This window comes from Drosophila santomea, chromosome X (assembly GCF_016746245.2).
Source record: "Drosophila santomea strain STO CAGO 1482 chromosome X, Prin_Dsan_1.1, whole genome shotgun sequence".
Classification (NCBI taxonomy): Eukaryota; Metazoa; Arthropoda; class Insecta; order Diptera; family Drosophilidae; genus Drosophila; species Drosophila santomea.
The window spans coordinates 2437049-2896868 of record NC_053021.2 but is presented as its reverse complement, the minus strand read 5'-3'; the positions used below and the strand labels follow the sequence as shown (position 1 = coordinate 2896868).

The following is a 459820-nucleotide window of genomic DNA, read 5'->3' as shown; positions in this document are numbered from 1 at the left end:
ATGAACATTATCTCCTCACCAAACTTCAATATTTTTCCCACTACCAAAAAAACTTATATATACTACAACAAAAAAAAATTAAATAAAATAAAAAAAACTATAACTAGCCTATTCTCGATACGGCCATTCCTTGGCAAACAAACTTCACTCTTCAATATTTAAAAATTTTAACTTATACGCATATATACGCATATGTATATATACGAAAATATATATACATATATATATATATGTTATGCAACCGCCTGCATGCGGGTTGTTCACGGTGTGGGGTTATGTTTTTTTTTCCACTTTATATGGCACACAAAAAAAAAGGTTTTTTTCTACATTTCGCGATTCTTCGTTCCTTATGGGTTTTCTCTGGGTTTTCCGGGCGTAGAGAGCTCTTTTCGTAAGCTACCGATGCCGCGACCAAGCCGTGATGCTCTCCATACGAATTTTCGGCAACTACTCAGCACCTGCTGACGAGCCAGGTTTGCCTTCCCCTCTCCCTCTCTTTTGTTCTCAGCAGCAAGCTTTTTGGTACTGCGGGGTGGGGAGATTTGCGATGATCTAAGTTGAATTGTGGCCTTCTTTTCACTTTTCCTTGAATTTTACAATCGTATCTCAGCGCGTATAGGTTAATTATAACATTATGTTAATGCATACTATTCTGAAGATCGAAAAAGAAATATTTTCCCAGAGACTTCGATGTGGCTGGTTGGCAGGTGAAGCGGCAAATAGGCCGAATTTGGGGGTTAAGGGCAGTTTTATAGGCCCGAATTCCAAAGCCATTTTAGTCTCCAGTGTCAATGTGGCACTGGAACAAGGAATATCATCCCTGAGATGAAGGCGGAGCCGTACCCACTTTAAGCTATAAACTAGCTAATCGGTAATAAATTTTTGAAATTTCCACATCCCGAATTCCTTTGACAATTCCCACCCTATGCTCATTTCAGAGGAATGTCATAGCTATGACCGCACCCGCGCAAAGTATTTGTACATTATTATGCGACTTGTTTTTTAAATCTGTGGACGGACCTTGATTACCTTTGCGCTTGCCTTTGCTTACAGTTGGGACATCCTCCAAAACCATTGCCTACTTTTAGGCCTACATTTATTTTCGCTCTTTGTATCTTTTTATCTTTGTGTATCTTTTCATCGACCAGCGCTTCTACAAAACCCCCCCAACAAGATCGCGCTTAGGAGAGAAAGAAAAGCCTACAAAGCGGGATCCACGCTGGGAGCTATAATTTCATGATGTTATTGCTTGAGATCTTTCACATGAAACTTTCCTACATAACGTCCTTGTGTATCCTCCACGTCGTAGTAACTGTTGCCGAGTTTTCTTTTAATACGCGCTTTTAGAAACGCAGGGGCAAGTTTAGCATTGAACCCCTTTGCAAAATTACTTTGACAGAAATTCCGCCTGTAGACCTCTTGACCGGGGACGAATGAAACTTCACGGCTTCTTAAATTATAAGAGTTTTCATTTCTTTGATGCTGCTTCCTCATGGTCGCTACCGCCTTGCTTCGTTCCAAATCAAAACTATCATCTCTCTGGAAGCGAACTGAACGGTCTTCAAGCACCCCGAGATTACGTAGAAGCCTATACGTTGATCCATTGGTAACCATGTGCTGTCCGAAGGTCAACCTATAGGGTGAAGTGTTAACGGCCGTATGGAAACTAGACCGTAGGGAACAGCAAATCTTGCTTAAGTGTTCATCCCAGTTTGTCTGATTGGGATGTATATACGACTTAATTGCAGCGATCACAGACCTATTTACTCTTTCCGACGGATTACCTTGAGGGGCGTAAAGGGCCGTATAAGAGTGACGTATGTTATATTTATCTAAAAGACGGTTAAAAGCATGTGATTTAAACTGAACGCCGTTATCAGATACTATTACTTCAGGAATGCCAAAACAGTGTAGTAACTCTTCTTCAACGTACTTTAGAATTGCCTCTGCCGTAAACTTTTTGATAGGCTTTAAAAAAGGAAATTTAGTAAAGTGATCCAGCACTACAAAAACTCCTATATGACCAGACCGAGATCGCGGGTATGGACCAAGGAAGTCGACATACAGTTTCTGGAAAAATCTGCGTTTCGCCTGTTTTGCTAAGGTTTGGTTTAAGACTATAATTGGGATGTTTCGAGCATTTGCATATCTCACAACCATTCACGTGAGCCTTAACGTCTGCAACCAGATTGGGCCAGAAGAAGTACCTACGTACTCGTTCAAGGGTCTTATTGATACCACAGTGAGAAGCTAAGGGATGATCGTGCGATATTTGTAGTACCATGGGAACCAATTCTTTTGGTATCCACAGTTTCCAAACCATATCATCTGCTATTCTTTCGCCAGCTGCATGTTCCGTCCTGCGATACAAAAGACTGTCCATAACTTTTACGTCTGGAAGCAAAGACTGATTCTGTTGAACTTTTAATTTTAGTTCCTCATAATCCTTGCTTCTAAAGTGGTCAGATTGCAGGTCAATAAATCGATCTAACTCCAACGCGGAAAGGTCTTGTGTGAAAGCCCGAGAGAGGACATCTGGAACGACGTTCTGAGTACCTTTTCTATGTTTGATCTCAAAACTAAACCCCTGAAGCTTGAGTGCCCACCTCGCCAATCTGCTGCTCAAGTCCGTTTGAGACATGAGCCATTTCAATGACGCATGGTCGGTGACTACGGTGAATTTATGGCCTTCCACGTACGCTCGAAATTTCTTTATAGACATAATTGCTGCCAGACATTCTTTTTCCGTGACGGAGTAATTCCTTTGGCATTGATTTAATTTTCGCGACATAAAAGCGATCGGTACTTCGTCACCTTCAGTACTTAACTGAACCAATACCCCACCAATTCCAGTGTGACTGGCGTCACAATGTATAAAGAAGGGTTCATCAAAATTTGGGCTATGCAAGACAGGTGCCTCGCACATGTGTTGTTTCAGAGCTCCAAACGCCTTTTGCGCCTCGGCGGACCATTCAAATTTCCTTTTTTGTCTGAGGGCATCAGTCAAGGGTGAAGCCACGGTGGCATAGTTTTTAATGAATTTATGGTACCAACCAGTCATGCCCAAAAATCTGCGAAGCTGTTTAACTGATCGAGGTTCCGGAAAGTCTACAATGGCCGACAGTTTCTCTGGATCCGTCGCGATGGTTCCATGTCCGATAACATGGCCTAAATATTGAATTTCCTTTAAACAGAACTTGCTTTTCTGGACATTAATCGTGAGACCGGCCTTGGAGATGTTCACTGCAAGTTCTTTTAACGTTTGAATATGCTTCTCGAAAGATTCGGACACGATTAATAGATCATCTAGATAAACAAAGACTTCTCTTTTCAAACTGGCCGGAACAATTTTGTCCATCAGTTTGGACATAGTCTGAGGTGCATTGCAGAGCCCAAATGGCATGACAGTATATTGATAGAGAGGGCGGCCTGGGACCGTAAACGCAGTCTTATCCCTCGATTTTGGTTCAAGCGGAATTTGCCAAAACGCGTCCTTTAAGTCTAAGCTAGAAATGAACTCAGCTTTTGGCAAACGGCTTAGTATACCATCAATAAACGGCATAGGGTATGCATCCTTAACCGTTACTGCATTTACCTTCCTGCTATCCAAACAAAGGCGGACTTTTCCTGGCTTACGTACAAGGACTACAGGAGAGGACCATGCACTGTTGGATTCCTCGATCACTCCTAACGACAACATGCGGTCAAGCTCTGCGTACATCATTTTTTCAATAGCGGGAGACACTGGATAATGCCTCTGCTTTATTGGTTTTGAATTTTCCACATCAATGCAATGACTAAGAACGGAAGTGCGACCCAATCCAGTTTCAGAAAATGACGGAAATAGTGCAATGGAATCTTTTAGTTGTTTTTGCTGCTTCGCAGTTAACGGGCGCAGCATAGAATCTTCTACTGCTGAAACAGCAAGATTAGAGTTGAACGAAGGTAGCAAATCAAACCTGATCCAGAAATCAATTCCTAGGTAAAGATTTTGAGACAACGATGGAACGATATACAAATTAATTTCCTCCGACTTGTTCCTAAAGAATATTTCTGTGGTCAGCTTGCCCATAACCCGCTGGGACTTTCCATCTGCAGTTTTTACCGAACATTTAAAAGGTTTGAGCCCTTGGCTTTGGTCATTTAAGAGATCCTCTGCAAAGGTTCCGCCTATACAACTAATAGATGCTCCAGAGTCTAACAACCCACTAACAGTTCTGCCCAAAATAGATACTTCTGCATATGGTCGTACGTCTAGCGTATTTCCAATCATGGCTGAAAGCACCGTAACGCGTTCTTGCTTACGCTTCTCGAAATAATGACGGCCTCGGTCTGATTTGCATTGTTTTGATTTTTCATTTATGGCTGGGACCTTTTCTTTAATACTATAATGTTGTTTACCTATTGATACTTCCGGGAAATGTGTACGATTTGTTGGCTTAGGAATGTCAGCGATAAGAAGAACTGGTTCGTGACTTATTGGTCTACTTTCGGTTCGGACGACAGATAAGTTTTGCGAGCACTGTTTGTTGGTGCTCGGCCTTTCCAGTTTTTTGAAGACTGACAATGACTGCAATTTGGGCGGTAGGTATCAGGTTTTCCGCAACCATAGCAGAAAACGCGGCGTTCCCTCGTACAATCATGGTATCTATGCCCGGTCATGTCACAGTTCCAACATTTTAAATCTATGGCCGCAATTTCTTCAACTTCTGGATCTTCACTATCTAGTTGATCCTTAAATTGCGGTTCTATTTCGTTCACCTGTCTTTTGGGTGGCGGTCGACTGAAGGTATTATTTGGCTTAGACAATTGCTGCTTGAAAATCTCATGTCTGCGCACCGCTTGGCGCAGGTCAGCCACGCTGTGGATGGGAATATGAAGCAACTCATGCTGTATTTCCGTCAAAAGGTTTGACCTTAAGACCCCTAGCATATAGGATTCCGACATTGGCTGCGATAAATGGTCAGCCATTGCCGCGATTGCCTGATAATATTCATCAAACGACTCATTGTGCTTCTGTTTACGCTGATCAATTGAGGCTTGGATATCTCTATCCGTACGTGCATCTTTAAACTGTGTCCTTAAAGCTACGCACAAGTCGGTCCAAATTATTATTGGTACTGTCTTATGATACCTCCAAAACCACTCTGCTGCCCCACCTTCAAACAAGTTGCTCGAATATCGGGCCAGCAAGTTAAAATTCCCGTCCAGTGTTTGTCTAGTCAACGCTTCTGCTCGATAGATGAAATCGTCAACTGACAGGAAACCCTTACCCGTATATCTTAATTTCCAATTAGTCATAATTTGGCTAATACGATCTGGCCGGAGATCAAATGCTTCTGAATGAAAACTGGCTTCGGTGTTTATATTTCCAGATTGATTAGGGGAAATTTCTGTCGGAACTTGCTCTCTCCTGTTTCTTTCGCTTGTCCGACTCGGTAGAGACATTCTTTGGAAGCCTGCCTCAATTGCCCTTGAAATAAGTCGTGATTGCCTGTCTGACATATCCCTTACTTCTTCTGACTGCCTATGTGCAGCGGAACTCAACGCGTCTGTTATAGCCCGAACTAGTTTACCTATATTTGGATCACCCACTTGCGAATCCATCATTGTATTTGCTTCTAACTGTTGGTTTAGATTTTGGGAACCTGATGGTTTTTCTGCCAGGCTATTGTCTCCCGATTCTGTCAATTCAATGGGAGCTCTACAGACGGGACACACCTTGCGGTTTGTCGTATTAAAACACGCCAGGTGGAACGTATGATCACAATTTGTTGTTAGCAGCTGTGCTGTATACTCAATGGGGTTAGTACATATGAAGCAATGTGCAGCTCTTTCTTCCTCATGTACTGTCTCTGGGCTGCGTGTTAAAGGCATGGTTTTAAGAAAACTATAAAAATTTAATTTAAATCAAAAGGTGTGGTAAGTATTATTCAATTAAATACCGGGGTCATGCTATTACTTGCTTCAGAAAGGGTATAAACTTGTTTTATTCAGTTCTGTAAGATAGGATTAATTTTATGTTTGGTATAGAACACATTTGTAGTAATATACCACAAAAGAGTTCAGTATACACAGAACATAAAATATAATAAGAAAAACAATCAACACAAAAAATTTTGCTAGCTTCGTTGGTTATTTTGAAACTAATCGTATTCAATAGCTAAATTATTAGATATGTAGAAGGGTATAGAAGTCGGGCAAATTTAAGAAAGGAAAAGGCTTACACTGCATCCAGAAATCCTTTACTTCGACTTTCCCATTTATCTCAACTAAAATACAATTAACCTTAGACTCTTTGGTCGAAGCGCGATTACTTGAAATCATTCGCTAGTCTAAACTCTTAGAGTCTAGGTTTACATATGTATACTTTGCAGAGCCAGGGCCAAAAATCTATTGAAAGATACTTTCGTCCACCTGGTCCATTTGCAATAGCATGTTTGTTTATTTTATTTTATTTTTCCAGGACAAAAGATAAAGATTTTAGAAAAGAGTGTGAGTGAGGGATTAGTTGGCCTAAGCTTCGGCTGATTTCCAAAAGTTGTTCAATGGAGATGGCCAGTTAGCATATATTACTCGGCTTGCCGGTTGGCCGACACGTTTGGGCGCCATTAATTATTCTGTAGCATATCACTGTTATTATTATTCGGACCAGCTGATGGACATACGAGGTAATACCGCACGCGTTGCTTCCGGCCTTGCTCAGATTCGGGACGATGGGTGGGTTTTTCTAAGTGTATTACTCGCAGTGCTGGCGTCGTATGCAGAAAGAATTATTAAATTTCGCGTGCTTCGGGAATTATAGGAAAAGGGCACTCAGATCCGAAAAGAACAAAAAAAAAGTAAAAAAAAAGGAAACATTGGGGCGATAGACAGAAAAGAATTTAGGAAACAAGGCGACTTGAAAAATTGTTGCTATGGCTGTTTTTATAGCAACTGGTATTAGCCCACCCAACCTTGACCATTTTATTCCGTACAAGAAAAAATAAATAATTTCAAATGGTCCCTATTTTCAAGTTCACGTTTTAACACCCTATCATTTTTAGGTTCAGCATGACCCCCACGGCAGAAAAATTAGCAAATCATTTCAACTTCAAAACATTTTATTCATAAGACTAAGTTTTTTTCCATTTAATTTCTCCATCTAAAATTGGCCTAAATCATAACTTCTAACATGAGCTTATTTATTATTTTTTTTTTTATTTATGTGAGAGACATGAGAATGGTGCTGTGGGTAGATAATATGTATATGTATGTATAGGGATGGATATGTATATATTTAAAATAGGTATAATAAAAAAATATAAAATAGTATATAATATGTATTAAAAATAAAATAAATGCGTATAATAAAGATGGGGAAGGCAAAAGTAAAGTTTTCCTTGCATGTTTTAATAAAAAAAAGAATTCGATGGTGAATGTATGGCAGCTCAGACGGTGTTAAATTACAAGCATTGAAAAATAATTAGTTGATTGAGAATCGACATGATATTTACTTTACTGAGAGACATCGAGTTGACTTTGCGTCGATTTCTACATGCTTTTACATTTTCTTTGTTTGGCTTTTGGATTTTAGAACAATTGTTGTGCAGACTTACCTCTCCATATCCAGACGGCGAAAGCGCTTTCGGCGAATCTATGGGGAGGGGTAAAGGGGCTTTTAGATCACTTTTCTTTTTTTCTCTTTATTATGGATCACTTGATGGCACCTGGCAACGACATAATTTTCCCCTCATTTTTCTCGAAATTTTTATTTTAATTATTTTTCATTTTCTTTTGTTAGCACGCAATCATCATCGCTTTTATATATTTATCACTGGACCGATTCACTTCATTACTTTACTTATATTTTACTTATATTTCCACTATTTTATTATTAACGCACAATTTATATTTTTTCTATTTTTTTTTTATAGCATATTTTTTTTTCTGTTTTTTTTTCTTTTTCTCTTTTTGTTTCGATTAACTTCACATATTTACACAAAACACCATTCTCTCACATGAACATTATCTCCTCACCAAACTTCAATATTTTTCCCACTACCAAAAAAACTTATATATACTACAACAAAAAAAAAATTAAATAAAATAAAAAAAACTATAACTAGCCTATTCTCGATACGGCCATTCCTTGGCAAACAAACTTCACTCTTCAATATTTAAAAATTTTAACTTATACGCATATATACGCATATGTATATATACGAAAATATATATACATATATATATATATGTTATGCAACCGCCTGCATGCGGGTTGTTCACGGTGTGGGGTTATGTTTTTTTTTCCACTTTATATGGCACACAAAAAAAAGGTTTTTTTCTACATTTCGCGATTCTTCGTTCCTTATGGGTTTTCTCTGGGTTTTCCGGGCGTAGAGAGCTCTTTTCGTAAGCTACCGATGCCGCGACCAAGCCGTGATGCTCTCCATACGAATTTTCGGCAACTACTCAGCACCTGCTGACGAGCCAGGTTTGCCTTCCCCTCTCCCTCTCTTTTGTTCTCAGCAGCAAGCTTTTTGGTACTGCGGGGTGGGGAGATTTGCGATGATCTAAGTTGAATTGTGGCCTTCTTTTCACTTTTCCTTGAATTTTACAATCGTATCTCAGCGCGTATAGGTTAATTATAACATTATGTTAATGCATACTATTCTGAAGATCGAAAAAGAAATATTTTCCCAGAGACTTCGATGTGGCTGGTTGGCAGGTGAAGCGGCAAATAGGCCGAATTTGGGGGTTAAGGGCAGTTTTATAGGCCCGAATTCCAAAGCCATTTTAGTCTCCAGTGTCAATGTGGCACTGGAACAAGGAATATCATCCCTGAGATGAAGGCGGAGCCGTACCCACTTTAAGCTATAAACTAGCTAATCGGTAATAAATTTTTGAAATTTCCACATCCCGAATTCCTTTGACAATTCCCACCCTATGCTCATTTCAGAGGAATGTCATAGCTATGACCGCACCCGCGCAAAGTATTTGTACATTATTATGCGACTTGTTTTTTAAATCTGTGGACGGACCTTGATTACCTTTGCGCTTGCCTTTGCTTACAGTTGGGACATCCTCCAAAACCATTGCCTACTTTTAGGCCTACATTTATTTTCGCTCTTTGTATCTTTTTATCTTTGTGTATCTTTTCATCGACCAGCGCTTCTACACAAATCAACTAAAAATAAAGAAATCCTTCACAATGAAAACATTAAGCTGGAGAGTCCTTGTCCTGCTGCCCCCCTCCTTTCCCCACCCATCATCATTTTCGGATGGTGACATGGGCTGGAACAGCGTGTCGTGCACAGCGAGAAATTCGGTGCTTGTGCTTCTACAAAATATGAAACTTAACAAAGAAATCCCAAATTTCGCTATAAAATGCACAATGAGAATGTAGCATACTTTCAGGCAGAAAATAGCCAAGCAGTTGACAAAGATTTTACTATTTTGTAGCATACTTTTGGCCTGCGACAAAATCGTTAGTTTTGCCTTGAAAATGCACAATCCTTCAATTTGCCTACGAAATGCATGTTTTTATGCCTAATTTATTGAGTTTTTAAAAACAATATATTATCGACCAACTAAAATCGAAACATTACCCAATTTTTGCATTAAAAAGTCAATTTCTCATTAAAAAACTGTGTACAATTTGTGTTTTGACCACGTTTACAAGTTTCTGTTAGGACATCTAGAGGATGTCCTTGAAGTCGTCGTCCTGCAGCACCTCGTCGTCGATGGTGAGGATCAGCGTGTCCTCCAGATCCTCCGAAACGTGGCTAGGAGTAGGCGAAGGGGCCGGCGGCATCGAAGCCAAGCTGGCTTCCAGTTCCTCCTGCTGCTGCCGCTGTAGACGATGCTCGATAAGTCTCACAACGACCTTGAAGGCCATCATGGTCTTGGTTTGCTCGATATTATGGGTCAGTTCCTCCAGTCGGCTGTGGATGATGGCCGAAGTGGGATTGGCCAGCCTGCGCCGGTAGGCGGGGCCGAAGTAGTGCGTCCGCTGGAAGTGGAGTTGCGCCTGCGAACGCGATGCGTACGGCGCAGGACGATAGGACTTGAACTTGCCGCCCGGCTTCTTCACGTGCTTCTCGTAGTAATTGTCTGGCGAAACGGATATCTCACACCAATCTTTGAATACTTTAAATCAAAAAGAAGCTTACCCAATGACATTGAGGCCAATTCGGGATCAAAAACACCCTTTTTGCGTTCAAGTTTCATCTTTTCTTCTTTCTCTTCGGTTCTTTTCACAAGATCTGAGCTCTAGAAACTTTCTCGTTCGTCGATTTGGCAGGTGAAAGTGAATTTTATTGGCCCATCTATCAATAATGAAAACTCTGTTTGCAGTGCTGTAAAATCTACCTTGACAGGAAGCAGTATTCGAAAAGTTCGCTCCCAAGGAAAGGGGGCAAAATAGTGAATAGTAATGAGCTCGTTAAAAGCCATTTTTCCGATTTTTCTTCATAAAATAATCAGTTTTTTGTCCAAAACTTTGAAAATAATTGTCAGAATATGGAATGTCATATCTCGTTGAGTTCGTATTCAAATTTCCAATCGAACAGTGTCCATGAATAGGAATTCTATTTTTAGCCATTTTTCGCAAATTTTGATGATATTACCCCTTTTCAAAAATGCAAAAAATTGAAAAAAATTAAATTTCCCCAAATTTATAAAAAAGTGATTGAGTTCGTTAGGATTGGTAATTAGCTGCTCAAAACAGTCATTCTTTCATTTTTATGATCATTTTTACCAAAGTTATATAAAAAGTTCCCATTGAAAATATCGAATATTTGCCAAAAATGGTTTTTCCGAATTTTCGTCATAAAATAATCAGTTTTTTTAAGATTTCAAAAAAAATATTTGTCTGAATATGGAATGTCATACCTCGCTGAGCTCGTAATTAAATTTCCAATCGAACTGTGTTTTCAAAAAAAAAAATTTTTTTTTTCACATTTTTTGCAATTTTTGATGATGTTACCCCTTACAAAAAAGGCGAAAATTTGGCCAAAAATTATTTTAACAGAGTCGGTCAAAAAGTAATTTGGTTGGTTAGTATTGGTAATTAGGAGTACAAATATGTAATTCTTGTAACTTTCTGACCATTTTTAGCCAAGAAATACCGAAAATACCAATCGTAAATATTGAAATTTTGGCGAAAATCGATTTTCTGTTTTTGTGCGTAAGTAAATATGAGTATTTTGATCAGAACATTCGAAATAATGGTCCAAATATGGATTGTTATACCTCGTTGAGCTCGTAATTAAATTCCCAATCGATTTGCATTCCAACTTTGACATAAAAAATGTGACCCATTTTTTGCCAATTTTGACGTTGTTACCCCTTATCAAAAATGCAAAAAATTAAAAAAAAATTAAATTTCTCAAAAACTTATCAAAAGTGATGGGGTTCGTTAGCATTGGTAATTAGCTGCTCAAAACCGTTATTGCTGTGGCTATATGACCATTTTGAGGATAGTTGTAAAGAAACGCGCTTCGCAAAGCCTTGTAAAATAATGCATTTTGTAACTTTTTCAGAAACTTGCGTGATTTTTTCATGTGTACCCGTTGGTTTTGGCTCTGGTGCTAGTTTTGGGCAAGTGTCCTTGAGCATTTTGTGCCAAAGGCACTGGCGAAGGGGGGGAGGGACAGTGAAGGAGCATGGGCGTGGACTGGGAAGAGCGGGGAGGAGGGGAGGAGGGGAGTGGGAGGGGACTTGTACTAGCAGCACAGCTTAGCACACACTTCATGCTCGAAGCGAGCCACAGTCACGTACATTTGATAAACTTCATTCGCTTCGCCCCGTCTCGTATTCGCTCGGCAGGGAGCCGAATTCGCCGCGGAGCTTTCGCCCTTGTCTTCGCCGTGGCAGGACATTAAAAAGGACCTGTTTCGCCGTCGAGGCGCCAGAACAATTCGTGCCGCGCGCGCGTTCGGTTCGTTGTGCTTTTTGGGCTCCTGCAAGGATTCGTTTATAGTCCCGTCTTTCTCTCTCTCTCTCTCTCTCTGTGTCTCCCTCTCTGTCTCCTGCCTCTGCACTTCATATCCTGTGTGTGTTTGGGTGTGTGCGTGTGTCTGTGTGAGTGAGTGAGTCCTTGTGGTAGTGAAAGTAAACAAGTCGCCGCGGCGCCGGCTAAATGTTTTATTCCTTGTTATTGTTGCGTGGGCACAGCAGAAATATTAAAAGTGTCCTGTACGGGGAGCTGAAGAGCGAGAGAGAGAGAGAGAGAGAGGGAGAAGAGGAGGAGGGGGCAGGGGGACAGGGGGAAAGAGGAGAAGTACCTTATCATAAAGATGAAAATCCTTTCGCCAACTCCGTGCCGATGCGTTAATGAACCACTGCCAACGCGATTGTACCATTTTTTTTTATAGTGAGCGCCAAAACAAAAAATTTGAGAACATACAACAAATAAAGAACAAGACATAAAGAAAGCTGTTTATCCCTGTCGACAGAAATTGTAAAAGGAAATAAAGTGTGGAAAATGTTGCGACCGCGCTGCCTGGTGTCCTTTTTGGGACTCTGCCTGGTGATCAGCCTGGGAATGCGTTGCGATGCTAGAGCGGTGAGTAAATTGATATTCCATTCGATCAAAATGCGAGTTCCAAGTTCAACAGCACCATGTGCCAATAGAGTCCTTCCAATGTCCTTCTCCTTTGCTGTTCTGTTGCTATTGAGCTGCACCTAAAGGACCAAGCAACTAAAGGACCGGCCCAGCTTGAGCTCGCTTGACTCGTTGTCCTGGCATTTGAAGCTAGTCAATTTACAAGCCAAACAATCATTTGCCGAAATGCCAACAGCAATAGAGCAGCTTAATGTATTGCAAATTATTCCATAACTTCTGTAAGTTATACTCAAAATGTAAACTCATGAATGCTAATAAATTACGAAATTATTGCGGCCCAAAATCGGCTAAGGCGGCATACATATATAAATGTCTGTTTTCAAACTTCTCAGATTTCTCTCCGCAGGAACCACCGCAAGAAATTTCCAGACTAAATTGCGGCTAGTTGGTAATCGAAAATCATTTGAACAGAGATTGAGCTAAGATAATTTTCGAATATATACGAGTATAGCTAGTTGGCAGTTCGGGCAAAGTGAGTGGACTGTGGACTCCTGACCACCAAAATGGCTTGGCCCCAAAATTTATATGCGCCAAAGTTGCGATTCTGCTGCTGCCGCTCGAGTGTAAATCAAAAATGCGAAACTCTTTGGTTAGCCAGCAAAAAGTTTTCTTTTGCTGCTGTTGTCGTTGAGTCGCTGAGTCGCTGAGTCGCTTGAGTTGCCGTATCCTCGGCAGTTGATTTTGGCAACGTTCTTGTTTTGGTCCTGTGCTCAGCTTATCCTTCGACCCCATCTGCTCCCCTTTGGCCTGCCACGTGCACTCGGAAAAATAAATGGGCAAGTCCCACAAGCAGTTAATCGCTCATTGAAAGCTTCTCGTAAGGGCGCCCTAAAGTAGGCCGCCAATTTAGTTTAAATTCCGTGACTGGTAACCCCGTTTCTTTCGGTGCACTCGTCTTTTTTCCGCTCCCGTGGCAGTCGGGTTGTCCTGCTTCGAACTGTCCACCCGACCGTAAGCGCTGCGAAATGAATAATTTCAGTGAATTTACTACACAATTTTATTCATATAAATCACAAATTAAATAAGTTTTTACGAGGTTGTTCGGCGGTTTGCAGCCCCACTACAAAACTTGTTTGTGTTCTCGTTCTCGTTCTCAACGTTCATTCGTTTGTTTCTGTGTTTGTTCGTTTGTTTGTTTGTTTGTTTGTTTGTTCGTTCGTTTGCTTGCCTCCTTGTTTGTTGGCTCTGTTCTGGTCTGAAATGGAATGGTATGGTACACTTCGGTTCGGGTTACTCGGCCCCTTCCACATGGCCAGCAAAGACGAATGATGATGGAGGAGCTTGGGGCTTGGGTTTGGGATTGGAGCTGGTGCTGCTGGTGGAGCTGCTGGTAATGGTGGTGATGGTCACGGGACTGGGGCTTTTTATGCCCATTTGCCCTTTTTTATGGCTGTGTAATTTTTTTGTTGGCCTCTTTATTTATGCTTATTATCGCGATTGCTATTGCTGGCTTGGAAAAACAGCAACTGAAATGGCCACAGCCGAGGCAGAAAGTTTAGACTGGAACAACCAGCGTATAATTCAATTTGGAGCAGAACTTTGCGGACTTGGCTCGTATTTCCAATATTAAGCACTCACTTCACGCATGTTTGATTTGATTATTGCAAAGAGTTATCAGCTCATTCAAGGGGACACCCACGCATAATGGCATTGTATCAGACAAAGAACTCTTGAGGCGAGTAATTTCTATAGGTAAAGCCCTTATTTACATTTCACATTTACTTTGACGCACCGATGATGTTGGGGATTATGCCATTATCCTCGTTAAGCTGTTCAAAGCGAAACGCGAATATTATGCGAGTGCGCGGTGAAAATGAAAATATAATCACCAACTGACCCCAGTTGTTGTACAGTCATGATTGGCCGTTGACGAACCATACACTTTTGAGGAAAATCCACTTGGGCCTGGATTTGCAATCCATTCGATTATGGGCTCAATCATTTATCACTTTCCAGCGTAACAGACAGAATATTGCCCTTGCTTTGCTTTGCTTTCCTTGGCTTTGCTTTTCCCCATCTTTTTGGGCCTTTTCCAGCAAACATTTTCGGGTTTTTCCTTTTGGTTTTGAGCACGTCTCGTCCGCGGAGGGAAATGCGGGTGAAACTCTGGCCTGGTCCCCAATTTGCATACGAAGGCTTGAGGAAGCTTCATGCAGATGCATTAATAATGTAACATTAGACGGGCGGAGAAGAACGGAGGCCAAGGAGCTGGATGATAAACAATGCGGAACGCCTTAAACGTTAGCCAGGATGACACGAGATGAGCTGGGAAACTTGGCCTCGCACACTGCCAATAAAATATTCACCTTTCACCTGAACATGGCGCAAAAATAGCATAATATATGTAAAAACTATTTCATATGTGCTCTTCGCAAGACTCACTCTACTTTGAACTTATCTAGAAACAAACGGAATTTCCAAGCTTGGCTGGCACTTGTCATGGCCAATTATTTTGTTGCAGTGTAGCCGAGTTTTGGGCCGATCTCAGGCCGTTTCATTCCGCTCTTATTCATGGCATTCACGTGCGCCCGACACGAGATTCACGAGACGTGAAAGCAATTTACGATGTGGCCGCCGCAACAATGAGCAATTAATCATGCCACCGCCACAAAATGGAGCATGGAACTCCTCCTGCTTCGCTCCAGTTTCACTTTCCCGGCATCCATGCGCCACCCACTCAAGGACGCGGCCGGCGAAGGCCGCCCAGCAGACACAGAAGGCAGCGGAAAATCCGGAAAATCGGGAAAAAAGAAGCGTAGGCGACCTTGAGCTGCATTTACCTACCCATCAGCGACAGGCGCCCAACTATTTCGCACATCAAATCATAATTTATGGACGGCAATCAGAATGAGCCCGACTTCCCAGCCCAATCCATTTCATTCCATTTCCTTGCATTTTTTTTCACATTTCGGGCATATTTGATGATGGCTTGGGGCTGGTGCGAAAAAGTTGCGCAGTCGCCCACATAATTATCGGTTTGATTTATGGCAGCATTTTCGCAGCCAATTACTTCGCACTTCGCGCTGAAAACGGGAGGGGGGGTGGGTGGTAACCGAAACGGAAACGGAACCGGAACCGGAAGTTAAAATGAACCACCGAGCGACCGCTCATTCCTGCATATCGCTATCCTTGGCAGCTTACACATCCATATCCTTGGCCACATTCCCACCGGAGCGGCGCTGATTGGCCGGCCTTGAAGTCGGTCGAAACTCGCTGTGAATGCCCATGATTTGGTGAGTTGCATGTGGATTTTCGAAGGACATTCAGTCACAAACAGGGGGAGAAATGAGAAAAGGGCTTTATGGCAAACCAACTGCCATGCAATCGAATTTTATTTATACACCTTTAGTTGCGACTTGCTGGTGTGCAAAGTTTTCAGTGCAGGGAAATGAAATGGGTTCTCTAAGACAGGACATTAACAAAGTTGGCGCCCAACGCACAAAAAGACAAAAGGACAAACAGGCAAAAGGACAAATGGACGAAAGGCTAAAGGACTAAAGGACTAAAGGACTAAAGGACTAAAGGACGAATGGACAAATGGACTAATGGACAAATAGACAAACGGAATGACAGATAGACAGTCGGATAAACAGATGGACCATCAAACAGTTGACACACACGTATATATCTGCGCCGAGCAAGGACAATGGCGACAGGACAATGGGAACCAGGTCAACTGGGGCAACTGAGGTGAAGGCAAAAGAGTCGACAGCCAGTTGGCAACCCAACCAAAAAATTTCACCGAACCTGAAGGCTTAAGTGGGAATTTCAGCTTGAACTCGATTGCCATGGAAATGTATGCTTTTTTAGTGCTGCCATTTTTGAAATTTGAATACTCAGCATAAAAAGATGTATAATATAATGCCACACACATGATGACGTGTTAATTTTGCTTAATTTATGAAATTAACAAGGTGAGTTTTCAACACAAAACGCCAGGGGAATGCTCGGCCATTTCCACAGATCCTTTGAATGGTGGGAACTTTGGTATAATTGCGTTATCTGCGACTCACCCCCTTCCCCCTCGCCCCTCCCCCCCTCTCCGACCAGTGAAAGAAAAGTTGAAAAGTGTTTGCATTCAGTTTCATCAGCTGATTGCCGGCAGGTTCAAAGGCTCAAAGCGAAGAAGGCAAACTTTGGGATGGAATGCAAATGCGAAAAGTGCGTCAGTTAGTTGAGGTGTGTTGACACATCGTTTAGGCCAATTTGCAAATTTGCAAATTTTCTTGCAAATCTGCCAGAGACTTTATGCTCTAAAAATGCCTTGATTTTCTTTGCAACTTTGCAAATATTATAGGACTAATAGCTAAAAAGCACATAGCACATCACATGAAACTATTTCGTCGTCCTTACAGGTATTTCGATTGAATAAACGAGGCGGGCGAGTCAATTTCATTTCCGATCGAATGCCAAATGAGTTTATATAAATTAATTATTTCTGCGTCCCACGGCCGTCGATTGGTTGACCCGATTAGAAACACAGAAATGCAGAAATGCAGTGCCATCAATGGCATCGGGAATTGGAAATTGGAAATGGGAAATTGGATATGGGAAATTGGAAACTGCAAGTCGGAATGCATCGGCAATGCTTGAATGTTTGAATGTTTGCTGTTCGCTGCTCTGTGGTCGCTTGTGCAATCCTCGACTGTTGACAAACGTAATTAAGAAATTGTTAGGCTGTCCAAATGGCAGGGAGGGGGGGGGGGGGATTTCGCAAATATTTGCCCACCGCAATGGATCCCCCATAGATATCGGATACTGCTGTGTGCTCTGCGGCCAGGATGCAGGTTAACGAGGATAAACAATACACAAATTTGCACTTTGCCATCCAACGAGATGTGCGTGGCAAACGCCGCGAAAATTAAACATTAATTGCAGCAGGAATCGGCCAACTTGCTCCATTCCGCTAATGAAATTGGGAACTGCACCTCTGCACTCATATTTCACTTACAGGTGTTCGCAGGTATGCAACAATATATGGTATTATCACTGCATTCTTTTGGCCACTTTTGTGAGCTATTTCGACGTTCTATCACTTTAGCTGTGGAAATTATGCAGCGCAGTTGCTAAAGCTGCTTTGCCACCTCCACTTTCATGGCTGTGGAAATGTCTGCAGCTTAGTTACTCCAGTTCTACAGCACTTTTCCATGCGTTTTGCGCCATTGTTGCAACGGAAAGCCGTTCTCCTTTTTCTTCGCACTTCTTCTCGTTCTTTTTTTTGTTCAGCGAGGGGCGAATGTTATTGAGTTGAAAATGTGCAAGTAATGAAGCAATTGGCACGTGGACCTTCAGCACTTTTCCCCGCATTTTTCTGCGCTCCCCCACCCCCCTTTGTCATCGCCCCTCTTCTACCTCTCTGCCGCCATTCGTTCGTTGTGGGCCATTGTCTTTTGTTCGGCGTTCGCGTGGTAATCAACTGGATTGCCACCCCGCCCACGGCACTCCCCCCTTCTCCCGCTCTCTCCCTCTCTCTTTAGTTGGCGCCCTTTGACCCCGTTCAGTGGGTGGCAGGATGGCCGGGTGGCGCGTCCTTCGCTGGATGCGGCCAAAGTGCAGTCTTCATTCCCGCTGTCGCGGTGGAAAGCGGGGAACAAAAGCGAATCCGAATACGAATACGAATCCCCCTTTGGAGCCTTCACCACCCCCCCCGCCTGGCACGCCTCGTTATGCACAAACAAAGCGTTTTCGCTCGCATTTAGCAGCAAATTAGAAGCTGGCGCTTTGAGGTCCTGCCACGTCTCTGGAAAAAAAGGACTTAAACGGAGGCGGAGGATGAGACAGGTGCGCTTTTGTGACACGTGCATTTGCAAAGTCAGTTTGCAAAAAACTAGAATGAAAAGCGTGAAGCACAACAAAAAAAGATTACATTACGAATTAGTTAACAGTAAATAAAAGTGTGTGTCTGTGTGTGTGCGTGTTTTAATCACTAAAACGCAGGCAGCGAGTCCTTAAAAGGATGCAGGACTTTAAATACAGACTTGACCCCAAGCGTCGGACATTAGGCCACAACGATGATGGCACTGAAACAAATCGGGGCACACAAGTGCGCGGCTGCCTTGATTTTGAATTGAAAAGGAAAACATGCAAGCAATGAAAGTCCAAGCTATTTTGGCCATTATGCGCAGTGTATTCGCATCATCCTACAATCGCCATTGACAAGGACGATAATGAGAGCGATAATGATGATGGTTGGATCCCCACCCCACCCCCTCATTGGCCCAGCTGGGCAACATCCTTGTTGTTGAACCATTATCGTTCACTGGGGCATCATTGATAACAAATGCTGGCCCATTAATCGGCGCACTTTCCCCACTTTCCCGACACACACAAAGAAAAAAGGAACACACACACACACACACACATACACACACGCAGATGGCAACTTCTAATGTGTGTGTTAAACTTTTTTATGCCTTCAGGCCTTGTTTAATAATTGAACAATAAAGAACGAACGGCATTAAGTAATTTGTGTCGGTTAAGTCATAAAACTCACACACCCACATGCATATGTAGCCATGCATATATGCACACACACACACACTGGCAAACACACACACACATATGCGCATAAATTGTTAATTCAGTGCTCAAGTTAAATGAGTCGTTGGCATGAAAATTTCAAGTTTATTGCAGACGAACTGGGGTGCCCAATAAATTTTGGCTTGCGTGCCTGAGCATTGAACACCACCCAACCCCTTCTCACCACCCAAATGGGCAGTGGCGCACAGAAGGGGGCTCCAGAAGTAAATGTCCCCCTCAGCAAACACTACATAATCATTTTTGCAATGTATTACAGCACATGTATATAACTATGATTTAGTTAGGTTATTAGCATGCCTGCTTTTGACTTGGGGTTTCAGTTAACTTGGCAAAATCGATGCCCCTCGCAGAAAGTTGTGGCTGCGCCCCTGTGCACCATCGCCCACATACAATCCCCCCTCATGCTCGACAGGATGAGCCATTGATTCATGTTAATTAAATGTGACAAAAGTTGAGAAACTTTTCCCAGGCGACTTTCTGGCTTTCTGGCTTGCTGGCTTTCTGGCTTTCTGCCTTCCGGCCTTTGCCTGCCAACCCCATTTGCCATTGTCCTCCGCTGCACATTTTCATTTCGGCCATGTTGCGGTTGCTTTATGGCCAATCTAGCCTGTACCAACAGCAGCCCACCCAAAACTGAACTCAACTGAACTCAACTGAACGGAACTGAGCGCCACCCCATGCATAATGTGCGACAATTTCGATTGCAATCATCTGGGCAAAAATGTTGCGGAGCAAAAGTTTCTGCGCTTTTAATTAGAATTCGAAGCGAATCCGCAAGCTGTCCAAGTTTTATCTGGGCCATGATATTGGTATACCTTGGGGAAGAATGGCTGACTGGCTGACTGGCTGACTGGCTTACTGGCTGCATCACCGATTCCCTGCAGGGATTTGCGATTCGGTGCGGAAGGACTTAGTTTCCTTGGAGCAGGCAAAAGTTTATGCAACGATTTGCCAACTTGAAGGTGGACGCCGCTGGATTATCAGCCTTGGAAGGCGGGGCAGTGCAAGCTTAAGCCTCCTGCAATCAACTTTCCAGGGGAAACTTTATGATATCGATGACCACAGTGGTTACTTCTACATACTTCTACAGGGATTACTACTCTCACACATTTATTTATTTTCGATGAACGAGGTGCCATATTTTGTCATGTTTATTAGGCATTAGGATTGTCGGATCTCTGCAACTGCAGCTTGTTAGCGGTTTTACTTATAAATAACTATCTGTACTATTCAGTGGTGACGCTTGATATTTACTTATGCTGCCTTGCACTTAAGCTCCCAGCTGCCAGCACATTTTGCACATTGAACAGATGCCAATTCAGGAGTACATAAAACCGGGCTCTCTGTACCGGCGGAGTGCAAGGATAATGCTTAGCAGGAGCTGCTTGCAGGCACCACCTCCATTTGGCATTCATCCACCCCTCGGGTCTTCCGTGGGATTTCATTTTCGCTAATCAATTTGCATAGCTGCGGGAGGGAGTGCCAATCCTCCCGGTTAACTCGGCGTCCTTTCTTCAACTCGGCGCCCAGCAACTGACGGCTTTCTTGTCCGTAAAGCCTTGTCCGCTGTCCGTTGTCCGCTGTCCGTTGTCCGTTGTCCGTTGTCCGTTGTCCGCTGTCCGCCGCTCTGTTTCAATTTCAATTAGAAACTTTAACTGCTTCAGCTGCGCGTACCCAGCGGATTGCCTTCAGCCAAGTTTAGTTCACTGCACTCAAGTTGGCTGCACTGCGAGAATTGCATCTTCTTTTTTGCCCACTGCCAGGTAAGAACTAGACTATTTATGGCATTTGTTTTGAATAAATGAATAAGCTGCGACTACAAGCTTAAGTTTATGTTGCATCTATCGCTGCACTCCAGCCAAGTACATAAATAACTAAATAAATCCCATTTGGCATTTACTTATTTTTAATGATTAATTCCACCCAAGTGCACTGTGTGTTTCCATGGCTAACTGAATAGTTGCGGGATATTCAGCTTGGCTAAGTTTATTCAGCATTTGGTTGCACTGCGAACGGATGGCTTCCCCAACCGAATTGGTTCTATTTGATTTGCTTCTATTTGGGTTTTCTCGCATTATTTTCACCGGCTTGATTGCAGGAATAACAGCTTGGGCACCTGTCAACGCATTCCACGCCATTTCCCCTCCCATTTCCCAGGCATTTTTCGCGCGAGAAATTTAATTTCTTTCAGCTGCCATTCGGAACGTCTTGGTTGTTTTTTTTTTTTTTTAACTGAATAAAATCTCTTAAGCTGGTTGCATTTATACAAGCACACACACATAGACGAAGTGAGTGTGAGTGAGTGTGTGAGTGTGGCAGGATGTGCAGGATGTGATGTGCATGTGTGCGTGTCCTGAGAGTTGACTTAAGTGCGCATAATTCACATTGGCTCGAAAGTAGCGCAAGGATTAGGCGATGCACAACAAATTACGATGTTATCCTTGGGGCTGCACCCGAAACTCATGCACACTCGCACACATGCACACATGTTGTTCTGCATGTCCTTCTCGCCATCTCCTTATCTCCTTGGCGGCCCCATTAACCCACAAAGCAGCACACGCCTCGTGGCCCCAGAAATCATCATTTTCCGCAGCTGAAAACCATTTTCTTGTCTGCTCACAAAACATTCTCATGGGCCATGTGGGATAATCCAGCTGCACATCACTAATTGATAAATTATTAACAGAAAAAGTAGAGCTAGTTTCTCTAAGATGGTGAACAAACTGGTGCATTCTCTTATCTCCTATCGAGATGTCCTCACTGCAGCATTTTCCCATATTTTCTTGTATTTTCTCGTATTTCCTCGTATTTTCACGTATTTTCTTGCATTTCCTCCATTTGTCTCACCTCGCTGATTGACTGGCCAGATTGCATTGGATATTTCCCTGGATATCTCCGCCCCACTTAATCCCCTTAAGCCCCCGTGTCACGCACTCATCTGCAGACAGACTGATGGATTGACTGGCTGACACAGTGACAAACTGACAAACTGGCAAACTGGCAAACTGACTTGCAGCGCTGGTTGTCTTCAATTTTAATAAATTTCCCGTGCATGTAAGCAAGCGCGACAGTTGACAGCTGCAGCTTCGTTTCCCATTTTCCTCCTCTGCTGCTGCTGCTTCTGCTGCTTGTGGAAAGTGGGTGGTGAAAAGTGGGTGGTGAGTAGTGGGTGGTGGGTGGTTGCTAGTGGGCAAGTGGGCGTCGTGTTATCCTTTGTCCTTCGTCCATTGTTGGGCCGCCAAAGGGGGCGGTGGGTGCAGAAGCGGCTTTGCTGCCACTGTTTTTGGCACAGTCTGTTACAATTACATGTCCCACTGTCTGCCTTAGGGGGCGGTGGGCGGTGGGCGGTGGGCGGTGGGCGGTGGGTGGCTGGGCGGTGTTCAGTGGGCGGTGACCTGCCAAGGACATTGCAGTGGCACTGTAACATCACGATATATTTTATACAAGGCGACGGGTCACGCTCTCGTTTCATTTATTTCTGCTCTGTGCATATTTCTCTGCCACCCAGTGACATCGTTATTTATATATCCTAGTCACCACCCCTCCCCCGCCCTCCTAAACCACCTGTCGTTGGATTGAGGCTGTTTGTGGGTGGTGGTGGCTGACTGGCTGGCTGCACCACAATTGCCACTCGACGCACATCGAGGATACTCGAACGCAGCATCGACAAATTGAGCAGCTAACGGAGGAGCTACTCCAGCACAAGCTGCAGCTCTTCGCTGGCCTCGTCATCCATTCTCATTTCGCATCTAATGATCTCGGCTATCTGCAGGTAATATATATTAGAAAATATTTCAATATGGTACAACTAAGTGGCTGTTATGCAGGTTATACACTTGTATCCTTATAAATGAAGTTTCTTAGCTTCTGGAGGTAATATTAGTTCATTTCCTTCCATGTTACCTATGTTCTTCTGCAACTTTTTTGCATTTTCTACCATCCCAGAGACGAGCGCTTTTCCAGCTTACCACACATCGCTCATACGCACCGTGGCCAGAAATTTATCGCCATTGAAGTACGTAATGCCAGGTCGTCCCATGCCAGCGCTCCAGACGCTTCATTAGCATAATGGCCAACCTTATGGGGTGTAAATCATCTGAAACATAAGCGCGCCGCAAGGTGGGCGAGTAAATGGCAGACTAGGGAAAAATAAAGCTCAAAAATCACATTGCTAATTCATAAATAAGCCGTTTGACTTGGCAGCTTTTGTGATGTAATATTTAGCCTCCCCTTCCGTCCCCCGCTCAGAAAAAGGAAAAATTAAAGTACAAAAAAGGCAGGTGGCATTAAATATGCCAATATATCAAAAGGATTGCTAATGTACACACCTTGCGCCAACGGGCGTATTTGATTTTAAACGCGCCCCATTTTGTGGCTGCCACATTAGCATACATCTGCATAAATGTGCGTATTTCTGAGAATATATACTTACATATATCTATATATATATATATGCAAATGGATATAGTCGCTTGTACTGGGACAAGATACTTATGATTCACGCACGACTCGGCCAAAGATTGGAGCCACTTGAAAGCGCCACAGGCGCTGATTGTGTTGACACCCCGGGCCAAAGAGGCGCCCTCCTTCAATCCACATCATCGTTCTCATCCTCATCCGCATCCCCATCTTCATTCCCACCCCAATCCTCATAGCCATGCCATCTTGGCAGCAAGTTCCATTATAATCGCTCGAGTACTTGGTGAAAAGCCAATAACGAAGAGGAAAATGAAAATACTTTCCTTTGAGCTCAGGTGAGCATGGGGCATGTGGCATGTGGCATGGGGGGGCATGGGGAATGGGGAATGGGGCATGTTAACGTTATCAAAAGGGATGAATCAGCTCACATTATGCATTCACAATTTGTTTTGGATCTCAGCTGAAGGAAGTATGCAAATAATACAGTTTTAGCGCATAGTAATACATAGTAATGCCATGAAAAGTACATGTGGCAGGAAGCATGAAGTTAATAAATACAAGTTAACTTCCTAAAGCCGCCTAAAGGTGTGCATAACTTTTCGTATCTAATGGGTAATTATAATTTGGCTTCACTGCAAACTGGCGAACTGGCAAACTGGCAAACCGTTTAAAGAACACAAAGAACACGCACTTTAAGCCCCTTACAAGTTGATGATCTCATTATATCCTTTTGGCTAAATGTTCGCTAGCAAGTACTTAGCGCTTAATTTCCCGCTCTGTGCCAAAGTAAAATAGAAACCCATGATTAAAAGGTGCAAACAGAGCACATTTCCCGGGAAATCCTCAGGATGCATTGTGCTAACTTGTTCGCCGCTCTGCAGCCGTTCGCAAAATGCAAATACAAGAGTACAAAAATTACACACGCCAAAAGAAGTCTTTTGCAGCGCTTTGTGATTTCACTTATTCTTTTGTTTAATTTGTACTCGCACCGACCGCCCACCGCCCACCGCCCTTCACCCGCTGCCACAGGATGTCTTCATCATAATTACAAACAAAGCATAACTAGGGGGGAAACAGCAGACAAACAACAGCAGCAGCAGCAGCAGCAACAACAGCAGTAGCAACAACAGGAGGCGCCTCAAAAGAAGTGGCAACCGTGGAATTGTTTGCACAGCAAGTTGCGAAGTCCCTGAAAAGGAGAAGAAAAAACATAGCTTTGAAGAAGCAGATAAAACATAAATATAATACATAGTATATATAGTTAATATATATGTGGAAAAATCCACAATCGGTGGCAGCTGAGCATCTGCTGCAGTTGCAGTTGCACTTGCCTCAGTTCGTGCTAATGTTGCCAATATTTGTAATAAAGTAGGAAAATACATTAGCTCCCATTTGAATTTGAACTTTTCTCACATATACTCGTAGCTATCCAATGACATTCATTGCGTAATACTTTAATATGATTATGCAGCACTTATTGCCATTGCCATTACTTCTGCAACAATTGCTGCTATCGTTGCCAAGTTGCAAGTTGCAAGTTGCCACGTTGCATTCATTTGCATTCCTTTTACTAATCTCGCTCTGATTTGCTTTAAGTTCTCGCAAAAGTCCTTAGCTTTCAAAACCGTGGCGTTGAAACACTTTAAGTAATTTTTTCGAAATTTTGACAGTTTTGTGTAGCTCAGCAGCTAGAGCATTTGACTCTCACTCGAAAGTGAAGGGGTTCAAGTCCCAGTGGGTTTATAAACATTTTTTTTTACAATATTATTATTTTTTTTCATGGGGCGAATCAAAAGAGGCGCATTTCTTGATCAAATATATCACATATATGATTCACATATTTTCGGTTACTCCTTTTGCGAGCAGCCAACTGAAATGTTTGCATGCAAATTGTTGAATAATTGCTGCCTCAGTGAACTCCATTGCATTGCGTAATGCAATAGTATTAATAATTCCAGCAAAAACACATTCACACTCACACACTCGCAGGGACACGTGTGTTAATGCCACTTTGTAGCAGATCTCCATCAAGTTATTATATATTGAAAGCCATATAGGGCCGTAAATGCATAATAACTGCAATTGGGCTAATTAAATTCATATTTCATAAGCGAGCCAATTCGCTGGGCGATAAAAGTCGCAATAAAGTAATAAATCGCTTTTATGGATATATTTGTACTCGCATAACCAAAATTAATCGACTGATAAGTGCTGCATAAAAACCTATTCAAATACATTTACAATCCCCGCACCTTTCACCGTCTCTATATTTTAATTTTTTCCATTTCCCTGTTGATGGAATTTTTTCGCGCCGAAGAGATGAAAGTACCCGCATCACGATGGCCGAGAAGTTGCTTTTTTGCTTTGTTGAATTTTTCAATTAAACGTTAATTAAGTTAATGAAATGCTTGCCACCCAGCCCGTATTGGAAATGGGGGAATAAAAATCCGGAGAGCGGAGAAAAGTTGAAATAAAATTTCCGAATTTATGACCAGCAGCATTCCTTGGGACGCTTCTTAATTTCACTGGGTTTTTGCCAAAGGACTTGCCGCAAGAATTCTTCCACCCGCAAGTTGCTAGGCAATGTGCGCAAAACAGATTTAATTAGTTTAAACAAAACAAAAATAAACCACACTTAGCTGCGTTTATGAGCAGCATGCAAAGTTTAGAAGTTGAGTGAAAAATAAAAGGCGAAAGCGAAATGTTACTTTTTCTCCTTTTAATGCGTTTTTCATTTTTAGTGGTTAGATAAAAAAAGTTTTATTTCTTATATAAAAAAGTTTTATTTTTTATATACACAGACACTTTTTGCTTAAATTCTAATATTGCACGTACGACGTTCCCCTTATGTAGTAGTAGTAGTGTAGTAGATCTGGCCTTCAATTCTTGATACTAGGTCGAGGTTATATGTATGTCTCTGCTCTCTGCTCTCTGCTCTCTCTCTCTATGTTATGCCATGTTATGTGTTATGTTAACTATGTCATGTATCCATATATCCATGCTACTTTATTTCAACTTCACCGGGATTCGAACCCGGACCGGCGGCACTACTCCGTTTCGTTTGGGAGCTCGCAGTCCAACCCACTGCGCTGCCGCCGGCGGCGAGGTGACAGCGTCCAGGAGCTCAACTAGAACCTCACCTGCTTCGATTGCCACAAATGAGTTGCCACCAGCCTACTGCGATAACCCTAATTTGCAGCAAGCGATTGCCATTTGATTTTGTTCAGTTACAAGTTGTTAGCACTGCACTTTTACTGCTGAAACTAGTTGCAGAACTCGAAACTACCAAGTTGTTTGTATCATGAGCCCATCTAGAACACATTTCGTGTACGGAGCACTCGAGGAAGTCAGCCATTTAAATTTCCGTTTGAAAAGGGGGTTTTGTTGAGCCTTCTTTCGGCCGCACTTTGTCATCAGCTTGGCGCTGCTCGTCTTAATGCGAGTATGGTATATGCTATATTTGCATACACATAGATGTATACGATTATGTGTATATATGTATGTATTCCTGGCGACGAGTTCGCCATCGTCCTCGGGTCTCTGCTCCTAATTAGTTAATGTACGAAAGCGAGGTCTGTCACTCGACTCCGTAAGCTGAAGGCGGAGATGCAAATGGAGATGGAGATGGAAATGGAAATGGAGACGATGCTGGAGTACCCGGGCTGGTTCCCCTGGCGCTTGGTTCCTCGGTCTCAGCACGCGGCAGGCTACAAAGAACATTTTTGGAATCTCTCGCGGCGGAGGAGCAGGAGGAGCATGAGGAGCAGGAGGAGCATGAGGAACAGGAGGAGCAGGAGGAGCTGGATGTAGATGTGAGGCATTCTGCGCTGCTTTGCTTTGCGGCAGCTGTTGCCCGTTTGTTGCCCCGCTGCCCGTTTGTTCAGTTGTTCAGTTTTTCCCAGTTGCGCCCTAATGAAATATATGGGGACATGGCTTCAAAGCAGATTTTACATCCAGAAGAACCCCTCTCACCCCCCACCAACCCCCTCAAAAGCCAATGTGCGCGTGTGTTGTATGTATTTTTAATGTCGTAGAGTCCTACCTACAAGCAACAAACTCTTCAACATCACCAACACAGCCCCCCTGTCCCCCCTGTCCCCCCCTTGGGCATTAAAAATGTAAACGCTTTACGGGCCACGCGGCGTATGCCGTGCGCCGCTCGCATACAAATAAACCGAAATGAACTCTTTTACGTATGTACGAGTATGTATATTTCCGCACTTTTTCCCACTCTGTCTTACAGGTGAACGTGAGCAACACCTGGACGATGCCGCAGGAGGGTCTGAACGTCTTCTATCGCTTCTTTCGCGATCGCATTTCCTGGTTCGAAGCCGATGCCGTCTGTCAATTTCATCACGCCAATCTGGTGACGGGTAAGCAAGAATCTGGGAAATCTGGGGACACTGTGTGAACTGGGGAAAAACTACAGCATTGGGTTGCAACAGAGCTGTGTGCTAAATGCCCAAAAAAGCAAATGCCACATTATTGCGAAACTGAACGGCCAACGAGCGTCACCTAGCAACTAGCGAATGCAATTGGGATCGCAGGAGGAGGAGGAGGGGGAACTGGAGGAGGAGAAGCAGGAGGAGGAGGAGGAGGAACTGGAGGGCACTGCGGGTGCAGAAGACCGATTTCAGAAAGGGACATTGCCATTGTGGTTCGCAAATGAATGAAATGACAGCAAAGTGACGCAGCCACAGTCGACTATCCCTCTCTCCCTCTCTCAGTATCTCTCTCTCTCTCTTATGTGGCAAGACCCCAAAAGCTTTGGCGTAGCATCAACCCCCCCGTTTACCGCACTGCATTCGCCTTTCAGCTCCGCATGCGAAGCTGTGGGGCTGCAAGCCCAACCATCCTCATAATACAATAAATCCCTCTGACAAATGCTGTCGCTGCAGTGCCGGGGGCACCACCCCCCACTCCCCACTCCCCACTCCCCCCCTGTAAATGGGAGGGCTAGTACTCGTAGTACGAAACAGCGGCAGGTCGAGATTGGGGTCGCAGTGGCCAGATAAAGATGGCCAGCAGTTCGTTGCATCTAAATCACAATCAACCGGTCGCTCCAATGACCCAAAACAAGCGACTCAATAGGGCGCCAGAAAAATGCCAATATATCAGCTTTCAGCAAAAAAAATCAGCTGCCAAAATGCAGGTCCTGCGATCCTTGCGGCGGGGAAAACCACATAAAAGTCGGGAAGAGCACATTAATTCGTGTGATTTTGAATGGAGTGATTTAAAGTGATTTAAAATGTAGCGATTGGTGTCAAAAGCTAACAAACCTTTTTCTTCATTTACATGAGAAGCAATTAACAATTGAAGCATAATAGTGTATTTATATCAAGCGAGCTGTTAGCGTATTTAGAATGCGGCGTCAATTTGTTGAAAGCGCACACTGTTTTTGTTGTATTTCTTTTGCAACATATGCAAATGTGATGCACACAATAGCTAAATAGGAAGCACAAACAGCAGCGAAAACAGGAAACCGACACACGAGAGTAGTGCAAAAAATGGGAGGAAAAACAAAAACAAAAACAAAAAAAAAAAAAATTATTTTCGACAGCGTTTTGTTAACAATTTGTGATGTCACTGGTGGGTAACATCGAGCTGATGGCTTCCCACTGCCGAAAAGCTCAATTGAAACAAAAAACCCGAAATGAAAACGAAATGTGGGGGTAAAAAAAAACAAATACAAAGAACGAACAAAGAAAACAACAATAGGCGAGGCGAATTTAATAGAAATACGCCGTGTAGAACAAATAAAAACCATTTGTCGACTCGACTCGTTTTCATTTGAACTATTCTCTCTGCTCATCCTTTTTTCTTCTTCTTCTGCTGTTTTTCCGAACGTCCTGCATGCGTGTGTGTGTGCTTGATGTCCTTACAGTCGACAACAGTTTTCAATTCGATGCAACGCGCGACCTGCTGAGGGAATTGGATGTGAACGACATCGTTTGGATTGGTCTCATGCGACCGCAGAACTCGGATCGTTTTATGTGGTCGTAAGTACAACAATAGCAATAGCAATAGCAATACCAATAGCAGAAGCAATAGCAATGGCAATGGCAATAGCAACGGCTACATCAACATCAACACCAGCGACAAAAGCAGGCCATTGTAGTGTGCGGGGCATGCCAGGACACCAGGACAGCAGGATACAGGGGTACAAGGATACACGGTATACGGATATACGGAGACACGGATACACGGAGAGGGGGGTACAGGGACACAGGGATACATGGATATACGGATACATGAGCAGATAGAGGACATGGGGATGCAGGCGGAAGGGATGGTGCGACAATTGTCCTGTTGGGGCCGACATGTGTATAGTGGTCCTGCATTTAGGAGTAGATCAGAGTCGGGGAATCCCCCACTCTCCATATACATATATACATATATATATATTTATATATATTCAGAAGCATACGTGTTACACTAACTGAAATCGAGAGGGCTAATAACGCTTAGCGGGCTTCAAAACCTTGACTTTCAGCTCAAGCATATAGGGTGCATCAAAAGGGTGCAGCATATCAACTTTCCTAATTGATTATCAATCAAATACAAATAGTAGATAGTAAGCCATGACAGGTACATCACAGCCACTTATAAACATTAATAGCAAGGAAGCAAGCAGCTCATGATGTGATTTCTTTGTGGGGTGGTCAGCAATTCACGTCCCTTGGTGGCGGACACTGGTTACTGGGCCGAGTCGCTGCCCCTGATGGATGCTCCACTGTGCGCCGTCATCGATCCCATACGAGATTACCGCTGGCACGCCCTGCGCTGCGGTGGACCCGAAACGGCCTCCTTCCTCTGCGAAATGCCAGGTAGGTGGAGTACTCTAGGGAGTACTTTCTGGTGGGGATTTCAGCTAACTGATCTGCACCATCCGCAGTTCCCAGCTGGGCGGATGCGTGCATACTGAAGGACATGCCCAATTTGACCATGCAGTACATGGCGGATACGGCCAGCATCGAGCTCATCCGCAATTGCCAGGAGGAGGGACTGCTGCGACACACCTGCAAGGGCAAGGAGGTGAGTTTGGTTTGTTCCCTTATTGATCCATGATTGATTGCTAAAAGTGAACACTCCTTCCCCACCTGTTTCCCTAACCCTTGTGCGTCTTTGCAGGATCGCGAGCGTGCCATCCGACAACTGATCTGCCCCAAGGAGCGGCTGGAGGCGCAGCGCATCAACGACATCACCAACTCGCACTTCAAGTCGCTGCAGATCATCAACAACATACGCACGGACAACAAGGAGAACAACGACATCGATCTGCTGCCCAACTATGGCCGCCGCTCTGGCATGGCCATCAACATCGAGGTGGCGCCACCAGTGCCGCCCGTCGCCGTCTCCGTTCCCGGATTGGGTGAGCTGATGCAGGCGGATGCGCCGGGCGCCGTATCGCTGTCCGGACTGTATCGCATACCCGATTTGGTGCCCAAGCCGGTGAAGAAGGCGGCCAAGAAGGTGGTCACGCCGGACTTTGCCAAGAAGCTGCAGGGCAACCACCAGCAGCAGCAGCAGCACAATCAGCAACAGCAGCAGCAGCAGAAGTCGCGCAAATCGCTGGTGCACCAGCACGAGGAGGAGCTGATGATGGGCGACCAGCCGGCGCTGAGTGAGGAGCAACTGCCTCCGGGCATGGCCATGGGCCTGGGCATTCGACTGCCTCTGAACGAGGATGACAGCAACAGCGATGCCTCCAATGAGATATTCGAGCATTTGCCGCACAAGAAGAAGATCCTGCCGCAGGATCTGCGCACCATGGCTCCAATTGTAGAAGCTAAAACGCCAGCGACCACAACAACAACAACACTGAAGACAACCACTTTGGCAGCAACAACCACTAGACCAACACCAATGACAACAACAACAACAACAACACTTACACCAACAACAGCAGCGGCAACGGAAGCTACTGAGGAAGTGACCACACCGAAAGCAGTGGACACCACAAGTTCACAGGCGCCGGCAACAACCACGCGGCCAACAACAACCGTTAGAAGCACCACCATAACAACGACCACTACAACAGCAGCAACAACTACGCCGCAAGCGGAGGAGATAACAACAACAACGACCAGGAAACCAGAGCCAACAACCATGGTGGCACCACGAACAACAAAAACCGCGGCGAGCGAAGCAGCAGCAGCAGCAGCAGCAACTAGCACAACAACAGCTGCAGCATCCGCTGCCACAACAAGAGCAACAACAACAAGCACAACAGCAGCAGCAGCAGCAACAACAACAACAACAACTAGCCATGCCACGCCCACGGACAACAGCAACAACATGGCACATCCCATACACCCATCGCAGCAGCAACACCACCAGCTACCGATGTGGCACGAAGGCGCCACGTTGCAACAGCAACAGCAGCATGCAACGCACGTCAACGAGTCCGCCGATAATACGCGCTTCATACCGCCAATGCTGCTGGTGAAGTCGCACTACGTGCCGCCGGCCAAACATGCCAGCGAGCACGCGACCACAACAACACGTGCAACAACAACGACGAGTTCGGCAGCAGCAACAACTTCGGCAGCAGCAACAACATCTGCAGCAGCAACATCGGCCAAAGAGGAAGTGCAGCCATCAACAGTAGCGTCATCGAAGGGAGTGACAGCAAGAGGAGCAGCAACAACATCAGCTGCAACATCAGCTGCAGCAGTCGCTGACACTGTGGCAACATCAACCGTGACAGCGACAACAGGTGCAGCTGTGGAGGTGACAACAAGCGTGAAAGTAGCTGAAGACACCGCAGCAACATCGGCGACAATGCCAGCAGCAACGGTAATTGCCAGTGAAGCGCCACCAGCAGCAGCAGCAGCAGCAACAGCAACAACAACTGCTGCCAGAGCAGTCGCAGCTAATGAAATCAAATCGAATGCCACAGCAGCCACAGCATCTGCAGCTGCAACAGCCATACCGAAGCCAGTCAGGGAGTTCAGATATCCGCCAGTGAATCAGGGATCCTTCAAGGTGGACAACAACGGCATGGGCAGCCCCGAGGAGGAGGAGGAGGTGGAGGACGAGGAGGGCCATTTGGAGAGCGAGGCGGCCACAACGCGACACAACTTCCTGGAGGAGACCGAGGCGCCATTCAAGCCAAATCGACGACGCTCGCTAACCAAACCGGAAACGGTTAGCTATTTCAAGAAGATCTTGGGCTAAGAACGCCCGTAGCCCGGAGCCCGGAGTCCGAAGACCGGAGTTGCTGCAACCGTAATCCGCACTAGTAACCGTAAACGTAAACTTAATCGTAACAGCAACAGTAACGAACTGTTAAACCTTAAATAAGAAAAGATGATGATGAAGTACGAGTATGACGTAAGAAGTACACTCCCTGCACAGCCAAGCGTAATTGGTCTTCAAAATCAGAGCAAATTGAAACAGTTGTTGGCATTGCCCCGCTGGCCATTTTTTTAAAAGTCCCCCGGAGAAACATCCCCCATCCCACATCCCACATCCCACATCCAGCATCCCACATTCCGGCCAAAAGTTTGCGGAGCTAGCGCTTCCCAAAGTCTTGTGTCTCCAGCAGAAATGCCGGAAATCCAAGCGGAAACCCAAAAGAAAACTCAGCTCAAGTCGACTCGACTTCAGTTGCAAGTACCGAAATATGTCAATTTTTCACCGCAAAAAGAAGGAAAAGCAAGCAAGTGCAAACAAACAAACACGCACACTCAAAAGCAGATACAGATACAGATAAAGATACAGATGGAGATACAGATAGCAGATACACTTACAGCCGGAGAAAGTGCAAAGTCTGTCAGGTGGGGAAAGCGGATAAAAAAAGAAAAAGAAAAAGGATGGAAACCAAAACGCTGGAGGAGATTCGAATGGAAAAGCGGGGAGTGTGTGCGATGCAAAGGCCAAATCTAAAGTACGATAAATACTACGATAAAAGTGTTTACAAACGTATACACAGGGCGTCTGTTTTGGATTTCCGTTTGCTTTGCCTACAAGCGACATGTGGTCACACTGGTCCAAGTGCACAGAGCAGTGGAAGGTGGACAACACTGGATGGCAATTATTTCGCTTTCCGTTTTAAAACAAAACGTTTAGAATCCATGGGAAAACGTTGCTTATGTTTAAGGCTTCCTCATGAAGCATTCACTCCATTAAATTCCGTTTTTCAGTAAGTGCTAGCACTAAAATAATATTTATTTACTTTCCAATCAGCAGAAGGTTTCACTTGCCACTTAAAAATGACGTGCCAGTTGATCCTAAACTCAGTTTTCATTTTTCGAACAAGCTTATGAAAATCCAAAACAGCAAACGCCATGCAAATTACATAATTACCTATTAATTATGAACATATGTAATAGATGTTGTTTTTTTTTTTTTGTGTATGGAAATAGTCAAATACAATTTGTGTAAGCGAATATAAACCAGTTTGTCATTTGAGAAAATTTTGAGAAAATTACTTCGAATGAATGCGGCAAATTGGCAGAGCGAAAATAAAATGAAAAATGCGTTGCAAGAAGAAATGAGCACACTTAAGATTAAGCTAAAATTAAACGAATCGAAAGGCAAGTCCAAAGTGGAAAATGAAACCGAAAAAAAGGCGCAGACGAGTCCCGAAATAAAACGGAAAAAGCCGAAAAAGAAAAGCACTTGATGTAGAGAATTATTTGTAGGTACTTCTGAGAGCAACGGGCAAATTAATGCGGTTCCGTTGGGTTGCTCTGGAAAAAAACCAAGAAAACCAAAAAACCAAAAAACCAAAAAACCGAAAAACCAAAAAAAACAAACACACAAAAACATGCAGTAAAATAGTATAAATGTAAACCAAAGTAATGAATTATGAATAAAAAGAAACCCTTTCAAGACATTTAAATTGGCCAAGAGTTTAAATGGGAAACGGCAGGAAAATGCAGTGGAAAATAGGAACAGGTGGCTTAAAATGGCTTGCATGAAAGCTTAAAATTTAAATTTTTCATTGGCCATCATCTTAATCTTTTTCCGACTTTTATTTCTAACCCATCGAAGGCGATGTCAGAGTTTTGTAGCCTCACACAGCATCCACTTTTCTTTTTTTGTCGATTTCCATTTTTATTTCGTTTCCCTTTTTTGCGCTTTGAGTTCTCCGGTTGTTTTTAATTTTCACTTTGCTTTGGCATTTTTTTTTGGGTATTTTTGAGTGCGCGACGCGTGAAAAGCTGCTGGAGGCGTATTTTGTAAATTGAAAAACAAGAGGGCCGATTCCAATGGCTGCCTGCGACCCAGCACCGCCTGCGGGATACCCTAACCAAAAGAAGGCACCCGAAATATGCGAGGAATGCTAGCGCTGGCCCACGTGTCGTATACGTAATCACGTATACGCCACCCTTACACTACAAACTCAAGGCAATGGCAAATTAAATCTTACACTACAGTGTATATCACATATTTTGAGCTAACCCGCCGGAAATGCCCAGCACTTCTCTAATCAAAAGTCCGTGGCCGTTGGTTTCGTTTCATCGTAAGTGGATTGTTGGCCGGAATGGTGGCTCGATGTCCGTAATTCGCTCAGAAGGACGGAGGATGTTGTGTGTGTGTGTCTGTGTGTGTGTGCTGAAGTTGGGCATGCCTGAGCTGCTGGTTCTGGCCGCTGGTCGCTGGTCACTGCTTTTTCGTCCTGGCCACAACTGGAGTCCTGACCAGCCAGGCGTCCCTTTTAGCCTTGGGTGTATGCTACATCGTTTTCCTTGCCGCTTTTTTTTCTTTCTTTTTCTTTTTGTTTTTGTTTTTGTCGTTTTCGGTTTCTTTGCGCTACCAATTTTTGCGTGCAGCATGCAAAGGGGGAGCAGTCTGCGAAACTGTGGCAACTGAACTGAAAATAGCTGAGCAGCAGCGGGCGTGGCAGGACATGCCGCCGCCACCCACACGCCCGCACGCCACAAAAACTTTCTAAAAATTCGAGAATACACGGCACTTTGCACAATTTACCAGCTACATTTTTTCAGCTGCAACATGTGATGCAAACCGATTATTTGTGTTTCATAAAAGCGAATTTTTAATTAAATATTATGCACTGCCATATGCAGTGCAGTGTTTATTGCCTATGACTTCAAATGGCAACACACATCGTTTTTTTTTTTTTTCTGGTGCAGCGAGCAACGGGTTAAGCGGGTGAATACTTTGAAAATTTATTACACACACATTGCAAGCGCACTTTTATTTCATTTCGGTCGATGGACGCCTTTTGGCCTTTTTATGGCCAACTCGAGGAGCGAATTAAGTGCAGCCGGCGCAGACAGGACCTTCCTGCTTCCTAAAGGAGGCACACACACTCGCACACACTCGCACACAGACACACACATGGCAGCCATTAGGCTGGAAATTAAATTTTTCATTTGAGCCAAAAGGGCACAGCTCGACCATAAAAGCAGCCCGTGCAGCGGAGGCTGCAAAATTTCAAATTTATATCAATTGCGGTTGCTCATTGACGCCTCGGCGGTTGTGCCTCCCCCTCTCTCCCCCTCTCTACCCTTTCCCCCTTCCTCTTCGCAAGCAAACGAGTCAAAGTTAATTGAATTTCCACAGGTGAGGAGGCGGATGTGCAGGCATTAATTATGCAGACGCCACATGAGCTGCAGGCGAACTTGATCCGGCCACATCGAATCCAATCAATTTGCACCGAAGATTCTGCCGCCAGACGAGTAAAATCTTTGCATTAGTAATATGATAGGTAAGGCTGACAACAAAACATGGCCATACATTCATAGCATACATTTTTCATTATACCATATAAATTAGCTGCGGATAGTGATATATATTTTCATGGACGCTACTGTTTCGCTTCGATAAGCCACGAATCGCTTACCGTTTTGCTTAATCACATCTCAATCGACAGCTTACGGCAATTATCCTAATCCTTCGCTTGGCACTCCCGCTGGCAATACCAATCCCAATCCTTGGGAACCCCTGTCCCAAACCCATTTCCATACGCATTCGCATCTCCGCCAGCATTTCCATTCGCATTCGTGGAGGAAATGTAAGTGCAAAGTGGATTCCTTGACGGCTGCCTCGGGGGTTGCATCGCGTCATCGAGCTGCAGTCAAATAGCAGTAAGCTTCAACTGTCCTTGTCATCCTTGTCGTCCTTGTTGTCCTTGTCGTCCATGTCCTTTGCCACCGCCTCCGCCCCTGTGGGTTATTTTGGCGAGGCAATGGCAACCGGATGCGGAACCAATTTAACGACGCCATTTCCGCGCCAGCCAGGCAACTGCAGAATCTCTGCGGCGACCATTGGCATCATGGATGTGGCATGCCCCTAGCCCCTGCCCCTTGCCCCTTGCTGTCTGCCACAAATATTCCGATTCCCATCGCAGAGTTTGTGATGTTGCTATGTTTGCCGCCCCCTTCTACGCGTGGCTGCTATTTTTGGTTGCCATTATTGATTTCCCAAATAAGTTTCGTGGCCATCGCAGCAGTTTTAATAACACAAACGGTTCATTAAAAAATATAGCAGATTCAATTATGCTCACAGAGTCATTTTTCTGCATTTTGGTTTTGGACAATTTTAATGGAATCACTGGAATGTACAGGAATATAAAGCAACTGAATTGTACTAGTTCGTATTTGGTGTTGACAAAGTTATGTAATTATAAAATAAATTAGATATTGATTAAGCTTATTTCTATTAAATGTTATGGAGTATTCCGCGAATACTTCGCATACCATTTCATTTAAATAATCTTATACAAGTAAAATAAAAAACACAACTCCAAATTAATAGCAACTGAATAAACAGTGTACCAGTTTCTTGATCAATGTGCATATCAATTTATATCGCAATTTATGTAAGCCGTCATCAGTTTAATCAAATAATCGAATGATTGAAAATGCTGACCATAAATTGAATTACGCCCAAAGCTGAGTTCATTCTTTCGCATGTACGAATATTAAACACGTCTCTCTTAATTTATGAAATAACCTATTCACTGTTTTTCTCTGCACATTCGAGGCATTAAATTATTTTTTTTCTGGAATAAAATATCTTAGTGTACGCATACGCAGGCCAAACTGAATTGAGATTGAAGCACCATGGGGCTTTCATTTTTATGTCCCATTTATTTCGAAAGATAAACATGTCTATTTCAATTTACAAAGTATATAAACTTGTCTGTTATGGGAACCCACTCTCCTTTCCCTGGAAAACGTTCAATTTGTTGATATTTGGAAAACAAGTTGGGAAAAGTATAATTGGTGTGGCCTTTAAAGCTGACAGATGACTGCATAAGTATTTTTAAAATATCCCTTATGCTAAAGTGAATACCGAAAAACAATCAAGCTCAACTGAGACGTTTGCTTCGCCAGTAATAAATAACTTGCTTAACGCATTTGCAGGTTGCCGCATTTGAACCGCATTAAATTTGAAACCCCATCAGGATCCCCATCAGGATTCCCAGCCATTTCCGGTCGTCCCAGCCGCAACGCCGTCTATTTCCGGTTGTGAATGCGATGCGCATTTATTACTCGCTTTCGCTATTCGCCCGATATCAGCCACCGACTTGACTTGGCCACAATCGTTTAAGCCGTTTGAGCCAGCCGCAAGCAAACCCAGTAAACCAAGTAAACCAAGTAAACCCAGTAAACCAAGTAAACCGAGCAAACCGAGAGCAATCCCCCAAATTGCCGCCAAAGAACACTGCCATATATATCTATATACAGATACTTCGATAAAGATGTGCGTTTATACACATATATACAAAGATATATATAAATGTATGTAGATAGATATATATGTAAGGAGCAGGAAGGGAGGTGCCACAACAAAGGACCTTGGCAAGCTGCTGGCATCCAATTGAATCCGGCATCAATTCAGACGACCCGGCGATGACATCCCAAACAAAAGGGCGGCGGCAAGTGGAAAAGCGGAAAAGCAGAAATGAAATGAATTATGTTAAGCATGCAAATTTAAATAACAACAAACAGAAAAAAAAGTGACAAGGGAAAAAGAAAGTGCAAACAGGGCAAAATCAAAACAAAAAATTAAAATGATGAACTACAAAATAAGTGGAGAGGGAACTTAACTGGCCAGGACATGGACATGAACATGAACAGAGACTGTTCTCTGGCAAAAATCAACTGCCATTAATCAAATAGCGCATTTAAATGTACCAAAAGTAAATGCTCATAAAATGTAAAACATTGCATATGAAACCATTCAAGGTGTATCGTTCAAAATGTGAAATGACAGATCTAGTGTGCTCTGTCGGAATTGCTGTTTCAAAATTATTGTTGCCCACAAGTGCATCTTCGCAGAGATGCCCATTGATTTCCATTGATTTCCATTGATCGCCATGGAAACGCCAGTCTGCACGTTACTCTCCGATCTCAGCGAGCTATCGCTCCAATCTCTGGGGATTGGAGTTGCTGGAAGGGGCCAGGCCAGAAGGGAAATCGGTGCCTACGACTGGCAGTCGCTGCTGAACTCAGTACGGCCGAGTATTCGCAAGAAGTCCGATCTGTTGATAGCCGTCACCCACTGGCTGGTGACCAAGGAGTACCGCCTGCGATGCGCCTCCCAGTTGCCCAGTTACCCAGTTTCCGGCGACAGGCAATTGGCCGGCGGCTGTGGAGCTGTGTGCGGCATGCTGCCCGATCACTGGAATCGGGAGGCCGATAGATACACGCTGAACTACACGGACGGACTGGGTGGTCAGTATGTGCTTATGGCCAAGCTGAGTCGTCGGGATCTGGTCATCAGTCTGCAGAACTCGACCAGCAAACGAATGGCCATCGCCTGTGTGCAGCCGGAGCATCTGGTGCGTTCCACATGCAAGTCATCGATGGACAAGTGCATTCCCAGGCTGGACAAGTTCATGAAGAGATTGCGCGTCGAGCTGGTGGATCCGGCGGTGCGGGGCACCAAAAGATTGGTCGAGGCACCGCCCTGCAATAGGAAAATTTGGAAAAGGGAGCTACCCGTCCGGCAATCGGCCACTTCTAGTGTGACCTTCAATCTCGCCAAGAGCGCCCATGCTCTGGAATGTGAGGAGTCCACTTAGGGATGCAGAACTCACCATTCAATACAAATAAATATGAAATTATCAGTGCAGAGTCGAAATCACACTTCGCTTAATTCCTTTCGCTAGTTATTTCAGTTTCTTTTGGTTGTAAACGTGGTTTTGTAGGGTTTTTGCATACAAATTTGCAAACAGAAATACCAAAAAAATATATAAAATTCCAGATTCAAATGCCAATCGATAAGGCGTTAAATTTGGAGCTCTGCGAGAGGAGACTCTCAATATCTGGATCGATACTTGCATTGTTATGGCCGTTAAGCCGATTGCTAAATGTGAAATGTTCCCATGTGTACATTACTCATACGCAATGTTGCACTTAGAAATTCAATTAACCAAACATTGTGTTTCACTATTATTTCACTATTTGTATACCCTTACGGCATCCCTTTGGTATCGGAGCATTGGTCAGTCGATAGCCAGATGTATTTCACGACTGCGGTTGGTCGTTTTCGGTTGGATTTTTCGGTTTTGACTGCCATGTCCTTTTCTCGTCCTGCCGCGAATGGCTGTCATTATTATGGTTTGCCCCCCCCCCCAATCGCATTTTCGATGCTTTGTACGCATTTATTATTTATTGTATTAATAATGCAGTCGCGTTGAAAATTTCATAATGTCCGGCGATGTGTCATTGAGGCAGTCGCCAGCAGTTGTTGTTCCGCAGTTTTGTGTGTTTCATTTCTGTTGCATATCTGCGGATATATTATTGCATGCTGACACTTTTGTTGTTCATGCAGCTGTGGTTGCGGCAAACTTGACGTTGATGTGGCAGTGGATATGTGGAGGGAGATGCTGATGGCCGCTTTGGTTCGCTTTTGGATTCGCTTTTGGGTTCGGTTTGGATGGCTGCAACCAGCGGTTTGTACCGCAAAAAAACAAACAAAAAACAAACAAAAAACAATGCAAAACCACCTCCGGTTGATGCAGTGAAATGAAAACCACTTCGTAATGGAATATGAATATCATATGCATACTCAGTGGCTAGCAAAGTGCTGCCCCTCCATTTTGATGGGTTGGTCGAAGACCCAAACTCGATGTAACGATACAAGCTTGTTGATTAGGGTGGACCCTATCCTTAAATCGTGGCATGTTGTGGCATGTGTGGCAGAAGCTATAATTGGAATAAATCATTTGCTGGCTTTATAACCATTTAACCAAAAATGTGTGCTCGCATTGTTCTCAATACGTGTATTAACAGTTAAGTGCTGTAATTATTTCCACCATTCTGCGCTGGGTTCATGCCACTGCACTATGAGAAATTCGACCATATAGTTAGGGATAGGGATAGTTAGTTATGTTTATTGGCAACACAAAACAGTCTTTACTTTAGCACTGCCACCCTTTTTGGCCAAGTTATTTCAACCCCAATTGAAAATCAAAAAAGTTAGAATAGACATAGTTAGCTATGTTCATAAGCAGCACAAAACAGTCTTTATTTTAGCTTTGCCACCTTTTGTGGCCACGTTATAGCGAAAACCCCGATTGAAAATATCACTTTTTTGCCAACATTTTTTTGAAAAAAAATTTTAACCGAGTTTTTTTTTTGGTAAAATTGAGAGATTCTCGATTTCAGATACCAGGCAAACAGAAATGTCAGGAAGTGGCCAACGATCATTGCGATTTTAGTAACCACCTACTGCTTATTATGATTGCCTGGTGCATAAAACAATAAAATGTCCCAAAAACCCGACTTTTAAGCCGAATTTTGGTGGAAAAATGGAGAGATTCTCGATTTCAGATACCAGGCAAACAGAAATGTCAGGAAGTGGCCAACGATCATTGCGATTTTAGTAACCACCTGCTGCTAATTATGATTGCCTGGTGCATAAAACAATGAAATTTCCCAAAACTCGGACTTTTAAGCCGAGTTTTGGAGGTGAAATTGAGAGATTCTCGATTTCAGATACCAGGCAAACAGAAATGTCAGGAAGTGGCCAACGATCATTGCGATTTTAGTAACCACCTGCTGCTAATTATGATTGCCTGGTGCATAAAACAATGAAATGTCCCAAAAACCGGACTTTTAAGCCGAGTTTTGGAGGTGAAATTGAGAGATTCTCGATTTCAGATACCAGGCAAACAGAAATGTCAGGAAGTGGCCAACGATCATTGCGATTTTAGTAACCACCTGCTGCTAATTATGATTGCCTAGTGCATAAAACAATAAAATGTCCCAAAAACCCGACTTTTAAGCCGAATTTTGGTGGAAAAATGGAGAGATTCTCGATTTCAGATACCAGGCAAACAGAAATGTCAGGAAGTGGCCAACGATCATTGCGATTTTAGTAACCACCTGCTGCTAATTATGATTGCCTAGTGCATAAAACAATAAAATGTCCCAAAAACCCGACTTTTAAGCCGAATTTTGGAGGTGAAATTGAGAGATTCTCGATTTCAGATACCAGGCAAACAGAAATGTCAGGAAGTGGCCAACGATCATTGCGATTTATGTAGACTCCTACTGCTAATTATGATTGCCTGGTGCATAAAACAATAAAATGTCCCAAAAACCCGACTTTTAAGCCGAATTTTGGAGGTGAAATTGAGAGATTCTCGATTTCAGATACCAGGCAAACAGAAATGTCAGGAAGTGGCCAACGATCATTGCGATTTTAGTAACCACCTGCTGCTAATTATGATTGCCTCGTGCATAAAACAATGAAATGTCCCAAAAACCGGACTTTTAAGCCGAATTTTGGTGGTAAAATTGAGAGATTCTCGATTTCAGATACCAGGCAAACAGAAATGTCAGGAAGTGGCCAACGATCATTGCGATTTTAGTAACCACCTGCTGCTAATTATGATTGCCTGGTGCATAAAACAATGAAATGTCCCAAAAACCGGACTTTTAAGCCGAGTTTTGGAGGTGAAATTGAGAGATTCTCGATTTCAGATACCAGGCAAACAGAAATGTCAGGAAGTGGCCAACGATCATTGCGATTTTAGTAACCACCTGCTGCTAATTATGATTGCCTGGTGCATAAAACAATAAAATGTCCCAAAAACCCGACTTTTAAGCCGAATTTTGGTGGAAAAATGGAGAGATTCTCGATTTCAGATACCAGGCAAACAGAAATGTCAGGAAGTAGCCAACGATCATTGCGATTTTAGTAACCACCTGCTGCTAATTATGATTGCCTCGTGCATAAAACAATGAAATGTCCCGAAAACCGGACTTTTAAGCCGAATTTTGGTGGTAAAATTGAGAGATTCTCGATTTCAGATACCAGGCAAACAGAAATGTCAGAAAGTGGCCAACGATCATTGCGATTTTAGTAACCACCTGCTGCTAATTATGATTGCCTGGTGCATAAAACAATAAAATGTCCCAAAAACCCGACTTTTGAGCCGAATTTTGGTGGAAAAATGGAGAGATTCTCGATTTCAGATACCAGGCAAACAGAAATGTCAGGAAGTGGCCAACGATCATTGCGATTTTAGTAACCACCTGCTGCTAATTATGATTGCCTGGTGCATAAAACAATAAAATGTCCCAAAAACCCGACTTTTAAGCCGAATTTTGGTGGTAAAATTGAGAGATTCTCGATTTCAGATACCAGGCAAACAGAAATGTCAGGAAGTGGCCAACGATCATTGCGATTTATGTAGACTCCTACTGATAATTATGATTGCCTGGTGCATAAAGTAATGAAAAGGGCCGGAAACCGGATTTTTAAGCCGAGTTTTGGTGGTAAAACTGAGAGATTCTGGATTTCAGATACCAGGCGAACAGAAATGTCAGGAGGTTTTTTTAAATTAATTAACATCTTTATTTAATATTATTCAGGTACAGGTCAATTAAAGCCTTTAACCTAAATGTTGTCTTAAGTAAATAATCTCTTAATTATAAAATATAATTTGTTTTCATCTTAATATATAGGAATAGGTCAAATTTCGAGTAGTGAGGTTTCAGGTAAATAATATATTCATACTATCATCTTAGAAGCAGCCCAAAATGTCTTCTTTTGAGCCTGCGAATTGGGATAGCCCCCTGTAATCTCCTGGCGAGACGATTACGGTGGGCAGTTAAGGAGGTGACTTTGCAGAATTTAAAATCAAGCAGCCCTCGTAAGTAGGCAACGAAAAAATACACATCCGCAGATCTCATCTCTTCGATCAGCCCAGTGCATGAGTTTTTCGTTGTATACTTTTGGGATGCCGGAAGAAATTCGAGCTGCTATATTTCAGTTGCATACCTTTAGGATGTGTCGGAAAACGTTGACCAGCTAATCATGAATTTTTCGTTGCATACTTTTGGGCTGATGGAAGAGATGAGATCAGCTGATCGTTAATTTTTTCGTTGCCTACTTTCGGGGGCTGTGTGATTTTAAATTCTGCAAAGTCACCTCCTGACATTTCTGTTTGCCTGGTATCTGAAATCCATAATTTCTCAATTTTACCACAAAAACTCGGCTTAAAAGTCCGGTTTTGGCCCATTTTATTGTTTTATGCACCAGGCAATCATAATTAGCAGTAGGTGGCTACTTAAATCGAAATGTTCGTTGGCCACTTCCTGACATTTCTGTTTGCCTGGTATCTGAAATTCGAAATATCTCCATTTTTCGGCTTAAAAGTCCGGTTTTTGGGACATTTTATTGTTTTATGCACCAGGCAATCATAATTAGCAGTAGGTGGCTACTTAAATCGAAATGATCGTTGGCCACTTCCTGACATTTCTGTTTGCCTGGTATCTGAAATCGAGAATCTCTCCATTTTTCCACCAAAATTCGGCTTAAAAGTCGGGTTTTTGGGACATTCTATTGTTTTATGCACCAGGCAATCATAATTAGCAGCAGGTGGTTACTAAAATCGCAATGATCGTTGGCCACTTCCTGACATTTCTGTTTGCCTGGTATCTGAAATCGAGAATCTCTCAATTTTACCACCAAAATTCGGCTTAAAAGTCGGGTTTTTGGGACATTTTATTGTTTTATGCACCAGGCAATCATAATTAGCAGCAGGTGGTTTTTAAAATCGCAATGATCGTTGGCCACTTCCTGACATTTCTGTTTGCCTGGTATCTGAAATCGAGAATCTCTCAATTTTACCACCAAAATTCGGCTTAAAAGTCGGGTTTTTGGGACATTTTATTGTTTTATGCACCAGGCAATCATAATTAGCAGCAGGTGGTTTTTAAAATCGCAATGATCGTTGGCCACTTCCTGACATTTCTGTTTGCCTGGTATCTGAAATCGAGAATCTCTCAATTTTACCACCAAAATTCGGCTTAAAAGTCCGGTTTTTGGGACATTTCATTGTTTTATGCACCAGGAAATCATAATTAGCAGCAGGTGGCTACTAAAATCGCAATGATCGTTGGCCACTTCCTGACATTTCTGTTTGCCTGGTATCTGAAATCGAGAATCTCTCCATTTTTCCACCAAAATTCGGCTTAAAAGTCGGGTTTTTGGGACATTTTATTGTTTTATGCACCAGGCAATCATAATTAGCAGCAGGTGGTTACTAAAATCGCAATGATCGTTGGCCACTTCCTGACATTTCTGTTTGCCTGGTATCTGAAATCGAGAATCTCTCAATTTCACCTCCAAAACTCGGCTTAAAAGTCCGGTTTTTGGGACATTTTATTGTTTTATGCACCAGGCAATCATAATTAGCAGCAGGTGGTTACTAAAATCGCAATGATCGTTGGCCACTTCCTGACATTTCTGTTTGCCTGGTATCTGAAATCGAGAATCTCTCAATTTCACCTCCAAAACTCGGCTTAAAAGTCCGGTTTTTGGGACATTTCATTGTTTTATGCACCAGGAAATCATAATTAGCAGCAGGTGGCTACTAAAATCGCAATGATCGTTGGCCACTTCCTGACATTTCTGTTTGCCTGGTATCTGAAATCGAGAATCTCTCAATTTCACCTCCAAAACTCGGCTTTAAAATCCGGTTTTTGGGACATTTTATTGTTTTATGCACCAGGCAATCATAATTAGCAGCAGGTGGTTACTAAAATCGCAATGATCGTTGGCCACTTCCTGACATTTCTGTTTGCCTGGTATCTGAAATCGAGAATCTCTCAATTTTACTACCAAAATTCGGCTTAAAAGTCCGGTTTTTGTGACATTTCATTGTTTTATGCACCAGGCAATCATAATTAGCAGCAGGTGGTTACTAAAATCGCAATGATCGTTGGCCACTTCCTGACATTTCTGTTTGCCTGGTATCTGAAATCGAGAATCTCTCAATTTTACCACCAAAATTCGGCTTAAAAGTCCGGTTTTTGGGACATTTCATTGTTTTATGCACCAGGCAATCATAATTAGCAGCAGGTGGTTACTAAAATCGCAATGATCGTTGGCCACTTCCTGACATTTCTGTTTGCCTGGTATCTGAAATCGAGAATCTCTCAATTTTACCACCAAAATTCGGCTTAAAAGTCCGGTTTTTGGGACATTTCATTGTTTTATGCACCAGGAAATCATAATTAGCAGCAGGTGGCTACTAAAATCGCAATGATCGTTGGCCACTTCCTGACATTTCTGTTTGCCTGGTATCTGAAATCGAGAATCTCTCCATTTTTCCACCAAAATTCGGCTTAAAAGTCGGGTTTTTGGGACATTTTATTGTTTTATGCACCAGGCAATCATAATTAGCAGCAGGTGGTTACTAAAATCGCAATGATCGTTGGCCACTTCCTGACATTTCTGTTTGCCTGGTATCTGAAATCGAGAATCTCTCAATTTTACCACCAAAATTCGGCTTAAAAGTCGGGTTTTTGGGACATTTTATTGTTTTATGCACCAGGCAATCATAATTAGCAGCAGGTGGTTACTAAAATCGCAATGATCGTTGGCCACTTCCTGACATTTCTGTTTGCCTGGTATCTGAAATCGAGAATCTCTCCATTTTTCCACCAAAATTCGGCTTAAAAGTCGGGTTTTTGGGACATTTTATTGTTTTATGCACCAGGCAATCATAATTAGCAGCAGGTGGTTACTAAAATCGCAATGATCGTTGGCCACTTCCTGACATTTCTGTTTGCCTGGTATCTGAAATCGAGAATCTCTCAATTTTACCACCAAAATTCGGCTTAAAAGTCGGGTTTTTGGGACATTTTATTGTTTTATGCACCAGGCAATCATAATTAGCAGCAGGTGGTTACTAAAATCGCAATGATCGTTGGCCACTTCCTGACATTTCTGTTTGCCTGGTATCTGAAATCGAGAATCTCTCAATTTCACCTCCAAAACTCGGCTTAAAAGTCCGGTTTTTGGGACATTTCATTGTTTTATGCACCAGGAAATCATAATTAGCAGCAGGTGGCTACTAAAATCGCAATGATCGTTGGCCACTTCCTGACATTTCTGTTTGCCTGGTATCTGAAATCGAGAATCTCTCAATTTCACCTCCAAAACTCGGCTTTAAAGTCCGGTTTTTGGGACATTTTATTGTTTTATGCACCAGGAAATCATAATTAGCAGCAGGTGGTTACTAAAATCGCAATGATCGTTGGCCACTTCCTGACATTTCTGTTTGCCTGGTATCTGAAATCGAGAATCTCTCCATTTTTCCACCAAAATTCGGCTTAAAAGTCGGGTTTTTGGGACATTTTATTGTTTTATGCACCTGGCAATCATAATTAGCAGCAGGTGGTTACTAAAATCGCAATGATCGTTGGCCACTTTCTGACATTTCTGTTTGCCTGGTATCTGAAATCGAGAATCTCTCAATTTCACCTCCAAAACTCGGCTTTAAAGTCCGGTTTTTGGGACATTTTATTGTTTTATGCACCAGGAAATCATAATTAGCAGCAGGTGGTTACTAAAATCGCAATGATCGTTGGCCACTTCCTGACATTTCTGTTTGCCTGGTATCTGAAATCGAGAATCTCTCAATTTCACCTCCAAAACTCGGCTTAAGAGTCCGGTTTTTGGGACATTTTATTGTTTTATGCACCAGGCAATCATAATTAGCAGCAGGTGGTTACTAAAATCGCAATGATCGTTGGCCACTTCCTGACATTTCTGTTTGCCTGGTATCTGAAATCGAGAATCTCTCCATTTTTCCACCAAAATTCGGCTTAAAAGTCGGGTTTTTGGGACATTTTATTGTTTTATGCACCAGGCAATCATAATTAGCAGCAGGTGGTTACTAAAATCGCAATGATCGTTGGCCACTTCCTGACATTTCTGTTTGCCTGGTATCTGAAATCGAGAATCTCTCCATTTTTCCACCAAAATTCGGCTTAAAAGTCGGGTTTTTGGGACATTTTATTGTTTTATGCACCAGGCAATCATAATTAGCAGCAGGTGGTTACTAAAATCGCAATGATCGTTGGCCACTTCCTGACATTTCTGTTTGCCTGGTATCTGAAATCGAGAATCTCTCAATTTTACCACCAAAATTCGGCTTAAAAGTCGGGTTTTTGGGACATTTTATTGTTTTATGCACCAGGCAATCATAATTAGCAGCAGGTGGTTTTTAAAATCGCAATGATCGTTGGCCACTTCCTGACATTTCTGTTTGCCTGGTATCTGAAATCGAGAATCTCTCAATTTTACCACCAAAATTCGGCTTAAAAGTCCGGTTTTTGGGACATTTCATTGTTTTATGCACCAGGAAATCATAATTAGCAGCAGGTGGCTACTAAAATCGCAATGATCGTTGGCCACTTCCTGACATTTCTGTTTGCCTGGTATCTGAAATCGAGAATCTCTCCATTTTTCCACCAAAATTCGGCTTAAAAGTCGGGTTTTTGGGACATTTTATTGTTTTATGCACCAGGCAATCATAATTAGCAGCAGGTGGTTACTAAAATCGCAATGATCGTTGGCCACTTCCTGACATTTCTGTTTGCCTGGTATCTGAAATCGAGAATCTCTCAATTTTACCACCAAAATTCGGCTTAAAAGTCGGGTTTTTGGGACATTTTATTGTTTTATGCACCAGGCAATCATAATTAGCAGCAGGTGGTTTTTAAAATCGCAATGATCGTTGGCCACTTCCTGACATTTCTGTTTGCCTGGTATCTGAAATCGAGAATCTCTCAATTTCACCTCCAAAACTCGGCTTAAAAGTCCGGTTTTTGGGACATTTTATTGTTTTGTGCACCAGGCAATCATAATTAGCAGCAGGTGGTTACTAAAATCGCAATGATCGTTGGCCACTTCCTGACATTTCTGTTTGCCTGGTATCTGAAATCGAGAATCTCTCAATTTTACCACCAAAATTCGGCTTAAAAGTCGGGTTTTTGGGACATTTTATTGTTTTATGCACCAGGCAATCATAATTAGCAGCAGGTGGTTACTAAAATCGCAATGATCGTTGGCCACTTCCTGACATTTCTGTTTGCCTGGTATCTGAAATCGAGAATCTCTCCATTTTTCCACCAAAATTCGGCTTAAAAGTCGGGTTTTTGGGACATTCTATTGTTTTATGCACCAGGCAATCATAATTAGCAGCAGGTGGTTACTAAAATCGCAATGATCGTTGGCCATTTCCTGACATTTCTGTTTGCCTGGTATCTGAAATCGAGAATCTCTCCATTTTTCCACCAAAATTCGGCTTAAAAGTCGGGTTTTTGGGACATTCTATTGTTTTATGCACCAGGCAATCATAATTAGCAGCAGGTGGTTACTAAAATCGCAATGATCGTTGGCCACTTCCTGACATTTCTGTTTGCCTGGTATCTGAAATCGAGAATCTCTCAATTTTACCAAAAAAAAACTCGGTTAACATTTTTTTTCCAAAAAATGTTGGCAAAAATGTTATATTTTCAATCCGGGTTTTCGCCATAACTTGGCCAAAAAAAGTGGCAGAGCTAAAATGACATTTGATCCGAGTTGGGAAAATTTAGAGATTCTGGATTTCATGAATCCCCGTCTTTCCCCGTTCTGGAGTATTTTACATTTTTGGCCAGAAAAAGTGGGTAAATTTCCCATAGTGCATTGTGCGTGTGTGGTGTGTGGTGTGTGTGTGTGTGTGTTGCAGCATCATCATAAAATTCAATTAAACCGAAAGGCACACAATCAAACAAAAGATCAAATTAAATGCCGGCTAGCAGTTTACTTCGTTGATGTTCGTTCTGAGGGCGGGGCAGCTAACCCACAGCAAAGCACATGTGTTGGCTGGGCTTCGATGTGTGCTGGTGTGCACAGAGAGAAATTTCGGAGAACTGAGCTCCCGAGCTGCGTGCTACGTAGTCGCTACCCCGGAATACCACACAACCAGCAGGAAACTAGCTTCTACCTATGTACAATGTAGTTGTAACTGCAAGATACGAGTACATGGCAAATTCGTTTCCATTTCTTTCAGTGTGCCCCTCACACATGTCTGTGTGTATGTAGGCGTGTGTGTGCATAGACAAGACAGCGGCACGCATTGCGGTTTAACGCGCTTTTCATTACTTGGCGGGGATGAAGGAGGCTGAATGGCTGCCAAAGGAACATCAAAGGAGGTGGCCACACAACGTGGAAGGACATGGCACCAGAAACAGGAACACGGAGCAAGGAGCAAGGAGCGCGCAAGGAGCAAAGGAACAAGGACAAGTTGCTGTGGTATTTTTATGGCCATTTCAGTTTCGAAACGGCAATCGAAAAGCTTGTACCATCACATATACACACATGGCTAAATGGGCGAAAGGGGCTGTGCAGCGAATATCATATAAAAGTCATTGGGACTTAGTTAAGCCAGCGATATTAACAAACGCCAAGGATGCCAAGGATGCCAAGAAAGGCAAAGAGAAAGGAAACGGAAAAGCAGGGAATGAGCACAAGGATAATAATAAACCAAGGCGGCCACAAAGGCCATATAGCGACACTAAAATCCACATGTCGCACTGGACATTAGCGGCACACGAGAATTTTCCACTGACATAAAGCTGAAGCAGAACCATTAACTTGAATATATATTAGTAACATATATATACAGCAATAAAATCGTGTTTAGTGAAGACAAACCTGAGTGGCTACTAAACTTGCATAGAGCAGCATTCAAATGGCATGCAGTCAATTGCGATTTTGGCCAAGTGCTTGATGCGTTTAATCAATAAGTTGGCTGCCAAATGCAATCCCATCCATCAGCGCCAATCAGCCGGCCAACAGCTGACCACAATCCGGTGGCCAGTGGCCAGTGGCAACTCGCGCCGCAATCTCGCGTCCAGCCAATGACACGGATTTTCACTTTATGGACCACTCTTAGCTGGAACCGGCACCGTGTCCTATCCACATTATCCAACGATGCTTAACCCTCGAAAGACCCGGTGGCGCCAACCGGCGTGCAGGCAATTACAAAGTTTTGGGCGCTGCATTTAATTGGGTACGGCAGCAATCGGCCATCGGCCATCAGGCATCAGCATTTGTTATAGTCGCTCGACAATGTACCAAACTAATAGCTGACCGCTCCGGGCGACTTATGAGGCTGATGGGGGGGTGGGGTTTGAGCGGGAGGGGGGGGGGGGGGGGTGGAGCGTGGGTAATGGGGCACGGGCCCAACGAGCCGCCTAATAGAATGCCCCTGGCAAAGAGTGCAAAAAAAACCCCAGCAAAAACAGACTAAAAAACAAGTAAACGGCAACAACTTTTCCACAACGACTTTTAAATGAGCTTTACTTTAAATGAACCTTTTTTTAACTTTTATTCTTTGCCTAAGTTCGTTATAAACTAGCTTAAATATATGCATTATAAATGCTTGTAAAATAATTTCGTTGAATTGCGAATGGAACTCAATATACCCGATTTGAAAAAAAGGCGAAAACACGTAGAGGCAACTGAAGAAAAGCTAAAAATTATACATTGTATTTATTATCGGCTGCGGAAAAGCAGGGCGTCCCAAGCATTTTGGCTTTGGCTTTGGCCCGCCGGCTGTTTGTTAATGGCAAAGCTCAAGCGAATTTTCATGTTGGCTTAGACAAAACGGCCCAGCTGCAAAACGCCGCCACAGAAATTGGCCTTTTTATTGTGTAACCCACCATGGCGGCCAGGACGAAGGACCTCCCTGTTTTCCCCCAGCTCCCGAATTTCAAAAGCGGCGACCACAAGCCGCCGCGCAGAACAGCACCTTCTGCTCACATTTCTGTAATTCTGTAGCTCCTGCACTTGCAAAAATCGTACACTTGCGTGAATCCAAAAATGCAGAAGTGAAAATTTAAAAATTCTTATTTTTGAAGGTTTTTTTGGTCTTTATCACTAGAAAATTTGTTTGAATTTGAAGGGCCAAAAAGTGCATAACAGATACCCAGCTATTAAATTAGGTTGCGTAACTCAGCACGAGTTCATTACTGCATTTTTTGCTGTGTAGCACTCCTCTATTTTCCACTCATTTATTTGCTTGTTCTTGTTCCAAAGCAGCGGCATTACGAAATGTTGGCGGCGGTTGTTGGCCATTTTGGTAACAAAGGACGACCGCTTCCAAAAGGGCTGCGAAATGGAAGGAATTAAACATAAATGTGCATAGTGCTTTGCATTTTTCTTTAGTTGGTGCGCGAGACGAGCGGAATTTCGCCAAGGGGTTCAAAAGTATGTTTATTGATATTGGGAAATATATTTTGTTTCAAAGAATTCAATAAAAAGGGCATGCACACAAAGGACGTCATGTGTTTCAATTCATATTGACTTTCTATCATAAAGCATATTTATAAAATGCCAGAAAATACAACAAAAATGCACAAAAGCGAACTTTATTAATTTTGAAAGAACAAATATGTGCGTTTGCATAAAAGAGAAGCTATTACAACGAAATGTTCCGTACGACTTATGGCATCAAAACATAAGACAGACATTTGGTTTTGCTTTTAAAATTTGACTTAACGCCTTTGTCGTCGGTGTTTTGTACAAGAAATAGCATTTCAAAGTGTTTCCCTTCGAGAGAAACGCCCATTAAAGGGAATTATAAGCAGCCACCTTGCAAGTTGGCCAGTTGGGGGAACCTATACTATACTCGTATACCATTTCGCCCACCGCAGATTTAAAATTCCATTGAGTCTCTCTGTTTGTGGCCTGAAAATATGCATCGTCACTCGGCCATTGTTCTTCTTCGCAGCTCAATGTAATCGCCTTAAAAGCTCCTCAAATAGCAGCGACTGTTCACAAAAAATATTCCTGCTGGCATTTTCCGACTTTTGATTTGAGCCTGACTCATATGTATATATGTGTGTATATATGTATGTATGTATGTATGCATGTACATATGTGGTGGTTACACCACACCTTCTTTTCGATTACATTTTTTCGGCTGGAAGATGGATTTTCACCTATATGGCCAAATGTCTAAAAATGAATAATGCAACAGGAAACCGGTGCTTGTCCGCACTGCTTTCCACGCACTGCTTGCCACGAACTGGATCCATGTGAACATATGTATATTTACCTTTGAATGGACGCACATATTACATCATCCCAAAACTGTCTGTCCTAGATACACTGCGACACAAATCACACTAACATTATGCACAATGCAAGCGAGTAATCATATAAAGATTAAACAAAAAGGAGAGACACACATTTGCTGGGCGCATTTTGAAGTATTTTTGCATAATATAATCAAATTAAATGCATTTAATATGCCGATTTCTGGCAGTGTTCACGCACTGCAGCTGCGCGAATTTCGGGTCGCATTTTAATGGTGGCTTTATTAAGCGTTGCATTTTGCATGCGGTTGCCCAAAAATGGCAGCGAACATTGTGAAAACTTTGCATTTTCCTTTTCCACCCACTAACCACCAACCAACACGTCACCGCCCACTTTCCCACCCACTTTCCCACCCACTTTCCCACCCACTTTCCCTCCCACTTTCCCGCCCGCACTTTCCTCACCTCGGCTGTCACTAATCAAGCTGCGCTGCCTGTCAATTACATGGTCCGCGGAGAGAAGGACGAACCGCTGGAGGTGCGTGTCCTGATAATGATGGATGGATTGATAAATGGACGGATGGATGCCTCCAGGATCGCAGGGATCACATTACCCGCCCGTCAGCGGGATTTAGCGCTTGGATTGGCATTAGCATGCGACTGGATTTCGCATGCGGCATGCGGCATGCGGCATGTGGCTTGCACATCATCAGGTTCGCCAAGTGTACTCGTTGTGATTGAATTGAATTTGTATTTATAATGTATGCCAGTACGCATTAATCAACTTTCTAATCAAATATTTAAATCCGTATAAACTAGAATGTATATCCATGTGTTTCCATACTATTTCAACCTAAAGTTCAACTAAAAACTGCTATAAAAAATGAGCACGCAACTTTGTAAGTAGGCCCATAAATATTTACATTATTAATGGCATGCTTTTGAGCCTGTGCAATAAACAAATTCAATTTGATTCAATCCCACAATTCTTGACCTATTGATGATCGAATGGGTTTGCACAAAGAAAAGTTCCACCCTTGAGTTGTGAAAACGCAATTGAATTGCGGGCTTATGGAAAAATCGGATTTATCCGCCACTCTCGATGGCCGGGCATCTGTGTCAAGAGTTTGGCAAACAAATGGTGGATTATGTGCTGCGGCGCAATGTTTAATCAAGTTCACAAAAATTACATTTGATTTTTTTCCATGTTCTTCTTTTTTTTCTATTTTTTCTGCGCCCAGCAAATTGCATAATAAATGCGGAATGGCAATGGCGGCGAGGGAGCGCAAAAAACAAGAGCGCCAAGGCAGAAAAAATAAAAATTTCAATTATTGAAATGCAAATGGAATACAAATATTTGCATAAACACAAGCCTGGCCACGCCCCCGCCTTCCAGGCACGCCCACACAGCAAATATAGATTTTTTTTCGAGCTCAAATCTACTCGGGCTTAACATGGAAATGTGGAGAAATGGAAAAATCACAAATTAAATGAATGCCATGCCGGAGATATGGAAAACGGGAGCTGCGAAGTGCGTGCCGCGTAAAAGTGGCAAATCTGGGCCTTTCAAAATATATGCAATTAGAATGCCAGAATGCCAGGCACACAGCGAAATCCAGCGAAACCTATACAGCCAACACATACCCTGTAATACGGCGAAGAATGACAGGGTCCAAATATACCAGCTAATTTAGGTTTAAATGCAGCATATACACAACTAGGTATCTAAAGTGCTCAACACACTTGGGCAGTTCGCCGTTCTGGCTGTTGGGAAAAACAGCGGCAAGTGGGCTTTACAAGTGGGTGGCTAAACTGGGGGTCAAAGGTTGCCCAGCCAGCGGCGCCACTTGTTGCATGCCCCATTGGCTCAGCTGCATGCAAATGTTAATTAGGCGAGCGTGCCTCTCAAAATTCCGCCATATTCCCGCCACTTTGGCGCAAAATTAATGTACTCCCTCCAGGACTTCAGGACTCCAGGACATCAGGGCATCAGGACACCAGTACTGCAGGACTCCAAACTGCGAGCGAAAAGGAGGAGACAAAATGGGGATTATGGGGCGAAATTCAAATTGGAAAATATTTGTTGCTCCTGCAGGTCCTTCCCCACTGCTCCCCACCGCTCCCGGCTGCACTCCAATTGAAGGGCAAATAATGGTCAAAAAGGGGGAAAATGAGCGCCATGACGGACAGGTGGAGCAGGGGGTGGATTGCGGGGGTGGTCCAATCAATATGGAAAGCACTTGCAGAGCATGATTCATATTCAACACGCGCCGAGTTGCCGCTGAAGCATTAAGAGTTTCAAATGAAATGGAACGAAACAAAATGAACGGGAATAATAAAGGATACACGCGCAGAAAACGATGCTGGTAGCAGACCACAATGAAATAAGCTAACCACAGGACTAACATCCTTGCCACGTCAAATTGGAATGGGAACAGAGTAAACAGTAAGCGCAAATGAGAAGTGTAACAGCTGAGGCACCGTTTTTTCTCGCTGTGCAGGGGCGGCTGCTTTGAAAGGAAATTAAGTACACATTGTTTTGGATGATGATTGTTCGATGGCAAGCGGTGGGAAATGAGGGGGCGGCGATCTCATTTTCCATTCGGTTTCGGGAAATTACGAGTGACTGGTCAGGAGCACAAGGACGAGGATGTCCTGAAGCAGAACCATAACCAGAAGCAGAACCCGGACAAGCCAATGCAATCAGCGCCATGCAAAAATCTATTGGAAATTTATAGCAATCATCAGTGGAGAGCAGCGAGTGAGGCGTGTGCCCGCTGAGTCGTTCAATATTGCGAGTAAGTACGAGTATGTATTCTAAATGCGAATAAATGAACAATAAATTGTGAGCTCCACCCACCGCCCACCGCCCCTCGCTGATTGTTTTTTGCCACTCGAGAAAGCATCTTCATGTCGCCGGCAAAGCCGCAATTTATTGTCCTTCTAATGCCTGCGAATGGAGCGTAGAACGGAGAACTCCCAGGCACCGCAATATCCATGTATATATATAAGTATTTATACAAGTATTTATACATTTCCCAGATGCCATTCTCACAGTTTATCTGGGGGATAAATAAAACGGGTTATGGCTGAAATTGGAGGAGCATGGATAGGAAGAGCACTCTCTCTAAAGTGGTTTTAAATGTATATATTTTAAATATGTGATTACCCTTAATTATTTATGCCCGTATTCAGACGCGCAGCAACAGTTCTATAATTCGTTTCCTCTCCGCCTTTGAAGTCAACCATTTTCATTCCTTTCGCCAGGCTTAATGCCCTTGTGACTGTGGCCTCTTTGGCAAATTTGCTTACTCGACGGCTTTGCAACCTCATCAAAGTGCAGCCTGCTGCTGCCCATTCACGTTCGCCATTTTTAGCGCTAAATAATGAAGGACCCCGGAGCCGTAAATCCGTAAGCCCGCCGACCCGGAGACACGGATACATGGAGGCCCATAGAGCCGTAGAGCCATAGAGCCGTAGAGCCGTAGACCACGGCAGCTCATAAAGCCGCAAAGTGCCGCTGGTGCTGTCCCTGTCAACCGTGCACTTGCAACCGGCATTGCCGATGCAACTGCTGCACTTGCAGCACTGCGCCCCGCACACTTCTAAAAAATGCACGACCCTCTACTGCAAATGGAAAAACGACAAAAATGTATAGGAGCTTGGAAAAGGTTTCAACTTCTCTCGAAAGATGTACAATACGCTGAGCCTTTAAAAAGGATCCAAATATTTCTCACTGTGCTGCTGCGTGGGTGGGTCAGACTTTTGTGAATTTCCACAACTGCAAAATGAGGCCCAGGCAGATGGAAACGCACTGTGTTGCGCACATATGTACATACATGTTTCATAAATAATCTCCATTTGCGATGCAACACGCAATGTTGACTTTACCTCCCGATTTTCCACTGCCTCGGCTTTCATTGCATCTCATTCGCATTCAGTCGTTGCCTTCGGGCCAACGGGCTACTAACTCCGATTCTCTCAGTGCACTGCGCAAAAACTATGCCCGCTATTTGGAAGTGATTCATTTTTCCGCCATAGAATCACATTTCTTCTTAATACTCCTCTCAGTTTGCGTGACATTCTCTTCATTACTCATGTGGCTTGTTTGTCGCTGGTTTTTTTCAGTGCATAGGTCCTCTTCCTGAAGCTGTCGCTTCCACTTCTGCAGTTACTGTGGCCGAGCTGTCATTGTTTATGTACGTGAATTGCAAATCTCTCTCTCTCCAACGGACGGACGGACAGACCGACGGACGGACACAGAGTGTCCGGACATATCGGTGGCCATTCGTGCCGCAAAGATGCCCTAAAATGGATGCCAGCAGTTTCGGGATTTCGGATTGCAGTCCATTTGGGTCGTTGCATTTGTGCGTTGTCCCAATCCGCACTTCCATATCTGCACATCCATATTTCCCTCCACTCACTCAAACACCTCGATTTTTCCGCCCACTGGCTGAAATTGGTTGCAGCCACTGGCGATTTGCTTAAGTTTACTTAGTTCACCGCATTGTCGCCATTTGCCGTCTGCTCATCTCAATCCTGCCACCCACCAGGACTTTGCCACTTTCCGCAGTCCTTGGAGTTGCTTACTTGGGCCTCGGCTTATTACGATTATTATGTCTTTTATGGTTGCGGTCTTGTAGCCTCCGGATCCTTTCGCAGGCAGAAGGTTTGCAGTACAGTGCGCGACGCACATATAGAACCCAGGGGAGGCCTAACGAAACAGAAAATACTCTTTAATACAACTTGAATCAAACCGCAACTATATTACTTACATTCCTCTCCGGGAACCATGGCCATGGAGGCCACTGTACACTTGGCGTCCTACTGGGGATTCGGTCTAGCTTGCGTGGCAGCCGCACCATCATCATCACCATCTCCATCTCCATCAGCACCACCAACACCACCACCACCACCACCACCACCACCACCACCACCACCATCTCCATCATCAACCACACGATCAACGCCATCAGCATCAGTTGTGATATGCAAGGCGACAGGTTCGCTTTCCCGATCCGATGGCTGCAGTTTTCCCCAAGTTTTCCACTGCGTGCTGCGTTGAGTGGAAAATCATTGCAATAACTTCCACTTGTTTAGCAGCCAAACTTTGCATGCTGCTGGCTGGCCGACGACTATTTTCGGTTCCATTTGAGGTTCGAGTTGCGGCATCAAGTTGAGAACGAAGTCATGCTCGTATTGCAAGTACCTTAGGGCCCTCCAGTTTGTACTGCAATTATTTCCATACACGACTTGCTTCACTGAAAGTCAAAGACTAAGTACCAACTTACTAACTGCCGTACACTTCGATGGTAATTCAAATGAGGCCAAGAGAGCCCCCCTCCGCCGCTCATTCGATGCGTAAATTCAATTGCATATCTATTGATTCCTCAATGGATTAATTCGAGCGTTGATTGTGCTTTCCATATATTTGCGCTTTAGTTGCGGTACAGTGCGGCCTGGCTATGTGTGAATATGTATAGGAGTACGTACACTCGCCTGATATTGATTTATCGCTGTCTGGCGCACAGATTTATTTTGGCCAGAAACAATTAGCCGCCCCTAAATGGCAAGTGCAGATGTTCGACTGACTGGCTGCGGGAAAGCTGTGAAAATGTAACTTGATGATGCATATGAAAGCAATTTTACGCAAATTGTTTGCCCAGCAGCAGGAGATGTGCGATGTGCGGTGCGAGATGTGATGTGTGGTCGTGTTCGGACAGACAATTGACCACTCAGCACATCGTTAGGATGTGCCAGGATCGGCGCCAGCTGAATCCCAATCCCAATCCACATCCGAATCCGAATCCGGGCAAGAAGCAGCAGCAACAGCTGCTGCAGCCATTTGGTTTTTGCTCGCCCTGGCGCTCTCACATCTGGATATTTATGAAATGCTCCATCTTCAACTGCGTGTTCGTCTTTCGCATTTGAGTGTTGTGTGCAAAATGACATGTCGAGTGAACTGGAAAAAAAGAACAGAGAATTATTAAAGAATTTTGCAATTTGCATAAAGGAAAACATGTTGGGAAACCTGAAGTAAAAAAAAGTACCTAATGATAGACAAATATGTATATGAATGTATTTAACTGATTTTTCATTTATTTGATTAGTCAGCATTGGATTCTTCTACACTGATCAAATATTGATCATACGACCCGTTGACGCTGGCTAGCCAACAGCCATCCCCTGGAATATATGACTGTTTTTTCTCAGTGCGCCAATAAAGTTCAAAGACAAAGGACATGACAAACACTGAGCAACTGGAGGGGGAGGGGAGGGGCGGGGAGGAAACGAAAGGACTAAGAGCGGCCATGTCCTTGTCGAGGGTCGTTGAGTAAAGTGTATTCGAGTGTGGAATATAACGATTAGTTGAATCAGCTGCTACTTCTTCCATCTCTCCAGCATCTAGACCCACTCCGTCTCATTTCTGGCTCTTCAAGCGCAGCCGAAAAACATTTTGTCCTTTGCAAAAAGCTGTGTGCAGAAAAAGGATTCGCATCATAAAGATATCGCTTACTTGATTTTCAAAATATTTCAAAAATACTTTCGATTGTGTGAAAAGAAGTAAGGAGAACTGAGGAATTTGGAGTAATAAAACCAATATAACTTCAAACGATATAACTTCAATATACCCTGTGCGGTATTAGTGGGTATACAAAAATGCTTAGCGTAACTTTAGGCGCCATCTGCAACTGCTTTGAATGCGATGAAAATGGGGTGAAAGGGGGGTGGTGGGGGCTGAAAAGGGGTTGAAAGCAGGGGTGTTGAGAGGGGGGTTGGATTGAAAAGGTGATTGAGGGCAAAGGTGCAGCCGTCTGTCAGAAACTAATGCCATGAATAAATGAATGAATGTTTCGATTTCGTTTTCGATTTGAGTTTCCTTTCTCCGTGTTTTCCACGCACACTTCTTGCACATTTTTCCCCGCACACTTTTCAACATTTTCTTCTTTTTTTGGTTCTTTTGGTTTTTTTGTGTGTATGGTTGAGGTCTTCTCTGTGTGCAGCTGCGAATAAAGTTTCGACTTTTGACTTGCAGCCGCTTGATTGTCGAACGCATGTTGCATAGAGCCACTTCCGCTCTATATCTCTGCACATCAAATCCCCCCACGCCCACTGTGCACTTGAAGAAATAGCTGATTATTACACAAACAAAAAGGCTATATTCATGATAATTCCATAGACATGCTGATGCTTTCAATAAACCCATCATTTTGTACAAAAAACCTAATAATCTCGAGAGCAGCGTCTCGTAACATTTTTCTCAGTGCACAGAGCGGCGGCGGGAGGGGGAGGGTGTGGGTGTGGGAGGGGTGTGTGTGTGACAGGAAAACGGAATTGAAAATGAAACCACGCACGCAGCAAAACACATTGTACTCTGTACTTGGCTAGTCCTTGCACTTGTCTTCCACTGTCTGCCGTTTGTCTCCTGCCAGCCACTCCCCCCATTTTTTGTCAGTGCATCGCGCTGTCTGCCGCTCCCCCCGGCACCATTTTCAGCACCTCTTCCTAAGTTTTCCGGGCGTTGCACGTTGCCTATTGCAGCCATTACTCAAGCGACAGCAACGGGTGGTTACAGCCTCCTCCGAATCCAGACTCCCCACCTCTTCCCACTCCCCCTTTTCCCCTTCCCACCATCAACAGTTCAGTACACCACACTTCTCCACCCACGCAGTTGAGCCACCCCCTCAATGGCACTGTGTGCATGCAAACACGTTTCTGATTAGGAATCAACAAAACCGACAACAGCAGCCGGAAAAAGGACCTGTTCCTTGGACCCCCAGATAGCAGATGGGAAATGTGAGGAAAATGGAAGGAAAGCAGGCGAATAAATAGCTGGGAAGCTGGGAAGCAAGGAAGAGGCGACGTGGTCATAATGACAATGCCACAAAAACAGAGAAACCACTGCAAACGGGTGTCCATGCCAACCAACGTGAGTAATAGTTTTCTTAAAGGCAGCCCGCAAAAGTATGCTATGCTTTTCGAGCACCTCAGTTTTCTTCAATTTCTACAATTTCTTCGATTTCCAGCATTTCAAATACGAGCACTTGCACATGTTTAGTCCATTAAGTTTCATTGGCTTTAGGGCCTTGCGTTTATTGTCCAACTTTTTCCTCAGTCGATTTTCGCACTTCAAAGCACCTTACCTGTGACCTGTGACCTGTGACCTGTGACACGCATCTTGTTTATAAGACTACTTTCACTAGACTTTGTAGAAATCAAGACAAAAGCTGCTGGCAACTGGGGGAAACTGGGGAAACTGGGAAAACTGGCGGCTCGTTTCGTTGAATTTTAGCAACTTTTGGGCACTTTGGCAACCGCCGTTCGCCGTATACTTCAGTTTTTAGCTACCCGAATTGTCTGCATCAACCAGGGCAACTCAAATTACCCCATTACCTGCCGAAAGTGCCCCTCCTACCACCGCACAGACCCCCTTTCTAATTTCTAACACCGGCCCCGCTCCTGAGTTTCCATCTGTTTTTTCAATTTGCGCGCTCACGACTCAAAAACAATATGGCAAAAGTTATGCGCCTCGAAATTTCCAACAAGCTGTACCCGGGAACAGGCAACTTTTGTGGACCACCCACGCCACGCCCCCGTTGAAAACCACCGCCCCTGGCTCATAAGTTGTCGGGTTTCGCATCCCCCTGCCCCCTGCCCCATGCCCCTCCCACCTTTTGCCACCTTACACACGAAATAAACGTGTTGAAATTTAACTAAAATTAATTTGCCAAAAATCAAGGCGAAAGTTTTGCGCCATTTTTGGCCTCTGATTTACTTGACTCCACTCCATTCCGGACACCACCACCACTGCGGAATTCTTTTTTTGTTCGCTACGGACAGGGTCATAAATTTCACCGGGATTTTGGCCAACCGAGAGAGAGCCCTTTTGTCAATTCCAAAGTAATTCGATGGCAAACAAGACATCCTGGGTGTGGATGTCCAGTGCTGGGGAATACCGACCATTGGTTACACCCGAAACTGTTCACTTGGATACTGGGATACTTGGATACTTGGATACTTGGATACTTGGATTCTTAGATACTAGGATACTGGGGTGATGACCCCTAAACTAGATCGATTACACAGCTGGGAATTCGGCAAACGGTTTTCCGTAGTTCAAAGCGTCAATTGGCCTTCAACATTCAATGCGATTTATATTATTAATGGAATCGATTGCAGTTTGCTTCATTTATTCGCAGAGAGTGAATAACCACAATGCTAATACAATTTGCTTATTTACTGCTGGAAATGAGATGCTTTGCTTGGCAGTCTCATTTGGTTAATTACCCATAATTTAGGAGAAACATGGAAAAGTATTTCCAAGTTGTTTAAGCATATCGAGCCATTCACTCGATTATTTCGCATATTTATTCCTGATTGATTCTGCAGCGTTTCTCCGGCACTTGAGTGCACTTTTTCGCATATCTTGGACCCGTTCAACCATCACTAATCCTCCGCCGTGCAATTCGATCCGTATATCAGCATATCCGTATGGCAATGGCGTGCACTCGACGATTTCCCTGGGAAATGCAGATGGAAATGGGGTATAGAGTCTCGCTTGGCAATTAGTTTAGTGGCTGCCAGCCCGCAGAGAAAACACAAAATTAGCGGCGGACTATAAGCACGCCAGATCCGCCAAATGCCCCATGCCCCATGCCACATGCCACATGCCACGTGCCACCTGCCCCCGCTGCAATGCTGCCCGTATCCGGGATTCGTATCCGTCCGGATTGCGGTGCATTTTTGTGAGGCAGAGTGAGCGCGAAGTAATTTGCATATGTATTGCCATGGCATTTGCATTTATGCATGTCGACATCACCCGCTACAAAGTCACCCCCCCCCCCCCCCCCCCCTCTAAAAACCCCCAAAGCCCACGCCCCTGTGTTTTTGCATTTGCACATTTGCGGTCATGTTTATGCGCGCCAGTTAATCGATTATGCGCGGGCTGAGTGAGCAGCGCCGGAAATGTGCAAATGCTGCACTTCCGCTTTAGCCGTCGGCATAACCCCTAAGCACCCTTCACCCCCCTTCACCATTGCACACAAAAAAAAAATAGAAACGAAAGAGCCACGCCCCTGCGTCCCCCTTGTGCTGGCACTTTTTCATTTGACATCCTTTGTGTCGCAGCGAGGTGTGAAAACGGAAATCATTATCGCGTAGCTGTCATCTCTTTACCATTCGACACTATGCCATACCTCTGAATGTCCTTTCTATGACTCCTTAGAACGTCCTGATGACAATTCATATTCCAGAATATTTGCATATTTTCTCTTCTCAGTGGTACATTTGAATTCTGCATTTAATTAGCTACGAAGCCTGTTAATATTAAGTATGCTTTTGGTTTATCAATTTGAACTTTCGTTCCATTTAATTTGATATTGCAGAGCACTGCACTTTCGGCTTGGCATCTACGCTTTTCCCCCCATTACACTCGTTTTTGTGGTTGTTTATTCAAATATTCATCGCCCGGAGCGGCAAGTCCATATCACAAATTTCGCTAAATAAATATTGCAAATTTGTGCATGTAGCCAATGCGGGTGTTTAGCGCACTCGTGCTCATTCACTCGTGCTCATTTACTCACACTCATTTACTCACACCCATTTGCTCACACTCATTTTGTCGAGTGTAAGTGGAAAAAACTGCAACATTAAATTATTCAAATATGATTTTTGTATTGATTGCGTCTCTTTGTTGCATATTTAATTCCAATTGCAAATCTGCAACTTTAATCGAAATCGGCCATAAATGTCGCGTTGACCAATTATAAATATTTCAACAATTATTAATAAATTCAGAACTAAGAACTACACTTTCTGGCCGTACATAAACTTGGCCCGAATCGATTTCGTGGCCCAAAAACCATCGATCTTGGCCTGGCCCCCCACTCGATTTATATTCCTAGCCCATTTGGCGATGCTAATCGATGTGCATTTGTGGCTTACATCACTAATCCGCCCCCATTTCGAGGCGCCACGAGGCGGGGGGGCGTGGCATAATCACTGGCCATTTATCAAGCATGCACTCCGTTGTGTGCGGACCAAGAAACAGGAAAAGGAAACAAGCCGAAGGATTCGGGGATACAAGGATACAAGGATACAAGGATACTGGGGCTACTGGCACGCCCGAATGCTGAGATACCAAAAAAGGAACGCCAGCTGCAAGGAGTCACAAGTGAAGCAAGAGAAATGGCCTGTTTGGATCTGGATCTGAATCTGAATCCGAATCTGGGGATATGTATCGGGATCTGGATCTGGATCTGGAACTGGGCAACAAAGTTAATTGAGCAAGCCGGCTGGCGGCGAGTGAGGGAGTTGGAGCCACAGTTGAAATCCAATTTGTCTGGCAAATACACAAATGATGGTCCGCCCAACTCCTTTGTCTCCCTGGGCTCCTTCGATGGTCCGGAGAGGCCACAACCGGAACATCCGGCGGAGAAATAGCAGCAGCAGGAGTTGGAGCAGCAGGAGTTGGAGCATTCAAGGCGGCATCGTTCATCTGTCAGGGCCAAAAAAACGGATGCAAGTCGTGAAAGAATCACCAAGATGCCATAGCAACCGTGGTGGGGGGCGGCGAAGGGGAGAGGCGTGGCCATCTGGCCGGCACTATCACCACCAGCACCAGCAACAACAACAACAACAATAAGAACAACAATAAGAACAACATCAGCAGCGGCAACAACATCGGAAAGACAGCCAACGGACACGGATCCCAGCGGGCGGCCAATTTCCCTTTCGCACAGGACATCTCCTCTTTGCTTTGTGAATATTTCAAAAATTGTAGCAGCAAAGGCGTTACACTTGGAAAAACGTAATAAACATACATATATAAACCGATATATGTATATATAGATATATAGTAGCTCTCCGTTTAAAAAACACCTGCTTTCAGTTGCATTTTTTTTGTTGATTTCTTGAAGCACTTCTGTTGCAATTGGCAACTTTTCCGCACAGTGCTGCAACAGCAGGCGATGGAACTTCAGTTGAGTCCTGTCTTGGCAGCAGCACTAAAATCAACAAATTTTTAAGGACCAACCCCCCCCCCCCCCACCCCCCAAGAAAGGCAGCCCAGGATGGTGGCATGCAATCTGCTTTGGGCCGAGCCGAAAATAATACCCTACCATCGAATAAGTGGCCGCATAATGCCATAAAGGCATGCAGCAGTAGTGTGAGAGTGAGAGTAAAAGGGTATACAAATAATGGATAGTCATCCGGAGTGCGGACTGGAGCCGATATGCATCTGACAGCATTATGGGTAAATTTGTTTGCCTTGTAAGCATATCCTTGGGCGCACATCCGGCTGGGGATATGTCTACCATCTGCCTAACAAGCCAACAACAGTTTAGTTTGCTCCATTTCCGTCCTGCTCGTCTTTGTCTGGCTTCTGTTTTTGGTTCTGGCTGCTGGCTGCTGGCTGCTGGCTGCTGGCTGCTGGCTGCTGGCTGCTGGAGCCTGAAGTTTGCAGTCTGGATTCTGGAGTCTTCCAACTTAATCTGCATATGCGACCAAACATCTGGACGACGGACCAAGGACGACTCTGCCAACATAAATTGCCGGGCAACGAGTCCCAAAATCAGGACTCAGCCTCCGGTTTCGTAAGCAATTCACTTGGAAAGCAAGAGGCTGGCATTCTCAGGCCATCAAAGATTCACCAGTTTACACTAACTTTGCTGCTTTAGTGCAAATCAGCTAATGGATTGAATGAGCATATTAATTAGCTAGTTATACCCGTTACTCGTAGAGTAAAAGGGTATACTAGATTCGTTGAAAAGTATGTAACAGGCAGAAGGAAGGGTTTCCGACCATATAAAGTATATATATTCTTGATCAGGACCAATAGCCGAGTCGATATGACCATGTCCGTCTGTCCGTCTGTCCGTCTGTCCGTCTGTCCGTCTGTCCGTCTGTCCGTCTGTCTGTCCGTCCGTATGAACGCTGTGATCTCAGGAACTACAAAAGCTAGAAAGTTAGGATTAAGCATACAGACTCCAGAGACATAGACGCAGCGCAAGTTTGTCGATTCATGTTGCCACGCCCACTCTAACGCCCACAAACCGCCCAAAACTGCCACGCCCACACTTTTGAAAAATGTTTTGATATCTTTTCATTTTTGAATTGGTCTTGTAAATTTCTATCGATTTGCCAAAAAACTTTTTGCCACGCCCACTCTAACGCCCACAAACCGCCAAAAGCTGCTACGCCCACACTTTTGAAAAATGTTTTGATATCTTTTCATTTTTGTATTGGTCTTGTAAATTTCTATCGATTTGCCAAAACACTTTTTGCCACGCCCCCTCTAACGCCCACAAACCGCCCAAAACTGCCACGCCCACACTTTTGAAAAATGTTTTGATATTTTTTCATTTTTGTATTATTCTTGTAAATTTCTATCGATTGGCCAAAAAACTTTTTGCCACGCCCACTCTAACGCCCACAAATCGCCAAAAGCTGCTACGCCCACACTTTTGAAAAATGTTTTGATATTTTTTCATTTTTGTATTGGTCTTGTAAATTTCTGTCGATTTGCCAAAAAACTTTTTAAATTTAAATGCTGAGTAACGGGTATCTAATAGTCGGGAAACTCGACTATAGCGTTCTTTCTTGTTTTGATCTAGTACCATTATAGCGTTATATATATATGGCCAACTCGAATATACTACTCCCTATGAACTCCAACTTGAACTCCTTTGGGTTCGTGTCGTGCGTTGCGTTATCAATTATCAATCAATTTCCCCAGCTCCCCTTTGATGTCACTTGCCCATTTTGGCGTAAATCGAAAACGTTTCCCACTCGGATCGTAAAATCCGGCCATAAACCGGGCAGCATATCAAGTGCGTATCCGTATCCGTATCCGTATCCGTGCCCGTGCCCGTGCGCATCCTTGGCTGATGACTCATCAATAAAGCAAATAAAAGATGCGAAGGAGCTGCTACGCCCTTTGGGTCGAAAGGTGTCCTCTCGGAAAATGAGCAAATATCCGCTGAATCAGGATTGCCGGAATTAACGCATCAGCATGTCTCTTTTATATGGGAAAAATTAAACACGAATGATGCAATTTAACTATTAATGTAAGCCATTTGATCGTATGTACATGGTATTCAAATAATTAAATTCCGCCTATTGGCCAATCTACTATTTACAGATGTAGCATATCCGCTTCAGCCTTTTCATTTGATGAAAATATTTTTGGCATTACACCAATGTCTTGTCACTTTGCTCGTTTGTCGGTCATCAACGAATCCTTGGGGGGAAATCCGTTGATGAACTCGCAATGCGGCTGCTCTCCCAGCCGAATGATCATGCACAGTCGCCCTTTTCCGCGCGGCTTTTTCCTGGCCATTTCCATGCGGCTCCTCTGAATATCGTTTGAATCCCATTCACCGGTGGCTGCATCTTCCCCTGGCAGCACCGTTTCCGCGCTGTCCTGATCGTTCACCATTCTGCTCATGCCGTAGAAATAGAACAATGAGTTGTGAAGGAAAGTATCACTTTCATTTTACCTGCTCTGAGATTTCGATTTTGGTTTCCTTTTTTTTTGTCTCAATGCGTTGACAATAATGTCTCAGGCATATGGCATTTCGTCGTGCTTTGAAATTTGGCGTACTCCGCCTACTGCGGAGTACGCCATCAATCCAGCCAGAAAGATGAATCTGTTCAGATGCCCCATAACGCCGTGTATGCTTAGTAAAGTAAAGTTAGTAAAGTTGGAATTTAAAATATCCCGCCAATTCAGATTGAAACTGGTACTTTTAAAATTGGCGCCAAACTAAAACCGATTTAGGCCATTCTCACTTCCCAGCTTTTCCCTTGGGCTTTTTGTAAAGTAATTGAACATGCAGCCTTGAAGCAAAAGATAAGCAAATTAAAAATACGCAAAGCCCAAACTTGCAACTTGCAAAAAATAAACATATCGAACTGGAAAACACTTTCGCTTCGGCAGATTTTGGGTCAGTGGGAACAGTAGGATATTGGGCATTGTGATGTTCTGTTATCGAAAGCATCTTGTGGCGCCACTTTTCGGTTATCGTTGCTATTTTGTTAAAAACAAAAGCGTAAACAACATGTGCGAATCTGTTACGCCGGCGGATCAGCGCAATGTGGAGGTGAAGGCACGGATTCCGGGTGGAGCCGAGGGCTTCGAGAAGCGCCTGATCCTAGCCAGAAACCTGAGCGGCAGCCAGGATGCGCAGCTAATCGAGCAGCGGGATGTGTTCTTTGAATCACCGCTGGGTGGTCGCCTAAAGTTGCGCTACTTGCAGGCGCCATCGCGCTCCCAATTGGTCTACTACGATCGTCCGGATGTGGCCGGTCCCAAGCTCTCCAAGTTCAACAAGACGGAGGTGGACGAACCGGAGGTGCTGGAGAAGATCCTGCGCCAGTCGAACGGCGTCCTTGGTGTCCTGGCAAAGCGACGGCATCTATTCCTTTGCGGACAGACGCGCATCCACCTGGACGAGGTAAAGGATCTGGGACACTTCATGGAACTGGAGGTGTGCCTGACAGAGGAACAAACCCTCGAGGAGGGCCAAGCCATCGCCGAGAAGCTGTCCAGAGAACTGGGCATCCAGGAGGAGGACCTAATGACCGGCTCGTACTTCGATGCCCTCAGAAAGCTGAATCGTTAAGCGTATAATCCCTTTATATATCCCTTTTTACGATTAGTTCCTTACCCAAAATCAGCAAAACCAGCAATTGTTATCCATAAAGGCATTTTGTGAGGCAAACTTCAAACATAGATGGGCTTTTACTAAAATAATTATATCCATAATTATAGCAAACGAATCACGCGCTTGGTGTATAATAGGTATCTTTTATTTTGTGAGTTGTTGCAAAAACACAAAGTCAAACTCAAGTCTGGCAATGGATATTTACAAAATCGCTTTCCGTTGGCTACGCTAGTTGGTGTGAACAGAACTTAAAGTCGATAGTTTTAAATGCAAAATGGGTAGAACGACGAACACAAGGATGAAGCGCGACGGCCTGGAGCTTGTTAACTGTTAAACTAAACATAGGCTTACGATCTAGGACTTGAGGATTACAATGGGCGACGAATTGAGCCGGTGGCCTAAGGGTCTAGTAAATTGAAAACGAAGGCAGCTTCTAGCTTCCCTTGTTTCTTTCATTTCCATTCCATTCCATTCCTTTTGTTTTGTTTTTGTTTTGCTTGCTTATCCAATGGAGCGGCAAAATTCGTAAAATAATTTTGGCTTGGTAAAAGTCGTGGTTGTGTGTGTATATATGGCGCTTAAAGCTAGGAGCGAGGGAAGCGGGAAACGTGGACTGTCATCTGGAGTAGGACTGTCCTCTAGCAGTAGGATCCAATTAGGCTGATGGACAGCGTTTCGGAGATGGGATCCGGCGCAGAGATCGGTTTCCAGTACAACCAATTGTAACTGACTGCAAAAGCGTTGGGAATTTGTAAGAAATCGATGGGATTTTTAGGAGAAACCCCACATTGAAAGGCTCGTTAGTGCAAGAAACACACAGTTGCAATTAGCACAAAATGGCTAATGATAACCTATCTTCTGTGGAGTATGCCCCGAAACAAAAGCACTCAAACGATACTCACGCACAAAGGACTGGGTTAGTCGCAGGGACAAGGTGCGACAGCGGTGCCGGCACTCACTGGTGGGTCGCAAGATGATGAACCGCGTGCCCACCGCCTGGTGGACATAGACATTGGAGCATTCCGTCTCCGGCAAGGTGTAGGCCGGCGCCTGGGCAGTATCGATGGCCACATAACGCTCCAGGGCCACGCCCATGCTGGGCAATCGCGTTGGCCGTGCGAAAATGGGACGCAAAAGGCGCGCGGGCAGCATGCGGTTGCAGCGCCAAAGATTGTGCGCCTGCTGGGTCCAGCTGCTGTTGAACTGCCCAAAGAGATCCTCGAGATTGTGCACGTCCTGGTTGGTCGAGTGCACCCGATACGCGTCGCGCTGGAAGATCTGATGATTGCTGGCGTAGATGTTGTAGAACTGGCTCAAGTCAATGGCCTCCAGCTGGTTGCTGCGAAAGGCAATGGGCGATCCCTCCGGCTGATGGCACTTGTGGTTCTTATGGTACTCCAGCGGATGACTATCTGCGCACTCCTCGCCCTCCAACCAGATGGTCTCCACATCGGCGCACGGCCCACAGCTCAGATCCTCCAGCTGAAAGAACGGATTACCCATCAGGCAGGACTCGTCGTAGAGCTCTGTAAGCTGTGGGAATCGTTGGATCAGCGGCATGGTCATTCGCCGCCACATGCGCATCCCGGGATAGACCATGGCCTGGACAACGCGCTCCTGGTGGCCGCCGGTGGAGCTGGTTACCTCGTAACGGTAGGCGGCCACGCAGAGCGACACCAGCGTCAGGTAGAACAGCCAGCAGAGGATTTGCCGTCGCCGGTCCAGCAGATGATGCAGTACCTCCAGCTTGAGGTAGGCCATCAAGGGGGCGGGTGGCGTGACGCCAGTTTGCCAATTGCGTTGGCGGAAATACTGAAAGAGCACATAATTGTCGAAGCTCAGGGATCGCACACCGTACCGCTGATCCGCCAGCCGGCGCAGCTGACGCACTGCACCCGAATATCGCTGCAGCACCTGCTGGCGACTCAGCTGCACAAAGTTCAGATCATAGTCCTCCGGATCCTCCATGGCGCTCCTTGGGTCACATAAACAAATGGATTGGTACTCGATTTTCCGATGTGTTTTCGTTGTCCTGTCGTTTTGGAGGAATTTCCGTTTGTCGGAGATCACTTAAAGTTCATTTTTAACACACAGCATTCTGTTTTTTGTTTCCTTTTGATTTTATTTGTTTTCTTTTTGTGATATGATATCGATGTAAGAAGGCGTTTTTGTTAACAATAGCATTGTTATCGATAAGCTAGGGATGGAGCGTTACATAACAAAATACAGTAAGCATTTAATACAATGGACAATATAGGAAGAGTGTCAGAGCCTTATAAAAACAATGGCTAACAAATATTAGATTAAGCTTAATAAAGTTTAATCGCTTAATAGGGGCTTAAGTAGAATATTTACATTTGTAATAATAAAACATATATAACATCCTCTAAAAAACAGAATACTTCAAATATATCGAAGAACGCCAGCCCTGATCGATTTCTTCTTGTGTTATTGTTTTTCGTTTGTTATGATAACAGTTTGTAATATCAGAGAAGATGGGGAACTACGAGAAACTGGAGGGCAGCTCCTTGGGGAAGATAACGAATGAGCTGCCCAGCCATGGACACCGCAATTGGACCCTGCGAACTTTGGTCTGCTGGAGTGCTTTGTTGTCGTCTTTGTTGTGCCTCTTCTTGGGATTCATTGGCATGGGTTTGCTGGGGCTCCAAACTGAGGAATTCCACAAGGTAGAGCAGCGATTGGTTTGCTACTATGCCAGCGATGGCAACCACAACCTTAGCCTTTTGGATGTTCCCGGCGAACTGTGCACCCACATCAATATCGGTCCCGCCACTTTGGATAATGCCACCATAGTCCTTCCCGATACCCTAAAACAGGTGCTACAGAACGACAGCCGATCCTATCGTGCTGCCCACCCGCAGGTTCATCTGCTTCTCTGGATCGGCGGAGCCGACAGCGGGCGGCAATTTGCCCTCATGGTGGCGAACCACGCCATGCGAAAGGTGTTCCTGCGCTCCCTCCGCGAAGTATTGCGCACCTATCCCAGTTTGGATGGCATCGATCTGGACTGGGAGTTCCCGAGTGCCTACGACCGTGAGAGAATGCATCTCTCGCAGCTGCTTTACGAGATTAGAACGGAGTGGCGACGCGAAAAGCGCCCCAATAATATTCTCTCGCTGGCGGTGGCTGCTCCCGAGGGTATCGCCTTCTATGCCTACGACATCCGAGAGCTAAATCTGTACGCAGACTATGTAAATCTGATGTCCTATGATTTCCACTTTTACCGCGAGGACACACCCTTTACAGGCTTAAATGCTCCACTTTATGCCCGCTCGCAGGAACGTTCGCTAATGGCCACGTTCAACATCAATTACACGGTTCAGTGGTGGCTGAAGAGCGGCCTGGAGCCACAGCGGTTGGTTGTGGGTCTGCCCACCTACGGACACTCCTTTACGTTAGTAGCTGCATACATTTCAGAATGAATCCCTCGTTAATTACACTTTCTCACCCACCAAACAGGTTGGTTAATCCCCTAAATCACCGCATAGGAGCTCCTGCTTCGGGTTACGGAAAATGTGGCCAACTGGGCTTCACCACACTGTCCGAAACTTGTGAGTGTGCCGCCAAGTATTTCAAACCCAACTTGTCCTACGATGCCGACAGTTGTTCCCCATATTTAAGCGCTCTGCAGGAGTGGATATCCTATGAAAACCAAACGAGCATCGCCTGCAAGGCCAACTACGTAAAGTCCCTCAATCTGGGCGGCGTTATGGTCTTCTCCCTGAACACCGATGATCTCAGGAACTCATGCAGCTTTTTGCCAAACTCGAAATACAACGAGAAACCGGTATTTCCTCTAACCCAGGCCATTAAGGACGTCCTACGGGAGTCGCTGTGATTACTCTGTATTATTTGATATTTGATTTATTTGCAAGAGGCTGTTGCTTCTGCTGCTGTGTCACAACCGCCTGGCAAACTGCTCGGAACAGAAACAGTTTTGTACATAGTCATAGACGATAACTTTATGTATATATAAGTATAAATTAAATTATCACAATCGATCAATTCATAATATAACTAGATGGTGTCAGCATACGCAAATCATAGGTATATACTCGCATGTACATGTGTGTGGTGGCTGGTGTTTTGGGAGGATTGGGACGTGAAAGTGGGTGCCCCACACCGGATCCGTATCGCTTGGCTAATCGAATAGTATAGAAAGCATAATACATTATAACTGGGAATGGGAGACGGAGTTGGACAACGTTACGATGGCCACGTCCGCCGCAGGCATGGCAACTCGGGCAGGGAGACGATCCTGCGCTCCGGCAATCATGTTTGCTTCGGCGGTCGTTGCAGATTGGGTGGCGGAGCGGCCAGAAGCTCGTCGATCTGCAGCTTGTAGGCCGCCTTCAGCTCGGTCAGATCCAGCTCCAGTTCCTCGGTGCGCTCCACCTTCTCGCCGTACATCTGGAGCAAGGCGTCGTAGCGATGCTGCAGGTCCTCGTAACCCTTCTCCATCACCTCGTACACCTGCTGCTTCTCCTTCATCTATCATTAGATGGATATAATGAATTATTATCTCTGATAAATAGGGGCTCTCATTCCTACCGTTTCCAGCTCGATGGTCAGGTTGGATATCTCGCCGTCAAGCACGCTTCGCTCTGCCTGTAGGCGCGACACTTCCCACTGCAGGTGGGTCAGCTCACCGTCGCGCTGCTTCAGCAGAGCCTGCAGGTGCTCCAAAGTTGTGGTGTTGGCCGCCAGGAAGCTCAGGTGTACACCTTGGATGATGCCCGATTGCTGGCGGCCCGAGTTGGAAGCGCAATCGAGGTCGTCCTGAATTTGGCAGTAAATTAGAGACTTAAGAAGGTTCTTCATTTAAAAGATTAGGTAGGTTAGATTACCGCTTGCCAGTCGATCATGCCGCCCAGGGTCTCCTCATTGGAACCACTGTCGTCCACCAAGCTGAGAGGCGGTGAGGAGCGCTGTGGTGCCTGGGATTTCGGCAGCTGCATTTGCAGCTGTGGCTGCAACTCACTGCTAGCCTTCACCGCCTCCACGGTCAGCAGCGTGGGCTGTTTCCTCTGCTCGGCTTCCGCCTTTAGGCGCAGGCACTGCTGCTCCAGACTCGCAATCCTCTCCTGCTGCTGCTTAATCTCTTCCTGCAGCAGGCTCAGTTGTCTATTAGGTTCAACAAAAAGTTTATGGTATAAGAAATGGGTGAGTCGATAAATCGCTTAAAGGCACGCACTTTTTGTGGTCGTTTTCCTTATTGCCGGATTCCAGATCGTGCTGACGCAGTGCCATCTTGGCAGCTTCCGCCTCCATCAGCGCGCTGGACAGCTTCTCCTCCAGCAGGCCGCAACGGGTGCGCAGCAGCTCCTGCTTCTCGCCCTGTACAGATTCCAGTTGCTGAAGCGAGCGCAGTTGTACCTGTGAGTCGTCCAGTTTCTGGAGAAGCTGCTGCTCTTCGCGGTTCCAGCCAGCGGAGCGCTGGTCCAGGGTGCGCTGCAGCGACTCGATCTGTCGTATCAGCGGTGTGGTAGTGGCACCCAGCTCTTGAGTGGAACTTTCCGCTCGCAGCTCGGCGGCTTCTAGGCGACGCATTAGTTGGCGGTTCTCCTCGCGCATCTGCTGCTCCCTTCTGGCCAGGCTGTGCTCGGCCAGACGCAATTTTTCGCGCAGGTCGGAGACCTGCTGCACGTACTCCTGCTGCTCCGCACGCAGACTGTCCTGCTCCAATCGCGTACGCTTCTGGAGGTCTCCCTTAAGGACATCGAAGCTGGCTTGCAGGGCAGCCAGTCTGGACTGAAGATCTTCGATGCGACTGCGGCTCTCGGCGTTCTCCTCATCCACGCGCTTCTTCTCCGCCGTCATCCGGCACACCGCCTCGATTTGGGTGCGCTCCATTTCCTCCTTGGCTGCTAGGGATCTCTTAAGGCGCTCCGATTCGCTGGAAAGCAGCGAGATCTGCTCGCCATTCTTTTTCAGCAGCGTGTCCGAAGTCTTCTCCTTGGCGCGAAGTTTCTTGATGATCGTCGACTGCTGCAGGATCTCCTTGGACAGCTTCTCGCCCTCGGACTGCAGGGCGGCGATCATCTCGTTACATTCGGCTAGCTCATCCTTGGGTATTTTGTTCTGCAGCTCATCGCGCAGACTCTTCATTTGGATGCGCAGGGCATCGCGTTCGCGGATGCTGGCCTGGAACTTCTTGTCCAGCGCTGACAGACGCTGCACTGCATCCGCCGCATCCGGACTGTTGGCGCTATCGGCTGCCGCCTCAACGCGGGCGCGCAACTCCTGGTTCCGCTCGAGGAGCTCGGCATTCTGGCGCTCTGATTGCAGCAGTCGCTGCTCCCGCGCCTCAATCACCTGGTTCAGCTCGCTGATGCGTTGCACCAGTTTGTCCAGCTCCGACTGTGAGTCCTCCGACAGCAGCGAGATCTCCGAGGGCTCGCGATGGTGTCCCTTGGGCTTTAGACAAACCTTGCCGCCCGCGAGCTCTTTGAACTTTTGCGGACTGGTACGCGTGGTGGTGCTGTTGGTGCTGGAGTCGCCATTTGGATTGGAGATGATCTCAATGTCCGAGGAGGTGGACGAGTAGCTCTGGTCCACCACTTCCGCCTTGGCCGGAGCTGGTGACTTGCCCTTGTGGCTTATCTGCAGCTGGATGTCCTCAAAGCTCTGCGTGGAATCGGAGTCGGCATTACCGGCTGCCTGAATGTCGCTCAGTATCAGAGCCTTCATGGTTTTCGTGGAGTCTGCAGATGGAAAGATTATCACTGTTAGGAAGGTTTTGGGAATATCGGCAAGGCTATATACCATTCAGATGATCCTCCATGTGGCGTTCCAGCTGGGTGCCGTCATCGTCATCATCCTCGCCGTCGCCCTCGGCATTGTCAGACGTGTCATTGCTGGCGATGATGACAATGCTGTCGGGCAAGGAGGGCTCCGTGTCCGGCGACATCTCCACTTCGCTGGCCGTGGTGGCCGTTATGAGTTCCAGCGAGGATTCGGACATGCGCTTGGCCACCGAGGGCACATCGCCGCCGCATGGCGAGATGGGCGAGGTCGGGGAGGAGAGCAGATCCACCGAATCCGAAGTGGCTGACTGCCGTTTGCCGTAGGCGGCACTTCCAGGCACGGATGTGGGTGTGGGCGGAATGGTTACCATCTCGTTGGCATGCGGATTGTCGAAGAATGTAGGCGTGTCCGAAGCGGGCGTGGCAGCGGATCCGACTGTCTCCGTGGATGCATTGTTGCCAGGCTGTGTGCCACCTTCGCCCGCAGCTCCTGTCACCGGCGAGTCCTTCTCCGCCGCCTTGCTGTCATCGTCCTGGATGTCCAGCGCCTCAATCAGCACCGTTTTGGCCTTTTCGAACCAGCTCATCTTGGGTGCGGATGTGGAATCGCAGCCCGATGTGCCACTGTATCTATATTGTTGTTGACGTTGCCGCAGTAGCCTGGCGAATTGAGTCCGATCTCGACCGCACTCCTGCTGGTCCGACTGCTCCTGCTGCAATCTCCTGCTCCTTGGCGGCACATGCAAATCCCAGGTCTTTGGAGGACTTCGGATTTGCCTGTTTTATGGCCAATTGGAATTGTGTTTTCAACAACTTAACTCAGCCCCGATAACTATAGTCGGCTATCGATAGGTCAGCTGTGTGACCATCGGTCGTGCAGTACAGTGAGCACGCGATACTATGAAAATAAATTTAATTCAAATTTATTATTTAGTACTTGTCTATTTTAATTAAATGTTATCCGAGCCATTGTGAACTAATTAACACATGAAATCTATCTTTTATTACGTAGATATTTTATATTGAGATTGAGATTTGTACGTATTAAAATTGCATCGATGCAAACGAACCTAAAAATTTGGCGAAAGAAAAAAAGCTTATACCCCATGTAGCGATATGGCACAAAATTAATTAAACAACAACAACAAATTAAAATCGATACATTAATATTTATATTTCTGAAATGCGTAAATAAGGAACACTCATGGAGGTTCATGTCCTTGCTAGGTGCCTATGCAGTATCGCCACCATTCTTATTAGAATACAGCCGACAATCGATTGGCCCTCCCAATTGGACTAACGCCTCTGTTGATATCGAGAAACTCTTTTAATGTAATGTATAAAAAAAATAAAAAAAAAATATGGAAAACGGTCATTTAAATTGAGAGTGTAATCAAGGCAGATTGGGCAGCAGCGTCGTGTCGCGTCACACCTATTTTTTAGTCGGCGAGAGCAGCAGTAGTGCACCGCGTAGCGTTTGGATCGGATTGCATAGGATAAGGCAGCAGGAGCCAGTGGCAAGTGGCAAGTAGCGAGTAGCAAGGAGCAAGTAGCAGGCGCAGGAGCAGCTAGTTCCCATCATCAGTCATCGGGAGTCATCCGGCGACCGCAGAGCCGACTCGAGTTCCAAAACACCATAGCACCAGAGCTGCAGAACATCCGAACATCTAAACATCTGAACATCTGAGTCCCCGGAATCAGCAGGCGGAGCACAATAAAACGGGGCAGCAACAATAACAATCGCTACTCAACTACGCACCGATTGACGCCCGACCGCCCACCCCCCGTCCTCGACACCTCCTCGCCACCTCCTCCCCACTCCTCGAGCACCCGCACTTTTGGCACAAACACCGAAACACCAAAACACACACACTCACACACCAGCACACACACTCGCACACTCCGCACACACACACACACTTATCAAGCGAACGACAAAAAAGCGACCGCATTTATCATCCGCCCATCGCAAATCGCACATCGCATTGTTTGCTATTGTTGTCTGCTCCGTTTTTCGCACGCGAAGGAGCAGACAAAGAGGACGCGCCAAGGAGGCGGAGAAGTGCAGAAGGCGGTGGTGGAGCAGGAGCTGGCGCAGCAGCAGGCGCAGGTGGACAAAGGTTCGTCGCCCAGTTAAATCCACCAGCATCTATGGGTCAAAAGGCGAGCACTCCGGCGACCAGTGGCCAACAGAGCCCACGCTCCAGGACATTCTCGAGCAGTTCGACAGGAGCCGCTGATGCGGCGCTGCAGCAGCAGCACCAGCAGAATCCCGGCCAAAATCGTGGCGCCGGCAATGACTCCAGCGGTCAGGGTTTCAATCTGCTGCGCACTTTGCCCGGCCTGCAGGTGTACCACAACCAGAACTCCACGTCCATCGATCGCCAGCGGGCGCGGAGTCTGAGCTCCGTGCCGGATATTCAGCAACAGGCGCAGCAGCAGCAGCAGCAGGGATCGATCACCTCGTCCGGCAGCAGTCCGCACTCGCATCCACATGCGGCGCACGGACACCCGCCCGTTGGTGTCTCCGTATCCGTGTCCGGGAATGCGAATGCGAATGCCAATAGCAACAGCAGCTTCGCGGCCGCCGGGAACAACAATGGATCCGCCACACAGTCCTACATGCAGCAGAGGCGCACCCTCGGCGATTCCATAAGGGTGAGTCCTGGAGGGGATTACAACGGAAGCAGGGTCAGTTTAGATAACTTTAACCACAGTATGTAGACATTCCGAAGGTCAGCAGGTTACTCCTCGATTTATATGTCTGTCCAGTGGCAGGCATTGTCCAACTTGTTCGATATCTATTTTTGGATTCAACAAGGGTAATTCCATTAATAAGTACTTAATAGTTGGGTAAATAAGCCGAATACCCAGAATGCATTCACATTGTATGTATTTATCACTAAATATCGGATTTATACCTCAAATATTGGCATATTTGTATTCCATCATTTTCAGATGGCATTAAAGATTCCGAAAATAGTATCTAGAACTTCAGACTGCGAGTGGCTATAATGTTCAATAGATACACACTGTTTTAACTGGTTTAGAGTACTTAAAAACTAATTTGGATCAGTTCGATCTATGAATAGTCAAGTGATGCAAATGAATCTCTTTAGTCAGCAGTAGAAATTACGTATGCGTCCCATGTTACCAAAATCCTAACCCCTTCTTTTTTCTCGCAATCCCCTGTTTCAGGACATGTCAATGACCGGCGGCAACATCGCCGAGAGCATCGCCCTGGCCGCTTCCGCCACGTCCGCCAATGGGATCGGTCGTGTCTACACAGCCACCTCGCTTCCATCGCACATTTGGTCCTTCAATGGTGAGCGTTCGTGGCAGCCCCACAATCCGCACCATCCGTGCCATCTCCGATCTCTGATTTTGCTACATTTCCCTTACCATATTGCAGGTATCAAGTGCCCCGTGTGCAATAAGTTTGTGTTGCCGGACGACATCGAATGCCATTTAGTCATGTGCCTAACAAAACCACGACTCTCATATAACGGTATGCTGTTTACATAATCCCAATCCCAACGAGAATCGCCGCCGATATTCGCAGAAAGCTAATGTCTATGTTTATACCGCATTCCAGAGGACGTTCTCACGGACGCCAAGGGCGAGTGCGTCATCTGCCTGGAGGACCTGAGTCCGGGGGACACCATCGCCCGGCTGCCATGCCTCTGCATATATCACAAAGGGTGAGCACTGGGGGATCCCTAAGCTCTCTGTGCTTTTGCAATCCCAAACTAAGTCGTAGCGGTAGGGTACTTTCAAGTAGCTGAAATTTGAGGACTCCACTTTTTGTAAACTACGTATTTTAGATTTGAAATGTCAAGCTTTGAATGCCATTCCATTGGAAATGGAATTGCGATCTCGTCGAGAGGTGTAACATTCCACATTTGGATCATTTCCTATACTCATTTCATTGAGAAAATTGAGAAGAAAGGGTTTTAGGAGTTACTTCTTCAGCTGAAGAGGTAGAATGAAATAGAACGGATTTCTGGGATGACTATACAAAACAAATTTCAATATTTGATAAAAAATACGGTTGAATTTATTCTTCAGCTAGCTGAGTTACTTTATTGCAGACGGTTGTAAACCCGCACAGTAGGGAATTATAATCTTATCTGTAAAGTAATCGCGAAATTTGCCCTTAAAGAGGAAAGTGAACAAGCCCGCAAAACCGCAAAGCTAGCAAAAAAAAATATTAGACAACAAACAAAGAGTCAATAACGAGAAATTGAGGAGTGTCTGAGTTTGAATTTTCACTTTTCCCACCCCTTTGGGGCCATAAATTTAAAAATAAGTATGCTCACATAATGGCCGCTTGTAGTGTGAGCACTTTTCCCCGAAACGCCGGCAGTGCTAATTACAATTCGTTTGCTTCTTTCGCCCCCCCGCAGATGCATCGATCGTTGGTTTGAGGTGAATCGCTCCTGCCCCGAGCATCCTGGAGATTAGTAATCCTTGCCAGGTAAGCGCCTATCCTTGCAGATGGTGCAGTTGTTACTCTTGGACTCACACATCCATTTGCTGTTGCTGCAGGTCTCGCCGAGTTGTTTGTGTGGTGCGTTATGCAAGCGAGGAGGAGGAGTTATGGAGCAGGAATCGATATGGAGCAGCGACTGGAACTGGCCAGCTGGACGCAGTGCGAGGATGGGTCCATTCTCTGGGTTGGGACGGAGATCCCAGGCCCAGTGACCAAAAACTTTGCACGTAAGTTGGGCCAAAAGAAAGTCATAACTTGAAAGAGATATGCATATTTCATATCATAGTGATAGCATACCATTTCATAGCATGTATACCATTTGCAGCCTTTCAACACCGCGACCAGCTGGAGCTTGTAAACAAAAAGCGGAGTATATGGGATAAAGGATGGTACATAGGAGAGGCTATGCCACAAAATGCTGATCTTGAGAGTGGGATCGAGGCATCGATCATTTGACCTACCGACCGACAGACCGAGAAACCGATCGACCGCTGGTGGAACCCAAACACACACAAATCAATTGAAACAAATTAATTTACAATGCTAAACTGGCAGTATAATAATAATAAACGTAATGCTAATAACAAGTGAATTATATAAGTAACGAAATCAACCAACCCACAAAAACTACAAGATGAAGCAACAACCAGAAGATTTAGATGACGGGAGATGAGGAGTGTAAAGCGAAGCAACCAACCAACCAACAAAAGAATGTCAACCAATGTGATGTTAAATTTTATATTTTGTACTATGGATAATGATGTAATTGTAATTGTAATGTATATGTATGTATTTATTATTTTAAACAGGACTAAAATAGGATAAACACAAGCGTAAGGAGAACACACACAAGAAAATAACAATAACAAACACTATTAATAACTATGTTAAATTAGAAGACAAACAAACGAAAACGAAAAGCAAAGCAACCAAAAAAACAAAACAAAACGATACAAAAAAGAAGAAGATTGAACTTCAAATAAGAATGAAATGTAAGGAAGATAGAAAACAATGGATCCCATATTTTCGGTGTATTTTAAGATTTGTTCAACAATTCGCAATCGATTCTCTTTGTGTTTATCCATTAGTTATGACTAGTTATATTTAAATTATTGTAACTTTTTATATCCATGTTTGTTATCAACATTTTGTTTGTGTTTTTGTTTAAACAAATGAAACATTTTTTTTAATTGACGAAAATCGAATGAGAAATATTTGAAATATTTCCCACTATTTGTAATTTGTCAATGTGAAGTTCTGGTCAAACGAAAGCTGAGGGCAAATCCGTTTGTATTTTTTTTTTTTGTAACTGTCGAAAGCTTCAAATTGGCCATATATATATGCATATATTCGGAATCGGCAGACATTGCAAACTGGTTGTAAACGATGCAGCGGCTAAGGAAAACTCAAAGCAATATATGTATGTAGGTTGGATTGAATGCAACCGCTGCACCGTTTGCAATCAGCTTCAGTCTTGTGAAGCTGTGCGTTTATTATCATTACTGATTACGGATTTCGGATTACGGATTACTGCATGTAAATTACTATCCATTATGTTTAATATCCTTGCTCATCGATATATCCGGATCGCATCGATGATCCGCCAAAGTTTCCTTAGCAACCGGAGCAACTGCAGCGACGGCGGCAGCTCGTAAGAACTATTTTGTAAATGATATACTTTAATGTACTGTACAGATGATATACACCCCATACACCATCTATATATATATATATATATCTATATATATATGAATTGTAACTGTATAACTATAGCGTTGCATTGAGCGATTGATCGATTGAGAATACAACTGATTTCACTCCAAGCGTAAACGTGAAAATAAAAGCGATAATCGTAAACGTAATCGTAACATTTGAATGCAAATTTCCATATTGGTTATATTTGAGAAATCATTTTTTGTATCCCGATGGCAAAATTGGTAACTAATCGAAGCCACGAAGGCAAAACAAACAAAACAAAACAAAAATAAATACAAATATTTGAACTTTTATAACCAACCAAACCGAATAGAGAAAATAAAACGATCTAGGATAACAATTGTCAAGTAAATCGGATGCAAATCGAGAAGAACTTTAGAAAATAAATGAGTGATTATATACCACAAATGTCTAACTCACTTGAAGTCGAAGGAAACGAACAGTCACATTTATATTCAGCATTACGTTTATTGAAATAACTAAAACAAGAACGGGAGGCGTGTATATCGACATCGCGTCGAAATCAAGTCCGCCACATTGGCTATAAACGGGCATTGCGGTTATATAGAGTTTTATATATAGTTCTAATGTGGCTACGGATAATTTGGTAACGAAATTCAATCGGCTTACACTTAACAATTTTGCATTTAAGTGGGGGGAAACTAAAAGTGGCTTAACACATAATTAAAACACATCCGGTACGGCGTAAATTAATATATAGTATATAATCGAATCGTATAGGAAAAGTCGCACAACAGCATTAAAAAAATAATAATAATAAAAGGGAGGACCGGAAAACGTATTTTGCGAATCTGAAACCTGAAATATATCGTATCCGATAACGTCATTGAGCCCAGATCTTCTACATCGGGAGCTGTGTGAGCTGCTGCAGCTGCTGCTGGCCAGCTACTCGTTATGTCCACTCGGAATGCGGGTTGCGATCCGAGAGAGCACGGAACATGCGTCACGATCCGCCGGCTTCCGGACCACAGCACTCCGCGTCTGTCTGTCGATTCGTTTCGTTTCCTATCGTTTATGCAACTACACATGGTTGGATGGGGGCGGCGGCCAAATTGGTTCCGCCACGGCCTTTGGGTAGTCAGATGCCGTCAGGCTGCGACTGCTTACAGTCCGGAGGAGGTCCTGATAACCGATCCAAAAGGTGGCCCCAATGTTGAATGTAGTCTCCCCGCTCCGAGTTGTGATGCGTGGTGATGTCAAAAGCCCAAAAATGCGGCCGAACAGTGTGAAGAATTATACCCACGGCGTCCAGCCCTCGTAGAGCACGGCAAGGTTGTCCGGATTGGTGGCCTCGCGAATGGCATAGTCCACCTGCTCGGCGACGGTGCTGCGCTGGTTGCTATCTGGATCCCGGCCCTCCAGCTTCATCCTAATCTTCTTCCACACGGACACGCCGTACGCATTTCGCTTCTGCTCATGCACATTACTAGAACCTAAAGTGAATTAAGTAAAATTTAGTAACGCATTCGCTTGAGATTTGTTGCTGGTCTGCCTCACCTTTGGCATGCGTGAACGTTTCGTACGAGTCCGTTTCGGATGCGTGCTGCAGGAAGTCGTCAATACTCTGGAAGAACTCGTTCACCTCCTGGCTGGACAACGCCAAGATCATCTGCAGCTGGTGACGCCAGCTCTGCAGCACTGCAGGCTGCAGAACGCGACGCTCGGCGCAGAGATCCTTTCGCAGCTCCTGCAACCGCATGAAGAGGGACTGCACAAGCCGCTGGCAGTCGCGCAGGTGGCCGCAAAGTAGCTGCACATCCGTGGGCACCAGTTTCCCTTGTCCCTGCGCCTGGGCCTCGGAGCACAGGCTCCGCACATGGTAGCGTGGCATGTTGTCCTGCAGCCTCTGTTATTTGGAGATAAATAAGCATATTATAAAAAGTTACAGTTGCATTGTGATTAGACGCGTACCAGAGTCTCCTTGAGCAAGGTGCAAATGAAGCGATGCTTGCTCTGCTGCTCGCCCTCTAGGGCCGCAATCTCGCGGTGCACCTTGCAAGTCTGCTCCTCCAGCAATCCCTGTACATTCTCAATCCAATACGAATCAATGACACCTTCGGGGTCCAACAGTTCCACCACCGACTGCTCCACGGCGCTGATCCTTGAACTGCTCGCCTGCCATTGTCCATGCGCAGCCAGCCATTGTTCCAAGTGGTCAACAAGTGTTTGCCCCTCCTCGCCAAGAGCTCCCGCATGCTGCTCCAGTCGGGCTACAGCCCCGGCTCCATCCGTCAGCTGTTGCACCAGCGCCACATGAGCCATTATCCTCTGGTTGCTACACTGCTCCCTGCGCAACAAGTTGTCTATGTGATTACGATTCCAGTTACTGCGCTGCGTCTGCAATTGGCTGAGTTGCGATTCAAGGCCAGCTTGTAGTTGCTGCAGGGCCGCCAGATTCTGGTCCAACTCCAGCCAACTTTCGCCAATGATGGCAGCCAGTTTCGGGCGGCTGACGATATGGTGGCCACAGCGCAGCTGGCTTCCCAGTGCTTCCGAATAGGCCCAGTATTGAGCGGATGCAGCCAGGGTGTGCAGCTCCAGTTGCTGATTGAGTAGCGCCATTTCCGCTTGCTGCTGCTGCAAAGCGCTGTCCGATTGCAGGGAAATGAAGAGACCCTCGCACAGGTGGTCCGCTTGCGCTGGATCCCCGCAGTTCGCAGTGGGCAGACATTGCGGACCGACGGCGGTGTAAAAGTTGCGCGTGAGGATCGGCAGCAGGCCTGCAAGACTTTCCACTTGAAGGCGATGGATGAGGCCCACAACAGGTCGGGCCATTTCACGCACATCGCAAGTGCGACTGGACTCCAATGCCTCACTGATCAGGCCGAAGAAGCATTCGTCATTCAGTTCCGTATGGCATGACCTAAGTAGACCCAGTTCCTAATAGAAAATCTCCTTTAGTTAAGCCCATAAAAATACCAAGCTAATTATACACTCACCATTAACTGTTGGGTCTGCACGTCGTGGACATCCTCGAGCATCATCTGCACACTGCTAACCAACGAGTCCAAGGTGGTGGAGGCCAACTGGAATTGCTCGTAGGCGGGCTGCAGGGTAAGTAGAAACCTGCGCTCTGCTGGGAACTGATCCGGCTGCTGTTCGTTCTCCAGCGTGGCTTCCAGATACAGCTGAGCAAGACTGGAGGCACTCAAATGGCACAAGGCACTCAGCTGGCCCAGATTGGGTTGCAGCAGGAGCAAGCGATATATGATGGCTGGCAAGTCGTACTCAAAGATCTGCTTTAGATGCGACAGCGCTGAAAGTAGACTCTCCAATTGTCCCAGATGAAGATCCTCCTGCTTGGCCATCGCCAAAACTCCTTGGGACATGGAGCGCACCAGGTGGATGAAGTGCAGCTGGTGTTGCAGCAGATCCTCGTCCTGGTTGGCCAGTGCCACCTGTTCGTAAGCAGCGAATGCTCCTCCAGCTCGATCCAAGGTGCGAACTAGGCTCGCCTTGAGCAGCAGCAGGCTGCAGCCACTCTGGCCAATCATGGCCAGCAGAGCAGGAGTGGATGCACCGAGGGATTGAGCCTGCGCCTGCTTGGCGGCATAAAGCTGAGAGACCTCATTCAATTTGCAACCTAGCCGCTCCCATGCGTACTCCAAGGCATCCGCGACGCCCACGACATCCGCAGTGCAAATAATGGAACTAGACGGCGAATTGCTATTGCTGGTGGAGTCCACAGTGTAACCGTGCTGGATGTACGATCCAAAGCTGTCGTGGAAGCGAACGAATAGGTTTTGGCGATGGCTTTGTTCAGGGAAGAAGTTCATGACTGCCGCGTACTGCTGCAGGTGCTCGGAAGTCTTCAGGGCCACCTCATCCAGGCAACTCAGTAGCTCATCCAACTGGCTGCGCATGCTGTCCAGTCCGGCCAGCTGTATGGCCTCTGCCAGTGCAGAAAATTCCCTGGCAGTCTCCACATCCGACTCCATTTGCAGCTGCACGAGCTGGGCGTGCAATTCGGCCAGATGATACGGCTGCAGGCACTGACCATAAGTTCGGAGAAGGCACTGCACTCGGCCAAAGTCCGGCAGCCGTTCCGTACTGAGCGATGCCAGTGCCTCGGAGTGACCACGGCGAACGGCATGACGCAGCGATGCCGTATTGAAACTGTGACTCTCGATCGCCGTGCCCAGCGATTTGATTTCGGCGATTAGGGCGCTGCGCTGATTTAGCTCCACAAGCTCCTGCTCGGCCACCAGTTGCTTGGTCTGCGCCGTCTGAAGGTTGCCCACCTCCTGCTCCATCTCCTCCAGCTGCGACATCATCTCCGTCCTAGCAAATACAAGAGATTTATATACAAGATTTAAGATATGATGGATATACTCACTTGTGGGTGGACCAGTACTTTTGCAGCATACCCAGTTTGCTTAGGAAGTGCTGTCGCTTGGCATCCCAGTCGTGTGTCTTTCCCTTACTCTTGTCCTTCTTGTGGCACTTAAGATCTCCGCCACCGGAACCACCTGCTCCTCCACCAGCCACCTGCTGATGCTTGGCGTTCAGGGATCGGCGCATGGCCTGGGCATCGTCGTTGATGGTCCAATCCACCAGGGGATCGTAGACGAAGGCCTCCAGCAGGGTCAGCAGAGTCTCGCGCTCCTTGCGCATCACCTTTAGTACATATTCGCAGCCCAAGCGGAAGGAGCCCTGCCAAAGACGATCGGTTTAATGGTTAATGACGGTGCTTTGTCTATATGTATCTGCATTTATATCACTGCTGTAAATGGGACATTGGGGTCCAATAAATGTACGACGGAACCGTTTCCATCTGTCGCATGGCGCACAGATATACGATTCGAAATATTGGCAATGCTGATTTTATGGGAGCCCCAACCAGAACTCAACCAGAACTAGAAACAAGACCGAAACCATAACCATGTTCTACATATACGACCTCGACTGCCAGCGACGCTAATCGCTGTTTACAATTGTAGATTGGCCCGCAATTTGCGTGATAAGCCACAATGTCTGTCCATTTAGATATATATAAATGGACACCAGATTTACCCCATTTATCCATTTGGCCATGTTATCCTCAGATGTGGTCTGTTTTGTTCCATGGGTTCTGTAACATCGGATTTAGGAAATAATGATAACACCATTATATCACCCATCGCGACTTATAGGTTCTTCGCTTTCATTTTATCGGGAAAATGCAATGGATCCTGCTGGAAATTTTGGCAAAATCAATGATGTATCTGTTTACTACTGACCCTGGTTGTTTATCAATCTATTTTGGTCCGCGGAGCTGGACTAATCTGCTAAAACCCCCAGCGATCTGTTTGGCCATGCATTGGGCCCGGGAGTCCGGGCACTCCAAACGCTCGGGGGCAATGGATGAAGTGGTTCTATGGGTGGGTAGGTGGACGGTGGTTGGGCCAAAGTGGCGGGCTTATCAACGGATTGCGGTTCTCACGGTGGATCTGGGCGCGCTATCAGTTAACAGTGGTGGTGACGATGTCGTAAAGCCACCAGCGAAACGTAAACAAACGACGCCCACGGTCCGTGCCGAAGCCCAATTGAATCTGCATCCGATCCGAACCGATGCGAACCGAACCGAGCCGAAGTCCTGGCCAAAAGTCGGACAGCTCCAGCTCCCACGGCTGCCAGATAGCCAACCACCGGCGTCGCGTGCGCTTCGTTTTCCATCGCAGCTCATGGCATTTACCAGCAGCTCATCGCCCGCTTGGGATTATCGCAGCTCCCCGGCCGCGTTGGGTGTCGACCCGTTCCTGTGGCAGCGGCAGAATGCCACGGAAACGCCAAAGGAAATAAGTCTCCAGGCGACCAACTTGGGTGCCGGGCATCTTCTGTGGCTCGCCATCAATGCCTTCTTGTTTGTCCTCATCTTGGGCGGCAATATGCTGACCATTGTGGCGGTGCGCACATGTCGCCACCTGCGATCGGTCATCTCCAATCTGTTCATCCTGTCGCTGGCCGTCTCCGACTTCTGTGTGGGATTGGCTCTGCCCTATCACCTGGCCTTCTACATGGGCTCGGATATTGGCGCCATGAGAGCACCCTGCCTGCTGCGCTTCTTTCTGCTCATCTGCGCCTGCTGCGTGTCCATGCTGACTCTAATCTCCATTGCGGTGGATCGGTATATAGCAGTGGTCTATGCCCTGCACTACAGAAGGTAAGAGGTCAAGGGAACGAGATCAATCCTAATTCAGTGGCTACATAAGAGAAACCCATCTAAACCGTAGATACATGACCCGTCGAGTGGCGTATGGCATCATCATATCCAACTGGTGCGTGGGTGCTTTGGTGGCCCTGATGCCCGTTTTCTGGAATCGATGGCCGGAGGCGCAGGCGTGTGAATTCGACGAAGTTCTCTCACCCGGTTACATAGCCGGAGTGATAACGCCGGGATTTGGGATCATCTGGATATGCATGTTCCTTGTCTACTGGCGCATCATGCGCGAAGCATCCAAGCAGGCGCTGCGATTGCGACAATCGGTGGTCTACAACACGGACGAGGCCACCACAATGCGGAGTCTGCTGCTGCATCCGGACTGGAAAAGCGTCCAGATTGTAGTATTCATCATGGGCTGCTTCACGCTCTGTTGGCTACCGTACTTCTGTGTGGCCATTGCCCAGCTATTCAGCATCTGCCGGAGCAGCTCGATGATCTACAAGACGACGTTTTCTCTGGCCATTGCCAACTCTGCTCTCAATCCCATAATTTACTCGTGGAAGAACTCCGGCTTCCGGCGAGCCTTTGCCCAAACACTGTGCTGCCGACCAACGAGGCAGTGCGATGATCCGTTGCCGGCGGACAGCAAGCACCGCATGGAGGCCACATCCTCATCCACGGGCTACCAGCAGGAGATCAAGCCGAAGGACACGCAGTGATTAACGGCACGGGAAACACACCGCTCTGACTTGGTAGAATCAAATTGAGATGATAGCAATAAAAGTGGACATTATCATTAGGAGCACCGTTTTTTAACCCACCGCCAGCGGTTTGTTTAGATAGATCGATTCCAAAGTCGAAAGAAACTGCAGTAAAGTAGTAGGATGAAGAGTGGTCTTACCTCGATTCCCGTGATGCCCAGGGCGTGCACCAGATTCTGGGTGAGACGGAAGGGCACCTTCTCGGGGATGCGCAGCGTGCGGCCCTTTTCGAAGCACACGTTGTAGTCGATGTGCACGATATCGCCGCTGCCCAGGTTGATAAGCACGTTGTCCAAATGACGATCGCCCAGGCCAATGACGTAGCCAATCATCGACATGACAGACATGCAGCGGGCATAGCGACGCACCGACTGCCGCCACTCGGCGGCGTTTCCCGCCTGGCACCACAGTTCGCGGGCGAGCAGATCTCCGGGTGTTTCCTGCGACAATTCCGCGAGCACCTGGCGCAGGGCAGAGGTTGGCCACTGGCGTCGCGGATCGCTCACCTGCAGGTTGTGCTTGGCCAACAGTGGCGAGAGTTTGCTGTAGAACAAGTCCGTGAAGCGTCGCGTGGCATTTGCCCCAGCACCGGCACCCGATTTCCCAGTGACCTGGGGCTGTCGCTGCTGCCACTTCTTGTAGAGCGCAAAGAGTGGTGTGACCCCGTCCACCCAGCTAATCAGTCCGGATTGCGGGCCCAATGGAATAACCGAATAGTGGTGGGCACGATAGCAACCATTGCCGGGTGCATCGCTGCGGCAGGCCATGATGGCGTTCGAGATGGACAGGAACTGCATGATGCGCTCGTCCAGATGAAGATCCTCCATGCCCTTGAAGAGGAACGTGTAGCGCTGACCATTGCTGCCGTAGAAGGCGACCTTTTTCGGTTTCGTCTTGGTGGGCAAAACGCACACCGAACCCTCAACGCTCTCGATGTACACCTGCTCCTCATCCGGCGCGTGGGCGTCCAGGCCTGGCATCGAGATGCGCATGCGTCCAATGCCACAGAGCACCGGGCTCAGACTCTGCATTTTGAGAGTGCTGCCCGTGCCTCGGATCATGTTCGATTGCAAGATGTGGTACAGCTGCTTCAGCTTATCCCATGCCTCCGGATAGCGACGAGTGCGCAGTGCATCCAGGGTGGCGCGAATGGGGGCATCGAAACGCTTGCGGAAACTCCGCTCATAGCTCGTCTCTGCCGGACGAGCGGTGAGCGCTGCCAGGGCCTCCAGATCGGCGAGCAATTGGGGTCGCCAGACATTAAAGCGGTTATTCTTGCCCTCGTGATCGTCCGGGCGGAATTCGGTTGCCAGCGCACTCACACGACTCACGTACGTGTTGTATATGTGGGCCAGCGAGTGGATCCAATACTCGTCCCACAGCAGGCAAACGCGGCGCAGCTCCTTCACCATCAGCTGCACATGCTGCACTGCTTCCGGCGCCTGTTTCGAGAGCTCGCCCAAAAGATAGCCATAGCAGCAGGCGTCCTCCGTGGTTGGGGGCGTTGTCGCTGGCGGTGCTGCTGCGTCCTGTTGCTCCCTGTTCGCACCAACCACTGCCGGGAAGATAACCAGCTGGGGGCGACTCTCGGCCAGACGACACAGCAGATCGCAAACGCTCTTCCTCACATACGGTTCGTGGTGATTCAGTCGGCTAAAGAGCTGTGGTATGATCACTTTCCAGGGGGCAATGGGCGTGGTGTGCAGTCCCTGCTCCAGAACTTCCTGCAGACCGCTGGCGTGCTTGACAATCAAGCGGAGGAGACGGAGCGTCGTGGTCACCAGATTGCTGTCATCCACATGGAAACGTTCCCGCGGCGATACGTTTCCTTCTCCGCCAGACTTCTCCGGACCAGAGCCCGATTTCAAACTGAGATACTGGAAGTACGAGCGCGCTGCATCCTTGTAATAATCATAGGTGTTGCTTATGGCCCGCCGCCAGATCTGCAGAATGGCATCCAGCACTTCCGTCGATTTATCCGCCAAAAAGGGCAGCCGACGCAGACAGTTCTTGGCCGCCTCATCGTCGCGGGCACGCGCCACCTCTGGGCACACCTCTACACAGTTCGCTGGCGGCTGCTCCATGCTCAATGCTTGGAGGAGCTCACCCAACTGTTCGTTTTCAAGCGGCTGGGCAATGTCCAGCGCCTGGCTAAGAGCAGTCGCATCCGCCTGGGTAAGCACACAGCCGCTGTCGACGATTTTCTTGCCCCATCGATAGCACCAATTGCCGTAGGCGATCAGTGCTTCCTCGCAGTTGGGACGCTGCTTTAAACTAGAGTGAACCAGTCGGGCAACCAGACGTTCCGCCTGGGGAATGGCCAGTGGTTGGCTGGAGCCACAGGTCAGCGGACACTCTGGTAGCTGGTCCAGCAGTTGAACCAGTGCAGGCGACTGATTGGTAGCCAAGCCATTGCAAGTCCGGGTAGCTATCCAATCGGAGAGGTTTAGCAAGAGATCCGCTCCCGCGGCCGGTGGATTGTTGCTCTTTTGGATGTTCAGGCACAGGGAGGCGCATACATCAATCGAAGAACTTACTTCGCTGCACTGTGTCTGCGTTTGCTGCTGCTGGAAATGTAGGCACTTGACCAGCTCACTGTAGCCGCGAAGCAACTCCGGATTATCCGTTTGCACTCCCTGTTCCAGTGAAAACAGACCGGCTATCTCATCCAGCGGCTGGCCGAAGAACTGGGTGAGCAGGGTTTCCGCTAGCTGAAGATTGCCTTCCTCTCGCGCCGCTGCAGCTCCATCCAAACAAAGCGTTTCCCAGCTGCCAGGCGCACAATGCTGACGTAGCAGTTGCGTCCACGCCAAGCAGCGCATTAAAATGGCGCTGGAAATGTGATTGGAGCGGTTTTGACATCTGTCCGAGGACAAGGGCAGCAGGGACAACTCCTGACCGCCACTGACACTTTGCACTATATGTCGTAGCAGTGTGAGCTCTTTGCAGGATCTCTGATCGAAGCTGGGGTTCAGCAGACTGTCTCGCCATTGGGTGTCAAGTAGGTTTCTCGCCTGATCTGGCAGACAACGTTCTTCCAATAGCTTGTGCAGCACAATATCCTCGGTTCGTTGGCGCACATGGACGGAGGAGAAGCTGGCACGTTCGCTTACGCCACTTGCTGACACAGACTCTTCCCAGTTGCTGGGCCAAAGACTCAACTGCTGCAAGGCTCCCCCGAACTCGTCCATCGAGGAGTACGCCTCCTCTCCCCTGGCCAAGAGCCGCTCCAGTGCACTGACCTCCACATTGCTGCGTTGCAGAAAGGGATTCAGTTCCCTGTCCTCCTGGCGCAACAGCTGCTGCTGCTTCAGCTCCACCAGCTGGGACCACTGACCCAGATCCTGCAAGCACTGCATCATCTGCGCCACAACAAACTGTCGAGTATGCGGCTCCAGTACGGGCTGATGCTCCTCCTCGGCAATAATAGTTTTGTAGCCGGCAAGGGCGGATTCCCGCTTTCCGGCCGCCTGATCCGCCGCGTATATCAGCCACTGGTAGGATTTGCTGCTCCTGGAACGGGCCCACAGGCAGAGACCGCGCAGCGAGTCTGCTTCTTGGCAACTGACCCAAGCCCAGGCCATGTAAACGATAGCCTGACTGTAGGTGGCATCTTGCGTCTTTTGGGTGAGCAGAATTTGCTGCAAGGAAGTGACAAACAAACTCAGTTGACCACTTAATTGGAGTACTGTATATCTAACTCACCTGGGCATATCGGATGACCAGTTCCGGCTGCTGCACATGCATGGCGATAATGACTACACCAATACGGATACGATTAAACCACGACTGACAAGTGGGGTTGTTCAGACGGAAGAAGGCAGCCACTGGCTTTTCCGGGGGACGCAGGGCAAAGGCGCTTCCCTCGGCGGCGTTGTAGATGAGCTTCTCAAGCGCATCGAGGAAACCCAGCAGCAGACTGAGATTGCTCTGCATGCTTAGGAGCTCCTCCAGCGACAGAGTGTCCAGGGCTGAGCGCTCCATCTCCTTGGCACAGCCACTCAGCAATCGGGCATGACGCATGATAATGGCCTCGAATCCGAGGAACGTTTCCTGAGGCTTTCCCAGCGTTGTGCGGAGTCGCTGATCCACACAGTATCTGGCTGCTTCGAATTGCAGCCAGGCGGTAGCCAAACGCTGGCAGCGCCTGGTGCATTGCGACAGCTTCTCCTGCCGCTCATCCTGCGGAGCCACCTGGCAGCTACGAACGAACAGCTCCCGCAGACAGTGGATCAGTGGATTTTGCTCTGGTTTCTGCAGCCGCTCAAAGAAATCTCGGAACACGGTGTCGCGTACTGCACTGCATTGGCTCATCCTCTGCTGCCAAACACTAACTCTTCTGCTCGTCATTCCCGGCATTGATGATTCACCACAGATGAGGGTAAGATGCAATGGCAACTGGGCGTAGATTTGGGAATAGGGTGCATGGCAATTCGTGGAAAGCACCTGTAGCTGCTGCAGGGCCGTATCGCGGTACAGAATCAGCAGCTCCGGAAGATGGGCTAGCCTTTCCGGGCCGTAGTCTAAAACAGTTTGGATGCAGGCTGCACTTTCCAGGGGTGTCCATTTGGAGGCAGTGGCCGCAATGTTTCGGCAAATTCCGCGGAAGTTCTCTTGCTCCATAAGCAGATCAGCCTTCTCGCGGCATTCGCTCAGGAGCATCTGTGTCCACTGCAGCAATATCCTTAGGTTTTGAGGCGCCAGCTGGTGAGCCTGTTCCAGAACCGAATCCAAGAAGTGAAGTATGCTCACGAAACTGTTTGCTGTTGGCGAGGTGTTCTCTGCCGACAGTTCCTGATCACGAAGCAAGCTGGAATTAGTGCGGAAGTTGTGATTCGCCTGGCAGTGGACCACGAGCAGACCCAAAATGGCCTGCTGAGCGGCGGGATACCTGCCCCAGAGCATCAGCTCTTGGGCCCTGCAGTTGGTGAGGAGGAGTTCCAGAATCGAGGGCTTGCAGGCGTACATGCCAATAATAGAAGATGTTTGCTTAGCCAGGGCAGCCAGAGCGGCCAGATGGAAAACGAGGAGCACACTCGCTTCGCTGGCTTTCCTTTCGGACTCCTCCGTTGTCGGTGAAGTGAAGAGCAGTTGTTCCAGACAGGCGTCAATGTCGTCGACAAGATATTTATACGCCTGCTGAAGCAGCGGCACATTTCGGATGAGCAGTGTCTCCTGGCATGTGCGCAGTAGCAGCCTGTAAGAACTGCCACCTGGCGTTTGACGCCTCACCTCAGTCAAATAGGGATTGGATTGGAATATTAAATGCACCAGGCTAGGCGTCAGACGTGCCCGCAACCTTCTCACCGTGCAGAGCAGCAGATAAAGGACACTCTGCCGCTGGGGCTCCTTCAGAGAAAGCATCTGTTCAAGTTGTTCAAGCAGCAGCTGCTCCAACGTTATCGGATCAAGGCCGCTGAAGTTATTTAACAGGCAGATGCAGAGCAATTCGTTAATATTGACCAATGCTTCGGTATCCGAGTGCAACTCTAGGTGGGGCATTATTTTGATTAGATGATCGACGGCCATTTGGACGATGCATTCACAGGTGGGCATGCCCACGAATATCTGCATGCGCGCCAGACACTTTAGAAGCGTGTTGAAGGCACCGACAAAGGCACCCACACGCTCCGCGGTGGCCGTGGGTTCGTCTTCCTCCAGCGTGGTAATATCCTCGACAAACTGGTCCAACAAACCGTAACTGAAGTCGATTTGCTTGCTAAAGTACGGAGTCAACTGCTCCAGTACCTGGGCACAGTGGGCCTTTAGGTGCGTGGGCTGGCCGGCCTCCAGTTGCCAGCCGATTACAATGTCCACTACATCGGTAAAGTGACACTCAAAGGCCTCCCCGTAGCTGGCTGAGAACTGCACTAGAGTGTTGCTGACGGCAATGAAGTTGTCAGCGCTCTCCGCATTCTCCAGAAAGTCCTTCAGCAGCAGCATGATTTTATCGGCGTACATGTGCAGCTCGCACTTCGTGTCGCAGCTGCATTTGAATTGGGATAGGTTAATATAAAGATGAACAATACTAATAGAGGGCAGAAAATGCGTCACCTTAGTGTGGAGCGCAGAGCCAAGATCAGGTACTTCTGCATGCGCTTGCTACTCTTGTAGTTCATCACGATGAACTCCTCGTAAATGGGATACGACTTGCGGTTGATGTAGCCAATCAAGCCGAGGGTCTTGCTGCACTCCTCCAGAACCGGCGGCGGGCATTGCTTATATAGGGTGAGCATGTTCTCCAGGATCCACACGAATGAGCATGACATATAGCCCATGTTAATGGGCGTGCGAACGGCTTGATCCAGTTTTGCGCACAGCTCCAGAGCCACGGCGGGATTGGACTCGTTGATTAGCCTGCGGATGATCTTGGACAGACGCAAATCTTCGCCATTTGCCGTGGAGTTAACCGGTTCGCCTGTTGAGATTCAATCAAAAATTGGAGCGAATGTCAAGGTCGAAACTGTCGACTCACCTTTGCACTGGTAAACCTTCCTATGATTTTGAACTCCAGCCTGCCCTTTGCTCACATCATGGTTCATGTTGCGCAGCAGCAGAGTGTTGGCGAACGCCTGCGCAACATCGTGCACCTTACCCCCGCCAGGTGACCACATGGACTCACTGCCTCCCAATCCGACGGCACTGCCACTTCCGCTGGCTCTACCGCTCCCGCTGCCACTCCCACCGCCGCCTTCGTTGCCGCTGCCACCGTGATTGTCATTGTTGTTCAGCAGAACGCGGTCGATCTCCGCGTGGAACGCGGAGGACGCCTCCTCCTCGGTTCCAGCCCCATTGCAGTTGTCTGGGTGGAGCGCGTTCTTCATAGAGGGAATTGGCGGCGCTAGCGCAGACATCAAATGTCCGTGAAGTACGTCATTAATCACTGATTTGGTTAGATATATTAGTTTAGTTTATACTAATTATTTCTTTCTTTTCCTTTTCTTTTTTGTTTCAACAATCGGGTCAATCGGTTATCGATAGGAACAGCTGACGCTGGCGCTCAACGGGCCATCGTATCGATGTTCCGGTGGAAACGCTTTATCTAACCTGCCCAGTGTGATTGCCAACTTCCCTACCACTTGGATGTGTTCCGCCACCAAACTGCTTGACAGGATCAATTAAATATCATCAATTTGTCCAGCTTTCCTGGGTTAACACTACGGCGAATCGTGACACGAAGACTGCGTACGTCAAAGGGAACTGTTGAATGCAGTCGGCCAAAGTGCCATCTCTGTTCTATTAAGCGCGCGCAATTTGAACCAAAGTTACAGTTACTTTAAACTTTATTTCAGAAAAATAAGCAAAATACAGTGCACTTTTTTGTACATATATTAAATTTTTACGTGCGCGGCGTATACAAGGAATAGTGCTGAATATATTCCTGAAACGCCAGCCAAACCCTTAAATTTGTGGCCTAATAGTTAAGCTTTCCCATCATGTGCTGGGTGTAAACGGCCACAAAACTGGCCATTTGGGCATACACCTGGTACGGATGCTTGAACGGCGGCAATCCATAGCTGCCGGTAGGCGGAGATCCCATCGGAGCTGGCATTTCCATTGACGTGGGCAGATAGGGCGGAGGACATGGTGGTGGTGGCGCCGGCGGAGGAGGACATGGCGCGGCGGGCTGCTCGCGTGGCACCAGCGACAAACAGATGTCGCCCACCTGCAGCTGCTGGCACTTGAGCTCGTACAGCTGCATCGACAACTGTGGATCGCAGGAGGCCCAACCCTGTCCGTAAACAAACATCGGATGACCCGGCTGCACCTCCAAGTCCACCTGAAAAATGAGTCCAAGGATAAGACAAATGTGATTTAAAGAAGTAAATGGCGAATCCACCTTGGCGTGGTGTGTGTCGTAGCTAAAGGTGAGGGTCACGTGGCTGGGGCATCCTCCCCGGTCTATTCTAACGACTGTGGCCTCTCGCAGTTCAAAAATTTGACTACGCAGCGCCGACTGGATGAAGTCCTCGGTGCGTATGTCCTCCACGCGACGCATGGCCCCACTGCCCAGTTCAATGTAGGATCCCCGGCGGAAACAGGAAGCTGAGTCGTCGGAGAACCCGCTGAAATTGAAGCAACTGTTTAACTGAATTAGGAAAAATAACGAATCGTGTGCTTACTTGTTGGACCAATGCTGTTGTGGCGGTGGAGGCGGCGGTGGTTGCCTCCTGATTGGGTCGTAGCCGTGGCCATAAGGGAGTTCCATGTGCATCTGCATGTCGATCTGTTCGCCTGGACGGAAGCTCGTCAACTGAAGTATTCTCTGCCAAGGGAGGCAATTGATATACACTTATTCATTCAGCGCCAGCGTGTTTTCCACGGTTTTTCCAGGAATGTCACCCACTCAGCCGGCCCGCCTGATACCTGTTTTATGGCCCAAAAGGCCATAATCTGGTCGTGCCAACAGGTACGTGGCACCTTAGACGCCGGTGATCGCTACCTGCCCACCGAATTCCGCTTAACAGCCATTGTTCATTGTCCATTGTGTTGTTTGGACCAGAGAATCCTGGCCAGCGGCGCCGAACTGGCTGTTGCGCCAGGCGCCTTGAAGGCTGCTCGACTGCACCACCACCACTCTGAATGCAAGACGTGACCAATTGCGGATTTCTGCTGAAGCCTATTCTAGTGCTCCGTTTATTTGGTTTTTCGTTTTCTCTTAACAGCGGACGAGGACGACGCGGATGACGATGCGATGGCCACTTTGCCACAGCTGATCCCCAGAGCGTACAGATAGTAGGCCCCAAAGAAGTATAGCACTCCCAGCGCCGAGTACACGGAGGTCAGCAGCAGGGGCAAGAAGGGCAGACGCTTGTCTAGGTGCAGCAGGAACGAGAGAAGATGCTCGTAGAACGGAATGGCCAGGAAGCCCAGCATGTACAGCCACTCCAGAGGGTGGAAGCCTCGGAAGCCGGGGAAGATGCGATACAACTGGCCGTACATCATGGCCACGTAGGACATGTACAGAGAATACCGGGGAATGTACAGATCCGCATCGAAAAGCAGCGGAAACAGCGAGAAATAGCCGGCAATGCCAAGGATGTAGGCGTATCTGGCATCTTCCCGGTTCACCAGGGTGAGCAGACTGCAAAAGGTGGGCCTGTTAGTGGGATTCCCTTTGATTGATTAATAGAGGGGAAGGGGAACTTACCAGAGCGGAAGGAGCACCATCAATATGGCCTTCTCGTGGACATGCCAGCCGAAGACGAAGGAGGAGCAGCCGCACAAAACCACGGCTCGCAGGAAGACCAGTGGACTTTGACTGCAAAGAGATGGCGATTAGTTTGCTGTGATATCCTGGAATCAAACCGAAGAAGGCCTCACTTCTTAGGACTGCGGAAGAGCTTCACCAGAATGGGCAGCATGAAGAGAGCGGTGAGAGCAAAAGTCACGGGCGGTGTGATGGCTGGCAGCACCGAGTGCCTAACCTCCTGGACCAATCCTGAAGTGGTAGAGGCACCGCCATCCTGCACCTTCAAAACTCCGGCGGCCACCTTATCGGCGGCGTTGTACATTGCCCAGAAATTGGGTGCCCAGTAGGCGTGCGTTAAGCCACGCTTAAAAGGAAACAGGCGGGAGAGGACCTGCGGCAATTGCTGCCAGAAGGGTCCGAAGGACACGGCGAATGGAGTGAGTCCCACGACTAGCAGCTTGACTATGGCGCCCGCCATAGAAACCACACTCGCCTGCTCCAGGCAATAGAATCGCAGCAGGTATACACCAAAAGCGGGAGCCATGTACAGAAAGATGTGCTTAAAGTTGAGCAACACGGCAAAGGCAAAGGCGCTCCTGAGGAACCGCTGACGAATGAGGGATCCGATGCTTAGGAGCAGTATGCCGAACAGAAAGCCATTGTATTGGAAGTGAATGTGGTCCACGAAGAGGAGTCCCACGTTGAGAAGCAGCAACATTGAGCCGGCAAAGAACTGCTGCGTATCCCTGGCCAATCCCAGTGATCCCAGGCAGCTGCGCACGCCGAGCACATACACTAGATCCGTAACAATCACCGAGAGCCTCTGGAAGTAAACGGTGCCCTTGGACTCGTAGTTCAGGTTATCCACCACCAGCATCCGTGGATCCACGTACTTGGCCACCTGCGAGAGCAGCCACTCAAAGTAGGCAAAGAACGGCGGGTAGTCCAGGGTCCACTCGCTGGTGGCATTCACATACCACTGATCCAGGGGCAAGCTGTGGGTGATGGCCAGCCAGTTGCGATGGACTTCGAAATCCGTGGAATGGCTAAGGATGAATTTGTAATGGGTTTGATAAGCGGAAACACCACAGCACTTACTAGGCTGGAATCAGGAGAATCTTCAGGCCGGTGGCTATGCCCACCAGGTGCCAGAAGAGGTCCTTCATCTTCGTTTCTCTCGGGGATTGGGATTGTAAGTGCAAGTTTTGATTTCGATTCGTTTCTTATCAGCGGTGAGTGCTGTCTGATCTGGCTTGAAAGTGGACGAAATGCGATTATCGATGGTGCAAGCTAGATCTGGCTTGGAAGTAGCCAGGTAGCCCGAAAAAAAGCTATCGTTATCGAACTCGCCAGTTTTCGCCCTCGCCGCCGCCTGGTCACACTGGCGTTCGCGTGTATGCATGTGTGTGTGTGTGTGCGTTACATTACGCATTTGCTTTGCGAATTAGAAGCTAATTGAAGCGAATATTGTGGACTCGAGCCGGTCACCAGAGTTCCACGGTTGCCGCCAACGCCGAGCTAAGGTCTCCAGCCAACCGGGCCATGTACGCCACCAACAATGGCGGCACGAACAAGGCGCCAAACAGGTAAGTTCCGCCTCCGCCAGCAAAATCGAGCGCCCCTCCCCCAAAAAAACAGGCGGTACAGCCGAGATTTTTAATATGTGCGCCGCTCCTTTTTGTTTTCATTCTGTGATCTGTGCGTGATTGCCAAATTAATATGAATCCCCTGCAGCAACGCCACCTCCATGTTCGACAACACCATCACAGTGACGCCCATTAAGATGGAACTGGGCCAGGCGTATGCCAAATCCCAAAATCCAGCGGCGATGCAGCGAAGAACACCCAATGCAGTGGTAGTCACCACCTCCTCCGCCGTCTCTTCCGCCCAGCAACAGCAGGGACAGCAGCAACAACAGCAGACGGTACCCATGGCCAGCCTGGTGTCCAACGCATGCACCCTGGTTAATCCCAGCATGAGTGTGACAGTGGCCACCACCGGAGCGAGCGGCGCCAAGGAGAAGACCACGAAGGCTACACGTGCTCAGGTGGCACGCAAACCACCGCCCACCATCGACAACTTCTGGCCGAATATCGTGAGCGAGGTGCACAGCATCGGCCAGGTTGATGCCAAGCACCAGGTGCTGCCATTGGCGCGCATCAAGAAGATCATGAAGCTGGATGAGAACGCCAAGATGATTGCCGGAGAGGCGCCGCTGCTGTTTGCCAAGGCCTGCGAGTACTTCATTCAGGAGCTTACCATGCACGCCTGGGTGCACACCGAGGAGAGCCGGCGGCGCACGCTCCAGCGTTCGGATATTGCCCAGGCCATAGCCAACTACGACCAGTTCGACTTTCTCATCGACATTGTGCCGCGCGAAGAGATCAAGCCGTCGTCGGCGCAAAAGGGCAAGGATGGCAGTACTTCCAGTTCGAGTGGAATGGCGGGAACAACCAGCAGTGCCGCCTCCACCTCCAATCCAGCCACCTCCAATGCGGCCGCCTCCGTGGCGGGAAATGCTACCGCCACGGGCAACTTTGTAGCCAGTGGTTCCTCCGTACCTGCGGCCACCGCTGGCGGCCTCAAGCTGGACACCACGGGCGCAGCCACCGCCGCCGAGGTGCTCGGCTTCAGTACTGTTAACTCAGACATCTTCTCAGCGCAACTGCAGCAGCAGCAACAACAACAGCAGCAACAGCATGCCGCCCAGCAACAACAGCAGCAGCAACAACAACAGCAGCAACATCACCAGGCGCATCCGCAGCAGGTTCAGATTATTCAGCAGGGCGCTGGTGGTCAACAGTTGCAGTACTTTATCGCACTGCCGGGGCAGCAGGCGGCCCAGCTCGTGCAGCAGGTCCAACAGCAGCCGCAGCCCGCGCAGAACCATCTACCCATCAACATTTTGTCGGCCCAACAACCCACCCAGCAGTTGATACTGACCGCCGGTCCCAACGGTCAGCTGACCGCCACGCCAGCGCCGCAAACGGCTGCTCAGCAGCAGACGGCCCTGCTCCAGAATCTCGCCCAGCAGCAACAGCAGCACCAGCAACAACAGCAGCAGATTCAGCTGCTGCAGCAAGTGGTAACGCCCACGGGGGAACTGACTAACGTGCCGGTAGGTATCACTTGAGCTGATTGCATTGAATCCCACATTGACAATTCCCTTTTTCATTCCAGATCGCCATCAATGCCAACCATTTGCATCTCCTGCAGCGCCTACAAATGCAACAGCAGCAGCAACAACAGCAGCAGCAACAGCAGCAGCAGCAACAACAGGTCATCATCCCAACCCAACTGCTGACGGCCCAGCAACTGCTCCAGCTGGGCGGAGCACCAACGGTCGCCCATCAGCAGCAGCAACAGCAGCAGCACGCCAATCTCACCCAGAGCAATGCCAGTGCGGTGACCAGTGGCACGCCGATCTTTATCAACTCGACTATGGCTGGTGCCCAGGCGGCGACGCAGGCGCAGCAGCAATCGGCGCAACAACAGCAGCAACAGCAGGCACAAACGATCTCCACCATGTCCACGGATCGCACATTAACCGGCGGATTTCGGTAAAAGCTGGAAGTATGATATCCGAACTAACAGTCGGACCAGACGGACAGTTGGCAATCATATCGAAGCATCGGGAGGCATTGGAATCGGGCATTGGCAAGCGGGCATTGATTGCGCCATCCCCTGTCATCCAGCACAATGTATAATATTATAGTTTACGTAGGTGTATACGATTGTATATCGGAGGAGATTATATATAGCTAGTGTCTAAGTCGTAGGCATCTGTGTAGAAACGATTTCTCAATTGTAATTTATTACTGACCCTCCCGCCCCCTGGGAGCAGGTTTCACCTCCTCCAAAACACCGCCACCTCCACCACTTTTAAAACCTAGCACTTAGAGAGAATAATGGGAAATCTAGTGTATGTGACGGGGATGCCACCGGTCCAAAGCATAACCCAGCGTTTCGCGTGGCATCCGCACTTTATTATGTATTTGTACTTCTAACTAAGCTAAGCTCTGATAAACAATTATAAGCCACCAAGGACTATGTGCCAGAAACTCGTGCGCCCCCTGTATTCACTTTCTGGCCAGGATCTTGTTGATGTCCTGCAGCTCGCGAGTGCTCCACGGTTCCAGGGGATCGGGCGGCGATTGCGTTCTCCGTGTGTAAGCGGAACGTCCCCGCTGGCTGTGCTCGTCTGGATCATCACTTTGCTCCGGCGAAACTCTGGCGCACAAGGAAACGTGGGATTTAAAAAAGGAAATGGATGCCAGATATAGGAACTCACTTGTTCCGGCGACGAACGCGAGCACTTTTGGCGCGACGAGCGGCCTCATCCTGTGCCGGCTGACACTTGCGCAGGTGAAACTGCTTCATGGTGGCGTGCACCTCCTCCGCCGTGGGTATATCCTCGCTGTCCTGTCCACCATTGCCGTCCTCGGTCTCCACTTCGGCTTCCTGTTCGATGGTCAGCACCTCCTCCGCAACAGCTTCATCAAACTGGAAGCCCTAGTATTGAATGAACATTTTTAATTCCTATTCGTCCGTTTCTTATCCACTCACCGTATCCACATCCAAGCCAGGTGGTGCCCACACCGAGGACATGGGCTGAAACTGCCCATGGCTGTGTCCCTCGAATCCCTGCTGGTCCCGTCGAATATCCGCCTTGGATAGAGCATTGTGTGTCCGTTTGGCCAGCGATAGCTTGCCGAGAATGGGCCCGCCGCTGTCGCTCTCCTCGGTTTCCACCTCTGCCAGCATGGCCATGAACTCCTCGAGCTTTTTGGGATCGACGATGTCCTTGGGGTCCTGGAACAGGTTGCTCAAATTCGAAATGGGCAATGGCATGGCCATTAGGTCGGGAGCAGCAGAAGCAGCAGCACCACCAGCAGCAGATGGTATTGCAGGAGCGGCCGGAGATGCACTGGCCACCGAAGCCACGGGCAGCGAATCCACCTTCTTGACCATCGGCGCCTGCGGCTGTGTCTTCATCGTTTGCTCCACCAAGTCGAAGGCCTTATTGGCCAGTTGCTGCAAGCCGGCAAAGTAGTGGGGATCATGCGTCTCCGGTCGCTGGTCCGACATCATGATCAGCTCTCTGAAGGGATCCGGTGCTGGCGGAGCGGGCGGTGGAGCTGTAACCGATCGCAGAGTGACACCATTGGAAGAAGCCGGATTGCTAGCGAAGGTCAACATGTCCATGGCGTTGGTGAAGTCGGAGTCCGTGTGCAGATTGTAGGGATCCTTGAGCTTCTGCTTGGTCACTTTAACGGGACTCGAAATGGAGGCCCGTCCCCACATAAGGCGACGCATCTCCTCGCCGGTCATTCCGCGCTTCTTCAGCGCCGTTAGCGTCACTCGACCCACTCGCTGGTGAGGATGGACACAGAATAAGAATGGGTTCATTATGGGAATGGTAACTTACCTTCCAGTTGGAGACGGCTCCCTTCCGCTGCTTGGCCCTCGTCTTGCTCTTGCTCTTGATGACCATCACGCCGCGCACCTCGAATCCCGAGTCATCGGAGGGACCCAGCGGAATGGAGTAGGCCTCCAGATAGCCCTTGGCATCCGCCTGCGGCACAGCGCGCTCCAGGGTTACGACAATCTTGGCCCACTGCTTCATCCACTCCTTCTCCGACTGCTCGATCACAGTCACATAGGTGTTGCCCATCATGGCAATCAACATGTTGAGCAACAGGATGGGCACGAAGATCATAAAGATAACGAACACGGTCTTGGAGAGATTGGGGTATGTCGTCTGGTTGAGATCGGGATACTGCAATGGAATGATATCATTACGAGTAAGAAATCTACGTTTGAGTAATTAATCCACCCACTTACGTTATAATCACCTAGTGTGGTCTGAAACAGGGCCATCCAAGTGCTGGTGTAGGTGTTGAACATGGTGGACTGCACCTGGGGATGTCCCTTGTAGAGGAAGTAGAAGGCCTGCGAGAATCCACACAGCACAATGCAGTAGATGATGCCGAAGGTGAACATGTCGCCCGTGATCATGGAGTAGATCATAGTCACAAAGGGACCCGTCAACCGAATGGCACTGAAATGGAATGGAGGAGGAATGGGGATAACTTCTGGACAAGCCCAGCTATCTAACTTACCCAGCAAAGAACATTAGGAGAAACCAGGAGCCGGGTACAGCGAAAATCAGGATGGCCTCCTCGGTGTCGGTGTCGCCAATCAAACGAAATGGAATGCACGCCAGGATCAGCAAGTTGGAGAACAGGAAGATGGCCTTAGCCGGCGCATGGGACTGTGGAACAAGAAAAAGGATAATGTTAAGCAGAATATAGCAATCTATATATATTAAGATCCCTACCAGTTGCTTGAGAAAGGCGGATAACCCCTGGTTTTTTATCTCGTCGCCCTGCTGGAAGATCACATAGCTTAAGACCCCCACCAGAGTGGCAAACTCGGCGCAATAACGGGCCACCGTCTGGGCATTGTAGTCACCACCACTGTCGCCCTCATCCGTCGGCATGTCCAGGAGAGCGGCTGCCGAGGGATCAGATCCTTCGGAGTCCTCGCCCTCGCCTTCACCATCGTGGGCCGGACGCAAGTATACCGATACGGACAGGCACAGCAGATGGGTGGACAGGATGAGCAGGCGCTTCAGAAACTGGTTCTGCGCAAAGGTCTTCCACTTCTCCTCCAGCAGGCGCTGGATGATGCCGCCGTCCAACATGTCCAGATGCTCCGGTTTGGTGCCGTTCAGGATGATGAACAAGGCTGAATTCCAGTCTGTTTGGGATTGGTAATCAAATCATATCTTTAAAGGATTTCGATATCGACTTTTGGAAGTACTCACTAGTTCTGCCGTCCGGCAGGAGTGTGTCCAGTGCATTGAGTGGGTAACCGGAGCAGGTGATGTTACTGTAGCGCCAAAACTCTCGAGCGGACAGCTCCAACATTTCACGGAATACCTCAGCCCGTCCCAGTTTGCAGGCCAGGGTGAGTGGAGTCAGTCCTGTTTGGTTGACGATGCCATTCTTCGCCGGCGTCTTGGGATGTCGCAGGGCATAGCCGAACATGTCCAGCTTGTCGCACACGACCACCATGTGCAGGATCATGTTACCGAAGGAGTCCTGGGCATCCGGATCGGATCCGCAGTCGACCAGCAGATTGTAGACACTCTCGTTGGCACAGCAGGCGGCCCAGGCCAGGGGATATTCACCCATGTAGGCCAGTCCCTCGTAGTCGGTGCTCTTGGCCGGATTCGCCCGCTGCTGGTCACGTGGCAGGAAGAAACTGCCGATCGCCCGCTGATTGATATCCGCTCCGGCCTCGATCAGATCCGCCACCAGCTCATTGTTGCTATAGGCAATCGACAGGTGCAGGGCACTGGCACCCAGATATTCCTCGCCCTCCATCACATCCAGCGCCAGGTTGGGGAACACACGGAGCAGCACTCTCGCCAACTTGGTGTGCACCTTTGAATCGCAAATGATGAGCACATGGAGCAGACTCTCGCCCAGGGCGCCGCGGTACTGCATCTGCCAGCAGGCCTTGTGGTCCTCCCATTTGCCCAGCGGATCGTGGATGGACAGCGACGCCTCAATGGGTATGGTCACCTCGGTGTGGTCGCGGTACTTCCAGCGTAAGAACTCTGCACGATTTATCACCTGGCCCTTGCCATCGTTGTACATGAAGACACCAAACTGCTCCCGGATCAGCTGCTCCACGGCAATCAGTCCGCCCGAGTTGATGGCGTCGATGAGGTCACCACCTGGTCAGGTTTGGTTATCAGTACTGCTTTTATAGAAACTTCCTGTAACTCATGTTACCAAGGTGCACCAAGGTCACCAAACTCTTGGGACACCTTTTGGCCATTTATCATTACCTACCTCTTTTGTAATCCGCCAACTTATAGAGCAGGCACTTGCAGGCGGTGGCCGAGGATTGCGAGATGACGGCATCCAAGATGGCCCCGGGCTTCATCTCCGGCGCCTTCTTGCGCAGGCATTTCTTCAGCAGGAACTTCATATCCGGCGCCTCGATTCCAATCCCTGCTGCGAACTCAACTGGCGAACTCCTGGTGGAAATGCGCACAACCTTCTCCGCTTGTTTGTTCGATGTTCGATGACCCATGATATCAAGAACGAGAAAGACAGCTCGTTGTCCAGGTAACCCCACCCACCTGACCAAGCCAAGCCAATGGGAGTGAAACTATTTCCTCAAATCCACAAGTCAGTGGGCAGAAATGAGATACAAGTTTAAGATTAATTTTAGGATTTTGAATTAAGATATGAAGCCGCAGATCACAGAAACACTGTTCACATGTATAGTTTCCTTTTGTTTTTTTTATTGAATTATGTATATAAATATATTTTTGCTTTCATTATTATTATTGTAATTATAACTTAGTGCTAGAGTATCGGATGGGGGTTATCGGATATACTCGTACTGTAAAATAAATTGTATAAATAATGTGTATGCTTCTGATTCTGATTCGGATTCAGATTCAGATATCGATTCCGATTCTGCTTGTTCGCCTTCTTCAACCATCCTCACTACTTTCTGCTTGCATTTCCTTTCGATTTCCGCTGTGAATCATCAATCAATCAATCCTTCATTTGCTTATCATCGTATTATATATCGCTTGAAGTTGTATTTTCGTATATTGGTATTGTTATAGATATATATAAATATAAATATAAATATAAATAAGAGACGTTCGAAAACGGTAATCGAATATGGCTAATAAATACAGAACGACATAATATCTGCGGGCGTTCGAGTTGGGGTTTTAGTATCGGATTTTGGAGTGGGTTTACTGGGACATAGGACTTTATGATCGTAGAACTGTGTTCCCGCTTCCCCAAATGGGATCCTGATCCCTATCCCGATCCCAATCCCCGATCTCAGACCAACCTCTTGCAATTCAACTCCTTTGGGACTTTCGGGAATCTTTGACGGGGCGGGCAGGGGCAGATGCAGATTCAGATGCAGATCAGAATGTTTAGCGAATACTTGTCTGTCAGTCGTTCCATGGCGTTTGGATTCAATAAATGCAGCTTGGACTTTGATTTGGAGTTGCTGGAATTGCTTCAGTTTGCGACGTATATGCCGCATGCCTATAACTATGCGTATGGTATGTGTGTATATATAATCTGTATAATAGAACCTTGTTTAGCACAATATTGCCCGTTACCCGAGAATTGGTTGTTGGTCTGTTTTGAATTATTTGAGTTTGAGTTTGAATTTCGATTTGCCACGCTATTCGCCCTACGCGGCTCTGGTTCAGTCGTTCGTTCAGAAGTTCGAGTTCTTGGCCAGCTTTTAGTTACGCTTGGTATACAAAATATATAATATATCATGTATATGTGTATATATGTATATTCTATTGCAAGTACAAAACGTTATTGCCTATGGGTTATGCTACTCGAGATACGTTCTATTGCCTTCCCTCGTTTCCGTTTCCGGTTCTGTTTTAATGGCAACTCATTACATTCCCCCCTTCCGTTCTGATTGGCATCGTACTTTCTTTTAGCGTTAGTAGGGGACGTTCGGGGAGGAGGATTGTGAGGATGGAGATGGACAGCTGGACAACTGACCCATCCGCTGATCAAGTCTTTTCGTTATACATTTTGGAATTGTTGTTTGCATGTCTTTTCGGTTTGATTCGGCTGTTGCAGTATGTTTGATTTACGCATTTTACACTATAAAAATTGTCTCGCTTGATTGTAGTTCTCAGCATTACTTTCATTTTCATTTTCATTAAATTTTTTTTTGTTTTTTCTTTTTTGTTTGGCTACAGTCTATAAGTTTTTCTTTCCTGTCTTGTTGTTGTTGGTTGGGGAATGGGTAATGTGGGGAGGTGGTTTATTTGGGGGATCGAAAGATGCGAAAGACTAGAAACGATGTTGGGGGGCATCTTCGGTTCGATTTGGGCGGGTTTTTCATTTCGGATAGATGATAGGTGGAAGGAGGGTGAAATATTGCGAAAAATGAGATAGTCAGGCACACACACACACACTCTATCTCTCTCTATCTCGTTCTCTCCCTCTCTTACGCACTCACATGCAAACGTGAAACAAACAGAGAGGGGAATACATATGCGTAATGTACATACGTAAAATTAGTATCATCTAAGCGCTTCTCCTCACTTTTCCTATATGGCCACATAAACTGAAGGACACAGGAGAACCGGGGAAATTAATCGTAAGTGTAAACACCTTAATAGGCTAAACTAATTTTGGACTAACTACTTAAATAGCACACACAAACATATATGGGTAAATCAAAAGTTAATACACACACAATTAAAAAAAAGAACATACATAAAAATCAACGTTTAACAAAACGAACAAAACTGGCTTATGATGTTTAATTTGGCAATTATTGAGCAACTGCAGTAATTGGCGGAGGAGCGAGGAACTGAATGCTGGGATGATGAGGGATGAGGGTGTGTGTACGGGAGTGTGTTAGTTTTCTTACTTTCGGCTTAGCTACGAGTTCTCTATATACGCTCGCTCGCAAGTAGATTGTAAATGTCAAGCACTTTGCTGTTTTGTCATGATGTCGTGTCATGTTTAGATTGTTAAAAAAAAGTTACGCCCATTGGTTAAACGCTAAACTGTGAACTGATTTCCATGGTTCATGTCCGCCGCAGATGTTGGCTATACTGCTACTCCTGCCACTCGTTCTCGTCCACGCCCTCCATGTCGTCCTGCTCCAGCTTGGTGGTGAACTCCATACGCGCGCTTACTGATTTCTGGATCTGAAAGGAGCGATTTTTAGTTGGATTCGGTAAATATACCGACTATATGCTTTAATCTTACCTCCTGCTGCTTGTTGATCTCGTACTCGGACTTCTGACCACCGAACTGAGGATGATCCGGCTTCTTGACGGGCTGCGCTGGCACTTGCTGTATGGAAGATACTGAAACGGAGATAACATCAGTTTATTTTGCCAGAATAGAGAGTCAATCATCACTCACAAGTTTCCATGCCCTCTGGCTTGAGGCTGACCTTGGGTGCCGCCTTGTCATTGCTAGCGAACCAATCCTCGGAGCTTAGAGTGGCGCTCCAGGTGATGCGTGTGGGTGGGAACAGATCGTCTTGGAACAGCTCGCTCTGCAAAGCGAATGGTGATTAGAGTCGGGGTAAGGAAATGCCTAAAAGGCATGCAAAACCCACCTTGATGCGGGGCACAGTGAAACTCAGGGGCTCAATTGTGGTATTGGTTAGCCGATAGGCCTTCGAGAACTCCACGCTGGCCACGTCGCAGTGGTTCTTCGTGAGGAAACTGAGGCCCTGGTGCAGCGAGGTGCAACGATGGTGCGACAGTGGGCAGATGTACGGCTCCTCGTCGGTGATCTCGTAGCAGTAGATGGTGGAGTCACCCTTGCCCGTAACAAACAGTGTGGAGCTATCTTCGTCATAGAATGGGATCAATATGGAGGGTGAGACATCCAAACTAGCAGTGTTCAACGGGGCGGACAATTTTTGTGCATTGTACACGCTGATCTGTCGCTCCGAAACCCTGAAAAAGTTATGCAAATGTCAGTCAGAAGTTCACCAAATGGTCGAATTTTCAGAATCCTACTTGTCGAAACCAGTGCAGACGATGTAATGTCCCTCCAACGCCCAGGTGATCCGAGCTCCGCGAGTGCCGACCGGTCCATTGCCTTCCCGTATGGGTGTCTCCGATTTCCTTGGGTTGTATACCCTAATCTTACCATCCTTGCATACGGTGGCGCCCAACCGGCCGCAGGGACTCCAGGCGAAGTCAAAGATCTGATCTGTATGCCCCGAAAGCGAGCACTTCTCTGTCATGGTGCGCAAATCCCACAGCTTGATGGTCATATCGTAGCTGGCGGTTAGCAGAACATCAGCAGCCAGCGGGTGGAAGCGTATGAAGTAAATCTTGTCCAGGTGAGCGGTCAGCTCGCCGGCAGGTGTGTTTGTCGGCTCACTCAATCCGCCGGCTTCAATATGCCAGATTTTTACGATGCCATCGTCGCAGGCCACAGCCAATCGCTGGGCATCAAACGGATCCCACTGGAAGTCCATTATGTTGCTGCCGTTCACGAGCGACGGAATCACGCCATCGGGCAACCGTCCAGGGCGGCTCAACTCAAAGATGGCTATCTTGCCGCCGGGCCCAGAAAGTGGCACTGCGACGCGCTCCTGGTTGGCGTGGAAGCCATTGCACTCGCCCGGAATCTGGCGACTTAGGTTGCGCAAGTTCTCGATGTGCGTGGACTTGTGACCAGGGGTGCCCTTCAAGTGCCTGAACTTGGACACCTTGCCAAAAACGGTGGAGGTGCGTTTGGTGCTGGCAGCACTGAATGCCGTCTCAGTGGCGGATTTTTTAAGTCCAGCGCCGTTTCCGCGGCGGTGCTCCTCCATTAATTTACCCTCTGGGACAGAGATGCGCTTGGTGTCGATCACATTGCCCTGCTGCTGCTGCTGTTGACTGGGCTTCAGGGGCTCCACCTTTGAGTGCTCGCGACGTCTGCAAATCAAAATAGTATGATGAGTATGGGTACTGTGCTTTACGCCTTTACGCGAGGAAGGATACTTACAATGGAACTGGCGACTGAGGCTTCTCGTCCACCTGACTCTTGGATCGATTCTCGTATATACGCCGTCGCTCGGCAAAGCTGCTCCTGGAGGTGCAGTTCCTTCGCAAATCCGCATCCGTGCGATCTTCGCCCTCCGTCGAGTTCTCCGAGGACTCCGAGTTTTGCTCGAATATCTAAGAAGAGTCATGGAATATAAAGTAAAGGATTAGTTTCTGGCAAGTATAGTCAAGTTGGAAATCCCTTTAGCAGACCTTGTCGGATGATTCATCATCGTCAGCCGAGGACTACACAGTTGTTAAGGTAGTTCCCGTTGCAGAGTCGGCAGTAGATCAAGTACAGAAGATAAAGTTGGATTTTAGGGGTTAGTTGGAAGTGATCGGGAGCGTTTCAAAGTTAGTTAGACGGAAGAAGGCGAATTTTGTTGTTGGCACAGGCATGTAATAGAGGGCGAGCAGAACGTTACAGTAGTAATAGAATACAATGGATTAAATATATAGACCCCATTTGACGCGGACTTACCTTACGGCGCTCCGAGGTGGTCAGTGACTTCTGGACACCGTTTCCAGCCACAGCAGGTTCCCTTTCGGATTTCTCTGCAAAGAAAGTAGTGAAATAAGTTGCTTATTAAAGGTCTTTTTTCAGAGAACGCAGTCTCCTTACTTTTAATTTCGATTTCCACAATGAGATCCGGTTTGGCTCCCTGAGCGGGTGTCATCTCCACTCCGCTGTCCTGCCCAACGTTCGAGATATTCTCGTGGGATCCCGGGGCCAAGGGCACAGCGAACACCTTGTCAAACGAAACGTCACCTGTGGTGCTGGAGAAGGGCTTGGGACCCAAACGCGGCTGTGGAAAAAAGAAAACCACGTAGTGTTAGTCGACATCTTAAGTAACAACTCGAATAGAAAATCATAAATTGCGTTTACAGAATTCGCAGAAATACCAACTGAGACAAACTACAAATAGTCTGAATATACAACGGATATCGTAAACAACTGAAAATGTGCCAATAAGAAAACAAAACGAAATGCTATCAACTGAAAACATAATCTCTAGGTGTTTCACAAGAAAACCAAACGGCAAACCAACTGCAAATAAAGTAAAACAAACGTAGAGCACTGAAATATGAATCGGAAGATGTCGCGACTTTGGTAACAGCAATTGCCGTCTCAATACCCGGCAAAAATGGAAAAAAAGTTACCTGAGTGCAACAAAAAATAAGGAAAATACATTAAAACTGTACTTAAAAGTATAATAATCAGCTCAACGATATAATACACAAACAATAAACAAATAGGAGTTTCTGGCGGTTGATTATGAAGTGATGATGACGGCACCTTGTAAGCAGACGCAGCGGTGGTACGAGGCCTCGGGCGCGGCGTGTTGGTGCTGCTGCTTTCCCCAGCGGAATCACTGGCCTCCGGCAGGGAATTGTTGCGCGAGGTGCGCGGCATGGGCTTTGGTGGCGAGTGGCTGCCACTGGCCGAGTGGTTGTCCAGTCCACCGGACGAGGAGACCTCCTCGCTGCTGCCGGTCGAATGCTCCTGCTCGGTGGGTGACTCCTTGTCATCCTCCTGGGACTGGGCGTAGGCATGGGCCTTTTCCTTCTCCGAATCCACCTTGTATTTGGCCTCGAACTTACGGATGAGCTCACTGCACTCGCCATCTGGCTGGGACTGTGAAGGTATGCTCTTCTTTCCATTGCTATCGTTGCTGTTGTCATTGCCGTTCTTCTCCTCAAAGTTATTCCCCTTGTTTAGCATGACAAAATGCTCGTTATCGTTGCGTTTGGCCTGCTGATTTGGTTTCCCAGTAGTGTTGCTCTTGGCCCGCTGATTCTCCAGGTTCTTAACAAAATCACTCAGGTTACCGCGATGAATCTGCATTGATGGCCAAATTGGGGTTAAACAAAACGCCCAAGAAGAGCTAACTATTGAACCCTAACTACATTAACCCTCATTGCCCAGGTCTTCCTTTTTCCAATCTTACAATATATAAGTCGAAATATAAATAAATAAAAGGTTACTTACAATAATTGGCTCATCGCCATGCTCGCGCTTGGCGGGATCAAGGCTCATCTTGGGCACCGCCTGGTTGCTGCCATTCAGCCACTCGCCGGCCACCAGTTCTGTCTTGTAGCCAGTGGTCTCCGGATATAGATCAGCGTGGAAATCACGGTATGTCTGTGGAATTTTCTTATAAGTACTTCAAGGATAAATTTAATATTATTATATTACGCACCTTTCTGGGCACCTGGTACATGATGGGTATGACCATGTTGGAGGTCAATTGCAACACCCGGTTAACCTCTGCCTCCATGACTTTAAGTGCCCGCTTGGGCACCAGACACGCACCCTTTGTCTGCTCGCCAGTATGACGCAAGCCCTCAATTAAATACGGATCCTTGTCCGTAATCTCCAAGTAGTTAATGGTTGTGTCACCTTTTCCGGCTAGGAAAAGCATATTGGTGTCGGGATCGAAGAGGGGCATCAGTATGCCCGTGGAGCAGTCCAGTTCGAGAGTTTTCTCTGGTGTGTTAAAGTTACGCACATCGCGGATGATCACCTGTCGCAGTCGGGCCGCATCAAAGCCTGTGGTCAGGATGCGGTGCTGATTTCCCAGCCACACCACCCGCGAGTCCTTGATGCTCTGATGCGACTCAGCAGTCAGCTGGATGGGTGAACCAGCGGCACGGGGATCGAAGATTCGCACATTCTTATCCTTGCAACTGGTGGCCAAAACGGTGCCATCCTCGCGCCAACTGGCCGACTGTATCACCTCGGGATGCTCATTGTTCGCTGTAGTGACAAAAATACATTTAGTAAGGGTTCCATTTGAAAAAGGATGTTTTTACTCACAGAATATCTCCTTTTGGGTGCTGAGATCGAAGAGAGCCACGCATCCGGCGGCTGTGGAGTACATCAAGCCGTCGGCCGTTGGATGGAAGCCCACTGTCTCTACGCGTCTCTGCTTGTGTGAGAAGATGGCCTCCGGATCGGAAAGCGACTGCTCCAGACCTTTTTCCGGTATGTGCCAGATCTTGACCTGTGGATTGCAATGGGAGTGATTGATTAGCTGAGGGACTTTGTATCATTGACTATCAAATTTGTGACTAATGTGATAGCATTTGTGGGATCTTGTTTTCTGGTGAGTTATTAATATTAATAATAGCACAGTTATTGATTGCTGGTTCTTATCACACTTATAAACTCATCAAAACATGCAACTATTTTATCACTACCTTCTGGGAAATAACAATTAATGTTTGAGAAATGGAAAAAACAATTTTAATATATTATTAATAATATTGCAATAAGTAAGCAAATAATCGGAGTAACTCTTTGGACAAATCATTGGGAAGTGATGACCCACACATAAGATATTTTTGAAAAATTTAGGGGTACTCCCAAGAAATGAAGGATAAACAGTTTGAGGATCTCTTACCAGGCAATCCTGCGAGGCGGTGGCCAGCAGCCCGTCGTGAAACGGGGAGAACTTGAGGTCCGTCACTGTGTCCGTGTGCCCATGAAGCAGCGGCATGGTCTTGCTCTTCCGGCCGCAGTCATCCAGCGGGAGGACAGCGACGCTGGAGCCGGTGTGCTCCCAGTTGAAGGCCATAAAGGCGCCGGAGGCGGCAATGTTGTTGCCGTACGTCTGGTAGCTGCCCACGCAGATCTCGCGGACGCATGCCTCCGCCTTGGGCACAATGGGTGCGGCATTTTTGTACTTGGAAGCCTTGAATCGCCAGGCCATGATTGGCTACTTGGTTGAGATGGGGGGGCTTCGATCCGATGTGATGGCGATCCGATGCGGATGTGGATATGGACGTTCTCTGCTCGAGTGTAGAGTGTCGATTGTGGATTGTATATGCCTGATGGTTGATGCCTGATGGTCGATTGTCACTAGTCCGGTGGCTCCCTCTCAGTCGCTCTCTTGCGCTTCGCTCTGCGCTCCGCTTCTCCGTTTGTGAGTTTCGTTTCTGGAAAATGGCAAAATAGCCGCATAAGTATGATATCACTTGGGTGCGCGGGGGACATTCCACAGTTTGTTATCGCCCTGCCCGCCGCTCCTGACTCATCGTCATCCGAATCCGATAGGGCAAACAATAGCCGATAACCGAATATAAATAATAATACATTTAGCAAGTAGGGGGAAAAAAAAGAGAGATGCACTTGCTGTGGCGGCGATACGACTATTGAAAAGAGAAAGCTGGACAAGAATGGTGTCCACCAAAGCCGGATGAGCCAGCCAGACCAACACTCGCGCATTTGGTGTACGTGTTTGTTTGAGTGTGTATGCGAATGTTTGTTTGTACATCATCAGGAAAGGCGAGGAAAAACACTGGGCAAAAAGTGATGCGATCCGGCCGGTAGGGGTTAATTTGCCACACCTAAGGGTTAGTGATCCTCTCATAGCGCTATTTCTTCACATTCTGCCGAGCTAAACATACATATATTTTGTATTAATTTTCCTAATTTTAAAAGTGCAGTTTGCAAATATTAGGTACGTGTTTAAACAACTGCTGAAAATGGCAACACAAACAGTATGATCCAAGCGGCGGTAAGGGTTTATATGCCACACCTAAGGGTTAACGATCCTTTTGATACATTTCATGGAGAGTTTCACACACATACACTTGTACAAACACAACCCACTTGGCTTGCAGTTTATGGATAACCACAGTAAGCACTCTGTAAGCTAACCATCACATCAGTGTAGTTACACCAATTTGCTTTGGTTCAAACAAATAAAATGTTACTTTGCTAGACAAGAGTTGTTTTTCTACGTATTCAATTAGTTATTACTTTATTTTTATAGTTTTCTCTCTGGTGACCACACTGTAGTTTTCCGAGTGCATTTAGCAAACGTCGAGAGAGCGAGAGCGGGAGGGAGAGAGCATGCGCCAATTCAACTGTTTCTGTTTGTTAGAAAGCGGCAAAACAAATGACCACTGGGGGTAAAAGGAGGCGCGGCTGGGGGACGGCCAAGCAGGTATTGGCCAGCGGAGCCACCAGGTAATGGGGTCAAGTGATTTAGAAAAGCAAAATCAAAGGCAATGTAACGAGGCGATGTTGCAAAGTGAGAGCGAGACGGGCACAGGTGCAACCTGCAGGAGAGCTGTGCCGCTAACGGTTAACTGATGACAGCGGACGGCGTGGGAGAGCACGAGCATCTGCATCCCTATCTCTCTCTTTCGCTTGGTTGGGGGTGGCTAGAAACAAGCCGGCTAGCATTTTTGTTGTTTTCACCCACTGCCCACTAAACACACACACACACGCACGCATTTGCACTTCTGGTGGTTGATTTTTTGGTCACTTTGTTGTTATTCCTGTTGTTGCTGCCTATATGCATTTATTGACATTTTCGCAGGTTTTCCTTCCTTTATTTTGCATACATTGCATTTGATTATTGGGTGTTACTTTCTAGTTTGCGTGCAATTCAATGAAAAGAGGGGTGCATTTTTTTTTTTATACACTTCTTTTCTCGCTTTTCCTTCGTTTCCTTTTCCTTATTTTTTGCAGCACACACCCTGGCGCCGGCAGAAGAAGAAGAGGAAGAATTCAAAGCGGCGGCAATGACAATGACAACTACAAATGCAACAACAAAGGGTGCGCGGGGGTGGAGTGGGGAGTACCGGAGAGGGGGTGGTGCAACTACACCAACAACAACTGCGCAAAGACGACGCCGCTTCTTTTTTTATGGTCAAACAAAGGAGCAGTTTTGCACACACACATACACACACATGCACACTTGAGTTGCAGCGCTGCAACTGCACACCCACACAAACACGCACACGGATAGAAAATCCCGACGATAAGGCTCACACACGCGCGCCGGTAATTAAACTCCCGCTAATAATTACAAATATTGCAATTAGATTACCAATGCAATCAATAAACTACGCGAGAGATCTTCAACTTTTTTTTCAAACGTTCTGTCATTGTCTATCGATAGTTTCTATCGTCGCGTGCTAGAGGTGGCACCTAAACATCGACACATACCGATAGCCCTATCGATGGCGCTACAATCGTCACTTTCTTTCGTCGCTATTTTCACATTGTTTGGGCAGCATTTTAGCAGCACTGCGCGACGGTCACCGCATTTTGTTGTTGTGTTGCGCGTTTAAAATTGTATTGTTATTTTTTTATATTTTATTTTTTTTGGTCCAAATGAGAGCCGGCCAAAAGTGCAGTGCGAGTGCAATTGAATTCCAGTGAATACGAAGCGCGGATCGCAAGCACCTTTAAATATACATATATGTGTAGTTAGAGCGAGATGGGGCGAAATATCAAATAAAAATACTGTACTATGTGTGTGAGCAAATACTAATACTACTCAAGCGGAGAACGAAAATGTGCGTGTGAGAGAGAAAGAGAATTTAGTGTTTTTTATTTTATTTAATGGCTTGCGGCTATGAGCAAAAAGAACCGAATTTCATTGCGGAAAAAGGAGAATGAAAATTGCCAAGAGGGAAATCTGTGAATCCTGGCGAAAACACACGGCCTCATCATGAATATACTGCAGAAAATCGGTCAGTATTTCCCTCTTTAGCGCTCTCCTTTTTTTATGGCGACTCCTTGGCTTTTCCATCCATCTTCCACACAGTTTACCGTTTGCATTCGCCTTCATCGTTTACACACATACCTTTGCCTCCTCCTTCTCCCATGCTCCTGTTCAACCAAATCCCTCTGCTTCTCCTACACCCCGACCCCCCCTTTATCCAGCAACGCCCTCGCCTCTCATTGTTTTTATTCTTGTTGTTGGTGGCTGCTGCTGCTCGTTTTGGGAGCTGTCAACAAGTCTATTTTTAGACTTTTAGATGCTGCAGTTGCATTTGCCTCTCATCCAGAAGTGTTAAACATTGAAAGAACAACTCCAGAAGCGAAGGCAAACATTTTCATTTCCATTTCCTCTTCCTATTTTCATTTTGCCCCTCGCATCTCCCCTGCACCCAAAACACCGCTCCCACACACTCTCTCGTTTTTTTCCTCTAAAATTCCTCCTCCTAAATTCACATGGTTCGAAACCTGGATAAAAAGGCTGTCATCCTAATTGGAATTTATCCTCTTGTCTTTACTCCATTTGTATAACCCATAGAATTTTACTTTGTATCCCATATGGAAGCGGAAGCTTCTTGAGTATTTCCTGGAACTCTCAGATTGCATTTGATTATTGTTTACCTGTGGAATTTTTTTTTAATTAAGCAACTTTTCTCCGAAAATCCTTATTGACTAGCATTTTTGAAGCACAGCACATACACCTACACACATTTACTTAAAATGCATTAAATATTCTCAAAAAATCCTTAACCGATTTTGACCTTTGCAAACGTTATCCTTATATTTTTTGTTTAGCTGAAAAGTGGGCAAGAATTCTCACATTTTATTTTTTTTAGATAAGTAAGATGTAAGAGATATGTAAATAACTTAATCATATAAAACTTATCATATAAAATATGTTTCTGGAATAAATATGTAGCCTGCATATTCACTTATACCTGAATTCACCACTAGTCTTAACCTAATAATACCTTAATCATATAAAATATGTTTCTAGAATAAATAGGTAGATAAGTAAGATGTAAGAGATATTCATATATAGTAGCCTATAATATAAATATAGTAGCCTATAATATAAATATAGTAGCCTATAATATAAATATAGTAGCCTATAATATAAATATAGTAGCCTATAATATAAATATAGTAGCCTATAATATAAATATAGTAGCCTATAATATAAATATAGTAGCCTATAATATAAATATAGTAGCCTGCCACCACTGTCTTAACCTAATAATAACTTAATCATATAAGTCATAATCAAAGCAAACTTAATCGTATAAAACTTATCATATAAGATATTTCGAGAATAAAATATGTTTCGAGAATATATAAGATATATATAAGATATATATAATATAATATAATATAATATAATATAATATAATATAATATAATATAATATAATATAATATAATATAATATAATATAATATAATATAATATAATATAATATAATATAATATAATATAATAATATAATATAATATAATAATTTACCTCCTAAGTGTTGGACATACCTGGTCAGGTACCTGGTCCATGGTGCACTGCATCCAGATCGACGACGGGATGTCCACATGGCCTCTGGAACCACTATCACACACACAAACACACATACTACTACTTATACTACCACATCATAACTTCCGGTCAACTGATCTATAAGCTGTCAGAGCGGCTATCCCATGAGGATTGAGTCAGAACTGATTGGGAATTTTAAGTCTTGGTGGACGAAATTTTGTTTACATTACATTAATTATGTAAATTAAGTAAATTAAAATGTATACAAAATAACTTTTGGTTTGTTTAAAGTTTTGCGGTGAATGTTACCTATGTTTTAATGTTGCAAATCCATTGTTGCACATTCAATGTTGCAAATTCAATGTTGCAAATTCAATGTTGCAAATTCAATGTTGCAAATTGATTGTTGCAAATACAATCTAGCAATTTCAATGTTGTAAATACAATGTTACAAAGTCAATGTTGCATGTTTAATGTTACATGTCACATATGTACATATTGATCGAAATATTTGTATTTTAACTAATAATACGGACTTATCATATCCCAATCTCGATGGTAGAAAGTGTGACAAATGTGGGGTTTCCATGGAAATACGCCCTGCTGACTATATTTATGCACTTCTGCCCACATATGTACATATGTAGATACAAAGCACTAATTATTTAATTTCTGCGAATGACAGTTTTCATGTGATATGTTATTTGATTTACCACTTAATGTCTATTATTCTGTTGATTCCGACAAAACGCCAAGGATTTTGATTTCCTGGAAAATGCAATTGCTTTAGGAACTAGCGTTTAGAGCGCTGAAGAAGTTAAGTGGGCGAAAATGTATATTAATCCTTTGCGCAGCCGACTCCATTGCCCACCCTCGTTTTAATTAATTCCTGGAAAACACAATTCCTGCATTCTGGTGTCCATTTATAATTGCATTTTTTGCCCCAGGATTATCCGGTTGATTCTGGTTCCATGCAACGCCAGCTTATAATTAATGAGCAGAGCTCCGATTTCGTGGGACTTGGCTTTTGAAGGATTCGTCTTTTCATTCGCCTTCAATTGTATTTCCTCGGCAGTTTAACTGACTCATAAATGCTAAGTGGGAAGTGCAAGTGGGAATGCTTAAATATCTGGGCCCTTTTTTTTTCAGCTAAATATTTAATTTGTACTTTCTGTGTGGATTTCATTGTTTTGGCAGCACTTTTGTCGCCCACTCTGCATGACCGCTAACTTGAATTTAGAAGGAAAACAACCAATTTTTGACAACGACTGCCTTTCTGTGTGTGTTCAGCTCATTCGATGTTTACCTTTTTTTTGCGAGTGCAAATTTAAAGAGCCGCCAGCTGACTTGAATGTTTCCATCAAGCTGATAAGAGCCCCTGACGATAATAATGATCACTGGTTCTCACACTCGCGCACCTTTGAATAGGAGCAGTCAACAGTTTAGCGAACTAAACTAGTGCAGATTATCGTTACTAATGAAAACTAATAAAGTCACATTTAGTTTATTTTCAATTAGAAAAATAGATGAGTTTACTTGCAATAAGATCATATCAAGAACTTCAGTTATGCAATGTATTATCCATGAATGTATGGAGTTTGTGGTACTCCACAGCATTCAATAGTATAGTCACTATAGTCACTATGCATATAGTTTAAGGAGTTCCTGAAGGCAGCTGGAGGGGCGGGGAAAGTAGCTAGACTGTCAGATCTGGCGATGAGCGCTCTGCCCAGTGGTCTCGCGATTAGATTGTAAAAGTTGTGCGCTCGCAGCTCATCGCTTTACCGCTCACCGTGCACCGCGTACCGCTCGCCGCTTACCGCTTACTGCTCACTGCTCGCTGGTGCGGCGGTATGGTAGGTTGACTCGGTTTTGTTGGGTTAGTTGTGTGGCTTTTGGGTTGGGTTGGGTTGGGTTGAATTGGGTGGCTCAGCTCGGTCGGTCAGTCGCACGCGAAATTTTCACAACAACGGTGTGTGGCTGTCGTCTCTGCGCACGGAAACACATAACACACAAATCGAGTCAAGTTGAATAAATGTTCGTTGAATAGCTCGTGATTTGCAGGCAAGCAGTGTGATATCATACATATAGGGGCGATCCCCCAAATCATTTGCCTATTTTAGTTTTTGGTTTTTTTATTCGAGTGTTCCAGTGATTAGTGATCGAAAAGCGATCGATGCGGGCCACAAATTGAGTTGGAGTCGTTGATGCGTTTGCTCCAATTCTCGCGCCCCAACCAAATCTAGAGCTAAACAATAGCAAAAGGCCAAAGAGAGCCTCCTCCTCCGCTTGTTTTTTGTTGTTAAATATAGTGCTTGTAGTGTATATATATATATATATATATATATTCCCATCGATTTCCGGCCGTCGACAAAATGCGCGTTCTCAACACGGAGCTGCGCCTGCGCTTCAAAAATCGCAAACCGCGACCCTTTAATCGCGCTGCCAGTGCCGATGATGCGATGGACTTGGGCACAGGAATGGGAATGGGAATGCAAACTGGGACGGGGACGGGCATCGCGAATGGGACAGAGATCGGTCAGCGCCTGAATGGAGCCACCAGTATGAGTACGTATCATCTATAAACTGTGAAAAACTGTATGAAGATTAAAGACTACATCGTCGTTTAGACATACGGCTAATAAACATACATATAACTCCATTTCAAAACGAAAATAGTAGTGAATAGTAGCTTAATTATGTTTGCAGATAGTAAAGCTAAACAAGGTGTTAACTAACAGCTCGCAAATATTGCAGAACTCTGGCACGTTATCTGGATTTACAAGTAGTTGGGCAAGTATCATCGGTATCATCATGGAGTAGTTTTTGTCCAGACAAACATAACCAAACTGGGATTTCAATAGTTAAATGCATTCACTTTTGTAGCGAATAGGGGTTAGCAAACTAATTTATTATTGCTCTTATCGATGAAAGACAGGTGTAAAAACTCAACATGCTTATTTATAGATACATTGTGATGGTTATTTTTCCATGTGCAATTTCCCCGCTGACAAAAAGCAACAAACAAAACAATTGCTAGTTTTCATTTTTCCGCTTGCAGTTCGCCAGTAGTTTTCAGTTCCAGTTCAGTTGAATGTGTAAATGGCCTTGAGCCAGTCAGATAGAGATGGATGTATGGATATAGCTACACAGATAGAGATAGATCGAGATAGTGCGCTGTGGAATGCGATAGTTCGTCGAGATAATGGAATAATGGCCACGGGCAAATCATCATTTGTATCATTTTCATCTAGCTGCAATTGCCTCAAATTAGGCGAACATAATCGGCCAAATTGATCAGAATCCGAATCCAATGCGGCTATAGTGGGCACTTTATGCGCGGATCCGATCGGAGATGAATCAATTTGTCCGATAAATTGAGCAACTGACTGATTGTGATATAATACATTTCTGAAGTCGAAACGAACGAGGCCAGTGATGCACTTGCTTTGCTTGGGAAGATCCTCAAATGTATCTGAATATAGAATATTTGAATTCTACCTCGTCCGTGTTTCATAGTCATTGTGTTTCAGTAACAATATCTAAATGATAGTACACCGTTGGCTGGGAGTTACATATACCAGTGTTTCAATGAGTACAGCCAACTCAAGTCCCCAGATACTCGTATTAGGTATTATTAGGTATATATTAGTAGCTGTTTGGGGTTCCTTGCCCGATCGGATATGGCGCGCAGTGGTAGTAGTACTCAGTAGTATCCTATCTAATCTAATCACCCGACTCCATGTCTGCGTCAACACATGTCCACATTGTTGGGATTGCCAGCATTTGGGATATATGTAGAAGTATCATAAAATATACACATATTTGGTATAATATATGAGATGTGCGTTGTTTGCCAACGACATTTTGGCATGCGCAAGCGAAAACGAATGAAAACATTCTCCAACTGGCGAGATGGAAATGGAAATGTAAATGCAAATGCAAATGTAAATGGGAATTCCATAAACATGAAAAGGGTTTTGTCTAATTGTTGTTGATTGAACAATTTCGTGTTGGCTTTCACTGCACTTTCTAACTGGGAGAAAGGGGGGAAGCTGCTGACTGCTGACTGTTGACTACTGCTGGTCACCTGTTGCCGCCTCTTGGGTTTCGATAAATGAATAGCACTGCACTAAAAAAAAAATGGTTTTTGTTACATACATATATTAGTACTAGCATAGATGATTTGCAATGAACTATGTGATTTATGATCCGACTGGGCCACATTTCAATGGGGAAAATGTGGGCACATATTTATATGCATATAAAATATCTCACAGTCCGTCATAAATCAATAACAGAACGTGATAAACTCCATATTGCACTCATTAGCACTATGGGATTTCTAATAATAGTACGCACATGATTCCTTGGAAAACTGCATGTTTGCTAAACTAAATTCAGTTTTCAGCCGAGATATATAAAATGTACCACTTGCCATTTGCACTGAAAAGAGACTTGTGCGTTTGTTTGTCACATTCGGGGCAAACAAAGGAGCTCAAGTGTCGGGAATTGATGGCTTTGTGGCCAGGACACCAAACGGAAGCACACAGAGCGTCCACAAAGCGAGTGCCAGGAATCAGGCATCGAGAATGGAAAATAGAAAATGGTAAATGGCAAATGGCAAATGGCAAATGGCGAACGGGTAATGGAAGATGGAAAATGGAAAATAGAAAAAGGGGAATCCTGGTCAAAGGAGAGTTCCGATTTCGATTCCGCTTCCCGGGAATAATATGCGTCCGCTTGCGGCTGATAAGTGACATGCGATGCGAGTTGGCAGGTCAATGGCAATGGCCACCGGGAATTGACTCGATTGCCTCGCTTTTTATTCTTGTATTCTCGTATTGCTATTGCTGTTCCTGCCTCCTGACCCTGACCTTTGACTGGAAAATCCGTTAAGGGGGCGCCTGTTTGGGGCGGCTCCTCCGTGCTAATTCGTCCATGGAGCTAGCGCAGGAGAAGGGCACAATGAGATCTTAATTGACCAAGTGAGTGCCCGTCGACAGATGCCTCAATTTCACAATGTACATATGTACATACCCATATATGTACATACATATGTACAATATGGTCTTTCGACTCGTCCGAGTTGAAAATTATTTAATTGAATCGTGCGGCGATCAAGAGATAGCGGCCAAGTTAAAGGGAAAATGTGGCCAGCGCCTAAATACATACAAATGGGAGATGCCTAGCAAAAAGCTGCAATGAATTGCACGCTGTGCACATATGTATACAGGAACTCCAGCGTGGAAAGCACCTCTAGGTATTAGCTCTTGAAACCTTCGAGCTCGAGCTTGAGCTGGACAGAAATGCTTTCGAATAAACCATTTGCAATGCGTTGAGGTCGAAAGGAGATAAGGTTGGGAATGTCAGGCGCAGAGATGTCTTCGCAATGGCCACCATTTGATGGACTTAAGCTGGGTGTGTGGTCACAGGTGGGCAGAGGGCTTCCATTGGCGCCCAAGTGAAATCTGGACTGACTTGGTTGGTTAGGTTGGTTGGCTAGATGGCTGGGCTCACATACTTGTGTGCTGGTGGCCATTGTTGGAATTATGGTCACGTATGACATGGCACTTTCCCGCTTTCCCTCTGGCTGCCCCCACAAATGTTTGTTTATGTCAACTCGATTGTGGGCTTCTTTAAACTGTTTTATGCTTTGCGCTTTGTGCCTCGTGCTCTCTGCTTTTCACTTACACAATTGCTATTCTGCACTTTTGCTTTCCTATGGACTTCATTTCATTTCGTTTTCCATATCGTCAACGCTCTATGTCATAATTGTTCACCTGGCCGCCCAATCTTTCTTTCTTCCCCCCCTCTATTCCATCGCACTACTTTCTTCTGGGGTGCGAAACTTTCATTCTTCAATCTGTGCGGCTGTCTTGCTTTTTGGTCAAGAGTATCGCATCTGAAGCGTGTCTATTGGACAGTTACATTGTTGCAGTTGTTTTGTAGTCGGTTTGTCTGTCAGCCCCCTCGATTCCCGCCACTTTTCATTATTATTATTGTTATTATTATTATTATTACTATAAGTTGTAGCGGCACAATAACCACCTGCTTGAATCGAACTGATGATTTCATTCAGCGAGCCATTCCATTCCATTCCAATCTATTCGAAAGTGAAAGAGTTTTCATTGAGCATTGAGAAATCCAAATTAATTGGATCCCTTTAGTTGATAATCAGATTTATTGAAGCGATTAATTTGCACAACTTTCGGTGAGTAGTTAACATAAAAAGTCGCCAATCAAGCGTGGTCCGCATCTAAAACTTGAAACTTGTAGCTATGCAATATTTTTTGAAAAACAAAAATAGATTGAAGCTATAATTATATTATTTAGTGCACATTAGTTTACTGTTGTGCTCCATATGTACCATAGCCAGTTTTTGAAGTAGTGGCGACTCCCAAACACCCACACCACTCGCACATACTAACACACACTCCCACACACTCTCACGCACAACCGACGTCATCGGCGTAGTCACCATTTTTGTGCCGTCATCGTCATCGCTCCCAATTCTCTATGGGCTTCTCAGCCTCGCTTCGTTTGTCGTTCGGTTTCCCTGCTTGTGTGGTAGGCATTCAAAAGTAATAAAACAAAAGCCCAAATACCCCAAATACCCCTTATACACGGGGAAAAAAAGGCGGTCGTTTCAAGGTATAAACAAACCAGTATCTAGAGTTTGGAGTTCGGCCAGCTATTCTTGTTCTTGTTCTTGTTCTTACATCAACAAGAAATCAGTTTGTATAATTCCGGAATGAGCAGTGAAATGTGTTAATAAACGGGAAACAATAAGTAAAATAGGTCACGCACTTTTCTACATGGCGAGAAAAGAATGTGATTCTGTGAAAAGTTCTTAAAAAAGCGGACAAGCAAGATGTGTTGTTCTTTTTAAGAGATGAGTACTTGAACTATCATTTATCACTAACAATATTCTGGTGCGTCAATAATGAATCAAGTTTTTTAAAACAGAAAATAACTAGAATTACTTTTGGATCAAGTTTTTCGTCATATATGGCTTATCGCTTCCTGACAAATGAGTGTCAAAAATTTTAAATACCCAAGAGCATTTCGCAAGTACACAAGTTGTAGTTCGAATTTGAATCTCGATTTGAGCAGAGCTTTTGTTTTCAGTGCGCCGAGAAATGTTGTAGTTTCGTTTTCGTTTACGCCGCGTTGAGAGTTTTCTTTCCGTATTTCTGTATTTTTTTGTTGTTTTCCATCGACTTGGTTGTTTTTTGTTTGTGCCATTCCTGAGTTGTGTTGTCGCTGCTTTTTTTTTCTGGCTGGCTGTTTGTTTGCAGCGCATTATTAATTATGACGACGAGCTGTTCAAAAGTTATCTAACCGTTGCCGGGAACGCACGAACGGGCCGTTTAACGACGCACTCCATCGTCGAAGAAACTATAGAACCCAAAAAAAAAAACACAAAAAAAGAAGGAAATATATATATATATAAGAATAAGAATCGGAACTCAAGTGGCCGCATATACTTAGGCGTGTGCTTTCCGTTTTTCGTTCGTTTGCGCGGGGTGAAAAGTTAAATAATATACGGCAGTTGGAAAATTAGCTACTACAAAACAACACAAACATCACAAAATACACAAACAACAAAAAGGGCTAAGCGACAATTCTTGAGTGAGTAATCGGCGGAAAAGAGAACTCAGCCCATAAGCACGATGATGTGTAACTCAGCATTGTAATTCGATGGCATTGTTGATGCGGTGGAAATAATGCTCATACGCAGTGGGTGCCAAGCGAGTTTTCTCCAGCAAATCGCACAAATCGCACCAATCGCACAATCGTACACAGCGAAAACAAATGCACATACTTTTGCGATGACAGCACCTGCGAGTGACGTCATCGATGTCAGGGCAGGGGGAGAGGGGTGTAGTATGTTTGTATTTCATGGGGGCAATGAACAAATGGTAAAGGGGTTTCCACACCCACATCATATGCAAGTTACAGTTAAAGATACTAAGGTGATCAGTAAAAGGAAGGTGATCCATTTCTCTCAGTGCACACGTGTAGGTGTGTGGATATTATGCATTTGATACGATGCATTTTACCGGCATGAAAACCAGTCGTGATCAGTTGATGACCCATGCCCAAGCATAAATCAGTGGCTGTCAAATGAAATGGAAGCCACATGAGCCCTTTATAGACACACCTGATTGCCAAATGCACTGGGGGAAAACTCGTTATGCTTCACATCCAAAAAAAGTAATCAAAAAATGGAAAATCAATTATTACAACTCAGAATAGCGGCTTAAAAAGCCATCCTAAAGATATTCAATTGCTCATTTGCAAATACAATTGCGGTGTGTCACAAATGAGTGCCTTTGTGCTGTGAAACACAGCCGATTTGATCACCAAAATTGGTCATTTCGCTACACTTTATATATGTACATATGTTGTATGTACATATGTAAATTAGCATGTGCTCGGCTGTATTAACAGCTGAAAAGTTAACATGGCATTAACAGGCATTAGCTGTGCATCCACAGCAGCGGTCAAGATAACAGTGCTCAGCTGAAAAGAAATGATTACAAATATTTACTTTGCCTTCGACCGTCAGTAGTTAAAGTTCACAAGTGTAGTTGGTGAATATAACTAACTACAATATTAGTAAATATGTTATTATTTTGACACGTGCTGTTTGGGTCAAACGAATATGCCGGTTCATTGAAACATTGCCTTAATGACCAGTTAAATAGTTAAATTGCTACACTAATTAATGCGACAGTAAGCAAATGCCTACAACATTTCAGGTTCAATCGTTTAGTTGATTTGACTACTTGAGATTGTGTTTTTGTTCCGTCTAATGGACAATTTGCATGGAAATTGCTGCTTCTGTTTTGTTTTCCAACAGATTATGTCATTTTGATTGCTCTACTCAATTTGGGGCAGAGTTTCGTTGGTTTTTTGTTTTTTGTTTTTTTTTTTTTGTTTTTTAATTATTTTGTTGGGCGCCCATGTGCGTGCAGGGCAGCCTAATAAATATAAATACATTTACAAATGTATGAACATTTGGGTATAGACAGACATACATATGTTACGTGTGTTTATATGTTCAGGAACTATCGCGATCGCAGCAGTTAGAAAGCATAGCATTCCATAAGGCAAACAGAAATTCCTCGGCTCTTGTTTTATTTATTTGCTGTTGTTTTCCGTGCTCATTCAGTCGGCATTTCACATTTTGTGCGGTTTTGGCTTTATTTTCGCCTTACATTTCGCGATTTGTTAGCTGCTGCCGCTAATAGGCTTACTCTCAGTCTCTCTATCGCAATCTCCCTATCTCCATCTTCAAACTGGTTGAAGATACACTGTGCAAATGCGGTGTCCCTGGGGCACTGCCGTCTATATATTCTACCAAACTTTATCCCATCAAACACGTTAGTCGTCCACTTGGAACCTCATCTTCAAATCGATCTGAGAACGGGTTAATTAGCTTGGCTTGACTCCTTAATGCCATATAGCATAAGTCTAGCAAATCTTGATCACTGAATATTTGTTTTCACTGCATAATAACAATAACAGCAACATTGAAACTGGTCGGGAAATTGAGGGGCGACACTCGCGAATATTGGTCAAGTTTGCGGTCCCCCGAGGACTTTGCATATAAACGCGAGCCAATGGCATTGCGATGATGCCTCCGCTGATTTTATGAGCGATCTTCATCATCGTCGTCTTCATCGGGTGTGCCAATTACCGAATTCGGTGCCAACTCCTCCTCCCAACCCCTTTATTTCTCTATTCGACGACAGCTGCTTTGAATCCGCCTAGCCCAGTTTGCTGCTGTACAGTGCAGCGTCGCTAAGTGGCATCGCATATAACTCAATCTAAAAACACTGGAAGTAAGTCAGCGATATTGATATTTTATGAAGAAGTAACATGTTGAACCTAAGTTATATCTGTGTATCTATATAAATATTTGAAAATGTCAAACAGAAAACTTGCTTGTTTCGTTATTGCCAAGCTGTACTGTCCGAATTCTTTTGGTGTGTGCCTTCTTTTTGGGCTTTGTCTTCTTTTTGGCCAGAACCAGAATCGAAATCACCTCTTGATCGACTCCGCGCGACTCGTCCAACCCGCTCGGCGACTCCAGACCAAACCAAACCAAACCCGCTGGGTCCGTTGCCTGATCCAATTTCCCAATCATGCAAAGTGGCACTCGACTCTCGGCGAGATTGCAGTCGCCGCCAAGTGATATCGGGTTTGGTTGCCTGCCTTCCCATTTACCATTTACCATTTACCATTTACCATTTGTGCGGTGTGCCAAATTAATTGGGTGAACGTGACTGCTGCTACTTCTAGTGCTGCTACTTTGCACTGGAGTGGGTGGCGCTGCGAAAGATGCCCGAAAAAACAAAACCCATTTCGGGCAGTAGGTCAGAACAGAATCTGAAATGTTTTTGCAATTGCAAGTTCCTGGAATGTTGTATTGAAAACAATACACGATAAGCTTCGTTGTTTCTGGTTTTCTTCACAATGCTTTCGACTTTTTGGAATCCAAGCCTAATTGTGATAGAACTCATGTTAAGATAAACACATATACATGACTGTAGTTTATATTATATTATGTACATTAGTAGCTTTAAATGGTTATATTTTTAAGGCAATTCCATGAGTTTGTATATCAGTTTTGAATCCGGAATTAAATTTAAAGTCCTATTAACGACAACAAACTATGACCTTGATACTCGAACCTTTCACTGGACCCAGCCAAGCTTTATTCTATTTAAGTGGCGCCTTTGGCCAGGATTTCAGCTTGGCCTTAACCTTAACCCAAGGTATCGATTCCACCCATAGCCATGCACCTAACTCTCCGCTCGGGACAATGATGGCCTTTCTTTTTAGCCGCTAACCCGATCCACTTGGGGGTTTTTTGTTTGGTTTTTTTTTCTGCTTTCCATATACATTTCAGTTACTTGCTTTGTTGTTTTGCATGCTTATGCTTAAGATATTTTTTATATTTATTTTCTTGCTGTACTCACTTTTGGCCACGCCTTCGATTTTCGCCCATTTGCGCAGCAGCTAGTAGTTCATTTCCAAGGCAAGTCACGAGCGGCACTTGCAAATTGAAGAAATCCGCCCGGCGTCCGCATGTCTCTGGGCCCCCTTTACCGCCCCCTCACCCCCTGCGGCTCTATTCCAGGTGCGCCAGCTGATTGATAATTGGCGGAGAGCTCTGCGGATGGAGAGCAGCCTCCCGGGCGCAAAAAAAGAGCCGCAAACCGCGGGCTGCACAGCGAGAAAGTGGGTGTACCTGCAAGTAAAAACAGTAAAAAGAACTTGTCATCTTAAAGTGGCAAAGTCATCAAATCGTTGAGAATATATATATATTGAATACTTAAATTCGATTTGCGAGACCTATTGAATGGATACTATTGTAGCCCATTTGGATTAGCGGTGATGTGAAAATGAATATGTGTGATTTGTTTGATGAATCTTGGCGAGAAAGAGCGATGTGGCGAGAGCAGCAGGAGAGATCAGGAGAGATGGTGAGATGGTGAGAGGGCGATTGCCAGGTGGGCAAGTGCCATTTGGGGCTCTTTTTTCCCTCGGCGGCTCTCGTATGCTGCTGCTGCTATTGCTGGTATTGCTATATGGCTATATGGCTATATGGCTATATTGCTAATGTGTTGCCATTGCCGTTGGCCGGTTAGCGGGTCTCCAAGACTCGGACACTCGCTTTTGCCGCCTGGTCGGTCGGTCGGTCGTCTTTTGCTTTGCCCGTTTGCGGATTTTCATAGTTCAGTGCGCTTTCCAGTCGACAACGACAACGACAACGGCAACGGCAACGCGAACGGACTACGACGACAGCTGACGACGGCAGAGCGCCAGCATCTAAATATAATCATCTTTATTTGTGATTTATTTAATCAACATCTCACCCAGAGGCCAACCAGATAGATTGGCCACTGCGGGGGCGGTGCGACAACGAGATGGATGTATGGATTGATGGTGGTGGAAAATCAAAAGGAAAACGAGCGCAGAAAATTGCACTTGAAAGTGAAGGAAATTGCACTGGAAGTGCAGCAAAGTGTGTGCTTATCGCTTATCGGCGATTGTACCAATCAGCCTGTTGATATTTCAAGTTCAAAAATGCAAAAGTGCCAAAGTGCCGAAGTGTGGTGGTGAATGGAAACCTATTGGGAAAATTGCGGAAATCGCACTTGAACTATACGTAAAGCAAAAGACAAGTGGTACCACAATCGGGCAGAGCAGTAAGAAACGGAAATTAGGGCTTGATAGCCTTTAAACATTTAAGAAAATAATATACGGAAATCACTACGGTCAATTGAAGTAATCTGAGATACTTATTACAGATATTTCAGTTCAAAGGAAGCTAGAATCGGTAATCGCTTAAATTGCCTATCGGAGTTCTTGCAAAAGCAAAAGAACATGATCGGAAAGCATTTAAGTCTACTTCCTCAACGGATATAGCCTTTATCAGTGGTCAAAACTTTTTCGAAAATACAACTGCAAACTGAAAGTGAAATAATCAATGTAAAACATTAAAACATGCCGAAACAGAAAAATGAATTGATGTTGTAATCGAATCGACGGCCAATCGCTTAAAACAACAATCTTATACAAACCAATGTTGCTGCTATCGCTTATCGCTATTTGGAGAAATCAGTTGGGCCAACGCGTGTGTGTGTTTTGGCCAGGCATATTTAAGCCACAACAAATTGTTGTTATGCGTGTTGCTGTTGCTATTGCTGTTGCTGTTGCTGCCGCTGCCATTATGCAACATTATGCCGCAGTTTGATGAATCTTTTTTGAGCGACTGTGCGCTGGCCGACCGCTGGCATTTCTATTCGTACACGGTCAAGCAATTGCCACCGCATCCGAGTCCAAGTCCGAAACCGAATCGGAATCCGTATCCCAGCAGTGCCAGCCACGATGATGATGATCAGCACCGACTCCATCATCATCATCATAATCATCATAATCATCACCATCACAATCACCATCGTCTTTGGAAGACGCAGCGGCAGTCGTGGTCGCCATGCGACTCCAACAACAATCATAGCCCAAGTAGCAATAGCAACTGCAGCAGCAGCAGCAGCACCTGCAACAGCATCAGTGCCACCGGCAACACGTTGCATAGCATCAAATTCCACAGACGTCGCAAATACAAAAAGCTGGCACGATTGGCGCTATCAACGCCAGCGATTCCACTGCAGATGGATGTGGATGTGACCGTGGATAGGGAGTTCGATATGGAGATGGACACACCTGTGCCGCTCAAGAATGCGGTGTGCCGTAAGTGAAAGCTACTCGCCGGGCTTTTCGCTTGGTGGGTGGTGCTCATCGGTTTCTCGGTTTTTGGCTCTTTAAAAAGTTCCGAAATGAAAATGATTGTGCTCGCATGAACGATTCCGAAATGGGAATGCTAGGAATTTGTATTACATATGCTCATTTCAGCTGTAATTATTCCACTTTTAAGTATACACGTTTGAAGATTCGAATGAGAAGGGTATATATATATATAATATATATAGCGTTGTAAAGGGGCAATGAAACATCTTTCAAGATCTTTGGCTAACTCTGAAAGATTTTCAATTTTGCAGCTAGCTTAGCCAGTGTAGAATGACCTTAAAATATTCGTCTTACTTAACCAAATGATGAAAAGTACGAAACGAAACCTACATTGCCATATATTGCAAAAGATTGTGGTTTCAAATGGGGCAACTTTTGATTTTCAAATTGGCATTCAAGAATGCTGCTCGAACAGGAAAGACTAATCCCATGTTATAAACATACATATATGTAGAATCCTATGAAACTCGTATTTTTGCTACCATTCACATATATATTGATATGTAATGCCTATGAATTAATAAAGTGCTCGAAATACCTTCTCTTGCAGACGGCAGCATCAGTTCTCCATCCACGCCCGGCGCCTGTTCCAGTGGCATCGGAGTGGGCGGTGGCGGCTGCAGCAGCAGCAGCAACAACAGCATCAACAGCGGCAGCTACTCCACCGCCTGCACTCCGCCACCACCCACGCACCACCATCACACGCAGCACCAGCAGCTGCAGGGCACGCCCGCAGGATCTAGTCGGGTGGGAGGAGCAGGTGGAGCAGGTGGAGCAGGTGGAGCAGGTGGTGGAAGTGGAGTGCCACCGGCACCACCCAGTGCCGGATCCTCGGGCCACAAGAACAGTCTGAAGGGCACCAAGCTAGCACGCCGAGCGCGCTCCTTTAAAGACGACCTCATCGAGAAGATTTCCCTGATGCGCACCACCAACAATACTCTGGGTCGCTCCCATTCGCCGCACAGTCCGCGGACCAAGCACGGCTCCAAGGCACCGCCCACCACCGAGGAGGTGCAGCGATCCACCCAAACTCTGGAGACGCACGTCAAGGACATCTCGAACGCGCTCAAGCATTTCCGGGATGTCATACTCAAGAAGAAGCTGGAGGTGTTGCCCGGAAACGGAACGGTCATTCTGGAAACCATAGCCAGCATGTATTCCGGTAAGTAACCACTCCTCGACTTCCTCGGCTTGTATCCTAAATGATCATTTTGCTTTGCTGCCGCAGTGATCCAAACGTACACCCTGAATGAAAACAGTGCCATCATGAGCTGCGCCACACAGCAGGTTTACCAGAGCCTGGGCAAGCTCATCAAGCTCTGCGACGAGGTGATGCTCTCCGAGGACAGCGGCGAGTGCGCCTCCCTGAGCAACGAGAATGTGCGGGAGGTCATTGATCTTCTGGAGGATGCTGTGCGGGTGAGTCTTGCTAACTTTCCTTATACACACGGTACGTTTGTTAACGATAATGATTCCACGATTCTACATTTTCATGCACAGAATCTCGTTACGCTGGCGCAGGGCAAACTGAAGGAGCAGGATCAGTGCGCCTTTCGCTATGGTGGATCTGGTTTGGGCGGCATTGGAGCGGCGGCGGAGATCATGGGTGCGGTCACCGCCTCGCCGGGAGTGAGTGTTCCCGGCACTGGCATCATGCGCGTTTCAGCCGCCGAATCAGCTGCCCAGCGAACTTCGTTGCCGGACATTGCACTCACGCCCAAGGAACGCGACATACTGGAGCAGCACAATGTGAATCCCATGCGCGGCTCGCACAGCACCGAAAGCATCCTGCGCGACACGAGTCCACCGCCAAAGCCACCGCTACCCAATAGGGCCAGTAATCCGCCGCCGTTGCCACCCAAGAGACGCAGCCAGCCGGGCGCACCTGCTGGCGCTGCGGTGGTCGGCTGCTCATCGTTGACATCCGCCTCCTACGCCCAGCCCCATAATATCAGCCTGAACTTGGACCTGGACTGCAGTTCCAACATCTCGCTGCTGAACTATGGCGTGGATCGGTAAGTGACTTGCAGACTAAGGATCTATTAGAAATCACTAATTGGTGCATCTTCCACAGCCTATCTGTGCGGTCGCGGTCACCGGATGAGAATAGTCAGTGCTCCTTTGACTCGGCGTTGAATCACTCACGCGAGGAGGAGGACCACCAACAGCAACAGCAGCAGCAGCTGAGGTCGCTCTCGAAGATGCCAACGATGATGGACGAGGACATGGACAAGATGGTCAGCTACAGTGAGTATTGCCGCAAGGCTTCGCCACTTCCCTCACTTTGCTCAACTCAAGTGGTGGCCTCCCCCCCAATCAACGAATTCCGTACAGAATCCACCGGTTACGCAGGCGCCGCAATCGAGGACAAAATGCAGACACCACTTGCGACTGGTGGTGTTGGTGGTGGTGTTGTTGGCGGAACTGGAGGAGCAGCCGAAGGTGCAGCTGCTGCAGCGACTGGTGGCGGGGAAACTAACAGCAATCGCCACTCAAACGAATCGGGTACCCAGAACATCTATCATCGTACTTAAAATCCCGCTTATTATTTTGTATCTGCTGCACGGCCAATGCACGGCCAATGAATCCCCTCCCAATTCATCGTTAGGCATTTTGTATCTATGTTTCAACACTCATCAATAGATGCTGTAAATAGTTGACTTTCTCCTCCTTCCGCCTTCCCCCTGATCCTTTCCACAGCTTTCCTTTGGCTTATTATTTAATTATCGCTTGGTTTTGGCTTCCTATTACCCACAACGAGGTCTGCACTTTTGGACTATTTCTAACGCTCTCCTCCCATCGGCAGGTTTCGTGTCGATGCGCGAGTTTCGCACTTCCACACAGACGACGGACTACAGCATCCAGTCCTCCACGAAGTCGTCCAGCAGCAATTCGGAGATTGCGTTTAGCATCAGTGAGTCGACGGCGGTCGGCAGCAGCAGCGAGTACCAGCAGATTAGCCAGTCGGTGTCGCACAGCCAGCGTCATATATCCTCGAGCAGTAGTAGCTGCACCACCACAACCACCAGCAGCAGCACCACCACCGGCTATGGCAGCAGCAGCAGCGAACTGGAGCAGCAGCAGCAACAGCAGCAACAGCAGCAGACGACGACGCCGGCCGAACTGGCGCCCGCCCTGCCGCCAAAGAGCACCCAACGGAGCAGCCTAACCCGCCACGAGTCGCCCGTTGTTGGCGATGAGCTGGACGAGGCGCTGTCCTCCTCCGGCTGGGCCAGCCACCGGAGCAGCCAGTCAGAGGTGGCCGAGCTGCGCCAACTGTCGCCGCTCCATCACCTCAATCACCATCCGCACACCGCGTCCGCCGGGCAGCTGCAGCAGTGGCACTCGAAGCACCACAGCCTGATCGAGGGACCCCGCCTCCAGCTGGCGGGGAGTGGCAGCTGCAGTGCGTTCGATCAGCGCCACTTGGACCAGGAGCCACCGCCGCTGCCCATGAAGAAGAAGCACAGTAAGTCGGTTTGCCCACGATGCACACTTTATTTACATCGATTCTCCCTATTTTTCTTTCCTATTTTTTTCCCCCCCCCCCGTTTTTCGATTTGGTTTGGTTCTGCATCTCGTACCGTGTGTGTGTTTTTTGTTGTGTATATTATGTATATTATGTACATTACTTTTATATCATTTTATTGTCATTTTTGGAACCGCCCAGGCCAGGCCGAGCGGTAAGTTAATGGGTGTTTGTTGAGCGCATATCAGGGGTTTCCATTGTCACCGTCCTCCTGTTGCGGTATCCATCCCATCAGATCCATTTAATAGGTTACTCCATCGCTAAAACCCAAACAAAATCAGACGAAACAGAAACACCACAACAATCAGACCTCCAATTAGTTAGTCAATCAGTCAATCAGTCAATCAGTCAACCAGCCAATCAGTCAGCCAATCAGTTAGTCAGTCATCACCTTGTATGGGTAGCCAGGCCGAGCTGTCCGTTTTTCGAGATTTGTTTGTTTCTTTAAGACCATTTTATTTATAGCACATACCCGCATTATCGCAAACCCCTTAGAAATGCTGGCGACAAGAAAGTTTGCCAAATTGTTGTACGCAAGAGTCTAACCCATCTAAATTATCGTTCCAACCAACATCTAGTGTTTCAAAGTGTGGCCTTTTCGGGTAAGTCTGTGTGTGTTACTAGAGGACCAACACGAAACAAAAACACTAAGCCAACTTTTGCTGCCAAATGCCAAACAAAAACGAAACAATACAAAATCACCCACGAAACAAACTTTTTGCGGCGCCCTTGGAAAGCTCGCAATGCTCTTTTCTTCCCTCCGCATTGAATGACACTCCGTTCGGTAAAGTTTTGCTTTATTTCACCATTGGGCACTGATTTCCTTGGCCCAACAAAATGCGAATATTCCACGTTTGCCTATGCCTTTTCCGTATTTATAAAACTTCATAAGGTGAATAGCTTGGACCTATTATATTGCTATCCATTTAATGGAGACCTACAACCCATGATAGAAAGAGCATTTCGAGTTCGCTATAGGCTTTAGGCTATTTGCTCTGCTGTTAACTTTGCTGCTGCGCCGCTTTGGTGGCGCTTTGACTTGGCGCCCGAGCAGCCACCTGTTTGCAGTTTCCGTTTCTAGTACTAGGCTAAGTTACAGTTCTCTGGCTTCCATTTCGCTCCGCCTAACCCACTGTGTCCGTCCAGAGCTAGTACCTCCAGTCCAACGACCCGAAACCACCCACCCGCTCAATGTCCTGCTCTGTGTTACTTACTATCCAGTCCTCTGTTACTCGTTGTGCTGTGTTGTATGTTGCGATTCCTGTAGATCTGGCGAACAGACAAAGACCTTCGGGATGGGGGGTCCAAGGATCGATCGATCGGCTTAGTTTTGGTTACTGTCCGCTGCCACTGTAGTGAATGTTGCTAACGAGTTTCCCTTAACTACCGCACACAGTTCTGGCGTACATGGAAATCTGCTCGGCGTCTACGCGATCCATTGAGCAGCACCGTCACACGATGCACGCCTGCAACATAAGTCGCAACATCTCGCACAGCCAGACCATGAAGTGAGTAAAGTTGTATCTAGCAGCCACTTCGCCGTAATACGTACTAACCTCATTTTGTTGCTACCTTCGCAGCATCATGCCCATGAGCAAGGAGCTGTCGCCGGAGCTCGAGATACCGCCTGCCCTGCCGCCAAAGAACTACAAGCAGCGCAAGGCGACAAGCATGGTGGCATCACCCACGCTGCAGCCCATCATTGTGTCCACGCCGCCGCCGAGTCCGAAGCCGGCACTGGGTGAGAATGGGTCGACGGGCAGGCCGGACAGTCGCATGGCCACCGTATGCGAAGAGCTGAACGATGCAGTGGGCAGCGAGGAAGCGATGCCAGAGCCCCGCTCGCCCGTGCTGGACAGCAATGAGAATGTGAGCGCGGTCGATGATGTACGGACGTTCTACTGTCACTCGCATCAGCTGCCCAGTGAGATGAAAATGAGCGAGGACGCGAGCAATGCCGACCAGCCGATAACCACGCCGCAAGTGCTTGAGGAGCAGGAGGAGCCAACGGCGGAGTCCCGTCCACTGGTCGCTGTGCACGAGGCGGGTAAGCCAGAGAACGCCGACGATGAAGCGGAGGTCGAGGCGGAGGCGGAGGCGGAGGCGGAGCGAGCGGATATGCTGATCAACATGCTGGAAGAGGTCAACATCACACGGTACCTGATACTCAAGAAGAGAGAGGAGGACGGGCCCGAGGTGAAAGGCGGCTACATCGACGCCCTCATCGTGCACGCCAGCCGTGTGCAGAAGGTCGCCGATAATGGTAGGCATTCGCAGCGCAAGCAGAAGCAGCACAAACATACCAAATCTCATTCGCATGGTCATTTACCCAACTCCTCTGTTGTCTCTGTCAATTTCCATTCCATTCGTGCAGCATTCTGCGAGGCCTTCATCACCACCTTTCGCACCTTCATCCAGCCGATCGACGTGATCGAGAAGCTGACCCATCGCTACACATACTTCTTCTGTCAAGTGCAGGACAACAAGCAGAAGGCCGCCAAGGAGACCTTTGCGCTGCTGGTCCGAGTTGTCAACGATCTAACGTGAGTTTCCTAACCGCAATTTGAATAACTTATCTTTGAAGCAATTAGGTGGCACATAAATCTACATACCTGCTTATCATTGTGTTCACGTTCACCATGCAGGTCGACGGATCTTACCAGCCAACTGTTGAGCCTGCTGGTGGAGTTCGTCTATCAGTTGGTATGCTCTGGTCAATTGTACTTGGCCAAGTTGCTGCGCAACAAGTTCGTGGAAAAGGTGACGCTGTACAAGGAGCCCAAGGTGTATGGCTTTGTCGGTGAGTTGGGCGGAGCCGGTGGTGGCCCTGGAACGGGAATCGCTGGCAGTGGTGGATGCAGTGCAGGTGGTGGAGGAAACCAGCCTAGCCTGCTGGACCTCAAGTCGCTGGAGATTGCCGAACAGATGACGCTGCTGGATGCGGAGCTGTTCACGAAGATCGAGATACCCGAAGTATTACTATTTGCCAAAGATCAGTGCGAGGAGAAGTCGCCCAACCTTAACAAATTCACCGAGCACTTCAACAAGATGTCCTACTGGGCGCGCTCCAAAATCCTGCGACTGCAGGATGCCAAGGAGCGGGAGAAGCATGTGAACAAGTTCATCAAAATCATGAAGCATCTACGCAAGATGAACAACTACAACTCGTATCTGGCGCTGTTGTCGGCCCTCGATTCGGGCCCCATTAGAAGGTAGGTCCTGCTTCGGCCTCTTAAAGCTATTGTTATACGATTTATTTGTCCTGCAGATTGGAGTGGCAAAAGGGCATCACCGAGGAGGTGCGATCCTTCTGCGCCCTCATCGATTCCAGCTCCAGTTTTCGCGCCTATCGACAGGCGCTGGCCGAAACTAATCCGCCCTGCATACCCTACATGTAAGAATGATGATCTGATGTTCTTTGAAATCCCAAAAGCCAAAGCTAATCAATTTGTTTGTTTCAGCGGCCTAATTCTGCAGGATCTAACGTTTGTGCATGTGGGCAACCAGGACTACCTGTCGAAGGGCGTCATTAACTTCTCTAAGCGCTGGCAGCAGTACAACATAATTGACAACATGAAACGTTTTAAGAAATGGTAATTTATTTCAATTCCAATCACTTTTTCCATTGATCACGAGCAAACTTTAATTTCTGACGTAGTGCCTATCCATTTCGACGCAACGAGCGCATTATACGCTTCTTTGATAACTTCAAGGACTTTATGGGCGAGGAGGAGATGTGGCAGATATCCGAGAAGATAAAGCCACGTGGGCGCCGCCCCGTTAACTATTAGTCTTCAAGCAGCAACAGCAAAACACCAATATTATATATTATGAAATATATACACCATATTAATAAAACAGTGCAAACGGTTGCCACGTCTGGGAGGAGCATCGTCAGGAGCAGCCGACAACTATTCTAATGGGTCTGAGCAATAATGTTCGCTATTCTCTGTCTATATATACAATTATACAAGATATCTAGCTATAATTACCAGCCGATGCCGGATCGGAAATACATATACTTATTTAAGATGTAGCGATTCAGATACGGATACACGTAGCCGCGTACAAATAACGAGCCGATCTGTAGTTTAACTATTAAGCTCTATGACGGTTGGGCAATGAACCAACCTCAGCTAACTCCCCACCAATATTCGAATCCCTGTCTACGAGTCCCCAACTTTTTCCTGGACTTTTGCCAGCACTAGAACACCAAACTTACTTACCACCATGAGACAACCGAGAATCGAGAAATCAAGAAATCAGCAATGTTCGCTTTTGTTTTGAGATCTCTTTTTACACAAGAACACAACGAATTTTGAAAACAAGCTACGTGAACGTAGAGGCCAACCGACAACCTATATTCGACGATATATGTAGCGATATCTCGGACTATAAATCGATGCAATCCACGAGCAGAACACCAAGCAACCCCTAGCACAAAGCGCGTTATATATGCAATTCTCTACAAAACAACCAATATTAAATACCCGTGTGCGTTAGAAGTTATTGAAATTGAACTCCAAATCAAAATCAGATTTCAGAGTGCACGAAACAGAAAACAGAAGCGGTATCGATCAAATCAATCAAAAATTCATTTTGCAACTCAATTAATTGAAGAAACTTTTAAAGTTACAAAAAAAAAGAAGAGAGGAACATGTGGGAGATTAACTAAATTCAATTTGCTTTTAAATGTACGACTAACATTAAAAATATTTATGGGCATGTAATAATAGTTCTAAATAAAGCTTTGACTTCTCCTTTCAATTCTGTGAGGAATAAATTTATTGATATTGCGTGTAAAAATATTAATCATGAGAAGAAATCTGAAGCAGAGTTAAAACTGAATGAAATCGACCTCAAGTTGTTTTTACTGAGCAATACTCTGTCTCGTCTGAGAAATATTGTCTTCTTATTTAGAAATGGGAAACAGAAAAAAAGGCTGCTTACTTGAAGAATTTAATTCCCGATCACCATAGCCATTTTAAAGAAAACTTAATTTTTCATTTGTGTTCAGTGAATTCGGTCTTCTTTTTGCTGCTGCTTCCGCTGCCGCTGGCGCATAAATTATGTTTACTAAGCTAACGAACCTAAGGACAACAATTTATTTTTTTTTTCACCTATTTTTAAATAAAATATTTTGTATATGTAGAGAAAATTTTCAATTGTAAATGTATTTGTATTTAAATGTTATGTGTGTATTCATAAGAAGAATGAAAATAGCTACCACAATCAATGTATTTTTCCTTTATCCGCAAAACGTATTTTTATTGGGGGGTCATGGAATATGGACTATGAATTGAAAATAAAGCGTTGCTTTTCAGCAGTCATCAAAATTAAAACTGTTGTTAAAAATATGCGGTTTTCGCCATTACTGGGCCAAAAATGGGCGCACAGCTAAAAAAAAGACTGTTTTGTGTTGCTTATAAAAATAAGTAACTATCACTACTTTTATAATTTCCGTGAAAATTATCAACGACTACAACGTAGCCTTTTGGATTGAAAGTAACGGACATATAATTCTATTTTTTGAATTATTGGCGCCTTTCATCGACAGCACTGAGGCCGCCTGGTCACAATCGGTGCAGTGAGTTATCGTGTAATCGATATCGCATGAGGTGAACATTCGATAGAATAGAAATGGATCTGCGCCGGGACCTTCTGGAGGCGGAGTCTAGAGCGGATCAGGACGAGGCGGAGCGTCAGGCGCACTTGCAGCTCGTCCGGGAATTGGACCACAACATCGGCGTCCCTGTGGGCGTGGCGGCGGATCGTCTGCTGCAGCTGGTCGCTGGCGTGCGAGGAAGAGGGCACCATGGCTTGTTGCGTCTTTGGCAGCTGTGGCTCAACGAGTCAATCTTGACCGCCGGACTGAGGGATCCCGCTATGTGAAGCTGTACGCCGCACGCTGCTTGAACTCCGTTGGCTACCAGCTGGACAGGCTGTTGCCGGAACCGGCAGATCGGGAGCTCCATATGTCCTTTTGGCTCACACTGCTACCGGCCACCTATGAAGCCTACGATTCCGCCGGGTGCTCCTTGAAGTGCGCGCTATGCGACGCCCTGTCCAACTTGGGAACCTTTTGCTTCAACAGACTCCCGGATGGCCAGAGGACCGCCCTGTTGGCCTTCCTAAGCGGTTGCGCCATCGACGATCATGAGGATCCGAGGATCAGGGGAGCCGATCTTTTGGAACGCCTCATCCAGGCGGCCATGAAGTGCTGTGCCGACAACGACAAGGTCAGGGCCAATGTGATCCTGTAGGCCCAGCCCCTGGGAAACGGTTCAGATTCATTCTCTCTCCTAGCGCAAACACAGTATTGCATCATTTCTCGATCTCAAAAACCAGGCGCGCAGAAAGAGTACCACGTGCAAAACAATCAGCTGATCAGTCAAATTTGCGCTTAGACAGAGATGCCCGCGTGCCTTTTAGTTTCGGCACGCACCCATGTAATGCAAGGGACTTTCGTGCCTATCGTGCTAAAATCGTGACACGAACACAAGAACAACGTGGTCGCTCTTCACTGCTCTGCACTTAGATCCCAAGTAACGGTTCCGCTGCTCTCCTATTGGTCAAAAGGAGCTGGGGAGATCGAAATGGCAGCCATCATGAAAAAGGGCGGCCATCATAAAAAGGATCAGCTGTTTCAACTGATTACGAGCTGTCAGCTGCTGCTTGCTGCGGATTCTGTTCGCCTGGTGTCTGGGACCCAAAAAGTGTCAATTTGACTGGGAAAAATTATGCCGGGTTGGAAATTATGTGCGAAATGTGTGTGAATTATGTGTGAATTCTCGGTGGCTTAGCACCAGGCGAACATAAATTTGCGTAGGGGGCAGGCTGACATGATCGTTGACTGCTGACTGGAAAGACTTATAGGGCGGGCTCATGGAAAAACTAACGGTTACCCCTACATCGCTAGCTTCCCATTGGTCAAATGGCGACTGGAAAAACGTATGGGGCGGCCATCATGAAAAAGCGATCAGCTGTTTTGGTTAAATTTGAGCGGCCAGCTGGCGCTTGCTACTGTTTCTGTTCGCCTGGTGCCTGGAACTTGTAAAGTTGGCAGTTTCGACCGGAGAAAATTTGCTTGGCGACCGACGGACCAAGTAAAAAATCGGTAATTAATACAAGAAATATACTTTTTATTTAATGTGGATTGCCTTAATTTGATTTGTTTATTTGTTAGTGATGGATCACCACATCGATTAAATATTTACTATTTCCAAGTATTGGGTTAGCATATGAATGGTTAGCTGGCGTTAATCTAAATAAAAGGGGATGCATTAATATAGTTGGTTGCAATTGGATTTAAGTTAAAATGCCAAATAAATCAATATAATAAATAAAATAAATATAAATAAAATATTTCATGAACAATTTGATGAATTTGATTAAATAATATAAATTTTAAATTTAATTTATTAAATGCTTTTAAGTGCGAGGTTGCGGCTTGAAGCGGTTTGAGAGAGCGCAAAATGTGCTTCAGATTGAGATTGTTTGTTTGAAGGTTCGAGAGAGGCAACAGTAGCAGTGATGCCAATTTGGCTATTTTTCTCTGTATTAGATTTATAGTCCTTTTGTACCACTACCAATACCCAGAAGCATTTTTGTGTTACTAAACTATGTTCAACTTGTTTGTAAAGTATAACGAATGCATTAGGAGGTGCGAGTACATACATTTTTTTAAATAATTTTCTAATCATCGTATTTTATTATAAGGTTCTAACTTGGTCCAATGCTAATGATATTTATTTATATTTGAGATTCGATTTAAATTAAGAGAGTAATCTTGCATTTAAGCCTCTTGTTCTTTCTTTGTTTTTAGCAGTGATTCGACTGAAAAGCGGGCATCACTGCGATTCGATCTAAACGTTCGCCGGTTTTCGTTGGAGTGTTCAGATGAGCTCAGGAGCTGCAGTGCGACGGTCGCACCTCGAAACTTAGCGGGATTTTGAAGTGTCAAAAACGAACTCTTTTCGCGTTTGAGTCTGAATCCAAAGAGCTTTCGAGCCAACGAAATACGTGAAAAGTTTAAGGCTCATACTAATCGGAAACTACAAGGCTCCAAAACTAAATTTTATTTGTTTTTCGCCTCGTACATTTTGTCAACGTACCGACGGCATTTTTTGTTTTTTAAGCCCGGCGACAGCCAACGAGTACGTAAAGTGTGCAAAAAAATTTCAAAATTGAAAACTAACCTGTGATCTTAAGTTGATGTGATTGTTGTGAAAACATTGCCAGACATGCAGAGTTAATCTCGCACAGCGCAATGATAAGAACTAAACAAACCGCTAAAGTGCGAAAGTACTTGCATATTTTTGTACCATATCAATGGGGCGATGGTCTGTCCAAAGTAAACGAATACTTCCCCTGTGCTTTCCAGCTCCTGGATCGAAAGATCGAGAGTTGGTGTCCAGATTGAAGGCTTAAGTGCTGATCGACCGCAACGGAAATTGAAATCGGGGAGCATTTTTGTGAGAAGTGCACAGATATAAAATAATGTGGTGTTGAATAGTGCAAAACAGATAAGCTAAATTATCAAAGATAACATTGTCTTGATCTTAACTTCTCCAAGAAATCAATAAAGTCATTTTTTTTGTACGATAGTGAAAAGATTACTTGTCAGAAAAACTATAATCAAACTACCAAAGCTACCTACGTTGGTAGGGTATCTGGGATGCCTGCTGGTCGGCTGTACTTGACATGTTCGTTTTGGCGCGCTCGAAAGGCGTGAAAGTCATTGTCCAACGTTGGCCATTTGATTGCCAGCTCCTTGGAGCTGTATGCTGTATGCTGTTCGCTGGATGCGGCGATCTGCGAACTGGTAATGGAGTGGAGTGGAGTGGAATGGAGTGGCTGAGCGGCTGCTCTCCAGCATGCATATAGACACACGATCGCCTCATCGGAATCGGAATTCTGCGGCTCTCAAGTAGCTTCTGCTTCTGCTGCTGGTGCTTATGCTGCCGGTCGTCCAGCAGCCTGCGTGTCTCGCTGTGCTGCCCCTTCTCCTTCTCCTCCTACTCGTCCTCGTCCTCCAACCCGAACTTCAACTCCAACTCCTTCTCCGCAGTCACCTCCACCTCCTGCGGCACTTGAGTCCACTTGGAGACAGGCGTTGTTATCCGCCTGTTGTCTGGCTCTCCTCCTTCTACTCCTCCTCCTCCTCCCACTCTCTTTTGCCACTCAATTGGTGATCGTTATCATCAGTAGGAGTAGCAGCCAGGATTAATGGGCTGCGCCAGTCTAGCGAAGCACGAATAGGCCAGCACCCTCTAGGTCAGGTGTCACAGTTATGACCTACACGGGGAATATAATATTCTTAGAATCATAGAATCAGGATACTTCTGTATCTTGAAGATACTTTTTTATCTTGTATATACTTTTATATCTGTAAGATAATTTTATATCTGGTAGATACTTTTATATCTTACAGATACGCTTACGATAAAAATTGGCCAATTTGGAAAAATTGATGAGTATTTACGAAGTCGATTGTGGCCGTCCTGTCTGCATTATTTGCCCAAGGTGTTTTTGTTGGTGTTTCACACACTCTCTTGGTGTTACTTTGTGTGTGTGTGTGTGTGTGCCAGTGTGAGTGTGTCGCTGTTGTTTCATTAAGCAAACAGACCTGCAAGTGCCACTTGGTGCTGTTGTTGTTATTGCTGTTGAGCACTGGACATCATTTAAATCGGTCGGTAGCCGGGAAAGTAACTCTCCTCCTCCCAAAACAAGCGTTCCCCTCGCTCATCCTTGCTCATTTGGCTTGCTTGTTCATTTGAAATCCTTTAAGCCGATGACTTTGTCTTTTTTTAGTCAACAAATTGCTTGTACTCTCTTTCTATACACAAGGAGAAACATACACGATATTTAATAAGCAATTGCCGGTATGTTATCATCTGCATATCTGTATAAAATAATCATAGAATTCTAAATTCTTTCGCGGCTTTGAGGCACTTTTTTTAAGATAACTGTAGGCATAAGTTGAAATCTCTAGGAATTCTTTTCTCGGTGTATGTCATTTTTATACCCGTTACTCGTAGAGTAAAAGGGTATACTAGATTCGTTGAAAAGTATGTAACAGGCAGAAGGAAGCGTTTCCGACCATATAAAGTATATATATTCTTGATCAGGATCAGTAGCCGAGTCGATCTGGACATGTCCGTCTGTCCGTCCGTCTGTCTGTCCGTCTGTCCGTCTGTCCGTATGAACGTCGAGATCTCAGGAACTACAAAAGCTAGAAAGTTGAGATTGAGTATACAGACTCCAGGGACATAGACGCAGCGCAAGTTTGTCGATTTAGGTTGCCACGCCCACTCTAACGCCCACAAACCGCCCAAAACTGCCACGCCCACATTTTTGAAAAATGTTTTAATATTTTTTCATTTTTGTATTGGTCTTGTAAATTTCTATCGATTTGCCAAAAAACTTTTGGCCACGCCCACTCTAACGCCCACAAACCGCCAAAAACTGTCCTTCGCTCTTACACTAGCTGAGTAACGGGTATCAGATAGTCGGGGAACTCGACTATAGCGTTCTCTCTTGTTTATGTTGGGATTGTTTATGAACTACTTGCCTCTCGCTTGCACCTGCAGTACACCACCAATGGCTGTGAGTGTGCGATTTCCAGTGCCTCTCCCCCGCCCCCACTTCCTTTTCCAGTCTCAGTTCCATCCCACTCCACTGCCAGTCCACTCCCAGTCCACTCTCCAGTCCACTGCAGTCCAGTCGAGTCCACTCCACTCCAAGGGGCAGCTTCTTGTTCTCGTTGTGGCCTTTTGTTGTACCCTGTGTGTGTGTTTGGGTTCTTTTTTTATTTGTATTTTCACGTCTCATCGTCGAGTATTTGTTGTTGCCCCTGCGGATGCTGCTTCTTTATTTTCTTGGTAATAAGGTGTGAGAAAGGCAATAATCGTAAAGAGCTAACAAATTGTTGTTGCTGCTGCTGCTGTTCCTACTTTGATTGCTACTGCTACTCCATCCTATCATCCACCTCCTCCTCCTCTCGCTTCTTTCACGCTAAAATGTTAATCTGTCCCTTTTTTCTCTCCAGCTGAAGCAATTATATCGTTGACGACAGCACTAACAATGCATGGCCTCATCTTCATTCCATCGCCCTGATAACAACGGCCAATCCTCACCTCTTATTCCCAGGCTGCACCTGATCCTCACACAGTACTTGAAGGAGAAGTAGAAACGCGAATTCTTCAGTAGTGCAGCAGTAGTTGATTTGCAATATGTATTTGGCAAACTTGCTAACTGCTCCGTGTAACCAAAAGTGTCAAAAGGTTAAGTTAATACCTATTTGGATATTTATACACTTTACACCTTTGTGAAAACCTTCAAGTCAGGTTTAGCCATATTGATTCCACGCTGACTAAGCTTTCCTCACCCTGCGAGCGCGCCTTAGCTGGAAATTCCGATTCCGATTCGGACTTAGATTGACCATGGGATTATCTATGCGCCGGAGCCGGCTATCGCCATCATGTGCTTCCTTATCGGCCGACCATTAATTAGCACAAAATAAAAATAATTTCAAAACAAAGCGTGGACGCCGTATTTATAGGAAATCGAGGTCTGGCTCGGTCCCGGTCCCGATCCCGAGATCCCAGATCCCGAGATACACCATCCCGATTTCAATTCCAATCTCTGATGCCATATGACGTTCCCGTTTATGTTCTATATTCATATTGCGTTGCAATACGCTGCAGTACTTCCGCCAACGAATTTCCAACCACTGATTCAATTACGAATCGGATATACATATATACATCTATATTTATGCATGTACGTGGGAATCCAGGGAAGCAATTAGTTCACTTAACGAATTCATTTCCCAGGCCGTTTTGCAGATGAGTTGCAGTTGGATTTCGGCTGCTGCCCGATTGTAAAACTGAATCTTCAAGAGCCAGAGCCTTTTGCTGGCTGACGCTGGCCGATGTCATTATCTCCAAGTAATTCCTCATAATCGCCATGTTTGATCTTATTAAGACAACTTAACTTGTTTTCTTGCCCATCATCGTCGTTTGCCCTGTCCCCAGATCTCGAATCAACCCATTCATACGTGATGGACTGGACATGGACAGACAGCGCTCGATCGATCGCTTGACCAGTCTGTAGTGCTGCGAGTCTCTTCAGAGCCACCAGAAGAGCTCTTTTTCTTTTTTAGCGGAAGCCAAATTGAAACCTTAATGTGAAAACTCAAGACTGGGACCTGTTTCACACACCTCAGTCGATTTGCTCTCAGATGAAGGCACTTTGAAGCTAGGCTTCGAAACACGCGAATTCTTGAGTGAGTTTAGTGAATTCAGTAGAGATATTCGTGCACATACTGAATACTGAGTTTGAATAAGAGTTTGTATTTTCCTTGTCCAGAGTGTCCAAATAAAAAAAGGTCAAAGAGGCATCACTGGAACACTTTTGGCCGTTCACTTGTTGGCCGTGTTAAACGTCTGGCTTCTGGCTGTCCGGTCTGTCGTGCAACAAGGCTGGCTGGAGCTGAAGCTGGAGCTGGAGATGGCCCTCGTTGACTTGGGTAACTTCACACCGGGCAAAGTGCTAACGACTTTGTACCTGCTCTTCCTCCACTTCTGCATCGTTTTGAGCGACTGCCCCTTAGCGCTTCAATCTGGCCAAGCTGAAAGAGTTGGGGGATGCACCGGAATGGGGACACTTCAATTTCTGGTTGGCAACTTTGCTCTTCGTTTATGTTTCATAATTTATTTCTGACTGTAGAGTTTAATTTAATTTTAAATTAGTTGGACAGTAAAAAGCCGAAATATATATAAGCACTTTTCTTGGAAATCTAAAGTGCCAGCACACAGACTATTCTCAATCCCCTCCAGCGACTAGAAAATGCCCGCGTCCAGAGCAGTGAAACCGAATCGCAAATAGATCGCGGGTCTGCAAATATGGCAAAAGATAAACAAACTGTATGGGTGTGGGATTGGCAATCAGTGATCGGCAATAAGCAATCAGATATCCGATGTCTGGAGGGGATTGGGTGTACGTGTGAGTTGGGGAGTATGGCCTGACCAGGCCATAATGCACGGGCAACGTTTATTTTTAATTTCAATCTCAATCTCCGTTTCGGTTTGCTTTGGCAGCTGGGGAAACTATGACACATCAGGGTATCGGCTGCCTGGTCAAGTGGTTATATCTGGTGCTGATCGTGCACACGCTCCTCTGCATCAACCAGCTCGAGTGTCGCCAGCACCACAATCGGAATAACAATAACAATAACAGAAGAGCGGACTCGGCCAGCTCAGAGGAGGGCCACAGCAGCACCAGCGATGGCCTGGACAACTTTGCGGACCAGGACGCCAGCTTCGTTGGCCATGGCCACCAGCCGCGTCGGGGCCAACGAAAGAAACAGCAGGGTGGTGGCGGTGGAGGAGGAGGTGGCGTCGGAAACGGAGGAGGCGGTGGAAGCCGGCACAATCGCAACGAGGAGAGCGGCATCTCGTTGTGGATCAACGAGCAGCAGCTCAAAATGCTTACAGGTTGGTGAATAATGCCTATCCTCGTTTTGAGCAAATATCCAAATCTGCTTAAATAAAGTTAGTAGATTGTAGACGTACCTGGACATTGACCCATTCCTGCTCCTCCACAGCGCTCTACTTTCCACAGGGCTACTCGGAACGCCTGTACGCTATACACAACAGCCGGGTGACCAACGATCTGAGGGACACCACGCTGTACAACTTCCTGGTCATTCCCTCGGAGGTGAACTACGTTAACTTCACATGGAAGTCGGGACGTCGCAAGTACTTCTACGACTTCGACCGCCTGCAGACCATGGACGAAAGCATTTTAAAGGCGCCAACGCTGTCCATTCGCAAGAGCGGACGCATTCCGCAGGAGCAGAAGAGTAAGTAGTGCGGCAGAGATGATCGCTGTCCGGCAACTAGCCTCATTCCAAGCCAGATTTTAGCATATTCCTGCCCTGCACCGGCAACAGCTCCGGCACCGCGTCCTTCAACGTCGGCCTCAAGATCCAGACGCGCCACAACAAGCCGCTCTCGGGCACACCCATTCGCCTCAACTTCAAAAAGGAATGCGCCCACAGAGGTGTGTATGATATAGACGCTTCCAACCCTACTTCACTAACAACTTTGCAAGGTAGTGTATATGAAATATCAAGCAATGCTTTTATCTAGTCGATAGTAATTGTAATTTAGCATATACATACATGTTGTGCACACTCCTCCCATCAGCCATCCATGTGCGATCCCAGCATGACATCCACGCCCACCCGACTCCCAATCGATTCCATTCCATTGCCCCCATGTAGTCGCTTTTCACGATACCTCCGCACCCAGCTCTTCACTTCTTCCACGGCACTAAATTACTCGGGCTATCGAAGAGAATCTCTGGCAAAAGTAACTACTTAATGACATCTTAAATTATAGCCACATATTACTTTTTTTATAATATGTGATAAATTCAGCAATAGTTTCTTCTCAAAGTACATTCATTCTTGAGTTCGAAAGTTCTTCAATCTCATTCTCGATAGTAAATTACGGGTTGATAGCCCCAATAAAAATTCGATTCGATCTACCCTCGCTCCCAAGCCAACCGCTTTTGTATCTATCTCTCGATCTATGTATCCACTGTCCACTCCAACCTGCCCCTCTTTGTGCTTCCGATGTGCTCCGTTTAGTGTGAGTCAAATGTGACTGAGTGTTAAATGAGTGTTAATGCCTCGTGACCTGCGAACGATTGAACTAAACTAAAAAAACTTAAGCTCCCGATCCAGAATGCAGCTTGAAGTGCGGCAAGAACGGCTACTGCAACGAGCACCACATCTGCAAGTGCAACGTGGGCTACACGGGCCAATACTGCGAGACGGCCTTCTGTTTCCCGCAGTGCCTCAACGGCGGCAACTGCACCGCGCCGTCAGTCTGCACCTGTCCAGAGGGCTACCAAGGCACGCAGTGCGAAGGTGGTGAGTAGACGCGTCTGTTCTGGACATTTAGCTCTATCTTTAATGCTTAACACGGTAGCGGAACAGATAATTTGGTTTTGGTATATACAGGGGGGGCCCAACTGTTCCAGCCTAGATCTTCTTCGAGATGGCAATAGCCGTCTTGCAGCCGAACTTGATTACCTCGGTCATGGCCTGGTAAAAGGGCGCTTGCTCGGCCCCGTGATCAATGCCCGTGTCGTGGTGCTCCTGTTCCTCGTCCCGGAACTTGGTGATGGTGGCCAACAGCTCCTAAAAAACCATAAAACGTTGTTAGTTGGTCCGTTCTCTGGTGATTGCAATCAGTGCTTACCTTATTCGGGTTCGGTGCCTCCATTATCTGGCGCAGCTGGTCGTTGTAGTGCTCCACGATCACCGTCTCCACTGCCACCGTGCAAGCCATGGCTGCCTTTTCGCCCATGAGAGCGGTTCCGGCACCCAGCACAAATCCGGCCACGTTCCAAATCGGCGTCATAATCGTTGGTCGCACGCGGTGCTGCTGGATGAGCTGTTCGAACTGTTTACGGTGCTCCTTCTCCTGTTCCCACATGTGTCCGATGGTCTTGCCCAGCGGTCCGTTGCCCAGAATGGCCATTTGCCCGGCGTAAATGCGATCTGCTCCCAATTCGCCGGCATGATCAACGCGTATTATCTCATCTGTGAGCGCATTTGGTCGTGGACGCAGCGAGGTGGTGTCAGGGCTGCCTCCTTCTCCAGTTGCTGAGCTCTGGCAGCGCATGGAGAGCAGGCGTGGCTCGGGCCGGCTAAGGACTCTTCTCAGCATTCCATCTGCGAAGGAAAGGAGGGAACGCTATGATTAGCACACTCAGGGCAAGATAACTGGGCATTATATAAGAATTGAATGTGCTTGAGAAGCGCAACTAATGAAATCCCACTGTAATCAACAGGTATTTGCAAAGACAAGTGTTTGAATGGCGGCAAGTGCATACAGAAGGACAAGTGCCAGTGCTCCAAGGGTTACTACGGCCTGCATTGCGAGTACTGTGAGTATCAAAGGTCCTGCTCGTCGAGGCGATCCTCTGAACGTTATCCAACCATTTTCTTCACAGCCAAGTGTGTGATACCCTGCAAGAACGAAGGCCGCTGCATCGGCAACAACCTGTGCCGCTGTCCCAACGGACTACGAGGCGATCACTGCGAGATCGGGCGCAAGCAGCGCTCCATTTGCAAGTGTCGCAACGGCACCTGCGGCTCCCACAAGCACTGCAAGTGCCATCCGGGATTCTATGGGCGCCACTGCAACGGTCGTAAGTGCAACGCTGATCCTGGGATGTGCCAGGGATAAGGATGTGCACATACAATACGCTAATCTGAATCGTTTTCAGGCAAGCGACGCCATGTCCACCGAAACAATGACTCCAAGTTCTAGGGCTTCCGGCGCGGCGCACACGATCCAATGTAATATTCATTCAACTTTTCACTTTTCTACTAAAAAAAAGCACGACAAGAACAACAGCAACAGCGACAAAAGGAAGAAACGAAAATAATTCTAATTGTGATACATTTTTTTTGTAATTTAACATTTTTTAATAAATACAAAATCGAAGAGTTCATGGTTGGTGATCTAGCCAAGATTTAGGGGGTCAGTTGTGAGCTACTAAATGCAGTGTACTCACTCATTGGTAAGCTTTGGTGGGCTAAGCTTTCCACAAGGTGTATCGTATTTAATGAATAAATAATTAAGTAAACTGCAGAACAATTTGCCGAGCACAAAAACAAGTTGCGTTCTGTTTATTTTTGCGCAATCCAATCTAGAGATGGGCATTTCCCACGTGCGTGCCGCCGGTATCGGACCACGGTCGTGAGTCACGCCATTCACTATTGATTCAAGCAGACTCTTAGCCAGTTAATCAAATGTAACTCGTTAATTTTCAGATTTTCCATTTTCATTTTATTTTAATTACGCACCACCTCTATACACCATTTCCAATTTGCGGGTTTTCGATTAAATAAATAACACAGTACAACATTATTAACACTTTCCATTTGTCTTTGCAGCCCTGGCCGAACAGCCGGCTATAGCCGATAGTCACGCAATCAGCTGTGCCGCAACTAACAAACAAAGCTACATACATACATACAAATGTGATCTGATCTGATATGCAACCCAAAGCCTTTAATGCTCAAATTCTACGTGTATCTCGATGAATTTCACCACGATCCTCCCGGCCTGCCGCCCCGCTGGGGGATTGCGGCGGCGTGGGTTCCAGTGCGTGATGATAGCGCCTCTATATAAGAATCGCTCCACAAGTGACCACCAAACAGTCTCGCAGAGATCGCAGTTATCGCAGTTATTGCAGTAACTGGTTGGTGAAGAGGAAGCCTGTACGTACATATGCATATAGATACGTATATCGGGAATTGGGGGCAGGTTAACGCACTGGCCGTGAAAGCGACAATCAACTGCAATTGCAACTCTCCATTCGCCAGGGCACAATGTCGACGCAGCAGCAGCAATTGGACTACATCGAGCGCAGCCTGGTGTACGAAATCTTTAAGTATTTCGGCTCGGGGGTGACGCTGGAGGGCCACCGAGTTGAGTGCTCCACTGGGTTGGACGGATTCATGTCCGCCCTGTACACGGTGCAGTTGGATCTCGTGGTCGCCGAACGGGTGCGGACTGAGGTCGTTATGGTCAAGTTTATGAAGGGTTCGGAGGAATTCCGCGAGCAGAGCAACTCGTACATCCAGTTCGCCAACGAGGTGTTCGCGTACGCCGAAATTCTGCCTGCCTATGAGCACCTGCTGCGGACGAGTCATCTGTCCAGCGAGATGGTGTCCAACTGGGTGCCGCGCTGCTACTTTGCCAAGTTCGGAAGGGTCAATAGTGTGTACAGCTGAATTGTTCCTCTAGCCCTGCTAATCTTTGCCTTATATTGCAGACCTTGGGACTGAACGCGAATCCGTCCTGGCTGTAAAGCATCTAAAGGGCGAAGGCTACGAGATGGGCCCGCGTGTGACTCTCCGTCGAGATCAGCTGGACGCAATGGTCAAACTGATTGGGCCCTTTCATGCCCTAGGCTATGCCATACGAATACTGCAGCCGCAGGTTCATGCCCGCCTGCGTTCGGGCGTGGTTGACTTGCCCTTCGTCTCCAGCACAGGAAAAAACAGCTTCGATATGGTCTATCGTGTGACCTTTGATCGTTTTTACGAATTTTACGATCGGCAGAGGGAGCAGCTTTTAAAGGACTCAGATGCCGGCTTTGCCGTCGCCATCGAGCGTCTGCGCGAAAAGTACTTTACAAATCCCACGCATCTGCTGGAGAGGATTCGTACCGCGTCCTATGCGGACGATCAGCCAGATAGTCACTTTGCCACATTCCTGCATGGAGACTACAATCGTAACAATGTGTTGTTCCACTATGGCGACGATGGCCAAGTGGATTCCATTAAGACCATTGATTTTCAAGAGTTGCGCTTCAGCACCACGGCCATTGACCTGAGCTTCTTTATGTACATGAACACGCCGCCCGAGGGCAGAGCAGAGATCTTCGCAGATCTCCTGAAGAAATACCACAAGTACATGAGCGAAATGCTGGAACTAGTGCTGCATCGCAACCGGGATGAATTGAGCGACGAGCGTGTTGAAGAGCTCCTAGCTGATTACAGGTGGATGAGACATAATTTTTCTTTAATTTCCATGATTCTCATTTAATCCATGCTATCCACAGTTACGAACGCTTTGAGGCCCACTTCAAGCGATATGCCTTCTACGGGGTGATGGTCTGCATGCACTTTAAGCCCTGGCTGATGGGCAGTGAGACGGACTGCGCTGAATTGTCGCGTCTCTGTGAAACAGATATGCACGGCCAGGCATGCTACAAGCTGTCGCTGGACATTGGCGGTGACGTGGCCAACGAGGAGGTCTTCAAAATTGTCCGTCATGCCTACGAGCATGGGTATATGGACGAGATATAGATACCACCCGCATGCTTATCGGTCGTGAAACACATCTCGGATTTTAAATAGAATTAGTAGAGCTGATCATATTAAATAATCCGACCGCTACAATAACAATCTCTGTTTGCTTAAAGATTCATCTTCACTCCCTGCTACGTTATACCACTTTTTTAAGGGAGCCGAATTGAAATGAGAGTTACTACAATTAAAACCATAGTTTAATTAATTGAAGCCAATATCAGTTAGTCTCCAAGGTCCTTATCAGTTTTTACTCTTACAAATGTAGTAAACATTATATCTTAATTAAGTTTAAAAAAAATTGTTTTCAATTCTTAAATAGTTTGAAACTAGCACTAATTTTGCATAATGGGGATCAATAGACGACATAATAATAATAATAATGGTGTGGTGTTAGTGTTGATCCAAGTTTCTGGTTGCAGGGCGAACAACGAGACTGTTGCGGCGCTTCAGAATGGTGATGAGAGACCCTGCCGTAGCAAAAGTAGCCGCCACCGACGAAGTGGAAGGAGCGGCATTTTCGACAGCTGTGGGCGGCGTCTGTGGCTGAGCCCCATTTGCCTGACGGAGTAGTTCGCCAGGATTGAGCGTTTTGCGCCGCTTTGCGATCCGCACCAACGAGACAGGTTCCTGCACTTGAGCCTCCTGCTCCTGGCTCTGCAACTGGACCCCAGTCGATTTGAGTCTGATATGTAGACGCGGAATTGGTGGCCTGTGGGCCTTAGACATTAGCTCATTGTCTAGCTTACGCATTATACTGTCTGTATTATAACGTGTATAGCGCAGGCTGCTTTTTGTGATAATCAAACCATTCTGGAATTGGTAATGTACCTGCATAAGGAACTTCTTCAGATCGTTAAACGTATGCACTTCTCGGAAGCTATTCAAATCGTTCCGGTGGTAAGTGTAGCAGTGCTGGATGTACTCATCGAAGCCACCCGGCTGGGAGCGAGTGCAGAACTGACAAACCAGGAAGCGGCTGTAGTGGTCCAACATATGGCGCAGCGTGGTCAGTTCATCGGTCGAAGTGAAGATGCAGTAGGAACAGTGATAGATCACCGCCGACACCAGCTGCCGGAAGCAAAAACGCTCGCCTGGCTTGCTGTGCTCCACTTGACCGTGCTGGCCAATAGTCGCCTTCGTCGGCATCACCACACTGCACAATCCGCACTGGTAGTATTCGTTTATGATCCCACCACTTCCACTGGCACTGAGCAGCATTAGGGCATCCAGTTCAGCATTTGTTACGTGCTTCAGATCATTGGGCAGATGACCCAATCGACTGATGTGCTGCGCAAGATCCTGCCAGTTGGCATAGCGGTAGTCGCAGTACGCGCACTCCGACGGTTGACGAATGTCCGCAGCCACTATTTTCAGGATGCCGTGCTCCCTAAGCAGGTGCTCGCGCAGTGCCTTTGGGTTGCCCTTAAAGCTCTTGCACTCGCAGCAGAGCAGCAGTGGCTGCACGCGGAAATAGAAGGGCTGGTCCGGATGATCGCGAGCCCAGTGCTGGGTGCGTAGGTCCGGCAAGTTTGTGTTTGTTCCGCCGCAGTGCGTGCAGGCGAACTCCATGATTTTCTGTTGCGGAATAATATTGACAAAAGGTAAATAATTTGTACCAGACTCCCAAATTAGGTCCTGCATTACCCATTTCACTTACCGATTCATCATTTTCGCTGGGCTCGTCCGTCTCGTCGTCTGAATCCAGCAGGTCCACCACTTCCGTTACAATCTGTGGCTCCTGCAATTGCCTTACTCCCGAGTTCCGTCTCTGGTTTAGTGGCAGGATCACGCCCTGCTCATTGTTCTGTTCCTTCTCCTTCTCAGGGTCTATTTCGATGGGGCGACCCATCTCCCAACTTATGCTGTCTGGGATTTCGTTAAGCACACGTTCGAACTGGACCACTGCCAGTCCGGTTTCATTGGGGTGCGTCTCGTGTATGTGTAAGGCTACCTGGCGCTCCAGCGAATGCCCGAAGGCGCAGTGGGGACATTGCACCTGGCTGCGCGACATGTGCTTCTCTTCGCAGTGCGCAGCCATCTTTTGGTAGCTGGTGGCCGCTTTGTGACATATGGTACAGTAGAAGCCCAGTGTCTGCTTGCTCTTACACACGATGCGCTGGTAAATTTGCACTGGCTGCACGTCCCTTTCCGGGTGCTCGCGAAGAATGTGTTCAATGAGCACGGTGGCGAAGTTTCCACCAAAGGCACAGTACGGGCAGTGGTACTGGTAGTTCCGCTCGTGAACGGACGCCGCATGCGCCATGATCTGCACGGTCGTAGGAAAGCACTGGAGGCACAGGTTACACGTGTACTCCATTGTCGCTTCGCGCGCCAGTTTAGCTAGAGAGTGGGGTTAAATAACACTTGAGTGGGCGTTTCGGATAAAGGTCGGTGAAATTCTACACTTACGCGCCTTCAGCCAGCGGACGTCGGTCGTTTCGTTGGTGTCACTGTGGCGGTGTACGATCAAGTCCACATTTTTGTTAAGGTGACGCTCCTGGATGTGCCGTTCGATGGCACGTCTGCTATTATGGCGTGAGCAACTACCGCATTGAAAGATGTACCGCTTATGCATGGAAAGGTGATCCGTGTACTTTTCTACGCAAACGTGACCTTGGGACTTCTTGCAGTGCGGGCAGCTCACCACCTCTGAGTATTTGTGGTTAGCCATCATGTGTTTGCGCATCGCCGATTCCGAGGAACACAGCAAGCCACACAGGAAGAAGCCACAGCGGTAGCGTAGATCCGAGGGCACAAAGTTAAACGGCGGCTTGACGGGCTTGTGGGTTCCAGGAACTACTGGTTCGGGCTGCGGCTGCCCAGAAGAAGATGGTTCTTCCAAATCGATGACTGGCCTCTGCGGTGCCACCACTGCACGCGCCTGAACAGTTGCTTCTCGAACTGCTAGCGCTTCCTCCCTTTTGTAGGCCTCCCGAATGTTCTCTTCTTTGTGCTCGTAGAGGTGTACCTGCATGTTGGTCCTTACCGAGCTGGAGAAGGGGCATTCCGCACAGCGCAGCGGTTCCTGGAACATCGGTTGCGATGGCAGTAGATGCACCTCGGAGCTCCGGAATTCCGTCTTTGTGCCCGAGCATCGGCGGTTCATTTCCTCGAACAACTTGCGCTGAAAATTCTGCATCTGAAGGTTGCCAAAGGGGTGTTCCAAGACGGCAACAAAACATTGCGTTTCTACACTTTTCTTGGCAGCGTCGGGCTTCACAGGCAGCGGCACGAGCTCTATCGGCCGGTTAGTCCTGTTGTAGGCCCTGCAGTGCACCGTGCGCATGTGATACAACATGATGAGCTTGTTGACCGATGTGGCCAAACAAATGCCGCAGAAGATGCTGTGGCGGGCGTGGTACTGTTGCAGATGCGTACGGAGTGCCGGCGGTTGCATCGCCCGGGGGCAGAACTTGCATCTCACCAACCCGCTGCCCAAATGGGTGCTACGGATGTGGTAGCGCAGATGGTTCACAAACTGCTCACCCGTCAGCCTCACGATGCAGCCTTTTAGGGGACAGGCGAATAGTTTATCGTCTGGTCAAGGGATACAAGGGATACAAGGAATACAGATGAAGGCTAAGACATATGAAACAGATTAGCTATAGTCTAGTTCACTCACCACTGTATCCCGTGGATTTTAACAGACCCACGATCACATCAGACAGGGAGCCAAGAGAGGTGGGGCCGGCGGTTGATCCCGCCGCCGCTGGCTCATTGCCGTTGATGGCCGATTGGGCAGCGTCGCTGCCGCTGGTGGTTGCAGTTGAAACACCCCCGCTGCTCGCACTATCTCGCAGGTTGAGCATATCCCGGATTTTCTGGCTAACAGATGGTGGTCCAGTGGAACTCTCCAGATCGGAGCGCGGTGCCAGGTCGTGAATGATAACTCCGTGGCGCAAGTAATCATCCACATCGACTGCCACATGGGAGCAGTACGCGCAATTCAGGTGACCGCTGCTGAAACTGAAGCTGTGGAACTTCATGTGCTCCCGGACGAACATGACCTTGTGAGCGGTGAAATTGCAGTTGTTGGCCATGCATCTAAAGCGATTACGATTCTCTTCAACGGCGGCAGGAGCAGATGCCTCCACGGGCAGAGGATCGTTAACGACTGGCGATAGCACTGCGTCCTCCGAAATTTGAGTTCTGCTGAAAACCTGGCTGATTTTCAAGCCCAAGCCACTCGGATAGCCAACTATTACGAGCTGCTGCTCGGCTGGCTCTGCTGACGGCCCAGTAGAATCGGGCTTGGCGGAAAGGAACTCGCCCAAGCCGGAGGCGTGGAAGTCCGACTGCTGATTGGGTGGCCGTGGTTCCGCCGCCAGCAAATCCCTTAGCATCCCATTTTGCTGATTATCAGCATCCGGTGAAACTATTTCTTCCGGTTGGGTCTTCTCCGCTTGTGAATCCGCAACAAGGCGGTCGCCAGTGAAGCGTCGAACGCGTAGCTTGCAAAGCACGGGGACGGGATCAGGTGCTGATTCAGGTTGAGATTCAGGCTGTAATTCCACAACGGCTGGAATTTCTTCCGCAGATGGCTGAGAAGGTAGGGTGGATCTGTCTTGCATGTGCACGTCCCTCATGTGACGCAACTCCTCGGAAATTCCAAGAATCGTTCCCGTTGCATTCAGTTTTTGATGGCACATGCCACATTTGCCGCTCCATCGAACCAGAGGGTGCTCCAATGCAAAGTGATTCTCGAGGCCTTCCAGCTCATCGGAGAAGAGGAAAGGGCAGCCCGGCTGCACGCAGTAATAGGATGCCAGTCGATGTTGGTCCTCATCTGATGAGGACTTTCGAAAGGCCACATTCTCCACCCGCTTGGTTAGCGACTTAGCACCCGTAGATGTGGATAAATCCTCCGGCTCCGGTTCCGGTTCCGGCTCCAATGGTTGCATTGTGGGCATAAGCTCGCTGGGATCAGGGACGTCGTCGTTGCTGCCATCGCTGCATTGACTACCATTCGAGGGCACAGCTTTGCTTGATCGGGGTCCTTTGTTCAGGCGCGAGCAGAAGCGATTGAACACGTGAAAAATGCTCTTGGAGGCCTTGGAGTTGATCTTCGCAGTTTCCAGATCCACCCACTCGTCGGTAAGCGCACCATCGTCATCACTACTTCTATTATTGGCCTCGTCGACGTTTTTGTTATTGGTATCCTCTTGCTCTGAATCATCATCATTCTCAACGTCGGATCCGTCACTGCCAATCCCATCAAGCACATCCCCAGCCAATTCGGCAAGACTGACTTCCGTCACCATGGACGTCACGATGGACGTCGCCGTCAGCGCAGGCTGTGGCTGTGGCTGAGGAGAAGCCACTACTGTTTCCACATCCACATGTTCATCAGCAGAATCGCCATCTTCTTCCTGTGCAGATGGATCATCGGCAGGCTCGGGATTTGAGACAGTAGGCTCCGCCAGTTCTGTGCACCCACCGAGCAGCACCACTGGCTTTTCGTCCACCATTGGGGTCGTATTTTGAAGGGACTGTTCCAGAACTTCTTCCAAGTCCGTGTCCATTTCAGAGTTCATTAGACACTCATTGACCACTAGCACGGGCTCCCTTTCTGGCGGAGGCGGAGGTAGCTCCGGCACTTCCAGATCATCCTCCATTTTGACCGCTGGCCCTTCGTCCTCCTGCTCTTGCACTTGTGCTTCCTGGGCCTCCTTCTGTTCATTCTGCTCTTCTCTTTCGCGCTTCACTAGCCGTACGGATTTTTTGACCATTTTTATGAAGCGCATATTGGCCTTCTTTTGCTGTTTACTCTTTTTGATTGACTTGGATGTGCTTGGCTTCGGTCTGTTGTCCAGTGTCCCTCGCACAATGACGCTGCCGTCCTCATTCGACTCGGCAGCTGGGACGTCCGTTGTGTTGCAGATAAGCAACTCCTCCTGTCCGATACCCTGCATCTCCTCCTTCGTTAGACCATGCTGAACCATAAGGTGCCGGTCCATATTTTCCCTGCTGTACTGCAGAAACTGACAGATGTGGCACACGTGAACACTCATCGGCAGGCGGCCGTTGTTGCTACTCACAGGCTTGGCACCCGGCCCACAGGTTGCGGTGTGGGCCTGCAGCCTACTGAGGCGGTTCTGCGGCATATTACACCTGGAGCAGTGGAATCGCGACTCGCCCATGTGGGCGGAGAGGTGATCGATCAGGCCCAGTTGGCAGAGGAGCAGTGGCTTCTGGCAGAACGGGCAAGTGAAGTGCAATGTGTGGATGCCGCGTTGTGAAATCCAGTAATCCGGGCGATTTCCGCGACCATCTCGCAGCTCCGTAAGCACATCGGGTGGCAATCGGGCGGCATAGTGCTCCTTATGGCACATCATATAATGACAGAGGGGGCTTCTGCGAATCAACTTCGAGCAGACGACACACTTGATGACAGCCATCGATTTGGAGTGCCATTCGGGATTTATGTTGGCAATTGTATGTTTCTTACTTTTCCCCTTTTCAACGGCTTTTTTCAACGGCTTTGTTTGCTTCCGCTCATCCTTCTTCTTCTGCTCCTCCTTTTCCTCGTCCTTAAGCATCTCCAGCAATGCAGCACATCGCTGGATCCGCACACGGCACAACATTGGTTTCTTTGCATCTTTGGTTGCCTTAAACGTGGCACGATTGATACCGCTCTCGGATGTTCTGAAGGCTTTGCCCCTTCGCGCCGTGTTTCGCACGAATATGGAACTACAATCCGATACGGTGGAGATGCTATCGCCTTGCGATAGAGAGGACGTGCGGGAATGCCGGCTACTGGATCGTGCCAGCGAGGGAGTGCGGGAACGCCGGGTACAAGCCCTGCGTCCGGTGGCCCGTAGCACTTCCTCGCCGTAGTACATCTGCGCAATGTCCTCGTTGAGCTTGTCCAGCTCATTACGCTTCCTTCGCGGTTTTGCGCGAGGCTTTGGTGTTGTTTCAATCTCGGAAACGGGCAGTGGCTCTGCGGACTTTACATCCTCTTTCATTTGGGAGACTTCCACGCTGTTCTCTGCCGGCCGCTCATCAGGTGTGTCACTGACCTCCTTCAACTCCTCGGCCTCCAAGCGAGCCTTTTTAGGCTCCACTTGCACATCCGGTGATTCCTTGTGAACGGTCTGCCTTTTCCGCTTACGATTTGGAGGGGGAATTGGAGCTACTGCATTAACATCAGCACGCATAGAATCTTTCGCAGGGGCCGGAGTTTTTGCCCTGGTAGCTTTACCCTCGCTGACCTTTGCCCGCGTCCTGTTTATCTGGCCTAAGCCAAAGCAGCTTCGACTCAATTGGGTCTCGTTAAAGGAGGCCTCACATCCGCGAGTGCGACGTTTGCCGGTAATAATGTTGTGCGTGGATAAGCTGCAGTTGTCATCAGTTTTCTTGAACATGTTGGCCAGGTTTCGGGCGTTCTGAGACCCGCGTTTCTGCTGCGGCAGATCCTCGTAGGTAAAACTGGAAGAAGAAATCTTATCCTTGTCCACCAATGGCTTACTATATGTAGGAGCCATGGAGCTGCGTCGCTTCATGATCCGGTGTAGGAATTGAAGTGAAGGCCCGGGCACCTCCTCATCATCGTGGTCATCATTAAATGTCTTGTTGTCCATGAACTTTTGTTCCCTGCTCTTGATGTCATCATCAGAATGCACCACCAGTGAATGGGCATTGGGACCAAGGACAATTTTTATCTTGGAGATCTTTGGAGTCTTATCCAATTCAGTATCCTCCTCCTCCTCTCTCGTCTCGTCACACTCTTTATTTACTTTCTTGGTGGATTTATTTTCTTCGATAGTATCATCCTCCGATTTTTCATTGGCAGGCTTTGCCACCCACGTCCCGCAGTTCTTTTTAGTCGGTTTTTCCAACGTGTCCTCATCTCCACCATCTAACCGTCGCTTTGGTGCAGCTTTTGCTGAAGACGTAAGGGAAGACTTTGTTCCAATTCCAAATGTTTTACGGATCTTGGCCAGCATGTCCAACTCTTCACTCACTGGCTGGGCCTGTTGACTGTCCGGAGTGCCGGGAGCTAGCTCTGGCACAGGAGACGAGTTGGTCTCGCTAAGTGGCGGTTCATTTTCCAAATTGTCCGTATTTTCCGAGCTGTCCTCACTGACCACGCTATTCGAGTCCATGAGCTCGCGGGAGCTCTCGACTTTCGATTTCTTTTCATGCTCCCTATTCAGTCTCTTCTTCTCCTGTTTGTCGGACTTGCTCTTCTCCTTGTCGTTGGCCTTCTTATCCTGCGGTTTGTGATGCTTCTCAGACTTATCCAGCGTGTTCTCCGGCTTTTCTTTGCCCTTATCTACCTTGTCTTTATCCTTAGTCTTATCTAAATGTCTATCTTTATTCTTATAAGTATCTTTGTCCTGTTTGGCATCACAGCTTTTGCTTGCGGGGGAATTTGAGGAGCAGCCTAAATTATCCCCATTTCCATTGACTGAGCTTGTTGAGGTTATTGTCGCTGCCGCTGGTAGCGTTTTCTTCGGTATTCGAAAGTCTAGCTTTTTGCTTAACGGACCGAGAGTAACGTTGCGGTAGGAGGTGTCCAATTCCGGCAAATTCGTCACCGGCGTTTTCGACTTCTCCGCCTCGCTCTCATCCGACTTTTGCTTCTTTTCGGCGGCAAGCTGTCTACGCTTTTCTTCGGCTTCCAATTGCCGCATAACTTCCGCTTCCAATTGACGCAGCTCCGCCGCAGCCTTAGCCTTGGCCTCCGCCTCAGCGCGGGCCTTGGCTTTGCGGTGCTCGCCGTATGTACGTGGCACGTCTTTGGGTCGCTCATAGCGGGAACCTGGGTTGCCAAAGCCCCGGTTGTTGTGACCGCCACGGAATCCGCCCCTGAAACTATGCGATCCATTAAACCCACCTGCATATTCATTCCCATTTTGATTGTTCGGAAAGGGTCTTGGGTTTGAACCGCCTCCATTTTGATTGTCACTCCAGTTGGACTTGCATGAATTTCCATTGGCGTTAACATTGTGATTATAATTATTATTATTACTATTAGATTGCCCTCTATTGGCCGTCTCTTCGTAACCGCTGTAGATGCTTGTAGCACGACGCGGGTCACTGGCATACGGCGGAACTTGTGCCTGAGGCGTCAGTTGCTGTTGCTGCTGTTGCTCTCGCTGGGCGGACTTGTTTTTCCAGATGCGAGGGTCACGTGGTTCTCGGGAGTCAATGCCATAGAAGGACCTGGGTTCAAGGCCAGGGTCCTTTGCCAAAGCATCCCCAAAGGCTCGAGAATCTCCCGGAGATACTGAGTTGCGCCGCGGAGCACGCTGGATTGCAAAGCCGCTCTCCAGGGGAGCATTTGAAAATGGTGCCCACGTACCGGGCCTCATGCTCGGTGGCGGCGGAATAGGCGAGGGAGTTCGCGCAGGCGGCGGCAGTGTTAAGCTTATGTCGTTGTCATTATTGATGTTCGGTTTAGGCAGGTTTTGGCCCTTTCTGCCGCGTGGATCGTTTATGTTTGAGGACAGTGGAGGCATACATGTGGCCGTTCCTGCTCCATCTCGCAAAGCTGCCAGCTTCTTGCGGGCTTCCTCAAGCATATTTGCGGGGCTTGGTGTGCTGGCACTGACCAAAGCAGGTAAATCCTGTACCGACGACGATACGGGTACGTCTTTTTTGGATTGCCTTGGAGAGGCTTCCTGCCGAGGAGCAGGCTGTACAAGCGATGTGCTCCGGCGCGCAAAATCCGGGCTATCCGCATTCACAGGCTTTGCTGGTGAGCGGCGGGTTAACTGTGGCGATGTTGTATAAGATCGCCGCGAGAAATTCACCTCTGGCTGCGGTGCAGCGTTTGTTGTCGCTTTTTGCGCGCCAGCACGCTGCTTCTTCTCTTCCATTAAAGCCTTCTGCATGGCAGCCAGAACTCCGCGACTGCCAGGAGAAGGGGTGGAATGCTTATGGAGTTTCTTAGCCGCCGCGGATGTTGGTTCTGGAATGGTTGGTGTCGTCATATCCTGAGCAACAGCTTGACGGGAGCTACGTGGTTCTGGTGAGGTCAGCTGCACCTCATCTGATGGCTTGGAGCTGGGAGTCTTTGGGGAGTTCAAAGACCCGGAAGCCTTTGAACTGGCTGGAGAAACTGGAATCTCCTTGGCAACGACAGAAGAAGTCTTTGTGTATATAGAGCAAGAAGCTTTTGACCTGCGCTCCAGCTCCTGTTTCTTTGGTGTCGCTGGCTTGGCCTTGGTAGCCGCTGATGCCAGGTTAAGTGAGCTATTTGACCTTTTAGCCGACTTTGTGTGAGCCGATGGGGAAAGGGGTGAACTCCTTTCTCCTTGGTCTGGCGGCTGTGTGGTTGATCCGGAGGAAGTCGACGCGGTGGAATCATACTCTGTGTTGTCACTGATATCAATGATTTCGCCAGTGTCCACTTCGATCCTCTGCACAACGAAAATTAAGGATTGGAACATGATTAAACGATGTGGCCATACCTGTGACCCGCACTTGGACTTACCGGCTTGAATCGCGTCTTTAGCTTTTCGATGATCCCCTCGATCTTGTTAAGAGAGTTCATCGATACATTTCTGAAACGAAGGAGTGGATATGATGGATAACCAAGTTTGGTGTTCGTCCCGTGGTCGATGACTTACTCGCGCTCCAGCAGGCCAACCAGGGCATCCAGACGCTGGCCCTGAACTTTGGACAAAGTCTTCTGGAAGTCCTTTCGCACACGCTGAATAAAGGGCACAAACTTACGGATCTCCAACAGCTTGGCGTGGACCTTCTTCTCCATCGTCCTATCGCAGCTCACCTCCACCACGTCGTCCTCGCTGTCCTCCATTCTGCAGCAGACACTGTTCGCTCGATCCCGGATCCGACTCCTCTGCGATTGTTTGGGGTTATGGGTTTATTAATTACATGGGTTAACTAAACGGCATGGTTTCTATTCCAGCGGCTCCGGCACTTCAGCTCACATCACTCACCGAATGAGCACAACTAATGTGTCATTAATGTCTCTTAAAACCGCGACTTCTCATATATGCAGTGCATACACAGAACACAACTTCCTTTCATTTCTCAAACTTAATTAACGTTTCTAAAGGAGGCAGCACACAACGGCGTCGTCAAAGGCATGACAACAACATCTGTGGCGCCGAAACCGACCGAAACCGGGTGGATTCAATAAAAATCGATAACGTCGCAGCAAACTAAAATATCTTTGTCGGTAGTGTAATCGTATCGTAGTACGTTGCAATGCAATGCAACCATCATATAGCGACCAACATAGCAAATAATTTCCCGTAACTAAATTTCTTTATGTTTTAAAAATGACAAACACTTAACAATTTTTTGCACAGCGGACTATCGATAATGCTTAAGTGTGATCACTACTCGCGCACGCCGTCAGTGGAAGTGAATTCGCCGCAAGCAGTAGTTGTGTGCGTTTGGCAGCGCCCAAGTGTGAGTGTATTAGAGCGTAAGACGTTCGATATTCTTGCTGTTGTTTTTGCGGAGGAAAAAATCCCACGGCGTTGCGATCAAAAACGTAAATAAAACAGCCAACATGATATATACACACACTTATTTACATATGTACGCCTTTCACAAATCCCGTACCTACTAACTGAAGTTGGGAACAGCCATTCGAACCAGCGTCTACCTAGTTTTCTGCGAAACGGCATTAAAACATTCAGCGGCTCTTGAGCAAATCAAAAAGTCCAAGAATTTTATGCGACGTGGCAGCTCGCGCTGATCAAGAATATAGATAGTCTAGAAGACCCCACTGCTAACATCCAAACCCATTGTCATTTATCATATTTAATTATATATATGCATGGTAGAGCGTGCTGTTTCTTACATACCGTTGCAGTTTGAACTCTCCCAAAAAAAATAATTTAGCAGGCTTTACTTCACAGTATTACGAAATGGACTTAAAGGTCCGTCGATCGGAGAATACCAAATACATATACACGAACTAAATACGGCGAATTTTCCAACTCGTATATATACAAAATGAGAAGACGTCCAAAAAATGTACAAATGAGCGAACAAAAGGAAAAGAAAGGAGAAATTTTCAAGTATTTCAACTATACAAGAAACTACGATATTTGCGGGTAAGATAAGTAACATCACATTTATATTAGTGTTGTATGATAAACAAGAGCTTTTTAAAAATAAATGCAAAAACTTGCAACAAGTTTGTTTTTTTTTTTTTATAACTCGGGGAGGATATGTTTAATATCCTTTAAATAAAATCTGTTAAAAATACCTATCGCTATTTTCGAAAAGATGGAACATTGTGCAGTCCAAGCACCTATCTATAGCGTTCCTTCATGTTCCTTAACCAGTGCTATATTGCTTAATTTTATTCGAGCATTGGTAAAACTTTTTATACCCGTTACTCGTAGAGTAAAAGGGTATACTAGATTCGTTGAAAAGTATGTAACAGGCAGAAGGAAGCGTTTCCGACCATATAAAGTATATATATTCTTGATCAGGACCAATAGCCGAGTCGATATGACCATGTCCGTCTGTCCGTCTGTCTGTCCGTCCGTATGAACGCTGTGATCTCAGGAACTACAAAAGCTAGAAAGTTGAGATTAAGCATACAGACTCCAGACTCTTCTAAATTTCTATCGATTTGCCAAAAAACTTTCTGCCACGCCCACTATAACGCCCACAAACCGCCCAAAGCTGCTACGCCCACACTTTTGAAAAATGTTTTGATATTTTTTCATTTTTGTATTAGTCTTGTAAATTTCTACCGATTTGCCAAAAAACTTTCTGCCACGCCCACTATAACGCCTACAAACCGCCAAAAACTGTGTTTAAGACTCTCCTTCTCCCTTCCACTAGCTGAGTAACGGGTATCAGATAGTCGGGGAACTCGACTATAGCGTTCTCTCTTGTTTTAAACTATCAAGGCGTAGTAGCACGACGGAAACGTGTTGCTCTAATCCTTGATTACTATTACTGTAGCAAAAGCATCATAAGTATCAATTATCTTGACTAGCCAGTATACATGGCTCTCGAGAAATAATTGACCGAAAATATTGTTATTTGGTATTCGGTCCTTTTGTGGAAAGAGTACGTCAAAATAATCAATAGAAAGTGGTTAAGTTTTTGGTAAGTCCGGGCAACAACAAATCGGTAACACTCAATTGTCGATGGGATTTTTCCAGCGATGGGAATATATAATATACGAATTAACACAATTCGGTCGTTTTTCACTTGTGATATGTTCTTTGTCGATTAGCTTTCACAGTCCATATGCTATGCTTAAAAAGATTTTTTAAAAGATCTTTTTTATGCACATATTGTGTAATCATTACATTCATATATGCACTTAATACATTTGTCTACAATAAATGTACACACATTACTTTTTAGTTTGAAAAATATTTTCAAAAATGTTGGTGTATTTTGCCGATATTACAAAAATATAAGATAGTGCCGTTATAGGGCACAAAAAATTAACCATATTTTGGTCAAAGTACCTCTCGTTGCCTTTTACATTCTTGCTGTTGTATTTCTTTCTTTCTGCGAGGTACTGTACTTTATCCATATTTATGTGCGTTATAGGAGTTGATGGAGAAATCCGGTTAACCAATCGGTAAAGTAATATATGTTGCAAGGACTACCAGACTCTTCTCCGCACGGGATCCTTATGGAAAAGTTTAAATATAATTGGGAGAATGTTGGTCAAAAATGCTTAGCATCGAAAATTGCGCCGCGTGACCGCCATTAGAATCTGTTTCCCTAATCTTAGCTCTTCAGGTCGCATATTGTCCGATATCTCGGTATTTATACGGACAGACAAACGGCCGAGATCGACTCTCCTTGTGAGCCTGGTTAAAAATAGTATATTCTATAAAAGGTAAGAAGCTTTCCTTCCACGTACTACGTAGTGGCTACTCTACGAGTAGCTGGCAAAGCAAGGTTTATAGAATACAAGTTATCGATAAATTCAAACGATTTATCGATAAGTTAATTCAACTTTCTACACTCCAGCCCGTAATACGCCATTATTGATTATAAATGTCCTTACATCTCTCGCTCGAGACCGGGACGACGCGAATTTGAATCGATGTATGAAATAATATTTATATAAAAGGCGATGGGATTCTTTACACGATAAGTTCTGCGGAAAACTTATGCAGACACACTTACACAAACACAGTCGCAAAAGCTCACACACATGCGACGCAAACTCGAACGAACACAAAGGCACACAAGAGCATGACTTTTTTGCTGGCCTCAACAATTGGTTTTTTTCTTTGCTGTACACTTCCCGTTTTTACAACTATTGCACTTGATTAATAATATTCAACAGTACTTACGTTAGGTTACTCTCCGCCGTCGTTTCTGGCGTCTTGCGCGATGCTCAGCAATTTGGCCTTGTCTGCGAAGGTGTTGTCGAAATACGAGCCGATCCGAGCACCTCTAAAGTTGACGCTGAAGTGGCGGAACTATTCCCGTGTCGCCGACAATGCGCAATAGCCGGCGAAATGCGGTGCACGCACACAAGAAGTCCCGCTGAATGCCGCATACAGGCACACGCTCACACTAACACGGCTACAACTGCAATTCGCCGCAACAAATTCGCCGTACGCAGCGAATATCGAAACAAGTGTGTTTTTTTTTTCTCTTATTTTTATCTGGCAAGATTTTGGTGTTACTCAAACTAGCAGCAGTACAGAACTGAGAACTATGAGAACAGAGCTAATTCACCGGCTTTGATGTGGTGGAAGGAATTTCAAGGGTTCCTGTGCCAAAAATATAAAACTATCACACATAATAGTCATACATCATGTCACGATAGTCATCGATAGTTGTGGGCAAACGAGAATTTTCGCTAAGACGCGACATGGTCATACTGAAGGAAAATTGTAACATAATGATGATAACTGACTGCTGACTTTGACAGCGAAAACGGCGAAGCAAAAATGGGAAATAGCCGCCATTTTGATCCTCTACAGTTGGTAAATATATTGAATCGCGAGTATCGAACACAATTGATATTAACAAAACAGCACTTTATTAAAGTTGTACACTTGTAATCGCCTAACGAATTAAGTACACAATTATCGCGCTAAAAATACAGTGTTTCGGGGCCAACTCATCCCCTCGCTTAGGACTATGATCGCAGGGTGTAAGGACACCTGCTCCGGATTCGTGCTCATTTGTGATAAGAACTGATATTTGACTTAAAGCAGATATCGAATTACCAGCTAGCCGAATTTTAAGCAAGTATCTGAACACCCAAAAATAAAAATTCCATAATATTATTTAATAAAAAAAAAAACACTCCGGAGTTTAAGCTTATCTATAGTCTACTGCTCTCCGCGCCATTTTGTCGCGGCGGCGAAATCTGGGACTTGTCGTAGCCATTGCTGGACATTTGCAGATGCTGCGGCAGTTGGGCAGGACGTCCGTTGGAGGGCAGGGTCTCGTCCACGGAGAACACGGAGTTGTCGTGTCCGTGCATGTGGCGAGCATTGAGCACGGCATCCGGATGGCTCTTTGGCGACTCCGGCTGTCCGACCTCTTCCGGCTTGCCTTCCAGCAGGAAACAGGTGATGAAGAAGAGGATGGAACCTGTGAAAAAAAGGTGTTAGTAATATATTGGCACCCAAAAGAGACCAGACCCATGTCGACTTACTGATGCCATAGAATCCAGCGTAGAAGATCATGATCGAACCGCGATAGCCCAGGACCTTAGCCACAGGATCCACCAGAATGGGCAGGTTGCCGCCGATGTTGTTCATCACGAACAGGAAGACGCCAATGGTCGAGGAGCGAACGCGCAGCGGTACAATCTCCACAACAATGGCGAATACAATGCCGAACCACATCTCGGCGAAGAAGTAACTGAGGCCCAGCGTGATCATGGCCCACAGCGGATCAAAGTAGACCGATCCAAAGGCCGGCAGTGTGGCAATTAGCTGGCTGACAGCCAGAACAAAGGCGCGTGATCGAATGCCCATCTTGGCGACAATCTTGTCCGACACAATGCCACCAACGACCACACCCACGCTGCCAATGCCGATGGTGACGCCAAAGAGCCACCAGCCCAAGTCCACGTCGGGGAAGTACGTGTTGTAGTAGAGATCGGCGTTGTAGGCAAAGGTCATGCCACCGCAGTGACGGATGGACGCGGCAATCATCAGCATGATCATTGCCGGACTCTTGATAACCTGCCACAGGCTCACCGGTTTGCCGCTGGACGTCTGGCGGTCACCCTCACCGATGGCCTTGCGCTCCGGCTCCCGCAAAGTGGTTCCGGTCAGGGCGGCCATAATCACGGTGAGGACACCGGCGCCTAGGTAGCAAACGCGCCATCCCAGATTCCAGAAGTTCAGCTTGGTGATGTAGCGGCCCACCGGAAAGGCGATGCCATAGCCTCCATAGATGCCCCAGTTAAAGATGGCCATGACCAGAGCTCTCTTATCCTCCGGAAAGATGTCAGACATGATGCCCGTGGCCAAGGGATTGCAGCCCGATTCGCCGGCTGCCATGATCATGCGCAAAATGACCAGTTGCCAGTACTCCTTAACAGTTCCCTGCAGGATCATGGCAATGCCAAAGATCACTGTGCACACGGTCAGCATATTGACGCGATTGTACTTGTCCGCTGCGAAGCCCATGAAGACGCCCGCGATGGTGAAAATCAGGATGAAGGTGGGTCCGGCCAGGATCTGGTAGTCGATGCCCAGTCCATTGTAGTTCCACTCGCAATACCCAGTGCCGTTGAAGTCAAGGGCATAGCAACTGGTCTCGTTCCCCACCGCCGAGCACTGGGTGGGCAACTCGTGGCGATTAAACATGGAGGTGTTCTGCTGGCAGGCATGATCACCGTAGTCCAGCTCAATGGCTGTCTGCTTGGAGGTCACACCGATCAGATAGTGACCCAGTTCGCCCAGGATATAGCCGATCGTGAGTACGGCCAAGACGTAGGAGTTGTAGAACCCGCTGAGTTTCTCCAGAACAGGTATCATATTGTGGCCGTTGACTGCGGAAGAGACAGGAGTTCGCCATTGATTAATATGACCATTCACTATACTATAAACTAAAACCAACAAGAAGGTACACAAACCCAATTGGCTAGCTATCTGACTACAACGCATTCCCAATGAGAGGACCATCACTATCGCATTTCTCATTTGCACCGAGTGAGTGGGCAATGAGGAAAATATTCAAGTGGCTCGACATAATGACAAATAATCTGCGAGCGAGCACTCAATTAATGAGTCTACCAGCCTCCGATTGTCAGCTCACAGGTCAGCTGCATAATGCAATCTCGGCATAGCACTTGACGGATCGGATCTGTCGTGACTGGAATTTCGAAAGGAACTTGGCACAATGTCCATAATTCTCCCTCGCAGCGTAACGAAAGTGAAGGCAATTACGCGTACGTGATACGCGAGGCGATCTCTCTAACGTGCATTGTCCGGATACTTGTACACATAGATTGCAGGCATAATGATCTCAAATCGGAGCTCTGCAGGTGGTGACAATTAAGTTAAGATCGAAAAACATTTCGCTATAAAATAAAGTACTTGTTTGATAATAAATCAGTTAATGCACTGATAATGATAATGGAAAGGTGGCTTTAAGTAAAACGAATAAATATTTAATGGACTTCAAGATCAATATGATCAATATGATCAATATGAGGAAGCAATTTGTGCCTTCTTTTCTGTAGCTGTGTGGCCTTACATTGAGCATTTTAAGCCTCAGCGCTTTCAAGGAAATCGGAACGGAACTGGGAAAATTGTATAATTTATATACATATGTATGTATCTATGGGATTTATGGGGTATCCAAGAGCTCAGTTGAACTGATCCAAAAACGTTTACCTGCCGTACCGAGCAAAGTGCCACGATCAATTTGTCTTTTTTGTGGTACCCTCCATTCTCGCAGGCGGCAAATTATCTTGTTGTTTTTTTTGTTTTGTTTTTGGCAAACCGCCATTAGGCAAGCTTCATAATGGGTTAAGCCCGGCAAGAAGTCAGCTCTTTTGGGCCTCGACTTGACTTTTGACAGTCAAACACCCGCCCCGCCAACGTGCGTACCGAAATTCCTTTAATCAATCAAGTTAATTTGCTTTTGCTGTTCTTTGTCTTTCTCTTTTTTTTTTCTACAATTCTGTCTACAATTTTTGGCTATGTCTTACAATTGCCGGGCTGTCAAAAGCGCCAAGGTCAATACCAAGAATCGCCGAGAACATGGCTGGAAAAATAGTGGCCACTGGCCAGACACCTTTGCTATCTGGATAGCCATCCAGCCATCCGACGGATATGCGGTTGAACAAAAGGTCTCAGGAATGCGGATGCTCGGTGTATTGACCGCCTGGTTTATTGCACAGCTGGTTCTCTATTTACCATTTATACCATTTTTAATTATTTTTTTTGTACAATTTTTTACCATTTGGTCATTGATCATTGGGCATTGGGCATTGGCTTGTGTGCTCATTGTTTAAAACGCTTACAGAGATCCGTCTTTGTGTCTCCAGTTCCGAGTTAGCACTAAACGCCTCCGAAGTGAGACACATTCTGGTTTCGACATATTTGGCCCAATGTTCGGTGCAATTTTAATAATAATAGTCATTTCAACACTAACGGCCCATTGAAAATCCCATAACCTTGATCATCGTGATGCTTCGTGTTGCGCGTTTGACATTTATAAAGCCATAAATAGGTATTAAAGGTATTAAAGCTCACACGTGAGTCTGGTAGTCTGTAGTCTGTAGTCTGTAGTCTTATATGCAGATTCGATGTAGGAAGCGGGGTATTATTTCCGATTGTTGTCGACTTAGCCGAATAGACAAGAGGCAGCCTTGGCATTGGACTATTGTCCGAACTGAATAAGGTTGCTGCTCGATTCTTATGGAGATCCAGCAGTTCCTTGGCCATGCATTACATCCATATCCATATCCATATCCATATCCATATCCACATCCGCCAGTGAGCCGCGTCGTTTGGCTGTAAGCCGCGTTTTCGATTTCTAGTTCAATGTCAAGGCGCCAATGGAGTAGAGGCGTGTAATAGACCGAAAACCGGACTCTCGACCAGACGTGACTGGCTCCCTCCCTCCTCTGGAAACTCGCCTCTTTCGCTTTCTTTGGCAAGGGCATCGCATTTGCACTTCGTGCATTGGCTATCGAATATATGGGTGCTCATTGGAGCGATAATGCTTAAACTTAAACCTACTAGCAGTAGGAATCGATGTCTTTCGAACAATGAAACTAATGTAAAATGGAATTGCACAAAGCATAGAATCGCGAATTTGCATTTAATTATTGTCTAGCACAATTAATATACCATTTTCGTGTGCTCCGTGTGCTCCATGTGCTCCATGTGCTATTTGGAACGCAACTGATCCTTGAGTTTGGAGCACTGCCATCTACCCCCTTTCCCTTCCACCACATATCACGCAATGCCCCGACATTACAGCATCGACTTGGCTAATGTTCGTGACAAGATTAGACCAAGAACGGTCAGGCTTGGCTGCCTCGAGCTAGAGCTTAGAATCGAGACTCCAAACTTTGAAACTCGAATCAAGTGGACAGTTGGAGAGTTGAGTACTGTGAACATGTGCGAATATCCGATTCAGATGTGTGGGCGCTTAGAGTTTACTAGATGTAGATGGATGGCAATTGCCACACCATTAGCTGCTATTAAAAAGTCGGCTTATTTTCAATGGGCCGGGCAATTAGAGGCAAGTACTTCTGGGAACTTTCTAGCTGATAGATGCGAGTCATGTTTAACCCCGATTCGATTAGTCGCCTATGCAAAGCACTTTGAACATCTGACAGACAGACAAATGGCTGGCACTCAAGCATGCCCACTACACATAATGCACATTATACAATCGTATTAAGTTGGCTTTTAAATGCGGTTTATCAGCCCGACTTGTAACTCGTAACCGCAGTCAAGGTTAACCTGCCCACCAATTGCAATTATGAATGGTCCCTGGGTGGCCGACGGGGGTGGTGCGGGTCGCATGTATATAGCTAATGCCATTTGGCTGATTTTTAAATAAATAGCGAATAAATATTCCTAATTTATTGGCTAGTCTCCCGTGCGGCAGGTGTCTCTCTTTTTTCTCGCCCACAATTAACAGTCACTTAGTTGAATTGAATGGTTTGAATGGTTTGAATGGTTTGCTGGCTTGTGGGAATAGAAGATCTTTGGTGCCACTTAAGATTGCGTGACGTAGTCGGCTACGTTCCACCTTGACACCTGCCTGTGTGAACCGATCACTGGCATTCTGCAGCAGATCGCCCATTAATTAATAACTGATTACAGATAACGCCCCCCTTGGACTTTGTCTGCGAATTTGATTTATGCATGGCACTCGCCATTCGACTGTCGTCTAAATGAAGCCATCAGCCGGTGGACTGGATTGGATTGCCGTTGAGTGTGGTCAGTTAGCAGCCGCTGGGTGCCAAGAGAATCCATGTGATGATTTGCATATGGCCATTATTATGAGCCAGGTGCTAAGTGCCAGCGACGCCACCTGAAGAAATGCCGGATGTCTGTGGACTTGGCTTGCATAAGTCACGTAAGCAAAGTGCTTTGCACGGGCGAAAGTAAAACTGAAGATCACAAAACTATACTGTTTTATAGATCAGCTAAGTGTGCAGCGGAGTTGAGATCGTTTATACCATCCCCGTGCAATGTTCTGCCTGAGAATATATGTACATATATGTGTGTGTATATACAGGCAGGTGGAAGAGATAAGCTGCCAATGAATCAGATTCGATTTCTCTGGACCAGGTGTTCGCAGCCTGAACCTAATGAATTACAAAATGCCATACAGGCCACACAGGCACCTGGCAACTGCACTTCCAGTTCAATCCCATCCCATATCATCCCACCTGATCCGATTCGATTGGATACCAGATGCTAATGCTAATGCTAATGCAAATGCTAATGCCATGAAGATCCGCGAATCGAGCCAAGTTGAACCCGGGCAATTGGCAAGGGCTGCCGATGGAAACGGTTCCGCTATTAGCATAAATTAATACGGCTGCTGGGCATCGATGATCGGCCGACCGGCTGGTCAAACCGGTGGTCAATGGCAAGGGTGGCGGCGATTGCGAGGGCAGCGAATGCAAACTGCCAGTCATCATCCGGAATGAATATTGGCCCCATCTGGAGTGGATTCTGAGCAACAACAAGAACAAGCAAACAAACAAATGACTGGCTTTCGTCGGACTGTATAACCCGAATTACGGGTAATTACGTCGTCTCCGCTTGTTCGACAAATGCAAATTAAATGGTTGGCTGCTTCTTCCAGATTCGACTACCCTGATACCCTGATGTCCCATCAGATTGATCCACTTTGAGTGGCCAGTAGTAGTTGCATTACTCAGCGATGATAATTAGAGTTAATTGTTAATTGCAGCGGCCCTAGTCGCCCAGATTGGGCAATAAATTGCACATAAATATATCACTCAAGATGCCAGATGGCCTGGCATAATTAGAGTAGTCGATCAATTAAAATTAATCATCTGCGACACCTGAGCAACCTTTCTAATTACTCGCATATATAGAACTGACATTCCGCCATCGAAACTGATTGAGCTATTACCACATACGCGATGAATATGTTGCCAAAGATTCATTTGATTTCCAAATAGGGAGATTGGAAGTGCATTATTGAAATGCACTTCTAATAATTTATAATATATAATGCTCATATAAATTACAGAAAAGGGAATGTTAATCAAAATCAGACACACTTATGCAATTGCCGCTGTTCATTAGCAATTTTAACTCCTCCATAATATATGTATTTCCAGCTGTGTTTGCATCTCCCAGCTCAGCTCGGATCTTCGTGACTGCCCCACAACAATGTAGCCCCCAAATGGATAGCTCCTCCTTCCACTCTTCCCCTCTCGCCATCATCTGTGCCGAAAGACGCCCACCAGAAATTCTGTCCGAGATGTGGGAACGAATGCGATTCATGTCGAAGTTAAATGATTGCCAGAATTTGTTTAATAAATTCCCATTTAAATCGAGCTTTCAAACTTTTTGCGATAATGCCATGTTTATACAACACGTCTCCGAACAAATTGCCCAGTTGCTACTCATTAGAATCGATCGATTCATTATGGATGGAAAGATTCATTAGAGCGTCTATATACTCGTATGTCTTGTTTAAAATCCAATTCGGGGCTCTTCCTCTCTGTTCCGCGGCGATAAGATAGCCCAAACTTGGTGGCTTCATTACCTTTCGGGATGTGGGAGTGTCGTCCGTAATTTGTTGACAGCAACCGAGTTGCGTCAATATTATGTGGCTCAAACACAGACTCTTAATGGTTGGCGTTGTAAGGCGAAGTGCCATTGGCTATTTCTCCGCTTCCCATCGGCATCTTTTTTGAAATGGAATATGACTTATTAATGACTAGCGTCTCTTCTTATTTCAACTTTTCATATCGCACTAATCACGATTGTTTGATTTCAGCACATACACACACTTGGCAATCGAAGTGCTGTCTTATTGCCTGCGATCTTTAATGAGCCGCGTTAATGGCTTGCGATCTTTGCTTATAAGGCTAGTTAGGAGATGATCGTTCAGATCTGTAGACTTCGAATTCATCTGTATTATCATCGGACTTCCAAGTGAATTACTAATCTTTTTCCTGCGATTCAATTGGATTGGTAAGTCTGCGGTTTCTTGGTCTTCCCCCCCAGTGAAATCCACTGATTCATCTGCACCCATCTAACTTACACTTTCCTTTCGTTCGACTCGTGTCGAACTGCTGCTAAATGTTCTTGTTCGATCTGGCGATCTGGCGATCTGTCGATCGATCGATTGTTCGATCGCTTGATCGGTAGCTTTGGCACTGACACACAAAAACTGTGGAGAATTATGGCACCCCTCGATGGATTTAAATTAATTGCACACAAGCACGCGTCGGCGAGCAATTGAGTACTGTCAAGGCGTTTTAATATTTATTTATATGGTTTTTTTTTCTTTGGTTTTCTTAAATTTGCAGCCAGAGCATCCGAGCTTGTGTCTCTATTTTTCAATCAACATCAGCGGAGTAGATAACGCGACACGACAGTCGAAAGACGAAAGACGAAAGACGCCACTTACACAGAACAAACAATTCGATGGGTTGTGGGTAAATACAAAAAAAACACTCTGTTCAGTCCGAAGCGAGAATAAATGTGCTCCCTGGACTTTTTGGGGCACGTCCAGTTGGCTGCGTTTTGCAAACAGAACTAAAACACGGCTCAGTCCATCGTCGTTTTTAAAAAGGAAAACCGCCCAAACGGCGACGGCGACGTCGACGGCGCTGCCATCGCCGGCTAAACAATGCTAACTTTCAGCTCGAGAGAAGTCCAAAAGCAAAGCGGCAAGCCAACCAAGCCAACCAAGCCAGCAAACCCAGCCAAGCAAAAGCAGTCAAGCAGGCCGAGAGCAAAAGCAAAAGCAGCAAAGCAGCAAAAGCAGCAAAGAGCGAGTGCGCTTTGCTGGCGAGATGCTTCGTCAAGAACAAATGTCGGGAACATGACCCTTCCATCCCGCTGCCGATGTTGATGCCCATGCTGATTCCATACCCATACCCATGCTGATTCCGAATCCGATTTCGATGCCGAATTCCAATCCCAAGTGCCAAAAATAGTACTTGCAGTTGGAACAAAGGACTGATTAATCGGTGATTCCCGATCCTCAACGGCCGTGCCTCCTTTTTATTATTCCCGTTGCCGGTGCATTTGAACTGGCCGCTGCGCAGGTGCTCTGCGTTTGTCATCTCGTCCAATTGGAGGAGGAATCATGAGGAAACTAAGCACTCAACACAACCAAAGTTCGAAGTCAACAGCCAGCAGCAGGAAATCACACAAAATTAGCACTTGATCAAGCACCTTAGTGATCAAGCACCCAGCAATCATCATCGATACTAGACTTGCATACAGTGATCCTGCAAAGTGATCCTCTGCTCGAACAGTTTCATTCTGACTGGCCACAGTCACGGCCACTCGGCTGATCATCTCGAGCTGCATGCGTGCTGATCATGATCATGCTGCTCATGCTGCCCTTGATCCCGCCTCTATGATTTGTTTACGTTCTCCTCTCCAAAAAGCAGCGAAAAGTAGCGAAAACAACAACAAACAAGCGATTCACCAGCAGCGCAGAGAAAACCAGTTGGCTGCTATGGAAAATCCACGCATAACACAACACCGAGACTTGGACGGTGGATTCCCCCATTCTGATGACTGCCTTGCCCACCGTCTCATCTCTCCTCTCTCAGTGGTCAGTGGACAGTGGTCAGTGGTCGTTCCGAGCATGCCGATGATGAGTGGTGCTTGTCTGAGCCATGTTGTGCGGACGATCTTCTTGACTGACCCCTCCGATTTATGTTAGTTAACCCATTCAAGTCACTGATCTTACTTAAATAAGCAATTGATTTAATCATTAAGTTGATATTTAATATTTATTTATTAATAAATCGAAACACATGTGAGCAATCACTTACAGTGCTTCCATTTCAATCCTAACGCATTTCAAGTGCAGTGTTTGCATAAATTTGGCCAATGGGTTAAGTAAGTTCTGGGATGGATGGATGGATGGATGAACTCTTGGATTCGGGGAATACATTAAAATGCGCTGCAAAATCCAGTTCCCAGCTGCCCGATGTCTGTGACTGCAGTTTCGGGGGATTTTTTCGCTGCAACTCCGCTGACTGACTGCTGCTCCTGCTTTGGCACTATCATTACCAAGGAAACTCGTGTGCGTGCCGTAAATCGGTGCATACGATAGCCGCCTATCCGCAGCTGACTCATGGAGCACCGAGCACCGAGCTCCGAGCTCCAATCTTCAAGCCACAGATCTCAGCTTCCCCGCGGAACCAGTTTCCAGTGGTGGTTTTTGTATAGCCCTCGTGTTGTTCTGTCGTTCTGTCGTTCTGTGCTTTTTGGCTTTTGCAGGTGTTTCTTTGGTCTTACGGGTAATTTTTTCGATGCTAATTTGGCGCAGTCGTGGTCAACGGAACACCACGTTGTGACGTCAGTTGGTTGGGTGTTCCAAGTGGTCGAGTTGGGCGGCTCTAGTCTCAAGTTCGAGAGCACCGGGAATCAAGAATTGTGCGTCATAGATATCAAAGTGAGGTTTTCTCATTTAAAATATTTTCCTACTTCCCTACTTGCGATGATAAATTTCTAAATTGCACATAAATTAGTCACACTTTCTCGCTGTGTATGTGAGCAGTGGGTGGTTGCTAGGCTTTGCCTAGATTCAATTCAATTCGTTTGCATTTCGTTCTGGGAGTAGTGTTCTGTTTCTTTTGCCTATGGTCTTGCTTGAACGCCCACGAGCCACGAGCATTTCAAGGCCCAATCCCTCGGTTGGTAGCTCCACTTAAGTGCCACCGTGTGTGAGTGTGTGTGTGTGTGTGGAACCGGATCCTTGGGGTAGCGACATGGACGTGGAGCTACGGACGACATGGCACGTGCAGCAGTTGCGACACTCCAGACAGTCCAGACACTCCAGTTCCCAGTTCCTCGACACTTGACCTCAAGAGATGGAAATCCAAGTGATCGAGCGACACCTGCAATTAGGCGTGAATCATGAATAAATTGAATGGGCACGCGGACACTAAAAATACAACTATACGAGTGTTGAATTTGCGCCAATTACAAAACAATAAAGGTATTGTTTTTTTTCTGATTTACTGATTACTCTGCGCGTTGGTCGCCCAAAGAACTGGGATTTGCCGCAGGATTTGGTGAGTGGTCAGTGATCCAGTGATCAGTGGTTGGTGGCCAGTGGTCAGTGGTGAGCGGTGGAGCGGTGGAGCGGTGGAGCAACGCATTCCCGACCGGTTTGATCCGCAGTCTTATTTTTGATCGCCGGCCGATTAGCAACGGGCATTTTTATGGCCATGTCCAGAACGAACGCGCTAATAAATGACTAACAGAAAAGGGACAATGCAGTGCGGCTTATTGGGAGTATACTTATGGCCTTTTTGGCCCGATCGGTTTTATCAGGTCGCTTAATTAAAATGCATTGCCCCCCAGGTGCTAGTTATTTTCCACACTTATCATCATCGACAAACCGCAAAAATACTCCAAGGTTCACACTCTCCAAGTGACGTCACAGTCACTCCATTAGTCCAAAACCACAAAATTCGAATACTCTGTTTAATAAACGAACTGTTTCCCACCATTTAATTTGGGCCAATAGAATACACAAATATTTATGATTTAACTAAGCTTATTTGATTTTTTAAGCTATGGGAATTTGGGGCCCAAGTGAATGCCTGCCACTATTGTTCATAAATGAAGTGAGTAATTTATGCAGAGCTCTGGGAAGTTTCCATTTCCATTTTATCAAAAGCCTGTGCCTGCTTAAGTCGGATTCAGTTTAGCTCGTAGTCTATAGAATCAGGATTAGTATCGTATTGAAAGTGATTCCAAATAAAGTGCCGCGATGATCGCCAGGAGTTTTTCGGCTGCCGAAATAGCTCAGTTGGGAGAGCGTTAGACTGAAGATCTAAAGGTCCCCGGTTCAATCCCGGGTTTCGGCAATGATTCTCTATTTTATTTTTTGTTTTTCAATTAAATTGCATTCTTTACAACTAACTTGCTGCTGATAACGTATTTTAATTTGAATAATTCAAATAATCACATTTATATATTTAAACTAATTTTTTATCAACTTACCGTTGGTGCTTTGCAGCACTTAGCCAACGCTAAGCTCAGCAAGGACTTGAACCGTCGCATCGATCCCCTATGCGTTTCGCTTTCCAACACTGTCACACTTTTAACATTTCTGTTCGATATTACCAGGCATCCAGCATTTGGTTTGCGTCCGCAATAAACCAGGGATTACTGGCCTATTTTAGGCACACGCTGCGAACGCCAGCCGGCCACTCTAATTGGACTCGATTTCAAACACTGGAACTGCCATTTCCTTTCTTTTTCGTTCCACGTTTCCGGTGAGTGCATGTGCCCAGCGAGTTATTTTCCGTAAATTGCCACTTTAAACGTTTCCAAACTCATTTACTTGTAGCCAGGGCACTGCGGTACGTTTGCGGTCGTGTTAACGGTGTTGGCGGCGCAATTCTGGCTGCTAGAAATCAACACGTCCAATTGGCCGGCCAGAAAATGCGTTTGCACCGAAACCAATTCTTTTTTTTCTTACATATTTTTTTACTGTGGGCCTGCGGGTCGAAACCGAAAGTTGCACCATATAAACAATCAAGTGCACGATATGGATCACTATCATATGTGCCTTGATGGCATTATCTTTTTTTTTCTGTGAAATATAGTGTAAAATGTTCCAGAAATGCGTGTGTTGTCACTGCGTCTGTGTGTGTGTGCGTGTGTGCATAGTGTTTCCAAAACTTACTTAAATTATTCAAGTAAAGTGCTACCCCAATTAAATGCACAAGCTAGGCGGTTTTCAAAGGATTTCAACAAGCAGAATTCATGCGGAATTGTTGTTGTTTACAGGAGCACACACATGCGCACTCATTCACGCACACACACGCAAGCAGGCAGCCGCTTAGTTTTTTTTCTCTCGCTCATTTTGCACGTGTTTTGATTGCCGCGTTTTAAGATAAAAACTGCTGTTCAAATTGGTTATATTCTTGAGAGACTTACACACGACCGCCAGCGGATTTAGGTTGCCCTCGAAAATGAGCAGGAAATTGGCGAAAATCGCGCATTTTGCGTATTGTACAATGCCGGTCAACATAATAGTAGCAGCAACTAGAAGCATAGTTTATCCAAGCACTAATCACTGATTTAGCTGTTTTAGAACCATTATTTGTACTTCTGTCGAAAACGCACTGGTACAATTTCAAATAAACATGCATGTAAATTCGAATCAAAATCCATTTTAAACTGATCTTGCTGGCTTGCCAAAGCTGCTGCTGCTGTTGCTGTCGATTTATCTTGACCGGATGTGCTATTTTGTCATATGCAATATTAAGATATCTTACTAATTGCTCATGTTCCTTGCAGATATTGAAAAATGGGCCGTTACTCACGCGAGTCAGACAACGTGGCCAAGTCGTGCAAGGCGCGCGGGCCCAATCTACGTGTGCACTTCAAGGTGAGAATCCTACCCAGAAGAGTCAAAGGAGAACCTGGGTCATCCAGGGTATCCCGTATCCCTCACTCCGCAGCTTAAATCAGTGAATGCCAGCCGATTGTGCAGCATCTCGCTTTTGCATTGCTGCCAGAAGAAACCTCCAAATGGACGAGTTCATCAGCTGAGTGCCAAGTCCCGAATCTCTGGACGCCCTCTTCTAAAATCTCGCCCACAACCCAAGCATTCTCCAAGAATCTCCATCGAGTGTTTCGGCATGCCCATTTACTAGGCGGTTGCTCCATCCTGGACAACTGCTGACGATATGTGTGCCCAGAGCGAAACCAAAGCCTTGCTAAAACAGCGGCCTGCTGCTTTCCATGAGCTAGTCTCTACCTGTAGCCTGGCACAGATCTACCAATGAATCTACTACTGAAGTACATCAGGGAATCCACTAAATCAAACTCATATCACTAGTTAGCCAACCAGAGCATAAAAATCTAGCAGCCTAAGCTGATAACTTGTAATTGAAGCAATAGATTGGCATTTGCCAATCCTGTATAGCTAACATGATATTTGTTATGATTTACTCGCCTCCTTCTCCATGGGCACAGCTTTAAACCAGGTGGTTCTCCTCCATGGAAGATTACCGATTGAAAGCTGTGCCCAGAGCAAAACCCAGCCATTGTAAAACAGCGGCGTGTTGGCCATCAATGCTCGCGTCTCTACCTGAACTTTGGCACAAAACGATAGTACTCCCCCAGTCCATGACTTCACCATGACGATCATCCAACATAAAGCACAGCTAAAAAAAGGTCATTTTATCATTTTGCAGAACACACATGAGACCGCCCAGGCCATCAAGCGCATGCCCCTGCGCCGTGCCCAGCGTTACCTGAAGGCCGTCATCGACCAGAAGGAGTGCGTGCCCTTCCGTCGCTTCAACGGTGGAGTCGGTCGTTGTGCCCAGGCCAAGCAGTGGAAGACCACGCAGGGTCGCTGGCCCAAGAAGTCCGCCGAGTTCCTGCTGCAGCTGCTGCGCAACGCCGAGGCCAACGCTGACTGCAAGGGTCTGGATGCCGACCGCCTGGTCGTCCACCACATCCAGGTGAACCGCGCCCAGTGCCTGCGTCGCCGCACGTACCGTGCCCACGGTCGCATCAATCCCTACATGTCGTCGCCGTGCCACGTCGAGGTCATCCTCACCGAGAAGGAGGAGGTCGTCTCCAAGGCCACCGATGACGAGCCCACCAAGAAGAAGCTCTCCAAGAAGAAGCTGCAGCGCCAAAAGGAGAAGATGTTGCGTTCTGAATAAAATGTGTTCTGGGCCAGCCGCCCAAGCCGGTGACAACTACTGAAGCTCCATTCTTTTTTTTTGTATCCTAAACTTAATACCGATTATTGTGCGACGAGATGAAGTCGCGGATGTGGAGAATACAGAGCACAAGCCCCCAGATTTGACCACCTGGAAATGCTATGCGTTTTGCTTTAAACTCAACCCAATTTTTTTTTGCTAGGCTAGGAGAGCAATAAAGTGAATTGCTATTTTCGTACATCTGACTTGATCTCAAAATGGGGCTTAGGGTTAGGCTTAACGCTTTCTAGAAATTGAAATTTATTGAGGGACTTTGCTAGATTGAACAGGACGGGCAGTAATGCAAGGCATAATATACAAATTATACATTTTGTTTGAACAGTAGATTTATATCTATATTTACAATAGGTTGTTTTTTTCAACGTGCATTAACATTCAGCCAAGACACCAACCTTATCTAGTACTTCGAAGTTAGCGGGGACACCTTACACATTGGCTAGCACGTGCGCGAACCACTGCGATAACTTATCGATACCTTAGCCAAGACCGAGTTCCGCAACAGCGAGCTTCAGACAGCTAGACCGTTGAGCGCGCTTTTTTATTTGAATTTGAAAAACGTTTTGCCGATTGACAGCGAACAGTCAGTTTTCAGTCTATTTCCTTCCGCAGAGCTCTTGTGGAATGTTCGGTGGCTTTTGCGCGCATTCACTTGCATCAATTGCCTTCGAGTGGCCACTTGGCATATTCATTTAAACTGATTTCATTGTAGCGCACTCGTTTACCAGCCTCCCCACATTTTCTTTGATTACAATTCAGCCGTACTTATACTTACAATGCAAATTAATTGAATTATTTCAATTTGCTGTGCTTCTGGCTTCTGGCTCTGGCCAGTGTATTTCGTATTATTATTTTGGTGAGCTCTCTTCCCTGTTTTTGTCTATTTATCTTTTCTTTTTTTTATGTTGTTGTTGTTGTTTGCCTACTGAATCACTCGCTGGAGGAATGCCACGCCCACAAGCCCTGCTTGATATCAATTCCATTGAAGAAGAAACCCACCGGGAAAAAGCTGGAAAAACAGGCAAATGGAAATAAAAGCATCCAAGCAGCATTCGGACTCAACGAAGAGCACTTGAGCGGCATAATGCAATAAATGTCGGGTTTTGTTTCTGCCTTTCTTGGCGATCGTTGCGAACTTTGGGGATCTTTGGGAGTCTTCTTCTTCTTGCTGAGCTTGGATTCAGATACACCTAAACCTAACGTCGTCCGAACTGAGACAAATCTAATTTACATGATCGCTCGCATTATCTCGTCCATTGTATTATAATCATCTGCGACGTCGACATCGACCTCTGCCGCCGTCCCCAGTTCATTGCTGTAGTGGTTGTTGTATATATTTTGATTTTTTTTTCTGCTTTATTTTGTACTTGTTGTATTTTTTGGTACTGTTGCTGGCGAGTTCAGTGGTTGGCGCTTCCTAAGTGGATGACACTCAAGCTCATTGAGCGCTCCATTGTGGGGAGACATTCGATGGGAATGGGCGGTGCGCGAACGGCGGGGTGAGACCGAGATCCGAGATCGGGGATGGATGGATGGATCTATGGGGTTGGTGGCGGCATCGGGGTGTCCAGGGGCTTGGGCCTGGGATCGGTGAGATTGGGATACGGATTGGGATTCTGCCGGCGTCGCTGTCGTGCTGCACCTAGCCAGTAGTAAACATAATACAATAACAACAATAACAGCAATCACAGCAACAACAACAATAGAGCTCCCGCACAGCGGACTAAACAATGCGAAACATCACATCTGAAATTCGTTCGTTTTCAGTTTTAAAGTTCAAGCCGCGACATTAGCACACAAAATCTGCGATTATCGGATACTGAAAAAAATCTATAAAGAGCTGAAACAAAAATACATAGAAATAAAAATATAAATAAAAATAGAAATACGTATAATAGCAATAAAAGCAATCGAAAGCGCGTTATAAAAATTACACATGAAAATAAATCGTTTAGTGATCCACATTCGATTCCCATTGAAAGCGATTTAAACGCAAGCGTTTCTAGAGCGTGAAGAAATCAATATAAATGAATTACAACTAAAGCGCAAACAAAAAACATATACAACCAAATTATCTAGCATTAACCAAGCAAATAAAAAGAAAATCGAACCACTAAAGCACCTGGCAAGACTCCAAATTATAAACACATTTCAGCGCGAAAGCATCAACAAATCGTACAAGTTGGAAAAACAGTGGAAAACTTTGTTTCCCATACCGAATATCAATTAAAAACGAAATATAAACACAAAAAAAAACAAGTAGGATCGAACGCACTAGCAGGAAAGCGGAAGACAGCCACAAAGTAAGGATTCAAGCTGAATTGCGTAGTGTGGAGGGGGTGGAGCCACCGATTGGGTTATCGTTATCGCAGCGTTGACCCTTCGCCATGCAGACTGTACCGGCGATCGCGCTTTGCAATTAGGGGCGGAGAACTGTTGCAATACCCGTATTTACATATAATTTGATTGATATATCATTTCATATTCAGCATGGAAAATAACACACAAGTAAATATTGTGCGCCTGGTTTTGTTTACTCAAAATTTGCATTTAAATTGTGGGAATATTTTTTCACTTGGCCGTTGTTTCTCCTCGTATTTGCATGCTAATTCGAATTGGACCAGCACCCCCGATAAATATGGCCCGTTTGCAGGGGAATTACTAGCTACTCGCTACTGGCCAAGTCGCACGTGTCCGTCCGGTTCAGGAATGTCCGAATGGCATCCAAATCCGTATTCGAGTTCAGCAGACTGACTGCACGAGCTTTCGGCTCACTTGGCCCGACATCACGCACCGATCTGGTGGATATAGAAGTATATATGTATATTTAGGGCAGATAGCCATTTGGTCGAAAGAGACGTCACCCAATGTCAACGTCAGCACTGAAGAGTGTGTATTTTTACCAGACTCACAGAATGTTGGGTCCAAACTGCCCCGTTCCAGAACGAACAGGTCTGGTCCACCTTCCCGATTCGAACTCTTCTCTATCTGGTCATCATCTCTCTTTCGGCACTTTGACCTCCCATTGGCATCAGAAGGACGCACGGATTTCCGATTCGGATACATATCTATAAATATGTGGTACTAATCATCTGGCAGCGAAGTGCTGAAGTGCTGCGTCACTGGGGCACATCATTTTCCAATGCAAGACATTCAAATATAGACCCCAAAGACGGCACTTGTTGCTGACGGAAATAGCTCTCGGCAACAGTTTAGTTTGAAAACTCATGGTTCCAGAGATGAGCCGGTATAACCGGTTGCAACGGGTATTGGGAACTTTACCCGCTTGGGCTAAAGGAAAATTTTGCAATACCTCTCTTCCTTGGGACATCTTTCGAATGGCTTGTCAATAGGAAATTCAGAATCGCAGACAGGGCGCATTTTCTGTGCGGAAGAAACGAAGAAAAATTTAAACACAAAAAAAATAAAATAAAAAACATAAACAAAGTACTAAAAACGATCGAAATAACAGACAGACTCACCCTCTGGGTGTCCGAAATAAACAAGATTAAATCAGTTTTTCCATTTTCCCTCTTGGCAAAACAAATTTTCCTTGCGCTCCGTCTCGTTCCATCCATTCTATTGCGGACTCGTTCGCACGACAGACTTTCGCTTTTTGGGGGCCACAAGAAAATCCACGACTCACGTGTTGCGTATTGTTTATATTTTGGCCGTTGGGTAGAATTGGGTGAAACGTGTGGATCGATCGTGTGGATCTCTTGATCCGATCGCATGTGCACATCCGGATGAATGCTTAGATAAGGATGCTCCGATGATGACGATCTCATTCCAGAGTCACATAATTGCGCCAAAAACAAAAAACGACGGTAAAACATAACACAAGTCGACGACACCAAAAATCAGCGATAACTATTTGAATGGAAGCAATATCGAAGCTCAATCGGCAAGATAACGATAAAACCGATAAGAAGGACTCGGTTAAGGCACCGATAACGATAACGAGACTTCACCATTGCCACTCCCACCGCTACCACGAAGAGGTAAGTTCACAGTCATGGTGATTTACACAGAATGTATACGCAATAAATTGCGTATACGCCCAGTGACACAAAGAGCATTTCTGCATTTTCCCACCGATTTACCGATTTTCCGTTTTTCAATTGGCCATTCAATCGTTGCTGATTGCACTTGATTTGCGTTTTTCGCATCGAAAACATGCATATTTGTTTGCAGTGGCGGCAATCAAACAAGTTAAGTCACCAGCGGCGCATTTCTTATGACAGATCGCTGTAACAGAAATAAAATGCAACCGCAGGCAAATTACAATTTAATCAAAATATTTGCTCACAGATAAGACAAGAGAAACGTGTCGGCATTTTTAGGCGTTCTAACTACGGGAAATGGGGTGCTTCAGGAAGCAGAAAGGTCACACATGATACGCACAGAAGGGCATCACATTAAAAGTACCAGGAAGTGCTCAAAATTTGGATGCCAAACCTGTAAATCGATGCATTTTAAACGGCGCACAAATGTTCTTGAACCTGAAACGCGACCACACTTTTTGAAAACCGAAATTTGCGAGTCGCTTTATTTTCGGCCAGGCAAACATTTCCTTCAAGGCATGCTTTAAAAATAAAGCGCATATATGTACATAGATTGCTCTCCGCCATAATTATGTAATTATTTGTTTGTTTATTTTCTGAATGCCTTGCCCTCGCGTTCATTCGATTTTGGGGGGCGGCAAGGCGGCTCAAACCGATTCGAATTGGTTTGGGTCAGCGCAAAGTTCTTCAATATAGCGTCAGATATAGACGGATTCCCATTTCGATTCCTAGTCAGATTGAGATTCGCATGCAGATACAGTCTGTGCTGGCAGTGCAGGGAATTAATTCTTTTCTGCGGGCTGCGAATGCAACTGCTTTAATTGTGCAATTAGCTGCATAATTGCAATGCTCTCAATGATCACGTATTCAAGGAGGCACTTAAAAGGGGTGTATTTGTACTGGAATCGCATGGCTACTTAGACCAAGTATGCTACTTATTATATTGCATTGTCCAGCTTTTCTTGTGGCCACCCCATCCATTGAAAATAAAACACGTTCATAATCACCTAACTATTTAATACGGTTTTGTTTTTATTAGTTATGGCAACAAATGCAAAACTCCGTGTTAGCTTTAAGTTACCTACCCCACCATTGGTTTAAATAAATAAATAGCGAAATATTGATTGAATCGTAATAATTTATTTGGAACAGCATGCGAAAATTGAAAAGTCAATAAGGTTTTTTCCCTGTGCACTTAGCAAACAAATAAGAAATAACGAGACAGGGAAATCTCATAAAAACCTGCCACGTAAGCATTTTCAGGCAGTTCGGGGTCACCAATCTGACACTTTCTCTAGCACCGCCGTCGATCTCTCCTTTCCCTCACTTCATTATTGCCCACCTTATTGCCAGTATTTAGCAAACAAATAGTACATTCAAGTGGGAAGACTTATAAATACATTCCTTTTTCTTTTTTGTGTTTTTTTGCCTGCTCGGGGTTACCAGAATGCAAATAACTCTAGATGTGCATGTGCACTATACATATGTACATATGTGTATATATCCACTCTATATGTTTTGCGCCGAAAGTCAGCCAGTTGAGTTGAGGGCCTCGCTCGTTTGTTTAAATCTTTATGGCCCTTCGGTTGGTGGCTCGTGTAGCGCCGTTGTTGATCCAGTAGCTATATCAAGTAGTGGTAGCTATACAGTGGCTCGATTACATTGCAGCTAAAGGCCCTAATCAAGATAAACATTTTAAATCAAATTACCCGCGCCGACAGTTTCAGACATCATAAAAATCCAAACAAAAGCCGCGTAGAACCGCCCCAACCAACCAACCAACCAACCAAACAAACAAACAAAGCAAAACAAGTGCTTTTGGGCATTTTGCAATATCTATTTTGCAAATAACGACAGCGACAACGAACAAAGAGCCAGGCGACATGTGGCATCAACTAATTGTTGTCATATCCATTGTTGTAACTGCTCGGGCGCCACAAACCAGTTCGCAAATGGAATTAAGTGAAAATCAAATTCAAAATGAAATTTCAAATTCCAATTCAAATAGAAATAGAAAAACTCTCCGCAATGGAAAAGCACTCAAGCAGACAGTTCCTCAGTTCCTCAGTTACTCAGCTCGAGATCGTCTTCCAATTGATGCAATTCCAATTGAGGCTTCCGAACTAGTAGAATTCAGTAGACAGGTGGTTTTGCCTGCCCAAAGCGTGCAGATCCAGTTTCCATTCGAATTTCAAATTCTGTAAATAATAATAAATCCAAATGAAATTCATTCTTTAATAAACAAGCAACGGAAATGCGGAGCAATAACAAATTAATCAGCTTAAACTAACATTAGGTGTTTACGCCTTATTAATAATAACGAAATATTTAGAAAGAATCAATTGCTTATAACAGCGAATGCAAGAAGAAATCGATTCTCATTATTTGTATCATTTCCGAAAGCAATTAATTTCCATTGGGAGAATGTATATATGATTTATAAATAATGTGGTTTTGTTTCAAATCAATTTATAGTTTGTATATATGGCATATGTATACTGTATAAGTGATTAAAGAACTTGAACCTGAACCTATAATCTCGATGAGTCCCTTGTATAATGTGTTTATTCTTTGAAATCTAAATTATCCGTAAAACTGAACACCTCATCTCGATGCACCAATAATGATGCTTCATGGGAATAGCTAACTAAATGATCTGCGAACTGAAGAACTCGTCGCGTTTTCGCCCCTTTTTAATTCAGATGACGTAGCTGCCTCAAAGGTTGATCGTGTTGATTGGCATCGGTTCTAACCGGTTCGCACTGGCGACTGGAAACAGAAGATTGAAGACTGAAGACAGAAGTCTGTAGACTGTAGAATGCAGAATGCAGAACGTGCCTAACGTTCTTCGGTTGTTTTCCTCTCCATCGATGTCGCTGAAATTGCACATTGAATTGATTTCTGCTTAAGCCACATGGTTAGTCATCGGCTGTGCTCCTCTCTCTCTTTTGAACCCATTGGAAACGGCGTCTTCTTCTGTCCCCCTTTCTCCATGTAGTGCCCTCTATATAGAGCCGATCTTGTATTTTTCCCCTTGCCCTAATTGATATTGAGCATGCAATGATTAATCAAGCCGAAACTGCGAATGAAACCGCTATTCAACAGAAGGGGCTTCTCAGAAGGGGAGATGAGATGATGGGGGATACCAGGGGGATACCAGGGGCAAGAGCAGTTGGAGCAGTTGGACCATAGACACTGCGTAGCCAAAAGTGACTTGGCACTTTGAATGCACGTGACTCGAGGCATTCTCTGTGCGTCAGTGGAGAAGTTATAAACAAGTGTATTAGGAAAAAGCCAACGCTAAGCCAATTATAATGCTGATGTTTTGAATGTTATAATGTTGCGGCTCAGCGAGATGACAGATCGTAAACCTAAAGATAGACCATTGAGGTGGAATTATCACTTGCAGATCGTAACTCTGCTGATTACTGGGTTGGAATCCACCGAGAGAGAGACTGGCTTGGTTCGAAATCAATAGAAAAACCCCAGCAAATTCACCTTTTTTTTTTATGGAACTGAAAAACAATCAACAATTCGCCTGTGATCTTGAATCTATTTATGTGCGGAGGGTTCAAGGCGAGATCAGTGCAGTGCATACCCCTAAAATAACCGACGTTCTATGTTCTTGGGTCTGTTCTTAATTGATGGGAATAAGAGTTTGTTTTTGCCAATGGAAATACAAATAAGGAAATGGGATATCAACAATTCATGTGTCTCTTTGGTTGCTGTTTAGATAATATGCACATACTTTTTGCATACTTTTAAGCTAAGCCCCCAGAGAAGCAGCGAGATATCAAGGGGATGGCGCAGAAGTGCCAGAGTAGGCAGATTTATGCCTGGCAAACGGTCCGCTCGATAAGCGGACTATCTCCGTGTGGGTGGCCCATAAATCCCCAGTGGCAGCAGTCACAAAACAAAAACATCAGCAACTTTAAGCCGCAGCCTCATAAAGTCTACACAAATTTCCACTGACGTCAGTCCCACATGAGGAGCAGTGTACATAGCGATCAAGATCAGGAGATGAGGAGTTGAAGAGATCTGGGTTGGGTATTGGGATGAGGGGTGGTTCGTTGGTTGGTTGCTTCGTTTGGGAGTTGACTTTGATGGCGTTTGCAATGGACCTTGGCAGTCAAAGAACACACGTTGGCTTGTCCAAAAAGTGAAAAAAAAAAAATAAATAAAATAAGAAGACGAGAGTGAAGGGAAAACAATATCAGAGGGCCAGGTCACGAGGGCTAGCGGACACAGACACGGACACGGACAAACAAGCAACTGGAAGTGATGACAAGCGGGCAAACACCACTGAACTTGGACGACTGGCTGGCGGCTGGGCCAATATTTATTCGGGATCCACTTCGAGTTGCGAAAGATGTGTGACGAGAAGTAAAGCCACTTATTTTTAGCCGATCTATATTGCATTCGACGGCAGGCAGCCACCGAATTTACAAATAATGCCGGATTACAGAGCAAACACCTTGAAATTCTCCACCGCGTCTTATATGATATATTCACTTATACCTGAGTTCCCCACTATTCTTAACCTAATAATAACTTAATCATATCAAATATGTTTCGAGAACAAATAGGTAGATAAGTAAGATGTAAAAGATATTCATATAAATATAATAGCCTATAATATAAATAAGTAGCCTGAATTTTCACTTATACCTAAGTTCACCACTGTCTTAACCTAATCATATAATAATAACTTAATCATATAAAACATAATCATAGCAAACTCAATCATAGAAAACTTATTCATATAAAATATGTTTCGAGAACAAATAGGTATGTAGGGAAATAAGATGTAAGAGATATTCATATAAATATAGTAAGCCTATAATATAAATATAGTAGCCTATAATATAAATATAATAGCCTATAATATAAATAAATATACCTGAGCTCGCCACTGTCTTAACCTTATCATATAATAATAACTTAATATCTAAAATATAATATATAGCAAACTTAATCGTATAAAACTTATCATATAAGATATTTCGAGAATAAATATAACAATATAATAATATAATAATATAATAATATAATAATATAATAATATAATAATATAATAATATAATAATATAATAATATAATAATATAATAATATAATAATATAATAATATAATAATATAATAATATAATAATATAATAATATAATAATATAATAATATAATAATATAATAATATAATAATATAATAATATAATAATATAATAATATAATAATATAATAATATAATAATATAATAATATAATAATATAATAATATAATAATATAATAATATAATAATATATTACCTGTGGAACATACCTGGTCCGGTCCATGGTGCACTGCATCCAGATCGACGGCGGGATGTCCACATGGCCTCTGGAACCACTATCACACACACAAACACAAACACACATACTACTACTTATACTACCACATCACAACTTCCGGTCAACTGATCTATGAGCTGTCAGAGCGCCTATCCCATGAGGATTGAGTCAGAACTTATTGGGAATTGTAGGTGTTGGTGGACGAAATTTTTTTTACATTACATTAATTATGTAAATTAAGTAAATTACAATGTATACAAAGTAACTTTTGATGTCTTCAATGTTTTGCGTTGAATGTTGCCTATGTTTCAATGTTGCAAATTCATTGTTGCACTTTCAATGTTGCAAATTTAATGTTGCACATTCAATGTTGTACACTCAATGTTGCATATTCAATGTTGCCAATTCAATGTTGCAAATTCATTGTTGCACTTTCAATGTTGCAAATTCAATGTTGCACATTCAATGTTGCACATTCAATGTTGCACATTCAATGTTGTTCATTCAATGTTGCATATTCAATGTTGCCAATTCAATGTTGCATATTCAATGTTGCAAATTCAATGTTGCATGTTTAATGTTCCATGTCACACATGTATATATGTATATCACTAATTGATATATGCTGATTGTTATATGTTGTTTGTTGAATGTATCAAGTCCCAAATTTATTGCTAAATTTCAATTTTCCTTTGTTGTTCATTGATAATTATTGAAAGTAGCTATTGAATAATCATGAAACATGAAATGTTGCCTTTGTTATCCATATACCAATGTTTAGCATCATTATGCGACATAAACGTTTTCTTGGAAATCCAAGATCTTTGCCAACGAAACGCCATATCTATACGATATGGAAAACTGTCTAGCATAATTTTTGGTTTCGATTTTGTTTCATGGCTGTGGGCTGCGGAAAAAACCTTTGCACACACAAAAGATCATTTACACATTTATATTTTTATGGAACTGAACACAACAAAAATTACGTAGATCTGTTGCCGCCGCCAGGGAATTGGCGGGTCCTATGGGGGCCAGTGAGAGTGGGGGAAGTGAGGGGGCGGACAACAAGCACGCAAATAATTTCGACACATTCGAGGCGACAAAAAACACGAGAGGCACTGAGTTCGCACGCACATATTTCATACATATTCGCAGAGCTATTTCTGTAGCGCCTGGATATTGCTGACGCGCGATTTTCTTTTTTTTTTTTTGGGACCCTCCAGCGGTTTTGGTTGGAAATAATGTTGGTTTTAGCCAGGGTTTGCGTTCAACTTGGCCGTTTGCAAAGGCCATAGTGCACGAGCAGCCCTTAGCTGGTGCAGACCGATCGCAGAACTGGTTCATACCCGATTCGCAATCGACTTCATGTCCAGCTGCCCCATGACTCAGCGATTCGTAACGAAAATCTTTTTAACTGATTCATAAGCGATTTCTGAATAGCTGTGCCATAAGCTACTGCGTTTGAAAGAAGCACCTTCAATATGTATACTTTTTTTTATTATTATAAGAAGTCCTACTAGGAGGTCCTCTCAAAACTTACCATCTGTTTCCATGTTATTGGTGATGTTCAAAATTCAACCGCTTTTAACCGATTCGCACCCGGTGCGCCGGACGCTAAGGACTTTGTATTGGTATTGACGAACTACAGGCTTTGCATTTTGCAAGAAGAAGGAAGAGCATTGCATTCGCAGCGAGCCATAAAGATTGCAGTTCTTATTTTCGTGCACCCACACACACACACACATGTGTACACACATTGTTGCGATTACGAGTATAGCACTCACTAGGCAGATAAGAGCGCCTGAGAGCCAAGTGATAAGCATCGGAGGGCGACATCTCTGATGCTGCCACATCTCCTCGTTGTTGTTGTTGTTGTTGTTGTTGTTGTTGTCTCCGATCCGCGAGGCGATAACGTCAAGAGCAACAAACAAAACTAGGAAGGCGCGCAAGAGCAACAAAAAGCACAAGAACAACAACTAAAACCAAAAAATTGAAATAAAAATAATAAAAGTAAAATAAGCAATATCAGCAGAAGCAGCTGGGTAGCTGAGTAGCTGAGTATCTGAGTAGCTGAGTGTACACAAGCTAAGAAGAACCGAGTGAGCGAGAGTGGCAGGCACACACAGATTGCGCGATCGCGAAAGAGCGAAGAAGAGTCAGCATCCCGAGAACGAATCCGAAAAAAGGGGGCGGCAGGGTTCGCCAGGGGGGCGGGGGTAGGCTGTGGGGCTATGGGTTGGCGGTTATAAAAACGCCGGCCCAACGATGCTTGGAACGCACTGTCCAATCGCTCTTGGAGCCGCGTGGAGCTCCTCCAACCAGTGATCGTGATCTTATAGCCCGATTCATCTACTCGCCTAACCGCCGTGCATCGCATCTCTATTGAAACAAGACACACCACACACCCAACACACAGCAAACAACACTCGTCGACATCGTCGACAAGGACAGCAGTAGTAGGTGCGTATTCCCCCCGATAATTAAGAACCACCCCTCTACACCCCTCTACACCCCTCTGCACCACACCGCGGTGCCCAAGGATAAAGTACAATGGGCAATGGTGATTCAGTTGGCTGCGCGAGTCTTCCTGTTGCTCGTAAATATAATTCAGACTCAGGATGACACAAAACAAATTATTTTCTGCCGCCCGCGGGCAATATTCCACATTCTTTATTCCAACCTTTTTTTTTTTTTTTTTTAACATTTTTTTTGTTGCTGGAAATACGGTGTAACAGCTGAAAATAACAAATACCCATAAATTAATTATGCAAACTAAATTGTCGCGCGCCCGCGAAAAAAACTCGCAAAAAAAGAGGGGGAAAAAATACAAGTGGAATAAGCCTGGCAGAAAGCGCAATATTGATATTTAATTCGATGCCAAAGTGAATACCAGATTGAAAAAACGGAAGGCAGGCGCCAAGACACCTGTGTCCGAATAATGCAAATATGCATAATCCTCGAAATTCCCAGATTTCCAATCGCAGGCCCCATATGATTATGACATTTTTGAGGGCTAAATTCTGTACAGGATCTCCATGATCTCCTTAGCTTATATCAGATACTTTCATTTGTTTTTATCAGATATCTAAGTAGTTGATATGTAGTATCTAAAAGGATTGTCCTTCCAAAAGGGATATTTATATGGCATTTTCTGTAGAGCCCAAGAGCTTGGAGCTGCTGCCCCAAAAGCCCTGATGAAATACACTTTCCGCAGGTTCATTTATCATGCCTACATTGTCCTCTGAATCATACGAAGCGGTAATAGCTATAGCGCTTGTTGCTGGGTCAGCAGATCGCCTCCAGAGAGGCCTCACTGTGGCCCATAGTCGCGCACTCGCTCTCTCTTGAGGCGCAAAAACAACAAAAGCAACAACAATATCTCCAGCGTATTAGTCATGTTTGTTTTGAATTATCTGTGAAAGAGCGATCCGTTCGTTGTTTATTGAACACCCAATTCGGAATTCCTCGTAATATCCATTTGAATTCGTTATATTCACGCTCTCTTGTGCGACTTTTGTTTTCGTTTCGCACATCGCGCATCGCAGATCGTCTTCAATTGAAAGTGGTCAATTAATTGAAATGTTTGTGCAGCGATCAGCAGCAAGAAGCGCACAAATGATGCTGGTCTCTTTAATTGAAGATGCGGATCGGAAAGATGTCGAAAGATATATACTCTCCTTGGTGGGGGAAATAAAGAACCGATTCGAACGAGTTTCGAGCACAGCGCACGCAGTTTGATTAACAATTCAGCAACAACAGCCAGTCCAGTACATACACATGTACATGTGTACAAATGTCCTCACATACATATGTGCATACATACATATATGAGCAGATAAATGTGCATATAGAATATACTTGTGGGCACCTCTATATGTAGGAAATGAAATATATGTAGGCCCATCTGTGTACGCTGGCTCTGTTATTGTTTGTAGATTAAACTCAGCCATGGCCACGGCACAGACGCCCAAAATGAACTTAGCGAAGGCAGCAACCATTTGACCTTTAGTCTAGATATCAATCATGGGCTTCTTAACGTTACGAACGTTACGATTCTATACAATTGACTTGTGATGGGTAACTGTAACTGTAACTGTAACTGTAACTGTAACTGTAACTGTAACTGTAACTGTAACTGTAACTGTAACTGTAACTGTAACTGTAACTGTAACTGTATCTGTACCTGTATCTGTGTTATTACGATCGTAATTAAGCTGTCCCTCATCTAGCATAATTTTCAATTGGCCGTGTTCGTTTCGTGACAACAATGTCTAATTAAATTAATTGTGGGCGGCTTAAACAAACGGCTAGTTAGCAAATATTAAGCGAAAACGAGAAGCGAACAAAGAACACGTACAGCAACCCACTGACATCCAATCTTTTGTGTGGCTCTTCTGTGGGTCAGAGGTGCGATAATTTGCCAAACGAAGCAACCAGAAATTAGCGTCAAGTTACGACTACGTCCGTACTAATAATCGCCCATTATGCAAGGCCCCCATCTGCACTTGACTCTGGAGAGAGTCACGTCGTCTTTGGTAACCGTGGAAGTTAACCATCTCGGGTCGGGTTTCACTGCGCTTTCCCCCTTGATCGCGTTCTTTCGGCCCGCATAAACATCCCGAATGCAGATGACTCACAAAGAAACTGGGCGAAAAAAACGCCCACCAAAGTGTGGCTAACAATTAAGCAATTAGACAATAATGATCGACTTTATGGCAGATATTCGTTATTCGCATGATATAATGATTAATGAGCTGCTCCAATTGCATCACTAAGTTCGATTAATTTCCATCTCAATATGGGTTTCGAAAATCCCTATACTTGGTTACTTTTTCATTTTTTTGTAAGCTCACAAGTCACATGGCCAGCTTACACGATCATTGCTCGCTCTGATCGAGTGGTAGTATCAGTAATCGCCATGACAACAATACGTTTAATCGCTATACATATACATATACATATACATATATACTCGCCCGCTATATGTAACAATATGAACAATAATGATAATGCCGCTATTAAGTCTCAAGTATAATTCTTTTGATCACTTAAGCCGATGCCTGCTGCCGTTAATTGTTCACAAAAAGGGATTCGAAGTTGAATTTTCAAAATAATCATCGGCTTTGTCACCCGATCGGCCAGTTACGTTTAAGTTCAGTTAACGTTATGCGATTATCATTTCTACGATTTGTACCGCACCTGACTCATCTGAACTGTTTATTTCGGGCTCAAGGTAGATCACGTGGCGATCACGATTTGCAATTGCCATATAGGCATCGTAAAAATAATCCTTGCACCCTAGGCAATGTTTTCTTATTGTTAATCGATTTCTGAAATTTTGATAATTTAGTTGAAAACTCAATCACTTGTCTTTGAATACATTTGGGTAGTTATGGCTATGATCCAGACTAGTAATTAGTTTCTTTATTTAATGGTTACATATGATTAATTCCTGAATACTTTGTGCTGCATCCTACTTAAATTTCGAAAATGATTAATAAGTGGGAGCTCAACTTTTGATCTCTGGAGGAATTCAATTCAATCGTATCGAGGTCATCAGAGGCTGAACATTTCTTGTTTTGATTTGCTTTCTTCGGCGTTATCATTGCATTGATTTGCAATTGCTGGTCGCACTTGGCGATGATCGCAATTTGAATATCAATTAGCAAGCAAGCAAGCGCGCTCACAGCGTGCGAACAGTGGGAATGGAACAGTGCGGCAGCGTGCGGCAGTGAAAACGGTAAAAGGGGGCGGTGGGCGGGTGATAAGCCGCGTTCCACTGCCGCCCGTTCCGCGGATGCGATTTCTGTGTATTTAAGCGGCCGTCGAACGCCGCTCAGATACTTTCCACCGCTTGAAGTGCACGAACGTTGATCAAGAGACCGCTCTGCTCACAGTACCGCTCACAGTACCGCCGACGTACCGCTAACCGCTCGTAAAACCGCTCGTATTTGCAGAAAATCCGTTGAGAAAAGCGTCAAGAAGGGAATTTTTTTTTGCGCCCAAATTGTATCGATTTCGATGCCCTTTGCCATTCGCCCATTGTGTGCCAGCCAACGGTTTTAATGTTTTCGCCAGTTTGCAAGAATTGCCAAGCCTCGTTGAGAACTCCGCGCACCAGCAACGCCAAGATCCACTATAAGCAAAAACACAAACAGTCCACATTGAGCTGACGAGCAATTTTCTAAAATTTAATCCACAAACAACACGAGTTAAAATAAACAAACACCAAACAAGTGCAAAATACAAAAATTATAAGTACAGTTATACAGATATACAGATATACAGGGCGTAGCAGCGCGATAAATACAATTATTTAACGGTGCATAAAAAACATATATTATTCGCAAGGAATACAACCAATTTAATTGCCAAACAATAAGCCCCGAAAAGCAGCGAGTTCTGACCAAGATCAGCCAACAGGTAATGAAATGCCAATCATGAAAAAGTTGGGGCAAATTAGCAGAATTACCCAAACCTAATATTCTAGCAGTGAAAACAAATCGAGAATTATATAATTTATGTTATGGAATAATGACCTTAGGTACTTGGAATATTAAACTCTTAAACTTAAGGGTCTTGTTTTGCTCACCGTTCCATTTTTAAAGGAATCCAAACAATTTATGTGAGTCATTTTATTTTTTTGGTTTTAGCACTGGTTCGGTAAGCGATTGAGTGGTTCAAATCTCTGACAAATGTTTTGTTGAAAATCTGTAGTTTTACGAGTTCATTCCGACTTCGTACCTCGGCATTTCCCACAATCCACATCCCATACATCTGGCAGAAGTGCGGTAGTTAGGAGCCGTAGTTTAGAGCCGGGTCTCAGTTTTATGTGCTAATTAATTTGAGATATGCAAAGGCGCAAAAACAAAGCTACGTGCACCATAGCACCATAAACGGTCCATAGCCCCTTTTTCCCTGGGCATCCGACACATGCATCGGATGACATTGGGGCACCGAGTGAGTGAGTATAAAGCTAAAGCTGGGACCACATCAAGTCCGGGGTATTCCATTCACACGCAGTTTTTCCAGTTGCGCTGCTTTAATTGCGCCTGAAAAAGACAATCATTCTAATGCGACTTGTTTAAACAGCAAAACTGGAAACGAGTGCGTTTTTATGGCGCTAATATATACATACGTAGCCATAGCATAGCATTTTATACAGATGAAATGTTTTTTTTTTTTTTCGAGCCAATAATCATGGTTCAACTCGAAAGTTTATGGGAGCACACTTAACGAGTGAACTGTGCGGTTGAGGAATTCATTTAATATGCTGACAAATATATTGCACTTCCTAAATGTCTCTAGTAGGGCTCCAGAGCTGTGACTGTACTTTTTATGTGGTAAATGGATTGGGAATGGGAATGGGAATGGGAACAAGATCGGGAGTGGATCTGGGAATGGCACGAAGGCCAGGTGAAGGGCCATGTGGCACTGGCTTGCGGAAGCGTAGGCGTTTAATGATCGTCCAGGGCATAAATCAGCATATATTCATAATAAAACATGGCTAATTGCTGGCGATTATCGTTTGGCAAGCGAATGGAAACGGAATGAGCGGAACGAAACGGAACGGAACGGAACGCAGTGGCAATGAAACACAGCCACCCACAAGTGACGGACACTGACAGCTACACAACGCAAAAGGCTCTGATGATTTCATATCAATGAGCCAATAGATAAATATGATATATATATATAGATATATCTACCATACTGTTAGGAGTAAGGCAAAGAGTTGGCAAGCCAGCAGCATTTCTCTCAGTGCACTTGCCGTTGCGCTTTTGGTTCCTGTTCTCCTTCATTGCACATGCGTACGGCCGGTTCAGTTTCAGGTTCAATGCGATTGCGATTGCGCTGTCGATTGCGAATACGAATCATTTGTTACTGATGCACATTTGTAATTGTTGTTGCTGCTGCCGCTGCTGCCTAATGAATAAAGTGAAAGATTGGCGCGATAAATTGCGATTTGAATTCAATTTTCGCCAATCTCTTAATTAGCAAGCTGTTCGAGCGGAAGACGCACTCGCTCGCTTTGATTTATTTTTTACTTATTTTTTATTGAGTGCTACAAACCAATTAGTTTCCCATGCTTAAAAATTGCTAGAGCGTGGGCAAACCAATTATAATTAGTATGGCAAAATTTCAAAAAATACCCCTAAGTATAACATTGTTATATCTACATATATTTTTTTACCACCCACCGCAGCTGGAGCAGTGACATTCAAATACGCTGCGAAGACAGCTCCTCAATTATTTATTAATAAAATTGTCGACCCAAATGGGGGATTTTTTCACGCCTTCGGCACTTACGCTTAATTTCAGTGCCCGCGACTATTTCGGGCATAATTTTTTATTAATCAATTACGTTGTCGCTTGGACGCGACGAACAGATCGTTCATTCATTCTGCTCAATTGCCGCCCAATTGCGTTAAATTAACCCACTTTCCTCCCATGTCGAAATAATCGATCGATACAACGATCGATCTCTGATTAAACACAACGATAACACTCGCCATCTCTTTCTCTCATTGCAGACCGCTAAGCGAGGCCGACACAACTGTACCCATCTAGGCAGAGCTTAGAGCAAACAAGCCACCAAAAAAAACCCCGAAAAGAATCCCAATTTCCTTTTTGCTACGCGCACAAGAAGCCAACAAAACCCTGAACTATAGAATGGTAGAAGGTGATTCCGCAAAGGGCAAAAGCGAATGTAAGTAATATAGATTCCATTACATTAATGGATATTTGATAATATCATATTGTTGTGAGAACCGAAACTTAAATCCCCGTGTGTAACCACCTACTTACAGCCTATAATGTAGAAGCTGGACTACAACCAAACTACAACCAGAGCGCAGCAAGCAACCAAGCAAGCAACCATCCCACTGGCCAGGCAATCGCACCAGCCACCGGAAACGCGACCTCGCACATCGACAACCGAGCGATCATCCAGCCGTACTCCTTGGGCACCGGACCCAAGCAGCCGGAGTATCAGTTTGCGGCGGACAATCGCGGCTACGAGCCGGACAGCCATGCCAATGGCAAGCAGCAGGACGTAGAGCGGGACGCCCCCGATGGGGGTCACGGGGGTCATGGGCCACCCGGTAGGGGTAAGGGACGCAAGAAGTCCATACCCTTGCCGGAACCCACTGCCCCGATAGTCGCCAACTTTGAGAGGGCCATCGAATTGTGCGGCTATGGCAAGTTCCATTATATACTGCTGGCCATCTGCGGATTGGTCAGCACGTCCGAGGAAATGGATGTCATCTCCATGTCCTTCATTCTGCCATCGGCGGAATGTGATCTGGATTTGAATACGGAGACCAAGGGCTGGCTCAACTCGATCATCTTCATTGGCATGATGGTGGGCGCCTACTTCTGGGGCAGCATCGCCGACAGTTTTGGCCGCAAGAAGGTCCTCATCGTCATCTCGTTCATGAACGCCTTCTGCATCGTCGCCTCGTCCTTCTCGCAGACGTACTCCTTCTTCATGCTGTTCCGCTTCCTCAATGGCGCAGCGTAAGTATTTACCATCCATCTAAAATTAAGCCATAACAATCAGCCAACGAGTGCCATTCAATAATAGCCAATCGATGAGGTGATACTGGCGCTCCATGCAGCCATGGATCATCGTTCGATGAATCTGTGGATCTGTGGATTGAGTGACACACGGGCCCGGACCCGGGGCAAGGTGTTAATTCAATTACTTCTATTATGAGTAACAACAAAATATTTGAGCCGCAATATCGTGACTGTTTATGCTAATTAAAGCTCGAATCCCGCAAGTCCGATCGAAATGCCCCGAAAATGTAACGAACGCGAAAAGATCACCCAAATGCCCAATGAATTTGCCGCTGGCAAATGGAAAATCTGAGCTCAGGCCTCGGCCCCCTGGCTTTTGGGTTACATTGACGCTTAGTCACCGGTTTACCCCAATGCTCAACCATATTTAACAATATATTTTGTATTTTTTGCCAATCGTTTGCTAATTACCGCACCGAACTAACAACACTTATTTCGCAATATTTTCATGCGCTTCGACATTGAGTGCTAAATGATACTTCAATTTTGGCTTATCAATATCCAAAGAATTTCAAAAAATTTTCGTATATTTGATGTCCTGTTGTAGAACTCAGTAAACGGGGCGTATACGCAATACACGATTTGAGAAATAGCGTATACGCATTGTATGATTTGGAAAATTGCGTATACGCACTGTATTAACATAATTTTTCATGAACTTTTGAAATATCCCCGAATAGTTTTTATAGTTACGATTATAATCCTTTTTTTTCACCCATTTATTTACAGTTTGGGCGGCAGTGGTCCTGTGATCTGGTCGTACTTCGCCGAATTCCAGCCGAAGGCGAAACGCGGCTCCATGCTGAGCTTCATGGCCGCCTTCTGGACGTTCGGCAATCTGTTTGTGGCCAGCTTGGCCTGGCTGATCATCCCGCGTACGATTGGCGTCACCACGCAGTACTTCACGTACAACTCATGGCGTATCTTCCTGTTGGTCTGCTCACTGCCTTCGTTCCTCGTGGGATTCCTGCTCTTCTATCTGCCCGAGTCGCCCAAGTTTCTGCTGACGCGCGGCAAGAAGGATCGCGCCCTGGCCATTTTCCGTGGCATTTTCGTGACGAACACGAAGCGCCGACCGGACGAGTACATGGTCTACGACCTGGAGGTGGACGAGAAGCTGCTGGAGAGCAATGGCAGTGTGAAGAACAAGTATAGCCGCATGATCAGCGGAATGGTGGACCACAGTCGCGCCCTGTTCAAGTCGCCCATACTGCGATTCACCATCGTCTCGATCACGATTAACTTTACATTCCACATTGGCTATTATGGCCTGTTGATGTGGTTCCCGGAGCTCTTCAATCGCTTCGAGGAGTACGAGAAGGCATTCCCGGACCAGTCGGCCGGCGTTTGTGCTGTCACGGACTACGTGGTTAACCTGGCCAAGGAGCAAAGTAACAATGGCACCTGCTCGTCGGATATACCGCAATCGGTGTTCATGGAATCGCTGATATCACTGGCCTCGGCGCTGCCGGCCAATCTTTTGGCCATCCTCGGCATGGACATGCTGGGTAGGAAGTTCTTCCTAATCGCCGGCACCATGACCGCCGGCATCTGCTCGGCGCTGATGTACTTTGTGCGCAGCTCCGTTCAGAACCTGGTCGTATCGGCCATCTTCAGTGGCGCCATCTCGGCAGCCAATGCGGCGCTCGACTGCCTGATCACCGAAGTATTCCCCACCAAGCTGAGGGCCACCGGTGTGGCCATTTCGATGGTCGCCGCTCGATTGGGCGGCATCATTGGCAACATCGTGATTGCCCAGCTGCTGGACAACTACTGTCCATCGCCCACGTTCATCGTGTCGGGTCTGCTCATCGGCGGTGGTCTCATGTGCCTGCTGTTGCCCAATACGACGCGCAAGGAACTCAATTAAGCAACTAATCACTAATCACTAAACGATAGCCCCCAGCCAAAAACCCATAGAATCTTCTGCTAAAACTGTTAGCCTGCAAGCTCCTGTCTCGAGTTATGATATTATAGATATCAACTTGTGGGCAGGACCTTTGGGCTAATTACGATTTTCTAGAAAATCAACAATAGTTAACACACCACCACACCAGCCCACCCCACCCGCGACCCACAAGTAATTTCCATTTGCCCCATTCCGCCATAGGATCGGGCATTATCTGTGTATATATGGTATGTGTGTGCTACAATACACGATTATTTGTATCGTCAGTAATTATTTAACGATAGCGATAATGATTTTCATTGTGTGTCTAATTTTAAACGTCCCCTCTCCCCACACTCCTAAAAATATCTATCTATCTATTGGAATTTAAACGAACCAACAAAATGAAATCAGAAATGGGCAAAAGAAATGCCAAATCAAAATCGGGCCTTATCTAAAACGAAAAAAAAAACAAAAAGAAAAAGAAAAAGAAAGGAAAATATGAAATACCCGTTTTTGGATGGCACTCTTTCGCCCAATATGATAAGCAAAGAAAACCCCAAGCCAGCGAGAAGATATAGCAGGTAGGATCGATAGCAATCGATGTATATGTATTGTATTGTACGATATGTAGAGAATAATATATTTGGCAAGCGCCGGCGCCGGCTGAAGCAGCAGCAGAGGGGCTGAGTAACGGTAAAGATAAGGACTGAGCGCCGATAAACATGATAATCATGAATGATACACAATGATCACTTACCGTTCTTGTCCCGCTGCTGTCCGTTATTGTTGTTATTATTGCTATTATTAATACATCCAATGTAAAACACATACGTATATAACTTTATCTATATATTAAACATACATATATCAAAACCATTTTTTTTTGTTTTTTTTTTCGTCATGTAGGACCAAAGCACAGGAAGTGAAAGAATATTTGTAAAATTTAGTTACGTTACTACAAGTTACGCTACATATATACAAAACAAAATAAAACCGAATAAAAAAGGACAAGCCACAAGGAAAACGTTTTTTAATTGGCACCAAGCGGCTTATATTGGGAATCTAATAGCTACGAGTATCTGAGTATCTGTAAAAATAGTACTTCCTCAGCAATTTCGATGCCATTCAAGATCAGTTTAATCAGTCGCACATCTGCGAATTTTGAATGGAACACGCGACCGGACTAATGTTTATTTGCCCAATGAATGAGAAATATTGACGAGGACGTGGAGCTGGCCAGCGGTCCAGAATTAGCGTTAATTAAATAAATACATTGCCCAGATCCGCGACTCACGGATCCAACAAAGGTAGCCCATGTGTACGTACATAGATAATGTACATATTTATTCAACTGAACTCAACTGAAGTGGATGTGCACGTCTGCTGGGCCTAAGCATTCAAAGAGATTCGCCGACGAATGGAAATGGCCAAACAAATGCCGAAGAATTCGCCCCATTTCCACTCCCCTGGGCACTAAAAAATATAGTATATACTCGTAGGATTCGATGGGTATCATCAACACGTGCAAGTGGGAAAAATCCAATAAAAGAGAAACCATAAAAATAGATAAGCAATGTTGATTTGCGTCATATGAGTGAGATATTAATACGAAAATGTTCCAGTTTCCAAATTGAATTGCTCAAGATATACGCACATTAATTCGGAAATACAGAAGACTTCATGTTGTCACATAAATCTGCGATGAAAAGTCCGCGGAATATTATGGAAATAGAATTTTAGACATTTGCTAAGAGACTATGATAAATAATTTAAATTGATTAGCAAATATGCAGCAGAAAAGGCTGTGATAATAAACTTGGCTCCCATGATCGTAAAAGATTTAAGCATTCTCTTTGCTAATTATGGCATAAGCAAATTGGAAAGCTTTTTGCCCGCTTAACTATGCCATGAAACTATTGCCTACTTTGGGGAACCACGTGTAAAGGCAGCTTTACACTCAGAAAAATAGCTAGGTTCGACAAAGCTACTCAGTTTCCCACCCATCGATTTGAGAAGAAATCAACATATTCTTGAAATATTATTTATTCATTTAAAAATATATAATGTTTGTATTTTTTTTTTTTGTTTTTCGTTTCTTTTCCTTCAGATGACATTTTGGAATGATTATTTAATGCATTACATCGGCTTGTCTCTAAGTGTTTGTGTGTGTCTGTGTATATTTGGGTGTATGTGTATGGGTGTTTAGTCAGATTTAATCGCTACATAGGCACGTCAGTTCTATTTGTTGATGCTGCTTGCAATGGATCCTTACTATTATTCGCTTTAAAATATATATATATTTATATGTGTATATTAAATTATATTTCATAGACATCATTCTTTGCTTTTCATACAAAAAAATTGTAATCATTATTGTAAATCTATTTTATAAGCTGCGGCTAATAAATATGATAAAAAAAAAACGACAAAAAAAATTATTTCATAAATTTAGTTTCATATGCGTTTAAATGGTAAATATTTGAATATGGGTATGGGTACATTTATATGTAGTGAATATAGAAAATACTTTGCACAGTACGCGTGTGTGTGTTTTGTATGTGTGTGGGCTTGTGGAGGGAGGGAATCATTCATTGATTGATTGATAAAAAGCAGTTACAATTTTAAATTGTACAAAAATGTTAAAAAAAAATACTATCTCGCTCGCTCGCCCTCTCTCTCTCTCTCTCTCAATCTCTAGCTATCTCTTTCGCTCTAACTGCCGACCTTAAAAGCTACACAAAAATAAATCGCAGACGAAGTTCACCCGCAACAACAAAAAAAAAATAATAATAAAATATATATGTTCCTAAAATTGGCTGTAAATAAATACAGTTCCGAGTGCTCGGCATAACTTGTCTTCATTTTCAATTCTTTTCGCTTTGTTCTTTTGTGGTTACTCTTACATTTTTTTACTAACAATTGGCTACGAAGTTTTAAACATTGCTCGTTTGTTTGTCTTGTTTCCATAAATATATTACTTAAATTGGGGCTTGGTTGGAGGATGGATTCGGAGCAACTCTGTCTATGTGGAAAACGATCGGGAGAAAGAAAGCGGAAAATCGGAAAGTTAGTATATTAGTGGATTCCCACACGAATTTATTAAACTACAAAATTGTACTAAAAACACCACTAAAAAGAGACCTTTTGCGTTTGATTTTTAAAATGTTTTCGCCTGCCTGAGGCTAAACGAAGTTTTGGTAAATCTTTGGAAATGTATGTATACATCAGGTTATTCATCTGAAAACAATTTGATTTTAATTTACCTAAACTAATTTAAGACCGAAATGTAAGGGCTTGATTTGTATATATATTTTGTCTATACTTTCTGATTTTGATTTAGCGGAAAGTTTAGTGTTTAGTGGTGTTAAGATTTTACATATGACATTTGATTTTCCCTCTCTTTCTCCCATGTACCACTCTCCTATCTTCTGTCTCGGTTACACGATAATGTTAGACATTCTTGTTGATTTTTAGGTTTAGTTTATAATTGCACTTATGTTGCTATGTTGCTAGCTCTCTCAACTTTCAACTAGCTGCTGTTTGTTCTGCTTCCGTTCGCTTTGTTCTGATTGTTATTTAATCGTTTGATGCATTAATTTAACTAAATAATAGTTCAGTACTCAATAATTGCTTGTATGCGTGTGTGTGTGCATGAGTAAAATAAATTAATTAAACATGGTGAACATTTTTAAATACATTTCTCAGTTGAAAAGCACACACACACAAGGACATGCGATCAATAAATATTAATTAAATAACTCAAATTATGAACTAAGTGTGTGTTGGTGTAGTGTATGTGAGTGTGTGCGTGGATGGAGGACGAGGAAAAGGAAGCTGCTGAAATTAAAGGAAGGAAATCAATTCCTCACTTGGAATGAACGTGTTTTTGGGCGTGTTTTTTTCTTTTGTGTGTGACATTCTAGGAATGCTTAGCATATATATTGGATATATAAATCTAATACCATATATGCTATCTCATATCGATTAAAAATACAAATACATCTCAAGCGCGCTCTCCCTTTCAAATACTATATAAAAAATACAAGTTGTTGTTGCTGTGCTGTTCTATGTATGTCGATTTGGGTGGCTCGAATAAAATATCTTATTTAACTGAAAAGTCGTAATTGCGGACACTATATAGACGTTTTGTCTTGGAAATGGTAATTAATTCTCTTCTTATTTCAATCAGTATCTACTAGAATTTGATCCTATCAACCATCTTTACTCCGGCTTATATATCTTCTTTGTAAGTGTGAAATGAAGTCCTAAATCAAAAATTTCCAAACCAAAATGTTTTACCTAATTTGCCCTCTAGCTTATATGCTGACGTACGATTTTGAACCACTCCAATGAGTCTAATATATAATTCTAGGTCTGGGGAGGACTTCTGGTCGATCGTCTAGCGGGTGAAGGCACTGAGAAAGTGCGGCCCGCCCATGTCAAACTGCTGCTGATCGAAGCTGTCGTCGGCCAGGCCAAAACTACTGCCACCCAGTCCAGCACTGCCACCAACGACACCGCCGACGCCGGCCAAGCCAGCTGCCGCTGCGGCAGCCGCCACTGTGGCCGCTTTCAGCTGGCTGATGGCCAGCATGGGTGGCTTGTCGCCCGGCTTCCAGCGCCTATGGATGCCCATCGACTTGAGCTTCTGGCAGACGGACGAGGGCGATATATTGATGCCCTTCTCGGCCAGGCGGGCCGACACCTTCCAGTACTGAATGTTGCTGTCCTCTTTGATCAGCTCGAGTATTTCGCGTGTGATCTCTTTGTCGCGCAGCTCACGTTCCGCGGCCTTTAGACGGCGGCGAGGATGCAGCAGCTTTGGTGTCGTCTGCTGTTGTTGCTGATAGTGTGATGTGTCCGCTGGTGTGTGGTGGCGCAGTTGCTGTTGCTGTTGCTGCTGATGTTGTTGCTGTTGCTGTTGCTGCTGTTGAAGTAGCAGCTCCTGTTGCTGGCGTTGCTGCTTGATTAGTTCCATTTGTTCCATTTGCTGTTGCTGCTGACGTTGCATCTCCTGCTGGCGTTGCTGTTGCTCCTGTTGATGCTGCTGCTGATGCTGTTGCTGCTGTTGATGCTGCTGCTGCTCCTTGACGCTGAACTCATCCGAATGCCTGCCATCGGAACGCTTGTTGCGATAGGAGAGCGGCACTCCCTTTAGAATGGCATCGCGCACTTTCCAGGCCGTCATTTGCGAAACATTGAGTGCCCTGGCTATCTCCATAGTGGAGGAGTTCTGGGCCACCAGCAACTTGGCCATGGCATACTTCTCGTCATCGATAAAGACGTTCGGTTTGCGGGGCTTCTTGCCGGTTGGCGTAACAGTCGCCGAGGCTGCAGATGAGCCTAAAACGGACACTGGAGCTGCAGTGTTGCTGCTGGAGCTGCCATTGCTGCGAAGGAAGATTAAGAAATTAATGGAAGTGTTTACTGACTTAAGCACTCGCTTGAAACTCACCTCTCGTTGCTGTTCATGTGGGGCATGGAACGAAGGGACAGGTTGACGGGCAGGGCGTGCCTATTGAATATGGAACACGATTACGATTAGATTTTGAGCCTATTTTGAATTGTAAATATATATCTTATCTCTTGCTATCACATATTTTTTATAAACTGACCAACTTTTATTTAGCTGAGTACCAAGGCTAATTACTTGTTAGATGATATTAAAAACTTAACGAGGTATACCATTTCAAGTTGGGAATATTAAATCGAATTTTCGGGTTTTCGAGTTTGGGCTAAAAAAAAACTGTCTAAATGAGCAACCAGAAATAAATTATAAAATTTGATAGGAACGGTCGCTAATCATATTATTAAAGCTAAAATATTTATGACTGAGTGATAAGACTATTTATACATTTATGATAGCTTAAATAAAATCGATTTCATAAGCATTTAAATAATCTTAAACGAAATTTATGATTTTTAATGTATGATTTATGGTTTATGGAAAATGTAGTCTTACATGACGGAGGTCGGATAACGAGTTAACATCGGCATTCCACCGTTGTGGGCCTTCTGTTGCTGCAGTTGCTCTCGCCCGCGATCTCGCTGCTCCCTTTCCCGCTCGCGTTGCTGTTGCTGCATCTGCAACTGCTGGGCGTTGACGATGTGGGGAAAGTGCTGTGACTCGGCCAGCAGACGTTTATAGACCTCCACGTCGGGCCGCGCGGCAGCATGTACTTGCACTGGCATCCCAGAACTTCCCAGCGTTGGCGGCGGTATTGGCGGCGCGGGCGAAGCAGATCCGGGTCGTCCACCATTCGATTGGTGATCATTGTTTTCGGTGCCCTCGAAGGGATCGTGATCAATGTGATCGGAATCGGGATCAGGATCGTAGCCATTGTGGAGCAATCCACAAACGGCATCCTCATCACCCATATATCCCGCCGTTTCCTCAGCTCCGATCTCGTCTGCTCCGCACTCATCCACTAGGCCCAGTTGATGATGTGAAGGATGGTGATGCTGCTGTTGCTGCTGATGCTCCTCATCCTCGCTGTCCTGTCGTTCTTCTTTGATAAGGCCCAAGCCGAGGTGGCTATAGGGAAGACTCAAATGATGGTGTTCTCGTTCACGTTCCGCTTGTGCCGCCGCAGCAGCTGCTGCCTGCTGCTGATCCTCCTGCTGTTGATGCTGCAGCTGTATTTGCTGATGATGGTGTTGGTGCTGCTGCTGTTGTTGCAGTTGTTGCAGGTGCTGCTCCTCCTGCGATGGATCCACGACGCGTTCATGCAAACTGACTCCATTCACCAGACTTTTACGCAAGCGCCAGGCAAAGGTGCGCGAGATGTTCAGTTCGTTGGCGATCACCGTTGTGGTGGCCTCTCGCAATATCAACTGCTTGGCCAGGGCAATCTTCTTTGCATCCAACTTGATGCGAGTGCGTCCCTTTCTCTTGTTGGCCAGCCCAAGTCTTAAAGATCAATCAAATAATCAGTAAGGTTCTTTAAGTTAAATGCAATATCTATAACTTACTTGCGATTGTTTATGTGCAGATCGGGAGCCGTGGGCTTGCGTGCTCCTCCGGCGGCAACTCGCTTGGGGAAATTATTAAACTGCACAATGTTTTGCTTGAAAAGCTGTTGCAGTGGCCTGTTAAAAGAAAGAACCAGATAGTTTGTCTCACATATAATGTTCTTTCCGATAAATCACTTACATTTTGGCCGCCTTCGAAGGACAACCGGTGCGCTTATGCCAACCCAGATGATGGCCTGTAGGGAAGAGGACATGGCAATCCGAGCACTGCATCGGTCGACTGAAAAACCAATAAATACAATAGATAATTCAATATACCAATCTATTCGATTACACTCACGTTTGGTTACGACGCTTCTTGACACAACGACCGCGTCGTATGTGTTTCTCCAGAAAACGCTTGTAGAAGTAGGTCTTGCGGCAATTGCTGCACTCGTACACCGGACCCGGTGCTCCATGGACGCTCTGCATGTGCGCTTTGAGGATCTGTTTCATCTCAAAGATCTGATAGCAATGAGGGCATTGGAAACCAGGCTCCTGCAATCCCTGAACCACGCCAACGCCGACTCCGTTGACTAAATCATTTGGATTCGACGGATCCGCTGAAGCTTCATCCCCCGGCGTGATCAATTCAATTTCGGGTATAAGCGGCAGCGACATTTCCTCATCCTCATCATCGTCGCCATCGTGGTGCTGCTGGTCGAGATCGAGATCCATATCCTGACCGGACGGACCGGTGGCGGAGCCATTGGGAAACTTGTTCATCTGATGTTGCATATACTCCTGCATCAGACGAATGGAATTGAAGTCGAAGGGCTCCTTGGGATGACCGCCATGGCCGGTTATCTCGCCATCATCGTTATGGTGCTGATTTAAGGGATTGATCTCCTCCACATCATTGTCATCCTCGCGGTTTACCGTCAACTCCAGGCCGTTTCTGAGTAGTTCGTCTTCTGGACCTGCATCACGTCCTGGTTCGTGGTGGTCATCAATCTCATCGTGGATCTGATCAGCCTCATCCCCGCGATGACCATTAATGGCCTGTCCATGGCCATTTTGGAGGCGTTTTTGTGCTTCGCTAGCTGCGACATCATTGTCGTTATCCTGCTCCTGGTCATTGTCCTCGTCCTCATCATCGGATGATGAACTGCTGCTGGTGGAACTGCTGCCGCTTCCGCTGGCACTGCTGCTCCCGCTGCCACTGCTGCAGCCGCTGCTCTTGGTCTGGTCGGCAGCAGCACTCGCCTCCAGCGGATCCGCGCCCTCGATCTTCTGGAGCCTCAGTTGCTGGCGATAAAAACTGTCCGCCTCCTCGCACTTCTTCTTGAACACGCAGGCCGATATGGCCGTCTTAGCACATCCAACGCACACCTGTTGCGGTAGGGTGTCGTTTTTACTAATCTAGAGGGTAAAAAAAACAATGTAAAAATAGGTTTTAAATGCAAGTTTTACCTCTGCCAAATGTAACGGCCATCGAAACAGCCAGAGTGACGGAAAAATACAGATTATCGATTTACAAAGCTCGCTGTGATTAAGTGATTACTCATAAATACAAACGGAAATGACCGATTTTCAAATTTGATCATAATACATATGATTACCTACTACACATTAGTGAAATTGTCAAGCATTATTTACGCAACACTTTTTTTTGATTTAATAAAAAATCTGTAGCTAGAATAAACTTGTAAAATATATAAGAATTGAAGGACAACGGTAATCCCAGGCGTTGCCAGATTGCAAACAGACCTCACGAATGCCAAATGACAACATAAAATTCCTTGAATTGGCAACATAATCTACTCAAGTGGGAAAATTGCACAAATAAACCAGAAAATTTCAGCATTTCAACGGTTGAGGAAAAACACATAAGGAGAAAATCAAATTGTAATATGCACATGAATTGTAAAAGCACCAAATGCGAATAAGGGGCCGAAGATATACCACATACAGGCGAGAAAAACACACAGAGCCACCCCATTCACATTCACGTGCCGCCCCTCACTTTACCCCTTACCTTTCCCCTTACCGGCCCAGAATCGAGGGGCCAACGAACGTCTAAGCCGAACATAAAGTGGAAAATGGGCAAAGAGCGAATACACAGAGCGAAAAGTACTGACTCCATTATTACATAACATTTTCAAGGACCGAATTCGAGTCCCATCGCTGCTCAATACAATGTTGATAGCTTTAGACATGAATAATGTTTTTTTTTGTACCTGAATGAAATCTAGATAATTGGCACGTGTAAGATTATAGCTATATTATATATTTTATAGGAATACATAATATACGTAGTGCCATATACATATGTACACTCACTCGCATATCTCTGCGTACACCACAATTTTAAAATTAAACTTTGAACAGCAATGGTTCGGCCATTTATGCATATAATTATTCCATTATTTTTTTAAACTTAACTTTAATTTATTGTTTATAATATGACATTTTTTTTAGAATTATTGAACATATTTTCTATTATACTATTTGTATCTCTTCGTGTACGAGAGCGACAGAGATTAGGAGGAGCTGGCGAAAGAGAGTCAAGAGAGCCAAGATTGTAAAGTTAAGTAAAGGAAAAATGTATGGAATTAAGCCAAGCACATACAAACATACAAGCAAAGCAAACACTTCTAAACAGCAAATTCAAACGGTAAATTATTTTACAAAAGCCAAGACAAGACAAGACAAGACAGAGTAGAGAAACGAAAAGATACGAAATGAAATGAAGAAATACCAAATGCGAAGACAAGACCCACAAGAAATTCCATCGAACGGCAAACGGAAAAAATATGAAATGCTCGTTGGAAAAAATTGTATACACAATACACAACACACAATATGAATAAAATAAACTAACCAAAGCCGAAGCCGAAACCGAAACCATTCCATCGAACAAATAAACACCAAACAGAATAAATGGCCAAAGAGGAGTGGAGCAACAAGACAAAGCAATGAAAACTGATTCCAAATTACACACACACTTATGTGGCTCGGATATAAGATATAAGATATATTATGTACATATGTACGTACGTACGGGCGAATGTGTATGAAAATTAATATGAATAATAAATACGCCGAGTGGCTGTTGCTGTTGGTGTTGGTGTGAATAACTTTCATGTGTTTGCTTTTTTTAGTTTTAGTATTCCACGAAGAAGAACACAACAACAATCTTGGATTACACACAAACAGTGGGCTCGAATAGTCGACACACCTCGTTAAAACTAAATACAGGCACCCTAAAAACATCTTTCAGCTCAACTATGCATGTGCAAATACTTTGGGCAAAATGGTAAAATGGCAAAATGGAATAAGACCAAACACAATTTGCTTCCTGCCATTGCATGTGTTTCAAATTTTGATGTATTCTAAGCCCTCTTGGAAACGGTGATGGCATGGTATGTATGGAATACAAATTAGGATCGATTTTATAGGCAAACAGCTCGAAAAGCTCTCCAGAATCAATGGGATAGATATTCACAGCAAAACATCAAAATCAATAACTACAGTGGTCGCTAGCTAGCACATTAGAACTTTCATTGAAACAAAAAAAAATGCTTGATAAATTATATAAAAATGTTTCCCATTGTGGAATGAAAATTTTTATGAATATTAGGCCACTCCACGTGCTAGTTTATTTTGATCAGCCATTATAAAAGCGGCCCTAAAACATTTCTTATCAAAAAGTTTACCATTTGAAGATGATAAGAGGTCTATGTAAATGGAAACCTATATGGCATGTTCTACAAACTGAATTACTTCAGTTAAACCTGCTTATGTAGGTTTCTAGACCTGGTCCTAACTACTTTATAATACGTTGCAATACTTTATAGCTCTACAGTACAGTATTACTTTGCATGTGACCACTGTATGGGAAGTCTGCAATTCTTGACCTTCGGTTCACCCGCTTTTTCTTCGTCACCTGCTTGGCTTGCTCTTCCGTTCGGATTTCTTGGTGTTTGGATTGCTCCCCTTTTTACTGTGAGCCCCCATTTCATTTCCCCTATTCTGCGATTGACACTCACCTTGACGTTGGCCAGCGTGGTAATCTTCTGCCAGAGCGCATCCTCGCCGAAGATGGGTATCATTGGCAGGTTGGCTGCGGCTGTGGTGGTGTTGTTCTGCTGGTGGTGGGTGGTGATGCAGATGCGACACAGTGGCGCACTTCCGCCCACAACCTCCTGCTGTTCGCTCTCCATCGCGAGAGTGTGGAACGGAGGGAACTGGAATCGAAGGAGATGGAGCTGCTGCAGGAGTAACAGGAGTAACCGCTGGCCATCAACTGCATGCCTTCCAATGGTTCGGGGTCCTTCTGCTTCCACTAAGCGTCGTCGTACCGCAAATCTCCGCCAGTGGGTGGACCAGATCAATCAGTTACCAAGTCCCGGTATCGATGGATTGATGGATTAATAAAGACTACCGGCAACAAGTGGCACTCTCCCACGCGAGAGAGAAGCGCGCGGAACGCACGGAATGGAGAGCTAACGCACGGAGAATCCGAAACGTGGAAAAGAAACGTTGCGATTGTACCGACGACGTTTGGTAAACTGAAATGGGAATGCAGAGCAGAACAAGAAAACTATTTATTAATAATGGGGTATAAACGAAAAATATGTGTACGAAAACAAAAAGCTTATATATACACACATAGACGTATGATACACAGGCAACGACGTTCAAGACGCAAAGAAAACTAAATAAGAGTTAACAAAACACTGAGCGAGCAAACTAGAAAATAAATGTGAAAAATAAAAAAAAACACACAGGCACACACACAGTTATGGCAACACAATGGCACACTGATACAAACATACTCCTTGCCCCCTGCGTACAAACATACGTAAAAGCATATATTTATTGTGTGGATTTCAACAAAAACAACAGCAGCAACAACAAAACAATTCTTACTGTCGTAGCCGCCGTACAAAAGTTATGAACTTGATACACACACACAGGCACATACGAAAATAAAATTACACAAAAGAAAACAAGTCGAAACTAAAAAATAACATTCATGCACACACTCTCACAAACACACACACTGTTACAACAGGGGTATCTCACAGATACAGTGACAGTGAGACACGAACAAATAATAATAGCAAAAATCGTAACGAAACGAAATGAAATAAAACTTTATATCTACAAAGTTGAAATTAAGGGGTGGGGAGGTGAGGTTCGGGGGGTTTATAGACGAGATAGGGCGGAAGACAAAGCGCACAAAGTACGATAAATTCATGCTCGCTCTCTTTCGCACATTATGGAATGAGACAAATTACTGTAATTTAGTTGAGCAATTAAGTTTTAGTTCGCCATTTTTGCTCCATCGATAAACTCATCTCGATCAATAAATCAGCAGCGTCATCGATAAGCCAGCGGCAAAGTCATCGAACTATCGGCGTTTCCATTCCATTTACCTCCCCCCATTCCCCATTCCCCACTCCCCATCTACTCAACTCAAAACCCCCCACAACTACTGAAAAGAACAAGGTGAACGAACGGAAATGGAAAATGCGTGGAACACAGCACGAGAACTACGAACAAATTCCAAATGCAATTCAAGTTCAGCACTGGAATGCAAAAATTCTTAACCAGTTTCGCCTCCCGAGAACTTTTTGCAAAAAATCATATCCCAAAAAAAGAAAAAGAAGAGAATACAAAAACAAAACAAAACAAAACGCAGTCTATGTGGGGGCAATGGGGGGTTAAGAATCCTAGCCACATGAGTTTGCAAATTGAAATTCTGTTTTGATCTTCTGCGCGATCTCTCGTTTTTCCCCCATCTGCATTGGGGAAAGAGAACAAGAATAAGCTCTCGCATAATGATGCACAGAGAGCAAGAGCGAGAGCGAACAACAAGAGAGGGGATTAGCACCTGGAAACTGGAACTGGTAAAAAGACCAAAGCAATTTGCAATACATATTTGTACAACGAGTGCTAAACCCCGCCGCCTCCCACTCCCTGAAGAAACATAATGCATTGGAATATTGTGAACATTGTGCATCTTCTGTAACCCCAACGCAAATATCATGGATATAAAATTATTAGTTGCAGTACTTTTAAAATCCTTTTGAGGATATGAATAAATTTTCACTTAAACGTAACTAACATTCGTAACATTATCACAAATCTGAATATCACAGAGTACTACCTGAAAATGCCCGAAACAACGTTTGCAAATATCATTGCATACTTTCCAACGTCCTGCCAAGGCTCTTTGGAACATACGATTTCAGAGCCTTCGTTTAAAGTTAATTGAAATAATTAATTAATACTGTAAGTTTATAACGAATTCAAAGTACAAAAATGTCAAAGTCAAAGCGTTCGTAGACTATAAAACTGGAACAACTTTTTTTATTACAAATAATTCGAGAAACAAAACTTGTTTGCGTTCCATAAATAATCTTTAAAAGAAACTTGAATTTCTATGAGACAGATGGTGGTTGGAATTATGGAAGTTCGACTGTATATGAATAGTTTCCATGTCGGCCCGCATATGGAGCTATCCCTCTCGCTTCCACCTCTATCAATTGCCATTTCAAGTCAGCGCCAGACATTGTTTAAGTTTAAAATAAAAATTAAATAAAATGAAACCCATATAAAGACGTCCGATGTTGGCCAGGGATGGGCGGAGCAATGGTGGTGGGAAACGTCGCGGTTTTACACATATGAGGAAATGTACGGAATACGGAGCAAGAAAGAAAAAAAAAACTTTATAACAAACGAAATGCTTATTACTTATGAGAAGAGGGTTTTTGGGGGAGGTAGGAGGTAGTGCGTAAGAGTCGAGCGGAAAAGCAGGCAGAAAAGTCAAGAAACTCGAGATTTCTGCTTCTGCACAAAGACAAGACTAGGAGACTAGAGAGAGAGAGAGAAGATTTCAAATCGTTGAGCCGAAGTCTTGAAGCTCCAAACAAACCGAAGCGAACCCCAACACGAACAGCAACGAACCCGAACCCAAAACCAAAACGAACTCAGCTCAACTTAACTCAGCTCAACTTAACTGAACTGAACTGAGCTGAACTGAACTGAACAACTTTACTCTACAACTATTCAAGAAGTCGAGCCGAGAAAAGCAAATACACACTACTTACACTTACTATCCCATATATCCCAGGGAGAAACATGTGTGTTGGTTGCCTGCGCTTGTTGGTTTACCTCCACTCACACTGTGGGACTTAAAACTTTGTTATTTCTTTTTTATGATTATTTTAGCTATTGTACAGTTCCACAGAAAATTTATACACCGCACACGAACGACCAACTTACAAGGGGGCGGTGGGAGGTGGGTGGTGGTGGTCGGTAGATGGTGGGTTTTTACTATACATACAGGCATACATATACACCATACCATACCAAACCATACCATGCCATACCGTACCGTACCATACAGAATTTAATATTTGTGAGCATATTTGCGGACGGCTATGGAATGGTATAGAACACAATAGGAGCACAAGAACGCCGAGAAGACGAAGAAGCACATCTAGAAGAATTGAAGACAGAACGCGCAATGACAAAGTAAACTCTTTTATCGCTATTCGTACCGTGTGTGCGCAAGTAGTACTGGATAAATTCTAAATGCTGTCGTTGACTTAGAAAGTATTCCAAATAATAAGCACAAGAAGAACAAGAAGTGGGCAACTCTTCTGTAAGCTCACCGACCGGCATACTTTTTTTTTTTGCTTTTTTCCATCTGAAGATCACAGATCAAGAAACCGAAGAAATATGGAAAATGAGCAAGAAAGCCCTCCATGGCCTTGCATAACAAATTGCTGTGTTCATAATTAAGTTGAGACTCTCCTGCATGCAACAGTTTAGGGGGCAAAAAGAAAGATACGGCCAGCAGACCGATAGGAAGACAGATGTGTGAGAAGAAAGCGGAAGGGTGGAGGGTGCAAGCTAAAGAGATTATACTGATTATGCAATGCCCCCAAAAAGAATATCATTATTCGTATCTACATCTTACACAGACATAAGAACATGCATGGCCAACTACAGTGATGTCTCCCAATTTGCTTCCCAAACACATTCGAGTTGTTTAACTCCACCAATTCCAATACAATATGATAATCAAAAATTAATAATAATAAAAATATGTTCCTTTAAACACGTTCTCCGATTTACAAGTGGGAATTTGTTGATGAAACTCACACCATTAATAAATAATGATATACTGATTGCAAGGCCCGATTTCCAGATGTGTTTATTATTTTAATACTCGGCACTGTCAGGAGAATGGGGTATATTTAATATACTATACTGTATTTGTGTAACAGAGAGAAGGTTTTGCTGTTTCGATCCGATAAAGTATATGCATGTACATAAATATGTATGTATGATCTTTTCGATTAGGTTGAAGACGTTTTGCAATCACTTCTTATTGAAATCCAAGATAAGGTAATCTTAGACATATTATTCTACTTGTTGCTGTTGTTATTTTGAAACTTTTCTTAGTTACAGGTCAGTGAAGCAGGTTGTTTCACTTAGCAAGCGACCACTGTGCTGCACATTGAGACCGCATATGAACGGTCGGTGGTAAAGAGATGGGATATCGAGGTGAGGTGAGGTTGGTAATTACAAACTCACGATAATGTGCGACGTGAACAATAATTTTACGTGTACTTGCAATAACAATAGCTCCGGAAGAAGACACACCAGCACACACACAAACACGAACACATGAGTGATTACAGTGGCCGGCGTGTCGGTGTGAGGAAATGTGCACTCACAAACATCTGCAAGTTCAACCATAATAAAAAAATAAAAGAGAAGATTGGAATGTCTTGCCTGTTTGTTTGTAGATTTTGTTTGTTTCTTTGCCGTCAGTTGGCGAGATATTAATTTCGATAGTCGCTCGATATCGATAGCCGAACCCGGTGGTATCAGGTTTATCTGATTATGTAAACAATTTTACCCAACTATGCCCCGATATTGTATGCACACATACGACCGAACAAAACCTAGATAAATGCTGATGGTTTCGTTTCGCAGAAACACCCAAATAAATATTGCGATTAAAATTCTACAGAACTGAAAAGAAAACAAAAAAGATATTGAAGAGACTGAAGACTAAGACCAAAGGTATGCGTGCAAAGCAAAGCAAAGCTTCAGGGAATCAAATAGAATCGCGCTGATAATGAAGATTACGGAAACGATGATGACGATGATGGAGAGCGAGGATATTATGTCAAAAAAAAAAAACAAATAAAGAAAAACAACAACTAGCGCTACGAGGGGGCTGTAAACCAAGTCACCCGACCGCTTCCACAAAAGGAATTGCGTGTGGGCGTGTGGGAGTGCCGAGAAGAAAAGAAAAAGCTTGAGAAGACGACAGGAGAAGAACAGGAATCAAAACTGGGAGCAAGGGGAAAAAGCCAGGCCAAAAACTAGATGAAAAACTTGGCAATGACCAGAGATAGGCCTCAGATGAGAGGAGCGAATAGCAAACAGAGAACCGAGGAACCAAGAAACCAAGAAACCGAAGAACCACGAACCCAAAAGCGAGAGAAGAAACCAGCCAGAAGAAAGAACCAGGCGCGCTCAATAGACAAGTTTCATATGCAGCAAACTTGCCCATAAAAGCATCAAAGATGCAGCGCCCTCTCTTCACATCTTCCCAACAGCGTTGCAAAAAACAAAAAAAACACAAACAGATGTGTTCAACATACTAGGAGCCTTACGAATAGGGCGAAGAGTCTTCTATAACCGGAAGAAACCAATTTTGATCACACAAAGTACTGAGGGAGCTATCTTTAGGATGCATTCCTAAAATCTCTAAAACTTTACGATCTAGTTCAATAAAGTACCTAAAGTAACCAACTGCCTTTCAAACTATATGATATACGTGATCCTTGACCTTTCGTTTAAATTCCTCGTGGCATTAATTCTAAGATATAACCCTGTTGAGCAATGAATGAACATTTTAAGAAGAATTACTTTGACACTTTCTTGCAAGAATTTAAATATATATAAATTCAGCAAATTGGATCGACAATGAGAACAGGGTTACTATTATTTTGACCTCATTTGTTCGTACCAAGGGGAATCGCAGTGGAAATCCTCCAACCGCAAGAGCTCGCTTGATTGATACCCTGTAGCCGGGTGGGCGAGGGGTTTCTGGCTGAATGGGGAGGAGATCGTTTGGTGCGGTTTGGTCGTCGGAAAACCACAGAAAGAGAAAGAAGAAAAGAACTCAAAGAAACTGTGTAGCATAGAAAAGTTTACAGCTTGAAAAATATTTTTATGGCCTTACATTTTGTGCTTTACTTGACTCTTGTTTGCGAATGCGAGTGACAGAGACGGGTGCGACGTTTGCAAAGGAGATAGCACGAGCACGTGCAATAAATGCAATTACCACATTGAAGCTAGCATCTGTCTCCATATATGTGTGTGTGTTTGTGTGTGTATCCGAGAGTTTATGGATTCAAGTTGTACATTTTCTACAGACTTTTAAAGACGATTCTGATATAAGAGGTATCAAGGGTTGGATTGGTTATTATCTTAAAAAGTAGCACACTTAAACCTGCAAGTTGGTCTTCAGCCAAAATGGCACATACTATAATTTTCGTAAAACTAACACTAAAATATACCTATAATCACGTTAGTGGAATTTAGCGAACTCTGATTCGATACATACATATGTAGTTTTCTGTAAGCAGCAATTTGTATCTGTAAAACCAGTTTTCAGCGTTATAGTTATTGTATAATCTAAATGATATGCCAGTACACTGTATACTCGAAAAAACAATAGTTGCAAAACACCAGAGTGTGGGTAGAGTCGGGGAAATGCCATTCAAAACATCCCGATTTCGCAGGGGTAACATATAGTCGAGTACCAGGACTTTGGCCCAACACTACTTACTTATTTAATGCGTTCACCAAACTTGAGGGGCAAAAACAAACAAAGCAAAAAGACTTGGAACTTCAACGACATTTGACTTTGCACTGCCTTTGCGTTGTATTTGCCATTTGCTTTTGTCTTTCGATTTGGCTGCATTTTTTGTGTTTTCTGTTTTTTCTTGATTTTCTGTTACTGCACTTACATTTGTCGTATATTTTGTATTCAAACATACCTACATATTTTTTCTTCATATGCATTTTTATGTGCGTGTGAGTTGTCTATGATTGTCGAGTGTGTGTGCATCTGTGTGTGTGAGTGGACCTATGGATGTGTGTATTTATGAGTGTGTGTGTGCTTGCCTCGGATCAAATTTGTTGAATTGTTTATTTAGTACGCTGCTCTATTGTTGTTGCTGTAGCTGTTTATTGCTATTGCCGTGTGTGTTGCCATGTTTTTTTTCCACCGTGTGTTTTTCTCTCTTTTTTATTAAATTTTTTTTATTCGTTATTGTTATTATCGTTAGTTGTCTGCAGCAGTTGCATTCGCTCTCATCGTCTTTCGTTTGCTTATTTTTCCTTTTTTTTTAGTTTTGCCTTTTGCCGTCTCTTTCGTTTTTGGTATTTGTAAATTACATAAATTGTCTTGGACTATAAATTACGGGAAGATTATTATGGATTGTTGGCTGTGTGTCTTGTCTGCTTGTCTTGGTAACGAAACGAAACGATACGATATGAAAAAAACCGCACTCAAAAGTCACTTCTCTGCTTCGACTTCGTTTTTTATGCTTCTATAGAGATCTGCATTTAATGATACTCGAGTAGTTACATATGCATATCGGCAACTCTTTGTTTTTCTTTTTGGTTTCTTCGAGTGTACCTGTGCATGGGCCACCACAAACAGCTGTGTCCACAAAAATAGTGGTGCTGTAATGTTTTTTCAACATTAAGTAGGGAGCTTATACATTTTATTTTTAAAGAATTATATTTCCAATATTATATTCGAGTATATATCTATCTTTGAACATTAAATATCTCAAATTGTCATGTTTATTTCCAATTAATTAGTAAGTAAAGGCGTATTTTTTCAAGTGTTAAACAAACATGAATTAAGATACATATGGATTTTTAAGCACCACTATCATGTTGAACCCAGCTGTAACTAGGTGTGTGTGTTGCCTTATTATTGTTGCAGTTTTTATTTGAGCTCCGCTTGTTGTTTTTGTTGTTTCTGAGTCACAGAGAAGCGAGCTTGGAAATTGGAAATGGGATATGGTAATGGTAATGTTAACAAATATGTGCAGCTCCACTCGTCTAGTGGGTTTTTGTCTTCTTTTTTCTGCAAATGCCAGCTAGGCAGCTATAGAAAAAAAGGGAAGGGCCTGAACAAAGTAAAGGATCACAAAAGGGGTTGCAATGATCATTCGCACAAAACAGGAATCTTTTACCTTTTAATAGCGGAATATCAAGTTATCGCATTTATCTGTCAAGCACGCAAAGTTCGGCTTATGGGAAAGATTGTTATCGTTGTTTCGAATTTACCAAGCTTGATGGATTTAATAATTTAATGTCGATTTTACTATAAATAAATGCAAATTTATTGTATTATCTAACAATAAAATAGACAAGAGAACAATAACATTTACCCTAACAAGTGTCATGTGGCATGAAATCTGGGGCATTGTAACAAAAAACTATTTAAACATTGGATTCAAGGCAATTTTTTATTTGCTGAAAATGACAAACTTGTGACAAATGATCCAATACACATACTATTGACTTTAAAGCTGTGTTTTATTCATAATTATTCTACAAATTAACGTTCGAATTTGAAACCAATTGGAATATCAATTAGTTAAATGGCGCATTAGCCAACACTGAACGTAGACTATTTTACATATATTCGTACAGAAAAAAAAAATAATAATGGGAAAAACACTAGGCAGCTATCTTACCGTAATTCATTTTAGGAACCCGATATCTTTTCAAGAGTTCTACATTCAAATGTTGCATAACGATCAAGATTCCAATCGGAATTTGTTCAGACATCAAAGTAATAACTTATCGGAAATGTCATAGAAAAACCGTTGAGCATGCGTGTGCTTGTTTGATTTGTAGTTCGATTTTTTTTTAGTGATCGCCGAACATGCGGGGTAGAAATTTCCACTAACCAAAACAACAACAACTAATTTCACTTAATTCAATTTATGTACAATGCAAACGCACCAATACATACAGATGCGAGGGCACTTACAGATACAAAACATACCGACATTGTCGTATTTTAACCTGACTTGTTGTTTTTCTCTATTTTATCAAGCGGGTGATCAAATACGAAAGAACAATAAACACGGAGAAACGCACACACGCTCAGTGCCTTAAACATTTCGTAGGCATATTCAAAAAACAAAATAAACGAACAAAAAACGTAATCTTTAGACATACTGAGATACAGATACCGACATATAGACACACCAGCAGACATACACACGAATACAAGTTAACGCACTGATTTAACGTAACTATTTTAATAAGAACTAGCGAAAGAGAGGGCCAAGAAAAATGAGAGAAGAGAGAGCAGAGCGGCGCAAAAGGAGAGCACAAGGAGCGTGCGAGCGGGACGGGAACAGAAAGGCAATAGCAATAGCAACAGCAATAGCAATAATAACAATAATAAATTGAAGAGTTAAACTAATAATGAAAATGTGTGTGCATGTGTGTTTGCCTCTGATTGTATATATGTATGTACTATGTATGCCTTTCTCGCTCTAGCGGGTAGTAGCGAGTATAGTAATAATAAAGTCAAGTAAAATCGTCGTCGCACATACCTTTATTTAGTCGAAATTGCTATGTATTTATCTTGCTTCTTCCTCTTCTTCTTTGCCGTTGACTTCGCTGCTTTGCTATGCTGCTTGTTGTTGTTGTTGCTGCTGCTGCTTACTGTTGTTGTATTTGATACTTTTGTTATTTGCCGTTGGTTTCGCGTTGTTTTTGTTGCTTTTCTTATAAGTTTTTCACACACAACAGAATCAAAATGGAATGTGAATGTGTAAAATTGTTGTATTTATTATTAACTGCTTTTTAAAGTAGTTGCCTTGAATGTCTGTCTGTCTGTCTTTGTTTATTTGTATGCGAGAATGATAAATTATGTTAGTGCTTATATAAATTTGAATACCGTTGCTCGGATCTGATTTGTTCTTTGCTTTTCATTTGCTTTTCTTTGCTTTGCGCCTGGCTTTTCTTCATGCCTTTCCTTTCGCTGCACATTCCAATTGAAGGAAAACCCGAGAGAACGAGAACCAAAAACAAACAAACAAAAAGGATGAGCGTACAAGGGGGGCTCAGAGTTGGGGAGGGAAGGAACCGACGACACACGCACGCAGTCAAATCGCAGTTATAAAATGTATGTTTATCTTCCAGTGGCAGTGTGTGCGTGTGTGTGTGAATCGCTGGCGAATGACAATCAAAGGTAAACACAATTAAGAATGCGCCTATTGTTGCAGTTGACGTTGCTTTTGCGATTATCGTCGTCGTTGTTATTATTGTTATTTGACTTTTGTAGAGCGGCAAAGGTAAACTACGCTACCTGTGCCAACTGGCGCCGCATAACACGAGCACACACGTCCGTTCACGTCGAGAACCAAAACAAAAATGCGGTACAACATGGCGTGTGCTGTCATTCCACCATTCATTCACTCAACTACCAGAGATGCGCGCGTGAGCCAACATCGCCGCCCGTGTAACGATTCATCGGCTGTTACAGCACAATTTATTTATATGTGCCACTATGACATTTTTTTAATCTGCTATTGATGGCAATACCTTTTAAAAATGTAATAACGAAATGATGGAGTATTTTAAATTTGCATTGCATTGTAGCGTATTGCAAAATTTTTCACTTCGGATGAAGGGCCTGGCATAAAGCAACAAAGTAAGGTACACGCGCGCATTTCTACTTACAGCCGCAACGCGTTGGATGTGACGTCACGTGGTTTGAAGCGGCTTAAGAGCTGAACTATAATTATTATTGGGGGATACCAAGCTCAAAGAAGAAATATGTACATATACTACAAACGCTGAATATAAATTAACATAATCTTGTATGTGGTTGAAATTCTGGATACCAAAATTAAAATGAAAGTGGGGTATCATGTTAATCAAAGAACATTGTAATAAAACGCCCGTATGTGCAAGCAATCAAAATTTTCGCATTTTCTTGAAAATATTTAAGCTAACAAAGTATAAAAAACGTTATATAAGAATTAAGAAATTCAAAATCTAAACATCTAAAATCAAACATGCACAACTTTAAACAAAAATGTTGCAGTTCCTAACAAAAAGTGCATCCAATGTTAATGCATCCAATCACCTTTATAAGCCAATTTCATTGTCTACAAATATTTATAAATGAAAACATGGGCTAACTTTTGACTAAAAGTTTTCGAAATAAAAAATTTTAAAATGTATAGTAAAAAACGATTCATTTATATTTTACCACTAAATAGGATAGGATCTTGCATTTGTATTTCAGTTAGGAATTGTTTTTAAGAATAATTATTTCAAGTGGGGGAGTGCCACAATGTGGCTGTAGTATTATTTCGCCATCGATGTGCGGGCACACTGCGCCGAAAGCTTGTGCAAAATAATTGAAAGCTATTTTTAAAGCTATTTTGGACCAGATCTGCAGCTTTTTTCCATATTGATTAGTTATGTCGCTTTTGTTGTTTACTCGCCACATTTTTTTTGCCCAGGCCAGTTAATTGTGTTAATTCCCGGCGCGCGGGAAAAGAAAAAAAAGGGCTAACCACGGTGGAACCACAAAAGGACCTGACTGCCGCCAAAGAGTAAACACCACAAACACCACCAACCGGATCCCAAAGGCGAGTCGCGAGCGAGCGCACCAAATCCACCGATGTCAGCGGGTGTGGGTGGCGGAGGGAGCATTACCACCGAGCACCACAGTCGCCTCTACTTCCTCAACTCGCCGACGGCGCCGCTCACCGCCCGCGATCCGTTCTTCATCAAGCCGGAGTATCTCAGCTATGAGAGTCCCATGCACCATGCCCTCTACTCGGGCAATCGGGGCCTCCTAGAGTACAACAACTATACGAGTTCGGCGGCCGCGGCGGCAGCCGTTGCCTCATCCGTAGCCACCTCCGTATCCGTGTCCGGCTCCGGTTCGGTATCGGGATCAGGATCCGCTGGAACCGCAGTCAGTGCCTCAGTAAGTGCAGCGAACAGCGGTGGCAGTGCGTCTGGAACGGCGGTGCTGAGCCTGGAGAACAACTTTGCACAGCAGGGCAATCCCCACCAGCAGCAGCAGCAACAGCAGGGCAATCCCCACCAGGAGGTCCTCCAGCAGCAGCATCCCCTGCATCATCATTTGTCCGCTGGCGTTGTAGTCGAGGCCGGTCAACTTGGTGGCGTACCGGGCCTTGCCAATCTCGGTGTGCCGCATCTCAGCGCCCAGCAGTCTGTGACGCAGCAGGGTCAATCCTCGCGAGCGCAAAAGGCCGCCCGCCGGAGAAGCAACGAATCGATTGAGGCCAGGGAAAGGCGGCTAGAGAGAAACGCCGCCCGGATGCGGGACAAACGGTCCAAGGAATCGGAGGCCGAGTACCGCGTGCGTTTGGCCAAGAATGCGGAGGCGAATCGAGTGCGCCGCCAGAACGAAACGGAAGTACAAAGAACCCTAAGACTGATGAAGAATGCAGCGCGGCAGCGACTGCGCCGCGCCTCGGAAACCGTCGATGAGCGCAAAAAGCGGCTGGCCAAAGCCGCCGAACGGATGCGAATTGCCCGGGCCAGTGCGCCCAAGGTCATCAAGCCGCCGCTGGCCGACAGGCTAAAGGGTTACTAATGGAGGATCGTATATCGGTTAGCCTGGACTAAGGCAAATACGCCCATTTGGAGCTGGCTCTCCGGCAGAGCAGCCAGGCCGAGCAGCAGGAAAAGCTGGCCCAGGATCGGCAGAGGAACACAGACACATCCACAAATTATATATATATATATATATATTGTATACAGCCTATAAGAGAAAAGAAATGAGATAAGGAAACCCATCCGAAACCAGGAGGATTCTCGAGAATTAGCAGATGAATGGGCAGCAGGCACTCTAGGATTAAAGACAGGCAATTTTTTTTTTAAGTTTAAAATTAACAAGATGAAGTAACGTAATGTAATCATAAAGTAAAGTATTTTTATAATGCATGCATTATATTCGTACGATATGTATACACACACGATACAAAAACCACACATACCCACACTCCCCCCCCCACAAACACACACACATATGCACTAGCATAGTCATAGCACACATATAGAGCCCCCAAAAAAGGGCAGTGATGCCCCCACTCCCCCAGGAAAAAGGAAGCTTACAGCGCCAGGGTGCCTCACTGTAAATAAAAACAAACGGAGGGAAAATCGCCAACGACTGAGGTACACCTCCCAAACTTAAAAAAAAAACCAAAAAAAAAGAAAAAAAAATTATTGAGCATCGCGAATGGACGAGGCAACAAGTGCCTTTCGAGGAAGTCCTCGGGCGAAACTTGCTATAACATTCAAAAATCGTATTTTTCCACAACAACAACTGAGGCACCCTAGTGACGAACAACCCCCATATGTGTGTGTAGTTGGTAAAGGCATGTAACCCAAAACGGACAACGCCACTCACATAAGGATATAATATACACACACTCGTCACAGCCCCCATATAAATATATGTATATATACAAATTTATATATATATATATTTGGAGCATACACACATGATCCGTTGCCAGGCACATAACGCAATATTTGTTAAAGCACGCAATCCTTCTTCCTTCCTTCCCAAGCCGACACCCAACCGCCCACTTTTCCTAGACCTTTTCCTTATCCTCATCCATGTCCTCAGCCCCCTCCCACGCCAATGTCCTTAGACGGATAGTAGACTCTTCCGCGCGGGCCCACATGATATATATTTATATATATTATGCTAATTATTATTAATAAAGTGTAACCATTAAGTTCTAGTCGAAATTTCAAATTGTTTTTCTCCTGTCTAAATACGTTTATCAATTGTTTTTGCCTTAAGTCTTAAGATTGAGATACATTTTTGTGTATTGTAATATTCGTGTACACTAACAATAACAACACACAACAACAACAAACATTAACAAATAAAACACACAACACCAACAAGGGGAAAACAGAAACAGAAAAATATAAGCGAAAAAACGAGAATAACAAAATGAATATACTTGAATAAAGTTGCATTCACAATTTTTACATGCTGCGTTCTAAGTTTTTGGCGGGAATTTAGTTAGTGGGGAAATTTGATAATCTGAAAAAATTGCATTCAATTCATTCAAAGAGATTTGAAAGCTTTGCAATGTAAATGCCATGTTAACATAACAGTTACAGGTGACTGTAATGTAAAGTAAGCTTAAAAACAGTGTGACCTGTACTGTGTACAGCGTGAACTGTAATCTTGAACTGTAATGTTGTGGAGAATAATGATAGGACAAGCCAATTAAAAGCCAGATAGTATCGAACATAATATATCTTTGCAAGACTAATTTCCAAACTGTAAAACAGGCGCAGGCGATATTTTAAGCAGAACATCGATTTATCAGTTGCATTGTCCAATGCATCGACAGTCGGCTTGACTTTCGATGTATCGATAAGTTTTACCATCCCTACTGTGAACTGAACGATTGTTGAAATGAAAACAACTGAAATAAAATGAATTAAATTAAATTAAAGCCATAGTGCCACGAATTGAGAAAAATAACGCATAGTTAAAGTTAATGACACTCCGGTGCGATTAAAAGTAGAAGATATACGCTGGACCCAGCTATGTGGAAAATTCCCGGTCAATGTCGGTAGTTAAGTTAACGCTGCGCCGCCACTGAACATCCTTTTAACCCACTGAGGGAAAAGGCGCCTGGATGCACCGCAACACGGCGATTAAATGGAATTACAAATCGAAGGGTTAAGGTTTGTGCGAAAAGCAAAATAAGGAGCGGAAAAAAACTCGCACACACGTATGTCGTGTATTGCTGTGCTGCAAGAGTGTGAGTTTAGCAGTGCGTGCGTGTGTGTGAGTGCGAGCGGCGTGCTGCATGGGTGTGTGTGTATAATCATGTGAAAAATCGATTGGCAGCGCAGCAGCAGCGCGGCGGCGGCGCCAATTGTCACTGACTCGAAAGAAGAAGCACGCTTTTATGAAAACGCACGAAAAATTGTAATGGCAAAATACGAACGGGAATAAAAACACACTGCTAAAGAAGGAAGAATCGCTCATAGAAATAAAGGGAATGAAATAAAATGCTCGTGGATCACAATAATAGTTAGCGCAGCGATCGCCGCAAAAAAGAGAGTGGGAGAGCAAAAACGGCGCCAGCACACACATATTCTTTATATAACTAGTAGGCAAAAAGCGAAACAAAACAAACACAAAGCGGAAACGCCAAGGAGCAGCGAAAAAAAGAGCGGGAGACGGCCCAGAGTGTGTGAAAGAGAGGGGAGAGAGCTGGAGCGCGGCCCCTAGATGTTATCGAAACAATCGGAAGGACTGCGCTCATCCTTTCGATAACCAACTAATATACCCATTGTCTATATACATATATATATATATACACTACACTTTTGGAGCCCCGATAGACGACAATTTCGATTGTTGTTGCCCCCGGCTTTTGACCAAGAATGGAACCAGATCCCAATGGGATAAAAATAGAGCCCTCACTTGATCAGCAGCAGTACGCCACCCATGTGCTGGCCATCAATGGCTCCAATGCCCGCCTGCTCATCGAGCATCCCTCAGCTTTATTGGTACCACTCTCCTCGCATCACCAGTTGCAGTTGCAGCAGCAGCAACAACAACAACAGCAGCACGTGCAGCAGCAACATCAACAACAGCAGCATCAGCAACAACAGCAACAGTTCCAGCAGCAACAGCAACATCTTCACCAGCAGCAACAGGATCAACTGCAGTTCCAGCAACAGCATCTCCAGCTTTATGCACACGCACCACTAAAGCAGCAGCAGTTGCAGCAGCAGCAGTCGCAACAACAACAGCAATCGCAGCAGCCGCCCACTCCATTGGGACCCACCAGCAGTGCCAGTTCCGCATCCATAACAGGTGCATCCACCACTGGCCACCAGCAGAGGTGGAACGAGAGCCCCGAGGCACGCCAGCGCCGTCTGGCCAGAAATGCTGAAAGGATGCGGGAACGCCGGCAGCGCGAAAGCGAGGATGAGTATCGGAAGCGACTACTCCGGAATGCAGAAGCCAATCGCCAGAGACGCCAGAACGAATCCGACATAGAGAGGGCCATGCGGCTAGTTAGGAATGCGGCCAGGCAACGGCTACGCCGGGCCATGGAGTCGCCGGATCAGAGGGCCAAACGTTTGGCCAAATTGGCCGAGAGGATGCGCATGTATCGCGCCAGCGAGACGAACGATCAGCGGAAGCTTCGGCTGGCGGAAATGGCGGCCAGGGCGCGCCAGAGGATCGCCAATGAGTCACCGGAGGAGCGCAAGGAAAGACTGAGAAAGCTGAACGATTATGCCAAAAAGGTCAGAGAAAAGAAGAAGGTACTGAAGCATGTTGTGGTGCACGGTGGTTCGTCGTCGGTGGTCGTCTCAACGCCGACATCCTCCTCGTCGTCAACGGACCAGCAGCACCACCACCAGCAACAGCAGCAGCAGCAACAGCAGCAACAACAGCAGCAACAACAACAGCAGCAAGTGCTAGCTGTTGCAGCAGCAGCCGCAGCAGCAGCGGCAGCCAATTGTACTAACGAACACACTATCAATCTAAACCAGGCGGCCACCACAGCGACGACAACGGACGAGGCGGGGACCCCGCAGCCCTCGGAGGATCAGCATCATCTGGTGACGGCAGCCGCCTATCAGCAACACCAGGCCCTGGCTGGAGTGGAGTATATGGGACAGGGCATGTTCCTGGCGCCCGGCTCATTGCGTCCACCCATGCAGCTGAAGCAGGAGCCACAGACGCCGCAGCAGCAGCAGATTACCCAGCAGCAGTTGCAGCAGCAGCATCAGCGATACACCATCACCGGGCAGCAGCAGCAACAGGTTACGGCCGCCCTACTCGAGGGCACCGAGCCGGGCAGCATCTTTGTGCAGCAGATCTATGGCGATGAGGGTGGCAAGGGCACCGCCAAGCTGCTCCAGGCCCATGTGCCGCACTTCAGCATCGCCGGTGGCCAGCTGGAACTCTACCCGCACAAATATGCCGCCAAGAAGCAGGAACTTCAGGTTCGTATGCAGTCGTAGAGGATATTGAATGATCGGCGATAGCAACCCCAAACACACACACACAAACCGTAATGCATCAATGTCAATGTCCAAGCCTAGGAAGCTCCTCTTTCCCATGAATTCCATGTAATCGACGCAGCGGCTGTTTGCTTGTCCATAGTCTTGTATTCTTTGTTTTCTAGAGACCGCTGCATCGTTTGCAAAAGAAAAGAGCACTTATCTGCCAGTAAACGTAAAATCGAAACACGATTAGCTAGTTTTCTCTTGATTTTCAATAATAATACATGATTTTTGCAGTTGCAGAGGAATTTGGAATCGAATACAAATTCGTAGCACTGGTAAAATATCAAACAATTGCCAATACTCGTAAATTTCAAATATTTTCCTTGCAGTTGGAGAAATCAACTGCCTCCAAGGAAAATGATTGAAACCGGAAAGTAGGAATTTTGAAAATATAGAATTCAGAATTCAATGGAAATGGGAAGAAGAAACGGCTGATGGACATTTTTTTGTTGTATGTTTTTCTGGCCGCATTTGAACTCCTTTTTTGATCAAATCGAAAATCGTATCATTTTGTTAACAATTTTCTTTATTGCTGGTTGTTTATATTATTATATTTTGATCAGGAGCAAAGGATTATTAACCATATAGAGTGTAGATACTTATTTGTAGCATTGTAAATGTTGAACCTAAGGAGAACAAATCAAAATACGTTTAACAACAAGAAACAAACAACAAAGTGGTTTTAATTCGTTTGTACAGGTCTGTGTGCGTGTGTGTGTGTGTGTGTGTGTGTGTGTCACATTTATCTCTTTCACTCTATCACTCGCACTCGCTTCTTTTCGAAAAGCAATCTATAAGCCCACTTTCAATCACAGCAATCAATCTTATCTCTAATATTACGAAATTAGGTTGCAATGCTTTATAAAATTCAATTACCGAAGATTGCTGTGATTTCTAAGTTTAAGCCAAAAAACCAAAGATCGAGTTTCAAGTGAAAGAAACCCCATTCCCCGTTAACCCCATAGGCCCATAACCCAGCCAAAACCAAACCAATCCTCTATCCCTACTTGCAGTCGGACAACGATGCTCCGGGATCAGCGGGCGGCAATGATAACAGCGGGTCTGTTAGTCTCGGCCACAACGAGACCAAGGTGATCGTGACGACAGCCAGCGGGGAGCAGAAGCTGCTGAAGGCGACGCCCGGCCAGGCGCAGCAGCTGTACAACCAATTCCCCTACCTGGCCACCTTCCCCAACACCACCAGCAGCGGCAACAGCACCACCAGCACCACCAATGTCGGCCACGTGGGCGTCGTGACGGCGGGAACAGCAACGGGCGCCGGCGGCACCACGACCACCGCCTACTATCCAATGTACCACAATGGCTTCCAGATTGGCATCGGACCGAATGCAGTGCCGCCGCCATTTACGCCCGTCAACTTTGCCAACGCCAGTGGCGGCAATAGTCCCGGCCAGTACAACATCCTGGCGGCGAATCCCACGCTAACGGTCACTGGATTGGGACAGCAGGAGCAACAGCAAACGACGGCGGCGGCGCCACAGATTGTGACCACCCCGGTGGGCAGGGGCAGGCCGCGAAAGAATGCGCTGCCCAGCGAGGAGCAGCTGAAGGTCAACAGTCTGCTGGAGCAGGAGCTCAATCAGATGCTGTCCGCACCGCAGTTGGCCACCAGTACGCCGCGTCGCGGCCGACCACTGTCGCAGACATCGCAGCAACATCATCAGGAGCTCAGCCAGATTCATGTACATTCCACGGCCGATGGCGACAGTCGAACGCCAGTGATGACGCCGCGGCGCAGCGGTGCCAACAAGTATGAGACGGAGGAGGAGAAGCGAATACGTCTGGACAAGATGGCCGCACACCAGCGAGCGGTGCGTGCCAATGAGACGCCCGAGCAGCGGGCCACGCGCCTCCAGAAGCTGAGCGAACGGGCACGGCTGAAGCGGGCGCAGATCCGGGCCACCGAGAATACGGACGAGCGCAAGGAGCGCCTGTCCAAGCAGGCGGAATATGCACGAATGCGACGCATGCGCAGCCACACGCCGCGCAGCAGCAGCGCCACCAGCACCGAGTTCCGTGCCAAAACCGAGGAGGAAGATGAGGGCCAGGACGACGACACCAGTGCCGAGCAGCATATGTACGAAAGTGAAGCCGTTTCGGTCACGGGCACGGGCAGCGATGGTGGCTTCGTTTCGGTGGTTAAGGCCGATAACGACGACTCACCGTTGGGCGGTGGCGATGGCTCCAACGATCACGAACAGCTGCCGGCGTTGCAGTTGCAGCAGCACGAACTGCAACAGATTGCCGGCAGCCTGCAGCAGCAACAATTGGTGCAGCATCCGCATCACGAGGCGATTGTGCTGAACCAGCAGCACCGCCTGGTGACCATCAGTCAGCACCAGCAGCAGCAGCTCCATCAGCAGCAGCAGCAGCCACATCCGAACTTCAGCAAACTGCAGACGGTCAAGGATTACGGCAACGCAGCCAGTGGCGGAGGAGGAGCTCCTGGTTCTGGCGGCGGCAGTGGAACGGGAGCACCGGAGAACAATGATATGCTAAAGATACTCGAGCCAATCATTGTGATGAAGACCAAATGAGGTTCGCGGAGGCGTCACAGTCGCAGCACCAATCGCTAGAGGGGATATGTGGAGGACGTGCTAGCCAGGCCTCCAGTCCAGCCAGGAAATCGGCCGTTGGACGCACAAACGAGAGAGATATCTGCGAAAAGTAGGGATTGTCTATAGTTATCAATAAGAGTATTTTTTTTTTTTAAATGTGTTTTTGAATGTGTTGATGTTCTTCGATGGTAGAATTTGTAAAAAGTCAGAGTAAGCGGAGATCAAGGATCAAGTGCAATACGGATGCCTGGCAGCCACCAAAGCCCCCGGAAAACCAGCAAACTGAAATTGAACACTGTGACGCCCCTAAAACCACTGAAAATCGAGGAAATGCAGCTAAAAAAAGAAAAATAAAAGAAAACTACGATCGATGGAGGAGATCAACTAAACCTAATCCAGAATATGTAGCGCGTAAACAGAGCACTAAGTAGTTGTATGTATTAACTATTAATTTTTTAAATTAGCAAAAAAAAAACCCAAAATAACAAATAAATCTAATAAGATCAAAACGGAACGGACGATTGGCAGCGATATATGGGCAGATGGTCAGCTAGTGTCTATCTGTTATCGATAGCCGATAACAGCTTTTTATAAACATGTTTACAACGCTCCACAGCGAGGATACGGAATACTCGGCGGATTCCGTGGAGTGGCTGACACAGGATGATGAGACATCAGGCTTCTTCGCCTGCGGCACCTATCAATTGGTCCAGGAGGAGGGGGAGCCAGCGGCGGAGGCTTCACCCAAGCGTCCACGCAAGGGTCGCGTTTATTTGTACCATTTCGAAGGGGCAAACGGCTGCCTGGAGCGGCTGCAGTGCATCGAAACGTCTGCCATTCTGGACATGAAGTGGCTGCCCGCCTGGAACAATGAATGTAATCCCCACCTGGCCACGGTTAACTCATTGGGACAGCTGGAAATCTACGAGTTCCTCAGCGATGAAAAGAAACTGCAGAGGCGCACGTGTTTCTGCCTGGCGGAGGAGGAGGAGTCACAGGAGGAAGCCCCGTTGGCGCTAGCCCTAGACTGGCGACACGTCGGACAGCACATCCAAATGGCCATTTCCGATTCCAAAGGCGGCCTGAACCTATTGAACTACTCGCCACAGGGTGAGACAATCCGCGAGCGGTCTTGGCTGTCCCACGGCTTTGAGGCGTGGACCTGCGCCTTCGATCGCTGGTCACCGCACCTTCTGTACAGCGGTGGCGACGATATGCTGCTCATGGCCCACGATTTACGCACCGAGCAGCGTGCGTGGACCAACCGGGCGCACATGGCTGGAGTCACCTGTCTGCTAAGTCATCCGCGGCACGAAAGCCATCTGCTCACGGGAAGCTATGATGAGCAGCTGCGTCTCTTCGACACCCGATCGATGAAGCGAACTCTGGCCGAACTGGACTTGAGCGGAGGCATCTGGCGACTGAAGCCGCATCCCGCTCAGCCCGATCTCATCCTGGCCGCCTGCATGTACACCAACTTTAGCGTGGTGGAGCTGGATGTCGCGGCACCTGGCATGAGCGTACTGGGCGCCTATGAGGAGCACGAGAGCATCTGTTACGGCGCTGATTGGGCTCCGTTCCGGAACAAGGACGATGCGTCCTTGACCATGGCCACTTGCTCATTCTACGATCACAAGTTGTGCGTAAGTCGCGTGGAGATTAGCAAATAAATTCCGAATTTGTAGGCAGTAAATTGATTTATTTGCTATTTGTTACATGTTATGTTATGTTTTGTAACTAGATGTAACTAAATATTAATTAAACCAACAATAACAACTAAAGAAAAACAAAGGGTTTATGTTTTTAAACTACCGATAGTTTAAAACTGGGGGGAAAAACCGAATTGCTCAGGGTTTTGGGATATTTTCAATTTTCCAGAACTATTTTTGAATTTCCCCCATCCCTGGCAAGCAATCGATAACGTTGGCAATCGGATCAGCCCTAGCACGGTTATCGTTATTGCTGTCAGCGCATTTATCTCAAAACATTCGAATTGTGCGAAGTCTGAAAAATAACTGAAGGAACTTAAACTGCTTAGTCATGGTAATTGCCAAGCGGAGAGATCCTGCGGGCTTATTAAACTCCTTATCGAACTCCCCACAGCATCCGCAACCCAATGGTCATCCCAATCCCAATCCCAGCAAGGTGGACGCCGAGAACAGCCTGGATCTGGCGTCCAGCAGCATTGACGAATTGGACGAGACCATCCAGAATCTGATGCTTGAGCTGGGGAGCGAAACGGAAGTGACATATGTGTCGTTAGAGGCCCTCAAAGCGCGCATCATAGAACTGCTGCATGAGTACGAGGATGAAATGGCCGAGGAGAAGGCGCTGCGCGCGGAACTCCGCGATCTGGAGGAACTGCAGAGTCAGATGGATCTGGAAGATTTTCAGGATGAAACATGAATAAATAATGTACCGGAGGCGTGCTGCTGTTAATTTTGATTTGTTTTATAAATACATATGTAAAATATAGGTATCACACGCTTTTCCATTTGATTTTCTCAGAGTAACAAGTAGAAGTATAAGGTTCTACGCCACCACATTCTGGATCCAGTTAAGGGCGCCGCGAATGCGACGCAGCCGGGCGCGTGCCAGGAAGCTGCAAATGAGCAGGTATTCCACATACGCGCGCCTGCCACTGGTGGCCACTGGCATCAAACCCGCACCCAACTGGGGACGGCCCTCGCACATGATCTTGGTGGTCAGCGAAAGCAGCCACTGGAGGATCTGTAAAATATTATTATGATAATTCAAATCTATAGGCTGCTGGCAGTATCGAAAAGGACCCACCTCGGGACTGTTGGGCATGCCGCCAGCCTTAAGCCAATTGGACGGTGCCCACAGGAACAGCTGCACCACATTTGCCGCAATATCCGGACTGACCCGCTTGGACGGGTTGGGATTGAGGATGTTGTAGACCAGCTGTTGCAACAGCGGCGGGCAGGCATCGCTCATTGGCGGCAGTTGTTCCTGCCGGTAATCGCTGTTCCTCAGCGAAAGCGTCATCTCACCGCGCTCGCGCGCCAGCCCACCGCTGCTCGAATAGAACGGATTGCGGCTGCCAAAGATCTCGTAGGCCAATGCGCCACAGGCCCACAGATCCGCCTTGCCGTAATTAAGCACGGCAAACGGACCAGGCATCGTATTGAAGATCTCCGGCGCCATCAGCGCCGCATTGCCGCCCTTGTCCACGTCGTGCGAAACGTACGGCAGCCGCAGGCCATGCACCTTGTCAGCCAGACAGCAGCCAAAATCGGAGAGCACCAGCACCGGAGCCGCATCGTCCTGCAACTCGATTAGCACATTATCGGACTTTAAATCCCGATGGGCGACGCCGTGACGACTCAAATGATTGACAGCCTCGAGCATTTGGGCCAGCAGCAGAATGCGGGTGCGCGTGCTCAGCTCCTGGCTATCGAGCAGTCCGCGAAGACTGTGATCGTAGCGTTTCATCAGCAAATACAGCGACATGTTGCGGCCATAGCCCTGCGGATTGATGCGTTGCGGCTGGGCCACCGGATACAGGAGGTGGCCATCGGGAAAGTTGCGCACCTCGTCGCAAAAGAAGCCAAACATACAGACAATGTTGGGATGCGGCGGCAGGTGCACGGTTTGGTTCTGCAGCAAACGTTCCCACTCATCGGAGGCCTCATTCATGCCGCGCTGGCGGGCCGGCACTGTCTCCTTGTACATGGCACGCAGGATGGACAGGGCGTTGCTCTGGATGTCGTAGTTGAACATCATTTTGAGCGCCAGTGGATAGTTGCCTGCAGAGCTGTTGATGTCTGTATTCGCTGGTGAGGTCTGCAAGTTCAAGTAAAGCGCGTGAAGGCAAGTTGCCTAATAAGGATTGAAGTTACATATTTACCACATTGAAGGCACTGCTGTTGGGCTGCTGATCCTGCTGCTCCTGCTGCTGCTGCTGCTCCTGCTGCTGCTGCTGCTCCTGCTGCTGCTGCTGCTCCTGTTCTCTAGCCTGAGCGCCTACGAAATCACTGGCCGCCGATGGCTGGCTATAGTGGAAGATATTGTCCACAGAGCCACCAAAGTTGTGAACAAAGCGCGACATGTTCTGCAGCGGCGACATCATCTCGTGGGCACTCCAGCTATTGGGCGCAAAGGCTGGCGTTGCCTGCGGCGGCTGCGCATCGGGCTGCGGGGCCTCCGAGGTACCATCCTTCTTGAAACCCGCTGCATAGACAACAGCGGCACAACCCTTGGCAATGGGCGGACCGATTTCCAAGTCATCGATGCTGAACTTGCTGTCCAGCGTATCGGAGATATCGTCGTGATTCCAGGCGTTCTGCAGCCGGCTAGCTGCCTCCCGAATCTCCCAGCATACGCCCTCCAGTTCATCCTCCTTGCTGAGGACACCCGACCCGGAGGCCAAGCTGACGCCAATCAGGGCGAAGAAGGGCGCCGAGTCCCCAAAGAAGAGCTTGCGTGTGGCCCGCTGACGAAGATCCTCCGAGTAGGTGGTGGTCACCCGGCTGAGGATGTTGTCGATGAATAGTTTGCGCGCATGCTGGCCCACGCGGAAGAGTCCACTGTTGCTGGTGGGGCTGCTGGCGCTGGCATTAAGCGGCGATCCCGCCGGAGAGCTGGTGGTGCGGGGCACTACATTGACCACCGATTTGGCCGCCTGCTGGGGCGTTGTCTGGCGGAGATTGGGTTGGGTTAATTGGGCGTGATTTTGATTAGCAGGTTGGCTATAGTTACCCGCAGCACATTGGCGGCGGTGGAGGGTAGGGGAAAGCCTCGCTTGCTTCTGGTCTTCAATTGATTCTGGTCCAAAATGTTGGCGTGTATATCACGTTTACAATAGCTGCGCAAAATGTAGCGACCATGTTTGATCAGTCGCACGGTCAGCAGTCTCACAGACATCTTTCGGCCCACAAAGACCTCGGCTCCAAGTGCCTGCAACTGAATGAAGCCTTTGAACTGTCTGCAATCTATTAATTATCTTTTAATCCTTACCTATTTTTTAATATTTGTGGTGCTTAACTCTTGCTGCTTCTTCTTCTTCACTGCCAATGTTGCTCATGTGTGTGATCGATAACATCGATCGATCGCCAAACAGCTGCTGTCGATTCGATTGTTTTGTTTTTGCGTCGCAAATAAATTTTCTGTTTGTGTTTGGTAGTGGTAGTAGTGGGTGGTGGGCGCTGCAGCTGGGGGGCGAATTGAGGGGGCGGTCGCAGTGGTAGAACTACAAGGCAAAATCCTCGGATCGAAAGGGTTTATTTTTGCACTGATCCTCGAAAGATATATCGCCGTTTTCGATATCTGTGTGGGCTAGACTGATTTTGGGCTATTTTCAACTGAACGAAACGGTTAATTTACGATATCCAACTTGCCTGGCTGCTTTATTTTTATTATCTGCGCCTACTTCAACGTTTCGTTTCGATTCGATTTTGTCGTTAGATAATCGCTTTCAGCTGGAACTTGTTTTGCCCGGAGAAATTGGAAGTCGCAACCAACACTTGCTTATCTGTTTTTCTTTGCTTTATTTCGCTATAATATAATAGCTAAATCTGCAAGAATTTACGATAAAAACAAAGAATAAATTAAAAACAGCAAGGCGCCAGTGTGACCGTTACACGACACTTGCGGTATATTTAAAAATCGATAACAATCGAATAGTCTGGACTCGCACCACAACTAAAAACCGTTACTTTGTTGCCGTAAACTCCACAATTAAGATAATAATAATAAAAGAATACAGGACACACGTCAATTTATTACATCAAACAAACCAATCGTCATAAACCGCAAAACGAATCACTTCGGTCCCAGCATCTCCTTGGGATTGACCCACTCCTTAAACTGCTCCTCGGTAATGCCCGTCTTCAGCGCCTCCTCCTTCAACGTGGTCTTATTCTTGTGCGCCGTCTTGGCGATCAGAGCGGCCTTGTCGTAGCCGATGTGGGGATTCAGGGCGGTCACCAGCATCAGCGACTCGTTCATGATCTTGTCGATCCGCTCCTTATTGGCCTGCAGTCCCTCCACGCAGTTCTTGCTGAAGGTCATGCTGCCATCAGCTAAAAGTGGGTGAAAGCAGGTTTACTCATCGAACTTTGGAAACACTCATTAAGGCGGCTCACCCAACAACCGAATGGAGCGCAGCACATTGGACACGACCAGGGGCTTGAACACGTTCAGCTCGAAGTGCCCGTTGGAGCCACCGATGGTCACCGCCACCTGGTTGCCCATCACCTGGGCGCACAGCATGGTAATCGATTCGCACTGCGTGGGATTCACCTTGCCGGGCATGATGGAGCTACCGGGCTCGTTCTCCGGCAGCATTAGTTCACCCAAGCCACAGCGCGGACCCGATCCCAGCAGTCGGATATCGTTGGCGATCTTCATCAGGCTGACGGCGATCGTGTTGAGCACACCATGCACCTCCACCATGGCATCGCGGGCAGCCAGTGCCTCGAACTTGTTGGGCGCCGTCACGAAGGGCAGACATGTGAGCTCGGATATCCGCTTGGCCACCTTCTCGGCGAATCCCTTGCGTGTGTTCAGACCCGTTCCCACGGCAGTGCCGCCCAGTGCCAGCTCATACACCCGCGGCAGACAGCCCTTGATCCTGTCCAGGCCGTTGGTCAGCTGCTGGGTGTAGCCGCTGAACTCCTGGCCCAAAGTCAGCGGCACTGCGTCCATCAAATGGGTGCGGCCAATCTTGATGATGTCCTTGAACTCATCCGACTTGGACTTGAGGGCATCCCTCAAGTGGGTTACCGCCGGCACCAGCCGCTCGTTCAGCTCCATGCCCACCGAAATGTGGATGGCGGTGGGGAAGGTGTCGTTGGAGCTCTGCGACTTGTTCACATGATCGTTGGGATGCACGGGCTTCTTGCTGCCCAGCTCGCCACCCATCATCTTAATGGCCGCATTGCTGATCACCTAGATGGTGTTAGCAATGAACAGGGTAAGCACGTAATCTATAGACATTTCTCGTTTCCCGTAACCAATCTCACCTCGTTGGTGTTCATATTGGTCTGGGTGCCCGAGCCAGTTTGCCAGATGACCAAGGGGAAGTGACCCTGCTTGTATAGCTTGCCGGAAATGACATCGTCACAGGCGCAGGACACCGCATCCGACACCTTGCCATCCAGGCCGTAATCCTTGTTCACCTCGGCACAGGCCTTCTTCAGTATGCCCATCGCCTGGATCACCGGCATCTGCGGGCAGTACGTGATTAAATGGGTATGGAGCAGAGCTCTAGATGATGCCAAGGATATATCGGATATATGCCTACCGGCATGCGTTCGCCAATGTCGCCAATGGGGAAATTCAGCTTGGAGCGCATCGTCTGCGCTCCGTACAGCTTGTCCGCCGGCACCCTCAGCTCCCCAAAGGTGTCCTTCTCCATGCGGAACTTGGCATTCTCCTTTCCCTTGCCGCCCTTGTCGCACTGCGAATGCAAATGCAAATGCAAATATATGCGCCCGCTGCATGAGAAGCCACCGCCCATGTGTCTACTTACATCCTTGGCACGGAGGCCACCGCAAAGCAACCAGAGATTGCGCCTACCCAAACTCAGGCCATTGATTTGCTTCAGCATTTTCAGTTATTATTGTTCTGTGATTCGGTGATTCAGTGATTTCGTGATTCCGAGCGATTCATATACAAACGATCTAAAGCCGACAAGCTAGAAAATTCCACTGGGATTCCGATGACAGCATGGGGTTGAACTAGTGGGTCTCGCCTACTGGCTGGCCTACACTTCACTTGGGTCCCAGCATCTGTTCGGGTCGCACCCAGTCGTTGAACTGCTGCTCCGTGAGGTAGCCCAGATTGATGGCCTCCTCCTTGAGGGTGGTGCCATTCTTGTGCGCCGTCTTCGCGATCTTCGCCGCCTTGTCGTAGCCGATGTGGGGATTCAGTGCGGTCACCAGCATCAGCGACTCGTTCATGATCTTGGCAATGTTCTCGCGGTTGGCCTGGATGCCATTCACGCAGTTGGCAGTGAAGGTCCTGCTGCCATCAGCTGCAAACAGAAATTTCAATTGATTTCGATTGGTGGCGCAACAATAAGTCATGTGGATAGCTTACACAACAGCCGAATGGAGCGCAGCACATTGGACACGATCAGGGGCTTGAAGACATTGAGTTCAAAGTGCCCGTTGGAGCCGCCGATAGTCACGGCCACCTGGTTGCCCATCACCTGGGCGGAGAGCATCGTCAGCGACTCGCACTGCGTGGGATTCACCTTGCCGGGCATAATGGAGCTACCGGGCTCGTTCTCCGGCAGCGACAGCTCGCCCAAGCCGCAACGCGGACCGGAGCCAAGGAAACGGATATCGTTGGCGATCTTCATCAGGCTGACGGCGATCGTGTTGAGCACACCATGCACCTCCACCATGGCATCGCGGGCAGCCAGCGCCTCGAACTTGTTGGGCGCGGTGACGAATGGCAGGCTAGTCAGCTCGGCGATCTTGGCCGCGCACTTCTCGGCGAATCCCTTGCGTGTGTTGAGACCAGTTCCCACGGCAGTGCCGCCGAGTGCCAGCTCATAGACACGCGGCAGGCAGGCATCGATGCGCTCCTGGGCGTAGGCCAACTGCTGGGCATAGCCGCTGAACTCCTGGCCCAGCGTCAGTGGCACCGCGTCCATGGTGTGGGTGCGTCCGATCTTGATGATGTCCTTGAACTCCTCGGACTTGGCGCGCAGCGCATCGTGCAGCGTCTTGATCGCCGGCTTGAGGTTGTTGTTCAGCTCCAGGGCCACCGAAATGTGGATGGCGGTGGGGAAGGTGTCGTTGGAGCTCTGCGACTTGTTCACATGATCGTTGGGATGCACGGGCGTCTTGCTGCCCAGTTTGCCGCCCAGCAGCTCAATGGCGCGATTGCTGATCACCTGAATCGTGAGGTGAGGAGATTATGAAGTCAGAAAAGGAGGAGGACATGGCAGAGTGACTGCTTCGCTCACCTCATTCACGTTCATGTTGCTCTGGGTGCCGGAACCCGTCTGCCAGATGACCAGCGGGAAGTGGTCGTCGTACAGCTTGCCGGAGATCACATCGTCGGCCGCCTTCGAGATCGCCTCGCTCACCTTGGTGTCCAGTCCGAACTCCTTGTTCACCTCGGCGGCGGCCTTCTTCAGGATGCCCATGGCCTGCACCACGGGTTTCTGGCGGGGATCAACGAGAGTTTCAGTATTTATGCATAGTTTTATTACTTTTAACATTGCAATTTGCTTAGGCCTTGCAAATCATTCTCAATTTATGCAGCTTTCTATAGTAAAAGCTGTGCTCAAGCATTATTTTGGTTTGTAATTAGCTAGACCTTGCAGTTTTTTCAACCTTGAATGCTAGAGAACTGACTGTGGAGAACTGAAGATCATTTTCTAATGAAACTTAAAAGGAAAACTTATTAAAATGATAAATAGGACGATATATGAATAAGTAATTGCTAATTTAATCGGTTAATAGATTTATTGAGATGAAATAAGCTAGTATTACTCATAAAAAGCAGTATAGTGAGATTGAGATTTTCATATAGTACAGAACCTGATTGAGTTTTATATAATTTTTCCCGATTTACTTACGGGCATCCGCTCGGTGGCTCCGCCAATGGGGAAGTTGATCTGGGATCGCATCGTCTGGGCGCCATAGTATTTATCCGCGGGCACCTTCAGTTCGCCGAAGGTGTCGCTCTCCACGCGAAACTCCTGGGAGGCCTGTCGATGGGGAAGGTATCATCAGTTTCAATTGCGGCAATCTTACGAGCTAAACAGATAGGGGCCCCGACCATTTCAGATTGCAGATAGATGGCGGCAGATAAGTTGGGCGCAATCGAGAACCGGTGACTATGGAAATCAGAAAACAGAATCTACAAATCAGAGGACGACCACTCGACGGCTGCTGCTGCTCTAAGTCGACTGAGGCGAGCTCCGGCAATCGGAACGCAGAACGCAGAACGATAAGCCTGAGACTCTGTGGAGTCCAAATCAAAAGGCCGAGTGTACAGCGCACAGATTCTTGAAAAAAGCGCTCTCATCGAGCACATTTGTGGAAGTGGAGGTGCAAAAGAGGCCCAGTCTCAGGGGAACTGACTATGCTGACTATGCTGACTATGGAAGACCCTACTTTGCATGGGGTGCCTTGCTAATCAGCACAGCATAGAGCGCAAAAGTAGTGCGAGGATCTGCAAATATATCTAATATAATTGCAGTTTCTCCTGCTGTAAACGTTTAATATGCAGTATGAGGAATAGAAATAGACTGCTGAGCAACTATGTTTACTTATTATTGGCGGTGCTATTCATGTGGGCAGCAATGTGCTTCAGATTTATGGGTGTAGTTTACGCCCGACGTTGTAGCTACTATCTAGTGCTATATATATGCCGTATTATCTGAATAATCGCTGGTGGCGGGGAGTGTATTACGGTGGTCGGCATATTGCAGATGTTACCATATAATTAACCGGTTTCGAATTCAATTGCCGAAAAACTAGAATTCGCTGACTAGCACAATTTCTTGAATTACAACTCGTTTCGCGAGTTCCTTTTCGTTTTTTTTTTTTTTTGTGCGCTGTGAGTTTGTTTTGTTTTCAATCATGTGATTTGAGTGCGATTTTCAGGCGGGGGGTAGAATAAAAAAAGAAAAACGTGTGAGAAATTTGAGTGAAAAAATCAATGCAGCGGCTTCCAATTGGAGACCGCCGCATGCCAATTGGAGTTGGTCCACAAGTGGTCGGCAGTGCCAGTGCCAATTGGAACGTTCGTTCCAGCACCTGGAAGGCGGCGGTCACTTCCACTTTCCATTGTGTAACGATTACGAAACGCCGGCATTTGTGCACTTTTCATTTGCATTTCAATTCTCGCCTCGCCATGTTTACAATCAAAAACACACTTTTTTGAATTATTAGTGCCTGCTGCATGGGATGCATTACATAAGGCACAATATTTGCCATATCGATGCGAAATATATATCCAATTTGCAGAGCCAATTCGAGTCCTTACCAGACGCAAGCTTCCAATGGCGGCCCAGGGTTTCGTCATTTGTTGAACGCCACGAAGCGTGGAGCGCTGCAATAGCGGTAGCACCATCTTTATGCTTATTTCTTGGGCGGTAATTAATAAATAAGTTTGCCAAGTGATTTCTTTCGCGGACGAGCCCACCACAACAACACCAACAACAAAAACACAACAACAGCAAGTCGATGCGCGGGTGAGAGCTATCGCCCACATCGATTGTTCCTATCGACGTATCGATTGCTGCTTAAATTCATAAAAATTAGGATACAAAACCACATACCTACCGTAGCAGCTACTGTCTAAGCAGAACAATATTTCATTGCAAATATTCAAAATTGAAAAAACATTGATAAGTTGTATCTGTTGATACTTTTTTTTTTTTGCAACTACAATTATTGTATCGATAGCAATCAGCAACTGGCCTATCGTTTGTGTGCCATCCGCAGGCGAACAGCTGTTTTTTCGGAAATTGAAACTTTTTGTGAACTGTTTTTGAAGCGAGCCTGCAATGTCGGCGTTTGTGAAAACCGTGTGCCTGGCCCAAAAGCTGTGCGCCGCCAATCCCGCCGTGGCACGCCAGGCGATCCGCAGCAGTAAGTGGAGATCCCGATGCGCTGGCATCCGCAGGCAACCTGCTCCTCTGTTTTGTTTACGTAACTTTTGCATGCACCGAATGCTACAAACACTCGCCTTTTCCGTTTCAGTGGCTGGCTGGAACAAAGACTACAAGCCGGGTCCGTATCCACAGACGGAGAAGGAGCGTCTGGCGGCGGCCAAGAAGTACTATCTGCTGCCGGAGGAGTACAAGCCGTATGCTGACGACGGTCTGGGCTACGGAGATTATCCCAAAACGGGCGGCGGTCTGGGCGTTGAGGCCAAGGACTCGTATTATCCCTGGGATTATCCGGAGCACAAGCGCAACCACCACGAGCCCGTATGTGCCTAACAGCAGCAGCTTAGTTAGCTTCACAACATCTAGCCTAATTAATTCTCATTTGTAGATCTCGGCGGATCATGATCTGTACAGCGAGGATCGCTGGTCGCAGGCCGAACCGCCGCGCTACAGCAACGCGTACTACTTTGTCTGCTTCCTGGGCGTCATGTCCGGCTGCCTGGCACTGTACTACTGGCTGGAGGACAAGAAGATGTACCGCCCCGTGGCCGCCAAGCAATTCCCCAGCGATGGCGTCAAGCACTACACCTTCGAGAAGTAGAATGTGCCACACTCTCGATCGCTCTGCGGGCCTCGTTTTTATTTCATAGGCAATTAATCAACGCATCTGTACAATTAAAATGAATGGAAACCAAGCTAAAAACATGGATTTCGTATCATTTTTGGCCAGCAGCTGCGTCCCATACACCTTTTCTCCTTTAATGAGCGAGCAACTGAAACTTGAGATGAACGTTTATTTTTGTGGCGAAAACATGAATGATTTTGGAACGTAACTGGGCCGCAAAGGGGCCCCAAAAATCCTTAATGGGTTTTTAGTAATGTCGCTAAACTCTACACTTACGGCTAAATACATTGTTTTGGGTGACCAAAAAAAAAGCAAGACGTGGAAACAGAAACTTAACTAGTTAGATAAGAGAATAATTAACTGTTGTCCGGCTGGTATCACTCCACAATGTAGTTGGGGTGCACCACCAGCAGGGGATCGTCCTCCGTTTCGTCATCGTCCTGGCCCTGAAACTTCATCCTCGGCTTCAGCGTGGACGTCTTGAGCGGAATGATGACCTGATCGTGGTAGATGAGGCGATCGATCAGCTTCTCGATGAGGTTTTTACGCGAGATTAGCTCATCCTCGGATTCGATTTGCTCCGCCACCTGCTCCAGATACCAGGTGACCACATCGCTGCGCTTGATGCCCGTATCGCTGCCCTCCACCTCGCAGCGCGCCTCCTCGCCGCGCATGTGCAGCACCAGCATGGTGGACAGATTCTTGTAGTCCTCGAAGGAGAGCGTGAACTTCTTCTTTTGCACGGCGCCGCTGGCGGAGGTGTCCATGTTCTCATCCACATTGGCCGCTGCACCATTGTTCTCCATGTCGATGTCATGCTGAATGCCATCGTCCATTTCCAGGCCCTCGTCGTCATCCAAATGTATGTCCGGTTGTTCCACGCGAATGATCGACTTGTTCAGCAAACGGAAGGCCTCCTTGACGTGCCGCTCCAGCACGCGATTGGAGCACTCCAGCTTGGCCATGGCCTCGCTCAGTCGGATCATGGACTCCAGCTGGCGCACCGTGATTCTCCAGGTGCTCCTGCCCGACGTGCCCGTATCGCGCTGCCTCAAATGGCCATAGTTCTCCACCAGCATGCGTCCGGCCTCCTGGCTAATCACCGGCTTGAATTGCCGCGCAAATGTCACGTAGCGAAGGACCTCTTCGCGGGTATATGCCCGCTCCACGGACTCCTCGATGTTCGAGTGGAGATCAACGATCTTGCGGGCAATGGCATAGTCCACCACCTCATTGCATTCGTCCACAAGGATGAAGAACAGATCGAAACGCGACATAATCGGTGCAGATAGCTGAATGTTCTGCTGCAGACTCTTGGAGCGATCGTAGCGACCATTTATGGGATTGGCGGCGGCCAGTATCGAAGTGCGGGCATTGAGAGTGGCTCGTACACCGGCGCGGGCAATCGATATGGTCTGCTGCTCCATGGCCTCGTGAATGGCCACCTGATCGCGCTGGTCCATCTTGTCGAACTCGTCAATGCAGCAAATGCCATTGTCGGCCAACATGAGGGCGCCCGCCTCGATGACAAAGTCAAAGGATTCCTCGTCGCGCACAACGGCTGCGGTTAAGCCCGCTGCCGAGGATGCCTTGCCGGAGGTGTAGATCGCACGCGGCGAGAAGTCGGAAACCTGCTTGAGGAACTGCGACTTGGCCGTACTGGGATCACCCACGATGCACACATTGACGTCGCCACGTAGCGATGTCTTTTCGGTGGTGGTCTTTGCAACGCCGCCGAATTGCTGGAGCAGAATGCCCCGCTTGACCTCATCGTTGCCGTAGATCGAGGGAAACAGACTGCTGATCAGATTCTGGTAGAGATTGCGATCCTTGGACATCTCGTAGATTTTGTGCCACTCGGCATCCGTCATCTGCTTCTTCATATCCTCGGCTGTCACCTCCGACATCGGCAGATCGGTGCCGCCAAAACGCGCTGTGGTCGCCTGAACGCTGCAGGCGAGGAAGGCCATCCTGTAGTTGAGCTCTCGCATGCCCAGTGCCTTGAGACCAGTAACGCCATCCATGCCCTCGCCGGGTTTGTGGCGGGAACTGTTCTCTGCCCGCGTGCCCACGCCGGCCAGGACACTCACATCGGGCACAACGATCAGAGTGCCCGTGAAATCATAGCGATCGCCAGCCTGAACGGTTTCCACCAGCTCCGAGCGCAGAATGATCTCCACCGCGCGGGGAATACAGCCGCGAGGCAGCTCTGCTTGGGTCTCCTGGATGCGAATCTTCTGGAAGTCCAAGAACAAACTCTTCTCCACGTCCAGCATGAAACGCTTGCGATTGGAACAGACGGGGTTGCGGCAAATGGTGGGATTGGTGAACTTGAACTGCTGCTCTACATTCCGAATCTCCGTCTGGCAATCGAGGCACATGAACACGCCCGAAACCAGCTCCGGATGGACGGGATGGGTGCGCACCACCTGGCCGGAGATGCGTATGAGGGTGCCGATTTTGGAGGTGGTCAGATCGCGAACCTTGTGACGCGTCGGCACCTCCGTGAAGGCCACATAGCAATCCTTCTGGGTCTTCAATCCGATCCTGTCCTTCACGTAGTTCGAAACCGATTGGCAGAGAAACGGATAGACGTGGTAGTACTCCTCGATGATGGCGGTGGCCAGATTCTGATCGTACTTCTCCACATCCTCGAAGCTGACCTCCAGGGTGCAGCGATCCGGGGATTCCAAGCTGGCGGCTGGGCGCGTGTACTTGATCTCGCCGTCCTCCTTGAATTCCTCGAGGAAATCCTGAAACAACTTCTGCGCCCGTATGCCCACCTCGTCCTTCACGCGCAGCTGGCCAACCTGAGCATCTGCCACATCCATTTTGGGTCACTTCTCGCTTCAAACTGGTAAATAACGCGCTAAATTCGGGGATTGCTTTGGTTTCTTGCGAATGTTTACAGCTGCGTGCTTCGCTAATTTTTGGCGCCTTTTTCTGACAGTTGCTGGGGGGTGGCAGCGCCTGTGCGCAGAGATGCCACCTATTCAAAAGCAAATGTAAACATATGTTACGGTCACATTAATAAATTAATTGTTTTTTTTTTGTTATCTTTGAAAACATTATTCAAATTCCTTGCCAAGCCATACATAGTTTTTGCATTCTTTAAATACATTAATTTTGAAAACAGAGTAGTTAAGCAGTAGTTAAGAGTAGTAGAAAAGTTAAATGAGATGTGCTATAAAAATAACCTAATTTGAAATACTTAACGGTCCACAAGATAAATGGCACAAGTTACAGAAATACTTTTTACAGCTTGAGTATTTAATCATTAAACCTGATTATTAATAAATAATGGCTTTACCAGGCTGATAAACAACACAATTAGTACATTTTTAAGACCGATAGGTCTCCCACGCATGTCGCAAAACGATATGGACCGATAGGTTCATTTCGAATTAATCGATACCACGCGAATTCCGTGAAATAATTTTATTGATTCTATTTTGGCAAGTTTTCTGATAAAACTGCGTGAGTACGTGCCTCCCGCGCCGTTGCACGTGTGTTAAGTGGGTGCACCTGTCCGCCGGCACCGTGCTGGCCATAAAAGTCGGTGCGGCACCACTGGATTCACCGACACCACTGTGGACCACTTTGCACCACCGCCCCCTTCGGAGTTTTGTCCCAACAAATTGCAAAGGAGCCCCGGAAAATGGTGGACGCCGCCAGGCAGATGCTCGACGAGCTGATGGGCAGGAATCGCAACCTGCATCCCTCGGAGGCGGGCGCCAAAGTCAATTGGGAGGATCCGGAGGTGAGTACTCGCAGATTATGGCGCGGTAAAGAGCAACCCCGCACAAATAATGTGTTTTATTCCGCAGTTCTGTCAGTTCTACAACGTTAAGTTCTGTCCGCACGATCTATTCATAAATACCCGCGCGGATCTGGGCCCCTGTGCCCGCATCCACGACGAGGAAGCCCGACATCTCTACGAGGATGCTCGACCCTCGCAGCGTAAGCGCCAGTACGAGGATGAGTTCCTGCGCTTTTGCAATGTGATGCTGCACGATGTGGATCGCAAGATCCAGAAGGGCAAACAGCGTTTGCTCCTAATGCAAAGGGATCAGCCCAATGTACCGGCACCCCTAAGCAGGCATCAAGAGCAACTGGCCAACCTGACGGCCAGGATCAATAAGCTGCTCTCGGAGGCGGAGGAAGCCGGCATTCGGGGGGATGTGGACCAGGCCCAGGATCTGATGACCCTGTGCGAGGAGCTCAAGGAGGAGAAGGAGCAGTTGGTGCAGCAATACGAGTCCAACCACAAGGCCATCAGCAGCATCAGCCTGACCAAGTCACCGGAGGATGAGCTGCAGCAGCAAACGCGCAGCAGTCCTGTCACAAATCCCAGCGAGGAAACTCCAACAACTCCTCTACCAGCCGCCATCACCCCCGATGAAGAGCCGGATGCAGCGCCAAGTTCTGCGCCACCTGCAGCGGCAGTAAACACATCGACAGACGAGGCCGGCGAAGCTGCTGGCTCAGCCAGCGAGGACAAAACGGAGAAGAGCGATGGCAAGGCGGCTGGCTGGTCGCACGACGCCATGCCCGAAAAACAGATGAAGGTGTGCGAGATCTGCGGCGCATTCCTGATCGTCGGCGATGCACAGCAGCGGATTGAGGACCATTTGATGGGCAAACAACATTTGGGCTACTCCAAGCTGCGCAACGCAGTGGCCGAGATCAACGAGGCGCGCCAGAAGGAGCGCGAGCAGGAGGAACGACGTCGGCGCGATGGCCGAGTGCAGCGCTTCCACTCCTACGAAAGCAGACGGTAAGGTCCCAAGTCATGTATCCTGCATATGTATGCACACCTGGGAATCGATCGGAAAACAAAAATACGTTCTTCTTCAAGCAAGAAAATTGGCAGAATGCCTTCAATGTGACTATGAGTAATGCTGTTTGATTACTTTGCGTTTATTTTATCACTTGGTTACTGCACGAACAGCAAGCTATGTGATGTCACAAAATCGTATAGACCATGTTGAGCAACTATTTAACGAATCTATTTGTAGTTAATGTCGTGTGATGATCAATAATATATCTAATCGGTGCGTTTTCCATTATTTAATCCTTTAGCGAGCCACGCAGCGAGTACCGCGAGCGAAGTCGCGACTATGTTCAGAATCGCCAGCCCTCGGATCGGCGTCACCGTAAGTTGCCTCGCCTCCTATTGGAGACCGGGATCCCGCTTGCACTTGCACACGGCACTTGAGCGCTTATTAAACTACCTTTCTGTCTTTCTGTTTCAGATCACCATAAGTCACACCACAGCTCCCATCACTCGTACTCGCGCAGTGGCGGAGGTGGTGCTGGTGGTGGTGGCGGCGGCGGAGGAGGAGGTGGTGGCGGGGGTGGCGGCAGCAGTCGGAGCAACCGGAGCCACCATAATCACAACCATAACCACTACCGCCACGACAGCCGCGAACGACATTGCCGCAGTCGGAGTCGCAGTCGCTACTAGAGACCAAAAATAATAGAAACCAAGTGAATAGCAAACCAAGAACACAAGTAAATAATTAGAGAGAGTCCAGGAGCAGTTCCCAAAGTCCCATACCGAAAGCGTACAACTAAATATGATCGAGTTCAACACGACACACAATCTCTCGCCCATCATCTACGATCTGCGATCTTCAGTCTTCTTCGTCTTATGTGTTCGCAAATCCGCAATCTGCAAGTCCGCAATCCGTAAGCACTAGCTGCCGTGGCCACGGGCGGCAGCATCGAGGTATCCCAATAAAAAAAAAAAACCAAAATCATTAACACAATTTCAAAAAAAAAAAAATAATAATATGTATCAAAAAACAGTTAGAAAGAAACAGTATCTGAGCTGGCAGTAACGAGTGCGCTGAGGTGAGTCCAACACTTGATAAACCCGTAAAAAGTAACACTCAGGCGCCATTGTGCCCCACCACATTCTGTTGACATACTCGTTTCCGTACCATTACTCTATATCGATCTATATCTGTGTACACACACACGCGTTCCCCCATTAATGTGTGTACCCAGTTGGGCTGAGATCCGGGTGAGGGTTTCCACCAGGGGCCACTACTTCGAAACGAACCGACGGACCAACGAGTATATGGTTAACTTTTCTGGTCTTTAAAGCATCAAAGTCGCTTTTACTCTAACTATGTAGTTTTCAAGCGCAACTATAACAATTTTCAACAGCACGTAGTATACGCAAAGGGTATCTATTAATGAAATATTAAGGGAGTTAAGAGTAATCAATTATGGCATATAAATACAAGATCTTGCCAAGTGCTGGGCAATCAGACTTCTTTATGAACATATATATTGACCAAGAGATAGGCTGAGGATTAGGGAGATACGGAGCGTTCTATGGGCGTTTCCCTTGCAATTGTGAGTGGGACATTGACTGAAACAGGTATTTACCAAGCCTTACTGTTATCTCTATGCGCTTAACTAACCCAACAGATACAGATCCACGCATTCCCCTCTGCATTCCACCCCCCCACATTCCTCCCTGCACATCCAACCTCCCCCCCATAAACCACAAACGATAAATGTATGTATATATAGTAATATCTATGTATATAGCGAATTTGAAAGAGATTCACTCGAACTGCATGTGATTTTGGCTTCGCTTGGCCACTGGGTTGCTGGGTCATTTCTTTGCGATGGGATGGGTTTCGAGTACCCAAGTGGTACTTTATGAGCCATGGTACCTTAAACGCCAGAAAGAGACGGACTGAGAAAGAGAGAGAGAGAGATTGCAGGTACATTTGATCAAGCGATAAGGACCAACACAACCGATTAGCCCTTTCCAAGGAAGATTCTTTTGGATTTTGCAAATATTTTGTTGCTTGTCCTAATGATTTATGATATTGAATATATTTGAAAAACCTATGTTAATTAAGAGCTTTAACCTTGGAAAAGGATCGTCGGCTTGCCGTCAAAACTCTACATATTCCAGTTTCTTTTTTTTTTGTGACTCCCTTACTCATTGTTGTGGTTTTCTGCCCCGCCCATCCTTCCCCTGCACTATACTATTTTTTAAGATTCAAAAAAAAAAAAAAAATAAAAAAAAAAAAAACTAACCCCAGCGAGAACTCTTCAAGTCAAGATTCCAAGACACCCACGAAAAATCACGAGGTAATTGAATTGCTAAATCGAATTAAATTATAATCAATCAAATACAATATACAACGCAAGTGACGAAACACAAGCATAGGCAGTGATCAGAGGGAGACAGCAAACAGAGCAAAGACAGAGAGGGCGAGAGAGTTCGAGTTCCCAAAAAAACCCATACACATGTATGTATGTTCATGTTCCCCCCTCCTCTTCACCAAACAGGTAAATTGTGACTGACCCCCGACCCCCTAAAATTATTATACTCATATTGATATTGATTAAGTCGAATTTTGTGATTACTTTTGTAATTTGTGACGCGATCTCTGAATCTCTGTCCAGAGCCAATCGAAATCCCCCTAGCTGTATGTTTTGTACTGTTCGTACCACAAAAAACCAAAGAAAAAAGAAGATACTAATAATAATGTTTAAAATATAAATATAAATAAACCCCACACTCAGATGAACTCTGAAAACGTATCTTTATATACACGATCAGCTCGAAATTAGTCTAAGATGCGCTATCCACTTTTAACCGCCCCACACTTTTGGTCTGGCTCACTTAACTCACACTTTTCCCTCTGCAAACGTATTCCAGAAGCCGCCATCTGAGGAAAGGAGCCCCAAGGTGTAGAAGATATATATGGAGAGAGAAGAGAGAGAGAGAGAGGAAGATATATGAGAAAGAAGAACCAACCAGGTAACTTCTATGCCACACCTCCCCACATAAATGTTTCTTCACGACAGACAAGGCGAAATCCGCAATCCAAAGTCCGAAATCTGGGATACGAGATCCATAAAACGCTATCCGGAAATCAACGATCATCAACGAACGATCAGTGATCAGTGATCAGAGAAAGAGAGAGAGAGAGAGAGCTGAGTGCAAGAGAACGCCAAGAGCCACAGAGCGCAGAGAGAGAGAGAGAGAGAAAGAAAGAGAGAGGGAGAGAGAGAGACACTCGTGTAGAACTGTATTAGGCATAATACAAAACGAGGTGAATTTCCATTTCTCTCATCTACTTATAACTATATTATATACATATATATCTATAACTCTACCCATTACTTCACCCCATCATCCTTGGATCAAAATTAATAATGCATTGAAAACGCCGGGTTGTTAAAGTCAGTTAATGAACGATACTACTATGGAGCAATTTGAACCGTACATACATATACGAAATGTATGGTTGCTTTAGTTTCTGTGTCCGCGCAGGATGAGCTCCTTTTTTTCGGCCATTCCTGCGAGGAACACAACTTCTTCCTGTCCCCCAGCATCCCCAATAATACCCACTAACCTAACCCATCAAGGCACATTCTTATTGGTTACCTACCTATCACCTAGCAAATTAATCAATTGAATTGAGTTCCCATCGGGCAAGCAAAGTTAAGGCAAATTTACGAATGCAGATTTAAGTATATAGTGTAACCAATCAATAAAACTCGATCGATCGCCTTTAGTCATGTAAAGATGTTTTTAATTATGAATTACGATATGAGTAAGGATTAACACATTCTATTGAGAGACTCGCAATAATTTTCTAATAAAGATCAAAGTAAATCCCGAAAAAGAACTCCAAGCCGTTGTTTTCATTGCAATTATGATAAATGTAAGGTGCCATCGTCACTAGTTGTTTTTACCACGCCGAAAGGTGTTTCGTTTTGTATTTTATATTCCGGAATTTTTTAAAATTGAAGTGCATCCTAATAAATTTATTTCGAAACAAAGAGTATCATATCCCCAATTTTAAAATCCGTTGCGTTGCAGTTATAACAATATTCTGTTTGTATATTTATTAATGTATAGATAGAATTAATATTAATAGTATTTATAAATTTGTTGTCGCTGTACTGTATGTATTTGCATTAAGATTAATATCTACAACATCTATTTACGCACTTCAACGGAGTCGCTGAACGTATGCTGGTCACAGTGCTTTTCGGGACAGTAAGGCAGCATGTAGTTCGGATTCATTGCATTCATTCTAGGAACGCAATTCACACAACAGCCATTTTCGGGTTGAGCAAAAATTGTACGACTCGAACGCCCGTTTTTGCGGACAGCCAATTAAAAATAAGAACAGACAATAATTTACAATCAGCGGTGGGGAGGGTCGAGGGTGGGGGGGGGGGGGGGGGGGGCGCACTTTAAAGTTAATTGCATAATACAATAACAGTTTTCGATCCTAAAGTAATATCAGAGGTCTGAACAACACGTAAATGCAAGCATAATTCAATGCCAACCATTCCAGCAGGAGTTGATCGGTGTCTATAATCTACAATCGATTCCATAACCAAATTACACTTGTGAAACGCACTGTTGCAGCACACATTCAAGCCTTACAACATTCGCCGCGGCCTAGCCAACATTTCACAAGGAAGCCAAATTTAACAATGTTGTAACCAAAGTGATGTATAAATATATATATATATAATATGTATATATAAAAAAGAATGGAGTTTATTACCAAATAATAATAATAATCATAATCGTATAATAGGGTTACAAAATGGTGTATATTAGTAATGATAAAAAAAAAATATATTTGCTTTTGTGGGAATCCTGCGAACATAGATTGAGTACCAATAGAAAAAAGTCATTTTTGCATTGCTTAACTTTTATACAATTCGCTAGCCAGTCGCTCAATTTGTTCTCTTGTATAAATTACACTTTCTTTACGGACAGCAGATAGACATATTCCTACATAGTTGATCTTGATGTCGGTATATAAACGGTATTGTAAACGATGCAGCGGTTGCAGCGGTTGCATCGTTTACGGCCAGCATGGGATTGGATTTATAGTTTATAGGCTAATACCTAGAGAATAGCAAGTGCTGCAGGGTGTGTTGAAGTGTGTGTTTTCCTGTGGGGATGAGAGCTTCCTGGGTTCCCAGCTTAGCACCAACGCCTCTGCCTTTCCTTTAGATGAACATCTGCTCCTCCAACGCCTCCGCCCCCGCCCCCGTCTCCATCTCCAGATCCAGTTCCAGATCCATTTCCATCTCTGTGAGACAACGGCGGCTGAGGCTACCGGGAGTCGTCCTCTGTTAGTGACAGTGCTCGGTGACGTCCACGATTACCGATTTCTTCCAGCAGAAGAGGAAGTAGCCAACGGCGGCGCCCAGGACGACCATCAGGCAGAGCCACACGTTGTACGTCATGAAGATCAGCATGAGCAGGAAGGACAAGGTCACCTGGAGCACGTGCAGCAGCGTCTGGAGCAGGTGGTTCACCGACAGCATCGAAGGTCTGTTTGCATCGAAAGAGTTACATTTAGTTTGAAATTGGCACCATTTAGCTCTTACAAATGTAGCAGGACAACGGAAGATACATAATTGAACGTGACAAAATCAAAAGAACGTAACAAACTGGTAAAGAACATAACGAAATATATAAGTTTAGATCGGTGATCCTTGGGGTTGGGATTACTCCTGCTCTAAAGTTCCATTTGTTAGATTAAACTACCATTAACGATTAGGGTTAGACTCCAGATTAATTGCCAACTCGAACTACTGTGTACTGTGTACAGGTGTGTAACCAAGTGTAAGCATATATATTATGCGGTCCAGCCAGATATCTGTACAAATTACGGGCCAATTTGTGGGCCGATACGTAAAACGAAGCGCAGCCGTTCGCAATTGCTTTTTTCCCATTAACTGGCGGCGCTTGGGTATATCGGACATATCGGATAGCGAACAACATGGATGTAACTAATGCAAATTTAAGTGAGGCAACAAAATTATACAGAGACGGGGATATTACATATATTGATTGGGCAGGTGGGCAGTTGGGCAGTTGGTCAAGTGTTCAGTTGGTTAATTGGGTTGGGGGCAATGGAGCGATACTTACGGTTGCTTGTGCACAACTTCGCCCACGTATCTAAGAAAGGATCGATCGAAGCGTGCCGGGTGGGACACCACACGATTGCGGATGCGATTCGCGGATGCAGATGCAGATACAGAATCAGATTGAGTTACAATATATATGTATAGTTTCAATTACGGTCGCGTGAATCACAGTTGCCAATTATACGAAATTAACGAGGCGAGACAGCAGAGCGTATCGATATATGAATTTGGTTTGAATTGGTTTACGTTTGTTGGTTTTTAGTTTTGGTTTTTGAGATGGATCAATTTACAAATGAAGAGCGACGCGCATTGATGATGATGCAGATATAGATATTGATATTGATATTGATGGTATTGATCAGAATATGAGGCGGTAGCGGTAGCGATAACGATTTTGTACGATTTAACGGGTAACAGCATAACGAAAACGAAACGAGAAGAAAGAAGAAGGCATTAAGATTAATATATACAACAAGTAATAAATACAATAGATACAAAGCTACAAAGCTACAGAGCATGGATGGGGGGCAAAAAGCATGCTTAACCAAAGTCGCTTAGCGGCAGGAAAGGGATAGCATAGATTATCATCCAGAACTCACTGCACGGGCGAGGGAGCTGCCGCTGCCGGCGATGGTATGCGCGGTGCCTCCGGATTTCTTTGGGGCCCCGTCACGGGTCGATACTCCAGCAGATTGTATGTCTTCCAGAACAGATACTCGCGATAGTACTTCAGTCCCTCGTACATCAGGGCCAGCAGGAAGATGGCGATCATGGAGCCGACCAAGCCGGCCACCGTTTCGATGTGCCACCAGGAGAACAGGATCGTCTCGTTGTAGCCAAAGTGGAACTGCGAAGACCATGGAGAATTGGCAATTATAAGGAATACCATTAAATCACGTTCTCTTACCGCCATGGGCATCATGTGCTCCATTCCGGTGCCAGAGCCACCGCCATGGTTGTGGGCACCGTGGCCCGCGTGACTCGCCTGCAAATCGCTGGTGTCGGGGATCAGGTCGAACATGGAAGCGGGATCCGATGGAGACGCCGTCGCCGCAGCCATGCCGCTGTGGTCGTGGTGCATGCCCGCATGATCGTGGTGCATGGAGTGATCTGTGGATTATGCGAAATCATCAAGGTTGTGATCCAAGTCCAAATCAAAATCCAAATCCGAAACTCACCAACACCGGGCGCACTGTGATGGGCGTGGTCCATAGCTGCTGGTTAACCGACTTCTTACTGTGGATCTGCGATTAATGACTGCAAAGGAGAACGGGGTGAAAGTCGCATTAAATCTTTGCCACTCGTAAGTCGTAAGTGAATAATAAACAGTGTACATATAAAAGATATGAATGGCTACAATAGCGGTCAAGATAATAGAGCTTTCTTCACATAAATTCCCCACGAATGATTTAAAGATCCAAGCCATCGCACAATGACAATTGAATAATAGTTTGCATTAACTCAGATATATATATTAAATCTTATACATTATATTGACTATTTATAGTTACAAATCTTGCGAGCTCTAGTTTCTGCCGCATTTGTAAATCGAAAGGTTGCTTTTCACGTGTGTTGCGGGTCAATTGCCAAGCCCCAAATCTCATTCAAACCGATATATCTCAATTAGAAAGTCAATCCCTGAACAATCCAACCTCCGCCCTTTTCCCTTCCCTTCCCTTTCCCTTTCACATCTGCGAAGGGAATGTTCGTTCAACGACGAATGCGAAATGTTCGCTGTGGAATGTGAAATGAAAATGCCAGACATTGCCACGCGTGCTCCACCCAGCGGATAAGGAGGAGGAAACTGCGTTAGCCACTCACTCAGCCCCCCCCCCCCAAATGATCCCCCCTGACCTTGGATTAACCTGGATTAAAATGGGTCGCTTACGACTCCTCCAACTGCTGTGCCACTTCTGCAAATGGGAACACTGCGAGCCATAATTAAACGGGGCTGGTAGCTTTATTCATTCCACTTCTCTTTGTCTCTGTGGCTCACCGCATTCGGTTAATATCGCAGTTCGCAGTTCGGTGATAAGGCGCTGCTGCGACACCACAGTACAAGGTAATCAGTGGAACATGCTCGCACATCGAGCCACTTGTGGCATGCAGTACAAGAAGCTCGCTGATATGACAGGATGTGCGGTTTGGATGGCAGAAGGCTCACTGATACGAGTTCAGGTATAGGGAAGAACCTTGAAATGATCCTAACTGATGATGATACTTTTCAATTTGTTGCGCTATTCCCTTCGCTACTCGTAGAAAACCAAGTGTCACTCAGTTGAAAAGGTCGACATACAACAGTGGCTGGCTTATCACAACGATTCAGTGCGCATTGCACTTAGCATTTTTGTCTGAACACAAATGAACACAAGCACATCCGCAAATTCCATTGAAGAGTTAAAACACGTATTCCTCCCCTTTTTCACTGTAATTAATCCCAGCATTCAACATCTCGTAGAAACAAACAAAGCCACAAGCGAGCTTTAGAATTCAAATCGTGTTAGAAAACCCGTTTCGCTGGAATTCTTCGTCATGTTCTGGAGTCTGAAGCGGCGAAATTTCTATAAAAATAGGTATACAAGTGCACATTTGAAACCTCTGAATGCGAAGATCTGGCGAGGAACGGCTTGCTTTGGCCTCCAAGCGATGGACTCAATAGTTATCCAACTGAACTGGACTGGCACAACTGGTTAACTGGTTGGTTGGTTGGCTTGCCACTATTTCTTTTTGGTTTTGGCCCGAAACGAAAGGAAAATTAGCTCTGTTGCGGTAGTAATTTGTTTTTCAAGACAATGATCGGTACGCAAACCCAAGACTTTCAAAATAACCAATGAAAAGAGAACATACACAACATAATTGCCACTCTTGGATGCAGTAATTGTATTTCGATTTTGAAATAACCATTGAACAGGGGCGGTGGCGGTGGCGGTGGGGGGAAACCAAATTGCGGTGCAAAAGTACTGAAAAGTTAAAGTTCAGGGTAAATTTGCGTAGCTTTTAGATAACATTCTGTGGTTTGTTTGGTTTCAATGGAATCGCTGATATGGAATCGTTTGGGAGGTTCTGTGGGCGGCAATTGGAACCCCGTTTCAGCGCCTCTGATAATTAAACCAGCACAAAACTAACGCACGGAACAAACCGGTTGGACCTACTCACCTCTGTCACTCTCGCTTTTAGTCGCCTGCATTAGCAGCTTTGTCTTTGCACAGAGAGAAATATACCTACTTCCCCTTTGATATTGTTATTAAATATATGTTCTCATTTTTCAGTTTTATCTGTATTCAGTAACAGTGAATAAGCAACATTCAACAAAAAATCCTATGCTTTAATATGTGTAAATTGCTAAATGCTAAGACTCAGCGAAATAGTTCAAAAATGTAGATAAAAGTTCTGAAATGTCCGTGATGCATATGATTCAGCTTGTCCTATTCATTATTCATGTTATATTAAAGAGTCTTGTAGATCGAAATAGTAATATAAGGGGAAATCAAAGTGGTCAAGCTACAATACTCTTTTTTTCTGTGTATTTGCATGGACAAATGGCATTAACCGTTGCTTCATCTCATCAGCTGATCTCCCCAAAGAGAGCTCCATCCTTTTCTCTGCACACACACACACACACACACACACTCGCAGCACTTGCGAAATGTCAAATCACGACCGATGTGTATTGCAACCACAACTGTGAGAGCGAGAGTGATTATTTTCGTTCAGTGCGTGAGTTTTTTCTATTGAGCGGGCGGGGGAGCTATTATATCACATGTGCAAGAGAGTCAGTAAGAGAGTTGAATGATCTCAATCTGAATTTGGACACATATCACTCAACGCACAAACACAGATAGGCGGTTAATTGTGCTTGTAACGGTATAATTGACTGATAAGCGATTGGCACTGATAATCGCAATCGGTATGCAATCGCTGATTATCGATAAGGACACCTAAACTTTGTTTTTAATTTAGTTTATTCTTTTTCATGCATTTCGTATGTGTGCTTGTTGTTGTACTTACTGCACTTGGCGGGCAATTTGCTCGAGTTGTAACAATGTATGTATGTTGTAACGCCGGTTTAAGTGACGAACTCAACGGAATGTCTAGCTAAAAACAGACAGTCAACGAAAAATGCCAATATGCCAAACAATCGTACATTTTTTACAATGCATGCAACTGCTGTCCCGCTCCCTCTGAACCCAACCCCTCCCCCCCTTCCCCAACAAAACCCCACCGCTCATTTAACAACAATCACAGTTTGTTTTTTTTTGCTTCGTTGTTGCTTTTTGCACTAAATCACACACACACACACTAGCTGCAAGTGCTGAGCTTTGAGAGCAAGCGAGATAGCAATAGTGGACCGGCTGCAGCATCTTATGAAAAATAATAATTGCTTTAATCGTTTTTGCAAGTGTAAAACCCGATCTATTTCACAGTGTTATCCAATCGCACATGTGTGTGCGTTTGTTTTGCGGGTGTGCACTTAGCCCACACACCCGATTTGTATTATCATTAGCACTTTATCTGTTAATATATTCATATGTTTGGGGCTTACTTTACTTCCTGCTTAAAGGAAATAAATAATAATAAAAGAAAATGCGCACCGTCCGCCCGCAGACAACTTGTTCGCACGATTGTTGATGAATTAATTGCAAACATATGTTTTTTTTATTTAACAGAGCGCTGTCCACGAAAAGACACTAAATAATGCCAAAAAAGAGTTTCGCAACGTTCAAAGTAGATGAAGTTTAGCTTAGTAATACACCTAATTATACAACTTATAGTCGCCACAAATAGCACATTAATTGACTTTTAGTTTGAATTATTAGTATTTATTTGGAATAAATACAAACAGCTGTGGGTCAGTGTGCACACACCCACAATTTTCCACATATCGATAAGAACCTATCGCCCAGGGATCGTCTCCGACATTCTTTGTGCGCATTAAATCTGTAAAACTTTTAAAACACATTTATTCTCCCTCAGAAGGTAAAGTTAATCACAAAATTACTGCAATGGTATATCAATTGAATGTCTAAATGCATTACAGGTATTAGGAAACACCTAGGGAACCAGCAGAAGTTAAAACCCCACTGGCAACCAAAACACGTGCCAAAACAAACGTTCATATTTTCCGTATAAGTTGTACATATATAAAAAGCCAGCAAAATGGGAATGGTAACAAAGCGCAAGAAGATGCACTATGGCGATACCCATCTTCAGAGGAGATGGCGTGTGCGGAATCGCCGTCGTGATCTCGACCAGATCGACGATGACCTGCGCACCCGGAGTGGTGAACTGATTAATCAGAATGTGGACCTCGACAAGCCGGGATTCGCGCAGTTCTACTGCGTCCACTGTGCCAAGTACTTCATTGATGACACCGCCATGCAGGCACATTTCCGCACCAAGGTGCACAAGAGGCGACTCAAGGCATTGGAGATCGAGCCGTACAGCATCGAGGAGGCGGAACGCGCCGCAGGACGTGGCAGTTTCGTGAAGCCGAAGAAGCGGTCGATGGAAACGCAGCCATCGAAGGAGGACGTGGTCGCCGGCAAGAGGATCCGAGTGGAGGAGGTGCCCGAGGACACAGACGCCACCGATTCGCCCTCGACGTCCAAAACGAAGCGCAAGAAAGCCGAGAAAATGGAGACCTAGCCGGAAGATGATCCAATTATTTGATCTAGCTTAGTTTTTAAGACCCTCGGGGACTGGATTTTCTGGTTTCCCCCCAACTGCTTTCTTTAAATACATTTTTTTCCTACTTAAACTCGATTTAAAATTTTGTTTTATTTGATGCCAGCAAAGGAGGCGGAAGATCAGCAGCTTCAAACAACTAGTTCAGCGCTAGCAAACAGAACTGCTTGCAAAGCTTTAATTACCGTTACGATTTCTTCTGTAGCTCAAAAGTTCAAGTTCTCTCCGCAAACGGTCACTTTCTTCGTCCGTGCGCACCGGTTAACACATCGCAATGGCGGTCGCGCATAAAAATTGAAATTAATTAATTATCAGCTTCATTTGCCGTCGAAAAGTGTTTCAAAGTGCAGTTAAACAGGGATCGCAGGTACGGGCAATGCGTTTGCCTCGGTATTTCATGTTTAAACGGCTGAAATCGGTGAATTTCTGCAATTTCGCTATTCTCCTTTGAACTTATTCTGCTTTGGCGCGCGTGCGTATGTATGTGTGCGCGTTTCACCGGCATTCTCTCGCACACCTAAAAGTGTGCAATGGTTTGTGTGCTGACTTTGTGCATTTTGCTATCGCGAGTGTTTTGTTATTATTTTTGTTTTTTTTAAAGTTAATTTTGCTGTGTATTTTATGATTGTGCCCAAAAAATATGATCACTAAATGGTGTGAGAAGTGTAATCAATTATTATTTTTATTTTTTTTATGTGATTTGTGATGTGTATGTTATGATTGTGCCCAAAAAATATGACCACTAAAATGTGTGAGTAGTGTAATCAATTATTATTTTTATTTTTTTTAAGTGATTTGTGACGTGTATGTGTAATATGAAATTAAATCATGTGAAATTAAAATGTGTATTTGTACATACATATGTACATATACATATAGCAAGAATTGTAAATGTACGAATTTCTAATGGTGGTAAGTGCTCTATTAATACACTTTAATTTATGAGTCCTATAGTTGTAACTTGTATGAGTTTGGAGACTTAGAAAATGGAGACTTAGCCGGAAGATGATCCAATTATTTGATCTATCTTAGTTTTTGAGGCCCTCGGGAACTGGACTTTCTGGTTTCCCCCCAACTGCTTTATTTAAATACATTTTTTTCCTACTTAAATCGATTAAAAATTATATTTTATTTGATGCGAGCAAAGGAGGCCGCAGATCAGCAACTTCAAACAAGTAGTTCAGCGCTAGCAAACAGAACTGCTTGCAAAGCTTTAGTTACCGTTACGATTTCTCCTGCAGCTCAAAAGTTCAAGTTCTCTCCGCAAACGGTCACTTTCTTCGTCCGTGCGCACCGGTTAACACATCGCAATGGCGGTCGCGCATAAAAATTGAAATTAATTAATTATCAGCTTCATTTGCCGTCGAAAAGTGTTTCAAAGTGCAGTTAAACAGGGATCGCAGGTACGGGCAATGCGTTTGCCTCGGTATTTCATATTTAAACGGCTGAAATCGGTGAATTTCTGCAATTTCGCTATTCTCCTTTGAACTTATTCTGCTTTGGCGCGCGTGCGTATGTATGTGTGCGCGTTTCACCGGCATTCTCTCGCACACCTAAAAGTGTGCAATGGTTTGTGTGCTGACTTTGTGCATTTTGCTATCGCGAGTGTTTTGTTATTATTTTTGTTTTTTTTAAGTTAATTTTGCTGTGTATTTTATGATTGTGCCCAAAAAATATGATCACTAAATTATGTGAGAAGTGTAATCAATTATTATTTTTATTTTTTTTAAGTGATTTGTGATGTGTATGTTATGATTGTGCCCAAAAAATATGATCACTAAAATATGTGAGTAGTGTAATCAATTATTATTTTTGTTTTTTTTTAAAGTGATGTGTATGTGTAATATGAAATTAAATAATGTAAAATTGAAAAGAAATGTAAATATACGAGTTTCTAATGGTGGTAAGTGCTCTATTAATACACTTTAATTTATGAGTTCTATAGTTGTAACTTGTATGACTTTTTACATTCCCTTTGATCAAGTACAAAAATCCCGATGCACTTGTTTAAGGAAATAAATAATATTTGTCCATGTTTCCATTTGTGGATTAATGAAAATCACGCCTTCATTCAATCTTCATGGTATAAATATATTTTCGCTCTTATATCCTCGTTTCGCATGGTTTTCAGATATACAATAATTATACTTAGGTTACCTATAAGACTATTCGAACTATACAACATGATGGATAGTGCAGAACTCTCTGCCACTGGGCGGTGGTGGCCATGCACTTGGGTCGCCTTCATGATCCTAAATGTACAACAATTTGTAGCCTTTTCAGCCATACTTCATAATCAATCTCTCCTCGTTTGTTTTTGTTTTTGGTATTGGTATTCCTTGCCCATTGTTCATGATTGAAACGTTTCTTTAAATATATATATATCTACATATGTATGTGTTTGTGTGTGTATGTTGTGTGGCTTGCGTGCTTCATTTGGTTTCATCTTCTTGCAGCTTGAGGTAAGTAAATGTGGCCGAGCGGGGCGCTTGGACATCGTACACTGGAGAGGGAGTTGGGTATTGTTGCAAAAATGAGATGTGCTCGGGAGGTGGGTGTGTGCGGTCTATATACAATCATGATATGTGAACTGGGTATAGTCTATGTACAAGTGTATGTATGTTCGTATGTATGTATGTGGACTAGTTTCACAGCTTGTTAATGGCCGCTTGCTGCAAATCAAGGGCCACCTGCTGCTTGAGCTGCTCCGGTGAGGCGGCCACCGTTTTGTGATTTTGATATCTTTGTCGACGCATCTTGCGCGGCGTTCCATTAGCCAGCTGATCTTGCTCCGTCTGCTCGGCCTCCTCGGCGGCCGTAAAGAATGGATGCTTTAGTGCCTCGTCGGCGGTGATCCGCTTATGGGGATTAATCTCGAGCAGGCGATGCAGTAGATCATAGGCGCTGGCCGGAAAGCATTCGTATGCATCCAGTGGCTCTGTCAAATATTCGCTGTCATCGCACAGGCAGTTGAAGAAGTATTGATCACAATTCCGGCATACTTCGCACCTTCCGTCCACAGATTCGTGGCTCTTGAGGAGCTTGGCATCACTGAAAACGGAACGGTGGCGAAAACGCAGGCATAACTTTCTCAGATTCAGTGGCCTGGACCTCTGACTCAGGGTGATCATACGATCCAGAGCCAAGGCCGTTTTCCGTATCGCTTGATCTCCAAAAATAGTCACAATCTCGGCCAGAGCAATGAAATCGTTGGGTGCCTTGAAAAACGGGTACACCGACGACATGATCGAAAGGAAAATCACACCCGCCGCCCAAACGTCCACGGCAGTCGTCTGATCTGGGTACTTGAGCAAGACCTCGGGCGGCCGATAGCCAGGTGTTCCTGCCCTGGAGGCGTGCACCTCCTTCTTCATTAGGCAATTGAGGCAAACCGAGGGATTTGCAAAGCAGAAGCACTTGGCATTATTAGCCGCCGCTGTCGAGGCATTTCGATTCGTATTGTACTTGCTGCCCGATGGCGTTGAGGGTGTTTGGTCCAGCTGCGCCAGTTGCGGCTGTTGTTGTTGCTGCTGCTGCTGGTGCTGCACCGGCTGTGGCTGGACGGGATTGGACCCATCTACTGACTGCTGCTGCTGCGAATCGCTTGGCGCAATATCGTTGACCGGTTTCAGGGGCATCTTGCTGGAGTCCTCGTGCAAACGCATACGTTTAACAGCTCCGCCCAAACCAGCATCCGGTGATGCACTTTGTTGCACTGCATCGATTGCTTCACGCTCGCGTGGTCGTTTGCTATTGTTGTTGTTGGCGGCGGCGATGGATCCGGCAGATCGCAGAGCCGGTGGGTTCACATGCTGGGCCAGGCCGAAATCGACCAGGAGAAACTCTCGTCGGCGTCGATTGTAGAGAAAGTTGCTCGGCTTCACGTCGCGATGGATGACATCGAACTTGTGGACATGACGCAGGGCCACCAGGAGATTGCGCATATACAGCCGGATCTCGGGCACATCCATGCGCGTGTAGAAGTCGTGGAATCGGTCATGCGCCATGTAGGGCATCACAAAAGCGGCGGAGGCGTCGCAACGCAGGCAACAGTGGATGCCCACCACGTTCTCGATTCCCCTGAAAAGCGAAACAGAGCGGGAAAGCAATAGATTAGTTATATACTCGTATGCAGCTATAGTTTTCAATACGCAGCCATTGGCTTTAATTAACCTAACCAGTGATTTGACCAACATCCTGATTCATTTTAAAGGTAGTATGATATGATTGAGCTAATCCTGCGTTGGATAGATTGAACTGAACAGCAGGATTGATCCATGTCAGCTTTACCTTCTTGTTTATGTTGCTTTGTTGTTGTTTCGTGTGGGAAAACCACAACACAAACAGGGATATCCACACACTTCCGCCCACTTCATTTTAGAGAGAGGGAGAGAGGGATAGAAAGAGAGAGTGACTCTTCGACGTCACGCAGAACCAGTGCTGACCTGATTTCTAGCTATTTTCGGCTGAATAGTTGTGATATATATAGCTTACACCTAAATTTGCCAATTCGTAGTAATTAAAAAGAACTTTATTAGGTATTTATATTACAAGTACTTTAAATGTCTGAGTGGAGTGTTGGTTATCGGTATAACTTAAAAAAGCTCAAATCAACGAAGGACCAACCAACGATTTGATAAGCGGCTTTTCTAGCCAGTCGCGCAGCTCGATTGTGGGCGATGGCGATGGGCGATATGGAAGATGCGATTTGCGAACTGGGCGCTGGGCCTTCGGGTGCGGAACAGGGAAAAGGGAACAGGGGGCAAGCGGCATATGTGAATACGTGAGGGAGCACTCGGCATGGCCCAGTCATAATTATCATCGGCTGTGACGCAATTGGGTCTGCGGAATTTGCGCAAATGGCTTGAATAGACACAAAATCGTAGCTGGCAGTGGGTCTCTTCGAGGGGCAAAAAAAGATGGGCGGTGGACGATGGGTAATCAGGGGGCGGGCAGCCGGCTTATGTCAAACACGCAACGTCGCCCACACAAAATACTGCCCACTCGCTCTCTCCTTCCTATTTTGGGTGAATTATACAGCCAAGCGATGAGCTGACCGGTGACGAACGATACTGCCCCAAACTCCTCCGGTTCGAGGCGGTATTGAACCGATTTTGCCACCTAATCGCCTAATCTAATCGCCTTGCCCGGCAGACCAATCGATAACAGGCAGCTGGGATTGCAGGATATGCTACAGTCTGTACCATCACACCACGCATGTGTGATGTGCGCGGGCTGTAAACAAACCGTACAGCTGCCACACGGTAAGAAATTATGATATATCTGAGGACTATAATGGCATGTTTAAATGCATTAGGCAGCGGTGGGTTTCGAATTCGGAATTCTGTTCCATGTTGGAACACAAACCTGGTTGTTTTACGTGAGCAAAGTTATAATTTCATGGGAACTAATCATAACACAGCGATATCAATCGGGTTTCCTTTTCTCTCTGTGCACGGGCAGATGCGATTTTGCATAAACAAATGTGAAATGTATTCAGATCGAACATTTTTCGCATATCAAAGTGATGTGAAATGCGTAAATGAATGCAAAGAGAGATGCGGCATTTTTCTCGCTGTGCAGCGAGAGGGCTTCAATGTAACTGTAAATGGGCACGTGAATGGCGTGTGAAAGTGCAATAAACGAACGCTACAATCATGCCATCTCGCTCGTTCGTGCGGCTAAATAAATTGCAATGACGTAGATGGAGCCGCTGCCGGCGGCTGACGTCGTTTAACGGCGTTTGACGCAGACGAGGACGAAGAAGCGTGCGTGGGTGGCTCTACCATCGAACCACCGAATTCGTATGCGATACTATAAGGATGCGGCACAGGATAACAGGAAATGAAGCAAGCGAAGAACCTACCCCATTTTTGTCATGCACTGCAGCTCCTTCATAATCCTATCCGGATGACTGGTGGGTATGTGATGCTTGATGGCAAACTTGCGGCGCAGACTGTCCGGCAGATGCGATTCCCGCCGCAGTGTGCCCAGCAGCACAGTGCTAAAGGTCCCGTTGCCAATCCGGCTGTGCACATCGAACAGCTTGCCAATGTCCGGGATGCGTGTGAGGAGATCATTGATGGCTTCTGCAAAGGATTGCCAATTACATTCATTTGCTGTGCACTACACCTTGGTGTAGATCTGAACTTACCTTCGCTCTTGTTGCGCGCCTGTTTGGTTGTACGCGGTGTGACGGGCAGACCCATGACTTCAGCTCCTACGGATTCCACAGGCTGCTCCTCCACGGACGCAGTGGATGCTTTGCCCACATGCCTGCCCGCGGTTCCAGTTGCCAGAGTGCTGGCATATTGCTGAACGGTTTGCCTCGGCTGCCGTTGGACTTGCCTTGGCGCGGCACGCCAGGATCCGCCTCCGTTGGCGTACACCACATTGGCGCTTGCAACACCCGTTTTGGGGCGACGATAGTGACTGCCCGGTGTTGCCATCTCCTGGCACAAAACGCGATCGGCCATTGTTCTTCAGGAGCACACTATTCCTGGGCATCGGCGTGTTGATAGTGCTTGAACGGCTTATTGCGGGGCTAGAAAAGAGCCTGTAAAGAGCACAGTTAATTTCGACAAGGAATTTTTGGAAAATTTTGTTGTTTGCCAGGCCAAAGTGGAAAGTAAAGTGCTTCCGAACAGTTGGGACTTGAGGTTGACACTATGTCATTAGCCTTATGGACTGCCGGGCGACAGTGCCCAAAATTGTCAACGCCTACTCACTTGAATTCCTGCTTATCCGCAATCCGGTGTCCTGCTGCGCCGCCCTTTAATCCCGGAACTCTGGCTGTGGCGCAGCGTCCGTTTGTTGAAAGTGGATACCCTGGATGGAGTACATTAACAACTGGTCACTGGTCGTATTGTCTGGATTGTGTGGTCGGTCGGTCGGTTCGGCGTTCCGCGGGAGCTGAGGTGGTATCAAACCATCGATGGCGCTACTGATAATATCGATGGTTTAGTTCCAGCCGGTTCGATGCCATCGATGGTTTTTTCGAGACTATGGGGTCAGTATGATTGCCACCCGGCCAGAATAGAATACCAAATACCTTGCCCTACCCTGAACTGGTCACTCTGATTTGGCGGGAAAATCGCTTTTCCGGCGGAAGTCTGAGTTAAGGTCAAAATAAAACTGAAAATTGTTGGTAATAATGGGAAATTATTAACTAGTTAACTGCTCTTTATTGGATCAAAACTGCGCCTATTTTAAATTTTAGTTAATCAAGAATACATGTGTCTGCTTAAAAAACAGTTATATACTTATTTATTAAATAACAAAAAAGTTGTTACAAAGTGCGCCAAAGCTGGCATTGAATATACCAAAAATACCATGAAAGAGTATTTTTCGCAATGTGCTCCGTGCTCGCCACGCTTTATGCGTTTTTTAGTACATTCAGTACGGGCGCCGGCGTCATTGAATTGCTCGAAATTTCTGCGAGCCTGCAAAAGTTTGTCAACGGTTATTGAAAGCAACAACACAGAAAATGTCACTCGAACAGGTAAGTCCAAGTGGTGCTCGAACAAGTGATCAATGAAATAAACCAATGAAATCCAACCAAACAGCTGAAAAGCGATGTGGCCGAGCTTGCGGCCTTCCTGCAGCAGGCGAAAGGTGCCCGCGTAAAAGGCGTGCTGACCACCGCAAAAGCGGAGGCGGAACGGGAGATAGTTAACCTGGAGATGAAGGCCAAAATTGCGGCGGAGCGACAGGCAGCCGGGCCCAACGATGCCAAGAGGTGAGCAAAGTGGATGATACAAATCCAGAGTCCGGGGAATCCAGCGTCCACTAGGATTTCGAAATCTCTTCATTGAGCCCGCACTTACCACTAATACATCCCCATTTTGATGCCCCAGATATCTGCACGAGCTGACCGACTACGGCTGGGACCAGAGCGCCAAGTTCGTGAAGCTGTTCATCACGTTGAACGGAGTGCAGGCCTGCACGGAGGAGAACGTGACTGTCACCTACACACCAAACTCGTTGCAGCTCCATGTGCGAGATCTTCAAGGCAAGGACTTTGGGCTGACCGTGAACAATCTGCTGCACAGTATCAATGTGGAGAAGAGCTACCGAAAGATCAAGACCGACATGGTGGCCATCTACCTGAAGAAGGTGAAGGAGGACGAAAACTGGGACGTGCTCACAGCCATCCAGAAGCGCCTGAAGCAGAAGCAGGATAGTGAACTGACCAAGGATGGCGAAAACCCCGAATCGGCACTGGTCAACATTATGAAGAAGATGTACAACGATGGTGACTCCAAGACAAAGCAAATGATCGCCAAGGCCTGGACCGAAAGTCAGGATAAGGCCAAGTTTGGCAAGGAGGCGGGCGGCGGACTGGATTCTTTCGGCGATCTCTAGATATGATAACAACCCTTGAAACCGACTATATGTATTGCTAAATACCTAGGCACTGCTTCGATTCCAGCACACGTGGTATATGTGGATAAATAAACACCCAGCTAGGGCATTAAGTTAAAACGAGTGGTGGTTGTCTTGGTTTTTATATATATTTGTATATAGGCTTTTATTAATTAAATTCTTGTGATTAAAATCAATTATGCTGCTCTTCGCTTAGTGTACACCCTTGCGGTCTAATCTATTCCATTTGTAGTGGTTAGTTTGCTTTCGAAATGAATTGATAATTACACTTTAGCTGTATTCAAAATACACTTTATATGTTCTGCGATATATATCCAAGTACATATATATATATATATGCGATGCGATGCTCATCATGGCCAGCGCTCGAGAACCCGTGGTGCACTATCATCCTTTCTTTTGTTCGATTTGTTATCAACCTTTTGGCATACAAATCGGGCAATTGCTTAATTCTGTATAATTATAATTACACCACGGGCCATGTGTGTGTGTGTGTGTGTGTAAGGTGTTTTTGTCTATGTGAGTGTATGTGGGTGTATTGGAACAATTTAATTGTTAAACAATTAATCATTAATTATTTTGGTTGCGATCTTTCACGCCGCTTCGAGTTATCATATACATAAATTGGTATCATTTGGTGTACAATAAAAAGCTGAAAAACGCAACTTAAATTCAAATTGAAATACAAATTATATGAAAAGAATACAAATACAAAATGTAACTGATACAAGATATCGACAGACTGAACATTAAGGCCGATTTTACGAGTACATAAGAACTATACAACATGTGGGCAATTGGACAAACACAATTTACAATCTATATATATATTTATATGCATAGGTACGATGTACTAAACTATATGTTAACATTGCTAAATCTAAAGAACAAAAAAAAAATGAAATCATACAATAAATGTTCAATAGTTGTAGATATTTAAGGTTTCTGAAAATTATGCTATGGTTCGTTCGTTCGCTCAACGGTGCCATTAACTCTATAACGATTTCCTTCTGTCCTCTCAAAAGCTATGGTTTCTCAGTTATTTTTCTTTTTTTGTGACCGTTTTTCTTGTTTTGTGTTTTTTGTATATTTTGAATGCTCGATGAATACAGTGCGCTTTAGAGCTGTACTCGAAATCGCTTCCACTATAATTGAATTAATTTATCGTGTATTTAAATTCGAACTAACCATCCTTTAATTTCCTTTAATTTCACTACACCCCCGAAACGCACTGTATCCCTTGAATGGTGTGTGTGCATATGTGTTTTTTTTGCTGGTGCAGTTTTGTGGGTTTGAAGAGCCTGATTTTGGAGTTCCCAGACCAAGGAGCACCCACTTATTGAAGTTGTTTTCTTATAATGCGGGGGCGGTCGCTTCATTTCCTAGCTATGCTTGCTATATCCCTAACCGATCTCCTCTCTTCTTTTTTCCTTGTATATATAGTATATATATATAGAGCTATACTGTAAAAGTCGAGTTGTCTAAAAGCTATTCATCTTTCCAGATCCCACGATCCCTTCCTTCCACGAACGGTTCCTCTGTTCAAGCGTACAAAAATAAATGTATTCTGCTTCGCTACAAATCGAATCTGAAGAATTTTGTTGGCTTTACTTTAAAAATTTCTAGAAAACTAGGTATGCGTCCTCTATGTGTTTGCGATCGTGTGTGTGTGTGTTCTTTTATGCTTTTATGCTTTTAAATAGATATATTCAATATTGTAATGCTTGTGGTTTTGGTGTAGATTTAAAATTCCTGTTCTAGGCCTAGACAAAAAATTGATTTAAAATTTTTACTCGAGTCTCAAATTTGGATTGTATATATGGTTTAATCATCATTACCCTAGATCAGCGCAGATCGAAGCTTATTGGGGGTATCCTAGCTCGACGCTAGCTCTAAATACAAATCAAATGCTTATATTTGGTTAAGAAAATGCTGTTACCCTACAACGTCGCAAAAAATAATAACTGACTTATTTCGAAATGCATATAAAGATGTTGGAAAACTGGAAACTGGAAATTCTGTATTAACGTAGTATATTGAGTGGTTATAGGGAAAGAGAATTGAGAGCTTATATATTGACGATTACAGGGGTTCAATATTGGCAGATAGAGAACTGTTTATACGGGGGATATGCTTAGGAGTCTCTGGCTGCTAGGGATTCTGCCCTGTCTGTCCTTGAGGCAGTTTCAGTTTTGCTTTCTTCATTACTCGACATTTAACGATCCTGATTCTGATTTGGGTATATATCCTATAGCTATGGCTTCCCCCTGGATTTCATTTGGATTGGAGTGGGGTAACCTCCGATTCTTTGCCGTTTGAGACAATGTTTCCATTAAAATTCTCCAGTTTCAGGATTCCGCATTCATATTTTTTGGTTTAAATCGTTCAATGGCTGATCTCCACCTTCTTTTTCATTGGGATTCTCCCTTCTGATTCTTTACCTTTTCTCTGCTCTCCACGCACACACACACGCCGTAGCAGCAGCAGCAGTAGCAGCAGACAATTCCAGCTTGGCTCTAAACCTATCTTAACTATTCACTACCCACAATACCGAAGTCATGTGACTTCACTTTACTTTTCGATCTTCATGCTCCTCTGCTCACTTGGAGGCTTTTCAGAAAACCCTCGACTTGGCTTGGAAACGGACCTGGACGCTTGGCGTCCGCCGGCGCTGTTAGTAAAGCTCTGTATGATGACGCACTGGCGCCGGAATCTTGGACATGCCCCTCTCTCGCCTGGGCGATACCACGCTGGCTGATCCAGCAGCCGCTCCGGATCCAACTCCCGCATTTGAATGGTTGCTTTCGCAGGAACTGGCGGCGGAACTTCGCTTGGATCGCGCCTTGGCTGGAGGAGAACAGCTCTCCGAACGCTCCAGATTACCATTGCTGTGCACCCAGGCCGTGGTGAAGTCCTCGTAGACCGGTGTCTTTTTGCCATTACTGTTGATCTTATTCGCCGCTGTTGTCGATGATGCACCACCTGCCTTTGTTTGGTTACCGGCCGCATAGCGTGACAGTAGTGACTTCATCTTCTCCAGAATCTGGGCATCGTTCTTCGCGCTGCTGGCAGCCTCCAGGAGTTGTTGGGCCAACGGCGACGAAGCATGGTTCTTCACGGGCGACGTGGTTAGCGAACTGGTGCATCCCGGTGCTCCACTCCTCACACGGCGCCCATTGCTGTCGTAGAGAATTTGCGATGAGCGTCCTTTGCCATTGCGCTCGAAGGAACCAGTTGCTCCTGTACCATTTGTGGGGGCCACAAAGGTATCTGCGGTGCAGGGTGGTCTTCGTTTTGGTGCTCCCGTGGTTCGTCCACTCCACGTATTCGTGACATCACGCACCATGGGCAATTGGGTAGCTTGACGGGATCGGGGCGGCGCCACCGGCGTGGGCGTGGCTCCAGTAGAGTTCCGAACTCGAACTGATCGATAAACCGGCTGTTTTCGGCTAAAGGCTGGAGCCGGTAAACCAGATCGGCTGCTCAAATCCTGCAGGCTTCCACCAGCTCCGCCACAAGTACTGTTATCGATGCTGCGGCGACGACGCTGCGCCAACGGAGAGCGTGGAATCTTGCTGAGATTAGGTGTTGGATTACCCAGAGTGGTAGCCACCGACTGATCCTCGGTCTTGGCCATGTCCACGGTGATTTCGTCGTCGGTTATAAAGACACCTGATTGCTCAAATTTGTCATTTAGCTTATGAGCTCCGCTAAGAATCGCTGGCAGCGATTGTGGGCCATCGCACACCGAGTAGTCCTCATGGTCCTCCTCACGATCGTGGCCATTTAGATCCTCCTCTTCTAGAATGTCCGTGGTTGTCTTCTCCGCCGGCTCATCAGAGGGCGAGATCTGCGAGTCACTTGAGGTCTGATCCAGACGCGCTAAAAATATTAAGGATGAATGAGGACATCAAAAATCATATAGAAAAACACTTTGCACCTTGGGGAAATTCAGAAACTCACCATTGCTTTCAGCGTCCTCAATAGAAGCCTGACTGTGCAGGGACTCTCGTTTTTGGGCTCCGGATTGGATGACTCCCAGACTGCGGTATCCTTCGTCACTGATCTCACTGCCATTGTCGCTAATGTTCTCGAATTTGTTGGCGCCACCCTGTTCGCTCGCGACTCCCGATCCTCCGGATCCCGAACCGACACCTCCTGCCGCCGAACCGACACCAGAACCACCGTTTGCTTCCTCCGAGGAGCAACTGTAGACGGGCAGCGATTTCGGACCACTGCTGTACGAATCCAAAGAGCTCTGTTTCTTGCGCATATCGATTAGTCGGCGAGGACTTGGTGACATGGAGCGCCTGGTCAAGCTGGGCGATCCAAGCAGTTGGCCGCTGGAGGCGTCTGTGGTGACTGCCTGGCTGGATCCCGTCGCGGATGCACTGCCTCCTCCGTTCGCCTGCTGGTTGAGGAATTTGCGCTGTGGTGTCGGACTGCGACTGCGGTATTTTCCCGAATTAGGCGAAAGACTGTGACCATTCTGGAGAGGTGGAGGCGCAGGCACGCCCACAACTCCTGTTCCACATGATGATCCTGTTCCCGATATTGTTCCGGGTCCTCCATTGCAATTGGGGCTGTTGAAAACGCGTCGAGCTGCTGGCGGTGACCTAAAAATAAAGATAACCCAAACATAAGTGTGAAGATATTGATGATTTTAACAGAAACCGATGCTTTAAATATCACGGAATATATTAGAAAGTCATAAAAGAATAAAAGAGTACTTACCTTTCGAATATCACCTGCGCCTTGTGAAGCTCGATGCCATTGCTCGGATTGTGATTCGGTGACTGACGGGGAATGAGGCGAGCGGCCACGGAGCTGCGATGTTGGGCACGGCAGCGGCACGGATCGTGCTTATCCAGATAGTGTGATAGTGTGTCCCAGCCGCCACCGACGCGCACCATCACGTGGGAACGAAGGATCTAATAGGTCAATGGATTCAGCTTAGAACTATAAATTTTGGCTTTAAATACTTACCCGCACAAAGATGAGAACTTTGGTGTCGCCAATACGATATTTGCCCTCCGATACTCTGACCATGGGAAATTGCGAGGGGCATGTGCACTTCTCCACTAGATCTCTGACCTGTTGTTGAAATGAAAAGTATAAGATATATTAAGATATATTAATTTTCTTTGTGAACATTAGCGATCACAAATAACGACTAGTCAACTTATTAAATATGCTTTAAATGCAATTGATCAGCTGAATGCTATCAGCCATAATAGTCCATTGCCAACTAAATACGTTTCAACAAATGACCATATACATGAGTAATGATGACAGGTATTGTAATTGAAATTAATTGCGTTAATTAGCATTTATCTGTATCACTACGAATTAAGTGAAATGAGTGTGAACCAAATATGTGAAGCAACCAATGCGCGAGCTAAAAATGTTCTCAGTGGCACTGTACCAATTCCCCAATATCGGCGGACGAAGAAAAACTCTTGACTCCAAGTGTCCAATCCGCGGCTTCCTCCCCCCTCGATTGACCCTTAGCATTGCATAAGCCTGACCCGATCAGTTCCCCGACTTCCTAACTCCCTGACTTCTGCAGTGGCAGTTTGTTGCAGTTGCAGTTTGCCCAAAACACAGGAAGAGGAGGTGGCGGTGAAGGTGGAGATGGAGATGGAGATGGAGGAGATGCAGAAGCAGAAGGAGCAGAGCGACGAGCATCGGGGTCACCAAATAGTTTTTCACTGCATAAATTCACGCGCTGCCATTGTCCAACAAACAAATGATCCGCAGGGGCGGCGAGTCGAGAGAAGAGGGCGGTCTACGAGGGACACCGAGGGGGCTACCCTTGCCCTAGGGATCCATGGGATCCATGGCAAGACCATTGGCAAGTCAGCATTGGCTCCACCATCAGCAGTACGTCCCAGCGGGCGGCGGCAGACAAACAAATGACGACTTGGCCTGGCCTGTCTTTGGGTCTGATTCTCCACTTGCCGGAATTCGAGTGCGATTTGCGAAATAAAGTATTTAGATGGGTGCCGTTGCTTTCACCATTTTCACAAATATTTCGAAGTTTCTCATGACTTGCAGTGTATTTTTGTTTCTGGCCCTGACTGCAACCCCACCTCCATCCTAATCCTAACTTCTTTGCCAGCAGCTCGGTCTCCCCGATTGCGAGTCGAACCCATTGCTACTGTAGTTTGTGGCAGCTTGGAGCTGAGCAGCAACGCATTGGCACCTTTGAACTTTTGCAACTCCTTCTGGGCTGGGATGCGTGCTTAGGTGGAGCTGAGGCTGGAGATGGAGCTGCTGAGCTGCTAGACCAACTCCAACTCCAACTCCAACTCCATGGTGGCTCCAAGCTGGAACCGACATGACAATAAATCTTTCGGTTGGTGGGGATGGTGGAAGGTGGGCCAAGCAATCCAGCCAGCGATCCGCCAGCGATCTGCCAGAGATCGGGGATCGGCGTGACTCTGACGCATACGAGATTAGCTGGCCATGGATTGCGATGGGGATAGCGATGTGATCCTGGCCTAACCATAAATCGCATGCCACCAACTAACCAACAGCGACTGGAGACCGAACAGACAGACAGCGGCGATGCGGACGTGCCAGTAGCTCCAAAGCTCCACAGCTCCACAGCTCCACAGCTCTACAGCTCCAGACTTTTGGAGTCGACAAATGATCGTGGCTTTTTCTTTTCATTTCTTTTTGTTTCGTTTCTGCTGTTGGTGGCACATCATTTGATTTTCGACAAGTTGTTGAGGCTATTTGCTGATTTGGCTGCTGCTGTTGATGCTGCTTTTGCTGCTGCTGTTGCTGCTGCTGCTGCACAAATTGATTGGCTGCCTCGGAGTGGATTTTTGCTGGAGAAGGAGGACGGTACGATGGAGGAGGGGAGGTCCATGTCCATGTCCAGGTCCATGTCCCATCTATCCAGCGACCATCCATCCGCCAGCTGTCGAACATTGTTGCTGCGGTTGCTGTTGCTGCTTTTGCTGTTGCTCATGTTGCTGCTGCTCATGTTGCTGTTGTCAATGTTGCTGGCGGCGTGAGGAAATGTTTGCCTGGCTTTCATTAGTTTGGCCGTCAATGATTTTCCATTGCGCCTGACCAATCCGCATCCTTTGTTGCTGTGACGACAGCAGTAGTCGTCACACTTGCAATTACATTGACAATTGCAATTGTTGTAATTGTTGTTGGCACCATCGTCTTGTCAAATTAATTTGACATCTCAACATGGCAGCAGGCAAATCTGGAAAACCCTCATAACACCCCATCAAAAAAAAGAAAAGTAGACAAAAAAGTAACCAAAGTTCCAGTTTCAATTGCTTCTGATTTGTTTTGGTATTGTTTTTGGCGTGTTTTGTTGTTGTATTTTTCGTAACTGGAAACTTAGCCATGGCTAAAAATGGACATGAGCAAACTAGCAACAACAGCAGCCCAAGCAAAACAATAACAAACAAAATCGTGAGTTGAGCCCTCTCAGAAAATAAGTAAATAGAAAACAAAAACAACCAAAATATAAAAAAGAGAAACCCAAAAGTGGACATTGGGAGTGGGACTGGGACACCAAAGGAACGGGAACGGGAACGGGAACGGAAAACCCTGCGGGAAAATGAAAAACCAAAAGCGGAAAGATCGGACACTGAACACCAAGTTGGTTGCGCTTATTCTGCATCATAAACTGAGTTGGTCGCACATAATTTCAAGAATCTAGTAATATATTGGGTCACCCAACTTGAACCAAAAATTTGTGAAATTTATGAAAAATTGATTCGCTTCACTCACCATTTCGTCGAGGCTCTTCAGATCATTAGTGATTATCTGGGGCTGGGGTCCGTACATCAGTACGGGATTCTGGTCGCCATCATCCTCGGTCTCCGAATCATCGCTGTCATCATACAGATCCGTCTCCAATGTGGTCGTCGTTGTTGTAGTTGTTGTGGCCGCACTATTTCCGGAGTCCAGTGCCTCCGTTTGGGTGCCGTTCTCCGAGGAGCCAGCCCCATTGGCCTTGATGTCCGCGGCGATCTCCCGATCGATTTGTCGCTCCATTTGCACCAGCATGGGAGCCAACATTCCTAGTCAAATAGAATAAAATAGTTTCTATTTTTCTACTATTATTCTACTATGCATATTAAAGAAACTTACCAAATTTGGCTCCCCGACGTGCCACCTCCAAAAGGCACAGGATCACGTGCTTTTCGTTTTTACGCATGATCAGATCGTCCGTTTCGAACAGCAGGCACTCGATGATCTTAAGGCTTTTTCTGCAACAATAAGATAAGGTTACTAAGAGTTAAGATTGCGAAGAGATTGAACCCACCTGCACCAGGTTATAAAGTTGGAAACATTGTCGCGGGCAAAGAAGGTGCCACTTTTGGCAGCCGGAAGGTAGTGGACATTTCCCATGGCCAGAATTGGACCCGCCAGGCCCGAGGTCATCGAGCGGGTCATCGATTTGTTGCGGGCCTGTCGCCGTGCCAGATAATCCTCAGCCGCCTGTCTCACATAATTTGCGTGCTGCAAAAAAATAAAAGAACGCAGTAGAGGCATTAGCATTAGCATTAGATGATGAGATGATGCAGAAATTCCCAATGAGCACGGCAAATAATTCGCCGAGTGCGTCCGCGTGAAAGTCAAAAATACAAAACTAGAAAACGTTTTATTTTTAAGCTCCTTAGGAATTTAGCACGGCATTTTTAGGCTGTCTCCCCCCTTTCGAATTTCCCGCGATCTTGGCCACCACATTTGCTACCTGCAATGGGCGTTGAACGATCAACGTCGCGACAATGCTATTTATTTGTGCTCTTCTGGGGTAAATGGTATTTTAGGACACATTTGGACACACAGCGTTGTTGTTGCTTGCTTCATCCTGGAGTAGAACTGCATCCTAACCAAGTGAAACTGTATGTTGTCAATATGTACATTTCGAATCTTACAATGTGGGCGCAACATTGTAATCCCAGTGTTTCAGCGCTATAATTTGCCATTGGCACATTTGACGTTTGGGGTTATGTCATCCGCAATGCGAGTTCCCTGGGCCAAAACAAAAACAAAAAGGAAAAAAAAACCTACAAAAATTAAGCTCCAATCCCATTCGGGGCGAAAACAACAACTGCAATCGTGTCTCGACGTGTCATGCATTTCCATTTGCATCATTCCATATTCATTTATGCACACTTTGTTGTAATAATTTAATATTTAAACAATATTATTATTTCTGCTTCTTCCAGCGCCTCTCTTCTTTTATGGATATCTGACAAATGCTTTATTTGGTGTTTATTGTTTCACCTTACCATAATACCCTACCCCAAATAAGGGCAACGCAAACTGCAACAAATGCGGTGACGATGATGACGCTCTGCTGACGTTTGCATGCATTTATATGTGTACATGTGTACATACATACATATATCTCAAGGAAAGCCAGAGGAGATCCAATTGAGATCGTTAACTAATTGCTAATATGCATATCATCAGTTTTCCAACTGTTCCGTTCTACGCTTAAAATATTGTATAATCAAGATGGTGGGAACTGTATAAAGACATTTCAATACCTAAATATATATTTAACTTATGGGAAAAGAGCATTTCCAAGTCGATATGTTGCTTCGCTACCTTTTTCTTTAAGGCATCTGCCTCTTGGGCTTCTTCTTTTCTTCCTCTTTGGCTCTTATCATGCCGCTTGCAAGGTAAAGCTGCAACGCCCACAACCTATTTCGGCAACCCAGAGGCGTTAAATGCATCTCTCTCGCCCCGTCTCTTTCCTATCTCTCTTCCATCTCCCTCTCTCTCTCTCGCTCTCCTTGAACAGATGCGCTACCCACGAAGTTGGTTTGGGCCTTGGTTTCACTTTGGCCGCCAGCTTAGAACCGAAGCCTTAACACAGGCACAGTCGGGGACATGTAAATAGTGTTTTCGAATAATGCGTTACTGCTATTACATAAAAAGTTGTTATGTGTAAACATAAAATGGTCCGATCTATATTTTAGAAAATATTTAAGTTTAAGTTTAAACTGTAACCTTGTGTTCTTTTCATGATTTCGGAATAAAGTTTTGATTTCTGTGGCTTGACTTAGTTTTCCTAAGTAAGGTGCTCTTTGAAGACCTCATATCTTAGACACTACTGTGGGTGTCTACATGTGCAGGTGAGTGTGGTTGCTGCAGCACCACTCCAATGTTTGTTTGGCTTCTTCCTCTTCTGAATCCGAATCTGAATCTGAATAATGCATGCAGAGTGGCGCGCGACAGAGACGGACGCACATGCATATTTGATAATCGCAGCATCACATTTTCACTTTCGAAATTCGACAGTTGACTGAGGCATTGGATAGAGGGGGTGGACGGTTGTGGAAATGGAAATTGTTATTATGACATCAAAACTTTCTTGCATCAACATCAGCGCAGAGCACGTGCCACTTGTTGTTGGTTTTTTTTTTTCTTTCTTTTTCCCCCGTCTGGAGCAAGTGCAAGTGCAGTTTGCTGTTGATAAATCGATATTGGGACACCGGAAAAAATAAATCAACGGCCGCCAGCTATCTTATCTGCCATATAGTAAAAGCAAAACGAACTAATTCGATTGGAAATGGAATCATTTGCCTATAACTGATCGGAGAATCAGTTCGGGTCACCAAATACAATCATTAGCAAGTGCAGTATTATATGTTTTACAACACTGCATTTGGATTTCAATGGTTCTCGTTTTAAAACACGTTATATACCATCAAAGATGGTAGGGTTCACCAGCCACTATCTTTTGCCAAATCCTTCTCAGCGTGTGGGCTTTAATTCAGCTATGAAAACTAAAGGTGTAACTGCATCAACTTTGTTTTCTTATCCATCTAACCCAGTGAACTGACATACACATCCGCATCCGCCTCCGCCTCTTCAGAGTCAAGTGTCGAAGCAATTAACATGACTCTTCTTCTAGTTCTACTTAGTCTTCTTATCCATATGGTTCCCAGTTCTGCTCTGGTGTTTTCTTTTTTCCCTGGGAATAGAACGTTGAGTGGGAAAGAGATGGAAAGTGGGTCGACCTGTAGTCCAACGCCTACCGCCCACGACACTCAATCTGGCCACGCCCCCTTCATATTGCAAATACGTGACGGTGATGCGGTGCAAGAACGAGAAGAAGAAGACAGCAAGGAGGCAGACGAAGAACTACAGTGATGCTTCCATTAATCGAACTATACGTGATATTAAAACAATAATTAAGTTAATTAGACGTCGAGTACACTGAACAGTTTGGTCCTTCACCTCTCCGTTGCCTTAAAAGTGTTTCACTTAACGAGACTTTGAAATAGGAAAGTTCGTTACGAGTTGTGGATGTATGACTGTAAATGGTGTGTGTGCAAAAAAAAAGGAAAAGAGAGGGCGTTATTACAGGTACGTAACGTCACGTAATTAGCTTAGATTTTTCTCTATTTTTTGCTGCGCTTTTGCCTGTGCACAAAATGTATGTCAATATGGCGTTAATAACATTACATGACTACTACTTAAAGCTATTGCAAAAAAAAAAGAAATAAACTGCAACAACAGAAATAAACTCTGTCGCATTATTTGTACCGTAACATTCGACGACGTAAGCGACGGCAAAGCAACGCAGCCAGTGCGAAAAGCATTTTTTGCTTCCGCAAAAGGCAAATTAAATAAAACAAAATTAAAGCGGGCAAAAAAACAGCAGCAGCTAAATAATAAATAAAATGACATCGCAAAAAATTCACCCGAAAAAACCGAGGAACAAATATGGCACTAACTCTTATAAAATCATCAATAAATCCACTCGAATGTTTTGCGTTAATTTATATCAATCAATGTTCAGAAATACAAAAACATTTAACTATTTATATTTATTTATCTATTGAATTTAAATATTAATAAGCTATTATTATACGGGTGGGAAATGTTATCAATTGATGCTCACTGTACCGAACAATAGTTGATTTTTGCAATTACACAGACGCATTTGTGATTCCTTCAGAGTGCCAAAGATGGGGTTTTTCGAGAGCGGGCGAAGTTACTAAGCGGATTTGCCGCCGTTTCAACTGTTATTTGTTATTTGGTAATTGTTATTATTATTTTATCTTTATTTTTGTTTTTCTTTATGACACTGATTGCCGGCGATTGGCCCCACACAAAACAGAAACAAAAAAGCGCACACAATAAACCGCGAACTGGGAGCTCAATCAAAATCACAAAACTGTCCGCGACCCATTCAAAATTATATTTCAAACGCCGTTCCATCGGCGGCTTTGTCTCTTTGGGTTCAAGGTTCTCGCATGGCGATGACTTCCTACCCACAATTCGTATTGCTTATATGGCTTTGGCAATGATAGATCGATCGATCGATTCGCTTGCAAATGATTTCTGCACAACGGAGCACAGGTAACAGCCAACAGCTAACCATGATCGATCTATCGATCTTCTCACCGAGATTCAAACACTGCTTGGCTCACCTGCTCGGAGGTCTTTTGATCTTGCTAACGGTATTTCCATAATGCCCATAGAAGGCGTTCTTTCTACCTTTTTTTTGCTTTGTTTTTTTTTTCGGACCCAAAGCTTATTGCTCTGTGTGTGTGTGTGTGTGTGGGAAAAACTTGAAGCGACCCTGACGATTGGCAATTTCGATAGAGCTGTGCAGAATCGATGAGATCACTCAGAATTGGCGATTTTCGATGACGATTGCAAAAGCCGAAGCATAGCTAAAAAAACAAAATTAGAAGCTACGACTTCCGCTTGACTTGATGCCAATGGTACTGCTAATGGGAATGGCAATAATGGCAACAAGTGTGTGCTCTCGAAATCCGAGTAGCTTAAATCCAATTAACCCAGTAACTGGGTGTATTGTTTGCAACCATATGTTAAGACAATCATGTATTAGTTTTCACCGATTTCACGGGAAAAATATTTCCTTAGGCTACTGAACAAAACACAAAAACATATCTTTCCCATTGGGTTTTTTTTCTATAAAAAAAAATGTACAATCGTCTTTTGATTGGTTTAATTACTTGTGAAATTTCAAAACTAAGCAAATTATGTACAACGTTCATAATTTGTTTTTTCATTTTTAATATATATATTTTTTTTGGTCAGCCAAATTACCCCAAAATTGGCTAAATAGCTTCAAAATTAGCAGAGTGATTTCCTTAAATGGACGCCAAACGGTCGGGTTGTTAATGACCAAGTTAAATTAGGGGAATTCTTTATAAGGTCACTTAATGCTTCTAAATGAAATGAAATATGTATTTACGATTCTAGGGCTCAGAGACATTGGGAGAAACGAAACGAAAGAGGGCAACAAACAGAGCTAAGTAGATGGGCATTTGGATACGGCCAAAACTGGCAGAATTCGATGCCAAAACTCCCCTAAACACAAACCAAAAATAAAAACAAAGAAAAAACTGAACCAAACCGAACTGGTTTATGTTGTTGTAGTCGGCCAAAGCCAAAACGAATTTTGAATGTGGGTGAAGTTGTTAAAAATGTGGCAAACGCAATCGAGGTTAGCTAGAGCTATGGCTATAGCAGGAACCCCCCTCCGGACCCTCCCACAATGATCTGTACCTCCTTGGCGCATATTTAGTTATAAACTTGAATTTAGACTCTGGCCAAATTAGAGCCGATCTACAATGTGCGAGTCGAGCGCCTATGCCCCCAGAGTGAGAGCGAGACTGACAAAATACGGCACTGCTTGGTTGCAAACATAACTAAAGATACAGGTACAGATACAGATACAGATGGATTTACAGATGGATATACCAAGATACAGAAATAGAAACAGAAAACCGACTCTGACTCAGAACAAGCCACAGATGTCGAGATCTGTTTGTCGCGCTTGTCCAATTTGTCCGATTCGGTGTGTTTCCTGTTTCGAATTGCCAAAATCCAAAGAGAGAAAAGCATTACGTGTTTTTACTAGGCAATGAATTCAATGACCGAGCTGAAGTCAGGCTAAGCTAATCTTGTGTGATCCGAATTATTTTAAGCGGTTCTCTTTTCGTCTTATAACTGAGAATGTAACTCTTTTCATAAATGGAGAAATGTTCTGGGAATGATTCTTTGTTACATGCTACCTTCTTTAAGGACCTCCCATTTACGACAATACTTTATAAATTCTAATCGGTTTAAAGTGAAGGACTTTTCCCAAAATAGAGTGCTAGCCTTTGGAAAATCTCTCCTCGAATGGCTCACGATCGTGGCGCTTCCGATTTGCCTGAGATCCTTATCGTCATTTGGCAATGAGTGAGTCACCCGGTTACCGCATTGACCGGCTCATTTTCTCCAATGGATCACGGATCTCGGATCACGGATCACGAAAGCGCCTTTAACGTATACAAAGATCATCACGGACGAATTATGGTGCGTGCTGGGGATAGAAATGGGTATGGACTATTGGGGATTGGGGACTCGGGGGGAATCGCTGCCACGCGGATCGTGCAAATTGCCTGACCATGCCGGTCTATTTGGCTATTTGTCCACTTTCGGAGGGGGCAGCAGCATTTGTTGTGTGTGTGTAAATACGGAACATATGTAAATATTAATTTTATTAAGCAAACGTGACTGCAAGATCTCGGAGCGACTTGGGGTTTGGGCTATTGGAGTTTTACAGGCTTTTGGTCTTGGCACATTGACGTCGCTGACACGACAACGAACTGTGTTTGCTTTTCATATTTGGCATTTCAATTCACAATATTTGTGCTGGCAAAAGTAGTGTGTTTCTTTTGTTTCGGTTTCGTTTTGGTTTTTCGTAATTTTGTTGTTGTTGTTTTGTTGTTTTTGGCACTGACAGCAGTTGACAGTTGCCATCACTCACGCATCCCGTGCGTGGGAACCACCTAGGGGGTGGATGTGGGGGAGTGGCGGCCTTGTCTTTGAAGTGCAACTCCGCCGGATACAAAAAAAGTGGAAGGCATATGTACGTGACAGCTTATCGTTATCGTTGCAACGGATTGTTTGTCTTCTTTGTGGTCAGGTAAAACGCATAAAGTGTGGCCAGATCAAGTAAAGATGTTAGGAAATAATAAAAAAAATAGTACAGTTATTACAAAAGACAGGTTATCACGTAGTTGATGAATAAATTTAAATTTCAAAGGCCATATTTACCAAATTAAATTTAGAAGCAAATCTATTCAACCTAACATTAAATGAATATTTCATTTCACCATTATCCTATATTGGTATAAATGTGATTGGAAGGATGTTATTAAAGCCAATTACAACGTGCCTATTGTTTCTATGCATGTCCCGTTCAATGCCGACTCCCATTTCTAGCAACACTTTTGCGCAATCTTTAATTTCCGCAATGACTCAGCGAAATCGATCAATTGTTGAATCGATTGCCTTTTTCGGACTCCATCCCACCAACTCCGCCCCCCCTTAGCGCTGACCTCTGCGGTTCTAAATTTGGAAATAGTGCAGTTACGATCGTGAGTGATTTTGTGGCTTGTGCTGGTCACGCTTTTCTGCCATCCCTAGAATGGTCATTTGCAGTTGGGAAAACTCAACAGCAAACAGCAAACTGCAAACAGCAAACTGTAAACTGCAGCACTCACACCCCACGAAAGATCTGGAATTAGTCAGCGACACTCCATAAATCAGGCACACTCATAGAGTAACCGAAGGAAAACAATCGAGTGCTCCGACTCCAGGTCCCCAGGTTCCATGTCCCCATGTCCAGTTTCACTTGGGGCAGCTGCCAATGTCTCGGGGTCCAAGCGATTAGCATACAATTTGTGGGAGGCGGGGCGGAGTGTGGTGGGGGGCTAACACTCGCGGCCATAAATAATAATCGCTAGGGGTCTTTGGCTTGCAGTCTCCGGGAGTTCGAAGTTAAAAGAGTTAAGAGTTTCGGACTGCCAGTTGGTTCCCGTCTGGCAGTTGTCGGTACAAATTGCACCGTTAATAAAGTCAAAATCGGATTAGACACGGTCCACCGCCCTCTTTTTGTTTTTTTTTTAAGTTTTCTATATTTTTTTCTGAACAAAACTCAGCTGCAAGCCGAGCCACCTGTGATATCTGTTGTAGATATAGCCGCGATATACACAACCCCTTCACACCCCAATCAGGCAAACGAACGGCCCCCCCGATCGATTGGCCAGAAATTTGATCTCGGCTGGGACCGAAATCAAATGGCCAACACAATAAATTCACCTCTAATGAATTTTGATTCATTTCCATTTGCTTTTGGCGCAAACAACTAAATAACTCTGGCAATCAATGGGCCAAAGGGGGGATTGTATGGAAAATATTGACCCATATATGTCCGAATTGGACGGTAGGCGAATCAGTAAATCGGTGACAGAAGCCAAATGATTCGATATGGATCGAGATCTAGGTGGATTTTCACAATTTACTGCACCATTATAGCGATAGAAAACAATTTGTAGAATAAATTTCGAATGATTGGTAAGCTAATTAAATTTAAATACCCTGAAAATATTTTAACTCTCTGTGAATTACTTTAGTTTATATGGCACTTATCGTATTTTCTTAGCTTGTAAAACTTTATACGCATAAGTAAATTACACATTGTAGATATCGCGAGGGATTCAGTATGAGCTGAAACAGTATTTGAATATTGATGGGCTGCAATTCACTTGCATAACGTCACGTCTTCTGAGCTCTGGATGCACAACTTTCTTTGCGGACGTGCCATCCATCCATGCCTCCCCATTCGTCATTACCAATTTTGCAGTCCAAATGGCCCCAAAAATTCTAAAAACTTCCCATTTGACATGCATTGACCCAGGTAATCAATAAACATTTATCGGACCCATTATTTATTAAGGAGGCATGCAGTTATACAATCAAAATGTTTGCCAATGATTTTCAGTTTCGGTGCATCCCAATAACCCTAACGCTTGCGATTGTAGCGTTGTGGACGATGGCGCTTTCGATTACGGGGGCGACGAGCTTGTTCTTCAGCCATTTGAAGAAGGTGCGGTTGTATTTCTTGTTTATTGTTCTTGAGAAAATCGACCACGTCCACCAAGAGCTTGGAGTTTGCCTTGGTAAAGAAACTGATGGCCTCACAGTTACGGGAACGCGATAGGCATCCCGTTCTGACCAAACGCTGGACATAGCCCTCAATGGAAATGGGGAAATCGTAATTGATCACATAACGAATGCCCGGTACATCCAATCCGCGCGAAGTCATATCCGTGGCCACTATAATATTGTAGGCACCATTGCGAAAATCTCGGATTATGACTTCCTTTTCCAGCGTAGAACGTCCTCCGTGGATGCCCTCACAGGGCACAAAGAGCCGAATGAATTCCACCAGTTCGTCCACGAGCTTTTGGCGCTTCACATAGACCACCACTTTCCCGGGACTATCGCTTGAGTCATAAATAGCAGTCAGCTCGTCCTTAAGTTGATTCATTTTGGAACGCCCATCGATTACTTCCACCCGCTGGCGGATGTTTTGTAAATCCTCGCTAGAATTGTTGATTGGACCCACGCGTATCGAGGTGTATTGGCCCATAAACTTGTTGGCCATCCGCTCCAGATTACGTGTCCACGAGGACGTGGTGATGATCAATTGGGCACGTGGACGTAGCCGACATAGCAGCCGGCAGATTTGACCCTCTAAGCCCACGTCAATCATGCGGTCGATGTCGTCTAGAACCAAATAGGCGCAACGATCCAGTTCCACCTCATGTTTTTTATCATCTATCATTTCCAGAAGGCGACCAGCAGAGGCCACCAGTAGATCGCATTCGGAATGGCTTTGCCATTGACCACTGCCCAAGAGGCAATGAGTCCTAAGCTCGCGGGGATTAGTGTAGTTCAATACCTCCTTGTGGATCAAAGTAGCAGCCTCGCGACCGTCCACCAAAATCAAGACAATGGGTCCTTTCTTGCGCCCCTTTGATCCTCGCTGCTCCTGTATATTCAATATGCCAGGCAGTAGGTAGCCCAATGTTTTGCCAGTGCCGTTACCGGAAATCATCACCAGATTTCTGCCCGCCAGGGCAATCGACCAAGTTTGCGCCTGAATGGGCGTGGGTGCATCATAGCCTTGAAGCTCTAGTCGCCCTAATATGGTCGCATCGAATCCGCTGCTGTGGAAACTCTTCATAGGCTTGGGAATGGGTCGGATATCCCAGCTGGCCAAGGTGATTTTGTGGCGTTCCCGATAAAGATCGGTGTCATTATCCACCACATCCTTCGGCTGCTTTCTGGTACCTAAGTTATTAGGGGGACTTCGGCTTTTGGGTGGGGAACGATCCCTCCAGGGATTGCGATGGGGACTACGGCTTCTGATCAAGGAGCCATTCTTGCAAACCTTTTGAGAAGGGCTAAAGCTTCTGCCCCTCGATTGAGTCTTCAGACGATTGCGCATCCCGACCCTCCAAGGATTGCGACTGCGATTGTCAGGACTTTTGAGACTCGTACTGCCGTTCGTCAGATCTATTCTGTTCTTCCAAGGATTTTGAGGTGTACTGCTGCTTCCTGATTCATATTTTTTACGATATGTTTTTACTGACTTGAAAGAGTTTGGTGATTGCCAAGTTTCATTAATGCGACGAACAGCGCTTCGTAGTCGTGAAGTTGTCTGTTTCTTGTCGCTACCACGAGAACTGGCTCCCGCATTGGATTCCGCATCGGATCCCGAATCAAATCCGGAAGCGGACTTTAAGTCGGATTTCAAATCGGATCCCGAACCGGAACCGGAATCGCTTCCGGAATGGGACCCGGAATCGGACCCAGAACTGGACCGTAAATTGGATCTTCCTCTAAAATTGCTTTTACTCATGCTACGGCTCCTGCTTTTCGACTTCGATACGTCAGCAGAACATGGTTCAGCGGAATTATGGCTCCTGACTTTCAATTTTAATTTCTGGTCCTGAGTTCCATTCCGTGTAGAGGAAAACCTATCCCTCGAAGGGCGACTCTCCGAGCCAGAGCTGGAGGATATGGAAGTTCTGGACAATCGCCTTGTACCAGAACCGCCGAATTCCAAACTCGATGAGCTCGAAGGCGTGGAATCCTTACGGAACAGTTTATTCGGCTTGTTGTTCTCTATTTTACTAACTGTTTTCTTTGGCGAAAGGCCAGAGGTCCGTTCGATTTCCTGATTTTGTTCTGCATCAGAAGCTTTGCCTTTCAAGTTTTCTATCTCCATTTCTTTAACCTCCTTAGGCATTTTCTGTAGCGGTTCTAAGAGTTAGTTCTGCGTTTTGATATCCCCGTTTTAGTTTTTCCAAAGCACTGAAATTTTTCCTTGCCAAGGCAGCGAAATGTCAAGTGAAGTGAAAAAAGTAGACAACTCTAAATTTTGGTGTTGGCTAATTTTCAGAGTGGTTATACTCGTACTCTAGTATACCCTTAGTGTTAGTCAACCAAACACATTTTTTAATTTCAATGTTGATCTTTATAATGTATAATTGCAAATTGTTGTTTATTATTATTATTATTATATAAATAATTGTGTCAGATGTCTTATTTTTAAATGGAGAATACCAGTTCCGTATTAATCTGAATGGTTTAAGTGGACTTTTATGGTCTTTAATATGTTTCACTTTCCGAGTGCAAACTGTCCCAGTTCCGGACAGAGATACCGATACGGGTTTGGACTCCGCTGGCGGAAGTGCAGAGCTCTCTTACTCAATCGAAAGACCCAAAAAAAGAGATCTGGGCATTATCTGGCTCCATTGGGCTATCTACGTATAATTGGCGACTGTGTGAGTGTCTGAATGTTTGTTCAATTAAAAGCATTCGCTGGCTTTTTATCAAATTCAATTAGCCGACGACGAAAACCAAACAAAATCCGAAAAAAACCGCGGCAACAAAGTTGCTTAATGCGGAATACAGAGGGGGGTGTAACATTTCTCTCGAATAAAAATCATAAAACTAAACAACAAAAAACAAGAAGTACATGCATGCATTGGCGAGGAGTTCTAACTATAGAAAATCCGTATAATTAACTAGATAAATTGGCAAGCAATTGGCTGTACAGATCGTTAAGGCTAATGATCGTCAGACAGTTCTCTAACGATCTCCTTTGGCTAATTGGCCCCCAGTACGGAACACCCCTCCACCCCTTTTTCCGACCACCCTTCACTTAAAGTGGCCATCACGTCGTAATTACGATCGTTGTTGAAACGATGAAGACATAAAATCGCACTGCATCGCCTCAGAATTGCTGGCCATTCAAAAAGATTTGTTTTGGCTTAAGACCCCCAATCAGCAAGACCCCATCTACAGACCGGAGTTTCAATTAAAGTTCCATTAACGCTTCGCGACACACACAATTATCAAAAATTATATTTATGCTTATGACATTTCCGGCAGCTACCCAGTTTCCCCCCCGAACTTTGGACGGTGCAAAATTTATACCCCCTGTCTGAGTCATTTCATTTATTTCGAGACAGCGCAGACAGAAGATCAAAGCAACTTCATGATTATGCTGCACGCATATCCATCACCATATCGAGCTCGAGCATTCGCCTTGGGGTGGAGTTGTCTATGGATCCATGGATGCACTCGAGTATTGGGGGGAATGTCCAACATCTTGAGGTGAGCTGTGTGTGTGTATGTGTGTTGTTGTGTGTGTGCAGTTGCAGGTGCAGCTGTGTGGCTGTGGCTGCTGGGATCGCTGTGTGTGGCTACATTGGTTGGGGGAGTGGATAATCGGCACTAAACGTACAAAAACGGCGTTACATTCAACACTTTGTTAGCAGAAACCAAGCTCAAAAAATAGTGGATTACTTATAAATTGATTGTCTCGAGGGAAAATCAAGACTAACTGCTCGCAAAATTGAGCATATAGTCACTAACTTTACAAGATTCTTTCAAATCCCTTCCCATGTCCGGCAATTACTGGATTTAAATTTACTGAATAACTAAACGATAACGACATATACTAGATTCGTTGAAAAGTATAAAGTATATCCAAATCCGTCTGTCTGATTGCTGAGTAACGGGTATCCAATAGTCGAGGAACCTTACTATAGCGATCTCTCTGGTTACATTACATATTTTCGTCGACAACAGTGTTCTATGCTACTAATGTAGGACTGGGCATAAATTCTCGGCTATGTTCCCTGAAGAAAAGCAGCAAAAGTCCACACACACTCAAAAGAAACGAGAGGAGATCGACGCAGCAGGAGACCCCCAAAGGGGGCAAGGCGATCTCGTTGCCGATACGAATCCGCAAAGCAGAAAAAAAGGATGCAACAAAATAAAAAAAACACAAAAACAGCAAAGCAGCAAAGCAGCAAAACAGAAAAACAGAAAAAATAGCTGCAACATCGGGGCAACAGCAGAAGTAAAGACAAATTGTCTACGGGTTGAGGTCTTGCTATTGGCCTCCAGCGTGACGATGTCGGGTGCTACTGGCGCCACTCAGCGCCAACCAAACAGAAACAGAAAAGAGGGCCAAAAGGCAGGGGGCAGGGATTTGTGGTTATGGCATGTGCCACCCAAACCAAACCAAGCCAAACCGAAACTGAAAACGGACTACAGACTGCAGAAAACTGAAAAACAAAACAAAACAAAACCAAAGCCAAGCAAATAGTATTAGCGATCAAAGAGAATATCATATATGCATTAAATGTAACATGTCTAGTTAACGTAACAATTTTTAACTTGGATTTGGACATTAATGATATCATCAACGATAGGCTTCTCAGCCTATTGTTATATTTATAAATTTAGTTGGTTTTAATTGACTTCTTATAAATTTAACGACTAAATGGGGTGTCCTTTGTATGTAGAATTAGGCAACTCACTCGGTAAAAATCTTTTTCTACACCCTAATTTATTATCCCTGTCCCGTTGGCTTATTTCAGTACTTCATTTAAATTATGAACTTTTCACAATTGCTTTCGGTTGAGCAACTAAGCCGGCTCAATGAACCCCCGGTGACCTGGTTTCTGTTTCTTTCTATGGTTTTCCTGCCGGAGTGCCGATGGCCAGGTAAGAAGCCTTTTAGCCGAGTTGAGTCGAGTCGAGACATAAAAGATGAAATGGAAATCTGTCGAGCTCTTGCCACTTGCAGAGTGTCGAGTTGCCGAGCTTGTGAGTGTGGTGTGTAAAGTGTGTGTGATGTGAAATGGATGGGTGGGTGGAAATGGAATGAGTATGAGTTGCGGCTTACCTTGCACAATGCCACTCCCGTGTCCAAGCGATCCATAAAGTTATCGGCATTGATGCTCAGCTCTGGATAAAGTGTGCTAAGCCACTCGGCCAAATCCTCCCTCATGGCCTCCAGATATTCCTCGCTGGATTTAAATGGCCTATATGGCCTCGCCTCCAACATGGCCATTGCGTCGGGCTTATATTGAATCCTTCTAAAATTCTATTCACAGCTTCTTCGCCTTTGCCTTTGCTTTTGCTTTCGATTTTTAGATATTTTTATTTTTGGTTATCTATATATGTATGTATATATTTTTGTGGTTTCTCAGACCTTAGCAAAGATTGGTCGTCGTATTTTCGTTACGCTTCTGGCTGCAGTGCATCGCGTCTGGTTCGGATTAGCGTTTCGGTACGGTTCGGTTCGATATTGAGCTGAAAGAAATCAAAAGTATAAACATAAATTAACATTTTGTTGGCCAAATATTTTGTTTGTATGCTGCGGAAATGCAAGAATTTCCTAAACTCCTCGTCTGAAAATCTCGTTGATTGATGATATGTAATCAGATTGCCAGCGAGTGGATAATAAATTTTAAAAAATTGTTGCACCAAAACGGCGTAAATTTATGATTGTGCCACTGCAGCTGACATAATTATGGTACTGAAAACCGCAGCGGCAACGGCAACGGCAAACCACCGCCGCCGGCAAAACAGCAACTGCAAAGTTATACAAATAAAATCAATAAATAAAACATAAAAGTCGGTAACTTGAAAAAGGCCCAGACAAACCAGCGGCAGCCTCTAGAAAAATAAAACAAAATCGGTATTGGGGCGCCGGGTTAATGGCATCTCACACCCAAGTTCCCCATTTTGTTCAGGTTTTTTTTAGTTTTTTTTTAGCCGCTGCTCATTAACAGCAGCAACTAATTGGCGGTAAGCCCAATTGAACTGTGAACTTCGGCCAGAAGGAGATTAATGTCGAAGACGATAGCCAACAGGCAACTGCCATTCAAGGCCAGTCATAAAACTTATGGCTTATCAGAAGCATTTATCGAATAATCGTTGCATAAGGATGCCGCAACAGGATTCGACCTTGGGCCATCAGAACAGGTTGCTGTTATCGCCATCCGCTCCTCATTAATCCTCATCCTCATCCCCATCCAATGGAATTAAACTTTTGCTAAAGGGCTCCCAGGACAAAGGAAACCGAAGCGCAACTTTGTGTATGTAAGTGTTAAATATGTATATTGCAACATGCAATAAATATGAAAAAGAAGTCCGTTATATAGTTTATGGTTAAAAAGTAACTTAACTCTCAACCTTAAATGGCAACATGTAGCACAAATTTCTAACTGCAAAGCAGAACCTCACCATAGACACACATGCTCTATTAATAATAAATTATGATAATTAGGCCAAGGTGCTGCTGGGCTAGGTCGAAAATGTTGTATCTTGTATATTGTAAGAGCGATCCAATCGATAGGTAATCATAAAAACGCCATGGGAGAAAGAGTGGGAACAAAGCTGAAAGAAATCGAATCCCATTCGCACTGGAATTCCGCTGTTCGTTGTTTGGGGTTTTTGGTTTTTAGAGATCGCTGTGTGTATTTTAAATGTTTTGTGTATTTAATTCGCCTGGCTATTGAATCCATTGGTCCCCGAAGCTGTATTAAGCGCTTGCGCAACCGCCTCATTCCCGATGAGGCTGGTCTTAATTAAGGCGCACCGATTTGGCCACTTACGTGTTTTTTCAAAGCGATCAGGCGGATTCGGAATCGGATTGTGATTGCTATTCGAATTCGGATTCGTATTCGTATTTGTTTTTGCATTCGGACAAGTACAAAAAACTTCCATGTGTGTGTTGGCTAATTTGCTGACCATTGATGTACCAAAAAACTTACCTCCGGGGGGTTTGGTTTTTGGGTAAATCCGCATCTCATCCCCCGGATTTCACTTTCGCACTTGCGAAAATCTTTTTGCCTAGATCGATCAATCCATTCATATGCCACGCCCCCCTGCTGTTGACCCAAGTCAGAGAATAACTAAAAAAACAAAAATGAAACAAAAGTTGCAAGCTTTCGAGACAAACATATATGCAAATGCTCGCTGGCCTTTTGTTCGAATGATTAGCGGTATTTTTGAAAGTGAATTTAATTAAAAAATCCGCATCCAAACACAGCGAAATGTATGTATATACCGCACACACATTTTGCATAGGATGCGTCGCGTCGTTGGCATCGATTCGCATATAAGGTCTGCCCCATTCCATTCCAATCCAATGCGATCCAATCTCCTCCCATCGCCAAGTCCGGTAATTGAATGCCCATCCAAAGTAAGTTTTTTTTTGCTTTGTTTTTTTCTTATTATTTTGTATTTTGGCCATTGCCGATTTCCACATTCGAAACTGTCATCACACAACTCCCCCGCAACTTCCCAACGTTTTCTACATTGTTTTCCAATGCTTCTCCATTCTGTGAGGCGTGAAACTTGTCCCTTATCTGACCAAAAGTTCCCAGACTCGATGGCAATTGGATTGGTGGGTTCCCATATATACATACATATATAGTATATTCGTTATTAGATATTGCAGCAATTGTTCAATATGACCTTGTCTATCGGAAGAGAACAGCTTCTATATCAAAGGGCTTAAGTAATCAACCAAGGCGTACAAATAAAAACTTCTTATCTTTTGTTGTCATGCCTATAATTGTTATTGGATCATTTTCTAATTCAGGTATATACAAGTGTATTTTTGTATATACGACTATAAAAAAAATAAGAATGTGCTCATTTTGTTTGCAGTTTGGCTATTTTTAATTTTATTAAGTTCTTCAAACTAACATAACAAACTTCAAGCAACAAGTGAACTAATGAATTCCCCTAGCTCCCCAATACTTTTAATACTTCGCCTTTTCCCCACTTTTGACAATAGCAAAGTGTGAATTGCCGGATGACAGTAAAAGTGATCGAGAGTGTGAAGCGATAAAGTTTTGGCTTCAACATGACAGTGGGCATGGAAAATATGTTATAAAAGTAACGAATTCAATCTTTTTGTTGCTGCTGCTGCTGCTGCTCTTGTTGCCTTTTTCAATTAACAATTACTAAAGTGGCAAAAGAGATAGAGTTTGTGTTTGCTGTTCGGTCATGCGGTAGAGTTTCACAATGCTGTCATATCGATATACGATGGACCCAATAGGATAGTTATACCAGACACTTTGGGACTTCAAGTGCGAGTCAAACAAGACATCAAGTATCTGTTGCATATTCCAGAGATACACATCGGCTTTTGGTTGTTTATGCACAAAATATCAGCCTGATTAAAGCAGTAGAAAAAAATTATGTAAATTATAAGATAAAAGAACTAGTGATAATGAGGTGTTATAGTCCAATTCCAGTTATAGTAACATTTATATAGATAGGTTAATAGTAACCTTTTTTCAGTGTACTCCCAAGAGAGTTCTCCTCCACATATTTTCTTTTCATGCCACCCAAACGTTCAATGACACTTGAGGCGACAATCGAAACGATTTTGTTGCAGGCCCACAACATTTAATTGGAGTGCAGTTCACACTCCCACTCCGCCCCTTTGCCAACAGCTCCATTTCCAATTCCATTTCCATTTCCAATTTCAATACCAATTCCACTTCCATCTCCGTCGCCGTCGCCGAACACTCTCGAAATCATCCGAACTTGATGCACTCGCATCTGTCAGAAATTTCAGTGTCGAATGTGGTCCATGGACCATGATTTTGACAGTGCCCGTGTGTACAATATGGATATGGAATGGATGCAACTCCGTCTGCGTTGAGTGCTCCCCATTCAGCAACAACATTTGAAATCTCGTTCAAGTGCAAAAGTTATTTTCACAAGTTATTATCTATCCATTTTCAGCCATTGAGCCAACAACAGCAACAACAATGGTAACACAGCACTCGACTGGAGTTGTTCCCCCTTATTCGCCCTCTTTTGCATATGCACATATACCATGCACCATGCCCATATGGAATGTTTGGCTCCTTTTGTGGCCGTTCCCTTTTGGCTCCTTTTGTCTGTTGATGCATTGTCATCATCATCATCATCCACCCATCAGCGGACCCATTGCATTCCATTCCATCTATGTACAGATATATATATATATATACATATATGTATTTTATATTTCCATTATCAGCAGTAGATGTCAGCACTATCCCCTGTTTCTCCTCATTTTCCGCATTTTCCCCGCTCATTTGGTTAAATGCACTTGCCGGAGTTTCCTTTTTGACGCTTTGTCTCTGTTTCGTTTTGTCATTTACGGCTAAATCAATAGACGCCAGACAAAAGGAGAACCGGCGCCTCCATTTTGTAGTTAAGAATCAAAAAATATAGTGAGCAAAAAAAATTTCTGGCATAGAGTGGCTTTTGCATGTGATTACAGTGGTTTGCGTGATCAAAAAAATATAAACCATATTAGCTTACATTTTCTCTAACCAATCTGCATAGTTTGAGCGCCGGCGGCTTTGAATTAATTTTATTATAATTAATAGGTACAAATAACGATAACGATTTATCGCATGCCATCTAAATTTTACATTTTTGAACCAACATATGGTATATGTCTTTAAAAAATTGCATATTTTATGGGAATTTCATGGGAAAACGTGGAGCTACAATATGATATTAATTTGGTGATTTTGGACAGATGTAAACATTAATTTATATGTTATACGTTATTTATGCACATTTTAATTATTTATTGCAAAATTGAATATTAATTAAATGAGTTATGCTTACATTTCCCATGGTCCCACTTTGGACCACAATTTTTTATATCAAATGGAACGTTGATCGTTAAATTGATATAATCTTCTATTTGTAACAACTCAGAAGCACTGTACAATTTTCATGTTCATACGGATACTTATATATTAGTCAGTTGGTGTTGGACACTGACGGTGATGTCGGCTGACGATTTTATTGGAGTGCGGTGGAGTGGGTGGCGTGTGTGGGAGGACGACGACCTTGGACTAGCTGAGGGAACTACGGCGGGGAAGGGGAATACGAGAGTGGGAGGATACCAATGAGCGGGTAAGGAAATTCACTGGCAGCGGGCCAAAACTAAAGTTCAGCAAACTGACTCACCCAAAAGCAACAAGAACAACATCGAATTATATGGGGAGTACAAAGAGAAACGTTTTTTTTTTAGTTTTTTTTTTATTTCGTCTGGCCTTAAGTAGATCAAACTTCCACTCACACACATGTTAACCTTCTAAAGCCGCTATATCATTTAAAAGGGCAAAGAAAACACAACACAATATTATACAAAAACCAAAGAACTGCAAATCAGCGGCAGCAACAACAAAAACTTGTCGCTCAATGGCCGCTTTTTGTAGAAATGTCGCAGAAACTTAATTTACAATTTATTTTGCCTCCGTCTGTGTAAGCAAAAAAAAACAAGAGAGAACGCTATAGTCGAGTTCCCCGACTATCTGATACCCGTTACTCAGCTAGTGGAAGGGAGAAGGAGAGTCTTAAACACAATTTTTGGCGGTTTGTAGGCGTTATAGTGGGCGTGGCAGAAAGTTTTTTGACAAATCGATAGAAATTTACAAGACCAATATAAAAATGAAAAAATTTCAAAACATTTTTCAAAAGTGTGGGCGTGGCAGTTTTGGGCGGTTTGTGGGCGTTAGAGTGGGCGTGGCAACATGAATCGACAAACTTGCGCTGCTTCTATGTCTCTGGAGTCTGTATGCTTAATCTCAACTTTCTAGCTTTTGTAGTTCCTGAGATCTCGACGTTCATACGGACGGACAGACGGACAGACGGACGGACAGACGGACATGGCCAGATCGACTCGGCTATTGATCCTGATCAAAAATATATATACTTTATATGGTCGGAAACGCTTCCTTCTGCCTGTTACATACTTTTCAACGAATCTAGTATACCCTTTTACTCTACGAGTAACGGGTATAAAAAAGAACAACAAAGAAACAAAGACAAAGCTGCGACAAGTTAAGAATTCGAAACAAGAAACGCAACATAAGCTGCGTAGGTTTCTTAAGTAACTTCAAATGTTTTGATTAGACTTTAAATGACAACAGCAGCAGCAGCAACAGCAACAAAACCAACAATAGCTCTGCTAAGCTCCAAGTTGGAGTCGAACTCAGTCATTTGCGCAGTCGCAGCTGCGCAGTGTGGGTTGCCTCAGGAGCGAGCGAGATAGCCATAAAGAGAAGCGAGAACGCAGAGAGAGACAGTAAGAAGGGGGAGTAGTGCTAACTTTGTTCGACTTTGAAGACCAATGCAATGACCTCCGCCGAAAGGACAACTAACAATGATCAAAACAATAATATGCCAAACAAATATATAATGCATTCTGTAAACTAACACAGAGTTATTTGCAGATATTGAAAGAAAAATATAGTTTATGACGGGAGGGGGTTTTGAAATCTTATCAGTTGATCCATCAGTCAATGTGGAGATTACATTGAGCAAACAAGAAAGGTTTTTGCACTATCTAAGTCACAGATATATATACATATGTACATAGACAGCGACTGTGATCGTGCTATAGAATGTATAAATAAATAATAAATACATAATAGGTACGTACATACATACATATGAGTCTACTTCACGCTCAATGACGTAATGGCGGTAGCACTTCGGTGCGTTTAAAGTGGGCTTTTGGCCAAGGAGAGAGGGGGGAGCTCGGTGGCTAAAGAGTGAGAGGGGAAAAGGCGGCGATTGCAAGCGTTTTTCTGCCTCGCCACTTCTAATGCTTTTCAGTCTCTACCCCGCCCACTGTCTGACTTTCATTAACCATGGCTTCAAGTTGCCTTTGCTGCCTTTGTTGTTGCGTTCCGGCTGCTGTTTTACCTGATTCTTTTCTCTGCCACAGTACAAACTCAATAGGTTGCATTTTCAGATGAGAATTACAGGACAAATAAATGTTATGTTCAAACGTTTTGCACGGGTATAATGTACGCACTTTGTGACGGGGAACAAAAACATGCAAATTGGTGTTTTTGTCCTTACTAAATATTATAGAATACTATAAAATGCCATAGCGATGCATGACTGTACTCTTTTAGTGTTGCTTTTATGCTTGCGCTGATGCTGTGAAGTTCTTTCTGCTGCACAACTCATGCCCTTCTGCTCCAACTAGCGCCCCCATCCGCTTGCCATCTCCCTCACTCGCGGGTTCACCTTTCGCTCGTGCATGTGTGTGTGTGCGTGTGTGTGTGTGTGAGACAGACCTGAAGCGCAGCTTTCCGCTCTCTTCTGCACTCTCTTCTACGCTCTTGACCTTGAACTTGTACCGGGTTTACTTTTGTTTTCTTTCGGTCGCCCCGCCAACACTTATGAGTTTTTTTCTCCCATTTTTTTATGTGTGCCTTTATTGTTGCCTTTCTTTTCGTCGTCATCTTACTCGCTCTTTTTTGGGCGACAGGGGTCGGTGAGAGGGGGGCTGATCGAAAGGTAGCGTCTTCTGGGAACCAACCTAAAGAAGGGCAATTTTTTGCAGTATTTATGCAGAAATCGAATCGCTTCGGCCTGTAATTTCTACGCGAGTATATGCAAACAAGATTTATATGCCCCTCATAAATACCGATTTTGCTGATTCTCGAACCCTGTTCAAATTCTCAGAATGTTTTAACCGGACCGTTGATACCTTGGCTAGTAAACGAATCAATTGATTCTTGCATATAAGATAGTGACAAATGGGTTATAATATCTCTTGTCATGCGCAGATTCTTCCAAGAAACGATTAAATCTGAGTCTAATTCTGGGTTCAAAATTTGTGTTTTTATTCCTTTCGGTTAAGAATTGGGGTTTACTTTTTAAAACCGTGAATTTCTAAACATATTTTGCATTTCAAACAACAAAGTCATTAACACTATAACCTTGTTTAGATACACGACCTGGCTATTTTGCTACTTTGCAAATAACCAAGTGTCAAAAAGTAGTGCTGATAAGTAGTAGTAATTATTTGCATACAGCACTGGACTGCTTATTTTTACTCTACTTTAACTTGGTTACATATGAATGGAAAGTGAGTTCAATAAATTATTGTCTACATGCCTGACTTTAACAGCAAATTTATTCAATTTCAAAGCAATAAATTTGGTTTTTCCACGTTTGAGCGTAGTAAATTCCTATCAAAATATTTAACTAAGTTACACACATACATACATACATTTGTGTTACGATTGTCTGACTTGTGGGAGCTGTCCGTTTTGGGGGCAATGATAATGATGATGAAGAGGACTATCTAATGACAACTGACATTGGCCATGCGACAAGCTCGGTGGCCAAGATGTGTGACACAATTGCCACATATCCAATGACATTGTGCAGCTGAGGCAACAACCACCAGCAGCAACAAGGGGCCAAGAACAAAAGTTGCTAAGATTTTGAAATGGAAACCAACCACCGAGCGTCCAAGAGCAAGAGCAAGAGCAAGAGCACAATCTCGGACTAGACCTGCAATCCGTAACTAGAACTCGACGTGGAACTTGAACTGGATCTGGACCTGAACATAATTGGCAATTGTCTAGTCCGTAAAGACCTCCAATGCTCCATCTCCATTTCCATTTCCATTACCATTTGCCAACGTGCTGAGCTCTTTGGCCAGGTGAGAGTTATGCGTTGTTGTTAATTAGCCATTTACGGCCTGATTGCTGGCAGCCAACTCATCGGCATCGGGCCCAGCCTTCCAGCGATTCCGAGATCACCTGAGATCACCTGTTAACGAGGTCAAGACGCACACACACACACACACACACGCAGCGGGAGCAACCAGGCCACGGCGAACAACTGGAGCACATAGCGGGTGATAACTGTGCGGATCCCTTGATGCAAAAATCCCCTGCAGATCAAATAATTGAGAATTGTGCAAAAAAAAAGTTACACGTTTACTTTTAATTAGTTTAATGCCACTACCACACTATACGATAGCTTTTAAATACCACGTCTATCAAGCTAACAAAATAAGCAGGAATCGTTAATAAGTGGGCTTTGCGGTTGCGAAACGCACTGTCTTCGGCACTGAAGAACAACTCCGCTGGCGGAGGGCATAATTGATATGCGACACGCACACGGCGATGGATCACTCCAATTTATGCATCGAACGACCAGGAAAACGAATCCAAACTTTGAGTTGGACCTGGACTTTGTCTTGGTGGACCTGCCAAAAGGAGTGGGAGATGATGGGGCGACTTTGAGGCGTTGATGTCAACGTGCCACCTCCATAAACAACTCAATTCGATCGTGAGTCTGGCCACGTTGTTACGAATCGGTTCAATCAACTGCTCCCCACTCTATGTTTGTTACAGACTTACGTGTGTATGTATGTATGTATGTATGTATGTATGTATGTATGCCCCACTCCTTACGTTACCCCACCGTACCGCCCCGATCTGTTTTGATAGCAGGCACGTGATCTGCAGACGAAACGCTGGCGAACCAAATCTGAATGGAGCATTTATGAATGGAGCACTCGGCCCAGACTGGAGCTCAGCCTTAAAGTTTGGTTCACTCCAGTTCAGCTAGGTTCTACGATGTGCGTGAGCGTGTGTGCACTGTTCAAAATAGTTAGGAGGCCCATGCTGGGTACTTTATTTCTGGGTACTTTAGGTAAATAGATTTCTTCAGCTTATTTGGCCTCAGTGTATCCGGTAGATAGTTTCGCTTTCTACAGATCGCTTCTAGGAGTATTATGTAGACGCATACGAAGAAGAAGAAGTGGTAAGAATCGGGAGATTGAGCTCTTCTTGTGAGAAGAACCGTTGTTGTAGTCGAATGTATATGAAGTATCTTTGTATCTTCGTATCTGTATCTGTATTTTGGCACGAATGTCGCATGTCGCATGTTGCTGTTGCTGTTGTTGTCGCCGTCGTCGTAGTCGTCTGACGCATTTGTCTGCCTGTCTCAGTGCGTGGCTTAACAACTTGAAATTGTGGCATAAACACGTTCTACAATTTCCGGCATGAGTGTTGGGCGTTTTGTTGTTTGTTGTCGCCGTTGTTTTTCTTGTTTTTTTCTGTATTTTCTGTATTTTTGTTTATTGGTTCCATTGATCATCATTATCCGCAAACAAAACACACGATTTTAGATCGCTTCTTCAATGCCCACAGGGAGCTTCTCCCTCCCCCAAAAAGAGTGTGTTTTAGTACCCTAAAAATATCCAACTCCCTTGGCTAATGTCAATGATCCATTCGAGCTATTTGGAGTCTCGTTTCTCAGGGCTATTTATGGCTAACCTTGCGGCTCCAAAAAGCAAACAGAGGCGTAACACTAACTCAACGAAGCCAAAAGGTCTTTCATCTCGCGACTGCAGGAGATATTTTTTTGTGTGTCACTTTTAGAACAATTAATTAGTGTTTGTCTTTTTTTAGTCACACGGCCAGCGAACAAACAACAAACTTTGGAAAACGATCGATTGACTGACCTTAGTCAGGGATACAAATACCGATACCAATACATATAGAGATACACATACAGATATAGATACAGATGGAGCAACAAAATAGATACAATTGGTGCGTTTGCGCGCACTTCAATAATGGTTAACGAAATTGAAAATGAATTCACTTTCAATTTCACGTTCGTTCGTTTGAACTGGCAGAATGCTTTAAATTAATTTATGACAAGCCCTTAAGAGGGTTAGAGCAATTAAAATTGATCAAGCTGCGACCCAAGACATTGGAAGCGATGATGATCATGTGGCATCATTAAAACCGCCGGCCAAACAACATCAGTTTTGTGATAATGATCCGGCAATCAAACAGAGGGCTTAAAACAAAACCAAACTAGTGTGAATGCCAAGCCATGTCAAATGGCCCAAAACAAATGGCCAAGACCAGAAAGACAGATCTCCAGATCCCAAAAGACGCTGAAACGCACAACCAATCTTGGGCCAGTTTCAATTTCGATTTCGTAATTTAAATTTCAAGTGGATTGGAAACTGTCAAAAGCCCCCCCACTACCATCGAAAAAAAATTAAATAGAAAAATAGGAAACACGAAAAAACACAGCAGGTGATCAGAAGGCGGGGCAATTTGAGGGGTGCCTGCAATCAATTAGGTTTTGATGATGTTTGCCGAGTCGAAATTGAGTCCATTGCACGATCATTATACAAGATGATCGCATTATTGTCTCAACTTTGACACACTGCAAAAGAGACTGGCACAAATTACACGGATATGAACTTGTGCGGATCAATTAAATGACATAATTGGATCCGTTTTGGGTGCGTATTAGCGCTCAACGATTGTTGATCATTGAAAATCCCCAAACGAGATCTGCTTTGGAAGTCAATGTTGGGGCAAATCGATTATCAGACAATAATTGAAGTCAGGGACTAATGGTTAGAATGATTAGTGATCATTGTTGCAGCTTGAGATCTATCGAGAGGATATTCTACTTACTTTAAACCCATTTCAACTGTAACAAACCCCAACAATGTTTGAATCACATATAGAACGGAATCAAATGCCGCTTAGGTATTTAATTTTCTTTATCAGTTATAGTTCCTGCTCAGTGATCAATGATCTTACTGACACATTGCTCTTTGCAATTTCAGTACCTATTGAAGTCTATTGATTTGACTTATCTCCTCAATGTTTTTTTCTGCTGGTAGCTCCAAGAGAGTAAACCGCAATAAAACAGACGAGTTCATTGGCACCTCTTGAGCGAATTTCATTGATCTATGTTTTCAGCGCTCATTTATCAAGCTTTCAAGGCGTTCATTTTCGCTCCAGTTTGCAGATATGTGTATATAGATACACCCACCCGTCGAAGAACAACCCACGCCTCCCTCTGCAGATCTCGATCTTTGGACATTGGACATAGACCATAGACCATCGACCATCGACCATCGACCATCGACCATAGATCAGCGCTGGCATTTCCGCATTGGCATTTGGTTTTGTTATTCGAGATCAGCGCACTCGAGTATTTCTCAAAGCCTTCGATCATTTCATTCCATTTCATTTCCAATTCGCATGCAAAACGGCGCGCATTCTAAAAACGATCGACGATCGAGCTTGACCAACGCCCAGTGCATTATTATCATTATTGTTCCGTCATATTTCACTGGCAAATTGCTGGGCAATCGTAAATGGTGACAGAAGAGGCGCCACCAGCGCTCGCTCCTCTACGGGGAAAATAAATGGTAAATGGAAAATTTAAATAAGAAATGCGAGATGTGAAATAAATGTGCCCAGCTAATCGATTAATTGCCACGGCAGCTACAGAAGCACTCAGCGAATGCCTAGATGAATATACCCCCGCACTCACATCTGTGTGTGCTTGCTGCCTGGGAATACTGTCTGGAAACCCCGGGAGGGGTAGTATTTATACCAATACCACCTTATACCATATAACATATACCGCAGCTCGCAGGGAAATGTCGTAACGAATGGTCGTCGGAATGGCCCAAACGAATTGTGCAGCCGATAAATGAACAAAGAATTCGCAACGCCCACAAAATGAGGCGGAACATTTAGAATGCGGGGCGCGAAAAGGGCAACAATTTACATTGGGCATTGCTGAAATGGTAGGAAGCTGTGCTGCCGAGGGACACGAACTCACACCGAGAAGGTGGATAAGAAAAGAGTGGGTCTGGAGTGCGGAACCCGATAAGGATACTATGATTGGGTATGGTATGGTACTAGAAAAAATGAAAAACAGGGGGAATATGCACATATATTTTGGGACAAGTTTCATATATGTACAGATAAATACACACTAAGAGTATTTCTTATACAAAAGGTATTTATGGTATTGTTTTGGAAAAACACCAAACGCCTGCGAAATGGAAAAGTTCAAAGAAAAGGGTAACCAACATGGACGAAGGAAACACAAAGCTAAATCAAAGGAAATAACAAGAAAATAAATAAGCGAACAGACCAACTGCAAGAAGTGGGCGTGCTAAGAAGATTATGGAAACAAGGAAATGTGCCGGCAAAATCCCATCGTCTCACCCTCGCATTTTTCCCCTCCAGGCAAATCCTGGGGTTTTTTCCCAACTTCCCTTTTCCCTCACATTTGGTTCATCATTTGGTCATATCTGTCAACATTCGTCGGGTAAAAATAAAGACATTTTTTCTGCACCACCCCTCCTGAAAGCACCAACAACGACGAGAGAGAGAAAAAAAAAAACAGTCACATATAAACACTTGAGCCTTGCAACACACATATGTGCAACGTGTAATGTGCAATGTGTAATGTGCAATCTGCCATATGCAGTATGCAACATGCAACTGCAACCGGATGGAGCAACTGTACGCCGGGGTGCTGGATATTACGGGGTACTGGGGGTGGTGATGGGGATGGTGATTACCGTTCGGGGACACATCAGTTTTATTGCACTCACTCGGTTTAGTTTCAAGTTGTTGCTGTTGGTGCAGCTAAATGGAATTATTTATGCAAATTTAATGCAATGCAAATGTGAGTAGCTGTGAGAAGAAGCAGGGGAAAAGTGCATTTTATATTGATAACAAGCATAAATCTGTGTATCTATGCACAGCTAGAAAAAGGTTGTTAATTACTATCATTCGCAATTAAAACATAAGAACTGATACGTTGTCCAGCCACAATTAATTCCTTATATTATGCCTAACTAATAAGGGTGGATATTATATAAATGTATCTAAATTTTCTTTCTGTGTGAGTACCTGTATTCTTGCCAATGTATGTGTGTGCTTAATGCACTTTCAGTAAGTTGGTTATTTACCTTTTTTTTCTTCTGTTTTTGCTGTTTTTGCAATTTGAAACGAATCGGAATCGTTGGACTTTTTTGCGGGGGCGGGTGGTGCAGGTAGGGGGCGTTCACTGTCGGCATTTTGTCAAAGGTAATTCATAGTTGTTTTTGTTGCAGCGACATTGACAGGTTGCCGTTGTTGTTGCAGCTTTTGCTGCTGTTGCTGCGATATTGTTGCTGTTCTTGAGTTGCGCATGCGCAGAGAATTTCAATGCAGCATAGATAACCAACTTAGCCCCCTTAACCCCCGACCAGCCTCATCATCACGAACACCCACGGACATGTCTTGGCATAATTAAACAAATCTGCGACAACAAACAGACATAAGCAAGCCATTAACCCATTACTGACCCCAAAACCGGTCACCTATCAACACACTCGCGCCGCGTTCACCTTGTTAATTAATGCGAAAAACAACAAGAAAAACAAATTGGAAAACGCACCAAAAAGGGGGCGGCTTGGGAGGGGGCTGAAGATGGAGGCGGGGCCAGACGTTGTCAAAGTTGGAGCCACTAAAAATCCAAACTTTCAGGGCCAACCAGACTAAGTTGGTGTCTTACACAGAGAAGAATTAACTTGTATGTCGTTCCCCAGAAATAGGGAAAAATCGTAATTTTCGTCTATTAAATGGTAATATAGAATCAATTCAAAGCCAATGAGTTAAAGACTAAGAAAAAGCTTAGAAAAAGGTAGCTGGCCTTCTAAACGTGTCCATCCATCCATCAATCTTAATTATGCTAATCACAACAATCAGATTAGATCAACGATTTGTACCCATCACTTTTCAATCTGGAAAAGAATGCGGATTTTCGTCACGCAAAGCAATGCTTTCGTGAAATTATGTTGACTATTCCATGAATTGAGAAAAAGGCAATCAAATGTATGCATTAGCTTATAGCTTATCATACCCAAAGGCAATAGAGAAGAATAGACATAGGCGTTAAACGATAATTTCCTGCAATTGGAATGGAAGAGAATGGGGCCCCGCCAGTTGTAAAATAGATGTGCATGTGGATACCAGTCATATACATACATACATAAGTATAAAATCCACTTAACCCCCAACTACATACTTTTATGCAATTGAAACTGCAACTACTTGCAAAGAATCGAGGCGAGAAGATTTAACAAGGCGATATAAGGTGGCTTGGTGAACAATTTTCATTAAAAAAAAGGGGGAAAATGGGGTGGCTGTGTCGAGGTTAAGGGCTGAAAAGTGAAAACCAATAAACTGCATGGCCTGCTCAATTGGAAAATATTTATGTGCTGAAATTTTCCCGTTCGCGCTTGAGTGGTTTTGATATTGCTTGGGCCTGGTCTTGGTCTGCTCAGCATCCCCTTTGTCCCTTCCCCAGATCCTCACCTTTCAACGGAACGTTGGATTTTATTTTACTTTACTTTATTTTGGCACACAAGGAATGCACCCGGCAAGGAATTCAAGGGAGAGCACTGAACGATGTCCGCATCGTTTTGTCCGACATGCGATACATTAGAAACCAATGGGAATGGGAGAGAAATGGGCCATCTTTCAATATGGAATAACGAATGCCCTTCGAATCTGTGTGTGATGGAAAATTATAGCTTTAATTGGATTTATGGTCTCCCAAACTGTAAGTTGTAGCTATATTCATAGAAACCGCCTTGCAATGGCAAGTAATTTGGCAACACACTATGAAGATCCCATAAAAATCCCACAACAAATTTGATAAGAATCGACTAGCAAAGCAAAACTTCGGATAAAAGTTAGAGTATGAAATCAGAAATGTGAAAACCATGAGAGACGAAAAAAAAAAATCATTAAAAAGAAAAGGGAAAATTCTTTCAGTCAGTGCTGAAAGGTAATAAATAAGCGCAAGATGCGGACACGTGTGCCGTTAATCCAACAGAAGCTATATCTGCAGAGTCGGTCGGAGAACTCCTCATCGCGTTTCTTGCAATCCCAATCCCCCAATGGCAATCCACGGCAGCAGCCACGCATGGTGCATCGTTCTAATTAACGTCACAAAGACGGAAAGAATCGGGGAACTGGGAACTTGGAAACTGGGAACTGGGAACTGGGAACCGGGAACTTGGGGAGCATACAAAAGATGAACGGAGGAAAGAAGGAAGGGCAGCTGCATGCATATAAATCCGTATATATAAATTTATATGGACGCCAAGCCTCATGAATTGCCATTCACATTTGTATATAGGGGTTAGGTCTCCGACTTTGACATCAACTTCCATTCCCATTCCCACTTCCATATCCATCTCTCAACCAAGATGCTTGGTTCTTTTCCAATTAGGGATAAGCACTTCTAGGAGGACCAGGAATATGGTAGGGCACTGGAAACTCTTCAATAAATTGAATTGATCCGAGAAAACGATGCACACGGCGCGAAGTTATGCCGCAAAAGCGTAATGCTTCTCATAAATTACAAAAATCAGGCAGTTAAATTGGGTTCCTACTTAAGTTGCTCAAGTTGTTTACAATCAATTAATATGTTTATGGGCTTTCGGAATGGAGAAATCTTTGGTGATGTTATATCACAAAATAAATAGAATTCCAAATCAGTTAACGATATGACTCGCTTTGCCATTATGAAGTACTTGCCATAACTGTTTAGTCTACTATTTGACCCGACATGACCTGAATACAAAGGGGCCCAAGCTAAAAACCCAAAACTGGGACGACAACGACAACTTCTTGTCTGATTTCCACTCAAATGAAGTTGTTTGCCGTGTGTTTACGCCCACAGCGAAAAGATACAGATAGGCAAATACAAATACAAATATAAATGTAAATACAAACAGCTCAATAGTTTGACTCGATGGCAAGATGGATTGGCTCGCGATGGGACGACGGACCAGAGTAGGGCTAGGTTTATAGCATCCAAGATGAGATGGAGATAGGCGAGGGGAGTCTAAAGCCCAAGTGATGGGGCTGGGCTACTAACCTTGACCCAATAGCGTGTGCTTGGTATGTGCTGAAAGCGTGCTAATTGCAGAGACTTTTCAACACGACCCAATCCTAGGCACCAGCAACATGATGGAGTCAAGTGTAAACACAATAAAAACACACGGAGATGAAGCAGATTCAGATTCAGCTACAGATACGCAAAGAGAGAGAGAGAGAGAGAGAGAGAGAGAGAGATACATTTACAGATACAAGTCAAAAGATACGATCGCAGCAGCAAATAAAGTTCCTCAGTCAATACAGAAAGTTGTGTTTTTGTTTGGTCTTTGCAAATGAAGAAGACTTTTCAAGCAGAATCAACAATTGGGCGCAACATATAGATCTGTACATACATACATATATATTTGCCCTGGATGTGTACATCTGGCCATATGAACTCGTAAACTCCATTTCCAGACATCTCCAGCAGGTAAACACCCAACAAAAAAGTTTCGAACCGAACCCCATCAAAAGCGAACTGCAGCCCCAAATCAAAATCGAACTAAAATCGTACGTAAACACCAGATAAGATAAAATAACTCTTTGCCAGAAACAGAGCTAAAGCCTCAACTGTTTGTGCCTGAATCACATTGGCATATGGTGTTTGTTTGCATAGTGACTATGGCTTGATAGATGGATGACACAATACCAACACCGGATGTTAGATAGGCCTTCAAAGGAAGGAGCATGAGATGATGGCGCTTGAAAGCCCAGTTTGGTTTATTTATCTCACATTGCCAGTCGTTTGCATTTTTCTGGGGTATTTCTGTACTACAAATGCGGCATTATTTGGATATCTCAATGGGTTTTAAAAGGTCCTGTGCTTCGGTAATCCCTTTTAAATCTCTCTTCAGACCTTCTTTGTGATCCTTTTTCTCATTACTCTTTTTGTAATTTCTATAAGATGTAAGCTGCTTTTAAAATATATTTTTTGGGGCAATATGTTCTACCTTTTCAATGCATACCCCTTGAGAAACCATAATAGAATTTTTTAGAGGCTTCTCCTCAATCACTTAATACCACCTCTATAATCTTTCCTGCTTTCTGTAATCTTCCCACCATTCTCACATCGTTAAATGGAATTCCATTCATGATCCCCACGATTACTGGACGTCCATTGATGATGGGGGAAGTGCTATTTAGGTTTCATTTAGTCAAATGGAAAGTTGGCCAAATGCAAATCGCCCGCCATAAAATATCCATAAATAGTTTAAATTAAATGATCTATCTAACGTTCCGTCAATCAAGGTACAATGTTGACTCTTTTTTTTTCGATGGTTCCGGCGGGCGGCCAAGTCAGCGGGCATTAAGGCGATCGTAAAAAATTTGGATGATCTCTTAGCCAAAAGGGGCAGGGCACGAGGCACGCTTTGATTTTACGATCCGGGCCAATCAGGGGAATGACGAGCACGCAGCCAACAGAAATTATCCCCTGCAGCTAGGCGATCGTAACGAGAGACGCAAGGCCCCACACACGCAACCCAATGATCACAGATCTGCAAGAGAAACCCAAACCCTATGGCCCCCAGAACTCGAAACCAATCAACCAGCAAAGAAGTAACTAAATTTGGTTACAAATTATGCACAAGACAACGGGGATGCCCAGTTGATCAAATGGGATCAAGTCGGATCACCTGGGCATAATGATTCAATCGGAGCGATCGTTTGATCTAAACATCCCAGTCACCCATTGATGGATGAGCACTTTAGCAGGAAAGGAGTGCCAAGTCATGGATATTTGAGTTCGAAACTCAAAAACCCATCCTTTATCCCAAATGGTCCTTCAAATCCCGTGAGGGATTAGCCGGGGAATAAAATCAAAGAAAAAAAACGCTGTGAAAGAGACTCTGTTGTCTGCTGTTTGATTTCTGATTTCCTGGCTCAAGTGGCCGAGGACAAAGCGATCGACACTTGACACACTCGGACGCGATTGCAAAATCGCCGAGAATAGATCTCCACAAACTCGAGTCTCAAGTGCGAAGAGTCGCGGGTAGTCGACTTATGAGGTAACCCAAAACAGCAAATTAAATGTCGGTTCGTGAAGTCAGAGATTCAGAGATTTAGAGGTTCAGAGAGGCGGGGACCCGACATTGACATAATGATTCTTGGACAGGCTTGGGTTTCGCCGCCCGGTTCCGGCCAACAGTTTTTGACTGCCATTTGAGGAACTTAATGAGCAACAAACTACAGCCACTCAAACTGCAAACAACGAACTACAAGCTAAGCTAAGCACACACGAAAAAGCATAAAGCACACACCAAAATCTTTCGCCCACCCAGGCAACTTTGTCTTAAAGGCCAGGCCAAAGACAAAAATTCTTAATTGCCGGGCCTTTGGGCGATATATATTTGCTGTCAGACAGTGCAAAAAAGAAAAAACCGAAAAGAAAAAAATCAAAAACCCCTCATGATGTAAGCTGCCCAATTTGTCTTCACCTTTCCGTACATCAGGTTGGTCCAGTCCGGTTTGCTTCGGTTCGCTGGAGTCTCTCTTTGGTCGCCAAACCCCATCGCATCTCACATCTCGATTCATAATTCAGTGGCCAAAAATGCGCATGCGCATGCGCAACTATTTGGCATTCGAAATGTGATCACATTCGGACATTCGATCGCTTGTCGCCCCCATTCATCATATTCCATATCCATCGAAACGGATCTCCACGGATTTTTGACAATCTTTCGACAGTTCCAGCAAAATCACAGGCTTATGTGCACATAACAAAATGAAACCCTTGATGACTAAATGCCATTAAATGTAATGAGATTTAAGTAAGCACCGCCGATACCCCTGACCCACTAAATGTATATATCTTATGTGTGTGTTTATGATGTCAAATATGCCGTCGTGTATCTCATAAATACATTTTTGATTAGGCGCATTATCAGACCGCCCGCATCCGAGTTGATTCCGTTAATAGGCGACAATCGTCGAAAACATTTAATCGGATCCGCTTGGCTTCCACTCCTCGAAATCACCCCTAACTTCTATATACATACATATGTATATGTATGTGTAATGGGTCTGTGAAGCGCCGTGTTAATTTGATAATAATGCCCGCCGTTGAGCAAAAAACTAATCATCATAATAACGATGATTTCACGCCTGCTTGGCGATCGCTAAAGATCGCAAAAAAGTGATGGTAACTCAGCCATTATGCGGATAGATCATTCTTAACAGATGTTGAGTACATTAAAAAGTGGCGGTCTAAATGTTCACTTAATGATACCAACATTTGCTTTTTATCGCTTGAAGATTTTCAAGCCTGAAGAGATTATCTCTAATGATCGCAGACTAAGTTCGGTTACATTTTCGGACAGACATGAAAGGATTTTATGTAGGATCCTAATTGAAAGATCATTTAATCACTTGGGGATTGAAATGCACTGATGCAGTTACATCGTTACGATTTGGTCGTTAAAGATCTGAATCTCTGGCAAAAACTCTGCCTGGCGGATCACTCGAGATCAATGCGAGATCAAACTGCGTAATACCCATGACTGTCGAGGCATAATCCAAGTGAAACTTCAGCATTTCATTGTCATCAGCCAACGGCATCGGCGGCAGTCAACTTGAATGGTTTCATTTCACCCACAACCCATATGCCAACGACATGGAGCCGGAGCTCAAAATGGTTGTGTAGATGGAGATGGATTTGAAGCTGGAGACGACGGAGCCACATCATCCATCAACCGCTGGCGAGAGGGGCTGAGCAATTAATAAACAAATAAAATGGCAACTACAATGCGGGTTCATGACCACAGCAAGCATCTCATCTGCGAGCCAGCAGCAAATTGCGTGCGCGAACAACTAAATTTACAAGGCGCCTGGGCCTGGGAATCACTCTGCTCCTCAAGATGCAGATGGATACAGATATAGATATAGATATACTCGTACAGATGCAGATGCAGTTGCAGTTGCAATCTTACAGATGAAGATCAAGCCGGGATGGGACGGAAGATGGGACCAACCAAGTTGCGACTCCGTGTACAATTAATTCAATGAGCAGTGGCGACAAAGAGACAAAAGATCGCCTCGGGCAAATGCCTCACGATCAACACGCATAGCGTTTGTGAATCAAATATGAATGGAGAGATCAGCACTCGCAAATAAGGCATAAAAACGTTGCAAAAAAATGTGGAGATTTCTCACCCCGGACTAGTATGTTTGAAAACGAAATTAACCTTTTTAATTAGGTTTGGAAATCGTTAAACAAAAAATGACTAGATCCATTAAAATGCCTTTTCATTTTTACAATAAAACTTAAAGATGTGTTTAGGAATTTTGGGTGGTCAAGTGAAATGATTTATTATCTTTGCATTTCAATTAGTTGAGTACAAATGAAATATCTCATATTGCATGATTATCTTTTATCCTTTACCTTTGTTAGGGGATCATCTATTTTGTGTCTACTTTAAAATACCCAAATGAGTTACCTGCCAGAGGGTGAGATCCTATTTCTTTATGGAGTAAAGATGATCCTCAACTCTTAAAATGTATTTCGAGGATAGCACACCTCTGCTTCATTTCCCATTCACCTTGGGATCCCTTCGTCTGTCATCTGCACTATCTGTGTTTGATCAACTGCCAGCTGATCGATGATCTATTCCGTTTCCCCAGCAATTTGTATGCCTGGCATTTAGTATTCCGCCGTTTTCGTGGCCCTTTGGCGATCACTTGACACACTCTTGCTCTCTCCCCGCCTGACGACTGTCGCCTGTCGAAATAAATAAATGAACTGTCCAAAACTGATCGGAGATGGGGGTGCCTGACGTCGATTCGACTGTCCATTTTGGGAACTGAGGAACTAGGAGCGATTGCATACTCATGAATATTGAAATAGTCAAGGGGTTCACAAGGGGGGCGAGTATACATATGACAAACGACGACAAATCGACTTCCGAGCTATCGATTGTCGCCATTTGGCGATCGTTGAATGAATGAATTTCGCGCCACGTTTTACCGATACGCGTTAGTAGTTGAATGCCAATTGGGGTGCCTGATAAGCACTTGATAACGAAATCGAAATCACAAACGAAAACGAAACCCAAAAATGCAGCCGAAGAAGCGCCGTATTTTTGTGACTCACAGATTCTTTTGGCGGTCTGCCCATTCATAACCAATCGCAACGAGCATTTCTTTCGCACATTCAGATTTCCTGACCTACGACATAATCCCCCGAAAAATGCGCTCACACGAATATAGCTTAATATTATATATACACATATATATATATAAATAGCCATCTCGGTCTATGACGAAACCGTTCGTATATTTGTATCATGGCCAAGAGATATGCGTTTGATAGAGCCCGTGGCATATATAGTAAGTGTGTAGAGCATATAGCCACATGATTCACACGTTTCCCCAGAACCAAAGTGATTAATTCCCGGGCGCATTTCTTTCTAGATGGCAAATGATCGGATTTATCTTTTTTCAGGAAGCGAATTCTTGGGAAGGGAATTCTACAAATCAGGACTCTGCTTACCCATTGAATTGAAAGGCTTCCTAGGTTGGCAATATAAATATATTTATATGGCAAGGAATATAGTTGTGGAAATCTACACAATATTTAATATACCAGGAAATTTATATTTAAAATGAAACACAGCCTATCTGTACAGCCCATAAATTTTCGAATAACAATGAAAGTTTCTATGACTTTTACGATCCATCACCACCCCCCACCCGCAAAACAAAAGTTCCCAACACATACATATGTATGTATGTGTATACCCCCCTTTGCTTAACAATTCCCCCAGCGACCTTTGATGAACTTACCGATCTGGCGTTGATATCTTCACTCGGTGCGCGTTCTTCTGTTTGGTTTCTTATTCGTTTCTGTTGGTTTTCCTCAATTGCGGCCGGAACCTGAGGACGGAAAAAAAGGAAATCGAAAATGAAATGAAATGTGCATATATGCATATAAGTAGATAGATAGTTTGGCTTTTTTTTTCTTTTAGTTATGCTATAGAGACAGTGAGACAGTGAGTGTGACATCATCAGAGACGTAAGTCGAAAACGGTAAATGGAGTTTTATTTGCTTTTTGTCATTGAACGTGAGTGAGCGTTCCACACATCGTAGAGAACTAGAGAACTGGCAAGAGAGATGGCGCGAGGTGTTGGTCTAAACAAATAAGTCAATAAATAAAGGCGTTAACTTGCCTTAACGAATGGCCTACGTAAATATGCGTTGAAATGAGCGAAAAGAAACGACTTAAAAACAGTGTTATAGAGTTGATGAATACGAAAATGGAACCGTACTAAGGTGGGCTAAAGTCTCGGACCCAATCCAAATCCCCGATTTCAATTCCAAACCCAAACCCAAGCAGAAACCCAAAACCAAAGTCAAAGCCCAGACTCACAATCGGTGTAGGCTTGTTTCGCAATCGCTCATAGACTTTTGCTACAGAAGTTGGCAATAAGCTAAAAGCTGACAAATGTCTGACAAGCGGAAATGGCAAGAGAGTTGGGAAAACACCACGTCCAAAATACACGAAAATTCGCACGCAATCTAGAGGAGATTCCGAATGAAAGCCGAAACGGAACCGCCACCAGAGAATAGTTTGGGTGTGTCCTGCGGTTTAAAGTGTCCAAGCATTCATCATCATCATCGTTATTAATAAACCATTTTGATACTTCATTTTGATACATTTGTTGGTTGTTCGAAACTATCGAAAAACCAATATCGACCAATATATCTTTATCTTTTTGTGCGTTGGCTTGACACCTTCTGTTTGAATACGATTGGTTTGGTTTTTACTTGGACCTTGGGCCAACCTTTTCCCATGAAGGCCACTCAGCGGGTGAGAGGGTCTAATGGGCAGGTAAGAATTAGGCAAGGTCAATGCCACATATGCAGAGTGCTGTTCTGACCTTTTTAGGGAATCTCCGGCTTCTTTTTCGAGTGCGTGACGAATGCCTGCGCATGCGGTCATCAAGGTCAGCTAGCAACTCAGCCCACCACCCCAAACACTTCCCCACTTGCCGGCTACCATTTACTTATTAGAACAGCTGACGTGACTCAATCTCCTGGCAAATAATAATAAAAAAAAAAGAGGCGCCACCTCGATGGGTGGCCTGCAAAACTATGAGTCATGAAAATGTTGGCAAAATTCGGTAAGGGAAAATTAATAATATTGCCATAGAACATTCACAAGTTCTTTAATTAAGCGCCAGACATCCAACGATGCAAAGAAAGTTTACAGAAAGATTTATGACTCAGCGTTTGTGTCTCCTCTTTGGTATTCCCGTATATTTAAAGCAAAACATGGACCTCTACTAGTCCATACAGGATATAATAAATAATCTTTTGAAGTCTACTCTATTTTTGGTGCGGCAGAAGAATTTTAAGAGAAAAATCGACAGGATTTCATAAAAAAAAGAGAGCTTTGAAACTGGAGCACCTTATCAGCCATTCTTATCGCTATGTTTGACCAAAAGCTTCGATGGCTTATGATCAGTTAAGAAATGGCTTTACTGTAATTTCTTCTTGGAATAAACAACCACTATTAGCTGTTTATCTTTACTATTATATTTATGGTCATGAAGGAATATGGCCTTTGTCGATCTACTTAACTATAAAGTTCTACAGTCATAAATTGGCCTACCCCTAAGTGGTTAAAACTGGATCTGGAACCTTATCCCTGGTCGTATGACATATTTTATGGAAATCCATATATGGATGTGCATATGCATATAGCCGCGTCATTTGTCATTTGTCGGTCTGTAAGTGGAACTTCAGATAAACCCCATAAGCAATGGGACCCACCGAGCTGTCACAGTTTGTTGTTCACTTGTTATTCCTATATGTACATATCCATGTATATATATATATATACATATATGCACACCAAAGATCGGGGGAGTTGGCAAGCCAAGGGGTACTATATAGTGCTCATTCGTTATCGGGGGTGTCGTTGCATGTGGAATTATAATTGAATGCGCCTCATGTTTATGATTTACACCATTGCATTCCGGCACAGATATGTATATGTATGTATCTGCAGTGTGTATCATTGGCAGACAAATAAAACGATAAGTTCCAACTACAATTCCAATTCCAATTCCAATACCAATAATAATAATAATAATCATTATTTTGTGCTGTCTGTTTGTTTATTTGTTTGTTTGATTTTTGGGTCTTTCTCTCTCGCCCAAATCAGACAATCGAATTGCTATTTTGGCATTAGATTTCTTTTGTTTCCCTGTATGTCTACTCTTTTTGCCGATTTGATTTTGAGTTTTGAATTTTTGTGTTTCGGCTGCGCGACACGCAAATCGATGGTTGCCACCCTAACAGACCAAAACAACAACAATGCCACTAAAATGTACGTTAAATTCTGCGCTTACTTTTTTACTTTTTCTGCACGCGACGACGGCAGAGGCGGTACCGAAAAATCGGCCAGACAAGGAAGCACGTTATTATTATAGCGGTAAGTGTGCTATAGCTACACAGTGTGCTAAACAACAGCGATGCAAAAACACCAATGTTTTCCCTTCTTAATATTCACTTGAAACACACAGCTGGAAATCACTAAACACCAAACAAAAAGAATAAGTATGCAAGTAGTAGATTCAGAAGTCGAGGAGCAGCGACGGTAACGGAAACGGGGAAATCGGGAATTATAGTGGCACAGACTGTTCGGAGCGTGGACGCCACCAAATAGCGCGAGAAGGCGACTCCGCGAGACCGCAACTCCGGAACTCCGCAACTCGACGGGCGACCATATGACCGAAGACTAACGTGGCTCAGCCCAACTTTTCGCAACACGCACCAGGACCAGGACCAGCACCGCAGGGTTGCAATATCCACCTTGCCCCTCCCCATTCACCAGCAGCTTCCGCGCAAGTCCTTGCCCAACTATTCCGATACCGGGAGAGAATCGAAAAGGACGAAAGAAGCAGCAGAAGGCATAACGCATTACAATAGTTGGCACAGTAGATCTAGTATTCAACAATAACTATCATATCTAAGGGAAATATATGTAATCTATAATTTAAAGCATACATATGTATAATGGAGAAACAGCCAGCAAACGGATTTTCGTCTATTTAAATGATAGATGCGTATATATCACACTTTTATAGACCAGTTTACATTATAGATCAACATAAAGTAATGCTAATGTACAAGTAATAAAGGGAGGTACAATAGAATGACTGTTAAGGCTTTAATAACTATTGGGATTGTATATCAGAAATGCTTAAAATCGAAACGCGAACATCATAATTGGTAGGCCAATAAAATCGCAGTTAAAGAAAACAGTGGGGGGTCAGTGGGGCACCACTGTGCATTGATTTCTGGAAATTATTGTAATCCCATAAGCGCTATCTCTCACGCCAGTGTGCGTGAGTGCGAGTGGGAAAGAGACGGGACGCACGAGAGAGATGCCGCGAGCCGTGGGAGGAGAGGCGCATGCGTTGCGACCGCTTTACGCGATGGGAAAACATATGGAGGCCCAGCCCAAACGGTAGAACCAAAACTTAAGACACAAGACTCAAGCCCCCGGGACTTTAGAACTCAAGACCCGCAACTCTCGACGCTTTGTTTGTGAATGTGTGAATGTGCGAGTGTGTTGGTGCTTTACCCTTTATCAGTTGAGCATTTTCCTTATCAGTTCGACCGTTGACGGCCCGAGACTTTGAGAACCAGCAGTTCACACCACAGCAGATCTCCGCTCTCGTAATTTCTCTAGGGGATTCGGAGAGGAAAGAGAGAGAGAGTGCATTTAATATTCCTTTCACTCCTTTGCCTCAGCTTCTTGTTGTTGCGGGAGTCCAACAGGCGTAAACAGCTGTAAATTTTTTGTTGACACACGCACAGCTGAGGTCAAAATAACAGTCGATTTTATAAATATATTTTATTATATGTTAATAATAAAATTGAAATAGCCACAAACATAGCTAAAATAAGGCTAATTACAAGCATTTTTTTGTGATATTAATTTTTAGGTTTTAGTTGCTTTAATGTGAACTAAATCTGTGCCCGCATCTGTAAGGCGATCCTGTCAACGTTTTGCCTTATTGCTTTTAATTGGCAAGCCGAAGAATTTAAGGGCGGATGAGCGATTTGGAGAGGGTTATTTTCGAGGGGGCAAATTTATGGTGTGCAGCGGATTTTAATTTTATTCATCAGCCGATTTCGCGGAAGCCCCCGTCCACAAGAAAGTCATCGGAAACAAAGCCAAGGGAACTTTGCCATTCTTGTTGACATGACAAACCCATCGCGTTCTAGGAAATCGACACACAATTGGCACAAAACTGCAGTGGCAAAGTGCAACAAAAAGTGCCGAAATCAACAAGTGCGTGTGCCTGATAAAGTGGGTGATATTATACATACATATACATACATAGGTACGATGTATGTGCATTGGATGGTTTTTTGGTGACCCACTCGATAGGGCATGTGTGCAAGACAATATTTCTGGGCTTTATCAAACGAAAGAACGACAAGGCAAACACAACACACAAATCCACAATCGCCAAACATGTGTAACGCTCCCATTTGCTTTTATTCCACTGATAAACATAGTGTGTCCGATTAAATCAACTCAACCGTTTGTCTGGTCTCGTCGAAATGGAATAGGAAATGACTAAATGCTATAACTAAAACGCCTGTTTGAAATATTACACATTTTAATACAAACCTTTCGCAGAGCTCCGCCAATATATTGATTTGTATGCAAATTTGGGGTTTATTTGTGTGTTTCTCGTTCACAAGTATAACAATTGTGGGAAAAATCTTATTGATATAGATCTTTTTAAATCATATCAATATTGCGTGTATATTGGTTCAAAAGGCACTTCACTTCGCGGTTTATATTCGAAAAAAAGGGTTTCTTTTCGCACACTGGTTTCAAAAGAACATAAACAAAAAATTCCGCGTCACGGCCCAAAATCGATTGGGTTGTGAGGAGTATATATAGCAATCATTATAACAATATATCCTCTTGAAAGAAATCAAATATCATCGTGTGATATTGTTTCACCGCAATTTAACGCATGTTTTCGAGACAATTTTCGAAAAGATCTAACGGAAACCGAGACACAACCATCAGCGCGCGGTGTCGGTTGGAAAATTTCAAAAAATGGGTTGCCGCTGTTTCTTATATAGGCTCTGCCGACGCCGCTGCTTCTCTCTCGCGACGACGACGCTGACGTCGCTGTTAAGCCTCTCGCGCCATGTTAACACGCACGCTGTTGGGGATTATGTTAGGCATTTTGAGCGATAAGCTCAGACAACCAAGTACCTTAAGCTTAATATATACAAATCTTAAAATATAAGATGAACTTTGTAAGACTGTCTACCCTATTTGCTGGATGATTAATTATAATTTCCTTAATTTTTTTTTTCTTTACAGAAAAGAACTGCGTGAATTATGACTAAATCTGGTAAGCTCTATTCTATATATTCTATTCTATATATCCTATTCTATATATACAAATATTCTAGTTAAAGCTGTGCGTACATATATTTACATTCGTAGATTTTAATTTTGATTTTGGCGGCACAAACTCTCATCAAAAGTTTAACATTGAGAGATATTTTTTTACGGGTATGTTGTTAACAGTGACTGGGCCAAAATCGTGGAGAAAAAAATTTGGTGGGGTATATTCTCGATAAAAAATTAATTTTAGTTCTTGACAACTTGTAATGAACTTGTTTAATGCTGGGCATTATTATTTATTTTTGTATGGCGAAAGGGGTTACAGCCCCTTTGCTACGCCTCTTGAGTTTATGTTGTTACAGTTTTTATACCATTAACAACGCTCTCCGATTAAGTGCTGACACAGTCTGCTTGCTGTAAAACGCACTTTGCAGTATATCAAAAATAACTAGTTCGCATGGCGCTTCAATTTAAATTTTCATTCTAAGTTTATTAAGTTATTTGTAGTTTATTTTAAACGATTTTTTTTATTTGATTTCAAATTACAAAATTACAAAAATTAAATGAATTAATTACAAAAATAGCATGGCAATACAATAAACATTTCATAGAAAATAAATAATATAAATAAGGACGTTAGCAAAAACCTGACTCAATGCCCATCAAAATTCATGGTAATCAGTTCCGCATCGACGTCGTGCCAAACGGCGCCATCTTCGTCTCCCTCCTGACCTGACCTTGCGGCTGGTGAGGAGGATGCCTCTCGAGAATTCTCTGCACCATCGGCACCCAACCATTCCACATTCGATGTTCCACGGGGTGGGGCCAGTCCATTGGTGGATGGCTGGTTATTCACCTTAATGGCGCCACTTTCGTCCAGGACAGGAGATTCATCTATACAATTGGAACTACTCAATAAACTGATTCCTCGCAAAGTCCGCTCACACTTGGGATCTTTACTGAAAGTTGTTAAAAATAGATACACCATAGTATAACTGCCCAAAGACCATCAACTCACCCCAATGCCTTATAGTAGTATTCCAGCGCCTTGATGGGTTCCTTTTGGATTCGCAGTATATCGCCAAGATGGGTGAACAGATTCGCCTGCGGAAAGCGGGAAACGTGATCCTCGAGCAGTTTAATGGAGGCCTTGGGTGCGCCCTCGACCTGACAGATATCGGCCATTAGAGCCACCGCCGGCGTGTAGTTGGGATCGATCTTCAGTGACTTTTCGACAAACTTGCGGGCAGTCCTTCTAATCTTTGGATCCGGTGAATGAAAGAGGGTGCGACCAAACATCTGTCGATAAAAGAAAAGAGGCCAATTAAACAATGTCATTGGAAGTATTGAGATTCACAGCAGTACCGTGAGGCTCCTGGGCGAATTTTTAAAGATGTGCAGTGTCCAGTTACACATGGTATGGGCCTCCTTGAATCGCTTCTGAGCCAAATAGCTGTGGAAAAGTCCCCTATACACCTCGAAACGATGTGGTATCACAGTTTGTGCCGTGCGAAAGGCTTCCGCCGCCTCCTTGTGCCGCTCCAACGAGATCAACAGGCGGCCGCGTAGGATTAGGGCTTCGTGGTGTCGGGGCTCCAAATTCAGGCATTGACCAACGAAATTCAAGCCCCGCTCGAATTTTCCCGAATCGTACATCAACTGCGCATGGACAAACCAATGACTTGCAGAGTACTTGACTTCGGAGGTCACCTGTGCATACAGGCGATCCATATCCATGCTCCCATCAACGCCCTCCTGACTACGGACCACCGCCAGCATTGCGATCGCCTCCACGTTGTCCGGATTGGCACTTATCGCTGACGCGAAGAGCTGCTCCGCTTGAATGTAGTTGCCGTGGTAGTAGAGGCACCTTCCCATAGCCATCATCAGGTACTCATTGCACCGCAGCATGGTGGTGTCCTGCAGCCTCTGGAAAGTGCGGGCCGCGTCCAAGTGCTTGCAGTCGAACATCTGGGCGAGGGCTTTGATCCACGTGCTCAGCCAGTCGAAGTTGCCGGGCACCGTGGCAGCTAATTGATATGGTAATGGATGGATATGAATGGATTAGAGACCCCACTGTGGTAGATTGAAAGGACCAGGAAAGGACCATATCACCCAAGTTTGAAACTACTGGATTAATTTGATAAATCTTGTGCATATGTACTACCGTGCATCACCAGAGAGTTGACCTCGTTGCCATCAACTCCCAGATCCAAAAGGGCCTCGATCACCTGCAGCGCCATTGGGCACTCGCGCAACACTTCCTTGTAGCCGAACATGGCCTCCGACTTGTTGGAGTATCCGTATCCGGTGCCGTGATGCTGCAGCCTGGCCAGCATGAAATTGATCCTCGGCGAGCGCAATTTTGCGGGCACCTGAAGCAAAGTGGCTACGGCCATGCTGTGATTTCCAATTTCACGATAACACTCGGCGGCCCGACGACGCAGCTCTGCATCCACAAATTCCGGATAGGAACTTTCGATGGCCACCAAACAGGCGTTCTTGTGGCGCACCATGTGTCGCCGTTGGTGGATAATCTCCTCAAAATGCCTTAAAGCTGCGCGATGGTGTCGCTCCTTGTAGTACGAATTCACTAGATAGAGCTGAACCTGGTATTCCACCTCCAAAGTGGCCACATAGCGATCATTCTTCAGCACGGTTTTTAACAGTTTCGCCTGCCCAATTAGATTGTATTATATGGAATTATTTTTAAGATCATCATCGGATATTACCGCTGGAATAACGCACTCGTACAGCTTGTGATCGTAAAGCTTCTTAATATTGGCAAATAGCGCGTTCTCCATTTTTTGCGCTGGTCCAAAGACTGGAAGAAAAACTCGTGTAAGACAGGAATATCGAATGCTAATGCAGATGCTAGTCCATATCGTGATTTTCCGATATCGATTCGAAATTTGAATAGTGTTTAAAAGGTTCCAAACCTCGCTTACAAAGCAATTACAATACAAAGAGCACAATTCATTTTTGCAGATATTTTATTTTGAGATTTACGACGTCGGTCTTAAACTAAATCGCTAGGTAATGCCAAAAAGAGTTTTGCAACTACAATTGTGTATTATAAGTATCGCTCTAGGTAGCAAATGTAAATGGTATAAACTGTCTTTATTTGTAGGCATTAATTTATTTATATATGTTATGTATGTGTGTGTATTATTATAAACCATTTATTTTTTTTAACTGGAAGCTGTAATATTCAACCCGAGTTATTTACAACGCTTGCCGGTCGACAATGCACTCCAGTTGCTGTACTGAATGTTATGTGCTGCGACAATACTTTTGATGCACTTTTTTCTGAAGTGAACGCATGGAAATATACATATATTATCGTTTGGAGTTGGCCTAGACTATACAATGGGCTTACTCCTTGCGCTCTACACAACTTTCAATCTTATATAGGGGAAAATTACAAATTGAATATACTTGCTACTCCCAAGAAAGCAAAACAAAAGCAAAGTTAATCCTCTGACGACTGGCCTTCTGGTTTCCAAAAAAAAACGAATACAAAAGTAGAATTATTAGATGCGAAAATCCACAAAAACTTGAACATTTGTACATGGAACAAAACGCGGGGAATACATTAAAAAACTATTTGCTCAACGATTGCCCGATTAGCCGGGTAACCGAAGCTCCAACAATACTACTACATCTTAGCCTAGGTCTATCTGACTGAAAAAACAGGACTGGGCATCCTTGAAAACTTTGGGAACTAGGGGTACTGGACGTATTCGATGATGACTGGAACACAGTGAAACATTTACTGAACTGACCCACTCTCGGTACGACATAATAATACCTATAGTGCGGGTATAACTACGGGGCTTATTCGATGGAAATGGCAAACAAAACCTTTAACAAAGCGTGGTTGAATATTAGAGGCCGACCAAGCTAGGCTATTTAACTATGCTTAGACATTCTTATAGAACACACGGGTCGATCCTTGATGCCACCTTATTTTCTGTCTAATCAACGTGGGCTAACTTATGCGAATCTCTTATCTAGGACAAACTACATATGTTGCCGCCGCCGTCACCATTGCCGCTGCTCCTGCTGCAGTTTGCCCGCCAGTTTGTGCCATCCGATGCCGGGGGTGTGGGTGCGATTGCGATTGCTAGTGCGGGTGCAACTGTAACTTCCTCATCGTCGTCCGCTACCATATCCAATTCCGCTCCCACTCCCAAAGCCCCTGCTCAGTTCGAGCTCGTCGTTGACTCTACTAGCTCCGAGCGGTTTGGGGTGTTCTTGCAGACGCACATGCTGAAGAACTTGCTCTTGACCTCCTCGATAGAATAGTCCACCTCGATGGCGGGATAGCTGGACTTCTGCAAGAAAATCGGTCAATCGTATAATCGTATGTCAATTATAAAAGGATGCAAAGTTACATACATTTTGAGTAAGGTTTTGGCCACGCAGCATCTGCCAGTTCTCAAGCTTGTGCGCATATTTCAAATACTTCTCAAAGTCGTGCAATGCTTCGTAGACGTGGCACAGACCCAGGTAATCGTACTCCAGGCCAGAGTACGAGTGCCCAAACAGACGCAAGCCTGCAACAAAAATGCAAATATATGTAAAATTTAACAACGAATAGTTTTTCTATCACACATACTTATATCAATGCTGCGCAGATAAAGCTGTTCGGCATCACGGTATTTCTTCATCTGGTAGTTGTATAGTGAGGCCAAATGTCCAATGGACAGGCCCACCTCGTAGTCAAAGGCACCCAGCAGATCTGTCTTGATTTTGATCGCCTTTTGGTGCATTCGTTCCGCCTCCTCGAAGCGATTCATCGTTTGGTATAAACGCCCCAGATTTCCATAGTGCTTCGCCGTCTGCACATTCACCTCGCCAAACACTTGGAGCGAGAGGAGCAGGGCGAAGTTATGCAGCTCCTCGGACTGGAGCAGCAGATCCTCCTCGTCCATGCCATCAGCCATCTTGTCCAGCGCAATCTCCTCCAGCAGGAGCGCTTTCACACGCTTTGCCGAGGCCAACATCAGATGATTGCTGGGCACTAGACGCTTCATGATATTCACTGCCTTGTCTACGTGATCCTGGGCACAGCTGAAGTCACCAGTGCTGTACTCGTGAACGTAATAGGCATAAGACAAATCCTCGTGGGCAATGGCCACGTGAAAGTTCATATTGCCAAAAATACCGCGGCGCACGGCCAGTGCCTCTTTATACACATTTACAGACTGGAACACAGAGTCCACGTTGAGTAGGAAAAATCCATAGTCCAGCAGAGCATCGCCGTACTTCTGGTGCTTTGGGCCAAAGTGTTCGCTGTGGGAAAAAAAAGTTGTCGAATAAGTTTTAAATTATAAACTGGATACATCGTGAAGAAGTTCGCTATGAAGCACCGATTGCTTGACAACTATTGATTTGTTTTTTTGCCAGATTATCACCGAAAAGAAAGAGAAGGGCAAAATGTTGTGGAACCCATGGAATGATTCGCTTACCGTGCGCGTCGCACCGCCTGGCAGATGAGCAGATTGGCCCGGGCAAAGTCCCGCTTAACAACACAGGCCTTGGCCGCCTGGCGCAGAACATCGATGGTGATGCTGTCGGGGATTAAGGGGAAATATGAGCCACCCATATATGAGGCTAAAGAGAATGGGAACACAACTCACCGTGGATTCGCAGATCCCCTTAGAAATCGCATGGCGAGACCGCTCCACATATGACTGTAGTTGTACTCATTGCGGGCAAAGTACATAGCCGAAATCTGAGTGTAGGCTATGGCCACCAGCTGGGTTGGCACGCGACTATTGAGCCATTTGTTCAGACCGATCAATTCCTCGTAGGTGCGCTGCGCCAGCTTGAAGTTGCAATGGGCCGCTTCTGCGTATAGAAGGCTATTCAGAGGAGATATATTTGATTAGTTTGTTTGATAATAGATTTAATACATATATAAATTACCGCTGCAGGCAGTCGAGTCGCAACTCCAACCAGTGTTTGTGGGTCGGCAAGTCCTTCAGTCTTCCATTAAGGCATGCCAGCACGGATATGCTCTCCTGCATCCATCCAGCCTCTGAGAGGAACGATCCGAGGCGCAGTCCCAGGTCGATGGCCTGCATCTCCACGGCGGGCAGCTCCTCGAGGTCAGAATCGTTGATCACAGTGGGTTCAACCGTGGTGTCTTTCTTCTGTGGGAGACCGAGTATGCTCAGAATATCACCACTGAATTCGGAACACAAATCACTGGTGCCGCTGTCTGCTTCTGACGCCTCTCCGTCGTAGATATACATTTTACTGAGGTCCGTTGTGCGATCCTCCGGTGTATCCTTATTCGTCTCCTTGTGCGAATCTACCGATTCCGATTCCGGTTCCAGCTCCTCTTCCTCCTGACCGGCAACCTCATAGCGCGATACATAGTTCTCGCTAAGTCTTTTGGCCAGCATCTTCTTGCTGGCCATTAGTGAGGCCATTATGTGCAGCAACTGGCTGCGAGCAGCTGGGTATCGAACGAGTCGAGCGAACACCTCCAGCTGGGCCAGCTCCTCCAGCAGCGTGTCCTTCAAGGACTCCTGCTGCGACATCTGTGGATGTGGAAAAAGCGATTGGTTATTGGTATAGTAGTAGCATTAGCATTAGTAGTGGCAAAATAGGTCAGTAGTTTAGTTACGAAACACTTTAATGTGGGAACAAATTGCTAATCGATAATCCTATTTGAAAAGCTTAAGATTTTAGTACTGGAGTCGCCAATAAGAAGTAAACCAATTCGAAGAGAAGAGAAGAAAAGAAATACATCCAATCAGCGGACAATGGAATTTGCTTAGCCATTATCAGCAAGTTCAATGGCTCTTCAGCCAGCAGCTGCGCCATATAAGCAAGGTCTATGCATCACTGCATCCACCATCCACCATCCCCCATCCGCCATTCGCCATCCGCCATCCCAATCCCAGAACGAGACCCACCATTTCCAAACAGGACAATCAAAGCGCGCTGGACCCATCCAACTGGTTGGTTTATTTATAGAGCCCCCCCGCCTTCAATGTCGCTTCAGTTTATAATTTACACAGTAATTGCCACATATTATGACAATCCATGTATGGAGGAATCGAAACCCCAGGCTGGCACTGGCCAGCATTGTACATACATTGTACACTCGCAACCACCTGTGGGTCTGTCGACTTGGGTTGCCTTCATCCGAACGGAATCCATCCGAACGGAATGCAGCGCCAGTTTATCCCTGGATTACTAAGTAAACTCATTATAAACAATAAATTCCGATAATTGAAGGTCGTTATTCGATCTGTCGATCAGATCGCTATGATCGTTCAGTCAAAATAAACAATGGTCTCAATTGATGATGGTGAACTTTATCAGCAATCTATCCTTTAGCTTGTAGTATGCTGCATTATGTACATATTTGTAAAGATAACGATTAACGATCGGTTATAGTAAAATGTACAATTAAATCAGTGCCAATCATAATGTGTCAGAGAAATCTGAATGCATTGAGTGGGAGTGCTAGGCTAGTGAGTGTTAATCTACAATTTTCGCGAAGGCCTTGCTGCCAAGGGTTAATGGGCAGACTGGCGGGGTGTAAACAATTTAAGCGGAAAAGCAAACAAACACAAACAGACAAGTGTCCATACCCCCCATCGCTGATAATGGGTACGAGAGAATGGTAATTGCCAGTGGCGAAATATGTATGTACATACATATATGTGTATGGCGAGTTCAGATAAGAACTAACTAAGTTAAGGTGGTAAGGTATCGAAATTTAGGGATCCTCACTCGTGCTGCCAAGAATCTCAATGATTGAATGCGCATAATTCCGGGAATTTAATGTGTGTGTGTGTGTGTGTATCATTCGAAAAATTAGCGTCACATAAATGTACCGATAAAAGCTGAGGAAATGCTCTTAAAACGGAAACGTAGGGGCATTATTAGTATTCAGAACCCAGTTAACCAGATTATAACTTAGCTATTGCCCCATACTGGTTATGATAATGGGATTCAACTGAGTTTTGGAGGGAAAGAAGTGCTGGCACTTACCATTTCGTAGACATCGATGAGCAGGTTGCGTGGCAGTTCCGCCAATCGGTTGATCCTGTCCAGAGCCGGAATCTTGGTGTTCATACTCCCGATGAGGGCCTGCAGCGACAGGTCGTATAGGGCCTTCGGGGTGTTGGGATTTGGATTTGGGATCAGGGCTGCGAGTTGTTGGCCAGCCATCTCGCTGATTTGCTGTTGATATTGCCTTTCTTTTTTATTTCGATGCTATCGCTGTTTATCGTTTACAGCGATGCTAACCTTAGGGGCGGGCGGGGGACTCGCGGGAGGCGTGGCACTCTGCAACAAGTTTCGATTTGTCGATATTTGTGGGAAATGCATTCGCACACGTGCCGCGGGTACAGAAAACCAAAAACAATCAAAAAACCAAAATAAATAAAACAAATTGAGCGAATAAGACAAAGAAAGAAAAGGCAAACAAAAACAAAAAGCACGGTTAAAAGCAAGAGCAGAAGAGGTCCACAACAAGATCTGGTTTTTTTCGAGTGTGTCTCGCACTTCACTTCACTTTCTTTAAAGGCGTTCTTCGGTTTTCTGGTTTCTGTGTTTCTGTTTTTGCTTTTCGGTTTTCCTTTCTCTGCCAGCGCGCTGCTTTGCTTTTGTTTTCCGCTGCTACGTTTTGCCTTGCTTTGTTGCTGCTGCGATTGTTTTGCTTTTGCTCGAATGGGAATTCTCTAGCACTTACACAACTCGAAATCGGAATACATCTAATTCTAATGGCCCGTCGGCTGAAGTCGATATCGTGGCCCACGGCTAATGTGTTGGGGATTGTATTGTTTCTGCAGCACTTTTTCTTTATTTTCGTGTGTCGATTTGATGGAACTAGTGGTGGCAAACAGCTGGTCCTATCGATAGCCACTGCTGCGCGAAAAGGCAAACAAAAACAAAAAGCACGGTTAAAAGCAAGAGCAGAAGAGGTCCACAACAAGATCTGGTTTTTTTCGAGTGTGTCTCGCACTTCACTTCACTTTCTTTAAAGGCGTTCTTCGGTTTTCTGGTTTCTGTGTTTCTGTTTTTGCTTTTCGGTTTTCCTTTCTCTGCCAGCGCGCTGCTTTGCTTTTGTTTTCCGCTGCTACGTTTTGCCTTGCTTTGTTGCTGCTGCGATTGTTTTGCTTTTGCTCGAATGGGAATTCTCTAGCACTTACACAACTCGAAATCGGAATACATCTAATTCTAATGGCCCGTCGGCTGAAGTCGATATCGTGGCCCACGGCTAATGTGTTGGGGATTGTATTGTTTCTGCAGCACTTTTTCTTTATTTTCGTGTGTCGATTTGATGGAACTAGTGGTGGCAAACAGCTGGTCCTATCGATAGCCACTGCTGCGCGACTTCATTGCGGACCGACCGATAGATCGCAGTGTTACCGTAGGGTCCTCAAAAGTCTATTAAATCTTTATTAACCGTTTAGAAATATATTAAACTCTTTCAATTGCAAATAAAATTTGATTTTGTAATTATGCATAGTGTGTAGGCTGAGCACCCGCGATTCGGGAAATATACCATGTGCAATATAATACTAAAACTGATGTAAATATTTTGGCGGTTTCCGGCAGCGTATTTTAAAAATTCTGATACTGAAAATCAATAAAATAATGTAATAAATTACTTAATTTATTACATCACGTTCTTGGTGAAACTACCTAGGACGGCACTGCCTTCCAATCATCATACTTGTTACTTCAACCCTTATCATCAGCCTAGTCATCAAAAAAATCGATGGACTCATCCTCGATCTCCACCAGGGCAAAGTCGGAGGTGCTGCCAAACATCCACCAGTGGCGCAGAATGTTCCGGATGAGCAGGAACCGTGTGGTGACGAACTCAAAGAAGTGGAAGAACAGGGCACTGGAGGTCAGCAGGGCGCAGGAGGCGACAAACACCTCCTGGACGGTAAGCTGCTCGTTGCTGCCCTGATTCATAGTATCCATGCACTGCAGCACCTTTGATCATCAAGTTTTCAACTTAAAACAAAGCCAGTGAAACTCCAAGCTCAGTTGAAACTCACCTGCTGCAATATGATATGGGCTAGTGGCATCAGCGAGGCGCTAAATAGCAGGTGCTTCACAATCAGGCCGCAACAACGGCCGCAGCAGAAGGTTCGGATCATCTGCTTCAGACTGACCCGCTCCTCCGAGATGTCAAAGACTGCATTGCAGACCTCACAGCGATTATCCCTTCTGTGCATAATCCAGCGCTTCAGGCACTTCAGGTGGATGTAGCCCTGCAAAGATCACCTGAATGCCGTAAGTCCAAGAAGACAAGATTTTGAGATGCTACTAAGCTGGTGTCGGTAAAGGGAAGAGTATTCCCACGAACTGGAACCCTTGCCGGCGGTAGCAGGTGCTGTGTAAGGAACCACACTTACCACGCTGCCCTTGCAGTTGCACGGACACTTGATGATCTCCATGTCGCTGCGATTCCAGCGGCAGATGCGGCACGAGTTGCCATTCTCGTTCGCCGAATGGAGGCTCTCCTCCAAGGGACTTCGCGTTATCAGAGGCAGCATCCTCTGTCGAGCTGATGATATTTCCAGGGCGGCCATGGAGGCGGTGGGCGTGCCACTGACCATCCGATGAGCCGATGCAACGATTTCCGGCAAGCAGTTGACTTCCGCTGCCGCTGCGGGAGACGGCTGGGCGCTGGGAGGCGTGGCACTGCCGGTGGCATCCAAGCCGTTTATTAGGAGGAGGGCAGCTGCCTCGGTAAGAACGTGTGGATGATGCGACATATTGCTCGGGTACACAGATGTTGTTGCGTGAATGCAACGTATATTGTGGTGCCTGCACTGCTTGCAATGATTTTGAAAACTGCTTGGGAGTAGAGGCGCTCGTGTTTACTAATGTGGGTTACAAACCAAATTTTGAAAAACAAATTTTTACACCGGATTTTTCTGCGACATCTTACATACAACTTGAACGTTGGACTTTTACCGAGTTTCTGAGCACACCTCACACAAAGTTTATTGCCAAGAAACAAACGGCATACTGTATAGCATTCCCAGTAGCTTTAATTTTACCAGTTACTCGTAGAGTAAGAGGGTATATTAGACTCATTGAAAAGTATGTAACAGGCAGAATTTTAAATGTATATTTTTATACCTTTTGATCAAACCACATATAAACACATTTTGCTTGGGTTTCATTTGATTTTTTTTTTTATTTCTTTGCGGCCGTTTTATTGCCATCGGTTAGTAAATGTTTCGATCTCGTTACACGTACGTATTATTACAGTAGTTCATCAATGTGTGCGACGGCATCGGGACGTATCTTACATATATACTCAATCCATTGTCGATAACCGCCGGCAGGGTTAGTAACTGCTCTGCATCTCCTCTCTTCGCAATTAAAATTATGACAAAAAAATATATAATTCAACAATTATTTGCATAGATTCTGCTTCAAGTTCGATAACAAATAATAATGCGTAATCGTAATAATAGTAAAAAATAGTAAAGGTAAAACAAACACAAAAAAACGTACAAAGAGTCGGTTGTTCAAGTTCGACGAGCCATTTGCGCTTCAGTTGAAGAATATACAATACATATATGCCGATTATACAATTAGATATTCGCAGGATGACGGATACTTGAGTGGCTGCCACGTAGGCATAGGATTATTATAGATTATTATGGATTATAATGGTGTATGGGGGATACATGGGGTGTGTCTAAACACAAAATGCCAAAGGGGATGCGTACGTGTGGTGTATGCTTAAAATTTAATGAGTTTCTGCTGTTGCCGTTGAGTTGACTTGGATTTGGATCTGGATTTGGACTGTTCTGCTACTGCTGCTGCTGATTTCGATGGATAATCACTGACAATTCCGGAATCGGCGATATATGCTCTGCACGTAGACGAACACGCACTTCCAGTCAGGACGACTCATCTCCACCATGTCTTCCACATCCAGCAATGGTGCAATGCCAGCCTTCTCACTGCAAATTATTTACCATTAGATAACAAATATATAGCATACACTTGGTTACACCCCACGGTGCAGCGGGGCGTATACTTACTCAGCAACGCTGAAGGCCAGCTCAAAGTTGTGTCGTCGCGTCTGCTTGGTTAGTGTGGTGTAATCAAATGCATCTGGCAAGAAATGGTGTATCAGCGCACAAAAGGCCAAGCCGTCTGACCAGCTCGAGCTAAAGTTGTTTATTTGGACGTTCTGCGAAACAACACACATTCAGTTTTGTATTTAACGATGGTCGGTAGTGAACGGTAATAATCGAGCGCATTCTTTTTTTGAGATGGTTGATTGATAATTGATTTTTTTTTTATTATGGCCCTTGAGCAAAAGCAAGAAGCATTTAGTTTGAGATTCCAGCCTCCATTACTAAATAAGACTAACTAAGCAGCTGGTAAGTGAGTAAAACTAGGGTCAACTAAATCGAAACAATAACAACAACAGCGGCGATAACTCAAGCGATTAAGCGAAATGGCCAAAAAGAACGGTAAGCGGTGATCGATAATAATCGGCAGCAAAAAGCGGTAAAACGGAAACGGAAATGACAATCGTCATTCTATTTCTATTTCCTACATCATTTTCGTGCATTGTGTTCGTGTGTGTGAGCGTGTGCGTGTATGTGTGTGCCTGTGTGAATGAGTTTTGGAGAAAGCTTTTAGACTCAGCCGAAGTTAGGCGCTGTTAGATGTTTTTGCTTAAGTTTATTTTATTTGTTGCTTGGATTGTTCTTGGCTAGTCGTTAGATTGCTTGTTAATTAAGGCTAAACTAAAATAATATCATCAAAACGAACGGCAAACTCAAGAAAAGATTCTATAAACTAGGCTTTTTGGCGGTTGAGGTCAAAATTAGTCGATAACATTAAGAATCATGTAAGAAACACTATTTCGATAAACATAAAAGGAAATATGCATGTTTTGATTGCGTTAAATTTTGTTGGCATTATTTCATAACTTTTACAGAACAATTTTGGCCTCAGCTGCTATAAATAATTAACAAAGAATGGCAAGGGCAACAAATATTGGCTGTGGCTTCGGCATTTCATTTGTACTTTAAGGGCTTGCTAGGTCATAGGTTTGTTTTTTTTTTTTTTTTTGGTTTGGTTTGGTTTAGGTTTTGGATACCTCATATTCCTGCGTTTTATGCTTACACCACTGCAGAAGTTGATCCTTGACAGTGGCGGCGCGCGCATTTAATGCCGGATCGGTAAATTTGAACAACGGTTGTGCCGAACCGCCGGGGGTCGTGGGTGTGCTTGTTGTTGGAGATGATCTGAACAAATGAGTCAAGGTTGGAGGATTGCAGACGTTTTAGCGAAACTCACACAAAATCGGTTCATCTTCATGTTGTTCTTAATTTCTGATTTTTGCAATTTATTTGTTTCGTGTGTTCTTTGTTTGATATTTTAGTTCAAATGTGTTAAATGTATTTTTTTTTTTGTAATTTTGTGTATGTGTATATATATGTATATGTATAATCTTTGTGTTAGCAAGAAACAACAACAACAATTATTTAAATACCAAAAGTACTTGGCAATGGAACAACTAACGCGATGTTTTTTGGTTTTCTGACAAAGGATACTTAAAATTTTGGTTTTGGGTATTGGTGGCATTATTTATTTGCCGAAACAAAACAAAAAAACATATAGTAATAGAGATAGTCGGGAGTAAAAGAGGGTAGGTCAAGTCCAGTTTCCAAAGGCTAACTAAAAAAAACAGGAATACAGTTGGTTGGTCTATGTACAAGAGCAAAATCACTTTTTCCCTCCCTAGATCTTTTCTTATCAATTTTTATACATTTTGTTTTTCTTGGTAGGGATAGACAATACTACGACACACCTCCATAGAGAACCAACACCAGAAATCGTATATGTAAATGTGTGTTAGAAGGAGGTGAAGATTGTGGTTGTTTTTGTATCCATTGATTGTGTAAGTGTGTGATGTCCTCCAATAACCAATTGAATTATTTCAGTGATTACAAGAAAATTTAGGAGAAGCAATTTTACTTTAATAGAATGCCCGTATGAACCATAAAAAAGTGTGATAATTTTGAACATTTTTTAAGACCAATGGAGTTCCAGGTGATTACTTCTGAAATTGCTTGCACTGCTTGCTTCTCCCATAACTTTCAAATCGAATGAGTGACCTGCACAAATGTTGACTTGTGTGTATAGTATTCATGCCCTCGCTACCACATGTGTGTGTCGATTTATGTATGTATATGTATATGGAATAATCTGAATAATCGTTGGGGCTTGGGGGGTATTGACTTACTTTTGCGCCTGCTGGGCGGCTGCCTGTTTGTCCAGCTGTTTGAATTTAGCCAAGGGTGAGATGTTTTTGGAGGCAGCACTTCCGCTGACAGTGCGTGTGGTAACTGAGGAAATGCAAAAATGGAAATGGTATTCTGGTCAATCCATGTCATAGAGAACCGCATCCATTGGACTCACCCTTTGTTGTCGTTGTGGTCACAGTGGCACCGCCATCCTTGGACTTGGATTCCGTTCGCTGTTCGCTGGACGAGGAGCTCTTGTGTTGGGCTGCTGTGTGAATAGAGTTTTTTAGGGATGCGGTTTTGGGTTTTTGTTTTTTTTTTTTGCAGCAGGTGGAAGAAAAAAGAGAAGCAAACAAATTACATTGATTAGTTTTGGGGCATGCACAAAATCAATTACACAAAAAATATCAATCAGTTTTGGGTAATCAACAATTCTATTGGGTTATTAAAAACTACATGTGTTTTGTATCTCTGGGCAGGCAACAAAATTACACACTACGACAACGGGTCGAAAAATAGCACAAAAATTGATTTGTTTTCGTTTGTTATATGATATCAGCTACTACACAAAATTCACAAAATGCCACACACTCTAGGGCTTCATTTTTTTTTCCCAGTGTCTGCGGTTTGGCATTCCCCACGAAAGGAAAACGCGGTACGGAAATCACACAAAGAAACACTCAGAAATTGTCGCTAATGGTGTGGACATGACTGTGGCGGTGGTGGTGGTGGTGTTGGTGCTTCTGCTGTCCATGGGTGTATTCATGTTCTTGGTTTTTAAATACACAGAGAAAAAATCAAACATTTTGAGCTTAAAGTAAGCAAGTTGAAGTAAATGCATACAAAATATTTACAATTTTAATGCATATATGATTTGCTATTCAAGCTCAATTTCAAGTTCACTTGTACGCAGTTTTAACGTACATTTTCCATCTGTGTAGTTATGAATGTATAAAAACTCATGCACAAAAAAAGTATTTACAATTACAGCTAAAAATCAATGAACGGCATGCTTTAAATCGAGGGACAGGGTACAGGAGCAGATCAGCAGATCGACAAAATATGTGTAGACAAAAAAAATGATCATTAAATTCAACACTGTTTCCTCATCTCATCTGTTTTTGGGGTGTTAAAAAAAAAATTAAGATAAATATATATGTACAAAGGACGACAGAGAGAAAAAGGAGGGACAACATGGGGGTTTCTTTTTGCCGCTTCCGTTTTCTGTTTTTTCTTTCAATTTTTGTTTATGCTTTATTTGAATCCTTGCTGGACCAACCAACCAACCAATCAACCAGTCAATCAATCAAATCAATCAGCCAACTAACGAACGAGCAAAACGTAACAGAACGTAACAGAACGTAACAGAACGTAACGTAACGCAACGTAAGGGGGAGAGTAAATTGAGGGATAAGCGCTAAAATCGACGCATTTTTACATTTTCACACTTGGCTGAATAAAAACTTTCAGGCAAAACAAATATGTACAAGAAAAACGCACACCACATAATGCACAGTCAGTTGTTTGTTAAAAATAGCATTAAATAATTGAAGAAGTTTTAAAAGTTGAAAACACGTTGAAGAAAAGTACAAATTGGTTTTTAGAAATAAGTAGTTAAATAGAAATGCTCTGTAAAAATATTTTAAAATTTGTTAAGGTCTTTTTCATTTAAAATTCAAAATAATCATAATCACTTGTACTAATAATAGCATTATTTTGGTAACAACTGTATGTTTTTGTATGATGTGTGTGGTTTTTATGCTGTTAGGCTGCTGCTGGGCGGTATAGCAATATTTTATAAACTTAATATCTTTTTTATTGGTAGTACAAGGCGGGGCAGGGGCGCTGGCAAAAACAGGATAATGGGCGGACTTTCAGGGCTAGCATTCTGTACATCTGATATTTCTTTCGTTTTCAACTCACAAATCTCGGAATATTGATCAAGCTGTTGCTTTTGTTGCTATTGTTGCTTATTGTTGTTGTTGTTGTTGTTTGGGGCTTCATTGGGACGCAGTGCAGCAAACATTTTCATTTTTATCTTTATTTAACTTCTCGATTGTCGCGATTGAGCGTGTTTGTGAGTTTAGTGTTTTAAAAATTGTAAAAGACAAAAAAAAATAACAAATCGAAACCGGCTGTGGTCCCTCAATTTTCAACAGCTGCTTGCCTGGCTCTTTATAGTTATCTGCGATTAACTAACTCTCGAACATGGGAAAAGTGGGTGGGGTGGGGGTTCTGGGTGGTGGTGGGTGGGTTTGACAAAAACAAAGCTAATCCTAGGACTCAGCAGTAGCGCTTGAGTAAATCAGTAAACATTAATCAGTACAGTTGCCGTTACATGTTACAGTTATCATTCCGTTTCGATGTCGATTTTTCGATTTCGTATATCTTTATATTTGTTTTTTGTTTTTTTTTTTTTATATATTTTATATAGATTGTTGAGATTATTTTTATCATGTTCTCATCCAGTTTCGAACTGGAATGCCTCAATGCGATTGTTCTTTTATATATTCTTTGGGTGGGTTAAGTTATTTGGCTTGAGTGGTTGAGTGGTTGGCTGGACTGTTTGCTTTGATTTCTTGATTATTTGAAATTAGTATTTTAGGCACCCATCATTAGCTGCTCGAAGGCGTCCTCCACATTGCTCTCGTCCAGCAGATTGAGATTCGCGATGTGCGGCATGGTGGCACTGCGACTGAGTGCACCACCGCCACCACCACGCACCACCATGCCCAAACCGGCGGTGGAAACGTTACCATTCGATGTGGTCAGCGAACTCAATGATTTTCGAGCTGCCGCCGAAAGTTTTTCACTCGTTTTTGTGCGATTAATGGCCGATTTTCGACTTGATGATGTCGTTGTCATCGATGTGCGTAGCTCCTCCACTTGGCCGCCAGTCGGTGATTTTTGACCGGAGAAGTAGGCAGCCACCGTTCGCTGTTTCTCGCTGACTTGGGCCTTATCAATGCCCGCTTCGTAGAGTTTGGGTACAGCGAGTGAGTGTCCGGATTTGGTGCGTCTCAGTTCGCCGGGAGAACCGGGCTGGTTGTACTTGGCCGGACTCGGACCCGCCGTCTGTTGTAGCTGGCAGATTTGGTTCCACGAATCGCACTTGCTCAGTCGATTCACCCTGGATCCCGATTGCGTACCCTGATGAGAGTCCTCCTCGTGATTTCGCCTGCTCATCGATGTAAAGGCACTCACATTGTTGAACACTATGTTGTGGGGTATCTCGTCTTCGGGCGGCACTTGTGGCTGTGGTGTCGCCGGGGTTTCCACAATACTCGGCTTAATTTGCTGATGCTGCTGTTGTTGTTGCTGTTGCACCACTGTGGTGCTCCTTACTGTGGTACTGCTGGTGGTGGTGCTACTGCTATTTGCCTGCTTATTCAGTTGCGGACTCTGGTACGAATTGGGCATGTAGTGATGACGCTGTGGTGGCCCAAATTTCTTTAGCAGTGGTGCATCCTCCTTGGGCAGTGATGATTTCACAATATCCGGCGTATCGGGTGGTGCCGAAGACTTGTACTCCTGTTCGAAGTACGTGCTTCTTTGACTGCTCTCCAGGACATTGCCCAAACTCTTGCGGCGCAACTCGTTAATGTGCTGCTCCTTTTGCTGTTTCTGGACGGTGGTCTGGTTACTGCTGGTAATAATGCTGGAGTTAAGGGTTTGCTGGGACATTACACGATTCTGGAGGGGACGATTCTCGTAGCCGGAGTCTCCCTGGATGGTATGACTACGCGAACTCAGCTTGGGAGCATGTCTGGGCAGATTGTTGGGCAGTTGTTGAGGTAACTGTTGCTGCGGGATCTGTTGGGGTAATTGCTTGGGCAATTGTTGTGGGATCTGCTGAGGCAGCTGCTTTGGTAACTGTTGCGGCAATTGTTGAGGTAACTGTTGTGGGATCTGTTGTGGTAACTGCTTTGGCAACTGCTTGGGAATCTGTTGGGGTAATTGCTTTGGCAACTGCTGTGGAATCTGCTGTGGAATCTGCTGAGGAACCTGCTGTTGCTTCGGAGCAACCTGCTGTGGCATCTTTGGCCCCACTGGCTGACTAATTTGCGGCTTAGTGCTGCGATCCACTGGAGGACCCATTGAGGAACCCAGCGGTATACTGGGAACTGTGTTATGCACCGGATTTGCTGTCCAACTGGTGCTGCCCAACGACAGCGAGGAGCTGGCATTCGAGTGTTCTGAAGTTCGACGCAATCGCTGGCTCACCGATGTGGCCGTCGATTCCGGTTCGGGCTCATCCCCGGAATCGTCCATGGGATAGGTAACCACGTAGGAGGTGTTGGTCTCACTCAAATAGGAGTTGGCATTCTGATTGCTTCTGGGTGGTGTGTACGTGGGATTTGCTTGATAGTTTATCGAGGGCATGCTCACAGCAGGCGGCGTGGACATGGGCGAATTCGCGAACTGCGGCTGTCGTTTGGGCTCAAAGGTGTTCAGTTGCGGGAAGAGTGGTTCCACCAGGGGCGCCTGATATTGCCGGCCATCGGGCGAAAGGCAACCTGATTTTGGCGAACTTGGAGCCGTTAAGGGTTGCCTCCTTTGTCCACTATTGCCAACTGAAGCATTCCCAGGAGCACCACCAAGCTGCTTCATGGTGTAGAGCAAGGACTTGGCCGCCCTTGAGTTCTTTCCGTAAACCTCATCGTCACTCATGTGAGCGTTCCTTCTGTCCGCCACCCTTACTGCCGTTTGACTACGTGGCTTCCGCATCACCTTTGTTTCGGCTCGGTACTCCAGCATATTGTTATCCGAATCCAGATCGAGATCATCGTCCGTATTGTCTGTCATCAATGTGGGATTCGGCATGGTCATGAAGCTCGTGGGACTATTGGGTGGACTGTCCACATCCACATCCACTGGGCTGCTTATGTAGTCGAATCTCCTGCTTCCAGGTGGCGGCAGATAAGTGGGATTTGAGCTGGTAAGCACTAGAGGTGCACCCAGGGGGTTGGTTAATGCCTCGGCCTGATCCACAGCACTTGTTAGGCAAGGTTGACTTCTGTAGTGGTGAGCATTACCACCTTGGGGCCGTCGCACTGGCGGGAAGTCGGCATACGTAAATGAGATATTAGTGGGTGGCGGTGGTGCTTGATACGCCTGTCGCGGTGGTGCAGCTGTTCCCGGGTCCATGGCATTCGGCAGGGATGGCCTCTTCTTGAACTCACTCAAGTGAGGTGCCTTTGAGCGCAAGGAATTGTGACGCTGCAGATAACTATTATTGCCATTGGGATATGTTGGCTGTTGCTGGTGCTGTTGCTGTTGCTCTATGTTATCCCTTAAGGACCTCTCTTCAAAGTGATGTGCTTTGCGTCGGAAATCGCTATTGTCCACCTTCGGTTTGGCCACCCAGGGCAATCCGATGGGCGAGGTGGCTGTTGAGGATGGCGAGGGCGTATTGCTATACGAAGTAGCCGATCTTGCCTGCAAATATTGCTGCGATTGCGGTGGCGGCTGTGACTGCTGCGTTGGTGGTTTCCAAACGGCTGCATTGGGCTGGGATTTTTGAGCTATGGGCTTGTAAATACCCGGTTGCGGTTGCGTTTCGTTTTCAATGGGACGAAAGACCGACTGGGGAGCGTGTATAAAGTTATTGACTTGGGCAGCCTGTTCCCGCTGTTGCTGGAGACGTAGTTCCATCTCTTGTCGTCTCTGTCGCTCCAGCTGCTCCTGTTGGTGGCGCTGCCTGTCCAATTGCTGCTGCCTTTCGACCTGTTGTCGCTGCAATTGCTGTTCGTAGTATTCGCGCTCCAGGCGAGTGCGTTCCTCACGTTCGTAGCGTGCCTCTTGCTCGAGTCGCAACTGTCTTTCCAATTCCTGGCGACGTTGCCGTTCAATTTGAACAGCGGCTGCAGCTTGCTGTTGCTGCTGGAGTTGCAATTGATCGCGCTGCAGTTGCTCTCGCTGGAGTTGTTCTCGTTGAAGCTGTTCTCTCTGAAGTTGCTCTCTTTGAAGTTGTTCTCGCTGGAGCTGCTCTCGCTGGAGTTGTTCGCGTTGCAGTTTCTCGCGTTGCAGCTGCTCCCGTTGGAGTTGCTCTCGTTGGAGCTGCTCCCGCTGGAATTGTTCTCGCTTGGAGAGCTCCCGTTGGTTCTGATCTCGCTGGTTCTGTTCGCCCTGGTATTGTTCCCTTTGAAGTTGCTCTCGCAACTCCCTCTGCTCTCGCTGCCGCTGCTCCCTTTGATACTGCTCTCGCTGCATCTGCTCGCGCTGCATTTGCTCTCGCTGCAATTGCTGATGATGCAGCTGCTCTTGCTTGGCCCATCCCGGCACATGACCAGGCACTGGTGGCGGCTTACCCTTGGTCACCGTGGCCGCAGCTCCTGTCTCAAAGGTATGCTTGATGTTACCAAACTTGTGGGTCCAATTCGAGACACTTCTTCCACCACCACCGCTCCAACCCAAACCAGTTTGATGACTTTGCTTGTTGATAAAAGCCAGGAACTTGTGATCGTTCTCAGTTTTTGGCTCAAACGGTGGCACTGCATTGTGAACGCGTCGCTTGACACTCACCTGCACCGCTCGCTTCAGACCCATATGTGGACCATGGTCATCTTCCAAATCCGAATCGGAATCACTGTCCGCCATATACTTGGCTTTTGCCTTCGGTATATCGATTGTGTTGGCTCGCTTCATTAAGTGTTTCTTGCCGCCACCAAATCGACTGGAGTTCGAACTGGAATTCGAATTGGTTTGCGAGTTACTGGCGGAGTTTCCATTGCCATCGGGACTAGAGTTCTGTGAATTCTGATTTGCCTCGTAGCTGGCAAAGCTGACGGCATAATCACCGGAAAGTGGCCGTCTATTGGAGGTACTGGGTCTTAATTGCGATTGATTCTGGGTGGGGCCTGTCTGCGTCACATTGGGTGGATTATTGGGTGACTGCAGTTGCTGCAGCGGTGGCTGTGCCACAAACTGATTAGGACGGTAGAGTTGAACTGGTACTGCACTTGAGCTCGGTGACTTGCTCAGCGTAAAATCCTTGCCCTCCAGGATCAACATGTCCTCCATGTACCGTCGGGCGTCGGCAAGTTCCTCTCGACTGACACCAACTGTGTGCCGACTGTTACGCTGCCGACGTTTTGCGAATCGAGATTGTCGACTATCCGTTTCCGGTTCCGGACTACCGGCATCGGCCTCCTTTTGATTTTCGCCGATCTTTCGATCCTCGGCCAACTTTTCGGGCGCACTGAGTCCACTCTGGAGGCGGGCCACCAGGCCGAGCAGAGCCTGCCGTTGACCCCCATCGACGGCTAGCTCCTTGCCTTGTTTAAGGCTGCTCTCCAGGCGGCTGAGGGCATCGGTCACTTCTTCGACCAGGCTGCGATTCGCTTCGCTGACATCGCTACCACTCTGCTGTTGCAAGGTGTCACGCAATCCCGCGGCCAGCAGACGCAAATCTTCGCCGCTTTCCGTGCCGGAATCCTCTTTCGAGGGCACGCTTAAGCGGCTGCCTGTGCTGGGTGCTCCAGAACCCGGTACGGATTCGGATCCCGACCCAGTTCCTGCGACTGGCATCATTTCCGGCTTGACTTTGTCCCTGGACCTAACCACTGTGCTAACCTGGCTACTGCTAAGACTACTGGATTTCCTACTACCTATGCTACTGCTGCTGACTGGTCCTGCTGCTCCTGTGGCTCCTGTTTTCTTTGCTTTTGCTGGCAGGGACTCACCCTGAACCTGAACACCGTCTGTGGTCGAGGAGCTGCTGCTACTGGCCAGCTCAACTTTGGCCAACTTTTTGCTAACACTTTCAGTGACTTGGCTAGTCTTGGTCTCCGTCTTTTCCACCTTTTGCACGGCTTTCTGTTGGATCTCCTCTTGCTGCTTGGTGACCTCTTTTTGGGTCACTTCCTTTTTGGTGACCTCTTTCTTGGGCTCCTCCTTTTTAGACGGAACTTCTTCCTCCTCGTCACTGTAGTCGGTCACCTCCTCGATGATTTCCTCATACTCGCTGGCACTGCTTTCCTCCTCCTCCTTCGACGTCTGCTTTAAATTCTTTTGCTCTGTTCACCGCAGCGGATAAAGTTAAGAGATAAAGGAGAGATAGATAGAAATATAGAAAAAGTGGTGGAAATTGCGAAAAATTCGCAACGAGAACGCAATCAAGCAATAAAAAGAACTGGAGTGGGAAACAAAACCTGCTCAGTTGATCGATTATTCCAAAATGGTGGACAAATATAAATATATATTTAAGAAAATCTAAAACGGCCAGACCACTAAAGTTGTAACTGTTTTTAGACGTTTGTCTCCTTAAAGCCGCTTAGACCTTAAAAATCAAAAATCTCCAATATACTATACGTATTCACCATTTATTTGTTTTCAAACTTCCAAGCATCGATAAAAATCGATCAAATAAACGGGCACAGAATTGGTGTATCGGTGACTTGTTTTTTTGGCGTACAATGGATCAATTCCAATTTTATGTGGGTCTTCGACGTGAGACTTAACGACGACAACATTGAAGGAAAGATAGTACAACAAAGTAACGATAGCACTATAACGATAACAATGTGTGCAACGCGACGAGAAAACGATAAATGTTCATCGACTGGGGAGGAGCAATGGACATGACCAACATCGAAACGCTGGGTGGTTAAGTACCTGAAGACTAATGATAACCGGGGAAAATCGGATAAACGGTTTAACTGTGATCCTACCGACTTCAAACTTCCTGCCTAGCTAGTTGCTGTGCGCATTATCTACAAGATACAGATACAGAACACAATATATAGAGACGTGTTTGCCTCGATATCACTGCGTTTCCATGTGGAGAGCTTAGGCGTCTCCACTGTTGATGAGGCGTTGAGCTAATCCGCTGGCTTTTCATTTTGGATGGGGAAAATTACGGAGTTGTGGAAATAATAGAGGCACTCACCTTCGCGTTCCGCCATAAGTTCGCGTAGACGTGCACGGATCTTGCGACGCTCCTCGTAGGTGGACGCCTGTTCCAGCTGCAAGCGTACGAGAAAAAATTATGGTTAATCGATCGAGTTTGTTCGCAAAGTGAATTCCGGAAATATTTGGGTGTTAATACCCACCAATTGCTTGAGGACTTGCTCGTCCCAAATCTCCTCAATGTCACAAGTTGTACGTGTAACTGGTGCTGAGGAGCTGCTGACCTTGTTGGAGGTGTTGCTGGTGTTATTGGTGGTGCTGGTGCTGCTATTGCCGGACTTGCTATACGTGTTGGTTATCCGCGTGGTCTTCACCTAAAAGCGAGAGCAGAAGATTTGACGGAGATCAGAAAGCGTTCAATTCATTTTCGTTTCTTGTTGTTTTTTGTTTATCAACCGGAAAATTTCATTTGATTTTTGTGTGTGGGTGAGAAACAAACGCCAGCTGTTTGGACCTGGCTAAATAAAGCACGATGAGCACATTCGCCGGCCACAGAATCCACGCCAGCCAACGCAATTATTCACTTGCCAAGAGTTGCCAACAAAATTTGGTGTTGGTGGCATCTCCGTCGATCGATGGCCGTGATAAGGCAGAAACCACAAGATCAATTTGTCAGTACAATGTGTCCTTAGCCGTGATTTCGAATGCATTTGCTTGCCACATTACCCCCTGCTGCTTCCGCCAGCAGTTGATCAATGTCATTGCATACCTGTCGTATGCGTAATATGCCCAAGTATACACTATACAAAGTGCGCATACGACACGTTGACCAAAGGTAAAGCAACAACAAAGGGAATATTTTGCCTCATTGTGCTTAAAAAGTAGTCAGTTGACATTGTCTTTTCCATTTTATTCTTTTGGTCAAATATGAAATGTATGAGAATTTTTGGCTTCTGCAGTCTTAAAATCGTTTTAAGTACAGGCCACAATTAAGCCGTTCCCCTCAAGAGTTCATTGATATTGAACGACATCAAAATAAAAATGTTATCAGCGAATTTATGGCGAAATTTCATTTTAATTGCGCCCAAAAGAAAATCTGGCAATAAAATTTCTCTTTGTGCTGGCGGACAGCACATCAGATAAATCAGCTAAAAGCGTTTATAGACCCCTGAATTGATGGCAAATATTGATGCACACACATAGAGTAAATGCCTTTATAGATATATTGAGTGCAATTAAGTATACGCCGCGTTGGCCTGCAATTTTTAATGATGAAGCACAGGCAAAAATGAAAAACAACGCAAATAGCCAAATAATAAAACATTTCTCTCTGTTTTCTATCCGTTTCTCTCACTCTCTGGCAGAATGAAAAATGTAGTTGTTTATATCAATTTGACCAAATTTGGTCAGCGGCATGGGAAATTTTCGATTCAAAAACTGACTTCCAACATGTTCGAAAAACGCCCCCGCTCTTCCTCTTGCAACACGCGTTGCTATTTATAATTATAAATTATTTAAGCACACACACATTTCAAACGGGCGAGCTGAGTATTTCAGGAAAAGTTCCTCATATTTTCGTCTCCCATATTCGTTCCCTGCCTTCCTGCTCCGTGCTCCCAGGTTTTTTGGGTTAAACTTTATATAATATTTGTGTTGTTTTATAAACAAAGTGTACGAAAACAACAACAATCAAACCAAGAATTAATTACCAAACATTTTTACAATTCCCGCGTCCCCTTTGCTGTTGCTATTGTTTTTGTTGTCAAAATGTGGGCCAAAACTACAACGCGTTTCATCTAATTTGACTTGGTTTAATTTGAATTTCATTCTTTTCACTCTGTGTTTATTTTTAATAATTTTTCTCTTTGTTATATTTTATATTTTTTTTTGTTATTCGCTTTGGGGGACTGCAAAGGCTTGCCAACTATTTGGCGCAATTCCGCCAAAGCGTAACAAATAGAGGGGTAGCAAACCAAGCATGGAAATCAAAATGGAAATTGCAAAAAGAAAACAATTAAAAAGATTGAATGGGCGGGGAAATGGGGAGTGCAGCTGACCAAAGCGATCATTGCCAGTTAGCTGATTTTTCAACTGCACTTGGCCATTGACTGTTGCTGCTGGTCAACAGTCGTTTTTCTCTCTGCCATTGATTTTTCGGCTTTGACACTGCCTCAAATGATGGAAAGGGGGCAGAGACGAGCATTTGATTGATGGCCACCAATTTGTAGCGGCACCCAGACACTACCGAAAAATGGAGCACTTAAATATAGAAATATCACCTTTTTAAAAAAATAAATTTCCAACATACTTCTGAGGGCTGCTCGTGTGCAGCAAAGCAACCCCCTACGATTTTCAATTTAAATAGGATGGATTTGGTTAGTTAGCAAAACTTGCTTGAAATGCAAACAAAGAACTGCCCAAATACGAGTTAAGTGAATCGTGTTTCTTTCAGTGCAATTTCGTGCCTAACAACAATCTGATCAATTTTGACCCCCTACCAAAAAAAAAATTTTAAGACTTTGCCAATCACACACGCAGAAAAGTGTACCCCATTTTCCATGCAAAAGAATAATAATTTTCATTTTGCGTTTCCAAATTGACTTTCTTTCGTTTTCGATTTTTTTTTTCTTGGATTTAGTTTTGTTGTGTTGTGTTGCTGGTTGTGTTGTTATTTGTATTTTTAGCTCGGGCAAAATGAGAAATTATTTGACATGCAAAATGCGAAGCAAAGACAAAGGCGAAACAGCCAACACGCACACACAGTGATTATGAAACGGCAAAAAGCAGGAAGAAGCAGCCGGCCGACAAAAAATGATTGGAACGATGGGAGTCGCAGTTAAGACGCTTTGACAAAGCGCGATGTGCGGCATATACACCACTCACCTCAACGGCAGCGCAAAATGCATAATGAACTTTACAAATAGCATATATGTACAAAATTTTGAGTGGGCTTAGTTTCAACTAGTTTCAGCTGTTTACTCGTTGACGGGGCTTAAGTTATTATCACTTGTGTTCTCGAAACCTCGAGAGATTTTAGAACATTATTTTTTTGTTTTCCAAAGTAAGCTATATGCGGCTTGTGTGCTCTTATATAAACAGCTTGTCATGTTTATTATTTTCAAAAACATTTATGTAACCATTCAATAGCCTTAATGTATATATGTTTTACTTTGCTCGTAAATGCGTTTGCCTAATTTGTTCAAGTTTTCATTCCTCACTTCTGGAGTCAGTGTGATAGGGGCATAATGGAAACCGGCTTCCCAACTCGAAGCACTTGCAGCAGCCGATGCTTAATCACCGAACGCAGAGCTGGTGAGCTGAATGGGGGCAGTTGGGGGGAATTGGGGGTCTCGGAAGGCTGAAGCGGCGTTTGAGGATTTGCCGATCTGCATGTTACGCTCAGCTAAGTACAGGGGCAGCAGCACAGCACAGCACACCTGAAAATGGCAAAAACAGAAACGGCATTTCTTTACGTTCCAGTTCGATCGGCTGGAATCGTGGATCCGTGGAGCTTGCCATGCAGTCTGCCTTATGGAGTGGACGTTCTGGAGTGAACGCCACTTTATCGAAGAACATAACATTAAGTGGCAAATACACGACAAAGTACACTTAGCTATATGCTTATATCCTCAAGAGAAAACTATGGAATATACATAACTCTTTATTATACACAGCATTAACTTCCTTTGAGATCTACAAGTTTGTACACCCAGCTGTTTTAATATTGTGGGCAAACATTATCTATTTGATATTCGAATGATTCTTTGAAGTTAAATATAATTTCACAAAAATAGGACATTTTCTGCGGCTGCAGTTTAAAAAGTGAAGAATCTGCTTTTTGATCCCAAGAAATTGCATCTAAAGCTTATCATCCACTGTGTTGGGATTTGTTTTAAAGGAATACCCAGGTCAAGGAGCGATGATATAAATGCCATTTTTCTTTGAATCTGTCTTGTGTGTATATCGGATATATCTAGGAGAATTCCTACAGCATCGGCTGGTGGGGAATTTATCAGTGGGAATCGGTATTTAGTTCACACAAGTGGAGGAAACGGGAACATCAGATGCCAGAGTCCGTTGCACATGCACCATCCCAATGCCCAATGCCCAACGCCTGCTGCCCCTCCACTTTCTGGTTCCTCCTACCATATTGTGTTGCCCAAAAATGCTCCAACATAGTCCGAATAGTCCGTAGAGTCCGTAAAAATAGTGCCCGTCGTTGGAGCTATTTTTGTAGAAATTTTCCGTACGCTTGACGCTCTCATTCATGCATCCTCCTGCTCTCCGCTCTGTTTTTAAATGTATTTATTTATTTATTTGCTCTATAGCTGGGAAGATGAGCGTGTCTGTATCTCGGCAGACTTTTATATATACATGTATGTATAAATAGCTATATGTATCGGTGGATATAGATCTTTCAAAATATATATCTATACATCTATACGAATGCGAATATATATATATGTGTGTGTATAGAGATCGGTGGCGGTGTCGTCGCCTTTCAGGTGCATTTTGAGGTGTCGTGACAGGAATGCTTCGTTTTGCCAGCAAATTATGCGCACTAAAAATAATTGACAAAAGCATTTGCCCTCTCCCCACTCCCCACTTTTGCCCCATCATCATCTTCATCACCATCATCATTATCATCTTTCCCCATAAAGTGACATGAAACTTACGCCGTGGACTGCTCTTGCGTTGCCCCTTTTATTTTGATGTTGCTCGTGATTCTCGGGATGTTGCAGAGTTAAACCAAATATGGACACTCGCGTTTGTTCACCATATAACGATATAACGATAGTATAATAACAGAACTGCACAGTAAAAAAAACTACAAAACTTGTCTTTTCTTATGCGCTTCTATTGCTTATTATTACTCCTCTTTTCTTTTCGCTTCTATATTTTGTTGTATTTTTTTTTGTTAACACAAGTGGTTCGCTTGGCACTCTTTTATTCTTTTTTCTGCTTAGCTTTTTTGCCCGTGGTTCTTCGCACAAGTGATCGATGCCGCCTCTGAGTTTCTACTGACAATTTCGATCTCGATGCCGAGATGCGCTTCTGCCTCTGCAGACGTCGACGTCGCTGCCGCAGCCACTGCTAATGCCCGTTAGTACAGCAAAGGCCGCACAAATAGCACTCAGCTTATTATAATAAATGTCTTGTATGTTTGAGCGTTTTAACAGACACAAGCTCTTACTACGTATGTCAAGTTCACAACACAATGTGAAAGCTTATCTTTTCTATCAACCATCAACTTAGTTTCCCAGAATTGAAATGGTAATACAGCATTTGGATTGAATAGCTATTCAATTGGCCGTTACTGTACTTGTGGCTTTCTGACCAGCCAGGCATTGCGCATCTATCGCATCTCTTCCTACATCGCATCACGCACACGGCACACACATGCCGCAAAGTGTCCCAGCCTCACAAGTGCGAGCGGGATGGGTGAAAGGTGGGGAAAGAGCAACGGTTGTTGCACACCAAATCTCACCAAAGACGAGAGAGAGTGAGACGGTTGGGGACAGCGGGAGCACGCGCTCAGTTAACGGTTAATCGAGCACGTGCACGTGCTTGCGCGCATCATTGAGGTTAGGTTATGCTTGCATGGCACTTGCAACAACAAATAGCGCCAGAAACGTGCAACAAGTGCTGGGAAAACTCTAGTAAAATGAGGCTTATATCGCCACTGTGCATATGGGAGACTTTTAATTTTTTAAAGACAGTTTTTACTTACGCCTTGACTATTTAGACGCTGACCCGTGGCGGTGGGTGGCAGCATGCTCTCCACGCCCTGCATAATGACACTGGCTCCCAGGAATTTGTTGAGCAGAGCACGGGCCTCGCGATCCTCGCTAGAATCTCCGGGCTCCTCGACTGGAAAATTAAATATCACAATCAATGTTTTGAAAAGAGAAAGGCAAGTGTATTGAGTTCTTACCATTATCCGCATTACGCATGCGCTCGAGGACATCGTCCACACTGGTCACCTGGCGCTGATCGGCACTGCTGTTGAGGAATGATCGTGTGTTGCTGGATCGAGTGGTGCTAGTGATGTGACTCTGATTCTGGCGCATCTGTGGTGCCTCGATCACGCTGCAAACCTCATTGGATTCGCTATCATCCTCGGTCTCATCCTCATGCCTCACCAGCGATTGGGCGATCGAGGAGTGGGTCGAATGGGTGGATGAGGAGGATTCCTTGCGTATGAACTTCTCGCTAAGCTCCTTCACCGATCCGCGACGCACATATCGGGCATCCTCGGGAAGCGCTTGCTGAGACTCCACCTTCTTGAACTCCCGCACCACTCGGGCATCCAACAGCGGAGGTGAGCTATCATCCTCATCCTCAAGCTGCTGCTTTATGGCGGCCAGTTCGTCCGCATTGCTTGAATAGATGAGTTCCTTGCGCTCGTGACGCGGCGGGGACTTATTATCCGAGTAGAACTGCTCCTCGATCACATAGCCTGTGACTTCTAGATGGGAAGAAGCACGGATATTAAATAACATTGCGTACGGTTTAGTTAAAACCAACAATCATCCACTCACCTTGCTTGGTCTCACAGGGTTCCTCTGCCGGTGGCGTCGCCTTCTTCTTGAGCGCCCGAATTCCAAAGAGCGGCAGTCCGTTCTCGTCTGTGGGTCCCACACCATAACTGGAGGTGATCGAGTCCTCCTCGCGCTGCTTGTTGCGTGTGTTGGTGGTGCTACTGGAGCTAGTCGTGGTGCTCGAACTGGTCGTTGTGCGAGTGATCTTGCCACTGCTCGAAGTGGTACTAGAGGTGGATCCTTTCCGGGGAGTGCTTCCATTCGTTTGGGGAACTGGGGCATGACCCTTCAGCACCTTGGAGCGATCTGCCCAAATGGGTCCTTGAGCTGGCTTGCTGGGAGCACCACGGGTGGTGCTTGTGGTGGTGACCTTAGTGGTTGTGGTGGTGCTTCTATCTCCGGGCGATTGCTTTCCCGGCGGACTAATTCGGCGCTTCTGTGCGGGACTGGCACTTCTTTCCCTCGGCTTCATTGGCGGCTTACCGTGAGGTGAGGTTTTTCCCGGTGCCGTTGGGGTTGTGCTGTCCACCTGTTCCACTCGCTGTTGTTGCTGCCGGCGGTTTATGGTGGTGCGAACTTCCTTGGTCTTTGCTTCAGCAGCGCCCGCTGGACTCTGATCGCGTCTCTTGGGAAGTGGTGAACTCTTACCCGGAGTTGTGCTTGTGGTTATGGTGGTGATGGTGGTAGTTGTACCCGCATTGATCATATTCTTGCGTATAAGACGCATTTGTGCACGAATGCGGCGACGCAGTTCGTAGCTGGCAACTGTTTCCAAAAGCTTCTCCAGTCGCTGAAGATCGAAAATTTCCTCGATCTCTAGCTCCAAATCTGAGTCCTCATCCTTACCCTTCAGCGAAGTCTTTCTTGGCTCATCTGCCCCTCTTGACGGGGTCTTTCTCGGCACATCGAATTTCACGGATGAGTTGGGATTGCGTGGCTCCACAGGAGATTCATCCTCCACGGATGACTTTCTGGAATAGTGACTCTTATTGATCTCCAGAGAATCGCGTCGAATGTGCTCAAGCGAACTCTTTGTGTGATCCATGTACGAGGGACGACGACCAGTTGGCTCGGAATCCACGTGTGTTTCATGGACTGGTTCAAACACATTTCTGCGGCTAGCCACATTTCGTCCAGTGGTGTTCGTCGTGTAAGTGGTGGTGATGCTCTTTTCTGTAAGGGATTCAATGGGTATGATTTCGGGTTCGTCTTTGGATGGGTTAGTTGGAGTCGGTTTTGGAGTCGGTTTAGTTGTCATTGTGGTGCTCGGGTGCTCAGTGGTGGTGGTGGTGGTTGTGGAGATCGTGTTCAAATTGGTGGAGGTGCGTCTACTGGGCGATCGGGAAGGAGATCGCGATGGCGATCGCGATGACGTTGGGGATGGGCTCTTTCCCTGGGGCTTCTCGCTGATGTGTGAAGGTGGAGCCGGTCCCACCACCTCTACGTCCACATCCACATCTTGGACTACCCATGACTGCTGACTGATTTCCTCCATTCGTTTGGAAATGCTGCTGGTCTTGGATGGTGGCGATTGGGCTGGGGAATAGGCCGATGGAGTGGTTTTTCTGGTTCCCGGCTTGGTCACATTGGTCACCTGATTTCTGTACGACCTCTTCTCTTCGGTAATCAAGCTGGTGCTTGGACTAGGTCGTCCACGGGTTCCATTTAATTTATTTGGCGAGGGCGTAGTGCTGGACTTTCGTTCTGGCGTGCGCTGGCCAAACACAGAGGGACGGTTAAGGATATCCTTTTGACGCTTAATTTCAATAGCTGTGGTGTGTGCCTTGGTCATTGGCAGAGGTTCATCATCGAATTCTTCTTCAGGGGACAACTCCGGCTCTTCTTCGGATTGCCTCAGTGGTTCCTTGCGAGGTTCTTTTTGGGGTACCCTTTTGGTCACCCTTTCTGGTTCCTCTTTGAGCTTGGCTTGAGAATCCTTTTGGGGCACCTTTGGTTCCCTTTTGTTCACCTTTTCAGGTTCATCTTTAGGCTTCGAAAGGGGTTGTTTCTTGGGTTCCCATGGGGTTTCTTTTTGTGACACCTTTGGCTCCCGTTGAGGTTGCTTTTTAGGCTCCCATTGTGAAACTTTTTGTGGAACCTTTGCCTGATATTTAGGCACCTTTGCAGGTTCTTCCTTGAGCTTAGTTTGAGGTGATTTTTTCTGTACGTTTTCCGGTTCAGCTTTGGAATCCCTACGTGTCTCTCTGGTTTCCATAGTTTGTTGCTTAAATTCCTTCAGGGTCTTCTTCTTAGTCACAGTTTGGGTGATCTCTTCCTCCGTCTCGAGTTGCCTAGTTTGGTCGTCATCCTCCACATCTGTGTCCCGATCTAGCTCTGGTTCTGACTCCTCATCCAACTCGCGCTCTGGCTCGCTCTGTCGGGAAATATGGCGCTCAATGTTGGCTACTAGACGTGGCGACTTCTGTGGCATAGTGGGCGCTAACTTCTCGGCTGTGTCTATGAACTTGTGAACTTTCTGGGAGACACTCAGGGTACAATCGTCGCGAAGCAGCTCCTCATCTATCTCCTCCAATGCAGGGCGCTCGATCTCAGGTCGAGGAGAAAGTGACGAAGGCCTGATAACATTCTCGGCAGTGCGCATGAACTTGTCTACTTTCTGATTGATGCTAAGCAGGCAATCGTCATTTTCAGGGATCTTGGCGTTTGCATCAAATTCTCTGCTAAATGGTGCTGAAACCTTTGGCTCCTTAACCTTCTCAGCTGAGTGAGTGAATCGGGATACCTTCTCGTGCACACTCAACAGACTCTCGTCCGTATCGGGAGTATTTACGGGATAGTCCAGGCTCTTGGGAGCCTCCACAGTGGGATTATCCAGAATATCAACCTCTATGCCATTTGAGCTAAGCAACTCGGAAATTTGACACCCAACATAGGTTTGAGATTCTTCCTCGAAAATCGGAATATTTGTAACCTGTGGCTTGCGACGTGGCTCATCATCGGGCTCCTGTACCACATCCGGATAGCGAGGCTTTCCCGTTTCCAGTTCAGCGGGCACGGGTGTTGGCACAATCCTATCCGGTGATGGCTCCCTAGAGCTCTTTGCTTGCTGGATATCGATGATCACACCCTCCATGTCAGTGGCCGTATTGATGCGCTGCTCGCTCAGGTTGATTGTCTTGGTGGTGCAGCACTTGCTGGGTCGGCTCCTTTCTCCACCTGGCTTAAGGCTACTCATCTCAGGATGAGGCTTACTACCGCTCACCTTAATGATATTCTCGCTTGTGGAGCGCGTGACCTTCTCGGTTTTATCGCGACGCGTCACTCGAGGCACAGGTGCTGACTCCTTGCGCTCCGTTACCGGAAGCTTTCGAATCGGACTGGGCACGTTTCCGGTGCTACTTTGAGGTCGCCTCTCCGTTTTCGGTGATTTGGGGGCCATGTGATCTATGATAATCTCCGTGTGCACGGAAATATTGCTAGATCGTCGGCGTTCGTTACCCACCCTAGTGGGACTGTCATCTGGGGAAGAGGAGTCCCCATCTACGTCATCTTCTGGGCTACGTGTCTGGGCCGGAGTGGGAGTTCGGGTTTGTTGGGGAGAAGTTTTTTGCTTGCGCGGCGATGAACGAAGGCGATCCTTAATCGTAGGCGAACCATTGGTATCGCTGGGCTTCCGACCCTGCCGAGTTGTTGTGGTCGTTGTAGTGGTACGTGTCTCCTCCACCAGGCTATCCCGCTTGCGACCCGTCAGGGAATCCTTGCGAGGACTCTTCGCAGTTGGGACCTTTGATTGTGGTTCTTTGGGCTGCAGTGGCTGCTTTGTTTTAGTGGTGCGTGAATTGCGACGTTCGGTTTCAAGTTTTGTGACGCTGACACTGGTCTTTTTCTTAGTCTCCGGTTCTGAATCCTTTTCGGGTTCCGATTCAGTTTCGGGTACCCTCTCTGGAATATTTTGTGATGGCTTCGTATTCTTTTTGGGAGTAGTTGGACTTGGAGTACGCGGTCTCTGGCTGATTTTCTCTACAGCAGTTTTTCCCCGGCAATCGATGACCTTTTCGGTCACAAAGTTTGACTCCACTTTGCTGGGAATCTTTTTTCCAGAGACGGGAGATACTGATGGCGATGCAGTAGGAGAAGGATGCTGTTGAATCTTCGGAACTCTGCGTTCAGGAGAAGGAGACTTTGATCCCTGCTTGGCAATGACAATGGTGGTTTCTTCATTAATGTTAATTGTCTCGGCATCGTCTTTAGGATTCCTAGGGCTCTCCTTGAAATATTCAGAAGGTTCTGGCTCTTTTGGATACCTACGACTGCCTGGTTCCTTGGGATATCTTGGAGTTTCTTCATCCTTGGAATGAACAGGACTCTGTTCCTTCTTTAAAGTAGTGGGAATCGGTTGATCCTTTTTGGGAGATTTGGGAGTATCTTGTCCCTTTGAGTATTTAGGACTATCCTCTTCCTTGGGTGTCTTTTTCGATGGATTTACCAGAATCTCCACTTCCTCTGCTTCGGTCACATCTACAAAGAGCTCCTCCTCCACCTTAATCGTTGGTTGTGTGCGTACCACATATGTCTCAGTAACACGACGTGGCTTATCATCTTCATCATCATCGGGGCAATCCTCAATTTTCACTTGAATTGTTTCTATTGTTGTGTGAGAAACATTCTCAGCTTCCTCTTCGTTATTCGGCCGCTCAGTGTAAGTTCCCTGAGTATCGCCGTCTTCCTCCATGCCCAAAATCTGGCGACAGCGATCCTCGAAGGTCTCACGACGAGTCAAGCCCTTCTTGCGGAAGGTGGGTGACTCTTTTACTTCGGGCTGAGCCTCAACTTCATGGGGCTTGGAAGGAAATCCACCATCTGGACTTTCAATGGTCTCAGACGGATTGGTTTTCGGTTCATTATTAGCTGTGGTCTGTGGTGTCTTTTCGATAATGGGCTGATTCGGGTTACCCCGTTCGTTCGTTATAAATTCTTCGTTTAAATTGTTGGTGGTTCGTTTTTGTGTAGTGGTAATGGCGCTGCGGAATATTTCCTCCTCCCGTCTTTGCTGGCTGGTTAGATCCTTCTCCGGGCTTTGGCGGGACTTCGGGGGTATTTCCTTGGGTAACTGCTTCTCAGGACTTTGCCGAGGTGAAATACGGGGAAGACCAGGACCTTGATCGCGAGTCTGGGAGTCGGGTACTTGCTTCTCGGGACTTTGACGAGGAGAAGCACTAGGTTGCCTTACACCAGGAACCTCTTCGGGACTCTGGGCTCGGGGCAATTGTCTTTCGGGACTTTGACGAGGTGAAACTTGGGGCTGGGTCCATCCAGGAGTCTTCCCAGGACTCTGAGCACGGGGAAACTGCTTATCAGTCTGGCTGGGCGTGTAGACCTCATGTGGTTGCTTAAAGGCCGGCTGCTCCTTCTCAGGACTTTGTCTGGGAGTTGCCCTAGGCTGTTGTTTCTCGGGACTTTGGGTCCTAGTCACTGGTTTTCCAGGACTTTGAGCCCTAGGGACTGGACTTGTGGAAGCCGTGGGCAAACCAGGAGCTCCGCTCATCTCTTCGATAAGAATCAGCTCATCGATCAAGAGCTCACGATCCTCCGGATGGGAGACGCGACGACCTTCGAAAGTAGTTTCCCGCTGCACCTGACGTGGCTCCACACTGGGCGACTTGGAGCTACGCCTCAGCTGTGGCTCCGTCGTGGGTTCGTCGTGGGGCCTCCTCATTGGGTGGGGCTTCTTGTTGGCTGCAACGGATCAGGGCATAAGACTGGGGCACGCAAGGCGCTATGTGAACTCGTCTACTTCTTCAACCGCTGTGTGTAAGGTGAGCGTATGTTGTGTCTATTATGGCATATCCCTGGTTAATATGTTAGGATTAGTTACATCTACGCTGGCAGCTTTCGCTACGGATGTTAGGCAAATTCTACGGTATTAGGCAGGCACAGGCACGTTCTCAGGCAATGTTGAACCAATACAATATATAAAAAAACACCCATTAGTGGAAGCTCGAGTGAAAGAAAGGTTAGACTTGTAGTGGTAGAGTTAGCGGCGCAGATCTCTCTCAGTCTGCCACCCACAGAATTGGCATCCCAGTTTGTGATTCAGTGCAAATTCGGCTTTTTTGTGTAGTGTGCGCTTGGTCAAGACATTGAACATTGAACATTTCAGAGTTGCGGTTTTTGGTAAACAGTTTTAAAGTATATTTATTTGCAAAAAAATCCAAAAATATAGAAGTAAAGATAGCATAGTTAGGTGTACAGAGTTTCTTGATTTTATTGTTTTGTTTGTTTTATTTTTTATTTTATAATTTTATTTTTTTTGCCTACTTTCGGGTAGTGGTTGAATTCAAGCCTTACCAGGGGTCCCTGAGCTCTCGGGCGTCTCGGGGTTTTCCCCCTCATTTCCCAGCTGGTAATATTGACGCCGCACACAGGGCGCCTCTTCCACCACCTTTGCCTCATTTGCGCTCAGCTTCACCTTGCGGATCGGCTGGGAATCGGTATCGGTATCGGTATCGGTGGTAGCAGGTTCGATTGCAGATTGTTTCGGGTGATTCTGGAGGTTGTCGGAGGTGGTGGTGGTGGTTGTTGTTTTGCGGGTGGTGGTTAGTGTTGGTTCGTTGTTAATAGTAGGAGGAGTAGTTGGTGGCAGAGAGAATATATCGCCGGGCTTAGTGGTAGTATACGTATACTGTGATAGCTTGTTATCTGAAGGATATACATTCATATACATAGTTCATAGTTCCAATATTTATAGAGCATATATATTCATGTGGTTTCTATTTCAATTATTTTTTTGTTTGTTGACTAAGAAGTCATCAAACCTTTTTTCTATAATTTTTTGTTTGTTCTCTAATTCGTACCTGGTGGTGCGGAACTGGCTGGTGTTGAGGTGGGTGGTGCAGCGGTTGTGGGTGAGGCTGGTGCTGGACTGGGACTGGACTTGGTGGTACTGCTAATGGTGGTCGTGGTGGTGGTCACACTTCCTCCTGCTTTTGGGGTGGGCGACCTGGGCTCGCTGGGAGTTTTCACCGGCTTGGTGGTCTTGGTCTTGATGGTGCTGCTGGTGACATTGCCACCTGTGTGCCTGGTCACAGTGGTCGAGCTGATCCTGCTCGATTCCGATGGCGCCTGGCTGTCATGGGAACCCTCACGCATTTCCCGACGGAACGTGCGATTCGAGGAAACGCTCGATCGTGGCGACTGGTGGTGGTGGTGTGAACCCACCGAGGTGGTGCTGTCCGCCGGCGAACTGCTGCGTAGCGAGGCGGCAAATGCCCGATGGGCGGCATCCACCTCGCGCTCCTTTTGCAACTGACGCCGCGTCAACGGCTCCGAAGTGGTGGTTGTCTTGGTGGTGGTGGTGGTGCTACCACCAGTGGTGCTGGGCCGCGATTGACTCGGTTTGCCGGCTGGTCCGCGTGGCGAGCTGGCGTAATCGTCGCGTGGTTGAGATCGACGTGGACTTCCGGATCGCGGAGTGGAGTGTGTGGGAGCATTGGGATGCTCAACCTGTGTCTCAATGATCCGCTCCGTGTTCGTCTTGCGATTGGCGCTCTGATTGCGACTCACCGTCTTGGACGTGAGCAACACCTCACCATCGGGTTGATCGGGACGAGTGGTTGTGGTGCTTGTGCGCACCGAGGGAAAACCATGGGTGCTAAAATCCTCCTCCACCGGCTGACGTCTGGTGGCGGGCTGCTCCCAGCTGGGTGTTGGTGCCTCCCTCAGCTTCTGCGGGGATCTCTGCGGCTCGTGGTTATCATCGCCCACAACCTCCGTTTCGATGGTGCGCTGTGAGCTGGTCTGCTGCTTCACTTGGCGGCTCTTTTCCGAACGTACCACCACCACCTCCTCGCCAGCAATGCCGGGTCTTTGAGAGGGATACTCCTGTGTGGGCTTATTCGGACGCACCGAGGGGAAACCATGGGTGCTGAAGTCCTTGGCCGGCGACTGACGTGGCGAATGGGAGGGTGGGGCGTATGATGGTGTGGGTGCCTTCTGCACCACCCTGGTTGAGGGCTGGCCACGGTCATCGTACTCCTCCACGGTTTCCGAGGTGGTTTCCGTGGAGAAACGGCGACTGGACTTCTTCACCGAGGAGAAGCTCTGCGACTCCGTCACATGCTTTTGCTCCACATTGTCCACTACATCACGAGTTTGGCTATCCTGCTCATCGTGTTCACGTCGCTGATTGTGGACTTGGTTACGGGTTTGATTGTGTGTCTGGTTGTTGGTCTGCTTGTGCGTTGTATGGCTCTGACTGGGAGTAAGTTGCTCCGTCTCGTAGCGCTTGTTTTTAACAATGGTTCCGTCCGGCAGGCGCTTAACCGTAGTAATCATCTTGACATTCGGCTTGGGATACTCCACCGTATTGGAGATTATCTCGCCGGGCTGCTCCATTAGATGTTGGACATGGCGTTGATACTCCGGCGAAGCCTTGTCCATGTCCACATAGCGCTTGTTCTCCTCGTAATGCTGTTGGGTCTGGACATTCCGGGTGCTGTTGCTTTGCTCGCGGCTCTCCGTGAATCGTTCCTGCTGCCTCTGGATTTGCTCCTGGCGCTGGATCTGCTCCTGCCGCTGGAATTCCTCCTGGCGCTGCAGTTGCTCTTGGCGAATCTGTTGCTCTTGTCGCTGCAGTTGCTCCTGCATACGCTGCTCCTGACGCCTCTGATCCTGCTCCCACTCGCGCTGATGGGGCTGATGCGGCTGATGCGGCTGATGTGGCTTCTCCTGGTTATCCAGCAGATATCGCGGCTCATCACCGTACTCCACAGTGGACGAGGAGGACACCACCTTGGAGGAGGACGAGGTGGAGGTGGAGCTCATCTTCATCTCGGTGCGACCACTGTTCTCGTCCCCAAAGACCACCGTCTCTTGGAGCTGGGTCTTCGAGCTATCGGAGGCCTGCTTCACGAAGTTCTTGTCATCGCCCTGATGGGAGGCACTTGAGCGCTGCTCGTTGCGACCTTTGAACTCGGCCAGGCCACCACCATTGAGCTTCTCCACGCCTGCGTTTGTGTTGGGGTTTGTTCGTAGGTTGGTTCGTTGGGTGGAAGGTCGAGTGGTGGACATGGACATACAGAACAAACAGAGTTGGGTTATACACAAAACTTCACCGACAAGGGACAAGGGGGTTAGATTGCTTAGACATTTACTGCAAACTCAGCTGGCTGACTTATACGATTCGTTATCTATATACCCAATAACATTTGCCAACAAGTCCATATAGCCGGTGAGTTTCCAACAAATGCCTTTTCATTTTTTTTTGGTCAGCTTTGGTGCCAGCCAGACAAAGGGGCTATCACCAAGCAAAAACGGATATGCACTTACCATCTGTTTTGGCCAGAGTTTCGGTGCGATAGGCCCGCCCATCCGGACTGACCTCCGAGGAGGTCTGCACATCCCAACCGGTGGTATTCGGCTGGCTGAGCGTCATCGAATGGAATCGCAGCTCATGGGTGGGACTGGTCGAGTCGCGCACCTCCTTGGACTTGAGGCTCTGGAAGTTCTGGTCGAGCAGGGCATCGCCGTGGCTGGTGGCCAGCGGATCCTTGCCTGCATATCCGGCCAGCGTATTCACGTTGCCATTTCCGTTTCCGTTGGGCTCCGACATTGGGTCCGTTTCGTGCCTATAAAGGTTGCAAAGTCGCGACTCGCGCAGCTTATAGAGATGCGATCGGATCTGCCTCTTGCGCTCGCTGTCCTCGGACTGCTGCCACTGAAAAGGATACGAAAAAAAAAGCATTACAAATGTTGTATATGAAAAGGTGGTTAATTTCAGTGTATCTCGATAATATGCAGTCTCAGCACTTGTGTTATTTCAATGTAGATCACTCGGTATCTCGGTAAATAGGCCCGTCCTTGGGCCAATTAAGCCAAGTGAACTCGTGCTCAGTGTTGAGTGCCTGCGAGTGGAGTCCAAGTGGAGTGCAGGGAGCCCACGCTCGTCGCTTCCAGCGGCTTGGATCGCCTTTTATGGCGCCCGCGGGCCACTAACAATTAGCCAGCCAGCCGGTCAGCCAACACAACAAATGCAACCACCATCGGCTGACTCAGCCACTTGCCTTATAGACTGAAATCGAATCGAGTGGAGTCGAGTCGAATGCCCGCTTCTAGCTGGTGAAACGACGATCATGATGATGATGATAAAGATAAAGATGCCGCCCCCAATAAGTTCTCGGATTTCAATGGCAGAAGCAACCGATGACCAAAAATGGCTGGGATTAGCGTAAGGGTAACAAATTGAATGATTCAGACCAACGAAATGATTGATAGAGATTGGCTTTTAATAAAAATAGAGCATAAAGTAAGCAACGAATCGATGACAGGCATGACCCGCCTAAATCCGATTTCAGTTTACGGGAATTCTCTACATTTACGCCCTTATTCCTCGGAAATCCCAAGACATTCGCATAGTTCAGTTATCAGAATCGAATCAAATTCGAGGGCTGACGTTTTAGCCTATAAATAAAACATGGAACCATTCCGACTGACCGATAAGCGGATCCTATTGGCTTCAACAAAGACTCATAAACGATCGTATTTATTTAAACAATAATCTAGAAAGGTGTCAGACTTTAAAGAGGGAGAGAGGGAGGCAAAGCGAGCGAAAGAGAGAGCAAGCGATCGAAATATAGTTAGCAAAGAAATTGAGTGAAGTTGAAGCGGTGATATCACCTCACCTCAACACGACCAGTTTCGCTATAGCGGAAAAACATGTCAAATAACATTTGTATTAACAATAATGACACCTCGATGTCAGTGGGGGTGACGGGGCTTCGCTAACTGTTTAATTTTAGCCCAACTGAGGCCATGCGACAGGCAAATGGGAAACTTCCTACAACCAGATGGAACTCTATTTGCATATAGAAGAGGGGGGAAGGAGGTGGGAAATATAATTATAAGTGTTTCGCAGTTTAGTAGCTAAGAGCAGGCATTAAATTTATGATGCATAACAGCAAATTGGGAAGTGGAATCATGAATAATGGTAAAGTTCTAACCAAATAAAACTCGAAAATAAAAGATATGTAATGGAATTCCTACGCTTATAGGTAAAATCTCATTAATAACTTTTTAAATATCATTTCTCTTTGGTATCTTAAGGTCCTCATGACCATCTGGTCAGTTTACAACCGAAATTGCAGTTTGTTTTAATTAGAACAGCGGGTGACCAATAGTTGTAGTGTTATGAACAACCTTTCTAGCAGTTGCCAGAGATTTACGGTTGCTGTCGTTTCCCTAGTTATTAGCGAAATCTCATATTTGTGGCAGCCACATCCACATCTACAGTGATTGATAGCGAAGTTGGTGCTTTCTTTTCTGACAAAACGGAACGACAGATGGCGCTGCCATTACTTTCAGCGCTTTCACTCGCCCAAATCAACCGATTCATTCGAATTGACAAAATAAAACAAAGTGCGCGCAATCAAAATGAGAGATACATCTATAAACAAGTGTGTTGTGTGTGTGTGTGTGTGTGTGTGTGTGTGTGTGTGTGTGTGTGTGTGTGTGTGTGTGTGTGTGTGTGTGTGTGTGTGTGTGTGTGTGTGTGTGTGTGTGTGTGTGTGTGTGTGTGTGTGTGTGTGTGTGTGTGTGTGTGTGTGTGTGTGTGTGTGTGTGTGTGTGTGCGTGTGTGTGTGTGTGTGTGTCTGTGTGTGTGTGTGTGTGTGTGTGTGTGTGTGTGTGTGTGTGTGTGTGTGTGTGTGTGTGTGTGTGTGTGTGTGTGTGTGTGTGTGTGTGTGTGTGTGTGTGTGTGTGTGTGTGTGTGTGTGTGTGTGTGTGTGTGTGTGTGTGTGTGTGTGTTGTGTGTGTGTGTGTGTGTGTGTGTGTGTGGTGTGTGTGTGTGTGTGTGTGTGTGTGTGTGTGTGTGTGTGTGTGTGTGTGTGTGTGTGTGTGTGTGTGTGTGTGTGTGTGTGTGTGGTGTGTGTGTGTGTGTGTGTGTGTGTGTGTGTGTGTGTGTGTGTGTGTGTGTGTGTGTGTGTGTGTGTGTGTGTGTGTGTGTGTGTGTGTGTGTGTGTGTGTGTGTGTGTGTGGTGTGTGTGTGTGTGTGTGTGTGTGTGTGTGTGTGTGTGTGTGTGTGTGTGTGTGTGTGTGTGTGTGTTGTGTGTGTGTGTGTGTGTGTGTGTGTGTGTGTGTGTGTTGTGTGTGTGTGTGTGTGTGTGTGTGTGTGTGTGTGTGTGTGTGTGTGTGTGTGTGTGTGTGTGTGTGTGTGTGTGTGTGTGTGTGTGTGTGTGTGTGTGTGTGTGTGTGTGTGTGTGTGTGTGTGTGTGTGTGTGTGTGTGTGTGTTGTGTGTGTGTGTGTGTGTGTGTGTGTGTGTGTGTGTGTGTGTGTGTGTGTGTGTGTGTGTGTGTGTGTGTGTGTGTGTGTGTGTGTGTGTGTGTTGTGTGTGTGTGTGTGGTGTGTGTGTGTGTGTGTGTGTGTGTGTGTGTGTGTGTGTGTGTGTGTGTGTGTGTGTGTGTGTGTGTGTGTGTGTGTGTGTGTGTGTGTGTGTGTGTGTGTGTGTGTGTGTGTGTGTGTGTGTGTGTGTGTGTGTGTGTGTGTGTGTGTGTGTGTGTGTGTGTTGTGTGTGTGTGTGTGTGTGTGTGTGTGTGTGTGTGTGTGTGTGTGTGTGTGTGTGTGTGTGTGTGTGTGTGTGTGTGTGTGTGTGTGTGTGTGTGTGTGTGTGTGTGTGTGTGTGTGTGTGTGTGTGTGTGTGTGTGTGTGTGTGTGTGTGTGTGTGTGTGTGTGTGTGTGTGTGTGTGTGTGTGTGTGTGTGTGTGTGTGTGTGTGTGTGTGTGTGTGTGTGTGTGTGTGTGTGTGTGTGTGTGTGTGTGTGTGTGTGTGTGTGTGTGGGGTTGTGCGAAAAGTTTGCAACTTTGCTTTGTTGTTGTTTCCGTCTATTTGTTTGTTTGCTTGCCTGCTTGTTTGCCAGTGTGTGATTTTTTTCAAGAACTGGTCGCGTGGTCGCAGTCTAGACCTGCGTCTTAAGTCGCCTCTGCTTGCGCCGCTGCCAGCAGACTCCGTCTCTCTGAGTGCACTGCAAACAATTTTGAAGTTTCTACATTCTAAGCCAAATAGTGGTATAAAGAGAAACTAGCGAGCTCTAACATAACAAACAAAAAGATAATGTTTTAGTGCATTATTTTGTTGACTTGCATTTCCCTCTAGAAAGTTTAAAGTTCATCACAAGAGCTTTAAGTTGCGGACGACAGATGACCTGTTCCACGTTGGTGATTATTTTTCTGCAAATTCTCAATCGGAACTAGTTTCTCCCAGTGTACCTGAGCCCCTGTCTCTGCCCGCAATGACGTAATTTCTAAAAGTACCGGGCCGCGATAACCAGTTGACTGAGAAGAAGACGAAGAAGAAGAAGCTGATTTCGCACCTCTGCAGCGACGTCGGCAGCGGCAACCTGTTGGCGTCGACGCCAACGCCGACTTCAACTGAGACTTCAACTGATGGGATGGACCGCTCTTGCCTCTCGCTCTGCGTCCGCTCTCGCCGTCCCTCTCTGATGACGTGACGTGCGAGATTTCGTTGATGTGCGAATGCTGATAAATTATTTTGAAGTTTTTTTTTTCGCTTCTTAGCTGTTTTTGTTTTTTCATTTATTAAGCTGTCGTGTCAGCAACGTTGACCTCCAACTTTTTCCTTTTTTTTTTTGTTTTTGTTTTTGCACCAAAACAAAAATCTTGTTGTTATTGAAATTAAACTTTATTAAAACTTAATTGAGAGGAAATCAAAAAAGAGAGAAAGAGAAGGTCGCGGGATCAGCGGAGCCATCCCACTTAGCCGGTGCCCACTGTACAGATAAACCTTGGCTGCGATTAGCTCATAACTTAATGTTTCCCCATTCAATGCACATCAATTGAGATAGGACACGAAATATTGCTAAAAATGTCAGATAGTAAGCGTTTAAAAATAATACATATTTTACTGCACATTTCCCTGTCGATAAGAACTTCCCATATTTATCAGTAAAAAAGAACTTAAGAATGCAGGTATTTTGAGACTTGTCATGAACTGTTTTTAAGATTGCTTTACAATTCATATAACGATTTTAATAAAATATATATAATCCCCATTCTACATATGTACATTTGAAGCAGCTTATGTTTACCAATTCATGATAATCATCTTCACGTTAATAACACTGAGTTCAACTTTTTTAGGTACCAGGGAGCGTAAAGCTCTACAATGAGCTAAACAAAATTGCTTTGCACTTTGCTGCCGGCGTTAATTGCCGTCACTTGCTGTGTGTATTTGGTTGTGTGTATTTTTATGGCAATTTCGAATTCGATTTCAATTTCGCTTCAATTCCGATTCCGATTCCCCTTCAATCTGTACTGTGTGTATCTTACTGTGCATATGCATATTAAAGTGACCCAATTGCCACTGTCCGTACGCCCAATTGCGAATCAAGAATCTTGAATCTAGAATCGAGAATATAGAATATAAAGTCTACAATAATTTGAATTGTGTCATTTTCGGTTGACGAAGGCAGCGAGCGGTACAAAAAATAAAAAAACATGTTTATGTTTGCTTTCGTGGACTTATTTGTGTTTTCGGCATCGCTGTTAATTGTTTGCCTCTTATTTTGGGTATGACATCGCCCCAGGTGAATAAAACATGGCACTATAAAGCCACAACACAGCCACAGCCGCAGTTCTGAAAGTGGAGCACTTTCGTGGGCCGTCGCTTGCATACAAAAATAAAAAAAAAAATAACAGAAAAAATACCAACGAGAACTGGACGTACATTAGCCGGTCTTCACTGTTTGTGCCATGGGAAAACGTGAAAAAATAACTCAATTTTTTGGTTTTTGGGTCTCGCGACTTTTTGATCGATGGACAGCTGTCAAATGTTTAAGCGTGTGGGAAATTATAATGCAAGCTCGGATCCATAGGTGATATATAGCCGACAATCGTCACCAAATCGGTGGGGCACAGCAACAAAAACAAACAAATAGTATAAATCTTAAGCCCCATATGATCTCATACCGCTGCGAAAAAAAAAATAGCACCACTTGCCCAGTAAAACTTTGAATAAGTCTCCTACCTAAAATTTTGGGTTTAAAAGGATCTGAAATACCTTTTTAGAAAGGTTAAACAATTCACTTTTTAGAAAATAAAAAAAAATCACAATTGTTCTATGAATTCTTAACTTATTTAAGGAACTTTATGAAAAATGACAAGAAAGGGCGAAAAAAATAATAGCACCACTTCATAAAAAATGCTTTAAACATAAAATATAAACTTAACAGTAAGAAATTCATTAATAACAAGTGATTGTATATTAAAACTACGCCGATCCTATTAATTTAGTATTTGGTAGTGTATCCTTTATTAGCAATAACAGCTGCGCAACGCTTTGGCATGGAGTCAACCAGGTCCTGGCACCGTTTTGGGGTTATATTGCTCCAGGACTCCTTAATCACGGTCCATAGGCTTTCGTTATTAGTTGGCTTAAAAGCTGCAACTGTCTTTTTAATATCCGACCAAAGGTTTTCGATGGGATTGAGGTCTGGCGACTGCGCAGGCCACTCCAGAACATGAACTGATTTATTTTGGAACCATTCCTTGGCTTTCCTGCTGGTATGCTTGGGGTCATTGTCTTGTTGGAAGACCCATTTTAGCGGCATATCATGTTCAGCAAAGGGTAGCATCACCGTCTCCAGAATATCCACATACAAATGCTGATCCATTATGGTTTTTATCCAATGTATTGGTCCAACTCCATAGTAAGAAAAACATGCCCATACCATTACACTGGATCCGCCGTGTTTAATTGCTTCTACTGTGTCGTTTGGCTTATATTCGGTGTTCCTAGGGCGCCTTACATTCAATCAAGATCCATTGGCACCAAAAAAAAACAACTTTGCTCTCATCTGACAATAAAAAGTTCGTCCATCTTTCGCATGGCCAATTTAAATGTTCCTTGACGAACTTAATGCGTTTGGGTATGTGTCTCCCATTTAAAAAAAGGACCTTTCCTTGGACTACAGCCTTTTAAACCATGTTCCCTTAGACATGTGTGAACTGTTTGCACTGTTGCGGATATGTTGAGATCCTTTTTCAGTTCGGTAGGAGCTTTAAATGGATCCTTCTTGCTCACGGGCACTAGCCTTTTGAAGAGATGGGTGCCCAATGATTGTTTTTTCCCACGTTTTTCGGGATTCTCGTTGTAGGTGATTACATTTCCTATAATTTTGTTTGAGCATTGAAGGATTTGGCCAATATTTCTAAAAGATTTTCCTTCAGAAATGAGTTTTTTGATCAAGTCCAGTTTTGCTTCAGTACAGTGCTTTCCACGTCCCATTTTAATGATTTTTTTAAGGAAATTTTTTAAAAATCGTTTTCGAAATAATAGAACAAGTGTCAAGTTTCATAACCACATGCTTTTTACCAAAGCAACCGTTCGATTATTATTGATTATTTGAAAAAACCGATAGTGGTGCTATTTTTGTTTTCGCCTCATTTTAGACCTTGCCGCCCAAAAAAAATTATAAAAAATAAAGGTATGAACAATTCAAATTTTTTTTTTCATTTTTGGATAGGAAAAATATCTAGCATTATGCGAAAAATCAGTATTTGGTTCTATCGGTACCTCAACCTTAATTTATTTGATCGATAAGAAAAAAAGGTATGGTGGTGCTATTATTTTTTTCGCAACTGTACATATACGAAAGCGGAATTATGCATAGAGTGTAGATACATACATATATATATATATATATGTAAATATGTAGATATATATATTCCAGACAATTATCGGAGCCACAGTCATTAGTGCAGGTGGAGTTTTTTGTTTCGCTGGCCGGAAAGCCATTTGCACTGTTTTCTCAAATTATAGTTTGCCTAATTTGAAGCCGTCTTTTGTCTCGAGATCATATGATTGACATTGGATGCCATAGCGCCTGAATTCTATGCTTTAAACAAATGATTTTTGCTAAGAATTGGAATTCCCAGTTAAATAGTATGAATTTGAGAGGTATTAGAACCTTGGAGCAACAGATGTTGGTTTCTCGAACAGCGCAACCTGCCTTATAGAGAAAGAAGATTTTCCCGGTGGATATAGCGCAATAAAGTTTTGCATATTGTGAACGTCGAAGATTTATCGGAACATCTATCACCGACAATGGGTGCAATTACCATGGCTAATTACAGCCGATGCCCCGCTCCCCCAAAAAATAAATCCCTTTTGGCTGTGATCTGGTTTCGTGAGTGGAAAGGTGGAAAAGTGGAAAAGCGTAAGAGCGTAGAACAGTTGGTTGCCAAGGCCGACGGCCCACGGCGGTGTAAACTTGTTCGCCAGTAATTAGATACACTCCCGATTAGCATATGCATACAGTACGTACATATGTATATGTATCTCTCTTAGCGTAACTCTTAACTCTTTCTATTTGATCACGCCCCCGCCCCCGCCCCCGCCCTTGTCAGCTGTTCTAGTTCTACGATCTTCGATCAACTGGCGACGAAAACCTACAAACTGAGCACTAATTCCCCGATAAGATCCGTTTGTTTGTTTACAAGCCACTTGGCGCAGTTAAAGATACAGCCAGAGATACATAAATAGGTGGTATAAACAGGTACAGGTAGCCCCCGCTAATTGGCAGGCGTCGTTTATTTTGTCTTTGTATTAGACCCTATGAGTGTTAATTGCCAAACTATACACACTTTTGGGTGGCACTCAACGATACCAAGTGGCTCAATCAATGAATTTGCAATTTGCTGGATTAAAAATAGGTCTTCAAGGACCGCAAAAAATGGCAACGGACAATTTCCCACGCAACAAGATGGTCTGCAATGGATTTTTACCACCGCAATTACGCGTCACTATCGATTGTGCTGTTAAATAATAAATTGGGCCAACTTGTTTAGCCCCAAGTTGGCTATAACCTACTGTAGCATTTGCATTATGGCCAACGATGACTGTATCTTACAGATGTACAGATATAGCTACAGTTAGCGACTAACTGTTATGCAAAGACTGGGAAAAAGGTGAAGCTAAAACTGTGCGAAAGTGTGAAAGTTATGCGAAGACGTTAAGGGGGTAAGGGAAAGGGACGGAGCTTGAGGGGGTGAAAGAGATGGCTTTACGACCTCTTGTTGGCAGCTTCTTTTACGTTTTAGTACCCATATTCTGGTCGAAATGACAGGGAATTACCTCAGGTAAAAAAGAATTGGTATTCCGTTTCTTTTTGATTTATTTTTTGATTCCGGAATTCCTCTCCTTGCTGACGCTGTGCTTTTCTTATTGGAGATTCTGTACGGTTGAGTTGTTGTTGCACCGGCAAAAAAGCACGTCAAAAAAACACTTGGTGTGACTAATCCTGTAGGTTTCTCTCTTCTCTCTTTTTGTATACTTTTTACTTTCGTGCGATTAACAAATAACTAGAAGTGTGTTTAAAAAAAAAAGACGATCGTCGTTGACTGTTGTCGTTAGGATGGTTTGGTAAATATTGGTAGGTTCTTTTTCACGGAGCGTCGGCACGTTGCAATCGATCGAGCACCAAAATCAGACTGAAGTTTCCAATCAGAATCAAAGCCGCCTAAAGTGGCCGCTGCCGCTTAAACGTCGACGGCGACGCCGGCAGCGAGCCGAGATATGACCGAATACGAAAAAGCGACGAATACGAAGATGACGCGACCGCCCAGCCGCACAGTGGGGCAAATCAGGCGTGCTGGCAGGCGAAATGCTATAATCTCTATATTCCGCAGTCACCAAACCAGCATTTACCAGCATAGCTTGGTGAAAAATGATCGTATCATGGATTGTAATACCTTCTGCAACTCGGCTCATTGAATACAAACAGCTAGTTTCATAAGCTAGTTAAAAAATTTTTTAGAAAATTTTTTTGTTATTTTTAATAATAAAAATTGACAAAAATCTATCAAAAAAATGCAATTTTAAATTGTATTGTAGACTTTTAGACAATTACATTGCAACAATTTTGAGGTATGCCATATGGAAATCGGACTAAAATCAGCAAAGTTATGACATCCAGAAGATGCGTCGTGGGTCACAATCTTGAAAATTGATCATTTCGAAAAATGTTGAAATTTCAAACCGAAAAGTGCCTCTTTTCTTATTGGTTTATGGGAAATTTACAGTTGTTGGCCCTCTTACGCTCCTTTTATAAAAATGTAAGTAGAATTCGCTCCATACATTGCTCATCCGTTGCGATTGCATTGAAATGTGTTCAATTTCGGACTTTTGTGCAAAGAATCCGTGTCCGTGCGGATCGACATTAATAAATCACTCGTTCGTCGGCCGGAGGTGGGTGTCATTGTTGCAATATGTTAATAAACACCTTAAGCCCAACCATGTGTGTGTGTGGCTGGCTCAAAACTATTCTCAGCATTTTTGGAAAACACTCGAGCCGCTGGCGCCCACCATTCCCACTGAATCACTATGATTTGTATTTGTACAATTTCCAACGGACCCCAAAAATTACTCATCGACGTTGGCGCAGACGTTGCGCAGACGCAGACAGAGATAGAGACAGAGACAGAGACGCAGACGTCGTGACTAGACGGTCGTTCTAATTTGCCGCACTGTCCACCGTATCGGTCCGCCATTTGTGGCCCACTGTCCACTGTCCACAGCGATCAGTGACCATTGGCCACTTGCTGCATTTGGCCATTTGCCATACGCGGGTGTTTTATTTATGTTTTTTACATTACTTTTTTTTGTTTGTTACTCCATGTGTGCCAATTCACTGATTTATTCCACAGTCGACGGCTGGCGACCCACGCGATTTTTTGACTCGCGCCTGTAACGAATCGAATTGACTCGAATCGAACTCGAACTCGGACTCGAAGCTGAATTGAATCGCCTCATGGCCAAGAAACTCACATCGTGGCCAACCAACGCCGCTTTCTGGGGTTTCGTTTCATACTGAGATTCTGAGATCTGAGCGCCCAGGGATGCGCACACTATCCTGAAGATTTTAATATGCGAACTTTATTAGCACTCGATTTGTTTGAATAAATATTTATGAATTTATAGCAAATACTGTGTTTGCAGGAGCTTTGCTCGTTAAATTCAAATAAATTTCATTTGATTAGATAAGAAAGTGTTTATAAATTGGCGAAAATTTGATAAGATTTTCTGAGAAATCATCGTGCGCTATTGCTATTCTCAATGACATTTCAGGTGTTGTCTTTACACCTCTGAAATTTGTTATCTCCACGAAAGACAGACACCATTTAATTAATTTATACAGCATTGTAAACGAACATATTAATGTGAGTTAAATTAATGTTATTTGATTAAACAAGTGACTGCTGACGCTGACAGGCTGATATTACATTTACATTTACATTTTAGCAATACCAAAGATGATAGAGCAAAAGAAATGACCATCCCTGGTTAAGGAGGAAGGAGCATAGATAGCTGGCTTGACACAAGGGGGGAGGGGGGGATGGAGGCCATCAGCGGTCAGCGGGCTCAGAGGCCAAAGCTGAAATTGATTCATGGCCAATGAGTCATCATCGCAGGCTTTTTATCAGCGTCCGTCGCAGTTGCAGCGCAGTCGCACAGCCTACCAATTTGTCTCTTTCCCTCTCGCTCTCTCGCTCTCTCTCTCTCTCTCTCTCTCGCTCTCTGGTTCTATCTCTCCCTCTCCATATATGATGCCACCTTTCTTTCTCTTCCTCTCTTTCTCAACACCGACTGCGTGGGCTATCGCTCGTCTGCTGCTGCTTCTTCTTTCGCCTGGTCTGTTAATGTCTTATACCCTCTATAAAGGTATGATATAACGGTCAAAAACGCCGGATCATACACTGATACCGTGTAACATTACCGTAACATTATTATCTGAAAACTTTAGTGGCCAAAGAATGTGTTTAGTTCGAGGTTCCTAACCATAGGTAATCAAACGTGTTCTTAAACTCTCTGTTTTTCCTATTGCTTGTTTTCATGGCAAGTTTTTTCACTTTAAAATTTAATTTAATATTATTATACTTTCTGTTTAAAAAGTAATCCATGTTGCGCTTGAGAAACTAGTCCATCTTTCTCTCAACTGCTATTTCCCACTTATGCAGATGGATGGATCATCATTATTTGGACAGATCCCCGATGCGACGTCGTCATCGTTTTTCCATTGACTCTTCTAACGACTTTTTAACGATTATTGCGAGTGTCTGAGCCAAGTCAGCGACTAGCGGCCCACGCGGCCAAGTGAGCTACAGTGAGCAACCCCATAAATGACCCAATTTGGCCAGGTTGAACTGGGTTGGGTTTAGACTCGAACTGAGACTGGGACTGACTAACCGAGTGAGTGAGTGAGTGAATCTCTGGCCATGGATGGTCTGGATCGCTTCTGGCCAGTTCTCGAAATTGTCGTCTGGGGAAAAAAGCAGGGCTTTAAAGGCAATGCCATTGGCCATTGGCATTGAGCTGGGAACGGGGACACGAGTCCGTCAAGGAGGCAATGAACTGACACACAATCGAGCTGCAATACAGCTCATTTTTATTGATTTTTATGCCCCAGGCGGACCACACTAGCGCTAGCTAAGAACATTTCCCAAATACAAACCATTTTCCTCAGCAATTCCTCGTTTTGTATATCACCCAGATCGCATTCCACCTCCATGGCAGGGATCACTGAAAAGGAGACGCAAACAAATATAAATAAATATAATTATATTAGCAGATAGTACAGCTCGGACTTAGGATTAATACCCATAGAGGCTGGCCAAAGATTGTTCGTTTTGGCTGATGATGCAATTATTTCGCTGCACATTTCTCATGTTGATTTATTTGATTTGATGATTATAATTTGTCGCTACCGCCCGGGGCACGGCAAGTTTACCGAGCAATATCGGTTGCCATCGATCATGAGCAGTGTTATGGGTGATCACTGCGGACGAGGCGAGCCAGAATCGGAATCGCATAGAATAGCCCAGAATCGGTCAGAGTCACTGTGACATTTCCCCCGTAAATGGCCAACTTCAAACATGGACAGCAGCTGCACATATACATGTACATTAAATACAAAACTAGAAACGCCAAACGCCAAACGAAAAACAAATAACAAAAAAAACAAAAACAGTCAAGTGCATCCACCATTGCACGCAACAAAACTGATGTTTCTAAGTAGTTTGCATATTCTAAGCCCTCCTCTCAGATTTCAACTCATAATAAATAAATACGAATAACTAAATCCATTACCAACTAAATCTTAAAAATTTAATTTACATATTTTAAATAGTTAAACAAGTACATTTTCTTGCTGTGCATTCGAGTTGCAAGCTTGATTAGCGCGGCCGCAACATTTTGGCTTCGCTTTTGGTTAGCATCAACGGGCTCGGTCAATTGGCAGTCCATTGAAAGGGGCGGGGGATGGGAGGGGCGGCATTGCCGGGAAAAAGCTAGGGCAAAAGCCAAACAAGTTCAAAACCACAATTGGGCAAACAGAGCCCCATTGAGTCGAGCAATTGAACTTGAAAACTGAGCCAGCATGAAAGAGAGCACCTTGCGCGATCGGTGGGGATTTTGGTCAAGTTAGCCACCTCCTCTGCTCAAATATGTCGGAATGCATTTAACTGATTGATCCAGTGGGTGCACTCATTTACATTTCTTTATACATATATTCCAAAAAAAGTTGGATTTAAAAAACTACAGCAATTGCTAGCCTATGTTAGCCTATTATCCTAATCCGCCCCATTTACGATAACAATTTAAATACAACACAAATCAAAGCCTTTCGGACGTCAGACGAACAACCATTTAACGCCTTTATGGGTCATCCATCAAAACAGTGGTCCAATAAAGACATGTCCGCCGGACCAAAAGATACACTTTTTATCACGATCCGTGTGTCGCCGTACCTTATGCAAGTCGCGTGGGTTGGCGTGTGGCCAATGCCCTACGAATGCCGATTGGCGATCTCATAAAATTCATGAATTACCAAAACGGCAAAACGAAACCGTCATATTTAGCTGTTGGCCAATTAAAAACCGTTTTATTATCGAAAATCACTCGGTTATTTTGGTAAGTCAAGATTTATGGCTAATAAAATGGGCATAGATGCAAATTCAAAGCAAAGCTTTGAATAACCCTAAGCCACTTACAGTTTCTTTGAAATTAAATTATGTATAATTAAATTATTAAGCCCTTCTTAATCAGTGTCATGTAGGCATAATAATGTGTTGCGATGCCGCTAGGTGGCGCCAGGCGGCAGGTAAGCCGCAGAAATCACCGCAAAACTGTTAGAATTCCTCCCCAACATTGTAGTCAATCTTGGGCCTCTGTCGCCCAGTAAATATATATATATATAGATTAGATATTTATATATGTGTATACATGTAACAAGTCAGTACTACTTGTGCAATTGTACTCACCTGTTGCTGCTGCTGTTTTTTAAGTTTATTATCAGAGAAAGACGTCGACTTGGAGGCCTTTGTAATTTTAGACGACGCGACAACGAGCAGCAACGTATGTGTATTTTCGTGTACTTGGCAATTATTTAAACAGTAAATAGTTTAATTTACGGAAAGATCAAGTTGCGGCTGCCTCACCGGCGAAAAGTTGTCAGCGACTTGCGCGCGGTTAAAAACGCGGGCGCTGAATTTTTTTTTCAACTCTGCCGATTGTTTGATTGATTTGCGGTTTATTTGTTGGACGTTGCTGCGCTGTCACACGCGACTAATAACTCAAATACGTTGGGTTTAAAACAAATATACTTATTTCACAAAAAGTAAAACACGAAGTGCAGTGTCCTGCCACAAAAAAAAAAATCCTAAACACTTTGAAAAGCGTTCGTTTTGGAACGCAACAGCGATTGAGTTCGAAGTAGGGTTTGTGCGGCAAGCCAAGGGAGGCGGAGGGCTGAGGGGCGTGGCGAATGATGCGGCTGGCACGAGTGGAGGCTCTTGACTGATTGCAAGCCGCTGTTGTTGCCGCATTTAGGCGCTGGCTCTCGCGGCCGCCCAAAACGCTGGCGTCGACGCCACTGCCACTGCAACGCTCTCTACACTTAAGGAAAATGGTAATACGAATTACCATAACTAGGAAGTACACGTATACCCAAAGAAAAGGGCAAGATAACTCTGAAACTGGGCTTTGAGCGCGTCTTAGTAAATGGAGAGCATAATGTGTGGCGTTATAGAGGTGCGAGTCAGAGAACTGAAATAGTGGCATTTTTTGCCACCCTACTCACCCCTTTCCTCAAGCTCTTTCCACGTCAGAGCTCACAGCTGGTTGTAGCTCCTGGAAAATAGGTAGCTCAGGCACTTCCTCCAGTAGGTCGAAATCACATTATTGGTATCCTCTGCTGCCACATATCATCACTATACCACTCACTCACAATTAGTATTTAAAAAAAAACTTCAAAAAAGTTGTTTGCTTATGTAGGACTTTTGAGAAGCGCAGAGGAGGGCACCAATATTTTGGTATTATTTAGTATTAAGTATTTAGTATTTAGTATTATTTAGTATTTAGTATTATTTAGTATTTAGTACTTAGTATTATTTGTTGTTTCTCCGAGTGCATATACATATCTCTCTCCGTCAGCTGATCCTGAGAGATAAGGAAAGTGAGAGCGAGCGAGAGAACGAAAGACAGAACTTGATAATCCCAGCTCATTTGCATGACTAATGACCACTGGGTGTGCAAGTGGGAGGGGTATAGTGGAAAGACAGGAACAAGAATCCAAAAAAAAACAAAAAGAGGGAAAGAACATAAACAGGAACAAAGTCAATGGCTGCCATACCCATTGCATATTTTTCTTATGAGAGTTTGCCATGGCAATCCAATACGAATTTCTTGTGCAATTCGACTTTTTTTATCACGTTATCAAGTTGGCTTGTAAAACTTAAGACTTCAGTGGGTTTTGGGTTATAGGTAGCACAGCATTAGCCAAAATAATAGCTGTTTTTATTATTAAAGCTGAGAAAGCAGAGATATCGGTATACCTGATGTTAAAATCAGGATAAAGTATAATGGTGCTTACTTCTAGAAGGAAATGGAAATAAAACTGGAACAAGAGGGACAAATCGGATGGCCTTATCGCCAGTGTCTATCACAAAAAATGAAAATGGTCAGGACGAGGCTGAGGCCCAAAAAAACAAAAAACAACAACAACAAAATAACAAAAAGGCGAATGTCACAGGGTCAGTGGAGCAGGCTTTTTTATTTTGGCCAAAACCACCTTATTAGCAATCTCATCATCATCGATACGCACTTGTTGTCACCTATCTCTTTCCCCGGCACACGTTTCACATATATCGGTCTCTGTCTGCCGGGTTGAATGCGTGTGTTGAATGTCAACGATCAGCGATCATTGTCAGTCGCATAAAATCGCATGCAATGCTGTAAATTCTAGGAAAACATTTGCTTATGCAACTGGCACAAGGAAAACAGCCGCATCAGCAGGAGCAGCAGTTTTCAGATTTCTACTTCACGATATTTCAATTTCCTAAGATCTGTTCTTAGTGTCTTATGTGTTACACCAATGAAGGTTTCCTAAAGCACAACATGCAATAGACCCAAAGCAACAGCAATCTAAACATTTTGAGTTGCAGCAGGATCCTTTCACATCGCAATCGTGCCAAATGCTGCTAATGCCAAACTAACGCCTTGCAACAAGAACAGCTGCGGCCGAAAGAAGAGCGCCCTTGGAGGTGCAGTGAAAGCCGCTCTGGGCCACGTTTTATTGGCCACTTTTGGACACTGTCCTTGCGCCTGCCTGACGTCAGCACGTAGGCAGTTGAAGAGGCGACTTGGCGAGTTGGCGACAACACACGTCTTCAACTTGTTGCCACTGCGCCTTAAATGGCCCGGAGCAACTTCACCAACATCGCCAACATCACGCACTCGGTGCACAGCACCGCACAATGACAAAAAATGCATCTGATTTGTTGTCTTTTATTAATTTATTTTAAGTGATTCACGGCGGCGACTGAAATCGAAAACCGAAAACTGAAAACAGCCAAACGGCAATCGTAAGTGAAAACGAACCTTGGAAGTACCAAAAATGTCAACTGATTGATTTGAATTGCACTGCACTGCATTGGTAAGAAACAGGCGATGCAACAACAATGATACCAGCACGCCATAGAGCACCTAATTGGAATTTTAGCTTGTGCTGGTAATTAATTACATACATTTGCAATCAGCATGGATGGAATAATAGAGAGAATAATATAACATAAAAGAACCCAAGTGAATGATTTCAATTGAACATGAATGGAGTTACTTTATTTGAACTATATATAAATGTACTGTATATATGTATATACGTAATATATATGCATATATTAATGGTGTGGAATTTGTTGTTGTGGAATAATCGCAATGAACTCTAATAACTAATCAGTGCTAAATACAACTTAGTAAAATCATATCATATCAAATATGGAGGCGCGAACAAGAGCCGCTAGCTGTCCGTACGATCTCTACATACTATATGCTATATATGCTATATATTGGCGATGTATACGATAGTTCGATGTTCGATGATATCAATATGAAAGCAACAATTCATCAAATGTGTGCAAGGGATTCGATTAAAAAAAATTATTGTTATGTCTCGCGTATGTGGTATGTTTAAAATATGTTTGTGTATATGTATGTATGTATGTATGTATGTATGCGTAATGGAATATCTGGCTGAGTTAAAACTATGCTTCCTACATGGTCTTTTTTTTAGTAATGGATAATTCAAATTAAAATCACATCAAATTCGCTGAATGGAAGAGATTAAATGGCCAAGACAAGTGAGACAAGTCTTTCGAATTTACCCAACTCCATCTCCGCTCTCAAAACACTATTATTCCTATAGCATTCTACGATCTAAAGAAGGTCTACAACATAGAGCTGGCAAAAGAGATGTATTCGAAACCGAGAGAGATGGAGATGGAGAGCTGGGCGATGGTTATAGTTGTCTATATCAACAATATACATATCCTATTAATGGGAGCGCTACGATTTTGGCACACAGCTTACACTCGTTTGTTTGAGGGATGGCGTGGCGTGGCGTGTCTTGAATCAAATCAGGAATCAAGAATCAAGAATCAGGATAATGATAATAATGCCTAATACTAGTAGGTGTCTTGGGTCAAGATTCTCTTGGGAACTACAACTACATGATAACTAACTTATTGGGTAAGTGCGTACAAATACGAATTGGAAGAGCGGAAAGGAAGCTACAATTGCAATTGTGGTTTGCTGTTGTTTAGGGTTCGAGCAGCTCGAACGCTATTACAATATATCTATAAAAAAAATATATCATAGTAAACGAGGATTGCACACACACTGAGATTATGTAGAAAGTAACCTATCGACAAATGGAAGAGAATGATCGAGGTGAGGGTTTCGGTTATCATGGGGGCTTCGGTGGGTGGTGGGTGGTTGGTTGTTGGTTGTTGACGGTTCTACTGGATGAAAAAGGGACTTCCTTAATCCGTCACGCCCAGGTGCACCAGCTGCTGCATGGTTCGCTGCAGATATGTGGGATCCGGAAACATATTGAACTGCGTCTTGTGATCCACACTGTTCCAGATCACCACATCCTCGCGTCCGGTGGTCACCGATCGTCCGATCGAGAATAGCAGCCGACGGTCGAAGGCAATCTTAAGGAAGCGCAGCACCTTTCGCCCCAGCGGGCAATCCGGCAAGTAGCAGATCCGAGGGAATCCCACGGCAAAGAAGGCACGACCCGGATGCGGATGCTCCTCCGTTTGCAGGCCCGATGCAATGCTGTAATGCAATAGAACGATTATAATTGATTGCTCAGAGGCCACATGCAATCACACTTACTCGTAGACAATCTGTATGGTGTTCTGGCCCTCGTGTCCTGGCAGATTCTTGCTGATAATGCTCCATGACATGCTGCCTATGGGCTGATTGCCCACCTTCTCCCCGTAAACGATTCCGCATACAGGGCACTCGATGAAGAGGTTCTACGGTGAAGAATTATTGTAAGCTTTCTCTTTCTAATTGACATCGGATTTTCTACTCACCTTGTTCATTTCGTTTTGCTGGGCAATTATCATACCGTTGAGGCACTGCAAATGCATGAGATGCTGGCAGCGACTCAGCGAAATGGCCGGATTCTGGGCGGAGTGCACCAGCTCCTCCATGCACATGGGACACGGTTGGGCATTGGGCCACAGCGGTGGCTCCACCACCTTCACAAATCGCGATATCATATCGCTGGCCGGGTCCACGCCCACAATCGAACCGGCGATTGATTGCTGCTGCTGCTGCTGCGCCTGTTGTTGCTGCTGCATCTGCAGCTGTTGCTGCTGTTGTTGCTGCTGCTGTTGCTGTCGCGGATGCAGTGGCAATGGCGGCGGCACCGGTGCTCTTTCGCCCAGCGACGATGGCGGCAGCGAGGGCACAAAAACCTCATCGCTTCCGAGCGAGCAGTCTAGCAGATCATTGACCGAAATGGCAAAGTTCCTGCTGCGCAGACTCTCCTTGCTCTCGTGGCTGAGGTAAGTGGACACGGTGTCCACACTGGGTCTCCGCCGATGCGATTTCACACTGTTCGTATCCGTGTCCGAGGTTCGCGTCCTCGATCTCGAGCGATGCGAGCCCATCCGGCTGCTCCTTTGCGACTGCAGCGATCCCTCCGAGCAGCGACTATGATGACTGTTCATCGAGGCAGTCAGCATGTTCTTGGCGTGCGAGAAGTGGGCATGCGACAGGTGATTGGCATGGTGCAGGGATGCCGATGAGGAGGACGAACTGGCACTGGTCGCCGTCGCCATGTTCGAGTGCTTGGTGCTGCTGCTGAAGATGTTTAGGTTGTTGAGTATCTGGCGCAGATTGGTGGTCGAGATCTCGCTGTGCTTCTTGGGCGGCTTCCTGGGCGCCGTCTGATGATGGATTTGATGGTGCTGCAGCTGATGTTGCTGTTGCTGGTGATGATGTTGCTGCTGCTGTTGCTGGTGCTGATGCTGCTGATGCTGCTGGTGCTGCTGCTGCTGCACTTGATGGCTGGTGGGCAGTGGATGTTGCTGCCTGGTCATTGGCACTCTGTGCAGACTCTTGGTGTCGCCCAGTTTGGGCAGTGTGTTGTACTGGCTGCTCGCGCTGGCGGAATTCGACTTGAGTTGGTTGGCCTGCTGTGGCGTCAGCTTCACCAACGGATACGGCGCCTGCTGGGTTCGCCGGATGCTGCGCATGGGTCCGCTGGGTTGGCGCAGCTGGGTGAGATTGCAAAAGTTGATGGTGTAGGGCAGGCCGATGTGGGTGTTGCACAGGTCCAAGGTTTGTTCGCCCTGCGAGGGAGTAGAAATATGTTTAGTTCGAAACTGTGCTTGACGTTATAGTATGCAGTTGCAGTTGGAATTAATGCGGAAACAAGAAATCTCGAAGATATAAAAAAGCCCTTAGAAGTGGATTATATTATCATAACTCAGCCAAATCTCCAGCGATTTTAGCGCGGCTGCTTTTGCTAGTCTTTATTTTTAAAGCAGAACGATTCTGTATTCAAAATTTTACAAATGTGAAAAAAAAAAATTTTTTTTTATTTTTTACAATTTTGATGATGACACCCCTTGCAAAAAATTGAAAATTTGAAAAAATTTAAATTTCACTTAAATAAACAAATTTAAACGCACATTTGTTTGTCTGAAAATCTAGAATCCAGAAAGGTGCAATATTATCATCTACTACGTTTTTTTTGCTGAGATATGAACTGTGGAACTGTGGGAAATGTGTAATATTAAACACCCATGTACACTTCGCCGAATTATGCATCCTTCAATAATTGTTGAGCACCTCAAAAGATAAACACACACAGTCTTTAAAGATTCCTGATGGACTCAACTGTCGAGATTTCCTGAGCAAATTAAAATTCCAACTGGACTGCAAATAGGAAATCTGTCATTGGGCAACTGGCACTTACTCTCGCCCAGGCGTCCTCGATGATGCACTGGACGTGCATGTTGTAGGGCCGCCAGTCGTTGTTGCTATCGGCACTGCCGCCCGACCACTCCCACTTGGTGCCCTTGCCCGCCGGCGAGCTGGGGGCGTAGAACATGCGGCGCACGCCGATGGTTAGCAGACCGGAACCGGCCGTCTCGGCCTCCGATTCCTGGGTCATGGTGCGCACGTTGACGTAGTACTGCTCCAGGCTGGGATCCGCATCGCTCAGCATGACGCGCGTCAGTTTCTTGGCGTGGGCGCGTTCCAGGTGCTGCGACACCGCCGGGGAATAGGGCAGCCATTTGCCGCCACGCGACTCGAACTCCCACACGCAGACGGCGTGGGCGTGGTTCACGGGCGGTCCACCGGATCCGGCGGTGGACATTGGCATGGTGGCACAACTGAAGGCGCCGTTTCCACCGCCATCGGAAACGACGGATCCGGATGCCGCACTTCCGGCACTGCTGGCCATTGCTTGGAATTGGTCCGTTATCCCTGGCGTAAGTCCATTGCCATTTCCATACCCATTTCCATATCCAACTCCTCCTGCACTCACTTCTCTCTCCCTCTCTCTATGGCGCTGTCTCGCTCGCTCGCGAAGATGGGCACAAAATAAACAAAGAAATTAAAAATGGTGGCCCCGCTGCCAGCGTTAGTTAGCCCTGATTTTCCCTGGCTTCCATTTTCCCGTACTTTTCCTTTTGGTTCTCAAGTCACTCGGCTTAGTTAACGTGCGGCTCAAGAATTCGCGTTTGACGGTAAAAACGGTTTTTCTAGCATTTAGCGCAAGCGCAGGCAGGAAATTTATTTTTTTTTTGGGCAGCGAGTTGGAGAGACAACAGCGGAAAATGACTAAATATAGACAGGTGAAAATACCGCACTGCATATGCAGCCACCAGTTGGATTCGGTAGTTTCAGGGATGGCTTGACTGGTTTCTAGCTAGAAGTAGCTATTCTTTCAATATATTTAATCCTTGTCCTGCACTTCAATAGAAATATATGCTTTGTTTAGTGATTATGTATGAGTTTATTTATAAATGTATAATTTAATTCTGTATTATACAACTTATAAGGTTAATGTAATGTTATGTTAGTATCGCATAAATAAACTTAAAAATGGAAATGATTTAAATTAATATTAACTTTAATATTTTTTATTGCATTTGTTATATTTTGGAACATTCTAGCTATTTTCTCTAACGATCCGACTTCCAGCACTGTCTGTTTCAATTATTTTTTTCTTTTCGGTATTTTCTTGTATGATTTTCTGTAGTTGAACTTGGTCACTTTGAAAAAAATTGTAACTTCCCCAAAAAGGAGCATGTCTCAGCTTCGACGATCACTCAAGCGGCTTATGTCCACGATAAGTTGGAATGATCGAAATATAATTTTCAATTTAATTCAATGGTATCTGACAAAATGTTCTGACTTCATACTCAGTGTTGACATATTCCTAAAAGCTTTGTGTGAAAAACATTGTTTCTGAAAGATCAGTGTGTTTATTAAACGGTTATTAAATAGAAAAATGGAGTGAGTCTCTGCTAAGTTAAGCATGGCTTCGCACCGCGATAAATCGGTATTAGTGACCTATTTTGGCGTTTTGGTGGAATCGTCGCATGGCCACCTCGAATCGATTCGATTTCAAACACTGAAACTGCCACTTCCTTTCTTTTTCGTTCCACGTTTCCGGTGAGTGCATGTGCCTAGCGAGCGGTCTTGAATTTTGTGCTAAAAACTATTCTTTTATTTACTTGCAGCGAGTATTTCGATACGTTCGTGGTCGTGCTTATCACAGGTAAAGCCCACAATTCCAGAGATTCTCCAAAAACTATTGCGACCGGCGAAAATGTGTGTGAAAACGAATTTTTTTTCTGTGTTATATATTTTTTTTTTTGTGGGCTCTAAGGCCGGATTCAAATGTGCCACTTGAAAGGACAAAGTGTAAACAACACATGGAGTACATTAAATACTTCGAAACCCTTTTTTTGTTAGTGAAATTGCAAAATTCCAACCATTTGGAACAAAAATGTGCGTTGCGGCATGTTTTTGTGCAGGTGTATGTGTGTGTGCGTGCGTGTGTAGAAGTGTTGATAAAAACCTTGAAAATCACTAAAACAACCAAAATGAAAGTAAAACGGCTCCTATTTAATAAACGGACTAGATTTATCCAAAAAGCAGCGGAAATGCGTGTTGTTTACACCCATTTAGCACACACACACGCACATTCACACACACTAGCAACATGGTTTTTTTTTTCGTACTTACAATTTTCATGCACGTGTTTTGCTGGTCGCTAAAGTTTTGCGTGTTTTCTTGTTACTTTAAGAAGTTATAATATTAACGTTTGGATTCTATTTTAGCAACTGCTTATTTCGGTAGCAAAACTTAAAACCGCTTGAAAATGGTTGTCAAGAAGGTGAGTGATTGCTGCTCCAGCGGCTTTGTTGTCGATTAACTAACCAAATCCCTGCTTTGGTTACAGCCCAGGCCAAAGAAGAAGCCAGTGACCAAGAAGGTGGCTCCCGCTCCTCTGGCTGTGAAGAAGCCCGTGGTCAAGAAGGTCGTCAACCAGCTGTTCGAGAAGCGTCCCAAGAACTTCGGAATCGGTAAGTAGTGTGGGATATCTATGAATATTACAGGGTTTCCTCTTTTGAGAAACAGAAAGAATCATTATTTGCTCAATTTGCATTTAGTAATCGCTATTATACGCTCACCTTTCAGGCCAGAATGTGCAGCCCAAGCGCGATCTGTCCCGTTTCGTGCGCTGGCCCAAATACATTCGGGTGCAGCGGCAGAAGGCTGTGCTCCAGAAGCGCCTGAAGGTCCCACCGCCAATCCACCAGTTCAGCCAGACTCTGGACAAGACCACCGCTGTGAAGCTGTTCAAGCTGCTGGAGAAGTACCGTCCCGAGTCGCCGCTGGCCAAGAAGCTGCGCTTGAAGAAGATCGCTGAGGCCAAGGCCAAGGGCAAGGATGTCGAGCCGAAGAAGAAGCCCAGCTACGTGTCCGCCGGTACCAACACGGTCACCAAGCTGATCGAGCAGAAGAAGGCCCAACTGGTGGTCATTGCCCACGATGTTGATCCTCTTGAGGTGAGTGTTTTTACTTTACTCTTGCAAGAATTGCAAGTACATATGGTTCTCAATCTCGTTGCGATGATGAAAAAATTTCTTCAACTCAAGGCTTCTCGCTCCCGGCTAGCAGGTAAATCCTGCTCCCAGGTGTAGTGGGTCGCTGCCATGTAGAAATTTGACTCCTGACGCCGTAATTCCTTGAAATCTTGCGTGATCTTTGGCTTAGTTGACGTTAGTTGACAACAATAGCTAGCAAACCAATGCCAAAAGATGAAGTTTCAATTGAAAGAATTAAAATTCCACGACCACGTGGTCATCAAAGACAACCAAATGACGCTACTCTGTTTCTCTATTTGCAGCTGGTGCTCTTCCTGCCCGCCCTCTGCCGCAAGATGGGCGTGCCCTACTGCATTGTGAAGGGCAAGGCTCGTCTGGGTCGCCTGGTGCGTCGCAAGACCTGCACCACCCTCGCCCTGACCACCGTCGACAACAACGACAAGGCCAACTTCGGCAAGGTCCTGGAGGCCGTCAAGACCAACTTCAACGAGCGCCACGAGGAGATCCGTCGTCACTGGGGCGGTGGCATCCTCGGCTCCAAGAGTCTGGCCCGCATCTCCAAACTGGAGCGCGCCAAGGCACGCGAGCTTGCCCAGAAGCAGGGTTGATGATGTTCAAGCCGATGAAGCCGATCCGATGGTGGAGACTTTTTTAGTACACATGGATGAAATTAGTTGGGCCTTGCCCACTGAATTTGATAACTAATAAACGTTTAAGTGTACAATTTTTTTTTGTTTTTTTGTAATCTAAGTGTGTGTGCGTGAGAGTGCTTTCGGCTGAGCCGTTTTCGCAGCGGCTTGGAATAGAATAAATCTAAGATGTATCCATCCCCCAAGTCGCACTTTGTTTTCCGATACAATTGGCGTTTCCGGAGCCAACAACTTCCGGTTCTTTTTCCCATTCTTCTCTAAATGACAAAATAACCATACGTAAAATCGTATCTTTCAAATATTAAGTAAAAACCAGAGAAAGTAATCGGCGATTCAACATTTAGTTTTCCAAGATTGTTATTATTTTTATTTTAGAACTATTGATGGCAAGGTTACGATTACTAGATTTTAGAGAGATCCGTCTTGATCCCCAGCTTGCTGCTCTGGATGGCCTCGTTCAGGATGCTGAGCACCATGTCCACGCGCTCCACGGTGGCGTTCTCGCCCATCAAGCCGATGCGGAAGACGTGCTCCACAGTGGGTCCCAAACCGCCGCTAATCTCAACGCTGTACCTGAAAACACAGTGGATATGTTAATACACAGATACAGATATCTCCATTTAACAAGAGAAGAGTTCAATACACACTTGCGCATGGCGTACTCGGCCACCTTCTTCCAGTCGACGCCGAAGGGCACCTTAATCGTGTTCACCGTGGGCAGACGCTCGTCCTCCCGCGACACGAACATCTCCAGGCCCAGCTCCTCGATGCCCAGCTGCAGCCGCTTGGAGCACTCCTGATGCCGTCGCACCACCGCCTTCAGGCCAACGGCACAAAAGTGGGCCAGTGCCTCACGCAGTCCGTACAGCAGGGTGGAGGATATGGTGTGATGGTAGATTCTGGGTGTGCCGTAGCAGCCCCAGTACTGGCCAATCAGCAGGATGTCGAAGTAGTACACCTTCGGCTTGCTCTTTCGCTTTCGGATGCGCGTTAAGGCGCGTTTACTGAACGAAATGGGTGTGAGGCCGGCGGGACCGCCGAGGGATTTCTGGGAACCCGTGTACACCACATCCACCTTCCACTCGTCCATGAGGAACTCGGTGCCGCCCAACGAGGCCACCGTGTCCACGATGAGGAAACAATCGTACTTGCGACACAGTTCGCCCAGCTCGCGGATATTCTGCTGGATAATTCCTGTGGAGGAGTCACCCTGGGCTATGAAGAACACCTTGGGGCGATGCGCCTCGAAGGCGAATGTGATCTCCTCGTGCAAGAGGGCACGCCCGAAACTGGCCTCCACATAGTGAACTACGGCGCCATAACGACGGGCCATGTCACCGGCACGATGGCCCCAAACGCCGGTGATGCCCATGAGCACCACATCGCCATCCTCGATCAGATTGCACAGGGCGGCCTCCATGCCCGAGTGGCCGGCTCCGCTGATGCACATGGTGGCATCGTTGAGGGTCTGGAAGATGTACTTGATGCCCTCCTTCACCTCGTCCATGATCTGAGTATGCAGAGAAATGCAGACATATACAGAGATTAATATTCATTCGAATTTTCGAGGATTAGCCCATTCCCAGTTTGTAGCTCAAGTAGCTCAATCCATCGATGGGATCTTTAATGTCAGATTACTATAGCGTATAAGAGATGTGCTGGTTTCACTCGATTTGTAGCCCACAGATCTCTGACGCATCTCAGCAATTGTATCTCAATGTTTCCACTCGCTTCCGATAAGGTACAGTGCGGCCCATAAGTATAAGGTCCTAACCCAATTTGAGGATTAAGGGTGCATCTTGCTTGCAGTTTTGAAGTACTTGTAGTATAGTATAGTAAAAGGGCTATTATACCTGCAGGCACTCGGGATGCATGTGGCCCAGCACCGGATTGCTCATGGCCTCCAGGACGCGATGGGAGCAGTTGGAGGGTCCGGGGCCCATCAGCGTCTTGCTGGGCACATAGAGCGGTCGCTTGAGGACAAGTGGCGGTGGTACCTCCATGCTCTTTCGTTCTTCTCTTTACGTAACCAGACCAGATCTCAGATCGCCTTATGTTTATGGCCGCCTTATCGCCTAATCCGCTGTACACCGTACCAGGTGGGGTGGGTGTTACTGTGTTGTGGTGATGTGGTGATGGCGGTGGTTATGGGTTGTCTCTCGGTGGCTGGCCAAGATCTGACTGAAACGCTTGCCGGGCTGCTGGCCACTTTATAGGAATCGGGATCGCGGCTTATCGCCGTGAATTTCGCCGATGAACGCACTTGAACAAGTGGTAAATGATGCGCTCTCCCGGCTTATCACGGCATCAAGATCGAGAGCAACTGCGTCGTTGGCGGCACAGAACAAAATTTTGATATTTTGTTTAAGAATAATAGCTCTAAAGGCGGATACTACTTACTTTGGATGGGACTAAATTGAAAAGTTAGATCAAGTTTAAAGACAATACTTTTAAAGTTACTATATGCATGATTATCTTATTTATTTCATTGCTAATCGGTGGTAACTTCCGTTTATTTTCAGTGTGCTGGCGCTGATTCTTTGAGTGGCCTTCGGAAGGTTGGCGGACCAATATGCTTGTTGTGAAATACGAACACGAATGCCAATTCAACGAATTCAGCAAGTCGAACCTTGGAAGTGGGTGCGTATACGTAATATAGTCACTTCTTTTCTGATGCTGGAAGAATCCGCAGAGAGCAGAGATCAAGAATCTAGATCTTAGTTGTCGAATATACTCTCAAAATCTCAGCTCACTGATTATTTGATTGGTTGTTTGGTTGGGAAGCTAATCTTGATAGCAGGCCTCCCCGCCAGTTTTTCCATCAGAGATTCGAAGTGGAAATGGAAAACACATCGGTGACGGCAATGTTGTGACCAGGAGGTCAACCTCCAAAAATAGTTATTACCACTTCGCTTGTGGTGAAATGGGAATCAAAATAACAACAAAGCCATAGATCTAAGAAAGTGATAAATAGTAAAATTAACAGGCCGTGACTTTGAAATAATCTGCGGTTCTCATTTAGTTAAGTTAGTTAGCTTAGCTAAATTGTTCGTTTGAGTAATGAATGATTTTCCAATACTTTATGCTCAGAAACATTTAAAAATCAGCTATTTACCATTAAGAAGTATTTTCACAATTATATTATTGTTAAAACTATTAATCATAAACCAATATATAAGTATAAATTGGTTTATTTTTAGGTTTCATATTTAGTTTCCCAAATATTTCGTTACAGAAACATTTAAAACTCATTTAATTGAATAAAAAAGAGAGTTTAAAATTATATTACTGTTAAAAATATCAATATTATTTATATATAAATAGGTTTATTTTATGGCTTTGCTTAAAGTTTCCCTAATATTTTGTTTCCATATATGGCTTAAGTATTTCCTATAAATATGATATATATAGTACTTCATTTTTCTCCAAGTGATGCAGACGTTTTTTCACTTTGGCAGTTGGTCACACTTGATTTTTGGTCAAAACAAACTGCACAATAATTAATGTATTTAAGCACTTTTGATACGACTGCAAAAGTAGGCACCATTCAAGTGCTATATGTATATAATTGATATATAGACAGCATGGACATCGGCAGCGATCAGTCCTATCAGGACTTCTTCGACAAGTTGCGTGGGTGAGTCTGATTCTGGACAGGATTAGGATGCAAGTGCTGCATATTAAGTAAATGCTTATACATATATACACTCCAGTGAATCGGCACCTCGAAACTTGCGCCAGATCTTCGAGGACGACGATCGTCCATTGGCGAACGAATCAAGCAGTTTGCGTTACCAACCAGGTAGCTCCAAGAAATCGCAATCGCAGGCTGGCAAGCGACCGGCAATGAGCAGGAGTAGCACCCTGGAAACGGGTGATCCACCGCCGGCCGCCTGGAACACGGTCATTGCCAAGGTGGTGCATGCGTATCAGAGCAGCGAGAATGTGGGTCGCGTTGGTCTGGCCCTCTCGATTCTGGGCGAGATGGAGGCCAGCAAGCTGATTGTCTACAGGAGCAAGAGCCAGGTGCTGACCACGCTGCAATTGACGCCGCGTGGCGGCAAGGTGATACTGCGGGAATCCTATTTGCAGTTCTACGATGACGAGCAGTGCTGCTGGAGCCTGCGATTTGACAAGGAAACGGATCAGCAGGAATTCGTAACGTTTATGCGCAAAAAGAAACTGCCAGTGGAGCACTTTCCCAGCGAGGTTTCCAGCTCCTCCAGCTCGGCATCGCCTTCCTGCGAGGACTTATCCAAGTCCCAGGTTAAATCTACGGTCACAAAGGCGACGGCCAATCCCCCACAGCCGCAACCACGTTCCCGCGTGGCGCTGCCAACGCTGCCAACGCTGGAGAAGCCGGATGACATGGAACCCGTAGAGGAACCAACGCCTTCCAACGAGGATGTGATAGTCACGCCACTGCCCCGACCCATAGGCTCGTCAAATACCCAGAGGAAAACCAGTTCCAGTTCCAGTTCCCTGGCGGTGGCCACCTCTGAACCTCTGAGCAGCGATACTCCGTTGGCTGTGACGACGCTGGACAAATATCTGGACGAACAGCGAGCGACGGGTGTGTTGATGGAGCACAAGATGGACGCCATTCTGCAGGCCATGAATCGCATGGGTGGCGGCAAGTCGAGTGTGCCCCCAGAGAAGGCAAGTGATCCGCTGCTGGAACGCGACAGCGAGGACGAAATGTTGGAACTGGAGCAGAAGCTGCTCAACTTCAAGCGGGAGAATCGTGCCCTCATGCGAAACCTCAAAGCGCGCGAGCAGGCGCTGGAGGATCTACGCTGCTCCGCGTGCGCTCTATGCGAGGAGCTGCTGGTCCAGAATAGCGATCTCAAGGAGCAGAATGCCCAGCTATTGGCCAGCAAGCATATTTCTGATGCAGGCACAGCTTCCCCTGCCAGTTGTCGCAGCTGCGAGCAGTCTTCCCGGCAAATAGCCAAAATGCAGCGACAAATTGCCGCCCTGCATGAAGCACTGCGAATCTTTCAGAAGTCGGGCGACTCCCAGTCGGGTCGCTTATAGTGCCTATTGTAAGCGTATATGTTCTGTATTACTCGTACTATCCGAAAATGTATTAAATCGTTTGTTAGGTCTCGTAACATATCCATAAATACAAGCCACACACTACCAGCTCTCTTCTAAGGTCAAAAGTCACGAGTCACTGCAATTGAGATTACCAATGCTTGGCAATCATTTACAAAGCGATTTTCTAACTTATTACAACTATTCGTGGAACAAGAGTACCAGATAAGATGATATATTAGCCGATATTAATGAGCGGTATATAAAAGCTATTGCCTAGGCTAAAACAATTGGGATGGGAATATTGTATAGAGCGAACCCGTTTTTAAATTATGAAAACACCGCAACGAGCGACTTCCTCTTGTACAAACTAATTTGTTGTATTTGCAGCACATGATGCTGAAACTTAAGGGCTAAGACAAGTCTAGAGTTTAGTGCTTGCGTTTCGTAATCCGGGGAAGAGTTCATCGGGGACCTGGAACTGGAGGCAGTCTCTGTGGAAGTGGAAGTGGAAGTGGAAGGGAAGGACGGGCTGGCGGTCCTACACTTTTACGGCTAAAATGGAAATCGAGCTAGTTTACGGAGCGAGTGCTTTGGGAGGCAGCTGTGTATCCTGATACCGATACCGATACTGTTCCTGATCCTGAATACAGATCCAGATTCTCTTGCTGATCCATCCATCTCAGTAGGTGCTGCTGTCGCTGAGGCTGCTCAGGTAGCTGCTGCCGGCGGTGGGAGCACCGGAGCCGCCGGCGCGATGTCGCTTCCGCTTCACCTTGGTCTTCTTGCGCCGCAGCATGGCCGTGTCCGTGGACTTGCGCTTGTACTTGCCCTGCCGCTTCTTCTTGCGTCCGTACTCGTCCGATTCACTGGTGCTCGACTCCTCATTGTCGCTGGAATCGGACTCGGACTCGGACGAATCGCCCGACGTGGTGGAGTCGTCACTCGAGTCGTCCGATGACGACGATGAGCTGCTGGCTGATGAGGAGGAGGAGGAGGCCGACGATGACGACGAATCCGAGCTGGAAGTGGTGGAGGAGCGTCGTCGCTTTGACTTCTTGCTTGTGCTCCCGCTGCTGGGTCGCTTGCCCGTTTTGGTTTTGGCCAGCTCGCTGCTGCTGTTGCTGCTGCTATTGGTCTTTTTGTGCTTCCGGCTCTTCTTCGTTCCGTGCTTCTTGTGGCGCACCGACTTCTTCTCCTTGTCCTTGTCCCTGTCGGCCAACTTGTGGCTGCGCTTTGAATTGCTTCGCTTCTTTTCCTTGCTCCGGCTCGCCCCCTTCTCCTTCTCTCTCTCTCTTTCTCTCTCCCGCACCCGCTCCTTTTCTCGCTTCTTCGCCTTGAGCCTGTCCCGGCTCTTGTCCTTGCTCCTCTCCCGGTTGGTGGCTGACGCCAGCGGAATGGGCGCCACTGGCGGCGGCACCTCAGCGCCGCCCTTTAGCTCCTGGGCTCGCAGCTCCGTGAGCGGCGTGAGGTAGTCCAGCTCCGAGTCCGAGCTGGTGCTCTCCACATCCAGCAGGATCTCCTTGTTGGGGTCCACCTGCGCGATCAGTCGCATTAGCCATGTTTTCGGCAACCATGTGGGGTTAAAGTAAACAAGACATGCGGTCTTTGCACTTACCTTGAGAAAATTGCGGCATTGGTAAGTCAGGTGACCGGCGTAGCCGCATTTCTTGCAGGCCGCCCTCAGCGTATCCTTGTTGGCGCTCGCCAGTGGAAAGTTCATGGCCGCTGCGCTGCCGGTCGATCCTTTGCGGCGCTGGGGGACGGGGCGGTGGCGGTGCGGTGCAGTGCGGTGCGGTGCGGTGGGCTGCTTGTCCACTGATTATTTCGCCTCGCGCAGCATTAATTGATATATGCACAACAACAACAACAATGGGGGAAAAATGAAACGCGAGTTGAAGTAAATCGCGATTTTAGTGTGACCATGCGCACTCTTTTCAAAACACACCAAGCGGCTGACCAGCCGAGTTTCACACCACTTAGCCGAGACACCCACCGATATACCATATTTGCCAGTGGGGGTGACACTGGCAGACGAAAAATACTACCATACCTGAATGAAATCTGGTCCCACTGGACGCCAGCACAGTTTAGTTGTTTACCAAATTTCAAGCTCTACGGTTGAGTCGCGCATAAAAAAGGCGCCAAAAAACTTGGACACGACTCGCGAACGTTCAAAACAGTTCATTTATATCCAGCCAATTCCGCGTAGTTCCCGGCCCAGGCTTTACGCCCAGCTGCAGCCCGTGTTGTTAATTACGTGGGGTATTTTTGTTTTTTTGCAAGTGCTTTTGAGTGCCGAAACTAAACCAGTGCAGCGTAAGCCATCGCAATCGCGTCCCAGTTCAATCGCCTGGCAAAAAGGACACAGTTTGAAGCCATGGCCCAAGCAGAGGCCAAGACCACGAGCACGCGGCGTCGCCGCCAGTTTTTGCCCGATGGCCAAAATCGCCAGCAGCGACAACAACATTGTTAGCGGTTTCCACTGAAACAACAACGTTGTGTATTTGTAAAGGCTTGGATCGCGTACCGTTAATCGTGGATTGTGGCATTAACTTGAACTGGTCGAGCAGCTAGCAGTGATTATCCTTGTGATCCCGCCCATCGAGAGTGGGGATAAAAACATTGGCAACAGTTGGAAGTTGGAAGTTCGTAAGCAGTTGAAGCAGTCAAGCCAGACATCAGGTGAGTGCTTAGTATTCTTTGAAAATGAAACATTTCAAAATATATTGAGTGATGGAAATTTGACACCCAAAAGTGAAATATGCATCCTGCAAGCGTTTTAAACAAATGAAATAGAGTTAATCAAAAACAAAGTGAGTCGAGACGAGGCAATGCAAAACGATTCCATAGTTAATTTTCAGCAACTCGAATGAATTAACTGCAGACACTTGAGTGTCACATTCCATCCAGTGTGATTGCTTTATTGTCGGCCAGTGTGACCAATGCACAGTGCAATGCATTCATCGCCTGGGAGACCAAGCCTCCGTATTAATTACAAACAAATTAAAATTTTTGCCTCGCCCACTGCCCACGCCTTAATTAAAGACGCCAAAGAGTAACGGTAATAACCGACAACGGGAACGACGGCCGTCGGGGGTTTACGTTATTCGTTATTCGTTATTCCTTATTGTTGTTTTTGTACTTCTGTGGATGCTGGCCCTTGTTGTTGCTCTTGCTGTTGCACTTGTTGTTGCACTTGTTGTTGCTAGCGTAATTGTGCCAGACATCGTCGCTCATTCTCGCTAACGCTCAGACCGTACACTGAAAGAAAAGCTGATATATAGCTATGTACATCTAGTTTCTGCATTTCCGCATTCAAAGATTAGTGTGACCATGCCTGTCAGGGAGTAACTACTCTTATTATTGATAAGATTATATATTTATTTAATTTTTTAAACTCTCAACTCTTTTGTTACAAACACCTCGATTTTAAAAATGAAAAGTGCCCACTTTATCTTGGTTTTTTTTCCCGTGTGTGGACTTCAAGCGCCACCCCGTTGGACCACAACCCCCTCTAAAATCACCCGCACACGCCGCTCTCCGCCCCGCCCCCCGGCCACGTTTTCTTCTTGGTCCTTGCCTGCTTTTGTTGGCAGGAAAAAATAATAAAAGCTAGAGGGCTAAAAGGCTGGGCAAGGGGATCGGGGTGGCAGCTGAAAACTGTGTCGCTTTCGCCTGCGTGCGGTGACTGCAAAACTGTTGCCCAAAACAAATGACTAGAAACATGATTGTGCCCGTCCGTGGCATCGCATCCCCCCATCGCTGATTTATGCCAGCGGCAAAATTATGAAAAATTGTTGCAGCTAAATTTAAAAGAAATCTGAAAGTAAACACAACCGAGAAACGTACACCCAAAGAGGCGAAAATAAATAAATTCGATAATTTATCCATAAATTCTGGACTCGCAGCATTTTCGGCGTCAACGGCGGCTATCGGCCTTGGCTACCGTTGCTGCTGTTGCTAGTGTTAGTAGCAGTGGCAGTGCACCCATTCCACCCATTTCAGCCATACCCCTGCTTTGTAGCAATTAACATGTGCAAATTTCTGGCCACATAAATTTCCGTAAACTGTTTGTTGCTCCCAGCGCCAAATCTCTGCGTCTGTCGGGAGGAGCCATAAATTTCTTGTCGCGTTGAATGGGGAGTGTCCAGAAGCACAAGATCTACAGATATATGTAGATGGTAAATCTTTGGAGCCAAAGGCGAGATAAGGCAACGAAATTGGCCTTGGAGATCAATCCTTGAAACGTATATTATTAGGGTTAGGATTTTGTTTTTATCCAACTAGACTGGCCTTGAATTGCTTGTGCCAAACCCAATCGAAAAATATATTCAAAGATATCCGCTACCTATTTTAAGCCAAGGTCAAGTGTGTGCCAACAGTGTGACCAAAGTCCATCGCTATGGTTCTGAAGCAAAATCTAATAAAGTACATAATAAATCATCATTAAGTCGAATAGAAGCATTTTTACAATAACATTAAGGCATTTGTGCCCCCGGCGAAATATTTTGATTGTAGAATAAAGTAAAGTATTCTCAGTATTCATTTCTGCATTCATCACCAAACGAACTCAAAAGTACAAGGTGGATAAGATGGGGAAATCAAACCGGCTCAAGCTCCAAACCATCAAAGTCGAATAAAGCGGAGTATAATCCTTGCCGCCGGTTGCCATTACTTGAGTGAATGACCCTCCGGCAGTTCGACATCGTCAATAGTATATAGTTATGCACATACTTGTATATGCGTGTAATATCGTGTCATTCAGTGACACTCAAAACTCTCAAGTGCATTCAAAATTTAAGTGCGCATTTAAATACGTGGCGGCGGCTTTTGCCTTGCCACCGAAACTTGGCGCCCCAAAAAGACCCGGATGAAGATGGAAAGATGGATGGATGGATGTGGATGGATGTGGATGGAGTGTGTGGGTGTGTGATAGAGAGGATTCTAATGCGGTAGAGCAGGAGGGGTTGAGTTCAAAGGAAAGGGACGGCACTAGAGCAGCTGAGCGTGCACCGCAGAGTCAAAGAAGGAGCTCAAAGTGGCTTACGCTTGACTGATTTAATGCATGTCAAAATGTCAAAATATATGCATGCACAAAGAAAACCGTTACATGAATCCCTTTAACCCACCACCCACCGCCCACACCTCCTCCCTGTTTTCGGTCACAGATTCTCGGACTCGGAAGTCCCTTTGCCATAGTCAAAACAATTATAAATGATAAATGTCAAACAGAGATGGACAGTGGCAAAAGGAGAGAGATGACAGATGCTACACGGTGGGAAAATGTCTTGGGAAACTGTCGGAACTTAATACAAAGGATGTCAGGTATTTTAGTGAGTGATATATGTATATATGTACCTATAGTGTATACCACATTTACAATTCTTTATGAGCTACAAAAATATCTGCACATCGCGGTACTTAATTGCATCTCGTATGAATGTATGATTTCTATATGAAACAATTGTTTTGCGTGTATGGAAGTGACAAGGGGCAAGGGAGAGGGGCTTAAGGAGCGAAAGGGACAACGAGCAGCATTTAAATATGCAAACTGGCAAACAAACACACAGATAACACACACATATTAAACTTAATTTGGCGCAGCTCATTAATAAAACACAAGCAGGCAAACAAACGAACATGCACATACACTGAAACCTAGGCAGAGAGCCATTAAAACTTTAAAGTGTTGTCGCTGTGAGAAAGCGGTAGAAAGTGGGAGAAATCGGGAGTAAGGGGTTGAGGGAGGGTTGGTGGCTGGCTGGCTGGCTGCTGACATAATTTATGCAAAATATAAACCGAGCGACAGGCAAAAACAACTTATTAAAAAATGCGTACAACAAACGAGCGACAGCTATAAATAACCTGGCCAAGTAAAAGCCATCAGAGAAAAAGGGGCGGGCGCCGAAAAGTCGGGGGAGTGGCAGTGGAGAACTTTTTCAAGTGGCTGCGAAACTGTAAACATTCTCCAACTGCCTTGCCACAACAATTTTTCCCAGGACAACGGAGCATATGCACTGCGGCAGGACTCTCGGGGGGAAAAACAACGGGGATCATACTATTTTACACATTATAAATTAACTTTATGCGGGGAGGCAATACACAAATGCAGCTCAATGTTTTCATTGAACTTGATTGCTTCTGTTAAGCAAATAAATTCATATGGGTTTTAATGATGTTTTATTTCCATGAAATTCAAGCCACTGAAGTTGTTAACAACAGTTTACTTTCTATATTTTCTATACTATGTGAATGACACCTTAAATAAACACACACTAAAACCCATTATACAAAGACTGGAATATGAAGAAAGTTTGTTTGTATTTATAATAAAGCAAGATGGAGTTATTATTTTTTTTCCGAAAGTCTCCTATAAAAACTAAGCAACAGAAGGGTGAACTTTTAACGGTTACGCCACATTTACCTTGCAGTAAAAATCCTTTTTTTTATTTTGTTTGTACGGATCATACATAAGTGTATGTATATATATAGAGACCATTAAAAAAATGCAGGAAAACTTCTTTGTTGTTTACCTTCATCAATTGGCTTTTGTGTGCACTTTTGTTTTCGAAAACCCCAGAGAACATAATCCAAATTATAAGCCCCAGATGTGTGTCGCAAAGTTTGAGTTGTTTTTCGGAGCACGGGTACATTATTATTATTTTGGCCCACGACCAATGCCAAATCCTCATGAGTCTCCTCGTCCTTAAAGGACATTCAGGTTTCGGCTTAGCCTTAGCCCAATCGTCTTTCCCTTTCGTGTTTCGTGTTTACTTGTGTTTTACGGCTGTCGCCGCCTGCGGCTCGTCCAAACAATTTTCAGTTTCATTTTCGTTTAGTGTCAAGTGGCAGCAAGAACAGCAACAACTAATGGTAATAGCCCTGCACACGACAAGCGACTAAAACTGCTGGAAATAATATCGGGCAACAAACAGTTGTCAGGCCCAGCTGCTTGTTACGGCGACTCTTTCCGCTTTCCGCTTTCCCCTTTCCCCTTCCCCTCCAAAGAAAACCAGCTAAAAGCGAAGAAAAGCGGGCCAAGAAGTGCCAAATGGGTGAGGGAGGGGGGGATAGGTTCCTAAGTGGATGGCAGATAGCCTGATCTGGGTCTTGTCTCTGGATTATCTTCCCGCTTAACCCCATGCACCCCAAAAACACTGCACAAAAATGGCGCAAAAACAAAGGAGAGAAATGAAAACGAAACCCAGAATTAAATGCCTCGACGAATGAATCCTCGTTTTAATTATCCCCATAAATAGGTGGGTCATTTATCGAAATGCCAAATGGTCGCTGGCTTGCCATGAATACCCGTTCTCATACTCATTCACCACCTATTATGAATGCGAATTAAACGTGAATTTATAGAAGAAATGACACAAATGCTGGCCATTATAAACGGCTAACGAAATGTGATAATGCGCACACTTACGATTATATAACTACTTGTTGATTAATGGCAAATTAGAGTGCAATTTAAAATATTTAGTACTTCGCCCTGCTCTTGGATGAATATATAAAAATCATGTATAACACATTCAGTGAGCTCGGTTATTTTCTCGCAGTGTGGGTCACTATTTTGCTTCAACCAATATTGCTGGCTGCGGGCTAGAAAACTTGGTTGTTTCAGTTTGATTCCGACTGTTGGTGTTGTGTGCCGGACTGGAACTAGTTTGCTTAGCTAAGCTAAGCTAAGCACTTCCTCTTCCCGGGCTGATTTATATACACAAACACAGGCACAAACACAAACACAAACACACACACACATTTCGAAAGGGGGACACATTTACACATTTTCAGTGCTGCTCAAACTGAAAGTGTGCACATAAATTAAGGTAAGGGCGCCAGTTGCATATGTGTGAGTGTGTGTGTGAGAATCAAGCGATTTCTTAACCTTATTTTTCCCAACTTTTCACAAACACAATGCACACGACAAAATGAATAATGGCTTTGGCAGAATAGATTAAAAGTCACTTTCCACTTTAGTTTAAGCAATTCCGAAATAGTCCTTTAATTATGATATATTTTATTTATGTAGTTGCGTATGTTTCCTATATATAAAATCAAGCAATGCATCAGTACAATTTGTAGTCTATAACTTACTCTAAATAGATCTCAGATTTTCTCTCAGTGTTTGGGCACTTGAGCGTTGCCATTTGATGGCTCCTCGGGATATTGAATGCAGATCATCCGTTTTCGCAGGCAAAGCAATCTTGCAAATTGCACATGCACAACCTTAACTTAACGCACACAATCATGGCTGCCGTTAACCGGTACCTATTTTGCACAAACACAGACGTGCACACAGTGCGTATGATTAATTTAAATGCATGGCTATTTGCATAGCAACCAATGAGATGCAATTGCGTGACGCCGATGAAATGGATTGAACTAAGACAATGTGCACAGCTTCTTGAGAAGCTCATTGCCCATTGAATCGAATATTTTACTTAAATATTGCACCTATTTAAGTAGTACTAAGCTACATTTTTATTCATTAATATTGTTAAATTTGTTGTTCTTGTGGTTTTAGTTGTCCCCTGTTTCGTGCGCATATCCTGTGCTACTCCCCACTCAATCATTAGCTTATGGAATAAAAGAAGTAATAAAATCTAAATAGCTCTTGTTCCAGTGTCCCAGGACATGCCACTTGGGTTTTTATAGCCTTTTCTAATTAAGTTAAGCTCACATAACAATTTGGGTTGGCGGGAGCACGAAATAGTTTGCCGGAGCTCAAATGTCAGGCAAACATTTTCATAAGACGCTCAACGATCTCATTCGTTTGAGTGCGCGAATGTGTGTGTGTGTGTGTGTTTGCATTGCCTTGAACCGTTTTAACATCTTAAAAGGACTCGTTCTATTTGCTTAAGGCACACTCAAAATCAATTAAACGCATAGTTTCCAGTTGCAGCTCGCTCTCTGTCTGTCTGACTGTCTTTCTGCTTGCCTGTCTCTACTTTTTGGCCAAAAAACTGTGCTGCATTTTTATGCGCTACGCTCGAATTCATTAGCGTCTAAAGTCGAAGTGTCTTTCTGTCTTTTTGTCTGTCTGCCTGGAAATACTTCTGTCTCTTCTGTCTGGCAGCTTGAAGTGTTTAGCTTATTGAAAACTTTTCATTTGGCCCCGCGTGGGCACGTTTAGCTCAAAGTTGCCGCCCTGCCGCCAAACCGGCTGACAAACTGAGCAAACTGTGCAAACTGAACCAACTCAACTGCCGGCTGTCGCGCTAATCAGCCAGCGAATGCGACTCCACAAAATGTATGCAAAAAATATGTGCTGGCACTGAACAAAAAAGGCGCAAGACCCTAATAAATATAATTACAAGTAGGTGGACATAACATCTACCGACGCTTTTTGAAATATTATTTCCTGAAAAAGGCATATATTTTCATAAACACTTATCAATTTTGGTATATAAAATATATTTGCCAAAAAATTGACTGCCGAAACCCGGGATTGAACCGGGGACCTTTAGATCTTCAGTCTAACGCTCTCCCAACTGAGCTATTTCGGCACTTGCGGTTGTGAATGCGAAAATCATGTGATTAAAAGTGCAGAATAAGACTTGCAATTATTAGAGCTCAATTAGTAGAGCTGTATATAGTATTACCGAAATGGAAGATACTCAGATACCTTGAAAGTAACTCATTAAATAATGGAAATATTTCGTTAGCGATAAGAAGCGACTTGCGTGTATAAACTAATTTTAGTCAACGTAGCTTGACAATCTACAAATAATTAATGTAAGTACTACGAATGAACTCCCAGTTGAACTATTCGGATGCAATTAAGGAGGTAATAATGGCATTACGTCTTAATTAAGGGATCCGTTCTAATTTTTCTGAGTGCTCATCTGGCTGTAGGTTCAGCTTTTGGCTTTAGCATCTGCAGCTGCATTCTAGCTTCAGTGGAGAGGCGGGCAAAGTTTGCCTGAATTATGTAGCGCGACGGTAATTTGAGGCAAACTTTTGACGCTCAAATAGTTTTGGACACAACGCTAAAGCTTCAAGTTCGCAGTGGGGATCGCGGCGAACAGCAGGGGGGCGCGGCAAAAAGGGGCGCGGCAAAAGGGGGTTAAGTCAGGGGCGTTAGCTGGTAAATGGAAAAACTCTTAGCGGGGCGGGTGCGTGACTAACAATGTGATTGTTAAAGTATTTGCACTTGATTACAAACTTTGCAGTATGCATATTTATCGAAAGATAAAGGGAACATCCTTTAGCAATTTATCTAGCATAGTTTACTTGTTTTGCAGCTGAGTTTGCAAATAGTGCATAACAATTTTAATTGGATACGTTCAACATCAATTCCCAAAGCGTACTTTGAAATTGCAGTGTCAATGTAACACGAAAATACTATCTAAAGACTTGCCACAATAAAAGGACTCCTTTAATGCCTGCCTCTTTAGTTCATCAATGGTCTTTTTTTTTGGGCAAGCCAGCCAACCGCATCAATCGCTTAGTATACTTTTTGTCAAGTAATTGCCCCGGTTGTGACCCAAATAATCGTTATCGGTAATAACCAAACATTGATTTATCCCCAGTTTTTTTTTTCTTTTTGTATGCGCCATTGTCTGCCTAGCGAGACTTCTTAGCATTGCTCTCAACGTAGCATTTGACCCGACCCACACACCGAGAACCGATAACCGAAAACCGAAAACCGGTGACCCCGGCGAAAAAGGAACCCCGTCGAAGTGCCACAGTGCCACAGACAAAGCCATTAAAATCGCCATCAATGCGACCCTGTGGCAAAGCAAATAACGCATGAGAGTACGCTTAGAAAAAGTGGAGTGATGTTGGGAAATTTGAATCGAATTAAGTTTGTTTTTCCAACGTAGTGCCTTCGTTTGAAGTGATGCTTACAAAAAGAACACTAATTTGTAATCATATCATTGTTTTCAAACAGTTTTCTCAGTGCACTCGACGCCGACATGCTGAGAATAATCCAAAACGGAATATCCAATATGGAATACCGAAAATACCCAAAAGCAAAACCAATTCCAATTCAAAAACAAATCCATTGTAAATGCGCTTGTCGTCGGTTAAAAGTTTTCTGCGTTTCCCTTTTCTTTTTTTTTTTTTCTGTTGGGTTTGCAGAGGGGCGGCGATGGGCGTGTCGTCGATGGGCGTTTGGCATAATAATAACCGCTAACTTGTCACCTTGCCACCGACGTTCGCACTTTTATTACGACCGGATCGAGAACTCGTAAAAAAGGACGTAGGACAAAAAATTACGTGTATCCTTTTTCTAATCGCAAACGCGTGCCCAGTATGGCAAAGCTAGTCCCTCGTTCGGGGGGAGCCCCTTTTGGAGCACCTAAAAACCAGCATATAGCGAACTATTACTTTTATTTCCTCGGTGGCTAGCAATTGGTTTGCCTTAGCTTTGCTCCCTGTCACTTTTGTGGCCCAGTCCCATTGTGGCCAAGTCTGGTTCATTCCGAATGGGAATGGGAATGGGAATGGGAATGAGAATGAGAGTTGGGCAACTGTGCGGCTTTGTGTCGCATACAAAGTGATAACGAAATAAATAAATAATAAATTTCGTTTCCTTTCCTTTCGTTTCTGTACGTTTCGTTTGGTTTTTATTTTAACACAGTGTCTCGCACGATTTTTAGCAAATTTACCCCGCCAACGCTGCCCACATAAGTAAATAGCTGTGTGAGAAAGGACTGAGGGGCAAAAAGGTTCTGTCATGAAGTTTGTCGCTTGGTTAGTTGGGAATTTGGGAGCCCCAGACCCCAGCGATATGGTCAAAATGCGCAGAGCAGTCTGGCTCAAATGTAATAATGTTCAGATACACACATAGCGACTATATACTATATATATAGATATATGTATACATGTATAATAAGAGCGAAGGAGTGCATAAATTTTGGTGAATTTTGAGTAGGGACAGGACAAAGTCAGAGTCCCAAAGTCCGGAGTAGCAGAGTACCAGAGTCAAGTGCTGATTCAGTTGCCTGAGTTATGGGCCACTATGGCACCCAGAAATTGTCTTTGACTGCGGACCGCATGAATGTTCTGTTTATTCAGCGAGTGGCTGGCATGCAGAACGCAGAGCGCAGAACCCTCGAATGAAAACGAATGAAACCCGTATTTATGAGTACTAAACAAATAAAGGAGTTACACTTGATGTCCTGGCCATTCAAAATGCTGGAATAGCTCATTTGGAAGTCGTTGCTTTGAATGATTAGGCCACCGCCCACTTGGGTTTTTTTTTCTTTTTCACAAAAATGAGAAGGTTAAATAGCGAGGAGTATTTATTTAAGCAATGAAAAATAAACAATTATTTATTAATACTTTCCATCTTTGCCATACTGAAATTACTTTTATTATTTATAACTTATAAAATGGAATAAAGCTTGTGCGTATTTTAAAGCTATATTTACGCAGATTCTTTTTCATAACTCTTTTAATGCGCCATATGCAATATATATTTATTTTCAATATTAAAGGTAGAATTACTCCTATGTGCTATGTGCTTTTTTTCTTATCATTTTCAGTTGGACAATTCGGCATTTTCATTGGAAAATGTTTAGCTTTTTTGAATGCCTTTCTCTTGCTTTCCATTAGGTGCATTTTTTGTTCAATGACTAATGCCAGTAGAATGGCCAACAGTTTTGGATTCATGAAGATGAAAGCCCAACATTTGTGTCACCAAACGGAGAGGTTGGAGGTGTGCTGAATTTGCATTCACCATTGGACTCTGGGACCCTTTTCAGTTGGCTGCGAACCGCAGATTTTCACGGCGGAGCAACAAACGAATGCCAGGAAAAACCTCGATGGGATCTGACCAACATGAGTGCGTGGTAGGAGGGGTGGCAGAGGTTAATGGCGGGTAAACACTGAGCGAAAAACTGCTGGAAATGTGAGTGGTACAACGGTACAAATCTCTTGGTTGCCGGAGAACTTTGTCATGTTGTCACATAACTGCAAATCCCAGCGCGAGTCTGTTCTTCCCTTTGCAGGTCGCTCTGCTCTGGCCACCAAGCCCCACTCCATTTCCCCAAGGCCCCACCCTTTTGAGGGGGTCGCCCACAACCCCCATCTTTCCGCGCGTCCAAATGGGGTCTGTGGAATGAACATCAGCGAAATCATTTGGCGAACCACAAAATCGCATCAAAATATTGCGTATGTGCGTGCCGAGCCAGCAAGTCTTTTCCCCTGTTGATGTGCCTACTCCCTTCGCTCGTGTGCGTGTGTGTGTGTGAGTGTGTGGGTTTAAATGGGCGGTGGTGGGCGTGGCAGAACTACCGAGCTGGGAGTAATCATGTATCGCTATTCTAAACACACTGAAATGCTCGAAATGAGCCGAGATTTGTCTCTGCCAATAAAAAGTAAGGCATATCAACTGCTGGTTGAACTCCAGCTGCTCAAAATCACAATATAGATAGCAATAAAAGCAATATAACTATGAAAAATAGGTTGCAAAATTCTTCACTGTTATTTATTAAAAGAAAAAGTGCCCATCGTAAAAGTTACTTCACCATTTTTCATTCTATATATTATATATTTATACTTTAATCTAAAATACTATGTTTTCTCATATGAAATTCATATACTTTTATATTCAGTATACTGGTACTCGTATATGTGCTTATTTAACTGCCATTGGAGTCACATTTTCCACTAAAGTGTCGTAACAATTTCTGATTTAGTTTTTCGTGACATATGCTGCCGTTTTCTGCCAGACTTCACCGCATCCCCTCCCTCATTTCAAGCTTATTGCTGCTTATTGTGAGAGGCACCTGTTTTGGGCTTTATTTAGGCCATTATTTTCTATACTGTCAATACTTTTGTACACACTTTTGCACTCCCCCCGCTGCGCCAGCTCAGCTCATCAGTTTTGTCTGGTAATTTGCATTTAAATTTGCGAATGTTTTGCCTTTTTCTCGTTTTTCCCGTTGCCAAACAAAAGGCAGCGAAACACAAAATCCGTGGGCTGCCGGAGGATGGGATTTTCCAGGGGGTGGTGATGCTGATACAGGACTACGGATGAGATGGGGATTTCTTTTCTTTTTTTTTTGGAAGGGGGAATAGGAGGTTGGGGCGTGTTATCAGAGCGAGTTGACAACTTTGCAATGCGTTTCGTTTCGTTTCGCTAAGATTTGTTTAATATTTGCCCGCAGGGCGTCGATAGCTGGAGTACCCAACTCAACTCAAAAGAAGAGAAACAAAATGAACTACAAATAAGAGAGGGAAAAGTTGGGAGAAATGGGCGAAAGTCTGGCCACGCCCTCGTCCTTGGCGGCGCCTTTCACCGGCTTTGATGTTGTGTGTGTGTGTTTTGCTTTTTTATTTTTTTCTGGCGGCAAAAGCGGAAAACTGAGTGGAAGAAAAAGTGCGAACTTGGCTCGAATATGGCGGGGAATTTGGGCGGTGGAAAATCGGTGGAAAATGTGGGGCAGTGAAGCCAAGAAAGGGTGTTTTTCTTATTTTTATTTTTTAAGGCCACGCCACTGCCAAATATTAAATAACCTTTCGGTTATTGGCTTAGTCATGGGGCATTCTACTGCTTCGCTTTTCTGCAGAAATATCTCTTCCCGAAATTCTGGCGCTCCATGTTCTCCAATCCCCCACCCATTTCGTTTTATTGCCACAAATTTGGTTTGATAAGCCATGGGCGAACTTTTTACAATGGACAGTTTTTCGAACATTTCGCATTTCTAGGCCCTTTTGTTTTTTTTATTATTATTATTTGCCTCCGCTTTTGGGTACCTCACTTATTGGATCGACCTTTGGGAAAACTTTTGCCCAACCCCGCCATCCCGCAAAATTTTGACATAAAAGCTCATTAACGTGATATAAATTAGATTTTGGGTGTTAGTGCAGAGCATTTTCGGATACACATGGCAACACTTGGTGTGCGTGGCAACCCTGCTCGTTAAGAAGGAGCAGTAGTTTTCCAAAGACCCTTTTGAATAAATTAGTGGTCGGGGAAAAGGTTCCTATTATGTTTTATTGCTCTTGATTATGGCTCATGGTTCGTTCTCAGTTTTTCGGAAGGGAGAAAAGGTAATTGTAGCATCATTTCACGATTATCCACTTCAGACCGAGCAATCACCCCATTCCACACGACTTTTGTCCGCCACTTTCGCCTAATGCCTTTAAAATCACCTCGGAATAAGATCCACTCGACGGAGGGGAGCTATTGTCCATGGTTAACACTCCCTCGCAACTTGTTCTCGTCTTGCTTTCTATTGTACCACACTGCGCGAAACAGGTGCTGGTATTATACATTTTAAAATCATATACGGTGCAATCTAATGGTGTAAATTTTAACCCAATGAAATAATATTTATTTTTCTCTTATTTTCAGATTCAACCATCACAGCCTTTGGAGAACTTACTACAGTTGAATTCAGGTAAAAATTTTATTCAAAATAGCTTGAAATGTTTTTAATTCATTTGCATAAATCTTGGTAACAGCTTGTAATATTTCAAAAAAATTTCTAAAAAATCGGTTAAACATAGTGGATAGGAAATAGCGCGATTAGATAATTCATTTGTTTCTCGCATAGTATGTTTTTGAATGCAATTTTCTCAGTGCAGGGTATATCGTCTGTCATTGTTTTTGGTTTTGGTTTTGGCTCTTTCTAGTCGAGTCGTCGCTTTTATTGAGCTGCTGCTCGGCAAAATCGCAAATAGCCATAAACGTGTACATCAGACTTTGCTTTGGTTCGCTTGGCACCAGCTGCCAGTACCAGTGAGCCATCCCATCCCCTTTTCCCTTTAGCCCCCCTTTTTGGGCGCCCATGCTTCATTGTTGTTATAGCCATCTAATATTGGATTTGTTATTGTTACTTCTTCCTTTGCTCTTTGTTTTTTCTTTGGCCATTTTTTTTTTTATTTTTTATTATATATATATGAACAAACAATATTCATACAGCAGAATGGAATGGAATGGGATGGGTTTCGAATGGTATAGGATAGATTTGATGCCCACGACTCGTGTCTGTTCTGTCGGGCGCCCCTTTATTTCATTTTATTTTATTTATTTATTTATTTTTATTTTATTTTCTACGTATTTTATTTGCCCCCCAACTCGACTGCCTTTGCTCTGCTTTGCTTTTGGGCTTGGGTGTGAGTTTTGGGCTTGGGCTTGGGCTTCCGACCGCCACTAAGCCCGAGATTTATGTACTAAAGCACGTTGAAATGCAAACGCGGGGAATGGAAATGGAAATAAAATAAAATACATTTTATTATTTATATTTGTCGTGACTTCGATTTATTATACGGCCAATGCCATAGAGGAGGTCTAGTTGTACGTTGGATAAACTGGGGGATCAGACGCGAGGCATATGTCTTACCTAAAAACCTCCAGTGACTGGGTTTGGTGAACCTATATTTTCTTAGTAAATGTATTCATTGCATTGCATGGGGGAGCAAATGTTGATACTGTCTGTTATTACTGCAAAATGATATGGGAGTCTATTTATGGGTGTATTTTTTTGGGACTTGTTATCATTGCATAAGCCGAATTGGTTTATTTGAGGTCTTTTAAGACCAATTTGTTGGAGGTATTTAACATTGCGGCATTCGAATTTCATCTAACTATATATTTTGTATCCCTTTGAGATTATTAATTAAAATGGAATTCCCCTTTGGCTTAATTATCTTTTTCTTTCCTTTAGCTTTCTGACCATTTTTAGCCAAGTTATACCGAAAATACCAATCGTAAATATTGAATTTTTGTCGAAAATCGTTTTTCTGTTTTTTTGCGAATATTATTATCAGTACTTTGATGAGAACATTCGAAATAGTGGTCCAAATATGGAATGCCATACCTCGTTGAGCTCGTAATTAAATTTCCAATCAAACTGTGTTTTCAAAAAAAATTCTATTTTTTTCAAAGTTTTAGCATGATGTTACCCTTACAAAAAATGCGAAAATGTATTTTAACAAAGTGATTTGGTTGGTTAGTATTGGTGATTAGGAGAAAAAAACTGTAATTCTTTTCGCTTAATTATCTGACGGTTTTCAATGTAAGGTCCGAAAAATAGGCAACACTTTTGGTTTTTGCCTAATATAACGTATACGCAGCGTTCACAATAAATATTTTACCAATTAAAGGGCAACACTTTTTCATAGTTACCAAATTACTCATTCGCACTGGTGGCATTGGAAAGTGTAATATATTTGATGTATTTTTATAAACCGATTTTTAGTTCTTGATTTGTGGGCTTTTATATGTACGTAATTCAATAGAGCTCTGTTTCCGAGAAAATAAATAAAAATAGACATAGGCTTATAGTGGAATATATTTTCGGATTATGCTATTGATTACCATCAATAGAGTGCATTTATTGGCCAGATAGAAATTCACCGCAACAAATGTATTATCTTGGTTACAACACATAACAAAGAAAACCAAATTTATTGAATATGCTCACACAGAATTTCCAAAGATAGCTAATTTTTATTCCTTTGTTGCACTATTTTTATCTGCATTGTATACCTATTTGGGTTTCTGAACATTATAATAACAAATGCGTTGGCCACTTTTCGACATTTTGGCCTAATGCCCTGCAAGTTCGTAAATTGGATATTTTTTTTTTCTTTTTTTGAAGTGAAGTAAATACCATTTTTCTTGCCATTGCCACTTGGCAAGTACCCGAAAGTTGGAGATGGGACTCTCTCGCTCTCGATTCAATTAGAATGCCAAAAATCATGTCAGCAGCCATTATAATTACTTCCGTTCATTTTCGGCCACTCCCACGCCAAAAGTCTAAGCTCATTAGCAGCACAAAAAACTTTGCTCAATGCTCCTCCAGCTGACCGAAACAGACATGGCATCCAAAGGACATGGACACGGCTCTGCAATGGAATCGACCAGAACAAAACTCGAATGCTAATGACAAAAATAACGAGATTAGATCCGATCGGATCGAAACGAAACGAATCGAATCGAAACGAATAGGGGGAAAATAATGAGCGCAGAGTGGATATATAGAGGAACGGAGGGCAAATTGAAGCAAATCAACAAATTAGCCCTGTCAAACTGCATGGCAAAATCGCGGGCGGTATGATTGCGTTGTGCCGTTGCCTGCCAACTTCAGTCAGTCTGTCAATATTTACTCATTTCATTTAGTCATTTTCAATTTATAACCATTCAATGGAATTCAACCCGCCACCCGCCGTCCGCCTCCTCTTCAATTCCCCTCCCCACCATGTCACGCATCAATCGCTGTCTTAGCCTCCTGTTTTTTTTTGTCCTTTTTTTTTTTTTTGTCGTCCTCTTGGTATTTGTGCCATTTCGCACGCACTACAGTTTCCTTCCCCCCCAAACATTCCTCGTCCTTTTTCGGCGTTAATTTCCCTGCTACTTATGCACAGAGGGAAATGCCTCCGGCCAGGACATCCATCCATCAGCCAGCTGCTCGGTGGTTGGGTGTGGGCTGTTGTGCACTGATGATACCCCAGGGTGGGATATGTCGTCTTGGGGAAAGTGTATCTGTATTTGTCTCTGTATTGGCGGCAGCGGCAGCGGCAGCGGCAGCTCCACATTTCCCATTCGAAGCGATCGGCCTGCGAAGATAACCCTATGAAAATTGCCATATGGGTTACCCGAGTACTTAAGTGGCTAATGTTTGCTCAAGATTGCCGTCATAAATCTTCTCAAATCGAACATCAAAGGGTAGTTTTCTTTAATAATATATATCAGCTATATATGTACTCGTATATATTTTAAATAAAATTTATTACACTTTAAGTCCCAAAAAAGAACAATCAAAATTCGTTGTGCTCTGCTACGCACTTATTTCTAACGATGCTCAGAATTAATTCTAGTTTTGGACAGCAAGCGACAGCAGCATTTTTAATAGTCGCCACATTTGTGAGGGGGAGGTGGGGTTCCCCCCACTCCAAAAGTTGTAAATTTTTCCAAGTGCCTTCCCCCTCCTTCCCCGCTGCCCAAAGACTACAACACTTGAGGCGTTTCAATTGTTTTGAAGTTTCTCATCGAGCCATTCTTGTATCTATTTAATGCTACTGTTTTGTCTGAGACTTTTGGCTGCGGCGCTCAATTAACGCGTTTGGTTTATGGCCAAAGAATTTGCGTGGAAAGGTTCGGGGTTGCTTTTGCTTTTGGCCACTTGTCGGTTGTAGTTGGCCCAACAATTAGAAGCGCTCGACCCAATAATGCTGAGTTAGCTGAGCCATCATAACGGTAGCTCCATAGTAGCTCCGTAGCCCCAATGCCCACATTTCATCACTTACACCACCCACCGCCCACCACCCACTATCCCCCCCACAAAATGGCTTCATTTACAGCCGGAGGAAACAACAATAAGTGAAATTTTCACAAGCTTTGGGTAAAGCTTTAGTTGTTTGTTCCTCCCGGCCCAACTGCTTTATATATAGAGTATATCTACCTTTTTTTTTTTTCGTTTTTTGTTTTTTTGTTGCATTAAAGGGGAACTGGTTAGTGGGGGATAGCGGAGAGAAAAGTTTTCCACTTTACACAGCGAAGAAGACGCAACTTTGTAAGACCTCCGGTCGTTCCAAACTTCCCCCGAAGCCCAAAGAATTACTGGTCGTTATATACGTATATATAGTGGGAAATCTATTTTCGAATGCCAGTCAGACGACGACGACGACGGTGGGTGGTCAGATGCTGGATGGGTTTTGGTGGTTGGGTTGGGTTTTGTGCAAAAAGTATTTTTCATTACATTTTCCAACATTTCCACTGTGCCGTTGCCGTTGCCTTTGCCTTTGCCTTTCTTCAACACCACCCCCACCACCACCCCCTGCGAAAGCAAACCAACGTCGACTTAATTTATAATTACGATAATTTGCGCATTACGTTTTCTTTTGTTGGCCTGCTTCGTTCTGTTCGTCGTGGTTCGTCCTCCTCGTTCCGAGGTCCTGCTTTTCCAGGAGGCAAACTTTTGTCGGTTAGTTGGAACTGCGTCTCCCGCTCGCACTTTGCTTTTCCTCCAATCTCTATCTATTGCTACCCAGCCAGTAACGCCACCATTCCGCCACCGCACCCCTCCCGCAAGCCCTTCCGCTGGTTATCTATCCCCGCCCATCTTTTCGCCCCCATTTTCCGTTGTCCTTGCGGCTTATCAATAATGTTGATTTCACTCTGTGTCGCATAATTGAATTCTGAAGTTGTTAAGTCACAGCACAGCCAAATTTACGCGCTGGGAATAGGGCAGCCCACCACCCAAAATATCACCTCCACCACCACCCCCCCACTTCCCTTTCGTAGGTCCAAGGCTGTTCGTTTGCTGATTGAAAATTTGCCAATTAGAAATAATGAAGCGTGTGACATTAAATGCAAGACAAGCAGCAAATCGGGCCAAGTCCCCCAGGTTCTTTTACCGCCAGCCAACCACCTACCACCACCCACCTAGCCCACCTAACCCACCACACCTCTCCTCCCCCGCAAAAACCCCATGGGATCGGCAGCGGATGGCTCGTTAGAGCTATATATACTATATATAGAGATGTATATGTACCTTGTAATATAGTATTTTTCACTGGTTCAGCCTGCCAATGGCGATAACAAATTTTTGCTTAGAAAGGAAGAAGGAAGCTCTTAAAATCTCATTGCCGCACACACACACACCCACACACACACACACGTAGTCGTTAGGCACGGATATCGAAAATTTTCATGTCTTCCTTTAGTTTGTCTTAGTTGGTGAGCCCTCCACTCTGCTCCTCTCGCGCCGACGAGACCAGCCATCATTAGACTCTCCGGGCCAGAAATCCCGTCAATCGAGTCCTCTTTCCGACCAGCTAGCTAGCTGGCTCTCCATGCCCCTGCCCCATGGCCCATGCCCCATGCGCTTGCCCCCCTCAAGAACACCTACCTTCAACATTTTTCCGGAAATTTATAGTCCTTTCGGGCAGGAAGAACGGCGGGGTAGGGGGTGCTGGTTGGGTGGTAGGCAAATTCGCATTAGGCAAATTCTTTGGGCACACGGAGCCCCCCAACTTGATGCATCCCTGCTGCACTTTGGTTGCCAGCCAGTCAGCTGCATACATACATATTTCTTTTAAGTAGCTCATTATTTCAGCGTTTTTTTCCAAACGCCCCCAACCCCGCCCCCATTTCGCCAATAAATATGCCGATGACAGGGGTTAAGACTGCAACCACAGGTGATTGGTGAAGTGCTCCTTTCGCATTCGCCGGGGCTGGGAAAAAGCCATCGAAGAGTGTCAACAGGAGAAAATCAGTCAGTGCCTGGTTTTCCTAGATCTCCTAGTTTTCCTGGTTTTCCTGGTTTTCCACACCCCCCAACCAACTTGAAAAAAGTAACTAAAAGTCCCCAAGGCTCTCACAAAATTGTACAACTTTGCGCTTGGGTGAGCTAAGTTCTGGAATTGATTAGTATAATTATAATTGTAATTGTATTACCATTAATTGGGCTCCTCGCACCTAAGCAGCTTACATCGCAGTTTTGAATACAATTACTTATTTTGGTATATCAAGTTGTTTCACGAATGAATAATAACAGCTGAAGAGAAATATAGCACTCTTAAGCAGCAGATTATTAAATTGTTACCACTTGCAAGTACTGACTACATACATTTGCGATCTAAGGCTTTAAGTGCGGAATATTTTCCAACAGAATTAAGTACAACCTCAACGTCATCAACGTAACTACACTCATACTCATACTCAACTCAGCTCAACACTCATCATCACCATGAACATCATGGCCATCATGAACACGATGACGGCCAAAAGTCAGCGCTGGAATTAAATTAGAGCCAACTTGTCTTGATGCCATTCAAATGCTTGCCAACTTCCTACCACTTTTATGCATAGCGAAGGATATTTCGGATATTCAGCAGCACCTGGGTGGGTTATGTCAAGGAGTTCTCTCTGGTTTTGGGATAGCATGGTGCTGCCATTTGGCTTGGTGGTTTCCGAGGGTTGGGGCTTTGAGATGGGGTTTCCACGCTCTGAAGGGATAGGGATACTGGGTGGGAAAAGGGGAAATGGGGAAATGGGGAAAAGGGCTGCCAGCAAGCGGTAGTATTACAACGCATCGCATCGCATAGCATCGCATCGCATCGCTCACGTTAAGCACATAATTACAATTCTGCTTTATATTTACGTGTATTTATATTACCTTTTCTTGCCAGCGAACACGACAGCGCACTAAGCTCTTGGCTTCCCCATTGTGTCCATGATGCGGAACTATGGATACCCTCGTTGTCGGTTCCTTGGAACTTGGGTTGTTGGCTTGTTTGGTTGCCGATTGTCGGTTGTTTGGGGTTCGCAAAAAAGGGACTTATCCCACGCACTGCCAGCGATTGCGGTATTCAAATGAGATTTTCGCCTTTCGCTTTTGACAACAGGCATTAAATCGTATTTTCGCATCTTTGTGAGTTATTTTGAATAATTCTATTGGACCATATCATTACCATGTTGTGTGTTTCTAGGTGCTTGCGAATAATATAGTTGATTTTTTAATGCTTCCGTTAAACTAAAGATTTGAATTCATAAAAAAAAATTAATTTAAATAAAAATATTAATCATCATATTTAAGAGGACCCTGATTAATTATGCCGGCAGTGTTGTTAGCTCTGATATTTTATGCCGAGTTTTATTGTTTGCATTCGAAGGCTTAAACTGTACAAGTAGCCAAAAAGTTTGGCAGACTTGCCGCGAATTTCCAGTCTGATTTTCTCATTTGAGGAATGATTTAATAAGCTCGAGATTAATTATAGCAAAGTTGGTTCTTTATTTTACACCGACGTTGTTTGTCTGCCCCAGAAGGGATTGAATTAGTGCCCCCTTTTTGCGTTCAAGATGGAGCTTGGGAGCTTTCAGCGACCCACAATTCGTTGTGCGTACTTTTCCGGGCTCTAATGGGCTGTCTGTCGTCCTGCGAGATGGTAAGGTGGCAGGATGGTAAGATGGCAAGATGGCTAGATGGGGAATAAAGCTGGCGAGAAGGCGAGAAGGCGACGATGCCAATCCATCCCCGAGGGTCCTGCCACATATCCATCCCGGGCATACGGGATCACACATACGGCAAGTTAACGGCACCTCGACTCCTAGACGAAGTCGTAGTCACAGTCGCAGTCGCAGTCGCAGAGTCGACATATTTCACGTTGATGTATGGTTTAATTACATTTACGTGGCTGTTATACGGCCGGAGCTCCAACTTAATGGCGAGCTGACTGGGAGTCCTGAAGTGGCCGCCTGCACAGCGCGCAATTTCACTAAAATTACCAGGTGCTACTGGCTAAATATATCTATTAATCAGATAAATTCGAATTCATAGAACTAGGACTATAAATATAATATATAAATATATTTATTGCTTGGTTTCTACTTGGATTTATAACTTATTTCATTTCGAAATCATTTTAAATGCATATTTTGGAGCCATCTTCATTTGAGATAGTTTAATTCTGGCACTTTGTATGTGGTTTATTAAGTTATTGTAATGAATATTAATACACCTTATTTTGCGGTGTAATAAGACGCGAGGTCGGATGGATAAGTTGGCTGTTGTGTTGCTGGATTCCCGCGTTTTTTTTTTTCTTTTTTGTGGGACGGGAGACAGCTGTCTTTCAGCGCTTTTGTTTGGCTGTCGTCGCCGCCATTAGAAGACATCGCGATAGGCGCTTTCATAATTATCCTGCACGAAAGTTGTCCACCGTTGCCTGCAAGGATTTCGTGTGGTGGTAATGGTGGTGTTGATGGTGGTGGTGCTGGTGCTGGTGCTCCTGCCGACCCGCGGTGAACTCCTTTTCATGAGCTCACCTGGCGGCGTTCATCCTACGATGAAGTTTTCACGCTCTGCTGGATTTTCGGGCATCCTTTTCAACCGGAGTAAGTAAAGTGCTGTCTCCTGGGGGGAAGATGGTATGGGCATTGCCAGACCAGAGTCTCACCCACTATCGCCTCGGGTTGTGGGTTAAGTGCTTAGATTAGGTTTTGTGGATCTTTAATTGATGTTAAGCGGCGAGTTGATGTCAAGTTGCAACTCGCGCGCCTCTCAGCCTGTCACGCTGTTTGCTCCATATTTTCCACACGCACAAATACTTATATACTTGTTTGTATATGCCTGCTATTCGTGCTTGGTATCGCTTTTCCCGGCACCGTTCAATTTTCCATTTTAATGCCGGGAAAATGCCATGGCGACTCATGAGAAGGCAGCTTTGCTCGGGTAAAAAATGGGGGAGTTCTTAGCTTGGAAAAACTGCAGGGTTGAAAAGAGAGAGGTGGTCTTGTTATGGGCCAAAGCCCTCAGCTGCTTAATGAGACTGAATAACCTGCAAGTATACAATTTTTTTAATTCCTCTCTTTATGGGAATTTAGTTTTAAGCCATCAAGAAGGGGCTTTTAATAAGACTATTAATACATATATTAATGATTAATGATGGCCAATATAATTTGGCACATCATCTTCTTGTTGCCAGCGAAGAAACCTTTGGCTTGAGCTTTATTGAACAGTACTTTTAAATCAATTTACCCTGTCTCCTTTACATTTCGCCCACATCTTCACATTTCCACCCCTCGAACCTTTTTTTTTGCCGACTTTTCTCGTTTCTTCATTAAGCTTCTCTTCATCAATTCAGCTGAGCAATTACCTCCGACTTGGCCATTTTCACTAACCGCAACTGTGACCGCACTTCAACTTCATTCAACACGCGCACAAAAAAAAAAAGAAAAACGAAAAGAGCACGGGGGAAAATGAGAAATAAAAAGAAAAGCCCGGCTTGCTCTTAAATGTCGCCGTTTCTCAACTTCTTTCGACGCTTTCATTAATGGTTTTGGCTTTGACTTTTCACCATCTCCTTACCTGTTTTCCTCTCCCGATTTTCCCCTTCTGCCCCCTTTTTTGCACCCCCTATAATTTTCGGACTCTGCTTCTTCTTGTCTGGCTGTTTCGTTTACTTTTCAGCAGATTTTATTTATTTATGAGCAACTTGACTTTAATTAATGTATTTATCGCTTCAATAATTCGAATACAACTTTTGCCGCCACCCACAGTTCGCTTTTAACTCAATTACAGCCAGCACTTTTCCCTTTGTGCCTTCTCTTTGGCTTAGGGTTTTAAACTAAGTTTTCTTGTTTTTTTTCTTTCACTTCTGATTGTTTCCAACAAAATGCAATAATGAGCTTAATTTTCCCGCTTTTCCAAGCCACCCAACCTTACACACAAAACCACACACATGCGAACGGAAAACTTTGCTATTTGGCCAGTTTGGAGTTGCTCAATAGAAAATCCTTGTTTGGTTCTTTGTGATTCACATTTTCCTTTGGCCCACCGTGAAATGAAAACATAAAATAGGCCATTCCATACATTTCATTTTTCATTTCATTTTCATTTTAAAGTAGGTGTTTTAAAATTGTCCTTAATAACTCTTGTCATAATTATGATAATAATTTCTGTTTTCCTACCATTTTCCCGGTGTATTCGCGTGAAGTTTATGTGGTGGAAAACTTACGCTTTTCCGCTGGTCAGCGGGCCACCATCGTTGTTAATTATATTGCGCCGGGTGTCAGTTGCCTGTCACTGTCCGTCCGCTCTTTGCGCTTTTCCCGCTTTTCCCTTGTTGCTCTCGACTGCGGCTCAAAGCATTTTCCATGGCGTGTGTTGTGCATAAAAATTCGAGGAGCGGTGGTAAAGCGATGAAAACAAGTTTTCAAAAGTCTGGCATAATAACCCGTCTCCTACCGAACCGAACTCCACTTGAAACGGCAGTCAATTAGGCACAGAAGAGACCTGTCCTGAATACAACCCCCTTCCCCACCCACCCCTGCAAGATTGCCCTGAAGAGCCCCCATCCCCCGCCCATGTCTCGTAAAATTATGCGCACTTTTCATTTACATTTTGCGGTTTTTGGAAAACGAGAAACGAAAGTAAGTTTCTTGGGCTTGGGCTCTGTGGGACACAGAACTTGGCTGGCTGGCTGGCTGACTTATTTACTTAGTTCGCTGAGCGCTGAATTTGAACGAAATCATTTGTGTCTTAAGCGCAAATGAATCACTTAAGTTGAGGACAACCGAATAACAACAATAATAATAATATTAAGGGAAAAGGCACGGCAAGTTGGAAAATGGAAATGGGAAATGGTAAATGGCAAATTTGTCGTTGTCGTGTGGCTCAAATTGTGTCCCGAAAAGAACTTTTCCAACAAACATTTTTGAAACAATGCTGTGGCCCACAAAATGGGCGGTTTAGATTGTGGGCGAGTGTGGGCGTGGCCGTGGCACGTGCCTAATAGAAAAGCGATAAGCAACCCCCTCTCCATCGACTCAAGTGCTGACAACTTTTCTATTTTCTAGCCAAATTGAGGTTTTTCCGGACGTAAGCCCCTTAATATCTTTGCCCCTTTTGTTGGTACTTTGCACTTCTAGATGCGAAATGACCTTTGAAGGATTGCTAATAATATGGTATTAAAGTAGAAAGTTAGCTTCATTAAATATATTATTTGCTACATCCAACTGGGATGTTCAGCTACTTGAAGTGGATTTTTAGCTACTCCAATGTGGTAGCATTATCCAATTTCCAAATTGCCAGCACTGACCTCCAATTGGAGCTCCAGTTGGAGCTCTGCCGCTGCTCAGATAGTCAGCGATGCGAACGCGCTTATTCCGTGGAGACTCATTCAAAAAGGTCACCACCACCTAGCCCACTGATTCCCATTTTGGTGGGACCGCTGGGGGGGCGTGGCAGTTGGGCGGCCGAAGGTCAAGGGTAGCTGAAAATAATGCACAGGGAAAAAATAGGGGAAGCTAAATTCGGGAGCTTGATGCTCAACCAAGAGCGTGGGAACGAAGGCAATGGAGAAATGAAAAATAAGCCAACTGAGACACGCCTCGGCGGTCACAGGACCACAAAGGAGATTCGGAGGGGGTGGGGGAGGGGAAGTCGGTGACTGTAATATGATTAAAAGCACCTCATAATTGTGGTCAATAGAGGGGAAAGCGGGGTGGAAAATCCTCCACCGCAGTGGGCGTGAAAAGTGCGAGGGGCACATTTTTGAATGGAAGGTAAAAAGTGGGTTGTGCAGCGAAGCGATAAGTGAGAATAGAGTGAATTGTAAAGCTCAGGAAAAATATATATGTATTATATAATCTCTGCGGGCAGCGATTTTCAGTACTTAAACAATCGAAAGTTAAATATTGAATTACATTGATGCTCCGCAAATGAAATTGGCTTAAAGGAAAATCGCGAATTTTTTAATAATCAAATAAAGTCTTTTATTTCGAATTGCGAATTATTCTTAATTCATTTAAATCAGCAATTTAACTTAAAACTGCTTTTATTTGATTACCAATTAAAACGCGTACGTAATTTTGGTTGCCTGCCCGACTTAATATACATAGTTCATTTTTGAATTATAACTGGTTTCATTTACCCATTTTCCATCACTGTTGATGTTAATATATAAAGGGAATAATTTACCCGATACGCATTAATTGCACTTGCACGCGCCGAACTGAAGAATTTATAACTTATGGCGCATTTTCCAGGGTGCAAAGTCGACTTCATCGCCTTAAAATTTTCCGAATTGAAGCGGCAAAGTGAGAAAGTGCGAAAAGCATTGTGGCGCAACGGGGAAATGTGTGTATACGGAGTATTTGTATGTGTATTTGTATATGTGGTGCATATAAAGCTGCGCTTATTTCACTTTTCCACTTTGCTGCCATTTCACACATACACATATAGTACGCAGAGTTTGCCGAGAAGAGGCCAGTTGAAAATCCCAGCCATATAAACTTATACAAATGACATCCGGTGCGCACACACACGCACACACACATGCAAAGCACATACACACACATACACACACCTACACACACCTACACACACAGATCCAAAGACGACCTTTACGGTACCGCTCATTGTTGAATGATGTATGAAGCTTTTGGGGCGCCACACGTCCAAATTGTTGGCTCCACACTTAGAGAACGAGAGAACCCTATGCTGCTCCGCCGTTTTCCCCACTTTCTCCCCAATCTCTCTAGCCCTTTCCACTCCTTTGGCCATTGAGTATCCTCCCAACTGCTCCCTAAGAAGTTAGAGGCACGCAAATACCGCAATTGGAAGCGGTCGAGGTGTAAAATCATGTTTGGGCATCAAGCGGAATTAGAGAAAGATGGACGTCGTGTGTGGGTGGAAAATGGTGGAAAGTGGGCAGGTGGGCAGATGGGCAGGTGGGCAGGTGAGGAGCGGAAAACGTGGGCTAGAGAATTGGGAATTTGGGTCGCCGCCGCCTGGCACAGTCACAGTCAAAGTACAGTGGAGATTACCCACGCCAGAACGGATGCATTGTCTATATGCCGAAATATTTCACAATTATAGACATTGCATGCAAGTGAAGGCCACTGATAAAAGTAATGACTGAATGACTTAGAATTCCAATCGAAATTAAAGTTTTTTTTTTTTATGTCAAATTGTATTTTGATTAAAATATATTTCGAATCCTATTGAAGTAACATTGTGTATTTAAAAAGCAAATACCCATGAGATTTCTTGCAGTGCATCCCGCAGCCAAATACACAGAAATAGTGAAATGCAGACATGGAAACACTCATCGACAGAGTTGCAATTTATATTTGATTCGAGGCATTCGCTTCGGGTCGATTAGTTGCCGCCGATTTCACCGCTCGCCTCTAAAATCCCCTCAGCGCACCCCTTCAACGCCCTGTTTGCCCACCGCTATATACAGGCTTAACCCACCGCATGCCACCTTAACCCACAGCAGGGCGCAGAATGTGCAGTCCACAGCACAGAGTGCAGAGCACAGAATACGTATACGCATGGTATGCCCAACACACTCAGCGAATGCTGCTCGTTACGGCAAGCGTATCAATTTGATCATGCGTGTCCTTTTGCCTCCCGATTTTCCAGTTCCACTCTCCTCTTTGCGTGTGTGTGTGGTGTGTATGTGACTGTGTGTGTGTGTGTGTGTGCGTGTGTGAGGGGGCTAAATGCCGCAAATTGAAATATGGTTTTCGATTTTCAGTTTATATGCAGCCATCTATAACCAAAACCCAAAACCCACACATCTGTATATCGGCTTTCAATGTGAGTGTGTGTGTGCGCGTGTGTTTGTTTGTGTGGGCGTTTTGCGCTGGTGTTTGCCTCTCTGTTTGTATTTGAATTATTTTATCATCTTTTCGTTTACTTTTCAAATTTCAAGTCGTTTGCTTAAGAGCGAGTCGAAACAGGAATCGAAAAAGGAATCGAAATCGATGTTCCACATAAGCGATTGCCAACGTACTTTTGGAAATCATTTTAAAATGTTTTGTAGGAATCGTTCGGTTTTCCGATACTTTTTGAATTGATTTATACGAATTTTTGAATGGGTTTATTGGAAAGTTTATAAACATTTAGAACGACTTAAGCTACTTATAAAATTTATTAGATCTATATGTTTTATGCATTTAAGATTAAGAATCGATAGGTAAAGAATGAGCATATTCAAAATTTACTCAGTCGCTCTGCTGAGTGTATTAACTTAGTCGCTGATTGCTTTTCGGTTTTTGGGAGCAGCCCGCAGTTGCTTTGTGCTTAGTTTGTTATTAAATAAAGGCTTAGTTGAGTGGTTTTTTTATGTGTCCATATGTGGCAAACGAAAGCACACACGCACGCACAAGCACCCAAACCAACACACTCACACTAACACTCGCAATCACACTCACACTTTCGCACACCCGCAAAAGCGACCACCAGCCCATTGTCATATTAAATCATACAATTGGTCAGATGCCCCAAAGCTAGTAACCAAAAAAATACAAAAAATAAAATAAAAATTTCCCTTTTTTTTTTGTAGCCACATGCTGACACATTTCGCCATTTCACGCTCACCCACACAAAGACCGCTTTTGATTTCGCTACTTTCGTTTGCGTGTGTGTTTGTGTGTGTGCGTGTGTGTGTGTGTTAGTGTGACTGTGCCAGATGCGCGTGAAAATAAAGCGAATTTGCATGCCTACACAGAGAAAAATATCCATATGATTAAAAGGTGTTCAAATAGCAAGTTCCACTTTTACGAAACATCTGAGGTAGCAAAGTAAAACTTCAAGTTATCATATTATATTTTCATTTTAGGGAATTCAATTATTAGGGTGTCTAGCGAGACAGAACTATTTGAAAATTCAGCGAATTTCGTTTAGTGTATTGTTCTCTCTTGAATCCTCTTCTCTTTTTTCGCTCATCCCATTTTTGTACGGTTTCTTTCCCTATTTTTTGGTGGCTTTGCTGCTTTATAGACTTTTCGATTTGGCTTAGCATGTGTGCGTAACCGTTACGGTGTGTGTGTGTGGGTGCATGGATGTGTGCGTGCCTGTTTGTCTATTTTGTCGTCCGTGTCGGTTTTAGTTGCCAATAGGCGGCTTAGCTAAATTTGCATTTATTGTTAAAATGTTTCATTTCATTTCATTTATTTGGCCAACACAAAAAAAAAAATGAAATAAAAAAACAACACGGCAAAACTGAAATCCATGCGAAAATTGGACACGTGTTTATATGCGTGTGTGTGTGTGCGTGTATGGGTGTGTGGTTCGGTCTATTGGTTTTTTGGCTTTGGATTATAACAAAAATTTGGGGACAAGTGTAAAGGGGCGTGTGGAAGAGGGCGGGCGGTTAAATGTTTGCACTTTTGACTTTTCCCATGCAATATTTTTCGGGACTCGACAGTTTGTGGCTCGTAGGTGAGTGATTGAAGTTGATTTGCCTTTGTTGAATACTTTTATTTTATGCGGTACAGTCCCGTCTGGTCAGCAAAGTCATCAACTTTTGCTCCATTCCATTCCATTCAGCACATATATATTTTTATTTCATTTGTGGGGGGCGCAATAAACACAGTTTTGTGGCGCGCTGAAAAACGATTATATTATTTTGTGGCCAGCAATGATTGGTTTTGTATTTAATAAAGTAAGGTGTTATAAATAGGGCTTTAATAAAATTTGTTGTTAATTAAATTGTTTTTTTGGGTTGTCGGTTACAATTACTCAGTTCCTTAGCGGAGGAACCTATTTAATTCATTTTATTTGGAAGGTATTTTAATTGGCAATTGTTTACTTAAGGTCCTAACATTTTTTGTTACAGCTGTGCTTGTTGTTATTGTTTCTCCATCTCCCCAAAACCTGCCAAGTTCTTGTTGTGTTGTTGTGATTTTCCTTTTTCCTTTAAGGCTATTTCTTTCTTTTCCTTTTTGTGCTTTCCCCCTAGCTTCGCTTGCCTCTTTGCAACTCACAATCAATGTGTCCAATTAGGTTCTCAGTTTTTCGGGTTACCTTCCAGTCGAGTGGAGCCGCCTTCCCACCAAAAGCCCCGAATATCCTGTAACCTGTTGTAGCATAACTCAATTTCGGCTTAAACAACAAACCGAATCGAAACGAAACGAAACGTATACCAAGTGAACTGGAAACGGAACCAAAGTGCAATTATATCCCCTAACCCCTACAGAAAAAAAAACAAAAAAAAAAGCAGTCAAAAGGAAGGGAGAGGATACTGCGTCAACACGTGACTGACAGGCTAGAAATAAACAAAATGAAGCTCCGCTTTGTGCCAAATCCCACAGCATACTTTCTGGGGTTTTCCCCCGATGCCCAATGCCCGATGCTCGATGGTCGATGCTCGTTGGTCGGTGGTCAGTGTTTCGGGTGCATTCTAAAAGGCATTTCCCATTGCATTTTCATTCATCGCTCGTAATTGTGGTGTAAAAACGAGGCATCAAAGGAGCGGCCCAGCTATGTGGAGAACTGAAAGGCAAATGGCAATAACTGTCATTTCCTGGCGACCTAGTAAATTCGCCTCAGCTCTCGAAGCTCGAAGCTCTCAAATGAAAATTGCTGACCTCTGCCCAGGCCCAGACCAAAAACAAAAATGAAAGCAAAGGAAAAGGAAAGGAAAGGAAAGGAAAGGGGGATGGGAGCCCAAAAGGATTTGCCTCCTCACATCACGTCCTTCGCCACCACGCCTCACACATGTGCAACAATTGTAATGGCCTTCGTGTGGAGGCAATGCATAATTTGTTATCTAAATTCAGGTTGTCTATCGGAATGCTCGCAATGCTATACTGATTAAATTTCGCTACCCCCCCTTTACATGCACACTCACAGACACACAGACAGACACACATACAGTAGTCGTACACAGACAGGACTTGCATTGAAAATAAAAACCCCCAGCTCCTTAACACGTTTCATGGCATTGAATGAAGAACGTGCTGGCTACATATGCGAATCGTTCGCAGCCAGATGTACGCGAGTAGCAACCGAAACTGTCCGTGCCAGTCTCATTCGCATTTTCTGGCTCTAATGCCTCCGTCTTCCAGTCCCCCATCCCCCAACTGCAGGATCCATTACAGTGGTGCTGGATTAAGTTAGGCAAGTGCTTAGCAGATCTTGGTCTCTTTAATTTGAAATAACTGGGCTGAACTAGGCCGAATTTCCGCGAGTATGCTGCAAAAATTAAACGCTTAAGCTCACACATTTTTGATGAAGTATTTGTGGTTGCATTTTGAAGTGATTAAGTGTCTGTAAATCTGCATTAATCTGCTTTACATCCCACCCTTGGGATTCGGGTATTCAGACATTCAGGTATTACATTTCAGGCGAATATTGTCCGAAGTTCATTAGGAGCATTTGTAGTGCATCTTACTATTTCGGTTGTGGTTTCCTTCTCGGTTTCCTGCTGCAGTTTGTCTCACGGTGCGGCTTTCGTTTTGGGTTTTTGGGTTTTGGGTTTTCGGGGCCGCCGATTCCGATTCCGATTCCGATTCCATTTGCCATTCGCCATCTCCCTCGCGCGCCATTTGCTGTCCCTGTCTCGGTTTTGGTTTCCTCACTGGGGCCATGTAATTTCAAGTGGCGTCTGGATGTGGCAGGAAAAGGACTCGGTTCTCAGCTTGTTTATGCATTTCCAGCGGGCCCGCAGAAGCAACAGTCGCAGATGGACCCCGCCCACTTGCCCGTTCGCCCACTTTTACTTCGATATTCCCCACATGCTTGTTGTTTTTGCTTTTGTTGCCTTCCTTTTTATTTTTTGTGTTCCACCACGTACTTCGTTCGCTCTCGATGATGCAAAAGATTACCAAGTTGTTGGCATGTGGCAGCGGCCGAAAGCGGAATATAAACTCAACTCAGCTCTCATCTCTTAGCTCTATGCCAGTGGGTCATTATGCAGGCCCCAACCGCATCCGCAGCCGCATCCGCATACCCGAATATCCGCATCCGTGCCCGCTTTTTGGTGGCCGCAAACCGTCAACGAGTCCAGCGGGCTGACAGCTTGAGGCACACTTTTTATATCCCTTTTCTTGTCTGTCTTATCCATGTCTGCGGTTTGGGTCTTGAGCACCCCAAAAGATTTATTTATTGCGGCTTTTAAACTCCGCAAGGAGTGAGTGAGTGAGTGAGCCCAAAAGGCACCCAAATGCCGAAAACACCGTAGTCCGTAGTCCGTAGTGTGAAGACGGAAGGCGTGACTGGCGTGGGGTACTGGCCATCAAATCGGGCACGATTCCATCGCACTCCGTTTATCCGTTCGAAATGTTTGACTGCGGCATCACGCTCCGCATTCGATAAATGAGTTGGGTGTACTCCGATGCCAGCTACCTATAATTTATTGAAAGTGCATTTCAATTGATTTGGGTTCGATCAGGTATTCTGGTTGCGGTAGCAGATTCTTTAATTTATGATTTATACCCTACTTGAACCACAGACACATCACTCACTGTCTTACTTAAAAACTAAAAAAAATAAGGAAAAAATCGTTAGCATTGGTAGTAATATACATTTTTTCTTTGAACTCGTTTTCCTGATTTTTTCCTCAAATATATTTAGTTATTTGGCCTAAAAATATAATAATAATAATATAATATATAATATATAATATATAATATATAATATATAATATATAATATATAATATATAATATATAATATATAATATATAATATATAATATATAATATATAATATATAATATATAATATATAATATATAATATATAATATATAATATATAATATATAATATATAATATATAATATATAATATATAATATATAATAAACCAAATGTAGATTGCCATACCTTATTTAATTCGTAATAAACTTTTGGAATCAAATAGTGTTTTCTCCTGAAATTTTTTTTTTTTTTTTTTGTAGTTTTTGCCAATTTTGATGATGTTATAAAATATGAACAAATTGGTTGAAAAATGAATTTTCCTAAATCCGTCAAAATGAGAAAGTTGTCGTTAGATTTGCTTATAAGCTGTTAAAAAAATTTTTTCTTTGAGCTATATGATCATTTTCGGCCAAGTTATGATGAAAAAGTATAAAAAAATATTGCGTTTTTAACAAATGTTTTTTTTTTTTTTTTTTCAATTTTTTCCTAAAAATAATTGGATTGTTGACCATAACATGGTCCAAATACGCAGTTTAATACACCATTGAAATTGTCATTAAATTCCCAATCGATTTAAATTTAAATTTTAAAAGAAATTTTATGAAAATATTTTTTCAAAAATTAATTTAAAAAAAATTAGCATTGCTAATTTGCAGCACAAACTTGCTATTCATTTAGATATTTTACCACTTTGAAACAAGTTCTAAATTTAAATTCGAACTTAACATACATATGTACAAATTTATTTTGCCAACTAAAAAGATTAAACTTTAACTTGGAGTTCCGCCTGGCATTTCGTGGTCAGCTTTGGGCTATTGACTCGAACTAATTGAAGGCCATTATATCCTGAGACTCAGTCTCAGTATCATTGTGTGGCGAAATACTTGAAACTTGTGAGTTTTTTTTATATATTTTTTTATTTTTTTTTTGGTGAGTGTGGAGGAGGGAAGGGGAGGGGGAAAGGGAAAACATTTGTGCGGGATTCTCGAGTGAAATGTTCTTTGGTGCTTGCTGTATCGCTGGCCTTGTGCCAATCAGTGTTTGCCTTCGTCAGTGCCACTTGTGGCAGCTGCACACATCTGCCCCTTCGTCCGCTTACACCGCCCACTTACACCGCCCACTTTCCCCGCCCACCCCGCTTGGAATCGTACTCGTACATTTTTGTAAGTGCATCAAAATTCTTAGCATAAGACGTGGACTTGTATCTCGGCTTGTGTTTTCCTTTTTGATTTAGTTTTTATTTTTCCAGCTTCTTTTCTCACTGCACGTTGTTTTACTTTCTTTGCTTTCTTTACATTTTTCATGATTCTCTGTGCTCAGCATTTCTGCGTTTTTTTTTTTGTTTTTGCTAGTTTTATCCACCACCTCCCTCCCCTCTTTTTTTTTTGTTTTGTTTGTAGTATTTGCTAGTTTTCCCACATTCTCTTTCCTATATATGTATATATATAGTATGTATATGTATATATATAATTTTTTTTTTTATGTTTGTTTGTAGTATTTTGCTGGAATTTCACTTGGTGAACTGAACTGGTCTGGCGTCTATTTCTTTCTTGCCACATTTTCATGTCGTTCTCTGTTTGGTTTTTATGTATTGCACAACAAATTTTATGTTGGCTTGGACGTCTTGATCCAAAAACACCGCCCATCAGCCCCTTAACCCTCGAGTGCCGTTACGTGTGCCCTAGAAAAATGCACAGAAAATTCTTCATTTGCGAGGGTTTCAATTGAATTTCGAGCTCCAAGTCCTTTACTCGTATGTTTTTACGCACACTGTGCACAATTGTTGTTAGCAAACAAATTGAAATCTTTCCTGATTTTAAATAGTTAAAGTTCATAAATAAAAGGATCTTTATGGAAATGTCACAATTAGTTGCTTAAAAACATTTCCGAAGTGTGTACAAATTGTTCCTCCATAATTTTTTCTCAGTGCCTGTGATATGAGTGTGTGTGTGTGTGTGTGTGTGTGTGTGTGTGAGTGTGAGAGTGTGAGAGAGAGACCAGGCATTCAATCATTGCGAGACTCAACATGACGAAAGGATGCAGGACAAATGGCGGCGGAAATGCGGAGCGGGGGGTGTGGCAGCTATCTGACTGATTTTCCCTGTACTCGTGCTGCCCCCACATTTTTTTTTTTCCAATTTATTTGCTTGCTCCACAAAATCACCAACTAAGCAATAACAACAAGGGGCGAACCTCTTTAGACGTGACTCTACGTTTCACTTTGCAGTGAAATTGTTTTTTCATTTCCATCTCCCAACCCCAACAGACACTAATGGGTTAACTCGAGTTGGTTACAATCTAACCCAAGGGCTCCTCAAGTGGGTTAAGCCTAAGCATTTGTACGCCCCCAACCCTTTAACCCGTAGTCTGTGCTTTGGGGGCGGTGGGGGGCTCAAGTTCAGCAAATTGTGAGGATTTTTGTGAGTTATTGTTTGAATCCATTTGTGCGGATGCGAGGATTCGGATTTGGATGCGGTCAGCGGGGGCTGGTAATAGAATTAGGCAACTTCAGCTTAGGCAACCAGCTGGGGGATAATCAATTTGATAGTTTTGGTGTCCACCTTTGAACCCCTCGATTCCGTATTAGATATTAGGAATTCCCGGGATGGAATTGCAAAGATTCCGTGTGTTTGTACAACGATGTGGGATATGAATGCTTACCATATTAGGACAAAGGGGGTGCATTTTCGTCGAGTGTTTGTCCTTTTTGTGGGTAACTCTTTGTTTGACAGTGATATACGCAGGCCATTGTTCGAAATAATAAAACAGGTTTAATTGCGAGAATGTACACTTTTTGTCTGGAGTTGGTACTACATACTACAGCAAAAAAGGCACATTTATTTTTATAAAGTGGAAAAAGAAACAATAATTGTTTATGTTTACGTAAAATATAAGTGAAATGCAGGTAGAAAAAATTGAAGTAATTAACATGTTCTATTCATTTTATCATTTTTTATGTGTTACTTACATTGACAATAAAGTTCCTCTTTAAAGCGCCTGCTGTACTTGATGTAGTCACACTTTCCCTGTGACATTTATGATCTTTTCGTGTCACTTAGCCTGATATATATTCTGTTTTGCACGGAATTGCATTTGTTTTTTATTTTTTACCAACTCCTTTTTGTTTTGGCAACCCGATTTTTTGTTATTTTGTTTTTGTTGCAGCCCGGGGCTTTACGGCTTCCACGGAATTTTTTGGTCTTTGCTTAACTTTTGTTTTCTGGTTCTTTATGACTCGTTGACCGCCCCAAACCGCCCCGCTGATCAGTTTTGGCCCCCCCTTTGGTCCTCGGCCGTCCAGACATTTCGCCATCGCTCTCTGTACATTTCATTTGCAATTTACTTTTTGCCCTCCGGCCAACTTTCCAACGTCGGTGGTTTTTCCCGCACACAGCTCGTCATCAATCTCCTGCCCTCCGCATCCACATCTTCCTCTGTATCCTCCGAATCCGCCTCTGTATACTCCTCCGCCAGCGATCTCTCCATGGTTTCGCCTTTGGCCGTGCTCCAGTTTTTGTGCCATTTCCCAATTGCTTTCTGTGCGGTTTTGGCCATCCATTGTTGTTGCTCCATTCCCATTCACGAGAGGATGCGAGGATGCTCCTCCTCCAGCATCCTGGATGCTTTTACGAAATCCTAGGCGTGATTTGCCGTTTAATTGTGCAGCAAGTTGCCAAAAACGCAATGAGTGAGAAATGGATATTTGGATATGTGACCCCCTTTGGCCTTCCTTTTCACCCTGCCATAATGGTTGCTCTCCTTTCGGCTTTTCATTTTTTTTTTTCGACCAATTTTTCGAACTTTTTTGGCCCCTTCCCTGCCCCCTCCTATTCCACTGTGAACTCATGTCCTGGCAGCAGGACGAACTGCTAGTCAGCTTAGACACAAGAATCGTTTTTGGCGGCATGCGTGATGTGATGTGCTACCCTCTCATCCGCACTTCCATCGTAATGACTCTTTTATCGGCACTTGCAGAAATTTTGTGCCAATTATTTGCGAGAGAAAAACTGTGATAGTAACTCTGGTTTTTTGCTGAAAATATCAATCAACTAGTTCTATCAAGATTTTACAGAAACAAGTAAAATGCAGTTTCAAATTTTCATTCATTTGGAGAGGCTAATTAAAGATTTAAAACACTTTCACTTAGATTATGAAAACATTATCTAAGAAGGACGATAAATTTTCCCATTCAGTCGATGTGCCCCTCTTTTCTTCGAGTGACCTGTCATCAATAAGGCAACAAACTTACAAACGGCAAAAGGACCGACTTGAACACGACGGACACTGGTTTGCACTTTCACAAAAAAAAAAAGCAAAAAGGGGAAAAGAGAGGAAGTGGTTTGTATCAAATGGAGCGGTAGAAAGGATGCGATGGTAAGGGATGCGATCTATGGTCGCTCCATTTGATTCACCTCGTGCCTTCGTTGGGACGTGCGCAAATCAGTTGCAGGAAAATCTATCAAAATTCCGCAAATAACTGCACGTGTCCTGCGTGTGTGTGAGAGTCCTGTCGCATGTCCTGGAAAGTTACTTCGTTTCAATCAGGCATATTGGTTGTACACACACAACTCGATTTTGCGATGTCTTCTCGACCACCACCACCCAGCCCATATCCTCGCCATCTTAAAAGCATCTATCTTCGCCGTGGCACATTCCCCGTGCTCCTTGCCCCATTCTCTAACTTGCCATCTTGAGTCCTCTTGCCGGGATTCCGAGCAGGACTTGGACACTTGGTTGGCTTCTCTTGGTTAGGCGCTGCTCTTGCATTTGATTAAGTGCTGGACGTCGTGTTTTGGTAAAGAAGCCGGAGAACCATCACCACCACCACCAGAAGCAGAAGCAGAACATGTGAACTTTCTCATTTGAGCTAATGATCCGTGTAATCTGCTTCAGTTTTCCCGCTTTGGCCCACTTCCACTGAGCTCTGCATACACGGAAAGAAATCAATAGCAACTCATCTGAAATTCATCAAACAATATGTTAGGTATTTTAATGACAAAGAAAAAAATCGTTAAAACGGTACGATTTAAAGAATTTGAAAGAATCTTTACCATTTTAATGTAATATAATTAAATATTCGCCTTTTTTTTTGTTGGTAATTAAAATCTTTTGTTTTTAATCAATTAAACATTCCTTTCCGCGTGTATGTGAAATTGAATGCGGAATGCCTGCTGGGAAAAGCTTTGCATAATTGGCATAAGTTTGCACTTAAGTCAGACTCAAAGGTAGCAACCCACACACACACCCACACACAGGCACACACACACACACGTAATGCGTGCATACATGCGTGTTTCCCCACCTGTCCTCCAATCCATCCGCCATCGATGTTGCGCTCTTCTCACGGTAGATTTAACACACGACGGAGCGTTCAATAAATGTCAGCAATTAAAAGGGCAAAATAAATGTTGCACCGCCCCTAGGTGTAAGTGTGTAGGTGAAGGTGCTAGAGTGGGCGGAGTGGGGGCGTGGTTAAGCTGGCAAATGGCGTGGAATACAAGTGTAATATTTAAATGCCAAGATGACAGGGAATCGGAGCAAAGCCTAAATGGAAGAACGCACAACAAGAGTGTAAATAGATACAGCATACAAAGCAAATTCAAAATAACACATAATTCAGAACATTCGAGAATGAATGAATGGCGAAAGCATTTTGAATGAAAATAAGAAATTCTGTCTGGTTGTTTGAAGAAATGAGTTCTTGGAATATAAGTTCCCAGAAATATACACGAATGTCATTATCAACATAGCATGTATACATAACAAATAATTATTAAATAATAACATCAAAAGCTAGTGCCGAAAATGATGCAAACAAATTGCGTTTCCATTTTTTCAACGAGTCAATATTTAACTGCATAAATTTGGGTCTTAAACCCAAAAATTGCATGAACTGCACGAAGTAAACAAAAATGTTAAATGCAAAGTGTAATAAAATAACACCCTTTAGCGTTTAACAATGTGGTTTTTGCCAAATATTTGCAAATAAAAATGAAATATAGTTAGTCTGCTCATAATCCTCATAGATCTGAGTCCATTTTTGGGCAAAAACGCTTTAAGTAAATCCCACCCACATGGTCGTGATTAATTCCGTTTAGTTTGGAGAACGTTGGGTAGCATTGTTTTGGTCTGTGGTCCTGCCACCTCCCACCTCCCACCACCCACCACCCACCTCTCACATCATGATTGATGATGGCCCCGTTCGCCAGAAACTGCGCAAATTGGCAGGATAATCGTATTGGAGCTGGCTGTGGAATGCAGATTGGCATTTGGCAATGCGAAAAGCCGAAAATACTGTCGCATTAGGCTTGAGGTGAACCAAAAGTATTTCCATTCCGATTGCATGTCCTTGTGATTTTGCTTTTGCTCTCTTGCTCTTGCTTTTGGCTGCCATGATGATCCAGATATCCATTTCAATTGTGGGGCCAAAGAGAATTGATATGCAGATGCAATTACCAATTACCTCGCTTGATTTGCCTGATGCGTGTAGTTATTTCAACGGGCCACACACACTGAGCGAAAATTGTGTTATTACAGTTGGTGAATGAACGAATTTTGCAAACGATATACATATGCATTAATTTATGGGCAGTTCGCTAGGCCTTTTGAAATTTCTGAAAACAATAGAAATCAGACAACCCATTGTTTATTTGTAACACTTGTAAGCCGAAAACATAGAAATTAATTAGAAATTACGTTGCTTTGTTTACGCCAGCTGCTGCTACTCAGTTCCTCATTTTCAAATGCTAGAAGTGTTTTGTTTTTCCCTGTGCCCCGCAACACAGACAATTTGTGTTTTACTTATCGCAGGACAGTATCTGGTCTCTGGTCTCTGGTATCCCGAACAAGATTGAATGACGGGATATTATATGCCACAAACATGTGCGGCAACGGCAATTGAACATGTTTCATTTAATTCGGGGCGGTTTTTCGGGTGTGGAGTAAAACGTGCTGCGATGTCTTCAACTAATTAGCATTGAGGGCGGGTCGCCAAAAATGCAAGCCCAAATCATGGCCAAAAGCAGGCCTGACACTGAAACACTGTAACACTGTAATGGGGGCAACGGGGTGTCCTTAATTGAAGTGCCACAGGATTGGGATATGCGAGCAGTCCAGAAATCTCCACAAAAGCGATGGCACGTGCTAACCGGAGTGCGAATCGCTGTCGCATCGTATGAAGTCGGCAAGTTTTTGTGCTTGGGTGGCGCAATCTGTAATTTAAATGCCAGCCATCTTCACGTTTATCAGATTATTTGCGACAAACACTGCGGATACTCTACTCGTATATATATATATATGTGTGTGTGCAGATATGCTAATGTAAATGTGTGGACTGTGATTAGCAGGATAATGAGCATGTTTCATCCGCTGACACTGAAAACCGATCTTTCGCCTGGTTTTTGTGGAGTTTGGTGCTCAAAAATATCTGTAATTTAATGTTTGACACAGAATACTTATTTGTAGATTCATTGAAAAGGGATTATTAGATATTTGTTTGGATTATATGTTATACGAACATTACAAACATTACTAATTATTCAATGGTAAAATGAACCACCTCTTTTGGCATTATGTGTAATATTCTGTACTCACTTATCGCCAGTGAAGTTTATATAAAAGGTATATGTGAATGCGATTTTCCAGGATATTACACATTTTGCTGTGGTAACTTGAAGCTGTTGACTCAATTACATGGTGTTTGCCGTGCAATTTGCGCTCTTTTCATTTTCATTTTCATTTTGGGCCAGATTTTCATGAAAATATTTTGCATTTGCAGCACCCGGCGCGACAGGCTGTCTCATTTCCACTTTCACTTCCACTTCCACGCTCACACCAACGCCAACTGAAGACTGAAGAGGAGAAAATAAAGGTTGCAAAATAACAAAAAAAAAGAAGGTTGAAGGCGGCGACAGGCTCGTAAAAGGGCGCTGCTGTACAGCAATAACAACATTTTATGACGGTCACATAATAAGATCGAAAAGACCCCGCCCACTTTCACACAAACCAGCGACGCAGACGAGGATGCAAATTACGTGGCACATGAAGCGTCAAAGCGTTTGATTTGATTGTCAGCGGCAGAAGAGAAGGGAAGCGAATCGAATTGAGTCGTTTACCGCCCAAGTTTACACCTTCAACGGACCGACTGGAACAGATTGATTGATTGATTGATTGATAGATCCATAGCCAGTGGTCGGAGGTTAGAGGTCAGAGGCAAAATCAAAGGCAGCGACAGCGACAGCGGCACAATGAACAAGAAGTCGCCACTGCCGTTGGCGGCGTTTCTCGGCGGCGACGGCAGCGGAAGCTGTGCCGCCAGCGGCAGCAGCAATGTTGCAGCAACTGCAGCGGCAGCGGCGGCGGCTGCAAACGGTTCCGGCGGACGTGCTGGTCGCCAATCGTCGACGGGCGGCTCGTCGAGCGGCAGCGGCGGTTCAAAGTCGGAGAAACAGGCGGCTAGGGAGGCGGGCGGCGGCGGAGGCAGTCTATGCGGCTGCCAGAAGGCGCCCAAGTCGCACTGCATATCAGCAACAGGTAAGCAAAAAAAAAAAGAACAGTTTAAAATACCCAAAAAAGTATGCTACTCTATGTGATAAAACACAGTGCGTATGAGTTATAAAATGTAATATTACTCATACGCCATGCCTTGTATGACAAGCTCTTTTTTGCACGAACGACATAGTCAGGAAATGATTTATATTACCATTTTTAAATTGCTTTATTAAAAATATTTATTCGCCATATATATGTTTAATACGCTGCAAGCGAAGTTTGTTTGCAGCATAAATATCAGTATTCATCATACGCCGTGTGGCCCAGCTCAATTATTTTAAATACGCCAGTTGGCATAGATTTCAAACCAACACACAAAAAGTGATTTAACACAGCTGGTGATATTTTAGATAAATTCAATTTTGAACGTTATAATGCTAAAAAAAAAAAAAAAAACAGAAAAAGAAAAAGAAATGCAGTGTGAGTTGCAATTAATGGAACCTTTGTGCTCGACAGGCGTGCTTTTGTTGGTGCTGCTCTACACGGCCATGGGTTCCATCGTTTTCGTGACCCTCGAGGGCGAACTGGAGGATGGTGGCGCCCTGGAAACCGCTGTGGCCGCTTCCAAGCCATATCCCCGCACCGAACTGGCCAACGCCGAGATACGATCCAGGTACAGATATTAATTACTTGTTTCAGCTTTTTCTATAACTTACCTACATACTTTATGTACCAACAGAACTGTGGATCGCTTGTGGTCGATAACGGAGGACCTGAATATATTGTACAAGGAGAACTGGACGCGCCTCGCCGCGCAGGAGGTGCAGCTGTTTCAGGTGAGCATACCCGGCATACAACGGGCCAAGTTTCGGGACACTAATTGAGCATTTCCTTGGCGCCCCTTTTCCAGGACACTTTGCTGCGGGCGGTGCGACAGTCGAAGGTTTATCCCCCCGGAGGAATCCAGTTGAATGCGCCCACACATAAATGGACCTACGCCTCGGCCTTTCTCTACTCCCTGACATTAATTACGACGATAGGTGAGTGAGTGAGAAGTGCCTTTCGTTCGTCCCCCCATTTGCCACCCTGGACGCATCGCTCATACGCCCCGTCTGCCACTAGTAAACACACCGCATACCCCGCCCGCCTTCTGGCTGTAGCCCTACCGCTCCCCCTCGCCCCTCGGCCATCGCCCTCGTCCACAGCGACCTCTTCCCATTTCCTTTGTTCGGCACTCCTTCGATTCTCCGGGCAATTTATTAGCCCGGGCATCTGACGTTTGCCATCCGAGCCTGCCAAGTGCATGAACCCCGTCACGTGTGCGTGTGTGCGTGAGACGTTGAGTGACCGCCCCGGACCAGAGATGTCCGCTCCACTGGCCATTACCCATTTACCGCCCTCTTGCCACCCACTTGCCACCCATTCACCACCCATTCACCACCACCCAACTGACCGCCCAACGAACGGCTGCTGTTTTTAATTAACAAACTGTCAACTGACAGCATCGATTTGGATCGCTCGGCCTCTCGGCCACACATTTTTCCCCTTTCTTTTTTTGCGCTCAATATACGAATGCGTCTGCCTGGCCTTTTTTTTTGCTGTCTGATTTCAATTAGTTGTAAGTAACCCGGGGGGCTAAGTAGTCGAGAGTCTCTCTGCCCTCTGCCCCCGTTCCCTAATACAGAAAATATTGTTAAGATGCATGTCGTTATTTAACATGCGGCCCAAAAAAGTGTGCACACACACACACACGCAGCCCTTCTGCTCAAAAAAAAAATTCGGATGCAAATTGAATTGTTGAGGGCCCAAAATATTAATTGGAAAAATAATTTGAAACTGCCAGCAAGAGGCTGGCTGGCCAACACTTTCATTTCCGGACATCGTAATTTGTTTATTTTCAAATTTTCATCCAAAATAATGAAGCTTATATTTATGACAACCAATTTGAGGCTGCCCTTAATATTTTTCTTGAATTTGTAGTAATAGGAGATTTTCTACATGAAATAGGAAACAGCAGCTTGGGCATTGTATTTAAATTATATTTTCTCTATTTTGTGGAGTTTTTCCGTTTAAGAATGTTTTCTTTAAAGGGACGGTTTTCAAATGGCAGGCCCACTTTTGCCAGATCTTGGGGATATTGGTCACGTACGATTTTTTTTTGTCTCGGAGGGTATCAACTGTCGGATTTGTCATGGCATATTCAATTCACTGGGCAGCAAAAAGCTCAAAATGTTAAAAAAAATAAAATCAGAGCGTGTTCCGCCGACCATAGGATAAATACAGAAAAAAAAAAAAAAAAATGGAAAAGAGCACAGAAATGGGTGGCGCAGGAAATTTGGCGTGTGGTTGGTTGGCTGCCAGCACAAAAGAGCTCACAATAAACGCGCTGTTAAATCAATCGAATTTGTAGCAATCACCAGCAGAAAAACACACACACCACACACCTACACCCGTACACCCCTACAGCCATAACCCTACACCTCCCCCGCTTAATGTGAATTGAGTTTGAAATCAAAACTCAATTTCGGCCAGCCGCCGGAGGGAAAACGGAGGGGGGGAAAGCGAGGGAAAGGTTGAGGGACTGATGTCCTAGCCGCCGGGAAAGCTATCAAAAATCTGTCTAAATATCGCCAGCCAGAGTAGTACAAACGCTGCCAGTCACGACTGTATGGCGGGTGTCATTGAAATTATTTTGACATCGTTTAGATAAAAGGGGGAAATTGGGGAAAACCAGGAAAACCAGGACAACCAGGAAAATCAGGAAAACCATGGGCCGCTGAACGCTGAATGCTGAATGCGTGGTAGACAAGCTGGGCAACCTGCGGTTGGCAGTTGGGTAAACCAAACAACAGCGCCAGAAATACGGCTGCAATACAGGAGGATAGTGAGCCACAAAGTTTGGCCATCCATCCACTCGACAGGATCGGGGAAAGGATAGTTTCCCTATGCCGCTCTGCCCCGAAATGTATCCGTTCATTTCCCGTGAAAGTGTATGTAATTAAAGTGCTTGATGGAAATGCTCTTTCGCATTTGACAGTATAGTCATGTATCTGGTAAAGAGTGCGGTTGAGGGGTTCATTAATTTACCTATTCATTTATCAGACTTTGATGTTTTTTTTGGGGAAACATGGCAAAACAAAATTTTTGTGTAAAGCACATTACCCATTTATGCTTTTCAAACTGCAAAGAGCTTATGTTCGATTTGTTGGCATTGCAATAGCTTTACATATGCGCCGTATTTAAAATATAATATCTGTCAGTTGCCATGCTAAACGAGACAACTTGGCCTGAATGGCACATCAATCAATTATGAAACAATTTGTCCCCAAATTGCTAAGTGGGAAGTTTCGATTGTTTTCAGCTAATGTGTTTTCTCTAAATAAGCCAAGTGGCTCCCGCTCAGTGCCAACAACGTGGAGAGCAAAGTGCTGGGGATAAATGTGAATGGCTCGAAATTGGTAAATCTGAAAATCCCAGCCAGACCATCCCGTCACCGTCGTCACCTTGGATTGGGGCCAAAAACTTTTGCCCGGGGAATTGGGGTTGCGACTCGAGGCGGCGTTCGATAAAACGATCGTCATGAGATTAGGTCGGCAGAGACAAGACCATTATGCAAAATTCCCATCGATTATCTGTTAAAGCCCTGCCAGGACACTGGGCTCATTATTCAATAATGAAGATATTTGGCCCGGCTTACACTCGAGTGTGTTTGTCATGGTTGCTAGATATTCGCCGTCGGTATACGGATATTTAGGTACTTGGTTATAGCCATTGTGCTATTTTCGATGTGCACAATAGCCCACCTGTCTCCACCGGATGTCCTTCAATTAAAATCCACCGAAAATTGCCAAATTCTTGTGGGTGTGTGTGTGTGTGCTTAGCTCGTAAAACTAATTTCATTGCCTACTTATGTGGGCTAATGGCGTGCTGAAAATCCCATCCCTTGATATATGACACTTACAACTGCAAATTTATGTCGATCTATTTGCATTTGCTGCGATTTTCCAAATGTGCCTATCTGACCGCCTTATCGGTTGACACAATCCAGTCGTTCATTGTCTATTACCAGGAATAATTAATATCACGCATACGCCCCGTGCTGCGGTAATAAAATTAACACTTGCACTCATAAATATAAAACATGGTACCAATAAATACCACCGCACACACTCCATTCACTTGTGATTTATTCGCTAGTCATTGTGTGTATGTGTTTTGTTATCCACACTTACACACACTCACATGCAGACCCTGCAATTTTCTGACAGCTGCGATTCAATTTGGCCAAATGCAGTGAGCCACCGCAGAACCCACTTTTAACCAACTAACTGCGGAAAAGTTGATAGTTTTTTGTGCTGGGGCATGGCATGTCATTAGGGCGGCGCTCTATTGTTAATTGGATTTGTCGCCGGTGCAGAATGAGAACTTTTTGCAGCACTTAATTGAGTCGGAAGCGCACGGCTATGAAAGGTGGTTGGTTGGTCAAGGAATTGCCATATACTATTCTGTATACATCCTGAAAAATGGCAATCACAATTGCTAACATTTTCCATTTTCCTCGCTGTTTTGCAATCGATAAGTGAATGCAAACTGGCAGGAACACACTCGATTGGCTAACATAAATCTCTGGCAAATAAAGAAAGGAAACTACCCGCAAAAAAAGGGGGAAAAAAAAAAGAAACCCCAAACCACTATTCACTATTTACAACCCACTCTGACCTTCTTCGCGCTGTTGACCTTCAACGTTGCCAGACCATAAACTATTACCATCCGTGTAATGGCTTCGTCTGCCACTTCCGGTTGCCATTTTGAATTACAAATGGCTGTGCAATGCGGAGAAAGAACCGTTCGACTGAATCGCCATTTGTATTTCGTGCAACCGCCACACCCGCCACACCCGCTGCACCCTCACCTATTTGCATGACCAGCATTGTGCTCGATTGGCCCCTATTAACTTTATTAAATACTCTTGCCCTGCATTATATTCACACGAAAAACTCCCCGCCTCCCCCTCCAGCACAAACACTTGCGTTGCGCCATGATAGATGACACGTCCTCTGTTGTATTATTATTATTACATAATTTGTATGCCCGGAATTGTGTTTCGCCGGCCGGGTCGGCAACTATAATCATTTGCCACACGTGCCACCGAAAAATCTATGGGCTCAGCGCTGTTAACAGTGTTGGCCAAAATTGCGGAAACTAATTTGGCAGGATTTTCCTGAGCTCTCTTTTTTCTCTAACTGGGCCTAATTAGTTTGTGGCGCTTAATAAAAACACTCGGTTGAGAGGGCTTTTACATAATGACTAACGGTTTTCGAATCACTTTTAGCTGTTGACATGCAAAAATATGTTAATAACAAGCAATGCTTATCGTTGCTATGGCTAAAATACTGAAAATCGGGGGGATTCCTTTCGACAAGATGGACTTGTGAACTAGTTCAGCCTAGAAGTTGACAACACTGATTGAATTGTGGTGGGAGAGGAGAAAAAAATATATTGCGCGGCAGTTTATTTTATTTTATTGCAACTCACAGCCTCATTTTTATGGCCATGGTCATTGTGCGTGTGTGTGAGTGTGTGGGTGTGTGGGTGTCCCAGTGTCAAATATAAAACAAATAATGCCAAACGCGACAACAGCTACTACGACTAGAACAACAATATCGGCGAGGCAATCACAGATAAGTCAACATTCCGCTGGCATAGAAAAGTGGAGAAAGTTCGAGCAAAGTGGTGAGCTACGAAATAGCGAAAAGCGAATAAATGAATGAGCGAATGAATGGCTCCACGAATAAGTGTCAAACGCCTACGCTTCGGCCATATAATGTGGCTCACACACACATACACACACACGCACATAAAGCGTTGAGTGGCCTAATGCGAGTGTAAATGTGCTGCCACATCACCCCATTCAAGCCAACCCCTCACTTTTCGACCCTTGACATACTGCATACATTATTAAATGTCTTCCTGTTCAACAGCAGTTGCAACAACTACAACCGTGACATGTGTCAAACACTGAAACGCATACTACTAAAGTTTTTTTTTTTTTAGCAAAGCCCCCACCATTCCACCCCTTTAAAATCCACCCGTTTCGCCCTGTTTTTCGGCTAGTTTTTCATCTCTTGCAAACGCTTACTGCAGGCAATCAATCTCGCCAGTGGGGAAAATCCAGCGAAGTACAGATTATAGGAGAGAAAAGGGGCGAAAAAAAAGGGAGCAAAGTTGAAAGGGAAAGTGGTAAGCTGAAAATATAAGGGCGACAATACTGGGGATGGGGCATCCTTAAAGCCTGTGGACTGAGATCGAGACACGCGCTCGCAGCTCACAAGGCCCCATCAATGGCTCTTTGTCTCTGTGGCTCTCTTGGGGATTTTGTCTTTTAATGCCGGATCCGGAAACACACACACACACACACACACACACACACGCATACGCACACCACCCACGCACCGGGGAACATGGTCCAATCAAGCGTAGCTCTCATTTCTGTGTGTAAATGTCGCCTATCAATGCTTAATAATGTCATAAAATCAAAAAGTCAGGCCAAGCGGTTGTAGCACAACAATCATGCGGATTTCTTACAAAATTACACGCGAAGAAAGAAAAATCCAAAAAAGAAACCGCAGTGTGAACATGCTCTCTTGGTTACTTTAGGATATTTTGAGCAACCGATCAGTGTGACCATGCTGCCTAAACATTGTCCTAAGAAATCGTTCCTATAATCGTTCGCGAATCTAAGTGTCAGTGTGATGAGACAGCAACTACTTACACTCAACAAATTGTATATACACATGTAGATGCATACTATGTGCATATGCAAACTGTACCCATTTATTCTCTGTGTGCACATAGTACACATGCTCCATGGCTCAGTATACATATGTGGGTACGCTGGTGAGTGGGTATGGAACATTTTTCAGGGCCTGTGTTCGGGGTACCGTCGCCGTTCGAGTGGCCACTCTCCATGCTCCTTGACCTTGCCCCATCCCCTTGCCCCCCTTGTCACAGCGCCCAATGAAGGGCTTGGGGTCAACGGGGCTGAGACGGAGAACAGCGAACAGATTGCTTGAAGCGGGGAGTGCGAATCGCAGAACAAACTGTGAAATGGGGGAAAATGTTGCTGCGTTAGCTGGAAAATGTGCACGCCCCTACTGGTTCAGTCCGGGTCCGGTATTGGCTTGAGTTCGCATTTTTTATTTTATGCATATTTTCTTCGAGTGTTCGGCATACAGAAAAGCGCGCTATACAGCATGTGAGATGGTTGGCATCCGTTATGTCAAGTGCTTGACAAATCGTTGTACACTGGTAAACAGTCAGCGGGATTTGAATGTTTTAAGTTTGTCGCTGGCATAATTGAAATTTATTTTTTGGCTGAGCGTTCTATGCTGCAGGCAAATCGATCGATATTAGATGTATATACTTTTCAATGCAAGGTCAGAATCACTATTGCTTAATAATAATAATTTCAATAATGTTATCATACTAATTGTCATTGCGTTTGACAATAAAACATTGGAAACAAAAAGATGTTATCTTAATTGAAACTGTCGTTTTCAATTATCAACAGTCCGGTTGCTTTATTTATTTACCGTCTGACCAAATAGTTTTCTATAAAGAAATTCTTTTTATTGTACTAAAAAATAGTTTGGCTCTGGTTGGGTAATTGAAAGTCGTTCAGTTTATGCTGTAATTGATGCGCCCAGTAGTAATCCGATTAGATGGAATTTCGCAACTAATTGCCAACTAATAACCAACTGCTTTTTTAACAATGTTCACATTGTCAAGCATAATTATATGTCAATCGAATTAAAACACCCTTTCTGTGGATAGGGTGTCTCACTTTCATTTAAGTCTGCACTCATAATAAATCTCTTGCCAAAGGGATTTGCTCTAAGACCGCATTAGATGTTCTAATCAAAGTAAGGACTTCCATAAAAGCGAACGCTGCATCTTTTCAACTATCAATAAGCTTTGTGAATTCTAGCTTTCTGCTTTTTGATGTTCCATCCCCGATAAGTTTATTTTCATGGACGGATAACAATGACGAACTGTACAGTTTTGCCATATGAATTGTGACAAAATGCGAATGGCTTCCTCTCTCTCTTTCCCTCTCTCTCTTGTTTGCCTATTTCTGTCTATTTTGCTCCGTGCATATCTCATTGTGTCGCTTTCCAGGAGTTATAACCTCACTTCACATCGCCCCCTCGGCCAATTTTCGCATTTTTATGCATGTTTTGACATGTTCAAGCATCGTTGGCGTCTCTTCGCGATGTCAGGCATGCAACGTTTTATGGTCCATATACGCGTATGTTTGCGCATATACTATACGGCTATTTATGTGCATATATGTATGTATGTGTTTGTAGAGCATATATGTACATATGTATATAATATGTATAGAGATCTGATAGCACTGCAGGCCGTTGTAGGGACATTTTGTCTGCGGCTGGCTGGCTTTTGTTTCCATTTCGCTCGCGCCGCTCTCCGCTCTCCGCAATTCACATTTTACATTTCGCATTTGTTTAACAGTTAAATGGACAGCAGTGACGTCGCTGCCGACGTCGCCGCGTCTCGATAACAATTTTAATAGGCCATTTAATTTTTAATTAATTCTTCAAGCGCCAGTTGCCATGTCATAAAAATGTTTGCTGTCATGTTTGTCCAATGTCCAATGTCCTCGGTGCTCAGTCCTCAGTCCATCGTCCTACATCCTACGTCCTCTGTCCTTCGATTTTCATTTGCCATCAGCCAGCCATTGATGATGATGTTTTTGGGGCGTTTAATGACATGTTTTTGTTTCATTTCGCCCTTGCCGGATGGCCCTGCATATCATTATTATTATTTCGATATTTCCTTCGCTGCCCTTTCCACGACAAAATAGTACGCAATTTGCTTTGTTTATTGAACATTTGTCTATTTACGAAGATGAGGGGCGGGCGCTTGTGTTTTTCCCTCGTAATTTCATTACTCAAATCTTGCTGACGCGCACACACAAAGAAAATGCGGCAAACATTTGTCATTATGCTATCCAAATGTATTTAAATCCATTTTTTTGCTTTTGGTCACACCGAGCTATGATCCTAAATGCTATAAGCATAATTTATAGTAAATGTTGTACGCACCTTGTGTTAAATTAGTCTACTCTTTGTAAAACATATTTTCTGCGTGTAATCTGTAATTAAAGCGAGACAGAGATGTGAGGGGGGAGGCATCCACATTGCTGCCCACTCAGCCATTGCTGTTTGACCTCGAGTCTCGAGTCCAGTGGTTGAGGGCATCTAACCTTCGACATTGTGCCCGTCGACCACGTTGTACCAACCACCAACCACCAGCCACCCAACCCCCTCAGTCGCCCCGCCCCTCCTCCAATGGGCATTGTTTGGTTTTATATTTGGAAATTTTTGTGACTCTTAATAGCTTTTTGTGAAAATTAATTTCTTAGCTATTAGAGGCTCTTGTCGTCTCCACATTCACTTCTCCCCCGAAGTCCACACCCTCAACTCTCTCAGTGTAACTGTGTTGGTGTGTGTGTGTGTGTATGTGTGTATGATGGAGAGTATTTTGTAATTACTTTATGCTCGAAAATTGCCGTAGTAAAATATTTCTCGCTGGCTTTTGGGTTGGATTTTACTGTCGCTTTGGGTCAGGACAAAATAGCCTTAGCAAAAATCAAAGGGGGGGTGGCAATGGTTTTAAGAGGGCACACGTTGACCCAGTCGCCTCCATGAAATGGCCCTTTTGTCGACACAACCGGCACTCAACTTTCACTAATGGAATCAAATGCCATGCCTAGCCACCGAAAGTAAACCAATTTAAGCAACCCAGATTCACTATGTATACATATACATACATATGTATGTATGGTGTGGTCAGGTATTGGTATCAAATACTTAAAGACACAACTTTGTCGTCTGGAGCTTATAATATCATATCATTATTCTTTGATGATAAGGCAACAGCTTGCATTGTAGCATATGCAATAAATGAATTATTTGATCACTGCATTGCCATCGAAGCAAAGTCATATTAACAAAATGGTACTTAAATCTAGCAGAAACACATGTCTTTCTATGGAACACGTTTTATGCCGGACACTTATTAAAATATTTTCCCCATTGGCAGCTAAAAAATTGTGGCTCTTGACAGTTACGTTAACATGCCACGTGGCAAATGAGTGGTCCAAGTCGTAGGCCAGAATAGCCAAATCTGCCCAAGAACAAGGCCCTAAAACTGACCATCTGACCATGTCAGAGCCGGACGTGTGCACTTAACCCGTTCTTGGCCAACTCAGCCATTATCCACCCACTAACCACCACCCACTAGCCAGCACTCACCACAGCATACAGCATACAGCATACAGTACTACAGCATGAACCACACACAGTCTCAATCTCCGGTCCCGGATTTCAATCCCCCAACATGGAAATCGTTTTACAGCCCCCCGCTCTGGTTAAATGTGTATATGGCATGCAGTTTGGGGTAAACTTTTCCCGAAAATTGCTACGCATAATTGCCAGTTTTTGCTGCCTGCAAAGCAGCAGTGTGGGGTGACCACCCTTAACCCGTTACAGAAATCTTCCAGCTAGTTGAGGAGAAAGGGGGTGGTGGGTGGTGGTAAAAAGGGGCTTTATAGCCTGGTCGACATGTGTGCGTCGTTAGTTAGTTAGTTATAACTACATACAATTTTATGAACGCCATATTGTAAATGTTATAATTTTCACTAACAATTTTTAGCAACCGTTGCCGTCGTTGCTGGCAAATGGGGGGCGTGGTTCTCGCCGCCCACATTTATGAACGATGGCCATGCGACGATGATAATTTTCAACAACTTTTACGTAGCGTGTGAAACACGAAACTCAAGAGGGTCTGAGTGGGTCTGGGGGGGAAGGTGGGGCATTGGGGTTGGGTTTTTTCTGGAAAAGCCTACACATGCAACGCCCACCACCCCCCTCTCTACGGCCATGCACTTAAACGTGCTTGGGATTTTAAAGTATTTTTTACATTACGACTGAAAAGCATTTTCTGTGTTTTTTAACTCCGATTTTTGTCGTGCTTTTTTTGCTATTGTCGTTTGTGTTTTTTTATATTTTTTTTGTTATTTTTCAGTAATAAAATGTAATACATACAAAGATTAGCACACACATACACACTGGAGCTGCACTCACACACGCACCATTTTACTCAATTATAAAAGTTTCCACATTAAAAGTTCATTGCAGAGCCGAAAGTCTGGGCGAAACGAAACGAAAGTCCGAGGCAGAAAAGCACAGAGTTGTTGGGTTAGGTCGTGCCCACAGGAAGGAAGGCCTAGGAAGGACCTACCACAGGTCCTTATTTGGGGTTCTTTCTCCTGGCTCCTAGCTCCTAACTGGCACCCAGTCTCGTTTCCATTTCCCCAATCCACAATACCCAAAACCCCACTACCAATGCCCTCCGTTGCGCTCCAAAATCACCGGGTCTGGGCAAACAACATCAAAGCCAAAGTGTCTCCGACAGAAAAAGTTACGTTTTTTCTATTATTTGGCCCTTTTTGGGGCCAGCCAGAGCGGTGGGGGGTAGGTAGTTGAATATGGAAAATGGGCAAAAAGGAGTCTGGCCGAAAAAGGTTGTTGTGCCACATGCACATGCCACATGCCACTCTTTTTTCAGCTCAGTTTTCAGTCTGTGCGCAAACGACTCTATCTGCTACTGCTAATCTGTATATGTATCTTTACTATCTGAATAGCCTGAACTGCTAATTAGATAAAGCATAATGAACTGACCTTAACTTAAACTGGCAATGAAAGCACGTATGTAACGAGGTCAGTTTACTGATCCACTTAGCGAGATTTCACTGTGGCCCTAAACAAGAAACTTCCTAATCGCATTAACTAGTTCCATGATTCTATCAAATCAAGCAGCCATCTTAATCGATTTGTTATTATTGTTTTTTACTTGTAAATCAATCGTTACAATCCCAGCTTAAATGTGTGCCTTTACTACTGTTGCAACTTTAAGTGCATTGTTTGTTTGCTTTCTTTCAGGCTATGGCGGCATTTCACCACGGACGCAGTGGGGCCGAGTGGCGGCCTTGGTGTACGCTTTGTTCGGGATACCCATTGTGCTGCTCTACCTGTCCGCCATGGGCGAAGCTCTCTCGGCGGGAATGCGCTGCCTGTTCCGGCGCCAGCGTGTGAAGGGCGGACCAGGTGGCGGACCCGGTGGCGCTGCCTCCGGTGGTGTGGGCTCGGGCGCCGGGGGAAGCGGTGGCGGTCGAAAGACGGACAAGACCAAAAGCCAGGGGCAGCACTACGGCCACCAGAAGTTGCATCAGTACGGCCTGCCGCCATCGGTGTACCAGCAGCAGCAGCAGGCGCAGCAAGCGCAACAGGCACAGCAGCAGCAGGCGCAACAAGCGCAGCAGGCGGGGCAGCAGCAGCAGGTGCAGCAGGGCAAAAAATCCTCGGGCAATCGCCGTGGCTCACCTAGTGTACCGATCTCCATTTGCGTGTGTGTGCTGCTCTGCTATGTGAGCAGCGGTGCGATTTTGTTCCACAAACTGCAGAACTGGAGTGTCCTGGAGTCGCTCTACTTCTGCTTCACCTCGCTGGGAACCATTGGATTCGGTGAGATGGCGCCCAATGGCGCAGTGGCTCTCTATACGGCCTCCGCGTACATTCTGGTCGGCATGGCCGTGGTGGCCATGTGCTTCAGCCTCATCCAGACGGAGATCGTACTGTGGCTGCGCCGGTTCAGCGTGCAGGATCACGTGATGCCCAAGGCCGAGGAACTGGCTCTAGTCACCGTGGCGGTCACGCCGAAACCCTCCTGACAGCGACCCAGCGCGGATCCCAGTCTGGGCGTCGGATTGGGAGTGGGTCTGGCCGGCGGCGCCCTGGGGCAGCCGCAAAACAATCTTGGCCAGCACCAGACCATGTTCTTTGGACCCGCCCACACGCTGACGCAGTACAGTTCGCTGCCGCGCAGGAGTCACCTGCAGGCGGCCAACCATTCCGGCGGAGGATCGGCCTTCCAGCGAAACACGCCCATTCGTAGATCGACGGGCATACCGGAGCACCATTTGGAGTACTTTGTGCCGCGCAGTATCAGTGAGTTTAATCTGTCGGGAGTGGGCGATCTCGCCCTGCCGCCACCCCGTCGATACTCACCCAACATGGTGGGTGGTGGTGGTGGTGGTGTTGGAGGAATGGGCGGCATGGGCATGAATATGGGTGGCATGGGCATGAGCATGGGCATGGGCATGGGCCTGCCACATGGCCTCCAGTTGGGTCCACCACAGACGCTGCTCTGCTCGGCCACGCCCACTGTGCAGCAGCAGCAACAGCAGCCGCCTCCGCCGCCGGCACAGCTGCAGATTGTCACCCTAAAGCCGCGCAGCGAAAAGATGGTCACCTTCGAGGATGAGTCAAAGCAGGCGGTTGGCGGTGGAGCAGTTGGCGGAGGAGCCGGCGGCTCGGGCACGCCACCGCATTGTCCACACGGAGTGCCGACGACTCCGCGAAAATCACCGGCCGTGGGCGATATATTCATGTGACCAGGAGCGCAGGACGAGGCCGCCCAGTTGGATGCAGCAATGCGATTGCGCGACAGCATCGATGATGCACTGTGCCCAAAAGTTGGACCGGCGCCAGGTGAAGTGATACGTGTCTAGAAAACAAAATGAACATTCTCAACGCAAACACTCACACACACACAACACACACACGCAAACCAACACACTGTAAGTAAATGCACACACACACACACACACGTATAAAACGAACTCTTTTCGAAGCATAAGAGAGTATAACAAAAAAAAACATTGCCTACTTTTGAGGGCCCATACTCTCATCTTGAAGTTCATTGTGTTTTTCAGCATATAAGTATGAATAAAACATTGAGCAAATATTTATTATTATGTGTGTAAATATAGCATACAAAAACCACAAAGAAGGCAAACAACTAAAGTTGAATCGCACTTTGCGACAGAATGAGAGAGTGAATTAAAATTAAAATTCTAAATGATAAATGCATAAATAATTGAATGCTGCGTGAGGGCGTTTTACGGTTAATGCTGTAGAACACGGATCCAGAAATTAATAAATACACTCAACCACACACACACACACACACTATGAATAATAAATAGTGCGTGGGCGTGGCATTAGGGAGCGGGACAGAGGCTGGGCGGGCAAGAAGAGCAAACAAAATGCAAATGAAAATGACAAATTGTATAAATACCAAAGGACAAAGTTTATTTATGCGATTTGTTAGTTGGTTGCTGCTCCTGCTCTCTGAGTTCTGTTATTTTTTTCTCCTTTTTTTGTTTTGCCGTTTCTGGTCGCAAAATTTCAATTAGTTTTATTTGCTGTTTCGCAGGGCAAATATGTATAAATTTCCGGAAGGCAGATTTTTACTATTTGCGAAATGCTGATGGTTTTCTTTGCAGACATGCCAAATGTTATTTAAACTGTGACTAGTGGAATCGAAATGTTTTGCACCGATCTTTTCTAGAATATATATACATATATATATTGTTTTTTTTTTAAATAAATGGGGGTGTACTAAATGTAAAGTAATTTTCCCATTTGCCAATATCTTACGAACTGTTATACGGTGCCAAGTTAAATGTAAAATCCTACCAATAATAGCAAAAGTGTTTTTATGCTAAATCGTATTTTTAACAACCGAACTGTTGAATGTATGTATCTCCCCATTAAATTAGGCTCAAAGTGTTAAGTGTGTATATGAATGTAAGATAAATGTGTATGTGCCAAAAAGGGAACCGAAAGTATTATCAAAAATTGATTATTTAGCTGACCTTTTAATCCGACTAAATGCCACGTACTAGCGATCAACGAATTACCAACGATTTATTCAAAAACTTTGGTGGCATTTGGCTTTGGCTTGAGTATTTCGCTTTTTAGCCGCCATTTTTCCATTCGTTTGGCAAAACGCGTAATTTCCAAACCGCCCACTGGCAATTAGGTTTAAATACTTTTTAAATGCATTTTGATTGTAGGTAATTGAGCGCGTGAATGGCCATTTGTTGTTTGTTTCTGTTGGTTACTGGCCTTGTTGTCTGTTTTCTGTTGCCTGTTTTTTGTTGCCCGTTCTCTGTTTTCTGTTGGTGTTGCTGTTTTCCACTGACAGGACATCCAATTGGAGGGCTGTCAAGCGAGCGGAGCTCATTTGAACGCGTTTTTTTTTTCGTTTTTTTTTTTTTGTTGCTTTTGCTGCTTTGCGGCAATTCATTTAAAATAAATTCAATTTGAGCGACCGCCACCGCCCACCGAGTGGGCGTGGTCGCCTGGTTGCATTTGTTAATTTTTGCCATATTCAATTTGTGACATTCAATTAAAATAGTGAAATTAAACCAGATAGGATAGTCATTGCTCGTAAAACACAAAGCATGCGGACAAAAACAAAAACGAAAAACAAAAAGGGATTAATATATAAATGAAGAAATTTTTTAAAAAATACAACACGCCGGACAACCTTCAATTTATGGGTTGTGGCCCTGCAGAGGCTAATTGCAGAGCTCAAACTTGGGTCACAGCCTCAGCCAATTCAGATATATGTATGTCTATGAAGTTAATAACGAACTAACTAACAGCCAAACGGTAATAGTATAACAAGAGAGAGATAAAACAAATATTGAAATTAAGCCAATGTAATTAAATTAAGTCCACTTGAACACGCATTCACACAGCACACACAGACAGAGCCACAACCACAGACAAATTAATACCATTAAGTAAACTAAATGTAAGGATAATTTTTTTTTGTCAAATTCCTAGCACGGTAAGTTGAACTTTTAGGCTAACCGCATGGGCTCATTGCGAGTGGCAGTTAAGGATAATTACTCTAATTCATATGTAATCCTAGTCCACTAGATACACACATACATATGCATATACATATACATATAGATATATGTAGCCGTACACAAAACGAAACTAATCTAGCATTGAGAAAGGCAAATAAGAAATACCAATAAGAAATACCGCAGTTCGCATCATATACATACATACATATATATGTATACAAACATCTCTCTATATATATACATACATATACAAGCCCAACCAAAAAGAAAAGAGCAGAATAAATACATCATGAACAATTTAGTCAAAAATCAACAACTCTTTGTTTGTTCTTCTTACTTGCGGCTCACATTAACAAATGCCGAACATCTGGATGGGATATGGGAAATAGGTTATACATATGTGTGTGTGGTCTTTTGGGTGATATATTTGCAGATTGTCAACAAGTGCCAACATCTAAATGGGAAATGTTAGCTTCTTATTTAATATTTGACATGGATTTACTTTTTTTATATTTAACTGTCTTTATTTATGCTCGAATTTATTGTGTTCATTATTTTTGATTATATTTTATAATATAATTTTTTATTTTCTTATTTTATTATATTTTATTTTGTCTTATTTCAGATCTTCAGATTTCAACGATCACTGCCATCTTCAGTAATTACTTCGTATTTGGAAATCCCAGCCTACATTTGATACGCCCAAATATGTTCGCCTGATTTGGTAAGTCCAAGCAATCAATATTATATGATTATATGATGAAGGAGCATTTAGTCGAAATTAAGGCCAGGATATTCGAAATTCCAAGAGTTGTGTCCAAGAGCAATATTTTCCGTTCGGTTCAATTAATGAACCTATTTATGGCATGCCTTTTTCGGACGGGGTTCGTTGAAAACTGAAACTTAAACTGAGACTGAGAGTGAAACGCGTGGATACATTACCGAAATCATCAAAAAGAAACGGCGAATTTATTGGAGCGGCAGAAAGGAGAGGGTGGTGAGGAGGAGGGCAGAGAGGGATGAGAGGAGAGGGGAGAATGTGAATATCTTAAATTTAATTGAAATGCGCAGAAGCAATTTGCGTGTTAATTGATAAAGATAAAAACGGACGAGAGCAAGTGCGAGTGCGATAGTCTGACCAATACAAAAACAAAAACACAAAAAAAAGGCCTCCCTTCCGCTGGCTCTCTTTTCTGCGAATTGTGAATTATTTAATCATTTAATTAGTGTTAATAATTTATAGCAAACAGCTTCGCAATCAATTTGCGTTTCAGTCCGTATCTGTATCTGTATCTTTATCTGTATCCGTACCTTTGTGGCCATTTCGCTGTGCGTGTGCATTTTATGACAACTCTGGAATGAAATTTCACTTAATCAAGAGTCGCATCCAGGTGTTCAACCGAATGGCTGGCTGAATCACTGCCTGTGGGAGAGTCCGAGAGCCCCGAGTCCAGATTCCGGCTTTTTGCCACATCAATTTAATTTACTTGTGACAAATATCTCCATATCCGGTCATCGCATTTACCCCAGCATTTCCCATTTCCCATTTCCCAATTCCCCCGATGGATTCTTCCTCTTCGCTCGAGTGTTTGTCGAACCTATAGACCAAATGTCAAGTGGAAAAGCATTAGCCCATCAAATGATGTGTAATGTACTCGACTGTCTCTCGAAATTATCAAGCCAATGCATACACATTTTGAACGCTGCGTTGCATGGCTGTAAGTTCAACCTAATACGAGTATGGTTCTAAGACCGAATATATGTATATACTCGTACTACTCTCTACTATTGCTCAAAGATTCTTATAGTGCCGAGCTGCACTGTACTTGCATTGTTTGTACACATAGCCATCTGCTCGTTACATCCGAATGCTTGTGTAACATCCAGCGAATTACCTCAATTTACACAGATGGCAGGGCATTAAATTAATTTCGTCAAATGGCAAATGCGAGTTCGAGTTCGAGTTTGAGTACGAGTGCGAGTGCGAGTGCGAGAGCTGCCAGAGCAGACTAATTCGGCCAGGTGAAGTGGGATCAGTGGGTGAAATGGATGCACTTCTCGGATCGAAGTGGATTCGGATCCTTGGGAGCAAGTGAAGCTGCAGGATATATGTTAGATGGAGCAAAAACACACACATACACAAACACACTTACATCCAAGTAATAAATTTCGCTTAAATGTTCTCCTTTGTTCAAGTCATTAAAATCGCATTTGGCAAAGGAAGGAAGCCAGTGGGTCCTGTATGTGACGACTCACTGACGAGAATGAGGATGAGCAAACTGGATGGCTGTATGTTTGGATGCTTGGATGTTTGGCTGTTTGGGTGTTTGGATGTTTGGATGTTTGGGTGATGATGCTGATGATGGTCTCCATCTACTTGGCAATGCGTTGCCATTAACGTTGACTGCTACGTTGTCAACACACTTGACATATAATTTGATTACGCATACGCATTTTATTAACTCATTTTCAGCGCAACCATCCGCCCCTCCTGTTCTTCTCCGTTCTTCTCTGTTCTTCTCTGTTCTTCTCTGTTCTGTCCCGATGGCGATATGATATACTTACAAGCAAGAGATATGCCGGTCCCATTAACGGTTACGTTGTTCGGCTCTGCGGTTTTCAAGTGCCCCTGAAGAGCGCCTGAAAAACATCCACAATTTCCCCATTATTCCGCCAGCATATTGTCTGAGTCAATTACAACAACCTCGCTGCTGACGATGGCAGCGATCGTAGGAAAGTGTGTGTATGGCGAACGCCTTCGATGGGCGGACCATCTCTAGGAAAAACCCGCTGGCGGCGGCAACTAATTTCTTTTTACAACTGTAGCAGTTCCTCAGCTTTATGGAAAGGCAAAAAACCCACACATGCCCGCCTACACTAAGGCAAAAAACTCGAGTGGTTCGTCTTTAAATCCAAAGTGCTCAGTATCCTGCATCTGGAAAGCCTTAAAGCCAACGGAGATTAAGAGTGATAGCATGTAAGGCACGGAAGGATGCTTTAAGTCTGTCTCTGCCATGCAAAGGTGTTTGAAAGTATGCAATTAAGTTGCCAATTGAAAGATAACAGGATAGCATAAAATGTGTCGTGCGATTGTTTCGAAATTAAGTGTGCTGTAAGTGGAGGCTCTTCAAATGTCTAACTGGATTTCATTTACTCACTAGAAACCCTCAGAAATAAAGTGAGCGTAGATTGGGGATTTACAACGAATGTTTCGCAAGTGAGACCATGTTTTTCTCGCCGTGCAGATGTTTGCAGAGCCTCAAACAGCTGCTGCCAGGCCAAGCCAAGCCAATAACCCAAAGGAGAGCAGTCACGAGGAGTCGTAGCAAACTGTTTACTTGGAACAGACTGTCCTCACACACACACTAGCACACACACATACGCATACCGCACACTAGAAAGGACCAAGGACGTTATTGCCGAAGGGGGGGGGGGAGGGTAGGGGAGGCGAAGGAGCCCGGGAACCGCAAAACTTATGCCTTGGCTCAGCAGCAGCCATTGAAAAGTCGTTAGCAAAACGTCAGACAACACACGGCAGTTGGCCAAAAGGATGCGGCTGCTGCTTCTACTGCCACTACCGCCACTACTGCTCCTTGTGTTCTTTGCAATCCTTGGAATCCTCGGAATAGGGATACGGGTGCGGGGTCCTGGCTTTGCAACTTTGCGTCGTGAAAACCGAAGGGGCCCCGCCATAATATATAGAGCCCAAGTAACCAGCTAAACTCTTGATGGAGCTGCAAAACGGGGGCCGCAAGACAAACATCAACAAAATGCCGTCGTCGTCTGTAAGTTAACCCTGACTGGGGATTATGACGATTAAAGTTAGTGCATAAATGTCCCCCCAAAGTTAGTTGATAAAAAAAGGGAGATACCTGGGCGAGCATAAGTTTTTCGATCGCTGGCAAGAGATTAAAGCACAATTTGTCAGTCGGAAGGGAGATGGAGATGGAAAAGCGAGTGATATGAATGGTAAGAGGAAACCAACCGCTCTGGTCAGTTGATTTGGGGTTCTCCCGGGGGATTTGTGACCCAGAAATTGGGGCTCCCAATTGGAGTACCATTAACCCGCAGCTAATATCGCTCCAAGCCCAACTAATGGGCAAATAAAAAGGGCGGGGTGGAGCTGCGAAAGCCAAGTCTTGCGCAACCAAATTAAAAGTCCTTGCTGCTCTCCCTTCTTTCTGCTTTCGCCATTCACCGCCAGCACCCTTTCTCTCTCACATTTTTTGGCCACTTCCGGTCCGGGCCAAGTGCAGCCATTTTGCGTACGCCCATAAATCTATTAAGACAATTTGGCAAAGGCAAAGGCAAAGCAGCCCAGGAAAGTAGAAACTTTGTCTACATATATTCTGTTCTGTTCTGTTCTGTTCTTTTTATTTTACTTATATTTCTTTAAAATATGTGTTTTATTTTTGGGTAGAGCGCATCCAGCGCCAAAAGTAACCGCACAAAATCTGAAACGCAGCAGGAAAAACAGGCAAAATCGGGCAGATTCGGGCAGCTAAGGAGGTAAAGTGGCTGAAAGAACGAAGGCGGAGCAAACAAAAGTAAACTTGCGTGCTTCCTCTTCATTTTTTATTCGCATTTTTTAAGTACTGTCAAGGGTATCGCTATCTTACGTCCTATACACACGCACACACACACACGCACTCCCAGCTCGGTGATTATATGACAAGCTGCTGGAGCTTTACTTTGCACTTGGCCAAAGAAATGAGGAATAGTGACTAATTACTAAATAACTAATAACTAAATAACTTGGTTCTTAATTTGCGTGATTTTCTACCCCCATTAAAATAAAATGGCTTTAGTTGTAGACATTCTGCATAACCCTCGATAAATATTTGCTTTGAAGAGTATACAGAATTTCGCTCAGTGCAGAGCGTATGCTGAACCTGAAGCCGAAGCTGATCCCCTGGCCCATTTCATTCCAATCCATTCCAGCCATGCAAACAAGCTGCGCTTGGGCGTGGCGCACGGGGCGTATGGGTAATGGATAATGGTTACTGGGTAGTGGGTAGTGGGTACTGGGTATCTCCAGCCTCTCAATACAAGTTCTACGTACATCCTCACCGACTTGATTTACTCCCCCAGCCGCCGAACCCACTTGGTTCCGTTTATGTCAACTTGGCGCGAAGTTGCTGGCTGTGACTGCAAGATACTGTCATTATATACATACATACATATATATATAGAATACATATGTATATAGAGCCCAGGCCAGCCGGAAAACCCAACTCTGCCGCATTCTGTAATAATCTATCAAAAATTGTACGCAAACAAAATGTGATTTTGCTCCACGTGCTCTGCATATCTTTTTTTTTTTTCTTTTTTGGTCGCACACTTTTCCTTCGGATTTTTCTACTCTGCATAAATTTTGTTCAGGCATTTGGCAATTGATGGCACTGCAAAAAAGTTCATAAAACTGAAAAAGGTTTTATTTTAATCGGTATTTTAATCGGTATTTTAATTAATAAAAAGTGACATTTTTATTCATTAGTTTTTATTTAATACATAAGAATCTCTGTGATTAATGCTCGCTATAATCTCGCACAAAATCGCTTAAAATTTCTGTTAAAAGTATGCAAAGTTGGGCCGTTAATGCAGTTAATATCATTTTTTGCCGTGTGAGTTGTCTGCGAGCAATGGTTGTTTGCCCATTTCAAGATTGTGATTGAGTTGGGTTGAGTTGAGACGGGTTGAGTTGCCAGGGGGCAGCATGCAACTGGTTGAGATTGCATTGGAGACTCTGCAGCGAAGGTCCTGGGACCGCAGTCCCTTAACCGCAGGATGCCCATTACGTAGGCATTCCCAAAAGGTGGCAAATTTTCGATTTCAATATTAGTTGTTTTGCATTAAGGTTAACATTCATGCTATATATGCCTTGTATAGCAGTTCTATGGCAAAGAAAGAACTATCTTTGGAAAGGTGGATACTTGTAAAGTAGAGCCACTCTCTTATCTACTGATAATGCGAATTCGTTGTCATTTAAAAAAAAAACCCATAAACTAAAGAGGATGCTTGAAATATGGCTGGCTCAGAGGAATCAAACTTTTTGCTACCCTAAACCCAAACCCCAAACATTTTCGACCACCACAAATGACTTGCCACCTAAAACGACGGGTAAAAAAACGATCTTGGTGTTGGAAATTTTGCAGATATTTTAGTTGCGGATTAAAATGCGTGCGGAAAACCAAAGTTAGTATTAAGTTCTCTTACCAGGGTATTTGAGGCGTCATCCCTTTGGATTTCGGATTTCGGCAGCCTTTCGTGTTTTATTTGCGGGCTGTGTTCAATCTGTTGAACTTTGTGCCATAAACAACTTTGCTTTAATCGATTCTGATTCGATTTGAGAATCTGACTTTGAATCGCTTTTTAAATCGTTTTTGTTTGAAAGTTTTTTGGCATATCTCCCACCCGCCCCCTTTCCCCCTTGCCATTCCCCCTTTTGCTACCGTGCAACCCGCTCAATCTGTCACTCAATCTCCCTGGAGGCGACTCTGCAACATTACTTTCGTGGCACTTTTTTACCAAAGCGGCAAAAGTTGAATCGCAACCAGAACTTTTGCACCGTCACATATGCACGCATATCTCTCTCTCTCTCTGTTGTCATCTATCTATCTCGCTCGCTTTGTTCGTCAGCAGATTTTGGATGTTGCAGCATCTTTGGTTACACTCAAAATGAATCGAACGAACGCAATGCACCGCGAATGTTTCACACTGAGAGAAAATGGTCTAGCAAGGCGATTTGATGTACATTTCATAACATTCTTGTACCTTGAATAATTTGTAGTGTATCGCTGCCAAAATTGATAATACAATTACAAAATGTTTGCTTAGACATTTTGTTGACAAAACTTCGTTGAGTTAAGTGCTTTCAATTGATTTATTGTTAAACATGGTAAAAACTCAACTACATATCACATCATTTTTCGAGTGCAGCGACCAAAGAGTTTGAAACTTTACGAGAAGAATCGAATGAAGGGGATAACTGCAAAGCAACTGCAAAACAAAAGTCGAGCGTGGAGTAAACAAATCTTTGCGACATAAAAGATGCCACAAAGATTCAGATTCAGATACAGATTCAAATGCAGATGCAGATGCAGATGCAGATACATGTGCGGATGGGTAAGACGCTGCCGCGAAAGAGACAGAGAGCTGTGCAGCGAAAGAGCCAGCAGCATGAGACTGCAATTTGTGGACACAGATGGGAGCGAGAGTCAACCAAAGTGAAATCCTATAGAAATTGCATTTGCGGCAGCAAAAATTTGAATTGCAATTGCGCTCACACACACACGGATGACCCCCGATCTCATCCGCATTTCCACTTTTCCCCCTTCTTCTCCAGTCCCGCATCCTGCATCCAGTATCCACTATCCAACATCCAGTGCGGTATCTCTCCTTGGTTTTCCTTGGCTTTTTGCTCAGGGTCCAAGCCGTCCAGCTCAGCTCGTTTATCAAAGCCAACGCTTTTGAATTTCTGAAATGTCTTTTCCGCTTTCCTCGCTCCTGCGGCCAGTTCTTGGCTTTTCTATGGAGCGGTGAGGGCGGGGAGAGCGGGGAGAGCGGGAAAAGCTTGGGGTGAAAAGCAGGAAGTATCGTTGCAAATTACGTTGGGCTATGTCGCTTAGTTTTTCCGATTCGAATGCGCGAACATGACAAATAGATTAGCCAAAAACTTGGCCACAAGGCCGAAAGGGAATGTGGCAGCAGTCGAGGGGAGGGGGAAATTCGTTGGAAAAAGGGACAGGACTGGACAGGAAGTCGCCCGTAATGATGACGGGTGCAGCTGCAATTAGGGCAAGGCTTTTCCTCGCCACCAACTCCCCCCAATCCAACCATCCGGCTGTCAAACGCATGAAAAATGTGCAACATTTTGCGGCGCTCCCAGCAGACGCTTTAAGTAATAACAATTTCGCGGCCAGCAGATACGAGTGGGGGGAAGGGTGGGGGGTAGAGCAAAAAACCATATCATCTACAAAAAAACAAAGTCAAAAATAACAACTGCCCGCGGGACGGTTGTCTGATCTATGGGCCATATCCATGTCCGTCCGCTCCATGACTTCCATATTCCATCTGTCACCGCTGCAGCATTTTATGGCTATTCATTTTTATGCAACATGGCCAATTGATGGCCGTAATTGCTTTTATTTCCTCCAACAACTTTCGATGCGAAGGGGGGAAATGGTTTGGATTGGGATGGGAATGGGAATGGGATCTTGCTGCACAAATGGCGACAAATGTGGAATCAATTACATGCTGCAAACTAGGCTTCGGAAAACGGAAATAGATGCAAAGGGTTTTCAGTTGTAGGGAGTAGGCAAAACGAAAACAAAACAGAAGGCACTGCATTGACACACTTCGTTTGCCCAAAGGGAATTTTGCACAAAAAATTGACGAAAATATAAAATGCGGAAAAGTGTTCAACTAACGTTAGGACTCTTAGTTTTGCGATAGAAACCTACATGCGATATACAAATTACAGGGCAAAAATAAGTACTAAAATCCAATGTTTTACACGAAGATTACTTATTGAAACTTCTTAGCTAAAAGAATCACGTAAGGAATTGATGGAAATAAATGCCTTTAAAAATAATTGAATTGAAAGTGGTGTCACGGTCCAAGGATCTTAAATTGGGAGAATCTCCGCATTTTCCCCACTGAGACATTGCAAATTATTGCCTTTCGCCACCACGAAAATCACTTCGATGGGAAACTAAGCCCACCGCCTATCAGCACTCTGCTGTAAGAAAAAACAAGACAAATACAACTTATAAATAGTTTTACTTGAGTAGCGAAAATTGAAAAACCAAAGAGGGCCCAAAAAAATAAATATATACTTACATATATAAATATATATATATACTATATATATAGATACATCTGTAGGGATTGCAAAAGTGGGTGAAGCCAAAGAGAAAGGCGATGAGAAAACGGAGCAAAGGCAGCCAGAAATAATAAAATAGGAAAACTTTTAGCGGCGCATCAAGTTAACCGAGAATCTGCGACTATGCGGTTGTCCTTGAGGCTCCGCTCAAGTGGGCGGAGATGGGCGTTGGTGGGCGGCTGTGGGAGTGGCAGGCAGTGCGAAAATGTGCGGCTAACTTAAATTTATGCGACACGCCGACCAGGAAGTAAAGGAGCCCAACAAAATCTGAAAAAACCAAAAAAAAACAGAAACGAAAGCCGAAGAGAAAGAAACCAAAACTCGCATAAAATTCAAACGCAAGCGAAAACTTTTTGCGAAGCTCAAGCGAAAAACCAGGTTCTCTGCTCCATTCACCACTTGCCCCAAACAAAATAAAAATCAAAAAATTGGGGGGCTGCGATCCGTTGCTGCCTCCGAAAAAGTGAGCCTCCGCTGGACACGAAATGCCGAACCTTGTTATCCTCAATGGGTCAAGAACAATACACCACCACTACAACTACAACTACAACTACAGCGTGGAAAGTGGGCGGGAAAAATCTGGCGGTGGAAAATTGTCAGGGGGCGAAGCTGTTGGCTGTTGGCTGTTGGCCGTTTGCTGTTGAAGCCGGGCATCGGCGACATTTTGATTTATTTATGCCGCTGCCGACACCAAACGGCGGCCATATGAACCGTCCTGTATGAATACATATAAACTATGGCCTGGTCGCATGTGAGTAGGATTTTGGTAGCGGCGGTCCAGGCTCCTGACACAATCAGTTAATGGTAGCTCCCCATCTCCCCAACGGGGCATCCCATTCCCCATTCGAGCCGGAAAAATTAATAACTTTTAAAGAGCTAGCTTGAATATTGGGATGAAACGGGGAGACTTGCATGCACAAAATCATAAAGCATAAAGCATTGTAAGGCTGTCTATAAAAGTGAGCAACTAATGCTATACATAGTATATATGTTTTTTGCAATTTCCTCGTAATTTGTATTATATAAAATAGGGTTCTTGAGATCACGTTTCCACGTCACAAGTTAACGAAGTCAGTGGGAGTCAGAAAGCCAGGAAATTATGATTTTAGTTGGTCGGCTAAATGCTGTTAGCCGCATAGACTGGCGTCTATGTTCGGCTCCTTCAGCTGCTTCATCCTCGCGGACTGGGGGATTTTATAAACCGGTTTTGGGATTGGGTTTGGGTTTGGGTTTGGGTTTGGTTCGATTTCGGTGCGCTTGACTCGCTCATTTGGTTTTCCGTTTGAATTTCCTTTGCACTCTATGAAATTTCAACTTGATTTCCGTCGGGGCATTTGTTACTTATATTTTTAGCTCTCCGCCTGGCCACTTCTGTGTGTATTTGTGTGTAGTGATATGGGTGTGTGGCTCTTTCGCAGCCCTTCACACACCCATTCACCCACACAGTTGTTGACACCTACCGCCGACGACAGCTGCTTCACCCACACACCCACACACCCACATCCAACTCAACATCCACACCCACGTCTACACTCACATGTGCATGTGCCTGTGTCCTGTCCATCCATGTGTATAGGTGTGTGTGTGTATTTGTTTGTTGATTTGGCTTAGTAGTTACCAGGAGTCTGGCCTTGATGGCAAAAGTGTCCTGGCAGGAAAAAATACATATAAAAAAGAGCAGATCGCCCCGACTGTTGGCTACCTGGCGATCTATTATTAGGATGCTTGAATAAATCATTGCCATTTCCAGTCCCTTGATGTTAGCTAAACCTCGTTTAAGATCTGTGTAAAGTGCCTAGTTACACTTACGACAGTTATAGGTTATTCGAAACTGTAAGGTAACAATATCTAAATGGCAGAGTGTCTTTAAAAAATACAAATAACCCTTGTAGGGGGTACAAAAGTGCGGAATATAAAAATGCAGAAACATACAGCCAATTTGAGGAATCCGCTTAAGTGCGACATTGATTTCCGTCACTGATACCCGACACATGTCGACCCGGCAAAAAGCTTATGAAGAGAGGATATAGAAAAGTGGAAAATAGGTTTCCATAGGAGGTACACCTAGAGCTCAAACATTTCGCCACAAAAATGACCTAATTACAATTTAAAATGGTTTAAAATGGCCACCCCGAAATAT

At 44.9% G+C, this 459820-nt stretch overlaps 51 protein-coding genes, 3 long non-coding RNA genes, 2 other non-coding genes and 1 pseudogene across 108 annotated transcripts; 25 read left to right on the top strand and 32 right to left on the bottom strand.

The window, feature by feature from the left end:
• Positions 1-9591: 9591 nt before the first annotated feature.
• LOC120456304 lies at positions 9592-10314 on the bottom strand. Its single transcript, XM_039643052.2, has 2 exons — positions 10152-10314; positions 9592-10092 (listed from the first exon to the last, which is right to left on the bottom strand). Exons 1-2 carry the CDS (start codon positions 10207-10209, stop codon positions 9677-9679), a joined length of 474 nt encoding a protein of 157 aa, XP_039498986.1. The 5' UTR covers positions 10210-10314; the 3' UTR covers positions 9592-9676.
• A 1587-nt stretch (positions 10315-11901) lies between these two features.
• LOC120456071 lies at positions 11902-34415 on the top strand. Its single transcript, XM_039642660.1, has 7 exons — positions 11902-11920; positions 12357-12547; positions 27810-27939; positions 29451-29565; positions 30233-30393; positions 30462-30601; positions 30698-34415. The coding sequence occupies exons 2-7, from the start codon at positions 12467-12469 to the stop codon at positions 32744-32746; spliced, it is 2676 nt and encodes an 891-aa protein (XP_039498594.1). The 5' UTR covers positions 11902-11920; positions 12357-12466; the 3' UTR covers positions 32747-34415.
• Positions 34416-38728: 4313 nt separating this feature from the next.
• LOC120455843 (proteasome inhibitor PI31 subunit) lies at positions 38729-39631 on the top strand. The gene has a single exon (XM_039642313.2). The coding sequence runs from the start codon at positions 38865-38867 to the stop codon at positions 39570-39572; it is 708 nt and encodes a 235-aa protein (XP_039498247.1). The 5' UTR covers positions 38729-38864; the 3' UTR covers positions 39573-39631.
• Positions 39632-66974: 27343 nt separating this feature from the next.
• On the bottom strand, positions 66975-67507 carry LOC120456367. Its single transcript, XM_039643180.2, has 2 exons — positions 67383-67507; positions 66975-67322 (listed from the first exon to the last, which is right to left on the bottom strand). Exon 2 carries the CDS (start codon positions 67319-67321, stop codon positions 67091-67093), a length of 231 nt encoding a protein of 76 aa, XP_039499114.1. The 5' UTR covers position 67322; positions 67383-67507; the 3' UTR covers positions 66975-67090.
• A 352-nt stretch (positions 67508-67859) lies between these two features.
• LOC120456479 lies at positions 67860-68613 on the top strand. The gene has a single exon (XM_039643343.1). It carries the CDS (start codon positions 67863-67865, stop codon positions 68505-68507), a length of 645 nt encoding a protein of 214 aa, XP_039499277.1. The 5' UTR covers positions 67860-67862; the 3' UTR covers positions 68508-68613.
• Positions 68614-68672: 59 nt separating this feature from the next.
• On the bottom strand, positions 68673-70716 carry LOC120456478. Its single transcript, XM_039643342.1, has 2 exons — positions 69452-70716; positions 68673-69279 (listed from the first exon to the last, which is right to left on the bottom strand). The coding sequence occupies exons 1-2, from the start codon at positions 70515-70517 to the stop codon at positions 69188-69190; spliced, it is 1158 nt and encodes a 385-aa protein (XP_039499276.1). The 5' UTR covers positions 70518-70716; the 3' UTR covers positions 68673-69187.
• Positions 70717-71002: 286 nt separating this feature from the next.
• On the top strand, positions 71003-72569 carry LOC120455856 (chitinase-3-like protein 2). The gene is made up of 2 exons (XM_039642327.2): positions 71003-71964; positions 72030-72569. The coding sequence occupies exons 1-2, from the start codon at positions 71045-71047 to the stop codon at positions 72406-72408; spliced, it is 1299 nt and encodes a 432-aa protein (XP_039498261.1). The 5' UTR covers positions 71003-71044; the 3' UTR covers positions 72409-72569.
• On the bottom strand, positions 72419-76153 carry LOC120455855 (TATA element modulatory factor). Its single transcript, XM_039642326.1, has 5 exons — positions 75336-76153; positions 73765-75274; positions 73418-73694; positions 73122-73349; positions 72419-73061 (listed from the first exon to the last, which is right to left on the bottom strand). Exons 1-5 carry the CDS (start codon positions 75901-75903, stop codon positions 72843-72845), a joined length of 2802 nt encoding a protein of 933 aa, XP_039498260.1. The 5' UTR covers positions 75904-76153; the 3' UTR covers positions 72419-72842.
• A 426-nt stretch (positions 76154-76579) lies between these two features.
• LOC120455509 (E3 ubiquitin-protein ligase znrf2) lies at positions 76580-80362 on the top strand. 2 transcript variants are annotated; one of them, XM_039641774.2, is made up of 8 exons: positions 76580-76648; positions 76719-77974; positions 78515-78641; positions 78729-78824; positions 78912-79017; positions 79723-79793; positions 79865-80035; positions 80134-80362. In XM_039641774.2, exons 2-6 carry the CDS (start codon positions 77468-77470, stop codon positions 79778-79780), a joined length of 894 nt encoding a protein of 297 aa, XP_039497708.1. In that variant the 5' UTR covers positions 76580-76648; positions 76719-77467; the 3' UTR covers positions 79781-79793; positions 79865-80035; positions 80134-80362. The 2 variants fall into 2 exon arrangements, with proteins under 2 accessions (XP_039497708.1, XP_039497709.1); XM_039641775.2 differs by having other exon boundaries at positions 76606-77974; positions 80116-80362.
• Positions 80363-81972: 1610 nt separating this feature from the next.
• LOC120455504 (serine/threonine-protein kinase Smg1) lies at positions 81973-95418 on the bottom strand. Its single transcript, XM_039641767.2, has 9 exons — positions 94924-95418; positions 94503-94866; positions 92154-94434; positions 88589-92089; positions 85882-86198; positions 84485-85826; positions 83457-84425; positions 83043-83391; positions 81973-82978 (listed from the first exon to the last, which is right to left on the bottom strand). The coding sequence occupies exons 1-9, from the start codon at positions 95300-95302 to the stop codon at positions 82779-82781; spliced, it is 9702 nt and encodes a 3233-aa protein (XP_039497701.1). The 5' UTR covers positions 95303-95418; the 3' UTR covers positions 81973-82778.
• On the top strand, positions 86771-88576 carry LOC120455508 (D(1) dopamine receptor). Its single transcript, XM_039641772.1, has 2 exons — positions 86771-87687; positions 87758-88576. The coding sequence occupies exons 1-2, from the start codon at positions 86840-86842 to the stop codon at positions 88404-88406; spliced, it is 1497 nt and encodes a 498-aa protein (XP_039497706.1). The 5' UTR covers positions 86771-86839; the 3' UTR covers positions 88407-88576.
• Positions 95419-95713: 295 nt separating the features above from the next.
• On the bottom strand, positions 95714-96831 carry LOC120455510 (ataxin-1-like). Its single transcript, XM_039641776.2, has 3 exons — positions 96572-96831; positions 96289-96514; positions 95714-96228 (listed from the first exon to the last, which is right to left on the bottom strand). Exons 1-3 carry the CDS (start codon positions 96667-96669, stop codon positions 95863-95865), a joined length of 690 nt encoding a protein of 229 aa, XP_039497710.1. The 5' UTR covers positions 96670-96831; the 3' UTR covers positions 95714-95862.
• A 217-nt stretch (positions 96832-97048) lies between these two features.
• Positions 97049-98906, bottom strand: LOC120455507 (probable dolichyl pyrophosphate Glc1Man9GlcNAc2 alpha-1,3-glucosyltransferase). The gene is made up of 4 exons (XM_039641771.2): positions 98740-98906; positions 97773-98687; positions 97600-97710; positions 97049-97533 (listed from the first exon to the last, which is right to left on the bottom strand). The coding sequence occupies exons 1-4, from the start codon at positions 98805-98807 to the stop codon at positions 97086-97088; spliced, it is 1542 nt and encodes a 513-aa protein (XP_039497705.1). The 5' UTR covers positions 98808-98906; the 3' UTR covers positions 97049-97085.
• Positions 98907-99027: 121 nt separating this feature from the next.
• Positions 99028-101702, top strand: LOC120455506 (probable basic-leucine zipper transcription factor R). The gene is made up of 3 exons (XM_039641770.1): positions 99028-99227; positions 99376-100759; positions 100822-101702. Exons 1-3 carry the CDS (start codon positions 99184-99186, stop codon positions 101203-101205), a joined length of 1812 nt encoding a protein of 603 aa, XP_039497704.1. The 5' UTR covers positions 99028-99183; the 3' UTR covers positions 101206-101702.
• LOC120455505 lies at positions 101702-105665 on the bottom strand. Of its 2 annotated transcripts, none has more exons than XM_039641768.2 (9): positions 105507-105665; positions 104471-105388; positions 103982-104403; positions 103764-103915; positions 103486-103702; positions 103070-103420; positions 102208-103014; positions 101933-102153; positions 101702-101871 (listed from the first exon to the last, which is right to left on the bottom strand). In XM_039641768.2, exons 1-9 carry the CDS (start codon positions 105643-105645, stop codon positions 101721-101723), a joined length of 3378 nt encoding a protein of 1125 aa, XP_039497702.1. In that variant the 5' UTR covers positions 105646-105665; the 3' UTR covers positions 101702-101720. The 2 variants fall into 2 exon arrangements, with proteins under 2 accessions (XP_039497702.1, XP_039497703.1); XM_039641769.2 differs by having other exon boundaries at positions 101933-102144.
• A 585-nt stretch (positions 105666-106250) lies between these two features.
• On the bottom strand, positions 106251-118408 carry LOC120456674 (coronin-7). 5 transcript variants are annotated; one of them, XM_039643628.1, is made up of 15 exons: positions 118272-118408; positions 113635-114169; positions 113049-113235; positions 112432-112988; positions 112221-112373; positions 111528-112070; positions 110853-111036; positions 110712-110785; positions 110444-110476; positions 110193-110365; positions 109211-110122; positions 108802-109147; positions 108603-108738; positions 108444-108544; positions 106251-108382 (listed from the first exon to the last, which is right to left on the bottom strand). In XM_039643628.1, exons 2-15 carry the CDS (start codon positions 113941-113943, stop codon positions 108290-108292), a joined length of 3801 nt encoding a protein of 1266 aa, XP_039499562.1. In that variant the 5' UTR covers positions 113944-114169; positions 118272-118408; the 3' UTR covers positions 106251-108289. The 5 variants fall into 5 exon arrangements, with proteins under 5 accessions (XP_039499562.1, XP_039499560.1, XP_039499563.1 ...); XM_039643626.1 differs by lacking the exon at positions 118272-118408 and adding an exon at positions 116074-116162; XM_039643629.1 differs by lacking the exons at positions 110444-110476; positions 118272-118408 and adding an exon at positions 116074-116162.
• LOC120456672 (guanine nucleotide-releasing factor 2) lies at positions 116247-140472 on the top strand. 14 transcript variants are annotated; one of them, XM_039643615.2, is made up of 15 exons: positions 130065-131544; positions 132152-132763; positions 132830-133020; positions 133102-133616; positions 133676-133848; positions 133936-134106; positions 134408-135070; positions 135709-135732; positions 136527-136638; positions 136711-137393; positions 137505-137673; positions 137776-138342; positions 138399-138524; positions 138592-138723; positions 138789-140472. In XM_039643615.2, exons 1-15 carry the CDS (start codon positions 131034-131036, stop codon positions 138919-138921), a joined length of 4782 nt encoding a protein of 1593 aa, XP_039499549.1. In that variant the 5' UTR covers positions 130065-131033; the 3' UTR covers positions 138922-140472. The 14 variants fall into 14 exon arrangements, with proteins under 14 accessions (XP_039499556.1, XP_039499557.1, XP_039499554.1 ...); XM_039643622.2 differs by lacking the exon at positions 130065-131544 and adding an exon at positions 116247-116722 and having other exon boundaries at positions 136711-137673; XM_039643620.2 differs by lacking the exon at positions 130065-131544 and adding an exon at positions 120219-120840 and having other exon boundaries at positions 136711-137673.
• Positions 140473-142920: 2448 nt separating this feature from the next.
• Positions 142921-151620, top strand: LOC120455209 (protein shifted). 4 transcript variants are annotated; one of them, XM_039641171.2, is made up of 8 exons: positions 142921-143286; positions 148234-148629; positions 148740-148997; positions 149054-149197; positions 149886-150074; positions 151001-151096; positions 151163-151360; positions 151439-151620. In XM_039641171.2, exons 2-8 carry the CDS (start codon positions 148245-148247, stop codon positions 151480-151482), a joined length of 1314 nt encoding a protein of 437 aa, XP_039497105.1. In that variant the 5' UTR covers positions 142921-143286; positions 148234-148244; the 3' UTR covers positions 151483-151620. The 4 variants fall into 4 exon arrangements, with proteins under 4 accessions (XP_039497105.1, XP_039497104.1, XP_039497103.1 ...); XM_039641170.2 differs by having other exon boundaries at positions 142922-143286; positions 149874-150074; XM_039641169.2 differs by having other exon boundaries at positions 142926-143286; positions 149054-149248.
• LOC120455211 (5-demethoxyubiquinone hydroxylase, mitochondrial) lies at positions 150080-151867 on the bottom strand. Its single transcript, XM_039641172.1, has 3 exons — positions 151730-151867; positions 150406-150881; positions 150080-150344 (listed from the first exon to the last, which is right to left on the bottom strand). Exons 1-3 carry the CDS (start codon positions 151731-151733, stop codon positions 150186-150188), a joined length of 639 nt encoding a protein of 212 aa, XP_039497106.1. The 5' UTR covers positions 151734-151867; the 3' UTR covers positions 150080-150185.
• Positions 151868-152190: 323 nt separating this feature from the next.
• LOC120455208 lies at positions 152191-154130 on the top strand. 3 transcript variants are annotated; one of them, XM_039641167.2, is made up of 4 exons: positions 152191-152438; positions 152544-152940; positions 152996-153725; positions 153788-154130. In XM_039641167.2, exons 2-4 carry the CDS (start codon positions 152550-152552, stop codon positions 154032-154034), a joined length of 1368 nt encoding a protein of 455 aa, XP_039497101.1. In that variant the 5' UTR covers positions 152191-152438; positions 152544-152549; the 3' UTR covers positions 154035-154130. The 3 variants fall into 3 exon arrangements, with proteins under 3 accessions (XP_039497101.1, XP_039497100.1, XP_043862468.1); XM_039641166.2 differs by having other exon boundaries at positions 152191-152484; XM_044006533.1 differs by having other exon boundaries at positions 152191-152940.
• Positions 154131-154235: 105 nt separating this feature from the next.
• On the bottom strand, positions 154236-168435 carry LOC120455206. Of its 2 annotated transcripts, none has more exons than XM_039641163.2 (7): positions 168308-168435; positions 164618-164850; positions 164482-164551; positions 157660-164407; positions 156447-157574; positions 155695-156377; positions 154236-155612 (listed from the first exon to the last, which is right to left on the bottom strand). In XM_039641163.2, exons 2-7 carry the CDS (start codon positions 164806-164808, stop codon positions 154428-154430), a joined length of 10005 nt encoding a protein of 3334 aa, XP_039497097.1. In that variant the 5' UTR covers positions 164809-164850; positions 168308-168435; the 3' UTR covers positions 154236-154427. The 2 variants fall into 2 exon arrangements, with proteins under 2 accessions (XP_039497097.1, XP_039497096.1); XM_039641162.2 differs by lacking the exon at positions 168308-168435 and adding an exon at positions 164951-165744.
• A 247-nt stretch (positions 168436-168682) lies between these two features.
• Positions 168683-177116, top strand: LOC120455212. The gene is made up of 3 exons (XR_005616730.1): positions 168683-168949; positions 176442-176638; positions 176977-177116. It is a non-coding gene; the product is annotated as an uncharacterized LOC120455212 (long non-coding RNA).
• LOC120455207 (putative metabolite transport protein HI_1104) lies at positions 168987-177200 on the bottom strand. Its single transcript, XM_039641164.1, has 3 exons — positions 177078-177200; positions 169630-170979; positions 168987-169565 (listed from the first exon to the last, which is right to left on the bottom strand). Exons 2-3 carry the CDS (start codon positions 170963-170965, stop codon positions 169294-169296), a joined length of 1608 nt encoding a protein of 535 aa, XP_039497098.1. The 5' UTR covers positions 170966-170979; positions 177078-177200; the 3' UTR covers positions 168987-169293.
• A 1289-nt stretch (positions 177201-178489) lies between these two features.
• LOC120456300 lies at positions 178490-180129 on the bottom strand (annotated as a pseudogene).
• A 308-nt stretch (positions 180130-180437) lies between these two features.
• Positions 180438-180510, top strand: Trnaf-gaa. The gene has a single exon. It is a non-coding gene; the product is annotated as a tRNA-Phe (tRNA).
• Positions 180511-180983: 473 nt separating this feature from the next.
• LOC120456522 (60S ribosomal protein L17) lies at positions 180984-183377 on the top strand. Its single transcript, XM_039643391.2, has 3 exons — positions 180984-181008; positions 181952-182042; positions 182854-183377. Exons 2-3 carry the CDS (start codon positions 181962-181964, stop codon positions 183331-183333), a joined length of 561 nt encoding a protein of 186 aa, XP_039499325.1. The 5' UTR covers positions 180984-181008; positions 181952-181961; the 3' UTR covers positions 183334-183377.
• A 2331-nt stretch (positions 183378-185708) lies between these two features.
• LOC120457046 lies at positions 185709-187187 on the bottom strand. The gene is made up of 3 exons (XR_005616898.2): positions 186873-187187; positions 186704-186774; positions 185709-186458 (listed from the first exon to the last, which is right to left on the bottom strand). It is a non-coding gene; the product is annotated as an uncharacterized LOC120457046 (long non-coding RNA).
• Positions 187188-189267: 2080 nt separating this feature from the next.
• LOC120457045 lies at positions 189268-194492 on the bottom strand. Of its 2 annotated transcripts, none has more exons than XR_005616896.1 (3): positions 194318-194492; positions 192757-194251; positions 189268-189652 (listed from the first exon to the last, which is right to left on the bottom strand). It is a non-coding gene; the product is annotated as an uncharacterized LOC120457045 (long non-coding RNA). The 2 variants fall into 2 exon arrangements; XR_005616897.2 differs by having other exon boundaries at positions 192770-194251.
• Positions 194493-195045: 553 nt separating this feature from the next.
• On the top strand, positions 195046-205126 carry LOC120457044 (synaptic vesicle glycoprotein 2B). Of its 2 annotated transcripts, none has more exons than XM_039644216.2 (4): positions 195046-195237; positions 201312-201487; positions 201588-202296; positions 203089-205126. In XM_039644216.2, exons 2-4 carry the CDS (start codon positions 201451-201453, stop codon positions 204227-204229), a joined length of 1887 nt encoding a protein of 628 aa, XP_039500150.1. In that variant the 5' UTR covers positions 195046-195237; positions 201312-201450; the 3' UTR covers positions 204230-205126. The 2 variants fall into 2 exon arrangements, with proteins under 2 accessions (XP_039500150.1, XP_039500151.1); XM_039644217.2 differs by lacking the exon at positions 195046-195237 and adding an exon at positions 199080-199200.
• Positions 205127-206275: 1149 nt separating this feature from the next.
• LOC120457043 lies at positions 206276-225708 on the bottom strand. Of its 2 annotated transcripts, XM_039644214.2 has the most exons (9): positions 225654-225708; positions 224896-225326; positions 215254-215775; positions 211563-212623; positions 211404-211502; positions 211223-211339; positions 210213-211160; positions 209706-209765; positions 206276-209640 (listed from the first exon to the last, which is right to left on the bottom strand). In XM_039644214.2, exons 3-9 carry the CDS (start codon positions 215425-215427, stop codon positions 208650-208652), a joined length of 3450 nt encoding a protein of 1149 aa, XP_039500148.1. In that variant the 5' UTR covers positions 215428-215775; positions 224896-225326; positions 225654-225708; the 3' UTR covers positions 206276-208649. The 2 variants fall into 2 exon arrangements, with proteins under 2 accessions (XP_039500148.1, XP_039500149.1); XM_039644215.2 differs by having other exon boundaries at positions 224896-225701.
• Positions 225709-226718: 1010 nt separating this feature from the next.
• LOC120456515 (AF4/FMR2 family member lilli) lies at positions 226719-229339 on the top strand. The gene has a single exon (XM_039643382.2). It carries the CDS (start codon positions 226980-226982, stop codon positions 227925-227927), a length of 948 nt encoding a protein of 315 aa, XP_039499316.1. The 5' UTR covers positions 226719-226979; the 3' UTR covers positions 227928-229339.
• Positions 229340-229727: 388 nt separating this feature from the next.
• LOC120455626 (putative uncharacterized protein DDB_G0271606) lies at positions 229728-235487 on the top strand. Of its 3 annotated transcripts, none has more exons than XM_039642011.2 (3): positions 229728-232336; positions 232634-232674; positions 232729-232871. In XM_039642011.2, exons 1-2 carry the CDS (start codon positions 230759-230761, stop codon positions 232667-232669), a joined length of 1614 nt encoding a protein of 537 aa, XP_039497945.1. In that variant the 5' UTR covers positions 229728-230758; the 3' UTR covers positions 232670-232674; positions 232729-232871. The 3 variants fall into 3 exon arrangements, with proteins under 3 accessions (XP_039497945.1, XP_039497944.1, XP_039497943.1); XM_039642010.2 differs by lacking the exons at positions 232634-232674; positions 232729-232871 and adding an exon at positions 233413-235487 and having other exon boundaries at positions 229730-231631; positions 231881-232336; XM_039642009.2 differs by lacking the exons at positions 232634-232674; positions 232729-232871 and adding an exon at positions 233413-235487 and having other exon boundaries at positions 229730-232336.
• A 56-nt stretch (positions 235488-235543) lies between these two features.
• LOC120455631 (diphthine methyltransferase) lies at positions 235544-236746 on the top strand. The gene has a single exon (XM_039642018.1). The coding sequence runs from the start codon at positions 235575-235577 to the stop codon at positions 236646-236648; it is 1074 nt and encodes a 357-aa protein (XP_039497952.1). The 5' UTR covers positions 235544-235574; the 3' UTR covers positions 236649-236746.
• A 37-nt stretch (positions 236747-236783) lies between these two features.
• Positions 236784-237453, top strand: LOC120455633. Its single transcript, XM_039642020.2, has 2 exons — positions 236784-237021; positions 237082-237453. Exons 1-2 carry the CDS (start codon positions 237019-237021, stop codon positions 237382-237384), a joined length of 306 nt encoding a protein of 101 aa, XP_039497954.1. The 5' UTR covers positions 236784-237018; the 3' UTR covers positions 237385-237453.
• LOC120455628 (serine/threonine-protein kinase Pink1, mitochondrial) lies at positions 237406-240315 on the bottom strand. The gene is made up of 5 exons (XM_039642014.2): positions 239959-240315; positions 239701-239904; positions 238850-239638; positions 237772-238785; positions 237406-237708 (listed from the first exon to the last, which is right to left on the bottom strand). The coding sequence occupies exons 2-5, from the start codon at positions 239863-239865 to the stop codon at positions 237511-237513; spliced, it is 2166 nt and encodes a 721-aa protein (XP_039497948.1). The 5' UTR covers positions 239866-239904; positions 239959-240315; the 3' UTR covers positions 237406-237510.
• Positions 240316-240701: 386 nt separating this feature from the next.
• On the bottom strand, positions 240702-242615 carry LOC120455630 (probable fumarate hydratase, mitochondrial). Its single transcript, XM_039642017.2, has 5 exons — positions 242474-242615; positions 242246-242401; positions 241965-242168; positions 241086-241890; positions 240702-241022 (listed from the first exon to the last, which is right to left on the bottom strand). The coding sequence occupies exons 1-5, from the start codon at positions 242549-242551 to the stop codon at positions 240763-240765; spliced, it is 1503 nt and encodes a 500-aa protein (XP_039497951.1). The 5' UTR covers positions 242552-242615; the 3' UTR covers positions 240702-240762.
• Positions 242535-246141, bottom strand: LOC120455629 (fumarate hydratase, mitochondrial). 2 transcript variants are annotated; one of them, XM_039642015.2, is made up of 5 exons: positions 245953-246141; positions 244538-244669; positions 243920-244120; positions 243043-243847; positions 242535-242977 (listed from the first exon to the last, which is right to left on the bottom strand). In XM_039642015.2, the coding sequence occupies exons 1-5, from the start codon at positions 246037-246039 to the stop codon at positions 242715-242717; spliced, it is 1488 nt and encodes a 495-aa protein (XP_039497949.1). In that variant the 5' UTR covers positions 246040-246141; the 3' UTR covers positions 242535-242714. The 2 variants fall into 2 exon arrangements, with proteins under 2 accessions (XP_039497949.1, XP_039497950.1); XM_039642016.2 differs by lacking the exon at positions 245953-246141 and adding an exon at positions 244741-244875.
• A 245-nt stretch (positions 246142-246386) lies between these two features.
• On the top strand, positions 246387-247275 carry LOC120455632 (NADH dehydrogenase [ubiquinone] 1 beta subcomplex subunit 8, mitochondrial). Its single transcript, XM_039642019.2, has 3 exons — positions 246387-246560; positions 246672-246901; positions 246969-247275. The coding sequence occupies exons 1-3, from the start codon at positions 246476-246478 to the stop codon at positions 247179-247181; spliced, it is 528 nt and encodes a 175-aa protein (XP_039497953.1). The 5' UTR covers positions 246387-246475; the 3' UTR covers positions 247182-247275.
• A 79-nt stretch (positions 247276-247354) lies between these two features.
• LOC120455627 (DNA replication licensing factor Mcm6) lies at positions 247355-250160 on the bottom strand. Its single transcript, XM_039642013.1, has one exon. The coding sequence runs from the start codon at positions 250034-250036 to the stop codon at positions 247583-247585; it is 2454 nt and encodes an 817-aa protein (XP_039497947.1). The 5' UTR covers positions 250037-250160; the 3' UTR covers positions 247355-247582.
• A 435-nt stretch (positions 250161-250595) lies between these two features.
• On the top strand, positions 250596-255874 carry LOC120454987 (luc7-like protein 3). Its single transcript, XM_039640779.2, has 5 exons — positions 250596-250965; positions 251033-251982; positions 252288-252361; positions 252461-253061; positions 254899-255874. Exons 1-4 carry the CDS (start codon positions 250864-250866, stop codon positions 252670-252672), a joined length of 1338 nt encoding a protein of 445 aa, XP_039496713.1. The 5' UTR covers positions 250596-250863; the 3' UTR covers positions 252673-253061; positions 254899-255874.
• Positions 255875-256732: 858 nt separating this feature from the next.
• Positions 256733-262872, bottom strand: LOC120454988 (high affinity copper uptake protein 1). 5 transcript variants are annotated; one of them, XM_039640781.1, is made up of 6 exons: positions 262742-262872; positions 259328-259406; positions 259057-259259; positions 258749-258996; positions 258151-258180; positions 256733-257550 (listed from the first exon to the last, which is right to left on the bottom strand). In XM_039640781.1, the coding sequence occupies exons 2-6, from the start codon at positions 259359-259361 to the stop codon at positions 257349-257351; spliced, it is 717 nt and encodes a 238-aa protein (XP_039496715.1). In that variant the 5' UTR covers positions 259362-259406; positions 262742-262872; the 3' UTR covers positions 256733-257348. The 5 variants fall into 5 exon arrangements, with proteins under 5 accessions (XP_039496715.1, XP_039496714.1, XP_039496716.1 ...); XM_039640780.1 differs by having other exon boundaries at positions 262693-262835; XM_039640782.1 differs by lacking the exon at positions 262742-262872 and adding an exon at positions 262158-262233.
• A 115-nt stretch (positions 262873-262987) lies between these two features.
• Positions 262988-263912, top strand: LOC120454989 (zinc finger protein 593 homolog). The gene is made up of 2 exons (XM_039640785.1): positions 262988-263126; positions 263188-263912. Exon 2 carries the CDS (start codon positions 263307-263309, stop codon positions 263793-263795), a length of 489 nt encoding a protein of 162 aa, XP_039496719.1. The 5' UTR covers positions 262988-263126; positions 263188-263306; the 3' UTR covers positions 263796-263912.
• A 1992-nt stretch (positions 263913-265904) lies between these two features.
• Positions 265905-270834, bottom strand: LOC120457407 (cell division cycle 7-related protein kinase). The gene is made up of 4 exons (XM_039645004.1): positions 270563-270834; positions 269989-270390; positions 269701-269923; positions 265905-267914 (listed from the first exon to the last, which is right to left on the bottom strand). The coding sequence occupies exons 2-4, from the start codon at positions 270308-270310 to the stop codon at positions 266483-266485; spliced, it is 1977 nt and encodes a 658-aa protein (XP_039500938.1). The 5' UTR covers positions 270311-270390; positions 270563-270834; the 3' UTR covers positions 265905-266482.
• Positions 270835-271181: 347 nt separating this feature from the next.
• LOC120457414 (calcyclin-binding protein) lies at positions 271182-272318 on the top strand. Its single transcript, XM_039645012.2, has 3 exons — positions 271182-271335; positions 271400-271572; positions 271691-272318. Exons 1-3 carry the CDS (start codon positions 271321-271323, stop codon positions 272196-272198), a joined length of 696 nt encoding a protein of 231 aa, XP_039500946.1. The 5' UTR covers positions 271182-271320; the 3' UTR covers positions 272199-272318.
• A 103-nt stretch (positions 272319-272421) lies between these two features.
• Positions 272422-322025, bottom strand: LOC120457402 (GAS2-like protein pickled eggs). 2 transcript variants are annotated; one of them, XM_039644996.2, is made up of 10 exons: positions 321607-322025; positions 316739-316828; positions 294298-294707; positions 280519-280715; positions 280344-280462; positions 279981-280273; positions 277206-277313; positions 276954-277150; positions 276183-276835; positions 272422-276101 (listed from the first exon to the last, which is right to left on the bottom strand). In XM_039644996.2, exons 3-10 carry the CDS (start codon positions 294463-294465, stop codon positions 274894-274896), a joined length of 2943 nt encoding a protein of 980 aa, XP_039500930.1. In that variant the 5' UTR covers positions 294466-294707; positions 316739-316828; positions 321607-322025; the 3' UTR covers positions 272422-274893. The 2 variants fall into 2 exon arrangements, with proteins under 2 accessions (XP_039500930.1, XP_039500929.1); XM_039644995.2 differs by lacking the exon at positions 321607-322025 and adding an exon at positions 319310-319420.
• LOC120457403 (putative ATP-dependent RNA helicase CG14443) lies at positions 288950-291511 on the bottom strand. The gene has a single exon (XM_039644999.1). It carries the CDS (start codon positions 291340-291342, stop codon positions 289048-289050), a length of 2295 nt encoding a protein of 764 aa, XP_039500933.1. The 5' UTR covers positions 291343-291511; the 3' UTR covers positions 288950-289047.
• An 888-nt stretch (positions 322026-322913) lies between the features above and the next one.
• On the bottom strand, positions 322914-325213 carry LOC120457408 (anaphase-promoting complex subunit 7). The gene is made up of 5 exons (XM_039645005.2): positions 325080-325213; positions 324515-325022; positions 323713-324377; positions 323366-323646; positions 322914-323306 (listed from the first exon to the last, which is right to left on the bottom strand). Exons 1-5 carry the CDS (start codon positions 325149-325151, stop codon positions 323000-323002), a joined length of 1833 nt encoding a protein of 610 aa, XP_039500939.1. The 5' UTR covers positions 325152-325213; the 3' UTR covers positions 322914-322999.
• Positions 325214-325322: 109 nt separating this feature from the next.
• On the bottom strand, positions 325323-331671 carry LOC120457406 (amyloid protein-binding protein 2). 2 transcript variants are annotated; one of them, XM_039645003.1, is made up of 8 exons: positions 331530-331671; positions 330367-330663; positions 328282-328901; positions 327993-328217; positions 327822-327923; positions 326969-327645; positions 326749-326906; positions 325323-326684 (listed from the first exon to the last, which is right to left on the bottom strand). In XM_039645003.1, the coding sequence occupies exons 2-8, from the start codon at positions 330544-330546 to the stop codon at positions 326553-326555; spliced, it is 2094 nt and encodes a 697-aa protein (XP_039500937.1). In that variant the 5' UTR covers positions 330547-330663; positions 331530-331671; the 3' UTR covers positions 325323-326552. The 2 variants fall into 2 exon arrangements, with proteins under 2 accessions (XP_039500937.1, XP_039500936.1); XM_039645002.1 differs by lacking the exon at positions 331530-331671 and adding an exon at positions 331070-331430.
• Positions 331672-331814: 143 nt separating this feature from the next.
• LOC120457412 lies at positions 331815-333318 on the bottom strand. 2 transcript variants are annotated; one of them, XR_005616945.1, is made up of 4 exons: positions 332751-333318; positions 332391-332606; positions 332026-332325; positions 331815-331959 (listed from the first exon to the last, which is right to left on the bottom strand). XR_005616945.1 is itself a non-coding variant. In XM_039645010.1 (3 exons), exons 1-3 carry the CDS (start codon positions 333111-333113, stop codon positions 332083-332085), a joined length of 822 nt encoding a protein of 273 aa, XP_039500944.1. In that variant the 5' UTR covers positions 333114-333318; the 3' UTR covers positions 331976-332082. The 2 variants fall into 2 exon arrangements, 1 of the variants encoding a protein (XP_039500944.1); XM_039645010.1 differs by lacking the exon at positions 331815-331959 and having other exon boundaries at positions 331976-332325.
• A 213-nt stretch (positions 333319-333531) lies between these two features.
• Positions 333532-376242, bottom strand: LOC120457401 (serine/arginine repetitive matrix protein 2). Of its 15 annotated transcripts, none has more exons than XM_039644980.2 (16): positions 376120-376237; positions 373495-373562; positions 361304-361691; positions 358831-360981; positions 358325-358675; positions 352016-357712; positions 351409-351942; positions 351205-351344; positions 345677-345847; positions 345514-345589; positions 339233-344641; positions 336799-336888; positions 336623-336725; positions 335474-335621; positions 334401-334552; positions 333532-334319 (listed from the first exon to the last, which is right to left on the bottom strand). In XM_039644980.2, the coding sequence occupies exons 2-16, from the start codon at positions 373549-373551 to the stop codon at positions 334196-334198; spliced, it is 15591 nt and encodes a 5196-aa protein (XP_039500914.1). In that variant the 5' UTR covers positions 373552-373562; positions 376120-376237; the 3' UTR covers positions 333532-334195. The 15 variants fall into 15 exon arrangements, 14 of the variants coding, with proteins under 14 accessions (XP_039500914.1, XP_039500917.1, XP_039500918.1 ...); XM_039644983.2 differs by having other exon boundaries at positions 336799-336891; positions 344309-344641; positions 376120-376232; XM_039644984.2 differs by having other exon boundaries at positions 344309-344641; positions 376120-376232.
• A 2881-nt stretch (positions 376243-379123) lies between these two features.
• LOC120457404 (protein deltex) lies at positions 379124-382699 on the bottom strand. The gene is made up of 4 exons (XM_039645000.2): positions 381817-382699; positions 379922-381187; positions 379719-379861; positions 379124-379658 (listed from the first exon to the last, which is right to left on the bottom strand). The coding sequence occupies exons 1-4, from the start codon at positions 382306-382308 to the stop codon at positions 379358-379360; spliced, it is 2202 nt and encodes a 733-aa protein (XP_039500934.1). The 5' UTR covers positions 382309-382699; the 3' UTR covers positions 379124-379357.
• Positions 382700-383503: 804 nt separating this feature from the next.
• On the top strand, positions 383504-385691 carry LOC120457413 (60S ribosomal protein L7a). The gene is made up of 6 exons (XM_039645011.2): positions 383504-383525; positions 383594-383631; positions 384197-384252; positions 384319-384442; positions 384558-384928; positions 385270-385691. The coding sequence occupies exons 3-6, from the start codon at positions 384238-384240 to the stop codon at positions 385573-385575; spliced, it is 816 nt and encodes a 271-aa protein (XP_039500945.1). The 5' UTR covers positions 383504-383525; positions 383594-383631; positions 384197-384237; the 3' UTR covers positions 385576-385691.
• Positions 385692-385956: 265 nt separating this feature from the next.
• Positions 385957-387808, bottom strand: LOC120457410 (alanine--glyoxylate aminotransferase). Its single transcript, XM_039645008.1, has 3 exons — positions 387471-387808; positions 386265-387127; positions 385957-386190 (listed from the first exon to the last, which is right to left on the bottom strand). The coding sequence occupies exons 1-3, from the start codon at positions 387618-387620 to the stop codon at positions 386019-386021; spliced, it is 1185 nt and encodes a 394-aa protein (XP_039500942.1). The 5' UTR covers positions 387621-387808; the 3' UTR covers positions 385957-386018.
• Positions 387809-389074: 1266 nt separating this feature from the next.
• Positions 389075-390762, top strand: LOC120457409. Its single transcript, XM_039645007.2, has 2 exons — positions 389075-389254; positions 389331-390762. The coding sequence occupies exons 1-2, from the start codon at positions 389202-389204 to the stop codon at positions 390652-390654; spliced, it is 1377 nt and encodes a 458-aa protein (XP_039500941.1). The 5' UTR covers positions 389075-389201; the 3' UTR covers positions 390655-390762.
• A 247-nt stretch (positions 390763-391009) lies between these two features.
• On the bottom strand, positions 391010-392582 carry LOC120457411 (protein FAM133). Its single transcript, XM_039645009.2, has 2 exons — positions 392273-392582; positions 391010-392191 (listed from the first exon to the last, which is right to left on the bottom strand). Exons 1-2 carry the CDS (start codon positions 392375-392377, stop codon positions 391337-391339), a joined length of 960 nt encoding a protein of 319 aa, XP_039500943.1. The 5' UTR covers positions 392378-392582; the 3' UTR covers positions 391010-391336.
• A 180-nt stretch (positions 392583-392762) lies between these two features.
• LOC120457405 lies at positions 392763-449109 on the top strand. The gene is given in 7 exon segments (XM_039645001.1): positions 392763-393339; positions 405974-406019; positions 432273-433027; positions 433502-433658; positions 433725-433821; positions 433896-434025; positions 445012-449109. Coding segments are annotated over 5 exon segments (2181 nt in total). The 5' UTR covers positions 392763-393339; positions 405974-406019; positions 432273-432741; the 3' UTR covers positions 446523-449109.
• Positions 400097-400169, bottom strand: Trnaf-gaa. The gene has a single exon. It is a non-coding gene; the product is annotated as a tRNA-Phe (tRNA).
• Positions 449110-459820: the final 10711 nt, after the last annotated feature.

Coding starts and splice junctions, on each gene's coding strand:
- LOC120456304 (XM_039643052.2), bottom strand. CDS start 10,209: ATGAAACTTGAACGCAAAAAGGGTGTTTTTGATCCCGAATTGGCCTCA. Junction 10,093..10,151: donor ATTGGCCTCAATGTCATTGG/GTAAGCTTCTTT, acceptor CCGTTTCGCCAG/ACAATTACTACGAGAAGCAC.
- LOC120456071 (XM_039642660.1), top strand. CDS start 12,467: ATGTTGCGACCGCGCTGCCTGGTGTCCTTTTTGGGACTCTGCCTGGTG. Junction 30,394..30,461: donor CTTCCTCTGCGAAATGCCAG/GTAGGTGGAGTA, acceptor CACCATCCGCAG/TTCCCAGCTGGGCGGATGCG. Junction 30,602..30,697: donor ACACCTGCAAGGGCAAGGAG/GTGAGTTTGGTT, acceptor GCGTCTTTGCAG/GATCGCGAGCGTGCCATCCG.
- LOC120455843 (XM_039642313.2), top strand. CDS start 38,865: ATGGAAACGCCAGTCTGCACGTTACTCTCCGATCTCAGCGAGCTATCG.
- LOC120456367 (XM_039643180.2), bottom strand. CDS start 67,321: ATGGTGAACGATCAGGACAGCGCGGAAACGGTGCTGCCAGGGGAAGAT.
- LOC120456479 (XM_039643343.1), top strand. CDS start 67,863: ATGTTCTGTTATCGAAAGCATCTTGTGGCGCCACTTTTCGGTTATCGT.
- LOC120456478 (XM_039643342.1), bottom strand. CDS start 70,517: ATGGAGGATCCGGAGGACTATGATCTGAACTTTGTGCAGCTGAGTCGC. Junction 69,280..69,451: donor ACTAACCCAGTCCTTTGTGC/GTGAGTATCGTT, acceptor ACGCTTTTGCAG/TCAGTTACAATTGGTTGTAC.
- LOC120455856 (XM_039642327.2), top strand. CDS start 71,045: ATGGGGAACTACGAGAAACTGGAGGGCAGCTCCTTGGGGAAGATAACG. Junction 71,965..72,029: donor ACCTACGGACACTCCTTTAC/GTTAGTAGCTGC, acceptor CCCACCAAACAG/GTTGGTTAATCCCCTAAATC.
- LOC120455855 (XM_039642326.1), bottom strand. CDS start 75,903: ATGAGCTGGTTCGAAAAGGCCAAAACGGTGCTGATTGAGGCGCTGGAC. Junction 73,695..73,764: donor AAGGAAAACGACCACAAAAA/GTGCGTGCCTTT, acceptor TGAACCTAATAG/ACAACTGAGCCTGCTGCAGG. Junction 73,350..73,417: donor GCATGATCGACTGGCAAGCG/GTAATCTAACCT, acceptor TGCCAAATTCAG/GACGACCTCGATTGCGCTTC.
- LOC120455509 (XM_039641774.2), top strand. CDS start 77,468: ATGGGTCAAAAGGCGAGCACTCCGGCGACCAGTGGCCAACAGAGCCCA. Junction 78,642..78,728: donor GCACATTTGGTCCTTCAATG/GTGAGCGTTCGT, acceptor ACCATATTGCAG/GTATCAAGTGCCCCGTGTGC. Junction 79,018..79,722: donor CTCTGCATATATCACAAAGG/GTGAGCACTGGG, acceptor GCCCCCCCGCAG/ATGCATCGATCGTTGGTTTG.
- LOC120455508 (XM_039641772.1), top strand. CDS start 86,840: ATGCATTGGGCCCGGGAGTCCGGGCACTCCAAACGCTCGGGGGCAATG. Junction 87,688..87,757: donor TATGCCCTGCACTACAGAAG/GTAAGAGGTCAA, acceptor TCTAAACCGTAG/ATACATGACCCGTCGAGTGG.
- LOC120455504 (XM_039641767.2), bottom strand. CDS start 95,302: ATGTCTGCGCTAGCGCCGCCAATTCCCTCTATGAAGAACGCGCTCCAC. Junction 84,426..84,484: donor TGCAGACCCAACAGTTAATG/GTGAGTGTATAA, acceptor ATTTTCTATTAG/GAACTGGGTCTACTTAGGTC. Junction 83,392..83,456: donor CCTTGCTCAAGGAGACTCTG/GTACGCGTCTAA, acceptor TCCAAATAACAG/AGGCTGCAGGACAACATGCC.
- LOC120455510 (XM_039641776.2), bottom strand. CDS start 96,669: ATGCAGATGCACATGGAACTCCCTTATGGCCACGGCTACGACCCAATC. Junction 96,515..96,571: donor CAACAGCATTGGTCCAACAA/GTAAGCACACGA, acceptor CTTCAATTTCAG/CGGGTTCTCCGACGACTCAG. Junction 96,229..96,288: donor ACGACACACACCACGCCAAG/GTGGATTCGCCA, acceptor CTCATTTTTCAG/GTGGACTTGGAGGTGCAGCC.
- LOC120455507 (XM_039641771.2), bottom strand. CDS start 98,807: ATGAAGGACCTCTTCTGGCACCTGGTGGGCATAGCCACCGGCCTGAAG. Junction 98,688..98,739: donor ATTCTCCTGATTCCAGCCTA/GTAAGTGCTGTG, acceptor ATTCATCCTTAG/CCATTCCACGGATTTCGAAG. Junction 97,534..97,599: donor ATGGTGCTCCTTCCGCTCTG/GTAAGTTCCCCT, acceptor CACCTTTTGCAG/TCTGCTCACCCTGGTGAACC.
- LOC120455506 (XM_039641770.1), top strand. CDS start 99,184: ATGTACGCCACCAACAATGGCGGCACGAACAAGGCGCCAAACAG. Junction 99,228..99,375: donor ACGAACAAGGCGCCAAACAG/GTAAGTTCCGCC, acceptor AATCCCCTGCAG/CAACGCCACCTCCATGTTCG. Junction 100,760..100,821: donor GGGAACTGACTAACGTGCCG/GTAGGTATCACT, acceptor TTTTCATTCCAG/ATCGCCATCAATGCCAACCA.
- LOC120455505 (XM_039641768.2), bottom strand. CDS start 105,645: ATGAAGTTCCTGCTGAAGAAATGCCTGCGCAAGAAGGCGCCGGAGATG. Junction 103,703..103,763: donor CTCCTAATGTTCTTTGCTGG/GTAAGTTAGATA, acceptor ATTCCATTTCAG/TGCCATTCGGTTGACGGGTC. Junction 103,015..103,069: donor GAGCCGTCTCCAACTGGAAG/GTAAGTTACCAT, acceptor CATCCTCACCAG/CGAGTGGGTCGAGTGACGCT.
- LOC120456674 (XM_039643628.1), bottom strand. CDS start 113,943: ATGGCCTGGCGATTCAAGGCTTCCAAGTACAAAAATGCCGCACCCATT. Junction 112,071..112,220: donor ATGGCGATGAGCCAATTATT/GTAAGTAACCTT, acceptor CCATCAATGCAG/ATTCATCGCGGTAACCTGAG. Junction 110,366..110,443: donor ATGATGAATCATCCGACAAG/GTCTGCTAAAGG, acceptor GACTCTTCTTAG/ATATTCGAGCAAAACTCGGA.
- LOC120456672 (XM_039643612.2), top strand. CDS start 131,034: ATGCCGCAGTTTGATGAATCTTTTTTGAGCGACTGTGCGCTGGCCGAC. Junction 131,545..132,151: donor GCTCAAGAATGCGGTGTGCC/GTAAGTGAAAGC, acceptor CTTCTCTTGCAG/ACGGCAGCATCAGTTCTCCA. Junction 138,525..138,591: donor CCGCCCTGCATACCCTACAT/GTAAGAATGATG, acceptor TGTTTGTTTCAG/CGGCCTAATTCTGCAGGATC.
- LOC120455209 (XM_039641168.2), top strand. CDS start 148,245: ATGACACATCAGGGTATCGGCTGCCTGGTCAAGTGGTTATATCTGGTG. Junction 149,249..149,873: donor TTCACTAACAACTTTGCAAG/GTAGTGTATATG, acceptor AAAAAACTTAAG/CTCCCGATCCAGAATGCAGC. Junction 151,097..151,162: donor CGGCCTGCATTGCGAGTACT/GTGAGTATCAAA, acceptor TTTTCTTCACAG/CCAAGTGTGTGATACCCTGC.
- LOC120455211 (XM_039641172.1), bottom strand. Junction 150,345..150,405: donor AGGCACCGAACCCGAATAAG/GTAAGCACTGAT, acceptor ATGGTTTTTTAG/GAGCTGTTGGCCACCATCAC.
- LOC120455208 (XM_039641166.2), top strand. CDS start 152,449: ATGCATATAGATACGTATATCGGGAATTGGGGGCAG. Junction 152,941..152,995: donor CAAGTTCGGAAGGGTCAATA/GTGTGTACAGCT, acceptor CTTATATTGCAG/ACCTTGGGACTGAACGCGAA. Junction 153,726..153,787: donor GAGCTCCTAGCTGATTACAG/GTGGATGAGACA, acceptor TGCTATCCACAG/TTACGAACGCTTTGAGGCCC.
- LOC120455206 (XM_039641163.2), bottom strand. CDS start 164,808: ATGGAGGACAGCGAGGACGACGTGGTGGAGGTGAGCTGCGATAGGACG. Junction 164,552..164,617: donor GTTGGCCTGCTGGAGCGCGA/GTAAGTCATCGA, acceptor CCTTCGTTTCAG/AAATGTATCGATGAACTCTC. Junction 157,575..157,659: donor AAAATCCACGGGATACAGTG/GTGAGTGAACTA, acceptor TCCCTTGACCAG/ACGATAAACTATTCGCCTGT.
- LOC120455207 (XM_039641164.1), bottom strand. CDS start 170,965: ATGATACCTGTTCTGGAGAAACTCAGCGGGTTCTACAACTCCTACGTC. Junction 169,566..169,629: donor CGCTGGATTCTATGGCATCA/GTAAGTCGACAT, acceptor TTTTTTTCACAG/GTTCCATCCTCTTCTTCATC.
- LOC120456522 (XM_039643391.2), top strand. CDS start 181,962: ATGGGCCGTTACTCACGCGAGTCAGACAACGTGGCCAAGTCGTGCAAG. Junction 182,043..182,853: donor ATCTACGTGTGCACTTCAAG/GTGAGAATCCTA, acceptor ATCATTTTGCAG/AACACACATGAGACCGCCCA.
- LOC120457044 (XM_039644216.2), top strand. CDS start 201,451: ATGGTAGAAGGTGATTCCGCAAAGGGCAAAAGCGAAT. Junction 201,488..201,587: donor CGCAAAGGGCAAAAGCGAAT/GTAAGTAATATA, acceptor ACCTACTTACAG/CCTATAATGTAGAAGCTGGA. Junction 202,297..203,088: donor CGCTTCCTCAATGGCGCAGC/GTAAGTATTTAC, acceptor ATTTATTTACAG/TTTGGGCGGCAGTGGTCCTG.
- LOC120457043 (XM_039644214.2), bottom strand. CDS start 215,427: ATGGAGAGCGAACAGCAGGAGGTTGTGGGCGGAAGTGCGCCACTGTGT. Junction 211,161..211,222: donor CTGCACATAAACAATCGCAA/GTAAGTTATAGA, acceptor TTGATCTTTAAG/ACTTGGGCTGGCCAACAAGA. Junction 209,766..210,212: donor CGTTATCCGACCTCCGTCAT/GTAAGACTACAT, acceptor CATATTCAATAG/GCACGCCCTGCCCGTCAACC.
- LOC120456515 (XM_039643382.2), top strand. CDS start 226,980: ATGTCAGCGGGTGTGGGTGGCGGAGGGAGCATTACCACCGAGCACCAC.
- LOC120455626 (XM_039642009.2), top strand. CDS start 230,759: ATGGAACCAGATCCCAATGGGATAAAAATAGAGCCCTCACTTGATCAG. Junction 232,337..233,412: donor CCAAGAAGCAGGAACTTCAG/GTTCGTATGCAG, acceptor CCCTACTTGCAG/TCGGACAACGATGCTCCGGG.
- LOC120455631 (XM_039642018.1), top strand. CDS start 235,575: ATGTTTACAACGCTCCACAGCGAGGATACGGAATACTCGGCGGATTCC.
- LOC120455628 (XM_039642014.2), bottom strand. CDS start 239,865: ATGTCTGTGAGACTGCTGACCGTGCGACTGATCAAACATGGTCGCTAC. Junction 239,639..239,700: donor CCGCCGCCAATGTGCTGCGG/GTAACTATAGCC, acceptor AATCTCCGCCAG/ACAACGCCCCAGCAGGCGGC. Junction 237,709..237,771: donor GCATGCCCAACAGTCCCGAG/GTGGGTCCTTTT, acceptor AATATTTTACAG/ATCCTCCAGTGGCTGCTTTC.
- LOC120455630 (XM_039642017.2), bottom strand. CDS start 242,551: ATGCTGAAGCAAATCAATGGCCTGAGTTTGGGTAGGCGCAATCTCTGG. Junction 242,169..242,245: donor ACATTGGCGAACGCATGCCG/GTAGGCATATAT, acceptor TACTGCCCGCAG/ATGCCGGTGATCCAGGCGAT. Junction 241,023..241,085: donor GCGCTCCATTCGGTTGTTGG/GTGAGCCGCCTT, acceptor ACCCACTTTTAG/CTGATGGCAGCATGACCTTC.
- LOC120455629 (XM_039642015.2), bottom strand. CDS start 246,039: ATGGTGCTACCGCTATTGCAGCGCTCCACGCTTCGTGGCGTTCAACAA. Junction 244,121..244,537: donor GAGCCACCGAGCGGATGCCC/GTAAGTAAATCG, acceptor GATCCCCGCCAG/AAACCCGTGGTGCAGGCCAT. Junction 242,978..243,042: donor GCGCTCCATTCGGCTGTTGT/GTAAGCTATCCA, acceptor TTCTGTTTGCAG/CTGATGGCAGCAGGACCTTC.
- LOC120455632 (XM_039642019.2), top strand. CDS start 246,476: ATGTCGGCGTTTGTGAAAACCGTGTGCCTGGCCCAAAAGCTGTGCGCC. Junction 246,561..246,671: donor ACGCCAGGCGATCCGCAGCA/GTAAGTGGAGAT, acceptor TTTCCGTTTCAG/TGGCTGGCTGGAACAAAGAC. Junction 246,902..246,968: donor AGCGCAACCACCACGAGCCC/GTATGTGCCTAA, acceptor TCTCATTTGTAG/ATCTCGGCGGATCATGATCT.
- LOC120455627 (XM_039642013.1), bottom strand. CDS start 250,036: ATGGATGTGGCAGATGCTCAGGTTGGCCAGCTGCGCGTGAAGGACGAG.
- LOC120454987 (XM_039640779.2), top strand. CDS start 250,864: ATGGTGGACGCCGCCAGGCAGATGCTCGACGAGCTGATGGGCAGGAAT. Junction 250,966..251,032: donor TCAATTGGGAGGATCCGGAG/GTGAGTACTCGC, acceptor TTTATTCCGCAG/TTCTGTCAGTTCTACAACGT. Junction 252,362..252,460: donor GCCCTCGGATCGGCGTCACC/GTAAGTTGCCTC, acceptor TTTCTGTTTCAG/ATCACCATAAGTCACACCAC.
- LOC120454988 (XM_039640781.1), bottom strand. CDS start 259,361: ATGGACCACGCCCATCACAGTGCGCCCGGTGTTG. Junction 259,260..259,327: donor TCACAGTGCGCCCGGTGTTG/GTGAGTTTCGGA, acceptor CATAATCCACAG/ATCACTCCATGCACCACGAT. Junction 257,551..258,150: donor GAAGTTGTGCACAAGCAACC/GTAAGTATCGCT, acceptor CGATGCAAACAG/ACCTTCGATGCTGTCGGTGA.
- LOC120454989 (XM_039640785.1), top strand. CDS start 263,307: ATGGGAATGGTAACAAAGCGCAAGAAGATGCACTATGGCGATACCCAT.
- LOC120457407 (XM_039645004.1), bottom strand. CDS start 270,310: ATGGCCGATCGCGTTTTGTGCCAGGAGATGGCAACACCGGGCAGTCAC. Junction 269,924..269,988: donor GGCGCGCAACAAGAGCGAAG/GTAAGTTCAGAT, acceptor AATCCTTTGCAG/AAGCCATCAATGATCTCCTC. Junction 267,915..269,700: donor CAGTGCATGACAAAAATGGG/GTAGGTTCTTCG, acceptor TTCGCTTTTCAG/GGGAATCGAGAACGTGGTGG.
- LOC120457414 (XM_039645012.2), top strand. Junction 271,573..271,690: donor GGGCCCAACGATGCCAAGAG/GTGAGCAAAGTG, acceptor TTGATGCCCCAG/ATATCTGCACGAGCTGACCG.
- LOC120457403 (XM_039644999.1), bottom strand. CDS start 291,342: ATGCCTAAGGAGGTTAAAGAAATGGAGATAGAAAACTTGAAAGGCAAA.
- LOC120457402 (XM_039644996.2), bottom strand. CDS start 294,465: ATGGCCATGTTGGAGGCGAGGCCATATAGGCCATTTAAATCCAGCGAG. Junction 280,716..294,297: donor CGGGAGTGGCATTGTGCAAG/GTAAGCCGCAAC, acceptor ATTTTTTTGCAG/CACGCAAATTATGTGAGACA. Junction 277,151..277,205: donor AAGTTCTCATCTTTGTGCGG/GTAAGTATTTAA, acceptor TTGACCTATTAG/ATCCTTCGTTCCCACGTGAT.
- LOC120457408 (XM_039645005.2), bottom strand. CDS start 325,151: ATGGAGAACGCGCTATTTGCCAATATTAAGAAGCTTTACGATCACAAG. Junction 324,378..324,514: donor CAACTCTCTGGTGATGCACG/GTAGTACATATG, acceptor CATATCAATTAG/CTGCCACGGTGCCCGGCAAC. Junction 323,647..323,712: donor ATTCGCCCAGGAGCCTCACG/GTACTGCTGTGA, acceptor TTTTATCGACAG/ATGTTTGGTCGCACCCTCTT.
- LOC120457406 (XM_039645003.1), bottom strand. CDS start 330,546: ATGGCTGGCCAACAACTCGCAGCCCTGATCCCAAATCCAAATCCCAAC. Junction 328,902..330,366: donor TCATCGATGTCTACGAAATG/GTAAGTGCCAGC, acceptor CCACATCCACAG/ATGTCGCAGCAGGAGTCCTT. Junction 326,685..326,748: donor GCCAAAACCTTACTCAAAAT/GTATGTAACTTT, acceptor ATTTTCTTGCAG/AAGTCCAGCTATCCCGCCAT.
- LOC120457412 (XM_039645010.1), bottom strand. CDS start 333,113: ATGTCGCATCATCCACACGTTCTTACCGAGGCAGCTGCCCTCCTCCTA. Junction 332,607..332,750: donor GCAACTGCAAGGGCAGCGTG/GTAAGTGTGGTT, acceptor TGATCTTTGCAG/GGCTACATCCACCTGAAGTG. Junction 332,326..332,390: donor CCCATATCATATTGCAGCAG/GTGAGTTTCAAC, acceptor TGATGATCAAAG/GTGCTGCAGTGCATGGATAC.
- LOC120457401 (XM_039644980.2), bottom strand. CDS start 373,551: ATGGAGGTGGAATGCGATCTGGGTGATATACAAAACGAGGAATTGCTG. Junction 358,676..358,830: donor AGCCAGTTCCGCACCACCAG/GTACGAATTAGA, acceptor TATATCCTTCAG/ATAACAAGCTATCACAGTAT. Junction 357,713..358,324: donor CGAGAGCTCAGGGACCCCTG/GTAAGGCTTGAA, acceptor GATCCGTTGCAG/CCAACAAGAAGCCCCACCCA.
- LOC120457404 (XM_039645000.2), bottom strand. CDS start 382,308: ATGGCCAGCAGTGCCGGAAGTGCGGCATCCGGATCCGTCGTTTCCGAT. Junction 381,188..381,816: donor TCGAGGACGCCTGGGCGAGA/GTAAGTGCCAGT, acceptor ACTCCCTCGCAG/GGCGAACAAACCTTGGACCT. Junction 379,862..379,921: donor AGCAAAACGAAATGAACAAG/GTGAGTAGAAAA, acceptor TCTTCACCGTAG/AACCTCTTCATCGAGTGCCC.
- LOC120457413 (XM_039645011.2), top strand. Junction 384,443..384,557: donor TCCCAAGAACTTCGGAATCG/GTAAGTAGTGTG, acceptor CTCACCTTTCAG/GCCAGAATGTGCAGCCCAAG. Junction 384,929..385,269: donor ACGATGTTGATCCTCTTGAG/GTGAGTGTTTTT, acceptor CTCTATTTGCAG/CTGGTGCTCTTCCTGCCCGC.
- LOC120457410 (XM_039645008.1), bottom strand. CDS start 387,620: ATGGAGGTACCACCGCCACTTGTCCTCAAGCGACCGCTCTATGTGCCC. Junction 387,128..387,470: donor TGCATCCCGAGTGCCTGCAG/GTATAATAGCCC, acceptor CTGCATACTCAG/ATCATGGACGAGGTGAAGGA. Junction 386,191..386,264: donor GCCGAGTACGCCATGCGCAA/GTGTGTATTGAA, acceptor CTGTGTTTTCAG/GTACAGCGTTGAGATTAGCG.
- LOC120457409 (XM_039645007.2), top strand. CDS start 389,202: ATGGACATCGGCAGCGATCAGTCCTATCAGGACTTCTTCGACAAGTTG. Junction 389,255..389,330: donor TTCTTCGACAAGTTGCGTGG/GTGAGTCTGATT, acceptor TATACACTCCAG/TGAATCGGCACCTCGAAACT.
- LOC120457411 (XM_039645009.2), bottom strand. CDS start 392,377: ATGAACTTTCCACTGGCGAGCGCCAACAAGGATACGCTGAGGGCGGCC. Junction 392,192..392,272: donor AATGCCGCAATTTTCTCAAG/GTAAGTGCAAAG, acceptor CTGATCGCGCAG/GTGGACCCCAACAAGGAGAT.